The 576,716-nt window shown below is 38.2% G+C and overlaps 1 protein-coding gene and 1 long non-coding RNA gene across 3 annotated transcripts; one reads left to right on the top strand and one right to left on the bottom strand.

The window, feature by feature from the left end:
- The first annotated feature begins 105,930 nt into the window (after positions 1-105,930).
- On the top strand, positions 105,931-525,225 carry LRRTM4 (leucine rich repeat transmembrane neuronal 4). 2 transcript variants are annotated; one of them, XM_034436856.3, is made up of 3 exons: positions 105,931-106,999; positions 109,561-111,156; positions 523,805-523,941. In XM_034436856.3, the coding sequence occupies exons 1-2, from the start codon at positions 106,996-106,998 to the stop codon at positions 111,111-111,113; spliced, it is 1,557 nt and encodes a 518-aa protein (XP_034292747.2). In that variant the 5' UTR covers positions 105,931-106,995; the 3' UTR covers positions 111,114-111,156; positions 523,805-523,941. The 2 variants fall into 2 exon arrangements, with proteins under 2 accessions (XP_034292747.2, XP_034292746.2); XM_034436855.3 differs by having other exon boundaries at positions 105,937-106,999; positions 109,561-111,107; positions 523,805-525,225.
- On the bottom strand, positions 252,273-269,779 carry LOC117677000 (uncharacterized). The gene is made up of 3 exons (XR_004594602.3): positions 269,628-269,779; positions 254,223-254,379; positions 252,273-252,334 (listed from the first exon to the last, which is right to left on the bottom strand). It is a non-coding gene; the product is annotated as an uncharacterized LOC117677000 (long non-coding RNA).
- Positions 525,226-576,716: the final 51,491 nt, after the last annotated feature.

The following is a 576,716-nucleotide window of genomic DNA, read 5'->3' as shown; positions in this document are numbered from 1 at the left end:
TGGTTATTGAGTTCACAGATTCATTCTTGGTGGGTATATGTGTTCGTAAATCCTGCATGAAGGACATCTACCAAAACTCAAATGTTCTTTGGCAGGTCCTCTGAAGCCTAAACTTTTGGAGCTAAAGTTGAAAGAATGAAAGAGTGTGTATGTGTGTGTGAGAGTGAGTGTGCATAGGTGTGTTGAATACACACATTTATATTTCCCAAACACGATGGTAATAGTGGGAAAAGAATAATGGTCATCATAAGGTTTGTGAAAACATTAAACTGAAACTCACTTGGGTGATTTGATTTAAGGAAGAGGTGTTTTTTTTAAAAGGAGGTGATGTATTTCAAACATGACATTTCTGTTCAGGAAATCTCCCTTTTAAAACACCTTCATAAATCATTCTTGTTTTAGAGGCTGTTTAATTTATTTGGAAGACATTAGCATAAAATTAATCCAAATAACTTTAAAAGGGGGGCACACTCTTACAGATGTAGACTTAATGCTTGATTCTAATCACATATTCATCTCAGGTACTTCTGTTAAGCTCACAAAGGCCAAATATCTTGGAATCTAATCATAAAATCTAACAGGAAGGGAGTTGTCATCCCTCTCTGCATATAGCAGGGATGTCCAACCTTGGCAAGTTAAGACTTGCGGACTTCAACTCCCAGAATTCCTCAACCACCATGCTGCCTGGGGAATTCTGAAAGTTGAAGTCCACAGGTCTTAAAGTTGCCAAGGTTGGACACCTCTGCTATTGTTGTGGCCCGCCAGCGGCCTGCGCAGATCGTGGCTGATCCCAATGAAGAGGAGGCTGGTGTGGTGTCGCGCCAGCAGACTGCACAGCCAGCACTCGCGTCGGACAGCAAGGAGGCCAAAAAGGATGTGATGCCAGAGGCAGAGACTCAGCCAGGGCCTTCAGAACCTCCAGAGACTCCTTCAAGTGGAGAGAGCGAAGTGGAGGAGCCTCTCCTCAATGCTCAGGCACGCAGGGCTGCCAAAAGGCAGGAGTGGCTACTCAGGAGGAGGAGGTCTACTCGAGAATAGGGCTTGAGGATAATTGGCCACTCCCTTAGCCTATTTAAGTCGCACACAGCTAGTGCTTTCTTGCTAGAAACAACATCTCATTACTACAGAGCATCTTGGAGAGTGAGCGACTTCTCATATCTGGTTTTCTGGGCTGATTGCCAACCTTTGTCGGACTTTGTTCTTAATAACTTTGATAAGGACCCTTTGCACGGGAAGCCTGCATTCTTGAAAGGGGTTTGTTTGGAATTAAACAGTGTTTGCAAAGCTTGGTGTGTGTCACATTCTCTGGGAATCCGAAGCTGGGGCAGAACAGCTATATAGGACCATCCTCTTAGTGTCCAAAGCAAAAGACGATTTCTCCACATCATAGTAAATGCTGTGTTTTTATTCAATACTTGCATCTGAAATTTCAGGCAAAGAATATCTTCATAATATCAGTGTTCTTCCAGATAGTAGTACTAGCTATGCAGCCTAACATTTGTGCAAAATGAAATCCTATAAAATGGTTCCCTTGTACACTCAAGCATTATGTCATCTGGGAGCTGCTGCTGATAGTATCCATTCTCACCTTTTAGTCACAAGCATTTTTGAGATGGCTAATAATAGTGTTAAAGAACTCCATCATATGGTGTTATTTTAACAGCTAAAAGCAGTGAGACTCTCCACTTTGGCAGCACACCTGAAACTCAATTCACAGAGAAAATTGGGTTTTTAAAGTGCTTCTTAAAAGGTCTTCAAAAAAGAAGCTGTATGGATGGAATAAATGCATTAAAAAATAAATAAAAAGGAGACTACACAAATCCTTTTGCCTGTCAATTAAGTGTCAACATGTGCAAAGTGGTACAGATCGATGCATGAAGAACACGTTACAAACATCAATGGGGTGGTTGAATGTCCATTCAGTGCAATAACCATTTGATTATAGCATTCTTCCTGCTCTTTGCAGGAAAAAAAAAGCTCTTGGATAGCCTATTAACATGAAAGAAAAGGAAAAGAAAAAAAAGAGAGTGAAAAGAAAGACTTTGCCCTAGAGAATGCTTGCACATTCACAAAATGGCTGCCTTAAGCATGCTCCATCATAAAACACTCATTACACAAATTACCAGAACACAAATCTGTATGATTGCTTTCCACATGAAAAACCTCTTATTATTAAGTATTGGGCTCTAGTCACTTACCATTTTTATTTCCTGAGATTGCCTCTGGAATAAAGATACTGCTGGAAACTAGCTCGACACTTTTTTTTTTTTTTTTTTGCATTGCAGCATGCTAACTTGCCATTCATTGATTTAAGTTTTAATAAAAAGAATCTTAGACCCCTGAAAAAGTCTAATGGGCAGGAAGGAACCTGTGAACTAATTGTTGTCCATAGGACTCCTGATATTTTATTTCAATTTCATTGCCTTCACGTTTTCCTCCCTAAGTAACACACACACACAAAAGTGCACCTGTATTTATTCTCAGGCACTTTTTTCCCCTGCCTATTTTGTTTTGAAGAGGGAGGGACATAAATCCTGTCTCCCAAATCTCATAATTCTTCCTGATGCCTCATTCCATATGGTCTCCCTCTAGAGTCTCAACTAATTGAAATAATATGTACCACCTGTAGATGCTGCTGATATCCCTGCGTTTCTCTGCTATGATTTAAGTGATTCAGGCAGAGAGAGGAGAATGGGTATTGCGAGAATGGGTATTGTTCTAAAAATGTACAGTTGGCTGTACACGGTGTCTGTGTGTATTAGTTATACAGGTTGTCCTTGACTTACTACCTCAACTGAGCCCAAAATTTATATTGCTAAGTGAGACATTTGTTAAGTGAGTTTTGCCCCATTTTACAATCTTTCTTGTCACAGTTGTTACGTGAATCACTGGAGGCTCAATGGTGATCATAAGCTGAGGACTACCTGTAAAATAAATAAATAAAAGATAGAAAATTCATACACCTGCCTTGGCCACCTTGTGAGTAAAGACTGCAAAATTCCTCCAGCTTCATCCATAAGAAAATATCTTCTTTGGAAGAAATCTCAAAAGCAAATTCTGTCATCAAACTGAATGCAAAGAAAGTAGGAGGAAAAACTTTTTCTTCAGCGTGTTTCTTCAAATCCTAAACTGTCAAAGTGTTAGAGATGATTTTCAGTCTTTGACAATTCTAATCTTTTATCAACGATTCGCATTACATTTGAAGGGGAAACAGGATATTCTCCATTTCTTTTAAAAAGAGAGAGGAGGAGATTTCAAATGTTTTTTGTTTTTTTTTTGTGGAGGCTTTTATATTAGCTATGAAGGAGTTGAAAGATGTATAAAAAAGTCCAGTCTTTCACTGATCATTTGCGACTCTAGATCTGGACAGCCTCTCTGAGTCTGAAATAAGAAATATGAATAGTCAGTCTCCAAGAAAAGCATACTATTTTTTTTCCCCAGTAGGACAGTTTAGGTCAATAAAAGTTCATGTAAAGGTATATCAAGAAAGAAAGTGACAAACACCTCACATGATACAATAAGCTCCAAAATACCACTCAATAAATATTTAAAGACATTCTAAAACACTTTGACAATGAGATAAAAAGGGTAAAACTTTCACAAGTTTAAGAGACAGGTTTTGGCGCATAAGCACCTCTTATATTTTGAGCACCCTGTCTTTAGTCTGCTGGTAAATCAATATCTGTTTAAAGAGTGGTGGGCAGCTCAGGTTTGAGACCCAAGTGCCATGTGATGGGGTGAGCTCCCGTGCTTGACCGGTTCCTGTTCCCCTAGCAGTTCAAAAGCAGGCTCATGGAAGTAGATAAATAGGTACCACCGGTGGGAAGGTAACAGCATTCTGTGTGCCTTTGGTGTATAGCCATGCTGGTATATCACCAGTCTTTGGACAAAGCTGGCTCCCTGGGCCAAGAAATGGAAATGAGCACTGCCCCCTAGAGCCATACACAACTGACAGGAAAAATCTTTACCTTTACTTTCATCCATTCAACAAATACCATTCTGGTATATTAATGATCTGTCCCTTGGTAATCAGAATTTTCCTGAACCTTTGATTTCTCAGCTGAAGAAACAGTTTTGACATTTTATCCTTTGCAATATCCGGTGCCACTACCTAATCTCAGATTATGTGGGACAAACAAACAAATTGGTTTCAATATTATGGAAATAAAGGTATTTTTTTAAAAAGTCCCAGAAATAGAGGAAGCAAGGTCATACAAAGTGTATTTAAACATACAGACAAATGGTTTGGATGACTATGAATCTGGAAATAAATAAATTCACTTATTGTTTGAAAAACGGAAACACTGAACTAGATTTATTTAAACATGGGTTTCTGATACTTTCACTTCGATCTAAAAGAGATAAACATAATGCAGTTATCATTTCCAGTTTTAGTTTCTTTGTTTACCACTGCACCAATTAAGGAAAACACCAATCTATAAACATAAGGGGAATAAAAGCAAATTCTATTTCATTTTAAACTAGGAAGGAAGGAAGGAAGGAAGGAAGGAAGGAAGGAAGGAAGGAAGGAAGGAAGGAAGGAAGGAAGGAAGGAAGGAAGGAAGGAAGGAAGGAAGATACATACAGATCAGTGGTGGATTCCTTCTGGTTCGGCCCGGTTCGCAAGAGCTGGTAGCGGTGACGATATGATGTCACTGAACTGGTTCTCTGTCTTTGGGAGCTGGTCCTCCCGCCCGCCCCTGCGTTAGTTTGACCTTATATGTCTACTTTTTTCACCCAGCTGAGAGGTGCAGCAGAGCGGATTGCCGCACCTCAGCTGGGCAGATTTGCAATGCGCTTGCACGAAGCGCAAGTTTGGTGTCCTGCGAGCAAACCGAGCATGTGCGCGGCAATCACGTGCAAAGCGCACGATCGAAGAGGCAATTGCACATGAAGCGCGCGCACGAAGAGAACCGGTAGTAAAGCCAGTTAGAACCCACCCCTGATACAGATGTGTAACAATATGTAACCAAAACAGTTTGTATACATTTCTTTTCACATTTGTATGCAACTTTGCCAAATATATTCAGTTCTGCAGTTTTTTGACCTCAGAAATACCTCAAGTTGGGATCTAGAGGGGTCCATGAATCCATCCATTTTATTTTGCCACTTAGCTTGAAGACAAAAAACCCGATGATGGATTTCTTTTATGCTTCTTCTCCAACTACTCCATATTCATTTATTAGGCCCATTTAATTCCTTATCAGACTTCATGACTGGATATCCAGGTTAAACAGATTATATAGTGCAGTAAGATTAGGCTATGAAGGTTAGAAATATTTCTATCACTTAATTTATCAGTGTTTCACATCCCATAATTGATTGATTGATTTTCATTTTGTTTACTCTGTTGATATAATATTCTGCACATTACCTATGACATCTTTTCTGATTTGTGCTGATCTGACTTGTTCTATATTTAGGCCAAGTGCTAACATCTGAAACCCTGGAATAGCTGCCAGGGGTTCAGTACTACCTGGTAATACTATCAGCTCTTGGAGTCTCTGAACCTCTATCTTAATTTCCTTGACATGCTCTTGGAATGACATTAGCTTGAACAGAAGGATGCACTATGTACAATCATAATTGAGAAGACTAATGCAAGCTTCAGCTATGCTTGGATTCACCACACTATAAAAAAGATGTTGAGACACTAGAAAAAGTGCAGAAAAGAGCAACCAGGATGATTAGGGGACTGGGGACTAAAATATATGAAGAACGATTACAGGAGCAGGGCATGGCTAGTCTAATGAAGAGAAAGACCAGGGGAGACATGATAGCAATCTTCAAATATTTGTGTTCTGCTCCCGCTACGGACCCCAAAGAACGCAGCACACACAAAGTCTGTACAAATCTTAGTTTACTAAATTAAATCAGTCTTTTTCAAACAAAGGCTGTTAATTAATTTTCTTACCAGCCTACAAGAATCCAAAGAATAAATAATCGTAATCTTACTAGGATTGGCAGAATGGCCAGAAGCAATTTGCAGGACACTAATAAAAGAACTAAGATCCAGACGCGAGGGAGAGTGAACTAAGTTGTTCCCTGCAAATTGCCTCAGTTGTCGTCCGTCCTTAAATAGGCTAAGGGAGTGGCCAATTAGCCCCAAGCCTTACTCTCAAGGAGACCTCCTCCTGAGGAGCCACTCCTGCCTTTTGGCAGCTCTGCGCGCCCGTGCATCGAGAAGAGGCTCCTCCTCTTCTTCCTCTTCACCCATTGAAACTTCTGGAGGTTCTGAAGGCCCTGGCTGAATCCCTGCTTCTGGCACCACATCTTCTCCAGCCTCCTCATTGTCCGACTCGAGTGCCAGCTGCACAGGCTGCTGGGGCAGCACCACACCAGCCTCCTCGCTGTTGTAATCAGCTACTAGCTGCACAGGCCGCTGATGGACCACAACACTTTGAGGGGCTGCCACAGAGGGGAAGGGGTCAAGGCACCTGAAGGCCAGAATAATGGATGGAAACTGATCAAGGAGAGATTCAATCTAGAAATAAGGAGAAATTTTCTGATAGTGAGAACAACCAACCAGTGGAACAGCTTGCATTCAGAAGTTGTGGGAGCTTTATCATTTGAGACTTTGAAGAAGAGATTGGACTGCCATTTGTCAGAGATGTTGTAGGGTCTCCTGCTTGGGTGGGGGGGTTGGACTAGATGACATACAAGGTCCCTTCCAACTCTGTTAATCTGTAATCTGCATTTCTTTACCATCGAGCAAATTTCTGAGGGGACACCTAGATAAAAGAGGAACCACTCCATAATACTTTCCTTGTTTCAGACCCAGAATTACAGTTTCTTTGCCTACCTGAACAGGAGAAAAACCTGAATGCAGTATAAGAATCCAAACGCATTTGACATGCAAATCTATGCAACCAAAAGACTTTGGGCACTTTACAGCATTGAACCATGTGCTTGTTTTTCATTTCTGGCACTCTCGTTGTTTTACCAATGAAGTTGCAAATGGATCTTAGCAGGTAGAGGGCAATAACTAGCAATCCTATTAAACTACTTCACGTGGAATAAATCATAGAGGGTAGGAGATGTACGAGAAACAAAAACTAGCAGTCATGGAGAAAAGCCCAATTCGCATATAAGAAGCCATTCTTTGATGTTGGCACCGCAAGGTCGTGTAATATTCATTTTCCCTGGTCCTTTTTGGCTCCTGCCCTTCCTTCCACCAACTGGGCAGGGGGCGACCTGATTTTAGCAAATGCTTTTGATGACAGCTGCTATTGTTTGAGAACATAAGCATATGTTGCTGCATTATGCCAAATCTCAGCATCCATCCACAGAATTCTGACAGTTCTCCAAGGTCTCGGGCTGAATACAAGAGTAGCTTTTTAGTCTTGCATACTTTCAGCCACGTAGTCCAGGAAACGAGCCCGAGGCTGCATGCAAAGCATGTGCTATCCTAGAAATGGCCCTATAAAATTGTGATGAGGAACAGACTCTTCAAGCAAATTAGGTTGTTTAACAGAAAGGTTAATGTAGTTTCACTGTAACTCATCTCATCCAACTAAACATTACTGATTTCTAACACTGCTTTTAAAAAAACAAATACTTCTCCATTCCATCAAGATGTTTTGGTTCAGAGACTTGAAGTTGGGGACAAGACACAATCCATGTCACAGTGATGAATTGTCACCTACCAATTGGATGAACCATCCCATGCTGCCTTCCAACTGCTTAACAATCAGACATGAAGTAACCAAATCACAAAATCAATACAAGTCTCCATAAATTATGCTTGGGGAAATACATGAATCAAAATTCAAGTAAGGAAGAACAGGAGTTTTAAAAAGGAATAAGTACTACATAGTCCGACCCCCCAAGTCTCTAGGGGACAAATACAGGGGTGAAATCCAGCAGGTTCTGACAGGTTCTGGAGAACCGGTTGCAGAAATTTTGAGTAGTTCGCAGAACCGGCAAATACCACTTCTGGCTGGCCCCAGGGAATGGAGATTTTGCAATATCCTTCCCCCAGGAGGGGAGGGAATGGAGATTCTGCAGTATCCTTCCCCTGGAGTGGGGTGGGAATGAAGATTTTGCAATATCCTTCCCAGTGGTGTGATTCAAATAATTTAACAACCGGTTCTCTGCTCCAATGATTTCTTCCAACAACCAGTTCACCAACCTGCTCAGAAAGTTAACAACCGGCTCTCCCGAAGTGGTGCGAACTGGCTGAATCCCACCACTGATCCTTCCCCTGCCACGCCACCAAGCCATGCCTACACAACTGGTAGGAAAAAAATTTGGATTTCACCCCTGGACAAATATATACATATGCTTTACTTCACTCAATGACAGTCTCATGTTACTAATCATTAACTTTTTCACCTATGTGTCAAATTGAATGATTACTAATAGAATTTGGGGCGGGGGGGGGAAGAATCCAAATGCATGAGTTGATTTTAATTCACTTCCAATAATTTCACAAGGATAAAAACAAATGGGACCCCCAAACAGCATAGATGAAGCTATTAGAAAACGAAGACTACATTTATGTTACAGTAGGGTAAAACTCCATGAAAAATTCTCAGCAAGCTTAAAAACATGGAGCACCACAGTCATACTAAGAGGTAGAGACAAGACCCCACTTAAACAATGAGTCCTGGCAGACACCATGTTGGGTACAGATCCTGTTCAGAGTTGACCAATGCTGGCAAGGAAGGTCAAAATCTGACTCATTCAGAAAACAGAACAGAATAAAAGAGTTGGAAGGGACCTTGGAGGTCTTCTAGTCCAACCCCCTGCTTAGGCAGGAAACCCTACACCACTTCAGACAAATGGTTATCCAATATCCTCTTAAAAACTTCCAGTGTTGGAGCTTTCACAACTTCTGGAGGCAAGTTGTTCCACTAATTAATTGTTCTAACTCAATAAATTTCTCCTTAGTTCTAAGTTGCTTCTCTCCTTGATTAGTTTCCACCCATTGCTTCTTGTTCTACCCTCAGGGGCTTTGGAGAATAGCTTGACTCCCTCTTCTTTGTGGCCTGAGATATTGGAACACTGCTATGATGTCACCTGGCACCTTTTGTGTAGGATCATCTATGTAACTGCCTGTATCTGGGCATTCAGCAGTCCATTTGGCTTTCCACTGTGTGTTGATGTCAAAGTTGTTAGGCAGTTGTTGAGCGAGTGCCAGAGAGGGCTTCCTGGATTTCAGCCTGCCAATTGATCAGTGAGGAAGATCAGCATGCACAGGAAGAAGTGGATTTCTCAAAATTTTGTTGTACTCCTTCACTAAGGCTTCCTGCCTTCATAGAACTGGTGGTGCAATGTGGCTCAAGACAGGGAGCCAGCAAGTAGGAGTAGATTTTATGCAACCACTTATGATCCTCATTGTGGTGCTCCTCGACAAAATATCCATCACATTGTGCCCGAATGTCCATCAAGAGTTTACACTGGCCCAATGTCTGATTTTTTTCAACATAGATCACCCTGTCCTTGAATGGCAGGGTGGACTGGACATTAACATTTGAACCACTATAAGTCCATCTATTTGCCATATGCTAAATAAATAAATTTTAAAACGTATTTAAAAAGAAACACCCATAGTAACCTTTACCAGATTGTTTTAATTTCTTAGGTGATTTATCCATATCCTATTTTTAGAGGATGAAACATTATTCTTGCATGAAGAAAAGCATGAAGATGGTTCTTTGGAAACCATCTGTCCTTCGGAAGATCACACTAATGCATGAATTAATTGCACAAAATACTATGGACTAGTTCAAAGTGTCTACTAATGGAGACAGAAGCTCTAATCCGTAGCAAATCTTTGCTGAAAGTTGCATTCTAAAAGGGAAGAAAAGGAACAAAATATTCAGTCCCAACTAGAGAAAATCATATAATCCTTTTAGCAATGTGATTTTAGTTTGTGTACTTCGACCTTTGTGTGTTATCACAAATATGTAAACTGGAATTAAAGGAATACTTTAAAACCTTGCTGAACCAAAATGCCCCCTTCTTTGTTTCGGCACAAAGATGGGGCATTCTTAGGAAGTTAAGAAGGTCATTCTGATGAAGAGTGACTTCCCAATCTCCCTTGATATCAGTCACAAAATAAGCCATGGAATCTATCCTGGTACTAGATTAATTGCATTCCAAACTGCTGATTGGAACCATTTTTTTTAAAGTTTTATGTTTCCAAAGACTCCAGAATAAAGTCAGGAAACATTGTCCTATTTTGGTCCGTATACTTTAGCAGCATCTTCATGAAGACACAACTTCATAAAGGCAGTGTTTATGTTCTTTTTGGGGGGGGGGGGTTTGTTTCAGGAAAACAAAAGGACACTAACTTCCTCAAATTATGATCTATTTTTTTTAAAGGGAATAGATGATAGGGGCAAGGAACCAGAACAACACTTAGAGTTAATCGGAGAAGTATGTTTATTGCTACTCCCCTATTTACAAGAATTTACTGAACTACAAAATAACCAGATAAGCAGGATTTGGGCGCAGGTCTGCTCTCCATCACTTCCTCCCCTTCAGAGATTCCAGGACTCCTCCTCCCACTTCAGCTGCAGATTCCACAATAGTTGGGGGAGAATTCCATAAAATCTCCTCTCCCCTCCCATCCCACACACTCACCTTATTTTTCAGTAAAGAAAGGAAGAACAGCAATAATAATAATAATAATAATAATAATAATAATAATAATAATAATAATAATAATAATAATAATAATAATTAGTAGTAGTAGTAGTAGTAGTAGTAGTAGTAGTAGTAGTAGTACCAGGACTTGCAAATTGAAGTTGAGCGACTGTGGAAAAAGAAATCGTGTGTTGTCCCGATTATAATTGGAGCCCTTGGGGCAATACCCAAAGGGCTACCCCACTATTTAGAAATTCTAAATTTGCCAGACTTGAACATTTTGACTCTACAAAAAACCACCTTACTCGGAACAGCTTACATCCTCCGACGATACCTTAACAGTTCCTAGGTCCTTGGTTAGGACTCGAGCTGCTGAGCTATTAACCAGCCTCAAAGGCTGTGAATCTCACAAAAGATTAACTAATAATAATAATAATAATAATAATAATAATAATAATAATAATAATAATAATAATAATAATAAACAAATGTCATGAATTGATTAAATGTATATAAAAGCTGATGACAGGATTCATCAAAAACAACAGCCAAGTTGATCTAATTTTTTGTCATGTAATACACGTGCCTTCTTAAAGTTGGAACATTTATTATTATGCTTTACAAAACAAATGGAATCCTTTGGGTGAATTCTAATGAAAATTAATAAGGCACATTTAAATTATTTTTCAAACACACAAGAATCTAAATATTTGCCAAATGTCTCTCAGGATTAAGTCTAACAGCCGTAGACTTGTTATGAAATGGTCTGGTTGAGAAGGTAAAGAGTGAATTGACTTGCCTTTAGAGTTTAACATATTATATCAGCACAGATATTATTTCTAAATAGCCATCCACTGAAAAGCCTTCCCCCCCCAAAAAAAATGCTTAAATAAGAGAAAAAATGCTCATTCCCAGGACTGCTATTATTGGCATGAAATGCTATGAATCACCTGGCAGAACTAATTAAAACCAAAAAGCAGTTTCATATTGCAGATAAATCTAAAATAAAAATGCATCTTTCTTCTTTCAAACAAAAATGATAAATCTGAAATGGACACTATTTTCCCTTCCACTGTGCAGTGTAGTTTAAGAACTATCAAGTGTTGGACAGCTGTCGAGGAAGAATGAAAACACAGAAATGAACATGGGGTTGGGGTGAGGATGGAGTGGGTTAAATAAGCCACAAAACATTAGGAATGAGATCCCTCTCCAACACTTTCAATTAACTAGGATTGCATTGTGGCAAATAGGGAAATCAGAGTATCCCTAGAGAAGGAAGGTTACATTCCCCAAGCAAACATATTTCTGGCTGCGCTGACATAAGATTGCTAGCAAAGAGTTAAGGAACTTTTGTGTTTTGGAAACACACAAAAAAGGGGTAAATACAAGGGATTATTTGACTGCAGATCCAAACATGTGTGGTTATACGGCTTTGTCCCCCACAAAGCCCCCTTATCTCATAGTGTTCAGATTGATATACTTAGAAAGAAGATGGATATTTATGATTATGATGTATTTGCTGTAATAATTACAATTTCACTGTTATAATCCAAAGGTATTCCCTTCTTTCACTGGAAGATGATTCCAGAATACTTAAAAACTCACATACCCCTATTTTCCATTAGGAGAAAGTCATTGCCTGTGTTTGAAGACTTGTGATGACCTGTCATAGGAGTGATGCAAGATTGAAAGATTTAGAGAGAAAGATTATTTCGCCCATAGAATCTCCAAGAGTCATCTACATAAAGGCAAGGCATTCCAAATCCCAGAAACATCATATGAACTTCTTTCTTATTTCATGGAAGCTAAATGGATTGGCAGTTGAAATGTCCTTCAACACTGCTGGGTTTCCACCATCTCTGAATGGATATTGCTCACAGAGATAGGTAGTCCAGGAGGTCTACCTGCAGGTGGTCTGATCTTCAGCTTCCAGCAGCTCCCAGAAGCATGGATAACGTCAAGCAATTATAGGCATAGTAATATACCAGCAAGAGAGGAGAGGGTGATCCATATGGCACAGAAGTTTTCTCTGTATATTATTTTGTCTAATGGTAAACCTAACTCTAAATGCACACATGGAGATTTTCTCATAAACATCCACTTGCACTAGCAAGGAGGAACATCTTGCATGGCTACAAGTGCCTTCCCATTAATTCTTTCAATGACTACTGTATATTTTCCCCTGTAATCCTCCCCCTGAAAAATGTGAATGGCCTGCAGATCTATGATACATAGTTCTCCTATTTCCAAGCAGGAAAAAAATCCAAACTTTTCTTAGATTTCTTGAATAGATATATTTTTCAATTGCTTCCTGGGGAATTTCCATCAGCAGTGTGCGTCAGTTAGATCTAAAAGGCAAACTGTGCTGGCAATGGCCACTGCTTTGCATTCTCAAGAATGTCCTAGATGTGAAATCATTCTAGATCACTTTTGGTTGAGAGCAATATCACCACTAAAAATTTGTGAATTAGGATAAAATGAATCTCCAAACAAGTGATCCACAAACCACTGGAATGGACTCAGCCATCCACCCATATTTCTTTTCTTTTTCTTCTCTTGCTTCTCTCTCTTTTCAAAAGAAAAGCAGAAAATCATGTTTTAGCACAATTGTATTCTGTGCAATGAATGTTCTCCACAGAAGGATCACTCTGAGTATGTGTGAGTTTGCCTGAGCGTCATCGTTTTTGGGAACGTTTCACTCATTGTAAGTTAATGTATCTCAAAGGAAAGATGTCCCTATCAATAAATCAGTTCCCTTCAAAACCTTTACAAATGTATGAGCCATATAGAACCCATTTATCCAAGAGCAGATTGTTTACAGATGTTTGCTGTTTGGATTTTATCCCCATCTCTCATGCATTCACATTTTCAAAGCAAGGATTATCACCAGGAGAAGAAAGAACATCTAGCTGATTATGTTTGTTTATGCAACGTTAAACACTGCTAGAATATGTTAGAAATAAATGGTTATGAAAACACAAGTCCTGCTGGATCTGACCAAAGAGCCATCTAATCTAGACGCCTTCTTCTGTGGCAGTCAATTAGATGTCCACAAGTAGGATATGACACAACTACTTTCAGCACAAGATCTTCATGTACTGCACCTGATACGGCATTTTTGTCATCATGAGAAAAACTATTGATAGTTCTACCTCCCTCTTGTGTTCACCATTCTCTTAGCATTAGATGGTAGAATTTCAGAGAACTTCCTCTTAAAATGTCAGTTCATTTTGAATAATGTGTCTTTTGTTAAAACACTTGAAAGGAAACCCATTTGTCTCAGAGTTCTATAACATTATAAGTCTCTGTTTAATCATGAAAATCTTCTACCCGTTTGAAATGTGAAATAAATTTTTTCAGATGTTTTTTTTTTGAGCTGATGCTTAAAATTTTAATATGCCAGCAACAAAGTATTTCTCAAAATCAAATTCATTGTTCCCCTTAATCTAAAAGCAGACAGTGGAACTTTTAAGGGAACCAACAATGCAAATGCATGAACAATTGAGGAAGACATATAAAGGTTTTTCATGGCTTTTCAAGAACTGGATCAATTTCATATTGAATGAGACCAAAAAAAATCTGCAGGCACCCTAGTATACATTTATGTTTGAATTCTCACTTTTTGCAAGATTTTCTTCAGTATAAGCTATTTTGTTCCATTTTCTTTCAACACACGTATTTCTATATGCATTTCTTGAACTGTGTATGAATTAAATCTAAAAAGCTGCATATATTCTGATCCAAGCATAGATTCAAAATGCGGATCAAAACATGTTTTTGCAGAAATGTGCAATGAATAGCTTTCTCCTAGATGCTTCGATTGGCCTCAGCCTATTTAAGTAAAAATGTTTGATCTTGCAAGTAACATATTTGTACTAAGCTAGGATCAAAATGACAAAATACGTTCATAGAATGGTGGCAGTTCTATTTTATAATTCCAGCAATTTGGATTCTTTGTAAGTATACTTTGAGAAGACCTTGTAAAATAGATTTCTTTTATAGTTAGAGAATAGATGATTGAATTTCTCCTCACATTTCTATCACTATTCAACTATTTTTCTCTGCACCCTGCCCTACTTCACCAAACTTTGAAGAGATTTTTAAAATATTCATTCCAGAATTATAGCATGCATTTTTGCTAAGTTTTTGTTTCATTGAGTTTGTCTTTGCATTTCCCATCCTGTGTATTATCTACTACTATGCAATAGTAGTAAAGAATTGCCCCAAAACATATATGTTTATATATATAGTATATATGTTAATATCATGTTGATATCATTTGTATATGGTACTGTACATTTGTTGATATCATAAGCACTCTTTTCATTCAATGTTTATAGATACAAATATAAAAAATAAAGCAATTGCCTTGTGTTTTCTCCTGTTGACCCATAATTAAGGTACACAATATTATAATGTTAGCAATTTGATCAGGGATGGTATTCACTTACTTTCCCTACTGGTTCGCAAATGTGAGCGCATGTGCGTTCTCGCATGCCCCCAGCCTTCTGCGCATGCCCCCAGCCTCAAAAACTTGCCTAAATAGGATGGCATAGAGCTGGGGGAGGGCAGACCCCCACCCCCGCGATTTCCGCTACTGGTTCAGGTGAACCGGTCTGAACCAGCTGAATACTACCTCTGAATCTGATCTTTTAGCTATCTTTTATCTCTTGGAAGTGTCAGATTATTGAAATAGGTGTACTTTTTTCCCGATTGCATTTTCGCTGGTTTATGCCCGAAATAAATACCTGTTTGATTCATTGATACTGCTTTGATTCTGCTGTTTCAGAATTCTAGTGACTGGATCTTGGGTTTTAATTTTAGTATCTGAAGCAGACTAACTTGTATATCCTGACATCATTATAAAGCCCTTGTTTCATCCCTAAAAAAACTCATGAAAAGAGGCATCTCGTTTATCCATCAGCTGAAAGAAGAAAACGTTTAGGGACTCAAGTACCATTAACAGTTCAGACCTGGAAACCAAGTCAATTGGAAAAAGTTCCTTCTTGCTTGACTGATTTTTTTTACTGCCTTTCTGGGGCCATGTGATCTTTCCTTTAAATCTGGATGATTTCCTTAGGATAACTTGTGAGGTGAGTGAGTGGTATTTTTACTTTATTATAATTTTTTATTGTAAACAAACATACACATATAGACATAGACGTTTAAACAAACTAAACATAAACTAACTATACAATGAAATCAAGTCATAGAACTTGAACTTTGAAAGTAGAGTTACTTCGGTAATTATATATCAATATATCTATATATATTGTCTTTCATCTTGTATCTATGTTTATATAACAATATTTCATTTTATTTCCTTATTTTGTATCATTGGGTGGTATTCTCTTATTTCGTGTCTTTTTTATCTAACCATTTGTACCATTTTTGCCAAGTTAAGTAAAAGTCTGTATCTTCTTTTCCTTGTATTTCTTTGGTCAATTTATCCATTTCTGCACATTCCATGATTTTTTGTATTATTTTTCCTTCTGGTGGCGTGTTTTCCAATTTCCACGTCTGTGCGAAAACGATTCTAGCTGCAGTTAGGAGATGTATTATCAAGTATTGTGTCTCTTTTTTATAGTCCTTTGTCAGTATACCTAGTAGGTAGGTTTCCGGTCTGAGGGGTACTTTTTGGGCGGTAATTTCTTCCAGCTGACTTTGAATTGTTTTCCAAAATTTTTTGACTTTTGGGCATGACCACCACATGTGGTAGTAGGTCCCCTTCTGTATTTTACACTTCCAACAGTTCTGATTGGTATTGGGAAACATCCTTGCCAACCGTGCAGGGGGGAGATGCCACCTATAAAACATCTTATATGTATTTTCTTTGTAGGGCACGGACATTGTCAGCTTAGTATTTACTTTCCATATTTTTTCCAAATTCTCTAGGTTAATATTATATCCAAAGTTTTTAGCCCAAATAATCATATTTTCCTTCACCACTTCTTCTTCCAATTTGTATTTTAGTAGATACATTAGTAGAGTGGTATTTTTAAGTGGTGCAAATGGATGTAAGGATTGTTTCTCCTGGGTGTGAAAGGGTGTTATGTCAGTTCACTGAGCACAGGAGTCTCTTGTCAATGGGGATTCTTCAGTCATCCAGGTCATGACTGTCCCAAAGGTGCTTTTTTTCAAGAGGCAACTGGACTCTCTTGCTTTCCAGAAAGCCCAGCTGCCTCTTGAAAAAGCACCTTTGGTGCTTTTGCATTGCTTTGGAGTGGCCAAGGCACATGCTTTCTCACTCATAGTAAAGATTTTTTTTTAAAGAGGAGGTAGGGGTGTGGATCGTCCAATTTGTTTTAGTTTTCTCTCATGATAAGTCTTAGTAACATGGCACCAGGCTTGAAGTTTATTTAGATATCTGTGGCATGTACTAATTTTATTGTGATCCTGACAAGCTTGAGAGGCTTGAACCTGGGTTCCCTATATAATTTGTTAATTTGTCTCTTTAGCGCAGCATTTTGTAGCCCAAATACGCCCACCCACTCTTTGGAGAGCTTAAATGACCTCTCTGCTAAAGGGTTTCCCTTTATGAGCAGGAGTTGGCTGCTGATAGTTATCATTGCATTTTAACTATTTTAATTCCTCAAGGTGCTCTGGCACCCTCCCTGATTTGTAACTCCAGTTTGCAGGCATTTCTAATCTAATGATTGGTATTTAGGGCAGCTTTTTGCAAGGAAAGAAGCTTTTTGTACAGGTGATCTTTGACTTACAACTGTTCATTTAGTGACCATTCAAAGTTACAATGACACTAAAAAAAGTGACTTATGACAGTTTTTCACACTCATGACCATTGCAGCATCCCCATGGTCACGAGAGGCCAGGCAAGGCGAAAAGCCCCTCGACATGAGTGACATTGTGTTGGCCACACCCACCCAGTCACATGACCACCCAGCCACGCCTACCCAGCTGGTCATTAGGACAGAGAACCGGTTGTTAAATTATTTGAATCCTACCACACACACACACACATCTCCCCTTTGTTTCCTTACTTCTACAGATCTATTTCTTCATTCTAATTTTCACATTTGCTAGGGCAAATGGTAACTTTAATTTGCTGTCACAAAGAAGAACAATCTTTCTGCCACCACCTTTACCGGCAGCATTTTTAAAATAAAAATGTAGACAGTAACAGGAAGAAAGCATAAATGCCATCTTGCAGTTTCTCAAGGATGTTCTTTCCCATAAGAAGCTTATGCTTTTCAGCTTATTTTGCCAAAACTTTGGAACTTTGTTTTAAATTTATCTTGGTGATATTTTTGAACTAGCAGAAGATGCCACTTCTGGTATTGTATTTTTGTTACCCATCTCTCCATGCTGATATACAATAGTATGCATTCTAAGTCTTTTTAAATTCAAAATCCTGCTTCGTGTTTGAAATAGTTCCTGCCCTTCCTTTAAAAAAAAAAAAAAGTCTCTCTCAATCATTTTAGAAGTGTTCAGGCTCTAAACAGCTCCATTTTAAGCCGGAAACATTTTGTTTCAAATTTAAAATAATTCCAAAGTAATCACAACATCCTGATTCCAACTCCGAAGCTCTCCTTGGCTGCCTACAGATCCCACTTCAATGGCAGAAATTCCATCATAATGTGCTCTCTTGAGATTTAGTCAAATATAAAAAGACAAGGTGATGGAAAGAACACCTCAATTTATAAATGAGGATTTTACAGAAATTCTTCTTCTTCTTTTTTGGAAAGAGTTTTTGGAAGAAAATATTCTTTCATCTGAAAGAATGAGAATTGATATCAAGAAATACAGAATTTTTCTATCCTGCATTGGAAAACATACAAATTACAAAATTATTGAAGCAATATAAACAACCTCAGCTCTTGGGATGAATGTCACTAATGCCCTTTCAAAATTGCTTTTGTTTTGCCGGTATTCTCTGTCTCCTGCTTGCTTTAATGACATAATATTAATTTTCTTTTATTTCTGGCACCCTTAGAGTCTGTTTTGCAGAATGATTCACAGAACTACTATACAAACAGGTAAACAGCTGACTCTTTCTCCATTCCTCTGTGCCAGGTAAATCAAATGCTGCCCTACCAGACAACCTGCATTGCAATTGTAGTGAAAAAGAGAAACGGGGAAAGAGATGGGAGGGGAAAAAAAAAACCCACTACTGAAGCCAGGTCTTTAGAAGGAGAGGAAAACAAGCATGAGCCTCATGCCAGGATTTGGTCTGGCAGCAGGTTGGAATATTTAAAAGGAAAGCCTAAGAGAAAATGGTTGTGGGGAAATAGGGTCTAGAGGGTAAAAAAGGAGCCTGAGTGGCGCAGCAGACTAATGCTACTGTTAAAGGTAGTATTTAGCTTCCAGCTGCCTGCAATTACTGCGAGTTCAATTCTCACCAGGCTCAAGGTTGACTCAGCCTTCCATCCTTTCTAAGGTAGGTAAAATGAGGACCCGGTTTGTGGGGGCAAGAAGCTGAATTAGTATAAAATATACAAAAGTATGAAGGCTATTGCTTAACGCCTTGTAAGCTGCCCTGAGTCTCCGGAGAAGGGTGGCATATAAATAAATAAATAAATAAAAATTGTCAACTTGCAAAGCATCCCTGGCCTGCTCTCAAGTTGCTCTCGAGCGGGATGGGAAAATGAACTCTGCAGCTCCGGCGAGGCAGCATGTCAGTTAAAACAAAAGCACATTCCAGCCATATCTCGGTCAAGGCCATCTCCACAGTTACCCATAGTGGCCAGAGGGGAGTGATCTCTACAACCCGCAAAATTGCTTCATTGGAGAATGACACACCTTGGGGAGAGGAGAAAACCAGGGTCAGAGCTGGAATGTAAATCACGTGGGGTCAGAGTGGGTTTCACTTGGACCATGCTGACATGAAGCTCCTAATAAATAACTTGATTTTTTTTTTTTTTTTTTTTTTGCTCATTAGGGCATCCGTGGGAACCCTGACATAAATTATGATTAAGGGTAAAGTTCTTAGGTTTCGTTTTTCTTTCTCTTCTTCCCCCACTTATGCTGTGTACTACTTTATTCCTTTCAATGTGCATTCCCCATTGTAGGCCTGCTTAGTCTCACATAATCCTTTCCTCTCCAATCTCCCCATTTTACAAGTGGAGGGAAAGAAAACTAACAGGTCAATCATAAGACAACATGAACTGATTGTAATGAGGATTACATGCTGTGAAGGTCATAATAGGAATAGCACTTAGACTTACATACTACTTCATACTGCTTTATAGCCCTCTCTAAGCGGTTTACAGAGTTAGCATATACAGTCCCTAACAATCTCATTTTACTGATTTTAAAATGATGGAAGGCTGAGTCAACCTTGAGCTGGTCAGGATCAAACTCCTGGCAGTCAGCAGAATTAGTCTGCAATACTTCATTCTAACCACTGCACCACCATGGCTCCCTAAATGCAGACATTGGTCATAAAATTGTTTTTTTAGCACTGTCATAACTTTTAACAGCCACTAAATGAGGCAGGCACTAAGTAAGGTCTATCTGTACTTTACTTCCACTGATTAGTGAATTCTGGGATTTAAGGCAGGAAAAATTCTGCAAGTCCAGTCACCTTTTTACAAACATTTGACTCTTGGCTATGATCTATACCAGGGGTGTCAAACTTGGGTCGTCACAGTGGCATCACGTGATGTATCACAACTTTTTTCCCCTTCCCTAAACTGGGCGTGGGCATAGCCCCGATCTATACCTTATCTAACTATTGAAATAAGCAAGAAATGCATATGAAGAAATGCAATCAACTATTTCAATAAAAATCAGTAATAAGGATTTTGAAAAGTCCTTTCAAAAGGATGCTTTAAGCTCTTCACACTCAGGAGAAAGTATGCATTACCATTTTGAAGTACACTTTCACATTGCATATGTTTCAACATATGGACAGCTTTAAGGTTTTTTTTTTTGTTTTTTTTTACTGAAACAGGCTTTTGGCTGGAATGACATGACTGTTGAGCAATTCTCCCACTAGGCCAGATTAAGTTTAGGCAGGTGGTTGCTGAAGGACTTTTTGAAAACTTCTTGATCCTTTTTTCAAGAAGGATAAAACTTGCAAGTTGAAAGGAATAAGACAATATTAACTTACAAAGTTGAAAGAAGTAGACAATATTAGCCTATAAAACCGTGTCTGAGCTAAGCAGTTAAAGTTGATTATCAGCAGAATAAAAACAAAGTGAACAAGGTTGTTTCCTTCATAAATGCAGTCCTCATGATCTTTTTGTCGGTTCATGATATTGAAATATCTTTAATAACCTCAGGTCTACTCTTAGGCAAAAAATAAACTATATGTTGACAAAGCAATTTCGATATGCTTTATGTCATGGTTCTGTGTATGGATATGAATCAACTCAGCTGGAATGTCATAGAAGAAGAAACAGTACCAATTAAAACAAGGTCAACTTCTCAAAGCTTCTGAATAACTATGCACAACAGTTATGCTTGAAGTCTCTGGTCCTTGCAGATCACACCATAGCTTGCTTTTGCCTTAGAAAAAAAAGTATAGTTTGCATAATTGCTGGTTACAAATAATATTTACTACTTACTGACAATTTCTGCATTTAGTCATAGTTGTCAGTGTTTTTTTGGGGGGGGGGATAGCAATGGGTTGAAATGGTGTAAGAAAGTTTCTAGGAGGTCAGAGTGGCCCAAAGTCTTGTCACAGACATTGAACAATTTGGGGAAAGTTAAAACTGAAAAAGAATTGGTTGTCTTCTGGAGATCTATTTCCATTTCCAATTTTAATTTTTTAGTGTTGTTTTTAAAGGATACTGAAAATGTAACAGGTTTTCCATCAAATTACTACAGTACACATCTCAGGTGAGGATAAGGAACGAAGTCATATCCCTATCATCTCAACAACTTTGTGTAACAGTGCACATTGTATGCCCTAACACTATCATCTTGATACTGTAGTCTGTAAACCATGATTTCTGGCTTTGCATATCTTAAGAAACCAGCCAACTCACAGAAGTTCCATGCAGAAGGTACATCAAAACAATAAGCAGTGTCTCAAAGCTACTTCTATATGTTGCTGTTCAGAGGCTGTGGAAACACTTTTAGAAATTCTGCAAATCCTTCAGATGTTTTGCCTGAGGAAGAATCACCAGTTTAATTGTGTGGGTTGCCTGAGGCTAAATTCTTTCCCAAACCTAAGGTTATACAGACCACACCTAAAAAATATTGTTCTTACAAAAATCCTCTTGGAAACTCCTTAAGTGTTCCACCTGAGGGACAAACTCTCCAAGCTTTCTCTTTTAGGCAAAGAGAGAGAGGGGGGGGAGGGAGGGAGAGAGAGAGAGAGAGAGAGAAAGCAATGATCGCTGCAGCCAACACAACAGTTCTAATGTTTGATTCCATTCCATTTCATTCATCTTGTCTTGTAATGAAACTTAAATCTTTCCAACACTGAGGATCCTTGGCATGCAATAGCTTTAAAAAGGGCGGGGGAAAATAATTAGTATTTCAAGGCTAAAGCTTATCAAATTCCTTACAAGGCCCTTTGACAATGTCTCCAAATATGAGACTGAATGAGCAAAGAGAGAGTTGTATCTTCTCCATTTCTTGATAGGATGAAAGCTTCTCCTTTCCCAGAAAAAATGATTTGGCTTTCTACAATCTTCTCATTTTTTAAGTTCTGCATCCCTCTGCTCATAAAAATAATTGGAGGAAATCTTGCATGTAGCTTGGTGTGCAAGAATCTTCATCTGTAAGTTTGCATGTATAAAAATCTATATAGTAAGGTAGTTCAGTGCAGCGGTAAAGGCATCTTGCTAGAAACAGAGAGATTGTGAGTTCTAGTCAGGCACTGGATTGGAAGAGCCAATTAACTGTGGGAACAGCCCTAGGAAGAAGACGACAACGAGGGCAAACCACTTCTGAAAACCTTGCAAACAAAATGAGAAAGACTTGTCCAGAAAACCACTAGGAGTCAAGATATCTTCGAGACCGCCTTCTACCGCATAGCTCCCAGCGACCAGTAAGATCCACAGAGCTGGTCTCCTCTGGGTCCCGTCAGCTAAACAATGCCGGCTGGCGGGCCTGCAGGGGAGGGCCTTCTCTGTGGCTGCCCCAGCTCTCTCGAACTAATTACCTCCTGAGGTCCGGACCACCCCCATCCTACTGGACTTCCGAAAAGCTGTGAAGACCTGACTTTTCCGGCAGGCCTGGGGCCGTTGCTCTCACTTTGTGATCTGGCGAGATCTGGCCACAAATGGTATGAATGCGTTCTAAGGTTTTTAATGTTTTTTAATCTTTTAAATGTTTTTAGAATGTTTTTTTTTTTAATGTATTATGAGCCGCCCTGAGTCTCCGGAGAGGGGCGGCATATAAATTAAATAAATTAAATAAATAGATAAATAAATAAATAAATAAATAAATAAATAAATAAATAAGATTGACTTGAGAAGAAAACCATACGTTCACCTTGCTGCACATATTTTATACATATTTTCAACCAGGTGAACATTTCTAAGGAATGTTATGTTTGTAAAAACATAGTGCCTCAATATTAAGAAATAGCAAAGAAATCCATTCCAGGTTATATGTTGGTTTAGAAACTACAAATTAAGTTGTCTTATATTAATACATAAAGCAAATACATTTATTCCCCATTCCTACAGGCATGATCTTTCTCCCCAGCCTTTTTTGTGATATCGAGGATCTTTGGATGCAAAATATGACATGTAATGGAAATATAGAAAGGAGATTCACATTTACCTCCAAGGAACGTATTATATTTCCTATATATTTCTAACTGTTTATTGGTAACCAATGCAACCCATCCACAACACTGTTGTTTTGGCAATGTTAAGGCTCACACACAAAAATAAAACTGAACTTGTGCAAATTATTCTCAGAGTGTTCATCCATCACTTTTTTAGACTTTCACTAACGTTTAGACTTTCACTTACCGCTACTTTTCTTAAGAAGAACTTTACAAATTTATCTAGAATTTCACAACTGGTATAGCAATAGTTACATAAAGTTTGACCTATTCATAGAATGCTTTGCAATCGATTCTCCTGTTAATATAAGAGGAAAGGATGCAGAGGGAGGGAGGGAAGAAGGAAGGATAGATATATATATACCAGGCCCAAGTGGGGTAATTAGGGGCAGAGAGAAGCCAAATGGTACTAGGTAATTAGATAGCCTTATTTTTCCCAATTTTCTCTGGATGGACCAATGGGGAGAATCAATGACAGGAACTCATTTTTGTCATATTCTCTTTGCTATCTGAAATGGCTGCTTTACTTCATGCAGAGAAGGAAGAAGGCAAACAGCAGTTGGTCTTGTTGAAGCCAATGCAGCATCTGTTTGTTTCACCTTTTTATTTTCAACTCCATGATTTTAGAAGATCAGAGTAGTTATCCTGTACTGGCCTTTCTCCAGTTTCTGTATGCTTTACTATACCTATAATGACTCTTCTGGATTAGTGGGTGGCATTTCAAGTCCGTCCAATGCATACATGTAATCTATATTTTTGTTTGCAACCTGTCCAGAAAAAGATGCAAGTTTTGTTTTATTTTTGTTTTCATTTTCCCTTAAAATCAATTGCCTGAGAAGTTTTTGATTATGCTGGTCTTTTGTTATGTTAATTTTTATACCACCGATTTTTGAAATACAAGTTTCCCCAAAGAAAGCTCTTTTTTAAAAAAAACAAAAACCCAATTATTGTAAACTTTTTAGAAACTTCATATCTTCTGATGTTCCTGTAAAAGATGGGCTCAGTTTCATGGTTTTCTCTGCCACTGTGAAGTCCTTTTGGATTGATTCTTGTAAATCTTTCAATAGACCCTGGTAGGATTTCTTTTGGTTTTGTCAGCATTAACTAAGATGCTTTGGCCTATCAGGAACAAGGATTTAAAACACGTCTCCTTTTTTGTAAGCATATCAGGGCTTGGTAATAACTATGTTCTTCAATTAGTAGTTCTTTTTTTATTTTATTTTAACTTTTTCCTAATCTGGAAAAATGTTCTGAAGCCCAGGAGACATAAAATTAATCAGCTAGATCAAATGTGAAACATGCAAAGTTTTGTTACACTGAGAATTGAAAATGTGGTGTGAGTTGCATTTTGTCTCCATGTTACTTTCACCTTCAACTTTCCACAAAACTGCTTAGCCTTCTTTCGACTTAATGAAGGCAAAGCAATTACTAAATAACATAATAGCAAGTGAAGAAGAGAATTTTAAATCAGATTCTTTTTTAAAACGAAAAAAAAAATATCTTGCCATAAGAGCAAGATATCCAGTTATTAAAATGACAGGTTGGGGCTGTTCCTCTCCCAACCATGTTGTGCATTTTTCATAGCAATAACAATATCAACTTCAATCAATCAGAATAAAACTGGAAGGGATCTTGGAGGTCCTCCTCCTGCTTAAGCTGGAGACCCTATACCAGGGGTGTCAAACTCATGGCATCATGTTGTTATTTTTTTCCCTGCTATAAATCTTTTTGAAGAGACACAAATGATGGGCGTGTGTTTGTGTGTGTAAAAGAGAAAGAGATGCACACACATATGGCATGCAGATTTTTTTAAAAGAAGGCTGTTTGCAATTATTCCATTAAACGGAAATGCACATTCAATTCACTTTCCATTTGTATTCCTTTAACAAACAAGAAAAAAAAACCCAAAACAAAATCAAGGAATCGCCTGAGAATTGCTTAAAAAACAAAACAAAACAAGGGATTCATCTATGTCTAGAATTAAAATGCAAAGTGGCAATTTCCCCCCTCACCCTCCCCTTCCCATTAATTGCTTTCCAAAAAGAATGAAACTGCTCCTCTAGAAGAGAGTAACCTCCTCGCTACAGCTGAAATAAAACCTCTTGTGAGTAACTAGAATGGATAGGTAAAGAGCGTTCCTGTATTAAGGAAAGCTGAATCTAAATTAACCACCAGCTTCTACAAAGTTGCCTGTCATTATACATTATTTTTGTGTCATATTTAATTACATAACAAAATGGCTTATTGTGAACAAGAGTCTCCAGAAACGGAATTAAGGATTACTTTTAGTGTATTACACAGAATAGCCATTTGTTCCCTTTTTGTAATTCTGACTCCACACTAGCCAAATTATAAGCTTAGCTGTCTTTACCTGCATTGGTGCAGACATATAGACAGGAACTTATCAGGTTGTCATTGGGAGACTGGAACTGCAGGATATGGACAGAAAAGGCAAGATGGTAGCCCCGACAATATGATTGAAATTCCATCTGATGTTGATGTGTTATCCTTTGTCTTTGGGTAAAAATATGCAGTCTGTAACCATATGCAGCCTTTCAGTTCTAACCCAGCCAAGACTTACCCACTGAAGAAAAAAAGCCGGCAATGTGGAAAAAGCCACTGGTTTCCATTTTTAAGATGCTTAATCAATTTATTGTCAAGGTTCCAAGTAACACCCCCAACGAAAGAAGACTCCAAGGCTTGAGGTTCCTCAAAGTTCTATTTTATTAGAGAAGTCATATTGGCACATCTGGGAAAACCCGAATCTGAAAGCTTCCCAGTTTTCCCCACCCAAAAGTCCCTGCCCAGCACCGCATGTCCATCACATGGTCCAATCAAGCACCATCCCAACTGGAGATGCCTCCCAATCACATCCCTCCAGGTGCAGGGCAAGATGTCATTGCCCATGCTCTATACAATCACCCCTTCCAGTTTCCCACAACAGTAAATGTGGCAGGCCTGAAGTCCCAATGCAAAAGTTGGCTTCCAGGCCTGATACTTATCTTATTGTTTGGAAAATTGCCTATCAACTCTTCAAGTATCATCTCCTCAGCTGCCAAAAATTGTCCACTACAGCTTAATTCTATCTAGCCCAAGGCTGTTAAACTCCCAGGCCCCAGGCCGGATGTGTCACGCCCAGTTTAGCAAAAGGGGAAAAAGTCCTGATACATCACATGACACTGCCATGATGATGTGAGTTTGACACCCTTGATCTAGCCTGTTGCTGGGAATGAGTAAAATGCAAACCAAAATTTTGATTTGTTTTAAATCTCTAGTCATATCATAGCCCTGGGTTTTGAAGCCAGAAAGCAGCATTTCCCCTTTGTTGCACATCTGCATCACAACATCTGGCAGAGATGGCAGAATCTAGACCAGCAAAAAATCAAAACAAAATTTTAAATAATCAAGAAATGCTAAGACTTTAGAAAGAGCACAGACAAGCGCAACAAAGAAGTTAAGGGGCGAATCATACAATGAACACTGTAGCCTAACGAAGAGAAGGTTTAGAGGTGATATGATAACTGTCTTCCAGTACTTGAGGGGCTGTGACAGAGAAGAGGGATTGATTTGTTTTACAAAACCCTAGAGGGCAAGACAAGAAGTAATGGGGGGAAGCTTGTTAAGAAGACATTCAACCTAGAAGGAGAAATTTTTCTGACAGCGAGAACAATTAATCAATGCTTGCCTCTCACAGTTGTAGTGCTCTATCACTGGAGGTTTTTAAGAAGAGATTGGACACCCATTTGACGGAGATGGTATACGGTCTCCTGCTTTGAGCAGGGGGGTTAGATTAGAAGATCTCCAAGGTCCCTTCCAGCCCTATGACTCTATGAGATCCATTATCTCATTCAAGTTACTAAGCACTTGACTACACCTTGGAGGTCAAATCTATTTTCCCCAGATGCTTTGGTCTATTATGGACCATATTTCATGTTTATAAAATACCACTAAAAGTTCATGAATGTGCCTTCATTCTACAATTACAGATATTGTAGGAGAGCGGTGTTCATCCACAATTAAAGGGAGTCTGATAGCATGTTTAAATCCATGCATCTAATACAGTGAGCTGCAGATCACAGAAGCTCATGTCTTTCAATAAAATTATTAACTGTGAAAAGTACAACTTATTTATCATTTCAGAAAGGGCATAATACTGATCCAGGCACTGTAGGGAAAAACACGGCATCTGTTTCTTCAACAAAGCAACAGGTAATGAAGATGCTCAGTCATCCAGGTTATGGTTGTCCCAAAGGTGTTTTTTCAAGAGGCAACTGGATTTTTTGGTTTTTCTTTGAAGACGTTTGGCTTCTCATTCAAGAAGCTTCTTAAGCTCTGAAAGTCCTGTTGCCTCTTGAAAAAGCACCTTTGGGACTAGGTGACAGGTAGGAAAGATTTAAATGGGGTTCCCCTCACTGACTCCCCTGTCACTGCATTTTTGTGTTTACCAGATGAGCTCATATTTTTGGACTTTCAGACTTTCTGTAGCTTGCCAAGTTTCTTATCAGTAACTGACACTGCGCATGTCCACATTCTTTCACTTTCTTCTTTTCTTTCTTTGTTCTCCTGCCAAGAAGTCCGGCCGCAGAGAGGTGGCCGGCAGGAACGTTGCCAAAATGTAATTATATAGATAGTGAGATGTTTTATTTTCTTTATAACAAATAAATGAGTTTTTCTTAGAAAAATATATCTTTGGGTTTATTTTCTTAAGTATGCCTCAAGGGAAAAGTCTTGATCCACGTCTCTAAATCAAGGTGCGATTACCCAAAAGCAGAATAGGTTTAATTAGCACCCTGACATCCCCATCTTCTAACTCCCAGTTTAGAACCTCTAATGATCTGGAAGTTATCCCACCTCAAAGGAAGAAAAGCCACAGAATTTGATTTACCAACTGTTTGATACTTCCTTGGCATAGTTCCAACAAAGACTGACCTGGTATGACCATCAACTTTACACTTAAGTTGCAGGATATGACAATTTAAAGATTATTTTCTCCCCCACACATTCCTCTGTCAGTTGTACTGTAAATCCTAACTAAATCTAAAAAGAAAAGACAGAGAGAGACAGAGATTAATAAATAGGAGATAGGTCTAACGCCAGGATCAACAAACAAGAAAATAAGGCAGGTGTTCCTTTTCACAAAGATACCTTAGTCCAGTTGTATGTCTTTGAAATTCAGCAGCATTTTAGGCTTAATCTTTCTCTCCAAAACTCAATTCAGCATGCAATCAATCTTGTTTGAGCCAGATGTCTAAGGCTCATGTTCCTTTCCAGTTAGTAACAGAATTCTTTTTCACCACAATCGGATAAATGTATGAGGTACTTTGTTGGATTTTTCTTTTCTATAAACTCTATCTTCAGTGACATAATTTTATCACAAGATAATACTCCTTCAGGACTAAAAAAAACCCTTGCTGCAAAAATCAATGGAATTGTACCAGAAAAAAATCACAGTAATAATTATTAATACTCTCTATGTAGTACTAAAACTGTCATTGTCATGACCTTTAAGTGGGCGAAACGGTGCATCGTAGGGCAATAACTTTTGAACCAAGGTACCTTAAATAGGCTAACATGAGTGAGAATACCACTCAATGGCTAAATGCAATGATGAGCTCAAAAATCAATTTTAGGTCTTTCTTTCAGGGAGGGTTTGAAAGCATCCTTTTTGAGAAGGTGAGGATCTTGTGCTGCTCATTTGCTGCATATTTTTGCATCTGAAAATGACTTCAGACACAGGAAAAAAAAACCCTTCTAATATTGTCTTAGCTTGCTTTCTAGGCACACATTATCCTTTTTTTTAAAAAAAAAAAAAAGTAAAAAACTGAATTTTTGGCTGCCTGGAATAGTTTACTGTTCCAAAATGTCAGCTCAAGTGTTTGCTCAAATGGTCAGAATAATAGCAGAGGGACCAATTACTTTGGGTAATTTATTTGGTATTAGTTTTCTCCAGCAAGAATTAGGCTAAAACCCTCAAATTTAGCCTATAAATGACCTTCTCTTCTCTTCTCTTCTCTTCTCTTCTCTTCTCTTCTCTTCTCTTCTCTTCTCTTCTCTTCTCTTCTCTTCTCTTCTCTTCTCTCCTCTCCTCTCCTCTCCTCTCCTCTCCTCTCCTCTCCTCTCCTCTTCTCCCTTCCTTCTCTCTTCTCTTCTCTTCTCTTCTCTTCTCTTCTCTTCTCTCCTCTCCTCTCCTCTTCTCCCTTCCTTCTCTCTTCGCTTCTCTTCTCTTCTCTTCTCTTCTCCCTTCCCCCCTCTCTCTTTCTCTCCTCTCTTTCTCTTTCTGTCTCTTTCTCCCTCCTCTCCATCACCATCTCCCATGCTAGTAAAAAACTAACTTAATGCAAGCTGACAAAGCACAGTAGAATAATAACAAATAAAGAAGCAGATGGCTAAAGGAACTTTATTTTTTGCTAAATAGAAAGGGAATAAAATAAGAAGGACAGGACCTAGATGAAACTTACTTCCATCTGAAGGCATTCTTGGTCTACTGTATTCAAATAAATTTCACAATTCAAGCCCGGGTTATTCAAAATGAGCATCTTTTTGAGCTTTTGAGACATGGCCAACAGCTCCAAAAAAAAGGGGGGGGTTCATATTGGGAGTGGTTGATAGATTAATAACAGATACTACCTCCACGCCCCCCTCACCCTACTCCCTCCCTCCCCATCTTTTAGCTGGGGCAGTGTATTATATTTTGTATTTTTGTAGTATTTTATTTAAATAGTTTTATCTTTTTAATATTGTAAGCCACCCAGAGTTACCCTGTGGTAAGATGGATGGCCAATAAATTAAATTAATTTAAATTACAATAAATCAAAATTAATTAATCAATTAATTAAATAAGTAAATAAATAAATATCAGAGGTATACTTCTAGGAGTTGACTGCTTAAAGCTGGTAATAAAAGTTCAGCCACAAGCCATTAAAAATTGCTTTGAAGTGTTCCTCCTCATGAGATAAGCCTTTTTGCTCTAAGTATTTCTTCCCCTAAGCATCAATTAAACCTGTACCCCGGACTCACTTGGTAGATAGTAGGTCAAATTTCAGCTTAACATCAAAGAAGGAGTTCTTTGAATACTAAAGGAAAGGATGTAAGATGTTTTCTCAAATAGAATAGAGGCTTCCTGATCTTCCATCAGGTCTCTGGTATAATTTGCTAATCATAATCTTTCTAATTCAGAATTTCCTCTTTTTCTTCTAAAGGGTTCTCCAAAATTGGGAGAGATTAAACAAAAATAGGGAAAGAGATTTGGTGTGAAAAGTGTATTAAAGACATCTCTAAATTATGATTACCCATATGTCTCTTATTATAATCAGTGTGATTAAGAATGAAATAATAATGTTGTTTCATTACTTTTTTTACTTAAACTGGTATAAATTGCATTTTTTAAATGAATATGTGAAATGAAGCATCATTGTATTAGATTTTTCTTCTTCTTCTTCTTCTTCTTCTTCTTCTCCTTCTCCTTCTCCTTCTCCTTCTTCTTCTTCTTCCTTCTTCTTCTTCCCCCCTCCTCCTTCTCTTCCCCTCCTCCTCCTCCTCCTCCTCCTCCTCCTTGTCTTCCTCTCCAACAACAACAACAACACCCAAAATGGCAAAGTGATGTATAACATTGAAGCATTAGAAAACAAGAATTAGAATCCTGCATCCAGTTTTGGTCACCATATTACAAAAAAGATGTTGAGACTTTGGAAAAAGTGCAAAGAAGAGCAACTAAGATAATTAAAGGCCTGGAGACTAAAACATATGAGGAACAGTTGCAGGATTTGAGTTTGGCTAGTCTAGAGAAAAGAAGGACTAGAGGGGACATGATATCAGTCTTCCAGAATTTGAGATGCTGACACAAAGAAGTGGGGATTAATTTATTTTCCAAAGCACCAGAGGGAAGAGCAAGAAATAATGGATTGAAGCTAATCAAAGAGAGACACAACCTGGAATTAAAGAGAAATTTCCTAACAGTGAAGACAATTAACCAGTGGAACAGCTTGCCTTCTGAAGTTGTGGGTGCTTCATCATTGGAGGTTTTTAAGAGACTGGACAGTCACTTGTCTGAAATGCTATAGTGTCTCCTGCTTGAGTAGGGCCTGGACTAGGAGACCTCCAAGGTCCCTTCCAGGTGTATTCTGATTCTGATATCTTATTATTATATTACTTTGCAGTTTGTATGTACAGAGCTTATGCACTGGAAACTAATTTTGTGTTCAACCACACTTGGCCAATATAATATTCTATTCTAATATAAATATAGACTTTTCTGTGGCCAAACAGGACTTGAAAAATTGTACTAGATCTATTTTTATTCAGAACGAAGAAAACACACTTTTGTAGGCTGATGTGGAAACTTGGAAAAAACATTGTTTGAGAAAGTAAATTATATAGTATAGTTCTAATTTGGGTTTTTTTACTCAGTAAAGTCACCATCCAAATACAAGTCTTTCCATTTGCCCTTTACTGAGTTAAAAGCCCATATTTTAAGTACACTACATAATTTAGTCTGGTTCCGGTTACAGAGCAAAACTACAGACTCTTAATTATTGATGCTTCTGGAAGGGATGAGGCCTTGAAGGGATCCCATTGGTTTAAATTGTTTAGAAAAAGTGGATAAAGCTACACTCTGCCAAAATGAATAGGGATGCTTTGAAAGATCATCATAACAGATATTCTTTACTATATTATTTATGTGCAATGCATTTGATTTCGTGTTCCAGCAAAAGTGATATTTCACTGGTGTAATGCTGTCATAAAATACCAATAAGCATTGCTGTTTGACTCAGTCTATAATAAAGAAGTGCTTTTTATTGTTAAACATTTAGCACTTGTTTCTGCAACCCAGAGGAAATTGTTCTATGAAAGGTTAAAAATACATACATATATACATATATTTTCTTCAAACCCCCTTTCCTTGTCCTTCTCTTTCATTCCTTGGCAGATTTCTGCTAGATGGTATGGTCCTCAAAGCCAAAACAACATTTTCCTCTGGGGAAAAGCCAAAATATTTTCTTCCATCAAAAAGTAAAGAAAGTAAGACTTTCCTTTTAAATGTGTTGGATCATCGTCTTCTGAGTACTGCATCCACTATTTATCTCTCCTTATGGATTCCAGAGAAGAAGGCTACTGTCACAAGCAAGTTTTAAGTGCTGCCTTGGCAGTTTTAATTGAACAGTGCAGCTCTTGTAGCATTGTCAAGCTGTTTACTTTCCCTCTTGAGTAGTTAAGTCACATTCTCATTGATTAAGATATATGAAGGGTGATGGCCACAGAGCAATTCATAAAAGATGAAACATTTGCTCTGGATCATTAAATGAGGATAGTTTTCTGAATAAGTGAATCACAGGTCCTTCTATGCATTATGATGGGTATCAGAGAGGCAATCTTACTTATCTGGGACTTTCCAGGGAAAATGTTTTTAAAAGTCTTTGAATTGCATTCAAATTTCCAATTGTTTGATATGCTGATTCTTGAGATCGTATCTTGATACTCACTAAATTGAGCAAAAAAAAAAATCTAACCAATTGTATTAAAAGGCATCAGATTTTATGAGCTGCAGCTCACTTCATCAGATGCATAAATTGACTAGGCTAAGGTAGGATCTTTTTAATTTAATAAACTTTTAATGAAAGTTGTTTTATTAAGGATCACAAGTTGAATTCTAAGTAAAGATTAAAATTAGAATTCTTTATTGGCCAAGTGTGATTAGACACACAAGGAATTTGTCTCCAGTGCATAAGCGCTCAGTGTACATACAATAATAGTGATAGATCATTATCGTAAAATGATGAGTAGATATATGAAAACCATGGCATATACATATGCCATGTAAACTCATGTGCTATTCTGTTTCATCAAATTTTCATCGAATTGTTATTATTTTACAAGCCCTACATATCAGCATTTATTATTGCATGGATTTCTATATATATTTTCTGCAGTTTATCTGTTTTTTCTATGACCCAATGCAAATATAGATATGATTTCCAGTATGAATAAGATTGTACAGAACAATCTGAATTTTTGATTTGAAAATCCAGTTTCATGGAAATGCAATTGAATCAACCTTCTTAAGGAGCAACTATTTGCCTAATGAATTCAATACGTGCAATCAAGTTAGGTAATGGCAAATTAATTTAAAGATGTGATGCACATGTATCAGTGCTCAAAACTGAAAGTTATGATTCAATTAATTGAGCCAACTTGATGAGTGATGGTATTCGTTTCATCCCAAAAAGCTTCTACGCTGAGTACAATAGTCAATTCTGAGGACAAATAGTATAAAAGATTTAAGAGCAGCTAGATTGAATAGAGTAGTCTCTTTGCTTTGATGAAACAAACTTCGTTGCCTCCATTGCCCAAATTATTTCACTTTTCTCCAAGGATAATATTTATCCTTCTTTGGGTCAAAAACAATAGTAATGTTTGAAATGATAATTTTATGTATCTTTTAGGAAATGATATGACATCTTTCCTACAAGTTCTATGCATGCCTATTTCAAGAAGGTCTCATTGAGTGAAATGTACATAGATTATGTTCAGGGGTAGGTTCTAAATTTTTTTACTACCGGTTCTGTGGGCGTGGCTTATTTTGTGGGTGTGGCTTGGAGGTCATGTGACTAGCTGGTCAGAGTCATTTCTGGAAGGTCCTCGCACTTACGACCAGTCCTCACACTTACGACCCAACTCATTTGTTTGCTTTTAACACTGATCAGCTGTAGGACGGCCCTTTGAAGCCCCGCGGCAAGAGTTTAAACAGTTTTTTTTCCCTCTAGTCGTCAGCTGGGACTCAGGAGGCAGCAATAGATTGGGGGTGGGACCAAATAAAAGGTAAGAATAACATGGGGGGGTGGGGGGGTGGGAGGGCAGGGTGGGGAGAACCGTTTCGGTGAGTCATATCGTCACCGCTACTGGCTCGGCCGAACCGGACTGAACCGGGAGGAACCCACCACTGATTATGTTAAAAAAGAACTCATTTAGACAATAGTCATATATAAGAAGCTATCTCATGCTGAGTTAGACTATCATTTCATTGAGCCTGAATGGCAAAGATGAGTTCAAGTAGACTTTTTTCAGCTCAAACTCTTAGTTCATTCTATGGATATATTACATCAGATTTTATGAGCTGCAGCTCACTTCATCAGATGCATAAATTGACTAGGCTGAGGTAGGATCTGCTTAGATCTGGCCCTTGGGGCTGCCCTGAAAACAGCGAAGGACTGGCCTGAAGTATCTCTGCCAGCAAAAACAGAGCTTGGGAAGGGGGGGGCTGCATGTGGCCCTCTCGAGCTCCGTTTTCTCTGGCGGAGGGTTGCAGGAGGCCATCCCAGCCAAAAATGGAGCTCAGGAACCTGTTTTCACTGGCAGAGCCCACGGGCCTCCACAGGTACCCCCGACATGAGTGATGTCAAGATGGCCATGCCCACCCTGGCCACACACACCCTGGCCCCCCAAGGTCAAACACAACCCTGATGCCGCCCTCAATGAAATCGAGTTTGACACCCCTGATATATTATTTTAATTCAATATCCACAGCACTCAAGTTCAGCTGACTCTGGACAACTCTCAATATATTACCATAAAAAAGCAAGATGGGATCTAATTACTATATACATTTTTCTGAATGGAGGACCATGATCTCTACCATTTTTGAATTAAATGTGTGTACAGTGGCACAAGAAAGATATACACTATTTATACGTCCGTGTGTGCATATAAAACTGAAGTGAATTTTAATTTTCTCCTGTACTGCAGTAAAAATGCATTTCTTTTAGATTAAGCAATTGGGTTTCTGTAAGTGGATAGGTGTGAGAGAATTACAAGATAGCAAATGATATAATGATATAATTTAATGAAGCTTGTCTTGGTGAGCAGAGCCAATTGTTTTTCACAGTTTGCCTGGATTATAATAAATATCGTGTAACTATTTCATGGGGTTGCTTGGCATTTTGTTAATAAAAATAATGTTTAGAAATAAAATGTCAGCTTAATTTTAGAAAATTCAAGCCAGCCATGAGGGTATAAATTTAAATCTTTCTCTTAGCCCTTAGCCTCTTTCCTACTTTGCTTGCTTTGCTGATAATACAATTGGCTGTTTTGAATTCCTAAAGTATGTAAAAAAAAAACACATAAGCCACACCATTTAGTATTTTTCTCAGGGCACTACTGTAGCTGTCTTGGTAGCCAGCCTGCTATGCACCAAGAAGTGAAGAACAAACAACTAAAGATGGGCTTAAGTGAAACATCTCTGGATCATAATAATCCCAAGATAGGTTTTTGGGAGAACTGGAGGCCTCCTCAACTGACCAACCAACATCTACTTCATTTGACACCCATATTACAAGAAGGGACCTCACTCAAGTAAGATGTAAGCCCCAAAACCATCTCAGCAGTGCCACTGAAGCTGAAAAAGGTATCAAGCTGCATATCTGCGCACGGTCACTCACGCCCTTGTCACCTCACGGCTGGACTATTGTAATGCTCTCTACATGGGGCTCCCCTTGAAGAGCACTCGGAGGCTCCAACTGGTCCAGAATGTGGCCGCGCGGTGGTTATGGGCGCAACTCGTTGTGCCCACATGACACCCCTCCTGCACGAGCTTCACTGGCTCCCAGTGGTCTTCCAGGTGCGATTCAAGGTGTTGGTCACCACCTTTAAAGCGCTCCATAGCATAGGACCCAGGTACCTTCAAGACCGACTTCTGCCACCAATAGCCTCCCACCGGCCAGTTCGCTCCCACAGAAAGGGTCTCCTCAGGGTGCCATCAGCCAGGTTATGTCGGCTGGCGACACCCAGGGGGAGGGCCTTCTCTGTGGGAGCCCCAGCCCTGTGGAATGAACTGCCCCCGGAAATACGTAAGATCTCCGACCTCCGGGTGTTCCGCTGTGCACTCAAGACCCTGTTGTTCCGCCAGGCCGGGCTATCAACATAATAATTTTAAGTTGGGTGTTTTAAATTTCTGGGGTTTTAAATTGAGCCGAATTATTTAATAATTTTAAATTATTTTAATTAATGTTTGTCTGTGCTTTTAATAGGCTGTACACCACCCTGAGTCCTTCGGGAGAAGGGCGGTATAGAAATAAAATTATTCTTATTCTTATAGCAACTTCATGTAGGCCATCACCACAACACAAACAATAAATCCCTACAATATGCTGGAAGACAAATAGATCATCTCTATTCTTCTCTATGAAGACAATACAACAGTATTTTCAAAAACACATTTTGGCCTTAAGAGCACTGGGAGCAGTAGCACAGTACTTCAAGAGACACCACCTAAAACTCAATTATCAGTCCACTTACAAACAAGCAGTGGCAATTAAAATCTCATTCTTCGGCTTCTCATCAGGTCTTCTACTCAGCATTGGATATAATGAGGCCACAGCACTCATTAAACTGCATGCAGCAGACACAGAGCACAATTGGATCTAGCTAGGGCCCCAAACTTTATTGTCAGTGAATCCATCAGTTACTCTGCCTTCCCTATGCCATACTTGTCAGACTAGAAGAATCAAGAACACACATTGAATTCCTGTTAAGAAGATTTATTGATTAGACCTACCCACAAGAATCTAGTCAACTAATGGCCTACACTAAATTGGCACCAGATAGAAGTCAATGGAATTCAAGAGGGGTTGAAAATAGATCATTTGTGGGAATGACACAATTCTAGGCTGATTACTTGCTTGACTCTACCCCCAGGCTCTGCCTGCTCTTCTCTTACATGCCTAATTAAACTTGGAGTACCTAAACAAGGGAGAACATTTAATTTGACACAATGTCATTCCTTCCCCTAAGCTGCCCTTGCAAGAAGATTCCTCATCTGGAAAGACAATGCATCTGTGACTCTGGAGACACAGCAACAACAGAACATGTGCTTCTCCAGTTCATGTATTACAGGGTCATTCATATTACCCTTATCTCATCATTAATATACAAATATCCAGGGAGCAATTGGACAATTCTAAACCTTCCTGCTGCTTTCAGATACCAATCTTCCTACAACATGCAGTATTGCCAGGTTCTGTGCAGCAGTGCTTAAAATTTTCTGGATGGTGACCTGTTTCATAAACCAGACTTAATGTGCATCTAGTTTGCCACACTAGAGTGCTCTGTAATTCAGCAGATATCCTCTTCCACATACGGTTTTGCACACCTGTATGCATCTAATGTTTCACCCCTCCTTAAACTCTTGAGTTTTATACTGTATATCCCAGTGATGGCTAACCTTTTTGCCATCGCATGCCAAAAGCGGAGGGAGCAGAGTGTGTGTGTGTGCCCACATCCATAATTCAATGTGCCCTGCCCCGCCCTCCCACACATGCACACGTGACCCCCCACACACACACACACTTCCCCCTGCTTTTGGCACGCAATGGCATGGTGGACCCAGTAGGCCTGTTTTTCCCCCTCCCCAGACTCTAGAGGCTTTCTAGGAGCCTGGGGAGGGCAAAAACAGCCTTCCCCATCCCCCCGGAGGCCTTCCGGAGGCTGGAAACAGCCAGTTTCCCGACTTCCGGTGGTACCGGAAGGCCTGAAAATCAGTTGGCCGGTGCGCGCATGCGTGCAAGAGCTGAGCTAGGGCAACACTTGTGTGCCCACCAATATGGCTCCACCTGTGGCATCCGTGCCTTAGGTTCGCCATCACGGGTATATACTTTCTGTTTCAATACAGTACGTATATTTTTATATCTTCTATTTTTCACATTGTTTTAGACTCTGGTATATCTTCTATGCTTTTTAATGGATTATGCTTCACCCTTCTTATACTGGTTTATGAGCATAATGAAGATTTGAATTGGAAGGATTCAGAAAATGTTAACACTGATTTTTCTCTTCATTTAAGTACAGGTAGCCCTTGACGTGCGACTTAAACTGAGACCAAAATTTCTGTTGGTAAGCAAGACATTGGTCAGATGAATTTCGATCTATTTTACATCCTTTCTTGCCACATTTGTTAAGTGAATCACTCCATTTGTTAAGTGAATCTGGTTTTCCCATTGACTTTGCTTGTCAGAAGGTTGCAAAAGGGGATCACATGACCTTGGGACACTGTAACCGTCATAAATATGAGTCAGTTGCCAAATGTCTGAATTTTGATCACGTGACTATGGGGATGCTGCAATGGTTGTAAGTGTGAAAAATGGGCATGTCACTTTTTTCAGTGCCATTGTAACTTCGAACAGTCAGTAAATCAGTGTTTCTCAACCTTGGAAGCTTGAAGATGGGTGGACTTCAACTCCCAGAATCCCCCAGCCAGCAGCGCTGGCTGGGGGATTCTGGGAGTTGAAGTCCACCCATCTTCAAGCTACCAAGGTTGGGAAACACTGCACTAAATGAACTGTTGTAAGTAAAAAACTATCTATATATTCAGTCTAGGGCTGATGTTCAATTCATGCTTTTAAGAGTTTCGAAGAATGTGTCCCTTCACTTTGGAAGCTTATCCTGGCTGGGTGGAAAGACTTTTCAAACATTGGCAAAGCAATCGGTTTAATTTCTTCCAGAGCGCAGATTATGACATGAAAGCAAGTAAACCTGCTATATTGATTGCTGTTATAATAACATGACAAGTTTGCTTTTATTGCAGCTTTCAGGGAGTGATAAAAATGCCCTTTTCACTCCTGTGCCTTTTCTTCCCTGTCAGTATGCGTCTCCATCCCATCTTCATCCAAAATCCCATTTCTGTGTAGTTCCTATCACTGTCAAAAAAGTTACTTGAGTGAGTTTAATCAAACACTCTTCTCTTCTCTTCTGCTGAAACATATCAGACAATACAGAACAGTCAATAACTTGGCCTGAAGTTAGAAGGCAGTTTCTTCAAAGCTGACAATATAAACATGGATATTTTCTTTCAATAAACCAATGTTGGTATATCACATCAGTGGTAGGTTCCTCCCGGTTCTTCCCGGTTCCGCTGAACTGGTAGCGGTGACGATATGACATCACCGAACTGGTTCTCCCCACCCACCCACATTATTCTTACCTTTTATTTGGCCCTACCCCCAATCTATTACTGCCTCCTGAGTCCCAGCTGATGGCTAGAGGGAAAAAAACTGTTTAAACTCTTGCCACGTGGCTTCAAAGAACCGCCCTACAGCTGATCAGTGTTAAAAGAAAACAAATGAGTAAACCGATGCCTGCAAAAATAAATGGGTAGACCAGTGCCTGCAAAAATACATGAGTAGACCAGTGCCTGCAAAAATAAATGGGTAGATCGGTACAGCTCTGCAAGCAGTTAAAAGTCTGGTAGACCAGTACCTCTGCTAAATCCTAAAGAATTGTCACATGATCATCAAGCCATGCCCACAAAATAAGCCACTCCCACAGAACCAGTAGTAAAAAATTTTAGAACCCACCCCTGTATCATATCTGTGCAGTGCTTCTTGGTAGAACAAAGTCCAGACCTAAAAATGGTTGATTCAACAATTGTCCTATGCCAGTATCTAGACTGCAAACCTGAGGCTAAAGAGGAGTTTTGGATGAATGAGACTTCTGAGCCTAGCAGAAACTTTGCTTAAAATAATATGGCCACAACAGCTTCCGTATTTCAACTTACTCTTTCCCCAAGCAACCCTGTGATTAAAAATTGGTGATAACCTGGGTAATGAAATCACTGATTTATAATTCATTATGATTTTTAATTAGTTATGTAGTTCTCTGTGCCTTGGCTTAATTTGGCTCGCTCTAGGTTGCTCCTCGTACATTACACTTTTCCTTGTATGGTTTGTTTGTTTTTAGAGCTGTGCTTTTTTCTTTTTTTTTTTTTTTACAGTTTTGCAGTTTTTTTGCCTGTTGGTTGAGATCAGTGTTTACAACTCCATGGATTCATATTGTAGCCCCTGGTTAGACTGCCTTGTTGGAACTAAGACTGGTTTGTTTTGTTTACACCTTGTATTTCTCCCCCCACCCTGTTTTTTAGATGCTGATACTGCTAACCACAATAGGAGACTGACATTGAATGGAGTCATCATTTTCAACAAACTGTTCAGAAGTAGTAGTGTACCCATTCTAGTCCTTATAAATCCTTACTGGGAGGTTGGCCAATAGTCCTACTATGAGTTTAGGGGCTTCAGCATGATGGTTGAGGAGCTTCAGTATGATGGCTCAGGAGTTTTGTCAGTATATTCTCCCTGAAGCATGCTGACATCAACTGAAACTTGGACTCATTCCACCTAATTCCAAGGATGGATTAAAGGCTGAAGAATTGGGAAGGTTTGAACTGATTGAAGTTCTGAATTTGTAGTGACTGTCTTCTTGTCCCACACATCTTGCTTTCTTTTCTTGTTTTCTGGATAATTATGGAAAGTTGTAATCAGGAAAAGGTTTTAAAACATTATTATTGTACACACACACACAGAGAGAGAGAGACATACAAACACACTTCATGTGAGAAGTACGAATTGGTAAATGGAGTTTTTGACGAAAGTCATCAGGTCTGGCCAACTGGTAAGAGTAGTTGCATAAATAAATATTTCCCAACCTTGACAACTTTAAGATGTACCGACATTAACTTCCAGAATTCTCCAGCCACAGTGTATAAGCATAATAAACACTGACATAACTACTGGACTATTTATATAATGTCAGGGTTTTGGGAGATGCGTTAGAGTGAGTACTTTTTTCCAAGAAAATAGTTTTTTATAGCAAGTTTTATTAAGACCTCCTCCTCCTCCTCCTCCTCCTCCTCCCCTCCTCTTTCTTCTATGCAGCAGCTGGTTACCTCTTCATATAAATTACAGAATGCCACTTGTACAATAGAAATGAAAAGAAAAAAAAGACTGGAAAAATTATAAAAAATTTCCCCTTTTTTTCTTCTTTTTTTCAGTTATATTTTAAAGTGTAAACCAGAGATGAATGGCTTATGCCATTAAATTTTAAGCCTTAACATGATGAAGGAGGAATTTACAAAATAGACATGTATTGTACTACAATGAGGGTTTAATCAAATTATGGAAATTAAATTATTTCAGTTTACACTTCCCCATAGCTTTTCAAAGTGCAGACCTTGGGATGCTATTGGAAGCAATCAAGGTTATTTCTTAGGGTATGTCAATTTTTTCAACTTTCAATTTCCAAACATTAGGAATGCTTAAAAGTTGTGACATGCCTTGGGAATTGTAAAGATATTTACAATATAATTTAGATATGCTTGGTAAGTAACTACATACATATCATAACTTTTTTAAAACATTTTGTTTGTTCCACAGCCTACCATTAAATGGAAAACATGATCGTTTAATCAAATTGTATCATACCGTATTTCATAACTAACACATCTATTAAGGATATTGTTCATAACACATATAATTTCACACCACTTTGGAGTTCGATATGGTTTATGGTTTATGGTTTATTAAATTTGTATACCGCCCTTCTCCTGAAGGACTCAGGGCGGTGAACAGCCAAGATTAAAATACATACAATATAAAAATTAAGATGAATTAAAACAGAATTAAATCAAATCTATTATACTTTTTTAAGTCTCCTAATTAAGAAATACTGTGTAGAAATAATGACCTAAGAATAAAACCTATACTCAGAATTTATTGAAAACATTGATATCCATTTCTCTCAAATAATAAAAACTGTAAATGCAGTGACAGGAAAATAATTTTAAGTAGGTTATGGGCAAACACTTCCCTACCACAATAGCAAAACAGGAAGCAGACAGGAAAAAAAATGGGTTTTTGCGTTGCTTGGGTTAAAAACTTCATATAGATATTTTCAGCAAAATGCCTATTGATATTTTTCTATTCCCATAGATAGAAGCATTTTGTTATAGCAGCATTGGCAACATTTTTGTTTGTTGGATAACTGGCAAAGCTTTAAAGAGAATTCCACTTTAAGTGGCATCTTCTCATGTGCCAGCCACATTAGTATTCTATAACCTAATTGATCCATGTACCACCAGTGCTGCATACTAATTGGTGTGGTTGCATGTACTTGTTTCATTTTCTCCATCTCATTTTCTCTTTCCTTTCTAGTGGGATCAGCCGCTTATATCTTCTTAGACATTATGCTGACGACCCAGGGCAACACTTGTCACTTTTGATAAACTGTCAGATTATTTTTGGAAAGTCTACATATGCTCTTTCCGGAGGTACAATGTTGCACTGGGATAATCAATTAAATTGCTTTCTTACTGATGCCAAAAATTTAGTTGTGCTGATTTTTTTTTAAAGATTAAATATGGCATTGAGTTGTACTTTGAAGTCTAAGAATTAGCCAAACTAGGAGTGAAATATGAATAGATTCTATCATTATTGTTCATAATGCTGAATAATACTAGCCATGTCTGGATAGAATCCAATCAACACAGGATTGAAATGAATTGATTGGATATTATTTCTTTTAGAAAATGATTAAACGCTCCCAGATTATTTTCTATAATATTTTGAGTCATTCAAGATTTAAAATCTAGACAATATCTATCAATAAAAGCTATGCTTTGTATGTTTACTTTTGTTTTGAAAAGTAATAGTCCCATCACTGAATTCTATCACTGTTTATAGTTTGGTTTTCCATATATAATTAGCTTTCCTCCACTATCATCCCACAGTTCTGCCCCTACCTAGAGTTAATCTCCAAAGCAATTAATGTCATATTTTTAGGAGTCAAAATTTGGAAACCCTCTATTACTATAGGAAGTGCCTACTATTCCTGCATCCTATTTGCATTTAAAGCACTTATCTGTCCAATATGACTGATGTATCCATATTAATCTAAATAAAGAACAGTCTAAAATATATGCAGAATAGATGAGAAAAAAAACTGCACTTAAGCCAAACTGATGACAGGCAACTATATTTATTGGGAACTGTATTGATAACCAAGGAAAAATAGATCACGAAGAATCTTTAGGCTCATAACTACCAGGCAAGAGAAAGTCACATCTAGTTGTGATGTGGAGAATGGAGCATTTATTTATTTATTTATTTATTTATTATTTATTCATTCATTCATTCATTCATTTATTCATTTACTTGATTTATGTGCCACTCATCTTGTCTTGAGGTGACTCTGGGTTATTTACAAACATTTATTATTTATTTATTTATTAAATTTATATACCGCCCTACTCCCGAAGGACTCAGGGTGATGAACAGCCAAAATAAAATACACATAATACAAATGCACATAATACAAATGCATTAAAACCAGTAAATATTAAAAGAAGAAACCAATAACATTAACAATGATATAATTTATCATTAGGAATTAGGGGGAGAAAGGAACACAAAGAACATGGGGAGAGATGGGATTTTCTCTTAGTCTGCAGCATGATATCCTCCCAATTGAGCTGCAGACCAACTGGCAGAGTCTGATCTTCAGGCTCTTATAGAAGGTCAGGAGGGTGGGTGCAGATCTCACCTTAGGGATACAATTCTCCAAAGGACAGGAGCCACAGCTGAAAAGGCTCTTCTCCTGGACCCTGCCAGCTGAAATTCTTTGAATGACGGGGTCCACAATGTGCCATTTTTGCCAGCATGGGAAAGGTGGGCCAATCTCATTGGGGTGAGGCACTTCCTCAAATAGCCTGGATGCATGCCACACCTTGAATTTACCTAGAAGCAAACTGGCAGCCAATGCAGCTTGCAGAACGGAACAGTGGTGTAACATGGGCCAACCTAGAGGCCCCACAAATTGTCCACACTGCCTCATTCTGCACCACTTGGAGCTTCCAAATACCCTTCAAGATATTAATTGGAGGAAAGAGAATACCTGAACAGATGGAAGTTCCTCATCTTCAGATCTTAACCCTCCACATGGACAGGTTCCATCTCTGCCAAAGTTCATATTGCACCTACTCTACTGGCAATAATAATTATTATTAATAGGTATTTGTTTACCACCATCTTGCTTCTTCCCTCCAACGTATCTTTCAGAAAATGGCTTTTCATCACTTATTATAACCTTGATTACAACATTAAAATAGGCTGAATGTTGCACTAACTTTAGGAGCGCTAACTCACTCCAGCCATTGATGACGTCTATAATCACATGCAAGGCAATGCTCTCCATTAAAATTTATAGCCCATAAATCAATGTAACGATATGGATGAATATTATTAAATCATATTTCTTTAAAAAGCTGAAGGAATAGAATTTCCTCAGAATTCTCTGAAGTTTGCAGGTTATGAGGATGGAGAAACGTATCATTTTACTGCTATTTTAATTTTCCCATGGCAAAGTATTGAAACTGAATAGCTTTTACAATCAAATTGAAGGAGATCTGGGGGTTTTTTTTGGTCATAATAGTATTTTGAAGGTTGGCTGCTAGGAAGGTTGGTGCCAATATTCTAAGGGCACTGTGCCCTTACTATTTCTCAGCTCTCGTGTCTTTACTGGCATTGTTGAGGTATTCAAGCATGATACACCTCTTTTTGCATTAAGGTTTTGTTTTATTTTTAATACTGAATGTCTCCCTGTTGACGGAATAAATGGTGTGATGAAATAAAAGGGTGACTGTGATTTCAGGTAAGAAATTAAATAAGGAATAGATCTATCTGATTCAAAGGGAAAGGCGGACTCTGCTCTGAAAATGAACGGTTAGCAAAATTTAATAACTGAAAGCAAACACTGTCTGCATCCCTCTAGGGATTAAAATGTATCTTTGAATCGAAGGAGCTCAGTGCAAGGAGATGAATACACACTCAATTTTCTAAAAGGTCACTTTCTGAAAAACAAATGTTTGTGTGTGCGTGCATGCATGCACATGTGTGTCTGACAGTCTGCTTGAATGAAATAGGTAGCTTTGGAAATATACTTTACCGAAATGTTGTTAGAACCAAAGGGCCTAATCCACAATGAGCCTCCTTTGCGTGCAGAATGAGAGGATGGATTTATCTGCCTTCTCTTATTCACCACGAAGGAGTGTGATTCTTTAAGCTTGCTTCAGACTGAAACAAGTTTAGAAAAGGACAATGGAGTTGATCAATGGACTAGAATAGTGATGGCTAACCGTTTTCTCTTCAGGTGCCAAAAGTACGTGTGTGTGCATGCGACAGCGCGCACGTGTGCAGGCACCCATTATGCAATGTGTGCCCCACTGCGCATGCATGCACGACCCCCCATCCCTCCCATGTGTGCTCACACGACCCCCACGTGACCGCCACCACCCGTGCAGGCGCGCAAAGGGTGAGATTAAACTTTTTTAGCAACCTGCACCATGGGGGGGGGGCGTTTTTGCCCTCCCCAGGTTCTGTAGGCTTTCCTCGATCCTCTGGGAGGAGAAAAATGGCCTCCCCTGGACTCTGGAGGCTGGAAACGAGCCCGTTTCTGCACTTCTGGAACACGCATGCCACTCTCCCCACGCATGTGTGCGCAACCCCGTGGGCATGTGGCATGTCTCCTGCATGCGCCCTACCCCCTGTGCATTCCGAAAATCAGCTGGCCGGCGGGAGGCGCACGTGTATGTGCAGTGGACGTGAGCTGGGCAATGGCTCACGTGCCCGCAGAGAAGGCTCTGGGTGCCAGCTGTGGCACGTGTGCCATAGGTTTGCCATCACGGGACTAGAAATTAAATCCTAGAAGAAGAGATGAAGGAGTAGGTGGGGCAGGGGTGAGTTCCACTTACCTTTGCTACTGGTTCGCAACGAGAGCACACATGTGGGATTTCTGTGTATGTGCAGAGCGTCCGTGATGATGTCCGGGTGGATAGGTGGAACCTCCCGCCACCGTTACTACTGGTTCGCAAGATCAGGACCGAACTGGTAGCAGCCCAACACTGAGGTGGGGTCTCAGGAAGTTTGACCTGGAAAGGGAAGACTGAAATGAATATAATTTTCAAACACCCACCGGGCATTTTCCACATGCATTTTATGTTTATTTTTTTCAGACTGATTTTCTACTGATTGTTGTGGCCCGCCAGCAGCCTGCGCAGATCGTGGCTGATTCTGACGATGAGGAGGCTGGTGTGGTGTTGCACCAGCAACCTGTGCAGCCGGCGCTCGCGTCGGACAGTGAGGAGCCAGAAGAGGATATTGTGCCAGAGGCAGAGACTCAGCCAGGGCCTTCAGAACCTCCTTCAAGTGGAGAGAGCGAAGTGGAGGAGCCTCTCCTCAATGCTCGAGCATGCAGGGCCAAAAGGCAGGAGTGGCTACTCAGAGGATGAGGTCTCCTTGAGAGTAAGGCTTGAAGATAATTGGCCATCCCTTAGCCTATTTAAGTCACACACCATTAGTAAGTTTCTTGCTGGAAACAACTTGTAATTATCATCAGAGCATTTTTGGAAAAGTCTTATCGTATCTTGTTTTCTGGACTGGTTGCCAACCTTTGCTGGACTTTGGTTTATTCTTGCTACTTAATAAATTTGATAAGGACCGTTGGTGTGTGTCTATATCCTCAGGAATCCAGAGCTGGGGCAGAACACTGATGAAGAATGCACGGCATAGAATACAGGTGGCCCTTGACTTACGACCCCAATTGAGCCCAAAACGTCTGTTGCTAAGTGAGACATTTGTTACAGGAGTTTTGCCCCATTTTACGACCTTTCATGCCACAGTTGTTAAGTGGATCATTGCAGTGGTTAAATTAGTAACATGGGTGTTACGGTAAGTGAATTTGGCTTCTCCATTGATTTTGCTTGTCAGAAGATCTCAAAAGGTGATCACAGGATCTCAGAATGCTGCAACCATCATAAATATGATTCAGTTGCCAAGCATCTGAATTTTGATCACCAAGGTAATGCTGCAGCGACTCTAAGTGTGAAAAACAATCATAAGTCACCTTTTTCAATGCTGTTGTAACTTTGAATGATCACTACATGAACTTTTGTAAGTAAAGGACTACTTTAATGGTTACAAAAAGGCAATGATTTGTTTTCTGTACTTAGAGGAGTTAAAAAAAGTTTGTTTTAATTAAGTAATTAATCTTCTTTGAAAATAAGATCCTTTATTTAATCTTTGATCAAATTGCATCAAAATGAAACTTGACACAACTTTAAAATGCAAAAACCTATTTCAAACTGTGTGCCTATTTGTGTGTTGGGCTGTTTTAACACAGAAATGTGTTTGTTCCTTTTCTGCTGAATATGGGCAACCTTTATGTATAGATTATTATTCCATCCATACTTTTCACCCTGCCTAAAACAAATCACTTTGCATATTAACAATAGCTAGAAATATACAATCAGTTCTTAATCTGCAATATTAATGGGTAGTAGCAGTCATATTTTGTTTAATCACTATAATAGATTTAGGTTTTCTTTCTTCTTTGCATAATCATTCTTTTTCTTTTTCTTTTTCTTTTTTTTTTTTTGCAAACATTGTATTTTAAATTGTATTTTAATATTTTTCTGCCCAAGCAGAACTGTGGAAATAGAGATTTTCAAAATATGCATTTTGCATTTGACATAGTTTGGTTCAGTGCAACCATCAGTCCATCTTGATATATTTATTAATGTCAGTTTATTACATAGCAAATTTCATCACACTGTTGTGCAAGCTGCCACTGTTAAACCACACTGTTAGTTATCAGTGCCTCCACTTCAATAATTTGCTTCTTTACTACTGCACATTATGCTTGACTGTCCCTGTTTATTCTCTGCAAAATATTTTATATGCACATCATAAAAAGGCACCTTTCAAACCCATTAACAGAAAATCCCAAGTAGGAATTGCATTCAAGCTTTTTTTTTTTATTGATTCAAATATTACAACTTAGCTGATCATAAAAAGCTTACTGAGATCTGATTAACAATTGGATAGAAGACTATCAAGAAACTTCAGGGTTGTTAGCCATACTGGGAAGTTGGAAAAATATTTCAGAAAAAGCAAGAATACTTGACAAGTATTATTGTCAAGAAAACAAAATTACATGTCCAGACAGTAAAGTGATTTACTTTACAAATATTATATACAATGATTAATTATATATAATTATATTAATTATATTAATGATTAATTATATATAATGATTAAGGTCATTTGTATATGTGTGTGACACTCTCACATGCTCAAAAAAAGCAGGGTTGGATAATATTGCCATAAGTGCCATCTTGCCTGTTTTGACTTGTCTTCAGATGGTATATTTGCCTCTAAGGAAACTTTTTTTTAAATAGCGATGGAATCTGTGGGTACTCTGTGATGCAGAAGATATCGCTGTGCTCTTGATTTTGACCTCTTTTTTTTTTTTTTTTGTATAAACTTCAGCTTGACCCAAAGAAGCTACTTTCTTGGACCACAGTATGATGAAATAAATATAAGTGCAACACATTTTCCATCTCAGCTGTGACTATGCATAATATGTGGACAATTGTCCATTTCTTTGCAGACGTAACATGTTTAATGAAATGGAAGTGGATTTTTTCATGAGGATTCCGGTTCATGAAAAAAATCCACTTCCGTTTTAGATTTTAGAACAAAACATGTCACAAAAAGAGCCTTGGTAGTACAGTGGTCTAAGGCACCCTGTTATTAACACAGTTGTCTGCAGTTACTGCAGGTTCGACTCTTACCAGGCTCAAGGTTGACTCAGCCTTCCATCCTTTCTAAGGTAGGTAAATTGAGGACCCAGTTGTGGGGGCAATAAGCTGACTTTGTATAAATACACAAATGTATGAAGGCTATTGCTTAACGCATTGTAAGCCGCCCTGAGTCTCCGGAGAAGGGCGGCATATAAATCAAATTTAAAAAAAAAAAAAAGCAAAATTTTATTCTTGCAGTATGTACTTGGTAGTATTTGACTGCTTCAAAACTTGCTGCACTTGGTACTCGACACATTTTGAAGTGAAAATGTTTTTTCCAGTACTTTGTACCCAGTGCATTTGTTTAGCACTCAATATGCTGCAATAAGAAGAGGGGGATGGATGGGGAGAACGGACAGGAACTTGGCCATGCTGGGAATGGCCATTATGACACAGGGAAAGGGGAAGTTATTCCCAGCGGAAACAAAGGGTCACATGGTAAATCACATGGTTTGTTAGGGACGCGTTGCACTTCCTGGAACCAATTAATGACATATGCAGGTAGTCCTTGATTTATGACCACAATTGAACCCAAAATTTATGTTGCTGAGCGAGACGTTTGTTAAGTGTATTTTGCCCCATTTTACGTATGACCTTTCGTGCAACAACATGTTATGTGAATCACTGCAGTTGTTAAGTTTGTAACATGGTTGTTAAGTGAATCTGTCTACCCCATTGACTTTTCTTGTCAGAAGGTTGCAAGTGGGGGTCCCATGACCCTGGGACACTGCAAACGTCATAAATATGCCTTCATAGTACAGTGGTTTAGTGCACCCTGTTATTAACACAGCTGCCTGCAATTTCTACTGGTTCGAATCTCTCCAAGGCTCAAGGTTGACTCAGCCTTCCATCCTTTTTAAGGTAGGTGAAATGAGGACCCAGTTTGTGGGGGCAATAAGCTGACTTTGTATAAAATATACAAAAAGAATGAAGGCTATTGCTTAACGCATTGTAAGCCGCCCTGAGTCTCCGGAGAAGGGCGGCATATAAATCAAATTAAAAAAAAAAAATGAGTCAGTTGCCAAGTGTCTGAATTTTGATCATGTCATCATGGTTGTAAGTGTGAAAAATTATCATAAATCACTTTTTTCAGTGCTGTTGTAATTTCAAATGGTCACTAAGTGGACTGTTGTAAATCGAGGACTACTTGGACCACTGTTTTAGAAAAGTATGGATCCAAAACATAGCAGCTATATACATATATTGGAATTCCCCAAGAAATATATGTGACCTCAATTTCCATTTATTGACTGTGACTCTACCTCCTTTTAGTTTCCAAAGGCACTGTGGTGAGAAATAGGAGATTAAATTAAAGAAGCAATCCCATTGATTCCTGCTGTACACTATACCAGTTAAAATCGGAACTGCATTTTGCAAGGGAGAAAAATTTAAAGCAGAAATAATACTTCTTAAGTTGCCTTCTGCACCCTTCACCCTTAGCTTCATTAACATGCACACATTGTCACAGTGATACAAAGTCATTCTGCCATAAAAGCAGATATGTACCCATGCTGAGATAAAATACAATGCTTTGTAAGTAAGCTTTGCCTTTCAAATCGAAGCAAATCTTTATTACAATCACAAAATTATTCCAAACACAGATACTGCAATATATAGATGTGATAGATTTCAGTTAATGAGAGCTAATTTACTAGGAGGAACATTTAAAAAATGAATAATAAAATTAAATTAAAATGAGTTGGCGAAATCAGCTGTTGTCGTTTCTTCAGTGACAACAATAGATGGCACGTCTCTTTGTTATTTCTTGATTAGCATCTGATAGTAGCAATTTGGTGTCAAAATGATCTATTTTGCCAGGGAAAACGGGTGCTCAATGATATTTTGGTATTTTTATTATAGCAGTCACAATAAAATATCACAGGCTGAACTGATTCTCTTTCTTTAGAATCATATGGCATAAACATACAAATATTTTAAAATTATTTTTATTGCATTTACAATAGGGACAGAAAAAGAAGAAAACAATAGAAACAAGACACAAAAATAGATTCATAATAAAAAATGCTTTAAAAATAGGTGGAAAAAATAGAACAGATAAGAAACAAAAACGAAATATAAGGCAGGAGTGTCTAACTTTTTGGCTTGCCTGGACCTCATTGAGAGAAGAGGAATGTGTTTTGGGCCACATATAAAATATATAAATAGCTAATGTATATAAATAACAAACTTCCTTCATTTTGGGGGTGTTAAAAGCTGTCCATGACTGCATGCTGTCCAAGGCCACAAGTTGGATAGATTTGATATAAGGCTGTTATTGCAATAAACAGTTACAATTCTATATATCTTATCTATCATAAACATTATACATTTCTAATTTCTGATTCATTTCTAATTTATTTATTTATAATGTAATTTATATGCTGCCCTATCTCCAAGGACTCAGGGCGGCTCACAACGGTAAAGATGCACGGTTCCTCATTAAAAGACAATATAAAATTAAAATTCCAATTTAAAACAATTTAAAATTCATTAAGAACCCCTCCCCCCATCAGTCCAGGCTGTGGAACAACCAGGTCTTCAAATCGCGGTGGAACGAGTGAAGGTTCAGGGGCCATCCGGAGCTCCAAAGGAAGTTGGTTCCAGAGGGTGGGTGCGCCCACAGAGAAAGCTCTCCCCCTGGGGGTCGCCAGCCGACACTGTCTGGCCGACGGCACCCTGAGGAAGCCCTGTCTGTGGGAACGCACCAGGCGATTGGGAATTGTCACTGGCTGCAGGTGGTCCGACAAATATCCCGGGCCTAGGCCATGAAGGGCTTTGTAGGTAATAATACATTTATATAGCTATCATGTTTTAACCTATTGTACTTTGTATAAATGAATCCCCTATTTCATTATATTGAAGGGAAACAATAATAAGGATATAATAAATAATACTAGGATATGATATACTGGTATACTAGATTCTGTAACCATTAGGTTCTTGTAATACACATATGCCTTTGTATTTGTATCACATATATTATGCCTTTATATTTGTATCTCCTGTAACAAACATATTCTGTTATTAGGCCTGTAATGTATCTGGTATTTGTCAAACATATGTCCCTGCCATTTGACCTGAACCCATATCAATCTTCTCCCTGTTTTTTTCTTGTGCCATCTAAGAGAATGGTACCTATCTCAGTCTTAATTTATGTTGATCTGGATAGACTCCTACTTTCCAGGGCCAGGGGGCCTAAGTGGCCAATTGAGTAAACAAAGAAATGCTCAAGATGACTGATTGGGAAGTTTTTATTCCCCCTTGCAGGGCAACAAGGAATGCAGGGGCCTGGATTGGGAGGCCAGAGTTGGGTACTAAGCTGATGTCTCTGAGGGTATAAAAGGACGCCATACCTTCCCCAAGGTGTGGCTATCTCCTCGCATGCATTGTATCTGTATGTTCTGGATATAGTTCCACCCAGTATTTTGTTTTTGGCCATAAATAAAATCTGGTTTTTTTTGCAAGCCTTGTCTTGAGTCTCTCTCTTTGGCATTCTGGTGACTCAAGTGTATTTTGGGACCTTACAATATTTATCCATATAAAGTTTATGTCTATATGCAATCTGCTTGTAAGTAGCAAGTTAAATCAAATCCTTACTCCATTGAAGATGGATTGAGAAAGTATGACTGATTCATTGCAACATGTTGCTGGTACACATTCCCATCAATTAGGGAGAATTACAACTTAACTTACTACTTACAAGAGTTTTCCTCTTTCCCCCTTCCCAACAAAGTGTTAAGGAAGATGACTTTCAACCAATTTGGTTATTTGTTGAGAAAATTAACTAATGTGCATTCACTGATATGAGAATCAAAAGAAAGAAAGCAAATTATATTTCAAAATTGGGGAAAGCTTTGAAAATTATTTAACCAAGAGCATAGCATCCTAAACAATCCTCAGAAATTTGCTGACTCTACTTATTCTATAATTGTTAGAATTCCCAGCCTAGATATTAGAATTTCCAATGTGAAAATACAAGCTTAATCCAAGATCTAAATTGAAGCAGGATAGATCTCAAAACAAATTTCTCCTAGCTTTTCTGCGTGGATGGGCACTTGATTTCTATGTTAATATTACCAATTTTCACATCAAACTATAACTGTGCTAGCTTTAACAGCTTTATTTCAGTAAACACCAGGCAAATCATTTTGGTAACAATGTCAAGAAAAATGCATGGTACAGTCATCAGGAATCAAACTCAATTCGGGGGCCTTTTTATCTGCTGCTTTTTAAATTTAACTTTCATACAATGCCTCTAATGTTTGTGCCATACAGAGAAAAAACCTTTTTCATCCATTTGATAAATGGGTATCTGCTTCTGATGCTTTTTTCAAAAGAGAAGGCATTCATGAAAATTTCATAGAACAAATAGAGAACACTTGCTCTTTAATTGAGAGGCTAAGAGATTTGTGAATGTACTATATGTATTTATGTATGTTTGTATCATCTCTCTCTCTCTCTCTCCCTCTCTCCCTCCCTCCCTCCGACATTTCATCAGTCTCTTGGGTTTCGATGCTGCAATTTAATGTCAAAGGATACTTGCTCTTTAATTGAGAGGCTAAGAGATTCGTGAATGTATGTATTTATGTATGTTTGTATCATCTCTCTCTCTCTCTCTCTCTCTCTCTCTCTCTCTCTCTCTCTCTCTCTCTCTCTCTCTCTCTCTCTCTCTTTCTCCCCCTCCCTCTCTCTCTCTCTCTCTCTTTGCCTAAAACTACTGGTTCTGTGGCTTGGTGGGCATGGCATGGCTTGGTGGACATGGCTTGATGGGCATGGCAGGCGAAGGATACTGTAAAATCCCCATTCCCTCCCCAATCCAGGGGAAGTTTATTACAAAATCCCCATTTCCTCCCGATCAGCTGGGACTCGGGAGGCAGAGAATAGATGGGGCAAGGCCAGTCAGAGGTGGTATTTACCAGTCTCCGAACTACTCAAAATTTCCGCTACCAGTTCTCCAGAACTGGTCAGAACCTGCTAAATACCACCTGTGATTTCCATGCTGCAATTAAATGTCAAAGGATACTTTTCTCCTGCCATTTTTTCAGGAAAACATGAGCATCCAGGGTGATTCCAGAATGATGGAACAACACGTAATAGAAAATGTAAATGGAAGAAATCAGAAGATAACTTTGGGTACAGTATTCCTTTCAATAGTCCCTGGCTTCAGTTTCCTAATACTATGCTTTGGCTGATGTTAAGAATAGCAAAACAAATTTCTTATCAGTACAACATTTTTTTAGAAAATAAAGTTTTACCAATCTTACTGGATATTCACATGAGTAATATAATTTAGATGCTCTACCTATATATCGGCAAAGCTATTCTTAGCTTTGCAAATTTAGCTTTTATATGAGATGAAGCTTGCATATTTCCCCTAAAAAATCTCCAAAATCTTGTATGTTTTTTTTTTCATTCTGAGAACACATTAATTGCCATTTTTATTGTTCTTTGGAATAATTTCTTTGTCATCCCAAATCTATTGTAGCTTCATTAGCATAAAGAAAATTGTTTCACCTGAATGTTAAAACTAAGCAGAGAATGATAATAATGTTGAGGTATTATTCTTTTACAATTCATAGCTGAGCCCAATTATTATTGTATTATCCGCATACAGGAAATATATTGTATTACCAGTACTGGTTTGAAGGAAAAAAGAGAATTCTGATTAGATTTTAGGAATTAGGCTGAGATAAAGCAATAAACAAATTCTTGGCTATAGGAGGAGGAGGGGAGGAGGAGAAGGAGAAGCATCTTTGTATAGGTGGGTAGATTGGTGTCTTTCTTGTCGGCAGGAGGCAGAAAAGTATATTATAGATTGAGCCTCAAAGTTTAACTTTATTAAACACAGTATCAAACCTGGGCATTTTGACTCATCAAAGATATAGCGTATTTTCTCACTATGTCAATGAACTATATCAATGAGTTAATATTGTTGATATTGTAGGATATGTTTTGAGTTAAATTAAATTGGAGACTAGAGCCCTATCATTGAAGTATAATTGGTTTTTGCTGGAGGCAAAGTCAAGCTTAAATAAGGGTCCCTCTTTACAGAATTATGAAAATTAGATTAAGCTATGATTGAGTATAGCAGCAAGGTGTTTGATTGGATAGAATAATATATATTTAGTAAAGCCAGTGAGATAATTGGGGCCTAAATATGAAATAGCAAGTCATGGTATACAAAGACATTGAAGGTTCTGAAAGACAATTCTTGCGCGAGCTGCACTGGCTCCCAGTGGTCTTCTGGGTATGATTCAAGGTGTTGGTTGCTACCTTTAAAGCACTCCATGGCATGGGACCTGGATATTTACAAAACCGCCTTCTGCGTCCAATAGCCTCCCATCGACCAGTATGCTCCCACAGAGAGGGTCTCCTCAGGGTGCCGTCAGTTAGACAGTGTCGACTGGCGACCCCAGGGGGAGAGCCTTCTCTGTGGGGGCACCTGCCCTCTGGAATGAGCTGCCCCAGAGATTCATCGGATTTCCGACCTCCGTACCTTCCGCTGCGCCCTTAAAATGCTATTATTCCATCAAGCTTAACGCTTAACGCATTGTAAGCCGCCCTGAGTCTCCGGAGAAGGGCGGCATATAAATCAATTAAAAAAAAAAAAAAGCAGGGCTGGCCTAAAATATTATTTTAATGGGTTACTGTATTTTAGACGATCGGCCAAACTATTTAATAATTTTAAATTGTTTTTAACTTTTGTATTGTTGGTTTTATCTTGGCAGTAGGTATTATATAAGGTATTACTTCCTTATATAATTTTCACTTTTCCCAGCCTGTCAGCATTCTGTGTTTTCTAGATAATTTTATATAGATATATATTTATATCAGAGGTACTTTAGTTTTGCTGGGAAAGTCTACTCTATATGGGGAAAGATAAATTTACTTGCCAAATTTGATGCCATATTTTATCTGGTCCTTGTTTTGCATGTATCAGGGCTACCATGTTGACTTTTAGAAGCCTGTGTCCTCCTCTCCTCATTTGGTAGAATTGGCAGTCAGTCCTTGTTAAGGTCTGTGGACCTAGAACTCAGAAGTTGTGCAATTTTGTTGTAAGTAAAAAAAAGGTAACAACTGTCCTCCCAAGCCATGGTTAGCTTCAATCCTGAAATCAGAAGATTTGTACAATATGACTGTTGGTCATCTGGAATTGCTTGATGCTTTCCTCTTCACCAATCCGATTCTAACAGTTGTGTGGCTCAACTTCTCAGAAGTTATTTAGACTATACTGGAAAAGAAATTTAAGGGGCAGTACAGTTCTAGTTTAAAATTGTCAAATATTCTTTTTTATGATATGAATTAAGGATATAAGTATTAAAAGAAGAAAGGAAGGAAGGAAGGAACATGTTTTTATTATCTCATAAAATATCTGGGAATGAGAGGATAGAGAAAGCTTAATTATATACATTAAAAATCTGCAATCCAATATATCTCTGCAATTAAAGGGATTCCATACTTCAGAACTGATGTTATATGTATGAGCAGTTTTACTTTTGAAGAAGGATTAGAGAAACAAATACATATTTGCTTGAAGATACTTAAACAAAAGCTACTTGACCTTCCTTTTACGTTTTTTATTCCTGGTGTAACTAATCTGAAAAGCAGATTTAAAATTTAGGGGAAGGAGGGAAGCAAAAATAGAAGAACCTACAGAACAGATGGATTTTAGAAATGAGTTAAGTGGCAGATGGTGCTTAGAAGCTTTTATTGGAATATTATAGACCGTAGGATATGTATATTCTTAAGTTTTTGCGCATATATATATATATATATATATATATATATATATATATATATATATATATATATAGGATAGACAATGGCTAGAATACATACATACATATATTTTTTGCGACTGATGTGTAACTTATGTTATTAAAGGGGACGCGGTGGCTCAGTGGATAAGACGAAAGGTCAGCAGTTCAGCAGTTCGAATCCCTAGTGCTACATAATGGGGTGAGCTCCCGTTAATTGTCCCAGCTTCTGCCAACCTAGCAGTTCGAAAGCACGTAAAAAAAATGCAAGTAGAAAAATAGGGACCACCTTTGGTGGGAAGGTAACAGCATTCCGTGCACCTTTGGCATTTAGTCATGCCAGCCACATGACCACGGAGATGTCTTTGGACAGCACTGGCTCCTCGGCTTAGAAGCACTGCCCCCTAGAGTCAGGAATGACTAGCACATATGTGCGAGGGGAACCTTTACATTAACTTATATTTATAGGCTTAGTAAGCCCATTATCATAAGATCCAAAATAGATAACTGTTGAATTTGGCTCAGAACAATTTTAGAGAAGCAAACCAGGCACTATGTCAAATCAAATCATCAAGAGGAAAAGCTAAGGGAACAATACTGTATTGGTGTATCTGGTCTAACAACTGACTGTCACCTCGTATATGAAAACTGTGCCCTAAGAAACCAAATACACATGTATAGAATAGGTAATATAGGTGGTACCTACCTCAATAGTAGTAACTGTGAGGGGGATCTTGGAGTCCTAGTAGGCAATCATTTAACTATGAGCCACCAGTGTGCTGCAGCTGCTAAAAAAGCCAACACAATCCTAGGCTGCATTATCAGAGGGATAGAATCAGATTACATCAGTGGTGGGATTCAAGTAATTTAACAACCAGTTCTCTGTCCTAATGATTTCTTCCAACAACCAGTTTGCCAAACTGCTCGGAAAGTTAACAACTGGTTCTCCCGAAGTGGTGCGAACTGGCTGAATTCCACCACTGGATTACATGAAGTGTTCATAACACTCCATAACGACTTGGTAAGGCAACACTTGGAATACTGCATCCAGTTTTGGTTTCCATGATGTAAAAAAGTTGTTGAGACTCTAGAACGAGTGCAGAGAAGAGCAACAAAGATGATTAGGGGATTGGAAGCTAAAACATATTGCTGAAATTTGGTATGTCTAGTTTAATGAAAAGAAGGACTAGGGGTGACTTGATAGCAGTGTTCCAATATCTCAGGGGTTTTCATAAAGAAGAGGGAGTCAAGCTATTCTCCAAAGCACCTGAAGGCAGAACAGGAAGCAATGAATGGAAACTAATCAAGGAGAGAAGCAACTTAGAACTAAGAAGAAATTTCCTGACAGCTAGAACAATTAATCAGTGGAATGGCTTACCTCTAGAACTTGTGGGTGCTCCAACACTGGAAGTTTTTAAGAAAAGATTGGACAACCATTCATCTGAAATATTTCCTGCCTCAGCAGGGGGTTGGAACAGAAGACCTACAAAGTCCCTTCCAACTCTGTTATTCTATTTAATTCTAATTCTAATAATTTTATTCCTATTCCTATTCCTATTCCTATTCCTATTCCTATCCTATCCTATCCTATCCTATCCTATCCTATCCTATCCTATCCTATCCTATCCTATCCTATTCCTGTCTTTCATTGGAGCTTGCCAGTACTCGGTAGCTAGATGTAAAAGAGGAGAAAAAGTGATCAAATTAAGAAAAAAAATGTTTCCAGTTTTTCCCATGAGGATTCTCTGCAAAGGGAGGAGCCTTAATAATTATACATTATTACACTTGTCTGAAATGTTATAGAGTCTCCTGCTTGAGCAAAAGGACTAAAAGACCTCCGAAGTCCCTTCCAACTCTGTTATCCTGTTCTGTTATTCTGAAAAGACAACTGCACCTGGTATTTATAAAACAAGAGTAGACTTCTCTTTGTATGAATTTACTTTAACATCATCCTCTCGCTTTCTCTTCCATCTTGGTTTAAACTTCATATTGCTTTGAGTCTTGCTTGGAAAAAGGAAAAGTATAGAGAATTTAGCAAAATAACTGAAGTCACTGTTTTTTGCTTTCTTGATGGGAAAAGAAAGCAGGTGCTTTTAGACCCATCAGACTAGCTTCTCCCCCAGAAATTTAGGACATGCTGCCTAATCACATAAACAGAAAGAGATCAAACAACTATACTTAGGTGAATATGGGTGTCATTCTTCACCAACATTTCTAAGTTTTATTTTTGTATGTGTGAGTGTGTGTGTGTGTGTGTGTGTGTTATGAATTATATTTTGAAAATGGAAGTGCTTTCATTTTACCTGAAACTATATATAAAAAAGCAATCTCCACATTAAAAGCATCCTATTCTAAAAAGATAATAACTGCAATGAAATTTGATCCTAACGATGACATGCTAACTCTAAATCTTTTGATTTCCATCTTTATTCTCAAATGTGCTGCAAGGGACAACATATGTATCCCTGGACAAAATGAAATTAAAAGATGAAAGTAACAAAAATTGTTTAATACGCTACCAAAAGTGTTATTTCAATGTCATTTGGTATAATCTCTTAAAAAGAAACTGATTCATTTGGACGTATAATTGGTTATATTTTCCAATTAAAATGTAAAATGTATGTACCGTATGTATGTAGAAAAATGTGCATATTTGGAGAATGAAACCAAAATGTGTATACCAAAAAAAAAAAAAAAAGTGCACATGAAGGAATGATGCTGCAGGTAGAAAGAAGATATAAATACATGTATTGGAGAAATGAAGTGACATATAAGAAAACCTGGTAATTTTCTTAGTCAATCTACTTTAATCTACTTTTGTATTATCCTGACAAGATTTAAACTAAACTGGACCTTCCTAATTTTCAGATATGATTGCATAATTTTCCTTTTTCTTTTCAAATGTGAAAGAAACACATCTGGAAAATTCCATCCAGTTCACCTGGATATTTCCATTTTGACACTATCCAGCATGAAAATTAGTTATGAACTTTTATTGAAAAGTGACATCGATAGAATCTTGCAAATCTGAAAGTAGCCCTCCTGATGATATTACCAGTTTGGGTAATAGAACAACAGAATAACAGAGTTGGGAGGAACCTTGGAAGTTTTCTAGTCCAACCACGTTGCTCAAGCAGGAAACCCTGTAACATTTCAGACAAATAGTTGTCTAATCTCTTCTTAAAAACCTCCAGTGTTGGAGCACCAACTACTTCTGGAGGCAAATCATTCCACTGATTAATTGTTCTAACTCTCAGGAAATTTCTCCTTAGTTCTAGGTTGCTTCTCTCCTTGATTAGTTTCCATCCATTGCTTCTGGTTCTGCCTTCAGGTGCTTTGGAGAATAGGCTGACACACACACAGACCCTTTTTTTTAATGGCAACCCATTCGTTATTGGAACACTGCTATCATGTCAGCCCTAGTCCTTCTTTTCATTAAACTAGACATACTCAATTCCAGTCCCCTAATCATCTTTGTTGTTCTTCTCTGCACTCTTTCTAGAGTCTCAACATCTTTTTTTATAGTATGGCAACCAAAACTGGATGCAGTATTCCAAGTATGGTCTTACCAAGGCATTATGGAGTGGTATTAACACTTCACCTGATCTTGATTCTATCCCTCTGTTAATTCAGCCTAGGACTGCATTGGCTTGCAATCACAACTTTCTAATGTCATCTTTGTTCAGTGCAACTGGAATGAAAATAGCAACTTAGCCATATTTTGATCACAGAAGGGTATCATACTTGGAGATAAATAACATTATAGGATTTAGTCTTCTGTGCATTACACTTTATTTGAACTAATCTGCCCAGATGGCAAAGTCCAAAAAGAGTTTAAAGGATAGATACTTTGCTGCTTGCCTTCAGGAGGTACATATAATCTGATATATATATATATATATATATTTTCAAATCTGACCTGTTGGGAAGTTGACGGTCATAATAAAATTGTTCTGTTAAAAATTGGGTGATAGGTCAGTACATTGAAAATGCTTCAGGAAAAAGAACACTTTGGTCTAATGGTTAAGGCATCAGGCTAGAAAGCCAGAGAATATGAATTCTAGTCCTGCCTTAAGCATGAAAACTGAGTGGGTGACTTTGGGCCAATCACCAGAAGACAATTGAGTTGTAGTCCCGCCTTAGGCATGAAAGCCAGCTAGTAGCCTTGTGCCCGTCACCCTCTCACACACTTGTTTTTGTGGGAAAATAGGAGGAAGGATTATTAAGTATGTTTCCCACCTTGAGTTGTTTATAAAAATAATAATGGCAGGATATAAAATAAATAAAATCATCAGAGCAGGCAATTGTGAACAGTGTGAAGGAGGTATGCTATATGGAATTTAAAAACTATATTCATCTGTGTTCTCTTCATTAAACTTTAAACACTGAGCTGGTGGGAAAACACTGTGTTTCAAGTGCAGTATTCAAAAATGAATAAAACTAAGCCTAGTATGGTCATCTTGGTATTATCATGATGTTTTAGACCCTAACTATTGGTTATGCTGACATATGGTCTTTGGAGAGCACCAATCCCTGGCCAGGCCTAGATCTGATGAAATTAATTTTTATCAAAATTGATTTCATCATCCAGCATTCTCAAGAATCACTGAACCCAATCGCAGCTATTTTGACCCTCCAAACTATCTTTTCCTTCAATTTGGTGGTTTGATTTGAGTTTGAAAAGCCACCTAATATCTTCAATATTCTACTAAATTCTATACCAACACCCAGTAGCATCGCTGATTAATTAGAATTATAGTTATGGAGAGGAGAAGTTGTAGGAGCTTTGCATCAGAGGGAAAATTCAGATTACATATATTGCCTACTTTACCTCTTTTTTTGCTTGAAATGCACATCAATTGACTGATGACCTGATGTTGTGGATATGAATTGTATGGATTGTTATAACAAACAAGTCAAGTTTCTGGGAGTTTGTGTTTGACCTTGCCTAATCCTCACAGTGCTAGTTGCATAGGATCTATTTTATCTATATTAACATTTTTTGCACTTATTTGCAATTAGAAGTACAGAAGATCACACTTCTTCTCTTAACTCTTAACAACTCTTGACTCTTAATGTCTATGGAGATTCTTAGTCATCCAGGTCATATTTGTCCCAAACGTGTGTTTTCAAAAGACATTTTGCGTTTTCCTTGAAGACATTTCACTTCTCATTCAAGAAACTTCTTCAGTTCTGACTGAATGGTGAGAAATTGAAGGATTTATATTCATTGGAGTCATTTGGTCATTAGCATTCTCTCAACGAGTCATTGAGAGCCCTTGGGGTTTATCTGTACCCTCAGGATCACCTAAATCAGAGTGCAAATGGGTGTGGAACATTCTTGGAACTGCTGAAAGAACTGTAGAGATAGGTGGGGTCGTATCCCTCTTCCCCTGTTGAGAGAGGGCTGTTCAATTTTAATGTAGATGGCCACTTTGAGTTTTGACTCTTAACTTTTGTGCCTTATCCCTTACCTTATCAACTCTTATCTCTTATAACATCTTATGTCTTCTCTTATTTCTCATCTTTTATGTCATCTTATCCAATTTCAGTTTGGTGTTGTGCCCTAGAATGTCCAATGTAAAACATCAATTTTGTCAAAGCCTGTCTATGAAAGTGAATTAAGAGAATTCTCCTCAGATGGGATTCTTTTGGAAGATGGAACATTTTGACATAGAATGATGAGAGATGCCTCTCAGTGTTTTATATCTACACTCTAAGTTATGAATATGAGCAAAATAGGTGGTTTATTATGAAATATATGTCTACAAACCTATTCTGCCAAGATTAACCTTTCTCTTCGCCTTTCTCCAAGAAATCAAAATGCTATTGGTGCTATTCATAATCTCCTGGCCTCCCTTAGTCATATAGCAGGACAGCAAAAGAATCAGGGTTGCTAGGGAACAACTTTGGCAGAGTAGCTCCAACTCCTGAAGGCACAAAGAGCAGCGATAGTTTATCATATTATTTAATAAGATGTTTTTTACTGCAACAAAATGATAGATTAGTACCAGTTTAACGAACTCTGTTATAGAATTCAAAGAGCTTTCTATTTAATGTTTCCATGAAAAAGGCACTAGGAAACTCAAGAATTACAGGAGATGTTAGGATAGATATGTTCTCAGATAGTTCCTCAAAACGTTTAGAAGATAGTTATCACTAATAAAAGTGAGAATGGGAAGAATGTTCTTTAAACATTAATGTGTTCACTGCTACCCCTAGACATTTGATAAAGTCTAATTATTATCTATGTCCCAAAGATATCACATTCCAAGAGGTTCAAAAACTTTCCACATGGTGCTTAAAAAACAATCTGCACCTGAACATCAGCAAGACCAAGGAGATGATGTTGGACTTTGGAGGAAGAGAGAGGAACCTGCCCCACTTTACATTGAGGGGGGCTGTGTGGAGTTTCCTCATTTAAATTCCTGGGAGTCCATGTCAGTGAAGACCTTACCTGGAAAAACAACACCATCCAGGTGGTCAGGAAGACCCAACAGAGACTCCATTTTCTTAGGGTCTTGCGTAAAAACAGGGTGGAACAACAACTGATGACCTCCTTTTACCAATCCACAATAGAAAGTGTCCTCACTTATTGCATCACAGTATGGCATACCGGTCTGACAGCCACAGATAGAAAAACATTACAGAGGGTGGTGAGCACAGCACAAAACATTGTGGACTGTCCCCTGATATCACTAGATGAGATCGCTAGGGCTCACTGCCTTAGAAGAGTGAGGAAAATTCTCAGAGATGACTCTCACCCTGGTCATCACTTCTTTACCCTCCTACCATCGGGAAAGAGATATAGAAGTATAGCCAGCCGCACAAACAGGCTGAAGAACAGTTTTTATCCGTGGGCTGTCAGACTCCTGAATGAGAAATAACATCATAACTACGTAGTATGATGGACTGCAGGGCCGGCGCAATGTGTAACATGTTCACACTGGTGCAATAGGACTGGATGTTTTGTTAATACGATTTATTGGGTTAGGGATTTTCTGTCTTCACTGTGAGTTGTATTGTGTTGGGGGGGTGCACTGAGGGAGCTCAACCAATCTCATTGCACATACGTTGTGCACTGACAATAAAGATTTGATTTGATTTTGCAGCACAAACATTCATTAAATATGGATTAAAATACAATCATTCAACAAATAAAAAAGCAGACGTGGTTTCATATTTAGGAAATCAGAATGACAGATAAATAGCAATGACAATATATTTCAAAATCTACATAAAAACAGTCATGTTTCATACCATTTATATATATATATATATATATACAAGTTTCATCCTTGGATAAGGATATAAAAGCAACCGATCCTTCAATTACTTTATCTTGAAAAGTTGTGACATTCCAAAGAGAGCTCTGAATGAAAATTAGTAATAAATGTACTTGACTAATATCTATTATCTTATGCAATAGTGTATACTTTGGGGAAAGTTGTTAAAAAAAGAAGCTGTATAACATTCAGAAAAGTTCTGTTAGAGAAAAATACCCCAAACTTAAGGAAATTTGTAAGCCGTGATGTCTATGGCAGTACAGTCATTCCCATGAGGGAGTTCATGGGCCAAATGTTAAATGTTGTTTTCAGATACCATCCACTTTTGGGGGAGGGGGGGAATGGAAATGATTATGTCACACAATGGTAAAAAATAACAAGACTGTCATTTCCAGGCTATTCCTTAAAACACAGGCCAGTGCCTTGAACAGATATAGTCTCTCCCTCTCTTTCTCCCTCCCTCCCTCCCTCCCTCCCCCTGTCATAGAGAGGGAGGGAGGAAAAGAGAGAGAAAAGCTTGCATACACACAGACATACAAAAACATTCACAGTCTCTACATCAGCAAGACCAGATAATAATTTTATTTAGTCCATTAGGTATAAGTCAATTAAGCAAAATTGCATAGTATTAACTATTGGTTTTATGTCTATGGAGATTCTCAGTCATCCAGCTCATGGTTGTCCCAAAGGTCTTGGTAGTACAGTGGTAGTACAGGTAGTACAGTGGCCTTGGTAGTACAGTGGTCTAAGGCACCCTGTTGTTAAGCTGGTTATTAAGACCAACTGCCTGCAATTACTGCAGGTTCAAATCTTACCAAGGCTCAAGGTTGACTCAGCCTTCCATCCTTTCTAAGGTAGGTAAATTGAGGACCCAGTAGTGGGGGCAATAAGCTGACTTTGTATAAATATACAAAAGAATGAAGGCTATTGCTGAGCACATTGTAAGCCACCCTGAGTCTCCGGAGAAGGGCGGCATATAAATCAAATTAAAAAAAAAAAAAAGGTGCTTTTTCAAGAGGCAACTGGACTTTCTGGATTTTCTTTGAAGATGTTTCTCTTCTCATCCAAGAAGCTTCTTCAGCTCTTGGATATTGCTTTTATGGAACATATGCAGAACCTCTTTGGATTGTATAAAGTCTTTTACCTTTGGAGACAAAGTCCATCATAAGCTTCCTAAATGGAAAGGACTTGGTCTGTATTCATGAATGTTAATATAAAGAGATGGCTTATGTGAAAACTTTTCTTTAGGGTTAGGGTTAGGGTAAGGGTTAGGGGTGGTGGGAACAATTTATACATTGAGAATCGGTGAGGAAAGGAAGTCATATTTTTAGCTTCTTTAAAATAAACATTATTTCACATATTTACTCTGATTTAAAAATGTAAGTGGAGATAAATTTCAAGCTATTGTCCCTAGTTTAGAGGAAGTCATGTGGGACTTATTTCAAGCACTAGAACATTTTGGTACAACACTGCAAAAAATCTGCGGAGGCCTAGTTAGCTGACAAAGCTCAGAGAAGTGAGGAAATTACCTTATGTCTGAAATGCTGGGTGCTGTATTGTGTTTTCAGTTTCCTGGAAGGAGATAGATATATATGGGCCAATGGAAAAGAATCTTGCATGTATATTCTGACAATTGCTAATCTGACTGCCTGTCCAATTTGAACTAAGCATTTTTTGCCATATAGATGTTCTAAAATTATTTATTATCTGAAGATAACTAGCTAGCTAGAGATAGATACAGGTAACCCTTGATTTATGACCACAAGTGAACCCAAATGTTGCTAAGTCAGACATTTGTTAAGTGAGTTTGTCCCATTTTACAACCTTGCTTGCCACAGTTGTTAAGTGAATGATCGCAACTGTTCAGTTAGTAACTCGCTTGTTAAGTGAGTCTGACTTCCCCATTGACTTTGAAACCATCACAAAAGGTGATCACATGACCCCATGACTTCGAAACCATCATAAATATGAACCAGTTGCCAAGCATCCAAAATTTGTTCATGTTATCATGGGGGCGCTGCAACAGTCGTAAGTGTGAAAAATGGTCATGTTCCTTTTTTCAGTGCCATTCAGTGTAACTTTGAGTAGTCACTAAATGAACTATTGTAAGTTGAGGACTACTGGTATGTAGGTAGGTAGGTAGGTGGGTAGGTGGATGGATGGATGGATGGATGGATGAGAGAGAGGGGGGAGAGGGAGGGAGAGAGATATAATGGAGAGAAAGAGAGAACAAGAGAGAACTTTTCAAGTTTCAGGTTAAACCGGGGAAGTAGATATTAGCTCAGCTTTTACCCAGTCATTGCTTGCCATTATTATTATTTTTTCTGTGCTTTGCGTAACACAGCTTAGCTCAAAATGAACAGTGTGATAGATATGGGTGGATGGATGTAATTTAAAGCACACATCTTTCTCAGATTAGTTGGTTAATGAATAATCTGTTCTACAACTGTAATAAAGTCATTGTTGGTTAATGCATAATACCATTCCACTTGTTTAATGTTCCTTCTATTCCATAATGGAGGAACCATTTTTTAAAAATACCAAAACAGTAATTGGACTCTTGAGCATAGGGATGATTCTCCCTAGAGGCATTTATATAACTTTAGGAGGGAGGGAGAGAGAGAGAGAAAGAAGGAGAAAACCATTTCCTTAGTACTGAACATAGAGTAATTGCTAAAGTTGTATGCACAGCAACAGATTATTGCTCTAAAAGCCTAATGTTGCTGCCCCAGAGATCATGCATGACTCATTAAATAAGGACATCAAATATATAATTAATTAAATGTATTGTATGAGGCTTCAGCCTTAATTTTGTAGCCATTCCAAATTAGGCATCTCATTTTATTTTTAACTGAAAGATCTTGATCAAGAAAATAAATGCATTCTCTCTCTCTCTCTCACACACACACACACACTGTATGTGTGTGTGTTAATGAGGTTAATGATGCCTAAAGTAGTTCAGAAATAAAAACTCAAAAGAGAGAACATTTCCATTTTAGAAGTAGGTTTTTTTCAGAAATACTAAGTATAATCCATCTTCTTTTGAAGTCAGTGGTAAAATTTGCAGAGGTATTACTGAACGTGGATTAAGTCCCATGTTTTCTGTCTTCTGCTTCCAGTCAAGACCAAAAATATATATTGCCAGGCTGTCTTTACATTAAAAAAAAAGTTTAAATGTTTCAGTAGAGAGCAAAGTTATCTTTTTCTATAGATAAGTTGGCTGTATAATTGCATATAATCGAGGAAGAGGAGGAAAAAAATACGCAGCTCTTTAGATAATGCAGAACATTGCTTCCTTAGCTATCAGCAGGACAAAATGATTATTGTACTGCTCTATCAAAAGCATACACATCAATTTCACAAAGCCACTTCCTACATTTCTTTCAGCGACTTCAGAAAAAACCTAAGTTAATCACACTTGGGCTGTAAAAAATCAGAGGACCACAAGATGGCAAAAAGAGATACAGAAAACTAAATTTGCTGCCTTTGCAGGGTTGTTCAAACTTCCTGCAACCCAAGTATGATGTGCCTTGATATAGCGAACCTCTCTTCATTGGAGAATAAGCATACATAATAGTTGATCCTTAAATACTGTATGAACCAGAACAACAAAGGAACATCTTACCTTTAGCTGTTGCTAAACTTACTAATTCATATGAAGATCACAGCTATCACTTAACCTGGCTTACTACATTGGGCTGTTGTAAGGATGAAATGGGTGGTGAAAAACTATATATACCTTGTTAAATTCTTTATGGGTACAGAAAGTTAAAATTGAATTCTGTAATATCAAAGGGATGAATAGAATGTGCAAAACCGGCAGAGAATTATCAAACAAAACAAATAGGTCAGGTGGGAATTAACCATGAAAGGGTATTGAACACAAAAAATCATCTAGCATGAATTGCAATCAATCCTTTAATCAATGCATTGCATATAACTAATCTAATGCAAGAGATCTAGGAATAGTTTAATTAAAATGAGTTTTAGAAATCGCAGAAGGTTTAACAACTATTTTTAACAGCAATAGAATATACAACTTGAAGTGTAGCACAAAAACAACAGTCTGTTCCTCTGCAGGTTTACTGTGTGTGTATAGATATACCCACAAGGAGAGAGAGCGAGAGAGAGAGAGAGAGACAAACAGACAGACAGACATACAGACTTTAAAATAAATATATGTTCAGCAGTCGCTACAAGAAGTCTTGTTTTCCTGATTGCTCAAAATGTGGAAATTTGAAAATTATAACTCAAGGGATTAGTGAAACATCTCTTTTAGCATGCTGAGAAACCTATTCATACATTTTCCAAACAAATGTCTTTTCACAGTCACTTAATTCCGTTTGTCCCCAAATAATACTGATTGATTTTTTTTCCCATCAAAGCACAAAATTATCCCACAATCATCTTAACCTGCCAGCCAGGATTATATTTGACTTGTTTGTGTTTCAAGAGAGTGAAGGAAAGGAGATGGTAAAAGGGGGGCACACTTTGATGCAATCAAAACAGATGGTTTCTTGGTCATCAGATACTTTATTTTATTTTATTTTTAATATTGGTACTGGGTGCACCATGAGTCTCTTGATAATAGAGCAGAAAGAGTGATGTGCTGAGAGATGGGAGAATCCTTTGAGACAAAATAATACTCAGAGAGATAATGATGGATGATGATGATGATTAGGACAATCGTAATAACAGAATATCAGAGTTGGAAGCAGTGGTGGGTTCCTCCCGGTTCGGTCCGGTTTGGCCGAGCTGGTAGCGGTGACAATATGACATCACCGAACTGGTTCTCCCCCCCCGCCCTCCCACCCCCCACCCCCCACGTTATTCTTACCTTTTATTTGGTCCCACCCCCAATCTATTGCTGCCTCCTGAGTCCCAGCTGATGACTAGAGGGAAAAAAACTGTTTAAACTCTTGTCGCGGGGCTTCAAAGGGCTGCCCTACAGCTGATCAGTGTTAAAAGCAAACCAATGAGTCGGGTCATAAGTATGAGGACTGGTCGTAAGTGCGAGGACCTTCCAGAAATGACTCTGACCAGCTAGCCACGCCCACCTAGTCACATGACCTCCAAGCCACACCCACAAAATAAGCCACGCCCACAGAACCGGTAGTAAAAAAAATTAGAACCCACCCCTGGTTGGAAGGGACCTTGGAGGTCTTCTAGTCCAGAGTTCCCAAGCTTTCTGGCTTTGTGGACCAGCCAGAGAGGGAGAAGGGATGGTTCCATGCATGTGCGCAGCTCCATTTGCCAAGCAGCGGGCACCTGAAGGCAAGCTGTTCCACTGATCAATTGTTCTCATTGTCAGGAAATTTCTCCTTATTTCTAAGTTGGTTCTCTCCTTGATTAATTTCCATCCATTGCTTCTTGCTCTGCCTTCAGATTGCTTTGGAGAAGACTGAGCCCATCTTCTTTGTGGAAGCCCCTTAGATATTGGAACACTGGGAGAAAGACAGTCAACTAGTTAAATCCTATATCATGTTAGGCTTTGTAAGTGACAATCAGCACTTTGAATTGAAACCCAGAAACTGTCTGGTAACAGGTGCAGCTCACAAAACAGATGTTATATGGGCACACCAAGGTAAGTCCACAATAGCCTGCATCATCACTGCATTCTGCAAGCTTTTGAGTGGTCTCCAAGAGTAGCCCCATGGAGAGAAGCAATAGAAGAGAAGAGATTTTGAAATGGGTCACTTAATGAGAAGCTCTGCTTCTGTTTTCAGGATTAGTTTCATGGGACAATGCATATTACTGTATCTGTGGAAGAGGTTTATATATGTTTATATAATGTTATGTGCAGTTTCAGGACCAAGTTTTCCCCCTCCAGGACCAAGATTTACAAAGTATACAAGCAGGTCATTACTTGTTTAACTTGTTTAACTTGGAACCTATGCTTCTAACCGCTAGCTGGAATCTTCCCTGGAGCCAATTAAATCAATTAACAGAACCTACCAGTGGTGGGGGGGAAAGGCATTAAATGTTTCCCAATCATCTCCCCAAAGGGATTGACTAATATTTCACATATTCTTCTTCCCCCCACCCCAAACACACCCCGTATTCCTTTCCAGATCTGTTAAACAACAAATCCCAGAAATCAGAAGCCCTGGGAATTTAGACTGTATCTTCAATCTTCAATAATCTTCAATAAGAGCCCTGGTAGCGCAGCAGACTGAAGCACTGTTATTAACATCAGCTGCCTGCAATTACTGCAAGTTCAAATCTCACCAGGCTCAAGGTTGACTCAGCCTTCCATCCTTTCTAAGGTAGGTAAAATGAGGACCCAGATTGTGGGGGCAATAAGCTGACTTTGTATAAAATATACAAAAGTATGAAGGCTATTGCTTAACGCATTGTAAGCCGCCCTGAGTCTCTGGAGAAGGGCGGCATATAAATCAAAAAATAATAATAATAATAAAAAAAAATCTGGAAGTTGTGCTTCTAATATATCTAGAATACATCAAGTTGGGGAAGTCCACTTTACTTCTTACCTAGGGTAAACTGGAATTGGGGGGGGGAATGCTATCATGCAGATTGAAAACAAGCTCATGAATCTGACTTTTAAGGTGCTATCTTGTTCTTCACTCTCTGGGTGAATGCTGTTAAGGAAATTGTTCCAAAGGTGATTTTTCAAAAGGCAACTGGACTTTGTTTTTCCTTGAAGCTGTTTTGCTTCTTCTCTGAGAACTGAAGAAGCTTCCTGGATGAGAAGTGAAACATCTTCAAGGAAAAACAAAGTCCAGTTGCCTTTTGAAAAAGCACCTTTGGGACAACCATAACCTGGATGACCAAGAGTTTCCATAGACATTTAAATATCAAGGAGATTACTTTCCATAGAATGGAATATGTATTATTCTTTATCCCAGCTGTCTGGGAGATGAAAGATATCTCCATTAAACACATGGGGGAAATAGTATTCTGCTAAACTGTGCTTCTGGGTTCTCCTCAAATCTTCTACTGGACAGAATGATTGTTTGTTTGTATGCCAGAAAAATGGCACACAGCAGGACACTAAACAGACCCTATTTCCTAAATGTGTAGTTTGCCAAAACTGGCACTTTAGTTGTTCAGCATCAGTCTCAGTTCTGGAGGATGAAAATTGCATGGACAATTACCCACCAGTTTTTGAATAGCAAAGAATATCCTCTAGCAACTACAGAAATTACTGGACCGACAATCCCGGAGCTTGGTATTTGTTTTGTGTTCCTACACATTCTGCCTCAGCAATTGTAGCTTTCATTATGAATGCCTTCATCTTCCACTCCCTTTTAAAAAATGTATTCTTGATGTGATCCCACAGCTATGAAGAGCTTCTCCTATTGTCCTTATTCGCTGAAAAGACAAGTATTGCATTAATTTAATTGCTCCATTGATTGGTTTGTAATGCTTTTTTCCAGCTCAGATATAACCATCGTCTTATGTATTCAACAAGTACCAAACTGAACTATTTTCACATATAATAACTGTTCTTCTAACAAGCTCGGCTGTGTGGAACATTGAAATTTCACACTACCAACTTTCAGTAGGAGGTTACTAAGACTTGCAGGATATTGCATGAGGACACAATGATTGCTTGAAAAATTGTTCAAAACTGTTGATTTAATTGAACTTGCACAAGATGTCCCTGAGACAAGAAATTTAGGAGGAAACTGTGCAGAGGCACCTAGATCCAAGAAAGGTTTCCAATTCCTGATTTATTCTATATTGTAGTCACTGATCTACCTTCCCCCAAAATAAAAATAGATAGATTTTCTGAGTGTTTATGTCTCTCCAGGGCTTTCTCAGGCCACACTATACAGTCCTTTGTGATTGAAGATGCTAACAACTGCATAATTGCTATGTAAACTTATGTTCTTCTCCTAAGCTATGGTTGATCACCATTATATCTATATTGAACCACAGTTGCAGGATGTAGATAGTAAAATACCTATACTACTTTCTGTGAGATGGGTGCCCATATGAATTTTACTGATAAATTATATTTTATAATATATAATTGTGTTGTGTGATGTGCTTGTGCATGTGCATGGATGCATTTGAGTTCATTCTTGACTTCTGGTGATTGCCTGGACAAGTCCATGCAGTGTTCTTATTAATATTTGCGGAAATGGTTTACCTTTGCATTCCTCCTAAGGATCATAGACCGAGAGCAACCCAAAGTCAACCGGTCAGCTGGGTTTTTGACTAAGACAGAACTAGAACCTACAATCTCATATTTTCTAGCCTGGTGCCAAGCTAGAACCACTATATCAAGCTACACTCTAGTCTACTATTACCCAGCATAGAAATTCCAGAGAATCCAGAATAAAAATCTTCTATTTTCTTCTATTTTTCATACTTGAATTAAGCTTCATGCTGTTGTTGTTGCTGAACCATGGAGCAGAGAAGCTGTTAGCTACTACAATACAGAGATCACTCGGATAGAAACGTCATAGGCTTTATTATTTCTCATTACCTGCAGGATTTGCATTTTCTCTTCCATCTCTGCCCTCTTCCTAGGAAGCACCAAAAAAGACAGAAAAAAAAAAGAAAAAAAGAGTTCTTTATCCTTCTTTTTAACCTTAAGGAAAGAAGTCGGGCACACAGCAGGGACAATCAGCCAATGTGGTTATCATCTCACACTCTGGCCAATTTTCCCTATTTTATTTTCCCCACATATATATTTAATTCTTTCCACATTCTATCTTCCCCAGAATAATTCTAGCCTAGGGTTTTGCATTAGTTATTACTTGTGACTCACATTCTGAACCTAGATCAAAATTGTTTTGTTGGTGGGACTTAATAGGATCAACCCAATGGAAGGGGGGGGGCTCACCATATGCTCCTGATGAATGCATATGATACAGATGCTGTTATTTGTAGCCTACAGTTTCCACTGTTTAAAAAGGTTTTATTCTGTAATTTGTTAAAAGGGAAATGTAACACAAGGGCTTAGTGAACAGGATAATCCCCTATCCCCTATATCATAACAACTGGCCATGATTATGATGTCACAGAAAGAATTATGGCTGCAGGTGGAAATAATCACTACCAATGAAAGGACATTGGAGACTTCATTTTTACATCTGCAATGATGATAGTGTGAAAAGGGAAAAGAAGCAATAGGAATAATGGCTCTCTTAGGTCTTTTAACACATTATGTGATATGTGGCACTTGTAGTTAAAAGACTATTTTTCCATCTTATCTTTTCTGTACTTTTCTGGGGTTGTCAAAGAGTCTATATTATGTAACTAGGTATAGTCTCATCAGTGTGGATGTCATCAGCATTTCAAAGAGTGAAGAACTAACAACTTTACTTTCTCAGGCTTCTTCTAGCTACTTGCTTCATCAAACTTTCCATATATAAAAGAGTAAGGTTGCAGCTGTGGAGGTGGTCAATAGTATTAAGTATCTGGGGGTGCAGATAACTAACAATCTGACTTGGCCTCTTCATACTTTATTTTTAGTGCAAACCAGTGTTTGCATTTCTTGAGTCGGATGAGGAGAGCACATCTTTCTCTTTCTGTCTTGGCCACTTTTTACAGAGGCATGATTGAAAGCATTTTAACAAACTGCACCACTGTTTCATTTGGTGGCAGCAGTGCCTCAGATAGAAGGACCATACAGAGAGTGGTAAGGACAGCTGAGAAGAGTATACATAGGAAGTTCAGTTCCCGTTATTCAGGATACTGCTTATAAATGCTTTGTGCTTAGAGCTCGAAGGAAGTTTCTAAGTATCTTTGGTAGGACTACTAGATTCTGTAACAGCTTTGTTCCTTATGCCATCCATCTTGTAAACTCGCAGGATTCTTTTTTTTGCTTTGTATATGTATACATTCGAATTACACTGTGATGTTTCTCTGTGTCATAGATGTACAGTATGTGTATGTGGGTATATGCATAATGGTTATCTTTTGAGAACTGAATGCAATGAAGTTTCATTTTAATACTGATTGGTGTAGATTTAAAGTGACAATAAGGTTTCTATTCGATTCGATTTGATTCGATTTGATTCTGTCAACAATTTTGCAGAATTGTCACTGCAAAAGAGAATCCTGTTTTTAAGGTGGTTTAGAATTTCTTTTGATGGTAGATGTGGGCTTAATAATAGGTGGTGTCATTGTGTAGAATTGATTTCCTTCTTATCCATCCCCCCCCCCACACACACACATACACACACAATTTCTGGAATCCAATTGGTCTAGTGGTTTAGTTGCTGGACTAGCACCTTGGAAAGCTGTATTGCAGTCCTGCCTTAGGTCTGAAGACCAGTTAGATGACTTTAAGGTATTTATTCTTCTAGCTCCTGAAGTGTGGGAAGAAAATGTCTATGTAGATGAGTCATTCAGCTCATGGTTGTCCTAAAGTTGCTTTTTCAAGAGGCAACTGGACTTTCTTGTTTTGCTTTGAAGATCTTTTGTTTCTCATCCAAGAGAGTTGGAGAAGTGAAACATCTTCAAAGAAAAACAAGAAAGTCCAGTTGCCTCTTGAAAAGACACCTGTGGGAAGAAAAGGAATCATTTGCATATATTTCTCTGCCAATTGGAAACAAAGGTGAATATTAACTTCTACCCCTTAGTTCAACATACACACCACTGTTCTCCTTCAGGAGAAAAAAAATGATTTCCATTGAATTAAATTGGAATAGAAAAGAAAAGAAATACCAAGGGGAAAATAATCTTGAAAAAAGTGCTAACATAGGTTTAGAGAGAATCTGCATAGTACTTATGGAAGAAAATGTGAAGGTCTTTCTAGGGACCAACATGATTGCGGGTGGGTTGTTGAAGTAAAAAGATGCAAAATTATATTGGACAGGAACGCAGCAGTCTCATAAAATTAACATTCCAAAGCAATACTGAAGCGTATCTCGCACAAGATTCATTTTAAACACTGTCAAATGTCAAAAGAAAGAAGATAAGGAAAAGGAGGAAAACTTAGCCAAATTGTGAATCTAGCAATTATCCATAAGTTGCAGGTTTGCTACAAAATTATGATGGCCCTGAGCCTAGCAAATTACTGTCTGTTCTATTACTAGTAAATGTTGAGGATATATGCTGATAAAGAGCTGTCTATGGAAAAGTTTTTGAACAACATGTTTTAGTGAGAAGTTTTTTCCCACTTGTCATCCTGAGCAAGATGTTTGATGGGAAATTAAATATTTTCAGGAGAAAATTAAAAGAAAATATAGCGAATTTTGCAATGGATAATAATCATAATGGGTGTGACATGGGATCTGGAGGAATGGCTGGAAATGCTGCTGCTAACCTGTAGTATCCCCTTTCCTATTACTTGCTGATAGTAACACAATTTGTGAAGTTCAATGGATGATTTTGAGATGGTTATTCTCTGGCCATCAAACCAACGTTACATTTTGAAAATTGTCAAATGTCAAAAGAAACCTAGAAGAGGGGGGTAGGATTCTTTTAGAGGATGGGTTCTGTTTTTTTTTGCGAAACGCAAAAAATTTATGTTTTTTTTAAAAAAACATAAATAAGCACTATTTTTGTTTCTAGTTGCCGTTACAATGAGGGCACAAATATATAGTTGCAGACAAAATTATTGGGGAAAGTGAAATATTTACCAGTGTGATTTTCTCAGCATGTAAAAGATTGAGCATCACCAAAACTTTGTACTGTTTCATTAGAGTCTGTGCAGAAACCTGACTTACCACCAATGTGCTATTCTGAATCACGAGATAGCTTTTTATTTATTTATTTTATTGTTAATGATGTGGAATTTTCTAACATTGTTCCAGATGATTGTGTTACTAGGAAAAAGGAGTTAACGAAGCAAAGCAAGGGCCTGGAACAGATGCTGAATTTTGCTACAAAACTGCCAATTTCCACTAATGTCTTCAGGAGGGGAGCAGGAATTGTTGGCCATCTGCCTCCCTCCTTGGGTCACGCCAAGCCTGCCTTGTAGTAGAGTCAGTGTAAATTGCTTGCAGGCATTATCCTAAAAGACCAGAAATGGGGAGTTAAAGATTGTTGCATGATTATGGCCTCCGAAATCAAAATCAGAATAGTCTTCTAAAACCTAGAAATTGTAAATTCCTTGGTCTCTGAGTGCCACACATATTGGATTCATGACATTTGAACTATTAGATACTAATACATTTTCCCTTTTTTATTACTACTAATGCTAGTTTCTCATGGCAGGTGTTGAAAGTTTGAAAATGCATCTAGAAATACTAGAAAGGATTTCTATTGAAACATTTATTTCTATTTCCAAATTGGAAAAGTTGTTAAATGTACAATGTCTAAAATGCATCCTTTTTTGATTGTAAAAGGTAAAGGTAAAGGTTCCTCTCACTCATATGTGCTAGTCATTCCCAACTCTAGGGGGCGGTGCTCATCTCCATTTCAAAGCCAAAGAGCCAGCACTGTCTGAAGACGTCTCTGTGGTCATGTGGCCACCATGACTAAATGCCAGAGGCGCACAGAATGTTGTTACCTTCCCACCAAAGGTGGTCCCTACTTTTCTACTTGCATTTTTACATGCTTTCAAACTGCTAGGCTGGCAGAAGCTGGGACAAGTAACGGGAGTTCACCCTGTTATGCAGCACTAGGGATTCGAACTGCTGAACTGCTGACCTTTCAATCGGCAAGTTCAGCATCTTAGCCACTGAGCCACTGCATCCCCTTTTTGATTGTACCATTCCTGATTGTTAATTAGGAAGTGAAGGGAAGGGAAGTGAAATATCACACTGGAGATGGTTGATTGGCTAATAGCAGTTCCTTCCCCCTCCATATATTCTGCTGTCTTCCTCCCCATCTTTAATTATAACTTGTATTTTATTGCAATTTTAATGTGATTTTATAGCAACAGCAATAGCACTTAGACTTATATACCACTTCATAGTGCTCTACAGCACACTCTAAGTGGTTTAGAGAGTCAGCATATTGCCCACAACAATCTAGGTCCATATTTTACTGACCTTGGAAGGATAGAAATCTGAGTCAACCTTGAGGCGGTCAGAATTGAACTGCTGGCAGCGGGCAGAATCAGCCTGCAATACTGCATTCTAACCACTGCACCACCAGGGTTCTTTATGCTTTTATATGTATGTTTATTGTTTCATTTTAATGTTATAAACTGCTCAGAAACACCATGGGGTAAGATGGGAGGAAAAAAATTAATCAATAAATAAAATTAAAAATAAGTGCACTTGCATATGAAGGCAACTTAAAGCTACTTTAAAGCAGTCATATGAATATTGCCAAGGATTAAAACCCTTAAAAATAATTGGTTTCGGCTAGCCTGCTTTGGAGATGACCTCTTTTAAGTGTTTTGTGCAGCCTTATTAATTACTAGTATAATTTCCTCATAAGGATTTGTAAGGCTGAAGACGTAACATATGTGATGAATGGAACTTGCTCCAACTGCTGTCAAAACAACAACACACACTTTTCTAATTTTCAAAGTTTCTCCATCATCATTCTGCTGGGAGGAAAGAGAGCATAAATTTTGTTGATTTAACATTCTTGGCTCTTATGAATGTAATAAAAAACTGAAGAGAGGGAATGCTTATTCCCACAATTTATGGTTGCTTTATACGTACTGTAGGTGTAACTTGTACTTGCTTGTATGGATGAGCAAGAATATATTCAAAAATTCTCAGTACTTTAAATCTATATTTTCATCCAGCTGAGATTGATGGTGTGTTAATGAGGTCATTCAAGTTATTTCATTCCAGTTGCTAGTCTAGTCATAACCCAGCCTCAGAAGAAGAAAATCCAAATGCTTCACAAAATAGCCTTTTACTTCACTACCTAGATTGAAACTTTGGGTTATAGATCATATTCTCTTAACTGCGGAGAGAGATCCAAAAAGAAATAGCTAGAGAATAGGTAAAAAGACTTTACTTGAAAATTGATTGAAATAAGTGGGTTTGATATTAAATCATATTTCATTTTACATAGCAGTGTGAATATGCTAAGACCTCTCATCCACAGTTCTGGATACAATGAAAATTAGCATCATGACTTTGGGAAAGAAAAATATGGAATTCAACTTTAAGCAAGTTGAAATCTAATTGGCATATATATTTGTATTGTCCTGTCAATCAAGACAGCACCAACTCAAGTGATAAATACCATCTAGTTCAGAGGTTTCCAACCTTGGCAACTTTAAGACTTGTGGAGTTCAATTCCCAGAATTTCCTAGAAATTCCCATGGGAATTGAAGTCCACAAGTCTTAAAGCTGGCAAGCTTGGACACCCTTGATCTAGTTCAGAGGTGTCAAACTGGCAGCCTGTGGGCCAGATGCATCATGCGCAGGCCACACCCACCCCAGCTCCGCCATGGCAAAAAACCATTGCAATACATCACGTGACATCATGTGACGTGATCGAGTTTGACACCCGTGATCTACTTGACCAGCAACTGAAGTGGTCAGTCGATGACTACTAGAAGCACTTTTCAACACAAGATATTCCTTAGTTCAATATGATGACCTCATGTGTTTTCCCAGATGCATTTCCCAATAGAGAAGGGACATGTTTTATGTGTTAATGGAGAATCCTGGCCCTCTGCTATATCCAAGATCCCCAAGTGGAATTGGGGGCAAGAAGAGGAAAAAGTCCCAAATTGCTTTATAACATTATCCTAGGAAAAGCTTGGGATGGATGGATTAAAGGATGACAGCAATAACCAGGCCCAAGTTAATGCAGAGTGTACGTAAAGGCAGACAAAGCTGCTGCTGCATGACCCAGGCAAAGACAGAGATATTCCCTGCAGCTGGAAAGCCAACAGGGAGGAAAGAGAGCTGTCTGTTGAGGGAAGAGCAGAGGCAATGTTATTAGCTGCAGCTGCTAAATCGGTTTATCTTCTTAGTTAGACATTATAATCTGACTTAATAACCTGAATGACTGAAGCTTCAAAAGAGCCTGGATTTGTTTTAAACAATGTCTCTCAGGCTTAATCCAACTTTTCTCTCCAGTGTTTTCAGCTTTTTTTTTTTTTTAGTTCTAGAGCTCCCCATCTTTCTATCAATAAAAGGGTCGTCACCACAACACTTTTTTTTTCAGGGACATTATGCCACCCAACACATACACATGAAACAAACGCATGTCAGATGGACTCACAAATACTTGTCATTCTTCTTAAGGAAGCTTTTGTGGCAGCTCTTAAATCACAATAGACAAGAGCACACTTTTTCATCTACCTCACATGTCATTTGTTCAATATTGGAGCTATTTTTTCTCTTGAATCTTGAGGCAGTTTGGCATAGAACTTATTTACAGTAAAGAGGTGAAAATGTTAGTCAAAGCATGCTGTCAGTAATTCCTATATGAGTCTTTAGTTTTCATTTTAACTCGTAGAATGAATTCATCTAAGAAAGCTGGAAAAAAATGATGAAGGAAATAACTAGAGATCTCATACTTTCTGTGTGAGAAAGACTAGAATGCTTGGGATTCTACACAATAAGGATAGGATCAAGGTGCACAAATCATACCTAGCTTGGAAAAGACAAATGCAAAGTGACATTGATTGGAAGGAGGTTTAGAACAGTCAAAAGGAAGTACTTCTTGACTGAGCACATAATTAACCTGTGGAATTCATTACACCAAGACATGGTAATAGATTCCTGGAGGACAGGTCGATCAAAGACTAGTCATCTTGAGAATCAATGTTGCCTCTGGGTTGTGGCCAGCATGCTTCTAAAAACAGTTACAGAGGAATAATGGCAGGAAAGACCTATGTCTTCATCTTCTGCTAATGAACTCCCCAGAGATATCTGATTAGACACTGTGAGGGGGGAAAATCCTGGATTAAATTGATCTTCTTATGCTGGAATGCTATTCAGCTACTTATTGCAACATTGATACAATATGTTGTTGAATTATGATCTGGAGATTCTGGACATATTGGAAAACAATCCAACACCCACTTTACCAAAGGCTGAAGTCTTTTCCAATTCTCTTTCCATATTCTTACCATATTAATTTGTAGAAGTAGGCCATATGATAACAACTGTTACTGTTTCCCAGTGCTAAATTTAGGGATCTCTGCTTTGGGACAATAGATGTTAAAGCATATTCATTTTGGAATACAAGGCAAATACTTATTTAATCAAAGGTTTCCCTGAGTCAGCATGTTGAAAAGCAACACCAAACAAATTTGCTATGAAATGGAAACAGTACATCGACTGACTCATTCTTTGATCTCTTCAAATTTTGTCTCCAATATTACATAGCAAATATATGAAAGTGACAAGTAAGCATCTAAAACAGCCACATTCCAGTGTTTAAATGATATTTATGCTGAAATACTGCTTGTAGCTTATAGTTGGGTTAGTTCAAAAGAATGGTATTATTTTCTCACACTCAATAAATAGATTCCAGTCCTTATGTCAACATATATATTTCTTCATCTGAATTTAAAGTTTAGCCCAAAATTGTAGTAGAAATGAGCCCATCAGTACAGCCAGATGTATATGACTAATTATCCATGGATAACAGTAACTGAAGTTGCTTTAGTTTCTTGAGGTTTACATGGCCAAGGGATATATTAGAATTCAAATTAAGTCAGCCAGGAAAATTAGCAGTCCCTTGGGTGAGAAATGAGTCTTTATTAACCTCTCTAATTCATGGATAAATTTTATATAAATAGTTGAAGGCCTGTTATCCCGATGGGTAGAATTTAGAATTTGATAGAGAAATAATGTTTGGATTCATATTGTGCAATTTGAGAATATAGTTGGCTTGGTACTGGTGTTTTAGGAAAATAAACTCTCTAGTTTATTAACTACAGCTTATAGTTTAGGGTACCGGGCAAACACAATCTGAGCTTTATTCAATATATAGGGCTAACAAATCATGTGATTAGTAATAATCTAAGCAGAGTGGACAACCTATTCTCCAGAGCCCCTGAAGGCAGGACAAGAAGCAATGGATGGAAACTAATCAAGGAGAGAAGCAACCTAAAACTAAGGAGAAATTTCCTTAGAACAATTAATCAGTGGAATGATTTGCCTCCCGAAGTTGTGGGTGCCCCATCACTGGAGGCGTTTAAGAAGAGATTGGACAACCATCTGTCTTAAGTGATGTAGGGTTTCCTGCTTGAGCAGGGGGTTGGACTAGAAGACCTAAAAGATCCCTTCCAATTCTGTTATTCTGTTGTGTATTTATTTAGATAATGTATATGGCTATCCACTTTAATATGAACCCTGGAACCCTAACAACAATCAATCAGAGCAATATAATAAACCCTCTGTAAATGAAACCAAACTGAACAAACAGACAAAACCCAGATTTTTTAAAAGGAAAATTATGGTATCACTCTAGAATGAAGGCTTCTTCACTGAAGGTTATGGACCATAATCTATCATAGTAGTCCAGTGCAAGTTGATAAATAAATGTTTTTCGGTTCCCAGTTCATGGCTGAGAGTCTGTGATTGGTGCAAAGTCAACCGGCTGCTTTTAATATCTAAGGCAAAAATGTGCAGTCACTCATATTCTGGTCATCTCTCAGTTGGATTACAAAGTCCTTTATATGGAGCTACCCAGTGGTGGGTTCCTCCTGGTACCGCCAAGATGGTAGCGGTGACGATATGATGTCACCGAACCGGTTTTCTTTGTTCGGAAGCTGGGCCCTCCCGCCCCGCCCGCTGTTATTCTTACCTTTTATTTGGCCCCGCCCACAATCTATTCACTGCCTCCCGAGTCCCAGCTGATGGCTAGAAGGAAAAAACCTGTTTAAACTCTTGCCGTGGGGCTTCAAAGGGCTGCCCTACAGCTGTTCAGTGTTAAAAGGCAGTGTGGTGGTAGACCAGTGCCTGCAAAAATAAATAGGTAGACCAGTGCTTGCAAAAATAAATGGGTAGACCAGTGCCTCCAAAAACGAATGAGTAGACCGGTGCCTCCAAAAACAAATGAGTAGACCGGTACAGCTCTGCAAGCAGTTAAAAGCCTGATAGACCAGTACCTCTGCTAAATCCTAAAGAATTGTCACATGACCATCAAACCACGCCCACAAAATAAGCCACACCCACAGAACTGGTAGTTAAAAAAATTAGAACCCACCCCTGGAGCTACCCATGAAAACCCTCTTGGTTTTTAGTTTTTTATTTGATCTTCTTAATTTTAATCATTTTGTATTATCTATTTTTACCATATTGAAAGCTGCCCAGAGCCACTGTAACAGTGAGACAGATGGCCTATAAGTTTAACAAATAAGTAAAATTGAATTTCTGTTCAAGATAGCAACTTATGATGAAATATAAAGTTCCCTATTAGATCCTTTTTTGTCAAGCATTGAGTAAACTGAGAAAAACTAATATGACTTGATTTAGCCTGGATTAATTTGTCATACTATTCTTCACAAGCTTCACTTTGAATCCAACTCACAATGTATTGTGTTACCAATTGATCAATATCCACTTCCTAAGTTACCCACTGAATTTTCATAATTTAGGATGGTCTAGCCCCATGATGGTGAACCTATTGTTCTATCCCCATCTCACACACGCACACAAACAGATAGCCAGAGGTTAAAGAAAACTGTCAGACAACAAATTCTTCCGATAAGAGGATTGGCAGCAACCCAGTAGCTGCTTGCCAAGAACTTTACTCATAAAGGGAGGGGTTGTTTCTCTGACAGATAAACCCAAACAAAATACACACAGTTCAAGAATTTTCAAGTCCAGTCCGTATTAAATCCAAGGCAGATAACGTTGTTTCAAAGATGCAATGTGACTCGCTAGTAGTTAGTTTTGTCCATCACAGAGTCTGAATGGCCACCTCACCCCCTTTTATCCCCTGTGGGGTGTGGTCCAGTGACTCAGCTTAATCTCTGGCACGCCTCCTTTTCTGCTGCGTGCGCTTGTCTCTCCGATGCTGGCGTAGATCCAAGCAAGACTTATCTCTGTCACTGTCCAACTGCGAGGAGATACCTGGCTCCTGGCCAATCTCTTCTCCTATGGGAGACACCTGAGGCATTGCCAGAGAGGAGGGTCTTGGAGAGGGAGGCCTTAGCCAACTCCTCTCCTTCATGTTCAGAGCCTTCTCCCTCCGATAAGTCGGCCTCGGGGTCGGAGTCACAACACCTATGGCATGCATGTCACAGGTGGCATGCGTAGCCATATCAGTGGGCATGCCAACTCAGCTCCAGAAGTAGGGAAACAGGCTAGTTCCTGCCTCCGGAGGGCCAGGGTGAGTGGGGAAGACCCGTTTTTCTTTCTCACCTGGCTCCAGATCCTTTCTATGCGTCTGGAGAGGGCAAAAACAGCCTTTCCCACGACCACCACCCAAGGCCCTCCGGAGGCCCCAAATGGCCCATTTTCCAACTTCTAGTTGGACAGGAAGTGACTTTTTTGCTGTCCCCAGCCTCCAGAGACTCATAGAGAGGCTCCAGAGGGCCTCTGAGGGGGTGGGAAGGCTGTTTTCACCCTCCCCAGACACATAGAGAGGATCTGGAGCCAGGTGAGAGAGAAAAACGGGCCTACTGGGCCATCACATGCCAGGAACGGGGGGAGAGGAGGGTCGTGCACTTATGCGCGGGGCGGGACACATAGAATTATGGGTGTTGGCACATGCACATGTGAACCTCCCCTGCCGCCCCCTTCCTGGCATGCGATGACAAAAAGGTTAGTCATCACTGGTCTAGTCTGATAGAAGATAGATGATTATCCATCTGTCCATCTATCCATCTATCCATCTATCCATCCATCCATCCATCCATCCATCCATCCATCCATCCATCCATCCATCTATCTATCTATCTATCTATCTATCTATCTATCTATCTATCTATCTATCTATCTATTTGCCATCACCTATCTATCTATAACAAATAAGTAAGTAAATCAAAATAGCATAAAATTATATACATAAAATCTATTGAAGAAATGTAGTCTAATAAACCAAGCATATTATTTATAAAACCTCTCTACTTTATTTGTTGCTATAGAAAGTTAATCCGTAGTTGGTGTACATGTGAATAAATAAAAAAAAACTGAAATAGAAGAAGCAGATGACTTTGTGGCATGCTCTATTAATGTGGGCTGAAATGTACAATTTTTCCCTGCTAATAGTTTTTATTCATAAGGCACTTAGAGATTTGTATAGCTTCCGAGCAAAGTCTTGCCACTGTACTGAAATATTAGGATCTGTACTGTTCAGCAATGCATGAAGGTAAAATTTTGTCAACTGCTCTTTAAACCTTTTAATAAGTAGACTTGTCTTTTGGTGTCTGGTTTGCCCATAGAAGGGACCTCATAGAAGAATATGAGATACTCATATTTCTCTCTTTCCACACAGACTCTTTCTAGACATATTTGTCCTCCCTTATTGCAGGGGAGAAAATATTAGCACTGATGATATTAGTCAGGTAATGAAACATCTGCAAGCAAACAGCCAAGCTCAGAAAGTACCAAGGACTCCACAGTTCAACCCTGAACTAATATATACTCTTCTATTGAAAACATTAGCTTTGGATATTTACAGCTCCTCAAATCCTCATTTACTTTCTCCACGGCTGCCCACCATGTGTCACATATGGACTTATGACAGGTTACATAGCAAAAAATGCAAAAGTGCAAGCAAGATTTTTGAGGGTCATCAGCCTCCAATGGAAATGTTGTCTTGCTGTCATTTAGACACAAAGGGAGTTGTTTGTGCTGGAGAATAGCAACATGAAAACTCACTCTTTCTTGTTCTTTCATTTTTTTCCCCTCTCTCTCTATTTTCCTTAACTGCTCAGTGAGAGGTTCTTAAGGAAATCTTATTTTTGAATTGGAAATGCACAAACTAAATTCTCATTTCTATTTTATGCTGAACTGGAAAGGGATGAAAACGAGATGAATTACCAAAGGCAAAGGATAGATGAGAAGAAGCTACTTTATAATGCGTGCTCATGCATCATACAAAGCCAAGGTTTAAGAATGGTTTGCAGCATAGGCTACAATTCTCTGGAGTCGCATATCCGATTAAACTATAAATCACAGTTTATAAATTAAAATGGGTCAGAACAAATTAGTATGGTTTAGTGTGCTCAATGCCGGGGTGGGTTCTAAATTTTTTTACTAACGGTTCTGTGGGCGTGGCTTATTTTGTGGGCGTGGCTTGGAGGTCATGTGACTGGGTGGGCGTGGCTAGCTGGTCATGTGACCGGGTGGCCATGGCTATGTGTATAGGGACTACTCAGAGGGCTGAAAAAAGTCATTTCTGACAGGTCCTTGCACTTTTGACTGGTCCTCACACTTATGATCATCCTCACATTTATGCCCATGCAGAATTCTTAACAACCATGTCACTCATTTCACAACTGCTTCTCTTCACCATGGTGACAAGATAGGGCAAAAAACATAAAATGTGAGGACAATCGTAAGTTTGAGGACTGGTCAAAAGTGCGAGGACCAGTCAAAAATATTTTTTTCAGCCCTCTGAGTAGTCCATATGCACAAAAGGACTACCCAGAGGGCTGAAAAAAGTGATTTCTGACAGGTCTTCGCACTTTTGACCGGTCCTCGCACTTATGACTGGTCATCATTTATGCCCATTGTAGCATTCTTAACAACCGTGTCACTCATTTCACAACTGCTTCTCTTCACCATGGTGACAAGATAGGGCGAAAAACGTAAAATGTGAGGACAGTCGTAAGTTCGAGGACTGGTCATATCGTCACCGCTACTGACTCGCGGGAACCGGTGCGAACCGGGAGCAACCCACCACTGGCTCAGTGCTCCCTAAGTGGGCTAATATAGCCTCCACACCTCAGATAGGAGGTTCTCTAACCTTATTTAAGGGTGCCAGAATTGAACATTTTGTCAATATTAGTTGGTGCTTAACCAGAATTGAGTCATCCATGTTCTTATACATCCCTACTTGATGGTAAGTCTACAAAGAACTTTCCAAACTCTTTCCCTGGGCTACAGACATTGTAGTAACACCAGGAGTGCTATTCAGCAGGTTCTGACAGGTTCTGGAGAACCGGTAGCAGAAATTTTGAGTAGCTCAGAGAACCAGCAAATAACACCTCTGGCTGGCCCCAGGAATGGGGAGGGAATGGGGATTTTGCATTATCCTTCCCCTTCCACACCCACCAAGCTACACCCACCAAGCCACACCGCACCCACCAAGCCATGCCCACAGAACTGGTAGTAAAAAAAATTGAATTCCACCACTGAGCAACCCTTTTTTTGTTGTTGTTGTTGTTTGTTTCAAATAATGTGTGTGTTTGCATTTTTGGAGAAAAATGGGTATATGAATTTTTTCATTGGGTGAAATTAAGTAAATTCATGGTTTTTAATTTGTATTTGCCTTCCTGATTTTTAACCAGTTTCATTCACATTTCCTTTATCTGGAACTAGTCTAGTCTTGCTTAGAGATGACCCACTGAATCAGATGCTGTTGAGTTTACAGTGATTAAAAATTAAAAATCCTAATGGCTGAATGGATCTGATTAATTCTTAAAGGTTCTTTGCACGTACATTTTTTTTTGCAAGAACTAGGAATATACCCATGCTTTCCTCTTAAAAACTATCCATCTTAGAAATAACATTTGAAATCAAGATATAGATAAGCTCTGCATTCCTTCCTTTTATGACACTGAGAATGCAGCTATGAATAGGCTTCTTGGGAAATTAGTACACATGTTTAATAGAATTAAATAAATTCTTCTGAAAAGATTCAAATAAGACAAATCTTTTCATAACCCACACTTCAAATTTGAGACTAATTCCCACGCTTATGCCACACAACAATAAAAGCACAATGGATGTAAACATGACATCTACAGAAAGAACAGAGTAACAACATTAAACATATTAAAGTTAGGGGGAAAATTGAGTGTTTTAAAATAAATGTATTAATTATGGATACTTGAGTGCCTCCAATATAAAATAAATGGCATAACAAAGATAAACATCAATTATTATTTTTTTAAAAAGTATGTTAAATTGTGAATCTTAAAAAAAGCTTATGTATTCCTGTATATGCATACCCAGAGAGGCATTCACACTGTCTATCCTGAGTCAATAAATATACAGTAACCATAAACAAATGCTTTCTTGGTTTTGTTTGTAGACTTTAATCACACAACATAAACTAAAAGTAGACTGCTATTGTAGTTGGGCAAATTAAACCATCTTTGGGGGATCAAAGTACTAACCAGCATCTACCCAAACAAGCCAAACTTTCCAACTGTGATATTGACCTCAAAAAGTCTTAACTGGTCTCATATTCCGTTAATGTCAGTTTAGAATATAAGACAGCTGCTTATCATTCATACTTCATACTTCATCTGATATTGTTATTTTGGTCTTCCTGCAGAATTGTAATTGCAATTACAGAAAATTAAAAACATTGCCAGCCAGCTGTTTTAATATGAGTCACAAACATCATGCAATGCTCTACTGTTTCTTCTAAGTTCTACCTTAATTCATGCACTCACCTAGGTTTCTAGTTGCAAATGTCTAGTTTTCTCACCCTTAAACGATAGACTAACTTAATTCAAATGCTGATATGATATATAATGCTGATATGAACTAATAAAGCCATAAGTGACTTGAATCTACAACAGGTTACTTGGATGCAATCTTGAAAATTCAGCACTCTAATTTTTAAAGTGCTAGAAAGGAGAAATCCATGACTGAAGAATTGTCATATGAACTATTAGGGTAATGTAATATTTCAGAAATAATTTATAAAAAGTGCTTTGGGATGCGCAGGAGGGCAAGTGTAGCACTTGTCTATAATACATTAAAGCAAATACATCATTTTCTGGGATTCCCTACTTTAAATGGTTGCAGACAAGTGTTACACTCATGTCACTGTGGACGAAACACCCTTTTAGCATCAAATCTGAAGCACAACACAACACGGTGACCCAAATATGATTTTACTCAAACTCAAGGAAAATGAAATCATATTTTTCATAAACTCAGAGGAAATGAAATCATATTTCCTTTAGCTCTGTTGTCCACTGATAGTGTGAATTCTTAGCATGCCATTTAAAGTCAAGGTGGGATTCCTAATCCAGATAAAAACTGTAGCCCTAAACTACATTTACAACAAATCTGTAAATCTCCATACATCTCTGAATCTGGGAGAAGAATTCTTCTGAGGAAAGACTCAGTGTTCCACCTACACCAACGCTTGCTGTAAAGCCCTAATTTCTCTTCAGGTTTCCAAGTTTACTTGTGTAAACATTTCTCGTGTGATCATTCTCAATCCCACTGATTTTTCACTCTGTTTTTTCACACTGTGAAAGAAATTTCCATAACACCCAACCTGGTCTGTCAGGCTACAGCTTGGTACAGCAAGAGGCCAAGTCCATGTGTTGCCTAGGTAACAAGGCCAGGCTTGTCCTTTTCTGTTGCCACATATGAAGCAAGTCCATAATACAAGAGAGAGATGCATCTGTTCCTCAGACAGGTTGAGTAATTTAGGACTCTGTGTATGATGGTCTTTTGTGGATAGAGGTGCCTCATTGAACAAGAATTCTTTTTTTAAAAAAAAATCCTTTCCTATGTGATATGGTGTTGGAAGAAATGTCCATCTGGGTTCAATTCCAAGTGGGGAGAAAGACATTGGAAACATGGAGACTGCTTGGAAGGATGGTTTAATGGAGCAGAACCAGCACATGGCCCTGGTGCAGCTAAACACATGGAATGGAGAGTGAGATATATTTATACCTCTCTTGGGCCTTGCAAGAAATGTATCCTATTGGTTGTCAGGCTCTCAGGAGGCTATGAGGGATTCCAGCTAACCTTGTAGGTTGTCTGTGTGCCAGGCTTGGTTGAATCTTGCTGTGTGATGATGTAATGAAGAGTCATGTGTTCTGAAAGGATGTTGGGCAATTCCTATTACGACTTAATTGCTTTGTCCTGGTTTGGATCTTGAGTGAGGGCTAATCCTATCACCCTGGAGCTGAAGGCCTTTTGTCTTGAAGATAGGATGGCCCAGTCTTTCTGGGGCTATTAACAAAGGTGGGGGTTGCTTTCCAAGAGCATGTTTCTCCTTTTCTCATCCAGGGAGGTATAATATTCTGTCTTTTTAATATTTCCTAGAATATTTCATTCTTCTAGGAGAAGGGTAGGTGCTAACTTTCTACAATGGTATCCTGTGCATTTAAGTCCCAGTTCTTGTTCTCCTGAGTGGGGGTCCTAAACATCTGCCCCCAGGATCCTACACTTGGAGAATCACCAACTAGATAATTAAGAACACGTTATCTCAATTTTCATGAAGCAAAATTCTAAGTTTAAATCCTACAAGGAGTTCTGGAAAGGTCTGTTTCAACTCAGTTTGTGGTTTAAGAAAGTTACTTTTACTTTCTTTGTTCTGATAGAGATGGATGGTCTCAACCATCAAAATGACCTTGTCATCTTCCATGACTGGCAGTCTGATTTGTCCTATCTCATGTGGACAATTAAAGAACATTGCTTCCTGGGTTATATGGCTCTACAATGGGCAGGCATGTTAAAGCTTCAGTTGTTTTCGCTTGAAGCCTCAGTAAAAACAAACTTGATCTAGTATTATAATTAATACATTCTAGTGTGATCTAAGAAAAGTTGTCCTGTGCCACAAAAAGGGCCGTGGGCCATAGAGAATAAATAGCCCACTCCTGCATTTGAGCAAAGCACCATTCTGTCACTGAATGGTAAGGACAGATATAAGTTTCAGCCCTGGAGCAATCTTTTAATGGGAACCTTCAGGGCTGCCACAGCGGTGGATGAGCAAGCTGTGGGAACGGGAAGAGGGGGGTTGAAGACAGTGTAGGGTGTATAGCCATACCAACATTTTTCCCCCTTGGGAGTCAAGGATGTTCATCCTGCACCTGGGGAGGCGTGACTGGGAGTCAACTACAGTTGGGACAGTAACCTGATTGGACCATGTGATGCCCATGTGGATGCAGGGGAAGGAACTTTGACTTTACTTTGGGTGGGGAACCTGGAGCTTTCAGATTCAGGTTTTCCCAGATGTGCCAATATGACATCTCTAATAAATTCAGACTTTGAGGAAAATACCTGCCTTGGAGTTTTGATTGTGTTGGGGGTGTTACTTGGAACCCTGACACTAAGAGTTACACACCTTCTGAGATTTACATGGAAAATTGCCAGGGCTTGTAATAATATAAAATACTTGCACACTAAAATAAATGCTTGCATATACGTCAACTCATAGAAAAAAATAAATAAAAAAATGTCCATATTTATGCCTTTCTAAGAATGAAAATACTAAGAGTCTTATATTGTTCTGCCGTGCAAAAAGGGACAATCTGTGCATGGCCCCTTTTTTCTCCCACTTGGGTGGGAGAAAGTAAGCTTGCAAAGTGTTTCCCTAACAGCAGGATCTCTGTGGGAATTCTGTGGTTATTCAAGTAGTTTGGGCTTTGCAAAAGCTTAGGTCATTAATGCATGGACGTCAGGATAAATTATTTCAATTGGATTTTAAATAAAAATGTGAAATCCTCTTTAGGCTGAAGCTTACCGCAGATATGTCAAGATCCTTACCTTGAGGTTTCCAGAGGTAATTTTGCTCGTTTTAATTAATTCGTACTGGAGTTGAAGCCTTGGCAAGGCTTTGATCTTATAAATGTAACTTTTGTGAAGTTTATCTCAAATGCCAATCATGGTGCTCCTCAGTGAATATGAAACAACAACAACAAGAAGAAACGTAGCATTCAACGTGCTAGAATATACATCACCACTAATCCGGATATCAAACTGTATTCAGAAGCAGCTTTTGATGTGACTCTTGAACAAATAGGTTGAGTTTATAAGCTGAACTAAGAAAATATGATACTCTATGGTACTGCCAACTAGCCCAGAAATAATATGGCTTATTTGTTTTAACCTAAGATATTATGTGAACATAATAGCAATAGCACATAGACATATATACTGCCCCTAGTGATTTACAGCATCTCTGAGTGGTTTGCAATATCAGCATTATTTGTATATTGCCCCCAACAATCTGGGTCCTCATTTTACCAACTTCAGAAGGATGGAAGTCAACCATGATCGTACTTTATCAGGATCGAACTCCAGGCTGTGGGCCGAGTTTGCCTGCAGTACTGCATTCTAACCACAGTGTCACCAGGGTTCAGTGTATAACTAATAATATGTATATTGTTAAAGAAGGTTGACATGAGTTTCAAAAATAAATTAATTGGGTCAGTCCTTAGGACCAACTTCTGTGCAATTCACTTGTACTACTTAGGACAACTTTCTGTGTAATTAGTGGTTCAGCTATTTGGCTCTACTTTAGCTAATTTGGGTAACTAATTAAATTAGCCTGACATGATAGCCTCTGAAATGTATTTGAATATTATGACAGCCTCTCTCTTTCTCTTCCTTCCCTATTCACAAGTGGGCATCCTATCTCATTCCATCTCTATACAGGTAGTCCTCCACCTACAGTCATTCATTTAGTGACCATTTGAAGTCACAACAGCACTGAAAAAAGTGACTTATGACTGGTTTTACTCTTACAACTATTGCAGCATCCCCACAGTCACGTGATCAAGATTTGGACGCTTAGCAGCTGGCACGTATTTGAGACAGTTACATTGACCTGGGCACATATAATCACCATTTGCAACCTACCCAGCTGCCAAGCAAAGTCAATGAGGGAAACCAGATTCACACAAGGAGCACATGATTCATTCAAAAACAACAAAAAGTGAATTGCTTAACTGTGGCAAAAAAAAAAAAAGTCATAAAATGGGGGCAAAACTCACTTGACAACTTGAAAATTGGAATTCTAAGTCGCTGCCCACCAAGCGGATCATTAAACCACAAAACATTTGGGCTCAATTGTGGTCATAAGCAACAGGAATTTTGGGCTCAATTGTGGTCGGAAGTCAAGGACTACCTATATATATTGGGTAGGTACAAATCAGTGTACTAGTGTTGGACATTTTCCTCCAGTATTCCTTCCTTTTCAATAAAGAGAATTTGTGGAAGTCTTGCTTATTAAATTACGATTTGGCTACGGGGTATGTAGGAATGAACTGTCTTTTACTGCACCATCATCTTTCACACAGTGTGAAGTCTCCCACAGGGAAAACATTTTGCTTTTTAGCAGAGGTGCCAATGTCACTGCCAAAACAGATGCTGATAAATTATTGGAGATGTCCCCCCTTTCCCTGGAGAAATCATATCTCTGCCTCTACATCTCCATCTATCATTTGTGACACTGTGTAAAATCATGCAAAGATGTCCATCGCCTGAAAAGATTTTGTTGTATAGACACAGGGAAGTGGGGGGGGGGAAAGGGAAGGTGATATCTATGCTTCACAAGGTCAGCCTTTAGGTGCTTAGATACTACAGAAGTAGTATCTAAGATACTACAGAAGTATTTACTACAGAAGAAGGTACTACAGAAAGCTACAGAATTAAGAGATATATCGATTTAAAGGGAATGGCATATGACGGCCGTGGCCAGGGGGCCTTTTTATCAGGTTCGCCTGATACGCCAGTTGTGCCCCTTTCTGGATTGGGACTCCCTATGCACAGTCACTCAAGCACTCGTCACCTCTCGTCTGGACTATTGTAATGCTCTCTACATGGGGCTCCCCTTGGGGTGCACCTGGAGGCTCCAACTGGTGCAGAATGTGGCCGCGCGGGGGATTATGGGAGCGACTGGGCGCTCCCATGTGACTCCTCTCCTGCACGAGCTGCATTGGCTTCCGGTGGACTTCCGGGTGTGCTTCAAGGTGTTGGTGATCACCTTTAAAGCGCTCCATGGCTTAGGGCCAGGGTACTTACGGAACCGCCTTCTGCCACCAATAGCCTCCCACCGGCCAGTTCGCTCCCACAGAGAGGGCCTCCTCAGGGTGCCGTCGGCTAGACAATGCCGGCTGGCGACCCCCAGGAGGAGAGCCTTCTCTGTGGTGGCACCTACCCTTTGGAACAATCTACCCCCAGAGATACGAGTGATCTCTGACCTCCGGACTTTTCGTCGGGCCCTAAAAACTCATCTCTTTCAGTTAGCCAGTCTCTCTTGTTTTTATGATTTTATGGTTGGTTTTAAATTTTGATATGGATTTTAAATTGATAAATTTTAAACTATGGGCCAAATTTAATTATTTTAAATCTATTTTTAATCGTACTTTATGTATAAATGTTTTTATTTTGGCTGTTCACCGCCCTGAGTCCGAAAGGAGAAGGGCGGTATAGAAATTTGAATAATAAATAAATAAATAAATAATTGACCCAGCAAAATGGTAAATTCAGCTGGCCTGAAAGTAAGAAAAACCTTATACTTGAATTATTTCTTTCCCTTGCCTAGAAGCTAACTTGTTCTTCAACTAACCATTTCCTGGGTACATGTTTCCCTTAGGGCTGGTACATTTGCAGATGTTCTGGCCACCTGACTGTTGCCGTTTTGATTATTATTCTCTTCTTTCCCAGCAAGCACAAATAAAATGGCTGGTGCTGATATCCTCAGAGAAATCAGTGGGAGTAAGGACATTGTGAAAAGGTCTCCCCACTGCGGTTTGTAATAGGGCTGTGTTACAATGTTAGAGGCATGTTTAGTGAATCTTGTTCTGATTTTCAAATCGACATGGTTAAGGCCATGGTTCTTTAATGCCAACTTTCCCCTTTTATGCTCTGAAACATAAATGAGCGTGTATTAAAGCAATAACACAGCATTGCAGATCTCCTCTTGCTCATTCTCAGTCTGTCTGTTTGCTTCTCTTTTTAATAAGATTAGGAAGTAAAAGTAAAGACAGGCGAGTTTTTAAGCTTGATGGATTGTTCCAAGAATGAAACAAATGGAAAGGCTTTAAATGTATTAACAATTGCCAGGTCTGAATTATTTTTATAGCGCTCAATTAACTAACTTGGAAATGTTCTTCCGTGTAAATGATTACATGAAATATAATTGTAGCACAAATGAGGAGTTCAAAATTCCTCTATTTTATTGCTAATATTCTGTCTTTTATTATTTTGTTTTGTTTTGTTTTGTTTTGTTTTGTTTTGTTTTGTTTTGTTTTGTTTTGTTTTGTTTTGTTTTGTTTTGTTTTGTTTATCTCTTGGTGGTATCCTGGACAAGTCTCTACAATTTTCTTGCCAAGATTTCAGCATAGTATGCCATTACCTCCTTCTTAGGGTGGAGAGACAGTGACTGGCCCAAGGTCACTGGGACTAGTGCTCACAATCTCCCATTTCCAGCCTGATCCTTTAACCATTCACCAAGCTGGATCTATTATTATTCATTCTCTCTCTCTCTCCCTCTCCCTCTCCCTCCCTCTCTCTCTCTCTCTCTCCCTCCCTCCCTCCCTCCCTCCCTCCCTCCCTCCCTCCCCCTCTCATAATTCCATCATTCTCTCTTCTCTTTATCTATGCCAAAATCTGCTTTGCAGGTTGTTCAAAACTTTTATTTTCTTTAAAAGTCACCCACTTTTGAATCTTTGGGTCAGGATGCTTCAGAACAGTTGGTGTTTCTGTTTGTGTTCTATCTTTTTGAACCTTTCTTTGGTCAGAAAGCTTGAATGGGGTAAGGGAAGCATTCCCTCCTGATTTTCCCTTAGGATTTAATTAGTGTGGGAAATTATTTCTATATTGAAATGCAGGTCATTTACACATATGCTTTCACTATCTTAAACTGAGGAATAATAGAATGGAATGGAATAGGTTTATTTGTCCACGTGTGATTAGGCACACAAGGAATTTGTCTCTGGTGCAGAAACTTTCAGCGTACATTCAAAACAACAGAATAATTATAATCATAATAATAACAAAAGAAGATAGTAGAAAAGACGACAAGGAATAATAATGCAGCCATACTACATGGATAAATATACTTGGACATAAGACAGTACTGTGGGAATTAGGTGTTCAGCAGAGTGATGGCATGAGGGGGGAAAACTGTCCTGTGTAAGTACAAGACCACCATACTTCATGCCCAAGAATGCCATGCACAATATCTGCTTCTCCTTGCAAAGAAATTTTGAAATCAAGTTGTCTTTCACTAAACTTAATGTGTTGAGAAACAATGCCGAATGAATTTTCTGCCCCATCCTAATGATGACTGTTTCCTACAAGTCATGGTCTACTATAGGTCCTTGTTGCTGTTGTTGCTGTTGAGAATGGCAGGGATTGAACCAAGGACCTTCTTGGCATCTTACCTTACGTTGCCACTAGAAAGTACAAAGATCCATAACTTTTCTATTTCCTGTATTTCAGCCTAGAGTAAAATCTCTGTTGGTCCACAGCCTCTCTTTTTCCCTACCTCCAGTGGATTCCAAATGGAAGACATTAAGAAGAAATGCTCCCATTGGGCTTTTTCAGTAGCAATGGTTCTGAAAAAAAGGGGGATTCCTGCTCTAGATAAGTGCTTGGAGATTCATCCCCTGCCACTCAGGAGCAATTTAAAGAAATAATCTACTTAGTTTCTCCACCCATAGATTTAACAGAAAAACAGAGTTGGAAGGAACCTTAGAGATCTTCTAGTCTAATCCCTGCTCAAGCAGGAAACCCTATAACAATTCAGACAAATGGTTGTCCAATCTCTTCTTTAAAATCTCCAGTGTTGGAGCACCCACAAATTCTGGAGGCAAGTCATCCCACTGATTGTTCTTTTTGTTAATTAATTGTTAATTAATTTCACTGTCAGGAAATTTCTCCTTAGTTCTAGGTTGGTTCTCTGCTTGATTAGTTTCCATCCATTGCTTCTTGTCATGCATTCAGGTGCTTTGGAGGCTAGGTTGACCCACTATTCTTTGTGGCAGCCCCTTAGATATTGGAACACTGCTATCATGTCACCTCTAGTCCTTCTTTTCATTAAATCAGACATACCCAGTTCCAGCAATCATTCTTCATATATTTTAGCCTCCAGTCCCCTCATCATCTTTGTTGTTCTTCTCTATACTAGAAAGAGTATCATGGAGACCAAAATATTCCAAGTATGGTCTTATCAAGAATTATAAAGTGCTACTAACATTTCATGTGTTCTTGGCTCTATCCCTCTGTTAATGTAGCCTAGGAGTCTGTTGGCTTTTTAGGCAGCTGCAGCATTGGGTACAGCTCTAATTCAGTGGAATCCTTTTTTGATTCAGCACAAGCTTCTGCATAAAGAATGAAAGAGTGATTTCCACCCCATCCCAACCAATTTACTCTCTTGTCACTATGAAGTCTTGAGCTCCCCTTACACTCAAGAATTACCCAGCTCTCTGGAATAGTGTGGAAAATACTATATGGGTGGAATTGCAGGAGGAGAATGGCAAAAATGTAGCTTTCTTCTATTATTCCATTGGATAAGGGACCCTTGTAGGAATGAAAGGAGTACATTAGATGTACACAGAATGCCTAATTGGGAAAACATTTTCTCTGATAAACAACCTTCATAGTGTTTAGTTTATAGCAAACATCAAAGTGAGAGTAAGAGAAATATTTTACACCCAAAATGTAGCACAGAAATGACCGATGAACTTGACTGTGATATATAGTCGATGTTAACCAGCACCGGAGATGGCATGGACAGAGATGGCAAAGCAATTACTTATAGTGCTCTTTTGTAAATGCACTTGGCATTCAGAAACATCCTCTTTATACACATTTATAAGTGTGTGAGTTAGAGAAAGCAGCATTAGCTTTGTGTGCTGCACAGCCCATGAAAACCTCATAAATTCATTCATCACCATTTCCCGTCCAAGCCATATGTTGTACATCTATCTAGGCAATATCTTTTCACTGCTTTTGAGATGGGCAGAAATATACTAAAATACACATAAAATACTTTGGGTAGGTTTCCATAACATAGATTTTGTGCCAAGCAATATCAAATACACAAAGAGGCAAGGGAAATCTAAGGTGGATTTAATTTTTTTTTTAATGAAAAGAAAAGGAAACTCTGCATATAAATGTGACTTAAGAGAATTAAGCCTATAGAAGACATGAAGGGAAAGAGAATGTGGACAGAGATCTAGGGAACATGTATATCTTTCACACCTTGAGTTCCTACAGAATTCTGCAAAATAGTAATGACCCCTTACAGAGTTTTATTGGGGAAAAATCAAACCAAAATTGATTAAGGAATTAATAATTCAAGTCCACATCAACATTGTTAGGAATCCAGATGATGGAAGAAATGTGTAATTTGGCATTAACAGGCCTGTGTTAATGGCTTATTGAAGAGCTGCAAGATTTTAACAATTTATTTATTTGATTGCATCTCCTTCTCTCCCCCCCCCCCCAATGTGGTATTTAAGGTGACCAACAATAAAAGAAGAAATTATTGATGGCTGTGAAAGCATGCATGGCTGCTAAAATGCAAATCCACCACACCTAGTGAGCAAAACAGAAGAAGGCAGGTTCTTAAGAACTGCTTAGTTGGCAAAAGGCCTGGATTTTGACAAAACAAAGAATGCCTTGGAGAGCACCATGCAAATCTGGCTTGGTTACTAACATTAAAAGAAGTGTTCTTCCAAAATAGCTATAGAGAATAGAAATCTTCAGATACCTGGCAAAGCAGTTTCAGAACTGCTGGGAACAATGAATGAATGAATGAAATGGTAGCTGCCAGATGACTGAGGACCAAAGGAGAGTTTATGAATTTTAATATGTGAAATGTACTATCATGAGTCCTCTCTGATGCACGCATATAATATATATTGTTGGGCATTCTTAGTCCTTGTTTACTTGCTGATGGTTTAATTCTAAATGTAAATGAGGTCTGAATGATTTGCTCTGCATCTGTATATATCGTACATGCATAAATCTGACTCAGAAACAGATAGATGGATAGATGGATAGATAGATAGATAGATAGATAGATAGATAGATAGATAGATAGATAGATAGATGATAGATAGATAGATAGATAGATAGATAGACAGACAGACAGACAGACAGACAGACAGATAGACAGAGACAGAGACAGAGACAGAGACAGAGACAGAGACAGAGACAGAGACAGAGACAGAGACAGATAGACTGGCAGACTCATGGCTGAGACTAGTTTCTACAGATTTGTTGGCAAGATTTCAGAAGCGGTTTGACAAGACCTACTTCCTAGGGTTGAGAGAGAGGGAGTGGCCCATCGACAACCAGATGTTTTTTGCACAAGACAGGACAGTGTCTTGGTTTCTAACCTGGTGCCTTAATCACCAGATTGGTTTGTGTATGCATGGGGATATGTTCTCCAAAAGCTATGCTTTATTTCCACGAAACACAGATAGGTAGGGGGGAGAGAGAGAGAGAGGGAGGGAGGGAGGGGGAGAGGGAGAGAGAGAATTGGTACAGGTACAGGTGTAGATACAGATATACATACACATGCATGCATGCACAGATACTTAAATATATATACATTTTGGCACTGCCAAAGTATGTTTTTGAGATGGATTTAATGAATCAAGTCCATTCATGTTATTACAGATCCTACTTTGGTGATCATTCTTCTATTTATATAAGCAAACTGTGACAAGTTTTTTTTTCCCTTCAATTCCTGGTCCCACTTAAGGAGCTAAGGCTAATAATTTACTGATGTCAGGGAAGAGAGAACCTATTTATCCTCTACATGCAAGCAAGCTGCTGTCTCATTGTGGCTTGTTCCTCATTCATTAAGAGTACTTATAGAAATTAGAAGACACAACCTGAATGGCTTAAATCATGTTTAAGGCCAATAACAGAAGTACTAATAGACACAGATGACCCAGCTTATGTTTTGCAATTTCTTTATGGATTAAAAACCATAACAAAAGAACAACTTGGGGAAGTCAGCATTCTGGAATAAGGCAATGGGAAGTTTGCTGTTTGCCGTACTGTAACCAAGAAAGTTACTGTACTGTAATTTCTGCCAACCTAGCAGTCCGAGAGCACGTAAAAAATGCAAAAAAAGCAAGAAAAATAGGGACTATCTTTGGTGGGGAAGTAACAGCGTTCTGTGTGCCTTTGGCGTTTAGTCATGCTGGCCACATGATCACCGAGATGTCTTTGGACAGCGCTGGCTCTTCGTTTTGAAACAGAGATGAGCACTGCCCCCTAGAGTTGGGAACGACTAGCATATATGTGCGAGGGGAACTTTTACCTTTTAACCAAGAAAGAGCAATCAGGAGTCCAGCTTCATTTGAAGGATACTTTTCCTTGCCCTCAATATAAATTCATCAGCCTAAACCATCAAGCTCAAGTTGTTTGCATAAATAAGATTCCTGGATATCATTATGGATCATTTCTGCTGATTATCAGACAATTCTGATAATAGTTCTGAAGGTAACCGTTATAGGAAACAATGAAGTTCTGCCTCACCACAACTACAGAGTAAATGTTTTCATCCTTCCTATAAGTATTGTGAAATATAGAGAAGGCAAGCTGGGGACAAAGAATGTAGGACCTGATATCGCAGTGGTTAGAGTACTGTACTGCAGCTACTTCAGCTGACTGCTAGTTCAGCAGATCAGCAGATCAAATCTCACCGGCTCAAGGTTGACTCAGCCTTCCATCCTTCCGAGGTGGGTAAAATGAGGACCCAGATTGTTGGGGGCAATATGCTATTTAGTATACTGTCGATTGTGGTAAGCCGCCCAGAGTCCTTGGAGAGTGGGAGGCATAGAAATATTATTATTATTATTATTATTATTATTATTATTATTATTATTATTATTATTATTATTAATAATAATAATAATAATAATAATAATAATAATAATAATAATAATAATAATAATATATCTATTTTGTAAATGTGGGCCAGATGTAACTAGAGCAATGTCAGAAGGACAGGATTTAAAGATTAGGACATGCACTGTAAGTATATAAACAACGTTCCTTTGCAGAAACTGCTCTATATCGTAACTCAGGTTATTTTATTTACTCAAGTCAATGTAGTCTACCCACGAGAGGGTCAAATTCCACAGAAATAATTATTTTAGTGATATGAGGGAACTTCTGACACTCTTAATAGAAGAAGTTGTCTTATACTGATCTGTCTGACAAATAACAGAACCCAAGTAACCATAGTTTGTTCAGCAAATCTCACGTGACAAAGTTCAGACAACATGCTAATCAATCCACTTTTATGGTCTAAAGCTATTTCTGTATCCAGGCAACTGATTTTGGCTCCTAGCTGTCCAAAAATCACTCAGAAAGTTTATTTCTACTAGAGATTCCAAGAATTGAGCCCATGTCTTCTCAATGTAGGACAGACACTCTGAGCTATGCTTATTATATGAAACTTCACCAATTTTCATCTGTGAAAATATTAATTATCAACTTATTTATATCATAACTTATTTATATGTTATTATCATATTATCTATATGATTACTTATTTATATTTCAAACAGCACTCTCTCTCACCAACATTGCTGAAAGTGTGTCTTTCTACTGTGGTTCCATACACATTCAGCACCTAAATGTCTGCAGGAGAAACACTTCTGTAAATATAGAACTAGCTTCCATATGAATTAAAAACAGGGTCCTAACAATGTTTTATACTTACAAACAAAGGGTCTTTCCTAAAGATATTCATACTTAGCAAATTCATGTAGGACATCAATATTACTAGAATGTTATGGTGGTGCTTAAGCAAAGCACTTAGGTAGTGAATGCTCCAGATATTTTAACTAATACCAGAACTATTCTTATTAGGTATATTAAGGGGAAATTATAATTAAAAAAAACTCAGTATATCATATTACGCATAATAACAGCAGTTAGAATCATCTACACACAATACTGGAAAAATGATAGTACTCCCTCTGATGAAATGGTGATAAAAAAACGTGTTAGAATGTGCAGAGATGGACAGACTAACAATGGAAATAAAAGAAAGAGATGAAACGGAATACTATTTGATTTGGGACACATGGTATAACTAGTTAGATAACAGAAGCAAAGAATAAGAATGTAAAAGTAAATTAAGATGTGACAATAAAGGGTAATTAGATAGATAGATAGATAGATAGATATAGATATAGATATAGATATAGATATAGATATAGATATAGATATAGATATAGATATGTAATTGCAATATTGATGCATTGTATAAAATAGATACATACACAAAAGGAAAAGAAAAATAACAAAAATAATTTATATGTACTTACGAGATATACTGATACCGGAATGCTGTAAAGATCAAAATTGTGATATAAAATGAAGAAAACTGATTAATAAAAACTATTTTTTTTTAAAAAAAAGGACACCAATATTACTAGAATGTTATGGTGGTGCATAAGCAAAGCACTTAGGTAGTGAATGCTCCAGATATTTTAGCTCCCAAGTGAGGATTTTGTGAGAGTGTTCTTGCGGAAGCCTAGTTCTGGATCTGACATGGGACATAAACACTTCTATAAGTCTCAAAGCAAATTTCCTCCCAGGGGAAATAAGGTTCGGTTAGCAGCTCATTCCTTCTGCTTCTTGGGCAGCAAGCAAATTCTGCTTCTCTTGGGCAACCTATGGTAGAATATCCACTACTGGGGAATGAAACACTAAAATTCAGTGTTGTCTTGGTTTCTTTTGAATGGATAGCATCATCAGGCTGGACACTAGAGTTTGTAGACAGTAAGACAACATAATTTATAGCTCAGAGGTAAAACATATTTTTTGTAAACAGAGGATACCCAACTACTCCAGGTCAGGTAAGGGAAAAATGTGTATGAATCTCTGGAAAGTGACTGCCAGTTGGTTGCAATAGTGGTAGAGATAGGCATACTTTATATTCAGTCAGTGTAAAGCAGCTTATAGAATCAGAGGTCTTGAAGAAACCCTGAATTTCTTCTATTCCAACTTCTGCCCAGAATAGAAAATGGCTTTTTTAACATTTACTTGAAACCTTGAGTGCAAGAACACCCACATCTAAAGGAGACAAGCTGTTCCTCTGCTCAACAATTCTCACATTTAGGACATTCCTCTTTTTTGCATTCAGTTCTTTCTCTGTAAACCTTTTGCCCATTGATTCTTGTCTTACTGTCAGATACTAAGGAGAATACATTCACATCCTCTTCCCAGTGACAGCCCTTCAGGTATAGAAGGATTGTTATCATGCCTCCTCCTAGCATAGTCTTCTTTAGCTAAACATATTCTCCAGAGGATTTTGCCTCCAAGCCTGTCATCTCAACCATCCTTAACTTCTCCAAAGAAAATTTTGCTTTCAAGTCTGTCATCCCACCAATCTTTTCTCTGCCAAGTTTTTAATTCTTTAATGTCTCTTTTAAAGACGGGAGGTTGAACAACTAGCCTCTGGAATCGAACATACTCAAAACCGTAGAAATGGTGGTAGACTTTAAGAGAAACCCTCCCATACTACCACCTCTTATGATACTAGACAACATAGTATCAACAGTAGAGACCTTCAAATTTCTAGGTTCTATCATATCTCATATCTAAAATGGACACCTAACATCAAAAATGTCATCAGAAAAGCACAACAGAGAATGTTCTTTCTGCGCCAACTCAGGAAGCTCAAATCGTCCAAGGACCTGCTGGTATAGTTCTATAGAAGAATTATGGAGTCTGTCATCTGCACCTCTTTAACTGTCTGGTTTGGTTCTGCAACCCAAAAAGACAGACACAGACTTCAGAGGATAATTAGAACTGCAGAAAAAACAATTGCTACCAACCTGCAATCTTCATTGAGGACCTGTATACTGCACGAGTCAAAAAGAGGGCTGTGAAAATATTTACAGAACCCTCACATCCTGGACATAATTTGTTTCAACTCCTACCCTCAAAACGACGCTATAGAGCACTGCACACCAAGACAACTAGATACAAGAACAGTTTTTTTCCCAAACGCCATCACTCTGCTAAACAAATAATTCTCCCAACACTGTCAAACTATTCATATTAGGCTGCATTACTATTGCTATTGGTCTTCTCATCCTTCCTGTCGCCCATCTCCTCCCACTTGTGACTCCATGACTGTAACTTTGTTGTTTATATCCTTGCAATTTATTTATTTATTTATTTATTTTGTCACATTTCTATGCCGCCCAACTCCCAAGGGACTCTGGGCGGCTCATTTATATTGATATTGGTTGTTTCCTAGTATGATTTAATTGCTTATTGTACCGTAAGACTGTACCGTATGGTGTTGTGCCTTGTGATTCTTGACGAGTGTATCTTGTCTTTTTATGTACACTGAGAGCATATGCACTGAAGACAAATTCCTTGTATGTCCAATCACACTTGGCGAATAAAGAATTCTATTCTATTCTTATATAATGGAGACCAGAAATTGACACTTTTTTCAGGTGTCATCTAACCAGTGCAGTATAGAATAGAACTGTAATCTTAACACTTTATATCTACTTATGCAGCCCATAAGTAGATATACTTCTTTCAGAAGAAGTAGAACACTGCTGGTTCATGCCTAATCTTCAGTCCACTCACATATACTACTGTTGGGCCTGGTTCTACCTCTCTTATACCTGTTTGTCTAGTTTTTCATACTTAAGTGAAAAGCCTTTTCTTATTATTGAACTGTATATTGTTGGATAAAGCCCATTATTTAAGCCTGTAAAGATTCTTTTGAACTTTCAGTGCGTCTTCTATGTTAGCTATCCTCCCATTCACCCAGATTTATGTCTGCAGATTTGATGAACATGTTTTCTATTGACTTATATAATTATGAAAATATTGAAGAGCACTGGACTCAAGATGGAACTATGTGGTACCCCACTCCATGTATACCTTTCTCCATGTAAGTACTATGTGTTGGATGCAGTCGTTCAACCAATCACAAATATATTTGGTAGGGGGACCATCTATTCACCTTTATTAAGGATAAGGTTATTTTCTACTTTATCAAATGTGCTTATATTTCTGTTCACAAAAATGTGAAAAAGTTTAAGGTTGATGCGAACAATCTGCATATGTAAACATAGGTTTAAACATATCACTCTAAGACAGGGATCTCCAACCTTGGCAACTTTACAGCTTGTGGACTTCAACTCCCAGAATTCCTCAGCCAGCATGCGCTGGAATTGAAGTCCACAAGTCATAAAGTTGCCAAGGTTGGAGACCCCTGGTCTAAGATGTCAACTACACAGAGCTCGGGACCTTAAATGCATCCTATAACCAAGAATCTTGCAAACTGTTATTTATGTCTGGCTTTTTTAGTGTATGAATTGGGAATCAGATTAAAAAGTCAGGCTGCAAAAAGAGACGGCGATAAAGAGAGAGGAGGCATTCTGTAGCCTAATCATCTTAATATTGTAATTTTGTGTGGATGTGGGTGTGGGTGTACTTTTCTACACAAAAGAAAAGACCCAGGTAATCCAATGTTGATATGTGATAATGCTGGAGTCTGCAATGAAAGCTTGAAGTCACCCAAACTTTTCCTCATCTCTCTTCATTATTGTCTCGGCCCAGTTATAGTATTCTCGATTCTGTATACATGTAAAAAAAAATACTACACCCCAGTCTAATAATATTGATTTGCAAGACTTCAAACTTTGCTTTCTCTATTTAAGAATTTTTTGTCATGACTCAGGAATATGAGGAAAAAGTGAAGAGCTAGGGTTTTGACTGAATAATATCTGAATTATATGAAAATCTCACCTATAAAAAATAGTTATGAGGCAAATTAGAATAGCTGTTCTGCTTAAAAGAGATAGAGAGTTGGCTAAACAAACATCCTGCCAGCTTTTTCAAGTAGAAATTGAAGACAGACTAATCTATAACTTGACGTTGCCTGCAGTGCAGATCTAGTTAGTGTGGAAGTCAATTTATAAAGAAAAGTGTGATAAGTGATGAAGTTCTAACACTTGTTACAAATTAAAAATTAACAAATTGCCAAATCCAGAATTGCATTCAGTGGAGAATTCTTAAAGATCAGCAATGAAGATAGTTTAGACTTCATCCAGAGGAAGGATGTTTTGATGACTGAAAAGTTGCCAATGTAACATTTTAAATATATATATTGGAAGATGCTAGAAAACTGCAGAGCAGTTAGTGCAACCTCTATACCAGATATTGTAAATTACTAGAATGCATTACTGAAGATAAAAATAGTGGGCATATAGAATAATATATTTTGTTGAAGAAGAATAAAAGTGTATTCTGCAAAATCTGATCTTGTCATACGAAGAAAGTTAAGTATCTAAGAAAGTCTAATTATTAGAATATAGTTTTACTTTTTAAATAAAAAAATCAACAGTGATGTCTAAGAGGAAGTTTCTTAGGGTTTGGTAAGTAGATATAGACATATAGACTAGATATAGCTACAGATAGCTATAGATATATTAGTATTGGGTCCAAGGAACCTTTGAATTGAGCTTAAGAAAGTGATTTCCATTGTCTTCTTTTCAGTTTCCCTATCTAACCTTGGCTTTCTTCATGGTCTCCTGGCCAAATTCTAATTGGATCTTACACTGTCAAATGTCTATGAAGATTCTCAGTCATCCAGGTCATGGTTGTCCCAAAGGTGTTTTTTTCAAAAGGCAACTGGACTTTCTTTGTTTTTCTTTGAAGACATTTCACTTCTCTTCCAAGAAGCTTCTTCAACTTTGAATGGATGAGAAGCAAAAGGTCTCCATAGAAGAACAAGCCCAGTTGCCTCCTGAAAAAGCATTTTGGGATTACACTGTAATCAAAATACTAAGAGCCTTGATAGTACAGGGGTTTAGTGCACCCTGTCATTAACACAGCTGCCTGCAATTTCTGCTGGTTCGAATCTCTCCAAGGCTCAAGGTTGACTCAGCCTTCCATCCTTTCTAAGGTAGGTGAAATGAGGACCCAGTTTGTGGGGGCAATAAGCTGACTTTGTATAAAATATACAAAAGTATGAAGGCTATTGCTTAACGCATTGTAAGCCGCCCTGAGTCTCCGGAGAAGGGCGGCATATAAATCAAATTTAAAAAAAAAAAAAGGGCAATGACAATAGTTCCTCAAGTATATGTTCAAAGTTGTTTTGGTGTTGTGTGAAGAATTCTCTCTGAAGCTCCAGCAAAATTATTTTAAAAAACGATAAACACCGCAACCATGGTGTGGAGAAGCTTATTCAGCAGAGAGGGGGCAGCTGTGAGAAATTGCACTCCTGCATCTTTAATTTTCTCCGCTCAAAAGAGAGCCTGCATAGCAATGCCAGCCCGCTCGCTAGTTCGTGCTTTTAATGTGTGATCCGTTTTCTCCAGCGGAGGGCACTCAATGTATCGCAAAGTAGAACATTAGCACCAACAAGCTCCTAAGCATTTCATCTGTGCCTGGGAAAGAGGGAAGAAAAAGGAGGAGGAGGAGGAGGGGGAGGGGGGAGGAAGAGAGAGGGAGAGGGAGAGAGAAAGAGAGAGAGGAAAAAAAAGTGATTGGGGAGAAGAACCTCGCGCGCGCAACACAGGGCTCCAGAAAATACGCGCGCGCGCGCGCGCACGGGCACATTCGCGCACACACACACACAAACACACACACACACTGACACTCTTTGGAACCCGAGCGCCTCCATGGATAAAAACTAGCTTTTGAAACGACGAAGAAAGGAGGGCAAAATCTTGGAGACGAGACCCTGAGGAGTCACCCATTATTATTATTTTTTTTTTGACAGCTGGGTTGAAGGAATGGGTCGCTGTGCTTGGGGATGGAGAGAGGCAGCCGACTGAGGAGGTTGTCTTGCAGCAGGAGGACACTTCGCGGCCTTTTCGTCCTCCCCCTCCTCCCCCTGGCTGAGAAGTTGCTTCGCCTCCATGGTCCTCTCGAGCTCCAACGAAAGGCTGGACGATTGATGCCAACGGTCCAGGCGAGGCGCTCCATGGCTTTCCGAGATTAGGTTATCCCTTCCTTCCTTCCTTCCTTCCTTCCTTCCTTCCTTCCTTCCTTCCTTCCTTCCTTCCTTCCTTCCTCCCTTCCTTCCCCCTAACACTGTCTCCCCTATATTCCACTACCCCTATTCCCTAACCCTTCCTTCCTTCCTTCCTTCCTTCCTTCCTTCCTTCCTTCCTTCCTTCCTTCCTTCCTTCCTTCCTTCCTTCCTTCCCCCTAACCCTGTCTCCCCTATATTCCACTATCCCTATTCCCTAACCCTTCCTTCCTTCCTTCCTTCCTTCCTTCCTTCCTTCCTTCCTTCCTTCCTTCCTTCCTTCCTTCCTTCCTTCCTCCCTCTCCCTCTCAGGAACTTTGTGTAGGTTCCTTGGTTCCTTCCACTTGGATGGCATGGAAGTAGGTAGCAGCTGGGCTAGTCTGTGTGACACCATGCTTTAAAGGAAAAGAACCGGCTTGAAAGGGGGGTGGGTGGGGAAGAGACCACCACCACCACAACTATCAACCTCCCCAGTCATTCCAAGCCACAAACAACATCTGGAAGAAGAAACGGGATACAATTGCAGATGAGGGAACGATGGGTAAGTGAACTTTTTTTTTTTTTTTTTGGTAAGGCTGCAGCTGTGCCCAGGGCTGAGGGTGGCATGTGTGTTTGTATGTGTGTGTGTGTGAGTGCACATCTCTTGCCTGCCCATTTGCTGGAGAAGAAAAACCCATCAAAATAACACTACTGCGCTCCTTTTGCTAGGTGACTCACACAAGCTACTTTTATATAGATTCTGCCTTCTTCTGCCTCATCCCATCCTTTACTCTCCCCTCTGTTGCTTTGGGAGATCTTTAATCCTCAGATGAACACCCTTACTCCATTATTAGTGGCATATATACAGACCAGAACAGTTTGGTTCTTCTTCCCCTCTCTCTATTTACCCCACCCTCACCCAGTTCTGTCATTTCTTCTACTCTCCTGGTGCCCTGCTATTCAATCTATGCCTCATCCCCATTTAGCATTTGCTCAGATTCATGTCTTAAGAATTTTTTTAAAGGTGGTGCTAATGATAAATCCAGATCCTCAACCCTCTATTGAAGAAGAAGAAGAAGAAAAAAAGCGGGGGGGGGGGGCATTTGCTGATGAACCTGCTCCCGAGAACTAAGTTGATAACCTTCATACACATGCAGGCACCATCCTCCAAAAGAAACTGTTAAATCTCCAACACCTATTTTAGAGATTCTCTTCCCCTCCTTCCAGAAACCTCCTCCAAATGTGACAGAGTTATATTTTCCCCTCCATGTGTAGGTTGGAATATGTTTCTGCTGTTGCTCCTCCTGGCATCAGGCAATGAGAAAAGATCAGAATTTAAATGAAGGAAGGAAAGGAAGAATCTTGCCATTGAAATGAATGTCTCGGAGACAAACAGTCAAAAGCTCTTTGGATTAGCAGTTAGCCTCCACTCAAATAAAACACTGAATAAAATAATGGCTTATTTGGCGATTTTTTTTGTTCCTTCTTTCCTTCTTTCCCCCAACCTAATAACATTATTTACTATTAAGAAAATAATACTTTTCCAGAATTCCTGATTGAAGGGTGCAAAGCAAATGTCCAGAAAGGTTACAACTCTGCAAAGCTATACTTTGAAGCTTATCCCAAGACTAGAAAGGTCCAATTTCTCCCCTTATTTTGGAGAACCATTAGCCTGTATGTAGCTTAGTTCTCCCAAGACTCACGTAGTTATTCAGAGGACATGGGAGCCGTGAGCAGCTCAGAAGGATGACTATAAAATAAGTTTTCTGCTATATATGTTAAATGTAGACTAACAAAACTGGAATTGGAAAAAGAGAAGGGAAATTCACTTTTTTTTTTTTGCTTCGACTGGGATTGAGTTTCCATTCATGTTTATTATTAATTTATAGTAATAACATTCTCCCACCTTTTACCCAAAATAATTATTGGGTGTGCATGGCTGTAATTATAGAAGAAATGTGGATGCTAAAATAATAAAACCATGCTTCTGTATATTAAAATATATCAATAAGTAATATAATTATGTTAGCTGTTACCTCAAGACCCTGTTGTTCCACCAGGCTGGGCTATCAATGTAATGATTTTTAAACTGGGTGTTTTAAATTTTTGGGGTTTTAAATCTGAGCCGAAATTATTTAATAATTTTAATTATTTTTAACTGATGTCTGTCTTTGTGCTTTTAATAGGCTGTACACTGCCCTGAGTCCTTCAGGAGAAGGGCGGTATAGAAATAAAATTATTTATTTATTTATTTATTTATTTATTTATTTATTTATTTATTTATTTATTTAATGTGTGAAGATATGAAAGTATGTCTGATAAACACATGCATTTTATTATGATATCCCAAAGTTCCTTGTCACTGCTATTTAGCATCCTTAGATTTTTTTCATACATAAGATTTGACACATAAGACATTCATACCTGTCTGTTTGGATTATGCTTAGCTCACATGAAATAAAATATCTTATCGTGTGCTTCCCCCACCTCTCTCTCCAATTTTTCTAACTTCTATTTGTCACGCTACATTAACACATATTTTTAAGGTCATCTGTGCATCTCTTTAAGAGCCCAAGAGATATGTACTTGTGAGTTGGTTTATTAAGAAACCTTTTACTGATTTAAGAATATTTAACTATTCAAGCTTGGGTGCATTCTCTTCCCAAAATCTACTTCACAGTGACTTGACAAATATGTTTAGTATTAAATCTACAACATCCTAATGATAAGGGCATTTGGGCTATGTGCATCTTGCTAATGCATGTTGCTATGAGTTAAAAATCGGAAGGGGAACTTAATTTGTCAACAAAGGTCATAAATCACCCAGAGGTAAATGAATAAATGTAGTCTGATTGTATATGTTGGCTGGTTAGGGAGAAGGAAACATTGGAAAAAAAGAGTCAGTATAGCAAAGATCTCTATGTAAAACACCAAGCTTACACACATACACACAGAGAAAGAGAAAAAAGAGAGAGAGGCTGAGAGAGAGGGCGAATTGCATGGAAGCAAGGCATCATGTTTTGAATTCAACTCTTTTATTTGTTATTTGAAATCCTGATGGTGAATACTATGATCCTGATTTGAGTGGCCTCACGATGTATGTTTGTTATCTTCATGTTGTAGGTTTCCATGTAATTAAGCATCTGAGAGGCATGAGTGCAGTGCTTGTTCTCCTTCCTACTGTGCTGTTTGTGACGTTGAGTGGGGCTCAGCGAGCTTGCCCCAAGAACTGCAGATGTGATGGCAAAATTGTGTACTGTGAATCCCATGCATTCAGAGACATTCCTCATAACATTTCTGGAGGATCTCAAGGCTTATCGTTACGGTACAACAGTATCCAGAAGCTCAAGCCAAATCAGTTTGCAGGCCTACACCAACTCATATGGCTTTACCTTGATCATAACTACATCGCTTCAGTGGATGAAGATGCCTTCCAAGGCATCCGAAGGCTGAAGGAATTAATTCTAAGCTCCAATAAAATTACGCACCTTCACAATAAAACATTTCACCCAGTCCCCAACCTACGCAATCTAGACCTGTCTTACAACAAGCTACAGGCGCTTCAGTCAGAGCAGTTTAAAGGTCTTCGCAAGCTCCTGATCTTGCACTTACGATCCAACTCATTGAAAACGGTTCCTATTCGGGTTTTCCAAGATTGTCGCAACCTTGATTTTCTGGATTTAGGCTACAATCGTCTGCGGAGTTTATCTCGCAATGCCTTTGCTGGCCTTTTGAAGCTCACAGAGCTCCACTTGGAACACAACCAATTTTCTAAGATCAACTTCGCTCACTTTCCTCGTCTCTTTAATCTCCGCTCCATTTACTTGCAGTGGAATAGGATCCGATCCTTAAGCCAAGGGTTGACCTGGACTTGGAGTTCTTTGCACAATTTGGATTTATCGGGAAATGACATTGCAGGGATTGAACCTGGGACATTTCAGTGCCTGCCAAACTTGCAGAAACTCAACTTGGATTCCAACAAACTTACTAACATCTCTCAGGAGACTGTCAATGCCTGGATTTCTTTGATATCTATTACACTTTCTGGAAATATGTGGGAATGTACCCGGAGCATTTGCCCTCTGTTTAACTGGCTTCAAAACTTCAAGGGAAACAAAGAAAGTACCATGATTTGTGCAGGCCCTAAGCATATTCAGGGTGAAAAGGTGAGCGATGCGGTAGAAACCTACAACATTTGTGTAGAAATCCCAGTGGTGGTCACTGAAAAACCTTACCAGGTCCCTAAAACCCAGCAGAGACCCATCTTTATTCCAAAACCCACCATTCCCAAAGTGGAAGACTATGAACCAATATCTTTTACACCAAGCCCTTCTCCAGATTTCCCAACATCTGGACAAGAACCAGAATATGAGCATGTTTCCTTTCACAAAATAATTGCTGGAAGCGTTGCCCTATTTCTTTCAGTGGCTATGATTTTGTTGGTCATTTATGTTTCGTGGAAACGCTACCCAGCCAGCATGAAACAGCTCCAACAACACTCCCTCATGAAAAGGCGTAGGAAAAAAGCCCGAGAATCTGAAAGGCAAATGAACTCCCCTTTACAGGAGTATTATGTGGACTACAAGCCAACAAACTCTGAGACCATGGATGTATCGGTTAATGGATCTGGACCCTGCACGTATACCATTTCTGGCTCCAGGGAATGTGAGGTATGAACCATGATCCTCCTAAATCCATTTCTGCTGCTGGGAAGGAGAGGTAAATGTTTGACACTCTTGAGGTGACTCTAATCACTAGAAAGATCAATGAGTCTTGTTTCTTTGGGGGTGAAAGGTTATGAATTAAATTGCAACAGTCAGGGAAGTGATGGTGTCTAACTTTCAAGAATTCGGACTTAAAAGCTATTAGTTTAAGAATAAAAATGAGTTTGGGATGAATAGCATCAGGGAAGCCCCTTGGGTCTAGCTTTAGCTATTTTATGCTGGTTAAAAATCAGGGTTACTTCTATCGTGATTTTATATTGTGAGGTAATAGCAGACTCTGTTATACCGTAAAAATGTGCCTTTGTAGCAGAAACATAAACTTTTTTTCCCTTGTTTTATTTCAAATGAAATTCTAAATAGCTTACTATACAAACACTCCCCTTCCCTGGATTTTGGTCCTGATCTTTCATGCATGTTAAGAATATCTCATTACATGACACTTCCTTGACATGTAAGGAAGGTGGATATTCAACACTTGTATACAAGGCAGTTCTTTCTGAAGTGTTTCGATGAATAAAGGATGGTTTAAATGTGGCCTTTTGTGGTTGGCGGTGCTGAAATCAAAGAATTTCTTTGAAATGTGTCTGCTGGGGAAAGGCAGGTTCTCCACTCACATTTCATTTGAGAACAATTATTTTATATCAGTTGGAAGCTTGGGTTCAACTGTGAATATGATAGTTAGAGAGAATGGGAGGATGTGTTGCTGATCTCCCAGGGATGGGAGAAAGAGCATCTGAGGACCCACGGCTTCACAGAAGGCTGCTGCAAACAGGATGGGAGGAGAAAAGGCGAATAATGTGTACTCTAGTTATGGTTCTTGGCAGCATGGGGACAGGGTGGGAGGTGTTATTCGACTTGAGCGGCTGCAGGATTTACAATCCTCCTAATTGTCTTTCCTGAAAATCCAACCTGCTTCTGACCAGAATATGGATTATGCTATGAAGCCTGTGCCCAAAATTTGCCAAGATAGATTGCTCTTACGCTTTGATATCTTGTTACATTAAAAGGCACTTCAATTTAAAGACAGTGCAAATGAATGCACCTTCCAAATAAGATGGACACTCTCCACTGAACTGCTGAATCAAATCCAATGCTTTTCATCAATCCAGCCGTTTGAATGTATACTTTCTGATGCCTTTCTGAATTGATTAGAAAATCCAATCAACTTTATATTCCAAATCAATTAGAAGTGTCAGATCAGATCAGATTGATTGTTTGAATCAGAATGAATAATTTAAATAAGAATTACAGATACCTAGGAGAAAATCTGCTTTGACCATATTACAATGGCGATTCCTTTGCTTTCCCATGCTACCAGATTTAGTTTCTAGGGATATTTCAATAGAAGGACAATTGGAATTGCACTGAAAGTATTAACTTGCTTCACTGTATTTTTTTTCCATTTTGACTTTAATATATTCGTTGTTGTTTTTTTTAAAAAAATAATAATGAAGAAGCAGACACTTTAATTATTTTTCTACCTGTTGAGAAAGGCTATTCCCATCAGTCTAATTTAGTTTCTTCAGAAACATATTTATAACTCGTGAAGAGTCTAAAACAAGCTGATAAATCCCTATTAGAGTCTAGTGAATTCAATAGATCATTGGATATGACTTTGCTGGGCTTTGATTATGCTCAAATCACATCAGTTGCTCTGCTTGAGAAGAAGTTTAAAGTGTTTCCTGTTGACTAAAGAAGAAACATAGGCCATCCTAGGGGAAATATAGACAGTTGGACAGATGTTTCTTTTCTCTGGCAATGAGATATATAATTTAAAAATCAAATATACATGTATTGTTTTATAGATAAATGTATAAAACAATAGGCTATGCCTTCTCCAAAGTAGGTTTCTCTGAATTTGATAGGGTTTGCTTGGTTTTAATTTCTTTAGGGTTTGTAAATCCTGGTTTATCATTTTTGATAAACTAACAATGGCATAAGTATTGCTAGTGTGTTGTTTTCATTTGTCATACACCCAAGCAAGAACTAGGAAGCATAATGTAGGGATAATTTCCATGTTCTAATAGAAAATCAATAGCTGTTATATGAGAAAAGAATTCTGATATTTTATGATGAACATCTGGAGCAGTACGAAGTCATCCCCACATTCTACGTTCAACCCCTAAAGGATGAAGTTACAAAGGTGCAGTTATTTCCATTAATGTCACACTTAAAGAAATAGTAATATAATCCAAAGATCCCACTACCTTCAAAAACAATCTGTAAACCCAGTTCAAGCTAGATGTATTTATTTATGAATTGTGGAAGCTACTTCTATCCAACTGAACTCTAGAGATAATTTTCAGTATATTCAGTAAATCACAATATTAGTAATACAATATAGAAACTAATGTATCTGTAAATAAAATTAAGTCTTACCTTAGTGAGTCATTATCAAAAAATCTTCAGGATGGGGGAAGTTATTTACAAGTTCCTTGATCGCCATAAGAATAAGAGCCATCTTATTTATTTATTTGTATATATGTGTGTATGTATGGAAGCAAATGGTCTTTGCATTTTACAAAGATGCAGATTATATTTGAACCCATGGAAAGTATTTTCCATGCAAATATATAGCTTTGAATTGAGGACCAGTAAAGGCATACTTTTAAATAAATTAAAACAATAAACTCTTTATTTTTCTCTTAAAAGTGGCCATATTCCCACCTACTATTTCCTAAACTGGCCAATGAAAAAGAGCTAGTTTTATTAAAGTCTTGTTAATACAGTCCTAACTGGACTAGGAGTTTCCAAAAAAACCTGGGTGAGGACTCTGTACTTCCAAAATGATGTATTTTAGTTAGTGTGACTCTCTTAGAACCACAAATATATGGATTTGAAGACTTGGATAAGTAGATTGTATGAATAGGACCAATAAATTGCTGTACTCTGACAGCATACCAAATAAATTGTGGGAACATCCAAGGTGAAATTAACTGACCCAGTCAATATAAGCATCTAAAAACATCTAATATCTTTAAAAAATCTGTAATTCAAATATTCCCAGTTAAAGGAAGAAGGAAGTGGAAGTAATAACAATAGGGATTAGTTTTTGTGGTATCATCATAACAAAGAGAAAATAAAATGTGAGAAAGAAGCAAATGATTTCTCACAATTCCAGAGAACTTTGGAGCTCTGTAGAGAAAAAGGAGTGCAGATACAATCCACTTGATTAAAGCAGAACTAATTTACAACTGAAAAATCTCTATCACAACCAATAATGAAATGTTTCTATTGTTTCAATTCAGAGACTCGGTCAATAATTTGCTCATGAACATTGGCCTTCTAAAGCCTTAAATCTTGTCCACTCATTAGCATTGTGTTGCAAAGGAATGGCAAAAGAAATGTGTAAGAGATTCTGCTTAATAACCATGCTGAAGTCATTGGAGAAGACTAGTGACACTAACTTCTCACTGAATTAGTTATTTAAAACAGCAGATCCTGTTAAAGAACAGGATTGTTGCTATCCCAAGCAGGCAGAAGTTAGGTTATATTTGCTTGCTTGCTTCTTGTTAGCAGGAATGGCCTTCCAGACGTCCTCCTTTAACAGCTGGGTACTAGGATGGTAGTTTCCAGCTTCTGGACTTCCCCAGATTCTTCCTCCATGTTCTAAAAATGTATATTAGGTACAGGTAGTCCTCAATTTACAACAGTTGAGTTAGTGACCATTCAAACTTACAACAGCACTGAAAAAAGTGACTTTGACCGTTTTCACAGTTACAACCTTTGCAGCATCCTCATGATCATGTGATCAAAATTCAGATGCTTGGCAACTGGTTCATACTTATGACAGTTGCAGTGTTCTGAGATCATGTGGTCACCTTTTTCAGCCTTCTGACAAGCAAAGTCAATGGGGTAGCCAGATCCACTTAACAACTATGTTGCCAATTTAACCACTACACGGATTCACTTAACAACAGTGGCAAGAAAGTTCATAAAAAGGAGCAAAACTCACTTAACAAATGTCTCACTTAACAACACAAATGTTGTGGTCAATTGTGGTCGTTAGTTGAGGAATACCTGTATAAGCCACCTTTTGATAGTCAGACTCCATTTAACATTTGGGACCCCGCTGGATGGGGCAGTTATTCCAATTGAATAATTTCCATCTTTCATCCATCTTCATAGATGGGTCAGAATATTTCTTGCTTGAGCATTTTAGAACTGATGGGTTGTTGTTTTTTTTAAAAAAAATGTTTCACTTTAACTATGTTATGTTTATTTTAGAGGTTACATTGAAATTTTAATGAATCATGTAAAACAATACCATTGACTTACAAGTTTTTAAAACAGTAGCTTTATCTTTACTCTCAGGAGTCCATAAATTAAGAAAAACCATTATTATTGAAATGTTTTGATATGTTGCCAACAGCAGTGATGAAAAATCATTTCCAGAAAATACCAATGGGGAAAAAAAAACACATTTGTCTTTATGGATCAAGTAGAATCTTTAGCCCACATATTTCTGTAACACTTTTATTACAATGCAAGTAGGTCTGTTTTTACTTTTTCTCACGAGCTGAAATCCCAGGGTGCACTGGCAAATTTAATTTGTTTATCTGTTAGCAAACAGAAATGTCTACCATGTTTACAAACTTGCTAGGTTCCAAGCTCCAGTTTGTATTCTTCAAAAGTTCAACGCTGAATCAATTGGTGGGTTCACATGATTCATATTCCTCTACTTTTAATTCAAGTTTAATTTTCATTTGGTAGTTCTAGTCCCATGATTGTAATAATGAAATGAAATGTCACTGATTTTGAACTCCAAGGATTATAGAAAAGTTGTGTTTGACTCTTGGAATTTGATTCTATTGAATGGGTACAATGTGTATATAAACCTTTTCTGAGAGATAAGGACTTTGAATGGTGCATGGTGGTGGTAGAGTCATACACCCCACAAAATATGATAGGTTACCACAAAGGAATGAGTGGAACCAGATGTAACTTCATTTTAATAATAAATCAGGAAATCAGGAATCTAGTCTGTAACTTATTTTCCCAATTATCACATTTAAAAATTACAATTAATGGCAATTTTTGGAAGATGGTGACATCCAAACTTTTTGTGAGAGCTACATGCAATCATGAATCCTTGAAATCTGCAGGGTTGATATATAACTTTCTTCTAGCAGGAAAAAGTCAAACAGGCTTGATCTTTTTTAAAAAAATGAATTGGGAATATAGGAATAAGCTTACATTAACATTGTTACTTTGGAATGAAGAGAGAAAGACTTTCAACTCAACTTGAGGAGGATATGGAGAGATATGGAGAGAGTAGGTTAATCTGTTCATCTGTTCCCAGCTGACTGACATCCTGTGAACTCTCACCTAAGATGATGTCTATTTCAGTATTCATTGGATTCTGTAGGTGTGCAGTTGAGGTAGAACTTACCTCTACAGTTTTTGACATGATCCTGAACTTAATTCATTTCAAGAATCCAAGAAAAATAACCATGAATAACCATAACTAGAATGTAAATGTCTTGATTCCAAGAAAGCAGTTGCCGTCATATGGTTTGTTAATGTAATAAGTCAATGGCCAAAGGAAGCTATTTGGAACTCCTTTTATGGCATTGAGATATCAGCAATTATTTTGCTCATGCTCGTAGTGGAAGAAAGGGCACAATAATAAAAAAAGTAGGATAAAAAAAGTAAATTTCGTTTTGTATGGTGTAAGATTCTGTAACCTTTAAAAAGAAAAGATTGGATGAAAATTGACTGCTGTGTAAAGACCAGAGAAAGTAACTTAGTTGTTAAGAATAAATCTTTTGCATTATCAGTCATCTGATAAGATATCAGCTATTATCTAAAGATCACTCTTTGAATGGGAGGATTTGTATATTTCAGGGTTATGGGAGGATTTATATCACATAGCAACAGTAATTCCTTAAAATTACCTCAAGTCACAGAGAAATGACATTGACTAAAGCTTATCAGGAAATTTAGCTGCTGTAATTTGGAGAAGTATGTGGTTGACTGAAGGACCTCCAATAGGATGGATGAAATAAACATGACCCATGAAAGGTGATGAACATGGTGGGATGGAAGAGTAACTTTAAGGGAAGTAACTTTAGGGGTCAGCCTATTTTCAAAGAACCTGAGGGCAGGACAAGAAGTAACAGATGGAAGCTTATCAAGGAGAGATAGAAGGTAGAATTAAGAGAAATTTCCTGACAGTTAGAACAATTAATCAGTGGAACATCTTATCTCCAGAAGTGGTGGGTGAACCATCACTGGAGGTGTTCAAGAAGAGACTGGACATTCATTTCTTCACAATAGTATAGTGCAGGGCTGTCAAACTCCTGGCCTGCATCCAGATGTGTCACACGCTGGCCACGCCCACGCCCGGTTTAGCGAAGGGGGGAAAAGTCCTGATATATCACGTGATGTGGCTGTGACGATGTGAGTTTGACACCCTTGGTATAAAGGAAAGAAAACTCTAAGCTCCGTTCCTACCCTATTATTCTATCTTCTATGAGAAAAATATAAAGAAATAAGAGGAAAAAGGCACAGATCGATAGAAATGTTTTAATGTACCAGTGGTATATTTTGTCAAAAGATATATTTTATGAAGTTTACTATGTGCATGTAAAATTCTAGTAAGATTATAGTGGATTTTTTTGTGTTCTAATTTGAAAGGCTCTGCATCAGAGCCAAATCTCCTTATTTTGCCTATTGTTTCTTATCTATAAAATCTTCTGGTGCTATGAACTACAAAAGCATGTTTCAGGCACATCCTGGGTTCATATCTATTCCACATTCTCAATATGGACATCTAACATAATGCTTTTTAAAATCCACATTAGCCTTGATTTTATTGTACCACAAATACGCCTGCTACCAAAGCCTCAGGTTATGTCCTAATTGTAGATTATTTCAAAATAGCTACATTAAGACATGGACTGAAATATATATAAAAAAAGATATATTAAGATGGAAGAAACTGTGACAGTCATGTGCCAGGGAGAATTTATGTGATAAAATTGAATGTCTTGCCTAGAACAATGCTTTTGATTCAGATAATTCTTCTTTTGACAACTGATACAGCATGTAAACAGTGGCAGAAGGACATGTCTAAATTTGTATGGCAGGGGAGAAGACCCCAAATTAAATCTAAGGTGTTACAAGAGGAGGAGTGGGTTTATTAGATATGAACTTGGGAAAAAAAGCTTTTTTTTTTTTTTTGCAATTTGCTGTTTGGTTTGGATGAAAGAGTGGGTGCTGCTGAGAAAGAGACGGCTTTCAGCTTATTTTTGAAATGGTGCCGTTGAGCACATAACTGGAGCATCTGCTGCCTTGATTTGTTGCAAAGCCTGATTTCACCTAAGGAGAAGGTGTTTCCTAAAAACTCAAGTCTCTCAAAAATATGACACAGGTTCTGCAAGAAATCATTGTTTCCAGCTGTGGAAGCATGACATGTGTTATGTCTTCAGGACACATGCACACACATTTTCCAAGAGACCAACAGAGAAATTGTGTGAGAATGAGTGTTATTTTCTGCATTAACTTGAGAATGATTTCTTTTTTAAAAAAAAATAAATATATTTTTTATTGAACAGTTTTAATTTTTGTTTTAACAATTTGCTTTTTTACAACATTTCTACATCGGTATATATCCTTTATATATTCATCCCCCCCCCTTTACATCAATTTACCTTTATCTATACATTTGGTTTCATTGTCTTTTATACATATTAACATATTGATATACTAAATTATACTCATTCATTTTGTGTCGTATATATTTGTACAAGTTTGTTACTAATTTCTAACTCCTAGTTCTTCTTCCTTTAATCTTTTCTTAACTTTTATACCTATCCCCTAACCAGTGGTGAGATTCAAATAATTTAACAACTGGTTCTCTGCCCTAATGATTTCTTCCAACAACCAGTTCACCAAACTGCTCAGAAAGTTAACAACCGGTTCTCCCGAAGTGGTGTGAACTGGCTGAATCCCACCACTGCCTCTAACCGTTCATACCATTCATTCCATACTGTATAGTACTCTGTTTCTCCTTTATCTTTTATTTCTTTTGTAAGTCTATCCATCTCTGCGCACTCTAAAACTTTTCTTATCACATTTTCCTCTGATAGTATAGTGTTATTCTTCCAATTTTGTGCATACATTATTCTTGCTGAGGTTATAATAATATTAAGTATTGTGTTTTTTTTAATCATGATTTCCTGTGAGTATTAAATAATAATAGAAATAATTCTGGTTTCAAATCTATTTACTGTTTGGTTATCTCTTCAAGCCATTTTCTTATTCTAATCCAGTCTTTTTCTCTTGAAAAAAAAAAAAAAGGTCTTCTAATTGCAAAAAACAAACCGACCACTTTGTTCTCAGAGATCATAACCATGTTAGGAAAATTTACATCTCCCTTTCCCCCCCCCTTTTTTTTTTCTTCTTTTGGGCCTTTATGTAATATGTAACTTTGTAATGCAAAATACATACTAGGGTTAGGACTGTACCAATGTTCAGTTTGGAGATTCAGTTTGGCAGGTATATAATTGAATCCCCAAATCAAATGGACTTTCTGAATTGAATTATTGATTTGGATTGAGTCATCAAATTGAATCAGGTTCTTTCAAATTAATCTGACAGTTTGAGGGTCTTTTGGGGCATGCATAAAACATCCTTTTTCCCTGATCAAATTTAATTTCTGAATTGGATCAATTCGGTTTCTTCCTATTGATTTAGAAATACAGACTGACAATTCTAAATTGACTTTTTTTCAATTAAACTGTTGCTTTGAGATGGATCATATATAATCTTAGCATCCTACTATTGATACAGAATGTCAATTCATATGCATACATGCAGATATGTAATGTCCTATATGATTTTTTTTTTAATTTGATTTATATGACACCCTTCTCCAGAGACTCAGGGTGGCTTACAATGCGTTAAGCAATAGCCTTCATCCTTTTGTATATTTATACAAAGTCAGCTTATTGCCCCCACAACTGGGTCCTCAATTTACCTACCTTAGAAAGGATGGAAGGCTGAGTCAACCTTGAGCCTGGTGAGATTCGAACTTTCGAGGTAGGTAAATTGAGGACCCAGATTGTGGGGGCAATAAGCCAACTTTGTATAGAACAACACTGCTTAGGGTGGCTCGAAAGCCCTAATAAGCAGGTATATACAAAAAAGTATGTAAGCTATTGCTATAATGCATTGTAAGCCTCCCTGAGTCTACGGAGAAGGGCGGCATATAAATTGGACAAACAAACAAACAAACAAACAAATCAATAAATATCCTTCTATTTATAAATGACTTTCATTGAACCATCTTTCCATTTTGATCAGAAAAATCCAAAGCGATAAGGCTGTGAAATGCAATTGGAAATAATACTGTGATTTTCATTAGTATTAGATTTTGATTATATCCATTTTTAAACTAATAATTAATTTTAAAATGGGATTTTTAAAATGTGGTGTTATGTGACATTTATATGTGCTTCCAAGTTGATTCATTGGTTTACTCGTTTGTTAGTTTATTCCTTTTCTATAGCCAACCATCTCAAGCAAGCAGCTCTAGGCACTGAATCTAAAACAATTAAAAACAATTATAATATAATACAAGTGAAATATATATGGCAGCCAAGTTTTAATGATATTTATCTTGAAAATTGGCCTGCCTTAGGCAGTTTAGGTGTTAAAGGAGGAGGTAAGAGATGTCTCTAGAAACAAGGTATCTTTTGCTTGTTGAAGGCATTACTCATTTTGCTCTTGAAAGTCATACCTATCATTATTTTAGAAGTTTCTCTTGTCAACTTCAGGGAAAGTTACAACTGTTCTTTTTAATGTTTAGAATGTTGCATAATTACAGTGAGGGTTAATTTATTGTATTTACTGATTTGATTTTTATAACTACTCATCTCCACAAGTAATTCTATTCATAGTTATAGCTTTGTGCCCTCAAGTCAGTCTCTTTATTTTAAAAAAATCATTTCTCACCTCTATGTGTGTTCTATACCTTTCTCAATCTCAGGTCCTCCACCAGAGGCCTGGGAGTTTGAGAGTTCTGGGAAGTATCTTAGCTACTCCTAATACTTCAGTCTTCTGGACAAAGAGCTATGATGTTGCTCCTGGAATCTCCCAATTTAGGAGTCACAATCCCAAAGTGTTCCTACCACTACTGGGGCCATTTTGGCCTTTACTTTCCACATTCTCTACAGTTCCTTCTTCAAGCCCTAGTACTTCTCCAGTTTTTCATCCTCCCTTCTCCTGTGGTTGCTGTGATTTGACACCATTACATCTATCGGCTTTGATGTCTTCTATCCTTGTCCATAGACAATGTCTAGTTGATTAACCGGTATCAATTTGTCCATCTGGGTCTAGAAGTAACACATGATCTTAACCCTCTTATTCTCTGCAACCTTCTAGGGAATCTCCCATCTGGGCTTAAGAGGTTCTAGCCCATTCATTGTGCAGATATTCCTGTATACAATACCTGCTATTCCTGCCTGCATCTTACAACCTGCCACTATGCCACTATTGATGGACTTCTCTGAGGCCTCTCTGCATACTGTGCACCTTGAATTCTTTCAGTGGAGTAGATCCCTGCTTCTATGGATCTGATGCTTAGTGCCTGTTCTTCTGCTGCTATGATCAATGTCTGAAGGCTGTCTTTTAGTCCAGCCCTTTCCAGCCACTGGTATGAAATAATTAAAAGGGACATATAAATAATTAAAATGGATATAAAATTAACAAACCAAAAAAATGATCTGAAAAACTTTCCTATAGTGAATTTAATAAAATAAGGCTTGTTAACGAAAAACAACAAAAAAATGTAAAGAAATCAAGTTCTAGAACATTTTTTGAAGGGAGTAAAAATCAAGATTGTTAGCAATAAAGGAAGGAATATAACATTTGTTTATTTGTTTCAAGGCTAAAGTAGATATGTTGCTATCTTTAGTAACCCTTAACGGACTTTTGCTGATATCAGGACTGAAATAATGAGGCTTTATAGATTTGTTTATGGATGAGAAGGGACAGGGGAAGAAGAGATCATTTGTATTTTAAGAGAAGGTGGTAAGTTATTAAAAATATTTATACTTGGTTGGGGGAAGGGGAAGACACTTCTTTATATATTTCTTCACTATATTCTTATTTTTTTTCTTTTATACTGTTTTAAATTTGTATTTTATTATTGTAAATTGTAACCTTTAATAAACTATTTTGGAAATAGTTTGCCATTTTCTTCTTCCTAGGGCTGCGAGAAAAAGTATTGCCCTCTAGGACTTCATGCCTAATGCAAGACTAGAATTCATGAATTCCTAGTTTATAGTTTGATGCCTTAACCACTAAGCCAAACTGGCTCTCTACTTAACAACTAATGAATGTAATATCTGGGATAGATAAAACCCTTACCTAGACTTGCAAATGCAACTATAGGTTTAAAAGAAAAATGACAACTAATACTAGGATGTTTGATCTATTCTTTCTCCCACTCTTCTCTTAAACTTCCTTTGAGGGAGAGAAGTTTTGTGCTTAATGGCTGTTACTGTATCAGAGTAAAATTAAGATTATGAGAATATCATCCTTCTGAGTAAAATGAGGACTCAGATTGTTGGGGGCAATAGGCTGACTCTGTAAACCACTTAGAGAGGGCTTGAAAGCACTGTGAAGCAGTATATAAGTCTGAGTGCTATTGCTATCATTAGATGATTATTAATTTTGAAGGAAGGGAACAGTCTATATTGACATGGGAGTATTCTCTGCTCTTATGTTCCACATCTATGCCACAGCCCTGAATGCCAACATTGTGACTGGCTTCCGGTGAAGCTGGGAAAAAGTATCTAATTAATTGTCCTCCAGGAAGACCCCTTGCACCTTAGCATTTGCCAGGTAACTTTTCTCAGTAATAGACATCCTAACCAGATGCAGCAAAAGAAGCAAAAAATGCTTAGGCTATGTATAGCTCTAAATGCCCTGCCCTTGTTTTAAAAATGAATGACTTTGCTGGGGAAATGAATCCAGAACCCTCCATAAGGTTGACCTTTCCAGTAAATGTCTCATTGCTTCTCTTGAGAGGAAAGGATGCACAGTGAAACAGCTTCCTGTTTGAAACTCTTTGCCTCGTTTCTACTTTCAACTTGCATGTGCTGGAAAGAGGTAATTACTAGTTTTAAGATGGGTTGAAAGAACAAAAATAACAGGTATGCATAATTTCACTCCTCTGCTTCTAAATTCAGAGATCTCGGTGAAGAGCTTCATGATTTCTATCGCTACCACCCGTCACTCTTGTAAAAGAGCAGCAGCAGCAAGATATCTACCCTACAAACTACAAAATGTACTTTCAGGATTTAGTTTTAGCATGACAATTTCCCCTTGCAATTTTTTTTTTTTACCCTACCAGTTCTCATTCGATTTGATGACAGTTCTTGGAAGTTCTCCCAACCCAATGGGAATTCTGGCATCCCTGTCTTTTAACATGAAATGAGCCCACTGAGCAGTTTGCAGATTCCTTCAGCACCTGCCTGACCTACTTCCCAATTTTATCTAATTCTTCTTCTTCTTCCTAGTGTTATTCTTGGGCTACGGCAGGGCCCACTTCCAATCTTATCTAATTGAAGTTTAGAAATAGAGGTAGAGGCTGAGAGAGGGAGGGAGGGAGGAGGAAGGAAGGAAGGAAGGAAGGAAGGAAGGAAGGAAGGAAGGAAGGAAGGAAGGAGGAAGGAGGGATTCTGCAAAGCACACATTTTTAAAAGTTATCCTTTTTTCCCAAAGATCTTCAGCTTCATAGAGCTTCTGTAAGCATTTTTAATCACTTTGGAATATGCCCATGTTCCTATTTCACTTCACCTCTCCCCCCCAAAAAAGTTACAAAAATAAACTAGATTTCATACGCTGTAAGAAGCAAACTTTTCTGTTTGTCATTCAGTGGATGACCATGCAACTTAAAGGAAACTATTTTATGAGAACAGCCACAGCACATACTTAAAATTTCAGTTAGGCTCACTGCCCACCCCCCTCTTCTCCCAGATTTTTATGCTTGCTGTCATTTAGTCATCAGCAAACAAAGGTCAAGGGATATAACTAGTAGCTAAGCATAGCTGAGTAATTGGGAGCTTCATGGCAACAGATAGTGGACAACCTTTTGCTGCTAGGGAACACAGGAAATGTAGTTTTTCAAGACCAATTGTCTCAATGAATTTATTTATAATTAACTGGCATATTTAAAAGCTTCAGAGGGGTTGTTTTCATCCACATTGCTATGGCAAATTGTATAAATGCTCTGACCCTCGAAGCAGACCCATGAATTTATTCTGATAATCTAATATTCAATGAAGTCTATGAACAATTGCTTTCTCTTCCAGAAAGCATATTTTTCATATCTTCTCTCATCGCCACCCTTCTGGAGTTGGGACAAGGGAAGGATCTGCATATATATTTAAAGGATGCCTGCTTCAATTTAACATTTAGAGATAAATTGCACTTAGCCACTTTCATCAGGAGAAAAATAAATATATAGCAAAAACAGAAATGAAAGTGTTTTGGTATAAGAAAAGAGGCATTTAAATAAGCTTGAATTTCAGATTTGCAGAGTCCAGATTTGAATTTTCATTAAAAGTATCTTTTACTCTGAATCTGAAATTGATGTTTTAGTTAATTTGACTTGTTCTTTACAGCTTCCAATTATTTGTGTTGCTCATATTTTAAAAACTATACTTGATACCTTAAGAGTCTAATTTAAAGGAACCTGATATTCCTAAATTCATGTATTGTAATTGCTTAGATTCTTTCGATGGATTGAGAGATATTTGAACTTTCTATTTTCCTGAAATTCATTATAGCTTGTGGTAGCATATCTCTGTCATACTTTTTTCTTATGCAACTGCTTTATCATATGTGTTATTTAAAAGCAATTTAAAGCAATGTTTCAAGTTTTTAATTTTTAAACAGGCTTTTAACATTGTATCATAACATGTTTTCAATCCTATCTGTCTTTTTTATAGTGTTTAATATTTGACTTGCTTTTGTAATTACAACTTTGTAGTTTAAATGTTTTAATTATTCTTTTTCTGAGTCAACATTGGTGGATCCTACTCATGAAGTTTGCATCGGTCCTTAAATCAATGGAATGCAAACTTTCAATAAAATTAAAGAAGTTTCTCTAGGAAGTTACATCCTCTATGAAGGGTGGCTTGTTCGGCATAATCCGTCAGAATTGGAAATGATTGAACTGACTATAATGTCTTTTGAAGGAGACATCAATCAAGTTCATTGATTAAATAAAATGTCAAGGGTTTTTGTTTTGTTTTGTTTGTATTTTGGGCTTTTTTATGCCCCTGGATGGATGGATATTTACAATGCAGTAGCATTGCATATTTCAATATTTTATGCATGGATATTTATAATGCCAATGCTCGTGGATGAATGTTTTCCTACCACTTAATTATGAATCTTAAAGACACTAGTTTATACATGCAAACATGAACTTTATCTACAATTACTTCCTGAGAACTCTGCTTTAAGATCAGTTCTGGAGGAGGAGGGGGGGAAGGGGAAGGGGAAGGGGAGGAGAAGGATACAGGCTGAAGTTTGAAGTTGCAATGGCCGTGCTGCCCCGCATGATCATGTTACCACATATTGGGTGGGACAACTTTACAACTCATTCTGGCATTCTGCAATCCTGTGGCTGCAATTTGCAATGTTTTTTTTTTTGCCAGTTTCTGACTTTTTTGGCTGGTATCCAGGCAAAAAAGGTATTCACATGAGTGCGTTAACTTAACAACCATAGTGTTTGCTTAATGACCGCCATATTATATAAAAGGTCAGAAAATTACTTCTGGTTATATGGGTGCCTCAATTTATAACCATAAGGATTTATGAGTGTAATTTGGGGCTGTTATGGTTGAGGTCCTAAGTCGAGGAGTATCCCTCTCCTTCCATTCTTTCTTCTTCTTATACTCTTAATCTCAAAACCATGTTTTTAATCTAAAGCATTTTCTGCAGCTCCATAGTTGCTGTTGCTTCAGCCAAGCAATTTTATGCAATAGAGCAAAACTGCCCTGTGTTAATGCTGTTTTCTTACCTTTTCCCATTTCTTCCAATGTTACCGGTGCTACCCAACCTTCATTCCCAGAGCTTCTAAATCATGTCTTAGGAGCCTTTGATTTAAAAAGCCTCGCCAGTGTCACACATTAAATAAAATGTAGAAACAGGGGCAATTCTTGTCTTTTCACAGTTAGGTTGCAAGTTAGACAAATCAAACCAGGAAGCAAGGAGCTGGCAACTTCAAATTAGCCACCATTTGCCTATGGAAACAGATTCTGCATGCACATGTCTTAGTTGTCAGATGTATCCAGAGACCCTATGAGCAAAGTAGAAAAAATAAATAAATCCAGGCAGTCTCAGGGAATTATTAACCTTTTGCTCTTGATTATTTACCACAAGAATCTTTTTTCCCCAGTTAAGTACTGGAAAAGTCAAATCATAATTTTTAGCTTGACTGATATTTTCATCTACTCTTTGTTATCCTGAGTAGTTAAGAAAGAGAATGTGCCGGAGCATACACACTGGATTTTTTCCCTCCAGAGATCAAACAAACAAACACAAAAAAAGCTTATTGCTTATTTTGCAGCCTCTCTGTTAAGTGGCCTCTTAAAATAGACAGTGTAATCATCCTGTATACAGGAGAGACCATTTCTAATTGTAAATAAAAGGCAGCAGTAAAGAAGATATTTTATCAAGGTATAAATCTGTTGTCCATATTAATGGTGAGTCTTCTTGAGACCAAGTTATAGACTTGGTAGTTAAATAGAGTCTGCTCAGCCAGCACTTGATTTCAGATCAGAAAAATGTTTGGGCCCTGAATAGATAATTCAGGGAAAGTAGCTTAATTTAACACCAAGTAGTGATATCATTGATAGTAAAAAAAGCTTCTGCTAGCCTCTTCATAGACACCCAAAATTGAACCCCACTATTTTTGACATATAGTGTTATTGGAACTCAGACTCTATGTTAAAGCTTAATTTATTTTCTCCTGGGAAAATAAAATGAGAAGGAACTATTGTGTACTAGCATTCCTAGGGCTTTCATTTCATTTTACTTGCTGGCATTTACTTGCTTCTTTTATGGGTTTTAAAGTCTGCCCCAATCAAGAAGAGTCTGTTACAGCATTAAAAACCCCAAAGACAAGAGAATGGCTGCTGATAACATTTAACTAAAAGCTAAAAAATTCAGTGAAATAAAACCATCTTCAATGTGCTTCTAAATACGATAAAGGAAGGAAGTTTATGAACCTCTGAGGAGAATGTGCATGTAGATAGAGATGTAGAAGTAGAATGATTCTTATGTTTGATGGCTCCAATCTCATGTTGGTCATTGTGTTTTATATTGAAATAGAAATGTATCCAAAAATGCCAGCTGATGGACGCACAGGAAGGTGCGTGCATCTGTCTGGGACTTGCCATGTCAGTAGAAGATTGCTTCCTGAGTTCTTTACCTATATTTAATTATACATTTGACTTTGCCTTATTGAATCTAGTAATGTAATATTACTTCCAGGCCAAAAGGTATCTAAGTCATTGACTCAGGGAAGGGATGGAGCAAAAGAAGATAATGAGTTTTCAGGACAAGAAGAATTCTGTTGAGCAACAGAGCTTGAAATAGTGAGCTACTAACTTGGAGTTTCCTGAAGCTATCCAATTCCCATGTGCTTTGCTATTGACTTCATTGTGCTCTTGGCATCTGGTTCAAACCAGGCCAGGCAGCAAGATGAAAAGAAAATGCAAGCGGATACACGGGTGTTTCTTTTGTTTCCTCCTATACTTTCTAGTGACACTAGAAAGAACGTTTGCATGTGGATATTGATTGATTGATTGATCAAATTTTAAAACTGCTGATCTCCTTCACAGAGGGACTCTGGGCAATATGCAAATAAAATATTAAAAACTTAAAAACAGTATATTCAATTTAAAAAGAGGCATGCAATGCTGAAAATTAAAATGCTTCATTAATATGAAACAACCAACACTTGTGCTAAGGATGACCTTAGTTTGTTGATTAGTGTTGCTTGATAAACTTGCATTATCAAACTGCTTCTGCAGGTAATTCTGATATCTAAGGCATTTATTTGCAAAGACTAAGAATATCACTAGGAGAGGCATATGAGCACTTCAAACTCTATTTCTAGAATTCAAATCTGCATTTAAATTTGACTTGGGAAAAATAACATACAAATCTCTTGAACCATTTTTGGAGGGGGAAGGGTCCGTGTAATAGCAGTGTTCTGATTTATAAAACACCACTGCACTTTCTACCATCCATTTAATGGCAGTGCCTTGATGGTTAGCAAGAAGCATATTGTTTCAGCTACATTAGTTTTCTATTATTGAATTTCAACCAGAATTTGATATAGATTGTTTTTTTTTCTCCCGCCTCTGCTGTCTGTTGTAATCTTTGAAGACGAAAACAAACTCTTGCTTTTAGAGACATTGTAAAAAACTCATCACAGTTTTTTCTCCTTCCATGTAAAATAGGATGACCTGCCAAAATATCTTCTTTTGCAGGAAAAATGGTTGCATAATCTTCACTGTCTATTGTATTTTTACTCAAAATATTTCTATTCCAAAGATTACATACATATAACTTGTAAGTGTAAAAGTGCATACTAGACAAAAACTCAGTGGTGAAATCCAGCTGGTTCTATCTGACTGGGGTGAACCGGTAGCCCCAGACATCATCATGTCCCATTTTTGACCCTCTGCACATGCGCAGAAGGACCTGCACATGCGTGGAGAAGGCGCATGTGTTCACATTTGCAAACTAGTAGTGAAGGTAAGTAAATTTCACCCCTGCAAAAACTGTATACGAAAGAACAATAACAAGAAACACTTAGTGGATTTTCAATTTAGCATTAATTTGCAAAGTAGTGTGTATTGAGGAATTAACTAATAACTGAATTAGAAGATGACCCCATCTCAATTCTTTGCTTTACAAAGCGATGTGTTTTACTTTTGATCTCCACCATGCAGAGAATTAAAGAGGGTGGGGTAAAAACAGGTTTCCAAGTAACTGTTTTGGTTTGTTTTATTAAATTTGCACCTGAAACATTATGGCCAAATGGGTTTGTTTATTCCATTTATTTAAAAGTTTCAATGGCTGCCCATCTGAGAGAGCACAATCAATGGGTGCCTCTCAGTAATAAAAGCACAAAACACTAAAACCCATAAAAGCATGACAGATAAATAGGTACCACTTTGGTGGGAAGGTAACCGCATTCAGTGCGCCTTTGGTGTATATAGCCATGCTGGCCACATGACCATGAAAAATGTCTTTGGACAAGGGTTCAAAGCACTGCACCCTAGAGTCAGGTACGACTGGACTGGGGAAACTTTTACTTTTACCTTATTGTAATTAAGACTCTAATGGTTCTTGATCTGTGTATTCTTAACACAAAGTTCTGATCAGTGGACATTTAGTAGAAATTATTGTTGGATTGGGGATTGCAGCATGTCTACACCTGATTACTTTATTATGTCTTATTGTCTTTTAAATCCAAAAGGGGATTTAAAGTAATACTAAGGCTAGACAGCGGTAAGTTTCCTCTTCTTTTGTCCTTGCAGTTTCCAGGGTCAGAGGGAAAGAAAGAGCAATCTTCCCCATTGCAGATAGGGTTGTTTGTTATTTGCAAGTTAAATCATATTGTTCCGTTAGAGGCATGAAAATATTACCTCCTTTAGATTTCTGTATAGGTTTTGGGACCTTCCTTATTAACAGTGACATAATTAATCCTCTTGCTAGACCTCTATAATATATAAGTGAATCTTGTTATGATGAGGAATCTGTTCCACTCTAGCAGCTACTGATAATAAAGCCACAGATAATGAGATCTTGAAAAATGTACTTTGGGTGTGCACAAAAGTCCTTCATATATATATGATGTTCATGATGTTCAGGATGTTCATTCAGAACTGATGGATGGATTGTATGTTATTGAATTAGTGTTAACTCTTACTGAACAATAGATGATCTCCAGTTGATGCTTCAGGCTTTGGTGTATCCATCACTGTTGTAAATTAATCCATCTATCTACTTGCTGGTCACTTTCCTACCTCTTTCTTTCCATCTTACTTAGCATTGTAGATCCCTCCAGAGACCTGCATCATTACCTAATATGAGCGAAGTATGATGATCCTGTATTCTATATTTTGAGTGAAAACTCTTAATTGATTTGTGGCATAATTCATTCTTTTGAATTGTTTTGTTTTTTTTCTTGGCTGTCCCTGGTATTCTCAGGAGTTTTCTCCATCACCAAAGTTTAAAAGTATCAGTAGTCCTTCCATCCAGATTCTACAAATTCCATTTGTTGCTTTCGTAGATTTCACATGGAATATTGCCATTGCTTGCATCTTTGTACATGTAGAAACATTATTGCACCTGAATCTCTTTATAAACTAAAAAAGTTGCATGTTTTGTTCTGACGCTTTGTTGGCAAAATGAAGTTTATTTTTAATGCATATGACATTGCTGCATTTGTAGATATAGTTATAACCTCAGTAATAATTTGAATTGTCCAGTTGGTAAATTAGGTATCTGCTTATTACATCAGAAATGAGGCATTCTCTTTTCCTCCATTACTTCTGTAGGTATCTCTCAGCTTCTACAAAAAGAATATTACTGAGTATCTAGAGTTACTCATAATCTCACAATGCTTTTCTATCAGTGGTGATTGGTACTGTCAAAAGCATAGCAAACTGATAGAAATGTGCAAAACAACAACAACAACAACAACAACCCAGCTCCAAAACACTGTTTCACATAGGTTTCTTTCTAAAGTTTTCATCTAAAGTGTTCAGCAGAAACACTTGAAAAATTCAAATGGATTAAAATGTAAATCTTTGGAGTTTTTCAAGAATTGTTGAATGCTCCAAAGATCTCAAGGAGATTTTGGCATTTTGAATAAGAACTTGAGAAACATAAATGAATGAAGACTCACTAGACAAGAGGAAAATCAGCATATATTTTCCATTTTTGAAAATCAAAGATTGTCTGTTTTCTTAGGCCCTGGGTAAAGTAGCTGTTGGGTTTCCTTTGATGTGTTGTGTATGATTTTTTTTTAATAGACATATATCATCTTTTTCTTTAACATAAAACATAACAGGTTCATTACTTTTGAAAGTATAGGCTGACCCGAGTCTTTGGGAATAACAGCTCTTGATGGCTTACAAAACATGCAATATAAAGACACTTTAAACAGAGAATTAAGGAGCGCTTTAAAACTTTGGGTCATGGTTAGTCTTCAAAACAATCACAGGAGTTCACTTTCTTTTCTTTGTAAAAGAACAGTGTCTTTCCCTTCATGTAAGTGACCTTCTCTTTGGGTTCCTCTTCAATACATAAATATTTTGCTTGGGGAAAAAGAAGCTGTGTGTCTTTTGTTGCTTTTGAACTACCACTGTTTCAAGAGTCATGCTTTCCTGAAAATATAGCTAAGACAGGTCCTTACATTAGGTGGGATCTGAAGACCCTGGGAGGTGTACTACTTTGGTGTATCCTTCTTTCAGGGGGGCAGCATGTCAGGTCCCCATAGGGACACTGCCATTCTGGAGGGGACTGGTTGTTGGAGGTGAATTCTTTGTATTCTTTTGCTTGCAAAGGGGTGGAAGGCAGGTCTGTGCAATGGATGGGCTTCCTCCCAGCTGATTCCAGCCTGTTACCAAGATTGCAGTGCCCTGAGAGTGAACTGCTTTTGCCTCAGAGTTCTCAAAACATCTTTGTGGCATTGTATTGGCTACTGGTGGACTGGGGGATGGGGGGAGGGTTTGAAGAGGAGAAAATATCTTAACACTTTGTGCAGGAACTTCAGATTGCACCTGACTTCTGTGCAATCACACTCTTGGTAAAGGTTTCCTTTTGAACTACCACAAGTCATGCTTTCTTGAGAATATAGCTGAGGCAGGTCCTTACGTTGCAGAGAGTAAGAGGTCTTAGACTAGAAAAGCTAAAATTATATCCTGCATTTTAAGAAACATACACTCCCTTCTTTCTGTTGTAAGTAATATAACAAGTACTATATTATATGTAAAAGAATGTTTTCTAAAACAAATGTAAATGAAGGATTTAAAATTGTGCAGGTGGTGAAAAGATTTTTTTTTTGTCTAATCAAGGAAGTTTGGGATGGTGAGACATAAAACTTCCTCCTCTTGAGCTTTATATTTTTGTTCAGACTGAGTTAATATGCAGTCCTGTCATAGTAATGAGAGAGAAAAATGGAAGTCTGGGAACAGCATAGAAAACTCTATTTCCTGATGTTCCAATATAAATTGGTCTTTGTCACTTGTTTTTTTTAACGTGTTATTTATTTGTGTGTCTGTTTATGTATCATACACAAATATACACATACTTTTTAAGGTTTCATTAAATATCAATGTTCAATGTTCAATGTTCTAATGAATAAAATTATTTTAAGCCTATAAATGCCATGTGAATCGATGAGTACTTGCCTGCTCCTAACAACATGATGGGGGTAAGAATGACCAAATCCTTGCTTGTTATTGGCATATAGGATACCTGTGTTGGATGCACACAGCTCTGAGCCAAATCCTTACAATAATTGGAAGCTTGATAATAGGAGAGGCAAATTTAACCCTGTCTCCCCAAAGTAATTAAAGGTGATGTGAACGCCCTTAATTAGAGGTCTAAAGAAGCTTGTTTACTTTCACTTACGGTGTAATTAAGCACACAATCCTTTTGATTTTGTCACATGTTAGTGTCAGATAAACTTTCTTTAGGACTGTAGTCTGGTTGAAAATAATGCCGGATTTTTTTACTTATATATAATGTATCCATTGTTAATCTCATGTTGTCCTGTCTAAACAAAACTCTTGAGTTCAGAGAAGTTTAAGACCACAGTTCCCATGTGTGATGTTTATCAATCATGCCTTGCTTGTGTACATGGAGAATTCTCTTAGGTAGATATTTCTTATTAGTATAGAAAGAGCTGATCATGTTCCACATAATTAATAGAGGATATAATTGCCCCACCCTCAGGCTACAATTACCTTACATGTGGGAGATAATTTCCATTTGCTATTCCTAGAATATATCTAAGCCATATTGCATGTACAAATAATAAAGAATATTAGGCTTCCTCTCTGAGCTTGATTATTTTCTTGCAGATGTTTCATTACCTAAACTAGGTAACATCATTAGTGCTAGCTATCATTCACTAGTACTAATGATGTTACCTAGTTAGGGTAATGAAGCATCTGCAAGAAAACAATCAAGCTCAGGAAGCACCAAGGACCCCTCATTTCAACCCTGAGCTACAAATATTCTCCTTTATTAATAAAGAATATTGCCATCCACTGCTTGCCATTTCTTCAGCCAATCTTCTCTCAATTTTTTTTCCACTGGGGAGGATATAATGCCAAATAGATGCAGTAGCCAAGTACAAGCTTCAGGAACAGCTTCAGGAAGTTCTCCCCCGATGTATGTAATTGGTTTTTGCAAACTTACCCCTAATTGTAATAATTTACCAAAACAAGAAAGAGGATATTTAAAGCAATAACCTGAAGTGCTGGGGGGGAAAATAGGCTAGCAATGGTGAGAGCTGTGTGCATCATGTTAAAGATATACTGTCTCTGAGTTTAGAGCTATAACAATGGCTATTTTCTGCATAAACTCTGGACATATATTTATTGTGTTGAAATGTAATTGAAGCAGGAATGCCAAAGCTGGTAACATTCAGGAAGAAAATATAGTTGATTTGTATGACTTAGATAATCAAAATGAAGCAGGAGAATGGCTTATCAATTTCTGTCACTCCAATAATTTGTTTTTATAGCTAACTGTATCTTCAAACAACCATGTATCTATAGATGGGTAACATCAGACAGTATGGATATAATTTGAATTAATTAATAATTTCAATATTTATTATTTATTTATTTATTTATTTATTTGTTTGTTTGTTTGTTTATTTAATTTTTATACCGCCCCCTCTCCCGAAGGACTCGGGATGGTGAACAGCCAAGATTAAAAAACATACAATATAAACATTAAAATACATTTAAAACAAAATTAAATCCCTAATGGCTTTCCCCAATTTAAAACCCCTTACCCATAAAATTCACCAATAAAAAATTTCAAGCCATAAATCAAAATATTATTGCTAAAAGGAATGGAAGAGCTCATTTATAGCATCAAAGACCTGGCCAGAGGCTGACTGTAAAATACATCATGAACTGCTGATGTGCAAATTGGAGGAACAGGAAGAGGAGGGAGAAAAAGGGGAGGAAGAAGAGGGGAGGAGGGAAAGGGATGGAAGAAGATGAAAGAAGGAGGAGGAAGAGGAGGAGGAGGAAGAAGAGTAGTAGCAACAGTTTCCAAGATATGATCTTTAGCATATACCCACCACTTCCAAGGAGGAGAACAGGAATAACTTTGAAGTCCTGAACCTCATTGATAGGTTCAGGAGAATCAGAGGAATTCATGGAATTTATTTATTTATTTATTTATTTATTTATTTATTTATTTATTTATTTATTTATTTATTTATTTATTTATTTAATTTGTATACCGCCCTTCTCCCAGAGGGGACTCAGGGTGGTGAACAGCCACAATTAAAAAACATACAAATACAAAAGTTAAGATAATTAAAAAAGAATTAAATCATTAGCTTCCCAATTTAAAACCCCCGAATCCATAAAATTTAAAATCCCAATTAAAAACCATTTAGGCTAGGCCGGTTTGGTGGAATAAAAACGTCTTCAGAGCTTTACGGAAGGTCCGGAGGTCCGGGATCAGTCGTATTCCAGGAGGCAGCTCGTTCCACAGGGCGGGTGCCCCCAAAGAGAAGGCTCTCCCCCTGGGGGCTGCCAGCTGACATTGCCTGACCGACGGCACCCTGAGGAGGCCCTCTCTGTGAGAGCGTATTGGCCGGTGGGAGGTTATCGGTAGCAGCAGGCGGTCTCGCAAATATCCTGGCCCTAAGCCATGGAGTGCTTTAAAGATGAGAACCAACACCTTAAAGCGCACCTGGAAGACCACCGGGAGCCAATGCAGCTCGCGCAGGAGAGGTGTTATGTGGGAGCGCCATGTCGCTCCCATAATCACCCGCGCGGCCGCATTCTGCACCAGCTGGAGCCTCCGGGTGCTCCTCAAGGGGAGCCCCATGTAGAGAGCGTTACAGTAGTCCAGGTGTGACGTGACCAGGGCATGAGTGACCGTGCACAAGGAGTCCCGATCCAGAAAGGGGTGCAACTGGCGTATCAGGCAAACCTGATAAAAATAAACTTAAAGAGGTCAATAAGGATGACTGTGAGAAGAGAGTGCCAAAAATGCAAACTAGATTTCAGAGCAAAGCATTGAAATTGCCAAGCAGTGAAGAGAAGCCAAAGCGAAGAAAGACAAAAATCTCAGAAAGGAACTTTGAAAGTAGAGTTTTAGAGAGCTGTTAGAAGAGACAAGAAGCACTATTACAACATCATCTGTAAAGATACTGAAGGTGGAAATAGACATGGAGAAACAAGGAAAGGAGATCTCTGAACTGAGGAGGATCCCACCTCAAACTGATATGCTAAAGGACATTAATGGACAGATAGCAACTGATTCAAAGAAAACCAAAGAAAGATAGAAACAGCTTATTGAAATACAGTAGACATGTGAATAACCTCTAAGACATCCAAGATAGTTTAGAAAGTATTTCCAATCATGAAGGATCTCTAATAATAGAAGATGAAGCAGTTAGATGTCATTATAAAGTCAAGAGGCTACAGCAGAAAATCCAATAAATGTTCCTACAAAGCAAATCTGGAAAATGACAACTATTCCAATTAAAAGCAAAACAAAAACAACAAAAAAGGAAACTTAAAAGGATGTATACACTATTATACAATATTCTTAATTTCACATACTGGCAAAATAATGTTTAGGATCATCCAATGCAGATTGAAATCTATAATGAAATCCACAGTTATGGACAGAATATGGTAACACTGGCAAAGGAAAGAGACAAGGCTGTATACTCTCTGTTTATGCAACCATCTATGATATGTGGCCTCTAAGAGTAACCACTGACTTTTCAAATACAAATTTTTCCCCCTTTTTCCCCCCTCCTCCCTAACCCCCCCTCACCGTCCCCTCCCCCCTGTGGCTTCTTCATAATAAAACCCAAATTCATAACAGATTATATAATACTTTACCATCCCCTTGCTCCATCCCCATATACTGACCCTTCCTTTCTAATAATATTATTATATCCCCCTTATACTATACATTTCAAAATGACATTCTACTATAACATTATATAATAACTCCTAATTTAGCATAATAATATTATTATATCTCCCAGTTTAGCGATTTCTGCTCATAATCTACCCTTTTTCTACCCCCCCATACATATATCTCTTAAATCAAATCTTTTATGTATATTAATATAACATTTCAAAGCAACCTTCCGCTATAAAACTATATAATAAATCCTGATTTAACATTTGTTCAATTCATAGTCTACCCATTGCCTTCACCCCCATCGATATATCTCTTAACTCAAATCTTTTACATATATTCATATCTAAACGTAATATCCCTTTTCTTAAACTAAACAATCAATAAACTAGCCTGTCTCCACCCACTTTCCTACAAGACTACTATACTTAATAATTCGTAATATCTTTATTCTTCTGCCCACTCCACTAAAAAATATTCCCTTATATAAATAAAATCCTCTTAAAAAAAGACTTTAAGCTTCTAATCCATATGATATCTTCTGTAATGTCTTTCAGCTGGATTGTTAACTCCATCACCCATGTTAGGGTAACATCACATCCTAATTCCAACAGTATGTTCTGTATCTTCAATTGCCATCTGCCCCAATCAATAGCGAATATCTTCAAAAAAAAAAAAAAACAACAACCACCCGAGTGACTTTATATTTGTATTCCATATAGTGTCTATAGAGGTGTCTTTTATCCAAATAATTAATTCCAACCACCGTAATAGGGTAACAGCCAGATCATCTGCGTGCCCCAATTCCATAGCTCTCTTGCCTTGTAGCTCAGCACAAACGTAGTATATTTATTCAAAAAGAAAAAAAAAAGAAAGATAGTTCCAATCATTTCAGTTTAAGGCCCTTTTCACATCCCAAAAGTACAGCACTGCAGAAGTCTGTCACTCTCCTCAGGATAATATAAACCAATACTTTGCCTCAGCTATCTTTTCGTGTATTCAATCATCTCTTAAATACATTACACTGTTGTTTAGTTTAAAATTTTTTGTTTTTGTGTGACCTGCTTCTTCTTTTCTTGACTTTTTGTGGGTTAGATCTCCATCCTAATTTCCTTTCTATAAATTGTATATCAACTGTTTGATTTTCATGCTGATCTATAACTTGATCTTGTTGGTTTTGCTTTTGTGGCTTAAATCTCCATTCTGGTTCGGTGAGTTTTATATCAACTGATTGATTTCCGTGCTGATCTGTAACTTGGTAAGTCATCACTTTAGAATCCAGAGCCGCCTCTCTTGTATTTGTAAATGGTCCAGCTGAGACCTCTAAAGGAGAATCCAGAGGCGGCTCATCTACAAGAACCTCTGTAACTTGTTGTTTTTCCATTACTTCCACCTCCTTTTGCTTATCTTGAGTTTCTATCTCTTGTTGGTTTTGCTTTTGGAGAACCTTGTAGTAAAATTCTTCCGCTTTTTCAACAGTATTTAGCTGATATCTTTCTCCTTGATATCTCAGTATTAAACCAACTGGAACGTCCCACCTGAATAACATATTTTGTTTCTTTAGCTCAGTCACCAAAAATCCAAATTTCTTTCTATCTTTTAGAATCTTAGGCGGCAACTCTTTATATATCCAAATCTTTCTTCCATACAGTTGTAGAGTAGAATTAAAAGATTTTTGCACAATATCATTTCTTATTTCTTTATCTGTAAAATAAATCACCACATCTCTAGGCAATTGCCTTTGCTTTGCAATCCAATAATTTACTCTATAAGCCTTGTCAATCTTACAAGATACCTCCTCAGGATGAACCTTTAAAATCCCGGCCAGAACTTGAGCAGATATTTTTCTTAAATCATCTCTATTATTTTCCTGTAACCCTCTCATTCTGACTGCAAATTCCGTGAGCCTGTATTGCATCATTGTAATTTTTTTTCAATTCCTTGCTTTATATCTTCTGTATTGTAAGTCTCGTGACCAGTTTCCTTTTTAGACTTTACTTCTAAACTATTGTCTTGAATATTTATCAAATCATTTTCAATTATTTGTATTTTAGTGTCCAAAGTATAAATCTTAATATCAACTTCCTCCATTTTAGACACTAATAACTTGATATTTGTATCCATTTTTATAACAATTTCTGAAAAAGCATTAGTCACTGTTACAATCTTTCGTTGCAAATTGTCATACTTTAGTTGTATCATTTCTTTAATTTCTTGCCTAAATTTTTCAAGTTTCTGGTTCACAGTCTCATGATATCTTGCCATTTCCCCCTGGAGAAATTCTTTTAAATTAAAGCCATTCTGCTGAGTCTGTAAGCTCAGAGCTTGTTCACATAATTGCAAATGGGGGAACACCCTCCCCCCACTGCTTGTTTGTCAGGCTTTATTAGTTTTAACGCCATCCTGCCACACAAACTCTTTTTAAAGAAAGAAAACTTTTCCCCAAACAAGATCAAGTACAAATCTCCAAGAAAAAAGAAACTTAAAATAGATACTTTTCTTCCAGATTCTAACCAGCACTGTTTATTCCGCTACTTTGTATCTTATTATGGAAGGACTCTCACTTTCGGCTTTCTTCTTCTTCCCAAGCCTCAGCAGTCGCCATTTTAAAGTTTTTTTTTTCCTTCACTCTAAAATGCTTGTAAAATCATTGAGAATACTTGCGATTTAGGGTCCCAAGTCCAAATCTCGTCTTTTTTAATTAATCCATCTGTTAGTTTCGTTGGTTGGTCTGGTTCCAGCGCCTAGCTCTGCAAAAAGGCAGAGTTCTCCCGAAGCCCGGAGCAGCGGTGAGCGGGAATAGGGAGCCACAACCTGCTCGTCCCCAAGAGTAAAAAAAAAAAACTCTGGGGACTTCGCAGAGGGCTCTACCTGCCCTCGCCTGCTCTGACTCACATTTCCTTTGGGAAATGGAGTTTTTCGAGCCGCCTTTCAGGTGTAAAGGCGGCTCTTTACAGGCATCGGGGCTGGCGGTCTCAGGGGACCGTCTGGCGGCGGCGGAGGTCAGACCAGAAGCCCTAGAGTAACCACCGACTTGATGGCACATAATAATCAACCAATATGCTAAATATATATTAGGGGAAGCTGGATGGAAAGAAAATGAACATGGTTGTAAAATTGGAGGAAAAAACAATAATCTGTGCTATGCTGATGATAAAACTGTGTTAACTGAATGCTCAGATGAATTGCAAGGGCTAGTAATAAAAGAACAAGATTTTAAAAATAGGTTAAAATTAAACATAAAGACCAAACAAATGATAGAAGAACAACAACTAGTATGAGAATTAATAATGGTTTGAACTGGTAGATAATTTCTACTTTGAAGGATCTTTAGAACCAACAATAAAGAACTCTTTACTGTTCTGTGGAACTGTGGAAAAAAATGAACTGCAGTTTCTTGCAATTAAACAAACCTGCTTTATATGTCCTAGAATAAACTTCACAGTTCCTGTGCTTGTGATGTGGCCCTGTCCGTTTTTCTTCACTATGACTGTTATTTTGCCCAAGGGAGAATTCAGCTCTACCAAAAATAATGATCACTGTTATTATCATAATGATCAATCTGGTCCCAGTCACAAAAGGTTTATCTATTTGCTATTAAATACAATCATATTATAGCTGAATTTTTTTCACCTTTCTCTTCAGAATTGGTACTAAAATAAAGTAAGAGGGCTGTGTATGTCACTTTAAACTCCAGGGAAAAGAAACAGAGGTACCAAAGGCAAATAAAAGAAATAATGTGGTGCTGAAGACAAGAAAAAGTAATAATATGGTATTGAAGACAAATAAAAGAAATAATGAAGGAATAATATTACTAAAACTTAACTGCAAACAGATGAACATTTTAGCAAGAACTAAATAAAAACATTGAAAGGGAGGTGTTTTTCAACACTACTAACAATATTGTTCCCTTTCTTTTTCTTTCTATTCCTTTTTCCCCTTCCTCCTATTTTTATCAGTATATGTAGACCAAAATAAGAGCAAACACAGCATTTTCTCTCTGAATTTCATTTACAAAGTCAACATTTATAGTACAGTAGTCTTTCTGGAAGCTAACACTGATGTGTATTGTCTTCTGTTGATACTAAACTGTATCTTTTTTAGATAGACAACTTAAAATCCTCTCTCATTTTGCCTTGCCTTTGATAATTGGAGTAGTTAGAAAGCTTCCCCCCCCCCTTTCTTTTTTCAAAGGGACTTGCTTGGGTTATTTGATCAGGCAACCACATGAGTCTCAAAGAGAACTGCTAGACTTATCTGGGGTCTGCCATCTTTTCATCAGATTGGACTTTATTCTCTTAATGCTTCCTTGGTCCGTTTGATAGCTGAATCATTATTACGCGGGTCTATCTATTTTTGATTTTGTCGCTACTTGGGCTACAGATCATTAGCTCGAGAATGCTTAAGAATCATCTCTGATCTCTTTTCATACCATGTGCTATAGTTAGCAACAGTTTTCACAGCTCCATTAGATCAGTCAACTCTAAAATAAAAATTGTGGTTTTGCTTGAAAAACAGATTTCTTGGTTTTGTTTTAGTTTCCATTATTTGCAGTTTGTCAGAGACCTTTGTTAGACACCAAAAAAATATTTTAGCAAAACGATTGCAATAAGTCCCACAAAAGCCAAAATGACAGTGTTCTTTGCAAGTCCTGCTTTTTAAATTGCTAGATTGTAAATGCAGGTTCATATCTATTACAGAAATGCCTCTGCCGCCCTTCTTCTTCTTTTTTTTTTTTTTAATTTGATTTATATGCCGCCCTTCTCCGAAGACTCAGGGCGGCTTACAATGTGCTCAGCAATAGCCTTCATCCTTTTGTATATTTATACAAAGTCAGCTTATTGCCCCCACAAACCGGGTCCTCATTTCACCTACCTTAGAAAGGATGGAAGGCTGAGTCAACCTTGAGCCTTGGCGAGATTCGAACCCTGCAGTAATTGCAGGCAGCTGGTCTTAATAAGCTTAATAACAGGGTGCCTTAAACCCCTGTACTACCAAGGCTCTTCAAACAAACTTTAATATTTACCACAAAAGAATAAAAGGTAAACATGGAGAGCCTGGCTAGCTCTGCAGACAAGGCACTGTAATTTAACACCAGCTGTCTGCAATTAAAGTAAGTTCGAATCTTGCCAGGCTCAATGTTGACTCAGCCTTCCATCTTTTCTAAGGTAGGTAAATTGAGGACCCAGTTTGTGGGGGCAATAAGCTGACTTTGTATAAAATATACAAAAGTATGAAGGCTATTGCTTAACGCACTGTAAGCCGCCCTGAGTCTCTGGAGAAGGGCGGCATATAAATCAAATAAAAAAAAAAACATTGAGGAAAATACTGAAAGCTGTATTGATGATTTTGGTGTAAAACAGTGGCATAAAATAATGAACAAAAATGAACTAGACTATTCCATTGGAGGTGGGAAATGGGAGAGAGTTAACAAACACAGGGATATGTTGAGATTTTGCTCAACTCCTCCTTTCTTTTACTTGCTTTGTTGCAATCCAAAATGAATGAAGTTTCTTTGAATGATATTTGACATATCCAGAAGCTGGTTCTTAAAAGTGACCTCTGTCCCCTTCCTTGTCCCTTCTAGATAAAAAGCCCCAGTAATGTAAAATACACAAGCTGTGTCTGACTTCATATGGAGTGGTGATTGCATTAGAGTGGGTATTTCCTTAGGCATAGATAATGTAGATTCAAGTCCATTCTCAGTTGTAGAAACTAACTAGATAACTTAGGACCAATCATTCTCTCCTTGCCCAGCCAACTCAGGAATATTGCAGAGAAAAATAGACAATATGAATACTATCTTGAACTCCTGGGGAATAGAAGAGGATATAAATAAAAAGAACTGAAAACAATCCTACCTACTTTAAGTAGTCATTCCCCTCTCCCTCAGACACATGTTATTGAGAAATATGATATCAGACCTGGAAGCCATTTTTTACCTGGGAGCCTTGGAGTCTTTTATTCAGGGGTGAAATCTAGCAGGTTCTGGCGAACTGGTAGCGGAAATTTTGAGTAGTGGCAAATAATACCTCTGGCTGGCCCCAGAGCAGGGTGGGAATGGAGATTTTGCAATATCCTTCCCCTGCCACACCCACCAAGCCACGCCCACCGCCACACCCTCAGAACCGGTAGTAAAAAAAATTTGAATTTCACCACTGCTTTTATTGTTGGGCGTGTTACTTGGAACCCTGACATATGAGATACGTGGACACTAAAAGTCTTTCCACTCTAGGAACAGATGGCTTCAGAAGAGAACCATCCCAGGGCAGTATGGATCTCTAAAAGAAATGCACACTGCCTTTGGGAACAGAAAGTAGTTAGAAAGCCTGCAGATGCTGAAAAATGTCATCAAATAGCTGCCTGAAAAATCCTTCAGGTCTTTCACCAGACTTCTAAACAAGACTAACCCAACTTGATCAATAACAATCCTACATTTTATTTATTTATTCTATTTAGACTTCTATACTGCTTCATAGTGCTTTACAGCCCTCTCTAAGCGGTTTACAAAGTTAGCATATAGCATATAGCATATTAGCATATTGCATTAGCATTAGCATATTGCCCCCAATAATCTGGGTCCTCATTTTACCCACCTCAGAAGGATGGAAGGCTGAGTCAACCTTGAGCCGGTGAGATTTGATCTGCTGATCTGCTGAACTAGCTGTCAGCTGAAGTAGCTGCAGTACTGCACTCTAACCACTGTGCCACCTCGGCTCATACATGTATTCGACAATACACCTGCCTGTCATTTTGTTTTCTGACTCTAATAATGTGTTGATTGACTTATTACATATGGGGATGATTACCTCGGACATGACTTTTCTTTAATGATTTAATATGGTTTTATATTGTTTTAGTCCCTTTATTGTATTGGTTTGCTGATTTTATATATTATTTTAATTGTTTGTGAGCCACCTAGAGTCTTATATTGAGACGGGCAGTGTCAGATCTATGTATCTGCCATTCTTCGTGGAAGAAGGGGGGGAGGGTGGATTTGTCACATTTAGTTCTTTTCCTATGTGTCCTAAGTATCCAATTTCTTGCCTGGTCTTCTTTGTATAAATTTTAACCTGGTTTATAACTGTTGCCTGGTGCCAGGAATGCCTGGAGAATTTCATTTCATCCTTGGGAAATGAAAGGGGAGGGGGGGGAACGAGTGGATTGTAAAATGACCCTGAGAAGCTCTTCGTATCTGTTTCTCAGAGAGGCTGGTGCAATTCATCTTCACACTGGTGGATTGGTCAGAAGGTGGGAGGGGATTCCTAATTTCCTTTATCCTGAACTGCATGCCCTGAGAGACCCCAGACCCTGCTTTGAGTTTTGACTTGCTTTCCTCACTTTCAATAAAAGGTTCCTTTTGAAATACAAAGTTCTCAAGAGTTCTTACTTTCTTGGAAGGAGGGGAGAAGCTGGTCCTTACAGGCAGCTGCATAAATGTGATTACTAAAATTAAAAAATCAGGCCAGTTCATTCAACAATAACTAGATAAACCATTCTGAAGCTATAGGATAATTTCAATTACATACAATTTTAAAAGGAACAGCAATTTTTTAAATCTCACTATATGTGTTAAGTGGAAGGAGGTTTGTGTTATTGTCAGTGCCATGTTGTTAATTGTCACTTAATATGCAACATTTTTCAACTCATAGAATCTGAAGCATAAACCCAATCTCTGATATATCCATTTCATTTACTTCTGACTTTTCTACTCCTTCCACATACAAACATGCCTAACAAATTCTGATAATACTTTATGTATCTCTTAGTGGCCTCCAGTCCTTTAAAGCATAAGTCTTAATAGGTGGATTGCATTTAAAGAGTTTTTAGTTGCTTTTCAGTTCTGTTATGATTTTCCATCTGTTTCCCTTCCTCTTCCAATCTTGTGCCCCATCTTCCTTTCAAAAAAGCCATTCTTTTCTTAAGACCAGAAAGATGGTTCCACAGTAGGAAATATCTCTCATAGGCTGCAACTCCCATCTTATTAAGTATAGTAAACCAGAAGGAATAATCAGACTTGAGCCTGTAGTACAGTGGACTAAAGCACTGTTATTAACATCTGCTGCTTGCAACTACTGCAAGTTCAAATCTCACCAGGCTCAGGTTGACTCAGCCTTCCATCCTTTCTAAGGTAGATAAATTGAGGACCCAGTTTGTGGGGGCAATAAGCTGACTTTGTATAAATATACAAAAGGATGAAGGCTATTGCTTAATGCATTGTAAGCCGCCCTGAGTCTCCGGAGAAGGGCGGCATATAAATTAAAGCAAAAAAAAAAAGGACTTATAGTATCATATCTGAAGTATAACCAGTTCTTACCCAACCTTCTATAGTGTACTAAAATAATGTGTGGACTACTTTAGGGATAAGAGTGTTTTATTAATTTTAAAAAGATTGTATTTTTAGTGAGATGCTTTAAACATTTATTACATTTGTAAGCTGGCTGATAACTGTGCACAGTATGAAGATTGAAACAAAATAACCATAAAACAGTAGCAAACAAATTAGTTAAAAGTGGAAGAAAATAAAAACAACTTCTCTCAATTTAATGCCTTTTATATGTATGAGACTTCAAATTCTGTGTTTCCAGACAACATGGTCAATAACCATGTAGGAAGGATGCTTTGAGATTTTTAATTGAGTAACATTAAAATCACAATAGCTAATTACTAATCCAATATACATATTTGGAGGGCATCAGGTTGGGGAAATCTGTTATATACATGTGATAGAAGAAATCTCAGACTTTAATGGAAGACTCTACATTGGAAGCACCAGTCTTTGGCACTAATGATTTTTTTTAAGAACAAAGAAAAAGAAAGAAACTTTTTTGATCTGATATAAAGTCTTCATGGACCACTAGTTTCAAATGTATATCCACCAGAGGTTCTAAATTATAATTTCTGGGAATTAGGATCTCAAGGGAGTTGTTGCGTAGATTTAAAGGTAGACTCTTCTTAGTTTTATAAAATACATTATTAATGTAGTCTATTTTTTGCCTCCTCTCAGCTGAAGAAATAGATGCCACAAGGATAACAAGAATGCTATTTCACTGTTGTAGCAATATAGGTTTAATAGCATTATAGGTATAGTAGGCATAATAACAAAAAGGCTGTCTGTTTTATACAAACAGAAACAAAGTGAGATACTTTGAGTTTCTTACATTTTCCACTTACCTAGGACTGAGCATGTATTTTCCTGTTTTACTGGCTTATTCATCCCTTCATCAAGGTTATGTTCACAATATTTTTTTATATGAAGTGCAGCAAAACCTTCCATAAAAGCCCCCCCCCCCCCAAAAAAAACTTCAGCTGCACCTTTCTGTCTGTACTCTTCACTGTTTTGATCTTTGATCTTTATTTTGACTTCTCTAGTTCTGATCAGATGCAGTTTCATTGTAAGGGGACATAGCAAAGCAAGTATTTTGTGAAAATAAGTCAGTCTGAGTTTTCTGAGGAAAGGCTGGAACAATAGACCATTTTTGGAAGGCCTTTTGAAGAAAATCCTTACAAGAAAAGAAAACATATGAAAAATATTGACATGGAAGGATTAGAAGAGACTTTAGAGAACATCCACTTTAATCCCCTGTCCAGTGCAAAAAATCCATTATTAGAGCATCCTTGACTGATAGTCATTCATCTTCTGCTAAAGCTCCTCCAGCAAAGGAGAGTCCATCAGTTTCTAATTAAGAATTATTTTCCCGATGTCCAGCTAAAATCTGTGCTCTTGTGCAGGTGGTCTCATTTAACAACTGCAATGTTCAGTGATCATTTGAAGTTACAACAGAGCTGGAAAAGCAATTAAATGACCAGTCCTTGCAATTTCAACCATCAGAGTGTCCCCATGATCATATAATCTTTGCAACCTTTGTAGTGTCTTGCAGTCACGTGATCTCCTTTTGTTTACTTCCCAACTGATATCAGACGAGTTGAGTCAATGGGTTTTTAGCAGTTAAATTACCAGTCGTGGTCACATGATGTTTCCCTGAATGGCTGTGTGGCTTAGCAATGGAGTTGCCATTCCCAGTTGTGGGTCTTAAGTAAGGGCTGTGAATTTAAACACCTTTCCTCTTACACAACTTTGAACAAGTTTATATCATCTTCTGCAAGGCGTCTATTCAGGAACTGAAGAGAATTGTCAGATCTCTTTCAACTCTTTTCCAGGCTAAATGTATCCCATTTCTCATAATTGTTTCTTTCCAATTTTATTGTCTGAATAATTTCAAGTGTATCACCTTTTCTAAAATGAGGCACCCAGAAGCAAATTTAAGTATGGATTGACCAACATAAAGAGAAACTGTCATTATTACTATTAAACTATTTTATATTAACGAAACTATTACACTGTACATCTAGGATTTTTATCTTTTTTTGCATTTGCTTCTCACTGACTTATCTTAAGTTTGTGATCCATCTGACATATCCTTTTTTTACATGTAATTCTGCTTAGTATAGCCCCCACCTCAATATTATGTTCATTCCACTGGTGGTTACTTATTTAAAACTAGAATTTTGCATTTCTCCAAGCTGAAAATTCTCTTGCTGATTTCTGCATTTTGTTCCAGCTTATCAAGTTCTGCCTGAATTTTGATTCGGTTTCTAAGATACTTGCTATCATCTCATTTATGTTGTCCTTTGCACATAATTTGCTAATCCTATTTTGAAAATCTATTCAAAATATATTGAATAGGTAAGTCTTTAAACATAAGTTTTTTGACAGCTCCTCTTGTTGCCAACCAACTAAAATATGGTGCATTTTTGAAGCACTGATAGGTTATATGACAGTCACATAGAGTCCATGATCCTTCTCAAGGAGAAAATAATAAGTATTGTTATTGGAGGAATTACTCAAGCTTTTCTTCCCCATGACCTGAATACCTATGAGCTTTGGAATCAGAAGGAATGAATCTAGTAGGTTTTGTCAGTCTAGAAAGCACTTGTGACTGATAATCTGGTAATGGCACACTCGTATTTAGTATGTGCCTCAACCACTAGATGTCCCTGTATACTGGACTGAGTCCAAGCATAGCAAAAGAGTGATGGATGATGAATACCAATTTTATGAACGGTTGAAAAACCTTTAGCTCTGGACTGAAATCATAGCTCTGAAATATCTTTTTTTTTTAATAGCACATGTTCCAAGGTATTTTTATAAACTAGCCTTTCAAAACAAGTAGTTGGATTAGAATGTTATTAACATTCAGATCCTTTCTTCAGGGAAACAAAGCATTAGAACGTTTCATTGTTGCTATCACTACCTTAAATGGGTATTTTCCAAAACTCCACAATTTTCAGCTGCTCTCTGTTTACTGCAGACTCATCTGCCTCATCAGAGTTACACCGAGTTTCTTTCCTCTCCCAGGGAATGAATTTTGTGTATGTTTCCATATTTATACAAACAAGTGAATCTCCTTCTCCTTTGAAATAGTGTGACCTGTTTGCTGGCAGATGTGTGATTCATGACCTGAATAGAAATTTCAGTTATATGTATTAATTTTTCTATTAGAAGAATCATCTGCTTTATATGTCACCACCCTATGGAATTTCTCTCCCATCTTCCACCTCCCTGCTTCTTGCATTTTAAGGATATTTTTCTGGTTTAGCATTTTATCGTATGGGGTGGGGGCAGAGATAGAGATATCCCACATATACAGTATGTGTGTGTGTGTGTGTGTGTATATATTCTTACTTCTTTGTAGGATTTATGTGTGTTTTTCCTCTAGCCAGGTTTTTTCCTATGTAACCAAGGTTTTTCTGCAGCCCTAGCTCAGTGGAATCACATCCACTCAATTCTGGGCTTTTTTCTTTCTGGCAGCCAGCAAGCCAGGTGAGAGACTTATATAGATCTATTTCTGGCTCGTTAGCCATCATCAGTAATGATGATGTTAACCCCCAACCAATCAGAACACACCTCCACCCAATCAGTTAGCCACACCCTCATCTTATGACTCCTCCCTGTATAAACATCTTGATTTATGTAGGAAAAATCCTGGCTAAAACAATAATACACATATAGACCTACGAAAAAAGAACAAAATAAATATTTGACTGTTACAGGGAGGAGTCATAAGATGAGGGTGTGGCTAACTGATGAAGACAAATAAGTCAGAAATAGATGTATTTTAGTCTCCCTTAAGTCTTACAACAGACAGCAAAATGCTGTTTAATGTCTGATAAAGCCTAGAAAATAGTGAGTTGGGATTTCACTGAACTATGGCTATATAAACATCTTGATTTACGTAGGAAAAACCCTGGCTAAAACAATAATACACATATAGACCTATGAAAAAAGAACAAAATTATATATATATATTACACACACACACACACACACACACACACACACACACACATAAATACACACACAAACACATATGGGGTGAAATCCAGCAGGTTCTGACAGGTTCTGGAGAACCGGTAGCAGAATTTTTGAGTAGTTCAGAGAACCGGCAAATACCATCGCTGGCCCCACAGTGAGGTGGGAATGGAGATTTTGCAATATCCTTCCCCCAGGACTGGGGAGGGAATGGAGATTTTGCAATATCCTTCCCCTGCCATGCCCACAAAACCACGCCCACGAAGCCACACCACACCCACCAAGCCATGCCCACTGAACTGGTAGTAAAGAAATTTGGATTTCACCACTAGTATAGTATAGTATAGTATAGTATAGTATAGTATAGTATAGTATAGTATAGTATAGTATAGTATAGTATAGTATAGTATAGTATAGTATAGTATAGTATAGTATAGTATAGTATAGTATAGTATAGTATAGTATAGTATAGTATAGTATAGTATAGTATAGTATAGTATAGTATAGTATAGTATAGTATAGTATAGTATAGTATAGTATAGTATAGTATAGTATAGTATAGTATAGTATAGTATAGTACAGTACAGTACAGTACAGTACAGTATAACATAATGTAATGTAATGTAATATAATGTAATATAATGTAATATGTAATATTACAGGTAAAGGTATAGGTAAAGGTATATATAGGTGTGTGTGTATATACCTATATATAGGTGCTGTATATATAGTTAATGTGCCAAATAGCATACAGGTTGCATTTATTTCTTTTCAAAGATGTTATTTTTATTTTTTTTTAAGCAAGTTAGCTCAAAGCACATTTTTGGTATACAGGTATACTCATACCAACATTAGTTTCTGGGTACAGTTTCAGTTGCTGGTTGAACCTTGACAGCTGACTATCCATAGTGCCTCCTGTTCCAACTAGTACTGGATAGACTTTTTAGATCAAACAGAGAGAAATGATAACTGATTCCACATTTTGGGATGTCGGGGCCTGAAGCAAGGAGGCACTGCTTTTCTGTGGAACATCCTTATTTATTTTATTTTTTTTATTAATTCAGTTTCTATAGCTGCCCATCTCAGCCAATGATTCTGGGCAGTGTCAGGTTCCGATGTCATCTCAAATAAATTGCATTCCCAAACAATTAATCTTTGCTTTCGTCATAGCCGATACTAACCCTCTGACCCCAAACCCTCACCTTCCGTTCCCCAATTCTCAGCGTCTCATTGGCCATCTTCCAAGTCAGTCTCCCCAGCTCCTGACTTCAACCCACAGGAATGTCTCCCCTCCCATCCCATCCCATCTCCTAGGGGATATTATCTACAGAGAAAATAAGTAGGTGAAAAGTCAAGCCTCGTCTTCTCCTCTTTTATGGCAGCATTAGAATGCTGACATCCAGTTTACAATTTAAAAAAAGGTATTACAACCAAAATACTAAAACAGTTTAAAATCATAGAAGTATCCAAATTAAATATACATAGCAACCGACATACCTGGCCAGTTAGCAATACAGCTAGGAAACAGGGCCCTTAACATTCAGCACTCCAGGCTTGGAAATATAGCCAGGTTTTTAGGTCCGTATGAAAGGCTAACAGGGTTGGGGCCATTCTGATCTCTGAAGGAAGGATGTTCCATAAAGCAGGAGCCACAGTGGAAAAAGCTTATCTTTTAGTCCCCATCAGCTGACACTCTTTGGCTGACAGGATCTGCAGCATGTCCATTCTGCTAGATCTGGTTGGATGGATAAGAGACTCTTTGAAAAGGTGATCCCTCAGGTACCTCGGTCCCAAGCCATGAAGGGCTTAAAAATAACCACCAGCAGCTTGAAATGCATTCGGAAACACACCAGTAACCAATGCAGCTCACGCAGAAGTGATATTACATGTATCTGGCACCATTTACTTCCCATGCAGCCGCATTCTGCACCAACTTGAAATTTTCAAATGATCTTCAGGGGCAGCACCATGTTGAGCATGTTACAATATTCTAAAGTAGAGGTTACAAGGGTGTGAGGTACTATGAGCAGGCGCTCCCAGTCAAGGTATGAGTGTAACCAGTGCACCATTTGAAAGTGTGCAAAGGCCCTTCTAGGCACCCCTTTTAGATCAGCCTAGGTTGACATTTTGGAAGCTTTGATTTGTTTTGTTTCTCAGTTGACTCATAGAATGGCCAACTATGCATTTGTGCATTTGTGTTCTTCTATGGCTTTTTCTCAAATTGATCTCTCAGCATGTTTTCTCAGAGAAATTGTGAGATATTTCTTTTCCTTAATTGCTATTATTGTGATCTCATTATGTTCAATATACCCAACTCATACTAATGTTTCATAGGTCACTTCCATGACCAAATATTTTCTCTAGCGTACCATCAACTTTGTCCCTTCCTTTCTCAAAATTGTTCCTTTTCAAGATGAATGTTGAAGTGTTATTGCAATGTCTACCCATCAACAAAGCTGTGATGCTCTTTATGACATTTCAAATGGGATATTTTGGCTTTATGAAGTCCTTATAAACTTTCACATTTTGTTTAAAGGATACATTGGGTGTAATGTTAAGGACATTGTCTTATTCTTGATGTATTAGATTTTCATAAACTGCTAAAACTCAATTGCAAAACAGAATAAGCCATCTGGACCCTGCTATAGCTACTATGTGACACCTATGAAGGAAATTGTTTATTGATTTTGCTGAGTGAACAAACTGCAACTAGAAAACCACAAACATATTGGTAATGCTAATAGATAACATCAAAAGCAAAACACTTTACTAGTATTTTGACTACAGAGCAGCAAGTTTAACCAGTCTTTTAAAAAAAAGAAAGCAAAAGAAAAAAAATGTGTTTTATAGAAACATCTAATGAAAAACCTCTTGCAATGACACAGTAGCATTTAGAAACATTTGTGTATGTTTGTTTCAGAATGCTAATGATATATTGGATTGAAAACAGATAACTTAATAAAGCAAAAACTTCAGTAAATGAAGTTATTTTATTTGAAAGAAATGGAACATTCAGAAATGAGATTTCAGGGCAAAAAAAAAGAAAAGAAAAGAAAAGCCAATACCATAATCTTTAATGGATTAACTGCTTTTGCTTGGGTGGTCGAAAATTATTCAGACCAGCATAAATTCTTATGGATACCTTGTTAATATTTAGTGTATGTATTGCTCTTGGGGACAACCTATAGGACTAGATATTATACCATATTTGGCCTTCCAAATTCAATACTAATGAAATACAGAGAAAAGGTTCTAGTAAGGAAAACTTTTCATCCACAGAAGGGATGAACACAGGAAGAGGATCCATTAAATCGAGGCATGCAACATGCCTTGAAGAATAAATGTTGTGTTAGATATGAAACATATTTTTCCACATCCAAATCACAACTTCATGTTCTTTGTCCACCCTTCCCAAGAATTAAAGGAACTTTTCATTTATACGAGAGCAACAAATATGTATAATCCTTTCCTTATCTTGAGTGGATTTTCCTTCTTTTTCCATTGTGATATTTACTGCAGCCTACTTTGTCCAATTCTCTTCACAATTCTGGTTCAAGTTCATTTCCATCTTTTCCTGGTTTATATTACCGATAAGACCTTAATCGCATTGAATATATGACATTTCAAAACACTGAGACCAATTCTGAGCATTTAATCAATTAAATGAATCAAATCAAATGTGCCTGAATCAGTTCAGACAGATATCATATGCATTTTAAGTTAAGTTCACACACATTTTAAAGGTCCAGATCAATCCAAATTAAATCATACCAAGTATAGGTCAGAGATTCATTAGCCTCATACATATACAATATAAATGCAAAAGGACTGATAGTTTGAATAATATTAAATAACATTAAGAAGAATCCTACTTGCAGGCTTAGTATCTGCTGTGTATGCCTAATATCTGAACAGGGCCAACAAGATCATACCATTCCACTAGGATGGTCCTTCTGTTAGTGCTCTATTTATTCCATGAATGTATGCAATACATTCTATTATAAAGAACAGTTGCTGGAATTGGGTATGTCTGGTCTGATGAAAAGAAGGGCTAGTGGTGACATGATAGCAGTGTTCCAATATCTCAGGGGTTGCCACAAAGAAGAGGGAGTCAAGCTATTCTCCAAAGCACCTGAGGGCAGGACAAGAAGCAATGGGTGGAAACTAAACAAGGAGAGAAGCAACCTAAAACTAAGAAGACATTTTCTGACAGGGAGAACAATTAATCTAATCTACATGGGGCTCCCCTTGAAGAGCACCCGGAGGCTCCAGCTGGTCCAGAATGCAGCAGCGTGGGTAGTGATGGGAGCAACATGGCGCTCCCATGTAACACCGCTCCTGCGCGAGCTGCACTGGCTCCCAGTGGTCTTCCGGGTGCGCTTCAAGGTGTTGGTTATCACCTTTAAAGCGCTCCATGGCATAGGGCCTAGCTATCTCCGAGACCGCCTGCTGCTACCGACGACCTCCCATCGACCCGTGCGCTCCCACAGAGAGGGCCTCCTCAGGGTGCCATCAGCCAAACAATGTAGGCTGGTGGCCCCCAGGGGGAGGGCCTTCTCTGTGGGGGCTCCCACCCTCTGGAATCAGTTGCCCCCGGAGATAAGAAGAATCCAGGATCTCAATGCCTTCCGTCGTTCCCTGAAAACCCATCTTTTTCAGCAAGCCGGGTTGGCTTAAGAAGAAATTTTTAAATTCTTTTAATTAGTCTGTGATTCTTAACTTTCGGGCCAAAATTTATATATATTTTTAAATGTTTTAATATTTGTATTCTATGTTTTTTATCTTGGCTGTACACCGCCCTGAGTCCTCAGGGAGAAGGGCGGTATATAAATTGGAAATTAAATTAAATTAAATTAAATTAATCCATGGAACGACTTGCCTGCAGAAGTTGTAAATGCTCCAACACTGGAAGTTTTTAAGAAGAGATTGGATAGCCATTTGTCTGAAATGCTATAGGGTTCTAAGCAGGGGGATGGACTAGAAGACCTCCAAGGTCCTTCCAACTCTGTTATTCTATTCTAATTCTTTTTCCTCTGGATTGCAAACAGGCCTATGGCAAATTGCTTACATTATGGCTAAACCAAAGCTGGGTGATTAAAAACAAAAGAACTATAGGTTAAATCTTTGATGTATGGTCTAAAGTAAGAATGCTTAGAATGTATGTATGTATATATGTATGTATGTATGTATGTATGTATGTATGTATGTATGTATTTATCAATCAATCAATCAATCAATCAATCAATCAATCAATCAATCAACCAATCTCCCTCATAGAACCATTTTATTTGGCCTCAGCATGCAATTTAATCTTCTCAGCTACTCACCCCCTTTACTTTTGCCCCTTCTTCCTCTGTATCATTTGATACATCTTATCTACTTCTGAGAGCTGTTAAGATACAAGTACTGAGCTCTGTACCATTACTTTGACATGGCTTGTTACGCCTACGCAAGTAAGATGGGACCAAGTATATCATAATGGAGGTTACATTACTTGTTTCATCGGCAAGGCTATCATCTATACGAGCAGTTATCAGCAATTCCGACCTGTACTGTCTGCTGTTTTCCATTTAAACAAGGCATCCCATACCTGGTTCCTCCCAACACCTTTTCCCCTGGCAATTTTTATACCTTGTTTGTACGTCTGAAAATGTATGAGGTAACCTTCAAAAATATCAGAAGACATTTTAGAATTTCAACAATCACACATATGCCTATTTTTTTAAAATTGAAAAGATGATGTCTTGTTTAAGTGAAAAATAATAAAAGGAACTACTTGCATTTTCTTTGTCTAGTGCACCTTTTTTTTTTTAAATTAAGAAAGCACAGACTTGGGTAATGTGCTTTTCCTTCTCCTATGACTTATTGTAGATTTTCCTAGTCTCTAAAAGCATTGGCAGTGACTGCTACTGCTTCCGAGTTAAGTACTTGAGATTGCAGCTCAAGTTTCATTGTGTGTCTGTGTCTGTGTGTATTTGTGTGTGTGTGTGTGTGTGTGTGTGTGTGTGTGTGTGTGAGAGAGAGAGAGAGAGAGAGAGAGAGAGAGAGAGAGAGAGAGAGAGAGAGAGAATTTTGAGAAAGTGAGAGAGGGGTGTCTCTGTTTATTGTATGTAAATAAAATGGGGATAGAGGTGGATGGAGAGAGAGATGCAAAAATAAGCATTACACTTTTTTTTCTTTTTAATTTAAAATTCAAAGCCAGTAGCTCTTAAAGGATACAGCAAGATTATTTGCTCCACAACTTACTGTCCTTGAGTAATATTTGCTAAATATAACATATAGAATTTGGGTTTAATCTTATGGTTTAAACTTGAGCCTTCACATATTTATCCAGGAAACATAAAATGGAACTTTCAAAGGGCAAATAGACAGACAGACAGACAATACACACACACACACACACACACACACACACACAAACATTCCGTCTTGTTAGTTCAGGGGTGAGCAATTGTGGCTCTTTTACAACCTGTGGACTTCAACTCCCAGAATTCCTGAAACAGCTTGGCTGTTCTGGGAGTTGAAGTCCACAGACAGCTTGGCTATCCGCAGGTTGTAAAAGAGCCACAATTGCCACCCCTTGTGTTAGTTAAAGTGGCACATCTGTGTCACAACAGACTTGATTTATCCCTCATTTTTTTTTTCAGGAACATTGTTAAAATTAATTTCATCTAGATTTCTCTTGAATTGATTGATCTTGTTTATGAGGGCAGTGGCTGCATTCACAGTTCTGTACTGTGTTTCCCCCTCCACATGTTTATACATACTGTAAGCATTTTGTACAGTTTATCACAGTTTTAATTTCCTCCAGTTTATTCATATCTTTTCTTCTTCTTTAAACCAGAAGGTACATAATCACAAAACAAACATTGACAGAATATTATAAGATCCCACAACTTACATAGAGTCATACAAAGATGAATCTTTTGTGGGTGTCTCTTTTGTGATATTTGGAAAAAACCCTGCCAATAATGTTTTGGTAGCCAAGTGAAGCAAAACCATCCATGTCCCCCTATAAACTTAACACTATTTTTTCTAAAAGATATTTTTACTTGTTCCATAAACTGAGTTTCCTCTTGTCAGTTCAAATGTCAGTTCCATAAACTGACATTTTCTTTTTCATTTATTTAAGCAATACTGTTATTAATTGCACTCCTTTATTTGCATTTTTCATTAAAAAATTTGGAAGAGATTGTGCAAAATTTGTGATACTTTCAAAACTATCTATTGCTCTGTATGGTTGGGCTATTCTGTTGTAAGATGTATAGTGGCAGCTTTGTCTACAATAACCATATGTTTGTGTTCGCTTTAAAGAATAACTGAGTAAGAACATATCTGATCTTAAAATTTTTAATCACTCTACTTGTTTTCTGATATAGTTAACTCAGAAAAGGTATTTTGATGCCATGTTAAGCCTATAATGGTGATGAGAGCATTACATTAATAGGAGTTGCACCAATGGTTATAACATATTAATGGGAAAAAAGAAAGGAAATGAAATGAATGCATTAACTGCAAACAAATGCATGTGCCATTTTCTAAATTCTTAATTTAGACTTGAAACTGCTCCAGCTCATTTGTTTCCTCAAATGAGAACTCTCTAGCCATGATTCATTGTCTGGAGAATTTGAAATTAACAACTTCATTCCAACAGTATTGAAGCTTCTATGAATGATGCGACAATAATCCTGAATAGGGATGGAAGAGGTAAGAATGATAACATCAGTCTGCGCTGTTCTGGACTTAGCTACAACAATCTATGGAGGACATCTGCTGCCTGTCTCTCATAACGCTGACATTTTAATCAGTTTTGCTGAACAAAAAAAAAAAAAAAGCAACAACATTCCATATACAGTACATCTGTCTTTTGACTGACATTTGCAAGGCATTTTCTCCTCAGTGGTCAGGCTAGATCAAATGAGCATTCAAGAGCAAATTAAATTGATGAATTTATGTAACCTCTTAGAAGACTGAGGAATCAGACTGAGGCTGATCAAAGGACATTATTCAAGAGGAAGACTTCCAGATATACTTTAGGCCAAACTTAATCACCCCCTTGTTTTGATTTTATTCCTCAAGGTGACACGGTTCCATAATTTTTTTCTGAATATTGACACCATCAAGAGTTGGCCAAATGTTTACTTGATGGATGGCAATGTAGAGGATCTGACTTGCTAGATACAAAACTCTCACTCCAAACATTAAAGACATCTGTAGTCTACAATGTCTGTTTAATTTGGGAGATTAAAAACTGCAAATATGTCAATGCACAAGTGTGTGTATCATGCACAAAAAGCTTAAACATATTCTAGCATCAAAACAAAATTGCACACTAAAGTATAGCACCTTATGGCCGGAATTTCTGACTCATCATACCAGATTATTTGATTCAAAGGAACCAAGAACTGTGAGATGGGCAGCAAATAAACTTGATAAGTAAATAAATAAATAAACCACAAATAATCTTCTGTCTCTCTTCCTATAAGCACCTACTTATAGCAAGTTTCTATGATCATTATCTTGTTTTCTTCACACAACTCAAACAATTCATGTATATATCTACATAACAGGCCCCCACCCGGGGGGGGGGGGAAATGCAAGGGTGGGGGCCTGTTACATGCACAATGACTAAATTGATCAGCATTACATAAAAGCAAGCAGCTCCTCAATGGGGATTTTATACTCTGACGAAGTCGGTAGGGGCCGACGAAAGCTTAGCATAAGTTTTAAAATAAAATTTTTTAAACTTTTAAACGTTCCAGAGATCATGATGTCTATCGCCTCTTTTATATATATATATATGTCTCTTTAGCCAGGTTCTACCTACATAAACCAAGATATTATGCAGCCCTAGTTCAGTGAAATCACAATTCACTAGTTTCTGGGCTTTTATAGATCTATTTTGGCCTTATAAGGCCTCATAAGGCCTTATAAGGTTGAAATAGATCTATCTTAGTCTCCCAATGGGCAGCAAAGGGTCTGCTGGCTGCCAGAAGGAAAAAAAAAAAAGCCCAGAAACTAGTGAATTGTGATTTCACTGAACTAGGGCAGCATAATATCTTGGTTACATAGGTAGAACCTGGCTAAAGAGACATACACATAAAACCTACGAAAAAGATATATATATATATATATATATATATATATATATATTGCAGAGGGGGAAGTAAACAATAAAAACCATTTTTAAAAGTGCAGAAGGACTGTTGACTAATCATAGTCATTAAAGCAAACTAGATGAATCAATGTCCTAATTTAATATAAAGGTATTTTCTAGACTATCAGCTGCAGAATATATTCATTATACTGAACTGTTGGTACATGGTTGGATTTCTGAAGTTAGTTAGAGCTCCTAGCTCTTATTCTCCATTAATCAGGAATTTTATTTATTTCCCAGTCCTCTATGTATCACTTTGGGCCAATTAAATCTCTCTATATAATAACTGTAGCTGATATACTACCAGCCCAAGTTATGGCATACATTAATTGAAAGTGAATATTCTGTTTAGTTAATAGTAATACTTAAATGCATAACATCTTCAACGTGCTGTACAAACATTAACTAATTAGTACCCCCAACACTCCACCGAGGTGTGTAATTATGTGTATTATTAGAGCTGGTAGAATTATTCCTTAGGAATAAATTAGCCAGCAGAATTGGCTTTTTTCCCTATTGAAAAATTTGTATGACTCTCAGACCTAATATCATTTGCATCTCTTCAGTATGGTAGCAAGTGCAGTGCCAAATTTCTTCTCTACTTTTTAACATTTTTTTTTAACTTGACGGTAAATACGTAACAAAAAACTAAAGAAAAGATTAATGAATTTCTTATGGGAAGAGTGAATACTTTTGCATTTGTTTTAAGTGATTACCAAGTGACTTTTTGAACGTTGTGTTTGTTTCTCCTATCACAATTTCTCCAGCTGTTTGCTGTCTGTCTGGATTTTTCTGTGAAATGTAAAAAATAATTTCTGTGAAATGTAAAAAATACATAACCGAAAAACAATAACAGCATCTTTTTGTCACCTTGCAAAAATAATGTGAGTAACTACATAATGTTTTTATGGAACTTTGTTTTATGGAACATATGGAAAACACAACATGAATTACTTTTTCATTGAGAGAAACAGCACTTATACATATCATAGGTTAGCCTGTGTGGTCCCACAATTGCTTGCACATTCTTTGAACATTTGGAGGAGGTGTTGTGAACCTAGTTGTGATAAAAAATGATCAATTGTATCTGTTTATAGTTGTTTATCACTATGAAGTATGATTTGTAGAAACCAGCTTTCTGAATCACCTTGAAATATAACATTCCATACACAGGAATGGGTACAGATCACACATTTTCTCTTCTTTCTTGAAGTTCTTTTATTCTCCTTTCCATTTCAAGACTTCTCTGTCAGGAAGAAATGAGCAATATTACACCACTATCTTACTTTCACCTTCCATTTTAATTTTGCCTCAGCCATAGACAATGCCTTCTTCTACATCTTGAAGTAGCAGATGCTGAGTACTTAAGGGAGTTAGGTAAAAGCAAGTGAAGACTTTTGTTAGGTCAGGAATGTCAGAATGAAACTCTGCTTCTTTTCTACCGTCGAATTAGGCCAGATTTTTTTTTAAAAAAAAAAACACATGAAATTCACTTCTTGTTTAAGGGGAGATTTAAAAGGCCAAAAATTTATGTCTAAGACTTATCTTGATGAACTTAGCTGAATTTCCTAAACATAGTGGGAAGTAAGGAAGAAGACTGAGTTGGAAATCTTTTATGGTAGGAAAGGAGTAAAGATGTCCTGTATTTTATGCTAGAAAACGTGACATGAAAGTTCAAGCGAGGACTCTCCCTTCTCATGCACAAAAATTTCTCAAGACTGAAAAAGAACATCCTCCAGTTCTTTTGTTTTATTTGTATTTCTATTAGGCCCTCCTTGATAGAATTCTATTGCTACTTTTCTTGTGTTCATATCACCTCAATATGTGGTATACTCCCTCATGAAACTCATGAAGTTCAACTTCAGTTTAACCTTTTAAAAAAAGGCAAAACTACTGTATAGCAAGAAGGGAATCAGACTGTTTCCTCATTCAGGGGGTGGGGTGGGGTGAGTTTATTTTAATTTTAACCTGCCTTGCCTTGCACCCACTCCAATTCTGAATGAAAAGAAAGTGGGAAAATTGTGCCGTATAATTCAGCATTGTGCATATGGGAGGGCCCAGAGAGATTATTATAGCAGGCTACATTGGGATCATTAGGTAACCATAGCAACCCAAATCCTTTTTTTATACACTTTGTGGTGCAATTCTTTTAGTTTTGTTGCCTTTCTTGCCAAATGCCATGAATATAGAAATCTTGCCTTGCAACATGCTTCTCATTATTAGTTTTGGTGAGGTTGACAAAGATTGATTTTAATGATGTTCCTTCAAAAGAACACAAAAGGAATTTAAGGGTTGTTCAGGAATGCAGACAATGGAAAAGAAATGAAATGATTTTTTTTCCCCCAGGAGTAAAGCAGCCTAGATACCTTGGCCAAGTTGATATAGTGGCTTAACAATCTCTTAACTGTGGATATGTTCAAGATTGTGAGTGGGATATTGCACATATTTAATGAAAAGTTTATTCCTATATATCTCTGCAATGATTGCTCTCAATTGTTGGTAAATGATGGATAGTGGGAATCATGATGTCAGTGTTCCAGAAAGCCCCAACTTCAATTAAAAACTCCAAGGCAAGCATTTCTCAAAGTTCCATTTATTAGAGTAGGTATACTGGCACATCTGAGAAAACCCGAATCTGAGAGTTCCGGGTTTTCCCTCAGTAAATCAAAATCCCCAAATCCAGCCCCTGCACCCATCAGTCTGTCACATGGCCCAATCATCATCCATCCCAACTTGAGTCATCACTGCAACCACTCCTCCTCCAGATTCAGAAAAACCTTGACTGAAGGGAAGAATGCTATTATGTCTAACTGCAATCACTCTCCTGAATCCCCCCTCCTACTTTCCCAAGCGCAAGAAGTTGGCAGCATGGAAGCTTCTGGTGTTAATATGTCTTCCAAAGCTGACACATGAGATAGCTAAATAGAGAGTCAGGTTGGTCTAGTGGTTAAGGCTAGATAGCAGGAGACTGTGAGTTCTAATCTGCCTTAGTTATGAAAGCAAGCTAGGCCAGACGCTCTCCTTTAGCCCAACCCACCTTACAGAATTGTTGTGGAGAAAATAGGAGGAGGAAGGTGTGTTTACTGTCTTGAGTTATTTGTAAAAATAATAGCAATAGCACTTAGATTTCTATACCAGCTTCACAGTGCTTTACAGCCCTCTTTAAGCAATTTACAAAGTCAGTCTATTGCCCCCAACAATCTGGGTCCTCATTTTACCAACCTTGGAAGAATGGAAGGCTGAGTCAACCTTGAATAAAGGTGAATGCTCTCTACATGGGGCTCCCCTTGAGGAGCACTTGGAAGCTCCAGCTGGTCCAGAATGCGGCCGCGCGGGTAATTATGGGGGCGACATGGCGCTCCCATGTGACACCTTGCCTGCGTGAGCTGCACTGGCTTCCGGTGGTCTTCCGGGTGCGCTTCAAGGTATTGGTTCTCACCTTTAAAGCGCTCCATGGCTTAGGGCCCGGTTATTTGCGAGACCACCTTCTGCCACCGATAACCTCCCACCGGCCAACTCGGTCCCACAGAGAGGGCCTCCTTAGGGTGCCGTTGGTCAAACAATGCCGACTGACGACCCCCAGGGGGAGAGCCTTCTCTGTGGGGGCACCCGCCCTCTGGAACGAGCTACCCCCAGGAGTACGACTAATCCCGGACCTCTGGACCTTCCGTCGAGCTTTGAAGACCTTCCTATTTCAGCAAGCTGGGCTGGCTTAAAATTTTAATGGGTTATTTTATGGGTAAAGGGTTTTAACATTTTGGGAAGCCAATTTGATTTAATTCTGCTTTTAAATTATTTTAAATTTTGTATTGTATGTATTTAATTTTGGCTGTGCACCGCCCTGAGTCCTTCGGGAGAAGGGCGGTATAAAAAATTAAAAAAAAAATACAAAGTAAATAAATAAATATGTCTCACTTCACTTCACGATTGTCGGAATGGTCTCTGTATCCTGCTCCACATAGCTCTCTGACTCCCCTAATCAGGTTTTGGCAGTAAATTCAGATTTCCTGATATTTGATGACTGATTCGATTTTTCATCTTAGATTGGTAGAAGGTTCACAGAAACAGATCAGATAGATTAGAATCTTTATTGAAGACAAGAATTAAGCCACTTCGTTGCCCACTAATACATACATATACTGTAATATACTGTACACCTCCAATGTTCAAACTCAAGACTTCTAGCTTTCTTCTTTCAATTCATGGATAGTTTGCAAACCATGGTTGGCTGTTGGTGGCCTTAAAATCAAGTAATTTGTGTAAGCATCTATAATCCCCATTTCTGGCTAAGAACTCCTGGTGTCTTCTAGCCTTAATCCCCATACAAGCTTCTTTTGGAAATCTTTTTAGAAGCAACTTTGGAATTAGAGATAAGAAGCAATTGTTTTTTCTCCTCTTGAATGGAAATCTATTGAATTCACACTCCCCAAACTGATATGTAAAGTGAAACATTCTTAACCTTTTGGCATTTATTTATCCTCAGTTAGTCTCTTTCCTCCTCCATAAATTTTCCAGATCTCAGGGAAAAGGGAAAACATTTACATTTTTTTCCTATTGGATTTATAGTAGAATATAAGCCCTAAATACAGTAAATATATAGGTATTACTTAGAGGTGTACTAGCACTATATCACCTTAACCTACTTCATCATAACTTAAATAAATAAATAACATGGATTTTTTTAAAAAGAGATTTTTGAGAGCAACAGCCATTTCATGTGAAAATATGGCATATTTCACTTAATCCTCCAAGGAAGAATTGAATGTAAACGAGGTCCAGCCAGAAGAACATCATGGCTTCAAAATCTAAGGGACTGGTTTAGACAAAACTCAACAGCACTTTTTCGTGCCTCTGTTGATAAAAATAGGGTCGCCAACATGATTGCCAATGTCTGATGACGCATATGGTACAAGAAGAAGAAGAAATCATTTAATTACTGAATAGTTCTTGTCCTTCTGAGGTTTAAAAACTGAGGATGGCATCCTCAAGGATGGTGGTGATGATAATGATGATGTTATCCATCCAATCATGTCCAACTCTTGACACTTCTATGGGCCAGATCTCTTCACATCTTCCAATCTGGCACTACTTTTTTTGAGTTTTCTATGTTCTGACTGGTGTCAGCTTTGATGGTGTCCATCCACTATGTTGTTTGGCAGTCTGGTTACTTTTTACTGCTGACTCTTCCAATTGGTTTCTCCAGTGAATTCCTTCACGTGACATGGTCAAAGTAACTATGACCATAGTTACAGTTTTGTGATTTTGCCTTCCAGTGACATGTCTGGTGCTTTCCAGTACTGATATTTTGAATGCTATGTCTTTGTTATCACTTGTTACATCCTCCCTGGCAGTAGCCCTAGCTTAGTTATTGCCCTGTTTAGTGACCATTCAAAGTTATGACAAAATAACTTCATGACCGGTCATTGAACTTACAACCATCCCAGCAACCCCACAGGCATGCAATCGAGATTCAGATGTTTCATTTCTATGGAGATTTTCAGTCATCCAGGTCATGGTTGTCCCAAAGGTGCTTTTTCAAGAGGAAACTGGACTTTCTGGTTTTTCTTTGAAGACATTTCAGTCCTCATCCAAGAAGCTTCTTCAGCTCTGACTGGATGATAGGTAATAGAAGAAATATACTCCTTGCAGGCAGTTGGTCATTTGCATTCTTTTAGAGAGTCATTGAGGCCATCTGGAGATTTACCTGTGTCATCAGGGTCACTTGAGTAATGCACATAGGTGTGGACCTTTCTTGAAACTGTTGAAAGGACTGTGTTGTAGACTGGAGATAGATGATGTCATATCCCGCCCCCTCTGTTGAGAAAGGGCCATTCAGTTTTGACATAGATTACCTCTTTGATCCCTCTTTCAAACTAGCGGTCGTCTGTGCCCAAATTGTAGCCTTTGCTGTCTTCAAAAGAATGGCCTTTTGTCTTTTAAATGCAGATGGACTGCTCAAACTTGTCCTGATGGGTTTGTTCCCTTATGTCGGATGTCAGCAATCTGCCGCATGTGGCTCTTTGGGCCCTCTACTGTAGTTCCTGTCAGGTGATCCGACCACTGCCTGGCCCTCCCCTCCCAGTCACCCCTCGCCAGGCTTTGTGGCTTTGTGTTTTCTTTTCTGTGGGAAACAGGTCCAAGTGGCTTTTTGAGTGTTTAAGGTTGCAGACCCCTATCCTATGTTGTGCCATGCCTTTATGAATCCTTCCATTCCCCACCACCCAGTCAGAGCTGAAGAAACTTCTTGGATGAGAAGTGAAGAAGAAGAAAAGAAAAGAAAAACCAGAAAGTCCAATTGCCTCTTGAAAAAGCACCTCTGGGACATTTAGATGCTTCGCAACCACCAGGCATTTATGCAGTCACATGATTGCCATTTGAACACTTCACCCCTGGCTTCTGGCAAGCAGATTGAATGCACAAGCCAGCTGTCAGCGTTTTCAACGCTGGCATAGAGAGAGCAGAGGAGAGCGAAAGATAAACTCTGAAACTCCCTTTGAAGCCTGGTTGTCGTGGAAATGAGGGGAGGGGGCACATTCCTGGGAAATGACGAGGAAAAGAAGTCTGAAGAATGACTTGGAAGACAGCCAATGAGAAGCAGAGATTTGGGGATCGGAAAGGGAGGGATTGGGAGGCAAAAGTTCAGTCTTGTCCGCACGGAGTCATGATCCGGTGGCTGAGCTCAATTAAAGAAAGATTTCCTTAAAGATTGGCAGTTTGGAAATTCATTTAATTTTGAGATAGCACCGCAGTCTGACACCAGCAAGCCATGGTCATGTGATGTCTCACATAATAACTGTATGTGAAGGAGTCATAAGTCTGGAGCAGTCATAAATCTGTTGTGGTCTTATGCTGTCTCACTTAATGACCCTGACACTTAGCAATGGAGTTGCAAGTCCTAAATGTGAATATTAGGAGAGCCGTATCTGAGGTATGGTTATGATCAGGAGTTGATTTGGAGAGAGAGAGATTTTAACTGTTCTAGGTGTTAGAGAAGAAATCACTGGAAAATTTCATAATGGCATGTCACCAGTAGATTATATGCTAACATATGCAAGAAGCACTTCTTCCATTCCATGTTGCATTCATTTTCTAAGCGTAACATTGACCAACAAAAATAATAATAAAATTTTTTTTAAATATTTGTTCAAAAATATTGAGACTTCTAGCTTAGTAATGAAAAAAATAGAAATCTTTCTTGGGCAATTTGTATTCTAGACTTGAAGGGAAAGGAATTGAATATCTGTCACATTTCATCTGGATGGAATCGTCTATATAGCTGTAATATTTGCTCTTTCGCTAGCTGATCAAATAGAATACCATTATATGGGAATCACTCAGCTGACCAATTGACCAATAAATTCATGCTGAAATGAAGACAATTCTGTTAATGACAACATGGATCAAAGGATTCCAGATGAAGAGTTAACTTATAAACATTATTCCCTCCCCACATTTTATCTTCTTATGTTACTTCAAAGATTTGCATCAAAGCACACGGTTCAAACTCACATCTTACAACTTATATTTGATTCTAATATCTGCTTTACATTCCATGGGCAGCAATTGTTGTAATTGCTTTTTCCTTAAATTCACTTATGGCCATTACTTCAGTCCAGTAATATGCATTGCAATTCTTGCATTTTCCATGAAACGCAAAGCCTTGCTACTCATATTGAATAACAGAAAATAATTAAGTTTAGGACACCCCACCCCAAAAAGAAAATATTTCCAAGGAGTAGCAGCATATGAGTAAATGCTGAACCTTTGCAAACAGTGAGGGGCCCTTGGTGCTCTCTGAGCTTGGCTGTTTCTTGCAGATATTTCATTACCCAAACTAGGCAACACCATCAGTGAATAGTGTCAATTTGCAAACAGTCTTTGTGGATGATCTCCTAGCTCCCAAGTCATGTTACTAAAATCTAGCAAGAGCCTTGGAGGTGCAGCGGACTAAAGTGCTGTTTAGTAGCACTTAGCTGCCAGCTGCCTGCAATTACTGTGAGTTCAAATCTCACCAGGCTCAAGGTCGACTCAGCCTTCCATCCTTCCGAGGTAGATAAAATGAAGACCCAGATTGTGGGGGCAATAAGCTGACTTTGTATAAAAAAGAACACCGCTTAGGGGGGGCCAAAAGCCCTACTAAGCAGGTATATACAAAAGTATGAAGGCTGTTGCTTAACGCATTGTAAGCCGTCCTGAGTCTCCGGAGAAGGGCAGCGTATAAATCGAACCAATAAATAAAAAATAATAAATAAATAAATAAATAAATAAATAAATAAATAAGTAAGTAAGTAAGTAAGTAAGTAAGTAAGTAAGTAAGTAAGTAAGTAAGTAAGTAAATAAATTTCCAGTAGGGCACAATTTATATGTCTTTGAAGAGACATATAACCATTTGCCATTTATGCACCATTGAAAAGTTTGTGTATATGTGGATAGGTGTTTTAAAGAATCCAGCTTCCTAATGAAAGAATTAAGGAGGACTGAAGAATTTGGTCCTACGTAGTCAGTCACATCATTGTTTCCCCATATTTGTCTCCTGAAAGGCCAACACTTTTTGAAAAACTAGAAATGCAGTGGCAGGTATGGGGAAAAAACATTCCATTTCAGATGTTACCCTTGTCCCAAGCCAGAGTTCATCACAAGACTTTAGAAGAAAGCAGTATTAACACGGAAACAAGCAAAATCTGTGGGACCAATATATTTCTCTTTGTCTTAGCTATACTTCAGAATATTGATACTTATTATCCTCTACTTATTTTTAATGAAATTTATTCAACTATCTGAAATCAAGAAGTTTTTTGACACCTTATAGACTTTAGGTATTAAAAATAGAATACACATTGGGGGGGAAATGAAATGGGAACCGATAGTTATAAAAGTATGATGTCAGCTACCAAGCTGCCATAAGGATGACAGAGATGGGCTTGGAAGATGGCCGATGAGATGCAGAGAATTGGGAACTGGAAAGAGAGGGGGTTTTTTTTGGGGGGGGCAACGTTCAGTGCTAACTGCGCATTGAGTCAGGGTCAGTTCGTTATGCTCAATAAAGAGAAAAATTTCCTCAAAGATCAGGCGTTTGGAAATTCATTTATTTGGAGATAACAAGGAAGCGTGACATATAAAAATTGTGTCTCTATGTAATAATTCATCTCCAAAGCCCTCTGGAAGACACATGTTTTTCCTGCTTCCAAAAGCACATGAGGATGGAGACCATAGAAGAAAGTTATTTCAGAGTACAGGTAGTCTTGGCTTATAACTACAATTGAGCCCAACATTTCTAAGTGTTTAAGTGAGACAGTCACTTTTTCCAGTGCCATTGTAACTTTGAACAGTCATTAAATGAACTGTTGTAAGTCGTGGACTATCTGTAGTGGAAAGACTACTTTCAAGTGCAGGAAGTCAGGATCCAAGGCTGTTTAAATCAATATTTATTGTTTATTTATTACTTATTTATTGGTTCGATTTATATGCCACCCTTCTCCGCAAACTCAGGGCAGCTTACAATGCATTAAGCAATAGCCTTCATACTTTTGAATATACCTGTTTAGTAGGGCTTTCGCCGCCCCCCCAGCGGTGTTCTTTTTTATACAAAGTCAGTTTATTGTCCCCACAAACTGGGTCCTCATTTTACCTACCTCAAAAGGATGGAAAGCTGAGTCAACTTTGAGCCTGGTGAGATTTGAACTTGCAGTAATTGCAGGCAGCTGGTGCTACTTAACAGCACTTTAGCCTGCTGCGCCACCAAGGCTTATTGCATGCCAACACTCTCTACAAGAATCTGAACTACTAACAGTTAAAGCAAATCAGAGGAGGATAAAAATCAATGGAATTCAAATTGGGCTGGACTTAGATCTCTTATGGGTGTGAAGGAACTCAAGACTGATGATGTGCTTCACTGCTCCCTCAGGCTTTATCTGGTCATCTCCTGCAGCTACAGATAATGCCTCACCCCTTATGCCCGTGGTGGCAAACCTATGGCATGTGTGCCACAAGTGGCACACAGAGCCCTATGTATGGGCATGTGTTCTGTTGCCCCAGCACAGACAAAACACTGCCGGACACACACTGAAACAAGCAATTGGCAGAACAGGGCTCTGATTGGTGGATGCGGTTTCATTTCGCGCCTCCCATTTAAGTTGATAGACAGCCAGGGGCCTGTTTGCGAATGGTCCCCGCTCCTTTCCTTCTGTTTTGAAAAACCCTCCCTGGCCTTTCACTTTTTCCACCCCCGATTCCCTCCGGTAGTTGTCATTTGCTTGCCTTCTTTCAAAAATTACACTGATACACAAGCAAATAACCTGTGTGTTGATGAGACCTAATTGCAACGAATGGTGTGTACGTGTGTGTGTAGGACTAGACTAGAGGGATCTTGCACACCGCTCTCTATCTCTGCAGCAATAATGGATTCCTTGCTTCCCATCTCCTCACCCTGTGCTTGGTCCCCTTGGTGTGTTCTTTTCCTGTGGCAGGATTGTCTCAAATCATGTTCAGAATGCCTTCATGTGCAGAGTGCCTTTCAAATCAACCCCTGCAAATTTTCAGCCCGCACCAGAGCAATAGAAAGGAGAGGAGGAGAGGAGGACTCTTTAACTTCACCCTTCTTTGGTCTGGCTCCCTCCCTCCCTCCTGTGTAGCGGCGATCCTTCACACTCATCCTGCTTCCCTACCACATGCCCACGAGGACCGCTGCCCCGTCTCCTTTCGGGAGCCCACCCGATCTCCCTTCTAAGACTAGCCAGGTTCTGCTGCCTCCTCTTACCCTCCCTGTGCTCTCCACACCAGTGGCGGCAGCAGGTAAAGGGAGGTGGGCTTCCCTGGGAATTTGGCAGGGTGTCCAGAAAAGATCTGGCCTGGGGAGGGGAGGCCGGAGGTGGGAACCTCACAGATGATGAGACCTTCCCTTGCCAGAAGGGCTTGGCTGACCTGCTGCAGGGATGAGGATGATGGAGCCATCACGGGGATGGTGTGTGTGTATGAGAGAGACTGTGTGAGTCCCTTAGATTTTGAAGCCATGATATTCTTCTTCTGGTTGGACCTCATTTACATTCAATCCTTCCTTGGAGGATTAAGTGAAATATGCCATATTTTTCTGGGTGTCGCATCACATGAAATGGCTGTTACTCTCAAAAATCTCTTTTTTAAATCCATGTTATTTATTTATTTAAGTTATGATGAAGTAAGTTAAGGTGATATAATGCTAGTACACTTCTATTTAATACCTAGACTCAGCTTGCTTCCCTTCTCCTAAGTTTGCAGTCACTCTCAAAAGTTCAGTTTGTCCTCCAATTGCCTGAGTCTAAGAAGAATTCACTGGCTTTGTTGGGGTTAGAGAGAGAAGGGGGGAGGGAAAGAGAGAGAGAGAAAGAAAGGGAGGGAAAGTGAGAGAGAAAGAGGGAAAGAGAGAGGGAGGAAAGAGAGAGGGGGGGAAAGCAGGGGGGAAATTCTATCCGGCTCAGGTGAACCAATAGTGGAGCCTGTGGGAGGCTCCGCCCACCCGCGCAGATGTCATGACATTGCTTTTTTTGCGATATCTTAAGCCTCTGAGAGTGTGCAGAAGTGTGTCCGTGCATGCACGGACGATGGCACACGCACATTTGCGAACCGGCAGGGAAGATAAGTGAATTTCACCCCTGGGGGAAAGAGAGAGGGAGGGAAAGAGAGAAATGATATTCCAAAAGTTTTTCTTTTTTATTGTTGCTAAACGTAATATTTCAAAAGCAGGAAAAAACAGAAGGGGCATAAAAGGGCATTTATCGTGTTTTTCTTAGAACGATTAGCTGAACTCTGCCTTGTTTATCATTATTGTAGGTAGTAAAACCTCATTATTCAGGTTAAATTGCCGTGTTGGCCCTTTGCGATATATAAGTGGGTTTTGTGTTGCGGTCTGGGCACTCGGTCTCTGAAAGGTTTGCCATCACTGCCTTATGCTGTAAATTCTAGAAAGTGGGAATTCTCAGCAGGTACTCCCTGGATGTCCATGTAAAGGGGGTAGAAACTAGGTCCTATTTCAGCTGCTTGGCAACCAGAACGCATTGTATGATGGTCATGAAGTCTTGTGAACACCATCTGCAGCCTTCCTAAGTGGCCTCACAGTCAACGGGGGTAGTCAGATTTACTTAATGACTGCAGCCATTTGATTAATGACTGTGCCAAAAATAGATTGTAGAATTGGGCCCAAACTCACTTAATGTCTTAGCGATGGAAGTTCTGGTCTCAACTGTGGTAATAAATTGAGAACTACCTGTAAAAAGTAAAAGTGGAACAGGAAGGTATACTGGGTTAAGCAAGATGAAAAATTGAGATGTGTAGCTCTCGGAATCTATGGCAGCTGCTTAAAACTGAAAGTGATTATTTTCTAAGTAAGGTTCTCAGAGGTCCCTTTAGGAAGTGTTATTGAGATAAAGAGATGAGATTACAAGAATTCCTTCAAAGAGCAATTTTCAGTTTATAACCTTTTTGTATTTTAGGCCAGAGACATTCTGAGACTTTTGTTTGTCCCAAACAGTCTTTTTATAATCCTTATTCATTGATAACTGAAAAGCATTCTTCTAACCTTTTACATGCCTTCTGCTTGAAATTTATTGGTTGGTAACTTTCTCTTATGCTAACACACACAAACACACACACAATTTTTTCCCATAAAAAGTTGGGTTACTTGCAATATTGTTCCACTTCTAGACTTGGGTCAAAATATGTCATTCCACAATCTTAATTTTCTGCACTGTTGAAATCATGCCATTAAGGAGTTTTCCTGTAGGAGTCAACAAATAAATTTCATTGGGATGAGCAGTTTTGGAACAACATGTTTGCTTTTTGGGAATTCAAAGGGTATGTTTAATGAAAGTTAACTTTCTACTTCTGAAGTTTCCAACTGAGTTTTAAATAATTTCCTTAAGTATACTAAAAGTTTTCCATGTTCAAAAACTCATAGACATCTGACTGGTTGATAGGCAAGTAGAAATGGAACTTAACAGCACACTTCAAAGGTCACATTAATTAAGGGAAAAAAATTAGCAGAGGTATTTTTTTCCATGTTTCATGCATTCGTGCTTTATGTGTTAGAGCACATAAAGTCATGGTGCTGCTGTCAGACACTGGTTGTTATTTAAGGAAAGTACATTGCCTACATGAGATACAGGAAGCAAAGATTTTTATCCTTGTCTAGCTTTGAGTTCTTGTTACAGAAATGGGGGAGGAGGTGCCTCTACTTTGCACGTATTTTTATTTATATGATTTTAGAATAATACCAGAGAGATCAAAGAATGACCATATACCATCCAGAATTGCATTTGTATGAATAGCTGTGCAAATTGAAATAATAACAGTAACAACCAGCATATTTCTTGTGAATATCTCATCCAGTCAGATTTAATAAAATAAATTATTTTCAAATAAGAAGATAATTTTGGTGAAATATCTCGTGTGATTTTTTTTTTTTTTTTGCAGATATTTTGTTAGATGTTAGCCCAAGGATATCTGAGAATATCTTCTATTTCATTATACAAATATCTCTCTTTATTAAAAATAAAAGGTTAACAGGGCAAGGAACATGGCTTCCATGAATAAAATAACATCTAATTTGAGTTCCCAGCTATAGACAGATTTTTTGTTAAATGTACTAATTCTGTACTTACTTTTGGCTGATAGATTTCATTTTAATTTTCTAGACTTACTTATCAATCAGAATATTTTTAGTGTGTGCTTTAATAATAACTGCAAAAATCTATTTTTAACCAACTTGGACAGCCAGTATCGCAAAACAAGTTAGATGTTTAAATAAATACAAGCTGAATAACTTTATCTAAACAGGTTTTTTGTTTTATTTTGTTTTTGTATCGCAGACATATATTTAAATACAATATTGGAACTTACTTGGAATTTAAAATAAAACAGGTACCACTGCAATTGCATTAAAACAATTAGCAATAACTAAATATTTGCAGTATAATTATATTATTTTGATCATTAGTGAAACATGTAGCAGAAAAAAATTTGCTGCTTTAATTTCCTTTTGTGGCTATCTGGCTTTCAAACATGTATTTAATTATTTACAGCTTGTTCAAACTTATAATGAGAGAAAATATGAAAACATGTTCATAAATGTTAATTATAGTAGAAGACATAAATGATATGTACATAACAATGACTTATTAAACATAATTTAGAGACCCCATAAACAGCTAGAAGAACATGGAATAAAACTTACAGTAGTTTTTGGAAATGTAAATTGAAAATTGTGGGATTGATGCAACATATGTTACTTGTTATTGAATTAACTAATTTTGTGGGTTTGAATAATACATTAAATCATAAGCTAATTGAACAAACTGGACATATACAGAGACAAAAATTAGCACCAATTAATCTTAAAATAATTCAATGCAGTTGCAAACTCTTAACAAACTGGTTAGTGTGTTAACAGTCAACACACCAAATGTGTTAATGCCAGTCAACACATTTTATAGTCTTGTAAGCACAAGCAAAGCAAGGCAACATGATCTATATGTTAGCGGAACCCTACATTTTGTAAATATCCCAGAGATATGGTCACAGCTAGGCCGTCATTTGGAACAGCTAGATAGTGCATTGATTAAACACAATTTTATGGTATGACTGTAATGTATATTCAGGTACGGCTTAGAAATGCAATGTTTGCAATGGTTCTCAACATTTGCTGCTCTGGAAGCCAAGTGATTAAAGAGAAATATATTATGTGATTAATGCTTCAGCCCATTAATCAGGCCAATTAATCAACTGAAAGCTGGCAACAGCAATAAAAATGGCACTGAACTTATTAGGAGCTAAAAAAAATCACCCAAACTTGCACTTAATTACTAGTGAAAGATCTAAAATAAACTCATTTCAATCTCCTCCCCAACCTCTTGATCAGCATCACACCTGCTATAGTCTTGGGTTTCATCCATACTGACAAAGGAACCAAAAGGCTAGCACACAAGTACACAGGCAGACACTCACACAGAGAGGCATCAGAGCTAAGCTCAAGTCTTCAGTATATTTTCTCTTGTCTGTGCTCCATAATGGACTCTGTTCCATTCCTTCTGTGGCAAGAGGAATATTTAGCATTGACATACTGTTATTATAATGGAGTAGTTTACTCTCAAGTCCTCTGCTTCTGATCTTGCCTGATCTAATCCTCATGTGGACTGAAACAGAGTGTCTGTCAACTCGCAAAGCATCCTTAGCCTGCTCTTGAGTTGCTATAGGCCAGGTGGGATGGGAAACCGGTGAAATTGCACAGCAGCCAAAAACAGATGCACATTCCACGCTTATCTCCCTCAAGGTTGTATCCCAGGGTTACTTACAGCAGCAAGGGGAATGACCTCTACAACCCACAAAATTGCTCCGTTGGCGAATGTGATTGATGACACACCCTGTGGGGAGGGAGGAAACAGGGTCATAATTGGAGCGTAAATTATGTAGGGTCAGAGCTGGCTTCACTTGGGAATGTGTCATATGATATGTCATATCATATCATATCATATCATATCATATCATATCATATCATATCATGCCATATACTTATTGATTTTTTTCAGGCTTCAGTGATTCTGACTGTGCATGATGAACATCTATTGAATTCTATGTGATATCAATCCAATAAGTTCAGCATTTGAATTTATCAGATAATTCAAAGCAATGAATTGTGCTTCCAAATAAGAACTGATTTAGAGACTTGAGACTGAATCTTAATTAATTTGCAAATCCAAATCAAATAAATTGATTTTCCAAATTATTTTAAAAATCTGAATCAGGCTGGATGTCAGGCCTGGAAGCCATCTGGATGTCAGGCCTTCAGGTCTGCCACACTTACTACTGTGGGAAAATGGGAGGGGGAATTGTATGGAGCCAGGGACTCCCTACGCACAGTCACTCAAGCACTCGTCACTTCCCGCCTGGACTACTGCAATGCTCTCTACATGGGGCTCCTCTTGGGGTGCACCCGGAGGCTGCAGTTGGTCCAGAAAGCGGCCGTGCAGGGGATTATGGGGGTGACGGGGCGCTCACATATAATACCTCTCCTGTGCGAGCTGCACTGGCTTCCTGTGGTCTTCCGGGTGCGCTTCAAGGTGTTGGTGACCACCTTTAAAGCGCTTCATGGCTTAGGGCCGGGGTACTTGTGAGACCGCCTTCTGCCGCCGATAGCCTCCCACCGACCAGTTCGCTCACACAAAGAGGGCCTCCTCAGGGTGCCGTCAACCAGGCAGTGCCGGCTGGCGACCCCCAGGGGGAGAGCCTTCTCTGTGGCAGCACCTGCCCTCTGGAATGACCTGCCCCCTGAGATACGCACAATATCAGACCTCCGGACTTTTCGTCGGGCCCTGAAGACACACTTGTTCCATCTAGCTGGGCTGGCTTGATCCCATCCTCTTAGTTTTTTAATCGAAATTCGGTTTTAATTGGGTTGTTTTAAATTTGGGCCAAAATTATTTAATTGTTTTTTAAAATGTTTTTAAATTTTATATGCTATGTTTTATCCTGGCTGTACACCGCCCTGAGTCCCGCAGGAGAAGGGCGGTATAGAAATATAATATAATAAAATAAATAAATAAATATATAGTCATAACAACATTCCTTTCTCAGAAAGTCAAGGTCATCTTGTCCTGCACCTGGATTCCTGGAACTGGGAGGCATCTCCAGTTGGGATGGTGCTTGGATTGGACATGTGATGAACATGTGGGTGCTGGGCAGGAACTTGGACTTTCTTTTGGGTGGGGAAAACCTGGAAGCTTTCAGATTCGGGTTTTCCCAGATGTGCCAATATGACATCTCTAATAAACTGTAACTTTGAGAAAACTCAAGCCTCGGAGTTTTCTTTCATTAGGAGTGTTACTTGGAACCCTGACACTGGATTGATTTCCTGATTTGAAACTCCAATTCAAATTACTCTGATTTTCCAATTTAATTCAAACCTCCATATCAAATTATATTGAATGTTCAATCAATCAGTCTTTATTTGATCAATGACCAGCACAATTTAAAAGAACAAAACAAATAAACCAGAGTAAAGCAAATAAATACAATAATATACAGCTAGTGAAATAGCAATAGCACTTAGACTCATATACCACTTTACAGCCCTCTCTAAGTGGTTTACTTAGTCAGCCTATTGCCCCCAACAATCTGGGTTCTCGTTTTACCGACCTCAGAAGGATGGAAGACTGAGTCAACCTTGAGCCTGGTGAGATTTGAACTGCCAAATTCACTCTAGAGTACTGCACTCTAACCACTGCGCCACCACGGCTCATAAATTACAGAATATAACTTTCACTCTTCTATTGTTATGTTAATACTGTTGTTACCAGGTGATAAATATAAAACATTAGTAAGTCTAAAGTAAACATAAAAGCTGCATGTTCCCTACAATTGATAGTTAAGATGTTTCAAGTAATATTTTAAAGCAAAGTTAAAATGCCTTTGACCAAATATATTTTGCTTTCATTACAGCAACACAACATTTAGCTACTATGAAAACCCCGATCAATGGTTTTAGATCCTGAATGAGAAGCTTTGTGTAAAATTTAACTGACCTGCCAGAAAATTTATCTACCAGGATATATTGTATATTGACCTAATGTCTCCTGCAAACTACACCTCTATTTTTAATGTGGACCGGTGAGGATCAAGAACTATGTCAGTGGTGTTTATCTCTGCTCCTTTTCATTCTAAGGTTAAGCGTTGAAATCTAAGAGCACGCAACCTTGTTCTTGATTTTTGTATCATTTTGCCCTTAACAGACAGAGCAGTTTGGGATGTGGCATGCTGACATTATTAGATAGGGCAGAGACAAAAGTTCAAACCATTTTATTTTGATTTAAAAAAAAAAAAGACTTTCTAGGTAGTTGGACTCCTAAAGTAATATATACTATATATTTAATTTACTATATATTATATACTATATATTTAATATTTAATATATTAAATCTCTCTAAAGGGTTATGCATTTTATTTGTTTGATATTTAACTTTAAAAAAAATAAAAATAAACCCTTCTGATTCTGAAGCTGTGAAAAGAAACTCCAGCATCAAATGGAAATAAGCAATATGGTGAAATGAATAATGCTGTGTACAGGTTCAATTTTTTTAAAAAATGTAAATATATGTAAATAAAAGAAGAAGGTAAAGAGACAAAGAAAGCTAGCTTTACATCCCTTTTTGCAGTGATGGTTAAGTACATGCCACAGTCACTGAGCGAACAAGGTGATCATGAAAGTTTAAATCAGGGGTCTGGCTGGGGAATTCTGGGAGTTGAAGTCCACAAGTCTTAAAGTTCCCAAGTTTGGAGACCCCTGGTTTAAATGAATCTACATACATTTTCTTTTCATTGGAATCCTGAAGTAAGTGCTAGAAACTGGCCAAAAATAACAGAAGTTGAGGTCATGTGATCTTGGGATACTCACACAACCATAAAGATGTGACATTTGCCGAGCATCCAAAATGTGATCACGTGATCATGGGTCTATGGCCAATGGAACTTCAAAATCATAAGTACCTTTTCAGGGGAGAGTGCATTGTAACTTCAAATGGTTGCTAAACTACAGGATCCAATCTGGGTGGGTCATTGGGAGCAGAGGTTTAGCCTTCCAAGCCTTCAGATTCATGCTGGAGTCCATCTTCAGGGAACTTTCAAAAGATCTAAGCGCCAGAGCTCACTGTATCATCATTACAAAAAAGGCATTAGGAATTGTCAATCTTATTTTATGAAGTTTTCTTTCTGGTAATGCTATACTTCAAACTATAGCATAGAAAACCTTTGCCAGACCTATCCTTGAATACTGCTCACCTGCCTGGAACCCTCCTATATTTCAGACATCAATACGTTAGAGAGGGTCCAGAGATATTTTACTAGAAGAGTACTCAAATCCTCTGCTTGAAATAAAATTCCCTATCCCACCAGGCTTGAAATTTTAGGCCTGGATAGTCTTAAACTACGCCGTCTACGTTCCGACCTATACTTAGTTCATAAGATTATTTACCAAAAAGTCCTACCTGTAAATACTTTAATTTCAACTGTAATAACACAAGGGCTATCATAGATTCAAACTCAATGTAATTTGCTCTAATCTTGATTGTAGGAAATAGGACTTCTGCAATAGAGTAGTAAATATCTGGAACACTCTACCTGATCCTGTTGTTAGTCTCTCTAATCCCCATACCTTTTACCTCAAACTGTCTACTGTGGCCCTTACATGTTTTTTAAGAGATCCCTGAGGGGACATGCATAAGCGCACCAGCGTGCCTACCATCCCTGTCATACTGTCCCCATTTATATGTACTCATTTTATGTGTTTATGGCTATGTTTTGCTTATCTATATCCATTTATTTGTGCCAATTTTCATGTGTCCATGTCCATGTCTATACTGATACTTGTTTCCTTGTACTTGTTGACAAATAAATAAATAAACTTCTCTCTAGCAGAGTGTTAGAGCAACACTTAGAGGCTACTAAGTGACCAGTTGTTAAATGAGGACTACCTATAGTTATTCTGATGAAAGAGCTCTGCTTTCTTTTGCATAGGTGCTTCAAACTGCCACTGGTGGATAGGGCTGACTTGTAGGCCTGGGATCAGACGTGCATAAGATAGACTTTTTTTGAGAGGAAAGTGAAACATTGGATAATTTCTTGAAATAGATTTTTGCGGTCATGTATTAAACACCTCCGAATCTGCACAGAAAGGCCTTCCATATGTTTAATCTTAAACAAGTACCTTGGAGCAACTGTTAGAGGAGAATTTATTAGAAAGCTAGTGCTGTTCAGATTAAAAAAAGAAGAAGAAGAAGAAGAAAAAACGATTTGGAAAGAAGTGGCTGTCAAGCAAGCAGATTATGACAACTGGGTCTTTCTTCAAGAAAGTTCCTGCTTCACTTTGAATTTTCTGGATTGGTATGATAGCTAGCTCCAAGGCTATTATACAATCCACAGTATGGAAAATAAATAGTGGGAAATTGCCCTGCCAGCTAGATACAAAATAAATTCTCTTTGTTTTACCCTTGTGCCTATTGTCTGTAACATACTGTGTATAATCCTCCATGAACCTAATATGTCAAATTTTGGAACATATAATTGTAGTTCTTACAAAGAAATAATGATGATACATGTCACCCTTCAAAACTCTTGTCTTTTAACGTGGCTCACAAGATGTACTGAAATATTATTCTTATTTATTTGCTACTGCTCCACTTCTGAGGTTTCAGAGAGTGTGAAGATTTAAAAGCAAAGTAAAACTCACATTTAAAAATGGCTAACCAAAATCAAGCATTAATTATCAGTAATCAAGCTGTTTCTGTTGAAACAGAGTTAATTTTGATGACCCTGCAGAAACTTAATGAGGATGTGGGTCTGACTCTGGCACTGCCCTGGAGGTAAGGAATTCAAAAGCAAGAGGGCTATTACAGAGATGGATTTTCTCTGAGTTCATAACTCTTCTCACCCCAGTCTCTTGTTGGGGTGGAACTCAGAGCAATCCATCTCAACTTTTCAGTCCTTCAAGATAGCCCAGACCAGAAGCCATAGGAACACCAAGTCTACCTTTATTGTAAAGTTAAAGTAGCAGAATCTTCCATGACTGAAATTATCTCTCACTTTCTTTACTTTTACTTTCCAGAAAGCTAGGGAAGGTTTCTTCTGATATTCTTTCCATGCCCCTTTTCCTTCAGTGGACTAAGTTGCCTCTTGTCAGGCAATTGTCTAAGCTGTGACTCATTCTTCTATTTTCGGAGATCACTCCCACAGACCCTTACACAACCAGAATGCACAGGCCAAAGGATTCCACCTAGAGAAGATGGTCCTTAGATAGCCTGGAAAAATGCTGATAGAATAATGTAAAAGTTAATTCAGCTTGACGGTTTGAACTCAACTTTTTGATGTAATTCAGAAAAGTACTATTTGAATTGGGATCCTAGTCCTGGAGGAGAAAGGCTTAGCAGCATGTCTTCAAACCTATATTGCATTATACATTGTATTTTTTCCCCAAGTGGAAAAGCAAGATGTTACGTTTAAAAAATAAATAAATGGAAGTGGTTCAATCTAGGGAATGAAAAATTGATTGAATCCAGATCAGGCAGGCAATATACGAATTCAACTACACCCCATTACAGAGAGCCAATCTGGCGTAGTGGTTAAGGCATCAGGCTAAAAACTGGGAGAGCATGAGTTCTAATCTGGGTTTAGACACAAAGCCAGCTGGATTGAGCCAGTCACTTTCTCTTAACCCTAGAAAGAAAGCAATGACAAACCACTTCTGAAAAACTTTGCCAAGAAAACTACAGGGACTTCTTCAGGGAAGTCTCTAATATTTAGACATAATTGAATAAAAAAAAAAAACAACCCATATTATTAAGGTCTTTGGGACATTTTCCCCATTCAATAAGTATGGATTAAATAGCGACAAAATAATAATAATGATAATGATGATGATGATGATGATGATGATGATGATGATGATAATAATAATAATAATAATAATAATAATAATAATAATAATAATAATAATAATAATATATCTTAACAGGTCCTGGGTTAGGCTTTGAACTGTTACGTTTTTACCAGTCCCAGACTGTGAATCGAACTGAAGATTAACCATAATAATATCACCAAGAAGAATGAATATTTTTTACAAAATGCCCAGTAGTTTTGCCTCTCTGGATACATTAGGAAGTAGCCATTCACTAACTGCTATCAGCTGCAGTTGCCATTTAATTAACAGGTATTACAAGAGATGTACTCCGTGCTGGCTAATTCTCAGCTAGGATGAGAATTGTAATTTTCTTCTCCACCAAGTTGCATCTGTCTCCTTCTTGGTCACTATTTTGTTCTCTTCCTGCTAAGTAGGTCCAAACTGGTTTTGGTTTGTTTGTACCACTAGATTGGAACAAGTATCTTTAGATTTTACATTATTATTTACACATGAATGCAGCTTTATTTTTGCACATTGGTGACTTTACCGTGTCACACAGTGAACATTGCAGTTGAACACAGTGGGATTTTCCATAACAAGGCCCATACTAATTTCCCATCAGTTGCTTTCTGACAAGTAATACCAACCCTTGCCCTACAAAAGTGGATTCAGATGAAATAAAGAATTGCTTGAAGTAGCTTTGAATAGATTTCATCAATAAGCAATGTGGGAACTCAAGACTCTGATATTTCCTCATTTAGCAGCTTTAGATTATTGTCTGCAAGCACTCTCAGAAAGTGAAATGAATTTAGGTCACAGCATGCTGAATGCCTTCAGGTTTAATATTAATATTTAGCATATTGCCTCCCCTGTGCAGCCAAGCACACTCAAGCAGCATTGCCATAATGAGAGTAATTTTTATAATGTAGTTTAATGCAAGTGGGGATGGCGAAGTTCCTGAATTTTGCTGGATCTTTGACATTTTTTTAAATATAATGTTTTGCTAAAACTTGAGAACACCTCCTGAGAAGAAAAGAAACCGAATTATTTGTGCCATGTTTTCTTCTTTCTTTGTTCCTGAAGACTTAACTAGGAATAATAAATAGTGGTGGTTGATCTAGGCACAATACAGTATATATGTATTGTGTATATGTATAAAGAGCCTTGGTACTACAGTGGTTTAAAGCACCCTGTTATTAACACAGCTGCCTGCAATTTACTGCTGGTTCGAATCTCTCCAAGGCTCAAGGTTGACTCAGCCTTCCATCCTTTCTAAGGTAGGTTAAATGAGGACCCAGTTTGTGGGGGCAATAAGCTGACTTTGTATAAATATACAAAAAGGATGAAGGCTATTGCTTAACACATTGTAAGCCGCCCTGAGTCTCCGGAGAAGGGCGGCATATAAATCAAATTAAAAAAATAAAAAAAAATAAAAAAAATATGTGTGAAAATAACATAGGCCTATCTCTCTCTCTTTTTTTTTATATAGATTTTTATTATTACAAATAGTGGTACACTCAATACATTTTCAGTTCAATGGTGCAAATACATACATACATACATACATACATACATACATACATATATATAAATATCTACATGCATTTTTACTTGTCTTTTGTTTGATATTGTTTCTTAAAGCTAAATTTCGTTTTAAGACAGTTAGGGATAATAGTACTCCTATCTCTACAGATAGATATAATACTGTTCATTTCTCTAAGTACTTTGTTGATTAGTTATTACTTAATATCTATACTCTATTTCCTTCTTTATTTCTTTTCCCCATCCATTCACACCACATGTCCCACACGCTATAAAATTCCGAATCTTCTCTGTCATTAATTTCTGAAGTCAGTTTGTTCATTTCGGCGCACTCCAGTATTTTCCCAATAACATGTTCTTGAGGTGGTATTTGTTTTTCTTTCCAATACTGGGCAAAGGAAATTCTAGCGGCTGTCAGAATATGTATAATTAAGTACTTTTTCTTTTTTGCATATTCAATTTTCAGGATTCCCAGGAGAAAGGCCTTTGGTTCGAAATCAAAATTTTCTTTTATTATTTCTCTAATCCACGTCCATATCATCCTCCAAAATTTTTGTGCCTGATTACAAGTCCACCAGCAGTGATAGAAAGTACCCTGCTGGTGGTCACATTTCCAACATTTAGGGCTCGAATTGGGGTAGATCTTCGCAATCCTAGCTGGGGCCATATACTCTGGTTTCTCTTCAGATCATATAAATCTTTTGCCTTTAACATAGGCCTATCTCATCCACTTGTCTCTTCTTAGAAAATCAGTGCCAATATCAATCAATACTTAATTTAATTAATTAACTACTAGGAAGCTTCAGGTGGTCGAGAATGCAGCGATGAAGGCATTCATGGGCATGCCTTGGTTAAGTCTGGGATATTATATAGCAGGTGATTATTGTTGTGTTGTTGTTTGTCACGCAGCCAGCCAAAAGTTCAGATTGGATTTGGCATTTTCTCCACTTATCGAGTCCTTCCCAAGGGCCTGGGATAGGCAGATGTGGATGTTTGATGACATTAGAGATATTGTCACAGGATGTAAACTTTTCCAAATAAAGCTGCCTTTTGCAACTGATGTTGATTTTGTTAATGCTGATGATGTTCAAGTGGTGCTTCAGATGTTTTGGGATTGCACCCAAGGTGCCTATTACTATTGGTACTATTTTTCCTTGTTGTTATTGATATACTGTACACTGCCCAGAGCCCCCCATGAGAGTGATGGGTGGTTTAGAAACATGAAAAACAAATAAATAAAAAGTAAATAAATAATCCTTCATATTTTATTTTATTTATTTTATTTTATTTTGTTATTTGTCAACAAGTACAAGGAAACAAGTATCAGTATAGACATAGACATGGATACATGAAAATTGGCATAAATAAATGGATATAAATAAGCAAAACATAGCCATAAACACATAGAATGATTACATATAAATGGGGACAGTGGGACAGGGATGGAAGGCCGCTGGTGCACTTAGGGACCTCTTAAGAAACGTGTAAGGTCCACGGTAGACAGTTTAAGGTAAAAGGTAGGGGGGTTAGCGAGACTAACAACAGGATCAGGTAGAGTGTTCCAGACATTTACTACTCTATTGCTGAAGTGGTATTTTCTCCATATGTTCTCTACACAGACTTCCAGTGATTTCTTGATTTCAGTGAACAGAGTCTGGAAAATCATCTAATATACATGGAGAACTTTTGGCCACTCCCTGCCTCTCAGCCCCACTCCCATCACAGGGATCTTGTTGTGGGGAAAATAGGAGGAGTATACATTTAATGTATAAAGTTGTATACTTATACAACTAATAGAAGTATTAGTTACATTTACCACCTTGAGTTATTTATAAAAATAATAAAGGCAAGATACAAAACAATCTTTCAAAAAAGAGAATGTGGGAATAGAGCCAGAGAAAAGCACATTTTCTCTATTTTACCTTTCTGTTAAAAAGTTCCTTAAACCATGGACAAATAAGCATTTAATTAATAGCTCAGTGCTTTTAATACTAAAGAAAGAAAGACATGTCTGATTTATTAAATTAATTATGGAATTATACCATTGCCTCCTTAAAGGAAGATGGAATTACCACTCACCGAACCTGGGACTACTACATGTACCCTACTGCATGTCACTTGCAGAGGCATGTGTCTAGTAAACAAAAGATTGAGTAAGCAGTCACAAAGTTCTTGTCCTCTTCCTTAGGGGTTCAGCTTATCTCAACTAATCATGGAAAATGCTACTTCTATCACCTCAGCAAGACTTGGCAAGTCAAAGTCTGAGCACTCCAAGCTATTTTATCTGCCAGATTCCTAGAAAATACTTCACAGTGGCATAGGTCAAGCTGTGATTTGTCCCTAAGTTATTGAATGGGAGACATTGGCTAATTATATCCTTCTCTGCTTAATTAACAGAAGAAAATAAACTCATTTTTTTCCTTTATTCCTCCTGAATAAAGAAAATATCCAGTATATTTTAGAAAAAGCCAGAGCTCTTAATTAGCAGGTTTCTGATTTTGAGAAATAGACTACTTTTTAAACCTTTCTACTTTATGCATAAATACAATCAAAATGAAATGTTACTAATTATAATAAATAATCATATATTTTATTTGATAATATAAGCCAGACAAATACTTTCTATCTATGACTTCAGATGATTCTCATTAAGTCTGCTGAATAGTTGAGTGATATCTCAGGCAACATTAGACAAAAGATTAAATCTGCTGATTAAATCAAGATTGGGACATACAGATTTGGGAGCTTGCCTTCAGAAGTTGTGGGTGCTCCATCACTGGAGGTTTTTAAGAAGAGAGTGGACAACCATTTGTCTGAAATCATAGAGGGTCTCCTGCTTTAGCAGGGAGTTGGGCTAAAAGACTTCCAAAGTCCCTTCCAACTCTGTTATTCTGTTGTTAGACAACAGAAGATCCCTGAATTAAATCAAGTTTGGAACACACAGACTCAGGAGCCTGAATAGCAGCTATAGGCATTCGGTACAATGTAGAGTAGCTTTGTAGGCAAAGTGTAGTCAATTAATTCATCATAGATCTCATCACAGATTTACAACAAGAACAGTATTAAAATTCTGGCCAACTTCTACTAGTTCCATTAATAAGCAAATGAAGCTAGACTTCTATTTTCTACTTTCTTATTCCTTTGTGGCACCGAGGCCAATGCTTAATGGCAATCATTGTGAGAATTGATCACTGGGGGACACTGAGCTCCACACCTTGGAATCAAATGATGTAATATCAACTTGAGGATCATTGGACAAGCCACAAGATCACAGGTGGAGGGTGAGATTCAATCTCCTTTTCAGAGCTTCTGCCATTATTTCTCAAGGATTCTTGAGTCTCAGTTATGAGATGTTATATGAGTTGGGAAATTATTGAAGTTGATTAATTTATAGTAAGAAAAATGTATGGTATGAAACATATAACAAGAGTTATATTGTAGTATAAATTTCATGATAAATCCTACATAATTTCTTCAAGCAGCTAAGCTTTCTTAGGTATTAACATGGCAAATAATTCATGTAGATATTAATATATTAATCTATTCCATCTCTATAAAGTATCCATTTTGTTAAATGAAACTATCTATCATATAGAGGCTATTTATTCATTTATTCTACAAATTATATTAGCTTTGTTAATCTTCAATAGGTCATATTTGCATTTTATTTCTAAGTAGACTGTACTTGGTGTGTCTTGTTTAATTCTCCCATACAAGTCAATACTCATTTCTCTGAAGGTCAGTGCTAATGGAATGTAATTCAAGTATATACATATGCACAGTTCCATGTATACAATACAGTACATTATAAATTGCTTGCCTCCTCATTAAAAGTTTTAATATTTGCCAAAAAAAATCATTTCTAGTTAACCAATATCTTGTTTTTGTTTTGTTTTGTTTTTTAAAAAAAACCCTCTTGTGTCTTATAAGCCTTCTCCAAAGCATAGGATGGTTAAGAAGGCTTAATAAAATCTTATGTTTTAATGTATCTCAGACTTACAGTACATCTTATTTTTCATTTAGAAAAATGAATTATCAGACATAAACATATAGATTTTTAAAAGTATTTTTAAATACTTTTACTCAAGCATTTTGAAGGCCATAGTCCAAAACTTAACTATGTTCATTTAAGGAGGAGTTTTAAGGAGTAAAATCAATGTCTTCAGTATCTGCAGAAGACATCTATCTTATCACTTAAGACTTTTGCCACTCTATATCTGTATCTATAGCTATATCTGAAGAGAGGTGTGGTGGCTCAGTGTCTAAGACGCTGAGCTTGTCGATCGAAAGGTCCTCAGTTCAGCGGTTCGAATCCCTAATGCTGCATAATGGAGTAAGCTCCCGTTACTTGTCCCAGCTTCTTCCAACCTAGCAGTATGAAAACATGTAAAAAATGCAAGTAGAAAAATAGGGATCACCTTTGGTGGGAAGGTAACAGCGTTCCGTGCGCCTTTGGCATTTAGTCATGCCGGCCACATGAGCACGGAGACGTCTTCGGACAGCGCTGGCTCTTTGGCTTTGAAACGGAGATGAGCACCGCCCCCTAGAGTCGGGAATGACTAGCACATATGTGCTAGGGGAACCTTTACCTTTACCTATAGCTGTATCTATATCATCTATATCTATTGTTGTGACCCAGGCCCAAGTAGGTATTATCCGACACAATCAGTTCTAAACAACAAACTTTATTATAACAGCTGAGAATTAACTCATTCTCAGCATAGTCCAAACTAATTCAAAACAAATTCTTCATAACACAATTCTTTAGCCTTATCACCAACCTTGGTTTACTGTGGCAAACTGCCAAAAGCTTTTCTTGGCAAAAGTTCAGAAGCAGAAGACACCGACAAGAAATAAATGCAGCAAGACAAGAAACAAATCTATCAACATTGTTTTCCGACAAAGAGTCCAAGAGCTGTTGCTGGTCTTTTATGCCTTATGGGAGGGGCCAATCATCTCTTGGCCTTACTCCCGAGTCATCCTTTTTGCTTTAGCTGCTCTTGCCTTCTGGCAGCTCTTCTCATGTGTGCACTAGGAACAGGTTCCTCCTGTTCCACTGCCACTCTGCTGTCTGCCTCTGGAGGCTCCGGAGTCTGCACATCACTCTAGATGGCCCTGGCCCAATCTCTACCTCTGACGCAGAGCCCTCATCCAGGCCTTCCCCTGCCTCCAGGACTGGCCCATGTTCTTCCTCAGCCTCCTCACTGTCTGACTCCACTGCCACCTCCGCAGGCTGCTGGTGGACCATAACATCTATATATCTCTATCTGTCTATCTGTCTATGTAATCTATCTACTCTGTCTGTCTGTCTGTCTGTCTGTCTGTCTGTCTGTCTATCTATCTATTTATCTATCTTTCTATCTTTCTATCTATCTATCTATCATCTACTTATCTATCTAGGGGGAGTCAAAAAGGCATGCTCTGGCCAGGGTTAAACCTTGGCTACAATTTTTGGTTAGTCTTTTCTATAGCCTTCCTGACTACTAAATGCGAGGAATTCCCTCTCAGTTTTTCCTGCGGAAACCCTGCGGAAGTGAAAGTTGGACTTTGAAAAAAGCAGGATAGAAAAATATTAAAGTTCTGAAACTTTGTATTGAGAACACTACAGATAGACAAGAAAACAAATAAATGGATCATGGAAGAAAACAACCAAGAGTTTTCAAACAAGGCCCTAAGGACCAATTCACATTATCATACTTTGGGCACATTATACAAAGATCCAGCTCTGTAGATATCCATAACACTAGAAAGGTGGAAAGAAAAAAAAGACAACCAGCAGCTAATTAAATGGAATCAATTACAGTGGCAGTGAGTATCCTTTGGAAGACCTGAAAGATCAGGTTAGGGAGAGATTGTCCTGGAGAAACTTAACTGCTCCAGTTATCTTTGAAAATTGTTTAGCTTCTTTTATCTTCCTTCATAACCAGCTCATAACTTCCTTTATAACTGGCTCTTCTTCAAAGGGCACTATAAAATCAGGAAAGTGTATTTATGGCCCAGCAGCATGCATTATACGGAAACATTCTAAAATGCATGAAGATATATTTGTTAGCCTCAAAATTATCTGAGTATGACCACAGAATACAGCAGTTAATAAAGGCCTAAATATTTAATGACATCAACTTGCTAATTTGTGAGTCCCTCTGGGATGGGAATATTTATTAGGTGCTGCCTAGTTTGTGATTAATTGTAGTGTCAAGATTTGAAAGCTGCATGATTTAGCAAAGAAACAAAAAAAATATTATTCTTTCCAAATGAATCAGAGGTGTGGGGAGCCTAAGGTGCCACTTATTTGAGGAACCATAGAAGCAGTGGTGGAATTCAGCCAGTTCGGGCGAAATTGATCGTAGCTAAATTGATGGCTGGCTACACCCACCCAGCTGGTCATTAGGGCAGAGAACTGATTGTTAAATTATTTGAATCCCACCACTGCATAGAAGGTTTCTATGTGGACTTTATCAGGAGTTATGTATGTATCTTTTTTGAAGATCAAGCCAGCTAGAAGCAATAGATGAAAGGATAAATATTATATAAACAGAGATCTGATCATGGTGATATATTGATCTAACAAGCCACCATTTCTTTCATTATGTTTAGTTTTGTTTTCTTTTTATTTGATGCCATGTATTTAGCATTTGACCATTATTTTAGATACAAAAATACCACCAGTTCATCACATCAATCAAGTCTTTATTATAATCAAAGACCAATGTAAGAAAGGTAGAATAGAGTCATTTAAAAGCATAGAAAGCACATCAAAGGCTAAAAATTAATAAAAGGCTAAAAACTATAAAATCAAATTATAAATAAAAAGCAAAAGTCTAAAAGGAATCTAAAAGGGGGAAGGAGGAGCATTAGACATGGCGGCACAGTGGTTAGAATGCAGTATTGCAGATTGACTCTGCTCACTGCCAGAAGTTTAATCCTGACTGGCTCAAGGTTGACTCAACCTTCCATCCTTCTGAGGTTGGTAAAGTGGGGACTCAGATTGTTTAAGGCAATTTGCTGACCTTGTATACCGCTTAGAGAGGGCTGTAAAGTACTATGAAGCAGTATTTAAGTAAGTGCTATTGCTATTAGATGGCTATAGGGAAGCCTAATATTAGAATACAGCAGACTAAATCAGTCACAGTACAATGCAGTCTAGAATGATGAAGTAGGTTAGGGATCCCCAACTACCCCAACGGTAGTAAAGGTAAGTGGGTTCTACTTACCTTTACTACTGGTTCGCAACAGGAGCGATATACCAGATTTTAAGCACTGCTTTGCAGAACCAGTCAATGTTATATTCTGTTATAGATTGATATCAGAAAGTGGCAGGGAGGTGTACAATTGTACTACTGATGCCTTAACTACTACCCCAAACTGTCACCTCTTTTAATCAGAGGAAACTGCAATTTCAGTAAATTGTCTTGAAGTACATGCAACTACAGTATTTCCTCAATTTTCCTAGGTACAGATTGGCTGAAAGATATATGCAACATCCTGCTTTTCATTGTGGTCTACAATCTTTATTGCTTCTCACAGTCCCCATCAGATTGCAAACTCTGGGAAGCTGCCAAGTGATCAAGTATGTTCTACCACCTCAGATCAATAAAATCCTCTCAATAATGTCACAAGCAGTACTGTCAATAAATCCTGAAGTATCGTTAGCTCTTGTACAAGGGAGGAAACCTTTTGAGAAACTGGAAGATAAATTTTAGAACCGTGCTAGTATTTTATAAGTGTTTCAAGCTTTGCACAGGCATTCACTGAAAATCAAGATGTTAATTCACTGGAGGCATAATAAATACAGTTTTACTGTAGAATGTTTGTAGCACAAGACTTTAGAAAGACCATTTAATTAAAATGCTGTATATGCTATGGTTGAATTACAGGGTGTAGGCATAACTCTGTTTGGCTTATTCAATTCAGTTTACATTTCTTATTTGTCACAGTCTTGGGTATTTGTTCTATTGTCATTTTCCTGGGTGAAGAAAAATGAAATATTGATAGTCATGGCAGCAAGAAAGAAAATGACTTTCGTGTCTAAATCACAGATTTCCATGGCATGAGTGTAAGAGTGGAGAAAAGTGAGCGATGTAGATGAGAGATGTGTGCAATCCTGGAATGTGATTGAAAAATGATGTCTTTGTCACTTAAATCAAACAAGCTATTTATAACTTCCCAGAGGTCTGCAAAGAGACATGAAAAAACAGGTCTAAAAAGGAAACCTGCATATTGTTTCTTAGCTTGAATGCAATGGTTACATGATGTGGTTATAATGAGTAAATAATAACGTAACTTCAGAGTATACAAGAGCTTTCAGGACATGTTGCAAAAGTTTAAAAAGGGTACCTCTAGAGAATATTTGTAGCTCAGGGTTGAACTGTGGTGTCCTTGATGCTTTTTGAGCTTGGTTTTTTTCTTGCAAATGTTTCATTACCCAAGTAGGTAAAATCTTCAATGCTGGAAGAAATGGGATTTGCTCTCTGTTTATATATAGAAAACTAAAAAAAGTCAAATAGGGTTCAAAGATTCAATCATTTGTCTATAACCAAAACTGGGATCCTAATATCAGATTCAAATACATAAAGGATTTGATTTACAAATGTAAATGTAATGAATGTACATCATGTACATTCATTACTCTCATCTTATGGGAACTTATGGATTTGTGCTATAGATCTGTAGCATTTGCAATCCTGCATCTACAAGTATAGTTATCAAATGGCTATTTTAATACAAATATCTATTCACTTAATAGACACAGTAGCATAATTATTGAAAAGGCCCAGTGGGATGTCCGATGCCTCTTTCTGGAAATTTTGCTCAGATGCTCTCCTTTGGGATTCAGTGGAACATCTTAACTAAATAAATGCAGGATTGCTGCACTCCCCTGATGAGAATTTCTCCAATGTTTTCATGGAAATGACTTTCTAAAAGTTAAAATAGAAATAGCACTTATATATTGCTTCAAAGTGTTTTACAGCCCTCTCTAAGCATTGGAGTCAGTTTATTGGCCCCAACAATCTGAGTTCTCATTTTACTGATTGGTTCAAAATCTTGAACCAGTCAGGATCGAACTCCTGGCTGTGGACAGAGTTAACGTGCAATACTGCATTCTAACCACTGCACCACGACATCTCTTAGAAGCAGTAGAAAATAAGAGAAGAGAAGAGCTATTCTGCAATAGAAACAATAGCTTGGAAGTATGATGGATTCTTCCTTGGTGGAAGTGTTCTTAATAATATTTACAACCCAAGAAGTGATAATTTAATGTAGAATATATGTGTCTATTGCTCCTGATATATGGTAAAGAATGTGATCTGGAAATCAAGCCTTTCTTTTTGGCATATATATGTATTACATCAACCCTTTGATTTTTGCGATTGTTCTTCAAAATCAGTGGGCTAAGCCCATCACTATCATTTGAAGCAACCGACGTGTATAAACATTTGCAGACATGACTCATAAGTGCCATATGTTCTTTGAATCAAAAGCAGTATATGAGTTCATCACTTTTAATAATGGTAAAAATTGCAGGATGGTACCCAGTTCTGGAAACATACGGCAGCTGTTATATTGGCCAGCTTGCTGAAATCACAACTGAGTATCACTGAAGCCACAGTTTACACTCAATATGTAAATTTCTTCTTTATTGATGCTGGAGCTTATCATTCTGCATGTACATAAATATAGAGCAATGTGTTGCTAGGAAGTCAAAATTTCTATAGGGTTATAACTCAAAGTAAAAATATTGAGTATGGTTCCCTGAACAATTGATACAGGTTTGTGTGCCCCATTACTATTAGGAGATACCTAAGTTGGACATATTGAAAGAACATATGGGATTCAATTTTTTGTTGGTCCTGTAACAAAATTTGCTCATGATGGGACTATCCTAGTAATGGGGACAGTACTATGATATAACTGTATGTCTGTGTAATAATTATTCAATTAGTAATGCTGGTTGATGTTTTCCAGTGTCTTGACCAAGTGAATATGGTAGCTTCTTATTTTATCTTCACTATTCAGCTAGGATATCATAGTACCAGCTATATTCATATCACCTAAAGTTTTGTATATAATTGACCAGTTATCATTAATTTATTGATATATTCATTCATTACTTAATTTTATTTCATGAACGAAGCAAATATACATGTCCCAGGATAATGTTGCAAGATCCAAGCTTGGTCAGTCACTGAGACAAGAGGTTTAGACTTCTGAATTTTCAGACTCATGCTGGAAACCATTCTCAGGGAATTTCTCTCTTGAGTTCCCTGAGGATGGGCTCCAGCATGAGTCCGAAAGTTCAGAAGCCTAAACTTCTGGTCCCAGTGACTGACCCAGATTGGATCTTGAAATTTTATTCCAGTAGTTATTTAATTGGCCAAACATGAAACATTATATATTCCCTTTTTTAAAAAAAAATAACCAATGTGGTTTGGTGATATTTACCAAATATCTATTTACCAGGATAGTAACTTAATTTAAATCAGCATATGATTTAATATAACTCTATAGCAAAAATTAGACGCTTGGTATTCCTCAACTATTCTGGATTATCCTTCCATAATTCTTTGGTATTCATCATACTTGGAAGTATATTGGAGAATACGAAACTGTCTTGTCTTTTTCTAAGTCCACTTATAAGTTGTAGACTACTCCTACTGAAATGAAGTACATTTATAATCTTCCATGGCATAGTCCCAATCCCTTCAGAAGGAAGTCCCTCTCACAACCTTTTCCTTGCCATCTGCTGAGCCATTAACCCAGGGCTCTTTTGATCAACAACCTTTAAACTTTCCTATTAAGCATTGCAATTCTAATTTTCCTGTCTACTTAAGGGGCATTGCACATGAATAAGCTTTATTTGTGAATAATCAGGCTCATGCCCTCCAGTTTGGTAACTCTCACTAGAAAGGATGTTAAAAATGTTCTCCGTTTTTGTGAGTGGAGAAACATTCACAACAGATCGGACACCAAGATTTCTATTATGGAATAAATGCACCAATGTGAAGACTTAGCAAAATGCCTGCAATTTACATTGCAGGTGATAAAGTCACAGAAATTTTTGAATAAGACTGATTAAGTCATATTGGAGCTCAGTTCATACAATTAAGATAGGTGTAGATTTGCATTATTTTGCTAATGAACCCTAAAATGCTTTTGTTAGGAAGACAGCATAAAATTACCTCTTTTTCTCTTAATGTTAGAACTGAATCAATTACCCTTCCCTTTTTTGTGCGTTTTTGTCTTTTGTTTTTTTGCAGTTGTGAAGAGCAACTTGCAAAACTGCATTTATTTATTTATTTATTTATTTATTTATTTATTTATTTATTTATTTATTTATTGGTTCGATTTATATGCCGCCCTTCTCCGGAGACTCAGGGTGGCTTACAATGTGTTAAGCAATAGCCTTCATATTTTTGTATATACCTGCCCCAAGCGGTGTTCTTTTTTATACAAAGTCAGTTTATTGCCCCCACAAACCGGGTCCTCATTTTACCTACCTCGAAAGGATGGAAGGCTGAGTCAACCTTGAGCCTGAGCTCAATTTTTATAAATTATTTTTGTTTTCCCATGGATAACATTATGTGACGGTAAATTTTCCTTGTTTGGGTTAGTCCTCAACTTACAACCATTTGTTTAGTGACCATCTGAAGTTGCACAGAGAAGAGGTACTTACAACCATTCCTCAGACTTATGATCTGCTGCAGTGTCCCTGCAGTCATGTGATTGGACTTGGCAACTAGTATTTATAAGAATCCTGTGGTAGCATAATTACTTTTTGTGAATTTACCAGATCACTTCTGACAATCAAAGTTAAGGGATGTGGGGGAAACTGGATTCATTTAATGACCATGGTAAAACAGATCATAATATCAGACACAATTCATTTAATGACCACATCACTTAGCAATGGAAGTTCCAATCCCAATGTTGGTTGTAAGTCGTGGATGACCTGAATATATCAGCGTTTGAGTATTTAATGAGCATTTAGCCTCATGGTTTATGGATTGATATTATAGTGTAGTTAGGCCATGTGTAACTGACAGACTGAATGCCAAATTGTTATTTTAATATAGATTCTATCTGTTATTTATTATTTTACTCTATAATTTTTAACTGGATATTCATTGAGTGTTTTGATTTGTTCTGGTCTCTGGTCTTTGACTGCAATAAACTTGATTTGATTACATGTATAGCATATCATATTAAAATCGTATCTCCTCATTCAATGATTTTCTAGGTGGCAATGACATTTTTGGTGGGATGGAGGATAAAATTCTTATTTTTTTAATTCAACTGTGCCTACAACATACACTTGGATGTCAATACTCCCAATTTCCATATATCATAGAAATACGATCATAAAAATATGAGTATCAATGAAAATATGCAAAATACACTTTATATTAGGGATGGTTACCTTGCAAAAAGTTTTTGCAGAGATTATATTAGAAAAGAATCAGATGAACATGCATCTGTATTTGCATGTGGAAAAAATATATTATTTCTATAAATTCATATATCATCACGGAGAAGAGAAAAATAAAAGTATGTTTGGAAAATGAGGCATTGAACAAATCCATTGCTGGTAATTTAGACCATCCATTGGAATGTCAGATTAGAGCAAGTGTTGTGGCTCTGACCCCGGAGGCCGATTTATCGGAGGGAGAAGGCTCCGAACATGAAGGAGAGGAGTTGGCCAGGCCTCCTCTCCAGGACCCTCCTCTCTGGCAATGCCTCCGGTGTCTCCCGTAGGAGAAGAGATTGGCCAGGAGCCAGATATCTCCTCACAGTCAGACAGTGAAGGAGATAAGTCTTGGCTGGATCCACGCCAGCGTCAGAGAGACAAGCGCACGCAACAGAAAAGGAGGCATGCCAGAGATTAAGCTGAGTCACTGGACCATACCCCACAGGGGATATAAGGGGGTGAGGTGGCCATTCAGACTCTGTGATGGACAAAACTAACTACTATCGAGTCACATTGCATCTTTGGAAACAACATTATCTGCCTTGGATTTAATTACGGACTGGACTTGACAATTCTTGAACTGTGTGTATCTTGTTTATGCGTAAAGTTCTTGGCAAGCAGCTACTGGGTTGCTGCCAATCCTCTTATCGAAAGAATTGGTTGTCTGCCAGTTTATTTAACCCCCGGTTTGTGTGCATGTGTGAGACGGGGACAGAACAGCAAGGACATTTTCTTAAACTGAGATTTCATCAACATGACAAAACGCTGTGTTGCAATGCCAGTATCAAAGGGATGGCATTTATGTCATGATTTTGTGATGGATCTTTATCCACAGATTCCTGTGGTACAGTTGTAATAAGAGCCATAGTGATGCAATGGTTAGAATGCAATATTACAGGCTAACTCTGCCCACTGCCAGGAGTTCGAACTGGACTGGCTCAAGGTTGACTCAGCCTTCCATCCTTCCAAAGTTGGTAAAATGGGGAGCCGGATTGTTGGAGGCAATATGCTGACTCTGTAAACCACTTAAAGAGAGCTGTAAAGCACTGTGAAGCTGTATATAAGTGCTATTGCTATTACTATTGTAACAAAAAAAGGCAAGGGTATTTTTTTAGCCATTTCACCCACTGTCAAATCATTATTATTATTATTTTTTATTTCAGCTGTCTTTAAAAATATATTGCTTGGAAATTATTTTTTTAAAAATGAAGAAAAAAAATAAAATAGCAGGAGACATAAAAAGGGCTGCATTATACTAGACAATGGTTGACTGTATACAGACCAACACTTATTATTTTAGCGCAGAACAATGTTTTCTCTAGCAGCTCAGTTGATTTTAGTGACACAGTGATAAATATCCCTCTAAAGGAAGACTAGTGATTGAATCGGGATTGTTATCACTTGAAAGGGTACAACGTCATCCTGTCTTGCTTCAAGCATCAAAAGTAGCACAATGTGGCATGCCAGTTTGCCATTTCAAAGTAGATGTATTCCACTCATGAAATACCGAGAGACAAACTGACTAGACTGGCGACTTTGTTTAAAGCAAATGACTTGTTATAAAGAGCCATATGTGAACAATAAGGCCACTGAAGTGCCACAAAATGGCAAAAGTAAAGCAAAGAAGCTGTACTAAAATGGTAAAAGAAAACAGAACTTCCTTACTTCATACAGCTTCACTTAAATCACCTGGAAATACAATCATGTTTTCAGAATGGAATGTGTAGTCCTGAAGGACCTTTAGGCAACATGTATAACATTCTCTCCTGCCAGTTTTCACCATGGTAGAAGTAGACCAAGTAGGCTACTGCAAAACATCAAAGTACCCTTCATTAAAGCTTGGCACAATTTAAATGGGCAGGCTGGCAACTATTCCATGCAACTTCTTTAGTTTTTTTTTTAAAAAAACATAAATGTTTATTAAAGAAAAAATGAAATACTAAGTATATGTATATGTGTTTATATGTACATGTGTGTGTGTGTGTGTGTGTGTACACAAACAGTATATATAGCATTTTGATTTTTGTTTTTTAAAACAACATTTATGGTTTTTAAAAAATTATGCTACAAATAACCAAATTTTATATTCCTGTTGTATTCACATTTGACATTTACAACCAGATCTCAAATGACTTCAAGGGTTATTGGTATCAAAACATTCAAATATTTTGGTTTTCTAATGGAAGGCAATCATGTCTTAGGTTCCCTGAAAGTTACAATTTCACTTGTGGTCATCTTCTACTACTCCATTTCTTTTCAATACACACACGCACACATGAGAGAGAGACAGAGACAGAGAGAATCGCGGAAAGACAGAGAGAAACAGAGAATGAAAACATATTGAATATATTGCATTTCCATATCTGCAAATAGATATAGATAGATGACATAGATACAGATGTTTTATGTGTATAAAACCATATCTGCAAATCTGTTGGGTCTCATTTTGTGTACAAAGAACAAAAAATGAGAAATTCAAAAATGCATACATCTACCTCTATGTGAGCAGATCATGGATTTCTCCTTAAATAACAGAGCTAACCTATGTAAGTTTAGAGATTTGTTTGATATCACCCAATTTGATCATTTGCAGTGCAATGCACAATTCAGGAATAAATAAAATATGAACTATAGATGGACCTGAAATCTTTCACTTCAGTTCACTGAAAGTTTATCTATTTGTCTAGCTAGTTCTTCCTCTTGCTTATTTGCTTTCATTAACTCTGGAACAGGGGCATCCTTTCATGTACTTGGTCTTTTTACACAGTCGTTTAAATATCTTGTAGTATTGAACATAATTTACGTAACCTGAAGTCATCATAGGCAGCATGGCTATACTTTCTGAACCTAAGGCAAGAGTGAAAGGCAGCTCCCATTTATAGTTGGAGAAGAAACTTCCTCCGTCGAAGTCACTGTTGGTATCTTGTGGACTGTAGCAATTCAAATATGCTGAGCTGTAGGGTTATCTCCAGCTGCAGATTGGAGATAATTCCAGATTAGTTCCATACACAGAAAATACAAAGCACAGTGAGTTAATGTCTCCAAAGAAAGCATCCAGCTCATATAGTCCATTTAGTTTCTAGATGAATGTATGTATGAATGTGGGTTTTGTCTTCCTAAAAGCAAAACATTTTGATGGTCATAACATTCTTGTCTAACTGAAAGTTTCTTCACTGGAATGGGGATGCAGAGTAGGGAATTGAACTTGATAGGTGTATGCAAAAAAAATATGTCCTGTGCCAGTGGTGGCGAACCTTTTCTCACTGAGTGCCGAACAGGTACATGCTTTGTGCACTTCGTGTGCATGTGTGCCATCCGCACACATGCACACATGTGACTCCTCCCCATGAGCTGTGCATGCAACTGCACCATCTGTGCATGCACACAGCTTTTGTGCACACCCCCATTGTATGCTGCGTGTGCAATCGCACAATCTGCACATGCACATGGTTTTCACGTGCACAATGCATGCACATGAACGCTGTCTGCACAAACGTACACACATGCACAGGAGAGCTTCGAAGACCAGCCTGGTCCCCTGAATTGTGCACATGTGCACCAGAGGCCCGAACACCAGCTGGGGCACGCATGCATGCACAGCTGCAGGTGAGTTGGGCGACAGCTCGCGTGCCCAGAAAAATGGCTCTGCAAGCCACTTCCGGCACGTGTGCCATACGTTCACCATTACAGTCCTAGGCAAAGAGAGCTGAAGCCTTCTTTAAGGCCCACAAAACAAAAATAATGTTCAGAAGCAGCTCAGGAAAATGCCTCCTTAATTCATTGGGATATAAGAAAGAGCAGTGATAAAGCACAACCACATATTCATGATTCTGTTATTACAGCCCATTTCAATGGAAGTGGTTGTGCTCTTCCTGTGGAGTTTATTTTTTCTGACCTGGACTACCCACTGTGACTGATAGATGAACATTAACAGCCGATGTGAAATGTTTAATAATAATAATAAGATTTCCTGGAAAAGTTACCTTCTGAATGAATTTTAACGTAAGCGATTGATATTTCTGAAATGTGGACTTTTTTGTAGTATGATTGCATCCTAATGTTAAGTCAAGTCTACATGGTGATTGATCTGAGTTATTCTGAAGCAAGCAGTGTGATCAGTGAGATTATTCTCACCCGAGAATAGTTTGCAACTCAGATTATTTAAGTAGGACGTTCAGAATGAACTCTGCTTACAAGCTGCATTTTCATCAGATGGGCAAATATCTCTTTATTTGTGGTGGGTTGATTACCATTAGACATACTGTACATCAAAGATAGATTAATGTTTAGCACAGAGAGGTCCTACATGCATCAGGGACTTTATGTTAAGGCACTAATTTCTGACCAATTCAGAGTCTACTACAATAGACTTTTTCAACGTATGGCATGAAAATAAAAGTAAAAGGTGCGAAGAAGAGATGGGCAGTCATGTAAATCATTCAAATGAATAAATAGCCCTAAAACACTTCTGTCAGTATATCACAATAAAAAGATGACTAAAACAAAGTACTACCTCTTTTAAATCCCAACAAAAGTGGATTTTCATACCTTTCAGACAAGAATTTATAAGCTACGGACACAAATATGGTTGCTAAATCATAGTTTATTGAATTATTGAATCGGCTAAGTTCACAAGATATGCTCAATTGGAAATACTGATTTAAAAGGTGATGCTTAGTAATTGACAAACAAATCATATTAACACTTTCTGTCATCCAAGCGTGCATGTACTAGTGAATAAAATTGAAGTATGCTTTTGCTAGTTTCCAGCAGGGACAATTTTATTTTCTGCCAACAGCCCGGGTAAACTTATGATCAGTTGGGCAAAGATTTCCATTTTTAACCGTAGCAGGGACCACACTTTCAGAAGCATGAAGAGTCTTGGAAAAATCAAGGAGAATATTTGTAAAATGAGGGGTCCTTGGTGCTCCCTGAGCTTGGTTGTTTTCTTGCAGGTGTTTCATTACTCAAACTAGTTTGCATAATGAAACATCTGCAAGAAGGCAACCAAGCTCAGAGAGCACCAAGGAGCCCTTATTATTACTTCTGTTATCAGTCACTACCAAGTCTTCAATCTTGGGATCAGCACGGCCCTGTTCATTTTGAAAACATTTGGAAGCTTGAGCAAGACCAAGCTCAGTATCTCTTCACTAAGTAATGAAATTAATAATTAATTAATGCCAATTGATGAAATTAAAACTGTCTGCAGTTTCTTAAAGTAGCTATCCTTTTTCTTCAAATTGCAGAGATGCACTCCATACTCGCAAAGTGGTTCCAGGAAAAATAGGTTGGGTTTAAGAAGTTGCATAGAAGTGCAAAGTACATTCTCATGGGTGCAGCAAAGCATCCTGTTGCCTCTAAACTTACTTCTTGCTTCACATTTGGCAAAAAACTAGAGAGGTGGGGATGGAGGGAGGGAGAGAGAGAGAGAGGGAGAGATATACATACATACATACATACATACATACATACATACATACATACATACATACATACATACATACACATACACACACATACAGATTTCTAAATATTCCTTAGGGGAAAATGAGTGGCATAGGGATTCCTTCAAAAGTATTTATATATACATGTTTTACAGCTACCAAGGAAAATTGCACGTTAATCCCCTGTATCCCCCCAGGGAAATTTATGGAGAAAGCTACAAAGATGAAGGGAGAGAATGCACAAAAGCACTGCATGCTAAAATGGAATTGAAAACACAAGAGGTTTGCATTTACTTTCAAAACTGTTATTCATTATTAAGACCTCTATTAATAGTGGAACAAATTTATACTGACCCACAGCACAGCAACATGCTTTCAGTTGCCTTCAAAGTGCCCAGAAATGTGGTGGGTTTCATCTACTCTCAACTTTGGACATGTTCTCCAGATGCATTCCTTTATCTAGTTTACTGTATCTTCTTGCTATGATGCATTAAAGACTGGACTTTACTGGAGCTCCTTTATCATATGAGTCTGCAGTGGCGAAGTGGTCAGAATGCAATACTGCAGGCTACTTCTGCTGACTGCTAGCTGCCTGCAATTTGGCAGTTCGAATCTCACCAGGCTCAAAATTGACTCAGCCTTCTATCCTTCCAAGGTGGGTAAAATGAGGATCCAAATTGTTGGGGGCAAGAGGATGACTCTGTAAACCACTTAGCCCTGTGAAGCGGTATATAAGTCTGAGTGCTATAGCTATTTTCCTTCCTTCCTTCCTCCTTCCCTTCCCCATCCATCCATCCATATCAGCTTAAGGTTAATTCAGCCTTCCATCCTTCTGAGGTGGGTAAAATGAGGACCCAAATTGTTGAGGGAAATAGGCTGACTCTGAAAACTGCTTAGAGAGGGCTGTAAAAGCACTGCAAAGTGGTATATAAGTCTAAGTGCTATTGCTATATTTGTCCGTATGCTATCTCAACCTAACTTTAAAATGTTTAGGCTTGACAGGGGAAAAAAAAGTTTGTTTAAACTATAATAAGTTTTCTTCCAATATCTGGTAACATGAAGTGTTAAGTGGGTCTTTCCACTGAGAGTCGGGCAAGTGAACTGCATAGATTTCAGCTAAATATATTAACTTTTTATGTTTTCCTTCTTTGTCACCTAGCCATGGAGTTAAAAAAAGAAGAGATCACTTTCTCCCTGTACCTTAGCTTTAAGTACTTAAACAAAAATGAGACCAAAGGGCAGACCAACTAACTAAGCAACATTTTGATAAACTTCAAAGTAAGAGCTATGTGACCAATGACTGTGTCTCTCTCTCTCTCTCTATATATATATATATGGTACAATGTCCCTACAGAGATGAAGACGTTTCATCTCAGTTCTGTCTCCAAGGCAACTCCTTCTCTCTTTTTTTGAAACTGGGATAGGCAGAAGGTAATACTGAATATGCAGCACATAAGCAAGTGTTCATAATCCCCAAGTGGTTTGACAATAACAAGAACTATGTGTTCCCTCTGTTATTATGTTATACTGTAATTATGTTATTAGATTATACTGCTCCCTCGGTATCTTAATTTCTAACTTGTTTTGATTTTTAATACCTGAGATGTTGATATGTATAAATATAGACACGGCATATTCAAGGTTCAGCTTGGGGATAAAGGAGATCCATAGGTTTTGTGTCTGATTGTATAGCTTGATACCTAGTTCTGTTTGACTTCTCTCAAATAAAAACATAGTCTGAATTCTGACCACCAAAATCAGCAACTTTCTACTATTATATATTGGCCATCCTTATTTAAGGCACCACGCTTTAGTTTCATGCATCCCACCAAGCTGTTGTGATGTATGGAGAAGCATGGCTATTTTGTACAGCCAAGATTGAATTAAACATTGAAACGGTATGCATTATTATGAAGCATCTTGCTATGGGCATTCTTATAATGTTTTGTCATAAATTACAGTGTGCAGCCTTTTGCCAATGATATATTTCATGCAGCCCTGAGTCTCATTGCATGCAACTGAAGTAAAATGCAAGAGCTTAAAATAGATCTCTTGTAAGATGGTAACAGACAAAGATGCCAGAAAGTTGATAAGTATTCTCTTTGGCTTTAGTCCCACATGCTGTTTTAGTTCAATTCAATTCACCATGAAATCTAAAATGAATTACCCTATGTGGATGTCAGAATTGGATGAAACAAGCGTTCCATCTCTGCCTTTTTTTCTTTTTCTTTTTTTTGCATTTCTTAGATTGTTCATATCTAGACTGCAAAAATCTAGATGTCCGCTAGATAAGGAGACACATAAAATGTTGACTTTTTGCTATCATCTAGTGGTTATCTGAATTTTTGAACCTCATATTTACTAGTCCTAATTATAATTACAGGGGCTACTTATACCTCTTTCTTGTCAATAGAGTTAAATACTTTGGGTTTTTTGGTACAGTAGATGAACTGGAATTGTGGCTAAACATCAAATTATCAAGCTTTCTGAAGAATAGATAAACCTTAATCTATATTTTTTTCTAAATGATTATTTGTTCTATATGGATCAGAACCTTTGAAAATTGGCTCATTCTGGCTTTCATTATTTATTTCATTCTTAAACCATGTGATGGAATGTGCACCTAGAGAAGCATGAGGGGGAGTTTTGGCAACAGAGTTTTCCTAGAGAAAGGCCCAGGTGAAGAGACTGCACAGTCAGACTAGAATCTTGTACCCTAGAATCTCTCAGGATATATCTAGTATCTTAAAAGTTTATAGCTTTAATTTGGCAAGGTTCTGTCCACTAGTCTAAGCAAATAAATGATTGGATTGGATTGAATTGAATTGAATTGGATTGGATTGGATTGGATTTCACTGTGTTTTTTGGGCTTGGGCCTGACACCTGACACCCGTCCTTGTATGCCTTGCTAGAGTTAACTACAGAGGGCTCTATGTCAGAAAATGAACATGTATCATAGTGCTGTCAAACTCCCGGCCTATGGACCAGATGTGTCATGTACTGGCCATGCCGATGCCCGGTTTAGCGAAGGTGGGGAAAACTCCTGATACGTCACATGACACTGTCATGATGACGTGAGTTTGACACCTCTGACGTAGCAGATTAGGATTGGGTGGAGATGCCGTTTGTTCCATGTCAATTGGTCAGGATTCATTCTGGCCACATTTTAAAGAGGAAGTAATATGCAGAACTTGATTTTCCATCAAGTCATTTTTGTGATGTCTGATAATATTATGTAATATTATAAAATAACACACAGGTGGGATAGCAGGGGCATACTCTTGTTGAAAACTCATAAAATGGTGGTATAAGCAACCCTGGTGAATAAGGCAACCATTTAAAGAGCTGGAGTTCATATGAAGGTCAAATCTTTTTATTGGGTTTCCTCCTACTGATGATTGACAGCATCTGGATTAGGAAATGACTTCCATTGGACAGTGTCTAGTCAAGTTAGATTCTTAATTTTTTCTTTCTTAGATTTATAGCTATCTCCTATGTTTTCCCCAAAGTCATTCAGGATGGCTATCAGTAAGCAAATACAGATAAAGCTGTACAGTAACTAATACATAAAAATAACACTGCAAAAAAAAAAAGCTTTTAGTTAATGTTTTGGGAAGAAACATATGTTCAGTTATAGTCAGGAACTAGTGATAGGGCACTCTGACACCTTCCAATGTCCTGCTGAACAGATGTCAGGAGAAAGAAAGCACAGATGGCTATCTGTGGAAATGCATTTAGAATTTCTCCTGATCTGGCCTCAATGTATCAAGGCATATGGAAGAATAAGGGAAGAGTATCTTTCATCCAGTCCTCTTGGAATGCCCCTGTTGGAAACAGTTCTGAACTCATGGCAGTCAACTATGGAGCTTGGGGTTAGGGTAAGAAGGGATATGGCATTAATCCCCACTCCCTAATTGGAGTGCCTTCACTTATCTCCAAAAGGAAAATGGAAACTTTGTGTTCAATGCAAATATATTGGAAATATATGAATGTTATGATCCATATCTTCAGCTTTGTTGGCAAGTCAACAAAAATTGCTTTCCTTGTGTTAATTATTAGGGTTGTGCATGCTTCTTCATGAGTTTGGAAGCAAACGTAGTGCTTCTTTAAGACTATATTAAGGAATAAGAACCTAAAAAGCAGGTTCACAGCAGTGAACTGTGTGCCCACGATGACCAAACATCTCCCAGTGAATACCTCACTGTTTATATCTGTTCCAAGATTTTTGAAAAAAACTTAACTCTGAAATGCTGCATATACAATATGTAGATACAGCTTAGGTTTTTGTGTCACAGTCATATGTTTAAGACTGTGTTTAATTCCTCCAAGTTATGTTTTAATGCTCCAAAGCATGATTACAACTAGTGTTAGCTGAAATACTAACAATAGAGTTCTAACATCATTGCAATTGTTCCAAACAGGTATAATTTAAAAACCAACCTTTAATACAATACAGTAGCCTTTGTTAGATGGCATCATGGCTTTCAAGGCACTGTGGTCATATACAAAGTTTACATTGGAATGTTTTATTAGTGCTTCAAGATTTTTATTTTATTGACCAGTTACTTTCAGGTGCAATTTGGAGAGCAGAAAGAGTTGGAATCTTTCAGTATAGAGTTCTCTGTGGACAATCTTCCAAATATGTACTTGGTGAATTAACTATTTGTCTACAAAGAATGAGTGCAAATTTAATACATAAATGTAATAATAAGCCCTCAGAATGTGAATAGTTTTTGCTCACTACAAAGTAAAGATCTGCCCCACTACTTGGTCACAGGGTGGATTTGATTTAAATCGAGTTGATTTAAATCACGATTTAAATCACTAGTAAAAAGGCTTGATTTAAATCATAATTTTTAAAGAGCAACTGTCATCTCTGCTACTCCTTTGACCCGATGTTGATTCACCGATAGTCCCAGTGTTGCAGAATATACAGCCTCATGCTAAGCTCCATTTCATGCTGAATAAACTAAATTATTTATGTATCTTAAATAGAAAACTATCTTACGATAGATTTTTACCCCAAAAGTTTTTTATTAAAATAAATTCGATAAAAATAAAAAAAAATCCGATTTAAATCAAAAAAATCTGTTTTTTTTATTTTTTTAAAAAAATCATTGATTTTTATCCACCCTGCTTGATCAAAAGGTTAGCAACAGCCATGGTCTTCTTGGAAGTAAAAAGCCCACTGAGAAGTAAGGAGTGTGTTTGTGAGTAAACCTCTCAGGTCATTGTAGATTAAGTGCAGCTGGTTCTGAGGCAGGACTCTGAAAGATCAAGTTATCAAGAATTATTCAGTTTAGTTTAGACAGTATTAAGGATACTTTTTGTTATCATTTTTCTTACACTGTTCTGTTCTTTTGAGTTTTATGCCTTGACTAAATTGATTTCATTATTTGTAAATCTTAACTTTGAGAAGATCCTTCACATCAAGCATCTAATGACTTTCATCCTGATCTTTGGAACAGCTAACAAATTCTCTTAACAATCCAGAAGAGAAACAGGGTGTTATTTCCAAGCCATATATGGCAGGTAGGCTCTCTTCCTAATAAATTCCTAATAGATTTGTCCTGTTTCTATTTCAGGAATGCTTTTTGTATGCCTAAGATTTTATTATCATTTGAGTGCTGTAATATATAATTCATCTCATTCTTATGGCTAGCTTATCTCTACTTGCTTCATTCTGTTGATTGGCTTTTCTTATATATATTTTCTTGATGTTTTAAGGGTGGATGAAAGGTGGGATAATGTGCTTAAAAGAAGTATGGATTAGAAGGGTTTATAATAGATCATCTTACATTTCTACATTAAAGAGAGTTATTAAGAGTTTCAACATTTTTGAGTCTGAATTGCAATAGCAGCAATATCTAGATATAATATAATTTTTGATTCTTCATGATATTCAGTTAGCTGTGTCCGTCAGCCAACCATGGCTTCATGTACAATTGAATACAGTTCATAATAAAATACTATGAAAAATGCTATGCTATCTGGACATTAGGACCACTGTGTTGGTGGCCCAGTAGTTAGAATGTAGTATTGCAGGCTAACTGCCCACAGCCAGGAATTTGATCCTGATGGGGCTCCAGGTTGACTCAACCTTCCATCCTTCTGAAGTCAGTAAAATGAAGACCCAGATTGTTGGGGGGGCAATATGCTGACATTTGTAAACCATTTAGAGAATGCTGTAAAGCATTATGGAGCAGTATATAAGTCTAAGTGCTAGTGCTATTTTGAGCCCAGTTATGCTGGTATTGGAAAATATAAACTTTGAAGACAAATATATCTAATAATTGATTTCTGAAAATCTTGTGCTTTTATCATTTGAAGTCAGTTCATTACATTTGAACCAGACAGATTAATAGTCTGTCTGAAAAGAATCGAGGTCCTGATTATGTGTGTTAGTGTGTGTGTGTGTATGTATGTATATATGTGAGAATGTATTCAAAATGGTATATATATATTCCATTTTGCATACATTGTGTAAAAATAATCTAAATTGATATTATATGGTACAAATTCCCAATATCCATTTACATTTAATTATAGAGTTGCAAAAAATGCATATGCCTATGATCAGTCTTGCATCTTCCTACTACCTCCATTAATCTGCAGCCTTCTCCCAGGCTTCTGTAAAATCCCAGTGGGAAATTCCTCTTATTGAACTATTTTAGCATGAACAGCCAGTGAAACTTTTAAAGTGAAAAAAACATGAAAGCATGCTGGCAGTACATCAATTACAAGAATAAACCAAACTAAATAAATTATCAAGCATTCTGAGAAGTCATAGGGCAGAACATTAATTGAAAAAGGAAGGTACCGAGCACTGAAAAAGCTGGATATCTTTAGTGAGGAAAAACAGTGTCTCACTAAATTTAATAGATGTATTTACTAGTAATGGTGCTTCAGATTTCACCTGATAGCAACAAAAAAGTATGTCATGTTAAACTGTGTATCTGTCTTTCTCTGTCTCTATATCTGTCTTTATTTACAGTATTTCTCTCTGTCTATTCATCATCATCATCTCTCTCTCCCTCCCTCTCTCTCTCTGTAAATATACAGCATATCTGAAATAGGTCTTCAATATCTGTAGGGTTAAAGAATACAATGTACCAACCTTTCTATTTCTCACTTGTGAATTCTTTTTAGATACTGTGTTGAATGGCATCTTCCCTGAATGTTGATCATGATCCATTGTAGGAGGAAAAACTTTTTTTGTGGTGAATTTTAAAAGGCCAATGTCCCATTGCTACCAAGCGTTGCACAATGTTGAAATAAGGAAGATGATCCTTGCTAGAGGTTGCTTGCTTAAATTTAGATCCATTAGCTTATTTTCCTAAGTTTAGCCTTCAGCCTATTGCCATGATGGTGAACCTATGGCACGCGTGCCACAGGTGGCACGTGGAGCCATATCTGTGGGCACGCAAGTGTTGCCCTAGCTCAGCTCCAGCGTTCATGCGCGTGCCGGTCATCTGATTTTAAGGCCTTCTGGGCCTACCGGAAGCCGGGAAACAGGCTGTTTAGGCCTCCAGAGGCCTCTGCCTGGTGGGGAAGGCTGTTTTTGCCCTCCCCAGGCTCCTAAAAAGCCTCTGGAGCCTGTGGAGGGTGAAAAATAGGCCTACCAGGCCCACTGTGCCATCGCATGCCAAAAGTTTAATTTAGTTTAGTTTAGTTTATTTGTATACCGCCCTACTCCCGAAGGACTCAGGGCGGTGAACAGCCAAACAATAAAATACATAGATACAAAAAATTTAAAAACCAGATAAAATCAAATTAAATCATTTTGGCCCAGACAGATTAAAACACCCCAATAATTTAAAAACAGATTAAAATTTACATATTTAAAAAAGGGAAGAGATTAGGCCAAACCCGCCTGATGGAATAAAAAGGTCTTCACAGCGCGGCGGAAGGTGCGCAGATCCGGAATCCTCCGTATCTCCGGGGGGAACTCATTCCAGATGGTAGGTGCCCCCACAGAGAAGGCTCTCCCCCTAGGGGCCACCAGTCAACACTGTTTGGCTGACGGCACCCGGAGGAGTCCCTCTCTATGAGAGCGTACTGGCCAGTGGGAGGCTATTGGTGGTAGTAGGCAGTCCCGTAAATAACCAAGTCCTAAGCCAAAAGTGGGGATCGGCGGGGGATTGCATGTGCATGTGGGGAGGGGCGGGACTCAGCATTGAATTATGGGTGTAGGCACACACGTGCACAACCCCTCCTGCTCCCCCCACTTTTGGCACATGATGGCAAAAAGGTTAGCCATCACTGGCCTATTGTTTTGATGAACTTTTGAAAATTCTCCTGCATGTATCTACTTTAAAGAAGAATTTACTTCATCCATGTTCCAATCCATGCATGTCTCAAGTACTTGACTGTTCCATAAATGCAATTTTTCAGCTACACTCTCCATGATCACTACAACTTCTTATCTACATTAAATCAATCTGTATGTCATATTTGGTATGACTTTGGTGACACCAACAGAAAATAAATGAGGCTCCGAAACAGAACTATAGAAAAGTATTTTTTTCTTTAAGGACTGCGTACTGGTATTCTCAGAAGTACAAGCCATGCTTGACTCTCACATCCAGGATCTCAGTATTATTTTCTGGTGAAGAGATGGTAGCTCAACAAGTCTATCTTTCTGATAAGGAAGTTAATGGGAACTCTTTTAATTTAAAACTGTTTTATATGATTTCAGACCAGTGGTTGTCACTTAGTTTCCTATTAAATGCTTTGAATGTCAGCTTCTTCCTAGGAATTGAGGGGAGTATTTTTCTTTTCAGGTGTTATCTGATCCGAATGCAAAATGAAATGATATTCTCATTAAATTCAGAGAGTGCTTTTGTCAACAGCTATCAAACCCTCCATTTGCCTGGACATTTTTCAAATTACTTGTATTACTAGTTGTCCTGGGGGATACCAAATGATATTTTCTTATTATGTTTGTTCATCATTTTATTTCATATCATCTAATTTTAAACTATTTTGAGATTTTCCATGAGACTAAAGAGCAGTGGATGAATGAACAAAGAAGAAACCTCACAATCTAAGATTTTTATTCTGCAAAATATGCTCTTGAACAACGGGGTCTCTGTCTTTGTTTCCTACTCACTTTTACTGGTGCTAGAACTGTAATGATATAAGTTTGGAAAATGGATGTGATGTTTAATAATTTTCAGATTGAAACTAGAGAACCTCTTGAAGAAACATAGTTCCAGTTGATGAGCATCCATTGTACTTTAATATCCACATATCCTCTCCATGTTAGTCATGGGGAGAATATGTGGATATTATTTTGCATCCACTATGAATAGACAGCAAAAATCCAAGCTCCATAGTATGTACACAGTTAAACTTTAACAGTTCTAAGAAGACATTTTAAATGCATGTCGAGTCTTCTGCTTAATATTCTGTTGTCTATGTTCAAACTGTACAGTAAAGCTGGAAGTATTTAGATAGAATCTCATCAATAGTTTGCTCCCAGCATGATCTAACTTCTGTTATTTACGCCATGGTGAGATTCAATGAAAGGTTTACAAAGCATTTCTGTCCTCCAATGAGCACCCTCAGTGGTATCCAGTTGTGAAATAACCTTCCCAAGCATGTTCATCAGAACTCTAATTTTAGAGGACCAAGGAATGTTTTCTCATTTTCCAAAGCCTTTTAGTGGTACATGTGGGATTATATGCAGATTTGGTTGTGCTTTTCGTTTTGGCAGAGAATAGAAAACAATGCAACTTCATGTCTGGGGCGGCTAAGCTAAAATCTCCAGAGATTTAATTATGTTCTTTTTTGCTTCTCTTTCAGTGTGAAATAAAGACTTGGTTCTTCCAACACAGTTTGAATTTTGCATGTCTGTTTATTAGCATTATTTTTGTTGCTATTTACTGGCTAACAAACAATTGATCAAGTTGTATGCTAATTTGATATGTAGCTTTGAGTTTTTTGGACTAGCATCGACTGTATTAAAAGAGTTTGAAACCATCTTATACTGTGAATTCCCAGGTAGGGTGTATGTATGTGTATTCAAATTAAAGTAACACAAAACTATATATTAAATGCAAAATGCATCCACGTAATGACTATATAGCGTCATTCCCTAAGTGAGCTCTAATATGTTCATGGTACGCAAAGCCATTTCATGCAATATAGAAATCTGTGGGCAGATTGCAGTCTGTGGTTCCGGTTTGCTGATGACTGCAGAATGGTAGGAAGCACAGCGTAAGTTGCTGATCAGTATTAAACCAGGTGCAGGTGGGCAATTAACAGTGAATGCATTGGATTAGCAAAGTGGGGGCGGCACTCTCGTGGAGGAAGGTAAAAGAGGACTCTGACGTAAAAAGGGATGGAATGAGGGAGGAAATGGTAGGCAATTAACTAAATAATATTGGGAGCTTCTGTTGAAACACAGTAGGTGTTACAAGTCTTGAAAACCATAACTGATAACAGCATCTAGGTCTTATTTTCCTTAAAAAAACCATTACTGCTTAAAATCTTCAGCAATATGAAAGGAATATTTTCTTGTGTTAATTACTGTCCAGAAATATTGTTGTCTGGTTTGGGAAAACAAATGAAACGTTTGAAATTCAATCTCAGTTTGGTTCTCTCTGTTTCTTTATGTTAGTGCTTTAAATAGAACACAGAATACGTTTATAGAATTCTATTTTATTATTTCATTGAGAAGGCAAACAGTGGGGTCGTTATCGTGTTTCATGGGGGGGAAAATATTTTTCCTATTTACCTTTGAAAGGCATTGTTTAGCCGTAAGCTATGCAATTTTTGCTGGTCTGAAATAGAAATGTTTGCCGGATACATTAATCTAAGTGAACCTGTGGCTGATTTAAGATTGTCATTTGTAATTTTGTTTCCAGATAAATTTCCCGTTGTGCCCTTTGGAAAGAATTTTGGTTATTTATTCTGGTCACTAACCAAGTTTCCAGGCTAACTCATTTATCATAGATTATAAATGATAATGACTAGGTTCATTTGGCAGGCTAAACTATGCCCAAACAACTGTATTTGCTGTGTTTGCACAACATGTTTATTCATGGCTAATGTGATTTATTCAATTAACCAAACTTTCAGTGTCCTGAACCATAAAATAGCCAAACGGACCATTTTTGTTTTACAATGAGCTCAAAGTGGGTGACTTGCTTAAAGCTCATTATGTCCCCCCAAAAGTCACTTATTTAATGTTGTTTAAATCATGACAATGAAAGACTGGTGTAACCTACTTAACTATTTCAGATTGAACCTAAGACAATTTTCCTGTAAAATATGTAGGCTATCACTGAACAAAGGACTTTTGCAATGGTGGGATATGAAGAGGGAACAAAGGTGTATTGAACTAGGGTGGTTGAAGACTATCTTATGCTGTCCAAAAGGTTTTTCAGAACTGAAGAAGCTTCTTGGATGAGAAGCAAAATGTCCAAAGAAAAAACAAACTCCAGTTGACTTTTAAAAAAGCTCCTTTGGGACAACCATGACCTGGATGAGTGAGAATCTCCACAGATATTTTATGTTGTCTAAGTCAGGAATGGACACTCCATAAGGTTCTTAAATGCCATTCTTTCATTTCTTAAAAATGGTGGCATTAATAGCATGTTAAGAAAAAATGGGATGGGTTTCCTTCATTTTTTCAGAAAGAAAATAAAAAAAAACCCAGGTATGAATCTTTGTTTAGTCTTAATGCACTATTATAGCCTGGTAACAAGACATTTGGAACAGGGGTGGGTTCTAAATTTTTTTACTAACGGTTCTGTGGGCATGGCTTATTTTATGGGTGTGGCTTGATGGTCATGTGACAATTCTTTAGGATTTAGCAGAGGTACAGTTCTACCAGGCTTTTAACTGCTTGCAGAGCTGTACCAGACTACCCATTTGTTTTTGGAGGCTCCGGTCTACCCATTTGTTTTTGGAGGCACCGGTCTACCCATTTGTTTTTGGAGGCTCCAGTCTACTCATTCATTTTTGGAGGCACTGGTCTACCCATTTGTTTTTGGAGGCTCCGGTCTACTCATTTGTTTTTGGAGGCACCGGTCTACCATCACACTGCCTTTTAACACTGATCAGCTGTAGGGCGGCCCTTTGAAGCCCCATGGCAAGAGTTTAAACAGTTTTTTTCCTTCTAGCTGATCAGCTGGGACTTGGGAGGCAGCAATAGATTGGGGGTGGGGCTAAATAAAAGGTAAGAATAACACTGGGGGGAGCAGGGGGGGAGAACCGGTTTGGTGACGTCATATCGTCACCGCTACTGGCTCGGCCAAACCGGGAAGAACCCACCACTGATTTGGAAGCCAACCCACAAGCTCAAAGAATGAACCTCCACCCACACTATTATAATGCAAAGAACAGGTCTATATGAAACTGGGATTTAACTGTGTTTCAACTGAATCAATCCTGTTGAATCAATTTGATGGATCAAGTTTAATGTCTTTCAATCAATTCAATTCTTCAGTGCACATGAAGCCCCCTTTTAATTGAAGAATTTTTGCAAATTGGAATTTAGTCGGATTATCAGATCAGATCTTGAGTGAAATGCCTCCCATCCACCCACCCAAAAAATCTGGAACTCTTGATAACATCCACTTGTCACAGCCCTTGACCAATGATACACAAAAGCCAAAACAAACAAACAAACAAACAAATCACCAACTCTTCTAAGCTCCTGATGAATTTTTGCCTCTGCTTTAATCCATTCTAATACTTGGTGAGGTGCCACTTGAGATGTGCTATTCTAACTTGAACTACTTGCTTGTAGGGTTAGCACCAGCTCTTAAATCTTTTAACATTGCCTGCCAGATTCCCATTGATCCCAGATTTCATTCATGATTAGATCATTCTTGGGGACACTTCTGAGCAATGTGTTGCCTAGATGTAAAAGCAATGGATTTAAAATCTCCAGGTAGTAGAATGGGACACATTTAAACCTACAGCAGGATTGACAGAATTCAATTTTATTTGTTTTTGAAAACAGGAAGGCTCTTGGGCTACATACATGCTAATTATCTCTCCATCAACGGCGAGCCAGACAAATGTTCACTTGCCTTACACATGATAAGGTTATTCATTACCTTCCTTGTATTTGCAATTTTGCTATGATGCCATGCATAGAATCTACCTAGGAACACTGCTGTAGTAATACTGCCATTCATTTTTAAACTGTTGGTAAATATTTCAGGAATATTACGTCTCTTTTGGGCTCCCCCTCCGTGTTGTCTTTTAAAGGCTGTGATTTACCTTAAGAAGGACAGCTCCCATTGTATGTTTAGTTAACATTTTCAACCATCCAGTCCTAATGCTTTGCTGAGTAGCAGGGGGTAAATTCCTATAGTGCCATTGCCCGATTGCTGCTAAGGACAGCACAGAAGGGATGCAATTGTTTATGGTAAATCTGCCCTCTCAAATGAAGACATGCTGCTAATGAGGCAGTGTTTGGGAGGAGAACTTCATTAGTCACTTGCTATTCTCCTCAGAGCTTAGAGTGAAGCTGAAATAATCAGGCGGATGTCTGATTACCTTCCATGGAAGCTTGTCAAAGTGAGATCCAACCTAGAATTCAGGAGAACTTTCCTGTCAGTGAGAACAATTAATCACTGGAATGTCTTGCCTGCAGTTGTGGGTGCTCCATCACTGGAGGTTGTAAGAAGAGGTTGTAAGAACCATTTATCCAGAATGGTATAGGTTTTCTTGCCTGAGCAGGCGTTTGGACTAGAACAGTGGTTCCCAACCTTTTTCAGCTTGGTGGCCTGGCAACCAAGGGGGGGTGGGGAGAGCAGGGGAACTGTCTGCCGCTCATGCAAGTCAAGCTGTGCACCTACCCACCACTTGTGCAAGTCAAGCTACATGTGCGTGGACCAACAAGCCTCTCACAAGGCCCAGTTCCAAATTTAAAAAGAGCCTCGGTGGTGCAGCGGACTAAAGTGCTGTTAAATGCTAGGACTTACTTACTTACTTACTTACTTACTTACTTACTTACTTACTTACTTACTTATTTATTTATTTATTTATTTATTTATTTATTTATTTATTTTTTATACCGCCCTTCTCCCGAAGGACTCAGGGCGGTGAACAGCCAAAATTAAAATACATACAATATGAAAATTAAAATAATTTAAAACATGATTAAATTAATTTGGCTTCCCCAATTTAAAACCCCTTACCCATAAAATTAACCGGTTAAAACTTTTAAGCCAGCCCGGCTTGCTGATATAGAAAAGTCTTCAGGGCCCGGCGGAAAATACGGAGGTCCGGGACCAGTCGTATCCCTGGGGATAGCTCAGCTGCCAGCTGCCTGCAATTAGTGCAAGTTCGAATCTCACCAGGCTCAAGGTTGACTCAGCCTTCCATCCTTTCGAGGTAGGTAAATTGAGGACTCGGATGGTGGGGGCAATAAGCCAAATTTGTATAGAACAACACTGCTTGGGGGGGGGGGGGGGGGCTGAAAGCCCTAATAAGCAGATATATACAAAAAAAAGTATGCAGGCTATTGCTATAATGCATTGTAAGCCGCCCTGAGTCTACGGAGAAGGGCGGCATATAAATTGGACTAATAAATAAATAAATAATAAATGGGCCATGGCCTGGGGATTGGGGACCCTGGATTAGAAGTCATCCAAGGTCCCTTCAGCTCTCTTATTCTTTATGTCTCAGTTTTGCATGTGACAAAATGTGGATTGAAGTTATTTCATTGTTTGAGGGGAGGAAGATTATAATAAATGCTAGCCAAGAGCTTTGGGTGAGTTCACCATGGCCAGAAAGTGAAGATACTCATTGAATCATTGTATCTCCCATTATCTCCAAAAGTCCTGTTTTTCAGTTGCATCACAAGGGGATTTCCCCTGGCAGTTGCCTCCTACTCCCAGGTATAATATTACTATCACTACCAAGGAGGAATTCTTGAAAAAAATCATTCAAAATCATCACCTGTCTCTGAATAAATTGTCCACTTGATTGCTCTGTCCACCAATTTAATGGAGAATTTTGAAGTCATTAGTGTCCAGGCCTAATTAATTTACTGCAGTTTGTCCTTCATTTATTTAAAAGCCAATAGGGTGATCAATTAAGAGATTAGGGCTGTTGTCTATCAAAACTCTTGCCAAGATAGTACTGCCTTAATGTTTGTGGGCATTATATGATACCCTGGTTTAAAAATAGACATCTTCATCCATCTATTCAAATTTAATTAAATCAAATTATTTATTACAGATTAATGACCCAGTCTAAACAAAAACTACGAATTAGGGCTAGAAGAAAATACAGAAGAAAATAAAATGCATAAGATAAAAGATCTGTAATTATTATTATTATTTTATTTTTATTATTATTTATTGAATTTATATACCGCCCTACTCCCGAAGGACTCAGGGCGGTGAACAGCCAAAAGATAAAATACATATAATACAAATGTTAAAAAACCATTAAAATACAATTAAATAATTTGGTCCAGAAAACAAAATTTAAAACCCCCAATTTTATAAGACAAATTTAAAATTTAAAAAAATTAAAAACAGTTTAAAAAAGAGGTTAGGCCAGGCCGGCCTGCTGGAATAGAAATGTTTTGAGGGCACGGCGGAAAGCGCGCAGATCAGTGATCCTCCGTATCTCCAGGGGGAGCTCGTTCCAGATGGCAGGTGCTCCCACAGAGAAGGCTCTCCCCCTGGGGGCAGCCAGTCGACACTATTTGACCGACGGCACCCTAAGAAGCCCCTCTCTATGGGAGTGTACTGGTTGGTGAGAGGCTACTGGTGGCAGAAGGCAATCTCGTAGATACCCCAGTCCTAGGCCATGGAGCACTCTAAAGATGGTAACCAAAACCTTGAAGCGCACCCGGAAGACCACCGGGAGCCAGTGCAGCTCGCGCAGGAGAGGTGTCACATGGGAGCGCCATGTCGCTCCCATTACCACCCGTGCGGCCGCACTCTGCGCCAGTTGGAGCCTCCGGGTGCTCCTCAAGGGGAGCCCCATGTAGAGACCATTGCAGTAGTCCAGGCGGGAAGTGACGAGGGCATGAGTGACCGTATTTAACAAGTCCCGATCCAGAAAGGGACGCAACTGGCGAATCAGGCGAACCTGATAAAATGCCCTCCCGGCCACAGCCGTCAGATGCCCTTCTAAAGACAGCTGTGAGTCCAGGAGGACACCCAAGTTGCGGACCCTCTCCGTGGGGGCCAACGACTCGCCCCCAATAGTCAGTGATGGCACCAACTGACTATATCGGGATGTCGGAAACCACAGCCACTCGGTCTTGGATGGGTTGAGCCTGAGTCTGTTTCTGAAATTTGCACTGAAATAGTGCAAATTACACTTGCACTATTTCGGTGTCAGCGATATATATTTTATAATCTGAATAAAACAACAACTATGCAATGTCTAAAGTTACCTGGGGATCTTTAATAGTAAGAATTGCATTTAAAATTCTTCAGTCCATCCCAGAAATGGAATTAAAAAATGTGTTAGGAGCTCTTTGCATAAATCTCTATAGAAATTGCAATATAACAGCGTGAGTTCTTGTTTCAATATTACCATTATTAGTAGGGCATAGCCTTTCTGCATATGGAATTTTGCAAAACTTTCCCTTCAGCTCTGCCGATGGTATAAAATTGAATTGTACTAATGTAAATGCTTCTTAGAATTTATTGTTTGTGTTGATCTAGGTACAATAGACAATGTTGCCTTAAACTGTCTCCCAATTGTACCCTAGGCGAGCATTTACTGTATTTTGATTGTCATTTTATATCAAGGTTCCTTTCCTTAAGCACTGCCATTACTTGATCTTGTCCCATGGGCATGAAAAACCCAAATTACACACACACATTATATATACAGTATATATATCGCAATAGCAAATTGCAATAGCTGACAGCTGAGAGAGAGAGAGAGAGACAGAGAGAGACATTCTCAGTTTGAAACTTCCATCATGGTTATAGCCTAATGTCAGATCTTGAGCTTGAAAGTGAACCTTTGGCCAGAGTTTAAATGTGCATAGACATTTCTCCTGTTTTGATTTTTCTAAGTCTTGCTTCCAGCCACAAGGCAGCATTAGGCACACATTTTGGATGCTGGAATGGCTTTCTTAAGGATTCTGATTATATCCTTTCCAAATTCTGCTAATTGATTTCTGGGTTTAATTGGGCTCCATATAACAGCTGGGATAATGTCTTGGCTTTAGGAAGGTTGAGGACAGATGGCATATATTGGGCACCTCTGGAGAAGAAGAAAGAAAGAACTGCTGCTGAACTCCTCTGGGCATTTGAAGCAACCTAACCAGTGTGCGTGTGACATTTTCCAGAGTGGTGCGGCACAGATCTCAAGAATTTGTAACTGGGGATCTGTTCTATTTTTATTTATGTCCTTCAAAAGTCCAAAACAATTTTTTTTAAAACCACTTGCAAAATACCTTTTTTCCCCCATAATTGATCTATAATTAATGTTCCTGGGTCAAGGCTCCCATAACCCTTCTAATTTCTATTGGCATTTGTGATAATGGAATTGCATTGTCAGCATAAAGGAGTGTAGATACAGGTCTGCTATCTAATTTGGGGGTGTGTGTGAAAATCTCCATTGTTAAGGTTACTAGCTGTTGTGTTGGTATAATAATTAGAAATGGAATACAACCTTGTTTAATTCCCTTGCTGGCTATTACTGGGTCTGAGAGATGCCTGGCTGAGGTACTCCAATTTTTGATCCCTCAAATTCCAGTTTCCTCGTGATCACTTCTGCATACAAGTTGAATAATGCAACTTTGCCACATTCCTGCCTCTATCATGAACCAATCACTGTCTCTATTTGGGGTCCTTACAGTAGTTTCCTGATTCATATATAGTGACTCCATTAACTTGGCCACATGTGTTGGCACCCCCAGGTCTTCCAGGACTCTCCACACCTTGTCATGATTGATGCAATCAAAGGTTTTCTTGTAGATGTTCTTGAGATTTTTCCATGAGCCGGTGTGGATTTACAATGTGATCATGAGTACCATGATCCTTTACTTTACTTTACTTTTACTTTTATTTGACTTATATACCACCCTACTCCGGAAGGACTCAGGGCGGTGAACAGCCAACAATAAAATACATATCTACAAAATTTAAAAGCAGAATTAAAATTGAATTAAATAGTTTGGCCCAGACAGATTAAAACCCCAATCAATTTAAAACAAATTTAAACTTTGAGTATTAAAAATATTAAAAAATATTAAAATTATTAAAATTGTTTAAAAAGAGGGAGAAAGTTAGGCCAGGCCCGCCTGGTGAAATAAAAAGGTCTTTAGAGCGCGGCGGAAGGTGCGCAGATCCGGGATCCTCCGTATCTCCGGGGGAAGCTCGTTCCAGATAGTAGGTGCCCCCACAGAGAAGGCTCTCCCCCTGGGGCTCGCCAGTTGACATTGTTTGGCCGACGGCACCCGGAGGAGCCCCTCTCTATGAGAGCGTACTGGCTGGTGGGAGGCTATTGGTGGTAGTAGGTGGTCCCGTAAGTACCCAGGTCCTGAGCCATGGAGCGCTTTAAAGGTGGTAACCAAAACCTTGAAGTTTTGGTTACCACCTTGAAACCTTTAGCCAGCTTGGACATCAGATAATTTATTTGTTTCTTTTATTTTATTTGTATCCCACAATTTATTATTTTTACAAATAATTAAAGGTAAAGAACATAACACCCCTTCCCCCTTTTATTTTTCCCACAACAATAACAACTCTGGGAAGTGAGTTGGGCTGAGAGAGAAAGTGACTGGCCCAAAGTCATCCACTGGATCAAACTGGCTGTCTTTCCATTTCAATGGAAAGATGCAGTGCCACACATTGTTGTCTGGTCTTAAGGGGAGTCTTTGCTAGCTTGAAGATGAGGGCAATTGAATATAATTGGAGCAATCCTTAGCAACCTTGACACTTTTTTGGCAATGGAATAAACACTGATCTTGATACCATTCACTGCTAGTGCTTCACAGAAGCTTGAAACTCTTTTGCCATATTCTATGTTTATGATAAGATGGTTATGATCCAAACTTTGCCACACATGTTTTATGCAACAATGTCAAAAGTGATGCAAATATTTATACATCCCCCTGACTGTTTCTTCAAGAATATTTGACCAACAATTGAACAAATTGTTGAGAAACTATAAGCCAATTGTTTGATAAATTAAATAATGCTTTTTAGAGTGTTTTCAGTTCTCAGCATTACAAAACAATCTTTTACATAATATAAAAGAGGAACAATAACGGAGTTGGAAGGGACCTTGGAGGTCGTCTAGCTCAACCTCATGCTCACACAGGAGACCTGTACTAGGGATTCGAACCGCCAAACTGCTGACCTTTCTGATCGACAAGCTCAGTGTCTTAGCCACTGAGCCACCTAGTCAGATGAGATAATTCCAGGCAAAGGTCAAAAATATGTTTAATTTCATGAAACAAGTTTATCAGGCTTTGCAGATGTCAAGTTTTTCTATCAGCCTGGAGGAAGTTAATTCCAATTTTTTTTTCCAAAATAGTTTAAGAGAATAGAAAATACTGTTTGCTCTGAAAACTATTATTTAGAGCATGCCTCTTTCTTTTCTAGAAGCCTAGTAAAATATAAGAATATAAAATATAAGAAATTGCTTCCTTTTGAGGGGTGTTTTTGTTTAAGGTGAACTTTCAGGGGTCTCTGCATTTTTAGACTCATTCTGTGCTGCTTATTTTGTTATTAACATTCTCTTCATGTCCCTATCCTAGACCCATGTTAATTGCTTCTTTTCAAGTACAGATGCTAGTTTAGATAGTGTTTAAACAGTATTACAGAGATACATAATCAGGAATTTTTGGAACAGCCTCCCACTCTTTTAAAATCATGAAATGGCTCTCAGAGTAAGCTTGTTTTCTGTTCTTTGCACATCTGGATTGTCTTTGTAAGTGTATCTATATTTTAGTGTTGAGATGAGAATAAAAGCAAACAATGCTTAATCACCAGCTGTAAATGAGTTCATTGAACATTTGCAAACCCATCAGCTGTAGGTGCTGCACGTCTTCTGTTTCGTTGATCTCTTCATTGAGATTGCTATTTAATGTGCATTACTGAGGATTTCTATGTCTCCACCAACACACTTCAGTGTGGAGAAAGTTCTTGAGAATACCATAGTCAGCCAAAAAAAACCCCCAAAAAACCAAGAAATGCATATTTGAACAAATCAACTCAGCGCTCTCATTGAAGGCAAAAATGGCCAGGCTCAAATGATGATATTTGAACATATTATACAAGAACCCAACTCTCTCATAAGCCTATAATATTGGGGAAGTAGAAGGAAAGAGAAGAGGATGATTAGCAAGGTAGACGGACCCAGTTACAGAAACAATGGGTGCAAAATGGAAACTATTTCTGTTTATTGTTTTCATTACCAGATAGTGATTTCCAGTTAACCACTGCTGTTTTTGCAATTCTGTGAATGACAATATGACAATTTCTGCCAAACAACCTGCAGGGACTGGTCCAGAAAGTCATGGAGAACTAGATGCGGTTGAATGGAAGGGGGAGAGAAAAGAGATAAGTGTTAATGATCTGCTCATTATATGATCTTTTCTCCAGGAGTCTGCACTCTCCTATTCTCCCTGATCTACATTAAAATTTCAAGGGAACACTTCAAAAAAGAGGTCTTCATATACAGCTTTATCAATAGCTGTTAAAACTGACTTCAGCATCATTTTGCCTTTGAACTTGTATACAATTTCTCTTTTTCCCTTGGAAAAATGCAGAGAAATCATCTGTCTTATCTAGAAATTTGGTAAGTTTTTTTTGTTTTGTTTTTTTAACACTCTACAGTTGCACACAGATAATCTCAAACTTGGAAGATACTTGCAACATCAATTTAGAAGAATTTCTATCAGCCAGGGTTAGAGATTAGGAGAGGATTATACTGGGTTGACTTACTGCAACACAGTTTCCATCACTGTAAATTATATTACATCATTTTCATCGGTGTGTCCATCAACTCAACACTTTCCTTCTTTAAACTCATCTGGAATCTCATTTCTTTCCTGGGGCATCACAGCTTCACATAGAATTCATTCCCAGACACAATAACCATGTGGCTGTCACAATGCTCATTAATCAAACTCTGACCTCTCCTGTTCCTTCACTGTTTTTTTTTTCACTTTGATTGACAGCCTGCTTTCCAAAAGCCACTTCACTTCCATATTCACAACTATATGCTGTGTGTTGTTAACATTAAATAAATACCGACAAAAAAACCATGATTAATCCTTGTCTTCAGGCTTTCAACTCAGGAATGTATGTAAACAATCAACAGGAAGTTAATTATGCCAGGTTCATTTTGACAAGTGTTTCCATTATCTCAGTCTAGTTATTACTGGTTATATAACCTCTAATTGGTTGATTAGCAATAATTGTGCAAATGTTCTAGCACAATTGAACTGGAATTGTCTACAATTCCTACTAGCATCCAATCAGCTGCTAATATGGAGATGGGAACTTCTCATGTCTTCTGGAGGGGGAAAAAGCAATTACAGGTATTGAAGAAAAAGGGAAGCTATACTGTCAGAGGCAGAGATGGCTGTTAGGATCTCTTCTGCATCATTTCATATGTTTAACTTATTTCATTGTTAGAACATTTTTGATGTTGAAGCTTTGTTCACTGTAGTGAAGCTATTTCTCCCTTCTTTCCTGTCTCTGCTATTTTGTTAATATTGGGCCAATATTGTGTTCTGCATTTTTTAAAAATACAGGGTTTTTTTTAAAAGAAAGGCTTTCCTTTTTTCTCTGCTCCCTAGCTCTAAATTTCACTGAAATACTGTACACAGAAAATAGGATGTTTGTACTAATCTTAATTACAAACTCAAATTCCTTCCTTCCTTCCTTCCTTCCTTCCTTCCTTCCTTCCTTCCTTCCTTCCTTCCTTCCTTCCTTCCTTCCTTCCTTCCTTCCTCCCTCCCTCCCTCCCTCCCTCCCTCCCTCCCTCCCTTCTGCCATATGGCTACTCTGTGCAGCTTACAACAGTAAAACAGGGGGGAAATGATAAAAAATGTAAAAATGACAATAGTAAAGGAATGAAACAAAAATAAGAAGTGGAAGTATAGTAATGTGAAATTAAAAAAATGAGTGGAGGGGGAACAGGAAACAGAGGGAGGACATGTGGACAGCTAGTAGTCCAACAGCTACCTACAGTGATATACTCTCCTACTGTGTCAGAGCCAGGTCTTCAGGTCCTGGTGGAGGGATAGGAGGGTGGGGCAACTTCACCCAGGGTGGATAGGTGGGCCAGATATTCCAAAGGTTTGGCACTACAGCAGAGAATTCTCTTCTCCTGGAGAATTGTAGAGTATTTGGTTTGGTTTTGTAGGAAGTTAGCACCCACCCCTTTCCTGGAAGAGTGAAATACTTTAGGAAATATGAAAAAGGCAGAATATTATATTTCCCTGGATGAGAAATGGATAAGCATGGTTTGAAGCAGCTCCCACCTTCCTGCCCCCCATCCTTTGTCAATGGGCCAGAGGCAGAAACCCAATCCTTTGTCAAAGGACATTTGCAACACAATAGCAACAGAAACTAACACAATGGGCCCCATATAGCAACCAAAACTCACCACATGTGACCTGAGAAGCACATGTGACCATCAGCCAGCAAGGCTAGCTAAGACCCCCACCCCCTGCGAGTCTGACAACCAATCAGGATACTCTTTTGGGGCCCCAAGAAATGCAAAGCCAGAGAGAGCATAAAAACCTGAGGATTATCTGCCCCTTTTCTGTTCAGGAACTCAAGCCATGTGATCCTGTCCACCATTAAACCATCTTTCCAAGCAGTCTCCATGTTTCCAGTGTCTTTTTCCCCACTTGAGCAGAACCTAGAAGGATGTTTCTTCCAACAGTTTGTTCTTGTACAACTTTTAACCTTCAACCTCCTGAATACAAAGAAGTCCCAGGTAAAATAGCTTAAGCAAAATACTCTATTAGGGTCTTGTCCAAATTAACAATCATGGCTCATCAAGCTGAATGGTGGAGAATGAGATTACGGAAGTGAGGCATGGTGAAAGAGGAAACACTGCAATCTATTTTGGTCCCCTCACAATAATAAAGCAGTTGCAAAAGCAGAACTGTAAGAAGTCATAACATATTCTGAGAGTGAAGTGGTAAAGAAGATTGATTTTATATGTAAAATGGTTTTTATTGTTTTAATTGTTTTTATGTTTGGGGAATTCTAAGTATCCCACCATCATTTATTGAGATGGACAGCTATAGAAAACAAACAAACAAACAAACAAACAAACAAACAAACAAATAAATAAATAAATAAGAACCAAGAAAGAATCCTGAAACTATTTCATGGGGAAAATATATCTAGGAAATTGAAAACCAGACTTTAATACAGATCTAAAAATTTATATGTCTTACACTGTGGTTGAGTTCCAACAATAGTGAAACTGGTCTAATTAATCTTTTTTTTTTTTTTGGCAACAGTTATAATTTTTCCAGGGAGCATGCATTTCTAGAGCAAAGAGTAAAATCAATTATTTTTGAATATATTTTTAAAAAGAGTTGGATAAGAAAAAAAGAGGGCTAAATCTTTACAAAAACGCCACTCCCGTGAGCCTCACAGCTTTGGATGAGCACAAGTAAGCGTTAAGAATGCCATTTAAGAATTGAGATCATTCTTGACACTTTGGTTACTTAGCCAAGAGGTCACTAAAATGCAGTCAGAGAAGTGCCAGCGCAGCAGCCCTAGCTAAGTAAATGGAAAGCTTCCCAGAAACATGTCTCCTTAATAAATAGATGGCATTTAAATGTTTAATTAAAAGGTTCTATGTTTTTATTCCTTTGGGATATTTTGCTGTCATTGGGCTGGGCATATAGGATGAAGTACATTTTGAGGCCTGAAATTAAGAATGCTGTCTTGTACTAGGGAGGACATTAAATAATCATAGGTTCATTAAATTACAATAAGAAAAACACTTAGGACCTTCTTAGTAATCATTTGTAAAGGACACATTAACTTCAGTTCATGGGCACTGTCCTTGGTACTGAACAGTAATGAAGGCATCCCAAAGGTGCTATCAAAACACAACTGGACTTCTTGCTTTTTCTTGAAGACCTTTCACTTCTCATACAAGAAGCTTCTTCAGTTCTAACTAACTGGTGGGGAATGGAAAGGATTTATATGTTATGCAAGAAAACAGTAAGAAAAATCAAGAAAGTCCAGTTGTCTTTTTGAAAGCATCTTTGGGGCAACCAAGACCTAAATGACTGAGAAATTCCATAGACATTGAATGAAGGAGTTATTCATTCTATAATAAACTACTTCCTTGTTCTGTCATGTTTCACTTTTAAAAGATGGTATACGGTTGTTCTAGGTTGCACAGAAATGCATCTCCAATAATTAAATCTTTCTATTGAGAGATATTTCTTTGAGCTGTGTCCTTTTGTTCTCTAGCTATAAAAATCAGGGATAGTTCCAAAACATTCAGGGAAAAGTCACAGTGAAGTAGCAGAATTGATGCTTATTTTTCAGTGTGATGGATGGCATATGAATTTAATAAATGAATAATTTATTTAATCAATTTATGTAGTCACCTATTTCACTAAGGCAACTCTGCACAACTAACAAAGATAAAAAAAAAATAGAATAAAAATACAATATAAAAAGTCATATCCTGGCCAACTAAAACAATGACTGCTATAAACAATGTACATCAACAATGTGGATTCAATTATTTTCCCAAGTCCAATGACCAGGAAACATCAGAGGGCATGTGCAGCTGTAGAAAGAAGTTACTTCCCGAGTCCTGCTAGATAATAATCTCTAATCAACAGAACCCAGAACATGCCCTTCCTGTTCTACTTAATGGGATGAGAATTAACTATGGATATAAGGTGGTTCCTAAAATGCATTTTAACACATAAAGGATTGTCTTGGGTTTTCATTATTCATTATGTTTGATTTTTTTTTAAATGAAAAGAATTATGGAGGAGGTTCCATAAAGTGCTTGGAAAAGCACTGCCAATCAAAATAGATAATACTGGAAAATATGACCATATAAGTTGTACTTGGCTTCACTGTGTTTAGCAAGGCTTCAATGAATAAAGCAGTGCTTTAAGAGCCATGGTGGCACAATGGTTAGAATACAATAATGCAGTCTACTTCTGCTGACTGCTGGCTGCCAGCAGTTTGGCAGTTCGAGTCTCACCAGCTCAAGGTTGACTCAGCCTTCCATCCTTCCAAAGTCAGTAAAATAAGGACCCAGATTGTTGGGGACAATATCCTGACTCTGTAAACCACTTGGAGAGGGCTGTAAAACATTGTGAAGTGGTATATAAGTCTAAGTGCTATTGCTGTAAGTATTGATTGGATGTGTTGAAACAGAATGATAGTACAAAATGTGGATTTGCCTGTGATATATTTAAAAGGCTGTAGAAATCCTAGGTTCACGACTCTAGGTTAACTGCACTGCTACCATAAAACACAATCCAGTTCAGGTTGTGATATTATCAGAGTGTGTTCTGCTTTGTAGAATGAGCCCAGGTTTATTCTTGTAATGTTTTTCACTTATTCCTTGGTGTTGGACTAAAATGATATCTTCCCAGATCACAGCTGTCCATGACCTTGGGTGCCAAGCAATTTTGCAAAAATAACAGTGTAAACAGTGCATTGCCCAGAAAACTAATTGCAGTGCTAGAGCTTTGCAAAGACTTCTAGGGTAGTGCCAATCATCTAGAATTAAGCAAAGCAATTTTGTTTACCCGAGTCAGGTCACAGAGGGAAATCTTAAATTTACTGTTTATTACAGTCAAAATGTTGAGTCTCACTCAAGTAACCCCTGTCCATCTGGTGAGTTGTAAAGTGAGCCAATAATATGGATTCCTTCAGAAAACCTCAGTTATTCAGATACAAAAGATAGGAGAGGAAAGATGAAAGGTGTCTTTTCCACCAAAAAGGCGACAAATAAATTTTAAAGTCAGAAAATATTTTCTCAAAAACTGCACAGCATACCTTGATTTCTGATAATCTGCCTTGATTAGTGATGATTAGTGATAAAGGCCAGTGCTAAAATATATGATTTATTTGTGACCCATATTAGCCATTTTAATGTAAACCTTCATTTATCTTCAACTTCCTCTGAAAGTTACTTGGTATGTCATGTATTTGAGTTAAAAAAAAGGTACAGTAGAGATAATGAAAAACTCAGAAAGAACTTTTTAACTGATATCAGACAGAAAAAGAGTTTTCCATGGCTTTTTTTTTTATTTTCGTTAAATGTAACTTTAAAGCTTTAATTTGGAGGGTGGGGATTGAACTAAATATTAGTATAACATTAACTGCAGTATATCTGGTTGACCCTTCCTTCCTTCCTTCCCCTCTTCCTTCTTCTTTCCCTCCCTCCCTCCCTCCTTCTTTCCTTCCTTCTTTCCACAGACTTAATTCTTTTCTTCTTTAAGATGGGTTTAAAGTGTTTTGGATGAAGTCATTATTCAGCATTTTCGTTCCCTTCAGGTGTTTTAGACCATGAAACCTGCAGTCTTCTTGATCTTGGCCATATTGAAGGGCATTTAGTTTCCAGCTGCTATCTTAAAGCATAATAAATCATTATTTTCACTGCTTGAATTTATGGGTGTATCTTCCAATATCTGAAAGTGGTAGTGAGCAGAGATATGGCCATGATAGATCTGTGTCTTCATTTCATCTAATCAAGATTTGGGTATCCTGAAAATGATTTTTTTAAAAAAATGAGCTTGAAATCTGTTTCTATTGCTATGCAGTCTTTGGTGGCTGCCTTTTGTGTAAAATATTCTGTTCCTTGTTTCTACTTAAAATATGTATCATTTTTCAAGGTGATTTGGTGGCCTCTACTGATTTCTTTTGATCTTGAAACATTCCAATGAAATAATAATGGGATGCTGATTATATTAAAGATGTGGCACAACCAAGATGTAATTTTGTTCCTGTAAAGGCAAAAATAATGAATCCAACTTCCAGAGGTTAAGCTGAGGTGTCTGGAGACCGAGAATGCAGACAGAATGCAGTGGAAAGGATTGGTAGGACCTCTGTAATTTCCTTCACTTCTGTTAGATGATAATATTGACAGACAATATTTTAGTGTTATCCCTTTAAGGCAGATAAAACAAGATTCATGCCCTTGTGAATGTGGAACAAGTACAAAAAGGACAATATTTCTATGCTGTAGCATGTAATATTTGAAGACAGGTACCTTAATAAGGAATTGACCTTGAAAATTCTCTTAACTTTGAAGCAGGTCATACTGAAAACAGCAATCCCTATTTGTATGAACATCTTAGGAGAGAGAGAGAGAGAGTGGGTTAAAAAAAATGTTGGGGAATTCTGGGAGTTGAAGTCTGCATGTTTTAAAATTGTTGTGGTTGAGTAATGGTGATTTACAGCATGGTGTTATTCATGGAAGTGAAGAATGGCTGGAGGCTCTTTCTTTGCTTGTAGCATTTCATTCACATCCCCAATTTTTAAAAGAATGCAGTTGTGTTTCTGTGCTTAATGTAAAGTAGCTGGAAAAGAGAATTAGTCAACACCAACAGAAATATTTAGAGGCACGTTATCATCCTTGGGTGCTGATCCTTTCAGGTCTAGAGTCTTAGAGGTTTCCAACTCTGAATACTGCTCTGGTGTGACCAGCATTGTCAAGAATTCTCCAGAGATGAAAATGGAAATGTGTTTAGTACTTCTTGTATTATAATGTTGGTTTACTCTGCCATGGCTTGTACTGTTCTAATGTGTAACAAAAAGGGTATTCATTTTCTTAACTGAAAATGAATCAAGAAAATGTCTGTCTGTCTAACCTCTATCTACTGAACAGAAATATGAATATTGCAAAGAATGCTATCACTAGTTCCATATATTGCTGAGTGCCAGTGTGTGTGAATTCAGATGTTGTGTACTGCATGGTGGCTTAAGTGTTCAGTATATGAATCTGTGTACTTGTCTGTGCTTCAGATTAACTTCTACTGGAAAAGGTTGTGTGAACAATTATTATGCTAGAAAAAGCTTGGGCTATTTTTGGTTCTTGTCAGTTTCGTGTTGTTCTTTTAGAATTCTGTTCACTTCTGTTTTTGCATCCATCTGCATTTTTATGGAAACAAATATAACAATGTGTACTTGCAAGTGTATTCCAATATGGGCTCTTTTTTTAATTTCATCTCAAAATTTAGGGAAATACAACATTTTCAGATAGTTCTGAATGATGTAATCGGATCAACATTTGTGCATGGAAAATGAATACAATTTTCAACCATTTATGTGTCTATTCTAAACTTCTCAACTCTCACCACCAATGACCTTTTAGTAAGGTATTCTCAAAAGGCACAGAGAGGTAAGATATTTTTCTTTTATATATATATATATATATATATATATATATATATATATATATATATATGTATGTATGTATGTTTTCTCAGGTTTTCGCGGGTGTTTGTATGTAGGTCTTTGGTTATTCGGGTCTTCTCCCACGTAAAATTGGAAGTGTCTTGGCGACGTTTCGACGAAGTCTCATTCGTCATCTTCAGGCTGGTGTTCTTGGCTTCGTGCTTCCAGGAGCAATGTGAGATCGCAGCTGTCTCTTCCTTTTAACAGTCTCGCAGCTGTCTCTTCCTTTTAAAAGGAAGAGACAGCTGCGATCTCACATTGCTCCTGGAAGCACGAAGCCGAGAACACCAGCCTGAAGATAACGAATGAGACTTCGTCGAAACATCGCCAAGACACTTCCAATTTTACGTGGGAGAAGACCCGAATAACCAAAGACATATATATATATATATATATATATATATATATATATATATATATATATATATATATATATATATATATATATATGTATGTATATATATGTATATATATGTATATATATATGTGTGTGTATATATGTATATATATATATGTGTGTGTATATATATATATATATATGTGTGTGTGTGTGTGTGTGTATATATATATATATATATATATATATATATATATATATATATATATATATATATATATATATATATATATATATATATTAAAGTTAGGAAGGTTAAAAAAAAAACTAAACTTGGGAAATAGCAATAGTTGGGCTTTATGTTGCAATTATTTCATGCAGAGAGACACACATACACACCCAAAACGTTTGAACAGAAAAAAGACAAATGAGCAGGGGTTGCTAGGTATTCTTCCTTTATTAGCTGTGCACTCCCAACTGAGTACCTTATGTTTCCTACCCTTCAAGCATAGTAATTTTGCCTGCTAAGCTTAGTTTAAGCTGATTAGAGAATTAATATCCTAGTCAGAAGAATTTTAATGGATGGCAAAGCAGCCATCAGCACATTTCATAAAAACAGTACAAATACCACCTGCAGGTCCTAAATTATAGTTTCATTTTAATATTTTTTTTTAAAAAAATCCAGACTTTAAGTTATTTATATGGCTGTTTAAAGCATCAAAATAGTGTTTGAGTTGGCAAGTGTTTTCAGCAAAGTATCCTTTGGTAGATGCTTCATGAACTAATGCAGCTGCCAGTTTCTAAAGAGCAAAGACTGACGTACTGTTTAGTATTCCATCTGGAACATCCTTCAGCAGACCCAAGGTGCTTTTGAAGCACCTCAGAAAGAGAAATCACCATCCCTGTACTTGGAGGCAAACAGCATTACTTCTGATATCCAGGCATTTCAACTAGTTGAAATGTGGGTGCTACTCACATGCATACTAACATGGATATTGAGGATACTATGGAAGCTACAGAAAATAGGCTATAGTGGACTGTTGATGGCATCCTTTTTTTTTCAGAGTCATTTTTTTGTGTGTGTAAATTCCTTTTGTTCAAATGTCCTGGGATTTGTCCTCTTGTTTTTAAAAATAATGAAGAAAAGCAACTTTATAGAAGAATTGACTACCCTTCACAAAGTATTTCTGTTGATCCACTATTCTTAACTGTATATACTTGGCTGATGTCAGTGTCTATCACTCACAAGATACACACAAATCTCCTTGCTGATTTATAGTCTACAGCCAAAATATTTCACCTTTCATAGTGCAGCACTGTTGGACAACAAAGGAAACCAAATTCTAAGTAAAGGAAATAGTTTTATATTTGATCCAACTTATCAGCCCCGTGAACAATAGCAGTGGATTTCTGATTTAAATATTCACCATGGATTGAAAGTTTCTTCATTATGCAGTTAAGGTCCATTGAGTCAAGCTCAAATGCTAGTGATCCTATCTTCTTTTCCATTGTCTTCCCCTTCTCTTTTCCTCCTCAGTCTTGCCAAGTATAGTTGTTTGCTAGATCATCATCTGCTCCTAGCACAAGGCCAAAGTATGATATATTGGATTTCTGGATTATTATCTCAAAGAGATGCTTGATCTGTTTTGTGGCTTTTCAAATATCCAAAAACTTGTCCCATCACAAGTAGATGTTTATACCTCCATTTCTCATTTGTTCTTGTTTAGCCTTTTAGTCCATTGTTCATAGCTTTCATGCCATCTTCTGTATGTTGGCTATTTCCTGCTCTTCCCTCCCCCCCTTTTTTTGTGTGTATATATACCAAATAAATCAAATATATTAAAAAATGCAAAACCTGCTACAGAGTTGGAGGTGGAGTTGCTGAATGTTTGTTTTCTCATTTTAAGGAGGAGATTGATCCTATCTGCACCTCATGGCTTGGAATTATCTTCTTTTCAAATATTTCAGTTTTCTGAATTTTGTGACATAATACTTGGCTAAGGAAAAAAGTCACAAAATATGTAAGGGAAGAGGTTGCAACAACACCAAAGGGAAGCTGGGAAAAGAAACAGTAGCAGAAATAGTAAGATTTTCTGATCGGAGCAATATAAATGCAATGCTAAGAACGAGTTATGTTTTTTAACTTTGTCTTTAACCCAAACTTGTACTTTAAATCAGATCTTGTACTTACAAATGAATAATGATGGAGGGCATTGTCCTTCCTTGAGCCAACAAGTGCTGAAACTCTATGATGCTTTCAGGAAATACCAAAAACTGCTAAAAACAAGCTGTATATTCTTCTTCTTTTTTTTTTTAATTTATGCAATGTATATTAAAAGCAGGTGCCTTCAGCCCTTGTTTGAAAACATTACAGGGCTTCGGTGCTTTGTTGGTTCATGGGAGGTAAATGCCATCCACCATTTTAATTAATAGGCAGCTCATTCCTGTCTTGTTCTTGTTCTTAAGTCAGACATTTTTAACCCAGGACTGATTGTCAGACCTTTTTCAATGATTACTTACTTAGAATTATGTGGACTGATAGATACAATATTGATGTTTTTGCCCTGATTTGGGAAAACAAAGTGACCACAAATACAGTTATCTAAAGCATGAAGGGCTGATACTTTTCAGTTTATACACATTAGTCAAGTCTAAACCTACATACTGAATGAACAATTTTTTCTAGCTGATTTAGAAAATCACACTCTACTTCCATGCTTATAGCTCATATAGGATAAAAGGAGAATTTAACATAGACCTTTGTCTACACCACTAAAATATCACAGTCAATATTGTTCATCAACCAGGATTCTGATGTAGAAATTAATACAGTTGTGCAGTTTCTACTGGAAGTATCAACTGCATGTAATCCCCAGCACCATGTTTGTAGCTCAACAACTCTGAGATTGTGCTCTCAAAATTTGGTAGCAAATTGGCAGGTTAGGGTTTTTGCTTTGTTTTTCTCTTTTTAAGGTAAGAGTGAAATGAAAACAGATTGCCTTTGATAGATAAACCATTTTCATATATTCTCTTTTGAAGGACTTTTGGGGACAAGTGATTGAAGGGGTTTTAAAAATAAAAATGAGATGACCTTTCCAAAATATTCCTACTTCAATTCACATTCTTTAAAAATTTGGAAAAAGTGGCTTAGAATTTTCTCCAAACCTCCTTGTGATATCACTGACCTTCCACTGACATTATTTATGGATATCCAGGTAGTTATGGAGATGAGTTATGGTCTGTTCTGCTCTGTAGGGGTGCAGCTGGTTTGATCTTCTTCAGAAATCTACACACAGACACTTCACAGGTCCAAAAATAGTTGCTATAGAGAATCTTGGCTGGGGGTGTTCCTTCCTTCCTGAAATAGTCTTCAGGACTGAATATCATAAACAATGGTGTGTGTCCTTCATTCTGAAAAAAAAATGTCCTCAGATACTTAACTAATAAAGACAAATTAAATCCTGTCAGCATCTAAAGATAATCAAGTCTATGTAAAGAAATGTCAGTAATTCTTTAGTTTCAGAACTTGCTAGTACTATATTCTAGCAGTAGCTATTAAGTCCAGTTTTTATAAGCTTAGGTATGTCTTTTTGCCTGTCCTTTGTATCATATCTTTGAATGAATTCTTAATATACTATATTTCATGTAGTGTTCTGCCTTGAAAACAAGAACATTTGTCTTATTAGCTACCCACTAGCTGTGCAAACCAAAGAAGGAAAGTGAGCGTGTGTGGAGAGACAGAAGGGGGTTCTGTTCATTTACACTTGATTAGTTACCAATTCAAATCTAGGAAAGAAAGATAATTGCAGGAGCTGATTGCCAGACATTCTCCCATATTGACTCACAGGGCAAAAGAGAAAAAGAGAATGGAAGCTGAAATTACAACATGATTCTCTGGAGAATATTAATGAAACAGGTTTTTAATGTGATCCACCTTACATTTTATCAAGTCGAGTTAATACAAAAAAAAGTACAATTCCGGTAATTTTGTGCAAAATTAGATTTTTCTTAGAATAATTATAACTTGGTGTTCACTTTGTGAATTAATGAAAGTCTTGCACCTTTTGGGGAGGGGAGTAGGGATAAACCCATAAGTGAAAAATATGCCTTTGGGCTATGAAAACTCATAGCCAAGTGTAATTTTGTTTGCTAAAACTTTCATGTGCAATATTCTGGAAATATTGCTTTGCTAAAAGAATATTACATTTTAAGAGCGTATATCTGGAGATGAATGCTCTGTCCTCCAATATTAATTATGTTGATTCTCATCCCAGCTTATCCATGAACATCTGGATGGTTAATTGCATGTACTTAGCTCATTCATCAGTTCAATAACCCTTCCAAGTGTCTAGCCTAATTTCATAAAGAATTCAGCCAAGAACATTGAATAAACTGAGACTGAAATGAAGTCTTTTGAAATCATCTCTAACACAATATATGAGCTTCTTTGTAAAAGGATTTTATTTATGATGTAGGATGTGCCTGAACATTGTCCAGGAGCACTCCCTGATTGTACAAGTATTTCACATACCCTGATACGTAAAATGGAGTAATGTCAGAATCGCCTTAACAGTTCTTTGTCTTTGTTGGGTTCCCACAACCCAGTAGACTAGGCTAAAACAGAGTTGCATACTTTGTGGTTCAACAAATTATTATACCCTAGCCAATGTCTTTGCATGTTGTATAAACCTGGTCATCCTGTTATGTGTCAGTACATATGGTTCATTCATTGGACACAAATATACTGTATTATATGTACATAGTTTACCTGGATTTAGCATGTATGACCCAATCTTTTTAGGCAGACCCCAATCTGCCTTTTTGTTGAGAAGTAACATGGGAAAGAGTAGCAATTTTATTTCTGATTCCCATCACACAAATTAACATTACTGGTAGCATCAACAGGAAAGGGGACATATAAGTCCAAAGCACCTGAAGACAGAACAAGAAGCAATAGATGGAAACTAATCAAGGAGAGAACCAACCTAGAACTAAGGAGAAATTTCCTGACAGTAGAACAATTAGAACAATTAATAAATGGAACGACTTGCCTCCAGAAGTTGTGGGTGCTCCAATACTGGAAGTTTTTAAGAAGATATTGGATAGCCAATAGCAGGAGGTTGGATTAGAAGATCTTCAAGATCCCTTTCAGCTCTCTTATTCTATTAAGTATTACTAGAAAAGTTATACCGGATCAGAACAACAGCCTATTCAGCGCAGCATTTTGTTTATATAGAGGCAATCAAGCATCTCTAAGTGTCTCTAAAATTCCACCCACACAATATAATTGTCATTCTTATTGATGGATTCTTAAGAACCACTTTTTGAGATTCATATAGTATCTGATTTTGAATATCTTATCATCCAGATTACTGTCTCTTGATGAGCTATGTGACTCTTCAGCCATGATTTTTTTTACTGGATTTTATACTTAAGGTCAAACTACATGTTGGATTAATTATTTAGTAAACAGCTGACTTTCTGGGCATGAAACATGGAGAAGTAATATAGTATCCTTTCACTCATCTAAATAGACTAAGTGAGACAAGTACCACATCAGCTGCTGAAATATAATCTAATCATCTTGCATAGGTTTACCACCATATCTTCATTCAGTAGGAGCCAGCTAACAATTACGTTTTTTGGGAGATGAAACATGACAGCAAATAAACAAATGGATTTTAATACAGTTCTCCAGATATTTATACATGCTCATATATTGTTATGATTAGAAGATCAAGCTGTTTGATGTATGTGAATGTAGTTCACAAATTTATGAAAGCATAGCCCACAAATTAAATTATATTTGATGTTAGGCAAATCCAGGTGGTTTTTTTTTTTTTTTTTGTATTTGAGCAGTATTCCCCATAGCCAACTTTATCACATCCAAATCTGAATCTGGTGACATTGCAAAAGTTATGAAATAATTCTCTTCCACTACCATATGAGAGAAAGATCTCCCATTGTTTCTATCACCCATCTCCTCCCACTTATGACTGTACCTTTGTTGCTTGTATTCTTACGATTTATATTGATTGATTCCTAGTATGATTTGATTGCTTATTTGTACCCTCTGACAATCATTAAGTGTTGTACCTTATGATTCTTGACGAATGTATCTTTTCTTTTATGTACACTGAGAGCGTATGCACCAAAGACAAATTCCTTGTGTGTCCAATCACACTTGGCCAAGAAAGAATTCAAAAAAAAAAAATGCAATCACCATAAATATAAGTAAGTCGCCAAGCATCTGAATTTTGATCATGTGATTGTGGGGATGCTGCAACAGTTGTAGGTGTGAAAAACACACATAGGTCACTTTTTTTCAGTGCCATTGTAACAGTCACTAAATGAACTGTTGTAAATTGAGGTCTGGTAATAAGCTGGTCAGCAAGTGCTGGTAACATCAGAATCAAAACAATGTGATATGTATGGAAAGATCAGTGAAGAACTAATGGGGAAGAAGTTTTAATATAAATATAAATTTAATATAAACATTCTTCCCCCTTAGTTCTTATCTCATAAGTATAAAGAACTAATTGTAAATGGGAAATGCAGTTTTGAAATCAGTAAAAACCTTAATTCACTGAATTAAGCCCACTGAATTCATGGTATCCAATTTCTTTGTATCACTGCCTGTTATTCCCAGCACCCAACACATTGGTTTTTTAAGGCTACATTTATGACTACATTTGACTTTCCTTAATTACTGTTCCCAAAATGTTTTTGTCAGGCCTGGAAGCCATCTTTGCTGTTAGGCCTTCAGGCCTGCCACATTTACTGCTGTGGAAGTTGGGAGGGGGGATTGTATGGAGCATGGGTGATATATAGTCATAATAACATTCCTTTCTCAGAAAGTCAAGGCCATCTTGCCCTGCACCTGGGAGGCTGAACTTGGGAGGCATCTCCAGTTGCGATTGGACCATGTGATAGACTTGTGGGTATTGGGCAGGGACTTGAACTTTTCTTTGGGTGGGGAAACACTGGAAACTTTCAAATTCGGGTTTTCCCAGATGTGCCAATGACCTCTCTAATAAAATGTAACTTTGAGGAAACTCGAGCCTTGGAGTTTTCATTCTGTCAGAGTTTTCTGATAGTCCCCCCCCCCCAAATTCTTTTAAACCAGCCTGTTATTAGATACCTGTTACCACTAGCTTTCCCAATATTTACCTAATGCATTATACACACAGCAGTATCGAACGTTGCCTATTGTCTTCCTTCTTCCATTCTTCACATTACTTTTACCCAGGGTGCATAATCAGTTCAGTCCAGGATTTTATTTTATTTTATTTTATTTCATTTTTTTAAAAAAAAATGCTATTGGCTCTAGTTATATGTAGTAGCACAGATTGTTGAAGTAATGCATTCAGAAAAAGAAAAATTCTGTATTTTCATGAAAGAAAGTTCCATTTAGGTATTCATTCCTGCAAATGAGATATAAAACAGGGATTGATTTTCCTGAGGTACGGAACTGCTCATTCTATCAGATGACAGTGGACTGGATCCATTAAAAATTTAGAACGAATCATCTGCTTTTGTCTGATATCCTTTAACTTGCTTAGCCAAGCATTACCTATAGATCTTTTCAGATTGTCAGTATAGCCGGCATGAGATGGTTTGAAGGTATTGCAGCTAATTTTTGCATCTAAGAGCAATCAGTGCTACCAGATTTGCTTCCTACCTGCCATCTGTCAGGAAGTGTTAGATCAGGATTAATCATATATATATTTCCTGGAAGAAATACACACAAACACCAGGCAAGTAAAAACATCATTTTTTTTTTTTTTAAAAAATGAAAGGCATGGAAGAGTTGCTATTCATGTCATTTATAAATTTTCATTGCTATTTAAAATGCTTCTAAGTCAGCTATAAGCAGCTATTCTCTGTGTGGTTTATATAAAAAGTCACAAAACAATAAATCCAATAATAAGCCAATGCACTAAGTCCTCAATTGCTCCTAGATTCTAGCTCCAATCATGTTATATTCAGGGAAATACTTAAGTAAATAATTTGGTCTTTAGGACTTTCTTGAAAACAAGCTCCAAGGGGTTTAATGAGTTAAGACACCAAAAACGGAAGACACACAGACAAAAAAAAAAAAAAAAAAAAAGACTAAAATGGAAGAATATTGTTTAAGGGTTGTCCCCTCCCCACCTTTCCATGGGGCTGTCCAAAATGTGCTTCCTTCCATAGAACCTCATTCACTGAGGCAGTGGTGGTGCAGTGGTTAGAGTGCAGTACTGCAGGCTACATCGAATCTCACCAGGCTCAAGGTTGACTCAGCCTTCCATCTTTTTGAGGTGGGTAAAATGAGGACCCAGATTGTTGGGGCCAATAGGCTGACTCTGTAAATTGCTTAGAGAGGGCTGTAAAGCACTGTGAAGTGGTATATAAGTGCTGTTGCTATTGCATTCAGCTCTTCAAGGATGGAGCATGAAGAGATAAGATATCTTCCTTTAGAGGAACTGGTTGAAATAAATATTGCTAGTTTTATGCATGATGGAAAGAATTAGTTATTAACTCAAAGACAGGGGAATGAAAATGAGAAGCAACGGAAGTGGTCTCCTTTTCTGCATGTATTCATGCTTACTAAAAGTCTGAATTTCATGCAAACAGATAGCTACAGTGAGACTTATAGGATGTCCTTGATGTACAACCATAATTGAGCCTGTGGTCGTAAGACATCCTGGTCATTAAGCAGGTTACCATGTGACCGTGCTCAATTTTATATTCTTTTAATAGTCTTTTGTATAGCAAATATAGCAGTCATTAGGCAGATCCATTGTTTACAATGAGTGCTTTTGCAGGAAACATAATTTTCTGGCAAAAACTATGACCACAAGATGCTGTAAAATGTTGGAAATGTGGACCAATTGCTGTGCACCCAAGATTCAATCATGTGACTTCAGGGGATGGGGGCTGGCCATCTTAATTTTGAATCCAGGTCATAAGTAGTTCCAGGGATAACTTCAAATGGTTACTAAGCAACCAGTCATAAGATGAAGATTACCTGTGTTATCTTCATTTATAAACTGTGACCCTCCAGATGTTGTTGAAATCTAATTCCTGACAGTTCCAGCCAACATAATCAATAGTGAGGGATGTTAGAGGAATGTTATGAACCTCGGTGGTGCAGTAGTTAGAATGCAGTACTATAGGCTACTTCTGCTGACTGCTGGCTGACTGCAATTCAGCAGTTCAAATCTCATCAGGCTCAAGGTTGTCTCAGCCTTCCATCATTCCGAGGTGGGTAAAATGAAGACCCAAAATTGTTGGAGGCAAGAGGCTGACTCTGTAAGCCACTTAGAGAGGGCTGTAAAGCACTGTAAAGCGGTATATAAGTCTAAGTGCTATTGCTATTGTTATGTTGTTCTACAACATCAGGAACAGTAAGGGCTCTGTATATATTCCACTAGAGAAATATAATTCATTGGTTTTTTTCTCCCTTTAAATCAGATTTCTTCCGTTACTCATGCAGCTTTTTTTGCATATGAGCAGCTGATGTGACTGTGCCACAATTCTGATCAGAATAGAAACAGTTCTGTTAATTTTCTAAAAAACTGTTATTTTAAGAGATGACATATATAATCCTTGCACCAAAAAATATTCTCCCCCCGCCCCCCAGAATTGATTTAGAGGAAAGGAGGTTCAGAAATAGCATTTTTAAAAATACGATTCCTACATGTTCTGGTGGCAAAATAATGGATTTCTATCACATTTGATCCAATAGCTGCTGGCAAAATAACTGACCTCCCACTCTATCAAGGACATTGCAAGGGACAGATAAGGTAATAAGTGTTTCACACAACTGTATTGTTGTTTCTACTTTGTTGTTTCACTGGTAGTCAAGAGTGGCAACTCCCATATCAGTTGTTGTTCTCCATATCTCCATATCACCTTTTCTAACATAAAGAATGGGACATGATTATGAAACAGGATCATTTCTGAAAGTGCTTTTATATTCAGGTTTTCAGTATACTTACTTGTTTCATGCATGCATTCATCCATTTCTGCCTAAAATGGTGAAGAATCCCATCACTAATGACAATACTAATCTTGGAGTTCTCACAATGTGATAAGGTTCATGCAAGACATCCCATGTAAATTCAGGTGTTGAGATTTATCTAGAAATCCAAATTCTTCTTGGGTGGTGCAGTTAGAAGGAGAAAAAAAATGAAATACGCATGGGAAAAATACACAAGGAACAGGAAACAGCTCAATTGGTGTGGGAGAAAAACAGGAAGGGGAAGTCAAAGGGATCTGGCAAAAACATTAATAGTTGGAGGTCCAATCAAGAAACTGAATTAAGAAATGATGTTTAACCTTCCCTTGATTTCTCTTCAAGTCCCTCCCTTTCATTGGTATTATTGAGTGGCTGAAGACAAATCATAACACCAGGATATGGCTCTGTGTTGTTGTTAAATGGCGATAAATCACCTTCAATTTAAGTCTACATATGTCCACAAGCGTCTCTATTTTTTTTGTGCGTGTGTGTGCTTTCAATAATTGTCCAAACATTTTACTAATGAAGTCTATTATGGGGAAAAAAAACATATAGAGGGAAACATATGTAGGAAAATTCGTATTCATGAACTGTTTCCTGTCTTCAGATCTATAAATATATTTATGAGTTTACAAGTTCTGGTCACTGTTTTTATTTATTGTTACCAACATCAAATGGTGAAGCAAAAACAAAACAAAACAATTGCTAATTCCTTATGGGTTTTGTTTTATGTTTTGTTCTGCTATTTAATCCATGTTCACCACTGTCTAAACCTATATGTTTTCCAAAGCTGCTGTAGAAGAGTGGATTGAGATTCTGCAGCCAGAGTTAATCAGTTGCTTGAATTTAATTCAGCAGGTCATCTCTATGTTATGTTTTTCATTATAGTTTAATTCTAGTAATCCATCCTAACCATTCAGGAAGGCATGACAAATAGGAATCCAACTGAGCCAATGGACAGATGTTCCAGCTCTTGCAAATGTTTTGACAATGCCCCATGTGAGAATTGGAGTATATGATGGCAACCATTTCCATGATCACAGCTGCTACAAAGATTCAGCTGGAATCATGGATGAAGATGTAATGCCAGTAGGAGCCTAACTATTCTGTGAATGGGTGCATAGAAGGAATGAAGCAGTTCTAGAGAACACCAGCAGAGAAGGGAAGCTTAGGTAGTCAGCCATTCCGATGCACTTATGGTAAAAATTATATGGAACTTTCAAGTTTCCTGGGGTTTTGGTTTATAAAATCTGCAGTAGTGAATATTATAGCAGCTGCTGCTTTAGTATGTTAATGATTTGGTTCACTGTAAAGTTTTTATCCCCATTGCCATGTCCCTATGAATACAATTGATGCTCAGTTGTAAAAAAGAAAACAAAATGTAGAAAGGATGAGTAGCAAGTTTTCCTCTCAACCTTTCAGTTATTTTATGCATGTACATCCATAGAGACTCAACTACTGAGCCAATTTTTCTACAGGCTCCCCATTAAATTCACAAAGGTTTTATTTGATAGCAAAGGGAAATCTCCTGTCATTAGCAATGTGCAGATTCCTGTACAGCTTTTCCATGTCCTTAATGCCTAAGATAGTTCAGTTCCTGTAATGGTATGACAGGAACATGAGATGCTGCCTTGGGAACAGTCAGATAAGAGGGGGCATAACCAGCAGCTGCATAACGGGTAGGGAAAGAGCCTTTAAGTTCTTAGGATGTGGGAGGTTTATACTTTCAAATTTGCAAGATTTTGTTTATGTAGCCTTACAATAAAGTTGAATTAGTTCATTTGGTTGTGTTTCTTGTATGGTCTACCTGGGAAGACTGACAGTTCCTTCTAAGTTCTCAGCAAATTATTTTTAAAGCTGCTCTGAAAATCCACAATCATTGTAACATAAACATATTTTTCTATGTTTCTATACTATGTCTGTCAGTATCCTAATTTATGTACCATATTTGTAACATATGCTTTTTTTTTTCCTGATTGTGACTTTTGCTGACATAATCTGATTTTTATGCAACTTTGCCAAATATTTCATTTCCTCTGACTGGTACTGATGAATACAAATCCATTAACAGATATTTGTTAATTAGAGAATCGGAGCATTCTGAACTAAAGCAATACAAATTTAACATCTATCTGCCCTTTTAAGATTTCAATGGGTTCACGTAATAACTCTTTAGTTGAGGTCAAAAACGAGCTCATTATTGTTATTCCAGTATGTAATAAAAACTGGTATAATTGCTAGAATAAGATCACATGAGTAGAAAGTTAGAGCCACTTTTCTTATCAGATGGTTGCAATGTGCACAGAAAAAAAATCCTAACATTGTCAAAGGAATTCGTTCAAATTTGTTTAAGAAATGTTATGAAATAAATATGTGAAGGCCTCTCAAAATATAAACCAGACTTGGAGTTATATTCCTCTTAATTGTGTTTGTCTTTACCTAAATACTCAGGACAATTCTGAATCATCTATCTAAATCTTCTTTCATCTACATCATAACAGGAATTGCTTCACATTTACTAATTGAGAAAGATTTTTGGAAATTCCCAATCTTTACAGTTTTCTAAATTGGTATTCTGAGCTAGCGGTATCAAGTCCAATTTATTGCAAATATAACTAGATGAAATCACAAACTCTTACAGTATATTAAGATTAGGCAGATATGTACATCCCAAAATTTAATGTATACCACTTTTCTCTACATACATTAGAACATGGATACTTGTCAGATTATATATTTAACATGGTGAACCAGTAGGGAAGAAATAATAATAATAAAAAAAAGGAACAGCAGCAAACTATATAGTGGAAGGTTCACAGATTTAAATCCAGGTTTAAGTCCAAATATATAGGTGTGCAAAAAGTGTCAAAACAGCACATGTGATTGTGAGATTGAAGACATGCTCCTCTTTATGCCTGTCACATAGTGGATCACTCACAAAAGGAGATTGGGCTTTGAACACGTTGTGTCTGTCTCCATCTTGATTTTTTTGACTCTCTGAGATATCTCTTTTCTAGCCTGATAAGTCTGTCTTGGTTTCCCCCACATTTCCTTTTCCAAGCTTATATCCCTCCCACCTTATGTATGAAGATAATTTCTTATAATTCATCAAAACAAATTGCTCACTTAATGTAGAAACAGCTAGACTAATGAGGGTCTACTTATGTTGATGGATGCATGTTAAATATATATATATACCAGATTTTTTGGGGGGGGGATTAAAGAAGCAAAAGGAAGCTTAGAACCTGCCAGTTTGGGTAAAAGTCTGAGATAAATGAGAGGATCGTTTGTCAATGAAGATTCAATCATCCAGGTCAAAAGTGTTGAATCAGGGCAATTAGACCAATTTTTATTAACTTGAGACTTTTGTTGCTCAACCAAGCAACTTCATCAGTCAGAGCAAAATTAGTTAGGCAGAGAGTCAGAGAGTCATCGCAATGTATCAATTCTTGCCACACCAACTTCAGAGGTTTCTCCCCAAAATGGATTGCAATATGTTGATGAAGACTCCAATCGTCCAATCCAAAGGCGTCTAAAGGTTGAATCATGGCAACTGGACCAAACTTTGTTAATCTGAGACATTTCAAGAGGACAATTTCTCTTTCTAAGTCTAGGCTCTGTCACCCTTGAAAGAGTTTTTCTTGAGCAATGTGAAAAGTGGGGCATTTGGCACTACCATTGGTAGATAAAAGTTTAATAACCAAAAGAAAGAACCGAAGTGAGTTTTTGAAAAATAAATGAGTCTAAAGAGCAGCTTTCTGAAATAAAAGGCTGACTTTTATGATAAAAGATATATGATCACCGTAGGTTTAATTGATTTCAAGGCTGTAGTTCTGCAGAAGCCACTTATTCTGTTTTCCTTGTAATTTAATCTCATTGTACCATTGAATTGGTGAACCTGGCAGCTGCAAACAGTACCTTTAGAGCAAAATTATATTTTAATACTAGTGATCAATTCTTGTAAAGCAGTCGCTTCTCATTTTGTACCATGTTGGAAATTTAATAAAGGAAACACAAGGTTCTGTTTTGGGAGGAATCATGCTAACAGTTCTTTAATTCAACCAACAAGCCCTGGCTGGGATTTCAAATTGCTTTCTTTTTAGCTGAAGCCCCTCCAAGAAAGTAAAATAATAAAAATCAATGTGTAAGAAAACCTAGGTGCATGTATTCTATCAAATGCCATAAGGCACATTTTAAGTCATAAATCAATGTTTCCTACATTAGTTATCTACTAACTGAAACTTTATATTACTTTTTAAAAAAAGCCTGTATATTTCCATGCTAGTCTTCCAAATTAAGGTTGATACACTCCCCTCCTTATTCTACTCCCCAACAATTTCTCTGCTTTTAACTGCTATATCACAAGGAGATATTGACGTTTTCACATGGGGATGGTTGCATCTATTGAATTTCTGCGAGAATGCACAAACCCATGTATGATATTTTGCTTAGTTTTCAGTCCTCAGTAATAAATCCATCTTGCCTGCTTCCATTAGATTCTTACACTAAACAAAGAATTGGTCTTAATGCTGCTTTCCATGATTTTATTTTTTTATGCCTTTTAGGATTCTAGATAACACATAGCTATTCCTAATCAGGAAACTAAAGTTTCCTTGCTAACACTGTTGATAGTGAAGGATCATCTGCATGTTATGTTTGTTTTCAAGTAGGCAATCTACTACAAAGCAATAAGATATATTAAAATGCTGGCTGGGCAACTCTGGGAGTTGACGTCTACAGATTTTCAAGTTGCCAAGATTTGGAAACAGTACTCCAGAGGAAGAGAGAACCAACCCACCTACCAACCTACCTTCCTTCCTTCCTTCTTTCCTCCCTCCCTCCCCCAACACACACAAACAAACATATAGAACAGAATCCACATGGTGAGTGAACAAGGCATGCTTTCCATAGTTAGTATACCACAGCACATCAATGGCAGGAAGAACAGTGTCACCCACATACAGTTTTGAATTACAGAATAGGAAAGGTGCTAATTTCAGTCTTACAATTCTTTTTTATTCTCTTTCATGCAACTCTTAGAACAGCACCCTGCAAATAAGTCCCCAGATTCCACTCTATGCAGACTTTCTTTGTACGTGAAACCTGTGCTAAATACCTATTATAAGAGCTTAATTCTCGCTGTGGTCATGGGTTGGAAGGTTAATTATTCTTTATGTAGTATACCAAAGCATGGCACTGGCTTTTCTGTTAGTAGAACTAGCTAGGTTCATTTTTCTGTTAGTAGAACTAGCTAAGTTCATTTTCCCCCCTGAAAGATCAATAAACAATGATGCAAAGCTTTTCGTCTTTTTTCAACAAGATGGCAAATATCTGGTACACCAAGCAGAATATGAATTCAAACACTAGAGAACAATTCTGAGTACATTGAGGCTGACTGTATGTAGGAAAATTGAGTACTCCAATTTAGCATAATTTGCCTGATTTCAAGATGATTTTCATGTAAGTAGTGAAAGCACAGGGAAACTGTGGCTTAAGTAATCATACACAAAATGCACTTCTTTCTTTCTTTCTTTCTTTTTGAACTGCCCATCTATGGCTAGTGTACAATAACATATATACCTAGGATTGAACTCACAGACTCCTGGTTATGAGGCAAGAGCTCCATCTCTAGACCACCATCTCTAGACCACCGTGCTGTACACACACACACACACACACACACACACACACACACACACACACACACACAGTTGCATTCAAGAACATATTCCGTCCCCTTTCTTTAAGCTTTGCTTGCCATGTCTATTACATCCAGGAGTAACTATCAATAGGGGATGGAGTTTTTATTCATTATCATCTCCAAATGCTTTGAGATTCGCAGGGGAAATGCACCACAGGGCAAAACCTAATTATTTTTCCTCTCTTGTTTTTATTTAATTTTGTTTGTCGCACAGTTGGTGCTGTAGGGTGCTACAGAAAGTATGTTTTATTTTTCTCCCACTTTACAAGTCACTTTATAATGCAAGCTAAAATGGTGAGCTTGTCCTTGGAGCTTGGCCTCATTAATTTCCAGAATTTTGTAATTTAAGCAGTTTGGGATTGCAATCCTAAGGCAAAACCCAGCATTGCTTTTCCAACAGTAGCTGTATTGCAGAATAGGGGCCAATGAGGAAAGCAGTGAATATCTAGATTTTGGGGTTCCTGAAGCATGAGTGATATTTGGAGCTAAAGAGAAAGTCTTTCTCTCTCTCCCACTCTATCTCCCAACCCCAGAAGGTTTAAACTACTCTAATTAAATGTAATAGAAATGGCTGAAAGACTTTCGGGTGATCCTACTTTTCAATGTTAATCCACCTTCCCAGCAATTTAGTCTCCCGGAATGTCAGCCCTGCAAGGTAACCCGCACAAGAAGAACAATCAAGAATAATAGCATTAACTTTATTTTAAGGCTACATTAACAGAATCTTGCAAGGCTGAAAGTATTTTTCTTTTCTTCTCCTTTTACTCTCCAGAAAACCAGGGAGGGTCACTTCTGAGTCGTTTCCCATGCCCACCCTGAGATACCTTTCATACAACAGTTCTCCAGCCTGCATCCCATCCTCCAGTCTGCCAAGGTCTCCCATTTTTACATACCATTACACTGGCTTCCTGACTTTCCATTAGAAGCAAGAGCAATAAGAGAACTAGCACAGAGTGAAAGGAGGCCGAAACAGCTAGACAGACTTCTCGGTGATTGAGAGATGCATTAGAGAAAAGCAACTTCACTTAATGCTTTTCTTACGGAGGAGCAGAAAGAACGGTTGCTTTTCTCTTTAAAGAGAATGAAATGGAATGGCAGACACCTTTGTCCAGCAAGAAGCAGGACAAACATTAATATGTGCATCGTGATGTTGTCATGCAGGTGACATGATCATGGTCCCAGATGACATGATGCAAGTGACACAAATTACATATTGCATCATTGGAGCATTGAGATCATGATCTTATGTCATATTGATATTATTGGAGCTTGTTACAGTTGGAATGAAGGAACCCCTTGGGGTATTATTGCCAAGGTGTGTAATATTTGTATGGCCCCAATATTTGTATGGCTTCCTTTGACCAATATTGGTCATTGGGAGATTGTCATGGTTACCTAGATTTTTTATTACATTGTTTTGGACTCCTAGATTTTCTCCAAGATAACTAAGCTTAACTCCAATTTATTTCACTGCTGATTTCCCTATTTGTAGTCTAATTAATTTGTGGATATAGTTCATTCAACAGCTGCTGTCTATCTTTTTATTTCTGTGAATAGCTTAGAAACACATTTATCAAACTGAATGGGCAAGGCTCATCTTTTAAAAAAATTAAAGGAACAATCTGGCATCTTGCAAGACAACATGTGGTTAGCATTTTCAGCATGGAACAATGCACACTTATATTTGGATAAGCGAGGCAATTCAGAAAATTCTACCTTTCTACCATTTATATCTGAACATACTGTAGATAAATGCACTAAAGATGCAATACCGCTTTTTGGTGAAGTGCAAATAACTGTAATAATAATAGAGAAGACAAGTTTTCTCATATCCTTAGCAATAATCTCAAAGATTATTCCTGTTCTCCCATTTATCCTTCATGAGAAAATAACTGATGGGACAAAAGACTATGCTTTAGAATAAATTCATTTTAACTTTTCAAGACAGAAAAACTTCAGGAAGTTATTCACTTGTGGGTTTTTTTCCTGATTCCCCCTCCTTCCCCCAATTTCAGAGTCTACAATTTACTTGTAATTCAGTTCTGTTGTTTTTTTTTCCTGGTTTTCTCTACATACAAACATATTCAACAAGCATGACACAGATTGGCTATATAAAATGGCCACTATGCAAAACTCCAAGCATATTGTTAATCAATCTACTGATAAAACTGGGTGTGGGGGGGAGCCAGACAATTTCAGTTCAGATCCTTTTCATGGCAATTAGTGGTGCGTCAATCAGTCCAGATATAATTTGATTCAGATCATCACATCTGATAAAAAATTATGTGGGAATACACAAAACTTGAATTGTCAAATTGATTCAGGCGTATTGATTCAGCATGTCAAATTGATTTAGTCGTTTGATGCAAAGAAGTGTTTTAGTAGCATCTTTTTCAGACTGAAATTTTGAACATTATTAACAGTGACAATATTTTTGTTTTGCAGCTGCTGTTATACATAATGCTATAATAGTAAAGTATACATCTGACTGATTGCAACCAAACATAATTATATTGCAATCACATAATTTATTATTTCAAATTTAATTTTGTGTTGGCTTATCTATGGACATGAGTCAATACATACATCAGTAAATGTACTACAGCAAATAATAATTGACAAAATTTCCATTTGTCAATTACAAAAAGCTTGGATCCGCATCAGAGGTGGTATTCAGCAGGTTCTGACCAGTTCTGGAGAACTGGTAGTGGAAATTTTGAGTAGTTCAGAGAACCGGTAAATACCACCTCTGATTGGCCCTGCCCCCATCTATTCTCTGCCTCCTGAGTCCCAGATGATTGGGAGGAAATGGGGATTTTGCAATAACCTTCCCCTGGAGTGGGGAGGGAATGAAGATTTTACAGTATCCTTCCTCTGCCACACCCACCAAGCCACGTCCACCAAGCCATGCCATGCCATTCCCACCAAGCCATACCCACAGAACTGGTAGTAAAAAAAAAATATTGAATCCCACCACTGAGCCGCATATATATTACACCAACATATTATGATATCTTAGCTTCTTGGAAAGAGCTTGATGTGCATGAAGGCTAAGACCAGCTAAAGAATTGGCAGCTGTGATTTCACATTGTTGTGCATTTATAAACAAAATAATTGACAAAAATCATCATTGGTCAATTGCAAAAGGCAGTGTTACTTGGAACAGCTTACATCCTGTGATAATACCTTTAATACCATCAAGCATCCACATCTGCCTATCCCAGATCCTTGGGAAGTTCTTGATAGATGGACAAAAATGCCAAATCCAGTCTAAATTTCTGATTGACTATGTGACAAACATGATAATACAGTGATAAATATAATCATATCAAGATGTTCTTTTCTCCATTTTTATCAGTTAACTAGAGGACATCAGTAATATGGGAAGGGGAAGGGGAATTGGTAATGTGCAAAAGAGAATAAAACACAGGAAACTTCATATATACTCTACTTTTGGAATCAGTTTTAGAAGTTATCCCAGTTAAATTGAAGTTTGGCATAAATATCAAAACAATGCACAACAATCCAAACACAATATTATGGAACTAAGGAGGCCTAGAATATGAGGAGTGGGAGGAAGGATTTCAACTTTTTTTTAAAGGCAGAAGTGTTTCAATAACCCTCTCCAAGAAAAAAAAAAAGCTTAAGGTCTGTAGTTTGCCTTTTAATCTCAAATCCAAATAGAAAAATAGGTCAAATGTCCTCTAATAAAACAAACTGAAGAAGCATCCAAAGGGTGTTATCAGGCCATGTAAAACTGGTGGGATACAAGTCCTTGCACCTGACTTAGGCTAAACCCTGATTGGTATAGAATCTGCACATTGATGCAGTGATTATATTTTCACTTAATGTTGCCTATTCTCTATTTAAATCTGGGATCCCCAAACTCTTCAGCTCATCAACTCCTTCATGGACTTTAGGTTTATTGACCCCCTCCCCCACCCAACATTTCTTATATGAAAATAATTGAATAAATACTACTGTAATATTATTGTGTATAATGGTAGTAACAAAGACCCCTTGGATAGTCCCATTGACCCTCAGGGGTTGATATTGATCACTGCGGGGAACCTGATTTAAACACTGCAGTAAAAGGATAGCCTACTTTTTCTATAGCAATTTTCTATGTTTGAAGATTTCTCCTGATGTTTTCCTGAAAATGTTCTTTGCATTTTCCACTCATTCAATCTAATTTTGGTCTCAAGGCTACGTCTCCATAGAGGGGGAAAAATATTCAACTACGAATATGCACAATATTACCACGCACTAGCAGAGATATATGCGAAACAAGGCTATCAAGCAAGAAATTTCCAGTATGAGATTTCTTGAAATAATTTCTTGCACCTTGAGAATATCAAGGATAAACCAATATTTTTACCTTATCTGGAGATTATCCCAAGATGCAAAACAAACATTATTGGAACACAATGGAAACAAATCACAAGATGAAGTACTATTACTCAGTGGCCACTTTCATTTCTACAAGTGTATGCATATTTTGTAATGCATCCACAGTTCCCTCTAAGACAACAGTTATGGAATGTATTCACTTCCTTTTGTTCCTTCCTTAACTACTTCTTTAACAACTTCAGTTAAATCTTAAGGGAAACAAACATAAGAATGTCAGGGACTAACAAATGAAATTCATAGAAAGAGAAATAAGAACACTTTGATTACCTCCTGAGGAAGGAAGTAAATTTTCAAAAATGTTGTATTTCAAACTCTATACAGTGGTACTTTGGTATTCAACTGCTTTGAAACTCATTGAATTTGGTACTCAATGCATTTTGACATGAAAATTTTATCCCAGAACTCATACTTCGTTTGGTATTCAATGCATAAGGTAGCACTTGTCGGGGTTGGTTACTTTGTGACTCACTACATTATTTCTTATGGGAAAAATGTGTTTGGTACTCATCATTTTTGGTACTCATCATGCCTCCTGTAAAAATTAACAATGGATATTGAGGTACCATAATGCTGATGCAATTAGACAGAAGAATGGCAAACACGTCATTTTCTTTTGTGACTGTTTCCATAGTTGCCTCAAGCCATGATAAGGTGACGTGATAGCAAAGAAAAGAGAGTGATGGAATGAATACATGGGAATGGGATTTTGGCAGGACATAATGGGATTCCTAAGTAGATCACAACCTAAGAAGTTAACGTTCAGGAGATTGGGCTCATGAAGTCTCTACTTTTGTTATTACATTCATGTCCTTGAATTAGTTGCACATTTCCTGGCAGCTGCAAGAAGGCAATATTTAAACAAGAGAATTCATTGTTTGCTCAAAGAATATTTATATCCATGTCACTTAATTTCCTCAGCTTTCCTTTCTTTTCCCTCCCTCAGGTTTAATGAACCATAAGGAATTCTGCATTAGAATGAGGTGTTTACCATCTGGGGTATTGGTTTGAAAGACGAAGGCGTAGTACAGTAATGTCAAATGAGAGAGAGTCTCTCTTTATATCCTGCGGTGTCATAAAATCTCTTTTCAAAGGCCATCTTTGTTATCTCCTGGGATGCAGTTACTAATGGGCTGTACCTTGTCCCCTCTTGTAAGTCATATTAGAAATGGTTTGATTTATGTGGTTTTCTGAATGAGAAGATTTTCGCAACATTGTTAGTTGTTTCCTTTCTATGAAACTAAGATGGTAAAGGGAGCAAAGATAGATGAAAAAAAAAACATGTTTTTTTCTTAAGAAAAAGTAATAGTCTTGCTTGCATCTTTGCAGCTCAGTGACTTAGTTTATCATAGCAATAGCTAAAATTGTTTCCTATAAATCTTTGTTCCACATAATTTAGGCTTTTCGCCTTTGATTGATAGCAGTTCTCAAAGATCTATAAGCATCTAACTGAAAATGAGTGCTGTATTAAAACAACTTTTTTCTTAGTCTAGATACCCTCAAAAAGTGAATAGTTTACCTCTTCCAGGAGCCTTGATAGTACAGTGGTTTAGTGCACCCTGTTATTAACACAGCTGCCTGCAATTACTGCTGGTTCGAATCTCTCTAAGGCTCAAGGTTGACTCAGCCTTCCATCCTTTCTAAGGTAGGTAAAATGAGGACCCAGTTTGTGGGGGCAATAAGCTGACTTTGTATAAAATATACAAAAGAATGAAGGCTATTGCTTAACGCATTGTAAGCCGCCCTGAGTCTCTGGAGAAGGGCGGCATATAAATCAAATTTTTAAAAAAAATGTTATCAATGCTGGCTAGAAAATTCTGGAATTAAAACTGGAAGAGCCCAGGCTGATGAAGGCTGATTAGAGTTGATTTATCTATTCAGTGTTATTACAAGGAATGATGACATTCATATTTTTTATATTTTAAAATATATTTTATATTTTATAAAAATATATTTTTCATTCTTAGCTAAGAAACTGTAGAAAGTGAACCAGAGATTTTCTATGTTTAAAAAATGCCACTAAAATGAGAGAGAGAGAGAGAGAGAGAGAGAGAGAGAGAGAGAGAGAGAGAGAGAGAGAGAGAGAGAGAGAATAAATCTTGAAGAAAAATCTGTGATCAACCAAGTCTTCTCAATGGAAAATAGCATTTTCTTTGCTTATTGCATAAAACATTACAGACCTCGTGTGGATCTAAGACATGATGTTCACATCAAATTGTCACGTAGTAAGGCTTCTTTGTTCTCTTTCATTCTGGATATGTGTTATCTCAATGTATTTATCAGCTCTATTGTTGTGGAAGCCCACAGCTTGTTTCCACTATGGAGGCTTGTGGACTTCCCATTTGCAGACAGACTGCTGAAATAGATACATCTTTGGTCTTCTTTAGGCTAGGTTCTTAAATAAAAAGGAATGATAATGAAAAATACATTTATTTCTAGAGATATGAAAGGAGTTCAATCCTGACTAGCTTAGGATCAAGGTTCAGTCAGCCTTCCATCCTTCCGAGCTCAGTAAAATAAGGACCCAGATTGTTGGGGAAAATATGCGGACTCTGTAAATCACTTAGAGAGGGCTGTAAAGCACTGTGAAGCAGTATATAAGTCTAAGTGATTTTGCTATTGCTATTATCTATGTATATTTATGTTTCTTTCTAAATATGCATGGTATAATATATGTCTTTCCCTTTGAGAGAGATTGGTAGTTCAGAAATGTGATAGATAGATAGATAGATAGATAGATAGATAGATAGATAGATAGATAGATAGATAGATAGACAGACAGACAGACAGACAGACAGACAGACAGGTAGATAGATAGATAGATAACAGATAGATAGACAGACAGATAGATAGATGACATAGATAGATAGATATAGATGACATAGATAGATAGATAGATAGATAGATAGATAGATAGATAGATAGATAGATAGACAGATAGATATAGATGCAGATAGATGATAGATAGATAGATAGATAGATAGATAGATAGATAGATAGATAGATAGATAGGTGATAGATATTTTGTATAACATTTTTCTATGGTGTGTCTCATCTAGCTAGCTATATAATTTTATTTAGACACTGAACAAAAAGAAAAAAAATAAAATTCTGAAATAACAAGTCATATATGGGTGTGCATGAATACACACAAAAAGTGTGTGTGTGTGTGTGTGTGTGTAGAATTATTTTCTTAGTTGGGAAAGAAGGAAAAAGTTAGCATTTATATATGCTGATAATTACATGCCCTGTCTCTTACAAGTTGGTATTGATTTCTTTCACTCATAATTATGCACTTTCTATCTGCTATGGTGCCGCTTTAATTAGGATTCCATGGTTTTAAGGTCAATAGTTTGCTGATCTGGCACAATATCTCTTTAAGTGTGAGAATATACACATTTAAACTGGCTTAGCTCTAATGAATTGATTTCAAATAAATTAGCACAATATTTATTCTGAAACATTAAAACCAGGATGGCAGAGGCTGATTATGTCATAATGAATTATGCTTTATGTCATGTCCAAAATAATGTTGGGTTAAGGGTGACAGAACCGTCTGTCTATTTCTGTCTATGTCAGTTTTCAATGGCCATCCTCTTCTAGGCATCGTATGCATTTTTTTTAAAATGGCACATTCTTAAGACAGACTTAAGTGGGATTTTATTTTATACAAAATAAAAATTTCCTATTAAATAGTGGATTATATTATATCTTGTCTTCATTACATTTTTAAACACTGATTGAGTACTTTATTTTAAGTCGGGAACTGCACTGTAAAATCTGGAGGTAATCTGAAAGGTAACTATGGTCCAATTTGGACTTTTAATTTGGGAGGTGGAAGAAAATCGACAAGTAACATTATTCTGGACCTGTTGACTTTCAGATGACCATAAATGCATTGAGAATGTCTCCAAAATTCTTTATCTCTTTACAGTGGGAAGGATAAATAGCAAGGGTGCATCAGTGTCTTTCAGAGAAACATCTCGTCCATTGCTGAGGACAAGTTGACAGATACCTGTATGAGCTTTCAGGGAAGCTTGTGTTCTGTACTATGACTGACAAGGTTTGAGTGTATCTGGAAGGCTATAAAACAGTTCCTAAGGGACATTCAGGCAGAATAATAGTAGCCCGGCCAACCATGATATAGGAATATATACCCAGTCCTTGTTGTCACTCTTCATCTACCTGCTGTGCAAGGATGGAATGTAGAGGATTCTTAGTAGAGAGGACACTAATAATGCAGTTCCACAAGCTGTCTCCTAATGCTTTAACATACCTGTACAACTTTATCCCGAGCTAGGCTTAAGAATTTTTTTCCCATTATTAAACTCTGCTTAATTCGTGCATCAAATTTTTAAAGACACATAGAGATGACACAGTATGAATTATAATAATTCGTTTAAGTGTGATAATAACAAGAATTAAAATGGTTTTGCTTGCACAGGCAGATGTGGAAGGAATGACCAAGTTTTAACCATCTAGGTAACAGATCATTCCACAGGTAGGTTGAAGCTGCTGCTCTTCTTAATTCATTTGCCTGTTGTTACCTGCTTGTAAATTAGGCATTGCAAATAATAAAATACTTTAATGTAAATACTTGGTCTAAGGATGTCTTCTCCCTTGATTGATACATATGTAAACCAGTAGCTCACCATGTGAACTTAGATTGTGTTTACAACAGTAAGCAAATGACTTTGTGAAATTACACATCCTTAGGTTACCAGAAAAATTTTACAGTTGTCCTCCTGAATTTCTCCAAAGGAAGGATTCTCCCCACCCCAAATCTTTTCCATTTCAGATGTAGCAGTTCTTTAAGTTTAATAAGCCATCCGGAGCCTTTGGGAATAGAAAGCATATACATTGGTTACATAAGTAAATATGTCATTTTTAGTGACAGTAGCAGCACAGCTTCTGTGAACTTCCAAATTAAACCCAAGCAAATCCTAGGCAGTTTTGACTGTTTCTAAAAACAACTTATCTCATGTGTGAAAACTAATAGGAGATTCTCTCCCAGTGCTAAAGCAAGCAGGAAGTCTCTGAATATACATTCTTAAAATTGAACTTTCAAGAACAAGATATCTATCTAGGGTTCATTGACAGAATTACAAATGCATGGAATTCATTGCATGAGAGGAGCATCTTGATCAATGATACTAACAGAGTTTTCAAATCTCCTTCCATCATCTAAAAATAATATTTTGGAGGGAAGCTGTTCATAAGTTTTCATTCCATACACATCTGCTAGTTGACTGGAAGAATATTGATATGTTTTGAATCCATGTGAGTGTGGTGACAAAAATACCTTGTGGAAACAAACAAGTAATGAACACATTACATGGAAGACAAGCAGATGGAAATATTACTTCACAAAATTGATAAAACTAGCTTTATTAAAGGAATTTTTTATAGGTTTTATCTCTGTCTCACAATTCTAATTGATTTAGCTTCGTATTCAGAAGTAGAATGCATCTAAATGTGGGTTTTTGTACATACATAAGCCTGTAATTTACAGGTAAGTAAAGGATGTCACTTTGGATTGCAGATAAATTAAAATATAAGATATTCACCTGTAGTATCAGACTCAAACTTTGATTAAAGAGAGGTTGATGTTTTGTAAGAACATTATTACTTCAGGTATACCCAGTGGTGGGTTCCTCCCGGTTCGGCCGAGCCGGTAGCAGTGACGATATGACGTCACCGAACCGGTTCTCCCCCCCGCCCTCCCACCCACCCACCCACCCACCCACATTATTCTTACCTTTTATTTGGTCCCACCCCCAATCTGTTGCTGCCTCCTGAGTCCCAGCTGACGTCTAGAGGGAAAAAACTGTTTAAACTCTTGCCGCGGGGCTTCAAAGGGCCGTCCTACAGCTGATCAGTGTTAAAAGCCAACAAATGAGTCGGGTCATAAATGCAAGGATTGGTCGTAAGTGTGAGGACCTTCCAGAAATGACTCTGACCAGCTAGCCACGCCCACCTAGTCACATGACCTCCAAGCCACACCCACAAAATAAGCCACACCCACAGAACCGGTAGTAAAAAAATTTAGAACCCACCCCTGGGTATACCATATACAAACTCATCCAGAAGAATGCCTTATGGCAAACTACCCTTGTCAACTCCCGGCCCATGGGCCAGATACATCACATGCTGGCCACGTTCATGTCTGGTTTAGTGAAGGGGGAAAAAGTCCCAATTTATCACGTGACACCGCCGTGATGACGTGAGTTTGACACCCCTGCCTTATGGTGTTCCTCCTTCACTACAGAATAAATTGACTAAGGAGGCAGCAAGAGAGATGACTGCTTTTTTCCATATATTGCTGGCTGATTGTCCAAATCAGAGAAGTGCTACTTTAGGAATTGGCTTATAATTGTGATGTTTCTGCATGGTGTTGTGTTTCAAGGTTGCTAACCCATATTCATAAACACAATACTTGAGAAGCAGGAATATTCACAGGAATTTAGGCAGATAACAGCAGACAAGAATATGATTCAAATGTCTGGTAAAGAATGCTTTCCCCAAGGGAGCCAAATAGAAGCCAACAAGCAATAATGTAGTCCAGAAATATTCTAAAAGTCACAGGATGCCAAACCAAGTAGTCCAAAGGTCAAGAGTCACAAACAATTCAAGCACTAAATAGACAAATGGTTCTCTTCAACAAGGACTGCCAAGCACAGGAGCTAACTAAATCTCTCGACATCCACTAGCTGCAATTACTCACGTCTTGCCTTTTGTTTTGCAATGAGAAATGTTGTAGCCAAGGAAATCCATTCTTAGATTTTAATTTCCATCATTGGTCAGATAAGAGGCAGTCACGTTCACAGAAGGAATGGGAGCATAGCTAATGTCTCACAAGAGATTGTTCCTAGTTTCTTGGGCTGTAAAGGAGACAATTGAAGAGATGTACTGTCAGATTTGCAAGATTCTGTTACTGTAGCCTTTTAATAAAGTAAAATTAGCTCACCTGATTGTGTTTTCTGTCTGATATACCTCATAAAGCTGAAAAATGACTTAATATTCCATTTAACAGCTTTACTGTATGTGTTCTTCATTGTCTAACAGAGTTGTTGCTGCAGTTGAAACCTAGAATGTCATCATCCTAGACAAGGGCTACCATTAGTCATTTGAGTTTCTCTTTTAAATTAGTCCGTAACAATCAACTTCTAGTCATTTTGTTGTCTGGAATACATTTGACTCACCCTGTGGAAAAAAAATTGAACTTTTTCGTATTTTGCCAGGTGGCATTGTTGGGTTTTCATTTCAATTTCCATTGGTTGCATTGGTCCAGTAATGGCAAAGAGTGAAAGTCAGGTAGCTATTAAAAAGGCCACTGGTTTTTTTTCCCACCCTACTTAAATGATAACTCGATTTATTTACGATTTACTGCTTCTCTGAGTGAGGGTGCCTTTCCTGCTGCCTTGAAAGAGGCGGTAGTGAGGCCCCTCCTCAAGAAGCCTTCCCTGGACCCGGCTGAATTAGCCAACTACCGTCCGGTCTCCAACCTTCGTTTTGTGGCGAAGGTTGTTGAGCGCGTGGTGGCACGACAGCTTCCCTGACACCTGGATGAAGCTATCTATCTGGACCCGTGCCAGTCGGGCTTCAGGCAGGGGTACAGCACAGAAACGGCATTGGTCGCGTTGGTGGATGATCTTTGGAGGGCTCGGGACAGGGGTTGCTCCTCTGTCCTAGTCCTATTAGATCTCTCAGCGGCTTTTGATACCATCGACCATGGTATCATGCTGCAGCGGTTGAGGGGGTTAGGAATAGGGGGCATCATTTTGCGGAGGTTCTCCTTCCTCTCCGACCACTCGCAGTTTGTGTTGGCAGGGGGGCAGAGGTCAACCTCGAGGCACCTCGCATGGGGAGTGCCGCAAGGGTCGGTCCTCTCGCCCCTTCTGTTCAACATTTATGTGAAGCCGGTGGGTGAGATCATCCGTGGTTTTGGGGTGAAGTGTCATCTGTACGCTGATGATACTCAGCTGTACATCTCCACCCCAGACCACCCCAACGATGCCCTTGATGTGATGTCTCGCTGCCTGGAGGCCGTGCAGGTCTGGATGGGGAGGAACAGGCTCAGACTCAACCCCTCCAAGACTGAGTGGCTGTGGCTTCCGGCATCCCGATATAGTCAGCAGGTGCCATCGCTGACTATTGGGGGTGAATCTTTGCCCCCCACAGAGAGGGCTCGCAATCTCGGTGTCCTCCTGGATGCACGGCTGTCTTTAGAAGAGCATATGACGGCCGTGGCCAGGGGGGCCTTTTATCAGGTTCGCCTGATTCGCCAGTTGCAGCCCTTTCTGGACCGGGACGCCTTGCGCATGGTCACTCACGCCCTTGTCACCTCCCGGCTGGACTATTGTAATGCTCTCTACATGGGGCTCCCCTTGAAGAGCACTCGGAGGCTCCAACTGGTCCAGAATGCAGCCGCGCGGGTGGTTATGGGTGCAACTCGTTGTGCCCATGTGACACCCCTCCTGCGCGAGCTGCACTGGCTCCCAGTGGTCTTCCGGGTGCGATTCAAGGTTCTGGTTACCACCTTTAAAGCGCTCCATGGCATAGGACCCGGGTACCTTCGAGACCGACTTCTGCCACCAATAGCCTCCCACCGGCCAGTTCGCTCCCACAGAGAGGGTCTCCTCGGGGTGCCATCGGCTAAGTTATGTCGGCTGGCGACACCCAGGGGGAGGGCCTTCTCTGTGGGAGCCTCAGCCCTGTGGAATGAACTGCCCCCGGAAATATGTAAGATCCCCGACCTCCGGGTATTTCGCTGTGCACTGAAGACCCTGTTGTTCCGCCAGGCCGGGCTATCGACATGATAATTTTAAATTGGGGTATTTTAAATTTCTGGGGTTTTAAATGGAGCCAATTTTTTTTAATAATTTTTAATTTTAAATTGATGTTTGTCTTGTGTTTTTAAATAGGCTGTACACCACCCTGAGTCCTTCGGGAGAAGGGCGGTATAGAAATAAAATTATTATTATTATTATTATTATTATTATTATTATTATTATTATTATTATTATTATTATTATTATTATTATTATTATTATTTCCTTTGTCCTATATAGCATGGACCCCCTTTAACTGCTTTTTGTGGCCATGGCCATGGACTACCAAGACTTAACTCAAGATTTAAAGCACTAGATTGCAACAAATATTACCGGACACTTTGTGATGACACCGTGTCCCCCCAGGGGCCCGCCAACCACAGGTTGAGAACCACTCTGCTATAACGTATGTTACTCAATGTAAAATATGACAACCTTCAAAAAGTAGATTGACAGTGTAGATTAAAAAAGAAAGGAAATAATAGATCATGTGCCATTTTGTTGCCTATTTTATACATGGCTTCAAAATGAATTAATATAGCTGCTCATTACCATACACCCAGGTAGATCAGAGAGAATATATGAATGTATTATTAGGGAATTGGTTTCCATATCAATCAAAGGTGGTCACAAAATTTTGCTCAACTGCTGTTTCTACATGAGACCTATTCTGTTGAGAAATTATGAAAAATCCAATCTTTTACGATCTATTAATTCATTTAGCATTTCTTTTAAAGGATAGTTCTTTTTAGTATTATGTTTTAGAGGTTTTTTTAAGTAGATCTTTGTAATAAATTCAAGTTGAACTGGAATTCAAGAGTCACTGATTCATCAGGTTAGAAAATAGAATGCTGGATAAAAGAGATATCTGCCCTCATTTGTGAGGGATTATTTGATATTGTAACTTGATGTTACTCTCCATATATATATTGAGATAATATCTCCCAATATTTCCACATGACCACTTCCTAGGAGCTTTAGAAGCTGTGGTTTTAACAAATCTGTTTGATGCCAGGAATACTGTATTATCTGTATAATACTCATAGGTAGAATTTGTGAATTATTGGTTGCCATTTGCTGTTTAAACATAAACAAATTCATTCAGACAGAAACATGCACATACATTATTGCTCAATAATCAGATCATCAGACAGAGGGCTATAAGACACAGAATGTGAAAATCCAGACAACCTTTAGATGTCAGCAAAGGAAGCATTATTTTGCTTCTTTCTGCATTGCCCGGATTGTTATATCCCAGATTTAGTTGTCCTGTTGTTGCCCCTTCACATTTTCCACCTGAGCAATTCTGAAATATATTATGAACTGCAATATCCAGTGTACAACTGAATAAGAAGCTGATCCCTTCCTGTCTCATGTGAAGTGGAAGATATGCTGATATGACATCAAATCTTTGCAGCAGCCGTACGATACGGCCCCGTAAGATTGCATTGCTACAAATACAGCCATCATTACAGCTATGCTTTATGAGTCTGACAAGTCATCTTCAAGGATCCCGGTTTCAAATTGATAGTGTAGGCCTTTTTTTTTTTTAATCTTTTATGATTTGTCTTTAAACAGGAAGGCAAGCGAGTGGAAAACGGGTTTAAGCATCAGTGAGCTTTGCTTTTCTAAGCTAGTCAAAGATTCACATAGAACTGCTAGGAAGCAGATTCCCAGAAGGGTACTTTGCAGATTTTCAGAAACATATATTATAATGATGATTCACCAGCCATCACTTCTTGGTTACATGGGGAGTACTCTAGAGTCAGTTGGCCTCTGCCATATATTGACAGTTAAGTCTTATTTTCACTAGTGGTAGAGACAGGGATAATAGCATCTCCCTCATACAGGAAACAAGCAAGAAAGGCAAAGGAAATAAAACTCTCCTTCTATGACATAACTTCATAATATTATTTGTTTATTCAGAAACAATATTTGGAAACTCAGTGGGATCAATATTAAGTTAGTTCCATTGAGCTTTCCATGGGAAAGGGGGAAGAGAAAGAAAGAAAATAAAAAGGAAAAAAGTGAATGTGTGTCATATGGTCACTCCCTCAGCCTAAATTAAGTAGAAATAAGAAGTAAACAACTCCGATCCAGGTTTCCTTGTAAATATAAGACTCAAAGAATAAATTCTATTATTCTTTGTTAATATAGTATGGGAGACATTATGGCTTAGTGGTTAAAGGCTCTAGCCTGCTAGGTGGAAAGCTGATGCCTGAGTTTAAGACCCAAGCACCTTGCAGTGGGGTGAGCTGTCGTCTTTGCTTCAGCTCTTGGCCCACTTAGCAGTTTGAAAGTATCCAAGTAGATAAATAGATACTACTTCAGTTGGAAAATAACAGCATTCTGTGTGCCTTGGTGTATAGTTATGCTGGCCACATGACCATGGAAAGAGTCTTCGGACAATGCTGGCTCCATCGGCTAAGAAAAAGAGATGAGCACTTCATGAGTCAGACATGACTGGACAAGGGAAACCTTTGTTTATAATATATATAGTAAGAATCAATATTGATAATAAATGCAGGAAATGATCAATTTTTATTTGATATAAGATTGCAATTGGATATGTTTCATTACTATAATTCTTTGAATGACTTTTTAATTACTTAATTATGTTAACACCATCATAATAAACTTATTTAAGATGGAATGCTTTTAAATAACAAAGTCATCTATTATAAATGTACACAGGACAACCGTACCATAGAAGCTTAATAATCGTGATTGGTGCTCCCCAGAAATTCATCTGTTGGGGGCAAAACAGAAATATGCTTTTGAAATAGGTCAATTTGCAATGGTATTCAAAACGGGATGCAAAGAGCTAATTTCAGTTACTTTTCATTCCTTTGAGAAATAAGAGTCCTGTCCTGTTGATAAAATAGTATAGTTTACAAAAATAACTCCCTCTCAGAATATGGGTTGAATCAGGTCAGATCTGAACCTATTTATGCCCAACAAGATCCTGATAAATTCCAGACACAGGAAATCAGCATAGCACGTTAAAGTTCTTATGGAGATATCCAATTGAGCATCATCAACAAATTAATGGATTTCTTCCATTGATTTAACAGAACAGGGAAAAGTCTCCATCTACAACAAAGGATCGAAGTGTTCAACCTCTTCTCCTCCACCCCCATGCCCCACTGCCCCACTGCCACTGGCTGAACCTGCCTTTTTAAGGAGGAGCACAACCATCATAAAAAGATACATCTAATTGATAATACAAAGATGGTCTTACAGTACTCCATCCACATCGCTACACAGGTCATCCACAAGAATGACTAAAGTGTGACTTCCGGTGGCTCCGCGAACGCCAAACGGATGCTCCTGTCGGAGCTCCAGCCCCGCGATCTGTATAGACGCTAGAACAGTGAAAACCAGCTGTCTAGCGGCTAAAAAATCTCCCCCTGGGAAAAAGGGGGAGAGAAGAGCAGAAGGGTCTGGGTAGAGCTCCCCTAGACCCCCAGGTTTTTTTTCTTTTTAAGCCTGGGATTTGCAGGGTGAGAGCTCCCTGAAAGCCCTTCGTTAGCTCCGGATCCAGGGTGAGTCTGCCTTTTGCAGACCGAGGCATAGCGACCACACCAGCAATGCAATTTTAAGTTTTATAAGACATCATGACTTTGGATGCTGGCAGAGCAAAATCAGGAGAACGACAAAAAGCAAGTATTGAGCTTTAACGCCGTTTAAAAAAAGGGGGAAATGGCGCCTGAGGGCGTGAAAACGAAACTTATCAGTGAAAGGGCTTTTTAACATTTGCAACATTGTTAACAACTACCGGATTACACATTAAGAAAAAGATTTAAAGTGGAAGCGGAAAGCAAAAGACTATGGAATTGATTTCAACTAATTTACATTTTTAAATTGTGTGAATAATTGGACTTTGAAAAAAAAAGAAAATGGCTGGTACCTTTGAAAGTGCTGAAGGACTATTATTACACACACCAGCAAATACACCAATAAGAGTTATAATACATGAAATTTTTGAGTCACAAACCACTGCTTTACTGGAAAGTCTTAAAGGTTTTTTTGATGAAAGGTCTCAGGAAGAGGAAACTGTTTTGACTCAAAACATGGAGACAAAGGAGAATATAGTATCATTTCAAGGCTTTTTAGACAGTAGTGAGCTGTTGGAAGAAGATGGGGCAGAAATCCAGTTTAATGTGACTTTGGATAAAAAGGATGCTTTCCAGACCAAGAGGGGAAAGCAAAGGAATCTGAAAGAGTTTAATCAGGAGGACTTGAGAGAGATTTATGGGGGTTTCAAATTAAATGAAATAACTTTAAGAAGACAAAAACTTTCAAAGAGACATCAACCTCAAATCCAAATTTTAAAATTTTTCGAAAATAAAAGCAGGAGGAGGAGCAATGCTGAAGAAGAAAGAATTATCGAAGAAAAAAGACTGGAAAAAATATAGAAAGAAGGGAAGAAATGAAAATTAATCTTTTTTGGGGTGGATTTTGGCAATAGGTTGAGAAGCTTAATTAAATTTGTATTTTTAAAGTTTATTCTAAGATAATAATATAAAGGAAGTGTGTTATTACAATTGGTTTTGGATATAAAAATGATAGCTTTTTAAGAGCTATCGAGGTAAAAATGATAGTTTTTTAAGAGTTATCGAGGTATTAAAATGGCTAATTAAAAATTTGAGGGATACCTTTTTGAAGGGCTTGAAATTTATATTTTGAGAAATGATTTAATGTCTTATTGATGTATTAAGAGATTTTTAAAATATTTAACATAAGATTATAGTATTTTAAGAAGGTATATGAGATAAAATGTTTAAAGTTTTAAAATGTTTAATTTTATGAAGGATTAAAGAGGATAAATGTTTAATTTAGAACTTTATTAGGGAGCAATGTTGATTGAGGAAGAAGGACTGGAAAAAATATAGAAATGGTTAATTAAAAATTTAAGGGATAGTTTCCTGAAAGTTTTGAAATTTATATTTTGAGAAATGAATTAAGAAGGTCTTATTGATGCATTAAGAGGTTTTTAAAATGTTTAATATAAGATTATACTATTTTAAAAGGTATAAGTGATAAAATGTTTAAAGTTTTAAAATGTTTAATTTAGAATTTTTAATGCTAAATAGTTAGAAATTGATAATTGGTTTATGAAGGAATAAAGAGGATAAATGTTTAATTTAGAATCTTATTTGGGAGCAATGTTGAAAAAGAAAGGTGTTTGAGGGATGAAAATGAAACTTATCAGTGTTTGTTAATGCTTGTAATATTGTTAAAGTTATTTGCTTACATACCAAGAAAAAGGCTTTTATATTCAGGAAGAAAGAATTTAACTCAATTGATTTTGAGAATTTACAAAAGGGAGGTTGATGAATTTGTAAAAAAGAAGTTAAAGAGTGTGAGGGAGTTTTAAACTTTGTAGTAGGTTAGTATATTTTAGCTTTTGTTTGTTAAATGTTATACCTGTTTTTGCTCTGGGAAGTCGGGGGGGGAGGGTTGGGTTGGGTTGGGATAAAATTGTTGAATAGATAAAGGTACAAATATAAAAGTAAATGTGGGGAAAATGTTCCAACAAATGAAATGATAATATCAAGATATGATAAATATTGGAGGAGTAAGAGGAAAAAAGATGTATTCAGATGATACACTGATTGATTGATTATATATTGTATGTATGCTTGTTTATAAAATAAAAACTTTTCAATAAAAAAAAAAATGACTAAAGTGTGATCTTTCCTGTGCCCATGTTTGAATCCAAACAGCCAAAGGTCTAGACAATTTGTCAAGAGCCTTGTGTAGTTCTTTTACAACCTTCCCTGAGACAGTTAAACATAACGTGGGAATTCTTCGTTTCCATAAGATACAAGCTTGGTGTCTTGAGAAATGGCTGGTTTACTCCTATTTCAGAGGTGTTAGAACCTCTTTTTTCTCAACTACAACCCAGATCCAACCTCTTCCTCGCCTAGGCAGGTGATGAAGGATATTCAACAAAACCACCATCAAAATTACTGAATAGGACCCAAAGTACCATGTTCCATGAGGAAGGCTTCTCTTCTTTGTTCTGCTCTCTCACACACAATTAATTCATTATGAGACTAGATTTATTGCAGGCAGAACTGGAGTTCAAAGGCGTAAACCTGAGTGATCTGACAGGGTTACTTTCTCTAACCGGAGAAATGCTTTGAATCCCTATCTCCCCGAGATTGCTTAAGAACTGGATCGGCTGATTTTTCGGAACATCTCAGAAACAGAAGATCTAAATGCTCTCACTTATCCTCCTTTGGGTTCTGTGTAAGACATTCTGTTAGGCATTATCACAAGCTATCAATCACAGGATTTTCTTTTCTTCCATTCTGCACTAACATAGCTCCAATATGGTCAAAAACTCAAAATGTATTTTCCAGTGAGAATACTTAGATCTGCCCTCTGTTGTATACAGTGATTGTGCTTGCATAATAAAGTGTTTTTTTTTATTTATTTTAAGAGTATGGTGTACAAGCACCGACCATATTGCTAAGTACTTATGATACTCCCTGGAGACGTTTCTCACTCAATTTGGCTCATGCTGTGCATTTGTCTTGACTGCTTGTGACACATCCCTTGTCCTCTTATACTCTTTCTTCCTCCTCTATATATCATTTGAGAGAGGGGAAAAATCATCCTGTCATTCAAAGCACTGGGGTTGCTTTTCTCTCTTTGCCACTTAAATCTTTTGGGAAACTACTATTCGGATCTATGACTATTCAAAGCAACAGTAAAAGTGACTGGGTGAAATTGTATTGTAACAATATGCTTAGAAATAAGCTTACCAAAGTTATGCATATTTATATAATAAAGATACAGAGTCTTTTCAAATTCTATTCAAAGGTACTATTTCTTACTGTGTAGAATAACTGAAAAGCTTCTGAAGGACTTATCCAATCTTGCCTACTTTATCTTGACACCAAATTCAGCACATCCAAAAGGATGGGAAGCATTTTATGGACATCCATGAAGAAATACTATATTGCTGGTAAAAACTGGAAGTGAGATCTTGTTGGAACAGATTTAAACCAGGTTTTGATGCTTTAGTGTGTTCTATCCTGTGCCCCAAACACAAGTTATGTTCATTTTTTTTTTACTTCATATGGCACAAAATAGTATGTTAGAACTGTAAATTTATGGCAAAGTACACCATGGGCTTTTATACTAAATACCTGGCTCACATCCTATTTGATTGTTGCCTGTATAAGAGGGTGAGAGACAGGCACCTTCGTCTAGATACTAAATGAATGGCCCATTTGGATCCCATATTGAAACAACTTACCTTGTGTGCAGCCAGAATCCGCAACTAACATTTAACACAGCACAGTACTTACGGAAAATGGTTCGGTTGAGATTGGAATATGTGGGACTGATTGGGGTAGATTGTAGGGGTGACAGCGAAATATAATTTTATCATATTTTATTTATATATTAAATTATTGTATTTTATTACAATTTCATTTCAAACTGTATTTTACTCCAACTTCATTTTAAATTGTATTTTATCCTAATCCATTTTAAATTGTTTTTAATCAGATTTTACTAATAATTTGTGTCTGAAACTCTGCACTTTGATATGGCTCACGGGCTAATCAATAAACCCAACCCAACCCAACCCAACCCAAACCCTAAATACCCCAAATGTAAGATATGATACTAAGTAGGCTCTCATGAAACAATTGGAAGGGGATGAAGGATGGATTTAATGTTAACCTGGGTCATATTACATGCATATGTGATGCCATAGCTGCTGTGACCTAGGTCCAAGTAGTTATTACCAGACACAATCAGTCCTAAACAAACATATTTTATTAGAACAGCTAAGAATTACTTCATTCTCAGCTTAGTCCAAATTAAATCCAAAACAAATTCTTCATAAACAGTCCTTCGGCCTTATCACCAACCTTTGTCTTCTTTGGCACCCTGCCAAAGGCTTTTCTTGGCAAAAGTTCAGAAGCAAGAGATGCTGACAAGAAACAAATGTAGCAATGTTGCTTTCCTACAAAGATCCCAAGAGCCGTTGCTGCTCTTTTAAGCCTTCTGGGAAGGGCTAATATTCTCCTGGCCTTACTCCTGAGTTATCCTTTTTGGTTTAGCTGCTCTTGCCTTCTGGCAGCTCTTCGCATGTGTGCACTAGGAACAGGCTCCTCCTGTTCCTCTGCCTCTCTGCTATCCGCCTCTGGAGGCTCCGGAGTCCGCACATTGCTCCCAGATGGCCCTGGTCCCATCTCTGCCTCCAACGCAGAGCCCTCGTCCGGGCCTTCCCCTGACTCCAGGACTGGCCCATTGTCCTCCCCAGCCTCCTCACTGTCCGACTCCGCTGCCAGCTCCGCAGGCTGCTGGCAGATCACAACAATAACATTTCTTTGGATATGAAGTAGCATGCTTTATAAATTTAGTCATCAGGTATGTAAACCGTGGTTTGTAACAAATGTTTTAGTTTGGGTTCAAGACCCAAGCGCAGCACGATGTGGTGAGTTCTCATCCTTGCCCTGGGTCCTGCCCGTCTAGCAGTCTGAAAGAATGAAAATGCAAGTAGATGAATAGGTACCATTTTGGTGGGAAGGTAACAGTGTTCCGTGTGCTTCGGCCTATACTCCAGCTGGCTGCATGACCATGGAAAATGCTGACTCCTTCAGCTAAGAAAGGAGATGAGCTCTGACCCTAGAGTTGGACACAACTGGCCCGGGAAAGCTTTACCTTTAAAGCTACTTATCCTGTGATAAGTTTGTTTTTACAAGGGAGACAGACCACTGTTCTACCAATCCTTTCATTGGAGCCCGTGGAAAGTGATTTCCTTGCAGCATGGGCCAGACACTGACAGCACTAAAGCAAATTGCAAGGCTTTGGTAAAGTTGTGTCATTCTTTGTAGCCTTTCCCTGCTGCCTCTCTGACATGCCTGGCAGCATAATGGAATGATGCATACACTGCCATAAAGACAGGACAAAATTTCTGCTGGGTTATATTGATGGCCTAATCACATCATCTGCTCTTCTGCTCTGCCATACAGCCCTGTGAGTTTCTGTGGGGATTTGTGGCATGTGGACAGCACTTGACTCTCTGCATCCAACACACTAAATTTTTAAACGCTGCTTAGACCGTGCATCACATTCCTTCATTAGCAGCAAATGTGCCCTGCCAAAGGACCTCTTCCCTGAGCTGAACAGAATGGTTTTTATTTTCAGTGCTGTGTCTTAGAATTAACAAGCACATAAAGAATTCAAATCTTCCCAGTGCCTGGTTGCAAATTAATGTTTGGATGGAAAGTTCAGTGCTGGAATTTATCTTTCCCCCCCTCCCACTTTCTTCACCCTACCTGATTGTGCAAGCACACACCCTCACACCTTCTAATCTGATTTATTTTCCCTGCAGCAAAATCTCTGGATGGCTTTCCTGTCCCATTTGGCTCTTTTTGAAGAAAATACAGGAGAACGAAAGTTTATTAGTGACTGACAGCCTCTCATGGGGCCAGGTTTCTCTTTGTCACTACATCCATTTAAATCATATGGTTAAATCTTGGGGCTTTGACTTGGAAAGCCCTTAAGTGAAATAAGTGCTATGGATGGTTGTAAAATTACATGTTGAATACATCTGGAGATGGGATGCTCTTGTCTTGGTAATCAGTATCATTTTATAGGAGTGTTGAACTGACTCACCAAATTGAAGCAGAACTTCAAAAAACCTAGTGTGGAGAGCTCAGAGGAGCTGTGCTACTTCACTTTGCCTGTTTCTTTGCCCTTTCAGCAACCTATTGCTCATCAGCAGATGCCCCTGGCCTCAAAGCAAAGCAGCTGGGAAACAGACATCCTCCCCTCTTGACATTTTGCAGAGTTACTTTACTTGCTCATTACTCAAAATGTAACCAGCTAGTACCTTTCCAGCCTGCTTCTTCTTAAGCAGCTCTGTGGGAGGAGCTGGATGATACTGCCAATGCTTTGACTTATCCATAGATATAAATCTCACCTTAGCTATACATCCACCCAGTGTGAAATCTATTATTTCTCTGGCTGTTCATTCACAGAATTTGAATAAAAATATTGAGCTACCTAAGTTAGAATATTATTTTTATATCTGCTCATTATGCTGCCTAGCTCCTACCTTATTAACCCATTGTTTTGTGATGTATCCTAATTGCTTGTTTGTTGAACTTCACTTCACCTTTCCTCCAAGAGTTTAAGGAAATGTGCATAGTTCTTCCCTTTTAATTGTTCTACTATAACATTGGAATAAACACACCAGATAGTGATTCCTCCCCCCCCCCAAGGCTGTGTATTTCAACCTAATGACTATAGGTGGCTATCAATACATTGACATACAAAGCAGAATATATAAAAACAATCAAATCAAAACTCTCCCATAGCATATTGTCATGCATACTGTACATACCTGGTTTAATTAATCCTCTGAGCTTAGTGCTTTGGAAAAAAACAGGTCTTCACATGGGTATATTTGCATATACCATATGTCATGCCTGGGCCATTTATTTTCTTCCTTATTGCCTGATATTTTAAATAATAATGGTAAGAACCCAGCTTGTGCAACTTACGATGATGATGGAACTAATAGTACTAATGCTACTTCTATTAATAGCAATAGCACTTAGACTTATATACTACTTCACAGTTCTTTATTGCCCTCTCTAAGATGCCTTCTCTAAGCAGTTTACAGAGTCAGCCTATTGCCCCCAACAATCTAGGTCCTCATTTTACTGACTTCGGAAGGATGGAAGGCTGAATCAACCTTGAGCTGGTCAGGTTCAAAGTTTAGTTTAGTTTAGTTTAGTTTATTAAATTTCTATACCGCCCTTCTCCCGAAGGACTCAGGGTGGTGTACAGCCATGTTAAAACACACATAAACTCACAAAATTTAAAAACAATTTAAAACGACTATATTAAATTTGGCCCACAAAGTTAAAAATTGACAAAGAGCCCCATTTAAAATTTATATTCTAAGACAGCCCTGCCTGTTGGAACAACAGGGTTTTAAGGGCACGGCGAAAGGTACGAAGGTTGGGGATCATACGAACCTCCAGGGGCCGGTCATTCCAGAGGGCAGGTGCCCCCACAGAGAAGGCTCTCCCCCTGCGTGTTGCCAGTCGGCATTGTTTGGCCGACGGCACCCTGAGGAGTCCCTCTCTGTGGGAGCGTATTGGCCAGTGGGAGGCTACCGGTGGCAGAAGGCGATCTCGTACATACCCAGGTCCTAAGCATATTGCAGGCAAAGTTAGCCTGCAGTACTGCATTTTAACCACTGCACCAACATTTCTCTTAATAATTTGATGTGCAGGACTGAACAGAAATGTGCTTTACTCCTGTATAAATTTCCTGTGCTTATCTTTACCATAATTTAATTTATTCAAATTTCAGTGCATTCCAGAGAAGTAGGCTCCCAGGATTCCAAGCAATTAGTTTAGCTGAATCTAGCTGGGGAATTCTGGGACTTACCTACCTCTAAAAGTGGCCCAGATGGGCTATGATGGGTTAAAAAAAAAACATTCAGTATGGAAAACTGCAGCTTTGGATAATAATGTCTTCTTAATATGCCATTTTTACTCCTGCATATTTTTTTAAATATAATTTTATTGATTTTGAAAACATAACTTTAAAAGTTAAACAGAAAAGAAAAAAATGAAAAAGAAAAAACCAGTCAAAAGAGAGAAAAGACAGATATGCAAAAAGAAAAGAAAGAAAGAAAAAGAATAGAAAAAGAATGACTTCCAACTTTCTTTGGTACTGATATGAATTTAAAAAGTGCATCAGGCTATTATTCCAAGGTTATAGAAATCCCACATAATTCTAATCAGCCATTCCCAAAATCAACATTTCATTTCTTGTAGGTTTTTTTGTAAAAAAATAAATAAAATAAAGATGTTTCCAAGCTGAAATAAATTTTAAATCTTTCCTTTAATCAAAACTGTCAGTTCACCATCTGTAACAATTCTATCACCTTCACCATCCATAGATATTTGTAAGTCCTTCCCACCTTTATTCATATAAAAGTCTCACCCCTGTCATCCAATATATCAACAATTTCCATAAGATGGTTCTATTTTTTGTCCATTAAACCCCAAGTTTTACTCATGCACACTCTTCCGTAGGCGCACACACACCTGCCCACAAGAACTTCATATTGCAATAGGTACAAAAAAAGTGAGGAAAAAAATCTTAACAATCATCTTGGAAACTTCCCCCAGATTTTCACAGCTGTTTGCATAGAATTCTATGCCCCTCCATTCTTTTGTGAGCAGCTTATTATATTACCCAAAGCTCTAGTTGTTCTGAATCTGTTTGTACAACTAAAATGACACTCCTAAACTCTGCACTAAAACAAATTAGATTTATTTTGAAGAGTTCAATGAACAGCCTTTTGAATGGGTTCCATAATGGGTTTTTTAATTAAATGAATATAGTCATTTCATAGAGGCAGTTCTCATTAGTGCAGCAATATTGAGATGACCATTTCCTTCTAATTGCATTGTATATTCATGTAAGTGGCTCAATTTTAGGGTTGGTTTGAACAGATTTATATGTAATCAAGATTTGACACCTCAACTTGCACTGAAAGACAAGGTTCATCTTGTTTTTCTGAGGAAGATGTCATAATAAAGGGTTGGGTTAGAGTTTTGGTTTTTGAACCATCCTTCTGATAGGATGGAATGTTGGTTGAACTTGGCCAGAATTGTCTACTCCAGCTGCTGATGATTCTTATTAAATCTCCACAGTAAAGGTCTTCCTTTCCTCCTTTGATTGAGTTCCTTGTACAAGAAGATTCCAGAGTTTTTATACTGGTCATGTCTATTTTGGTGACTTGCCAACCAAAATGATTCAGAATAGACATACAGTACATCCAGTGGTGGGATTCAAATAATTTAACAACCGGTTCTATGCCCTAATGATTTCTTCCAACAACCAATTCACCAAACTGCTCAGAAAGTTAACAACCAGCTCTCCTGAAGTGGTGTGAATTGGCTGAATCCCACCACTAAATGCATCCCATTCTCTGACTCTCTACTATTTAATTATGATAACTGAGGCTTATTTTGTGAGGATTCACAAAATAAGTTTTAATATAGGACTAATGTTTTGTAGTTGATTGATGTTATGTCATTGCACCTGTCAGGCTCCTCTTAGAAACAAGTATAAAAGACACAATGGATAAGGGAGCTTCTGATAAGCAGATTAATTGTAGAAAAGCTGGTGTAGCTTTTTGTGAAAGAATCCCACCGATGATTGTATCTCAAATGCAAATCATATTTAGAATTAAATCAAGGCTAACACTCCCCTGCACATAGCTTCAAGCTACTCACTTTCACGCAGGATGGACAGTTTTCATCCTGTTAACCCTTCTTCTGTTAATAGTGGCATGAGGACTCAATAGCTAAGATGCTAGGCTTGTTGGATGGAAAGCCAGCAGTCCAGGTTCAAAACCTGAGTACCCTTGTGATGGGGTTAGCTCCTGTCCTCACCCTAGCTCCTTCCAACCTAGCAGTTCGAAAGCATGCAAATGAGAGTAGATAAATAGGTACCACTTCAGTGGAAAAGTAACAGTGCTCTGTGATGTCATACTGGTCACGTCACCACGGAAATGTCTTCAAACAGCACTAGCTCAATGGCCTTGAAATGGCTTTGAGCATTTTCCTCTATAGTTGGCAACATCTAGCAGAGTAAAATCTGCAGGGACTCCTTTTTTAAATTTTATTAACAGATTCAGGTTTTCTGGTTATTGTTTGGATTATTGAGTATTAGCTCCCATACATCATCTGGATTAATTTTTCAAGTTTTTCCACGAGGTGACATAATCACTTTTCAATTCACATGAGTTCCATTTGTCTTCATAGCATTTTGTTTTTCTTGCTGGCAGTGGTAGTGGTAAACCATTTCCTATCAAGAAGTCTTGAATTATGAGAGGTATGAATGTTGTCATTTTAACACCTCAGGCTACACAAATAGTCTGATAAGGGGAGGCAAAGATGTCAAAGCATGGTTTAAAATGTTAATTAAGTTTCAGTCTTTGCAGACAACATTCATATTCTCTGTAATGGAGTTATTCAGCTGCCTCTATTTCATATTTCATGTCATATATCATTTGGAGAACTATTCATTTCCACTCTTAAATGAAGCCGTGACCTTTCTCCACTTAGTCTTTTCACATATGGTAGAGTAGAACAGTGGAGGGAAAAAATGTGTCTCACCTTATTGATCATTAAATTTTGAGGTTCATCCAGATTCCACTTTTTTTTTTAACAGACACAAAATATCTGTGATCCAAGTGCCTTTAACTATATGGATTTTCTTGAAATATGAATATGTTTTGTAAATCCATATTTTTTTATAATTGTATAAGAAAGGAAGTACATCTATTGTTTTATAGCTATACTGTCTATTGATTGTTTCCCTTTTTAAATTGGGAGGGACAAAGGAGTCTGAGAATATAAACCACCAAAAGAACATTATTATTATTATTAATGTACTATTACATTTACAGCCCATGTAAGTTTTCAGCCAAGCAAAATCAATGTGGAAGCCTGCAAGTGGTTGTAAATGCCAGTCATGTGACATCACTCTTAATGACCATGTTGCTTAGTGACAATTACCATCATTTATTGAGGACTGTATAATTTTAACTGAACAAGGGTGGAAAATACATAAATTTATATTGAATGTATGGCAAAATGAAAGCTTTGCCAGAGAACCAAGTATATAACAAGTCAGCCATCTTTAATGGTTCAAAATTCAGGGTTCATCCTGAGAAAGAGAGAGAGAGAGAGAGAGAGAGAGAGAGAGAGAGAGAGAGAGAGAGAGAGAGAGAGAGAGAGAGAGAGAGAGAGAGAGAGAGAGAGAGAGAAACGTATCCAGTAGGCAGATGAAGAATGAATCTGCATTTCAGTGAATAATTTTCTAAGCAAATCCTTTGAAGCTAATGGTGCTCTGTTCCCTAAGGGGTATCCTCCCAGAGGATCAGTCATAAATTAAACTTCTGGCTTTTTCCTTATGGAGCTGCATCATCAATCAGACCACTAATTTTTAATTCAGTTGCTAAATGTAAATGTGATTTTCTTTTCCAATATTGTGAATAAAGTAGGAAAAAGCTCCAAACGGCAAACAAAGAACCAAGCATTTTGAGTTCATGAAGAAGTATTATGTTATTTTTCCCCCTCTTCAAGTAGGAAAATAAGTACTGGTAATAGAATGACAAAAGAAGACAATGTCAGTAGCTCAGGACTGAACTGGGGCATTCTTGTTGCTATCTGAGCTTCATCATTTGAACAGAACAGGAGATCATCAGAGTTGTAAGGAACCTTAGAGGTCTTCTAGTCCAATCCCCTGCTCAAGCAGGAACCTGTATGCCATTACAGACAAATGGCTGTCCAGTCTCTTCTTAAAAGCCTCCTGTGATGGAGAATCCACAACTTTTGAACTGTTCCACTGTCAGGAAATTTCTCCTTAGTTCCAGATTGTTTCTCTCCTTGGTTAGTTCCCATCTATTGCTTCTCGTCTTGCCTTCTGATGCTTTAGAAAATAAGTTGACCCCCTCTTTTTGACCCCGTGCATTTACTTGAAGATGTTTCATTACTCAACTGTGTAACATTTTCAGTTTTAAAAATGCATGCAAGTATGGCTGTGTACACACAAAATAATAGAGGATTGTCAGTATAATATCAATAGCTCAGGGCTGTTCTTGTGGCTTTCTAACCTTGGTTGTTCATTTGCAGATATTTCATTGGCCAACTAGACAACACCATTAGTGGAGTAAAGCAAATCACCACACAACAAATAAGCAATGTCATAGGTCACCAATGGCTCCAGAATGACGAGAGGACGGTGATAATGCTTTTGACTAAGTAGCATAGAATATGCATCCAATTAATGAGGAACAATCCAACTGTTTAGAATAGAATAGAATAGAATAGAATAGAATAGAATAGAATAGAATAGAATAGAATAGAATAGAATAGAATAGAATAGAATTCTTTATTGGCCAAGTGTGATTGGACACACAAGGTATTTGTCTTGGTGCATACGCTCTCAGTGTACATAAAAGAAAAGATACGTTCGTCAAGAATCATAAGGTACAACACTTAATGATAGTCATAGGGAAACAATCAATATAAATCTTAAGGATACCAGCAACAAGGTTACAGTCATACAGTCATAAGTAGGAGGAGATGGGTGATAGGAACGATTAGTAGAATAGTTTAAAGTCCATGAACTATAAAAGGACAGGATTATTTTTACTTTTGCTGGTGCAAGATGGCTCTTAAGCGTATTAAATATCTACCTCTTTAGTTACAATGCGTTTTAAAGAAAGAAGCCATTTTTCTTTTCCTCCTGATGGATGTTTCTGCTTATTTTTAACTGTTTTAAACTGTTATTTTAAAAGCAACAACAGATTTTTTTCGTTACCCACTCGCGCATCAAAATGGATGGCAATAAAAATGTGCTCTTTATCACATATGCCAATGGCCACTGAACCAATGTCTCAATCGGTTTCCTTAAAGGTGCTGTCATAAGTAAAGTTCCATGTGTTTACTTATCTGAAATTAACATATTTTAATCATATTTTATGTAAGTAACTTTACTCCAATGCATTTTTTCCTACCAACTAGCCCTCTTTCCTTCCCATTTCTTATGTAATTTCCCCTAATATACTATAAATCAGAGCTGGAAATGTGATTTAGCTACATTTCCCAGCATCCTCATCACTGTCCCTACTACTTCAGATGGTGGTAAAGTTTTGTGTTATCTGGGAAACCATAAATTTCCTCTATCCAATCTAAATGGTGTCAGGAAAGAGAAGAAAAAGATAACGAGCCAGAAAGTGGAGAGATTCAATTTACAGCAACAGGATGCACCTCCTAGTAACAGTAATACTGAGTAACAGAGTTGGAAGGGATCTTGGAGGTCATCTAGTCCAACCCTCTGCTCATGCAGAAGACCTATACTAGGGATTCGAACCGCCAAACTGCCAAACTTTCTGACCGACAAGCTCCTGGAGAAGTTCTGTCTCTATGGTTGTTAAGAGTCAACACCAACTTGATAACATGCATCAACTCAAAATGCAAGTTTGTTTTTGAAACGCAGCTTTCCAAAATGTCAGGAAACGTACTGTATGAACTTTTCTAAGCAAGAAAAATGAATGGTGTTCCTGTACAGTAGTGACCAAAATTGTGGAAATTTTTTGGGAAAAGTGTGTTTTCTAAAACTAGCTAATAACACCACATTTTGGAGTAGTACCATAAAATTATATATCAATGGAGAGATAATAGCAGTTACAGTATAAAGAAGAAAAGTGAAACACGTAGAAAAAATGGGATATACAAAAATTATCACGTCAGTTAATACTAAGTTGGGTAACCTTTAGCATGAATTATGGCCTTATAAGGTCTTCCCATGGAGTGAACCAAGTCTTTGAGTTCTGCAGCTGTTATCATGTGAAACCAAGATTGAAGGATTAACTGGGTTTTATTGCTGGGTCACTTCTGACTAACAAGTTTCTTTCTTTTTTTTATTTGATTTATATGCCGCCCTTCTCCGGAGACTCAGGGCAGCTTACAATGCATTAAGCAATAGCCTTCATTCTTTTGTATAATTATACAAAGTCAGCTTATTGCCCCCACAAACTGGGTCCTCATTTCACCTACCTTAGAAAGGATGGAAGGCTGAGTCAACCTTGAACCTGGGGAGATTTGAACTTGCAGTAATTGCAGGCAGCTGATGTTAATAACAGTGCTTTAGTCTGCTGCACCACCAGGGCTTCTTTAGTTGGCTCCATTGATTTTCAATTGGGTTAAGGTCTGGGCTATTCCCAGGCCATTCCAGCACTGGAATAGGATTATTTTGTAACTCAAAAAAAAAAAAAAGTGGTGTTATTAGTCATCAAACCTCAAAAATGCAGTTTTCCCAAAAGGTTTCCACAATTTTTTTTTTATTTGATTTATATGCCGCCCTTCTCCAGAGACTCAGGGCGGCCTACAATGCGTTAAGCAATAGCCTTCATACTTTTGTATATTTATACAAAGTCAGCTTATTGCCCCCACAAACTGGGTCCTCATTTCACCTACCTTAGAAAGGATGGAAGGCTGAGTCAACCTTGAGCCTGGTGAGATTCGAACCAGCAGAAATTGCAGGCAGCTGTGTTAATAACAGGGTGCACTAAACCACTGTACTATCAAGGCTCTTTTGGCCACTACTGTATATTTGTAAATCCTTAAGCAGGTGGATCACCATGTTTTGTTTTGGGTTTGGGTCAGTGGTGAAATCTTCCTGTGTTTGCCACCGGTTCGCTGCCTGTGCATGTGTGTTGTGCGCCAAATGCATGCAGTGCGCGTGCACATGCACAGGGCATGCCAAGTGCATGCTGCATGCACACACGCAGCATGCACCAAGTTCACACTGCGCACGTGTGCATGCACAGTACGCGCCGAATGCACGCTGCGTGCGGAAGAAGGCTTGGGAAGGTAAGTAGAACAGCGAGGGGGGAACAGCTGTGCTGCGTGATTTAGATTCACAATTTTAAATTTCAGCAATTTTAAATCATGCAGCACAACTGATCGTCGGAAATACCGGTTCGGACGAACTGGTAGCTTTTTTTTTTCACTATCAGTTCACCGGTTCAGTGGTAGGATTTCACCACTGGTTTGGATTTATTTTAGGACACTCCAGGTCCAAAACCATACTTCTTATCGGTCCATCCATTCCTTGACAGTCAGGGAATATTATAGCTTAATTTGAAATTGCTTCATTCCAGTGGTGAAATCTAAAATTTGTTACTGCCGGTTCTGTGGGCGTGGCTTGTTGGGGATGGGGGTAATGTGACTGGGTGGGCATGGCCATTTTTTTTTTTTTTTTACTTTTAAAACCATTTTTTCTACAACCTCTTCGGCAAAGAGGTTGTAAAAAAAATGCTTTCAAAAGGCTCTGACGATCCCAGCTGAGTTGCCTGATCGGCAGAGGCTTTTTTTTTCTTTTAAAACTCTGAAGAGGTTGTAGAAAAAAATGCTTTTAAAAGCCTTTGACGATCCCAGCTGAGCCACGCGATCATCAGAGGCTTTTTTTTTTTACTTTTAAAAGCATTTTTTCAGCCAAAGAGGTTGTAGAAAAAATGCTTTTAAAAGTAAAAAAAAAAAAAGCCTCTGATGATTGTGCGGCTCAGCTGGGCATGGGGGGTGGGGGCAGGGATTTTTGCTACCGGTTCTCCGAACCACCTGCCTCCATTGCTACCAGATCGGGTGATCCAGTCTGAACTGGGAGCATTTCACCCCTGCTTCATTCCTTCCAGATGCAGGCATCAATGCTAACAAGTACCTGGATGCCTACAGACTTATCCCAGTATCATGGACTGCCATTGTGTTCAAACTGTCAAAAAGAAAGAAGTGATTTGAGGGAAGATGTGGCTATATAAAACGGACTGTCTTGGGTGAATCAGAAGCCTTTAGTTGTCTAATTGTAAATTTCTATGTACCAGCAAGAAAGAGAGAGAGGGGGAGAGAGAGAGAGAGAGAGAGAACACATGCAAGAAAAGTAGTCTTTTACTTCAGTCATTTGGATAATACCTCTGAAGGCTTTGTTGTATGCTTGGCCATTGTTCATACTGACTAGAATTTCTAAAACCCAGGAACATTGTATTGAATTGCACTAAAGACCATTTTCCTTTAAAAAAGTAAGACGCTGGATATTTGTTCAACATGAAAGCATGGCTTAATGACTGTGATTGTCTTTTTTTATGTTTTAGCTCTTGGCAACTTTTTAGAGAGAGGGGGATACAGATGTTGTCTTTTATGCAAACATTGCTTTCTCCAGCAAGCTGTGCCCTGCTGTCTAAAAATAGACCTCTGTAGGAAGGAAAGCAAAAGAGGAAATTGTGTGCAGAGTGGTGTCTTGCTGTTTAAGCCATTTGAATAGAGAAAACAAAGCTATGAAAGGAGAGTGATCCTATAGTCTTAGGAACAGAAGGCAATGGCGGGGAGCGGGGGGAGTTGGCACATGGCAGCTGCAAGGAAGAAGGAACAGGGATGCCTTTTCTCCTGCAAAACATCCTGAGGAAGTATTGGATTGAGGAACATAGAGAATCATCACTCAAGGATTTTCTTTGTTTCTTCAAGCATGGCCCTTCCCTCTCTTCTCTGAGTCAAACTATCTCTTCTTTTACCAAATAATGGAGTTAAATCTTAAGAGCATATTGATGCAGGGTAAACCTGTCATTTGCCCATACAAACATGGGATGGAGACCTTTTTGTGGATCCAGCTGCCATAATTATAAAATTGGTTTGGTTTCTCCATGAGTGGACATGAGTGGATTGGCCCAGTTTTTTAGATCTTGGTTGAGTTTGAGTGATTAAAACTATAAGGAGTGGAAAAGATGACAGTCCATCCATTTCCCCCTTGAAATCCTATCAGCAAAATCATCCTATTTAAGGAAGACTCAAGGGATGAAATATGAAGTTTAAGCAGTGGTGAAATTCAAATTTTTTTACTGTGGGCGTGCCTTGGTGGGCGTGGCAGGGGAAGGATACTGCAAAATCTCCATTCCCACCCCACTCTGGGGCCAGCCAGAGGTGGTATTCGCCGGTTCTCCAAACTACTCAAAATTTCCGCTACCAGTTCTCCAGAACCTGTCAGAACCTGCTGGATTTCACCCCTGGGTTTACACCTTGTGTTAAGAAAGAGTTGTGATGACACAGTGGTTGGAATGCAGTATTGCAGGCTAATTCTGCCGACTACCAGCAGTTTGATTCTGACCGGCTCAATGTTGACTCAGCCTTCCATCCTTCTGAGATCAGTAAAACGAGGACCCAGATTGTTGGGGGCAATATGCTGACTCTGTAAACCACTTAGCGAGGGCTGTAAAAGCACTATGAAGTGGTATATAAGTTTAAGTGCTATTGCTATTGCTAGTGTTATTGCTATTGTTTTGTGAAATCAACCCAGTCATGCAAAACTGACTTTGGTGGTGCTTCCAGAGTAATCTGGAATGTCTATATGGATTGTGATATATACAATATCTAGTCCCAAATCAATGGTCATTCTGGTCTTCAAGGAGAAAAGACTTATCCTACCAATTGTTTCTCTTCCAATAGTATCCCACTGAAGGCATTTTGAAAGGCATTAAAAAAGACACGTCTCTAATTTGTTATAAAGATAGACACCAATTTGGTTCTGATCAATTTATGCCAGTTTTACATATATTCATTTTTATTTCCATTCTGTGTTATTACCAAGTTGGATGCTGATTTTTATTTTTAGAAAAGCACAGTTCCTTTCCTATCATGTTCTTATAGGCCCGTGATGGCGAACCTATGGCACATGTGCCACAGGTGGCACTTAGACCCATATCTGTTGGCACACGAGTGTTGCCCTAGCTCAGCTCCAGCATGCATGCGTGCACCAGCCAGCTGATTTTTGGGCCTTCCGGGCCCACCAGAAGTTGGGAAACTGGCTGTTTCCAGCCTCTGGAGGGCCTCCGGCGGGTGGGGAAGACAGTTTTCACCCTTCCCAGGCTCCAAGAAAGCCTCTCGAATTATGGGTGTGGGCACATGTGTGTGCGACCCCTCCACACTCCCCCTGCTTTTGGCACGCGATGGCAAAAAGGTTAGCCATCAGTGTTATAGGCAGATTTTTGTACACTGTTTTCCATAACCTGTAGGTTATTTATATATGATTTTCAGAGAACTGTATCTTTCCCTGCACTGAAATAAAATAAAATTCTGAGATTGTGCATTCCAAATAATAACTGCATGGCAGAATAAAATATCGATAGGTCCCATCATCCACCAAGCAATCAAATAATTTTCATCAAATCAATACAGAACAGACATAGGATTCAGAACAACTGCTTGGCAAAACATATCCCATTTGAACCCTATATCACCAGCACAATGCTCACTGGAACATAATGAGTAAGCCTCATGACTTGCTCCTCAAGGCTTGAAAAAAAGATAATTGCTCACAGAGAAATGTAGGATTTATAAGCAAGGTGCTCTCAAATCAACTTCAGTGGGTTCCTCCCATCAGAAACTCTTGATAACTTAAGGGAAAATATCCAACCAAAAACAAGTTCAATGATGAAGTATTAATTCTCCAGCTTTCACTCATCTGAAGAACATGTAATTCGAGGAGCATAACTCTTGAAATGTTTTACCATTTGGAAAGCTGCAGAAGGAGGAAAGGATATTTTGAAGTTATTTACGGTAGATTTTTTTTTCCTTCTAAAACCCAGAAATATAGAAGAGAAGAGAGGATATACAAATACACATTTCTTGCATGAAATACTCACAAATATTTAATGTCATAGCATCCAGTTAAGTTTACTTGATCTCCAAAGAACTTCAGCAGGATCAAAATTAGTTGGTGTCTAGAAAGCTGACCATATGAAATCCCAGGGCTGTAAGTAAAACTGAAAAATCAAACAGTTATTTGGACAATATAAGTGACAAATTTCTGTCATATTGTTTGCAAGTAAATAATGTAGATGTGTTCATATCTTCAATAGGCCATTACCTCCATCTTTACTGAAAGTGTTCATTGCCTCTTTAAAAGTCTAGTTAACTTTATTTTAGTGGGTAAGAGTAACCACTGAGGCCAATTTCACACCACAGTGAGTTGAAATTTTAGACAATCAGAAGGGAATTCAGATGCAATGATTTTTTTTCAGCTCATTCCATATAATCGATTGCATTTTCATGCAGTTTTTGTTAATTCCTTTTTTTTCTTCCAAAGAAATCCAGAGTTCACTGCAATTCAAGCCCAATAATAAAATTCTCAGTAAGAATACTTGTAAGAGTCTGACAGCGAACAGCAAAATAAAATAAACCCACAATAGATTTAATTGGAAATAGATTTGTGAATGCTGCTAAAATGGCCATACTGTGAACCCAGTTAAGATTAATGGATACAGGACCCCATCTTTTGTCAGTTAAAAATTCACACATTAATTGCATGTGAAATATATGCTTGCATGATATCTATCTATCTATCTATCTATCTATCTATCTACCTACCTACCTACCTACCTACCTACCTACCTACCTACCTACCTACCTACCTACTGGTATCTATCTATCTGTCTATCTATCTGTCTATCTATCTATCTATCTATCTATCTATCTATCTATCTATCTATCCATCCATCCATCCATCCATCCATCCATCCATCCATCCATCCATCCACCCATCTAACCTGTTGTGATCCCAAAAATTCTGCGTTTATATGTTCTGAAGGTTTCATAAAAAGGGGAGAATTGTGTAAAGCAAATTTATATTAGCAAAATTTATATTAAAAAGTACATAAAGAAAATTGCATTTAAAATGATATTCAGCAAGTGAAGTAGATTAAACTACAAAGTGTAGGAAAATTTGCATGCAAATCTCCATATATTAGAGAAAGTTACCTCTGAGAGAGGGCATTGATATTTAATTCATTTTAAAGAATCCATAACCGCACTCAAAGACTGAAATGTTGCCCTACAGATGTAAAATCAAAGATGGTAAAATATACCAGGTTTAATTCATGTATTTCCATGTTTATCCTTTCCAGCCCAAAGGGGGAAATATATTATGTAAAAGAGGTCAGCTCTCTGTCCATGAAACCGTGAAAACCAAACAAAAAAAGGAGCAAATTTAGCATGGGGTGTGGGGGGAGATCAAATCTGTGTCTGGATTGGAATGGGATCTGCAGAGAAAAATACCGCAAATATATCCTTATGGAATAGAAAACTAAGCAGAGACTTTGAATGTTGTTGACTGATCCTTCTAAAGCCCCCTCTAGAGCAAAATCCATATAACCCACCCCATATTTCCCAATACACACATACATATAAAACACCCACAGATATAGCACAAAAAGAAAGTAGACACAACCCTGTTACTTTGCTGCAGAGGAGAAAATTCCAGCACCATGCTCTGTACACTTTATGAGGATTTCTAGTGCAGCACCTCAATCACTACAACAGTTAAGTGTTCCTACTTCTCTTCTGTTGCTAAAGCCCATCCACAAATGGTTAGCCCTAAGCAGATGGGCTGCATATAAATATGATAGATAGATGATGGATAGATGATGGGGAGAGAGGGGGGGGGATGGAGGGAGGGAGGAAGGGACGGAGGGAGAGAGAGAGAGAGAGGGAGGGAGGGAGGGAGAGAGAGATGCAGTAGATCTGATTTCCTCTGTTAGCATATTTAGATTTTATCAGCAGGGCACTCAATTATTATCCTTGAAAAGTGTTTAACAGATCATTATTGGTTGTCTTCAATATTTGTGCTGGTCAGCTGTTTCAGTGTAACTGCTTTCAGGATAACAATGGACCTTTCCTTGCTGGACAGTGGCTTGGAAGATTGCTGATTCTTAGCCTTAGTTTTCTTAAAAGTGAAATAAACTGTGGCCAATAAAACCTGCTCCCCTCTGGTCTTCAGCCAACTTAATAATTTTGGACTGAGGATGGCCTCATATTTCTATACTCTAACCATCCCTAAGTATAGAAGAGTCTTCTCCCTTGCTCGTTTTAACGTCTTGCCTTCAGCATTGCTGGACGGTCGATTCAAGAGGCTTCCGAGGGGCGAGCAGCTATGTCCCTGTGGTAGAGCGGAGGTTGAGACTGTGGAGCATGTCCTTTTACACTGCTCCATGTACAACGTAGCCAGGACTAATTTGATGTCTCTCTTAGAGACAGATTTCTGTGGGCCCAATGATAGTGATTTGGCCTTGTATTGTTTAGGGGATGGCTCCTCATACACTACCTCTCAGGTCTCAAAATTTTTTCTAAGAGCCGTAACCATTAGAGGAGAGCGCTGTGGTCCCTCTCAGCCGGGGCTTCCGGTGGCCGGCTGTTCGTGATGTTCTTTTCCCTATGTTTTTCTGTAGCTATGCTTGCATTTTGGTCTGTGACCGTAAATAAATTTATTATTATAACTGTGGTGCTTGGTTTCCCTTCAGGTTTCAAATTTTAAATGCTTTGAATGTAACACTACTGGGCAGTGTGGGGCTTCAGGATGTATTGACAGTGCTCTAGAGAACACATTTCCTCAGGTTTTGTTGGCAACCGTGGCTGACATCTACATGTTCAACATGATGTCCTATACAGACCATGGCCAATTCAGTTGCAGATCACCTTACCTCTGAAGATGCCAGTCACAGTTGCTGGTGAAACTACCCAACTGATACCAGCCATGAAAGCTTACAAAATAACACTCTCCCATAACAACATCACAGAAAATGTTTGAAGCAAAATGTTTCCTGAAGAATCTCAATAAGTAAAAAGGAACTGGAAAATGAAGACCTGTAGCGGCATCATGCAACATTTAATGGCCAGGGAGCAACCAAAGTAGGTCAGTAGTGTGTTTTGTGATCGTTGTAATTGAATCCTTATTAGGAAATCGTTTCTGTACCAGTATATCAGGTCTTTCCCACTTCTTACATCAGAGGTCCTCAGGGTGACATCATAATTATTTTTTTGCTCTAGAGGACAGAAGGAGGTCATCTTTACTTTACTTTACTTTACTTTATTTGATTTGTATGCCACCCTACTCCCGAAGGACTCAGGGCGATGAACAGCCAAACAGTAAAATACATAAATACAAAATTTAAAAACAGAATAAAATCAAATTAGACAATTTGGCCCAGACAGATTAAAACACCCCAATCATTTAAAAACTGATTAAAATTTACATAATTAAAAAAGAGGGAAAAGATTAGGCCAGGCCCGCCTGATGGAATAAAAAGGTCTTGAGAGCGCGGCGGAAGGTGTGCAGATCCGGGATCCTGCATATCTCCGGGGGGAGCTCATTCCAGATAATAGGTGCCTCCACAGAGAAGGCTCTCCCCCTAGGGGCCGCCAGTCGACATTGTTTGGCTGATGGCACCTGGAGGAGCCCCTCTCTATGAGAGCGTAACAACCGGTGGGAGGCTATTGGTGGTAGTAGGCGGTCCCATAGGTCTTTCACAGTTGCATGGTAGGAAGGCTTACTAAGGAAAGTAAAAGAAATCTGCATTGAATTTTCTAATGCTAAATATGATCATTTGCCAAAATGCACTTTGCCCCAGCAGAGATGGCAGATGTCCAAAGAACTTAGAGGACATAAAAAGTGGTGACGGTGGGGAGACTTTATAAAAGATTAGCATGTACTTAGAAAAGTTGAACAAAAACAATATACATTAAGGAAAGTTGCATTATATAGTTAAATTTATATTTACTGACAAAGAAATAAAGGGAGAGTAGTATAGAATCTATTTCAAGCTATTTAGCTCTCAAATTTGTCAGTAAATATAAATTTAACACAAAATAGTTTGTCGTGAAAGCGGATTGGGGATTGGGGCTGAAAGGCGATAAGGAAGCAGTATGCTCCTTCCCATATTTGGGTAGACCAGGTTGCTTCGATAGAAAACCCATTTAATCTTCCCTGGTACAAGCTGACAAAAGGAGAACCTGTGGCTTAGAGGTTAGTACATCTGCCTAATATACAAGCAAGCTCGGGTTCCAATCTCAGATGGGTATGGCTAGCTGATGAATACTAGTCTCCCTTTATTTCTTTGTCAGTAAATATCCATTTCAGAAAGGTGCAACAGTTTCTTGGCTTTATAACCGTTTTCTCTTTGCTGGGAAAATGATGGAAGACAATTTCATGTGGCACTGGGTACAATTTGCATTAATCCCACAGTAGTATTACTTGCCTGCAATATCCATAAGTTCACCAACGTAACAGTACACATTTGATTAAAGGTTGGAATGGATGAAGTTGCCAACCATTAAACTACTGTTAACGTAGTCTTCTGCACACCTGTTTTTATGATATACTATGTCTAGGTAAGTATAATTCACCAGCTATGAACTGTTGTCTGGCATTGCTTGACTATCTGCCTCATTTTTTTATAGTCTTAGTAGGCAGACAAACCAGGAAATCTATCACATAACTCCCATTTCTCCAAATGATCTGCTGCGCATGGCTGGTGAATTCCATGGCTTATGGTTTTTATCACAAGCTGTAAACTAGTATTCTCTTACACTCATTGCAACCTTAACAGACATTCACAAAGCTATGGGGAAAAATTGAAGGCACTAGATATTTTAGCCTGGAAAAAGATGACCTTGGGGAAACATAATAACTGTCCAGCTATCCAAAGGGCTTGTTATATAGTAGACGGGACAGAAATGTTTGGAGTTGTTCCAGAAGACAAGAAAAGGTTTAAAATAGAAGGTAGATTTTGGCTGGATATCAGGAAAAGGAATTTTAAACGTAACTTCTGTTTAGCAATGGAATGCATTCCCAAAGAAACGGATTGTGTCCTTTATTGAAAATATTTAAACAGAGTTTCAATAGCCATGTAGAGGATTCCTGCACCAGGCCAGGGCTGGACTAGATGATCTCCAAGATCCCTTCCAACCCTTACATGTTAGATACAGATACAGTCTGTTGCACTAAGCTAAGTCTGTCTGATTCACTGCCAATACACCATTCCGTTTTGACTTCTATTCAAGCAGGATAAGGAAAAATACAAACACTGAAGACTATTTATTTAATTCAGTTTTGGAGCTCATCATCAATATTTTGTTGAACTCTAAGCTTCCATTTTCATTAAGTTTTATTCAAATTTTAAAAAGAAAGATTAAAAATTAAGAAAAACTAATAGAGAGTAGAGAAAAAGAAGTCGAAACTGATTTTATCTTCTTTACAGCATTTGTAAATGTAAATCTACCTCTTACTCTATAGTTAGAACATATCTCTTTTTTCTATAATCTGCTTTTTTTTTCCTAATCACCAAACCATAACTCAGAAGTTCATTTATTTCCATTTCACCCAAACTCTATAAGGGGTATCCAGTTAGCCATAAGCAGCAATAATGTCCTTTCTCTGATCAAAGAGGTCAAGCCGGCTCTCTCAGCAAGTTCTATCCTCTTCATTGTCCTTTTTTTTCCCCATTGTGGGTGGAATCATTCCACCTTTGTGCATTTACTGTCGGCAATTATCATGTACAAAAACAGAAAGTCTCATTTATTTATTTATTTATTTTATTGAATTTCTATACCGCCCTATTCCCGAAGGACTCAGGGCGGTGCACAGCCATGAAATAAAACATATTGATATACAAAATTTAAAATCGAATAAAATGAATTAAATAAATTTGGCTGAATTAATACCCATAATTTAAAATACCCATATTTTAAAATACGTTAAAAATTTAAAATTTACACTTAAAAGGGAGGAGATTTAGGCGAGGCCAGCTTGATGAAATAAAAGCGTCTTCAGCTCGCGGCGGAAGGTGCGCAGATCCGGAATCCTCCGTATCTCTGGGGGGAGCTCATTCCAGATCGTCGGTGCCCCCACAGAGAAGGCTCTCCCCCTAGGGGCCGACAGCTGACATTGTTTGGCCGACGGCACCTGGAGGAGCCCCTCTTTGTGGGAGCATACTGGTCAGTGGGAGGCTGTTGATGGTAGTAGGCGGTCCCGTAAGTAACCAGGTCCTAAGCCATTATTATTATCATTATAATTATGCATCATTATTATTTTCCAACAGTTTATCAATCAATCCCAAAAGAAAAGCCTATGGTTTCAGTTATATATTAATTTTTAAAATCTTCTGAAATAGTGTATGTATTTGATTCCAAAACTTTCTGGACTTTATAGACAGACAGACAGACAGACAGACAGACAGACAGACAGACAGACAGATGGATATGGATATGGATATGGATATGGATATGGATATGGATATATATATATATATATCCACCAAGCATGATAAATCGTCACTTCTTCTTGTTGACATTTTCTACTTTAATCCTCTTAATGTGTTAAAAACTCAGCTCGTTGTAGCTTAATAACCAAGCCCAATTGGTTGGATCTTGAGCTTTCAGAAACATAATGCATTCTGATTGGTGTTCAACATTCTTTCATTCCCAGAATGTATTTGGAGGATTTATTTATTTGCATACTGCTACCTGTTTTAAATGTTTGCTAAAGGTCATTTTTATTTATTTATTTTTATTTATTTTATTTTGAATTTGTATACCGCCCTTCTCCCTGAGGACTCAGGGCGGTGAACAGCCAAGTAAAAACATCAAGTACAAATATTGAAATAGAATTAAAAGTATATATAAATTTGGCCCCATTAATTAAAAATGATAAACAAAACACTTAAAAACACTTAAAAAATTAGGCCAGCCCGGCTTGCTGGAAAAGGAAGGTTTTAAGGGTACGGCGGAAGGCACTGAGGTCTTGGATTCTCCTTATCTCTGGGGGCAATTGATTCCAGAGGGTAGGTGCCCCCACAGAGAAGGCCCTCCCCCTGGGGGTCACCAGCCTGCACTGTTTGGCTGATGGCACCCCGAGGAGGCCCTCTCTGTGGGAGCGCACGGGTCGATGGGAGGTCGTCGGTGGCAGCAGGCGGTCTCGAAGATAGCTAGGCCCTATACCATGGAGCGCTTTAAAGGTGATAACCAACACCTTGAAGCGCACCCGGAAGACCACTGGGAGCCAGTGCAGCTCGCGCAGGAGCGGTGTTACATGGGAGCGCCATGCTGCTCTGTCACTACCCGCGCTGCTGCGTTCTGGACCAGTTGGAACCTCCGGGTGCTCTTCAAGGGGAGCCCCATGTAGAGAGCATTGCAGTAGTCAAGGCGAGAGGTGACGAGGGCATGAGTGACTGTGCACAGGGAATCCCAATCAAGAAAGGGCCGCAACTGGCGAATCAGGCGAACCTGACAAAAGGTCCCCCTGGTTACAGCCGTCAGATGTTCCTCCAAGGACAGCTGCGTATCCAGGAGGACTCCCAGATTGCGAGCCCTCTCTGTGGGGGCCAATGACTCGCCCCCAATAGTCAGTGATGGAGTCAACTGACTATATCGAGATGCCGGGAGCCACAGCCACTCAGTCTTGGAAGGGTTGAGCTTGAGCCTGTTCCTCCCCATCCAGATCCGCACAGCCTCCAGGCACTGGGACATCACTTCAAGGGCATCGTTGGGGTGGCCTGGGGTGGAGATGTACAGCTGGGTGTCATCAGCGTACTGGTGGTATCTCACCCCAAAGCCACGGATGATCTCGCCCAGCGGCTTCCCATAAATGTTGAACAGGAGGGGCGAGAGGACCGACCCCTGAGGCACTCCACATATAAGAGGCCTCGAGGTCGACCTCTGCCCCCCTGCCAACACGAACTGCGACCGGTCGGAGAGAAAGGAGGAGAACCACCGTAACACGGTGCCCCCCATCCCCAACTCTTCCAACCGGTGCAGCATGATACCATGGTCGATGGTATCAAAAGCCGCTGAGAGGTCTAACAGGACCAGAACAGAGGAGCAACCCCTGTCCCGAGCCCTCCAGAGATCATCAACCAATGCGACCAATGCCGTTTCCGTGCTGTGCCCAGGCCTGAAACCCGACTGGAATGGATCTAGATAGGATGTTTCCTCCAGGAATTGCGGAAACTGTCGCGCGACCACACTCTCAACAACCTTCACCAGGAAGCAAAGGCTGGAGACAGGACGGTAGTTTACCAATATTGCCGGATCCAGGGATGGCTTCTTGAGGAGAGGCCTCACCACCGCCTCTTTCAAGGCGGCGGGGAAGTGACCCTCACTCAGCGAAGCGTTGATAACACCCTGGAGCCAGCCTCGTGTAACCTCCCGGGAGGCCAGTACCAACCAGGAGGGACACGGGTCCAGTAAACATGTGGCCGCACTAAGTCTCCCCAAAATCCTGTCCACATCATCGGGAGTCACAGCATCAAACTCCTCCCAGGTAACATTCTCAAGACTATTCCTCGTCACCCTGCCCTGATCTACCCAGCCAGAGTCCAAATCCCCCCAGATCTGAGCGATTTTTGTGTGACTGGTGGGGTATTTTCCCTGTTCCAGTTTTTTTAAAAAAATAACTTTCATAATGAATGTTTAATTATTGCAAATGTGTGCATTTTTATTTTATTTTTATTTTTTTTCATTTTGGCAATCAGAATCATGTCATACTCTCATTCCCTGATCTTAATCATTCACACTTACATGAATGCAATTATATACTTCTTCATTACACTAGTGAGCAATACAACTTAATGGACCATCTCATGAAGAACTCATTCTCCTCCCTCCCCCCCCCCTAAGTAATGCTTATAATGCATCAAACAGAATGGTATTACTCAAGCTTCCTTGATTGAAGCCATAATTTTGTTTTTATGGTGAATATTTTGAAATGTTACTTTTTTTACTCCTGTCTCTTTAGGGAGTTGTAGAAAATGCCACTGATGTTAGCAAACATTTATTTTCATTTTATTTTCTTTCATCTGTAAGAACATGTGATCTAAACAAAGTAAACTAGTCGATGCTAACCTTATAGAGAAGTTGAGTTAATATTGCAGTAAGATTTCATTTACCTTCTCACAAGTTTTAGGAATTTTTTTTTTAATTTGATTTATATGCCGCCCTTCTCCGGAGACTCAGGGCAGCTTACAATGTGCTGAGCAATAGCCTTCATCCTTTTGTATATTTATACAAAGTCAGCTTATTGCCCCCACAACTGGGTCCTTAATTTACCTACCTTAGAAAGGATGGAAGGCTGAGTCAACCTTGAGCCTGGCGAGATTCGAACCTGCAGTAATTGCAGGCAGCTGGTCTTAATAACAGGGTGCTTTAGACCACTGTACTACCAAGGCTCTTTATTCTGTGATTATTTGCAAAGAGGATACATTTAAAACTAAAGCCTTCCTCTGAGAGCTTTGATTTAGTTTGATCCTCTAAATGTCTCACCAATCATTGGACATGTTGAAGTAATGAATAGAAAATCTCATTCGATTGTATCAAGATATGACCACTAGAATTTGATCTTACCGGTAGTCACTTCTTCTGGATGTAAGAATCATCATATTGCTATCAGTGAGAGCTGGTTTGACATATAATGGTAAAGAGCATGAGTTATGAACTGGATCCACCTCTGCCATTAACCTATTAGCCTAGAAGGGTGACAAAAATTATTACGGAACAGGAGAATAAAACATTTTCAGAATTAGGTTGGTCTACAGTAGTGGCCAAAATTGTGGAAACCTTTGGGAAAAGTGTATTTTTGAAGTTTGATGGCTAATAACACCACTTTCTTTTTGGAGTTTCAAGATAATCATATTCCACTGCTGGAATGGCCTGGGAATAGCCCAGACTTTAATCCAATTGAAAATCAATGGCACCCAATAAAGAAACTTGTTAGTCAGAAGCGACCCAGCAATAAAACCCAGTTAATAGAAGCAATCCTTCAATCTTGGTTTCACATGATAACAGCTGCAGAACTAAAAGACTTGGTTCACTCCATGGGAAGATGTCGTAAGACCGTAATTCATGCTAAAGGTTACCCAAATAAGTATTAATTGATGTGGTGATCATTTTTGTATATCTCATTTTTTCTACATGTTTCACTTTTCTTCTTTATACTGTAACTGCTATTCTAATAGAAATCCTTCATAAAAATTATTGCATTGCATTCTTGATTAAATTATTTTTCCATTGATATATAATTTTATGGTACTACTCCAAAAAAAATGGTGTTATTACCTAGTTTTAGAAAATACACTTTTTCCTAAAGGTTTCCACAATTTTAGCCACTACGGTAGTGTAGTGAAAAGAAGGACATAGGGAGACATGACAGCTGTGTTTCAATATTTGGGGGGCTGCCACAAGGAAGAGGAGTCAACCTATTTTCCAGAAGGCAAGATAAGAAACAGTGGATGGAAAATAATCAAAGAGAGGAGCAACCTATCACTCCTGCTGGAGCAAGGGATTATATTTGAAGACCTCCAAGGTTTTTTCCAATTCTGTTATTCTATGTTCTAAGACAATATGGTTGAAGATCTGGATTCAAATGCCTTTGAATCCATCTAGTTACAAGGGTTACATCACACATGACCTTCATTTTTGAAAAAGCATACCAAGATTTAAATATGTAATGTTCTAATTCTAAAACTTCAACTTTCTTATTTTGTTGCTGAAGAGTAGGTGGTAAACAAGGAAAATAGGATCAGAAGAAGAAAAGGTTAATCCCGCATGGAACAGCATGAAAGTTGCTTAACTGAAGTTGTTTTCCTGAACTTCCAATAATTAAGAACTAACTGAATTATCCATTTTGAATAAATGAAGAAGCTTCTATAGATTCCCCTTTTGTATGCTACCTAAACTAATATTTGATAAATATTTATTATCAGAAAATTTATTATTAGATTTATGATCAGATAAAGCATTCTCATGTTAAACATCTTCAAAGTCTTCAATTTCTAAAGTAGATTTAGGTACTAAGGTAACAAAACTTAATATTTTGAATATTTGAGCATATTTTCTGCTTAAAATGCTAGTGTCCCTTTTTGTATTATTTTGCCTATCTGAAGACCAAAACTAATTTATGATTTAAATATCTATTATATTATTACACTTTCTGGTTCAGAGTGACATCAAGTCAGAATTGTTTTCCATCAAATTATTTTTAGTCTTTTAAAATCTAAGTTTCATTGTCAACTGTTTTTTCATACAGATAGTCTACATTTGATTCACTCACAGTCTTATGCACATAAAGTTTCTCTATCTTAAGTTTAATGCTCTTTTATGCGATCACATTTCCAAATCAGTTAACACAGTGTTGTTATTTTTAAGCAAAATATAACAAGTATAAATAGGGAATTTCAAGGTGTTTCAGAATTACCACTTTATCATGTTTGACTCAGCTAGGCATTATAGGTGATGTGGAGAGCTAATTTCACACGATGCCCTCAGTTTTGAAACTTTCACAGCTAGATTTATGACTTATTCTGAGGAGTTTTTGACACCCAATTAGTAGTATTCGAGTTTTTTTTAGGCAGCTTAAAATATAAAAACAAAACTATAAAGTTGCATGATTCCAAATAAAGTACACATTCTTGTAATATAGAAAGGAAGAAATTGAAATAAAAAAATGCAGACCTATCTAGGACAATGCAACAAGATAAAAACTAATAAATGACAATGTTTCTCATGGGGATTAATTATTGTACATTTGAAATATTTGAGCTGGAAATGTGGTTAAACTTATTTGGATTTATGTCTAAATAGCTATCTAATGAGAATCAGTTTTGTGTAGCAGTTAAGGCATCAGGCTAGAAACTGGGAGACCATGATTTCTAGTCTGGCCTTAGGCATAAAGCCAGCTGGATGATCTAGGGCCCCTTTCTCGTAACTTTGGGAAGGAGGCAATGCCAAACGACTTCTGAGATCTTGCCAAGCCAACTGTGGAGACTTGTCCAGGCAGGCTCTGAGAATCAGACACAATTGAATGGCGGGGGTGGGAATCACTTAAGCACACATGAACTGATGGTTATTGTGCGAAAAAATCAGTTCTTAAATGATTGGAATTGATGTAAATCAAGTAGATTTATAGGGATATCAAGAGAGAATAGCATATGAGCGGCATGGTAGCCTAGAGATGAAGACGCTTGCCTCCCATCCAGAAAGTTGAGAGTTCAATCCTAGGCAGCAACAGATGTTTATCGGGGCACAAAGAGAAAATATCTGCTGTGAACTTCACATAGGCATAACGAAGGGCATCCAGCCGGTAAACACTCAGCTCCATTCAGCTGCCCTGATTCCATCCTGATAAAAGGGGGGGGGGGAAATCAAGAGAGAAGAACATACATGGTCCTAGACAAATGATCTCAATCTACTATAAGTAATGGAGCTCTTGTGTCTGTTTGGCTTCAGAAATCAAAAGGAAGGAATAAAAGAATAAAACAGGGAGAAAAAAAATTCTTATAAATCAAAAGGAAGTGGCAGTTTGGAAATGCCATACCACCAAAAGGAAAAAAAAAAAACCCTCAAATATATGGGATGTTCTAACAAGATACAAAAATGTGGCCTTATATCTTGATATAGCAACTTGATTTAATAAATTCCGCTCATTTTCATTTAAGAACTGATTTTTCCCAGAATATACAGATGTGCCCCAACAATATGGGCTGAAAATAAATTAGATTAAACCAGTGTTGGGATTCAAATAATTTAACAACCGGTTCTCTGCCCTCATGATTTCTTCCAACAATCAGTTCACCAAACTACTCAGAAAGTTAACAACCGGTTCTCCCAAAGTGGCTGAATCCCACCACTGGATTAAACTCAAACACTTACCAATTGGATCCAACCAATACATGGTAACTTGCCATGTTTGTATATGGGTGTGTGGGTGTGTTTTATTAGTGAACTGCAGGATAAAGTAGAGAAAAGTATGCATCTGCAGTACATTTCCACTTCAGGTTTACAAGTGCAGCATTAGTGATTTCTTTCCTTGCCTGCCTCTAGAATTGACTACCCCCTCCTTGTCCCATATTTAATTAAAACAATAATCAGAAGCTGGCTTTTACTTCTTGCTTATGCCACCTTTTTTAGCTCTTTAAAGCAAAACTCATTTGGCTTTTTTTTTTTTTTTTAATAAAAATGAATCACAAGCAAGAGAAGAATTTTTTCACCTGTTATTCACGGCAGTGAATATGTCAATATAAAACATAGCTGCTAAAAAAAACCACGAACAATCTGTGGATGAAAGGCAGTGTAGTGAATATGAAGCGTTTGTAGTCAGGTTATAAATGTTTTCAATAAAGATTTTTAAGCCTAGAGAGTTTAAAAATGTCTTTATTGAAGAACACATTTATTTCCATAATTAAGAGAATTTTCTTTCTTTACTGGCCTTTTCTATATACACACCTGCTCCCTGCCTTTTTATGATTCTTGAAGGAGCTCTTCAGTGTGTTTTTCTGCTTTTTAAAGTTCAGTCAATTATTTAATCAATTAAGTTAATAAATTTCAATGTATGTATATGCCCAGGACCTTCATTCTGTCTCTCTGCTCCCAATTTAGTTCTTAGTTAAAGTAGGAATTATTGTAATTTCTTTTGCTGAAGTTATGGTTTAGATTCACTTTTCCTCTGATATTCTTGAGATCTGATGGGCATTTTAGCATTTAGAAAATTGAAAGAAAAGAAAACAGCATTGTCAGTTGGACACAGGGGATATTAGGAAAAAGAGCTTAGAGATATTAGACCAACTGCCACTTGAACCTAGGAGATTTCTCATTGTCAATTTCAATGCAGATGATAATCCAGCTGCTGTTCTAAATTTCAGCTTTATGGAAGCAGTTTTCAGAGTGTAAAACAAGTCAAAGAGGCTAAATTTAGAAGAATGCAAACTCTTATTTACCAGATGCTTATAATAGTTACACCTATTTCTGGATAAATTTGATGCATTAACCTTGGTTCTAAGCCAAGGTATCCTATGGTCTATTATTGGATAAATATTGGAATTGGACAAAACAAAAATAAATAGCCCCTGCACCTCCATCTATTTAAATGTCACTGAACTAAAAAATATCCCAAGATAATTCTCTGGTTGATTTTTATCTGACTTTCAAGATTTATTTATTTTTTTCCAAATATACAACCAGGGTGCAAGTAGAAGCAAACAAACTGTCGGGCACAAGCAAATATTTCCACTTCAACATCCTATTGAATCTCTTGATTGTCTCTGGAATAATTTCCATCAAATTGTATACAGTTCCTTGTATGCAATCTTGGTAACAATGAAATATGGAACATTATAGCTCCATTTCCAGGTTGTACAGTAGCCGTGCCAAGAAGATGAAACGGGGCTTTTGAAGAGAAGAAATAGAGAAAGAAAGTTAAGAGATCCTCATAAATGACAAATGATAACATTACTTTCCCAGCTCTTGAAAGTTGGTGATTTTTTCTCTCATTCCAGTGAAAATAAGGGCTGGGTGAGGGTGTAAGAGAGAGAGGAATTTAAGAAAAATTGGAAAGGAAATTCAAAGCTCCAACAGAAGCGATTTGAGAAATTTCACTCAATCTTAATGACTTATCAGCTTATAAATATAGGGTTAAAGTTTTTTTTATTCAGATGATAAATAAAGAAAAATGAAAAAGTTGTTTTCATATCCAAGAATTAATTCATCTGAATAGCAATTTGGAAGCAATTTGCAACAAATTTCTGTAAGGATGAAATGGCATGATCTTCCAAAATTAATTCTGGCAATGGCTCTGATAGGCATCCTTGAACAGAGGCTGCTAGTATTTATCATTCTCTGTTCAAAATTGCACATAAAGAAATGTGTGTTTTGGAAAAACGTGTTGTACAAGAATGGCATACAGTATTTTTTTTTCAAAATGCAGAAGTTATGCAGATGTTGCATAAAAGACGGGAATGAAAGTTGCATGGATGGATGCCTGGTTACAAATTGCATCCTCAATTCTATTAGGAAATGTTGCATCCAAAACTATCTCTATTAGGGAAAGCTGCATATAATAAATGCAAATTCTAACTCTTTAACATAAAGCAAAGTTGAATTAATAAATAATTAAATTAGTATTTAATGAACACTAATATGAATGAATGAATGAATGAATGAATGGATTATTAAATTGTGAATTAGAATTTGCAATGCTAGATTGGACTGGATTTAGCCTGATTCATTTATTCCTATATCCATAAAATAAAGCTTCTCTTTTATAATATATACTGAACTACACATAGACATATATGAGCATATATGCCCCTATGAATATATAAATAAGCCTACCTATCATATTTAAAAATATTCCAGTGCTATGTATGTTTTCAAGTCAGTACAACAATGCAGAAACTTCTTTTTAAAAAATTAAGAATGATCAAGTGGCAGATTATTTGAGGATTACTGCCATAAAATTATAGGATTCATGTTGATATAATAGTGTTTGGTGATTAAGTCCTTTTCTTTCTCATTCCTCTGTAATGATTAAGCACTGGAAAAACAGTAAACTCTATTAGATAATACTGTAATCAAAACCAATCTCAAAAGTCGGCATCAAATCTAATACAGATTTCTATACTTGGGTAAGGGAGGGGAGGGAGGAAAGTTAAAAGGATTAGAAAGCTGATTTAATTCTTTTAAATTATAGTTACTTGTTACCGGGTATTGCCACCCGGTTTGTGGGGGCAATAAGCTGACTTTGTATAAAAACGAACACCGCTTGGGGGGGGGGAAGCCCTACTAAGCAGATATATACAAAAATATGAAGGCTACTGGTTAACGCATTGTAAGCCACCCTGAGTCTCCGGAGAAGGGTGACATATAAATCAAACCAACAAATAAATAAATAAATAAATAAATAAATAAATAAATAAATAGCTCTTAAAATAGCCCTTACGCACGGTCATTCAAGCACTCGTCACTTCTCATCTGGACTATTGTAACACTCTCTACATGGGGCTCCCTTTGGGGTACACCTGGAGGCTCCAACTGGTGCAAAATGCGGCCATTTGGGGGATTATGGGAGTGATGGGGCGCTCCCACGTGACACCTCTCCTGTGCGAGCTGCATTGGCTTCCGGTGGACTTCCAGGTGCGCTTCAAGATATTAGTGACCACCTTTAAAGTGCTCCATGGCTTAGGGCCGGGGTACTTACGGGACTGCCTTCTGCCACCAATTGCTTCCCACCGGCCAGTTCGTTCCCACAGAGAGGGCCTCCTCAGGGTGCCGTCAGCCAGACAAAGCTGACAACCCCCAGGGGGAGAGCCTTCTCTGTGGTGGCACCTATCCTCTGGAATGACCTACCCCCAGAGATACGAGTGATCCCAGACCTCCGGACTTTTCGTCGGGCCCTAAAAACTTACTTTTTTCAGTTAGCCGGGCTGGCCTGATTCCATGTTGGTGTTAACATTTGATACTGATTTTAATTGAAATGTTTTAAATTATGGGCCAAATTTCATTTAATTATTTTTAAAAATTATTTTAACTTTTGTGTACAAATGTTTTTATTTTGGCTGTTCACCGCCATGAGTCCGAAAGGAGAAGGGCAGTATACAAATCTAATAAATAGATATAAATAAATAAATATAAATATAAATAAATAGATAGATAGATAGATAGATAGATAGATAGATAGATAGATAGATAGATAGATAGATAGATAGAAAGAACACATCAACAAAAGTCATCTTGGAATGTTTGCTATATTTTGCCCTTTTAAAGTATAATACTTTAAGTGTAATAAAGTATACAGTAATACTTTAAGGTATAATACTTTAAAAGATGGGGAAATAAATTCTGCACAGGAATCCTACTTTAAGTAGCTTGCTGGAATTTAGTTCAAATGAGTGCTATGTATTTGGGTATACAGGTAGTCCTTGACTTAAAACAGTTCGTTCAAAGTTACAATGGCACTGAAAAAAGAGTGATTTATGACTGTTTTTCACACTTATGTCCATTGCAGCATCCCCGTGGTCATGTGATCAAAATCTGGACGTTTGGCAACTGGCTCATATTTATGACGCTTACAGTGTCTTGGGGTTATGTGATCACCTTTTGCGACCTTCTGACAAGCAAAGTCAATGGGGAAGCCAGATTCACCTAACAACTATGTTCTTAACTTAACAATTGCGGTGATTCACAAGTTGGTTTAAAAGTGAATAGTAACCAGTGTTGCAGATGAACAAAAAGTGTGTGATGTCACTCTACCATGCCATACCAGCCATTCTGAGTTCAAACCTCTGGACCGTCTTCAAGGGGAGAGAACCCATATAATAACCTGGATATGACACTCATAGGAATGGATCACTAGGCCCAAATCTCTGCAGCAAATCTTCTTTTCAATTATTATTAATTTATTAGAGGGGAAGGAGAAAACGTGAGTCATTTAGAGGGTGACAATTTGTCTAGTAGGCTGCAAATGGCTGTGATGCTTCATGCATTTATGTGCCAAAATAATCTTCAATTCCTTAACAAACTTTTTTTTTTTGCCCTTTAAAAAGCCTACCAGTGTTTTGACAATCAGCCAGTAGAACATAGATATTATGGAAAAGGCTTGGAGATATATGGGGAGTGGGGAATGGAGAAGGTCATTCTCCAGATTCTCTTTTCTCCACCAAATTAATACATCATACAGGCACTGAAATACCCCAGTATCTACATACTGTGCACCAGAGTGCCTACTGTCCCCGTCCTAATATTTTCTTTTATTCGTATCCTTTTCATGTATTTATAATTATGTTTACACTTTATCTGTCATAAAATACATGCTTGATGAAATAAACAAATCAATCATACATATATACATACATACATACATACATACATTCCACTTCTCTGAACTAATTTGAACATAGATTCAAATAATTTATTCTCCTAAAAAATACAAGAAAGAGTCTGCAGAGCAAAGCATTTCATTCATAATTCTGTTCCTATTGGTGGTTATTTTAAGCTATCCACTTAAAAAAGGCAAAACTCTTCCTCAAGTTGAGCTCAGTTTTTGCTGAGGGCATGAATATGACCATATCTCCTTCTTGGTAGCAATACAAAACTGTTTTGTATTGATCACTGCTCATTTGTCCTTCTTCTGATTAATAATAATAAAAAAAAATATCCCACATGCTGGCCTGTGTTTGGTAAGTAAAAAAATAAGTGAATATAATTCAAATCTGTGATACCAAAAAAAAAGAAAAAAAGAAAAAAAAAAGGAGTTCCTGCAGATTTTACTCCATTAGTCATTGCTGAGTATAGGGAGTGGCGCTCATCTCCATTTCAAAGCCATTGAGCCAGTGCTGTCCGGAGACATTTCCATGGTCAAGTGCCCAGTATGAAGTCATGGAGTGCTGTTACTTTCCCACTGAAGTGATAACAATAATAATAGTGCTTAGACTTATATACCGCTTTATAGTGCTTTACAGCTCTCTCTAAGCAGTTTACGGAACCAGTATATTGCCCCTAACAATCTGGGTCCTCATTTTACCCACCTCAGAAGGATGGAAGGCTGAGTCAACCTTGAGCCTGGTGAGATTTGAACTGCCAAATTGCAGGCAGCCAGCAGTCAGCAGACGTAGCCTGCAGTAACCACTGCCCCACTGTGGCTCAGTATCTATTTATCTACCTGCATTTGTATACTTTTGAGCTGCTAGGTTGGCAGGAGCAGGGGCCAGGATCGGAACTCGCTCTGTCATGTGAAATTTGGGTCTCAAACCTGGACTGCTGGCTTTCTTCATAGCTGACAAGCTGAGTGTTTTAACCACTGAGCTACTGCGCTGCCCAATTTATAACCAGCATATAACAGATTTTAAATAATTCGCCAGAATGGAATACTCAAAGACGTTTGATTTTACAAATCTAGCAGCATTTCTCAGATAGATATTCTACATGCATATTTGATCCATTACAAATTTTAAAAATAAAAATATGAAAGTAGATGATTGCTGGCATGGCAAAGATTGAGCTATTTTATATTAATATTATTTCTTTACTTTACCATTTTCTTTCTAAATCCCCTGTATTACTTTTTATTCTACTATTACTTTTGTATTAATTTTTCTTGAATTTTCTATATTTCACAAATAAAAATAAAAAGTACATATTCAATTAACTTTGATGTTGAGTATATTACTCAGATTTAACATAGGTTAGTTAGTTGATGTCAGTACACTTGACATGCATTAACTACACTATATTAAATCTGAGTACTTCATAGTAATTGGGATGAGTTTAATGTAATGTTGATTCATACTAAGCCTGGTACATGGCTGTGGTGTAAAAAAGTTACTTTTGTATGTTTTGCTAGGTGCACAACAATTTGTTTCTTATAGTGCCTGTAGTACAGTGGACTAAGCACTGTTATTAACAACTGCTGCTTGCAATTATTGCAAGTTCAAATCTCACCAGGCTCAAGGTTGACTCAGCCTTCCATCCTTTCAAAGGTAGGTGAAATGAGGACCCAGATTGTGGGGGCAATAAGCTGACTTTGTATAAATATACAAAAGTATGAAGGCTATTGCTTAACGCACTGTAAGCCGCCCTGAGTCTCTGGAGAAGGGCGGCATATAAATTAAAGCAAAAAAAAAACCAAAAACCTAAATCTTGCCAAACCCACAGCTTGAAATACCTTGAGGTAAGCTTAAGGTGTGTGGAGTGTAGGCAATATGTCTCTACTAATTTGGATGTTGCCAATATCTGCCCTGCTTAATAAAATTGGGTGGGTGACCAACATTCTCTTCTAAAATACTGAAGAGTAGAAATCCATGCTGCAGCATGCTCATCAGAATCCCAGTTATTTCCTTTCAGATGACTCTTTTAGAAAAAGAAGAGTGGCAGTTCTGTCAAGTATTAACAACTAGGTTCACACGTAAAGGGTTCAATTTATTGTTTCATTGCTCAACCCTTTACACATTTTATTTATTTATTTATTTTATTTTATTAAATTTCTATCTCCCGAAGGACTCAGGGCAGTGAACAGCCACAAGATAAAACACATAAATACAAAAATTTAAAATAAATTAAAAACAAATTAAATAATTTGGCTGAATTTAAAATACCTCATAATTTAAAACAAATTAAAATTTACATTTAAAAAGGGGAGAAGATTTAGGCCAGGCCAACTTGATGAAATAAAATAGTCTTAAGCGCACGACGGAACGTGCGCAGATCCGGGATCCTCCGTATCTCCGGGGGGAGCTCGTTCCAGATCGTAGACATAGACTAATGATTTGCTCCTAGGTAAAACTAAATGAGGTTTTAATGGCATTCAAGGAAGGGTTGGATTTGTTCTCTTGTGACTATGTAAAGATCCTAAACAAATTCCCTGTTTGACTCCTCCCCCTGCCTCTGTCAATCTTTCCAAATAACTGTTAATGAGAATTAAGACTATTAATAGATAATAGTATTAATTTCAGGAATAGAATAGATCAAATGAAGTTGTTAGTAGTTAAAAATGCTTAATTTGGATTCAATAGCATCCCCTCCCCCCAAATACCTGAATATCCCCCTTCATTTCTCTTTCTTTTTCTCTCTTAATTGCCAAGACCATTTTATAGTTACTGTCAACATTCTTGGCTGAACTGAATAATTTATCCTTTTAAACTGACAGCAGCTGTCATTATAAAAATTTCAGGGGCCACATTTGACAGGATCCACACAATGGGGAAACTTAAAACTTTTAACCGGCTTTGCGACATCCCAGACTTCTCTGAATCTCTTGTCAGTCTCTGCATTATCTCATCTTTGCCTTGTAAAGAGTTGGCAGATTAAAATATTATATCTGACAGATCTGAAGTGGTGTTGATGACATTCCCTGACAATCATATCAGTAGGAGAGAAGGAAACCACGGGGATAAGAAAAGAAAACATGATGAAAAATCATCTTTGAAAATTTGTTCAGCAATTTACAAATAATAAAAAAAAGCTTGGTTCTTCCATTTATAACACAATAGAGTTTGGCCAGGTAAAAAATGGAGATGGTTAATATATCAGGTCCATTAGTTCTCAGGCAGAAAAGAAGAAAATACTTTCTTCCCCTCCCTACTTCGGGTACCCTGGAATTATTTTATTTATTTTTATTTTTATTATTCATATTTCTATGCCGCCCACTCTCCAAGGACGCTGGGTGGTTTACATTAAAGACAGTATACTAAACAGCATATTGCCCCCAATAATCTGGGTCCTCATTTTACCCACCTTGGAAGGATGGAAGGCTGAGTCAAACTTGAGCTGGTGAGATTTGATCCGCTGATCTGCTGAACTAGCAGTCAGCTGAAGTAGCTGCAGTACTGCACCCTAACCACTGCGCCACCTCGGCTCAATTATGCACATTTCCAAAGTTAATATTCTTCATTGACTATTCTTAGAGGTGAGGATTTAGTACGCAAAATGTTAATGGCCAATGCAAGAAAATGCTAAGAAAATTCTTAAATGTCAAGACCTTTAAGGTAAACAGAGAACAATAGAAAACGAACAAGTATCATTATATGTTCTGCAGATACAAAGTAGAGTTATTGTAGATCACTTTCTGTTTTCTTTCTCCTCATGTGATGAGCACCACTTATTATGTTGTGTTGTACTGGTTTACAAATTTAAAGAATTCTCCTTCTTGCTAGAAAAGTGTGAAAACAGATGAAAGGTTGAACTAAGAACTGAAAAAACGTTGAGGCTACAGATGAACAGTTACAATCCTAATCATTGGCATCAATACATTGAATTCTAAAATGTATATTCATACATGTTCTAAATGGAGTTAGGAAATAATCACCTTCAGCTCAAAAACCAACTAAATGTGTACTACCCAAATTGATGTATGCATCAACAGCTAGATATTACTTGTCTTTCATCTGAAGGGCAGAAGGTTACTGCAAATATCTGTCTTTTAGTATCAGGTCAAGACCCAGTTTTGTAACCTCAAAACTCAACCTTTTGTAACCCAGTCTAATCGTGACTTTATCACTTAATATAATCACACTGCAAGAGAAGCATTTAATTATTATGATTTTTTAAAAGCATTATTTTGTATTTCATTTTACCGTCTCATTTATTTTATAGACTCTCTACTAATTCCATTTTTCCTTATAAAAGGCATGAAAAATATATATGCACACTGTAGACAAGAAAAACAAATGTGCTACAAATTTATTTGTTACTAAAATTAATGTACTTCTCATATTTTAAAAATAAAACAGCTCAAAAATGCTCATGTTAAAAATAATCACATTATGCAATAAACCAAAAGTAGACCATTTTTGATCCACAGACTTACTGCACATTTTACTTTAAAAATAAGAAATAAATAGGGGGGGGGGTAGTAGTAACTTCCATTGTCATTTCCTCCAGTGCAGTGTGATAACACCATCTTTTAATTCTTAAAAAATAAAAAAAAGTTGTTTATTTAAAAAAAAATGGCTACAAAAGGGCTGCCCAACTTTGCAGTCAATATAACAAGACACAAACATATAAAAACAACAAAACCAAGACAATTATTAGAGATCTTTTGCAAACACAAGCAATGAAAAAATGTCTGAGCAAACTGATGGGTTTTGAAGTTACAGTGAAATAGTTCAGCTGTTGATCTGTTCCATGAATGCAGTGAGGACTCCACATGGTTGGCATGACAACGAAAGAAATGTTCAAGGATGCATTCAAGGAGTGTTAATATTTTGGGAGGTCAGTGTGAATTAGAAGAGAATACATGGATATCCAAAAAAATTTGCAAAAAATTTGCAAAAAAAAAAAGATGCGTAAATAAGAAAACTTAGAGACAGCTATTCGTAGTTTTGAGTTTATACAGTAGATAGATTTCAGCTTTCTTTTTACGGAGTCTTACTTCCATCCCCAAAAAAGCATGGAAATAGCTCCAGCAGATAATACAATCTGAATTATGGTTGCTAGGTGCTGTTCTTTATTTTTGCACAGTCTTAATTTTATAGATGGCCAGCATTTGAATAGTGCTGTAGAGGAATGTATAGCAAAATGATTTGTGCACAATAATCTGTTTTTGTATTGATAGAACTACACAAAAAACAAATAACAGTAGTGTGGAAAATACTGTAGAAATAATGATGATGATGATTCACGATGATGATGATTCTACTGGATCAATCTTAACTCTTAGTAATTTCTTGGTTCCCTGATCCCAGCCCAGCATCTTAACTACTATGCAATACTGTGACAATTAAAAAAAATCCAAATATCTGAATATCCTACCTTAAAGCAAAGGCAGTTGGGATCAACTTCAATTTCAAAGGAAGTACACTCCAATTTGAAAATACAGAAGAAAACATGCTTTAGTATGTTCCATTTTTTGCAGATGGGGTCATCTCCTGAATAGTCTCTCTGGGCTGGTTTGTAATCTGCTAGTCAGATCTTCAGGGGAATGTTATCCAGAGAAGACGACTCAATTCAGTTCTATTTTTATGTATTTTATGTATGCATGCAGCTGAAAAAGCTTCCAAAAGCAAAATTGTTAACATCATGCATGATTCTGGATTACTTTATAAAACACACAGTTGGCTCCTTGTTAATGTTGCCAATATCAATGGAAGCAGGGGGGGGTTTCTACTTACCTTTACTACTGGTTTGCAACGGGACCGCGCACTTGCTTCGTAGGTGCATGCGCTCTTCTGTGCAAGTGCAGAAGTATTTTGGTGATGTTGGGGTCGGTGGGTGGGGCCTCCCACCGGTTTTACTAGGGGTTCTATAGAACTGGTGCAAACCGGGGGCGACCCACCACTGAATGGAAGTGACTATGGAGATTCCCAATTATGCAGGTCATGGTTGTCCCAAAGGTGCTTTTTCCAAAAGGCAACTAGATTGTCTTGGTTTTTTTTTTCCCTTTGAAAATGTTTCTCATCTAATAATTTCTTCAGTTCTAACTAAAGGTGGTTCTAGACCTTACTTCCTCAAGTTAGGTGACCCCTAGAAGTAAAAGACTTTGATTCTCAAAGTCTTTCGTTAGCCCTGCTACATGGAATTTTATGAACTGGGAACTTCTCAAAGGTTTATTTGTTTTTGGCTTATCAATGAGTGCTAATTAACTCATTATGTATGAACAAGGCAACAGTTATAAAAAATGGGGCTGTTAAGATATTTCTACATGTCCATATTGTGTGATTTTTGGTCATCCAACTTTCTCCTGTTAACCAAATGCAAGTTCTTTTGTTAAGGAAACAATCGAGCTCTTTCTTTCCCCTGTTTGGCCTGTTATATCTTGAATTCTACTCCACACTTTTGTGCTTACCATTCACCCTTCAAAACAAATTTATTTTAACTAAACAACCCGCTAAGTCAATTACCTTTTATAAATGTTAAAAGTGTGAAATGTAAGCGAGTTTTGTCCAACTTTTATTCTTGCTGCCTTTTTACCGGCAAGGATCAAAATTAAATTCCAATACCCACTTTGTTTTCCATAATCCTTGGTCTAGCTATCAGCTTCCTTTGGGACCCTAGGACAACTTCCTCTGTGACCTTTGGTAAAACTATCAATCTGTGTACATTCTCATTCTCTGACATTGCCTGCAAATGGGAAGCAGGGAATAAATATCTTACTCTAGGAAGTGAGCAGTAGAATGAATACTGCTCGATAATTTAATGCTTGAAAAGCAATTTGAAGGCCTGTTGAAATAAACAAGGCAATATATACCTCTCCTCTTGCTATCAATCAAGTAATGCAGCGGTAAGGTTTGCTCTCAGTGGACTAAGAGTCATGAGTCACCTAAAGACTTACAGCATACTACTCGAAGGCAGGACTGCTAATGTGATGAATCACTGATGCTACCGAAGCAAACACCTGCCTCTTCATTGGCACAATTCTAGGAAAGATTATTGCTCAGTGCTAAATCAATGCTAAATCTTTGGATTTAGAAGAACTCTACTTGAGCCAATGGTACATCCAGTCTTTCTATAGAATATCAAGAAAAAGGGTCACTTTGAACCTGAAATCATCCCCTTCCAGTTCATAAAATTCCAGGTAGCAGGTTTAAGAAAACTGTGAGATATCACATCGCTCACTGGAGTAGCAGTTCCTTTGCTCAAGAAACAGGTAGAACATTTTCTTAGCATCAGCAATTTGTGGGCAACCTGCAGATAGATAGATAGATAGATAGATAGATAGATAGATAGATAGATAGATAGATAGATAGATAGATAGATAGATGAGAGAGAGAGAGATCTGTCATCTATCTATCTATCTATCTATCTATCTATCTATCATCTATCTATCTCCTGGTATTGCCCTTGGCATGTATGGGTAGAGGTGAGAAAAGAATAATAATTCCTACCCATGACACAGATAGTATTGAGACAGATCAGGAAATTATTTTATTAGGTATTATGAAACATTCTCTGTGTCTATAGTAGATAGTTCAAAACTACAGGGAATAACAATCTTTTTGACTGAGTTTAATGGGGCTAGCATACTTATATAAAGTATGCTAATGACATTTATCCATGGGGATTCATTTCTTTTGTATATTACTGTATGGCAGAGATTTACAACACGAGTTTGTGGAAGCCACAAAAAAATTAGATGCAGTCTTCAGAACCTCTACAAAGTTTGTTACTAAATGTAATTTTTAATTTAAAGTTTCATTCAAATTTAATTCATCTCTTACCAACTGTGCAGATATGCATAAAAAAAAGCTACGACAGAGAGACAACTTTTACCTTTTTTCATCAATAGTATTATTTGAGTGTTGGTTATATATTTAATAAAATAATGGATAATAAAAATCTGGAAGGAGAAAGACAGTAAATATTAATTAGAATACGCTGCAATTAGAGGAGCCTCAGTTCTATTCAGAATAGGCTGGAAAAGAAAAAAAAAACAGCTATGAATTAAGGGAATTACAGCTATAAGGATGTAGAATAAAAATATAGAGGAATTTTTTATATATATACATCTGCCATAAATTTATAATCATCTGAGTTCTCTAGGAGAGATGAAGTAAAACAAGAGATTTGATTTAACAATTAAAAGGGGGTCTAATTAAAGAGAGTTTTAGCTCTTTTTTCTCAAGTAAAACTTCGTCGAAATGAAACTATTAAAAATATTATTTGAAGTTACAGTAATATTTAAATTTTAATATACATAGACAAGATACATTTCTTTGTGATGGCAAAATCTATGAACAGAAACGATTTCAAGTATGTTAATTGGATTTTAAATGAAATGTGAAGAGTTGAAAACCATGGCTTTTGCTAGGTTCTACTAGAGTTTGCTCGTGACCTTGATACTTCGGTTATGGTTGATGATGCAGCTCATTAAAATTACAGACCATTTCTGTAATGCTAAAAAATAAGAGATCTATTCAGAAGCACACCCTCCCAAAACAGTGGGCTTGGAGCAGAATTACTAGATTTCACCCAGTTTGGAAGACTGTGTTTCCGAATAGGTCTCTATTTTCTAGAATTACAGAGATGGTTAGAGATCCATTCCTAGCTGAGAACTATTAGTTCAATAGAAGGAACATTTGCAGCATATAATTGTCAAATTGGCACTCTATCTCCTTTTGCTAGTCTTTGAATAGCCTCCCCTCTCCACACAGACATCCCCCCCCAAAAAAAATCCTACAGGAACAAAAAAGCCACCTTCTTAAAGTCAATCAGCTTCAAAAACAGCTAGTAAGTATCATGAATTAGAAGCAGGAGAAGAAGTCATATAAAGAAAGAAAATGATATCCTGATTTACAGTAGCATTGCTTGATTCTGGATAATTGGAGAAGCAGACAAATCAAGAACACCCATACACACCCACACCCACACACACAAAACACACCCATATGCAAACACGTAGACAGAAATTCTGACCTTAAAAATTGAGCCAGAAATTCAACATGAATTACTAAAAAACTTCATCATGCTGATTTATTATCATTATTTGACCTTGATTTGCCATATAGCCTTTCCCAATTCATTTTGTAATAACCTCCCAATTAACCGGCCTCTTTCTGCTTGCATGGATACAATAACATCATCTAGAATATAGCTTGGCTCCTGATGTTGAAACAGCTTGTTATTTTCATGTAATATTGAAGCATACCTTAGAAGCATTGAGCAAATAATGACGGATATATTAAAAATGAAGATGGATCCATAAAAATGGATTTCCTCTTATATTGTTCTGCAAGCTATTCACCTTGTAACTTCTTTTCTCCTTACATAATATGTTTTTTAAAAAATAAATCTTTGGAACTTCCAATGGCATGGCGCAGTTTTAAGTATATGCCTTCCCTCCAGGCATAATGATATGCTGCAACCCATATGCACACCGGCAGAGTCAGAAAATGAAAAAGACATTTTGATGCAATTGCATTGTGATTGCATTTAGATTCCTGTTTGCACTGTAATTCAATTTGCAAATGTGCTTGAAGCAATGTGTCGGTAATCGGCATTGTAATGTGAATTGAAAATTGCACGTATTCAAGCAAATTTGGGTATTAAGCATATTGATTTCTTATGCTGCTATTGAATAAATAGCAGGTAAACTCAAGGTCCAATTCTGAAGAAATCAAGATGAACAGAATTGGATAATGAGCCTAGAATATTTTCTCTCTTTTTTTTAACTCTTACTCTTTGTAACTGTAATGATAGATTGCTTAATATTTACAATACTAGGATCTAAACTTTTTAATAATGTCATTGTCTCGACCAAATAGATATTATAGCTCATCATGGTATTAAGGACACAGATTCTGACACAGCTATTTTGCTTTGTTCATTTATCTTTATTATTATTATTATTTATTTATTTGTCAAACATGTATAAGTATAGACATGATTATGAATACAGGAAATGGATATAAATATATGGGGACAGTAGAACAGGGACAGTAGGCACGTTGGTGCACTTATGCACGCCCCTTACAGACCTCTTAGGAATGGGGCGAGGTCAATAGTAGACTGTCTAAGATTAAAGTTTTGGGGGTTTGGGGAAGAAAAAGAGCCGAGGTGGCGCAGTGGTTAGAGTGCAGTACTGCAGCTACTTCAGCTGACTGCTAATTCAGCAGATCAGCGGATCAAATCTCACCGGCTCAAGGTTGACTCAGCCTTCCATCCTTCCGAGATGGGTAAAATGAGGACCCAGATTATTAGGGGGCAATATGCTATTTAGTATACTGTCTACTCCCAGAGTCCTCGGAGAGTGGGCATAGAAATATGACTAATAAAATTAAAAATAATAAAACCACAGAGTCAGGCAGTGCATTCCAGGTATTGACCACTCTGTTGCTGAAGTCGTATTTTCTGCAATCGAGTTTGGAGCAGTTTATTTTAAATTTGTATCTATTGTGTGCTAGTATATTATTGCAGTTGAAGCTGAAGTAGTCATTGACAGGTAGCAGATAATTTTATGTACTACACTTGTTGAAGAACTGAACAGAAAAACTTAACAGTGAGTAAAATTGGTTTCAACTCTCCTGTGCTGATGTAAGATGATGGGAATTATACTACCTTACCTAGTAATTATAGTATAGTACAACTTGTACTGTACAACTGAATCATATTTGCTTGGACAAGAGTAATTTAATCAGTTTTAGGATGAGGTTCACCACTCTGATTAAATTACATATTCATACACTTTCAGCAAGTGAGTTGTATGGAACAAAGAGCCACCCAGAGTCATTTTATAGGGGGAATTGGCAGCATAAAGGAATTAATTAATAAATGAAAATAAAATAAATACAGAAAGGCAACTATTAGAAAACAATTTATGGAATCCACTACCTATCTTTCATTAACTTTTCAAAATATCGTACTGTATCGTACACTAATTTACCCAGGACAGGGGTTGTCTAATTGTGTCAGACCCAGTGACTTCAAAGGATTGTCTTTGTGACTTGTCTGGTGAGGAAGTTTAATGACAGCGGCCCCAATAGTTTTTATGTTCTCAAGTGAAATCACAAAATGCAAGAAGCTCGAATTAAAACCAGGGTTTAACATCATGGTCCTTCAAAATAGAATGTAATGGTGTTCTTCAGCCTTGTCCCACATGTAAACCAGGAAATAATTTGTTAGGATAGAAAGTTGCTGCTTCTTGTGTGAGGTTTCAGTGATAGAAGTTGCAGTACCTACAAGCCAGTGGTGGGTTGCTTCTGGTTCAGTCCGGTTCTTGCGAACCGGTAGTAATGGTGGTGGAAGGCTCCGCCCAGCTGCCCGGACGTCATCATGGATAATCTGTGCATGCGTAGAAGCTTCTGCACATGCACTCCCATTGGGAACCAGTAGCGGAGGTGAGTAGAACCCACCCCTGCTACAAGCCCCCATAGCTATTGAAGCTTTAATTCCCCCAAAGGAGTTGCTTTGGATTTTTGGAGAATATTTCATCAGCTTCCTCACAAAATTACCAATGTATTGAAGATGACTCTATCACAGGCATCCATGTATCAAAAGACAAACTGTCATTATGTACCTTCAGTGACAGTCCTCCCCTCCCTTTTGTTTTTACACAGATGACATACATTTTCCGAGAATGCTTTTATTTGTTGACTGTCAGATGTGAAGAATCCTGAACACACATTAAGTTCCAGTTAAGCTTATTATTGATCATGTCTGTACACAAGAATATAGTCAAATAACCATTAGCACAAATGACATCAGGAATTCAGGATGGGTTGGACTTAGACTGCTTGGGGAAACATAATGATTCCAGGCTGATTCCTCTCTTGACGTCATCCTCAGGCTCTGCCTCTCCTTTTCCTCCTTGCCAGTGTCAGAACCCATAGAGCAGTGATGGCTAACCTTTTTGCTTTTGCATGCCAAAAGCGGGCGGAGCACAGGGGGTTGCACATGTGCGTCCCCATACCCACAATTCAATGTGCCCCCCTCCATGCATGTATGCACGACCCCCCTATGCTTTCCCTGCTTTTGGCATGCGATGGCACAGTGGGCCAGGTAGTCCTATTTTTTGCCCTCCCCAGGCTCCAGAGGCTTTCTTGGAGCCTGGGGAGGCCGTGAAAACGGCCTTCCCCACCCCCCAGAGGCCCTCCAGAGGCTGGAAATGACCCATTTCCTGACTTCTGGTGGGACCAGAAGGCCTGAAAATCAGTTGACCGGTACGCACATGCACGCTGGAGTTGAGCTAAGGCAACACTCATGTGCCCACAAATATGGCTCCACGTGCCACCTGTGGCATACATACCATAGGTTTGCCATCACGGCCATATAGGATTCCTGAAAATAGAGATAATCCCCAATGCTGTGAATTTCAGTATATCATATTCATACATAATATATATATACACACACATACATATATGTATAAATATATATTCATCTTATATGTATATATATATATATATATATATATATATATATATATATATATATATATATATATATATACACAAGCACACACAAAACACACACACACACACTGTATGTGTGTGTGTGTGTGTGTGTGTGTGTGTGTGTGTGTGTGTTTCTATCGAGACACCTGGTCTACCCCAGCATGTGGAGGGAGCATACTGCATCCCTTTTGCCTTTCAGCTCCAATCCAGGAGCCCTCAAGCAGTCACATTCATGATAAACCATTTTATACCAAATTCATATTTTGCTGATAAAGAAATAAAGGGAGACTAGTATAGATCTATTTCAACCTATTTAGCTCTCATCAGCTAGCCATACCCTTACTTGGATTCGAACTTGGACTGCCTGCATATTAGGTTAGAGTTGCCAGGTCTGCTTCCAAAAAATACAAGGGGGGGGGGGTTAAGTAGTAAAAAAAAATACAATTAAATTATATATTTTCTTACAAACATTTTAACACATATTAAAATAATCACTTCAAAACTTTACTTAAAATTCAAAACATCAAATATATTATAATAATATGTAAAATATTAAATTACATTTTACTTTGCTGTCATGTGTATTTTTTATTTGACTGCGCAGCTTTGATCAATTCTTTGTGTTTAAGGAAGAATTCTTTAATTTCAGTACAACGTTGAGAAATATTAAAAAATATACAAAGTTCACTTCGAACTGATACAAGCAGTCGGTTACATTCGTCAGTCCACAAATTTCCCATGACGCTGAAAATTCGTTCAATGTTTGCATTGAATTGATGCACAATACTGGAACAGTTTCAGTAAACTCGGAGCTGGCTCTTTCTTGAAAAAGTACGTCCACTTATCAAGGGATGAATCGCCCTGCAGATAAATATAAACTTCTTCTAAGGCAGAAATTTCATCAAAGAGAGTGTTGATAATAACCAGATGTTCGTCATTTCTTCTAAAGTTGGAGGATTATTGCGATCAATTAGATTGAAACAACTTAGCGTCTCATATACTGAATCGGTGAAATTATACCACTTTTCTAGGTACGCAATGGCTCTTTGATACACGTTGATGGCTTCTTTCTTGAACTTTTGCACGGCATTCTCAGGCAAATGTTTTTTACGTAAGGCAAATAAAACTTTCATTCCAAAAAACTGCTCATCGTATTTTTTTTTGCAAAGAATCACGCAGCTTAAACATGATAATGTGAAGATCACATGCAAGAATTTTCTTGCTTTCCAGCTTCAGTAGGGTGTCTTGTATTATTGACATGAAGAAGTGCGTGAAATATAAATACAATTCTGAAATTGTTGGTTCATCATCCTTTGCTTTGCATCCTTTGAGTTCATTTTCCTGATCAGAAATAAGGTTCCAGATAACCTTATGGCACTCATCAGATCCAAGAGAAATAAAATACGATTTTAGAGGTATCCAGTTTAAAAGAAGTCTTTCGACCGCTTTAAACAAACTTAACCAACGTGTTGGAACATGGTGCAAAACTTCATGGAATTCTGACTCGCAAAACTCAAAAAATGATTGCAACTCTTTTCGTTTCTTCGCAGAATTTGAAAATTCGGCAAAAACCTTCAGCACTACATTTTCGATATCAAAAGATAACTGCTTTAATGCTTTTTTTGCGCTGTTGTGTAAAATGTGATTATTGCAATGAGCATTCGATCTTTGTCTCATTCTAACTTATGAAAAAAAGACAAAACGTGATTCTCCTATCCTTATTCTCTTAGACTGTACAGGTACAGATTACGTACCATTTCATCATAAGGCTTTTGAATAAAAAAAATGTCCACTATTTTGTGAAAAAAAATAGTGAACATAATGTGAAAAAAGTGGACTGTCCACTCAAATAGTGGACACCTGGCAACCCCATATTAGGTACTTGTATTAACCTCTGAGCTACAAGTTGGTATAAAATGGTTTGTCATGAATGCGACTGCTTGAGGGCTCCTGGATTGGAGCTGAAAGGTGAAAGGGAAGCAGGATGCTCCCTCCCATATTGGGATAGACCAGGTGCTTCGACAGAAATATATGTATATGTATATGTATATGTATATGTATATGTATATGTATATGTATATGTATATGTATATGTATATGTATATGTATATGTATATGTATATGTATATGTATTAACACACATATACATACACACAGACTCACACACACACAATCCTGTGTGCTGTAAACTTGGGCTCCAGATGAAGGACAAACCTGCATTCCTAAATTAAATTTTCACTTCTTTCATTAAACAATAAGATAGTATATGATCTGACTTCATAGAATCAACCAATTTTAAAATGGTCAGGTTCAAAATCACAGGTTAAATAAAGTTGAGTTAATATTCATGTCTAAAGTTATGTACTAAGAAGAAATCAATCTCATTTCTGTAATAAAATTAGCTTGATCCCTACCCTCATTTTTCATAGCTGAACCTCATGTTATTTCAGTTTTATGACCTAATTTTTTATAGTATAAACTGACATAACATGCAGGAATATTTAAAAAAAAAAATCAGTATTAAAAAGGAGGCTTAATGCTGAATAACGTGCTCAGGCTTTAACCCATATGGGCATTGTGAAATGTTTCTGAATGACAAGTAATTACTTATCAACTGTAATACATGTCAGCGAGATCATAGAAAGATGTCTGCAGCTCACCTTCCATAGTTCAGTTAAATGAATCACAGGAGAGAAAAAGAATTAAAGACTGATAGGTTGAGATAGCTTCACTCTGTAGCCATTTCCCTCTTCTGCAATCATTAATTTTCTTTAGATACATCTGATTCTATTTTAGAGGTAGTCCTTGACATATCACCATTCATTTAAGAATGGTTTGAAGTTACGTTTATTAGACTAGTACAACATTTTCATGTAAGTGTTCTTCCCATAAATTATTCCTTCTATTCTTGGGCTCTCCAGATGTGCTGGGATGACAGCTTCATGAATTCCCAGCCAGCCTGAGCCAACTCACTTGGTGAGAATTTGGCATGTGCAAGTTCCCTTCTTTAACAATAAAACAATATTTCAAAATTATTGAATTACTGTCAGTGACCAGGAATAAAAACTAAACGAGTTGTATTTTTAAGAAAGGGCTTCTTTTGGATCCATCAAGCATCTCGTTCCATTTCTCATGTTAATTCCACTGAAAGCCTCCATATTCATTGAACTACCCAATGGCAACCAATATACATTTTCAATAGTTAAATGTTACTTTTATCAGTGGGGACAAAAATGCACTCTGAATCAAAAAGGTAATTAATTTTCTTGGCAAGCTTTCAAAGTACTTAATTGAGATTTTATTAGGTATCATATATAGGACTTGACAATTTGCATTTGATTTGGTTACTCCCCACTCTACCTCTGACTTTTCTTCCCTGGAGGTGAAGATGTTTTTCTTTTCTTTTCTTTCTTAGAACTGCAAAAGAACAGAAAAACTGAAAAAAATCCTAAATGGCATGATTGATATGTATAAATTGCCATGAGTGATTGGATGAATGAGTATATTTAGCTACACACACACACACACACACACACACACATATATTCATCACACACACACACACACACACAGTGTATTTGTTTAAAGAAAGATATGCTATGTTTCATGAGTACCTGTTTGTGACTTTTCAATGGGTATGTGTATATACAGTATAGTTGTTAATTATGTTTCCATATTTACTTATGTAATCCACCATCTCACATAGGTGGCTTACAAGAAAATAAATAATAGAAAACAAATACACCCTAACAGTCAAGCTTCAAAAATAATAAAGTTAAGGGATTGATGATTGATTGATACTCTCTCTTTCTCTCTCCCTGTGTGTGTGTGTGTCTCTCCCTCCTTCTTTCTCTGTCACTCACACAAACACATAAATATACTGTCTATAACAGATTATTAAGAAAATCTGAAAAATGCTTAGCAAATTCAATTAAAGCCCAAGAATTGTCCAAATATCAATATGGTAATGTAGTTTCAAGCAAAGTTCTTTGTGTGTGTGCGTATTTGTAAACTAAACGTGAGATCAAATAATTCTTCTTTTTTTCAGATGCAAAGATAATAAAGTTTCCCCACAAATATCCAAAAGTCACATAACCATAAACCATTCCCCACTCACTCCTTTATTAACTGCCTTTGCAGATCTGGAAAAAATTCATTTATTGACCGCCACCGGACTGAGAAATATAAGCAACCTGCAAAAAATACTTCACCATTAACATAGGTTTCCATTCCGGATTGCATAAATGCAAAGCCTAGTTACATTTTGTACTGTGTTAAACCAATGAATACACAAGCCCATCCACAAATTTCCTGTGTAAAGCTAACAATTAAAAGGCTCCACTAAAGCCCTTTTGAGGTTAATGTTTCATTGGATAAACCTTTCTCACTCTATACAAAAAGATTTCCAGGCAAAATAAAATCTTTCTAAAAGCAACCAATCAACACAACACTCACAAATCATGCAATGGGGAGTTTTATACCAGGAAACTATTTTTCCATCTATAATTACTTTTTTTGCTCTATAACAATTTTTTACTTTTCCCCATGAAATGAAACCCAACAATCATGGGTGAAATAAATCATTAACCTTTCTTCTCAGTTTTGTGACCTTTCTTTTTTATCTTTGACCAACTTCAGCAATTCTGTTACTCTACATGGTAGTGGTGATGATAATTGGGATGATTAGGATCCAGATTTAAAGTAGATCCAATGTAATTTAGCTGGAATATAAATTTGTTGTGAGTATTCAACAGACACAAAACATTTAAGACTATCCAACATTTTCCTGCCAGGTCCTTGGGAAGGAACCAATGGGTGGGTAAAAATACCAAATCCAGTTTAAACGTTTGGATGATTATGCAATCATCCATCATCATAATCATCAAGCAAAGGTAATACAATCATAATAGGCACCTTGGCTGCAATCCCAAAATAACTGGAACATGACTTGAATACCATTGGTATTGACAAATTCACTACCAGTCAATTGCAAAAGGCAGCTTTACTTGGATCAGCTTACATGATGCAACAATATCTGTAACATCATAAAATATCCATATCTAGATAGACCAAAATGCCAAATCCAGTCTCAGTATCTGACTGAATGTGCAATGAACCATAATAATAATGTAAATCAAAATCATGACCTGACAATAACAAGGATCAAGGGAAGACAAATAGAAGCTGAAGTTTGGAGAATTATGAGATTCTGAAGTATCCACAGGGGAACATGCAAGGGTAAATGATGAAAGCAACATCTTATCATGATTCAAGACCTGTTCCATTTATACATGACATTGTATACATGTATGACATTTGTCATTTTGATAAGAATCTTTATCCTGCAATTACCTTTAATGGGAGTTACATAAAGCTTTCTCAAGATCCCAAATCACCTTTTCTAGAACAATGGATTAACTTTGAGAGAGAGAAAAATTTAGTAATTTGGCACACTCTGTTTTGAACCTTTCTTCTAATATTTCTTTGCCTGAAATACAATGGAAAATTTTGAAAGATCATTGGGGCATATTTCTCCCTTTTCCAGGAACAGACAAGATATTTGAGGCTATGATTCCCACAAATCTTTGCCAATGGATATGAAAACTAAAGATTTATGAGAGATGATATAGTCTAAAACCCCACATATGCCTATTCTAACTGAATTCTATATTTGACTGGAATGAAGTAGTGTTTGCTTAAACAAGCATGCATTATTAAACATTTGTGGAGTGCAAGATGAATATGTCTTGCCTGCTCAAGGCCTTGTTCATCTTTTTGAACTACCAGGCAAGGCAGGTGTACGAGCAAGTTCCCACGGGGTCATCAGTAAACAGTCAACAGATCAATCCACTACTAAAAATAGAGGTCAAAGGAAGCCATTATTTCTGCCTACAAGAGAGTGACTTCTGGTTATACCATAAAGCTGAGGGGGTGGGTAGCATCTTTTCATTTAACTATAAATTGGGCTCTTGTTTCAAGCACAGCAGTTGCTGGAGCCTTCAGTAATGGTTTTAGCTTTTCTACAACATATCTACTTCTCTTAAGTTTTTTTTTTATCCCACTGGATCTGTATCCAGCCAGGTTGCCTGGGAGAAGTCTGACAGTTCTGAAGCAAAACAACTCAGATACTTCTAGAAGTGGAAAGCTTTATGAAGTTTTATGACTTTATGAAGCAGCTTTATAGGTATGCTTTACACAATCTTTCCTCAAAGCCAAGACCTCTTTGTAGCATTGCCTAGCCTAAATAGTGCTGATCTTCTTTTAAAACTATTTGCATTTTCGAACACTTTTAAGCAATTCATTCAATGAGGACATATCAAAGTACCACTTTAATGCTTTAATGTACATACAGAGAATTAATTTGTGACAGTTATATTATGGAACCAAGTTGCTACTTCCCATGCTGCATGAATGGCCTAATAAAAATGACTTGCTTAATTAGAGCAGGGAGTAATTAGGCTATATAATTTACTTTTTTAAAGGAATTCATGCCTTTCTCTCTTTTTTTAATGTTCTCTATTATTCATTAAGCAGATTACAACAATTCTGTACCTCAGATGGGAGGGAAAATTCATGATGAAAAAAAAAAAAGCTCATCACAAGGACAGGGCTACTTAAAAGACGACAGTTTTGTCTGACACAAATATGTGCATTGAGAAAAGTTTTCAAATTCTTTCCAAATAGATTTATTAGAAGAAAAAAAAAACTTGGATTTTCATTAATTTAACAATCTAATTCTGATAAAGGTAGACATAGATTCTGTTCTTTGAAACTTTGTCAGTCTAAATTAAGCACCAGTGTGGTTAAGCTGTTCAACTGAAGATCATTATATTTGTAACATGTACCTTTATTAACCAATTTTCTTTAAGTAGTTGCTGGTGAGTGTGACCACAGAGACACTATGATCTATCAACGGGAATATAAAAGAAATCCATCACACTTTTCAAAAATATCAGAATGGCCATCAAAACTTCAAATTCTCATTAAATTCCTCAATGTCCTGTCTTTTGGTTTCACAGTCCTTCTACTTAAGGAACCAAAGAAACTGTAATTGAACAGAGGCCATCTTCTAGTAAAGAGAGAATGTACCAATTTTATTTATTTATATTCCACATAACAAATACTTTTTCCTCTTCCATTTTCCCCACAACAACCCTGTGAAGTGAATTGGGCTAACATAGAGTAACTGGCCCAAAGTCAATCAGCCAACTTTTATGCCTAAAATAGGACTAGATCTCACAGTCTCCTGGTCTCTAGCCTGATACCTTAACTACTAGACCAAACTGTCTCTCTTAATCTTCCTTGTAATCCTTATAATCTTTCTTACTCCAAGAAAGACAGTTCTGACTGAAATTAATACTAATACTACACTGAAGTCTAATATATATGATTGTCACTGAGATCACCATATACACTACCTTATGAACATGCCACCAGAAGTCCATGAACAGCATAAACTCAATCTTTCCTTTGTCCCCTTTTTCATGTTTAAAAATCCAGTGCAGAAAACCTGGCAGTTCGACTCAGTTTTTAAACTTGTATGGATCAGAAGCCAAACAGCACAGCTGAAGAAATCAGATGTCATTTTGATGGACAATGGTGTTTGAACCAATAATAAAATACCAATACATTGTTTCCTTGCCATTCTCTCTAGAAAAATCTGTTTCAAAAAGGAAATGTCATGGATAATTGTGCAGTATGGTAGGAATTCACTAAGCTCAGACATTTTCTTGTTGCTTCTTCTTCTATTTTCATAGCAATGAAGGCTTCACAAGGTTCATGTTTTTGAAGGACTTTGTTCATTTGACCCCAGGGAACAGATAGAGCCTTTTTGAAGCAAGTTGTCATGAAGATCTTCAAGCAAGATGGCCAGCAAATAAATTAATAAATAAATCAAATCAATCAAATCAAATCAATCAATCAATCAATCAATCAATAATTAAATAAATATTGCATGCTGTGAAAAAGATCAGCTACATAGATCCTAACCATGATAAATATTAAATCGAGAGATTTGAGAAAGTCATACAATCTCTTGATTTACACCACTACCTAAATGTCCTAAATATTATTTATGTACTTAATTGTCCACTTTCAAAAATGTATCCATTTGTTAATTGTGAGAATTGCTGAATGGTAGCACGATAATTACAAGGAAATAAATCCAAATAATTCCAAATAAGACTGAACTTTGGTGTTGGCTTTTCGCATGGTAACGATAATGTAACCATTTACTTATCTCTTGCTCCTTTCTGCATAGATTTATCAACTCAGATTTTCCACTTGATTAGGCAAAATAAATTTTCACTACTCTATGGAATATAAAGTTTACTTACTAGATGCTCTAGCTATAATAAAATAAAAATGCAAAATATGTAATATAAGGGATAATGGATAAAAGGCATTATAAGTAACTGTCTAAGGCAGTTTATAATGTTCCTCAGGAACCGTTCTGAATTTCTAATGGGGAATTCCAACAAATTTACATAATTGCATGAAAAGTATCTCAAGATCCCTAAATATTTCTTTAATATCTTAGATGCTTCTCAAAGAGACGATTTACTTTGGCATGAAGTAAGACATTATCTACAGTAATGACAATTGATAGATTAATCTCCTATATGAAAACTATCCTTCCATGGCCTCAGATATACAGATGACATCTGTATCCTGTACGATATTGTTATATGGCAATTGAAATGTATAGTTTGAATTGTTAGTAATTTTTAATTGTTCTTGTGATGATGAGGTTATTGCTCATCATCAGGAACCTCTGAGAAATTTGCAAAATTTCTGACAATAATTACAGTCCTTAGAAGTCATTTGGTTCCTCCTTACTATTTTTTTTCAGAATTTTCATATAGTTTTATTTTTTTATTATTATTTATTTACAGTACCTGCAGCGTTTCTATTTTATGACTGGTCTTGGACTATAATTAAATAAGCACTTACAGTCTAATACTTACATATTCCTCAGGGGTAGAATTGCTGTGGCCACTATTTTATTAAGGAGGCAAGATTTTAAGGGATGTCGAATGAACCATTTGTCAATTGAGAAATGTTTCTTTTCAGTAAGGACGGCTACCCTTCCATTTCTGCAAAAATTATAATAACAATGAGTAGCCGCAGAGCTCTCTTTCAGGATGACTTGTAATATTTAAAATATAGCTTTTTAACAACTTTTCAAAGTAAAATGAAAAGTACTGCTTCTCTTCATTGCTATGCTGCAGCCTCTTTCTGAAAATATTCAGGCATGGATGGCTGCGGTAAAAACAACACCTAAAAATCTTGATTCGTATTCCTAACTTCAACCCCAAATTTTCTCCTTGGAGAATTTTCCTCTTAGCTGCAAACTGGAATAGCCAATCTCTGTATCAGACATCATCCAATAGTGGAATGAGAGAGCTTATGGATACTTATGAGTCTCGGTTCTTGATAAATTATTTTTAATGGATTATGTTTAAAAAGCTGTTAGTGGGAAGCAAATTCAATAGTTTTGCTCTCCACCTTCCATCTATGCACTGTAATGGTCTTGGATTAGTATGTTATAGGCAGGAGTAGCTGGTACCTATGCACTGGCTTTTTAATAGAGCAGTCCTTTGCTTCTGATCATGTCTGGTCTACCTTTTACAGTCTGGTTTTGAAGCTGGTACTTATTTTGTTTCTGAAGTGCTGTGACTGTAGACAGTATTACAGTTTTATTATTTTACTCAGATGGTTAAATGTTAAAAAATGACTTGTTGCCTGGAAAAATCTCATTCATCAAAAACACAGCCCTGAATCCCAATGAAATGTACCAAACTAAAGATCCTTGGGAAATGAATAGAAGTTACTGTATATAGAGTTGGTTTGCTTATTGATAAATGAAGTAAAGAGTAGTGATCTCCCTTCTCATACTGTAGAATATATAATTTGCCTTGATGCGTGAATTTCAGAGAAGCCTATTCTGCAGCCTTGCCCTTATAACCCAGTGCTGGATAGTATGCTTTGTGTTTTAATTAACTAGATAATTGAGCAGAAATAGTGGATTTATAGGTCGAGAAAATCTCTTATATCTGATAAAAATGCTTATAAGCATATGTAACTAAGATATCTTTATATTAATTCATAGCATGTTGTGTATCAGTGGAAAAAAATGTCTTCAGTTAAAATGTAGATCAAAGGTGAATTTAAAAGTTCAGCTTAATGTGCTTTTGTTGAGTTGTAGCTTTCTGATTGTAAAACGATTCCTTCATTTAAGTTGGGATTATAACTGACAGCTATCAAAACAAGGAAAAATTGAATATTAAGGATATATATAAATATATATATATATGTAGGTCTTTGGTTATTCGGGTCTTCTCCCACGTAAAATTGGAAGTGTCTTGGTGAAGTCGAAACGTCACCAAGACACTTCCAATTTTACGTGGGAGAAGACCAAGTTGTTAAATGGCCATAGTGGGTTGATATCTCAAATCATCACTTTCAGGCTTGTCAGACATTTTGTGTTGTTTGTTCTGAGACTTATGGGAGACTGGGATAGCACTATTTCTGTCTTTTTGGACTTCATCAGCCAGCCACACCCATATTTTATGACTCCTCCCTGTAAAGGTCAAATATTTATTCTTTTTAATTCATTTAACTACAAAAATATCATACATTTGAACCTAAGAACTTGCTGGCTGCCAGAAAGGAAAAAAGCCCAGAATCGAGTGTATGTGATTCTTCTGAGCTAGGGCTGCGGAAAAACCTTGGTTACATAGGAAAAACCTGGCTAGAGGAAAAACATTAGATAGATAGATAGATAGATAGATAGATAGATAGATAGATAGATAGATAGATGGATGGATGGATGGATGGATGGATGGATGGATGGATGGATGGATGGATAGATGATAGATAGATAGATAGATGATAGATAGATAGATAGATAGATAGATAGATAGATAGATAGATAGATAGATAGATAGATAGAAGAGGCGATAGACATCACGATCTCCGGAACATTTAAAAATTTAATTTTTTTTATTTTAAAACTTGTGCTAAGCTTTCATCAGCCCCTACCGACTTCGTCAGAGTATAAAATCCCCATCCCCAGGAGCTGTTTGCTTTTATGTGATGCTGATCAATTTGGTCATTGCGCGTGTAACAGGCCCACACCCTTGCCTTCCCCTTGTAATTATCTTATTTTCTGCCTTAGTCATGCTGACCGATGAAGATGCACTTTCCCCTGCCTCCTGCCCCATTGTGTGTTGCCTCTTTCTCTCCCTGGGGGGTAATGCAGGGTTATCAGGCATTGCTTTGAAGGTATTTCTCCCGGCTCTCTCTCCCTCATTGTTATGCCTTTCCCGTTTAGGCACACACGTTGCCTCCTCTAAACCCATTTGTTTTACCCATGATCTTGTGTTGGGTCTGCGTTGTTCTTCCTTACCCCCCCTATCTTCCTCATTCTGCTGTTTCCCTAACCTACTCTCTTGCCCTCTATCAGGGTTTATCACACCTTCATTGGGCCACTCTCCATGCCTAAAGGAGGAAATTTGTCCCCGATCTCCATTCAGTCTTAGTGATCGGTCCTCCTTAAGTCTTTCCTGGTGCCATAAAGCCTGGTATGCCGGTGGTATGTCAATATGTCTATTGAGGGAGTTGTTGTTAGAGAACCAGGCTTCTTTCAAGAGGCGCCCTCCTTTTGTTTCGTCATGGGCAACGACTTTGGTCTCTTGGAAGTTGAACTCGTGACCATGCTCCTCCATATGCATCCAAATCTGGGAGCGCTGTTCCTTACGTCTGACCGCTAGTTTGTGCTCATGCACCCTCATTTTCAGTCGTTTTGATGTTTCTCCTATGTAATGACCTGCGCAATTGCTGCAGTTATTACGATAGATTATTGAGGAAGTCTCCTCCTTCGGCAAAGCTTCTTTCGGGCGCATTACTCTCTTCCTCAGTGTTTGGTCAGGTCTGCGTGCCACTCTAACCCCATGTGGTGCAAGGATGCATGCCACAGTTTCGGACACCCCCTGTATGTATGGGAGCACCCTCCACATTGTTGTTCCGCATGCGCCCTCCATGGGCTGCCAGGCCCTGGGTGTAATACATCGATGGATAAAATCCCTCTGATAACTATTGAGAGCGCAGACCTGGTAAAGATGTGCACGTTCTTTTGCTTTGGCTGCCTGTGTGCTGCAGTGGGTATCTATCCTGCCAAATAATGTCCGAATGCAGCTAACTTTGTGCGCATTAGGGTGATTGCTTTCATTGTGTAAAATGTGATCCGTGCTTGTGGTCTTTCGGTATACTTCTGTGTGGATGCTCCCATCTGGGTTGCGGCTGATTTGCACATCCAGGAAGGCTAGTTTATTATTGGCCTCCTCTTCCATCGGGAACTGGATATCCGGGTATATGGAATTGAGGATTCCCATAAACCTGGTGCTATCCTTTTGTTTGATGATGGTGAATGTGTCATCGTCGTAGCGTGCCCAAAACTTGGGTTTGTATATTTTCATCGCTTCCTCGCTCCAGCTCTAATCGCTGGAGGACTGCCTCCGCAATCACCCCCGAGATTGGTGATCCCGTCAGTGTGCCCTTGGTTTGTTCATACATTTGGCCAATAATAAACCCGAATAACCAAAGACAGACAGACTGACAGATATACATACATACATACATACATACATACATACATACATACATACATACATACATATATATATATATATATATATATATATATATATATATATATATATATATATGTTTTCGCAGGTTTTCGCGGGTGTTTGTATGTAGGTCTTTGGTTATTCGGGTCTTCTCCCACGTAAAATTGGAAGTGTCTTGGCGACGTTTCGACGAAGTCTCATTCGTCATCTTCAGGCTGGTGTTCTCGGCTTCGTGCTTCCAGGAGCAATGTGAGATCGCAGCTGTCTCTTCCTTTTAACTGCTAGTGGGGGTGTGAGCTGATTGGGTGGGAACTTAGCTGTGTTGTGATTGGGTGGAAGTGTGTTCTGATTGGTTAGGGGCTTGGCTGTGCTCTGATTGGATGGGGGGTTGGTTGTGCTCTGATTGGCTGGGGGTGTGTTCTGTTTGGGTGGGGGCTTGGTTGTGCTCAGCTTAGTCTGAGTTGCAGGGGGATTTGAGCTGGTGAGCTGCGTTGTTGTTGTTTGGCTTCGTGTTTGTGGCCGTGCGAGCTCTTCATGGTGGGTGTCAGTCTGCTTCATGTATGGATTGGAGCCAAACCAACAGACGAATAAGTGTACGCATAGAAGAACACAAGAACTCAGTCAGAAAAGAGGAACCAACTTCTTCCCTGGTCCAACACCTTAAAGCCATAGGACATGATATTGACTTTAAAAAGACCAGAACTATCGCCAAAACTGAACACTTTAACAACAGAATAATCAGAGAAGCCATCGAGATAGAAAAACGCCCACACAGCATGAACAAACGAGACGATACCTCCCGCCTACCAGCCATTTGGAAACCCACCCTTATTGACAAACGAGTCCCTAACATGACGAATGACACCAGACCCACACTCACGAGAGCCACACAGGATGTCACCACCATACATCCACGCAGAAAGCAGACTCAAACCCACACTGATAATGAGCCATGACCAAGGACCAGAAGCCAGACCGCAGCTGCATCATTAGCCAATTTAAACACCTCCAATCCATACATGAAGCAGACTGACACCCACCATGAAGAGCTCACACGGCCACAAACACGAAGCCAAACAACAACAACGCAGCTCACCAGTTCAAATCCCCCTGCAACTCAGACTAAGCTGAGCACAACCAAGCCCCCACCCAAACAGAACACACCCCCATCCACTCAGAGCACAACCAACCCCCCATCCAATCAGAGCACAGCCAAGCCCCTAACCAATCAGAACACACCTCCACCCAATCACAAAACAGCCAAGTTCCCACCCAATCAGCTCACACCCCCACTAGCAGTTAAAAGGAAGAGACAGCTGCGATCTCACATTGCTCCTGGAAGCACGAAGCCGAGAACACCAGCCTGAAGATGACGAATGAGACTTCGTCGAAACGTCACCAAGACACTTCCAATTCTACGTGGGAGAAGACCCAAATAACCAAAGACCTACATATATATATATATATATATTTAAAAAAGATGAAGTTTCATTTATTCAAAATGTTATATTTCTCACTTCATTGTGTCTCATTAATCTTGACTGGGTCAAAAAGGGTTGACGTGTACAAAATTGAGATTTGTGAATGTAGCATGTTGTTTTGACAATTCTTGTACCACAGTTATTTCACGAGCCTTGACTTTGAGACTTGCTTTATTGATAATACTGTTTAAATGTTTGAATATTAAATAGGTGTCCTTCCTTTTATTCATAAACTGAAAGTGAGGATTCAGGATGTTGGACTCTGGTTCTTAATCTATGATCACTTGTCAAGCCCTTTGATCAATCATAATAAAGACTGTGTTTCTTTATTTAATCATAATAAAGACTGTGTGCAGTAGGAAGGTTCCATTGCAGTGGAGAAAACAGAAAAAATTCCCAAATACATCTTAAATTTTAAAAAATTGCACAGTGTTTTAAATTAATAGAGTTTTTTATTATTTTTTTGATGGAACAGCAAACATTTAGATGTCGTATCTGGTAATCCTTCAAATTAATCTGGTTCCCTTATCCACACATTACAAGGAATTAGATAAACTCATTTTAACTCACTCCTTGTTTAACTTTGTATCCAGACAAAAACATGAAAAGGTGGCCCCTTTAGGTTTTAAAAGTTTAATCAGATGCATTAACACTTCCATTACAAAGTTCACAAACAGAAACTCCTCCTCACAGTTTACCAACTTCTGTCTTGCTTGTTCATAATTGTCCATGTTCACTATGCAACATTTTACTTTTTGAATAAGTTAAAGTTAAGGAAGGTGTTAAGATAGGATTGTGATACTATTTATTTATTTTTATTTATTTTATAAAATTTGTATGCCGCCCTATCTCCGAGGACTCAGGGCGGCTCACAACGACAATTGACCAAGCGACTGTTAAAACCAACAAATATACATAAAAAATATCAAAAAAGTATTTAAAAAAATTAAAATACTTTAATTTTAAAAAATTAAATTAAAAATTATGTTGACCTCTCACTTCATCTGAGCATTTTTTTTTTGTTCAGAACCCAGAATATATACCATGTATAATGTAATGTATATTTTATTTTTAAGCAAGTTATGAGTTAGTTATTTTTTTAAAAAAAAATCCGTTTTCTACCAGGTCACTGTAGATTTTTTAAAAAGTCCATTTTCAACATAAAACCAGCATTGGTCAGCATATTCATTTGGGTGATAAATGGGTTTTTTCAGTTGCCTTAAGAATAACTAATAATTTAAATCAAAAAGAAACCAACAAAAATCAGAGGAAAAATCATATCCATAGTAGGAGTCTTCTGTTGGCATGAATGGGGTGGGCTAGTTGATGCCTGTAATCTCAGGCAGTGGTGTGAACAATGGTATCAAAATCAGCACAATTTTGGAGAATAGAATAGAATAGAATAGAATAGAATAGAATAGAATAGAATAGAATAGAATTCTTTATTGGCCAAGTGTGATTGGGATTGGACACACAAGGAATTTGTCTCCAGTTCAGTTCTCAGTGTACATACAAGCAACAAGTGATAAATCATGATTATAACTATAAAATACAATAATAAAAAATCATAAGATACAACACTCAGTGATAGTCATAGGATACTAAATAAGCAATCAACATAAATTATAATAGGATACTATTATGAGTTATGAGTTATAATATAAGTGTTATCCCATTTGTACATGCATGAGTCATTGAAATTAAAACAAAGGATAGGACATTACATCATGATGATGCATTCACCATTTTGTCCCATTTGACCTTCCCTGCTTGGTATCCCTGTTTTCAGTTGATCTTTTATGTACTGTACTCATGATCTATGCTTTGCATAGAAAATACAAGCAATCTTTCTTTGTGCAATATTGGAAGAATAGGTGAATCATGGAAACATCATTGCTTCTCAATAAAACAACCTTTTCAAATAATCTCTTACCATTCCCCATTTTCTACTCTTCATTTTTTTTTGAAAAGTGGCTTTTTAAATATCTCAGAAGTGCATTTACTATTGAACACATATAACTTCTATTTTTCAAAATATATTAGGAACTCCTTTGCATCACAAATGAATCCTAGATGATAGCCTTTTCTCCTCCCAAAACGATGTTTATATGATTTATTCTGCAATCTGTATTGTTGACACTTTGCCTGTGAGATGTCAGTTTAATCACAATACATTAGTAAATACATGTTTAATATTGCTATCTTCACTATCTGAATAGCCAGGTGGTAAGTCAGAAAGAAGAATATGGTGAAGGGAAAATGCCAATCTCCTTAGGACTAAGCCAAAGCATCTGAATATGAGTTCAGTCTCAGTGCCTGCTGAGCTAAAGGCTAATGAACTGGGGAGATTCAGAAGAAGAAGCAGATGCAAAAGTTCAACAAAGTTCATCCTGGAGACAAAATAAATTAAGAAGAAAGGGAAATTAGTGTGTTTCTGTGTGTTATTTAAATACATGTGTAATAATGGAATCAGCCTATTGGATTATTGGAAGCACCTCAGCTGTACCTCAGGGAGTTGGCCACTGTTGCTAATAGTTGGAATGACCAATTTTAAGGCAATGCTTTAGTTGGGAAATAGAATTCCTTCACTTTTCTGACTTGAATCAAAGATGGCTAACTTAATTCAGCTAGCTGCCTTACTTTTCCCCGAAAGGGACTTCTATACTACATTCAGAAGATTTTTTAATATATATTATTTATTTGTTTATTTTTAAAAAACAAAAAATAAAGATAAAACATTCCATCTTTTCTTATGCAGTGTATCGTCTGGGTACGTACATCTCTGTGCTACATCATTCCTCATTTATCACATCTTTCATATTCACGTTCACATTAACATTTTATAATTATAAAAAGATTTTTGTTTTAATTGACAGACTTGAAGGTGGGGCATCTCAGCACAGCATTTGATATGTGCTTAGATTGCTCTTTTGGACTGAAGCACATTTCCGTACACTTACTAGAAGAGTTAGGATGACGTCCTCTTCCACTGTCAAAGTTGGAAAGGCAACCACGAGCATTATCAGAAAGTATCTAACTACAGAAACTACTTTCTCCTCTTCAAAGGCTCTGTAGAGTTCTTGTGCTTTTCTGTTAAGTCTTTCAAATAAGGTGTGTTTACTTAGCCGAACTGTAATTAGCATTCATTTCTTAGGAAAGAGAAATACTGTTGCCATAGACACAACTAAATGGAAGTAAAGTCTCACTCAGAAAGTTCAGCGGAACTTACCCATAGATGGATGTGCATGGCAGGGATTTTTATAATAAGGAGTGTGCTCTAAGTTTTCTTGCAAAATTATTGTTGAGGGGGAGGCATAATCAATTATGAAACATGGATATTCCACAAATCTGCCTACTGCTCTTTTTCCAACAGGCTATTTTCTCCTATCCCTGATAACTTTTGCTTTTATTTTGATCAGGTGGATACGTTTCTAAAGAAAACATAGAACTAAGATCAATCGATCAATTGGTCAATCCAAGGAACCATATGGATCTTACAGGAATTCTTGGATATCAAGATGATTGTGTTGGCTGGCACTTGTTTTGAAGCATGCTACTGTCCCTTGTAATTTAAAGGATTAACAGATTAACAGAGTTGGAAGGGACCTTATAGGTCATCTAGTCCAACCCCCCTCTCAAGCAGGAGACCCTACACCATTTCTGACAAATGGCAATCCAATCTTTTCTTGAAAGTCTCAAGTGATAAAACTCCCACCACTTCCAAAGGCAACTTCTGTTCCATTGGTTGATTGTTCTCACTGTCAGAAAGTTCCTCCTCATTTCTAGGTTGAATCTCTCCTTGGTCAGTTTCCATCCATTATTCCTTGTCTGGCCTTTAGGTGCCTTGGAAAATAGAGAGGAGAGGAGTCACCTGAGTCCACAGAGAGGAGGGGGGTCACCTCCTCTCTGTGGCAGCCCTTCAAATATTGGAACATTGCTATCATGTTTCCCCTGGTCTTTCTCTCCACTAGGCTAGCCACGCCCAGTTCCTGTAACCGTTCTTCATATGTTTTAGTCTCCTAACCATCATCATTCTGGAGTCTCAACATCTTTTTTATAGTGTGGTGACCAAATCTGGATGCAGTACTCTAGGTGTGGTCTTACTAGGCTTTATAGATGGTATTAGTACCTCACTTGATCTTGATTGTATCCCTCTGTTAATGCAATTTAGGATTACATTGACTTTTTTGGTTCCCACTGCACATTGCTGACTCATATTTAGCTGGTTGTCCACTAAGACTCCAAGATCCCTCTCACAGTCACTGCTATTAAGCCTGGTTTCATCCAGTTTATAAGTGTATTTTTGATTTTTCTTACCTAAGAGTAGGACTTTGCTTTTCTCTTCATTGATTTTCATTTTGTTAGATAGCGCCCAGTGTTCAAGTCTGTCAAGATCCATCTGGATCTTGAGCCTATCATCTAGCTATTCCTGCCAGCTTAGTATCATCTGCAAATTTGGTGAGTTCCCCTTCTATTCCCTCATCTAAGTCGTTTATGAAGATATGGAAGAGTACTGGGCCTAAGACGGAACCTTGTGGCACCCCACGGCTTACTTTTCTCCATGTAGACTTAGACCCATTAAGGACTACTCATTGATCAGGTGGGGCAAGGATCAGGTGGGGCAAGGAGCCTTGTAGATGCCAAGGGAAGAGTTCATGAACACCTGGTTAATGTGTTTGAGATAAAAGACTGCAAGGGTAACAGCACAATTTAACTAAAAATCTTGTTCACCAGGTGAAAAAGCCAAGTAAATCCATTCTGAGTCAGATGAAAATATTTAGGATTGCCACTATGGGAGTGGGGGGATATTCTGGTCACATTAGTGTTTCCAGTAAAGTAGTTGTCTGTAACAGACAGTGATGGTGTGTCTCCTTAAATATAGTTTTATTTTTCATAGAATGCATGAAGCAATTTCTGCTGAATTACATTTTCAATCAATTATATAGATACATAATGTCTCTCTTGTCACTCTAAGTTGCAAGTACACATTTTAATATGATTGGGGGGGGGAAGGTAGATCACAATGAAATAGGGTCATCTATCAGTAGTTTATCTGAAATATAATACATATAAGTTCAGAACCATGGAGTATTAGATAGTATACCACCATATTTCTCATGACCTCGGCATAGATTTGGGCGTGGCCTGGGAAAATATTATTGAGATAGTCTCAGGTATATTAATAATATTAACCATATGTTGGATGAAGACCTTTGATATATTTTGGAAGTACAGGTAATCCTCGTTTTACAACCAGAATTAAGATCAGAATTTCTTTTTTTTTTTCCAAAAAAAGTTTTAAATTTTTATTTCTCATAAACATATTTACATGTACAGTCATTTATCCACCATTTTTCATTCATCTTATCTTTTAACTTTCATTTTTAATTTTTACTTATTGAGGGCTGCTGGTTTACCATTTACCCTTCTTTATTTTGCCACAACCTTTCTTCTTCTCCTCCCCTTCTCTTCCTTCCTCTGTCTCCTCCTACTTCCTTCGTTTTTCCTCTCCTTCTCTTTCCTACTTCCCCTTCCCTTCCCCCACTCCTCTCTTCTTCCCCCCTTCTAACCTTCTCTCCTACTCCTCTTTCCCCTCCCTTTTCTTTGAGATCAGAATTTCTATTGCTAAGCAAAATGGCTGTTAAGAGAACATTGACCAATTTTGCAACTTTTTGGCCTGGTTGTTAAGCAAATCATTACAGTTATAGAGAATCATTAAGTCATTAAGTGAATCCCACTTCTCCTGTTAAGTTTGCTTGCCGGGAACCAGCTGGGAAAATCACTAATGGCAATCACATGACCCTGGAATGCTGCAACTATTTTAAACACAAGCCAATTGCCAAGTACCCAAATTTTGTTCCAGTAACTGTGGGGATGCTACAACAAATGTAAGTGTGAAGACTGGACATAAGTCACTTTTTTTGCCCTGTTTTTGAACAGTCCCTGAATGGTTGTAAATTGAGGACTGACTACCTGTACATGATTCTCTCTCTTCTCACCTATTTTTCTCCTTTTGATCTGTTTCTTGGCCCATATTGAATAAAAGGAAAACTTTACTTCGTGCAAACAAAACTGCAAGTATCACCCCATTATTAAGCTGACTTACAAAAAATTGCAGGTTTTATATTATGAGTAATGAAACATGCAAGGGGAAAGGAAAGCCAGTATTGGAAGGAAAAAGAATTGTTTGTTCCCATAGGTCAACAATAAAAAATGAATGGAACTTTCTGCAGTTTTTCTGTGCTTTGATGCAAATAAGCATACAAAACAGTTTATATATAAGAATGCTGACATGTGGCAAACCCTCCTCTCCCCTCAAAACTTGCTAAAGTCTATGAATATTAAAATATTTCACACATTCTCTTCATCCATGTATCAGAATAGCAGGAAGATATCGCACTGCTAAAAAAGAGAGGGGAAAAAAGGAAGAGTGAATAAAAATTGTTTTGCTTTGTTATAGGTGGGCACCTAACTCAGGAATTGTAATATTCAAGCATGACTTGGAATAGAGAAGGCATTTTGGGATCATGGAAAAGAACAATCAGTTCCCAAGAAGGGAAGAAGACAAGTATCCAATTCTTTGAGAAGGGAAGTAGGAACAGATTTTCAATTCGATCTCCTTGGGGCATTGATGAGGATTTAATTCAGCCTCCAAGAGTAATTTATTTGGTCTGGTGCTTCACTCTTTCTCTTCTCCCTCTTGAAGAGTGAAATGCATGGTTCAAATGAGAAGAGAGCCAGTTTGGTCTAGTGGTTAAAGCACCAGGCTGGCTGTGAGTTCTAGTGGCACCTTAGCCATGAAATCCAGCTGGGTGAGTTTAGGCCAATCACTCTTTCTCAGCCCAACCCATCTCACAGGGCTGCTGTTGGGAGAAAAATAGGAGAAGGGAAGTGTATTGGATATGTTCATGGCCTTGAGTTATTTATTAAAAAATAATAAAGGCAGAGTATAACTAACTAACCAAATATCTGACTTTTCAAACTCTTACTTCTTGAGTTGATCAGCCCTTGAAGGGACCTGAGTTTAGTCTGGTTTTAATTCTTCAAATTTGCAGCACTATTTAACATAAAGTACCCCTATCAGTTCTTTATATCTGTACACCATTAATTCTGTAGCAAAGTCAACTTTTTCTAACATGCTTGATTGCAAACTGTTCTGAAGATACTAGACTAAACCTGGGAAAAAATATATATTTACCCCCACATGACAAATGACAATGACAGCAGCAGAGAAAACTCAAGTACAGCTCAATTAATAAGATGGAAACTCAATTAAAACCAAACAAGGCTTAAATGATGTGGGTTGATTCTGTACACATGTTTATAATTTCGTTGACAGTGAGCAAATGTGATTATATTGTGTTTCAGAACAAACACACACACACACACACACACACACACACACACACTCAAAGCCCGGCCAATCCAAAAGTATGCATGTTGCACTTGGTCATCTTCTGTTTTGTGCTGCCAGTAGAAGAAGAAGGTTTTGAACATGGTGCCACTAAGTCCTTTTTCTTCTATCCTTGCATAATAAAATATGGTAACAAGACCCAATCTTCTTCCCTGATTATGGTTCCTCGCAGAGTTAGCCAGAGGTTCTGACTGGATTTGGCATTTTTCATACCTGGGATAGGCAGATGTGGATGTTGGTGTAAAGATTCATGCATGGAAAAAGTTCCATCTTGCCTAAGGTGGGACTAGAACTCACAATCCTAGTTTCTAGGCCAGCACTTTAAACACTAGATTTAAATGGGTGTCTATGTTCTACATCTCCCACTCTCTTCTCTCTTCTCTCTTCTCTCTTCTCTCTTCTCTCTTCTCTCTTCTCTCTTCTCTCTTCTCTCTTCTCTCTTCTCTTCTCTCTTCTCTCTTCTCTCTCTGGTCCAGCCCCAAGTGTAATCCACAGTACCTTTATAGATTAACAGGTCCCTAGACAACCGACTGTGTGAACCATTGACTTCCAATCTTCTTGAAATTGAATTTAACCCCTGATAGTTGTTAGAAGAACAATTTGAGAGCAGTTGAGACTTAACTGAATCAGAAAATAACCTGCAGGGAGCTCTCCAAGGTACTGATAATGCAATTCTCTGCCAGAAGTTAAATCTATTTGTGTCCCCCACCTCCTCTTACTAGTAGGGACAATAAGCAAGATACAGGCTTCCTGAACATCATGGAAATATTGATATTTATTCTATGGTTTTAGCAATGGATAACATCTAATTATATTTCCTACCTGAATCTGAGAGGAAAGAATATGTTAACCCAACCACTTAACCTGCTGAGGTTATTAGTATCAACATATCCTCCTGGAAGAGTGTTTAGTGTGATAAGGTCTTGTTTTACAAGAAAATACTATGTATACTATATATACATACATACACACACAGTAGCACTTAAATTTATATACCGCTTCACAGTGCATTACAGCCCTCTCTATGCAGTTTACAGAGTTTGCATATTGCCCCCAACAATCTGTGTCCTCATTTTACCCACCTCGAAAGGATGGGAGGCTAATACACACACACACACACACACACACACACACACACACACACACTAATGAGCTGGGGTGGTGCAGTGGTTAGAGTGCAGTACTGCAGACTACTTCTGCTGCCTGCCAGCTGCCTGCAATTTGCAGTTTGAATCTCACCACGCTCAAGTTTGACTCAACCTTCCATCCTTCTGAGATCAGATTGTTGGGGGCAATATGCTGACTCTGTAAACCGCTTAGAGGGGGCTTTATAGCACTGTGAAGTGGTATATAAGTCTCAGTGCTATTGCTATTGCCTAGAGCAATGCTGGTGAACCTTTCCGGCATGTGTGTGCTGGAAACAGGAAGAGCAGATTTTCTGGTTTCTGTGGTGCGCATGTGCACCAGCCACCTGGTCTTCCGGTTTCTCATGCACAGGCACACACAAAGACCAGCTGTCTGGAGCACATGCAATGGGTCTGCCTGGCCTTTTGGTGGTCCTCGCACTTCCCTGCCTGTCCCCCTGTCTACCCCCCTGGTCCCCGTCAAAGTGGCGGGACATCCCCAACAATGACCTGGTTCCATAGCCCTGGACAGGGAGAGAGAATTGGGCAAGGAATGTCACCTCCCTCCACTGGAAAGCTGGAGCCCCTTCCTGGCCTCAGAGGTAAGGGGCGTCGGCGTTCCCAGGGCTTGGGTTTGGGGGTCAGCAGGTGGGAGAGCTTTGCCCCACTTCTGGTTGGGATGAAGTGCCCCACCCAGCCGGCCACCAAGAACAAGCCAGCACAGCTGACCCCTTCCCAGCCACTTCCCAGCTGGCGCACCTCTTACCCCACAGCGGCTTCTCAATGAGTGAGGAGCTGCACTCCCTCCTGGGGCAGCTCGCCTCCCTGACAGTGGCTCCCCCTTTTCCTCCTGGCTGCTCCTCCTGGCGGCGCCCCCCACGGTGACAGGAACAGCAGATATTTTTCCCAGCATGCGCATGCGCTCCGGGCAACTGATCTTTTGGTTTCTGGTGCTCCCGCTCATGTGAAGACCAGGGGCCAGAACCCGGAAGCACCAGAACCCGGAAGAACAGTGGGCGACAGCTCGCGTGCCCAGAGAGATGGCTCTGTGTGCCACTTCTGGCATGCGTGCCATAAATTCACCATCACAGATCTAGAGTAAGGATTATCCCAGTTTCCCAGAAAGACTGATCAGCTGTTTTGGCCTTGTTTACAGTATACTGTCCATAATTCAAATGATGCCTCCCATCTCTTTTTCTTTTTTTTTCACAGTTTTTTTTTAATAATTCATTTTTAATATATTGGAGGTTAACCCTGAGGGAGAAAACAGCACTGTCCCTATATTTATGCATTATCCTGATCAATTTTGTAAGAGTCATAACATACATAGTAGCAGGAAATCTTTAGCTGATTTAGGAACTTGGGGCTTTTTTCCCCCTCCTGAAATTAAAGACTGTCCTGTGCTTTAAACATAAGCTAATCAGTTTGGTTTGGGGAAGCAATATTTAAACGAGCAGAAAATCATTAGATGATTTACAAAATGCTGAAAACACACGCTGAAAAAAAAAAAAGAGGCCTCTTCTTTTTCTTTTCCTGAAAGAGAATGTGATTTAATTATTATCTATTGCTCAAAACATTCATCTTGGTAAAAATTAAAGTAATTGTGGCAAGAAAATTGTCTTCCATGTTAATATTTGCTGAAAATGAATAAATGGGCGCACTGTCAATTGGATTCTTTTTCTATTGCAAAAAGAATACATTCTTTCTCTCTTTTATTTTTTTAAAGCTAATAAAAAAAATTCCATAAACCTACACATTGTTGATAGCTTAATTTGAGAAAGCTTATATCTTTGTCTTATAGAATTATTTTCAGACATACAAGCCTCTAGAAAGTTGTTTCTTTTCATTTTCCCATAACAAAGATAATCTTGTACAGGAAAGAAAAAAACCTTTAGTATCACTTTGAAAGATTAATCATGACACTACTATTTCTCTATATACTTCAAAGGCAAAGAAAGATCAGACTGAAGGGGGAACAACAATTTGATTGTGTGTCTGACTTGCATCTTAAATATTTAAAGTGACCTTCTTCTCATCCAAGAAGCTCTGAAGAAGCTTCTTGGATGAGAAGCGAAACATCTTCAAAGAAAAACCTGAAAGGCCAGTGGCCTCTTGAAAAAAGCATCTTTGGGTTAACCAGATGTGCTAATTCTGTTTTATTGTCTTACAGATAGTGACAGAATTTTGCAAATCTGAACAATTCTCCCCTCCCCACATTTTCTTTACAGAAAACTAGAGAGGGTATCATCTAAGACAGTGGTCCCCAACCTTTGTGGCTTGGCAGCCTAGTGGAGGTGGGGAGAGAGGTGGGCCACGAGTGGGGGGCGGTGTGCATGAGTGTGCAAAGCTCAATTTGTGTGAGCAGCGGGCCAATGCACATGCTCATGTGTGCACAGCTCGATTTGTGCAAGTTGAGCTCTGTATGTGTGTGTGTATGCAGGCATGCTGGCCCACCACTCGCAGAAGTTGAGCTATATGCATATGTGTAGACCTGCCTGTTGCTCGCACAGCCTGGTTGCTAATAGGCCATGGCCCGGTAATGTGCCCAGCCCAGAGTTTGAGGGCCCCTGATCTAAGCCTCTTGCCCCACCTACTATCCAGATGCAGGTATGTAGGTATCTGACTGTCACTGATCCCTTGGTAGCGTCTCTTCACTGAATCTCCCAAGGTGTTTCCCATGTGCCATTATAGAAACTTGGGCATACAGGTTTTCCTTCTTAATTCAAAGGAGACAATCCATAAGAGTGCTGTTGGTCTAGCCTATTTTATGGAAGTTTGATGCCCATGTAATTTTCTAGGATCATGTCTTCTTATCTAATTTTAGAGAAAATTTGATTTTCTTCATTTATATATAAGTCTGCCTTGTTGCTATTTTGATGTGTCAGAATGTTATTTGGACCAATTGCCACATAGATAATTGCTTCTCACAGTGTCGGGGAATTGGCTAACAGTGGAAAGACAAGCTGTGAGCTAGTTATTCTAATAAGTTTGCATCTACTGGAAAGTAATGTGTGAACCTCAATTTTCTCCTTGAAAAATATTTATATTCATGAAAGCTGGGAGGCTATTTCATAATGGAGATCTGTTTCTAGATGCATAGCTGTAATATATTATGAACCACTATGAATTTTGCTTAGCTGTAGGATACAGGATTTATATATTTTGCTTCCCTTTTTCTTTCCCTCAAAGATATGTATTATGGCTTACAAAATTACTTGACTAGAGAACTTGGTGATTTTCTTCTACTGTCAGCAGGGTAAAAATAGCAGGTCTGCTTCTATGCCTTTCAAAGGGACATTTAGGACTTGATCTGATGAATGCTTGAGCTTCATCTGCATTGCAGAATTGTGTTTTAATCATTTTTTAATCATTTTTTTTAAAATTTGATTTATATGCCGCCCTTCTCCGGAGACTCAGGGCGGCTTACAATGTGTTAAGCAATAGCCTTCATACTTTTGTATATTTATACAAAGTCAGCTTATTGCCCCCACAATCTGGGTCCTCATTTCACCTACCTTAGAAAGGATGGAAGGCTGAGTCAACCTTGAGCCTTGGAGAGATTCGAACCAGCAGTAAATTGCAGGCAGCTGTGTTAATAACAGGGTGCACTAAACCACTGTACTATCAAGGCTATTTGAGCCTTTGGCCAAGGATTAGGAAACAATTTGATACTGAAATGAATGACCATTTAAAAAAATAAAAAATAAAAGGAAGCTGTAACAGACTAGATGTTCAACTTGGACATAACATCACAGACCTTAAGATGTTTGTATGTTTTGCAGAAAAAAAAAGGAGACATATCTGAAGACCGAGATTTTAAGAAGAAACAACAAAAAGGGCTTTGTGTTATATACTAATTCCAAGGGATGTTGTTTCCAAACAATTCAAAGCCCTTGTAGGCCTACATGCTTTAGAATTGCATTGTTAGGAATGCATGGAGAAATGTTGCAAAGGTGCTTTTCCAAAAGGCAACTGGACTTCCTTTGTTTTTCCTTGAAGTCATTTCACTTCTCATCCAAGAAGCCTCTTCAGAAAAACTGAAGAAGATTCTTGGATGAGAAGCAAAATGTCTTCAAGGAAAAACAAAGGAAGTCCAGTTGCCTTTTGAAAAAGCACCTTTGGGACAACCATGACCTGAATGACTGAGAATCTCCATAGAAATATGGACAAATGATTCCAAAGCCTGACAGTTAGACTTGCTATTTTTATCAACTTCATTCCATTCGATGAAACAAAAGGTCTTTGATTTGATTGAAATGACAGGCAATTTAAACATGGATACACATTTGTTATTACATAAGTTTCCACATACTATTATTTATTATATTCACTTGTAGAACAAATCCCTCTCTCTGGAACACCATTCTCCCCAGAGATTAGATTGGCCCCCACTCTAACACTCCTTCGGAAGGCCCTGAAGACGTGTTTGTATCAGTGGGTTTGGGGAACCCAGAGCAGGATGGAGCCCATTAAATGACTAGTATGAATATGTATTGTCACGGGTGTGTGTGTGTGTTATTATTTTATTATTTTTCATTTTATTATTTTCATTTCTTTTATATGGTGTTTTTATATCCTTGTAACAGGGGTGGTTCTACTTACCTTTACTATCGGTTCGCAACGGGATCGCATGCATGCGCTTGTTTTGCTCATGTGCGCACCAAGCTTCTGCACATGCGCAGATCGCCCATGATGACATCCGGGGTGGTGGGTGGAGCCTCCCACCGGTTTTACTACCAGTTCTTGCGAACCGGTCCGAACTGGGGGCAACTCACCACTGCCTTGTAAGCCTCCTTGAGTCGCCATGTGCAAGAAGGTGGAAATATAAATTTTCTAAATAAATAAAATGGAACTATGAGAAGCTTTGAGATTTTAGGATATTTACATATATTGTAAGTATCCTGGGATTTAGGAAACTTACATATAAGTTTATATTTACATATATTATGACCTGTATAAAGACTGATTTTTGATCTCTGGAAGCAAGTTATATGGCTATTCTTGAGCCTGACTATATCGTCTTGGGATGTATGATAGTCCTTCAAAAAGTGTTTTTTATCTGGGCAACCTGGTCTACCCAAATATGGAATGGAGCATACTGCTTCCGCTTTCGCCTTTCGCCTTTCAGCCCCAATCCAGGTGCCTTAGCAGGCAGTCACTTTCACGACAAACTATTTTTTGTGTTAAATTTATATTAACCGTCCTTCAAAAAGTTGCTAAAGGAGGAAGAATGTTTTTAAAATAATGCTACTTGATTTGCAGCAAAGAAATGAGAGGATAAGTTAGGCAGATGGCAGAAAAGAAACTTTGCAAAGGTCAGTTCATTTTTTTAATTGTCTGATTTAAAACTTTTAGTCCAGTTGCTCATCCAGAATAACCACATCTGCTTTAGAGAGTCTATTGAAATAGGATGACAGTCATTATACTGTTTTTAAACATCAGTGTTACTGCTGCGTAAAGGACAACAAGCTGGAACCTTATCTCAGTATGAAATCAAAGAAGTCGTTCTAGACAGATGTGTAATCTGTTGTTTTCTTCCAGAATTTAAGTTCTATCTCTCCGGGGGAGAAAGGAGCAAATGGAAAGTGAGAATAATCACTATATCTGTTCACTAGGATTAGAAAAACATCCATCTATCCAGTGAATGGTCTCTAACAGAACAAGCTGCCAATAACTTAGTGGGCTATTGTTTGAATTTAAAATCACTGCTATTGTAATGTGTTCTTGTTCTTCTATTAAAATCTTTCTGGAATCAGATTAGAAGAATAATTGAGGAAATTACAGGATTAAAAATAAAATGCATCTTACCTCAAAATAGTTTGACTATTTGAAGAATGTACTTCAGAAAATGAACTGGAATGTACTATTTGTTTATTACCAATTGTCCCCTCAAAAGTAAATCTTTCATATTACAAATATCGCAAATCTCCGCCATTACTTTTGTGAGACAGAAGGTCTCTTGTAGTAACTGTGAACCATGTAACATTATAGGATCCAATGTTCTGGTGTTCAGCCTAACTATATTATGAGACACATAGTATCAATAGTCACGGTTTAGTAGTAGTATCATGGTTTAGCTGTAAGGCTAGGATATAGCAACACAGAGAGAAACATGCACACATGTCAATCAAAACTAAACAGTGTATTTATTTATCTGTATAATAAATGTATATTTATTATGCAAATAATAAATAGTATAATAATAAAAAACAAATAAAATTGTATAAAAGTATTTATACAATTGATAAAGTAACCCAACTCATAATGTATAAGTGGATAGTAGGGTAGGGGGAAGAGATAAAAGAAGGCAAGCTATTTAAAATCCATAGACACATAGCCAAGACTGGAAGTAACAACTATTCACTTTCCTAACCAAAAAAACCATCCCATCTCATTTTAGTCTTTAAGGGATGTATTATATTAGTAACAAACCTAGGTTTACAGTTGGCAGGAACTTGGTGACTCTTATAAATTTATAAACATAGCTGGATATTGGTTGTTCAATAAAGCTATTGACCTATAATCTATCATCCTATCTAGCTTGACTTCATCAGATATCATTATCAATAATATTTTGAACATCATAAACCTGTATGTTCTAATACACTTATTCAGTGGTGGGTTGCAACCAGTGGTGGGATTCAGCCAGTTCGCACCACTTCGGGAGAACCGGTTGTTAACTTTCTGAGCAGTTTGGTGAACTGGTTGTTGGAAGAAATTATTAGGGCAGAGAACCGGTTGTTAAATTATTTGAATCCCACCACTGGCTGCAACCAGTTTAACAACTAGTTCTGTGAGCGTGTGCTTTGCACATGCACTCACACTTTATGTGCGCGCCTAAAGCACTGCGTGCAGCGTTCAATATACAGCAATTTGAAGCTCAGCTGCTTACCTTCTAAGACAGCCCTGGTAAGTAGAACAGTGGAGGCATGGAAATTAGCTGTGCCGCATGAGTCAGCTGACCCAGAAAGAAGGAAATACAGGACAGGATAGGGCAGGGTGGGTGGGTGGGCGAGGCCAACTGATCGTCGGAACTACCAGTTCACCTAAACTGGTCTGAACTGGCAGCAGCCCACCGCTGCATTTATCTGTTAAGGGTAGAGATTCCAAAGCAGCACCTTTGCCTACAGCATTCACAAGCATGTTTAAAATTGTTAATCAGGCACTTTGTTCACGGAACTTTGTGAGTTATTTCCTGACAAGTCTACTTAAACACCCCAAAAAATTATTTTTTAAGCCTGACTCTATATCTAGGAATATGGATATGGATATATATTGTAAAGGTTTCCCTTGCCCAGTTGTGTCTGATTCTACGTGGCAATGCTCACCTTTGTTTCTTAGCTGAGGAAGTCAGTGTTATCCAAGGATGCTTCCGTGGTCATGTGGCTGACTTGACTATACACTGAGGTGTGCAGAACACATTTACTTTCCCACTGAAGTGGTACCTATTTATCTACTTGCATTTGCATGCTTTTGAACTGCAAGGTGGGCAGGAACCAGGACAAGGAATGGGAGCTCACCCCATCACACTGTGCTGTGTCTCAAACTGCCAACCTTTCCAGTCAACAAGCCCAGCATGTTAACTGCTAGGCCACTGCACAGTGTGTTTGTGTGTGTCTGTGGGAGGGAGGGGAGAAAGGGAGAGAGGGAGGGAGGGGAGGGGAGGGAGGGATTTTGCATAAGAAAGTTTATCATGGGGTATTTATCTGTATTCTTTTACTTGTCAGAAAAGTACTGTGAATGGGTGCCATTTCTACAATGGATTAGGGATTTTACCAACACTCCTTCTAATAAGCAGTGCCATAAAAATAAGTCCATTGTTCTTCAATGAATCATGGCAGCTCATCCATATAGAGAACTTTGCGACTTGCCAAGTTAATAAAATATTGATTACAGCAATGCCTCTAATACTAGACCAAGAAGAATCACAGCACACACAAACATTTTTTATACTTAGGTCCAACTCTGCACCCACCAGAACTGCTATAGCAGCTGTCGTTTTCAAAACCATGCAGGTTATTCATGATGCTTCTGTATACAAACATCTTTAATTCAGTTGACTGAGAACATAGTGGGGAAAAAAAGTGAAAAATATCGCCAAATTTTTCATCTTTGCAAACCCAAGTATATTCTGTGTTTATCTTTTACAATTGTAAAAAGATTCATCTCTTTGCTAAATCTGAATATATTGACTTGGAGGTGATGGAAGAAATAAGCAAATGCATAAAATTTAGCTACATTAATGAAAAATGCAAAACTATTTATCTTGACAATAAATAAATTTGCAAAATGCATACTCTCTGACCAGAATGCACCTAAGAATGGCATGATAACATACATACATATATACATACATACATTGTACCTTTACATGTGTCATGTATGTGTCAGGTTTCGATGCTATCTCAAAATAAAGGAATTTCCAAACTGCCGATCTTTAAGGAAATTTTCTCTTTATTGAGCATAGTGATCTGTCCCTGGCTCTTTCGCGCTCAGTACTGACCTTTGCCCCCCAATCCCTCCCTTTCCGATCCCCAATTCTCTGCGTCTCATTGGCTATCTTCCAAGCCACTTTCCTCATCCCTTCTCCGTCAGATCACAGGAATGTCCCCCTCATCCCATCTCCGAGGAGACAGAATCTTCAAAGGAATTAAGTAGGCAAAAGTTCAAGTTTTTCCTCTCCCAGTCAGTGCTGGGATGCTGACAGTACTCTGTATAGTACATAGCTGAATAAGCTGAAGTTCACAGAAAATATACTTCTGAAGAATCTGTACCTACTTTTAGGTACAGATTCTATAGCTTCTTCCATTTAAGTATCCACAGTGTTGTAATATCGTTATGTTGGGTAGTGAAATTCTTACTAGACTCAGATGTCTGAATCTCCTCCAACTTCCTCTGTTGATTTATCAGACACAGCACTTACTGTATTTTTCTTTCTTTCTTTTGATTGTATTCTCTTTCTAGGAAGCAGAAATGGCAACCTCTTAAATTTATTGGGTTACTGGCAGCCAGCCTATGCCAGGCTGCCAAACATGCACCTATAATTTCCCCTAAATCTTCTGGTTGAACTTGCAAAATAAATACACAGCAGAGGAAGGATAGGGGAGAAAGTTCCCATTTTTGTCAATCTGCATAGTTTACGGATCTATATTAAAACAGGGGAAATAGGGTTTAAAATATTTTTGAAAGGAACTCTATTTACGTAATCTAACAAGGCTTAGTTTCACTGCCTGACAGCTTGGCCTACAAATATTCTAAAAGAATAAAGACTCTGCTTATTTTAAAAGATAGTATTCTTGCGTCTCCCCAAACTTCTTTCAATTGAGCCTTGGTAGTACAGGGGTTTAATGCACCCTGTTATTAAGCTGGTTATTAAGACCAGCTGCCTGCAATTACTGCAGGGTTCGAATCTCACCAGGCTCAAGGTTGACTCAGCCTTCCATCCTTTCAAAGGTAGGTGAAATGAGGACCCAGTTTGTGGGGGCAATAAGCTGACTTTGTATAAATATACAAAAGGATGAAGGCTATTGCTGAGCACATTGTAAACCGCCCTGAGTCTTCGGAGAAGGGCGGCATATAAATCAAATTAAATATATATATATATATATATTTCTTCTGGGCAAAAATAATATCTACATGGAAAACATTGTATTCTCTAGTTTTATAATAGGACTCTTTGAAAATATTTTTCAACTAAAATGTTTTAACTCGAGAGACTCTTGGATTCAATTTAAATAAATAATAATAAAAGATTTAGTTTGCCATCACACTTTTCTCCGTGACGTTAGCTGCTTCATAGAATCATAGGGCTGGAAGGGGCCTTAGAGGGCTTCTAGTCCAGCCCCCTGCCCCAAGGACAAAGGATCCAATCTTTACTTGAAACCATCAGTGATGAGGCTAATTTTTGTAAAATATTACAAAAACATACACAGCATGGCATACTCCTTTATTACCTATTAAACCTCTTTTTTTAATGCAGTTGCTTCACCCCCCCCTTTTTTAAATACTTTCTAATTTCAATTTTATATGTATCAAAAATAAGTTGTATTGATGCCAGTCAGGAGATTCCCTATTGTTGCAACCCTGTCATTTAAAGGAAGGAAGGAAGGAAAGAAAGAAAGGAAGGGAGGGAGGAAGGAAAGAAGGAAGGAAGGAAGGAAGGAAGGAAGGAAGGAAGAAAGAAAGAAAGAAAGAAAGAAAGAAAGAAAGAAAGAAAGAAAGAAAGAAAGAAAGAAAGAAAGTGCAGTTAGCCCACAACTTACAACCTCAATTGAGCCCAAAATTTCTGTTGCTAAGCGAGACATTTGTTAAGTGAATTTTGATCCATTTTATGATTTTTTTTGCCACAATTGTTAAGTGAATCACTACAGTTGTTAAGTTAGTCACACGGTTGTTAAGTGAATCTGGCTTCCCCATTGATTTTGTTTGTCAGAAGGTTGCAAAAGGGGATCACGGAACACTGCAACCGTCATAAATATGAGTCAGTTGCCAAGAGTCTGAATTTTGATCACGTGACCATGGGGATGCTGCAGAAAATTTATTTATTTATTTTATTTTTATTTATTTGTTTCAATTTGTATACCGCCCTTCTCCAACAGGACTCAAGAAAATGGTCAAGTCACTTTTTTTATTGCCATTGTAACTTCAGACAGTCACTAAATGTCCCAAAGGTGCTTTTTCAGGAGGCAACTGGACTTCCTTGTTTTTTTTCTTTTGAAGACGTTTCGCTTCTCACCCAAGAAGCTTCTTCAGCTCTGACTGGATGGTGGGGAAAGGAAGGGTTTATATTCCTTGCAGACAGCTGGTCAATTGCATCCTTTCAGAGGTACTTGGAGGTTTATCTGTGTCCTCAGAGTCACCTGAGTGGTGCTTCTGGTTCCTGTACTCTGCAATTTTTCCTCTGGAAATCCATTCCTACTCCCACACCATTCCAAGGGTGTTCATCCCAAATTGTATAGCTGAAAGTCTGTAGAGATTCTCAGTCATCCAGACTATTGCTTTGAGTTTGTTCCCTTGGTATACAACCAATTCAGAACACTGTAAGGGAATGTTTTGCTTGGGATCCTTTTGATTCAAGATCAAAATAAAATATGCTTTCCTTTTTTTTTATGCACAGATATGCATATGGCAATCCTGTGCGTACCTTTGAGTCATGTGAGAATTGGCTGCTCCTCTTAATATTCCAGTAATTTGACAACAGCAAATCAATAGGATGGAAATAAGGAAAAAACAACATCTGCTATTCTTCTTATTTGTTTAAGAAATCCCACTGCATTGCATTTAAGGGGTGGGGGAAAAATCATTTGAGCTGGTTGTTTAGGTATGTAGGATGAAGGTCAGTGATGTATGAGCCAACATCTCACAGCCTTGTCAAGACAAATCTTCTGTCTTACATATTCAGAAAATGTATAGGGAGATTCTGACATTGCAAAAAGCCATGTAGTAGAAGGAAGAATCCAAAACTAAATATTCTCCTTCACACAATTCCTATGTATTCTATAGTTCCAGCTTCCAGGGCTAATAATCTTCTGCAAGGGGAACGCATCTTGGTAACTTCAACATGTGTACACCTGAAGTCCTAGAATTCTTAGCAGTGCTCAGGTGACTGAAAATGCATTCATGCATGCATTTATGCATTTATGCATCCATCCATCCATCCATTCCGTTTCTAGAGCTGCCCAATTCAACCAAGTGACTCTAGGCAGTTAACAATCCTAAAAGTTTAAAACAATCAAAACAATTTAAAAGACATTCAAAGAATGGCATGGCATGGCATGGCATGGCTAGCATAGCATAGCATAGCATAGCATAGCATAGCATAGCATAGCATAGCATAGCATAGCATAGCATAGCATAGCATAGCATAGCATAGCATAGCATACTTTATTTTCCCAAGTGTAACTAGACACACCAAGAATTTGTCTCCAGTGCAGAAGCTTTCTGTGTACATGCAAAACAACAGAGTAATAATAATCACAATAATGATACCAATAAGAGGGGATAGTAGAGAAGATGAGATGGATAATAATATAATACTACAGCCATACAGCATAAATATAGTTAGACATAAGACAATACTGTGAGGATTTGGTGTTTAGCAGAGTGATGGCAAAAAGGAAAAATGTGCCCCCGTGTCTAGTTGCTTTGCCATGCAATGCCCTGTAGCAGCATCCTGATGGGGAAGAGTTGAAACAGTTTGTGTCCCAGATGTGAGAAGTCTGTAGATATTTTCACAGCCTTCCTTCTTGTATACTTCCTTCTTCTGCCACCAATAGCCTCCCACCGACCAGTCCGTTCCCACAGAGAGGGTCTCCTCAGGGTGCCATCAGCCAAGTTATGTCGGCTGGCGACACCCAGGGGGAGGGCCTTCTCTGTGGGAGCCCCAGCCCTGTGGAATGAACTGCCCCCGGAAATACGTAAGATCTCCGACCTCCGGGTGTTTCGCTGCGCACTGAAGACCCTGTTGTTCCGCCAGGCAGGGCTATCAACATAATAATTTTAAATTGGGGTACTTTAATTTTTGGGGTTTTAAATCGGCCAAATCTATTTAATTATTTTAATTTTTAATCATTGTTGTGTCCTGTGTTTTAAATTGGCTGTACACCGCCCTGAGTCCTTCGGGAGAAGGGCGGTATAGAAATAAAATTATTATTATTATTATTATTATTATTATTATTATTATTATTATTATTATTATTATTATTATTATTATTATTATTATTATTATTATTATTATTATTATTATACACAATATACAGGTCTTCTATGGTTGCAATTGCTTTTTTTCAGATGTAACTCTCTGTTGGAGTCAGTATGTGTCCTGTTTAGTTGCTGTACCAAGCCAGACAGTTATAGAAATACAGACTCAAAAATTTGTCTGTAGAACTGTATCAGCAGCTCCTTGGGTGTCTGAGCTTTCTGAGCTGGCACAGGAAGAACATTGTGCTTTTTTGATGATGGTTCAAATGTCAAGTGTCCATTTCAAATTCTGGGAAATTATAGAACCCCAAAACTTGAAGGACTCTACTGCCCAGTTCTGGGAATCCAAATGTCCCTTTGGGACATGTCTGTGTCGAGAAACAGTAGTGAATAATGTAAACATGTTATTTGTTCAGATTTGAATTTCACTGAGTTCAATGCTACTGTTTCCATAGAAATAGGTATGGTACCTACCCTAAGACATCTAATCAAACATGCAATCCAATGTCAAAGTATTTCTGTTAAATATTTGCTTTGAAGCCTATAGAATAGCTATCATCCATGCTGATCCTACCAGAGAAAACATTTTAAAAGTTCAGCCATATTCTTGTAATTTTCACCCACATTCGGGCGAGCCAAATAAAAGGTATGTTTCAGTTGCCTGAATGACAATGTCCCAATTATAATGCAAAGAATGGCCACATTCATTTCAGATTGCTGCTATAACTATGGTAACCTTGCTGCTTGTATGACTTTGCTAAAGGATGAGCCAAAGGAAAAAACCTAACCCTCCAGAGAAAAATAAAGAAGTCTTAGTAACGTGTTGTTGAGTAACATCATTAATTTTCCATCCACTGTTTGCTTGGGCTGGTACTTCAAATTTGAAGTTTTAATGATGTTCACTAATAAAGCCAGAGGGAACCCGTAGGTGGAATAGCTCTCATTTCAGTCTTTCAGTGTTTCAATGTTTAATCGTGTTGGCTTCCCTTCCCTTTTTCAATATACTATATATATGTACATAAAGTATATAGGCTGTCACATTAAACAAACAAAGGTATAATCACAGTTCCAGATATTAACATAGGAATGGTTTTGGAGAGTGAGGTGTAGAGAGGGAATACAAATTTTAGCAAATTTTTAACATTTTGTTCTCTAATTGGAATCTCATTCTAATAAATGCAAGTAACATAGTAGTAGTATACTAACTAGTAAGATAGTAAGAAATAACGTGTCCTTAAACTGCAGGAATGCCCTAAGCTGTAGAAATGGACCTGAATACTTTAATCTGAATTAACTGCTTAATTTATACATCCAATTAAATATTGAAGATGGCTAGCAACAATCAAATTACAAATTAAAGCATAAAGGGTTCAAACGAAGTATTCACCTCACCTCCAGCAATTAGATTCATCTATTAATATGTAAAGTCATTGGCGTACTATTTTGGAGCATCAGATTTGGTTCATTCAAAGAATTTAAAAACCCTAATTTCCCACCACATTAACCTGGGTTGCTCTCCTTCTCTCCTTCCTTTCATTCGCTTCCATTTCACCTATCAAGCTTTTACATGGCCTCTCTTTCTAAAGACTTCAACCTGCATATTATTTTCTTCTTTTAAAAAAGTTATGGCACGTTTATTTTCTATGATGCTTCTTTGTGGTCTGGTTTTGCTAATGAAATATTCTCCTTGCATGAAACTTTATCCCCCCCACCCCACAATCCCTGGAGATTAAATTGGCCCCAACAGAGCTGGAGTTTCACAAGATCCTGAAAATTAGCTTTTATTAATGGGTGTGGCTCTGGTAGCATGATAGGACCCATGCAGTATCTGTATTGATTGCTGTTGATGAATATGGCTTCTTCCATGATATGATATGATGATAACATAATAAAATATAATAATATAACATTAGCAATAATACTTAGATTTATATACCACTTTACAGTGCGCTACAACCCTCTCTAAGCGGTTTGTAGAGTCAATATATTGTCCCCAACAATCTGGGTCCTCATTTTACTGACCTCGGAATGATGGAAGGCTGAGTCAACCTTGAGCCAGCCAGCAGTCAGCAGAAGTAGCCTGCAGTACTGCACTCTAACCACTGTGCCACCGTGGCTCATATAGTATAATAGTATGTAGGAATGGGTATATAAACTGGATTGTAAATAAATAAATATATACATATATAGAACTCCATCAGTGACAATTTTTAAAAAATGCATTTGTACAAAGAAATAACAAGCTGAAGAAAAGAATTAGCTTCTCCCTCCTAGTGTTCTGACCTAGACTTCCTTAGAAAGTATACATCACAATCTTAGTCCCAGCAGACCTCTTTTATTCAAACGGCTGTGAATTATTGTCATTCCCAGTCCGAAAGGCTTCTCAAACAGTCTATTAGGGAGTGTTTACAAACACTCACCTTATCTCCCTTGGAATGCTGCCAGAGAACTAATTGCCACACACAAGGCAAGGCCAAACTTAGCACAGAGTCAAACAGAACTTTTCCAGAGCTTTTACCAACCAGATGAATGAATTGCTTCCTGCAAAAGTTCATGTCCCGTTTGCTTCTCTTTTATGTCTTATGGGAAGGGCCAATCATCTCCAAGCCTTACTCCCAAGTCAATCCTGTTTTCTTAATTGTTCCTGTCTTCTGGCAGCTCTGCACATGGACACACTGGGAACAGGCTCCCGCTGTTCTTCTGCTTCGCTGATGTCAGACTCCTGAGACTCCAGAGGCAGAAAAGAACTACCAGATGGCCTTGGCCCCCTCTCTGCCTTCGACTCAGAGCTCTCGTCTGAGCCTTCACCAGACTCCAGGACTGGCCCATGTTCCTCCCCAACCTCCTCACTATCCAAACCTGCTGCCAGCTCTTCTGGCCGCTGGCAAGCCACAACACCTAGTGCATGATGATCCTAATTTATATCAAACCATTGTTTGCAATTAGCCACACCATCAGAGATTGGAGGAAAGAGGAAAGCATTTTTATATAGCTTAGTTTAGCTTGCTTTACAGAATTTGATACCCTAAAATTCTCAATTAAAAAAAAATTAAACAGTTCACTAAAAAGAAAAAGCAGATTTCAAGGTATGATGCAGTTTCAAAATATGTAGCAAAAATACCTGATAAAGTCTGTGCCCTGTGAAGTATACTTTCTTCATGGTGGTAAATTGTATTTTTTAAACTATCCATCTTTTCTTATTGTTCCTTGCCAATGTTTGAAATATGGTTTACGTGGTTTTTTTTCTTAATATACTTGTATACAAACTTCAGATATAATCTTTACTAATCAAAGGAGAGGGGAAGGGGGAGGGGAAGAAGAAGAGGGGGAGAGGGAGAGAGGAGACTGTACCCAAAATGCAACAAAACCTAAAACTTCATTCAGTGCTTGTTCTGTATTGTGGTCCCATCACAAGTATACAAATCAAAGATAAAACTTGAAGAGCTTTTACATGACACCGTTTGCAGAAGTATGACAGAGAAGTAACATCTGTTAAAAGAAGCTACAACTGGATCAGCATTCTCTGTGCTGGGCTACAGTCCATTCAGAGCCATTCAGAAGTGTTGGGAGAATTTGTGCTTGTGCACAGCTGCATTTGTGAACGCGACACCTGTGCATGTGCATGGGATGTGAAGGTATTTTGCAGAACATTGTTTGTCATAAGTACTCCAACAATGAAGCGTAGAGAGGAAGGGAGATTAATCGCCATGCAACAGCTTTAGGATTACTTGCTGCTCAGACAACGAACAATAGGGACTGGCAAATAATTGACATTTGTCTTTGGAAATCCAACCGGAAGGCCAGTGTTTCATCTGATTTGTCTCATTGTTCATTCTTAATGCACTTCTTATGGATTGAAGAGCCATATAATTCACTTATTGGAGCAACTAGATTGTTTAAAATGAGTGAGATGAATTGACAAAGAGGTGCATTACTAAGCATAAAATATTTTCTTCTCATCCTATGGGTGGTCTGTGTCTTCCTCAATCTTGGGTCCTCTATCCAAGGCCCAGGGGGTTTGATGGTTCTGCGCAGTGTCTTAGCTGTCCTTAGCACTTCATCTTCTGGACAGAGAGCTCTGATGTCATTCCTGGGATCTGCTGGAGCCCTTCTGCCAGTTTAGGAGTCATAGCCTTGAATGCTTCTCCCACCATTGGGACCATGTGTGCCTTTATTTCCACATCCATTCTAGTTCCTTCTTCAGGCCCTGGTACTTCTCCAGCTTCTCAAATTCTTTATTCCTGATTTTGCTGTCATTTACATCTTGGATCCCCAACTCCAGTCTGTGGCCTGGTGCTGGGCTGCAGTCCATTCAGAGCTATTCAGAAGTGTTGGGAGAATTTGTGCTTGTGCACAGCTGCATTTGTGAACACGACACCTATGCATGTGCATGGGATATGTATCCTCTCTCCCGGTCACTGCTGCTACTGTCATCTTTGCCACTCCACCAAGTTGGAAAGGTTGGGGAATGCTGATTTACACCACAACTGCTATCTTCTGGTCTTTGTCCACTAATGGAATATCTAGTTGACTGGCTAGTATCTGCCTGTCTTGTTTGGATCCAGAAGTCCCACAGGACTTTAGCTTTTTTATTCTGCATGACCTTTTGTGGGAATTCTCATCTGAACTTGTCAGTGTATAAGAGTTCATGAATTGGAATAGACATGGTAACAGGTCAGCCAATGGGGACTGTTTGATGACTCAGACAGTTTGGACCCTGGGCGCGGCTTAGCTTGACTGTTATGTATAAAAGAGTTAGTTTGTTCTTGCATTACTGCGTCTGTGATTATATTGATTCTGTAATTCTGGATTCTGGTTCTGACTTCTGCTGTATGGGTATTGTATATTATATTACTGTATATAAAGAAGTTGCTTTTATACATGAATCCTGCTGAATTATTTACTTGTATGCTGGTTGGATTGCTGCAAACTCTAACAGAACCTGGGAGGGTCTAGTCCAGATATTGTGCAGATGTTCCTGTACACAATGCCAACAACTAGATTGTACCATTCAGTGTATTCTATTCCTGCCTGCATTTTACACCCTGTCACTGTGTGTTGAACTGTCTCTGAGGCCTCTCCGTATAGTACACACACACACATCTTGCTTTCACTTCTTCAGATGAAGGGTCAGTCACAACCATAGAATGTTGCACTGAGGTCTGATTTTGGGCATGGACTGCTGCTATTTTTAAACAGTTCTTCTTCAGAACGACATCTTGACAGCTTGTTTGCCTCCCTCTCTGCAGAAAGGAAGAGAATCTCACACTGTTTTTTTCTTTCCTTGCATCTCTTATCTGTAAATTTTGTGCAAGAATCTCGAAGGATGTATAATATTCCCAGCAAGGGGGGTATAGCTCAGTAAGGAATGAGAACCAATGTGACAGAGTGATTAAGGTGTTCCTGTCTATCTTCAGCCATGAAAGCTCAAAAGGGAGTATGAACTAATTTCTCAGCTCAAGATAGTTTACCATTTAGCGTTGTGGGAATAATTTGGAGAAAGAAATATGTTGCCTTGACCACAGGGAGGAAAAATGTGATAACTATATGAAGTTCTATGGATCCTGTTTCTTCCTAATGGAATGAATAGCTGAAGTGCTTTGCTTCACTCATCGTAAGTGATTGCTGTTAATGGTGGTAAATTGACCACCTGAGATCAGCCAGGTCCACAAAAGGATTTTATATAAGCTTAACATTGTCTCAGTGCTTTAGGGAGGTAGTCAACTTGTCTCTGGTTAACATTTATCTTACAAAGAAAAACAATGCACCTCTGTAGCTGAAACATTTCATCATGGTGGATCCATTGGTAGAAACACAAACAAATGTTTGATTGTGTATTTAAACTATCACAAATTTCACAACTTTCATTTTAGAATTGATTTAACTGGGTTAATTGTATGTCAGAATCCAGATGAATCTGGTAACTAAAGATAAGAAGAGGACCAATTCAAAAATCATAGCTCAGGTACCTTCCAGACTTATCGTTTATACTCTATGAAAGTTGATGAGGTCTTTGTAAACCATCTCACTTTAAATCATCATGCATTCAAGTATTTGCATTTTGTTGAATTGTTTTATTCTGATTCCTTCTCTTTCCATGAACCCAGACACACACATAAAACTATTTTTAAACAGTTTTCAGATTATTTTATAGCCAAGAATATCATATTTTGCAAAAGCAGCTTTTCACAAATAAAACCAGATAAGTAATTCAAGTTCTAGCTTCATGCTGACAAAATTTTAAAAGTTTTTTTTTTTTTTTGCACAAAAGTGAGGTTCCAAAATAAGTTCTTTTATTTTATATTTCTTGTTTGAAATGCATATTTTCCTTCTGTCTTACCTGGTCATGAAATTAAGTTAATGCATTCCATGGTCACACCCTTTATAGTAAAGTAATTGCTTCTGGCAACACAGTGTTAGTTTTCAGTTGTTATGGTGCAGAAATGCACCCATAAATCAGGGATTGCTGATGTGTTGCATTAATGTGCCAAGCCCTCAAATTAACTCCGAGGGATATTTTTCATTAGGACACAGCTACTGCATAGTTGTCATTAAAAAAAAAAATAAGAAGTGTTTGTGGAAAAATGCACAGGGAAGAAAAACACAATGGTTACAAATATCACTCCAAGTGGCCAAGCCATCCGTTTTGTTGGGAATTATTCTGAAATATCCATTTATATCTCTTTGGGAAGGAAAGCTTTGCACTGAAAATTTGCTTTCCCCTATACAGAGATTTGCAGTCAGAAACTGAAAATGGAACATATTAGCTCGCTCAGCTATTTGTGGCTTATTCAGGTATGTGTTGTGATTGTTTGCATATCATCTTGCAGTCCGCATGTAACTTCCTCATAAGCACCCCTAGAATCAATATTGATGGATGGCTAGAGGCTGCTATTCAATATATTCATCAGCTGGGGACCATGAATTGGAAATGCAGTATAATGAATGTGTACTGCTGCTAAATTTTATGTTCACACTGATGAATGAAGCTACCTGCTTCCTCTCAACCATCCAAAGGGAAATGTACTATGTCCTCTTGGATACATTTGCAATTTTCCCCAATGCTTTTCTCTTAAATGTCCATGACAAAAAGGTCCAATAGTTGATGTTTAGAACAGTGGTTCTCAACCTTTTCTTCACCATGGACCCCATTTAAATACCTTTTGTGGCCACAGACCATGGCCACGTGTCCCCAAGACTGAACTCAAGATTTAAATCATAACATTTCTTAAAGTTTTCAGGCATCCCCTGTGACATCACAGCCCCCCAGGGGTCCATGGACCACAAGTTGAGAACCACTGTTTTAGACAACAGGAAGAGATGGTCACAATGGCTTCACAAATGTAAAGGTTGGTTGTAGGCAGTTATTCAGTGGAAGGATACTGCAATGTGCTTGAACAGGTCAGTTGGGTTATGATGCAAAGTGGATGAGTCTGTGATGCATAATATTTTCCTGGGTTCCATCCATCCCACTCTATGCCCTGTGATGGAATGTTGTCCAGATGCCCAAGAGGGAAGAAATGAACTCCAGAAGAGCAAGAGACAATTCAATTAAGATAGTTTGTATGTGGCAAAGAGGGTGAAGAGGGCTCTTCTCTAATAATTATGAGAGTATATACATTATGCTTATGTCTGCTTTAGCTTAGCCAGATTTCTGTCTATAGGTGAGAGACAATAAAGGAAATTGCTCAGTGTATCTTTCTTGGGCTTTTTGGAAACCTGACATCCCTTTTCTTTGCAAAATTTATTGTATGGAATGAATCCATTGGATGGCATCAGAATATTCATGTTCATTGTTCTAAAATAGGAAAACAATGTTGTTGCTACCTATTACTCTTTGTGTTATGGTGAAAAATTGTCCTGATTGAATTTTGCATCCAAGTGCCACATAATGGTGTCAAAGTGAATTTGAGCAATCTTCAAGTCTTGGGGAGTAATTACAACTTGAATTCAAGTCGTTGGAGTGGGAAGTTTATCTTAGCATCTTATCCTTTCTTCTTCTTCTTTTATAGTTTCTACATGCTCCCTGTCACTTTGACTGTCTTCTTCTGAAATGATAAGATGACAACACAGTTTTTCACAGGCAACTGATGGTTCATAATCATTTGATCATTTGTAAAAAAAAAAAATAGCAAAGGAGCATTTTCTGGACAACGATGACAAAAAGCTACTACCAAGATAGGATAATTTCTGCTTTTCTGTATACCAGCTCCACTTCAATCAAACCCAACCTACAGTTTTAGTTATCAATAATCCTTACCTTCTTGTTAGTGATGAAATAATGTTTTGAATGCCAGCAGCCCAATCAGCCTAGACATTAGCTTATGCGTCAGTTAAAAACACTCAGAAATCTTGATTATTCATCTTCAGGGTTGGGGAGAGATAAGTCCCCACCTATGTGTATTTATGGCTGACAATATGGCTGGGATCACTGTTTTTGCTTCTCTTGGTTACTGAATTGTCAGAATCCACATGCAGGTAGTCCTCGATCACAATTAAACCCAAAATTTATGCTGCTAAGTGAGACATTTGTTAAGTGAGTTTTGCCCCATTTTATGACTTTTCTTGCCACATTTGTTAAGTGAATTTGGTTTCTCCTTGTCATCAGGTCACAAAAGATGATCACATGACCCTGGGACACTGTAACCGTCACAATTGTGACTCAGTTGCCAAACATCCAAAGTTTGATTATGTGACCATGGGTACGCTGCAATGGTCATAAATGTGAAAAATGGTTATAAGACTTTTTTCAGAGCTGTTGTAACTTTGAACGGTCACTAAATGAACTGTTGTAAGTTGAGAACTACCTGTACTACTTCGATTAAACTGAGCTGGACTCACAAAACACATTAACTTCTTAAATAAACCAATGTTAATGTTAGTTAAAAGGTAAAGGTTCCCATCGCACATATGTGCTAGTCGTTCCCAACCCTAGGGAGTGGTGCTCATCTCCATTTCAAAGCCGAAGAGCCAGCGCTGTCCGAAGACGTCTCCATGATCATGTGGATGGCATGACTAAATGCCAAAGGCGCATGGAATGCTGTTACCTTCCCACCAAAGGTGGTCCCTATTTTTCTACTTGCATTTTTACATGCTTTCGAACTGCTAGGTTGGCAGAAGCTGGGACAAGTAATGGGAGCTCACCCCGTTACACGGCACTAGGGATTCGAACTGCTGAACTGCCGACCTTTCAATCAACAAACTCAGCATCTTAGCCACTGAGCCGCCACGTCCCTATTAATGTTAGTTAAACATGGCCTAATGGGCAAACTGGTGGCCTCTGAGTGATTGAAAGTTCTTCACAGACTCACAAAAGAGTTGACTAGCACTCATTTCCTTCCTCCTCCCTTTTCTTGCTGGTAAGTATAATTTCCACAAAGTTGTCAGCTTCTCTGTCCCAGTTGTTCCCAATTACTTTTATTGCCTCTTAAAATTGAGATATCTGTTTAAATGAGGAAGAGATTCATTTTTGTAAAGCAAGAGTGGCCTAGGAGCTATAGACTGTAGCAGGTTTTGAAGCACAGTGATGTTTTACAAGCCTCTTATGACTCTTTTTTCATTAACTGTATTCATTTACAGTTGAGACTTTTACAGGGCTTTCTCTTCTATGATAATCCTGCACATGATGAAGTAAAACTGAGTCTTTATTTAATCAAATGCACAGTTCATTACAGCTCACTCTGAAAATGTTTACGGTAGAGAAAAGGTTTAGCTTTTCTTTTCCAAAGAAACAACAGGAACTACAATACAGGTAGTCTTTGAGTTATGACCACAGTTGAGTCCTAATCAGGGTGAAATGCTACCAGTTCGAGCCGGTTTGGCCAAACCGGTAGTAAAAAATGCTACTGGTTCACCGAATTGGTAGTAAAATATGTAAAAAACAAGTTCTGACAATCAGCTGAGAGACGCACAATCGTCGGTACTTTTTAAAAAAACTTTTTTAGCATTTTTAGCATTTAAAAATGCTTTAAAAAGTAAAAAAGAAAAAGTTTTGACGATTGTACGTTGCTCAGCTGATTGTCAGAACTTTTTTTTTATTTGGCATTTTTTAACTACCGGTTCGGGTGAATAGGTAGTAAAAAATGCTTTAAAAAAGTTTTTAAAAGGCTCCGACGATCACAGTTGTGCTACGCGATCGCCGGAGCCTCTTTTTTTACTTTTTTAAAATCATTATTTTACTACCTATTTGCCTGAGCCGGTAGTAAAATAATGCTTTTAAAAGGTAAAAAAAAAAAGGTTCTGATGATCGCGCGGCACAGCTGTGATCATCAGAGCCTTTTTTTTTTAACCTTTTGAAAGCATTTTTTACTACTGGCTCAGGCGAATAGGTAGTAAAAAAATGCTTTAAAAAAGTAAGAAAAAAGGCTCCAACATTCACAGCTGTGCCACACGGCCAGCAAACCAGTAGTAAACTGGTTCAGATTTCACCACTGGCCCAAAAGTTGTGTTGCTAAGCAAGACAGTTGTTAAGTGAGCTTTGCCCCCTTTTTTGAGCCTTTCTTGCCACAGTTGTTAAGCGAATCACATCTGAATTTTGATCACATAACCACGGGGATACTGCAACTATTGTGTGAAAAATGGCAATAAGTCACTTTTTTCAGTGCCCTTTTAACTTCAGACAGTCACTAAATGAACTCTTATAAGTCAAGAACTACCTGTACTGGAATATAAACACCCTCACCAACATTAGCAGGGCAAGCTATAACCCAAGAGCAAACCCCATTCCCCGCTAGAACGGATTCAGCAACCAAAGTCACACAAGGCAATAATACTAATTTTATTTAAAAAGATACAGTATCTTGCAAGTCAGAATGCACTTCCTCCTCCATCCCTTTATCTTCATGATAACTGTGGAGCATCTTGTCTGAGATGTTCTCTTAGGTTACAATTTTGTCCCAGAATCAGGTTTATCTTCGTAGTGATTCTTTCTCCTGTCCCTCAAGGCCATTCTGTCATTCCACCACACTAATAAATTACTTCCCCCAACAGCTTTTAATGCTACACAAATAATGTGGAATCAAGGTGTTCAATCAACTGCCTCCATTGTCACAGGCCTGTTTAATTCCTGAGATTGTACGAGAAGGTCCTTCTGTGTTCCCTAGAAGCTGCCATTGCTATGCTGCATTGATTTGCAAGTACTGCTCTGATCAGAGGGGGGTTTCAGCAGGTTCTGACCAGTTCTGGAGAACCGGTAGTGGAAATTTTGAGTAGTTCAGAGAACCGGTAAATACCACCTCTGACTGGCCCCGCCCTCATCTATTCTTTGCCTCCCGAGTCCCAGCTGATCAGGAGGAAATGGAGATTTTGGAGTAACCTTCTCCTGGATTGGGGAGGGAATGGAGATTTTACTGTATCCTTCCCCTGCCACGCCCACCAATCCACGCCATGCCCACCAAGCCACACCTACAGAACTGGTAGTAAAGAAATTTGAAACCCACCACTAGCTCTGATGGTGCGTATGCCATAGAATGCACTCTCCCCTGAAATGCCTTAGACTCCTTTACATCTTTTTCTGACTTTTTAAATAACTCCTGTTCCATCCAGGCTCTTTTTATATGAATGCTACAATTTTGTTTTCTCTTAGTCTGCCTTTTTTTTTTCTTACTTTATGTGCATTTATCTTGCACATAAACTAACTTATTTTTATAGGTTCTGGGTTTTTTTTGAACACTCTAAAGCATGTAGGTAGAGGAAATAATATAAAATATATTTAATCTTCATCATAATAGCAGTGATTTTCTTAAAAATCAATAGTGTAACTTCTTACCTTTTTAATTAATTAAACTCAGAGATTGGTGCTAGTTGCACCTTTAGTTTAATGTTCTTAGATTTTAGATTGTAGCTTAATTAGGCTGTCTTATCTTTCTTGATTTGAGTGAGAAAGCCATTCATTCTGTTCCTTGTAGCAGAACAAAAGGTGGAAAACTCTAACTTGTTGGGCGTTACTAATCAATACACCTGTTGAATAGTGGTAATTACTGAAATTGTCATCTTGGAAGCTACTAGGATTCCAAAGCTAAAAGGTTTCAAAAAGAGGTTTCAAGATAAGCAGAGAAACTATGTTTGGTGGATGGAAGGAAAGAGAAAAAGTTCAAAATAATACCAGAGGCCCAAATTCCTTCCTCCAAAGCACGCTAGAAGGGAAGAGAAAGGAAGGGAGCAGAAGGAGGGAAGGGAATTCCAATTTCCTTTCCAGCAAATATATCAATAAAATTACAAAATTATGTCTTATTCAGTGATTTTCAGCAACTGTATCTTTTCCTTGGATTGCATTGGAGCATTTGTGCCTATTATGCTCCAAAACATCTTTTCCCTTTCATTCAAAATGCTGAACTGTTCTATGGCTTATTCCTGCTGTCTTCAATATGTTCAACAGAACCCCAGGCTGAAACAGTTGTGGGATGTTTAATTTTCGTACTGTGAGTTTGGCATTATGGGCCCTGGGATGGGAAACAGAGGGAAGAATTGAGGGATTTGCAGGGAATGAAGTAGGTGAAAAGAAACCAAATTGTAGGTGATTTGGAAAAGAAAATATTTAAGGATAATCGAGTTTAATTTGATTCATCCTTTGGTAATAATTTAACAAATTATGAGGGGGGAAGACCGAAAGAAATTGGGAATGTGTGTGTGTGGGTGCATATATACATGCATACCCCCACGCACAAACACACACTGTATATATATTGTTCTGTTTCCCTCCTTTCTTAATTATATTTTAAATCAGAATTTCTCTTTATTCCCCGAAATACTTTATTTAGTTTGCTGGGTGGGGGACATTTTGAAAAATGGATGTCCAAAACCCAGTTTTCCAAAAATCTCAACGTTTTCCATCCAACAAGAATGTGTAATTTATAATAATCTGGCTTTGAATTCCTGATTATGTAACCATCTATATGATGTGAATAAGAATTGTTTTCCCCACTTTTTTTTCCCTCTTGTTCCGAACAAACTTTTCATCTTAAATGGTCCCTACAATAGGTAAACGGTTCTACACTGAGAAAGATATACTGGGCTTATGTAGTTAACTGATTTCATTGTCTTCATGAAAAAAATACTTGACAAAGTCACAATTGTCTCCACAAAAGAGATGGAAATAATTTCCTCCAAGTGTTTAAGTATCAGCTCACTTTGTTAAGAATCAGGAATTACTTGGAGGAAGATAACAAGTGGCACGAAAAAAGGTTTTTGAAGTAATGTATATTTTATTCAGGCAAGCCACAGCTTGCTGAATAGTTAAGTAAGAAATGATGGATGTGTGTAAATATGTTCATAATATGAAGCTTCTCTTGGTAGGAAATATTAATCTTAGCACTGGATGGAGAAGGAACAAGAAGTCAAGTAAGTTATTTTTCTCCCATCAGACAGTAAAAAAAAAAGTGTGTGTGAGAGAGAGATTAAAAGAGAGAGACAGAGTTGTCTCAAAATGACATCAGAGATATTAATTCTAGGAGGGATCTATGCCCATGGTTAATGATTCAATATATGGATTAATTTACTTTTTTTTTTTAGCAGCTTAGTTTTGGTCGTTTGGAAGATGGGTTGCTCCTAACCTAGGAAGTTTCCCTTAAAAGTTAAAAATTATGTGTGATTGTGTAGGCGTGCAAACCTTGAGGTGATATCAGTTTGCCCCATTCTTTTCTGATACCAATTATTTTGTTTGCTGCCTGCTTTTGTTTGGTTTTCTAATCTAATATGCATGCACAATGAATAATTGAGAATGAAACTAAAAAAGATTCTAAAATAGAACTGAAAGCATGTAATTCCTCTACCACCTCCTCACTGGGGCCTGGACTATCTTTTTTTTTTTTTTTTTGACAGTGATTGATAGAACTTCACGTTCCCATTTTCCATCATTTTGAGACTGGAAATGTTGTAGTGTAAACCCTCAAGTGGCATAATGTAATTTAACATAATAAAATAAACTTTTAAAACTACCACAGAACCCAAAAAAATTCCAAAATTGGAATCCTGAGTCCTCTTCAAATATCTGTCTGCCTGTCTCTGTCCCTTTTCTTCTCTCCTATTATGGAAGACAGTCCTTGGTTCTCCTTGATTGATTTCTAGATGGAATTAGGAAACAGCGTTAAACAAAATGAACTGAAGGTATCTTGAGCTACAAGAAAATTATGAGAACATACCTCAGCCAACTTTTTGTCAGATAATTTTCATTGAGGTTGTGAGGTTGGAACATCATAATGAGAGTTGCTGGTGATTGTTTTACACAGTAAACCACAAACTAACAAAGCATGCAAAATCTTCCCCTCAAAATCAGTCATCCAACAAAGATTTGTTCTGGGTCTTTGCTCAGAACAATGGAGGCAGCTATTCCTAACTCATCATCTTCTTATTCTTTGTTGTTGTCTTCTTTCATGAGGCAAAAAAAAAAAAAAAAAACAAACCAACAACCAATAACAACATATACCATCAAAATCTCCTATGGCTTACTGTGTTACACCTAGTCACAGGCTGGAAGACAATTTCTTTGTATACTTATTTTCTTATTATTAGTTTTTCTCTAGCGAATGAAGCAGCTGCAGTCTAGCTGGGAAGAAAATGGATAACTCAGCAGTATAACCAACAGGATGCTTCAGTTAGAGACGCTTCTGCCTGGCAAAATTTGCAGAAGTTTTCTTGCAGAAATTTTACAAGACCTTCTTCCTAGCCAGTGTTTGTGTTGAGTTTCATTCAGTTGATGCAATTTAAGTAGATCATAAACTGATCAAGGAGACACTTGCATTCTTCAGAAACACTTAATGGAAACACCCTTAAAAGTTACTTTTATTCTGTACCTAAAACCATTATTTTTCAAACTTTTTATTAAAAGTTTATTATAAGATAAAATACAGATAGAAACAAAAATTGAGAAAGGTAAAAAGAGAAGTGCAGAACAAAATAAAATGGAAGATAAAACTTTTTCAGTGTAGTAGAGTACAAAAAAAAGTTACAACCTCAACTGTTTGCTTTACATTTCTAAATGTTTCATGCCATTTATAGAACAAGAGAGTTATTTTAATTATCAAAAACCAGGGTGGATAAAAATCAATGATTTTTTTAGAAAAATCAAAAAAATCAGATTTTTTTTATTTAAATCGGATTTTTTTGATTTTTATCGAATTTATTTTAATAAAAAACTTTTGGGGTAAAAATCTATCGTAAGATAGTTTTCTATTTAAGATACATAAATAATTTAGTTTATTCAGCATGAAATGGAGCTTAGTTATGTAGCATGAGGCTGTATATTCTGCAACACTGGGACTATTGGTGAGTCAACAGTGGGTCAAAGGAGTAGCAGAGATGACAGTTGCTCTTTAAAAAATATGATTTAAATCGAGTTGATTTAAATCAAGCCTTTTTACTAGTGATTTAAATCAAATCCACCCTGTCAAAAACTAAAATTAGAGGGATTTTTTTCAGTTTCAAGTACAAAGTCTAGAATTGGTTTCCAAATGGAAATCAAACTGAATATTTTTGTCTCTTAATTAGAACAGTCAATTTTGCCATCTCTGCCAACTCCCCCACCTTCACCATCCATTCTTCCATCGTGGGAATTAATGTGTCCTTCCATCTATGAGATTCTTACCATTGTCAGTATATATAGTATCAGTACATTCATTAATCATTATGAATGAATCTAGCTACCTAGTAGTGATAGAAAACTTGAAGATCCAACTTAGAGTCATACACCACTGCAGTTTAATTTATGATGCTTCTCTTTCCTTTCACCTTTCCCAACATTAAAATCTTCCACAGGTCTTCTGTGGAGCACAGTTAAATGAAGCAAGAGTGTCATTGACTGAATGTAGGAAGAAATGACCCAACAATATTCACAAACAAACAGTACTTTAGATTACTTGACACTCACTGAGCTTGGTTGTTTGCTTGTAGATGTTTCATTACTCAGTTAGGTAGCATCATCAGTGCTAGTGTGGGGGGTTGTTCCTTGTTATATATCAACAAACTTTATATAAACAGGGAGCTAACATTCTCTGAAAGAGAGAATAACATGGCAGAACATTTGCCTTTGCTATTCTTCCTGTTATTTAGAACATTCTTTACGAAGGATTTTTTAAAATGTCCTGCATCGCTCAAATGGTAACCAAATGTTTGATTGGCTTCTTCTAATCTTCTAATTGTGTAGTATTACACAGCTGCTGAAATTGAAATTTTTAGTGGATTCCAGATCTTTTAGTTCAATGCAGTGAAAAATGGCACTTCGAGTTATCATAGTCTAATATGGAAAAGTTAACAGTTAATAAAAATTATCTTCTTGAATTCCTTGTAGACAATGTAAGAGAAGAATTTGTTCTTCTATTGAACCAGGATTCAGAACAAAGACAATGTCAAATCAGAACATTTCAGCTTCCCATGATACTCTACTGCAGATCTCAAAATGTCTATTTTAGAAAAGCAAGATACAGTACGTGAACTCACATACATCAAAAAGTTTCAGGTTCTTTCCAAAACTCTTAACAAATATAATATTTTTAACTCTATTGTTTTTAAGTGATAAAGTACTTGTAATCTATCTCACATATAACTTTCATCTGTAAAATTAACCAGTCTGCCCCATCACAATTTAAATCCCACAACAGTTTATGCACTCTATATATCTGATAATGTGAGCTGTGGTTGGTGAGTTGTTCACCAAAGCTTGAATTTTTAAGATAAAAATCTGTTAAGTGGAAAAGGAGCTATTAACCCCCTTCTGATTTTAGGATTTTAGGATTCTATTACTGTTGAACGTTTCCCTGAATGATGAACATATGAATTCTATTTAATAAAAATGAATGGAATATAAAGATGACGACAACAAAAAAGGTCTAGAAGTAGTAAATTTTAAAGTTGGACATAAACCCACATAATTCTCACCATGTACATCCTTTATTATAGTCTTTCATTCCAGAAAGCTGTCCTTTGTGTTTATTTCATTTAAATATTTTTTCCCTGATTTTGCTCTTGATTTTTTCACTCTTAAGCAAAGTTATAAACATGAACAATTAATTTGTCTTCATCTTTATGGACTGCTTTCAGATTTGTCCCTTTTTCAGTTTGTCCTTTATTTTTTTCCAAGAAAGCATTGCCCCTGTACCAGGGATGAAATCCATCAGGTTCTGACAGGTTCTGGAGAACCGGTAGCGGAAATTTTGAGCAGTTTGGAGAATGGGCAAATACTACCTCTGGCAGGCCCCAGAGTGGGGAGGGAATGGGGATTTTGCAGTATCCTTCCCCTGCCATGCCCACCAAGCCACGCCACCAAGCCACGCCCACAGAACTGGTAGTAAAAAAAAATGGATTTCACCACTGCCCTGTACAAATCAATGGCAATTAATCAAGGTAAACCCAACCTAAAAATGAGAAGTCTGTTTATTTTCAGACTGTTAAGGGAAGGCAGGTGGAAGGTCAAGGCTGAAACAGAAGTTCAGTTTGAAAATAAAGAGATAGCTATTTTAATTGGTGTTTAAAATTATACAGAGCAGGATGGATGGAAGCTTGAGAAAAAAGAAATCCCTTAAAACAGCAGCAAGGGAAAAAAGGAAGATGGGGGAGAAAATCAACAGAAGATATAGTCTGAGAGTTTAAGAGGAGGAAAGAAATACCAAACAAATAAATGACACTTGAAAGTCAGTATCTAAGAGGAATATAGCAGAAGTCCTGATCAACAGAGGGATAGTATCAAGATCATGTGAAGTGTTAGTACCACTTTATAGTGCACTGGTAAAACCACAGTTGGAATATTGCATCCAGTTTTGGTCAACATGATACCAAAAAAAATAAATGTTGAGACTCTGGAAAGAGTGCAGAAGAGAACAATAAAGATGAGTAAAATATGTGTTGCTTAGAAGGAAAAAGAAAACATTGCTGAGTACTTAGAATCTGAAATTCAAAACTTCTATTTGATGTTCCATTGCATCCTACAAACACCTATGTTCATTTTATTTTCTAGAATTATATTTCAGTGCTGGGAAGTTGATTTACTCTCCATCCACTATCTCTTTGCTAATTTTCCCCAAAAAAATAAAATAAAATTCTAGGGCGTGCATCACATATACAACAAATACTTTAAATGCATTGCTGCCTGCTGTAACTTCAGGTTTTGCCCAGGAAAATTAGTGCCTCAGTGACGAGATGCTAATTTTCTTGCAATATTTTTTGTGGTATTTGATACCTTAAGGAGATGCTAATGTGGAGTAGAAATGGCAGAGTTGGGCACAGACTTATGAAAAGATCAACTTCCAGACAGGTGTGCCAGCCTGCTGCTTTAAATGACAAGCTGACACACTTAAATGTAACTCAGTCTAATTATAAGCCCTTCAGATTGCAGTTTCAAATAGCAAACTGACATACTTACAGGGACTGGGTGAAATCTTCTCATAATTTATTATCCTCCTCACCAGAAACATTGAGGGTGAATATGTGTTCATAGATCTGACAGTTAATTTAGGGGGGGTTTTTTTGCTGCTTACCTGGGATTTCAAAAAGATGAGTCCAAATATCTGGAAGTCACAGGTAGCAGGCAGAGATCGTTGGATGGATCATGCATTCTGTTGGTTTGTTTTATCATCTCAACTTTTCTTTTCATAATTAAGGCTAATCTCTCCCTCTTTCTTTTTGAATAAGTACAGCAGTCAAGGCAATTGACCAAAGAACATACATTTCCCAGGAAGTGCATGGACCCAGGACCAGTCCGCTCCCACAGAGAGGGTCTCCTCAGGGTGCCATCAGCCAAGATATGTCGGCTGGCGACACCCAGGGGGAGGGCCTTCTCTGTGGGAGCCCCAGCCCTGTGGAATGAACTGCCCCCGGAAATACGTAAGATCTCCAACCTCCGAGTGTTTCGTTGCGCATTGAAGACCCTGTTGTTCCGCCAGGCCGGGCTATCAACATAATAATTTTAATTGGGGTATTTTAAATTTTTGGGGTTTTAATCCGGCCAAATTTATTTAATTATTTTAATTTTTAATCATTGTTGTGTCTTGTGTTTTTAAATTGGCTATACACCACCCTGAGTCCTTCGGGAGAAGGGCGGTATAGAAATAAAATTATTTATTTATTTATTTATTTATTTATTTATTTATAAAAACCACCCATCCAACTTTTTTTTTAAAAAAAACCCAACAAAAATACATATCTGATTCTGCTTTACACAAATTTTAAAAAATAGCAGAAGGAGTTCATGGCAATTTGTTTTCTTTAATAAACAAACCTCTTGCCTGAAATGGCCTCTGATTTTATCAGCTCATTAAAAAAAACATCTAACTCCTCAAACAGTATGTTCACACCGCCATGTGTAGTTCAGATAGGGACAATTTGAAATGAGATTCCAAGTTCACAACTTGAGACAACTTATTGGGGTTCTTTGTAACAATGCACTGAACAATAGCAGTTGGAGTTGTGACAGAAGAAAGCAAGGACGTTTTCAGAGTTAACTTGGTCCAGTTAGTCAGCTTCAATTGTGTGCTTTGCACATACATGTGGAGAAGGCAGCAACAGTCATATACTGATTAACTAGAGTTGCATTTAGATTTGCAGTTGTAATGTAGTAGAAGAGCTGTCAAGGCTATTGTCAGCTTGTGTTCTCCTTGTGCTGTTAGTGAAGATGTTGAGTTGATCCAAAAACTGGAACTGATACATTACATGATTCACATCCTTTCATTGTTGACTGATGTTTGCTGAATCCCTATATCTTCTGCCATTCTCACCACATGGTGTAGTTACTGTAAATCCTCAAGGAGCTTCCTTCACTAACTATGAGATCCTAAAACTCTGAATCCTAGGGAATCCTGGGCTTTTACAGTTCTGCTATTGCTATTTCTGCTGATCTGTTATTTTAAATTATTGCATCCATGTACTTATACATAATAAGATCTTTGACTCTGGATGATATAAAAAGTATCCAACTCTTACTACCAAATAAGAAGGAACATTTTTTTATATATATAAACAGCCATTTCAACAAATATATATTCTTAATAACAAGCTGCTATCTTTCCAAACATTTCACCACTCTGTCATTTTTTTAAAAAAAATAAATTTAAGCTTTATTAAGCAATCTGCAAAGGTACACAAATCCATCTACTCCTTCTAGATTTTCATTTTACAAGGAAGTGCCATTTATTTACTAATTAATTAAATTTATATGGCTGCCAATATCACAAGAAATGACTCTGGGTGGTGTATAATAAGCAATAAAACATATAAAATATAGGGATTTAAAAATCAACATTACAATAGAGATTAATTAAAACTTTTTTAAAGCTTTTAAGAAGTTTTAGTTTTTTAGTTTAACTATTATTTAGGAATATTTTGCAAGCATTCAATCCTCCCTCCCGCCCCCATCAAATACAAATTACTTCCCTGTGAAATTTAATAATGTTTGATACATTAAGTGAAAAAGACCAGAACACATCTCTACCAGCACCCAGATAAGCAGGGATTTAAACCAGGCAAACAATCAAGCAGAAAAAAATCTAAGAAGGAGAAAATGTTATTCTGACTAGATCAACTGTCTGGGCCTCCCCAAGAAAGGCATAGAACAATCCAGTCAAAGTTCACTTCTTTATTTGCTCATACCATATAGACAGAATCTTGCCAGACTAAACCTATATCATTCTAACCCTATCAGTTATACTCTGAGATATTCTAGGGAGGAACTATCCAAATTTTTTCCTCTTCCTCTGATCCAGCTCCAGGCTGTCCATCTCTTTGGAATGTGCTGCCTCCTTCCAAGGAAATTGCTGCTTCATTATAGTCACATCAGCCAAGCTCAGAGATCAGCAAAATGTCAACTCGCAAAGCATCCCTGGCCTGCTCTCAAGTTACCATAGGCAAGGGAGGGTGGGAAACTGATGAAGCAGCACTGCAGTCAAAAACAGAAGCATATTCCAGACATATATCTCTCAAGGCAGTCTCCCAGGGTTAACCACAGTGGCCAGAGGGGAGTGATCTCTACAACCTGCGAAATTGCTCCATTGGCGAATGTGATTGACGACACACCCTGGGGGGAGGGAGTAAACAGGATCATGATAGGAGCGTAAATTACGTGGGGTCAGAGTTGGCTTCACGTGGAACATGCTGACATGAACCTCCTAATAAATAACAGGATTTCTTTTGAAGCTTGGCTCAAGGCTCATGATTTAATTAGGGTATCGGTCGGAACTCTGGACATCGGAACAGTTTGCAAAATTGATAGGCTCACTAATTCTTAGTCATTTCTTCTTCCCACTTTGCTGCAGCTCTAGAGTTATTTTCATGATTTCAGAAAATTCTTCTAATGGCAGAAGGGATGCCACCTCTTTAAATAAAAGTGGTTGCCAAGTTTAGTTTTGCAGAATTCCAGAAATGCAACCCAAGGGAGAGGAGAAAGATTAATGATGGAGTTTAAAACTTCTAAACAGAGCTTCATTGAATTGTCCACTGTGAGGGAATCCTTCAAACAAAAAGCAAAGCAAAGGAATATTCTTGGTATCTAGGCATCCTAACACACACACAAACCTTTTTCAAAAATCTTTTTGGTATTTTTTTTCCTATACATTTTTGTTTTGTGTTCCTACCCATTTCTTTTCATCAGAAAATAGTGATACATATGGGCAACAAGAAATAGCTTTCTTATTGGAAATGATTGCCACTTGTCTGATTTCACACTGTGGAGAGATCACTCATGCAGCCCAGTGCACAATGGAGTTGGGAGAATATTTTTCTGTAGGCTCTTTCATTTATCATGTAATATTGTTGGCTGTCCCCACTCTAAAGTAATTACTATCATCATCATAACGACCATCACTGCACCGGAAATGAAAAGAAATGGAGAACAGCGTTGACTGCAAAAGAAGAGTGCCACACACAAATAGAGATATGTTTTTTTAGTGTAGTAAGTGCTACAATTTAAAAATGTTTATACCAATCCTCAGCAAGTCTAGGAACCAATAATATGGGTAGGGTGAGCCTTCACCTGTTCCTCTCAAATCCTAAAAGAAAATGCTTTCTACCTTTTTTTAACTACCAGTAGTTGAAAATGGAGATGCTAAATAAATCCAGCAGAGATTTGCATAGTTTATGAGGTCACCAAAATAGAATCTGCCATGGAAGCATTGAATAGAATCCCAAGTATTCATATTCTATCACTCAACAATCTACAGCAACATCTAAAAGCATATATAAAATATTGAAATTTACTTGTACAACACCCTAAATTAGTCATGTTTGCAATAAAAAAACATCAAAATGTTTTACAACTGGGATAAGCATGTTTAAAGACATTGGATCTGGGAAATGTACACAATTTTATCGGATCTTTTTAAAAGTTTTATTTATGAAGATTTTGAAAAAATGAACCCATTTTGTGTTGGGATGTTTAGAAGAGCGAGTAAGGGAAAATTAAGTAAATAAATACTGTGTGGTGCAGAAAAGGAAAAAAATATATGAATAGATGATTCATATCTTCATTACATTCAGGATGATAAAGATCCTTCTATTTAGACCCGCAAGGAGGTATTTATGTCCAGTTAAAGGAGTTGGAAAACACAAACACATGCTTGTTGATAGAAATGCGCTTCTGATTACTCAAATATAATAAGTTAATGTTATTTCAGAACTCACAACCTTATGCTCTGTCATTTTATTGCTGCCAACCAGCCTTTCTCATTTCTGTTAAAGGGAGAAATAGGTGGTTGGTGCATAACCTTAGTTGGCCCCCGCTGGGAGAATAATTACATCAATGAGTCTGCAAACTGGTATAAGAAATAACACAGAAACAAAAAGGATTCAACTGAAAGGAAATACAGGAAAATAGGAGAAAAGTTGGGCTGGTTCATTTTGCTAGGGAAACCACAACAATGTGATAGTAGAGTGACTAGTATACTTTAGTACATCATCCTAACTCTTCTGCTCATATATAGTATATCCATTGATTTTCCAAAGGGATTAATGATCCAATAACAGTGTTCTATAAAGTTTGTCGATCGAAAGGTCGGCAGTTCAGCAGTTTGAATTCCTACTGTCGTGTAATGGGGTGAGCTCCCGTTAGTTGTCCTAGCTTCTGCCAACGTAGCAGTTCGAAAGCATGTAAAAAATGCAAGTAGTAAAATAGGGACCACCTTTGGTGGGAAGGTAACAGTGTTCTGTGTGCCTTTGGCATTTAGTCATGCCAGCCACATGACCACAGAGACTTCTTCGGACAGTGCAGGCTCTTCGGCTTTGAAACAGAGATGAGCACCGCCCCTTTACCTTTTTAAAGCTCAAGTGTTCTTCCCAAATATGGGTTCTGTATTTGGAAGCAAAATCCTATGTCCCCAGGCTGTTGGCCATGGAGAAGTTTTGACTTCTGAAGCTGCACAACTGGCAGGTGATATTCTGATTCCCACTACTAGACTACTAGAAAGCAGGGGGGGGGAGAGGGAAATAAGTGAGATGAGCAGAGAAACCCTCTTTGGTTTGCTCATTAATCACTGTAAGGGCAGAATCTCTAACAATCCAAACATTGCGGCATCTATGGAAGAGATATAATAAAAGAAGGGAAGAAAAACAGAAGCAATAATGAAAGATTTCTCAAGCCAACACAGCCAACATATTGAGGATCATTATTGGATACCATATGACAATGCAATAATGTTAAGAAAAAGTTCATATGCAAATTGACTTCTAAATCTGGGGAACCTGTATAAAGGCAGTAATGGAAATTTTAAATAGTTTAAAATATCCAGTGAATAGTTAATGCATGCACGTCAATTTTTTACTCCTAAAGATTAGCACATTAAAGGTAAAGGTTCCCCTCGCATATATGTGCTAGTCATTCCTAACTCTAGGAGGTGGTGCTCATCTCTGTTTCAAAGCGAACAGCCAGCGCTTTCTGAAGATGTCTCAGTGGTCATGTCGCCCACATGACTAAATGCCAAAGGCTCACGGAACGCTGTTAGCTTCCCACCAAAGATGGTCCCTATTTTTCTACTTGCATTTTTTACGTGCTTTCGAACTGCTAGGTTGGCATAAGCTGGGACAAGTAACGGGAGCTCACCCCGTTACGCGGCACTAGGGATTCGAACCGCTGAACTGCCGACCTTTTGATCGACAAGCTCAGCATCTTAGCCACCGAGCCACTGTTTCCCTTTTGTTAGCACATTAGGTCCTTGTTAAAAGGCCATCTGAAAATCATGTGCAAATTGCTGTGGGCTACAGGAAGAGCAGAGTTGAAAGAGAACTTTTTGTACAGAGTTCACTTCAGATACCTTTTGTTACCCTTGAAACAAACCCGGAGACATTCCAGCAGTGAGCAGGTTGAGAAATATATATGGCCTAAGGCAATAACTAAATTCATGACAAAGAAAAATCTCTGGTGATGATGAAGCTGGGAGATTAGCAGGGGTGGATCAGTGAATATTTCATTCTCATCTCCCCTTTCTTAAAGCATTACATTTCTTCTGCATGTAATCATGCCCCACTAGGTCCCTTTCTCAAAATGCTTTCTCCTTTTAGGATTTGTCAAGCAAAATGAGAAGAACGTAATCCTTGATATAATATATAACGAGTCTTATTCAGAGAAAATTGTCTTCTACCAACTATGTTCTAAGGAATTATTGATCTATGGAGAAATTCAAATGTTTATATAAAGTTCTTGTTGGGTGCCAGTTTTTAAACATTATCAATATACTACAACAGAAAATGTTAGTAGTAAGCAAACAATGTAAATTCTAAGACACACTATCACTTTATATTAGGTGTCTCTAGACTGAACAGGACCAGCCAGTAAATCATATGGCATATGGAAAACTCAGTGATCTATGCAGGAATAAGGGTATAACATTCTCTGTAAATCAGAGATTTTAAAATCTCAAACAGGAAGCCTTTTATAGCCATTCCCAGTGGGTTGGTTGCATAATTCAGTATCAACTTCCAGGACAGGCACTGTTTAGAAGTCGTAAACATTTTAGTATCAGCAGGTAGCTTCAAACTACAGATGCCATATTTTGCCCCATGCAGCCACAACAAGAATTCAAGATCTGTGATTCTACCTCTGGTAGATGCTGACAATCATATTCCTAGAATGTATACTGGAACTCTTTATAGCATATGGAAATTTTGCCTCTGACTCTGTCATGTGTGTCTGGCAGTCTAAAACAATTGAATGACAGCCGAGAGAATCAGAAAATGTTTGCTAAGGGACAATATTTGAAAACCATGTTTCTGTTGACTTTCAGAGACATAAAATCTCTGAGAAATATTAGTAAGAAGAGGAAATTGAAAAGCTTGAAATATATATATATATATATATATATATATATACAAACACATACATACACACAACCAGGGCTGTAGAACAACTTAACATACGGATGGTGTTTTCGGCTTCGTGCTCCTAGAAGCACAAAGTGAAAACACCAGCCTGAAGATGACGAATGAGACTTCGTCGAAACGTCGCCAAGACACTTCCAATTTTACGCGGGAGAAAACCCAAATAACCAAAGGCCTACATACAAACACCCACAAAAACCTCAGAATATATATACATACATACATACATACATATGTGTGTGTGTGTGTGTGTGTGTGTGTGTGTGTGTATGGTTTTTCCCTCAAATTAAAATTATAAGTGTTTGAAAAGGGAAATGACAATTGAGAAGTTACTCGTAGGCAAAACAGAATCCTAACAAAATCTCTTGTCTTCTTCTCTTTATGCTATCCCCATCAAAAGATTATTGGAGAATTACTGGTCCAAATCCACTTTTACTATTAGGTCTCAAAAGCTCAGTCATTTCTTTTCTTCATCTGCATAATTTTATTGCACACAGTTTTGCAGCATTCAAAATTATGCAAAGAGTCTTAAAAGAGAGAAGTGAAGAAAAGGAAAAAGAGAAGACAAGAAGGAATTTCAGTTTTGGAATTTTACCCCCTAATCATTACTACAACTAAACAATTTAAGACACTGGGAGCGATTTTTTCATGGGGCCTTCATTATGCAAACCCTCTCAGTTACCAAAAGCCATATTATTCCATGTTTTATAGTACCAAGGAAGAAAGATTAATAACCTGTACTATGTTGATGACACTACCCTGATAGACAAAAACATAAAGGATCTGTAAAGCCTAGTTATAAAAGTTAAGGAGCAAAGTAAACAAAATCAGATTAAAATTTAAATATAAAGAAATAAAATGAAGTATAAAGAAGATCAAACTAATGACAAATTAAACAACCAGCTTTAGAATTGGCAATGAAGTTATCAATTCTCAACAGGCCACCCAACATATAGTATAGTTCTTAAGCGGACAATAGTTGCACATGCATGCAAAACAAGTTATGCAAAACTTGATGTTGAATTATGCAAACAGTTTTGAGAGTAAGATCATCTGTAAAGCCCTTAGGTTTAATAAGCATACAGACAGGGGTGAAATCCATTATTTTCTCTACCAGTTCTGTGGATGTGGCTTGGTGTGCATGGTAGTGGTAGTGGCAGGGGAAGGATATTGCAAAATCTCCATTCCCACCCCACTCTGGGGCCAGCCAGAGGTGGTATTTGCCAGTTCTCCGAACTACTCAAATTTTCCACTACAGGTTCTCCATCACCTGTTAGAACCTGCTGGATTTCACCCCTGCATACAGAGGAGAGGAGAAGAGCAAAGACATTGTTCTTTATATTCCAGTTCATTTCTTGAAAAGCTAAGCTAAAGAATCCAAGAGATTTTATCAACTCTGCCACAGGTCTCTAGCAGGTCATTAATTACAACAATGGATTGCAAGGTTTGTGGCTTCCAGCATCAGCACAATCTTAGCCAGAAAGAATGCTGCTTAGATAAACAGGTAGGAAGAGATAATATGTGCCAGATACAAATGCCATGTCCATTGCTGATAGTACTGATCTATCCTTCAGTTTCTCATAGCTGAGTATGAAAAATGCTATCAGAACTCACTGAGCTTGTATCTGGGAAGATGGCCTGTTGTGCTTTGATTAAAAGAAGATTAGAAAAGAATTCCTGAGAGAAGAATGGGAGAAGAATTGTACTTTCAAACTTGCAAAGATTCTGTTAATGTAGGTTTGCAATAAAGTAGAATTAGCTCATCCGGTTGTGTTTTCTGTCTAGTCTACCTGGAAAGGCTGACAGGATTCAGAAGCCAACCAGCAGGGTCAAGTCTAATTGGTACTCCAAGGTATAGCAGACCTGTCAATTACAATGGAAAGTTAACAAAAAGAAAACAAAACTCAGAAGAAGACAATGACCAACCACTTTTGCATCACTGTAAAGAAAACTGTATATTAGTTTTGCAGCATTCATTCCATAGGACACCACTCGAGAGGGGGAAATGAAAAGCTGGAAAGCAAAAAATGTAAAGAGAACGATTAGCCTCTTTGCTCTTAGTAAGAAAATATTAAAAGGAATCTGTAATGTAACCCTCATGTATAATCATTGGAAAGCCTGTAGATTTCTCAGGCAGCGCTGTGTTTAAGGACTGTCCTTGCCTTAGGATATGGAAGAAATACTTCTGTCTCCAGCAAGAGTGACTGTTGACAGTATTCGAGGGGCTGCCACAAAGAAGAGGAGGGGTCAACTTATTTTCCAAAGCACCAGAAGGCAAGACAAGAAACAATGGAAGGAAACTAATCAAGGAGAGAAGCAACTTGGAATTAAGGAGAAACTTCCTAACAGTGAGAAGAATTAACCAGTGGAATGGCTTTGCCTTCAGGAATTGTGGATGCTTCATCACTGGAGGTTTTTAAGAAGAGATCGGACAGCCACTTGTCTGGAATGATATAGGGCCATGATGGTGAACCTGTGGCCAGACTCCCTTGGGAGCTGGGCGGCATAGAAACGCGACGAAATAAATAAAATAAATAAATGGCACACGTGCCACAGGTGGCACGCGTAGCCATATCAGTGGGCACACAAGCCAACTGATTTTCAGTCCTTCTGGGCCCACTAGAAGTAAGGAAACTGGCTGTTTCCTGCCTCCGAAGGGCCTCAGGGGTGGGGGGAAGGCCCATTTTTTGCTGTCCGAGCCTCCATACCCTCTTTAGGAGTCTGGGGAGGGCGAAAATAGTAGGACCGGAAGTTGCAAACAGGCCGTTTTCAACCTCTGGAGGACCTCCGGTGGGGGGGGGGTGGCCGTTTTTGCCCTCCCCAAACTCCTAGAGAGGCTCTGGAGGCTGTGGACAGCAAAAAATGGGTCTTCCGGTCCCACCGGAAGTTGGCAAATGGGCTGTTTCTGGCCTCTAGAGGGCCTGGGGGGGAGGAAAGGCCGTTTTTGCCCTCCCCTGACTGCTAGAAAGGCTCTGGAGCCAGGTAAGAGAGAAAAATGGCCTACCGGGCCATCACATGCCAGGAGCGGGGTGAGCTGGGGGTGAGTTGTGTGCGCATGCGTGGGGGCAGGGTGCATAGAATTATGGGTGTGGGCATGCGTGCGACCCCACCCCCACCCCTCCTGGCACCGATGGCAAAAAGATTAGCCATCACTGGTATAAGGTCTCCTGCTTGAGCAGAGGGTTGGATTAGAAGACCTCCAAGGTCTCTTCTAGCTCTATTCTGATTGATTGATTGGTTGGTTGGTTGGTTGACGTATGCAAGAAGTCAGTTGAAGGGAATCCTCCTGCCATTATATATGGAGCTATTAAGAAATGAATACCATTCACATCATGTTAGGAGGGAAAACTGTTTGGATCAATTTATCCTGACTAAATAGCAATAGCACTTAAACTTATATACCACTTCCTAGTACTTTACAGCACTTTCTAAGCAGTTTACAGAGTCATCATATTGCCCCAACAATATGGGTCCTCATTTTACCAAGCTTGGAAGGATGGGTGATTGAGTCAACCTTGAGCCAGTGAGAATTGAACTGCCAACATTGGGCAGAGTTAGCCTGCGATACTGCGTTCTAACCACTGTGCCACCACGGCTCTTAGCAAGCTGTTTTTAGGGTAGCTGGCTGACATGTCACTATTTCTTTTTCCTATTTCTAATAAAAATGGAATATGCAGATCTTGCCTAGCTCACATTTAGTTTTGATTATTGGATTATGTAGTTATTGGATTCCTATATTCATCCTATGATGACCCTTTAGGCTTTGGGTGGGTTTCCCTGTTCACTTTATAGATCAGGGGCTCCTAACGTTTTCTGCCAATGGACCTCCCTTTAGTTTAACTTCAATTTATAAGGTAAGGGTAAAGGTGCTCCTCGCACATATGTGCTAGTCGTTCCCGACTCTAGGGGGCGGTGCTCATCTCCATTTCAAAGCCGAAGAGCCAGCGCTGTCCAAAGACGTCTTCGTAGTCATGTGGCTGGCATGACTAAATGCCAAAGGCGCACAGAACTCTGTTACCTTCCCGCCAAAGGCGGTCCCTATTTTTCTACTTGCATTTTTTTTTACGTGCTTTCGAACTGCTAGGTTGGCAGAAGCTGGGACAAGTAACGGGAGCTCACCCCGTTACGCGGCACTAGGGATTCGAACCGCTGAACTGCCAACCTTTCGATCGATAAGCTCAGCGTCTTAGCCACTGAACGACCACATCCCCTTTTCAATTTATACACTTCCCCTAAAAATCCAAATGCCAGAATGAACCCAAATGAACAAGGAAAACAATACAATGAAACTTTGAGAAAAGTGGACTCCTTGCATCAAGGTAATGAAAAAGTTCTTCATACTTCTCCTGGACACTGTCTGCACCTCACCAAGGGAGGTATACTTCCAACTTGGAAACCCCTGATAGTTTTTATTTCTTTTTTTGGTGGAAAACTCAGCAAAACCTTTAGAAATGACAGCTGTTCTCTTTCATTGTAGTCTTTGGTGTAACTTTACATCGTTTACCTGAAAGACAACAATGTTCTTACATACAGTACATGGACTAAGTAAATCTGCAAGTCACCTGGGTTTGACTACTTAAAACCTTTCTATCTCATTGGAATTCTGCTTCCTTTATTGGAATTATTATTTTCTCTGGTCTTCTATTCTTTTCCTATTTTTTTCTCAACTTATCAAATCCAAACAAACACCTCCCCCCCCCCTTCAGAATTTTTTTCTGAATTCTGAAGTAATTCAGAAAAAAAAAAGATCACCAGTATTTGTGATGTATAGCATATAAGGAGATAAGGACCAGGAAGTAAGAATTAGAGTTACATTTTGAATTTTTCCTTTTCTTTTTGGGGCAAGAAATGAGTACATTCTATTCAGTTTGCAATGAATCAATATCATTACTATTCCTGCTCTAGAGTTATGACTACACCATTACTATTACTATTTCACTGATAGAAAACTCAGGTTCAGAGGCAGTTCAGGCGCTATGCTTATATTCAGTGAAGAAATGGAAAGCATTCAGGACCATATTCTGAATTCTAAATCAAACCAAAAACCCTTTGAGAAATGTGTAAATTTTATTTTTATGTCTCAACTTCTGCTGCATTTGGGAGAAATGTGTGTTTCGGAGTGATTTTATTGCATGCAGGGCTAGATCTGATTTTCATCCATTTGTACCATACAGATTCAAAATGTACAACCCCTGAGGGAATCATGTTTTATCTGCTGGTCATGTAGTGGTTAAAGATGAGGAACCTAAGAAGAAGAAGAAGAAGGGGGAAAAAAAGCTTTAATTCAGAACCAGAGCATGGCTGAATTTTCAGAAGCTCAATCCCGGCATTTTAGAGATAAGATTTTAAACCGCTCTGCCTAGATGGAATAAATTAGTTTATTTGCTAGGAGGATGCAGTACTTTGGATTTGAAGGTAAAAAAAAAAATTGAAAAGGCAGTGCTCACATAGCATCTGTCTATAGCTCTTAAACCAAATGCATGTTTTCCTGGAATTACAATGCAGCTGCACAGTCTTGAAAACTAGGTTTCCTAAAATCATTTTTGCTTTCAAATCTGAAATACTGCACGGCCTTCTTACTTCATCACATCTTCTTCTTCCTCCTCCTAAAAATAGACATTTCATCATAAAAAAGGGGGTTCTCTTTTACTTCTCTCCAAAAAAATCTGTACAGTACATAACATAATGCTCATCAACTACATAAGTACATAAGTGTCTGTCTGCCTGTCTGCCTGTCTGTTTGTTTGTTAAAAATTTTGCCACCCATCTCTCTACAAGGCAGTTTTCCAAGAAGTCTCTTAGTTGCATCTGAAAGGGATGATCTTTACTAAAGGCTCCACAAAGTCAATACAACTAATGGCAATCAAGCTGTTATCTGGCAGCACCTTTCATAAATTAATTCTTCTTTATGTGAAATGGTAGTTTTATTCAACTTCCTTACAATTCTCATTCCAACTAATTGGTAGTAGAATCTCAATGAGGTTGGGATCCAAAGTTATATCAAGAAACCATATGAATGAATGAAAAGAGAGAGAGAGAGAGAGAGAGAGAGGGAGAGAGAGAGAGAGAGAGAGAGAGAGATGTATAATAAAAGCTTTATTGATATATTTTGATGGACAAGTTAAAACTTAGAACTGGGTATATCTTCTCCAGTCCTGGTCCTGGAAAGAGTGAATTGAATCAAAAGAAAGTTACGGAGATTCCAGGGTAGGTAAAAGAAAATAGTTTCTTCTAAACTGCTGATGCTTTCATGGTCAACTACATTCAGCTATGTGGTACCACCTTTAGCACAATGTTAACAGAACTTAACAGAAATGATTTCAATATGTCAACCTAGAAGCATACATTATTCCAGCCACTGAGTATTCAGAGGTCCTTGCAGAGTTTCTACTCAAACAAAAAACTTTACTATGTTCCTATATCCCTAGGGTATTCATTCATTACAACAATTATTGAGTTTGTATCATCTTGTGACAATTTGTTGGTGTGTGTACTTTCTTCTGAGAATTAGGGGAAAGACTGATATCAATATTCCAAACAGACAAGTTTCATTAGTAATTCTTCTTCTTCTTGGGCCATATCCATCATCGGATGTTGGCGATGATGTTGGCAATCCTATTTTTGAAATGCATGAAAAAGTGCTGCTGAGTTTTGTCCAAACCAGTCCCTTAGGTTTTGACGCTATTGTTATTAATTTGGGACCTCCAATCAGCATTAGAGTTCCATAACTAGGGTGACTGAGGGCATCTCCAACTTTGCTTGAGATCATAATATTTTTTTCTGGTTAAATAGCCTAGGTTCTCACCAATAAGCAGCCACCCTTATGACCAGTCACCAGTTATGAGCTTGACTTTCTGAATGTCTTCTAAAGATGAATAAAGGAAGGGGAAACATAGAATCAGTTTTGTATTTAGTTAACATTTGAGATGTAATAGTAACTACCCTCCTTTCCTAGGAATTTAATTTGCATCTCTATAATCAGTTAATATATTTGTGGAGGAGGGATATTTAAATGATAATGAAGATTCTGATGTTTGAACTTAGTTGTCCTTTGTTGACATGAAAAAGAGAGTAAGAGACTTGTTATTATTACGGTTTTTTGATTTAGAACTCTGACTCATCTTTCTGACTCAATCTATTCGCAGGTCATCAACAATAACATTTATAACATCCACATTACTGACCGATGAAATAGATGCTCTGTTGATATGCGCAAACTTTAAGTTGTGTAGGAAAAATATTAGGCTAAAAAATAGTAATGAAAGAATTTGATATTTTTTAGCAGAAAGACCTACCTACTTCCAGAAATCCATTACACACCCTGTGGAGTTTTTCAGTCTTAAAGGTAGCCCATCTGTCATTCGGAGTCATTGATTTAAACATTGATAACTTGTTTTGCTCAGGGTATAGTGTTATATCTAACAGAGTCTATTCATCTACAATGCTTGGAAATTCAATGCTGCTTGAGCTTTAAGAAATTTTCAATCAGTTATACTCAACAAGATAGCTTTCACTTGCCCAGAGAGGTCTCATTCTGATCTTCATCTTAGTAAATCTTCATCTTTCTATTTTCTGGTCCTGACCCAAGTTATTTTTGCTCTTGTTGAGAGCAGACCTTCCTTATCTTGTATTATTAATTGGCAACAATATCTTTCACTTTTTTTAAAAAAAGAATCTCAATCCTTTACCAAGGTCTTTAAAGCAAAGCTCATTGAGATGACTAGGAACTTCATTCTTTGAAGAGCATCAGTTTGTTCAACTGTGAGCTAATTCATTGTAATAAATCTCATGAGAAAGAATCAAACCTAATATGCTTTTTGCCAGACTTATTCCTTTTTAATGCATTTAATTTGTTGTTCCTTCTAAATATTTATTTTAACCATGTGTAAAATGAATAAGGAACTAGAGCATATTTTGAGCATTGTCCCACCATTAATAGTCATTATCTTTCCATGAAAAAGGAGACAGCAGCTCTCATGAAAACCCATTAGATTTATTATAAATAGGAGTGTGTGATTCTGCTGAAGTGGCAGTTGGTTCATTCTGAACAGCGTGGTATATTTGAGTGGATCACCATAAGAAGAAGCAAGAATCTTTACACCTCTGTGAATGTAATAGGAATACACAGACCTCCTGACTGCCACAAGGTAAGTTAATTTTGTGGTGGAATGTAGTCTGGATTCCCAGGAGGAGGGACTGAATTCCGGAAGGCAAAGAGAATGCAGAGCTTGGAAAATTTGGTCTGTAGGAAGATCATACTTTAGTTCCACTGTAATATTTCCCAGAATATATCTATAGTTATGCAAATAGTTACTTTAGTCTGGTAAGATTCTATCTATAGGTTAAGAACAATAAAGAAAACTACCTAGAAGTAACCCCATGTGTTGTTCTTGATTCTTGGTGTCTGACAGTTTTGTTTTTTTTTAATTAAATTTTTATGCGGCCCATCTTACTATCAAACAATTCTAGGCAGTTTACAACAATTTTTTCTCTCCTCTTTCTCAAAATTCTTTTGGGAATTAGTTTACTCCCAGTAAAAGACTCTAGTCCAATATTGGTGCATTTTTCAGGGAACAAAAAAATTTTTAAACACCAAGGCCCATTCAGTCTGAGGTTAATTTAAATATTATTCAAGTAATTCAAGAAAAGCTTTTAGAAATTAGTTTCTACTTGGCTAGATTAATGTAGGAATTAGAGATGCTTAATTCTGACAATTTTGCTTTCACTTAGCTTTTTTTCCAACTGCATTTTTTTCTGGCACTGTGCAGATAAATAGTATCAAACAATTTATGTTTAACATGACAGTTACTGGAGTGGTAGCATTCATCTTGCTTGATTTTATTTTGGGGGGAGAGAGATCACAAGTTAATTGGTTTTCCAAAGAAAGAAAAAAAGTGTAATTTGTCTCATCATTGTTATTTATTTATTTATTTTTGCAATGCTACAGATGCAAAATCTTGTAGCAATGCTTTAATAATTATCTTCAATTCATGTCTGATCAGCTGAGTGGTTCAAATAAGCAGCAATTCAAAGCAAAGTATTTTGTTTGTAAATGTGAAGAGCAGCATGAGAAAAGGTTAACTCAATACTGACGATGAGATTAGTGAATTCAAAAGATCATATATGAAATTAAAATGAGGTTTTAATTTGATAGCATCTTATCCATTTAATTTGAACCATATGTAAATTGCTGCTAGTATTGTGTTCTAAGGACTGGCATGCTCTATAGTTATTACTGTGCTTTATTTTCATTTCACTTTTCCAGCAAGAAGCTACAGATACTATTTTCTTGTGGGGACTCCAGAGGAATAGTGTCAATTCCTCTACAGAATTGACTTTGATTCTAAGCATCTCATGCATGATGAAATCTCTTCTTTGTCTGTTGCTCACTCGGTGTAGCTGAAACCTCAGAACCTGCCTTTCAAGGCTTGTGAAACAGTTGTGTTAATTAACCTCCAATCTCCAATCTATACTAAATGAAGATGTTTGGTGACCATGGCTTAAGCATATCTAGGGATCAGTATACCATTTGGTGGGTGGAGAGGGATGGAGAACTGGTTAGATGGAGAACAGCTGCTGCTACAGTCTTGAACAGCAAGCAACCAGGGGTTCTAAATTTTTTTACTACCGGTTCTGTGGGCGTGGCTTATTTTGTGGGTGTGGCTTGGAGGTCATGTGACTAGGTGGGCGTGGCTAGCTGGTCAGAGTCATTTCTGGAAGGTCCTCGCACTTACGACCCAACTCATTTGTTTGCTTTTAACACTGATCAGCTGTAGGACGGCCCTTTGAAGCCCCCTGGCAAGAGTTTAAATTGTTTTTTCCCCTCTAGTCATCAGCTGGGACTCAGGAGGCAGCAATAGATTGGGGGTGGGACCAAATAAAAAGTAAGAATAACGTGGGGGGGAGGGCGGGGGGGGAGAACCGGTTTGGTGACATCATATCGTCACCGCTACCGTCTCGGCCGAACCGGACCGAACCGGGAGGAACCCACCACTGCAAGCAACATCATTGCACCATTTCTACTATATATATTAAAATCTGTCTTATTCACTCCATAGCATAGGGGTGGAAAATAATCAATAAAACAACAATTTTGTTGCAGAGCAGGTCCCACTTGTCATCCTTATTGACTTATTCATCTTCTACCCCTCCCCACCTTTTCCACATCTGACTAGACACACACTCATCTCAATGACTTTCCAGAATAACACAATAGCACAGAGATAGCTTACTTCACTGTTATTGATGGATGCCAGGGCAGCTGAGAAATAATTTTGATGGAGATCACCATAGGTTTCAGTGGGGAGGCGGAGTGCTTAAAAGCATGAAAGGTGAGAGTTGTGTTGTATTCTCAAAGAATGTAATTTGTTCAGGGACAGCTCAGTTACCCCCTTCACGTCTCCCCTGCTGAGAAGTAGGGGAGTCTGTGGTCAAAGCCATATGGAATCGCCCATTCATATTGCAAGAATATAAACACAGCTTTTCATTGTCTGTTCATCAAAGTCAGTTTTCTGCTCCTCTCTCAGCAAGCATTTCCATTCCCTCTAAGTTATAGTTAGCATAAAAGCCATCCTACTGTTGAAAATGCATTTAGACTATTTTTTTCTTCTTCAGCAAATCTAATTTTCATTGTTTAAGAACACTATGGAATTTCTGTCTGGTTTTTTTTTTTACTCTAAAATAGAAATGGGAGAGAAATTAGTTTGGACTGCATTAAATGCAAACATTCCTAATTCATATTTCCCGAAGCAATGCAAATGCAAATGATTCTTGGCTGATCAGCTTTGCCAAATTTGGTAATGTGATTTTCCCTTTTTTTATAAAGCCCAGAAACTTTGCACTGAAGGCAACTATATATAAATGCATTATGTGAGGGGGATTCATTTGCAAAGCTGTACATTTTAAAAACCGAATACCTGAATTCTCTGCTTTAAATAGAGGAATTAATACATAAATATTTTCTATATATGCCTTTTTAAATCAAGTTGCAAGATATGGAAATGAAACAGAAGAAGCTTGAGGTTAAGAGGAATAAGAAATGGAACTGAACACATCTGTTTACTCTCTCTCTCTCACACACACACACACACAAACGCACCAAATTTGAAAATATCTTTTTTGAAATGTCATATATGACATATGAATATGTCATATTCACTTTTTTTTTTAATTTGATTTATATGCCGCCCTTCTCCGGAGACTCAGGGCGGCTTACAATACGCTAAGCAATAGCCTTCATTCTTTTGTATATTTATACAAAGTCAGCTTATTGCCCCCACAAACTGGGTCCTCAATTTACCTACCTTTGAAAGGATGGAAGGCTGAGTCAACCTTGAGCCTTGGCGAGATTCGAACCTACAGTAATTGCAGGCAGCTGTTCTTAATAACAGGGTGCTTTAGACCACTGTACTACCAAGGCCAATAGACTTCCCAGATACATGCTGGTGTCAGCTTTGGAATCCATATTAGCTTCTTGTGTGTGAGAAAGTAGGAGGGGGGATTTAGTAGAGGGAATGTAGTTAGACAAAATAGCATTCTTCTTTTCAGTCAAGGTCATGACAATCCTGCATCTGGAGAAGGAGAGGTTGGAGTGATATCTTGAGATGGGACAGATGGTGATTGGATCATGTGATGGACTGATGGGTGCTGGGGCTGGATTTGGGGATTTTGATTTACTGAGGGAAAACCCGGAACTCTCAGATTCAGGTTCTCCCAGATGTGCCAGTATACCTACTCTAATAAACGGAACTTTGAGAAAATGCTTGCCTCGGAGGTTTTAATTGGAGTTAGGGTTTTCTGGAACGCTGACAGCTGGTCCTGTCCCAGAGCAAAAAGCATGGATGCATTCGATGTGACAGAAGGCAAACCTTCAAATTTTAGCTTTTCAGAATTGCAGGGTCCTTGTTCTTCCCAAGAAACTATATTTTTGAGATAGATAAAAGTGGCTTTTTCTTTTAATTTTGGCAGGCAAGAAACGATAAGTTCAACATCTTGTCATCGCAGAACTTGGGCCAAGTCCTAATGCTATTTTTCTCCTCAAGCAAGACTAACCTGAAAATGTAGCACTGAGAAAATTTGATAATGTTCTCCTTTGTAATTGCCCTTGTAATGGTGCCAAGCCTAACGTGTGTTCGACTGGTAACTGCCTGATTTCCTTTGGGTAATGAATCAGGGCAGCGGAGTTTGGTGTTGACTATGAGACTTGGTGGAGAACAGAGTCTGTTCTTTGACAGACAGGAAGATGATCTGCTCACTGGCCAGCATTTGTTATAAGAATGGTTTGAACTGCATGGCTGTCTGGATTATGCAGTGAATTGGCAGCAGAATAGTGACAGTTGTTCTGTGGCAACTGCCATTGGGCAGGAGGTGCTGCCTCACAGCTGAAGATGTGGTGGTGTGCTACTGGCAGCAGTGCTGCTGTGATCTTTGTCCAGGCAGGGGTGGAGTTGGGTATAGAATTGAACCTAAATTCTCAACATAACAGTGTTCTGGGGAGTAGAGATAACTAGTGAGTGACAGCAAGAGCAGAAGTGGACCAGTGGATGGTGAGGTGAGCTTGCATCTTGTAACGTTTACAAGTCCTGCCACATCATAAGCAACCCTCTTGCCTGTCATACGCTACAACTGGTCTCAAAAGGGTTGAAATGTGTACTGCTTACACCTGTCATCTGCTCCAGAGACTTCCATCATTTTTTCCCCTGAGAAACTGGTTGAGGAAAGGAATAATATCCTCTTGTTATTATGGTCCAAGACCAGTACGACTTAAGTACCTAAGTACAATTCAAAAACATAATACTATCATAACAGTTTAATACATAGTGTATTTCTATTTTTTTTTAATGGACGTGATGTAATTTTATATCCAAGGTATAAAACTTAGCAATTTAAAAAGAGATTTTAGAACACCTGTCATGTAAGAAAAAAAAAATCTCAATAACATTGATTGTCTTTCTGTTAGAGGATGAATTAATTGCTTCTGCATAGAATTTACACATTAAGAAAAAACACGTTGTAGGTTCACTAGAATTACAAAGGCATTGTCTAAGAACTACAGGGGTTCTTTTATAGCTGCCATCCATAACTGCAGAAGGGTAGGCAATAAATCATGTTCTGGAAAAAGCCCATAGGTAATAGTTGAAGAAATGAATAAGACTTATGAACTTCAATCAGGGAAGACCTGATCAGTTTAACAACCTGACACACGCTTCACCAAAACTGGTTCGAACCAGAAGAATCCCTTGTATGCCACCCTGAATCTTCGGAGAGGGGCGGCATACAAATTGAATAAATAAATAAATAAATAATAAATCCCACCACTGGACCTGATGGATAACACTGAGGTGCTGGCATTGGTTGGGATGCAGATATTTGCTCCCTCCCCCAACTAATGGGAGGGAGTGGTCAGAATGGGACAATTCATCAACTCACTATGGCCAACTCACTACAACCAACTTGCCATGGCCAACTCACCATGGCCAATTCACTGCAACTAACTCATTACAGCCAACTCACTGCAGTCAACTCACCATGGGACAACTCGCTGCAGAATTCACTTAGTTCCTTTTATCTTTGTTGACCACATTTTCATCAAAATTATTTTATCTTTTGTATCAAAGAAAATCATTCCTATGTCTACCAGCTTTTATAATCCTTTGATGAATAATAAAAAGAAATAAACCCACCTTGAATTGTCCTGCGGTGAGTTGTCCCATGGTGAATTGGCCACAGCACATTCTCCCTTGGCAAGTTGGCTGCAGCGTGGTGAGTTGCCCATGCCAAGTTGGCTTCAGTGAGTTGCCCTAGACCAGGGGTCTTCAAGTCTTAACGTTGCCAAAGTTGAAGACCCCTGCCCTAGACCCAGAAGTTGTAATAATCCCCAATTATCCCAATTTGATGGAGAGTGTAGCTGTAGGTAAATAAATGTATTTGTTGTTCTAAGCACAAGTCAAAATGTACAGCATAGCATAGTGTTTTAGATGCAAAGAGTGCTAAACAAATTAAAGCTAGAGTATGAAAAAAAAAAACCCCTCAAATGTTTCTTTTTAACTTTTAATGACAACATGTAACCTGACTATTAACAGGGGAAACAATTCTGCATGAAGTTAATTCTATTATTTCAGACACAAGTCCTTGAATTCACCTACCATCAATAATTTTTCCCTGATCTCACCTGAGAGATGGGTCGGGGAAGACATAGTGAATAATGTCTTCCACTTAAACAACACAACAAGGGCAAAAGCACTGTTCAACAAGAAACTTACAAAATCTTCCTTAAAGTTTAGCCAAAGGCATAATCTGCAAGCAAAGGCATGTAATAACTTTGTTTAGTGGGAGACTTCAGACATTGTATTGTTAACCAGATATTGCTTAACATATGCTTCTATATTTTCTGTAGTGATGAAACCAAGATGAAGGTTTGGATGTTTGTTATGCAGTAGTATTGTTTTTAGTATACCTTTTAGAAAGTGTATCTCTAACATTTTTTCCTTCCAATAACTGACTTCCCCCAAAGTGGGTAAGATAGGAGGCAAAAGTTCAGCCAATGATTCTCAATTGTTTAATGGGGAAAAAAACCCAGGGCAGAATTCTTGAAGGCTTTCTAGTTTCTCATAGTGGCCCAATGATGGAAGATACAGAATGATGGAAGATAACACTACTTCCATCCTCAAAAAAGTGTCCTTGGGAAGTACCAAACTCTTCCTTATGAGTAATAACCTTCTCATCCCATCCACATATCTCAGCCTCATATAACATCTGGGTCATCACCTTTCTCTGGGATATTTTACATGAATCAGCTGCCCTCCTTTGGAATAGAAAAATTTCTATTCCTTAAGAGGAGCTCCTTAAGAAGCTCCTTAAACAATGGTTAAATATCTTTTCCATCCTGGGAAAAGATGGCACTTAGAGATTTTAGTAGCACTAGTGTTGGTTGGATGCTTGTCCTATGGTTGGATAGGTAATATATAGAAAACTATGTTCTGTAACTTTAACTGCTACAACTGCTACAAGATGACTAATTGGCTGTGCTAAGCAGACATTCCTGCTATTAGAAGGTTGAACTGCTGAAAGGAACTGTGTCTGTGTTACTGAAGAGAACTGGAATTGTAAGCAAACTATGTTTTTGTTGAACCCTGATTATTTGAACAAGTGTTATCTTTGTTTTGAGAAACCAAGTTTGTTTTCTCTACTACAAGTAAAGACTGTTTATTTTTCTTTAAACGTTCAGAGTCTGTGAGTATCTGTGTGTTTTGCTAAGCAACGCATCTATTCGCTGTCTGGTCCGTTGCACCACTTTGCAAAGGGCAGTTTTACCCTCAACAACTAGTGATAGCAATAGCACTTTGACTTATATACCATTTCATGGTGCTTTACAGTCCTCTCTAAGTGGTAATGTCAACTCGCAAAGCATCCCTGGCCTGCTCTTGAGTTGCCATAGGCAAGTGGAATGGGAAAGCAGCAAAGCAGCATGGCAGCCAAAAGCAAAAGCACATTCCAGACATATATCTCTCAAGGCCGTCTCCCAGGGTTACCCACAGCGGCCAGAGGGGAGTGATCTCTACAACCCGCGAAATTGCTCCATTGGCGAATGTGACTGATGACACACCCTGGGGGCAGTGGGGAAACAGGGTCAAGTCTGGGCCTTCCAAGTGAAGTCAGAGATGACTTCACTTGGAACGTGCCAACATGAAGCTCCTAATAAATAACTGGATTTCTTTGGAAGCTTGGCTCGAGGCTCATGATTTAATTAGGGTATCTGTCGGAACCCTGACAGGTTTACAGAGTTAGCATATTGTCCTCAACAATCCGGCTACTCATTTTACTGACCTCTGAAGGATGGAAGGCTGAGTCAACCTTGAGCCGGTCATGATTGAACTCCTGGCAGTGAGTAGTGAGTTAGCCTGCAATACTGCATTCTAACCACTGTGCTACCACACAGTGTATCTGTTGGCACTAATTGTCTATCTATGTTTATTATTGTTTCTACCAAAGACTGCTATCTTGGTCATATAATTTATCTTGTTTTTCTCATTCACAGTAAGCAATAATTCGGTCAATAGTCTCCTAAGGCCAACCTTGCTACAGGAAATAAGGGATATGTCCCAACTTACACTAATTTTTTAAAAAATATATTGAATAAGAGAGAGAAGAACTTTGTGACTTCATGACATTGTAGTATCATTATTATGAAAGTTAAATAAAAAAAGGGGACAAGTAAACAGCCCAATCTGACTCCTGTTTCCAATGAAATAGGATCTGACAGAGACCCTTGAGAGTACATTCTTACTCTGGCTGTAATATCAGTGGGTAATTTAATTCTTAATTTGAGAAGACACATATCTATGTCTGTCCTTGAAAGTTTCCCGCATAATTGGGACCTGTCAAATGAATCAAAAACAGAGGTGAGATCAATGAATGTGACATAGAATTTTTTTTTTGTCTGTCCATTGGTATATTTCTGAATAAAAGCCTTCAGAATATGCCCTGATCTACTGCATTTTGTCCTTCTCAAAATCCTGCCTGTTCCAGATGGAAAAGTTTTGTTTCTTCATCCTAATTTTCTAAATTATTCAAAATATGTCAGGCATAAACCTTAGAAGGAATATTTAGCAATGTAATTGGAAGGTAATTGGTAGGTTCCTACCGAATGCCCTTTTTGAAGACTTTTGAAGGTATATGGTTTCCAATGGGAAGATACAACATATTTTATCTATTTTTGAGAAAACTCTAGTCAGAATAAGAATCCACCAGGGATCATTCTTCTTAAGTACTTTTGGAAATATTGTATCCTCACTAAGGGATTTTCCAAATTCAGAACTAAAATCAATGGTTGACATTCAGGTTTTGTAACACCTGGACATTTTAGTATCACACTTAGTTCAATAGAGGCTATAATCAGCTCAGTATATGGGCAACTGAGAGCTAGATAGTGTAGTGGAAATGGACAAAGAGTTCAACTTCCAGGTAAACCACTTCTGAAAGACATATTGCAACACCTTTTTGGGAGAAACCTCTGAAGTTGGTGTGTCAAGAGTTAGTACATTCCAGTGACTCTTTGACTAATTTTTATTTTGACTGATGAAGTTACTTGGATCAGTTACAAGATGTTACTTCGGATTAACAAACTTCCAGTTGCCATGATTTAACCTTTTAGACACTTCTGAAAGTCTTGAAAAGAAAACTGCAAGGACTTGTCCAGGCAGTCAACAGGAATCAACACTGATTCAAGGATGCACATATTTGCACACAAAGAACAAGTATAAATTCTTCATTTTTTCCCCCAGTGGATGGAGCTATATTAAGATTGTTAGCGGCATCTATCTTAAGAGAACCAGTTTGGTATAGTGTTTCAGGTGCCAGCCTAGAAATCAGGAAAATGTGGGTTCTAGGTTTGCCTTGGACATGAAAGCCCAACCCATCTCATAGGTAGTGGAGAAAATGGAAAGCAGGAATATTGGCTATGTCTATGGTGTTTTTCCTGAAAATAAGACCCTGTCTTATATTTTTTGAACCCTGAAATAAGTGCTTGGCCTTATTACCATGTGCTCAAAAGCCCGATTGGGCTTATTATCAGAGGATGTCTTGTTTTGGGGAAAACAGGGTATCATCTTGAGTTGACCAAATATTTAAAAAGGTGGAATTAAAAAAAAACTAATAAATTAATACAAAAATAAGGTTGGGCGTTAGCATACTGAAAGATGCAAAATGGTGTCGAGGGTACAATATAGTTGAATTGATCATAGAACAATACATTTAAGCTTCATAATCCAAAATAACACTAGGCATTTTTACTGAAAATTATCTGATGGAATGTGAAAATATAATATAATATAATGCTCCAGAATGGATGATAGAGTTTTTCTACAATACTTCCCTGAAAAGTTTTCTAAGAAATCAAAATTCTCCTTATACACAACTTTTGTAGATTTCAAAAATGTATTTGATTCCATCTCCAGAGGTAAACTCTGAAAAAAATCTGAAGGCTATAATCCTTGACAAAAGGCTGTTGTTGCTTGTTAGCAAGCTATATAACCACACCTTGAGAATCAGATATAATCCACTTGGAAGTTTTCCAATACACATACATGGAGTAGAGCTCTCCACAGGTCCAGCAGAATTGTATCTTAGCACTCCTGTTTTCAGTGTCTGCATTATTATTATCAAGCCAGGATTGCAGTCAAGTGGAGAAAAATGGAGATTCCTCTGTAAAAACCTTGATTTCATGGAAGAGAGGCAAAATGAATGGATGGATGGATAAATGAGAGATATGAAATTAGGAAGAGAGAGAGAGAGACAGACAGACAGATGGATGGATGGACAGACAGAGATTGGTGGATTGATTAATGGATGGATGGATGGATCGGTGGGTGGCTGGAGAGAGAGAGAGAGAGAGAGAGAGAGAGAGAGAGAGAGAGAGAGAGAGAGAGAATTGGGATCACCATCACTTTAAAGCATGTATTATGTTTGCAAATCTGTCTGATTGCCAGAGAACTGAAGTCATTTTATAACAATTTTCTTTCATTATGAAATTTGCAGTAAAGTTGTTATTTGTCTTCACCGGAAATTCCCCTTGTTACTTATTGTTGGTGGAATCCATATTATATATCCTCTTTAATCGTACAACCTTTGACTTGTTCAGTTTCAGAATAAATTTTTATTGGCAATGTATAAGTAAGCCTTAACAATGTCTAGACTGTTGTTTTATAACATTGCTGGATTCTGTCAAAGCCCTTACAATTCCTTTTTATAGCCCTTTATATTTCTTTACACGCTATAGTGATAATCAGTAAATATTGAAACCGACAAGGCAGCAATTTGTACGAGTTCTTGCTGCTTTTTCATAGTGACAAAAGCAGGGTCAAAGCTCTGTGTCACAAACTCCTCCTTCATCTATATGTGCATGATATGACAGATGTGCAGCAAGGGTGACCTTTTCTCCCCAATGCCACAATGTTCCTTTTGTCAGATTCCCTTGCTCTCCCAATCAACCTTCTGCAATGAAGAGTTTCTGTCCCTTCTTGAATCATATTTTTCACGAGGCTTTAACCTAGTTTTATGTACTGGCGAACCTTGAAATCTGCAAGGATAACAAAGACTCCACAACTTCCACAGTTCCACAGCTGTGGATCCAAAGTTCCACAACTTTTTAAAAATAATAATAATAATACAGCTAGTCCTCAGCTTACAACCATTCATTTAGTGGTTGTGTTCTGGGCCAACTCTCCAAACACGACAAACCCTCTGAAGTTAACTCAAAGATTCCTTTATTAGGAGTGCCAGCAGCCCCATCAAAAAGTTTCTCTCCTAACGCAGGCTAACAAATCTGTCCGGCAGGGAGAGATGAATAGTTGTCTGCCACATCTATTCATCTCCGCCCCCTGCCTTTTATCCCCAGAACTAGGGTGGGGCTTCACTAGCAGAAGTGGCTCTTCCATCCCAAGGATCAGCCCACGGATTTCTGCTGCTCTCCTCTCCTCTGCCTTCTGCATCAGGAACTGGACCCAGCTGTTGTTCCTCTTCCTCATCAGACACCTCCAGACCTGGAGGTTAATGACTCTCCACCTGAGGGCTGATGGACAGCCCAGGCTCTGCCTCTCTCTCTCTCTCTGCCAGCTCCATTCCCTCTTCTCCCTCGGAGCTCTCAGGCTGCCTTGGTGCTGCCCCTGACTCCCACACCCCCTCCTCATCTGATTTGGCTGCTGAGGGGCCACAACAGGTTATTTGAAATTATAGCAGCACTGAAAAAAGTGGTTTACATTGGACCTCGAACTTCTGACCCTCACAGCGTTTTCATGGCCATGTGATCAAAGTTTGGGCGCTTGGCATCTGTCATGTACTTACTGTCAGGTTTCGAGGTCATCTCAAATAAACTGCATTTCAAACAAAGTCTTTGATGAAAAAAACCTCCCATTTATTAAGCGCGACATTCTAAGTCTGACTCCATCGTAGCCAACACTGACTTCCAGACCCAAAACCCTCCCTTTCCATTCTCCACTCCCCTGCACTCATTAGCCATCTTCCAAGTCACTCTACCCCTAATCTACTGCTCCAGCTCAAAGGAATTTCCCCCCTCCCATCCCATTTTCTAGGGGATATTATCTCCAGGGAAAATAAGTAGGTGAAAAGTCAAATGTCCCTTTCCAGATGCCTCCGCTTCTCCTTCTTATGTCAGCACTAGAGTAAATGCAACTTTAAGTGCTGACATCTACGATGGTTGCAGGATCTCAGGAAAAAAGTCAATGGGGAAAGCTAGATTTACTTACTGATCATGTGATTCATTTAACTGCAGTGATTAGTTTAACAAACACACAAAAATTGGGTGCAACTCACTTAACAACTGCCTTGCTTAGTAATGGGAATTCTGGTTCCAATTGTGGTTATAAATTGAGGGTTAACTGTTGACAATTCAGGATTAATATGTCAATGAAGACTCAATCATCCAGGCTGAAAGTACAGGTAGTCCTTGACTTATGACCACAATTGCTCCCAGAATTTCTGTTGCTAAGTTAGACATTTGTTAAGTGAATTTTACCCCATTTTACGACTTTCCTTGCCACATTTGTTAAGTGAATCACTGCAGTTTTTCAATTAGTAACATGGTTGTTAAGCGAATCTACCTTCCCCATTGACGTTGCTTGTCAAAAGGTTGCAGAAGATGATGACACGATCCCCGGACACTGCGCCCATCATACATATGAAGCAGTTGCCAAGCATCCAAATGTAAATCCTGTGACCATGGGGATGCTGCAACAGTCATAAGTATGAAAAATTGTCATTTTTTTTAGTGCCATTGTAATTTTGAGTGGTCACTAAATGAACTGTTGTAAGTTGAGGAATACCTGCATCCAAAAGGTTAAATCGTGGCAATTGGACCAAATTGATTTAACCTTTTAGATAATTTAGGATGAAGTCTCTCTTGTGCTTAGATCATACCTATCTTTTATCCAAGCCTAGCATATTAGAAAGAGCCCCCAACAGGTTCAGACATTTGTATCTCTCATTTAAACATTTAATTGGATCGTTAGCTGCAAATAAAAAATAAAAAATGGTTTTTTTAGAGGTATACTTTCTATCTAATAAGCAAACAGCAGCCACTGACATGGAAAGAAGTCTGGGTGCAAATGATTATCCTGCTTTTTAAAAAGAAGAAAAAAAATCCCTAGCATTTAATTGTCTAGCCTGCCTAAAAAGAAATGAGGATACTGTAATTTCTGAGACTACCAAATTCTGTCATCCCCATTGTTGACCTTTTATCAGCAGAATTAAAATCTTGTTGGGGATTTGCTATGTCCTTCATGCAGTAGGTTGCAAGACAATGAAAGTGGAGGGCTAGGAATGGCTTTTATCTTTGCTAATAGGAATCTAATGATACCATGGTCTGTCTGTAATTGGATTTTTGCTTCAGATCCATGATTAGGAAGATGGCTAAACAAAGAGTGTAGAAGCTGTCTGCAAAAGTTATGTATAGTAGTAATTGAACGGAGAGAGGGGATTAGAAAAAAAAAAACTTTAGGAGTTATCAGGTGGGCTGAAATGGAATCAGTAAGTGCAAGAGAGAATGGAAAGTGCTCTCTTGGGAAAAAAGGAAGGCAAACAGAAATAATAATTCACAATAAGAAAAAGGTACTGAGGCTAATATTTAGTGTTTGTTTGCTTATAAATTCTCTGTTAAAAAAATATTTTTCTTCTTCTTGATGATGATGACTAACAATAAAGGATAATATTTGAAATGAGGGGTCCTTGATGCTTTCTGAGCTTGGTTGTTTTCTTGCAGACATTTCATTACCCAAACTAGGTAGCACTGATGATGTTACCTAGTTGGGTAGAGAAATGTCTGCAGGAAAACAAGCTCAGATGATGACCACGAGGCCAATGTCCAATTCATTCTCAGAATGAACCATTGAACTGACATAGACTTTCTTCTATCCTTACCATGCTCTCTCTCTCTTTCTTTCTTTCTTTCTTTCTTTCTTTCTTTCTTTCTTTCTTTCTTTCTTTCTTTTTTCTTTCTTTCTTTCTTTCTTTCTTTTTTAAAATAGTTTTTATTGAATATTTTACATTTTTAAAACCAAAAACATAATAAAAAAAGACAAAAAAGGAAGAAAGGAAGAAAAAAAAACATGCACATACACCAAGCAGTAAAATACAAAACATAAATAACAACATTATATAATATTTTACAACTTTCTGCATTGACAATTATCTTTACTTTTAAATTCAATCTTCCTAATCATTCTCTTATTCTTGTATAACCATATTGAACATTCTTATAAACAAAATTGTTATATATGCTTACATCCTATTTATTAACATAGTCAATATTTCATCCTTACCAGTATTCAATACTCTTAGATTCCAATTGGTCAAATTTTGATTTACATTCTTATTTCTTCTTTTGATTTCTATTTTCTAGCCACATATAGAAGCTATTCCACACTTTATAGTAGTCCAAATCATCTCTTTCTTTAATCTAACTAGATGAGGTGGGGGAGTGTCGGTTTTTGTTTTTGTATTTTTACAAAAAATGAGCAAGATCCTGGAGAAAAGGATCATCCATTGTGATAGCATTTTTCACAGTTGCATATTTAGCAGGTGCATATAATAATAATAATAATAATAATAATAATAATAATAATAATAATAATAATAATAATAATAATAATAATAATAAGTTGAAGTTGAGCGACTGTGGAAAAAGAAATCGTGTGTTGTCCCGATTGTAATTGGAGCTCTTGGAGCAATACTCAAAGGGCTACCCCGTTATTTAGAAATTCTAAAATTGCCGGACTTGAACATTTTGACTCTACAAAAAACCACTCGGAACAGCTTACATCCTCCGACGATACCTTAACAGTTCCTAGGTCCTTGGTTAGGACTCGAGCTGCTGAGCTATTAACCAGCCTCAAAGGCTGTGAATCTCACTAAAGATTAAATAATAATAATAATAATAATAATAATAATAATAATAATAATAATAATAATAATAATAATAATAATAATAAAATTATTGTCATTATACGTGTATACACAGTATACTCATACAACGAAATTCACTTAGCACCCAAAGACCAGGTCCAACACACATAACAATCCCCAAACACACTCCCACCCACCACAAATTCCCCACCCCTAAACCACCCAAACATCCACACAACAGACCAAGTAATGCTGTCCAACAGCTCACTGATGGTGGCCCTTTAGTTCATTGTTGAGTGCAATTATAGCTCTGGGATAAAAACTATTCAGAAATGAAACTTTTAAACATTTCTCTTTTGCGTGATTGATCAATGGAGTAGAGGAAGTTGTTATATCTTTATTTAAACTTTTGGTAGGATATGCTTTGACAAGGAATCCCATGAAGGTCATATCCAATAAATGGGCTACAGTGAATAGAAGTTTGATCAATTATGATTAAGGGTCATAAAGCAAACTACAAGCGTGACTTTGATTATCTTCCTAGATAGAGTCTCAGTTCTTTAACAACAACTTAATGTATTTTAAAGAGCTGACTGGCACCACTGGAATTTTTGAAGTTTTTCCTTTGTGATATACAAATAACATCACTGCAGGACATGCATGGACAACATGTTTAGGTCTAAGGCTGTATTGAAAGAACATACAGGAAACTATAACCCAGCTATGAAAAATATCTCTAAAGGTTCCTTTGATTTCTTTCCCATCAACTGAAGCAGAATGGTTTTAAAAATGCAGAATGAAAACATGGTGTGACATTATTCTAAATCATGTTTATTTCCATTGCTATAATCTACTTTGAAAATTACAGCATAGATCATACAGCCAGGTTTTCATGTTTTGGAATTGGTGACAAATTAATTCAGAGTAGTAAAAGCTGCTACAAGTTACTTTTCTTCTCCTTCTTTCATCCTCTGTTCCTTCCATTCTACAAATTCAAAAGCTTTATGCAGAATTCCATTAATATGAATAGCACACAGATTGCTCTGGTTTGATTACTGTCAAGTTCATGGTATCTATATATTGAGCAGGAAAACTGCTTAGCAATTCCACTTACCATTGCCAGTGGGATATTCATGAAAAGCAACTCTGGCATACCTTAAGCATAACTGGAATAAAATTCTTCTTTTTTTCCCTGATGTACAGTTCATATTATTTATGCCTTACTGCTATTTCTCAGCAAGATATACAATAAGTCAAAGAAAAATGAGACACAGTGAAAACAAGTATATATACACAGTCATATACACACAGAAGAAAGAGGCAGTTTGCTGCTTTCAGTTGCAATCCGATGCTGTACTTAGCTACCTTTGGCTGATCTCAGAAAAAAATAAGAAAAGTTTGACCTTGTCAGTTCTTTGACAAAAACAGGACTGTAGACTAGAAGGAGAATTTTAAAGAACATCTCGGAAGAAGGAAATAGCAGACTATATTGTTTGCTTCTATATTGTTGCCAAGAAAACTGCATGGATGTGTCATATAGTGATGGGAGCCAAGCTCAACTCAAGGAAGTCTTTATTTAGTTTGTTGAGGCTGGGCTCGCTATTAACAATCATAGTAACACAACTTACTTCCTTTCTCCTCTGCCTTCTAGTGGCAGCAGATGCTACTAAGTTGGCACCTGGCCATGGTTTTAAATGTTTCCCAATGCTCTACATCTAGGATTGATCTGTAGCATTATAGAGCAAGACTTTATTTACTCCTGCACACCTACAAAGAGCATATTCAGAGAGTATTCTGCAAAAACGGTCTTACATTTTTCAAGAAAGGATGAGTCCCCAAAAGAAATATCTGAATTCTGGGTCAACGCTATCTTTGGTTCAATTAATATTTATCAAGAGGTTGCTGGTTTGTTTCCAGATTCAATTCAAAGTGCTGGTTTTGACCTTTAAAAGCCCTACCTGACATGGAACCAGTTTATTTAAAATTCCGCTACTCTCTGGCAGGAGGGACATGTTAAAGAGACATCTGTGCTAAAGAGTTCCATCCGATGTGATCCAGTTCCATGGCACTCACTCTTTGGAACATCATCCCTTAAGGTATGATCTGCCCAGTGGTGGGTTGCCCTTGTTTCAGACCGGTTCTATAGAACCAGTAGTAAAACTGGAGGGAGGCTCCGCCCACTGACCCCGACGTCATCAGAACGCTTCTGCGCGTGCGCAGAAGAGCACGTGCACGGTCCCGTTGTGAACCAATAGTAAACATAAGTAGAACCTGGATCTGCACCAAAGCTACTGGCATTTAGGAAACCCCTAAGAATTTAAGTGTTTCAGCAGACCTGGGTCCCAGAGAAATGGGGAGCCCATGAGATGGTTGCACTAGATGTAGGATGTTGGTCCATTCTCCTGCTGTGTGTGTGTGTGTGTGTGTGTGTGTGTGTGTGTGTGTGTGTGTGTGTGTGTTAAACAGGTCTAATTGTTTTGCTTGGTTGCTTCTATGCCATTAAGATCTACTTTTGTGAGATGGATGGCTGTATAAATCTGATGAATAAACAATTAAATTTAGGATGGGAGTACTTGACAGAAATCTTGAAAGTGACTCCTTTAGGTTCCAATAGAAGGAAATGAATTGCATTCTTTTCACCCTTGAATTTGGAGAGAAAGCAGGATAAGAAGGGAACTAAGGTCATTTTTTTGCAACTGCTAAAGCTATTAGAATTGTTTCCTGGTAGTGCTAGAAAACAGTGACGAATGTTGTCTGAATCTAAGCTATTGCTTTTAAGCGGTATGGGAAATAAATCCAACATTTCCATAGGGGTAATGCCTAGATTAAACATAATCTTTCAAAGAGGAAAAAGCAAGAAAAAAAATGTGAGGAAACCGTGACCCAAGCATTCCCTACAGCTGAACTGCTAAATGCATTTTTTTTTCCAGATAATGGATCAATGCAATGCAGTTTTAAACCCTCCTGGAGTAAAAGGCAGAAATATCATCTCAAAAAGCCATTCGCTCTGATTTGTATGTTTTAGTGGGCTGTGAATGTCATCAGTTAAGCAGAACTATCAGTGGAGCGTGTGGAGAAACAATCTCTGGTTAACAAGCCCTTTTTTCTCTCACTAGTAAATGTTTGTGTGTTGTAAGACACAGAGAGAGAACTTTCAAATGGCATCTGTGTTGATTAACCTTGCAGTATAATTTATACCTCTATTTATTTAATCACTTTCAAGTTTTAGCATTCCCTGGCAGTTGCTAGATTGCTTTTTAAATTTAGGCTGGGTGAAGAAAGTGTTTGCATTCTCAGTCCCATTTCATAATATTTGTGAATGAGTGTCGCTGGCTATTTAAATATTGTTTTATTTAAATTAGAGCATTTTATGCTCATCTCCATATAAATCTTTCCCATATTTAAATCACAGAGAGAAGGGGGAGAGGGAATCTGTCTTGTCTCATCTGGTCATCCTAGTGATTGATTCCCATAGTTATGCTTGGACAGAATCAAGTAGAGAAAATAAATGGGGGGGAAAAACTTTGCCTGTGTTTAGACATTTCATTAAACCAGGATAGGCAGCTTGGTGCCTCCAAAAGTTGTGGCCTGTAATTTCTATCAGATACAGCCATCATAACCAGTGATAATGGATTATTGAAACTGAACTCCAGAATATTTGGAGGGCATCAACTGACTACTTCTGCACAAAATAATTGGATAGTATGCAAGTGATATCCAGTCTTTTTCCTTCTGCCTTCACTGGCCTAACAACAAAATCTTGGGAGACTGAATTTCTCCCTCCCTTCCTCTCCTTTTACTCTCTGGAGAACTATGGAGGGTCCTTTTTAAGATGAATCCCACCTTCCCTCCTTCTGTGGGCTGAGAAACCAGTTGTCTAGTTTTTTCCCCTTTCTCCTGTGACCCAAGGTCATTCACACACACCATTACGAAGTGCCATTCCGGTTTACACAAGCAAGTTGATCTATTCCTCTCAGCTATACTTTTGGCCCTTAATTGCTTTCAGTTCTTTCACTGTAAGTTTTTAACTTGTATTTATTTGACTTTTTTCTGTTAATGTTGTATTTCCTTCATGGTTTCCCCTGACAGGAGTGGGATGTATTGTTAAATATTCATTCATTCATTCATTCATTCATTCATTCATTCATTCATTCATTCATTCATTCGTATCCCACCTTTATTAGTATTAGAAATAATTTATCCAACACACCTTCTTCCTCCTATTTTCCCCACAACAACCCTGTGAGATGGATTGGGCTGAGAGAGTGAATGGCCCAATGTCATCCAGCTGGCTTTCTTGGCTAAGATGGGACTTGAACTCATGGCTCTCCAGTTTGGTGTAAATGCATGCATACGTTCAAATACATTTGCTTGTAAGATCAGACATGCTTTAAACTTTGCCCCACAAAATTCTAAAAGAGTTGGATTAGGTAATTGTATTTGTGATAGTGGTGAAATCTCAGTTCCAGGCCTTTTTTTTTTTAATGGAAAAAGCAATTATAAAAATAATTTCCTTTGGTCTTTAGGCTTGGGTTTTGAACCTTTATGTTAGTGGATGGTTTGTATTGGGAACTTGGGGAAATAAGTATCCTTTTGAGTCTTCTGGAACATTCCTTTCAATAACTATGGAGTCTTTCTGAATGGACTTGAAGTTATAAATTTACAGTTGTCCTATTGTAAGGCTAGTCTTACAATATCATCCTAAGAGTTGCTTAGACAATACTTTGTTATCCATTGAAGTTCTAAGATGGTGATTGGTTTAAAGTCTATTGGTTTAGTTGGACATGTTTCTCAATCTCTACCATATGCAGAAGATCATTGTTCCTTGAAAAATCTGGGGTTCAGTTTACAAATCCTGGAAAAATCCAACATCAATATTTTGTCACTGCAAGCTGCTGTAATTTGAAATATTCAGATAATATGAAAGAGAAATATCATGGTCTCACTGACTCATTGGCACATTTTTGGTTGTCATTGGTCAAGATGAATAACATTCCAGTCAAATAATGAAAGCATGTTGCCAACTTTATTTTATTTGAATTTGTTCATTATTTGTTTAATAATGTTATTAAAGCTATTCTGCAATATTCTGTAATATGCAGCAAATCTTACATCCCTTGGTTTTTCAGCTTTAGGAACATTAATCATGGTTAATACAATAGAATTCAGTCTGTGTGGAAATATATTATTTCAGGTAAAGTCTAATACAGTTTTGCTCTAAGGTTCTTAACAATCTAATATATATCATACCATTGTTGTCTAGCATTTATGAAGTTGTAAATATATATATATGACAATAAGGACTGTAAAAATGTTTACCTCCAACTAACTTACAAAAAAATCAGATAATTTCATAATTAAGCAATTAAAATGTAATTGCATAAATGCTATTAAATTACACTATTCCACTTACAAGGTTATTTGCAGGATGTCACACACACAAACACACACACTTGCATGCACAAAAAGATATATAGATACGCATACAGCCCTTCTTTTATTTATTTTTAACATGGTTCTGGGCAAGATACTGGAAAAATGGACATGTAAAAACAAATACTGTTTTAAAAAAATAAACATAAATAAAACCAGGGCTGAAGAAGACTGGACAACATCCTAAACACAATACAACCATCTTGAAGACTCCCTGTTCTCATGGGATACTCAAGATTTCTGCAGAAAAGACATGTATTAAAGACTCTTTGGATGACTCGTAAGGAGGAGCTGACCTCACCTTGGTGAGAATGAAGGCTGGAGCCACAGCAGAAAGGGTTTATTGTTTGGGTCCCATCAGATAGAGCACTTTAGCAAACTGGACCCACAACATATCTCTTTTGCAAGACTTGATGGGATGGGTAGATTGGGAAGAGATGGTCAGGGGTGAAGTGCTCCTGGTTCGGACCGGATCGCCCAATTAGGTAGTGATGGCGGCGGGTGGTTCGGAGAACCAGTAGCAAAAATCCCTGCCACCCCCCACCCATGCCCAGCTGAGCCGCGCGATCATCAGAGGCTTTTTTTTTTTTTTACTTTTAAAAGCATTTTTTCTACAACCTCTTTGGCTGAAAAAATGCTTTTAAAAGTTTTAAAAAATCCTCTGATGATCGCGCGGCTCAGCTGGGATCGTCAGAGGCTTTTAAAAGCATTTTTTTCTGCAAAAGAATGCATTTAAAAGCCTCTGACGATCCCAGCTGAGTTGCCTGATCGTCAGAGGCTTTTAAAAGCATTTTTTTCTGCAACCTCTTCAGCCGAAGAGGTTGTAGGAAAAAAAGAATGCCTTTAAAAGCCTCTGACGATCCCAGCTGAGTTGCCTGATCTTCAGAGGCTTTTAAAAGCATTTTTTTCTGCAACCTCTTTGGCTCTTAAGGTTGTAGAAAAAATGCTTTTAAAAGTAAAAACAAAAAAACTTGGCCACGCCTACCCAGTCACATTACCCCCCCTCCCCACCAAGCCACACCCACAGAACTGATAGTAACAAATTTTACATTTCACCACTGGAGATGGTCCTTCAAATAACCTGGTCCCATGTCATGCAGTGATTTCCTAGTCATAACCAGCATTTTGAATTGAACCCAAAAGCAAACTAGCAATCAATGCAAGTTTCTGAAGCAGTTGTGTGCATGTAGTTCTAACTCATAACTGCCTGCACTTCTGGGCATATGCCCATATTTCTTGGCATACTTAGTTTTTTTTTTTGGCTTCTTCCAATGACAGTAATTGTAATTCTTGTACTTTTGGAGAATCCTGTTATCTTTGCACTCCCCATGTGTGAAATTAGGGTGTACAGGTAGTCCTCGATTTATCACAGTTCATTTAGTGACCACTCAAAGTTACAACACCACTGAAAAATGACTTATGACCATTTTTCATACTTACGACTATTGCAGCATCCCCATGGTCACATGATCAAAATTCAGATACTTGCAACTGACTCATATTTATGACGGTTTCAGTGTCTCAGAGTCACGTGATTGTCTTTTGCAACATTCTGACAAGCAAAGTCAATGGGAAAACCCGACTCCATGAACACCTCTGTTATTCACCTGACAACTGCAGTGATTCACTTAACAGCTGTGGCAAGAAAATAGGGCAAAACTCATTTAACAAATGTCTCACTTAGCAACAGAAATGTGGGGATCAAACTACTTATTAATTGCTAACCTAACATTTTATTTATTTATTTATTATTTAAATTTGTATACCGCCCTTCTCCCGAAAGACTCAGGGCGGTGCACAGCCAAATTAAAATACATACAATACAAAATTTAAAATAATTTAAAACAGAATTAAATCCAATTGGCTTCCCGAAATGTTTAAAACCCATTACCCTTAAAATAATCCTTTTAAAATTTTAAGCCAACCAGCTTGCTGGAATAGGAAGGTCTTCAAAGCTCGACGGAAGGTCCGGAGGTCCGGGATTAGTCGTATTCCTGGGGGTAGCTCGTTCCAGAGGGCGGGTGCCCCCACAGAGAAGGCCCTCCCCCTGGGGGTCATCAGTCGGCATTGCTTGACCGACGGCACCCTAAGGAGGCCCTCTCTGTGGGACCGAATTGGCCGGTGGGAGGTTATCGGTGGCAGAAGGTGGTCTCGCAAATAGCCGGGCCCTAAGCCATGGAACGCTTTAAAGGTGAGAACCAATACCTTGAAGCGCACCCGGAAGACAACCGGGAGCCAGTGCAGCTTGCGCAGGCAAGGTGTCACATGGGAGCGCCAAGTCGCTCCCATAATTACCCGCGCGGCCACATTCTGGACCAGCTGGAGCTTCCGAGTGCTCCTCAAGGGGAGCCCCATGTAGAGAGCATTGCAGTAGTCCAGGCGAGAGGTGACGAGGGCATGAGTGACCGTGCATAGGGAGTCCCGATCCAGAAAGGGACGCAACTGGCGTATCAGGCGAACCTGATAAAAAGCCCCCCTGGCCACGGCCGTCATATGTTCTTCTAAAGACAGCCGTACTGTATGTCCTTTCAATTCTGTCATTTGTATAGAGTTTAATCCATGATCTTGGTCCTCTCCATCAAATTAATCTTTTTTGAGTTTATGGAAACTTCCCTTAGCTATCATATCTTTTCTATCTCTATTAGAAATGGTACAATTGTGATATGCAATGCTACTGTTACTAAAGCTTCTGAATGATTTTTTCTGGGTAGAAAGGAATGCTGCTTGTGCTAAAGAATTCCAATATAATTGCAATTACAGAGCTGGACAGCTAAACACCTGGACAATCTAATGCATGCTTGGCAACCTTTCCCCATTTTGGTTGCTATCATACACACCTGCACAATAACTTAGGTACCCCACGATTTCTGACGACATTACCAGATCTTTGCAAAAATGTCAATATCTCATGAAAACTTGCATGGCATTTTGATACTCTTTTTTTTAATTTTTTTTATTTAATTTTTTTGCTTTAATTTATATGCTGCTCTTCTCCGGAGACTCAAGGCGGCTTACAATGTGTTAAGCAATAGCCTTCATCCTTTTGTATATTTATACAAAGTCAGCTTATTGCCCCCACAACTGGGTCCTCAATTTACCTACCTTCGAAAGGATGGAAGGCTGAGTCAACCTTGAGCCTGGCGAGATTCGAACCTGCAGTAATTGCAGGCATCTAGTCTTAATAACAGGGTGCTTTAGACCACTGTACTACCAAGGCTCTTGTATGTGGCACTTATATTGTTGATATATTGCAAGGTTTAATGAAAAATCATTTTGACTCTGTCAAAATAGTTGTAATAAATGCTGTATCATCTCTACCTGCCATTCAGTCAAGTTCTAATTTTGTGGATTGTACTCAGCCGAATCTTTTGTTTTAATTTTTTTGAAAGTCACAAAGTTACCTAAGATTTCTCCTTAAATTTGCTGAAGACCATCGATAATTGAAATGGATGACTTGAATGGATTATTATTCTCATTAATAACCTTAATGAGATTATTAAGGTCTACTTAATTAAGTAAAACAAACACATTAATTAAAGTAATATGTACTTGGCCTTTATTTCATTTGTGCAATAATAACTTTTCTGTGGTGGAAACACCTTATTAACTCACAGACGGTTTTGTTAAATGGACTTTTCATTCAATATTAGTACTGTGTTCTTGTGCTAATAATAGTATTGCATTTTTGAGACTATCATCATATGTAAAATAGAACAATGTTTTTAAACACAAAATTAACGTTTGCAGTGGCAGGTCTGAAGGCCTAATACAAAAGAGGGCTTCTAGGCCTGACAGGCTGCCCCACTCCACCCCCACCCCCCCAGTTAGAAAAGTGTGTCTTGAAATGAGAGTAGCATAGTGGTTAACCACCTCCCCCTCCCCCAGGGAGGACCCTTTGGCTGGAAGCCTGCCATGTTTACTACTGTGGGAAATTGAGAAGGGGGATTGAATGGAGCATGGGTGATATATAGTCATAATAACATTCCTTTCTCAAGAAGTCAAGGACAATTTGCCCTGCACCTGGAAGGCTGGAACTGGGAGGCATCTCCAGTTGGGACAGTGCTTGGATTGGACCATGTGATGGACATGTGGGTGCTGGGCAGGGACTTTAACTTTTCTTTGGGTGGGGAAAACCTGGAAACTTTCAGATTTGGGTTTTCCCAGATGTGCCAATATGACATCTCTAATAAAATGGATGTCAGGTTTTCAGTCCGTCTTCAAATAAATTGCATCTCAAACAAAGTCTTTTTTGAAACAAACTTCCATTTTATTTAGCACGGCAACTTTTACACTGACTCCATGCAGCCAACTGACATGCTGACCCAAAATCCCTCCTCTTCCTTCCCCCACTCCTCTGCATTCATTGGCCATCTTCCCAATCATTCACCCCTAATCTACTGCTCCAATTCAAAGAATTTCCCCCCTCCCATCCATCTCCTAGGGGACATTATCTCCAGCTAAAATAAGTAGGTGAAAGGCAACCGTCCCGTTGCAGACACTTGCGTTCTCCTTCTTATGTCAGCACTAGGATAAATGCATCTTGACGTGCTGACATCGGAACTTTGAGGAAACTCGAGCCTCGGAGTTTTCTTTCGTTGGGGGTGTTACTTAGAACCTTGACATGCAGAATCCTACTATGGTTATGAGAGTTGTAAATAGGCAAGGCAATTCCCGTTTCATGCATGAAGTGCACATTCCTAAAGGAAAATTAAAGAGAGCACACACACGAATCTTGTCCCCAACCTTTCCATTTCCTTTCTTCTTTCTTTCAGACTCTGAAACTCTTTAGGATTTGAAGAGAAATTCTACTGGTTCTTATGGTTCATGGAATGTGAAAAGGGTCCTTTGCAAACATTTCTACTATCATGGAAAGTTTAAGAGTTAAACAAATAGAGATGAGGACAATGGAAGAGTTCAGTGCTTCCTATTAGCTCCTTACACAAAAAGAGAAAGGGGGAGGGGGAAGGGGAGAGAGAGAGAGAGAGAGAGAGAGAAAGAGAGAGAGAGAGATTGAAATTGAAAACAGATCTATGGAATTGTTTTAGGAATGCCAGCCAATCACAAATATCACAAGCTGGAAAAAAAACAAACAGTGTTAATGTTTTCAGTCATTTTCTCCTTCTCCTTTTTCTGCTTGGTACAAATCTATCTCTATTCATCTAGCTTTAAAGCAACAAGGCTAGGTTTCTAGTTGGCCAAACTCTTTGGAAGATCAAATTATATGACCTTCGGAAGCTCAGTCTATCTTTAGCTTTTTCTGCTATATGCAAATGCCTTATAAAATCAAGCAGCAGAATGCTCAGTCTCCAAAGAGATTATGTGGCAGTTAGTCAAGGAGTATGCGAAGAGATAGATTCTTCCATTGGGAAAGAGGGAAACAATACTTCAGAACTTTGTAGGGAACAGGTCTAAAGTGATTGGAAACATCAGATCCAGCAAACCAAGAGTTGCCTTAATGCCATTTCATTCCTCAAAGGTAGGAAGATTCCAGACTATTTATGGCTGCTCCAGCTTGAACAGATCAGATTTCTACTGCAAACACCAAGTGACATACAGTACAAAATGGGCAGTAGTAACCTGAACTGCAGGTTGCCACACTTGGGCTTCATTAAAGCAAGCATTGAAAAAAAAGCAGATCCCTAGTATACAATTCATTGGTTACATTTAGGCAAAGGAAAAATTGGACCACATTATATGAGCTTGTTTTGTCTTAACTCTCTAAATCATGTGCATATTATTATTCACCATCAACACCTATCTAAGAAAAGGGCGATTCAGTCCTCTGATCAGAAGTTTCTTGCAAAATTCCTATATTAGAAAAAATAATGTAGATAGGAAATGCAAATATATATATCTATATATCTCTATCTCTATCTCTATCTCTAACTATCTATCTATCTATCTATCTATCTATCTATCTATCTATCTATCTATCTATCTATCTATTTATTTATTTTAAGAAATACAGTATGTGTAAAATGTAAAATGGTGCACAAGAAAAGGAAATTTTGAAAGGAAGAGAAGGCAAAAATTGGCAACCTTAAGTAGCTATAACTGAGTCCATAATTCTCTCCACACTATATATATTTTCCCCAATTTCTATGTCTAATGAGCACTCCCCACTTTGCTATATAAGAAACAGTATTGGGGTTTTTAACACCAATTTCAAATTGCTGTCATTTCTTCCCTGCTGAGATTAAATGACCAATTCTTTCTATTTCAGTTCTGAGTATACCATCAGACAAGGTACTGATTTATAAAGATGTATACTTTCACAGTCTTATGATTATTACTGAACAAGACAATTTGTAGGATATGCTATTTTAGTCAGCTTTGCAAAAAGTAACTTTTTTTTATAATCACAAAGAAAAATTGGGTCTGAATTGCATAATAACTTAGACCTCTTGGGAAAAATACTAGCATAGTCCTAAGTAAAAATAGCAGACAACTGTTATTATTCTTCAGAACTAAAAGAAAATGTCATCATGAATGATGTTGCCCTTGATTTTTCACTGATTAGATCAAAGATAAAGGCCTGAAACACCACCTCTCCCTATCATCCCTACAGAAAACTTGAGAAAAACTTCATAAATGTTTTTATCACACCAAGAAATAAAGGATCCGATCCAGTAATAGGCAGAAAAGTTTCCAGCATTTTCTTTTATCATTTTTCATTTGATTTCATGAAAGATCATTTGCTTTTGAAATTGTTTCAAAAAGAAGGGGGGGGAAGGTAAAATACTCATTTGTGGTAGATAAATGGTCTTGAATTTATTCTCAAAATTACCAAGGCATAGGTATGAATGTCTATCTTTCATTGAGCCATCTTCTACCCAGTGAGTTATACTTTCCTTGGTTTCCTTTGTTTCAATTAAATCTCACAGAAAGTTCTCAGGAGCAAAAAAGTCTCAGGAGGCTTTTTTTCAGATTGGGAAGGTTTTATAGTAAAATCAGCACTGAAGATGTTACCTAGTTTGGTAATGAAATGTCTACAAGAAAACAGCTTGGAGAGCACCAAGGAGTAAGATTAATATGCAAATCAGACAAGAACAATAGTAGCAGTATCCCCTTCTACTTTTTCCAATTTTAAGCCCAAAACGCCACCATTGAAATCTTAAACCTAATTTCAATTTTTCCAGAACATTTGAGAAATTAATCATAAATGCATTGGTCAAATTGGACAGGAAGTAGGCACTCAATTTGTTGAGCGAAAGGTTGGCAGTTCAGCAGTTCGAATTCCTAGTGCCGCATAACAGAGTGAGCTCCTGTTACTTGTCCCAGCTTCTGCCAACCTAGCAGTTCGAAAGCATGTAAAAAATGCAAGTAGAAAAATAGGGACCACCTTTGGTGGGAAGGTAACAGCCTTCCATGTGCCTTTGGCATTTAGTCATGCCGGCCACATGACCATGGAGACGTCTTCGGACAGCGCTGGCTCTTCGGTTTAGAAACAGAGATGATCACCGCCCCCTAGAGTTGGGTAGCTCGTGCTTCAGCTCTTTTGCTTGAGGTGGCAGTTGGCTTGCAGCTCTTCGTCGGTTCTTCCCTAGTCCTTCGTCGCCAGTGTTAGATCGGCGCCGAAAAGAAACGCGACTCAGCTCTGGTCCGTTCAGCACTTTATTAGAATGGTAAAAACAGACTGCCGGCAGTGGCTCCCGAGCCTCCTTATATTCTGCTCGGGCCAGCCAGCCGGCCAATGACAGTTGTTCAAACTTCCCGCCGGTGGAAGTAACCAATCCCCCGGCGGATGTCCTTATAAGGACATAACAGGAACGACTAGCACATATGTGAGAGGGGAACCTTTACCTTTACCTTTAGCGCTCTAAAGAAGCTACAGAAAGTTTAAGACCCTAAAGAATGGGATCTAATTATGTTCATAGTCACTGTGTTTATTGGGAAAAAGCTGTTAAACCATAAGAAACTAAAAAGAGCAGATTGGTAAAAATTTGTCACTGGCCTGCTGGCCCCATTGTTTTTGAGGCTGCACGATTAACCATTTGGAATCCAATAGAATTGCTCTGGCAATATTGTTTTACAGGGAATACATGTGTTTAAAGCCGCTTTCTCTCAAAATATGCATTTCTAATTACTTTTGCATAGCTTCTTCATTCATTCATTCATTATTTATTTAGCTCATAGTATCTACAGAGTTCATACAATCATTGATTTACAAATTTAGTTTAAATAAATCAAGATAGATAGATAGATAGATAGATAGATAGATAGATAGATAGATAGATAGATAGATATAGAATGTGGACAATACAATTAATTAAAATAAAGCCATAATAAAATCACCATAATATAGCTTCTTAATGCCTCACCAAATGAAAATTATGAAGCTTCATCCCAAGACTTCTTGAAGACACCAGACTGAAGAAAGCCTGGCCTGTGAGAAAAAATGTCCACTGTCCAAGAACAAAGAAGAAAAGTTCTTACGTGGTTGCAACATCCTTTGCACCCTTGCCAAGTTTTATCTCCTTTCTTTTGCATTTGGCCACCTCCTTTGGATATGCAACTGACAAATTTTCTTTTTGAATTACAGCTCGAATGTCAGGGGAAATTTCATTTCCGAATTGCACTAATATGGAGAAGAACAAAATATGTCAGATCACATTATGCTTCCAGAAGGCAGCTTCTAGCTGTTGACGCTTTGACTGCAACTAACTTGTTCTTGCTGCGGAAATGCTGAGAATGACAGTTACACTATGACACTTTAATACCATGTTATAAATCACTGTCATCCCCTCCCCTTCTTCACAATCACATCACGAATCCCAATAAAGCAAGTTATTTCTCATATCTCTGTCCCCACCCCCTCCATATCCCCTTTTATAATGTTGTACAGGACCATTTGTAATCTGCTCAGATTTATAGCAATAGCATTTAGCAAAAGCACTTAGATTTATATAATGCTTCAAATTCCTTAAATTAGAGATTGCAGCAATCCAACCAGCACATAAATAACTCAGCAGGATTCATTTATATAAGAAACTTCTTTATACTGTATACAATAATATAAAGCATGATGCATGTATACAATGCCCATGCAGCAGAAGCCAGAACCAGAACTTAGAAGACAGAAACACAGAAGCTATATAATACAGAGGCTATATTGCAAGGACAAAGCAACTCTTATATACAAGTCAGTCAAGCTAAGCCACGCCCAGGCTCCAAGCTGTCTGGGTCACCAAACAGTCCCCATTGGCTGACTTGTTACCATGTCTGTTCCAAATCATGACCTCTCATACACTGACACTTTACAGCACTCTCTAAGTGCTGTCCCCAACAATCATGATCCTCATTTTACTGACCTCAGAAGACTGGAAGGCTGAGTCAACCTGGATCCCCATCAGGATCAAACTCCTGGCAGTGAGCAGAGTCAGCCTGCAATACTGCATTCTAACCACTGTGCCACCACAGCTCCTGATCATGATGAATATTCAGTGGTATAATATTATCACCAAAAGCATCAACTCCAAAATAAACATATGGGATACTCCAACATCAATAAATAAACTTGGGGTTGAATCTGCCACATTATTTCCAAGATCAGAAAGCACTATGCAAATTGTAATCATAGGGATTTCCTCCATCTCCATTTATAGCAATAGATATTCTGCAATCATTGTTGTTTCAGAAGACGAGCAGACAGTCAGGAATATTTTTGGATTATACCAAGTTTAAAACCAAACTATAGCGGGCATTATTCAAACTAATATGGAACACGTGTTTGGCATTTAGTTTGTCTGCGCTTAAACCTAACCTGTCAGATATAGGTAAATCCTAAGGTTTCAAAAAGATGGTTTCCCTGATAATCATTTTTTTTTAAATTCTTTATTAAATTTTATTATAATATAATAAACTAGAATATAACTAGAAACAAAAATCAAAAGAGAAAAGGGAAAGAGTGCAGAGAAGGGGGCAAGCAGTGACTTTGGATTTTTTTTAAGTGTAGTGGAGTAAAAAAAGTTTTTCAACTTCAACTTTTTGCTTTACATTTCTAGTAGCCCATTTCTATAACAACAAAATTAATCTAATCATCAAAACCTAAAGTTGAAGGGTTTCTTTTTGTTTTGAGCATAAAGTGGTTTCCAAGCAGAAATGAAACTAGAAACATTCTTTTCTTTAATTATTTCCTGAGCCATTGTTTAATATTGGAAAATAATGCTCCTGATTATGGGTTAGTATAATTATTACCTTTCAGAAAGTTACATGGGGGAAACAATATGGTAGTTAGTTGAGTGACATTGGTGTAAAACTGGCTTTGGGCTGTGTCTGTGGTATATTGGTCCAAATGTGCCTGCCTGCCTGATATTATCCATGCCATAGGTACGGAATTTTGCATGTAAAATATCTTCAGATAAGGCAATAATCTACATTTTAGTATTTCTGACTTCCTAAAAGAATTATATGGAACATTTGATTGACCAAAGACATGATCGACACCGCAGGTCAATGTATGAGTTTATGTGGTGACAACTACAGTATGTCATAAGATTAACAGATTAACAGAGTTGGAAGGGACCTTGTAAATCATCTAGTCCATAGGCATGATAGTGCATGCAATAAAACAGAAGGAAGGAAGGAAGGAAGGAAGGAAGGAAGGAAGGAAGGAAGGAAGGAAGGAAGGAATAAAAATAAGAGGCATAGAAAGGAGGTAATATATCTGAATGTACAGAAAGTGATGTAGGTTTAATCATCTATATAAATAAAAATGTAAATGTTCGTTTCTTCAAAATCTTAAATCTCCGAAAGTTCTTCACCGATTGCTTTGAAATTTTGACACAAGGTTGCATTCGAATATGCGCGTGTTTTTATATACCTGTATTATATAGATGTCACACCTGTGACAGGTGTGATAAAAACATGCTTTTTGAAAAACAGCACCATCTATTGGACGTAAAAGCAACACACGCTATACTAAATAGTTTACGATTCCCTCTGTAGCTCAGGTCATGCCTACTTTGCCTCCATCCCACCAGTCTTTTCACTCGGTCGATTGGATTCAGACCTCAGTTGCCTTTGTCTATGTTTCTTTTTGGACTTTAACGTCGCAGCACCACAATGGCAGATGTGAGCCGGGTCTTTTCCCCTCAGTGCCGCTGCCATCGAACCCACAAGCAAAATGGCGGGAAATGTCAACTGCCGCAAAGCGTCCTCCCGACTAACGGAGTATGCCGTTGAGCCATGGCAATGCGTGGCCAGATACAGCTAGTTTTAAATAATTCTATTTTTATAGTTTTATTATTATTATTGCATGAAATAAAATTTATTACTTTATTTTTAGTTTACTTTAGTTTTAGCATTAACAAAAAAGGTTAAATTTTTGGAATTGATGTCATCTACTTGTTGTGTGTATTTATTTGTTTGTTTTACTTGTTTTTGTCCCACTTCTATTATTTTTAGAAATAATTTAAGGAGGTGTATAAAAATAGCCCTCCAGAAACTGGTGATGGTTGCATGTTCTGTTCCAATAAATGATGGACAATCAAGAAATGAGTCTTTAGAAAATCTGTGTAATGTTCTGAGTTAATACAGCATAGAGACTAACAGTAATCCTTAAAGTGACATTCTAAACTGAAATGAGATGAAAAAATGATTGGTCCATTTGGAGACCAAGGAATGAATGAGAACTGTGATTGCTTGAAAATCTCTCCAAAGAAAAAGATCTATTCATTTCAAATGTGTGGTTTTAAGCCTGAATGTATGAATAAATAAATATACATACACATGGCAAAATAATGAAAATAAATCTAAAAGCATTGCTTTGATTGCTTGTGATGAAAGACCGAGGAAATTAGCGAAGGATGGGATAATGAGTACTTCTCATTTTGGGACAGGCAATTATTCAATAATGTAATGAATGAATATGGGGGAAATGTCCATGGAAATTTTTTTAAAATGAAATGAAAGAAATCAAAATGAAAGTAGAAAAATGAAACTTAAAGTATGAATCCTGAATGAACAAATATGAGATGATAGTTTATTATCACAGCAGCATGCCTGGAAAATGGGCACAAGGAAATAGGATGTGGAAGCAGAACAATAAGAATTATTTTACAGAGTGCTACAGAAATGTGCAGAATTACTTTAATGGAAAGTGTGAGATAGGTTGCTTAGTGGAATCATGAAGCAAAACAAATTACAGATGAGAAATATACATACAAGGGAATTATTGCTGCAAAAAACAACAACAACCAAGGATGACGGAACTATATTGTAGATTCTGTATAAATATAATTGCAATAAATGTAGTCAAACAAGCAAGTAACAGTAAAATTAAGTTAGGATTATTTGATGTATAATAATTTCCTGTGGATTTGAAGGTCTAATGGTGCTTTGAAAGATTTTCAGCCTTATTTGGAATCAGAAGCCAATGTAAAGGCAACTGTCAGGTGCAATAAATCAGGTGTCAAACCCCGATCGGTTTGCCATACCTGGGGGGAGAGAGGGGATTGGAGAGCACAGCAGCAGGAGCAGCCAGGTGGCTGTATACTGTGTGGTGGCCCGGGAGGCGACAAGGTGTCCAGTTGGGACGGTGTCGGCTCCGGGTGCAGCCAGGGTTGTTCAAGTGAGTACAAGTTTATTCCATGCTACCTCTATACAAGACTCTGAACTATTAATAGTTAATCAAACTGGTGGTGTATAAGAGTGAATGGAATTCAAGGAGGGCTGGACTTAGATTTCTTGTGGACATGCAGGGACTCCAGACTAATGACTTTTTTGACCCTTGGGCTCAGCCTGGTCATCTTCTGTAGATAACCAGAGGTAAGCAGAATAGGAAGTCCTGACAGCAGCCATCTAGGTGACCCAGAAGTGAGAGCCAGGACCATTTGTGCCTTCACCAAGATTGATGTGGCCCATTTGTTTGTTTTCTTGGCTGCCAATCTTCCCCAACCTTCTCTTTTTTAGATGGCAAAGATTACATGGCAAAGATTACAAGTGAGTAACCTGCAGTCTTCTGTCTATTTTTATATGGGCTTTGACTTCATTTCCAAACTTTTGTTCAAGAAATCAGTTTACAATTCTAGCATGAGCTATTTGTCCCTTCCCTGCTACTTTCTGCTTGAATCAGAGAGAAAAAATATTGCAGGAAGAGAATGAGTGTCTCCTTTACTTTTGGCTCTGTTCCAAGTACTGCTTCCTTTAGTCCTGCCCACCAAGGATTAACCCTAATGAACCATGTATGGTAAAAAAAAGTCTTGCCTACCATTGGATTGAATTTTTCAAGATGCAAGGATTCTGTTCTAGATCTTGCTGAATTATTTGATAATGAGAATTAAGCTCATCATCTTTCCAATATGGGGACCATTTTGTGAACATGCCAACAAGAAGCTCATAGAATGCTAAGTGTGACCCCTGGCTCAACCAAATTGATCAGTCTGGGTTATAATGGAATTTGTGGATGACCTTGGGGAAGAAGAGGAAGAGATGCTGCCTAGGTAACAATCAGAGAAGAGAGGCAGGAGTCCCCAGTGGCTTAGAAGTCAGAGGAAGAAATTTAGAAGGATCCACCCTAATGGATCAAGCAGTTAAAAGTGGTGACAGAAAGTCTATACTTTCAGACTTGAAAGGTTCTGTTAATGTAGCTTTACAATAAAGTAGAATTAGTTCATTGAGTCATGTTTCCTACCTGGTTTACCTGGGAGAGTTGACAAGGTCTATAGGTTTGTAAGCTACATATTTGGCATATTCTAAGACTGTATAATACTTTAAAAAGAGATTACTTGCATGATGCTGAAATATATATATGAAGTATATGATAATGAATTTGATAATGCATCTGCAGCATTGCAAAGCTCATGCAACTGCTTTGGAAACTGCTTTCAGCTGTCTCCTTACGCATATTTGGCTGGACAGCCCCTTCCAAAGCAGCTGTTTGAAAACAGCAGAATTGCTTTAATGTTTCAAAAGGATGTCTTGTATGGAAGCCTGCCCATTTTGTGAGGATAGGCATCATGACCAGATGAGCTAATTCCACTTTACTGTAAAGCTACATTGACCGAATTTTGCAAATATGAAAACACAATTCCCCACCCCATCTCCTCTACAACCCATGAAATTAGGGAGGATCCCTTCTGAGCCTTTTGCCCCACCTATTATCAAGCTGTGGGATATGCTGTCTCTTTTTCCCCCCAATTTTTTTATTAAACATTTTTTAAACTTTTCCTTTTCAACAGTTTCGCGTCAGTAAAGAATTTCTTACTCATACATTTTTTCTCCCTTATTCTAATGTATCTCTTATTTGACCATTCACTTGGCAGTGTTTCTTCACTCAGTGTTTCCCAAATACCATTACAGGGATGAGTACCTACTGCAAACATTTTGCACAGATCTAGTACAGCCAAATACAGTACAGTAAGACCACATCTGAGAATATTGCATCCAGTTTTGGTCACCACACTATAAAAAAGATTTTGAGACTCTATAAAAAGTGCAGAGAAGAGCAACCAGGATAATTAGGGAACTGGAGACTAAAACATATGAAGAACGGTTACAGGAACTGGGCATGGCTAGTCTAGTGAAGAGAAGGACCAGGGAAGACATGATAGCAGTCTTCTAATATTTGAGGGGCTGACACAGAGAGGAGGGGGGTGGTCAAGGTATTTTCCAAGGCACCTGAAGGCCAGACTAGGAATAATGGATGAAAACTGACCAAGGAGAGATTCAACCTAGAAATAAGGAGAAATGACAATGAGTACAATCAACCAATGGAACAGCTTGCCTTCAGAAATTGTGGGAGCTTCATCACTGGAAACTTTCAAGAAGAGATTGGACTGCCATTTGTCAGAAATGTTGTAGGGTCTCCTGCTTGAGCGAGGGGTTGGACTAGATGACCTACAACAGTGGTTCTCAACCTTCCTAATGCCGCGACCCTTTAATACAGTTCCTCATGTTGTGGTGACCCCCAACCATAAAATTATTCCTAAAACCATTGAAAATATGTGTTTTCTGATGGTCTTAGGCGACCCCTGTGAAAGGGTCATTCGATCCCCAAAGGGGTCGCAACCCACAGGTTAAGAACCACTGACCTACAAAGTCCCTTCTAGAAGATAAGAGAATGGGATGAAGGGAGAAAATTGTTAAGAAGTGGAATTCTGGAAAATGGTTAAAAGGAGAAGAATAGTGGAAAGGGGGAAGGGAAATAAGGGATCTATTAGTAGCTCTAAAGGAACTGTATTAACATTAGTAACTGTGAATGTAAAAAGTATAATTGAGATACTATTAATTGTATATTGTGTTGAAAGCAGAAATGGTTAAGTTGTGGTTTGGAGGAATATATGGAGAAAATTATTTGGTTTATTATTATTGGTAAATATAATTAATTTATTTGTAAGAAATTGGATTGCATGAAAATAATTGGAATATTCATGTTCATATTGATTAATATACAAAAAGATAGTTATATAACTAATTGATTTATATAAAAATGTTGAATTTGTATTAAACAACTATAATATTATATAATTAACCAATGTGAGGATGGATATAAAAATAGATGACAATGGGAAGGGGTATAATATAGAATAGAAGGGAAAAATTGAATTTGATTAAGATTAGAGATGAGGATGAAGGATAATATTGTTTTTTTTTTAAAAAAATAGATGAGGAATAAATATAGCAAAAAGGAAATATAGAAATTGTAAATTTAATTGAAATGACTAAATACTGTTTAAATTTGTGAACCAGCCAAATACTCTGTTCAAAGAAAATACATTGTATGTTTGTATGTGTGTTTGTCTAAAAAAATTTAAAAAAAACTTAAAAAAAAAAAAACAACCCAAAATGGTAGGTGCATCTTATACTCCGAAAAATAAGGTAAATTGTATTTGGAAAAAAACAAAAAAGAAGATTGGAATAGATTATAAAAATCAATATATAATTATGCTATAAATTGTATAAGATGTGACCCGGTCAATACTCTGTTCATAAAATATGTAATATGTAAAAGAAAAAATTAATAAAACTTGTTCAAAAAAAAAGTCCCTTCCAACTCTGTTAATCTGTAATCTGTAAACCATACAAACAGACTTCTATTGCACACTCTTTCAGTCATTTATTGTTTCCAAACACCGTGCATAATGCTTCTAAATCTTAACCTCCCCCCCCCCATCTGTCAGACCACAATCCATTAGATTAACTCCCATGGCATATTGTATCTTTATTCTGCCCTCCCTTCTTTTATTGTTGATATCAGGCATCTCTTCAAGCGCTTTGGGTGATTAACTGATCTATTAGGGGTGAGTGAACCCTGGTTTTTGGTATCATAGCACAGCGTCAGAAAATCTTAATCCTAGGATTATGCTCCAGATGGATGATTTCTTTAACTGAGGCCTTTAGCTTACCTTTAATGTTAAAATACTCTTGATCTCTTCACAAAGCAGGAAATGCTTTCAGTTGCCGTACAGATCTGTAGATTGTGCCTATGTGCTTTTTCTTTTGTTACAGGAAAAAGAAAAGTGGTAGTTTGAGCTTTCTTTCTTTCTTTCTTTTTTTTTTTTCTGGAGTGAGCCAAACATTGACAGCAAATTATAAAACAAAATTGTGCAAATGCAAGGCTTTTCTAAAATAGTTACATAATTCAAAGTTGAAAGGAAGAAAAAAAAATATGAGTTTTACAGTGTAGTTGCAATTGGCATGCCTGTAGCCTGAGCCAACATTGTGGCTCCTTTGACATTGAAGTAGCAGCGTTGTATCAGGGAGCATCACAAGCAATTTTCCAAGGGAATGCAGAGCAAGAACAACATAGAGATTTGCACACTCACCTGTTGCCTACCTGTAGTTTCCATCTAGCTGTCCATCATAGCTCCCAGATTTCCATGCCTGAGGAAATGACTTTAAGTTACTCTGGGTGAGATTGTCCTGGAAAATAATGTAATGTCCTGTGAAAATGATCTTGAGCGACAAGAGTAACAGCAACAGCAACAGCAGCTGAGTGGGCAATGGTCAGAAAAGAAGCAGTTTAATCCTCAGAAGGAACGGGAGAGTGGCAAATGTCTCAGAAGAGACCCTCCCTAGTTAATGGAGAATGGAGGAGAAATGTCCATTCAGGCTTTGAAGGTCAGGATGGTAAACAGCAGGTGTCAGTTGAATCCTGGTGAGACTGAGTCGCTGTGGAGTTTGGGACCTGTTGGTTTCTAAGACTATAAGACTATACCATCTTTGGTTCTGGATGAGGTTGAACTGCCCCAAACAGACCTTGTGTGCAGTCAGGGAGTCTCCTAGACGTATGACTCCTGCTTGAGGAGCAGGTGGCATCTGTGGCTAGTAGGGCCTTTGTTCTACCTTGTATTGTGTATTAATTGTATCCATTTTCAGATTGGTCACTCATGACTTATTCATCTCCCAGTTGGACTACCTCAATGCCAACTATATGGGGCTTCCCTTGAAGAGCATGCTTATATACCACTTCATAGTGCTTTGCAGTCCTCACTAAGCGGTTTGCAGAGTCAGAATATTACCCCTAGCAATCAGGATCCTCATTTTACCGATCTCAGAAGGAGGGAAGGCTGAGTCAACCTTGAGCCAGTGAGAATCGAACAACTGGCAGCCAGTAGAATTAGCCTGCAATACTGCATTCTAACCACACTGCCACCATAGCTCCTATCATAAGCACTGGCTACCAGTCTATTTCCAGGTCCAATTCAGGGTGCTGTTTTTGACTTTTAAAACTCTACATAGAGTGGGACCAGTTATTTGAGGGACCACTCTCCTACCAGATCCAGCAGAGAGGGTATACTGCATGTCCTATCTGGTGGGTGCTTCATTTGGAGGGACCTTTTCTCCTGTGGCCCCCACTCTAGGAAACATCCCCCCCCCAATTCCTTCTTCTCAAAGTGAGGCTGGTTTCATCCCTTTTAATTTTCCAGATGTCCCTCAAGACCTGGTTGTGTAATCGGGACACCAGGAAACTAGTGAAATACTGAGATGGTTCTTTACCTAACCTCTTTTTTAATTCTGTTTTATGTTTGTGACTTACATTTTTAACATTAATAACATTCATGCTAATTTGAATATGCTTTCCAGAGTTGAATTTGTCACACTCATGTGGGTGGCTATACAAATGTGACACATAAATAAATAAATAAGAGTCCATTGGAACTGGGTGGCTAATAAATTCAAATCTCCTCAAAGGGCTGAAACGTTGAAATACAGTAGCTGCAAAAGGTATACATATGAGCCACACACAGGCAGCAATCCATCACCCCTACATTATACATAGCTGCCTGTAACATTTCCCATTGAGAAAGAAAATGACATTTCCCATTGTGGAAGAAGAAATATGGTTTTGTCATGTATCCAGGGGAAGAACCTGGTTGCTTTGAGTTATTTCCTCCTGTGCAATAATCCTCAGAGATGTTCTACTCATCATTTATTGTCACTTCCATAGTATTTTTTTTTTTAATGGGGGTCGGGGAGACAGCTTTCAGCTTCGCTCTCTTTAAAGAATAGTTCACAAATTCATGCTATATAAATACAGGTAGTCCTAGATTTATGACCACAGTTGACCCAAATTTTCTATTGTTACGAGAAGCATTTGTTACGTGGGTTTTGCCCCATTTTACGACCTTTCTTGCCACAGTTGTTAAGTGAATCACTGCAGTTGTTAAGTTAGCAACATGGTTGTAAAGTGTTCTGCCCCAGCTATGGACCCCAAAGAACGCAGCACACACAAAGTCTGTTCAAACCTTAGTTTACTGAATAAACCAGTCTTTTACAACAACGGCTGTTAATTAATTGCATTAACAGCCTCCAAGAATTCAAAGAATAATAACTGAAAACTTACTATGGTTGGCAGAATGCCCAGAAGCAATTTGCAGAGCTGATAAGATAAGCAAGACAAGACACGAAGGTATGTGAACTAAGTTGTTCCCTGCAAATTGCTTCAGATGGCGTTTCTCCTTAAATAGGCTAAGGGAGTGGCCAACAAGCCTTACTCTCGAGAAGACCTCCTCCTGAGGAGCCACTCCTGCCTTTTTGCAGCTCTGCACACGCGTGCATCGAGAAGAGGCTCCTCCTCTTCTTCCTCTTCACTTAAGGGAGCTTCTGGAGGTTCTGAAGGCCCTGGCTGAATCCCCGCCTCTGGCACCACATCTTCTCCAGCCTCCTCATTGTCCGACTCAAGTGCCAGCTGCACAGACTGCTGGCGCAGCACCACACCAGCCTCCTCGCTGTCTGAATCAGCTACTAGCCACAACATAAAGTGATTCTGGCTTCCACATTGACTTTACTTGCCGGAAGCTCGCAAAAGGGGATTACATAACCCTGGGTGACTGCAACCACCATAAATACGAGCTAGTTGCCAAGCATCCAAGTTTTGATCATGGGGGGATGCTATATCAGTTGTAAGTGTAAAAAACAGTCATAAATTACTTTTTTCAGTGGTGTTTAACTTTGAACCGTCACTAAACAAATGTTTGTAAATTAAGAATTACCTATAGCCAGTCCATACTTTAGGTCCATGATGGCGAACAGAGGTGGCACGCAGTGCTCTCTCTGTGGGTATGTGAGTCATCGCCCCAGCTCAGCTCTGCCGCACAACAATTGTACTGGGGGCATTGTCCCTCTATGTGGCCAAAATCTGTAAAAACAACAGAAGACAAAACAGGTGATCTTTGTGCCATTTTGTAATTTTAAAAAAATGCACACAGTGCATTTATGAATTTAAATCTTAAAAAAAAAAAACCTCTTGCAGAGTGCACTGTGATTGAGAGCAGACAAATGTGTCTTCAATTTTCATGTGGAACCTTTCTGGTGAGAATATAGGAAGGAGAAGACTGGTCTAGAATATGATTTTTCCTTTTCCCTTCAAGTATAGGATGTTTGAATGTCTAAATAAGACATGGTCTGTAGCATCCAAATGTGCTATCATTTCAGTGATCCTGAAATGTTGCAGGAAATCCTGCAGAAAACATTGTAACATCTATAGTTGGAGATAGACAAGGTGATGGGCCAATTTTAGTCTTTTAGCTTGAAGAACTGCTACCAGCCAAAGCAAATAATATTGGGTTACTCTCTCCAACGCCTCAATGAGCCACATGGGCATAGTGGTTAGAATGCAGTATTGCAGGCTAACTCTGCTCACTGTCAGGAGTTCGATCCTGACCTGCTCAAGGTTGACTCAGCCTTCTATCCTTCCGAGGCAGGTAAAATGAGGACCCAGATTGTTGAAAGCAATTTGCTAATTCTGTAAACTGCTTAACCTTAGAGAGTGTTGTTAAGCACTATGAAGCGGTATATAGGTCTAAATCCTGTTGCTATTGCTACAGTAGTTTCACTGTTCCTAAATAGTGCATTTTTACAATTGAACAATTATTCCTAAAATAGAACTTCTGAATCTTGCTGCTAACTGCATTCTCGTGAGAAACCTAATGCTCTCTGAGACGCTTTGGACTAGAAGTGCCACTAACTGACATTAACAGAATTAGAATATTGAGGGCTTGAACTCAGAAGCATCTGAAGGGTACCTGGTTGAGTGTTTTCTACTTTAAACAGCAGCAGGAGCAAAAATGCCATGCTTGAATACAGTTTTCTTGCATGTCACTCCCAAATAATTGTTTCCTTAATGACCAGTGTAGCTGTTTAGGTTGAAATAAATCTAGAGAATCTGTCATCATGAATATATGTCAAAGATTTGCATCCTTTAATGAACGTAAAGCTGGCAGTCATACATTAGAACATGCTGTGATTTCATTACATGCAGTTGGGGGGGGGATAGTTTCCAATTAATTAATGTGCAGCTGAAGTTCAAGCTCATAACAATTCATTCTTGGCTTTAATTACACATGTGCTTCATGCAGTAACTGTCCTTGAGTGGATACACACTGCATTTTCACCCACAATTCCCGAGGAGCTGCCAAGGGGAAGAAAGGGACATAGAACTGATGGTGCTTAGCAACAGCCAAGAATAAGAGGTAGGGTACCCCAAAGAAATAAAATATTTGATGATACATATTTTAACTGCAGCACGAATAACATATGCAAAAAATTGGAAACAGGAAAAAATCCCAACTGAAGAAGAACTAATAAATAAAATCTTAGAATGCGCTGAAATGGACAGATTTAACAAAAGAAATTAAAGAAAAAGAAGAGACAGACTACTACAAAATATGGAACAAATGGTGTAATTGGTTTAACACCATTAATAAAGAAAAATAAATACAAGAAGAAAAGAACAAAAATGCAAATATGTATATAAATAATTCTTTATAGGTACATAATATGAATGGAGAAATGTAAAAAAGTAAAGATATAATCAAAATATATAGATCTTTATAGGAGGAAAGACAAGGAGGGGAAAAAAGTAAAGAGAAGAAAAGGAGGAGGGGAAAAAAGGAGTATTAGACTAAGAAAAAGGGGAAGAAATATAAAATATCGGATGGAAAACCACTATGAAACAATGCTTAAAAACAATAAGCTATTTATTTATATGTTGTATGTTGTGTAAAGGTCTAATTTGTGTTTTAATAAAAATTATAAATTTTTAATAATAATAATTAAAAAAGAGGTATGGTATAAGAACCGTGGTGGTGCAGTAGTTAGAATGCAGTATTGCAGACTAACTTACTGCTCACTGCCAGAAGTTCGATTCTCACCAGGCTCAAGGTTGACTCAGCCTTCCATCCTTCTAAGGTGAATAAAATGAGGACTCAGATTGTCGGGGGCAATATGCTGACCCTGTAAATTGCTTGGAGAGGGCTGTAAAGCACAGTGAAGTGGTATATAAGCCTAAATGCTATTGCAATTCTTAATACTTAAGGCTCTGTGCTACAAGGCAGCATTTGAGCAGATCAATAGTTTCATCTGCTTGTACCAAGGTTCTGATACTCTGTCTGTTTGTTAATGTCCTCAGATTTGTGGGCTCATTGTACAGGTAATTTTTTGTGAATTGCTCCAAGGAAAATAGATTCCCCAAATATTTCTCAAAGGCAAAAGTATCTCTTAGCAAAGGTTGTAAAATTGCTAGTGCGAAACTTCCTGGATGGAATTTTTCCCTTGTTATTCCTCATGGATTGAATGGCAGCACAGAAAATCCAAGTGTCTGCTTGGCTTTGAAGAGACAATTCACTCTGTGGGGTCCTTGGTACACTCTGAGCTTAGTTGTTTTCTTGCAGACATTTCATTACCAAACTAGGTAACATCATCAGTAGTGGTAAAGGAGTAGGGTTTGGTCTTATTTTATATGCTAGTGGCTTGCATGGGAGGCGGTGGTCTTGATTGCGCTGTTTATTGTGAGTTTGCTTGAGATATTGTTTGCTTCTTGATTGTTGGTCTAATGTGAGTCTTGGTGTGAATGCTTGCTCATCTCTCACACAATCTCTCACAAAATCCTTAGCTACCTCTTAACTCCCTATTTATATACAGGAAGACTACCAAGGAAGTACCAAGGAGAATACCATACCCCCACCAATTTACTGCATATAAATAACACACACTCACTAGCACTGATGATGTTACTTAGTTGGGTAATAAAACATCTGCAAGCAACCAACCAACCGTGCTTAGGGAGCACAAACAGAATATATGGCATTGTTTGTTTGTGAATATTATCTGGTCATTTCTTTTTCTTTCAGTAGATGACACTCTTGCTTCATTTAATGCTGCTCAACAAACCACAAAACGTCCAAGCAGCAAAATCAATCCCAGTGGAATATTTTTAAAATGGCAGGGGAGCATAGATGTTCAGAAAATGGAACGGCATTAATGATTGATTTAAAACTTGGACCATAAATAATGATATCTGCTTGATGATTCTATCTTCTTCTTAAATTTTGCCCTGTGTTTTTTTTAACATTATCAACAAAAGCAGGAAAGTATTAAAATTGAAGAGAAAGAAAACAGAAACAGAAATTCTGACTGTATTGCAAACTTTATATAAGGGGGAGGGAGAGAGAGAAAGGGGTTTAAGATTATTTTTCCCTGAAAACACGGTATTATTCACTTCTTATTCCTACCTTTCTTCCCAGAAAGAATTTATTTCACCTCTGCCCTCTCTAAAACCTAATTAATTTTTTCTCCAGAAAAACATGGACGCTTTAGAGGATTTTCTCTAAATATTTTCCAGGATTATTAAGATATTATTTTATCTTACATTTTGGGATGGCCACCATTGTTCCTCCACAAAATTGTAAATTGGTACTTATATTATAGCATTGTAGAGGCTAATAAATAGCAGGCTATAAGGAAGTAAACAAACAAATGAAAAATGCATTTTACTTACACTGTGCCAGTAATATTTTATAGAATGATTCCCTTTCAAATATACACAATTTCTCTGTCCAGAAACAATTGGTAAGCTTTATGAACTTAGAAACTACATGGGAGGGAGGGAGGGAGGGAGGGAGGGAAGGAAGGAAGGAAGGAAGGAAGGAAGGAAGGAAGGAAGGAAGGAAGGAAGGAAGGAAGGAAGGAAGGAAGATCACAAATCAGGTGATGTAATGTGGGAATGTTTTTGGAAAACAGGTGAAAAAGGGGGACAGTTGGATGACAGTCATTTTAGCTCACAGAAGAAATGTCAGCTTGGTAAACATCTCAGAAGGGACCCTCCCTAGTTTCTTAGGCTATAAGGCAATGAAGGAGAAATATACCGTATTTTTCGGAGTATAAGACGCACTTCTCTCCCTAAAAGAGGCTGAAAATACTCCAAATGTAGCTTTTTCGAAGCTTTTTTTCAGCCCTAATGAGGCACTAGCAATCTTCCGCGCTTTGCCTGCTTTTCTCATTGCTTCTCTCTCCAATGATCAGCTGTGATATGTAAGCTGGTTTTTATCCCCTACCTGAACTGAAGCTGACCAGACTAAGCCAGATGAATACCTGGTAGGCAGAATTTTTTCCCCTATTTTCCTCCCCAAATAAACTAAGGTGTATTTTACACTCTGAACAATATGGTACTTTCAGACTCACAATACTTAAAATATAGTAATAAACCCTTACAATATAGTAGTATTAGTTCATGGGCATTCTTCCTATCTGGACTACTTAGGAAGGCTGACAGGAGACTGAATATTCAATGACTGTTAAGCATACAGGCTGCTCTGAAGAAAGGATGGCTGGGGAGTTTGGAGAACAAAGTTGAAGACCCAGCAGTGACAAAGAGAAGCCTGCAGAGAAAGCATCTACAAGATTAGCCTTATCAGGACTGTATAACCTTGGTTAGATATTTTATTTTGAGTACTATTTGATTTGGACTGTTAAGGCTCCAGCGGTATTATTTTTGTTCTCAACCTGTACACTGAAGGGACTGAGAAGAATAAACTTTTCCTCCTCAAGCATGTCCTCAATATCTTGGTGGATCCAGTATTGCTTTCTATTACTGCTACCGGCAGTGAGCTTCCCATGTCTTTGTCTAGAAGGATTGCTTCCACAATGCTAATGAGATACCGCAAGAAGAATGCACATTCCTAGAAATTTCAGTTATTGAGGGCTGGAAGGAGAAGTGCTACAAATTAAGTCAAAGGGTTAAGGTTCTGATTGATGCAATGTAAAATGGTAGAGGGGTCAACAATGAATTTGCCTTCTTGTCTCCTGTAAATTGGATGATGCTCTGTTGAATTTAGAATGACATTCTTTATCTGTAGAACACAGTGAACCTTGGTTATCTTTATATTTCAATCCCATTTTCATGCTTCCATGTCAATCACCCATAGGTCACTTTTCTTCTAATATGAAGAGGGTGAACCTCATTTTGATCATTCTAGCAATAATGCTGCTTTTAGCTTTTCTACTTTAGAGTCTCTGTCTCTCTCTGTCTCTCTCTCTGTGTGTGTATGTGTGTTTTCTAAAGACAAGCCCAAGGAAGATTCCATTTCAGTTCAAGGCAATTTCGTATTCAAGGCAGATATAATTCAATCACTGTGAAATAAAGGTGAGGAACTAGTCACCTGGCAGATATTATTGAAGAATTATAATGGAATATGCACCTGCAACAGCGGGGGAGAGGATTTTTCCAACTCAGAGCTTTCTCAGGAAGAGACCCGAATCAAAGTCTACACAGTTTCGAGCAGGATGGAGAAGAAAGGAAGAGGTTCAGGGTAATTACACCCTAGAATTTCTCAGGATATATCCAATGGCTTAGAAAGTTATAGCTTTAATTTGGCAAGATTCTGTCTATTAGGTGTGAGCAAATAAAGGATTGGACTTGATTGGATTTCACTGTCTTGTCTCTGTCAGCTACAAATAGCCAGGAGCATTCTTTGAGTTCAAAGCACAGAAGAGTTTATTAGTGCTACCTCTACACTAGAATCTAGTCAACCAATGGTCAGTGCTAAGCTGATGCTAGTTAAGGGGCAATGGCATTCATGGGTGTGTGTGTGAACTTTTGCAGCAATTCAATGACTCCAAACTGATGACACATTTAACCTTGCCTTCCAGTTCTGCCTATTTTTCTCCTACAATCTTTGCACTTGGGCCAGGTATTCCCAGCTGGTATGGCCAGTAGCAAAGGGAGCCCAAATCTGTAATTCAGTAAACTATTTTACTAATTACCAAACATCCTCTACAAGTTATTACTATTTATTTATTTATTTAACCAAAAATTTGTATGCCGCCCTTCTACCTAAGGACTCAGGGCGGTGAACACAAGTTAAAAACATACAATAATAAAAGATCAAAAAGATTAAAACCCAGTTAAAACAACGACAATCAAAATAAGAAAAACCCAAGGATCAAGGTCAACCCATTTGTTGAAACAGCCAGGTCTTTAAGTCCCGATGGAAGGAGCAGAGATCAGGCGCCGTCCGAAGCTCAGTGGGTAACTCGTTCCAGAGGACAGGAATGCCCATGGAGAATGCTCTACCCCTGGACGTCACCAGCCGGCATTGTCTGGCCGACACTACCCTGAGGAGGGCAGCCCTGTGAGATCGAACAGGACAGTGGGAGGCGGGTAGGAGATGGTCCTGCAAATACCCCGGACTTAAGCCATGTAGGGCTTTAAAGGTGAGTACCAGCACCTTGAAGCGGATCCGGAGGACCACTGGTAGCCAGTGCAGCTCACGTAGAAGAGGGGTTACACGGGAGTAATGGGGAGCTCCCGTAACCACCCGCACGGCCACATTCTGAACCAGTTGGAGCCTCCGGGTGCACCTCAAGGGCAGCCCCATGTAGAGGGAGTTGCAGTAATCCAAACGAGAAGTAACCAGGGCATGAGTGACCGTGCGGTGGGCATCTCTGTCTAGGATAGGGCGCAACTGGCACACCAGGCAAACCAGGCAAACCTACTATCATCTTAGAGAATGGGTAGGCACACATATGTACAGTGAAATACAATCAGTGTTGTTAGGAGGAACTCAAAAATAATGCTCACAATTGCCTCTGTCTGGAAGAGAGGCAGTCCATTAGATTTTGGGACTTAGCTCTGCATGACAAATTGGTAAACTTGTACAAAAATGTACAGGTTGAGTCCACATCTTCCCACCCCCATATGCAAGCTTTCAAAAGGCTGAATTTGCAGGTAGGATGTTGGTCATCTTTTTTTAGGAAAGAGACTCTGAACAGCTCTAGAGTAAGATGTGTGAATGATGCCCCAATTCTCTAGAGCAGGGGTAGGGAACTATGGCCCTTTTATGACTTGTGGATTTTAACTCCCAGAATTCCTGAGCCAGCATGTCTGGCTAATTCTAGGAATTGTAGTCCACAAGTCATAAAAGGACCATGGTTCCCCACCCCTGCTCTAGAGGGACTTTCCATACATAGTAAGGGATCTGTGTTCCAGTGTGGTCTCTGTTGACCTAAAATATTTTTCGAGTCTCTGAACTAGAACATAAAATGGCCGATACTGGAATAAAACAAAGGCGTATATCAGTGATGGCTAACCTTTTTGTTGTCATGTGCCAAAAGTGTGCATGTGCAACAGCGTGTGTGCATGTCTACACCCATAATGCAATGTGTGTGCAACCCCCCCCCACAACCCCTGCTCTCCCGTGCATGCATGCATGACCCACCCCACCCCATTTTGGGCCTAGCAGGCCTCCCTGCAGCTTCCTGGGACAAAAAATGGGCTGGGGGGGCAGCGACTCCCCCATGGGCCTGCTAAGCCCAAAAAGGGCCACGGGGGTGTGCAGCGACCCCCTGCAGCTCATTTTTGGTCCCAGGAGCTTGCAGGGAAGCCTGCTAGGTCCAAAACGGGCCACGGGGGGGCACACAGCACCCACAATGCTCCCTCCACCGCCATGCATGCACATGCAACCCCCCAACCCTCGCACTGATTTGTGCAGCAGAGCCCCAAAAATCAGCTGGCCTGTGGGAGGTGCACATCCATGTGGGGTGGAGCTGAGCTGGGCGACGGCTGGCATGCCTGCAGAGAGGGCTCTGTGTGCCACCTGTGGCACGTGTGCCATCGGTTCGCCATCCCGGGCTTATATAGTTAGGTTTTTCACAGTATCTTTGAAAAGTCTACAGAAGCTTGACAGCAATCCCCCCCCCTTTTTTCCCCCTCTAGTTTCCAAGGAAATAGAAATCAGAGGTGTGTTGTCTTTGAACTTGAATACAATGATGCTTTTATGATGCTAAGTTCCTTCTACCTTTGCCAACTGTTTGGTGGCCATTACTCAAACTATTCCACAGCATTTCCTATAACTCTTGGTACCAATTAATTAGAAAACCAAAGCTCCAACTCTTGTTCATTCATAAGAATTGCCTGAATCCTGTAGTTATATTTCTGAATTTATGCATATTTCCTTCACAGAGACAGCTCTATGGATCACGGTGTGTTCAAAGAATACATAAAAGGGCTTTAGTTTCAACCTTCAATTAATTGTAATGATAATAATGATCATATTAGTAACTACTCGTGTCATTATAATTTACCAGCAACAATTTTTTTTAAAAAAAAAGTCATTGAAAATAGAGAGATCAAAAGGCTTGGAGACTTCCAAACACAAGCCAATAAACATTTATCCCAATATGACTAATAAGCCAGATATGACTATTTTTACAAAGAAATAAATATGAATAATTGACATTGCAGTAGCTGGAGACAGGATGGTTAATAAGAAAGAAATAGAGAAGACTGAGGAAATGTGGAAGAAGAAAGACAAATGGTGCCAAGAGTCCCCTGTGGCCTTGATGCAGTGGTGAAATCTATTTTTTTTTACTACTGATTCTGTGGGCGTGGTTTGGTGGGCGTGGCAGGGGAAGGATACTGCAAAATCCCCATTCCCTCCCCATTCCTGGGGGAAGGATATTGCAAAATCCCCATTCCCTCCCCACTCCTGGGGGAAGGATATTGCAAAATCTCCATTCCCACCCCATTCTGGGGCCAGCCAGAGGTGGTATTTGCTGGTTCTCCAAACTACTCAAAATTTCCGCTACCAGTTCTCCAAAACCTGTCAGAACCTGCTGGATTTCACCCCTGCCTTGATGCCATACCAAGAGTTCTAGAAAAGCACTTGGACACAGAATGAATGGACAGAATATTATTCAATATCAAAAGTTGTATTATTTGGAACAGAATATATATTATGGCGGTAGAGTTAATTGTTCTAGATCCTTGGGAAAGATCTGCAAGTCCAAAGTTCCATATTATAAAAGTGGTTAAAAGATGGGAAATGAACAAAGCCCACTTTCTTCCAGCTGATGACTGATAATGTCACCTAGATGGGTAATGAAACATCTGCAAGAAAACAATCTACCAGTAGTTCAGAGAGCCAAAAACCAGACAGTTCAACCCTGAGCTACAAATATTCTCTTCTATTGATGGAAAAGGTCTTCTAGAAAAACAGAAACAAAAGGAGATGGATAGATTGATTGTCAAGTGCAGGAAATCAGGAGTCCAGGCAGTTCAAATGAACATATAGTTTATTGTATGCTAAAGCTTTCTACAAGAGTCTGAACTACTAATGGTCAAAGCAAATTGGCAGTAGATAAGAGTCAATGGAATTTAAGGTGGGATGGACCTAGATCTGTGAAAGGACTTGAGACTGGTGGTGCATTTGACCCCTCCCTTGGGTTCAGCCTGGGTATCTTCTTCATTGATTGATGGAGTCATCCTTGTTTCCTCTGAGAACATTATTCCATCGCTCTCATGGCAAAATTCAGCATAAGTAGAAAAAATAAAGTCTGCATCTGGGATACCCTCAAGAAAGATGGTTTTATTGAATGGGATGTTATTTCTACAACTGCATTATGAAAATTGCTACATTTGTATCCAGTTAAGGTTATTTATTACCAAAGCCCATTCCTTGATTCGTCATTAAACACCCAGAAAGTGAAACTTCCATAAACCAATATGATTGTGACCACAGTGAGCAAAAAGAAAGGGTATATTACATTGTCAGCCAGTTGTAACGGTTTGGGATTAAAATACTAGGAAGTCGATGTTTCCCTGTAGTTTCTTAAGATAAAATCATACATCTGTAAAATCTTTAAAATCTACAGGTAGGACAAAGGAAATGTTTTAAAGGAAGCTTGAAGCTTCATGCAGAGACTAAGGAAAACCCTGTGTGAGAGAGGTTAATAAAGTAGTATCTTTGTTAGATACTCTTGTCAGGGAAAGAAAACAATTCTTTCTGTTTTCATAGTTGAACTCTTCATTCTGATGCTCTCAGACACAATTTGGTCTTTGCAAAACTCACCAGGAAATATTAAGAAGGCTGGAAATCGGCTCAAAGAAATCTCCGAGCCCAGGTACCCTAAACAACTGGGATGAGTTTTGTCGGTTTTATGTCTTTATTTTGAAGTACAAAGGAGCAGATGGTTGCAACTGCTGAAGACCACAACCTTTGCAAGATTGAAGTGTCTGCTTCTCTATAGGCAAAAGATGACCTCTTTAGCTCTTGTGGATGCAATGAAGTTTTAAAAGTTTTTCAGCCATGATGCTGAAGACTCAGATTCTTGGGAGATGTCAAACTTTTGCATCCACGTACCTAAGAACAAGCCCTGGTGTCCACTGAATTCAACTGGACTGTCATCTGTAAATGCTTCAAAACTCGTGGAGTTTGGTTCTCAATACATTTTTATGTGAAAATGTCCCAGTACTCAGCTTTTGTTTAGTACTCGACACAGTGCTATAGAAAGAGGGAGATGGTTGTGTGGAGAACAGACAGGAAGTCAGCCATGCTAAGGAAGGTTTCTGCAAAAGGAGGGCGACAGCCACAGAGGGCAGACAGGAAGTTGGCCATGCTGGTAGGGTCGTTGGCATAGGAAATGGGACAGACAGAAAGTAAGTTTTTCTTGGCTGAAACAAAGGGTCATGTGGTAAGTCACATGGTTTGTTTGGGACTGGTCCTTTTAAGTACTTGTTGGACTTCCCAGAATGAATTAACACTGAGTACTAAGGTACCACTGTATTTTTAATTTTTATTCCTATTTTTTAAAAAATATATTATTTATCTGGGATCCCAAGGCAATTTATAGAACAACTGGTTCAAATTCAAACCAAGAGTTACATGACTTGAAAGTAGAGCTGGGCTAGGATCTGTCTTCTCTCAATGCAATATATTAACCATAATATCAACTTTCCCCAGCATAGAGAATGTTACAGATAACTTCTCCTAAATACATCTTTGTTTTCAATTTTTCTAAATGTAGGTATGTACATATACATACATGTAATTTTTCAGCCAAGATATTTAGAAGTGGAGAGTTCCTGTTCATGCTGAAAATGAATTATGTCTGGGCAGCTCATGCCACATTCCCTGAAAGCAAATTTGCACCATACCCAAAGCCTTATCGTGAAATAAAACATATTATTTCTGCCTATTTTGTCTTTTTGTTTTCTGACTCACTTGGTGACATTTAGAAGGACACAGTCCATGATACAGAAAACTGCTGCAGGGGCAAAACTAGCAAAACAGCTTTATAAGTACATATGAAAAACCAAATGTATGTGATTATTCAAGCGCATTCTGCAGAGTCCGTGCAGGCTTAAAAGGATAATCATTTCATCGTGACACTGAAAATTACAATAATCACAGTTACAGGCTTTTCAGTCTTATTTCTTCTCAGTCCATTATGGGGCTTCTTCCAACAAGCAAAATTGGTGCTTGCTTCATTGACAGAAAAGGACAAATGCATTGACATGACACACAACGTTTCTTGCCAAATAATTAAATCATAGCATGATATAAATCTAAGGCCGCTTGGTTGTTGATGGCATTTCTCTCAAGACACCTGAAAATCATAAATTCCATGCTTAGTATTTATGGCATTTAAGTTCAAGACTGGAGGCAGCTGGGAAGAACGGGCTCTTGTTAGATTTAACTGACAGTTAACTCCTTGTGTGCTGGTTTGTAAAGATAACACACATCATTGCTCTTGTTCAAGCCAACAAAGACATGACCAATTTTCCATAAGTAAAATCTTTCTTCTCCAAAATATCATATCGAGAATCTGATTTCCATGAGAATAGCAGATTGTGTTCCATGGGGAGTTTGCATGTGTACAGAAATACATGTGAAGGTTTCCCTCGCTATCAAGTTTCTGCTAACATAAAATGTGTTCCATGTCTATGTTGACATTGAAGATTTCCATTGTAAATAATCATACCTCTTATGTAAATTATTATCCTTAACATGATTTATAGGACAAAGGAAATTGCAACCTTCCTTTCAAATCAAGCTGGTGAATCTAGCTGATAAATCCTATTGACTGGACCATGTAATCAGAAAGGTTATCCTTCCATCCGTGATCCCCAGGGCTATAATAAGGTTTCTGATAGTGTTATTTCAGTACTGATAATCAAGCACACAGCTTGGAGATAACCTCTTAATACTGTGAACCAGACACTGTTAAATATTTATTGGGTCAAAGGAAGGCTGAATACATTGAAAAAGAACATGCGGCAATCATGTAACATAAACAAGGAAAGTAGCCATTAGTGGGATTTCTTTTAGCAGCATAGGTAATTTTTGTGTCGTTTGCATTTTCAAGGAATTCAGCCTAATTCACATTTTTTCTCTGGACTGCTACCCAGATAGGAAAGCATTTATTCTTTGGTTTTTATCCTTTTCTAAACTTTGCAATATATCATAAAAATACATTAAAAGTCACCTAGCTTTAAGTGATGTTGTCATGCCATGAATGTCTTGTTTGGTCCCTGGAGGACATAAGGGTCTGGATAAGGAACAATAGACTTCAATTGAACTTTGGCAAGACTCAGTGATTCTGGGTTTGGGGGCCTGTCGATTCTAGGATTATGCCATGTTGGTGCTAGATGGGGTTGCACTGCCCCAGACAGACCTGGGATACAATCTGGGGGTCCTCCTGGACTCATGCTTCATACCCAAAGAGTAAATGGCACTTGTGACTAAGAGTCCTTTATATAGCTTCATGTTGTGTGTTAGTTGTGTGCCCATTCCTAGATTGGGGAGTTCTATTCACACGTACTCATGCTCTGATCACCTCTCAATTGGACTACTATAATATGCCCTACATGGAGCTGCCCTTGAAGAGAATCTGGAAGCTTTAGCTGGCACAGGAAGCAGTGGTATAGGGAGTTATGTGTGTCTCTAGTGCAGTAGATGTTATATCTCTGCTCCATAAACTGCATTGGTTGTCAGTTTGCTTTTGGGTCCAATTCAAGGTGTTGGTTTTAATATTTAAAGTTTTTCATGGCATGGATCCAAATTATCCGAAAAACCTCTTTTCCAGGATTTCCAGGATTATATCTGTCCATCTCACCAGATCACCAGATCTAGCAGAGAGATCAGTAAGCTATGTGTATCAGTACCCATGTGTCTGTCTATGTGGGTGTGTTCTCTATGCAAGCTTGGCATTCTTTTTTTCAGTTGTAATTTGGGTTTGGGTCTGAAACTGAAATACATAAGAAACCCACTTATTTTTATTCTTTGTTTTTGTTAGCACAAGTAATATAGCTTAAAAAGATTATCATGAGGGGTTATCTCATCTGGTTGATGTATTAATCTCTTGGAAGATCCAACTGGCAGTAATTTATATTATAATAACTAATTAACTCAGTAAAAGATATCAGCAGTGTCAACTATGGCAATGAACATGCTTGGCCTCCTCTCCAAATTCAACTGGAAATAGCTCTGGGTTTTGCACACAATCTTGTGAGTTATTGGAGAAAAATAAAATATCTAAGGGATTTTGATGCATTTTTAAAGAAATACCTGGATGGATTCCCTATGGACCTGTGACTGCCAACCCATCACTTGAAAAATAAATAGTCCTGGCTTTGTAGAGACGAGGGAATAACTGGTGGAACTGAATGCAGCTGCCTTTCTCTTAAGCTTCCTGCCGGGATCTAGATTTTTTCAAGCACACAGTGGTTTGTTTGATTTTGAATGGCAGAAGTGACATGGATGACTAATAGCATGTTAAGTCCAGAGTCTGGGAGGAGATGTTTTGAAGCAAAGTTGATGCTTTAAACTTAGGAAAATGATTTTTTATACCTTCATAGCTACCTCAAAACAATTTCCCCAATGTGCTGATTTTAATCCCTTCCTCAAAACAACCCCCCAATTTGCACCCCCATAAATAACATGAATGGATAGGTGGACAGATGGACAGACAGACAGATGGATGAATGAACGAATGAACAAATAAATGAACAAGTGAATGTTACAGCAAGTCTTTGTTACAATAAAAGATTGGCTCTACCCCAAATAATAAAACACATGCAAAGTAAAGATAGATCACTTTGGTATGAGTTGTTGCCATATTTTCACCAGCATTGCACAATAACAGTCTGCAGTACTAATGATAAAATGGTTGGAATCGGAAAGGAACAAACTGGCATAACAATATTTCTGCCCTTCCAGGGAAATAGCATAACAAGGGTAATAAGAAATTATTCCAAAAATTATAGTAAAACAACACATGTCAGAGGGTTCTGAATGATATGAGAAGGTGCAACGTATTATTTATTTATTTATTTATTTATTTATTTATTTATTTATTTATTTATTTATTTATTTATTTATTTATTTATTTATTTATTTATTTATTTCAATTTATATGCCGCCATTCTCCCGAAGGACTCAGGGCGGCTTACAACAACACTCAATAATACAAATCACAAAATAACAAAATAAGTTAAAAACCCCTTAAAAACCATATTTAAAATTATTACAGTTTGTTCAACCCCTAGCAGATCAAGTTATTTGACGGAAGAGCCACGTCTTCAGTTCGCGGTGAAAGGAGAGGAGGTCCGGGGCTATCCTGAGCTCGGTGGGCAAATCATTCCAGAGGGTCGGCGCTCCGACAGAGAATGCTCTCCCCCTGGGGGCCGCCAGTCGACATTGTTTGGCCGATGGCACCCTGAGGAAGCCTGCTCTGTGGGAACGCACGGGATGGTGGGAGGAAGGCAGAAGGTCCTGCAAGTACCCCAGGCCTAAGCCAAGTATTAAAGGAATTTTGCCCTTTCTGCCCTGTAAGTAATCTCAAAAGTACCACATTAGACCCGAACTTTTTGAACAGTTTGGGACATTAGACCTGGACCCAAATAATTCCTTTGTGATCTTTTTAGGAGGCAGTTATTCTGTGACTGGTTGCATATTATATGGGATCCAACAGACACACCTCTCTGCTTTGGGAACTTAAGGGAAGGTGGATATGCCATTTATTTTATAAATAACTCAAGGCAGTAAACATAGCTAATACTCCTTCCTCCTCCTATTTTCTCCACAACAACAATCCTGTGAGATGAGTTGGGCTGAGAGAGACTGGACCAAAACCACCCAGTTGAATTTCATGACTAAGGCAGGACTAGAACTCACAGTCTCCTGGTTTCTAGGCCAGCACCTTAATAACTACTTAATAAGTCTCTACCATCCTGATTCTATCAACTTCTACAACTTCTGAGCTCCGGACTTGAATCTCTCCTAAAACTAATACACTTTATCGATCATCTAGAGTGCAAAGGTCTACTAGCTCACTTCTTACTAGAGTGTGTGAACCCTATAGAATACCAACTGGCTACCAATTTCTGATATGTTCTAAATGAGACAGTAATGGACATCTCTGTTATTCTGGCTCTTAGTGTTCATTGTAACCAAAAATACATATAATATACTGCATTTTTCGGTCTATAAGACACACTCCCCCCCCCAAAAAAAAACTGGGTGGAAATATAGAGTGAATGTTGCCAAAGCCCTGTCCACCAGCCAGCCCCCACCCTTGGGCCATTTTTGGCCTCCGCACTCCCCAGTTTTGAACTCCGTGTGCCCCATATTTGGCCTCCGTTCACCCCATTTTTGGTTTTTGCAGGCCTGTTTTTGGCCCATTCCAGGTGGAAGGAATCACCGCCACCAATTGCCACCACCGCCTATTGCTACCACCAATCACCACCGATTGCCGCTGATCGCCGCTAATTGCCACATCCAAGAGGCAGCGATTGGCGGTGATCAGAACAGGCTGAAAACAGGATGTGCAGAGGCCAAAAATGGGATGTGCAGAGGCGGCAATAGGTGGTGGTGGTCCCCGAAGCCTGAAACAGCTGACTGGCAATATTCTGGTAGGCTGATCCAACTGCCAATCAGCTGCTCTTGCTAAATCAGGCTGCGATAACATGCTGAAGTTGACAAGACTGTTGGCTGCAAAGATGCTAGCCAGATGAATACCAATGGATGCTGGGAGGTAGAGGCACCTTTTTTTTTCTTGTTTTCCTCCCCAAAAGATAGGTGCGTCTTATGGTCTGGAGAGTCTTATAGTGCAAAAAATATGGTACATTCTCTAAACATAAAGAAATCTGCCCAATGGGTGGTTGAAATAATATAAAATCCTCTAAAGGGACATGGCATAATGGCACATCCATACCTCTCTGCTATGAACTGTGGTGGTGCCATTATTAGAATGAAGTATTGCAGATTGACTCTGCTCACTGCCAGAAGTTTGATCCTGACTGGCTCAAGGTTGACCCTGCCTTCCATCCTTCTGAAATCAGTAAAATGAGGATCCAGATTGCCGGGGGGGGGGAGCATAGGTTAACTCTGTAAACTGTTTAGAGAGAGCTGTTAAGCACTATGAAGCGGTATATAAGTCTAAATGCTATTGCTGTAAACCTTTATGAGAAAATGGGCTCTATATACCATTCTAATAGATATTGTAGGCGCATTGTAGGCATTTATGTGCCCTACACTATCAATGTCCTTACCTTTTGGAATTCTGCCTTTGTAGCATGATCATATCCAAAGAATAGAGGAAAATCAATGGGAAGAATGTCCCAGTCCTAAGAAAATTGCTGATCTATGCCCCAGGTGATAGTAAATCAAAACTTTGAACATGCATGTTAAATCGATGCACAAAATATTCCTGTTGGTGTCTTGCATGTTCAGAGGTAGTTTGGTACGTTGTGCTTTTCTAATTATAGCATGTCATGTTGACTTGTGTGCATGAAAACTATCTCGTGAATTTGTTTTCCATGACATGTTGTGATTGAAACAACCCACATCTAATTATATTGCCCAGAAATTGAAATACTTGTGCTGATTTGACACAAGTTGTAATTACTCTTTGGTAAAGTATCTTCCTTTTCCCCGTTGCAAAACACACATAGAGCGACATACATTTTTTCTCTCTGATAATGATTGTCAAAGCTTCATGTAAGATTAGCTGACACGGCAGCGAGTTGTTCAAAACCATTTATTTGCAGGCTGAGGGGGAAAAGGGTGTGTTTGCTTTCCTTCCCCATTGCAATCATGATGTAAAAGGAATACAGTTCAATTAATTATAACAAGACATGTACTTAGATTGGCAAATGAATAAATATGGGACATCCCCCCTTTCCCATGGCTTCTGGATATTTTTCATGAACTCTTTTGACAATCTAACTTTGAATCATACATCAATAATGTTCCCTACCAACCTAAATTAAGTCAAGGTAGCTTTCAGTTATTCCTAGGACTATCAGATCTGAACTGCAAAAATCTGCATGAGGATGGTTGGCCAAAAAAAGAGTTCTCTATATCTCTTTGTTTCTGTCTAGTGGTCATGCAGATATTTGAAGCTCAGATCTGGTAGTCCAATTTATTTTATTTATTTTATTTATTTATCAAAATTTATATGCCGCCCTTCTCCCATAGGACTCGGGGCAGCTTACACAATAAAAGAACATAATAAAATACTAAAACCAAAATCCAAGTTAAAATCCCTACAATTTAAAATCAGACAGCCGATCAGGGGATTTGCCGAAAGAGCCATGTCTTCAGGTCAACGCAGAAAGTGCAGAGGTCGGGAGCTGTCCAGAGCCCGGTGGGTAACCCATTCCAGAGGGTCGGTGCGGCCACAGAGAACGGCCTTGACCTGGGGACCGCCAGCCAACATTGTCTGGCCGACGGCACCCGGAGGAGAGCAGCTCTATGTGAACGCACTAGGCGGTGGGAGGCTGGTAGGAGGTAGGAGGATTCAAGCCCATCTGCATCATTTGGTATCTGTTGCAATGGAGAATGGAGAATGGAGAATGGATGGGGAATTTGACTCCTCAAGGACAGAGGACCCCCAAGACACCATATAGCTTCACGAACACGAAAGATCACATGAAATTCCAATTAAACTAATTTATTGCTCATGCCTATGTACAGGATTCTTCTCAACTAAGGCTTATCTTGGCATTAGATAAGGGTCAATGGAATTCAAGAGGGGTTGGACTTCATTTGTGGCTATGTGAAGACTCTAGGCTGATTCCTCTTTTGACTCTATCCCATCTGTCACTCCTTCTACTACATATGATGTTCAGTCAATCTTTTATTACAGTCAAAGGCCTGAATTAAAAATTAAAACCAGAGTTCTTGCAGTGTCCTTAGAAGTTGTCTTTGACTCTGAGGATTGAAAATCAGATGTGCAATTTTCTGCCGTTTGAAATATGAAACAGTGCTACAGTCTTAACCTGATTTAGAAACAGGTTAACAGGTTTCTCATGTCCTTGGAAAATATTATAAAAATTTGTCTGGTTCTTCTATTGATTCATTCTTCCATTCACTTCCAATGAATTATCATCTGTATTTCTTCTAAGCAAATACAAATCTTGTGCACTAATATTTATTCAAGGTGCTATATTTCTTTCCATCTAAGGAGAGTCCTCCTCCCATTTTTCCATATTAATATCTAAACTATATTGACAGCTTGCAACCATCCTTTCATTCTTTCTGACTGCCATTTTATATGACCTATCTGACAATAAGTCCAGCAGGTTTAGAGGTATTCCATAACCTGTTATTTTCTCTTCTGTAATCATAATTACATTTATTCAACAATATTTTCTAACTTTGCAGGCTTATTATATGCACTAACATCTGCTGTATTCCAACAACTTCTCTAGCATATGAATTTATGAATTAGAGATATGTAAATGTTCAGTAAACTTTAAGAAAGAATTTCAGTGGTGGCAAATTAAACCTTGTTTCTACTACAGAGACTTTAGCTTCCTCCACATCTTCCTCTAATGGCCTCTGCAGTCTCTTAAACCTGTTTTGAATAATCCCTCACCTGTCTGGGCTAAATTTTGAATGTTAGCAGTGGAAGCAAGTAGTGATTTTCACCTACAAAAAAGGTCACAAATTAATATTCTTGTAGAATTATCCCCTTACAACTACATCCATCTCTTAGTGATTTGACTTCTCACTTCTGGAGGTAGCTTGGTTATTACCGTAGCAACAAAATTCATCCTGTTAAGGTAGCTTGGTTATTACCTTAGCAACAAAATTCATCCTGTTAAACTGTAATATCTACACAGCTCATCATTAAAATTAGACAGTTTGGTATACCTGATCAGAATCACAGATGAAAAAATGGAAGAAGAATTCTCCTTCGGTGGAAAGATCATGTGAAGTTCTAGTACCGCTTTACAAAGCCTTAGTAAGACCACACTTGGAATACTGCCTCCAGTTCTAGTCACCACAATTTTTAAAATGATGTTAAGATTCTGAAAAGAGTGCAGAGAAGAGCAACAAGAATGATTAGGGGGCTAGAGGCTAAAGCATATGAAGAATAATTACAGGAACTGAGCATGTCTAGTCTAATGAAAAGAAGGACTAAGGGAGACATGACAGCAGTATTCCAATATTGGAGGGGCTCCTACAAAGAAGAAGGGATCAAACTATTTTCCAAAGCACCAAAACGCAAGACAAGAATCAATGTATGGAAACTAACCAAGGAAAGAAGCAACCTAAAACTATGGAAAAAGTTCCTAACAGTCAGAGCAATCAACCAATGGAATAGCTTGCCTTCAGAAATTGTGGTGCTCCATCACTGGAGGATTTCAAAAAGAGGACAACCATTTGTCTGAAGTAGTATAGGGCCTCCTGCTTGAGCAAGTGGTTAGACAAGAAGCCCTCCAAGGTCCCTTCAAACTCAATTAAAGTATTCTATGTTCTACGATGTTACGGGTATTTCTAAAACTTCTGCAATGAAAAAGGGGCAAAGAAAAATTCACTTTTGTTGCATTCTGCCAACTAGCATTCTTTGTGCTATGTCAAAGAAACAAGAACTGAACATCATGTTATCCCTATCTCTCTCTCCACCCACCCACCCACCCACCCACATTTTTCTGCTGTATGATTTGAGGGACGGAGGGAAGAAAGCTTTATTTTCTTTCTTGAAGAACATTGGATTGGCTCTCTTCCAGCTCAGGTAATTACATTAGTTTTGTCTCTCTTAGTTCTTTCATTTTTTTTTAAAAAAAAACTTTGTTAAAATAAAAATGTATTCTAGCAAATCTTTGCTTGTCATACATTATTTAAAGGATACTATCCTCAAGCTATTTGCATTGTTATTTGCAAATCTGTGCCTTAATATTTGTGACTTTGGGCTTCTAGTGACCCAGAAGATCCAGAAAAAAGAAAAAAGAAAACTTTCGACCTCACCTCCTTTCGGTTTTTGAAGCGGTCTCCAATCTTGTTGCTGAAACTCAGCAGCAACTTTGCTGGAAAAGAGAACAAAATTAAATGCACACAAGATCAAGATGCTACTTGCCAGTAGAAAACTAGATGGAAAGACTGGTTATTTAAGATGGAGTCACACTTTTACAAAGGGCTGGGAAGGCTCCTTCATACTTATCTGTCACTATTTTTACAAGTGGTAGCTATGGAGAAAAACACATTTTATACAATTAGAACTAGTGCAAACCTTGCCTGGTTTTGAATTGGTTGGTTTATATCCCATCTTGGCAAAGCTGCTTCCCCGTGACGAAGTGTAGAGTTTATATCATTCCTGGGCTAAAGGACCTGCACTGGTCGCCACTTGTTTTACAAAACAAAATATAGGATTATATTATACTGATTAAGGCACCAGGCTAGACCTGAGTTCTGGTCCTACCTTAGGCATTATTCAATTGAATGACCTTGGGCCAATCTTCCTCTCTCAGTCCCAGGGATGAAGCAGTGGCAAGCCACTTCTCTCTGCCTCTGTTCTCTGCCTCTGCCTCTCTCCCTCTCCTCCTCTCCCCCTCCCTCCCTCCTCCCTCTCTCTTTTTCCCCCTCTCCTTCTTAAAAATGGCTATCTGGAAATCCCTCATTGGTAACATGCCTGGCTCAGAATAATCACAATTGTTTCTTGCGTCAAGAGAAAATGCATAGTAAATTAAAAACATGTATTCCCTGAATATTATTTCCTTAGTATGTGTTGTCCGTAGAATAGGTTACAAGTATTTGTAATTCCCCCTCATTCTTCTAAACTGAACAATATATCAAGACTTGCTTTCTGTCTTTTTTATTGTAAATTAACTTGTGACCGTATATCCATTTTGCTTATTTTCATGGGGTAGGAGTGCAGGTGTGGAAAAAGATAAGGATATGTACATTCCCATTGTTAGCCGTTCATTAACTGGATTTATCTATGTAGTAAGATAGATAGATAGATAGATAGATAGATAGATAGATAGATAGATAGATAGATAGATAGATAGATAGATAGATAGATAATAGATGGATGAGAAAGAGAAAGAAACAGAGGGGGAAATACATATTTTTCAAAGGAAAGCAATACACTTGTTACTTTTTCCTTAAAAACCCATTTATGAATATAGAATCAGAGCCTTACTTATTTAAAACCATTTTGCCCATTAATTGACTTGAGGGTGTTCTTTGATCTATACAAAATGAATTCATTGCAATAAATTATGAATTTCATTTCAATTAAGTTGGGTTTATACACATCTCTGGATCTTGTGGCCATCTGCTTGCCATCTGTTGATTGGTTAGGAATTCAATTCAATGTACAATTTTCCACAAGCATCTTTGAATCCAAAGATAAATTGAAACTGGTATCATCAAAATGTTGTTTTAATCTTAATTGAGCTTTCTTTTCCAAATGAGCTTACTTCCTGAGAATATGGTAGCTTTCTTTTAAGTCGGCAAACATTAGTTATTGTCTACTTGGGTTTGCAAATGTATTACCCAAGGATGAGCATGAGATACTTCTAATAAAAATCTATTCATAAATGTTCATTCCTAGTTTCCATGGAAATTTTGGCTGAAGGTGAACTTTTGGTCTACAAGATTGGAGATTAAAATGATTATGCTAACTACACTCCTTTCATAATTGTTATTATTCTAATGTCGAAATTATGGCAGTAAGAATGCTCTTTCTCTCTCGCACACACATTCACACACACAGATAGATAGATAGATAGATAGATAGATAGATAGATAGATAGATAGATAGACAGACAGACAGACAGACAGACAGACAGACAGACAGGACCGACAGACAGACATTCATTCCACATCAACTGTAACACTTTATTAAATATTAGAGGCATCACTTGTTTAGCGATTTATAGGGACAAGAGAATTGCTTGGCTGTAAGAGAAATTATTTGCTTTAAAAGTACATGTGCATCTGATTTTTATAGCTATGAAAGTTAACAAGATCTATATGACACCCACAAAGCAAGACAGATTCAAATTATTTTCTTTGGCTTCGGCTATTATTCTGCTGAAAACTTAGTTGACCTCCAGAATAGACAACTGACCTGTGATTGACGTAACTGTTGTAAACAGTCCTCTTTTTGGTTTTCTGAATGTTTAGAATGAACACACAAACCCAGAGAATTTGACCCCAGTTTTCCACTGTATAGCTGTCCCGAAATTTTGGATGTTGAGTAGAAAAATAATTAGGGACAGAAAAAAAAAATATCCAAGGCTTTGTTGCCTACAATTTTGATATACAAATTCTGGATAAAGCCTTTCCTATCTTTTTAAATTTAGACAGCATGCTATAATAATTATAAATGATGGATTAGAAATTTGGAATCTGCTTATTCAGCTGGATTGGAAAACTTCCAACTAACTATGATAGAGGAGATGAAAATCTTTCTTCTTGTGTCATTAAAATGACCAATTTCAGTGCTTAGAGTCCTGGTGAGAGGTAAATGATAAATGAATCTTTTTAGGAATAGCTGTAGTAAGGCCTTTACATCTTCACTCTACCTGATGATTCTTGCTCTGCTGGATAATGGGTCTTACAATGCTGGACCCTAGATTTATCAATTCATTGCTGTTTTAAAGGGAAAAGGGTTTGAAAAGAATTGTTATACCACTTAGCAATATCAATAGCACTTAAATTTATATATACCACTTCTTAGTGCTATACAATCCTCTCTAGGTGGTTTATAGAATCAGCATATTGCCCCCAACAATGTGGCTACTTATTTTACTGACCTCGGAAAGATGGAAGGCTGAGTCAACCTTGAGCCAGTCAGGATTGAACTTCTTGCTGTGAGCAGAGTCAGCCTGCAATACTACAGTCTAACCACTGTGCCACTATGGTGCAGATATATTTCAGACTGACTTGAGGCCTGAATTTTAATTGGAAACAGCCTCTGTCACCATCTACATTGGGATCTACCCAAGAACAGAACATTCTATTTGGTTCTGTTGAATCCCTGCCATTTGTAATATCATCAAAGATGAGTTCTTTTCAAATTACTTGATGGACAGAGTAGTCTGGAAGGTATTATACTAGAATGACTGTGTCTGTATGAGATTTTTATTTAACCTGTAAAATTACAGGTTAAAAACTTATGAAGTTCAGGCTATTGTGATATATATGATTCATTGCCTGAGGCTGAGGTTCCTTGGTCTAAGTAGTGTTACCTTTCTATTGATTACATATCCCCTATTAATCAAATGTCAAACAAATTTCTAAATCTACTTTATTTGTTTGTTTATTTATTTATTTACTTTCTTACTGACTTATTTACTTACTTACTTACTTACTTACATATTTATTTATGTATTACATTTGTTTGCTGCCTATCTCGCTGCAAGACCCATTATCTGGGGGGGGGGGAAATAATATATTGTCTAACACTACAAAATATGATAAAATTTATGATACAGAGGAAAAAAAGAAACAGGTTGAGTCATTTTTTTTCCAGAATTAAAATTGCTTCCCCCAAAAATAGAAAAGTTACACATCTCTTTCCTTACACTGAAAATGGGCACTTCTTCTGCCTCATTGTGACCAACTCAAATAGGATATATATGGACATAACTCATGCTATGTAGGAGATGACTAGGCTGAGCCCAAGGGAGAGGTCAAGTGTGTCGTTGGTCTTGAGTCACTTTGTGCCCACAAGAGATCTAAGTTCAGTTCACCTTGAATTCAGTTGACCCTTATTTACCACAAATTTGCCTTAATTCTTAGTAGTTCAGATTCTCATAGTGTTAGCATTCAATGCTAGTCTGTATTCATTTGAACCATCTTGACTCCTGATTTGACATGCTGCTGCTGTTACCTTGTCTATTGAGGTTGTCTTTCCAACTGAGATGGGTCAATCTGTTTCAGCACTGTACCTCATTGAAATATTTCATTAAAATGCAATTCCACTCCTTTTCTCATCCCTATTAACTAATTAATTGGTATCAAGAGTCATAATCTACCATACATGGACTATTCCCAATGAAACTTCAAAAGATGTCCTGGGTCCAAGGAATATAGCTGCAAGGAAGTTAGAAAACTATCTGTGATATATGTCAGGTTCCTATTTATTTTATTTATTTTATTTTATTAGATTTCTATACCGCCCTTCTCCCGAAGGACTCAGGGCGGTGAACAGCCAAAGGATAAAACACAAGAATACAAAATTTAAAATAAATTAAAACAGATTAAACAATTTGGCTCAATTTTAAAAATATCCCATAATTAAACAAATTAAAATTAGTATTTAAAATTTAAATTTTTAAATTTTTAAAAGGAGAAGATTTAGGCCAGGCCAGCTTGATGGAATAAAAACGTTTTAAGCGCGCGGCGGAAGGTGCGCAGATCCGGGATCCTCCGTATCTCCAGGGGGAGCTCGTTCCAGACTGTAGGTGCCCCCACAGAGAAGGCTCTCCCCCTGGGGGCCACCAGTCGACATTGTTTGGCCGACGGCACCTGGAGGAGCCCCTCTCTATGGGAGCGTACTGGTCGGTGGGAGGCTATTGGTGGTAGCAGGCGGTCCCGTAAATAACCAGGTCCTAAGCCATGGACCTTTTTACAGTTTTTCTGTATTACAGTTTTCATACAATGCTAGCTTGTTTGTTGATTATTATTTTTATCCAATTTGTACCTTGGAAAGAACTTAGAATGACATAAATGATTGGTCCTGACCATTTTTATCCCTTTAAAGTAGGTGAAATTTTGAGATAACGAGTGAATCGTAATAATCTTTTGAGCTTCGTGGCTTAGGAAGGAATTGAATCTAATTCTCCACTGTGTTCCCACCCCACAGGAAGACCATGCTGGGTTTTTCACAGAAATCTATAATCCTTAAAAGTATTTGCAAGTCCATGTTTCTGAGAAAACAATGGAGAGATTTTCCATATTGTCAAGAAACTACGAGGACAAAGAAAATGGCTTGTTGTCACAAACAATGCAAACTGCTGTTGACTACTCCCACCTTGCAAGAAAGATTATCCCATTTGGGCATTTTCTAATTCAAGCGGCCCCCCAGTCTTTCTAATAAAATAGCTTTCCCCTTAGGAACCTCAAATCTTTCACATAGGCACAATATTTTTCCCTTTAAGTGGCAGCAATACTTGGGCCTCTTGGAGAGATACAGAGATTGGCACCATGCTATGCTAATGCTGAAGAATGGAATATGCAACATATAATTCCTTCAAATTGTTTCTTCAGAGATGAACCCCAGAGTCCTTAACAGTCACAGCTAAAACCTTCCACACACACAAAAAAAAAAAATCACAATCAAACGTATAGCAAGGGGAAAGACTTTGCTTTTCACAATAAAAAATAAGTTCTTTGCCAACACCTCATCATTGTCCTAACTGGAAGTCATTCATTTGCAAACCATAGATTTCTGCATCTTCCCACTGCTAAAACAATGTTCTAGATGGAATTTAGTCACTTTACCTATCAAGTTATAATTTTCCATTGCAATCATGTGAATATTTAATTCACATGAGATGTTCTTTTTGTCACTGCTGTTATGACAACTGAGCCCTCTCTTATCACACATCTTCTAAAATCAGCTTTATTATTCTATAGGTCCAATGCCAGTTGGTAGGTAGATGATACAGAGAAAGAGGTTGTTATATTTAATTCATTTTAGATAATTTACAAGGCTGCTGGATTATTCCTTACTCGATACATATATTTTTCATATATTGCAGATAGATTATGTTTTTATAAACTTAGCTGGACTATAATGTATGTTGTACACACATCCACCTGGATTCTTGTTGTTTTGTTGTTTTGTTGTTTGTTTTTGTAAGAGGGCAACAGGAGCTATTGTTTCAGGTCCCAAACTTTGAGGGTACATCATACGCTCCCAAGGCTTTCATTATTTTGTTTGCTCCCCTTGCCCCCCACTTTCTGACTTCAACTGACAAAGGACAATTGAATGAAAAATGCATTGATAGAAGACATGGTGAAAGGTGGTGTAACAGGAGATTCAAATTAGCATTATATCCTCAGCTCTTTAGAATACCTTGACTATGTTTACTGTCAGAGAAGTCAAATAATCCGATTTGATGGGGATTAGAGTTCAGATGCACGAGCTCTTCCCAAGTAGAAAGGTGTTTACATTTCCTAAAGGAAATGTACAAATGTGCAGATTTAAGAGCAGAGACAAGTATAATGAAAACTGTTGTTTATCAAAGAATCTAATTTGCATTAAACATTCTACCTTCTAATCCAGTTTGAACAACTCCAGTTATAAACAAAGGTACTGTATGTTTCAGTGCATTAGCATATTGGTATGCTGGTTTCTGAAAAATGGGCTCACTCTGGGAGTGATCATTTACATTATTTAAAAGCAAAACTATTAAATATGGCTATTCTGCAGTCATGTATTTAATTATTTTTCCCATCTGTCATATTAAAAATTAAGATTTTGTATCATTTTGGAAATTTTCTGGGGCATCTCAACAGCTCTGGTGCATCATATTATGTACTCCTGCTTTCAAGAGTCTGAGCAAGAATCCAGTCATAATCCATCATTGTCCTTTTTTTTTTTTTTCATTCTTGCATTGATATATTGCTCTGAGCATTGTTATATATTATATTTCCAAGAAACATTTGCAAGCAAGTTCAATTCCCCAGAGGAATTCAAATTGGCTTGAAAATATCTGAGTGCAGAGAGAGAAAATTTGAAGGAACTGTTGTGGAAATCAAATGCAATCAAGTTTAATATCCAGGATATCTCTCTGCTGGGAAATTAGTTTGTGGAAGAAAGATTGAATTCAGAAATCCCTCTGTACCACTGACAACTACATTGTATATGAGCCTTGCTTACTGGGGGGAAAGATAGACATATTGGTCTGACATCTCAGTTCCATATACTGTATGTTCATTCATAACTTTTTTTTCTAGTGAAATGAACAGGGGATCAAAGAAACCCACCTCTCTCTTCATTTTTCCCCCTACAAATTCCCATTTAATCTAGTGAAAGACAAATTTCAGCTTTCTTCTGCCCAAAGGAAAACCATTTTCTCAGGAGCAAAGTATAGCATTCTTGCACTTATTATTTGCCAGGTGATCAAAGAGTCTGTTTTGATATCCAACAGTTTCATTGTTCTCTACCCTATCCTGAGTTTCCCATGCTTTCCTTAAAATATTTTGGAAGATATCATTAGGGAACTCCTCCAATTTGCTAATGTTCCTACTAAGGGGAAATCCTACTGATGTTTTAAAGGGTCCTGAAAACCTTTACTCAGTGTATAACATGACACACCTTCATTGGGTCTTTTATCCAGGCCTTTGGCAAGAATGATTGCAGTTCTTTTGTGGTAGAAGGACAGGCAGAGGCTGAGGGGGGAGTCAAGAGAGGAATCAGCCTAGACTGGTTACTGTCAGCACTTCAAGCTGCATTTTACTTTAGTGCTGACATAAGAAGGAGAAGCGGAGGCGTCTGGAAAGGGACGTTTGACTTTTCACCTACTTATTTTCCCTGGAGATAATATCCCCTAGGAGATGGGATGGGAGGGGGGAAATTCATTTGCGCTGGAGCAGTAGATTAAGGGTAGAGTGACTTGGAAGATGGCCAATGAGTGCAGGGGAGTGGGAAACGGAAAGGGAGGGTTTTGGGTCTGGAAATCAGTGTTGGCTGCGATGGAGTTGGAGTAGAATGTCGTGCTTAATAAATGGGAGTTTTTTTCATCAAAGACTTTGTTTGAAATGCAATTTATTTGAGACGACCTCGAAACCTGACAGTTACATTCCTACAAATTCCGTTGACTCTTAAAGTTAGTTGACTAGATTCTTATGGACATGAACAGTACATCAGCATAACTGCAGCTAAATGTGTTGTTCTGATTCTTCGCACCTGACAATTGTTTTCTTTTTCTTTCTCCCCATCTGGGTTTGTTAACTCTTGCCACCTTTGCTGTTTTTTGTTTTCTCCTTTTTTTTCTTTTAAGATTGGCCTGTCCCAGGCCAAGCACACACGCACATACACAAAGAAGTAGTTTGTGCACTTTACTAAATGAGGTTTGCAAACACACACACTTGCAGGTTACTTCCCCCAAATGTTCAGCAAGTTTGGCTTACAGAGTTCTGAAATCATAGAGGTGGGAAGAAGAGTAGGTAGGTAAAATTTGAAGGCTTGTAGAAGGTCCATCAGCCAATCCAGTTTCAAAGTCAGGATTGTGAGGTTCACAAGTCAAGGTGCATGGAGTGGGAGTTAATGGGTGGTCGTTGTCAACAGAGGGACTTAAGTTTGCTGCTCTATTTTAACAAAAGCAATCCTGGAGTTTCTCATTTAAAGGAGCAAAACTCTAAATGAGACTTTAGAGCAAGAGTCTCCAACCTTGGCAACTTTAAGACTTGTGGACTTCAACTCCTAGAATTCTTCAGCCAGCAAAGCTGGCTGAGGAATTCTGACAGTTGAAGTCCACAAGTCTTAAAGTTGCCAAGGTTGGAGACCCCTGCTTTAGAACAAGCAGTCTCAAAGAATACCTTTGCTCTATTCTCCTTGTAGCCCATTGTCAAGCCCCAATTCAGAGACAAGACAACAAGATCCAGTCATTTATTTGCTTGTCCCTCGATGGACAGAATCTTGCCAGACTGAAGCTACAATTGTCTAATCTACTAGATATATCATGAGATTCTAAGTTATGGTTACCCTGAACCTCTTCCCTCTCCCACATCCAGTTCAGGACTGTACAGTTTCTTTATCCTCCTTATCTGAGCCTCTTTCTCAGAAAGCTCTATGTCACAGGTGTCAAACTTGCTGTTACGTGACATTTCACGATGTTTTTACCCCTCGCAGAGCTGGGGTGGGCATGATCTGCGTATGACACACCTGGCCCATGGGCTGCCAGTTTGACACCCCTGCTCTATGCCAAATGTCTCCACCTCTGCTCCTACAGGTGCACAGTCCATTACATGCACCAAATTCTTGAGTTGGGAAGAGGCAATAATTCAGCACTTTCATCTTTGGACAGCCATGACAGCTGTCTCTGCTGGTTGTTGGCTAGCCTTACCTCCTCTGCCTATACAGACAGTAGGCCTGTTCCTTGATTCTGGAACTGATCGCTTGTGGTCTGTTTACTCTTCTGCATCTGGCTGCTCATTGTTGGTCTTCTCCTGTGACTCTAAATCTGACAGAGTTGCTGGGAATGGGTGGTATAAATTTTAATATATCATCATATCATCATCATCATCATCATTAGGCCCTTAGAAAATTGTTGAACAATATCTTCTTTCCTTGATTTACAACAATTATTCATACAAAAGTATGAAGGCTATTGCTTAACGCATTGTAAACCGCCCTGAGTCTCCGGAAAAGGGTGGCATATAAAACAAACAAACAAACAAACAAACAAACAAACAAACAAATAAATAAATAAATAAATAAATAAATAAATAAATAAATAAATAAATGTTCACTGCCCACCTAAAGGTTATTTTGGCCTTAGGCTAGCAAACTATACTTTTAAAAAATCCTGCATGGAGATTCTTACTTATTATACAAAATAACTATTTTTGAAAAAATATTATTTCTTCAGGCAGTTCTCTATTTTATTTTATCCTAAAGTAGATTGCTTATACAAAACTATATATAAAATCTTTGATACAGATAAACATTCTCATCTATATATTTGTCTAAGCAGTGATAATCAGTTGGTTTAATTGGATATACAGATCACACAAACACATTATATTTCAAACATTTTTACAGCAGCTGTAAATTTTGCAACCAGGTGTTGACTTTACAAGGAATAAAGGTAATCTGATTTATGTAGTGATGCTATCTACATGCATCATACTTTAAGCACAAACAGCCTAGAATTTTTAAAGGAAACCATGTTTTTAAACTCACTATCTCACTTCACTCAATACAAAATTGTATGTATTAGCGTCTAACACAACAAACAGTATGTAGCTATTCACTTATTAATATTATTATTTCATGTGGCATGACAGAATACAACATTAGCACATAAAAATTCACAGAAACAGCATATAAAATGTGTATCAAAGTATAAAACACCAGAACAGTGAATTATTTTAGAAACACATAGTATGAGTGATAAATAAAATTAAGGATTAGACTTAAATTATCTATGTGCAGTTACTGGAGTGACTAAACCTGTAGCCAGATATCTAGATTGTTTAGCCATTGGACTAAACAATTTCAAAATGATGAATTTCGTGCAGGGATCCAGGCAACCTTCTGAGGGGATATTCTGTCATAATATAATATAAGGCTATTCACTAACATCTTAAGGTATTTTATTTTAATGTGTGTGTGTGTGTTCTCTCTCTCTTTCTCTCCCTCTCCTCCATCTGTCTGTCTGTCTCTGTCTGTCTCTCTGTCTGCCTTTCTGTCTGTCTGTCTGTCTGTCTGTCTGTCTGTCTCTCTCTCTCTCTCTCTCTCTCTCTCTCTCTCTCTCTCTCTCTCTCTCTCTCTCTCTCTCCCTGTCTGTCTGTCTGTCTGTCTCTGTCTGTCTCTCTGTCTGCCTCTCTATCTCTGTCTGTCTGTCTGTCTCTCTCTCTCTTTCTCTCTCTCTCTCCCTGTCTGTCTGTCTGTCTGTCTCTGTCTGTCTCTGTCTGCCTCTCTGTCTCTGTCTGTCTGTCTCTCTCTCTCTCTCTCTCTTTCTCTCTCTCTCTCTCCCTGTCTGTCTGTCTGTCTGTCTGTCTCTGTTTCTCTCTCTCTGTGTCTGTCTGTCTGTCTGTCTCTGTCTGTCTCTCTGTCTGCCTCTCTGTCTCTGTCTGTCTGTCTGTCTGTCTGTCTCACTCTCTCTCTGTGTCTCTATCTTTCTCCCTCAATAAAAGGATTGAAATTAGAGCAGAAATGCAATTCCAAATAGGGAAAATATTAGCAATCTTATCACTAAGATATTTATTTACAAATCTCTACAGATAGTTGCTGGAGAGTAACAGGCTTCAGGTAAGGAGGATTGCTACCTCATGGCAATATGCCTACATAAGTGATGACTCATATCCTCCCTTTATGCAGTTCCTAAAGCAGCTATAAATCATGTTACAGCAACTCAGTGGTAAATATATTTTGCAAATAATACACAAAGATGTAAAGGACTGCAGAAGCCTTCAAACAATGCACATGATGGTTTAGATAAGATTAGTTTCATGCATCATGATGAACTTTTTTGGTTAGTATTTTATGTGGACTTAGCCTTTGCAGTTTGTATGGTTTGTTTGTTTATTTATTTATTTATTTATTTATTTATTTATTTATTTATTTATTTATTTATTTTTAAAATTTTTATACCACCCCCTCTCCCTAAGGACTCGGGGCGGTGAACAGCCAAGATTAAGAAACATCCAATACAAACATTAAAATGCATTTAAAATAAAATTAAATCCAATGGCTTTCCCCAATTTAAAACCCCTTACCCATAAAATTCACCAATTCTAAGCCAGCCCGGCTTGCCGAAATAAAAACGTTTTCAGAGCCCGGCGAAAGGTTTGGAGGTCTGGGATCAGTCATATCCCTGGAGGTAGCTCATTCCAGAGGGCGGGTGCCCCCACAGAGAAGTCCCTTCTCCGGGGGGTCGCCAGTCAACATTGCCTGACCGACGGCACCCTGAGGAGACCCTCTCTGTGGGAGCATATTGGCCAGTGGAAGATTATCGGTGGCAGAAGGTGGTCTTGTAAATAACCAGGCCCTAAGCCATGGAGCGCTTTGAAGATGAGAACCAGTACCTTGAAGCGCACCCAGAAGACCACTGGAAGCCAATGCAGCTCACGCAGGAGAGGTGTTACATGGGAGCGCCATGTCGCCCCCATAAGTACCCGCGCGGCTGCATTCTGCACCATTCATAAACTATGAATTAGTTTAATTAGCAAACTAGCTAATTGTGTCTTATTTGCCAAACTGTAGTGAAACAAGGAATGGGTTTGTGTGATATGTGGACCCAACTGCAGAAATGTACAACAGGCAGAAAAAGAGACATATGGTTGCATGTTCCATGAGTATGCATCCCAGATATTTGGAAATGTAACAGAAACATTCAGAAAGCTTCAGATCTGGAACAGATTGTATGAATGAATTGGACTTTAGTAATCTGAAAACCAACTATTTGACATTGTTCATTGAGTAATATTCAGTATAGCTCTAAATTAATGAACAGGCATTTGTACAGCATCTTTAATAACATTTAACCATAATACATCTGGCAACAATACCTTTAACACTATCAAACAACAGCATCTGCCTATTGCAGATCCTTGGGGAGGTCTCAATGGGTTGATAGGAATGCATGCCAAAGTAGTTTCCTCTTTGATTTCAGAGCCCTGAACAATCCCATAAAATAATTCATATTAAAATTAATTGTTTGCAAAAAGATCCCAAATAAACATTAAAATTGCAGCCACCCAGGATAATTCTTGGAAACGTTTCCAGCAAAATATGTGGAACTTTTATTACAAACTTAAAAGCAACCACAACTCAAATCCTCAAGTTCAAGAAATAAAGTTGAATGAACGCATGAAAATAAGGAACCAAGAAAGAACCAAAATACCTTGTTTTTCTTGTTTTTAAGGACATAAAAAATTATATTGTCCATTAATGCTGGTTGAGTTTAGAATTAAACTTGGTCTTAAGCAAGGCCCATCTTTGGCTCCCTTTCTCTTTTTAACATCTTATTTTATAAAAGAATGCCGTTAGATAGAGCAAACATAAGAAAATGAATTGCGGCAAGGAAAAGCAGACCAGATGGAAAACTAATCTCACTCTATCTCCTCGGTAATTCTACCAGGAGAGACATTGTTAGCTGGAGAAAAGCTGGCTGTCAATCAAAGGAATAACTGGTGTGGCCAGTGGAAATGGCAGAATAACCTTTTGCATCAAAGGCACAAGGCAAGGATTCTAGGAACTTAGTAGAGGTGATGCAGTACAACTGTATATTCTCTAGGGGTTAGATAAACTAAGTTGAGTTTCTTGCAATTTACTGATTATAGTCTTTGGGAGGAAACCATACAAAAAGTTGAGATCCTTGTCAGTGCTGGCTAGATTTATTTTATTTTTTAAAAATATCCCTTAGCAACTGCTAGAAGAGATGTCTTCCCAAGATATTCTTCTGGCTGCTGTTACCATAGCACTGAAGGATGTCAACACATTCTACATTTCAGAGTAGGAAAAGAATTGAAAGAAACAGAATTGATTGTCATTCATCTTTAAAATAAGAATTAAGGTAGGGGAAGGTTGGGTGCAAATCATCCCTTTATATATTATTTGGTCATTCAAATAGGCATTGAGATAATGGGGGGAAATCCTTTTCTTTTTCTTCTGATTAATTTATCATCTGAAAGAATAGATAAAATATAGAGATGAATAACTAAACCCCCATTGCCTATCTTTTGGAATTATTTTTAAATCCCTGTAATGTAATTATGCCTGATTTTACATCAGATAAATAGACTTCCCCACCTCCCTCTGACCCTATCTTTTTGCAAATGTCTCATGCATAAACCATATTTTAGCTATTAATGGAATTAATTTTATTTTAGCTACCCATGTTGGGGAATTTTCCCCTCCGTAAAGTGCAAGTAAAATCTTGACAAGGTTTGCCATTCAACTGATGTAACTCCACCTTGCTAAACTCACACCACTTTAATTACTACTCTAATTTATCTGCTGTTGAAATAATACTGTCAATACATGTGCTGACTTCCAGAGAATACATTCTAAAATTAATCCAAGGAATATTCAGAAAGGTGCATTTAGAAGATATATGTACCCATGTATGCATTTAACACACCAAATCAGCACTAACTGATCCCAACTACTGCTACCAAATGGGAAGAAATTACTTCAGTTCTTACTGTCATATGACTCACATGATCCAAATTTTCAACTCATTCAAGGATTTCAGGATCTGTCAAAATTGCTGCCTTAACAAAATAAATGTCAGCTCTTTGAGGCAGACCAGATGAGAAACTGAAGTTACAACTGCTAAAACTACTTTTAGAGTTAAAAATAACGGATTCTTGCAACAACTAGGGAGGGCAAATTTGAAACACTTTCTCAAATTACATTTCTGCTCTGAGTATAATTTCCTTTTATCTCACTGTTGTCTTGGTTGCAGCTCTTCCTCTGCCCCTCAAGGTTATTTCTTTTCTATATTACATTAACCCCAAATAGGGATTCTTCAAAACTCCATTATGAATTTACCTGAACTATACATCCTTAATCCTACCTTCTCCATTTTAGTGCCGCCTAAATATGTGGTCCATATCCTAGAAATCTAAACACTCCCCATTTTGATGGGGGTATTCTGGAAATTGAATATCCCTGGTTATTTCAGAACTGCCTTTCTCCCACTGTTTCTGCCCATTCAGTAAAGTGGGTTCACTTTTAATCAATGCCATCTTGCAGGACCTAGGGAGTGGATCTTCCTTGTTGTGACCCCTGTCTCTAGCTTGGTATCCCCCTGAACATTTAATAGCCTGCTATCCTTTAAGTGAGCTTTGAAGACCTGGGTTTTGCTTCTGTTGGGTTATGCCAATAGAGTTTGTTTCTGTCCCCTCATTTCATTATGCTTCATTTGATAAATAGTGGTTTTGTTTCCTTTTTTTAATTTTCAGTACCTGACTCCCAGAAACACTATTCCGCAGCCTTAGAAAACTAAATCACAAATAATATTTGGATGCTGCCTAAGTTTGATGCTGCCTTAATGATTTTGGACTTCTTGAACATCAATAGGATAAAGCAAATGGCAGGCCTCTATGGAATGCAATGACTTTGAGTAACCCATCCTAGTTTTAACTGGAGAGCCTGGGGATTGCAGAAAGCAGATGTTCTTCCGCCAGCGCACAGGGTCCATCCTCTGTTGAGTCTACCATAAGGAACCATTCACCTTTCTGAGCAGCTTTCCAATTATCACACAGACCCTTAAATATATGTACCATCCCAACGGGAGAGAAGAATGCATGATTATTAAGCTTCTTGTTTCTTTTTTTCCCCTTCTCTCACATTGTCTCTTTTTAAGTGCAAAATTAATTGGAAGTGACAAGAGGAAAATGTTGCATTTGAATGCTCTGATAAGCAATCAAAGCTTAATAGATTAGAAAATATAATTAATTACCTAATTATACTGGAAGTGGTAACTGTTGGTAAATTATTCATTGAAAAGCCATTGTCTCTACTTTATCAAATAGCCACCATATGAATACTAGTTGCAGACAGCTACTGCTTTGTTAAGTAGATAGATTATCCCTCTATCTAGGTTGATCTTTTTCAGTCAAAGGGACTTATTTTCCCAGTGTTCATCCTCAAATTTTGATAAAAGCTGATCACTAAGATCATTGGAATATTTTCAGAGAGTCAGTAAATATTCCCCAAATAGTTCATATCAGGAATCAATAACCAATGACATAAATGTAAAACTTTCAACCATCATCTTATTGTTCTTCCCCACCCTGGTGTTCCTCAGATGTGTTGAGATCACAGTTTCTTTAATTAACAGCCAGAACAGTGTTGTTTAGGCTTTTGGAGGAGAAAAAGTGGCAGACTTGGGACTGGAGTCAAAAGAGGAATCATCCTAGAATCTCTACATAGCCACAAATGGACCAGAGGTGGTATTCAGCAGGTTCTGACCAGTTCTGGAGAACCGGTAGAGGAAATTTTGAGTAGTTCGGAGAACCAGTAAATACCACCTCTAACCACCCCCATCTATTCTCCCCATCTTTCGAGTCCCAGCTGATCGGGAGGAAATGGGAATTTTGCAGTAACCTTCCCCTGCCATGCCCACCAAGCCATGCCATGCCTACCAAGCCATGCCCACAGAACTGGTAGTAAAAAGATTTGAATCCCACCACTGAAATGGACTATATCGAACTCCTCTTGAATTCTGTTGACCTTTATTTGGTGCCAAAAAGTCTAACAGTTGAGATTCCCGTGCATAGGCATGAGTAGTAATAAATCACTTTAATTACAGAACTTCACCTGTTCTCTTGCTACCTGACACCTAGATATAGAAGTATAGCCAGCCGCACAAACAGGCTGAAGAACAGTTTTTATCCATGGTCTGTCAGACTCCTGAATGAGAAATAACATCATAACTACGTAGTATGATGGACTTCAGGGCCGGTGCAATGTGTAACATGTTCACACTGGTGCAATAGGACTGGGTGTTTTGTTAATATGATTTATTGGGTTAGGGATTTTCTGTCTTCATTGTGAGTTGTATTTTGTTGGGTGGGGGTGCACTGAGGGAGCTCAACCAATTTCATTATACATATGTTGTGCACTGACAATAAAGATTTGAATTTGACCTGACAGTTGTCTAACTAACCCTTGCTGCAGATTTGTGGAACCTGTAGTTTTTCCAATGGTATTTGTCTGAGAAACAGAACAAAATAATAACAAGAAAAAAATCCAAACATATTTTTTGTTTTGTTTTATTAAAAGAATGCCCAGCTCATTCTCAAAATAAAACAGTCAATTTATTATCAGTGAATGCCATAAGTGATTCATGTGTCAGTCATGTGATTTCTCATGTCAGATTGGGAATCTTCAAAACTACTTTTGGATGTCATGCATTTTCTATCTTATTATTCTTCGCATATGGAAAACCTCAGAATATAGAAAATCTGGCACATTGGATTTTAAATCCAATTTGCCTAAGTAATTTTCTTGAGAATAGCATTGTCCATTTAATCCGGTTTGTGCATGTATATATGTTTCAATACAGGGAAGATGGTTAATGCACTGTTTTGATGTAAGCCTTGGCCAAATCTGCATTCATGCAATGTAATTCTCAGGGGATGGAGAAAAGATGGTGAAGGAAAAGCAACTTTTCAGCCAAGCTCCTTATGAATTCTCATCTAAGACCAGCTTTACATATTATTTTACCTACTAGTTTTTCTCACTTTCTTTTAACTTCCTAAACACATTGTCCTGTGAGAGGTATTTAAAATCTAAATTCCATCCCAAGTGCCTCAAGATTTAATTAACCAGCAGAGTAAGTGCATGAATTTCTGAAAATTGAAAACCAAAAAGGAAGCAAAAGGGAGGCAATGAAATGACTGGGAAGCATAAGGCTCACACCATCATAAAAACTCTGCCACTGACATATGTATGTTGATGTTGCACACATGGATCAAAAGCAATCAGCCAATAAAATCTTTACTTGACTCATAGACCAGCATATACACACATGTACAAAACATTACACTGCTTCTAGCACTCGTCTGTTTTGACTTGTCTTGCAGGTGCCATGCCATTGACTGTTTGGCCAAGTTGCGTGTTTTTTTCCCTTTTTTCAATATACTTTTAAAAAGAATTTTAATTACAATCGTGAAAATCAATACAAATTAAAGTTAAAGAGAAAAGGTCCGAAAAATAGAATATTTTTTGCAGAAAAAAAGAAAAAGAAAGAAGAAAAAGAACAGAAATATATAAAGCTGTGACTTCCAATCTTCATCACAAGGCTAAGCAAATTTAATAACTCTTCACCGCCATGGTGCACCCCTATAAGTTAATAAACAGGTACCTCTTCACCCCAGCTGTTCCTCTTCTTTGGAGCAGCTCAAATGGTTGGTAATGGAGGGTGTAATTCTGTTTGTGCTCTGTGCTTAATATAGGCAGAAGAAACAAGCCCATGGCAGGCTTGAGAGGATCCTCCTCTAAGATTGCAAAATATCACATAGCGTAGAATAGCCAGGGTGAGCTACACGCTATGATTGAGGCTGATCCCTCCATCACTAACTGAGCAGGTCACTTCAAGAAAAAAAGGTAGTTCCCACAAAAGTTAGTGGAGTCCCGTGAGTCAGCTGAACTGATAGGTTCTTCCATGCGCAGAGGGACAGTGTGCCGATGACTGCTCTGGGAGGAAGCATTAAAGATTTGGCCTGTAGGGTCATCTCTGCAGTAATAGAGGCGTTAATCTCAGCTACATCGATTATATTTTTTAAAACTGCAGATACTTACATCTTCATACTCACCAATATTGAGGATGAACTACAATCCTACAATATTGGTCAGATAAAGCTAGAGGTATTGCATAATGCTCAATAGATGGTTACCTGTACAATGGAATTCTCTCATAAATCCTTCATTTTATCTTGTGCCAGCAGCCCTCCATCAGACATCACCACAGCTGTTATTTTCTTCATGTTTATTGGCTGTTGCTGTGGCTGATTTAAGGAAGGCTAGTGGCTTGGCGGTCACTTTCATTTTATCATTCATTGTTTGCTGTCAGTTGGTGTAGTCATTGGTTTGATTCCTCTTATGCACATATGTCTCTTTTTCAGAGGTTATTCTCAGTCACCTTTTAGGCTTCTCTCAGTGTGTTGTGACTTTGGTTCTTATCATATATTAGGGAGGAGGTATAAAAAGGAGAAAAAGAATGACCACAGGATTCAGAATTTAGAATCTCTTGGATCATGGAGACAGTTTATAGACTAAACAAATGAATTAATAAAGCCTACCCCTCCCAATTCCCATAGATTCAGAATCCTTTCCTTTCATAACCTGTGCTGTAACCCTCATGTATACTTTTACATATAATAGCTGCTTTGACAAAATTGGTTGTCACTGGAAGACTAATTTATTGGGTATGGCTTGTTTCAAAAATTCCATCTCAACCAGAAGGTGATCTGATGAGCCCACTTCTAGCACCTAAGATTACACCATTTAACAGAATAACAGTGTTGAAAGAGACCTTATGTAAGGATTGCCTCTCCTTCCAACTTAAGAAAGTAAAAACTCTTGAAACGTGGCTGTTCAAAAGAGATCTTTTATTAAGCAGAAATGATAGCAACCCAGTTAAAGCAAGATCTGAATACCCTTAGGCAAGACAAGTAGGATTAAAGCAGTAGAGACCCCTCCCTTTAAGTCAGAATGCAGATTTTAGCCAATGCACAAGTATGAAGATGCTTTCTTTACTAGTTTCCCTGAGAACCCGAGCAACCATGCATTCACACCATTATCCTTTAAAGTGAAACAACCCACATGGCTATCATAAACATTCCTCCACATTAAGAGAATCTCAGGGCTCTTTGGCCCCAGGATATAGGTTGTAAAATATCTGTTGACACAGGCAATGCTAGTAAATCGAATCCAAGTCTCCCCCTTCTCCCAATTGAATGGCAGTATCACTTTTAGGGATCTGATACAAAGCTTAAAATATTGCATAACTCAAATATTTATTTAAAGGGGACATGTGGGGCTATCAAACACTAAGGATGCAATTCAGAAGTAGCTCTCTGTGTTGATCAAGATGATCTAGGTAACCAATATCGATAGAATATAAGCAGGAAACCTTTCACATCTGTTAATTGACTATTCCATATTAGCTGCCCAACACAGTATATAGCTCTTTCTTTGGCCTGCTTCAATGTTTTGCCCTCCACAATATTGAAGAGAAGGCATAACACTTCCCTCATTTGCTATCCCATTTGCAAAACAGACTTGAACTTGTGACATGGGGTAACCTCACATTTTAACCCAGATGTTCCCCTCTTTGTGCATTCAGTAACAATTTGTGCCCTGTTTTCCTTGATGTGCTTCCTCAAAGATGTTTCAGCTGTTCTAGGAATTATTGCATTCTGTTTTAGTGTCAAACTAGAGTCTTCATATTACTAAAAGAATTGCAAATTTTGTTTCAACTACCATTGCTTTATACAGGAAATCTTCTTAGAAAGAAAGAAAGAAAGAAAGAAAGAAAGAAAGAAAGAAAGAAAGAAAGAAAGAAAGAAAGAAAGAAAGAAAGAAGGAAGGAAGGAAGGAAGGAAGGAAGGAAGGAAGGAAGGAAGGAAGGAAGGAAGGAAGGAAGGAAGGAAGGAAGGAAGGATAGGGTTGCTTTGCTTTTCAACACACCAGGTTCCGATTAAGTTTATTTCAATTAAAATAATTTTAAGAAATAAATTTGTATAGGCCACAAAGCTTGACAGGCCCCAAAAGAGATGATTTCAGACACATTGCCTTCTTTGCTCTAATTAGAATGGTGCTGGCATCGGTTATTAATAAGGATTTCATCCTGGCTGGCTGTGCAGAGAATTTGAGTAAGTCTTAATATCTGAGTCCCAAGCTGTCATCAACTTTTTAGTAAGAGCCAAGCAAAACTTAACGACCACATCCAAGGATGGGACTAGATAAATCAGTGTAAGAAAAGTCAGCTTCTAAGACTGTGTTACTTTCTTAATTTGTATAGTAATTTGCAATCATCCGAGATATGGAGACTGCAGGATAAGTGCAAATGAAGCTGGATATTAAGATGACCCTTTGAAAAAAAAAAATATTGAGACCCGGTGGCTTCTATTTCAGCTTTGGTCTATTTTAAGTGTTTATTTTTGTTCTTATTCAACTTAATTAACAGCTTCCAGGGTGTCGGAAGGAGTCAGGGCAGGTTTTAGAGGATGAACTATGAGTATCAATGTGCCTCTCAAACTGGTTTGTTACAATAGCAACTTTGAGAGCAGAAATAGCATTTGAACTGTGATTTATAAATATGATTATAACCAGCTAAGGCACCTAATTAGCAACACACATCTGAGATTGATTGATTGATTTTTGTGGTTGCTCATAACAGCTGAGCTTCTTGGGTACCTGGCAGGATTTTTAAGCCAAGGTCTTCCATGGATATTTTGTGAAGTGATTGATCTTTTATGCATTCAATCTTTTCGGATAAAAAGGAAGGAAACATTGTGCAATGCTTTGGATTCCATTCAGAAGTTGGGTTTATGAACGTATCGGTATGCCAATGCTACTTTTTAAAACAGCCACATCTTTATCCAGGATGAGATAACCTAGAAACAGATGTGGATGTTTTGATAAATCATGAGCAACAGGAACTATGTTCAGAGACCTGTATATTCTGAAATTCCCATTCTGAATTGAATCCAAAGCACCACATAGCACTAATAGAAAATAATTTGGGGAGCTAAAGAGATGAGTGGGTTTGGCTGAGAAGAAGTGACTGGCCCAAAGTCACCCAACTGGTTTCATACCTAAGGATGATCTAGAACTCACAATCTCCTGGTTTCTAGACTTGTGCCTTAACCACTAGACCACACTGGCTCTTTCCTTTGTTAATTTTTTTATGGTTTTAAAATAATAATATCTGGTTTTTTAAAAAAAGAAATGCCTTAGGTACAGAGAAAATGAAATCCTGTTTATCAATTATATTTAATTATATCTGACTTTTAAGAGTTCCGGTACTGTTGGCAATACTTGGAATTTAAAAAAAAAATTCAAACAACTTCTATAATGTAGCCAAAAGAACTACAGGTAGTCCTCAACTTACAACAGTACATTTAGTGACCATTCAAAGTTACAACAGCACTGAAAAAGGGACTTATGACCATTTTTCACACTTATGACCTTTGCAGCATCCCCATAGACACATGATTTACATTTGGATGATGGTCAACTGATTCATATTTATGATGGTTGCAGTGTCCAGTGTCCACTTTTTGCAACTATCTGACAAGCAAAGTCAATGGGGAAGCAAGATTCAATTAACAACCATGTTACTAATTTAGCAACTGCAGTGATTCACTTAACAGCTGTGGCAAGAAAAGTCGTAAAATGGGGCAAAACTCGCTTAACAAATCTCTCACTTAGCAACATAAATTTTGGGCTCAATTGTGGTTGTAAGTTGAGGACTACCTGTATGTTGAGGAAGTTGAAATGGGGAACATTTGGGCCTATCTTTAGGAAAAAAGTCCAATTTTGTTTCTTCTCCCCCAAAAAGAGATAGACGCTACTCCGCAGTGCTTTGTCCTGGGTAGCAATTATCCTGCCAGAGGCTTCTGGTATTGAAGCTTTCAAGTTCAGCTGCACCAGAATCCACAACAAGACGATGTTTGACTCTTAACATTTCCAAAAAACGTGCAGGTGACTAATTACCGTGCTAGCTGAACTGATGTTGCAGAGACAGAGCACTCTGTCATACCAGAAGGTGATCTTCTCTTTGCAATCTCCCTTTTGCATCTTTGATTCCTGCAGTATCTCAGAGTAGGAAAAAGTTATGGGTCTCCAGAGACATCCAGACACGTCTTGCAGAGAAGAAGCATTGTTCTATCGGTATAATTTCTCAAGAATGGAATAAAATCAGATCACCAGTGAACAGCTTGTCCAGATTTCTGAGGTGCCCGATTTCCCCTCAGGCTGTTGCTTTCCTTCTTAGGAGTAGCTCAGCACTGTCCTTCTGAAAAGTCAGAACATCTCAGTCTGGCAGGTTTGGGTTCTCTTCAGGCTGAACTGAGGAAAAACCAGCTTGTCTCCAGCAAGGGCAACTTAGGCTTGGTCACACAAACCACAGAGAAAATGATAAAATGCATCGCTGGCATAGAAAACAGCTCTCACCAAAGCAAATTAAAATGTGTTTGTGTGGGAGGAAAATTATAGCAGAATTTCCTCCTCCATAACTATCTTTCTTTATGTAGACAGGACTCTCCTTTTCCTTCTCCTCCTTCATTTTTCCTTTCTTTTAATTCAAAGTCAGAGGCACCTAACTGATGTTTGTTACATCATCTGAGTTAGGTAAATATGTTTGCCCACAGTCTCCCAAATTACTTATATAATCATTTAAGAACATTGTTTGCATCTGTTGGAAGAAATGTCCATCTGGGTTAAGTTCCAATTGGGGAGAAAGACACTGGAAACTTGGAAGCTATTTGGAAAGATGGTTTAATGGTGGATAGGACCACATGGTTTGAGGTCCTGGGCAAAATGAGCACATGGGTGAGAGAGGGAGAGAGATTTATATCCTCTCTTGGACTCCACCTTGGAGCTTCCTGTTCCTTGTAAGAAATGTACTCTGATTGGTTGTCAGACTCCCATGGGGCTATGCAGGGTAACTTTGTCTTGAGTCCCAAGCCTGGTTGAATCTTGCTGGATGATGATGTAATGAAGGGGCTTTGGGCAATTCCTATTATGGCTTAATGGGTTTGTCCTGGTTTGGATCTGGAGTGAGGGCTAATCCTATCATGTCCTGAGGGCCATGTCTTTTGTGTTGTAGATAAGCTGGCCCAGCCTTTTGTCTTGTAGATAGGTTGGCACCAGTCTTTCTGGGGCTATTTGCAAAGGGGGGAGGGACTGCTTTCCAAGAGCTTGTTTCTCATTTTCTCATCCAGGGCAGTATAATATTCTGCCTTTTTAATATTTCCTAGAATATTTCATTCTTCTAGGAGAAGGGTAGGTGCTAACTTCCTACACATCTATGAATGCACAAGAATAATTGACTATCAGAACTATTCAACATCTGAGACTACATCCTCTTAAACCCAGTGCCTATTAAGAGGAGCAATTCAAATGTTTTAAATCAGGGCTAGGCAATTCTCTGTGGATCATTATGTCATGGGTTTGGGGGCACTCCTATTCAGGAAGGGTAGGATTTGAAGCATGGCATATATTGGGTAAGGTTGTTGCTTTCTACGCTGTCTAGCATTTTGGTTTGCTTTCTACACTTAAGTAAAGGTAAAGGTTCCCCTCGCACATATGTGCTAGTCATTCCCGACTCTAGGGGGTGGTGCTCATCTCCGTTACAAAACACTTAACTTACCTTTGCCTTTTTTTCCCCCACAAGGCGAGGCACCTTCGAATAAAGAAGTAAGTTGCACTTCACAACATGTTTATGTCTATTTTGTAGCCTCTGTATTGGTCAGAGCCACCCTTATAAATAAAAATCTGGATTCCAGTGCTTTGCTGGTGGATGCAGATGATGCATTATCTGCATCACCTGCATTTCCAGGTGATGCAGATAATGCAGATGAGCATTATCTGGCCAGCCCTGGTTTTAAGTAGTTATGTTTAACAGCTCTCCAGTAAAGAAATGCCGATTTCTGACTTTTGAATGCACAATTGTTTTTAGATAATATAGAAACTTGACATAACAAAGCCAGTTTGGAATCTTAAAATCCATTAGTAAACTTTTAGGAAGCCTGTGATCTTTCCTGAAGGACAGTGGGACATGGTTCAGTGAATGTTCATCTAAGCCTAGATTACATTCTCTTTTAATTTTCATGTGAATGATTCCTCAGTTAAGGTTCATAAGAGAAAATCCATAGTAAGTTTCATTTTTGTACAATGTGCTCCTTCTATTACATATACTCATAATGAAAAACACAAAGATAGCCCCAATGTTTACATCTCATTGTTTACATCTCACTTAACAAAGTTTTCCAATAATTTCTTTTCCATTACTTAAAAAGAGTAATCTAGTAAAGATTACACTGTTGTGCAGCTCACTGGGATATATACGTGACATATAAGAATGGGGAAGAAACAGTGGTGAAATCCAATTTTTTTTACTACCGGTTCTGTGGATGTGGCTTGGTGGGTGTGGCAGGGGCAGGTTACTGCAAAATCCCCATTCCCTCCCTACTCCTGGGGGAAGGATACTGCAAAATCTCCATTCCCACCCCAATCTGGGGCCAGCCAGAGGTGGTATTTGCCCGTTCTCCGAACTACTCAAAATTTCCGCTACCGGTTCTCCAGAACCTGTCAGAACCTGCTGGATTTTACCCCTGGGAAGAAATATTATAAAATATTGTAATTTATTTATATTATAATTGTTTAGTTTGTGCTTGAATGTGAACGTATCTAATTTTGCATTTTGCAATACACAAACCGAAACTTACCATTTGTACTTCTTGAAATTTGGTGATGAAGATCATCAGGCAGAACAAAAACAAGAACGGCAATTCAAGATTTCTTTGTTATTTATATAATCAGAATATGAGTAAATAAAATCTGTGTGAATAAAAAAATAAAATAAAATAAAATAAAATAAAATAAAATAAAATAATAAAATAAAATAAAATAAAATAAAATAAAATAATAAAATAAAATAAAATAAAATAAAATAAATAATACAAATGCATACACACACACACACACACACACACACACATATATTAACTACATTTGTTATTTTATTCCCATTTATTGGGCTTGGAGAGCCAGTTTGGTCCCACCTGAGGCAGCTGCCTGACCTTGGGCCATCTCTCTCAGCCCTAGAAAGGAGAAAATGGCAAACCACTTCTGAAAAGCCAAGGCATGAAAACTATAGTGACTTGTCTAGGCAGTTTTCCAGAATCAAACACAATTGCACAGAAGGAAGGAAGGAAGAAAGGGAGGGAGGGAGGATGCATTTCAAGATGGCTTTTCAAACCTTACAACGCTGGCTGAAAAATTTTCATCTTGAAGTTTGATTTTCTGTAGGTTGTCAAATTGGGGATATTGTTGCCCTTATTATTGGTGATATCTTTCGATTTCTCCATTTTCTGAGCCATAAATCTATTTCCATTCAGTGAGAAGGAAGATACTCAGAATGTATGTTCTGCTATCTCTTACTTCTATAGAATTGTTACTACTATTAATATACTCATAGTTCGATTTATTTCATCACTAACTTAAAAGTCTCATAGTTGGTGGCTGATAAATACCATAAATAAAGCAGGCTGTTTTATCAATCTTTTGTTAAAATATTAGTCACTAATCTGTAAAGAAAAAATTGATTGCCTGATGGGGATATCTAGAAGTAGATTAATCTGGACATATCAAGCAATAGATTGAGACCTTCATAAATCTTTCTTAATGAGTACAATAAAAATTAATTATAAAGAAGATATGCAATAAGGTTCTGCTACTCTACTGCAGTTTCTACCACCACAAGGGCAAAGATCTGAATTTTCAGATATTAGCTAGCTAGCATATAAATGACTGTACTGTTTACATTACAGTCATTAAATGTGTACTAAACTTGTGTAAAGCCCCTGGCATCCTTTAAGGCCCTGATTCTCAACCTCAGCAACTTTAAGTTCTGTGGACTTCAACTCCCAGAATTCTCCAGCAAGTATCTAGTTGGGAGTTGAACATCTTAAAGTTGTTGAGGTTGAAAAACATGAGTATTCACTTTCTGATGGCCTTTTTTGCCCCTTTTAAGCAAGAGAAACAATGCATTCCAAGAAACAGCCACAAAGACATATTTTTTTCCAACACAGCTTTCAATAAATAGGATTTAAAGTACTATAATAAAAGAAGAAGGTTGAGAATTATTTTAGCTAAAAATTAAAGAGAAGACTCCATTCCAGGTTTCTATTGACACTAATTTATTTGTAACAAAAAACAAAAAACAAAAACCCTACGTTTTCAACACCTGCACACAATTAGGATTGATAAAAGACATTTTGACTTCATGGCCTTGAGTCAACTATAACCCTTAGAGATCTAAATTTGAGTTGCAAACATGGCCTTGAAATCTTTTAGCATATGGGCCACCATGTCTTCATAAATAGTAAAGGCTACACTTCTTGAGGCACGTTCAGCCAAATATTTTATGTGTGCTTTCTATGTCCCTGTGGATCAAAAACAATCCCATCCCAGATAGTAATCTTCTTTAACAGATGAAGTTGTATAGCTATCACTTATTACTTTATCATGCCTTGCAAAAACTTGGCTTATTGTGGGAGGTGGGATAATGAATTGTGACAGGTTTGTTTTGTGCAAGGAATTGTAATATTGTCTTAGATCATCTGAAGTTAGAAAAAGAATTGCCAACTCATTTATATAACTGTGGAGTCTTTGGTGGACTCTGAGTTTGTTTGTTTATTTGCAGATGTTTTATTACCCAACTAGGTAACATAATCAGTACCAATGTGTATGGGGTTTGTTTCCTGTTCATATACAGTAGCTTTCCCTGCCAGTTTTGATAGGGATTTGGGTTTCTTCTTGGTAGTTGATTAGGTCATTGTTTTCTGCCTGATGTTTGTCTGGTGTTAAACCCTGCATATCTCAATGTTGGCTGCTGGAGAGGACGTGTTCTGGTCTTTTTGTTTTCTTCTTAGCTTTTTTATTGTCTCTTGTATGTGTAAATATGGTTTATTTCTATGTGTCTGTTGATGGCTGATTTGTTTGAATTCCAGCCTTCCATGAATTCTCTAATATGTCTGAATTTAGCTTGGTCCAGGATGCTTACGGTTTCCCAATTGAAACAACGGTTGAGTTTCTCCATGTGTTGTGAGATGTTGTAAGTCTTTCCATTTGCTGTGTTGTCATCTGTATTAAAAAAAGTGTTCTACTGGCCAAAATAGATGATGGGGAATAGACAATAACAAGCCTGTAAGAATTACAATAAGGAAGATGATATAGCCATTATATATCGCAGAAGTCAATGTATGTCTAAAATCTTCCAGTTCTGGAATATAACTGCAAGTTGTCTTTTCTGGATAAAACTCATAAAATGCATTGTCTTACAATTTTGATATAAGTTAAATTAAACCTAGAAGTAAATATCTATCCATGGAGGATCCTGTAATTTCATGGTATTTAGTCAACAATTGAAAGAGACAACTTTAGGGCTTCCTTTGGATATGCTTGTGTTATTTCTGAGTAGGAAGCTTTAAGATCAGATATCAAAAATTGCCCTTTTAGCTTCAAAGCTCACCAAAACATCCACTCTGCAGTTTTGTTGTGTCAACCAATTTGCATAAAACCACCCAACATATAATTTGCTGACAATACTCAGCAAATGAAGCTGCCTGCAGTTTTCAGGGTCTTATTAATTTTCCTGTTTTATAAGCAGGAATTACAACCACCTGCCTTCTGCAATTAATTTCTGCTAAATTAGTTACTTTCCTCAAATATTGCTTTATGACTATTTTTTAAAGGATTATATGGGGGTGGGGAAATCTGAAACTACCAGCTTTTTAAATCTATTTTATTCAATTGCTCTTTTAAAAGTTATGGAAAACCTTGATCAAATACCTGTCTGTCTTTCATAAGTTTTAGGAAAATAAATAAATAGCTAGGTCTGGTCTTTCGACTTGGTGGCCACAGTAAACTTTGACGACATTTCCTGGAGACAGCTGGACAGACCTTATGCAGAATGGTGCTCTTTGAAATATGTGACACATTCCTGTGGGCAGAGCACATGCAATCTGAGAGATACGTGTGAACATCCTACCTTCCACAAATACTTTTTTTGCCTGTACTATGCAGCATTCTTTGCCCAAGTTCCTTCTCCACTTGGAAATATCTGAGCTTCCTGAATCCTTCGAGATTCCTGATTTTACGGGATGCAAATCACATTTTTATCAGCTCCTGTTCGACTGATTTTTAATTGGTGTGATGGACTTGGGCATTCCGACTGTTTCTCCACCTACAGATACTCCTCAGCTTACAACAGTTTGTTTAGTGACTGTTTGAAGTTACGACAGCACTGGAAAAGTGTCAATTTTCACATTTACAACCATTACAGCATCCCCATGGTCACATAATCAAAATTCAGATTCTTGGAACAGACTCATATTTATGATGGCTGGGGTATCCTGGGGTCAGGTGATCATCTTTTGTGACCATCTAAGCAAAGTCAACGGGGAAGGCAGATTCACTTAACAACCATGTTATTGACTTAACAATTGCAGTGATTCACTTAACAGCTGTGGCAAGAATGTTTGCAAAATAGGACAAAAGTCACTTAACAATTGTCTCGCTTAGCAACAGACATTTTGGACACCATTGTAGTCGTAAATCGAGGATTACCTGTACTTCAGTGCTCACTTCAAAGTAAATAGATACATACATTAAAATGGATGCTCAGAATGAAAAGAGGTTCTCACCATTTTTAATAGTATTAACTTACTTCTAAGGTCTTGACATCTTCAATGGTCAAAGACAGAGTGTGGGGAAATGTGGACACTTACTCGTGTATGGATACTTACACTTACTCAAATATTAGTTCCATGAAAACATAATCCTCCTAATTTACATTATATATTTTAATCAGCACATGAAGAGTGTCTGTTTTTTTTTTAACTGACATGCTTTAATCATGTTTATGGTTTACATTTTAAATTATATTTTCTCAAAGAGGAGAAACATTTATAGTTGATATAATTATGAAACATGTTGATTTGATTATTTACAGCTAAATTAAACTCCCACCTTAGATTTTAGGCTCATTACATGTTGGATCGCTGAGAATACTTCTGCTCATATTTTTATACAGCTGAACATACATATAGTTGCTCACAAGTTCTATCTTTTATTATTGTAAATATTTCACTCTCTTTTTTTTCTACATAATTTTTCTTCATATCCCCTTTCTTCCTCACTTTCCCCTCATCATCAAATTGGATAGAAATTGTCATTTATTTCTGCTAAAATCTCTGTATTTCTATATGTAAGAGAACATGTATGTATTCATGCATATACAGTGTGTGCCTGTTCATATATGCATTTATATGCTTTAAACATATAATACAAAGCATGAACTCTTAAAATATTGCAACTGAATTCAAAGAAAAAATAATGGACTACGTTTTCTGCTTAGTAACATCTGTGTACCCCAGACTTTTCCAATGCGGTAGCCTCCAGATGCTGTATATAAAAAAGCTCCATTTCCACATTTCTGATGTCTCTACATTATTCACGGCCTCTTAGCATTCAAGAGGCAATTTCAATTAAAACCATGGCATCTGTACAATAAATAGAAGCAGGTATGACACATACAGCTAGGAAAATCAAAACATGGATTTATCCAGCAGTGTAAAAGTCAGGCATAACGGAGTGGGGGGGGGGAAGAGAAGAGGAGGAAGGGGGGGCAATTGTGGCCTGCAGAAGAGATAAAGAGAGGAGGACAGCCAATTTTGATGGCACAAGCTGAAGAAGTTGCCACTGGGGAAGGAATTACTGATTTTTATCATAAAATCAAAGAAGCATAGGACCTATTTTTTTTACCCTCAAGTTAGGATGGTATCATGTGTATGGAAAAGTGTCCCTGAGGATTTATTTCATAATGTTATGTATAATTAATATACAGCTATCTTCTGAATGTTGTGGAATTCCAGCCATTTTTTATTTATTTATTTATTTTTGCATCTCCCAATGAAGCTAGACAATAGCTCCAGCCTAAACTTGTGGAGTATCACTGCAAATCAGATAATCTTACTCGGAAAGCAGCAATTTCCTAGCAGTACAATTTCCACAGTACCATTTTTGCTAAATGTTTTTCATTGAATACTCCAGATTTCTTCCTTCTATTCTTTCCACCTTTGAAACAAACAGCAGCATCTCAAGAAAGGCTCTTACCATGGCCCACTTCCACCAGCTGCCATAAGGAGAGGAGAGGAGAGGAGAGGAGAGGAGAGGAGAGGACAGATTTATTTGACCAATAAAGTAGACACACAAGGAATTTGTCTTTGGTACAGAAACACTCAATGCACTTGCAAAACAAGAGAAATAATAATAATAATAATAATAATAATAATAATAATAATAATAATAATAATAATAATAATAATAATAATAATAATAATAATAATATATTAATGTCCAAACTGAGTGGAGGAAACATCATAAAAACCATAAATACTTGGGCTATACCTGTGATTCGATACTCTGCAGGAATAATTGACTGGACCCAGATGGAGTTAGACAGTTTGGACAGAAAAACAAGGAAGCTTATGACAATGAATCATGCCTTGCACCCTAAAAGTGATGTTGACCGATTATATTTACCAAGAGCAAGAGGGTGGTCGAGGACTCCTACAAGTAAAGCAGACTATGGAAGAAGAAAAAACAGCTTGAATGATTACATCCAGAAAAGTGAAGAACCAATGATTAAGGAAGTAAATAAAGGAGGCCTTTTAAAGACAACTAAAACAAAAGCAGAATATAAGAAAGAAGTAATTGAGCAGTGAGCTGAAAATTGGAAAAGCAAAGCTCTGCATGGCCAATACTTGAAAAGTATTGAAGGCAAAGCTCACCAGAAATTAACTTGGAACTGGTTAAGATCAGGAGTACTGAAAAAAGAAACAGAAAGCTTTATTTTGGCAGCTCAAGAACAAGCCCTAGCCACAAACTGCATGAAGGCAAAAATTCAACATGTTACCACCAACAGCAAATGCCGCCTCTGCAATGAGAAAGATGAGACAGTCGACCACCTGATCAGTGGGTGCAGCAAAATTTCACAAACTGACTACCTACAACGCCATGACCGTGACTTGCAAATTGAAGTTGAGCGACTGTGGAAAAAGAAATCATGTGTGGTCCCGATTGTAATTGGAGCCTTTGGGGCAATACCCAAAGGGCTACCCCGCTATTTAGAAATTCTAAATTTACCAAACTTGAACATTTTGATTTTACAAAAAACCACCTTACTCGGAACAGCTTACATCCTCCAACAATACCTTAACAGTTCCTAGGTCCTTGGTTAGGACTCGAGCTGCTGAGCTATTAACCAGCCTCAAAAGCTGTGAATCTCACTAAAGATTAACCAATAATAATATTTATTTTATTTATTTATTTATTTTATTTCTATACCGCCCTTCTCCTGAAGGACTCAGGGCGGTGTACAGCCTGATTAAAAACACAAAGACAGACAAAATTTAAAAATAATTAAAATTATTAAATAATTGGCTCAATTATAAAACCTCCAAATTTAAAATCCCATATTTAAAACCAATTAAAATCTTTACATTGATAGCCCGGCCTGGTGGAACAACAAGGTTTTGAGGGCACAGCGAAATACACTATACAATAATAGTAGTAGTAATAGTAATAATGAAAGTATGCAACCAGTAGGAGAAAATAAGAGATATAAAAAGGATAAATAATACTACAGCCACACTGGGTTAATATACATACACATTAGACAAAACTTAGTAGTCACTATATGTTGTCAACTGTGAGAATTAGGTGTGCAGCAGAATGATGAGGAAAAAACTGTCCCTGTGTCTAGTTGTCTTGGCATATAATACCCCATAGTGCTATCCTGAGTGAAGGAGTTGAAATACTTTGTGTCCAGGATATAAGGGGTCTGCAGGTATTTTCTCATCCCTCCTTCTGACCTGCACAATATACAGGTCTTCTGTGCAAGGCTGGCTGGTTGCAATTGTGTTTTCTGCAGTCTTAGCTATCCATTGGACTCTCAACAGACTTGAGAGGGGTGGAATCCAGCAGGTTCTGACAGGTTCTGGAGAACTGGTAGCAGAAATTTTGAGCAGTTTGGAGTAGTTCAGAGAACCAGCAGATATCACCTCTGGCTGCCCCCAGAGTGGGGTGGGAATGGGGATTCCCCAGGAGTGGGGAGGGAATGGGGATTTTGCAGTATCCTTCCCCTGCCATGCCCACCAAGCCACACCACGTCCACCAAGCCATGCCAACAGAACTGCTGGTAAAAAAAATTGGATTTCACTACTGCTTTATGGTCTGTTTTTGTTGCTCCCCTCTGGGAGGAGGTTTCAAAGTATTTCTAGCAGAACTACAAGACTCTGTAACAGCTTTGTTCCCTATGCCACCCATCTGGTAAACTTGTAAGATTAGTTTTTCTCACCATGTACATATATATATATATCTGAACTAGACTGAGTTGTCTCTCCATGTCATATAATATATGTGGGTACATGCATAATTTTGTATTTATTTTATTTTGTCATGTTTATGTAGTGTATATTGGAGCTAGTAACCCTTTTGAGGGCTGTATGCAACAAAATTTCATTTTAATGTATGCCGATTAGTGTACATTCAAAGTGACAATAAAATTATTCTAAGTCTAACCTATCCTGTTTGGTCTCTGTGCTAAACGAGACAGTTATAGAAGTAGAAATGACAGACTCAATAATTCAATTCCTCTGTAAAACTGTATCATCAAATCCTGGGACAGTTTGAACTTCCTGAGTTGACACAAGAAAACTCTGGAAGGGTATGTGTGGTGCCCCAGCCAATGAATATATCACTCATATTTTGTTTGTCAACTATATGTTCCCCTTAGGCTTAGATATTTAACAGTCCTGCTTGAAAGAACAGCCCACTGGGATCTGAATCACAGATTGTCCTATTTCCTCCTGGGGTCTTGTGAGCAGAACTGCTAAATTTACAATTAAGGCAGTTCAGGTAAAAATCCTTTATATGAAACAGATTGGGGAAACTTGTCAATCTGAACATTGATTCTTCATCTTTACCACAGATGTATTGTATTACTGTAATTTTGTTTGTCTGTTTTACTCTGGAATTAGATTTTTAATTTAATTTATCACATTTCTATGCCGCCCAACTCCCAAGGGACTCTTTTAGGGTTTTCTTTTAACATGATCATAAGACTAATCAATTAATAAGCTATTTTTAAAAATATTTGATTTATATGCCGCCCTTCTCCGGAGACTCAGGGCGGCTTACAATGCGTTAAGCAATAGCCTTCATACTTTTGTATATTTATACGAAGTCAGCTTATTGCCCCCACAAACTGGGTCCTCATTTCACCTAGGATGGAAGGCTGAGTCAACCTTGAGTCTGGTAAGATTCGAACCAGCAGTAAATTGCAGGCAGCTGTGTTAATAACAGGGTGCGTAGACCACTGTACTATCAAGGCTATTTACCTACCTTAACTGAAATAAAGGACAAAATTGTGCCTTTCTCCCCCTTGCATGTATAGAAGGTGATCCAATTTAAGTAGTTAACAGTATACCTTTCATGAAATGAGTAGTGATGGACTGGCAGAATCATTTACGTGAATAGGATAAGCTACCTATCATGCCTGTTGTAGGAACTGATCAGGCTAAGCCCAAGGAAGAAGTCAAGCCTATCATCAGTCTCAAGTCCCTTCACACCCCCAAGAGATCTAAATCCAACCCACCTTGAATTCTGTTGACTCTTATCTATTGCCAATTTGCCTTGACCGTTAATAGTTCAGATTGTTGTAGAGAAAAAGCATGGAATATTTATTTATTTTATTTTTTATTTTAGTCAGATTTAAATGCTGCCCTTCTCCTGTAGGACTCGGGGCGGCTCACAGCAATAGAACAACCCGACAATAAGTGAAAATTAAATAATATCAAAACCAATTTAAAAACCCCAAATCCCCAAGTTAAAATCCGTGGCAGATCAGGGAAGTTGGTGGAAGAGCCATGTCTTTAGGTCGGCGCGGAAGGTGCGGAGGTCGGGGGCCATCCGGAGCTCAGTGGGCAACCCATTCCAGAGGGTCGGTGCGGCCACAGAGAACGCCCTCATCCTGGGGACCGCCAGCCGACACTGTCTAGCTGAGGGGACCCGGAGGAGGGCAGCCCTATGTGAGCGCACTGGGCGGTGGGAGGCTTGTAGGAGGTGATCCTGCAAATACCCCGTGCCCATGCCATGAAGGGCTTTATAGGTGAGTACCAGCACCTTGAAGCGGACCCAGAGGACCACCGGCAATCAGTGCAGCTCGCGCAATAGTGGTGTTATATGGGAGTAGCAGGACGCACCCGTAACTACTCGCGCGGCCGCATTCTGAACCAGTTGGAGCCTCCAGGTACACCCCAAGGGCAGCCCCATGTAGAGGAATAAATTTGTACTCATTTGCACAACCCTGGTTCCTGATTTCTTACACTTGACACTTGTTTCTATCATGAGAATTCGTATTTTTTAAGCATCTTCCACCTGAACAGTTGTTTGATTGTACAATGAAAAGGTCTGCTTCTATTTGTTAAACTGATTGTGATCCAAAGCACTAAAAGCAGGAAGAATGTTTTTTTTACTAATTTCACTAAGGGATAGGGAAGGATAGTGGTTTTAATTTCTTTTCCTCTTTAAATATTCTGGCATTAGTGTTCTAAAATGATAATTCTTTCCGGTTAGTCAATGGCTCCCATTCGTTGGAGGAGCTGGAGAAATTTCTCATCATTTTACACAAACAGATAGATCCTGCTGTGAGACTGATTGTCTTCCTAAAAGTCAAACCAAACATGCCAAAACAATGATGTGCAAATTGGAAAAATAGAAACTCTCACAGGGAAGCACCAAGGAATCTGGCAATGTCAGCCACCGGAGCAACATTAATTTGAAGTTCTATTTTAACAGATGGTTAGAATTGCATTAACAACAACAACAAAAAAATGTTTCAGTATGATCGGTGAGTGTGTATTGGGTTCCCAATAGTGCTTGGAGAGCCAAGCTGTGTTCCACTGCAAATTTCAGAAAGAATCTGTTTGGGTTAGCATCAAGGGCAAATAAAGGGGAGAGATGTTTGCACTGAGAATTTCAGAATGCAACAGGAACAGACAGCAGCCTAGCAGCTGAACATCTTTCTAATCCTACAGTCACATAATCCAGTGCATGCTGTGTTAATTAGATAGAAAAAAAAGGGGGGGGAGAAAACATGCGCTCTTTCCTGTGCTGTGATTCTTCCATTTAGGAAGATGTTTCTCTTATTCCTATCTGGAACAGAAGCATTTGTTCACTTGAATGAGTCTTCGGACTTTTTTTCCCCCCATGTGTGTTTTGCTAACTTTGATAGCTAACATCTCCCAGGCAGGATGAGTTCACCTGCTTTTGGGTTGAGGAGAACATCATACTCTCTACCAATGAAGTGGTACCACGTTCCAACAAGCACAGTGTTAAAATGAGCAAAGATAAGATAGAAATGAGTTTCTATAGAGGTGGGTATTCACTTGTTTATAGAGGGGAAATCAGGGTGTTGAAACTGCTGGACATATATCCTTAATAGGAGCAATAGGTAGGGACATTTAGAAAAATCAATGCATTTAAAGGAAACACCTGCCGGTCACATCTACCAACCTATCAGACCTGGGAGGCAGGGAATGTTGTGGATCCCATGCCCTAGGGAGATATACCAGGTGGGACCCAGAAGAAGGGCCTTCTCCGTGGTGGCTCCCTCTCTCTGGAATATCATTCCCCCAGAGATTAGAATGGCCCCCACTCTAACACTCTTCCAGAAGGCGGTGAAGATCTGGTTCTGCCAGCGGGCTTGGGGAACCCAGAGAGGGATGGAGCCCATTAAATGGCTTGTGTGATCTGCTGTTGCCAGGACAGGGGTGGGCGGTGTTGTGGCTCTGTTGCCTGAGCCTGGGCTATTGACAGATGCAGACTCTGAGAGCGAGGAAGAGAAGTTGGCAAGGCCTTCCTCTCCAGGACCCTCCTCTCTGGCAATGCCTCCGGAGGACACTGAAGGCCAAAAGATAGGCTCAGAGCCAAGCACGTCCCCGCAGCCACAGGTGGACAGCGACGAAGGAGATAAGTGCTGGCTGGACCCTCGCCAGAGGCGCAGGGAGAAGCATGCGCAGCAGAGGGGAAGGCGTGCCAGAGATTAGCTGAGTCACTGGACCACACCCCACAGGGTATAAATGTGGGTGTGGTGGCCGGTTCAGTTTGTGACGAGCAAAAACTAGAAATACTCCATGATCTCTGTGTTACTGGACTTTGCCTGCTTTATCGGACTGCATTTGGATTAATCCTTGTATTGTTGACACTCTGCCTGTTTTATCAGAATGCTGGCAGTCTAATCTTTGTTTTGTGTGAGTAAAGTCTGAATTGGCAGCTAACCACTAGGTTGCTGCCAGCTTTAGTTTCAAAGAATTTTGTCGTGTGGCTTATTAACTCCGGGCGGTCTGTGGGGGTACGTGAGTGGGACAGGGACAGAACAGGCGGTGATTTTATTATATTAATTGATTTGATTCTTTTTATTAGTTTTATTGTTTTAAATTAGGTTTTATATTCTGTAAACTGCCCTGAGTCGCCATGTATGAATAGGCAGCAGTATAAATTCAATAAATAAATAAATAGGTTGAAAGATCATGCGGCCACTTATTGTGTTGTAATCCTATAGCATTCTGGCAAAGTTTGTGGATTCTGCTAAAAAGAAACAATTTTGAATTCCTCCCTCTCTCCCTCCCTCCCTCCCTCCCTCCCTCCCTCTCTCTCTCTCTCTCTCTCTCTCAAGTGAGAAGGAAAATGAAGTCTGGTTTCTCTGAATCATATTATAAGGCAGATCAAACTATATTTGACTAGATGTAGGCTAGGCCAGTTCTGAATCTCTGCAACTCTGTGCAGAAAGAATAAAACATTCACATTTCATAATTCCCAGGATGGGATCTTATATGGGATGAACTTGATTGACAATCCTCACCCCCATTCTACCACAATCTCCTTTAACCTGAGACAATGAGAGAGAGAGAGAGAGAGAGAGAGAGAGAGAGAGAGAGAGAGAGAGAGAGAGAGAGAGAGAGAGAGAGAGAGAGAAATGATAAGGAGAGAGATCAGATGAAGCCATGGGAGTAACTCATACTGCATGTGTAATATATTTATTTTTAATAAACTGGGATAGTCCACATCATTCAAGCATCTTCCCTTCTTCCAATCTAAACATATGCCACTGCTGTCAACATAACCCCAAATTGAAAGCTAAATCAGACTAAGTTCAAGGGCATGACATTCCAATATTTACAACTCAAAATGAGACAGCACAAAACAAGGTTACACATTGCCAAGAATCATTACAGCTCTCTTTTGTCTAATTATTTTTGAGGTTTCTATGTGATAAATATGTGCCAACAATAGTACAAACTTCCTCACCTATTCCCCTATATACATATTGGGCTGCTTTCCTCCTTCCCACTTCCACCAGGAAATAAATTGTTATTGTTTTCATTCCAAGCATCGACCTATTGTGTTTTTGCACAGTTTATTTTTTTAAATCATATTTTAAGTAACAAACCTCCCTCATATTTTGCCAAGATGCCTTTTAGTTAAGGCTAGACTGGAACATGTTCTAAGGAACAGCTGGGCTTCATGATTGCCTGCCTAATAATTTTCTCTTTCCCCTGGCTCTCCAGTTTCTAATCTGGACAATTGGTTTCAGCCCAAGCTTCTGTTGATATAAGTTACATTTCAGGTTGTTATTTTATTTATTTATTTTCATTTGACACTTCACTAAGCCAACGGTGATAAAAGAACAATTTCCCAAACTCAAATTTGCTGTGGCTCTCAGAGAAAGAAAATCAATATTCATTTATCAGCTGCCTTAGCTAGCAGTGGAGAAAGCTGGTAGCCTTCATGAGTATGCAAGAATGTTGGGGCTGTGCTGATTTTCATTTTCATCAAAGGCTCAGGGACAGCATCCTTTTGAAGCAAAATTGCAAAGCAAAGGGAATGCCCGATACTCCATGGTGAAAGGCTGCTTCATTTGGCTGGGATTTATGCATAAGGAGGATGAGCAAAAGCCACCATATCGAAGTCAAGTCCCTGCAAGAAGCAGGCAGCTGCACTTCTGCAAATCCTTTCAATGAGTTGCATAAATCATGCCATTTTCTCAGTGTCTGTTAAACCACAGTGAAATGGATCCAGAACATTTGTAATGATATGTGAGGATGATTTTGAGGAAGCAGAGAAGAGATGCTGCTTAGGGAATGAACAGGGAAGAGAGGAGGGGATCCTGCACTTACTTAACAATCAGAGGGAGGAACTTAGGAAAGACTCAAGTAGTTTAAAAAGTTGCTACCCGAAATTTTTATTTTCAGACTTTCAAGAGCATGTTAATGTAGACATACAATAAAGCAGAATTAGTTCGTCTGATCATGTTTTATATGTGTTGCATCCAGTGGTGAAATCCTCTGAAGTCTGTTACTGGTTCTGTGAGTCTGTTACCGAGCGTGTGCTTTGCGTGCATGCGTGCTTTGTGTGCATGCACACCTATGGCACACCCCCACAGCGCTAAAAAAGGAACATTTTGAAGCCTTCTGAGTCTGCAAAGGTAAGTAAAACAACGAGGGGGAGGAATCCGTTGTGCCACACAATTTAGATTAGCTAGAAAGCAGGAAATCCGAAGATTCTAACTAATATAAATTGTGTGTCACAGCTGATCGTCAGAAATACCAGTTCGCCTGAACCGGTAGCATTTTTTTACTACCGGTTCAGGTGAACTGATCCTAACCGAGCATTTCACCCCGGTTGCATCCATGTGGTGGACACAGAGTCATGGTGGCATAGTGGTTAGAATGCAGTATTGCAGGCTAACTCACTGCTAGGAGTTCGATTCTGACTGGCTCAAGGTTGACTCAGCTGTCCATCCTTCTGAGGTAGGTAAAGTGAGGACTCAGATTGTTGGGAGCAATATGCTGACAGTGTAAACCACTTAGAGAGGGCTGTGAAGTGGTATATAAGTGTTATTGCTATTTCTCTGTGACAATAGCAAGAGCTGAAATGGACAACTGATCCATTTATCCTTAGAGAAGTTAAACTGCATTGCAGGAAACATTAGCATTAATCTATTATTCAAGGTGAATTGGATTATAATCTTCCAAATAAGGGTTAGGAACACTGAAGGACAGATATCTCCCTCCTAATAAATTCCCACAGCATTTAATGGAAGGCTGGGAAGCCATAGATGTTGCAAATTTGGGAGGGACATTATTGTGCTGGTCCAGAATGCAGCTGTGTGAGTTATAGTGGATGCACCTAGATACACCCACATTACACCAATTCTCCGTGAGCTGCACTGGCTCCCTATCGGTCTCTGGGTGCAATTCAAGGTGTTGGCCATTACCTTTAAAACCCTATATGGCTCAGGGCCAGGCTATCTTCAAGACCGCCTTCTACCACATAGCTCCCAGTGACCTGTAAGATCCCACAGAGTCGGCCTCCTCCGGGTCCCGTCAGCTAAACAATGTTGGCTGGCAGGCCCGTGGGGGAGGGCCTTCTCTGTGGCTGCCCCAGCTCTCTGGAACCAATTATCTCCTGAAGTCCAGACCACCCCCACCCTATTGGCCTTCCGGAAAGTGGTGAAGACCTGGCTCTTCCAGCAGGCCTGGGGCCGTTGATCTCATTATAGTGATCTTGCGAGACCCAGCCACAAATTGGAGTGTATGTGTTTTAACATTTTAATGTTTTAATGTCTTCTTTTAACTTTTGTATGGGATATTGTTGCATTGTTTTATTCACTGTTGTAAGCCTCGCAGAGTCCCTTGGGAGTTGGGTGGCATAGAAATGTGACAAAATAAATAAATAAATAAATAAATAAAAGTTAGACGCTACTATCCACCTGTCAGCCACTTTGTCCCTAGTGGAGTTCCCTGGACTCATCTTCTCCTTTAAGGTTGTTTTTCACCAACCTGAATTAAAATTAGGAAGGAAATTGCTGGAGAAATATTCTTCAGGGTACTTCTAATAATTTCAGGGAGAGCAAGAAGTATGTAATGAACAGAAAATAGCAATTCCAAAGGAAGCAAAGGAAAGACACAAGAGAAGAGAATAAACAGGATGTTTGCAGGCTTATTTGAGGCCACTGGAGTTAAAAGAGGAAAGGTCCACAAAGCAGGCTCTAATCAAACATCTTTATATCAACAATTCTAGACAAACACAGGCTCCAATGTCAACTGAATTTGCTGGAGCTTGGGAGGTTGAGTAGGAGAAGGCCACAAAGGTGCCCTCTTGATGCCCCAATCCCTTAAAAAGAACTTTTGACATAGAATTATATTATTTATTTATTGTTACAGTAATCAATTTTGATTACTATAGGGCGGCCGCTGGAGCTTTGGACTGCATCGTGCCTTTGCGGCCTCTGACCCAGTGCCAATCCCAATTGGCTCCCTGATTTTCTGAGGAGCTGAGGGAGATGAAGCGCCGGAAAAGACACCTGGAGAGCGATTGGAGGGCCAGCCGTTCCGAATCTGACCGAACACTGGTGAGGTCTTATATTAAGATCTACCTAGTGGCGATAAGAGTGGCAAAATATAATTATTTTTCCGCTCTTATTGTGTCTGCAGATAACTGCCCAGCCGCCCTGTTTAGGGTGACCCACTCCTTACTTTAGGAGCACGGGAAGACCCCTTGCAGAGTAGGGCTGAGGATTTTGTGCAATATCTGCATGACAAAATTGGTCAGATTCGGGAAGGCCTGGACTCTGATTGGGTAGGTTCAGGGGGGGTGAGGGAGGTGAGTCTTGAGAGTGTTATCTGAGAGGAGTTTGATCTTGTGGCTCCCGAGGACATGGACAGGATTCTGGGTAGGCTTAGCACTGCCACATGTTTATTGGACCCGTGTCCCTCCTGGTTGGTACTGGCCTCCCGGGCGGTCACACGAGGCTGGCCTCCTGGGCGGTCACATGAGACTGGTTATTAACGCTTCTTTGAGTGAGGGCTGCTTCTCCTCTGCCTTGAAAGAGGCGGTGGTGAGGCCCCTCCTCAAGAAGCCTTCCCTGGACCCGGCTGTATTAGTGAATTATTGTCCAGTCTCCAACCTTCGCTTTGTGGTGAAGGTTGTTGAGAGTGTGGTGGCGCAACAACTTCCCCAGTACCTGCATGAAGCTGTCTATCTAGACCCGTACCAGTCGGGCTTCAGGCCGGGGTACAGCACCGAAACAGCATTGGTCGCATTGGTTGATGATCTCTGAAGGGCTCGGGACAGGGGTTGTTCCTCTGTCCTGGTTCTATTAGACCTCTCAGCGGCTTTTGATACTATCGACCATGGTATCATGCTGCATCGATTGGAGGGGTTAGGAATGGGGGGCACCGTGTTGTGCTGGTTCTCCTCCTTCCTCTCTGACTGTACAAGTTGGTGTTGGCAGGGGGACAGAGGTTGACCTCGAGGCGCCTTGTTTGTGGGGTGCCGCAAGGGTCGGTCCTCTCGCCCTTCCTGTTCAACATTTATGTGAAGCCGCTGGGTGAGATCATCCATGGTTTGGGGGTGAAGCTCCATCAGTACGCTGATGATACTCAGCTGTACATCTCCACCCCGGACCATCCCAGTGATGCCCTTGACATGATGCCTGGTGGCCGTGCAGATCTGGATGGGGAGAAACAAGCTCAGACTCAACCCCTCCAAGACCTAGTGGCTGTGGTTTCTGGCATCCCAGTATAGCCAGCTGGTTCCATCACTGACTATTGGGGGTGAGATTTTGGCCCCCTCAGAGAAGGCTCGCAACTTAGGTGTCCTCCTGGATACATGGCTGTCTCTAGAAGATCATGTGATGGCTGTGGCCAGGGGGGCTTTTTATCAGGTTCGCCTGATTTACCAGTTGCATCCCTTTCTGGACTGGGACTCCTTGCGCACGGTCACTCATGCCCTCGTCACCTCCCATCTGGACTACTGTAATGCTCTCTACATGGGGCTCCCCTTGAAGAGCACTCGGAGGCTCCAACTGGTCCAGAATGCGGCTGTGCGGGTGATTATGGGAGTGACACGGCACACCCATGTAACACCTCTCCTGCGCGAGTTGCACTGGCTCCTGGTGGTCTTCTGGGTGCAATTCAAGGTGTTGGTTACCATCTTTAAAGCGCTCCATGGCTTAGGACCTGGGTACTTACGAGATCGCCTTCTGCTACCGATAGCCTCCCACTGGCCAATACATCCCCACAGAGAGGGACTCCTCAGGGTGCCGTCGGTCAAACAATGCTGACTGGTGACCCCCAGAGGTAGAGCTTTTCTGTGGGGGCACCTGCCCTCTGGAATGAATTGCCCCCGGAGTTACGGATGATCCCTGACTACGCGCCTTTCGCTGTGCCCTAAGACCTTATTTTTTCAACAAGCTGGGCTGACCTAAACATGAATTTTAATGGTTTTTTTAGTTTTTAATAAGACTGGGGCCAAATTATTTAATATATTCTTAAATTGCTTTTAATTTTTTGTATATATGTGTTTTAGTGTTGGCTGTGCACCGCCCTGAGTCCTTCAGGAGAAGGGTGGTATAAAATTTATAATAATAATAATAATAATAATAATAATAATAATAATAATAATAATAATAATAATAATAATAATAATAATAATAATAATAATAATAATACTCATGACCTGTGCTTGTGTATAAAACCTACATCTTGAATTTCTTGGAAAAGCCAATTCAAGAAGCTTCCAAGAATAATGAAATTGTATAAAGTGCATTGAAAAAAGCGCAAACAATAACAAAATAGTAAACTAACAACAACACTGATAGGAACAAATTCTAAAGCAACACACATGGGAAGTTTTAAGTAGAAAAAGATCTTGTTGAACACAATTGTCTGAAGTGCCAAAAGAATGGTGATGAATCAAAACACATCTGACCAAGGAAGTTGTTCCAGAAACTTGAGTGTCACCAAAAAATTCTTGTCTGTATCAGTTCACTTTTACCCATTCTCAGAATGTAGTTGCATTTTAGAGGATGACTGAATTTTCTCATCAGATCAATATGCAGGAAGGTAATTTCTGAGGTCCCAGGGTTCTAGACATTATAAGGTTTTTAAAAACATATGAAAACTTTGATTGACTATGACATGTCTAGTGAAGTTGACATAGAAGAAACTAATATAAACTAGGCATGCAAGAGTCTAAAATGCTCTGCTCAAATAAAATGCATTTTCAAAGTTGTCTTCAAGTATTCTCATGGGTAGTTATTTCCATAATCCCTTTGAGCGCAATACTACTTAGTCATTCCTGTTGTTATATCGTTCAACTATGAAAAAAAAGTATTGTATCCTGGTCTTCAAAAGGAGTAGTGACTACAGACACAGAAGCAACCAAAGAAAAGAATTCATGTTGGAGAAGTCCCCTTGTTTTCCTTGGGGGTGTAGAATGCTGTGATTAGTTCTGCACAGCATTTACTCTTCCCTACTGTGGGATTTCTGCTAGGACATTTGGACTAGCAGAAAGCAGCTTAGGAATTGACACCCTTGATGTGTACCTCACAATTGTAATCTTGGCAAGGCACTGCAGTATTTATAAACAATTACCAGAGACAAATCATACCTAGAAGCACCCAACATTAGTCCAACAAGAGAAAAAGAAAGCAAAAGGAAGTTACACGGTGACAAATACCAGGAGTAGATCCAACCAATGTCTAGAGGGGCTACATTAGAATTCACACTACCAAACAGCCAACTGCTTCAGAGTGAAGGTTAATCATTTTTTGTTTGTTTGTTTTCCCACTTTGACAAAAACCAGCTCTGGATCTGAAATATATAAATCTTTTCTTTTCTTCAAGAGCAGTCGTTAAAAATGCTTCCTCTTTTGTGCCATTTTAAAAATAAAATAAATCTGGAAGGAGAATTGAGGCTTTATCTACAAAGACAAGCTTGGTGTTTTGCTTTGAGATCAGTTACAAATGTCCTCCAGCAGTTTCCATCACTAAAGTATGCCTTGCGTAAGCTTCATGATGATCAAACCATGAGAATTGAGGCTCACATTTGTGTAATCAGTAAGAAGCCCTTTGATGCATTACAAGCTTACCCAAAATGGTCCTTTTCTACTTAAATGAATCAGCTTTAATTGGTACTGCCAAGTAAGTTCCTGGCTTGACATGTGAGTTTCAATGTTCCTTGTCAATAGAACCTACAACTGTATGTCCCCCACCTTACTTCTGTGTCTCCCATGTTCTTTCCTAGCTCAATTTTTTAATGTTGTGGTAGCTTGGGTGCAACGTGGGAGTGTTGGGACACTCCCGTCACTACCCATGTGGCACATTCTGCCCCAGCTGAAGCCTCCGAGTGGTCGTCGAGGGCAGTGACTCCTGCGTGACTTGCATTGGTTGCCCTCTGGGTGAGATTCAAGGTGCTGGTGATTACCTATAAAGCCCTTCATGGCTTAGGCCTGGAATATTTGGCGGACCATCTGCAGCCAGCAACAGCTTCCCATCACCCTGTGCGTTCCCACAGGGAGGGCCTACTCAGGGTGCCGTCGGCCAGACAGTGTTGGCTGTCTACCCCCAGGGAGAGACCTTTCTCTGTGGGCACAGCCACCCTTTGGAATCAACTCCCTCTGGAGCTCCGACCTTCACTCTTTCCACCATGGCCTGAAAATGTGGCTATTTCACCTGGCCGCCCTGGACTGATGGGGGTTTTAATAGAATTTTAACTGGGTTTCATTGAATTTTGTTAATTTTAACTTGGATTTTTGTTTTAATGGTTTGTTTGCTTTGTTTTAATTGTTGTGAGCCGCCTTGAGTCCATTGGAGATAGGGTGGCATACAAGTTCCATTAATAAATAAATAATAAATAAATAAATAAATAAATAAATAAATAAATAAATAAATAAATAAATAAATAAATAAATAAAACAGTACATTTGTTCCTCTTTCATTTCCTGTATAGATTGTACATATAGAATTTATTTATTTTTTAACTATACTTTATTGATTTAAAAAAAAATTAAAAAGAAAACATCAAATTTCTGTTAACATCTGAGGTGTCGTGTAATTACATATTTATGTTATATACATTATATACATATCAAATATCTTCGAATCTACCATTATTGAAAATAAACATATCCTTACAATCTCATTCTATTATTCCACCGTTTGTACCACCTTTCCCATACTGCCTTGAATTTTGAATTTGCATCGTCGTTAAGAGCACTTGTTAATTTTGCCATTTCTGCGCATTCTAGAATTTTGTTTATTATTATTATTATTCCAGTATTTTGCAAAGATTAACCTGGCCACTGTTATGACATGTATTATAAAATGTATCTTGTCTTTTGAAAGTCCATCTCCAATCATTCCTAATAAGAAGATTTCAGGTTTTCTCTCTCTCTCTCCCTAATATCTCTTCTCTATTGCATCATTGATAGGCAGATATTTCTTGTCAACTTTGAGATTTAGTCAACTTTGCATTGCAATTTGTCCTGGATCTCCAGTTAATGAGTTTTTCTGATGTATTTTATTCTTCTTTTTATTTATTTACTTTTTTCATTTTATTAGGAGTTACATGGAGGCAACTTGTATGGAGGAATGTTGTATAACCAAGAAAAGAGAAATACTATTGTTAGCTATTGTTAAGGAAACTAACTCCTTTGAGGCAGGATTTTGCTTTTGTTTTGTTGGGTAAGAAACTAATGACCTGAAGACAGAAGGCAAGTTTAGGAACTCAATTGTTCATTGACTCAGAACAGGAAGCGAAGAAAGTTGGCCAGTGTGATGCTACAAAGGGTAGGCAAGTGTTGTATAGTGACTTAAAGACAAAGAATCTCATAAGTGGAACTTAATTTCTGGTGCCTTATGTTGTTGTTTTGGCAATAATCGGAAAGGGCCTTATTTTACCTCAATCAGGTGCCCTCTTATCCAGGTATTAGTAAGGTGTTACCTGGCTTATTATTTCCAATCAGCTAATAAATGTATCTGTTTTATTTTTTAGATTTTTATTGAATACTGTAATGTAGCATTTATTTTAAAAAATATGTAGAAAGAATAAAAGAATATGATATACTTAGTAAACTGCAAATGCATCTTTATATATCCAATCCCAATCCATTTCTTCATGGGTGTGAAATGAGAAGAGTAATCTATGAATTTACAGTTCTTGTTGGAGTTAGGAGAAGAAGGAAAATAAATAAATAAAAAATAATTACAGGAGTTGGAATTACTTAGAAGTTTGGATGGTGAGAACAGCAAAAGCATTGGAAAGCAGGGAGGTAAGTCCTGGAGGTAGAGACAAAAATACTTAGGATGTTGATCATGAATAAGAAAGAATCTCATTTTGTGATGAGTATCCTCTTCAGAACTTTACAGCAAAAATTAAATAGTCATATGTTGTCTCAAATTTAATTGCATGGATGTTTTTGTCCCAAGAGTGATGTTTTGAAGCAGAAATTTTTGGAAAATCAATGGGGAACACTGATAAAAGAAAAAGTAAGATACGGATTAAGGTCATTAGATGTGACATAGATATTCTTGCACTCAACTCAGTCCTGAGATGTAGCCAACTTTGGATCATGAAAAGTTAAGCCACTTAATGCTTGAATAAGAGATTATTAGAAAATCCGAGAAGAGGATATGTTTATTGAGATTTTTTTTAAAAAAAAATATTTCTGAAGAAAGCAATGGAAAACCATTTTTATATTTAGACAAGACTCCATGAAGTAACCCAAACTGAAATGACTTGAAAGAGATTCTGCTTTTTCTTAAAATCCTTGCATTGCACCAGGATAGAATAAAAATGATCTCCTAGGGTTAAGCTCTTCTAAATTTGCTTTGCTGACAAGGAATAGAATGTGCAACCAGAATAGAACAGTTGGAAGGGACCTTGGAGGTCTTCTAGTCCAAACCCTAGCAGAAGACTCTATATCAGTGATGGCTAACCTTTTTGCCATCGCGTGCCAGGAGGGTGGGGTGGGGGAGGTTCGCGCATGCCCACACCCATAATTCTATGCGCCCCCCCTGCGCATGTGTGTGCAACACCCCTCCCCCCGCTCCTGGCACGCGATGGCCTGGTAAGCCCATTTTTCTTTCTTACCTGGCTCCAGCTCCTCTCTTTGCATCTGGGAAGGGTTAAAACAGCCTTTCCCACTCCTTTGGAGGCCCTCCGGAGGTCTGAAATGGCCCATTTCCCAGCTCCCAGTGGGACAGGAAGTGACATTTTTTGCTGCCCAGCCTTCAGAGCCTCTCTAGGTGCATAGAGAGGATCTGGAGCCAGGTAAGAAAGAAAAACGGGCCTTCCCCACCCACCCACAGGCCCTCTGGAGGCAGGAAACAGTCTGTTTCCCTACTTCTGGTGGACCCAGAAGACCCAAAAATCAGCTGGCTGGCGCACGCATGCACGCCAGAGCTGAGCTGGCATGCCCACTGATATGGCTACCCATGCCACCTGTGTCTATACCATTCTGGACAAATGACTGTCCAACCTCTTCTTAAAAACCTCCAGTGATGGAGCCCCCACAATTTCTGAAGGCAAACCATTCCACTGGTTAATTGTTCTCACTGTTAGGAAATTTCTCCTTAGTTCTAGGTTCTTCTCTCCTTAATTAGTTACCATCTTTTGCTTCTTGTTCTGCCTTCAGGTGCTCTGGAGAATAGATTTACCACCTCTTCTTTGTGACAGCTCCTGAAATATTGGAACACTGCTGTCATGTCATCTCTAGTCCTTCTTTTCACTAGACTAGACAAACCCTATTCCAGCAACCGTTTTTCATATGTTTTAGCATCCATCCCCTAAACATCTTTGTTGCTCTTTTCTGCACTCTTTTCAGAGTCTCTTCATTTGTTTTATAATATGGTGACCAAAATTAGATGCAGCATTCTAAGTGTGGTCTTGCTAGCACTTTATAATGTAGTACTAATATTTCACATGATCTTAATTCTATCCCTCTGTTAATGCAAGCTAGGATTGTACAATTATCACAATGCATTACTAGCCATGGACTTACATTTGCTAATATTTTATAAATTCCCATCACATATCTGGTTAGATAAATTATAGTGGAAATAATAAAAGCTGAAAGCATTTCAATTTGAAAGGGGAAACTGATCTTCAGCCATAGATATGTATATTTTCTGGAGAACCCAATTCAGAGAAGGTAGACATAGTCAAATGTTAGGTACATTTACTTAACAATCTTGAACTGAATTTGATTTATTTCCAAAACAAATAACTGCAGTAATGCAAATATAATGCAGCCTGAACTTCAAATATGTATTCAAAATAATAAAAATCACTGAAATATGTGGGAAAGAAATAATGGTAATAAATTAATGCAGTGTAAATGATATAAATGTATATTTTGTTATTGGATCTTGCTGGAATTGGTCCATTATTTTCTTTCTCACTCATTTACTTTCTTTGCGGTGTGATGCTTTCCTCAACATGATATTTGACCAGATGGTCTCTGATAAAGATACAGGAAGGCAGGCTGTTGGGTGAGTGGATTATAGAAATATTCAACCCAGAACTGGATGAGATCAGTATCTTTCTTTGGCAAACCTGAATTGTATCTGACAAAATCCTTTCTTTAAACACCGTGTAAGCTTTGCAGATTTTAGCTGCCAGCTCTTATCTCTGGGTTTTCATGTGTGAAGGAAGTTTTCACAGCTACAGATGACAGATTTCTTTTTTAAGTATATTTGAATGTCTGGTTTGTATTTTGATTTATGCCAATTCCAACTGAGTATGTTAAAGAGATTACCAAAACCAAGAGAGATATGGTGGCTAGAAATGTTTGCATAAGGACAGTAGAATATGGGCATTTTTTCCCCTTAAAATGTGATCCCTTTGGTAATGATCTGTGATGGAGTTCAGATTTTCAAAGCTTCAGTGCAGTGGATTCAGCCATTTATACAAACACATTAAAAAGATCGGTCCCAGTACAGTTCCTTTCTCATTTCTCAAATCTCTCAATTGAAAAATCTATCCATAACTCCCATTCCATGCCTTATCTTCTTTTCTACTCAATGAATGGCCCTAAGATCATGAAAGTCTTGAATTAACAATCTATCAGAAAACAATGCCACTGTCTTTATCTCAGAATAGTTAAAGTACTCAGGAGTGTTAGTGAAGGATTTTTCCAAAAGCGTTTTGGCACAAAAATGGCTTCTGTGTCTTCCATTGAATTAAACTGTTGACACATGTATTCCAATATTGCCATCACTGACTGGAAGCATTTCACAAGTGTTCATGCAGAAGGTTTCTCCAATCCTACCCAGAAAGAGCTATGATTGAATCTTCTGCATGAAAGCATGGTCTCCATTGTAGAGCTTGATCAAATCCTGTGCTGATACTCTTAAGTAATTTTAAGATATCACTGAAAAATGAGACATTAAATTACAGTGGTACCTTTGTACTCATCATTTGGTTCTGGGAGGCAAGATGAGAATCGAAAATGATGAGTACCAAACATTTTTTTTTTCTTGTAAGGAATAATGCAGTGTGTCACAAGGCAGTTGACACCAATAAGTTTTAGCTTATGCATTGAGTACCAAACAAATGATGGGTACCGGGACAAAATTTTCATGTCAAAATGCATTGAATACCAAATTTGATGAGTTTCAAAGCAGTTATGAAGGTACCACTGTATATTTATTCTTCAGTGAGATTTCAGCTGCATGACTTATACTTATTAAATGTAAAGCAATGGCTTCTGTTTACAATTTCAGCTTTGTGAAGCCTCATGAGAGATTATGCAGCCACCTAATATGTCCAACTTTTCCTTACCACTATATAGAAAGGCAGCTAAGCTTTATAATGTCCTAGTTCAGAAAATAAACCTCAGTGACTTAGGAAAATAGGAAGCTGCATATATCATATCGGGCAAGTGGCCCACTATTTCAATACTATCAATGCTAATACTTTTCCAGGATCTTGATTGGCTTTGCCAATACCATCTAAAGATTGGAGAAGCTCAATCTTCAGCATACAAAAGTACTCTACTATTAAGCTACATTATTATTTTTTTAAAAAAAAATCTTACATACCTCATTACACTATTGTTAGTCTAACCTGATATCTAAAATAAGTGCAAATCATGTTGAAAAGGTTAACAATGAAAATAAAAGAATCAGGGATATGAGAAAAACCCTACCATTGGATTTAAATGAAAATGCTATTGGGGTGGGGGAGAGGAATCTTTGTGTGGACTTCAACTCCCAAAATCCACGTCTTAAAATTAGGTTATAAATATTATGTAATATTGAGCTAAGTGTTGTTTAGAGAAATGGGTAGCTTGTTAAAGATGTAGCAGAAGCCTATCAAAATATAATGTTAATATTTGAGATTCAAACAGGGAGGTGGCTTATCTGTAGCTTCCCTCTCCTCCTTTTCTTCATTTTGATTTCATCAAGATTATGTTCTGTCCATAAGGTGATTTTGGTGATTTCTTCACCAAAAGGCACTTCCCTGGACAAGATTTTCAATTTGGTTTTTTAACAGTTCCCAAGTAAGTTAGAATATGGGTTACACTTAAGTGGCATGGATTTCCATTTGCTGTTAAAGCAGCCTATTAATTAAAGTTAAATATCTGTCTTTTAAAATACAATCAAGTAAATATTAGACTAGATACCATACCTGACTGTCTAAATCAATATGGACAATAAACAAATCACCAGTATTTGCTAACAAATGTGCTTAGATGGCAGGAGGCTGAGAAAGAATCTACGGGTCTCATCTTGTACTAAACGAAGTTAGATTATTTAGAATTCATCACATTCTGATTTTATCCAGATGAACGTATCAGAATTACAGATGACCTATATTATAAGGTTGCATTGAAGATTACAGACAGATAAGATACGAAATGATTGGCGCACTTCAATATGCTACAGAGACTTCAAGTGATTATGATTATCGTTTATTCAGCATGAAATTGGCATTTAATCCATTAAAATGGACAAATTAAAGGAGATCAGCATTAACACCTGGTACAATACATCCTCTTCTGTATATGTCAATAAGGAAATCTCAATCCTTTGCTATGAGCATAAGCAGAAATGCAGCATTAGTTAAACTATATTTCCACAAAATCATATATATATATATATATATATATATATATATATATATATATATATATATATATATATATATATATATATATATATATATATATATATATATATATGTTTATGTAAGTTTTCACGGGTATGTATGTGTGTATAGTTAATATTTCGGGTTTCTTCCCGTGTAATTGTGGATATATCCCTAAAAGGGTAGAAGCGACGTTTCGGCAGAATCCCATCTGCCATCATCAGGCTTATGCCAGTAGTCATTTTGTACTAACTGACGTTGGAATTTCAAATCTGGTGCTGGTATTCTGGGATGGCTCCACCTTTTCATTCTGATTGGTTGGGAGTCCCAGTATGTGTTTATTGGCTTGGCCATACACCCGAAGCCAAGCCAATAAACACATACTGGGACTCCCAACCAATCAGAATGAAAAGGTGGAGCCATCCCAGAATACCAGCACCAGATTTGAAATTCCAACGTCAGTTAGTGCAAAATGACTACTGGCATAAGCCTGATGATTATATATATATATATATATATATAATCCTTTTTCAATTGACTGAAGAGTAGTGTAATTGTAGTGGTATAAAACTGCACCAAGAAAGTCCAGTTTCAGTCTGTTCAGAGCACATTGATGATTTGGGGCTAGTCACTTTGTATAATTATAATCAGAATAATAAGAACACTGCCATGTTAGCATCACTATGCTCTCGGAATAAAAGTAGAGTTTAGGATTAGTTGATTAATTTTATATGCTGCTCCATTTTGAAAGATTCTAAGCTGTTTACCAATGATGAATAAAATAAAATTACAAAAAAATCTCTAAGATTGTTAATAAGAGCCTGGTATGGCCCATTTGGGAAGGAGAATCTTCATTTATCTCCAGTTGTTTCTCTGAAGAGCCTTGTTTTCAAAACACTGTTGAAAATAGAGCTTTCAAATGGAGCTGGGAATTGTCCAAATATCAGAAAGAATGGCTATTTGTGATGCAGTGGTTAGAATGCAGTACTGCAGCTACTTTTCCTGATTGCCAGCTGCCAGCAGTTTGATTCTCACTGGCTCAAGGCTGACTCAGCCTTCCATCCTTCCGAGGCTGGTAAAAATTAGGACCCAGATTGTTGGGGGCAATATGCTGACTCTGTAAACTGCTTATAGAGGGCTGTAAAGCACTGTGAAGCATTATATAAGTCTAAGTGCTATTGCTGTTGCTATTTAAAAGATGGACGTGCCCAAACTGTAAGGTGTGGGTGCATGTGCATGCGTGCCCTGTGCATGTGCGCATACCCCACATATGCACCTGCACCCCACCCAAACTGCAAGGCATGGGCACATGCATGTGGACCCCCACATGTGTACCCGTGCCCTGCACAGGCATACCTGCGCCCCACGCATGCACGGCAAAGACCCAAAGACCAGCTGGCCAGTGGGAGGCACGCAGGCATGCACAGCAGAGACCCGAAACAGAGCTGGGGCAATGGCATGCATGCCACCTCTGGCACACGTGCCATAAGTTCACCCCCACTGACCTAGAGCGAACCCTTCCTATGAGATCTCATTGAACAGCCTGATTCAGATTAGATAAAGCACCTTGGAGATATTAAAATCCTGAGATGTAATTAAGAGCAACAAAATTATTTGGTTCATATTTATTGTTATTTTTATTTACAATACAAAAAGATGAAAAAGGACAGGTGGAAGCTAACAAGTAAGAGCCATCAGCTATTCAGAATTGGACACTTTGGAAATTTTCTAAATCTGCACACAGAAAGTGTGTTTCAACAAAAGGTTTTATTTTTCAGCTGTTCCAGTAGTGTTCCATATGATTTTACAGAAAGAATTGTACTGAACTGTCTCATTACAGAATGGATACCTCTTCCTCTAATGCTGTTAATTCCACATTTTTGTGTGTTTTGGCTCCATTCTGTTTTTCTCCTGATTTGTTCCTGTGAGGTCTTCCAAAAGAGTTCCAGCCTTTGATGAGCTTTATGAGTTTTGTGGAAAAAATGCTTTTCATCTTCCCCAAGTGAGAAAACCTTTCAGATCAGAGACTGGTGGACTATTCCATACCAGAAGTCAGAACACCTGGGGTTCAGATTGAAAAGCTGTAAAAGGAATAAGCAGCCAGTTCTAATACGTTTGGCTGAAAAACTGCAATGCTGCAACCCTCCAAAATCTACCATACTGAATATATAAGAAGCTAAACAAATGATGCCAACACATTTCCCATTGTGAGAGTTTAAAATGTTTATTATAGCCTTTCAGATCCTTTGAAATCAAAGTGAATCAAGTCCCGATTCTTTTGAAATTCAGGCGTGGTTCGTAACCAGCAAAACTGAGGAACAAACATCAACCTCAGAAAACTGCAGGTTTTAAAATCCCAAAGAACTCGATCCAAAAGTTAAAATTGCAATTTGAGCAAGAACTTGTAAATATTCTAATTCATAAACACTGTTTTACATTGGAATGGGGCTACGTCTATCAAATCTCAAACCATTCCTCACAAAATTTGTATATTCATTTAAACATACATTTAAAGTAATAAATAGATTTGGTCCAAACATAGTCATTAGTCCAGCTGCATATCATACTGAATCATAAACTATAATTTATGAGCAACAGCGGCTGAGTTCTTACAATATATTAAACTAAAATCAAATTCTATTATTGCTTAGTGTGATAGCAGCCATTTTTTGAACAGGCCCACTGAGATCAATCAGGTTTTAGTTAGTTGTGATAACCTTTCTTTACACTACTCTACTCTAAGTATCACTGAAGTCTAAATCCACCTCAGTGACAACTTCTGTCCTGCCTTTAGTTTACATTAAGGTAGGTAACACCTATGGCATCTTATGGAGTTAAGGAAGTATTCCCTCTCTGTCATCCTCTGAAACAACATCTCATCAGCGATAAGAACAGGATCCAATCTCCTAGGGTTCTAGAAAGCTTTGAAAACTTACTAAGGCTGGTCTTGGTCCCTGACTTATGGTAAAAAATGTAAAAAAGATTTGTATGGCCGCCTACCTTAAATACAATTCTGTGGGGGATTCTTAGTGGGTTGATGTATTATTGTTTGTCTAGAGCAGGGATCAGCAGCCTGCAGCTCTGGAGCCGCATGTGGCTCTTTCACCCCTCTGCTGCGGCTCCCTGTCAGTCAAAATATGCATCACAACCGCAAATACCTGCCGGCAGATGATTTATTGAGCTTTTTAACCCTTGGTAGGCCAACCATGGATAAATCCAAGAAAAGAAAAGTTTCTGAAGAAAACAGAATATTTAATTCAACTACATATGCTAGTTTTGTGGCCGCTGAAGAAATAGTCAGGCCCGGGAAGGGTTTTGTGGCTCCCGGTGTTTTCTTTTTTGTGGGAAACGGGTCCAAATGGCTCTTTGAGTGTTTAAGGTTACAGACTCCTGGTCTAGAGTCTTATTTTATTTTTGTTGTATGTGAGATTATTTCAGTCTGGGCTGACCACTTGATTTAATTTATTTTCATGTATTCAATTCCTGTAGCTGCCTAAGTCAACCAAGTGACTCTGGGTGGCTTACAATTCTAAAATTCTGAAACAATTTAAAAGACATTGAAATAATTAAAATGTCCACAAGATAAATACATACATTCAACAGCTCTGGTGATTAATCATTTAATAGTAAAGCCAAGTAATGGGGCCTTTGACACATTCTGAGCCCCAGACCCAATACAGAGTCAGGTTTTTAAAGCTTCGTGAAAAAGCAACAGGGTTGGGACTTGGGACCATTTTAATCTCTGAGGGCAAAATATTCCATAAAGTGGAGGCTACAGCAGAAAAAGCCCATCTTCTAATTCCTGCCAGTTGAGATTCTGTCTGACAGGATCTGCAGCACAATTAATCTGTTGGACAGGTTGAAACTCTTGGAAAAAGACAATCCCTCAAGTAACCCAGTCCCAAGCCATGTAGTGCTTTAAAGGTGACAACCAGTACTATAAATTGCATCCATAAACACACTGCAAACCAATGCAGATCAAAAAGTAATGGTATTACATGCACCTTGTAACCAACACCCAAGCAGCCACATTTTGCACCAGCTGAAGTTTCCAAATGCTCTTCTAGGGAAGCCCCATGTAGAGTACTTTACAGTAATCTAAGTGGGATTATGGGGCATAGAGCAGGAGCATAGATCCTGAGCAGGATCTCCCAGTTTAGGAATGTTTTAATCTGTTGTACATGTTTTTTTTCCCCTATTTTGCAATTGAGCAGTTTATACATTTAAATAAATACATATATAAAAATGATCTTGTGTGCATATTTTACACAAGGTCTTCATAGCAAAACAATGGCTTGAAGCCAGTTAAGCAACCAGGGAAATATTCCATCTGTCTGTCCTTCTGTAACTTTTACATATGTATTATATAATTGAACGTCAAAGAGATTACTGTGGCATGTAGGCTACTCAAATAAGAGTATTTTTTCACTAGAATGGAAAATTGGTTTCAATAGCTGATCTGTCCTCTATGTGAGTTGATTCCTCAATCCTCCTTGTAGAATATGTCTTCAGTCCACCTTCAATGTTTGTAATTTGTTGTCTTGTAAACTTTCCATTTGGTTCTTTATAAAGCTCAGAAAACTACATTTATCACAAATGATTGTAAATTATTGCTTTTATTATGGCTGAGAAGAAAACTTGCTATGATGCAAACAATTTTTAATGTTATTTTTCCAACAAAGGTACTTAGGAAATCACTTACAAATGGAGAAAAAAATAAACATTAATAGACAGTTGATAAATTCAAGATAGTATTGGAGAATTAGCCAACAACTCAAATATTTTGAAATTATTGTTGCCTCTCAAAGTAATAGGTTTGAAAAAAACTAAGCTAAGGACAGAATTTGGCATCATTTTATTTTGGAAAAATGTTTCCATCAATTTAATATTCAAAAATGATGTTACAAAGTTGATTCTCAAATTTATTATGCTTAGAGTAAATACTGTGTCCCAAATATAATGCCTGAATGCCAATGTACCAAGAGCCTTGGTAGTACAGTGGTCTAAGGCACCCTGTTATTAAACTGGTTATTAAGACCAGCTGCCTGCAATTACTGCAGGTTCGAATCTCGCCAAGGCTCAAGGTTGACTCAGCCTTCCATCCTTTCTAAGGTAGGTAAATTGAGGACCCAGTTGTGGGGGCAATAAGCTGACTTTGTATAAATATACAAAAGAATGAAGGCTATTGCTTAGCGCATTGTAAGCCACCCTGAGTCTCCGGAGAAGGGTGGCATATAAATCAAATTAAAAAAAGAAAAAAAATGTGTCTCTTGGGATTTTCACAGTTTCCCTCCTCCTGATTTTACTTTTATTAATTTTAATTTCTAATACTAGCAAGTGCTCATATGAAGCATTATCTTTCTTTTTAAAAATGCTTGGGGTGCATGTAAAACCTAGAAGTACTCTTAAATATGGGTGTACAATCTAGGGACTTGTTTGGAAGTGTGCCCGTTATCAATATTAAAGTGAAAACAAAGTACAAGCCAAGGAGATAAATAATAAATTAATATTTTGCGAAGGCCACATTTCCCATAGCAGTCATTTTTTTAAATGGTAACAACCGAATACTTTAGAATTTATTTATCTATTTAATCTATTCAATTGTATGGCTGCCTCCTTCAGGAAGTGATTCTGGGCAGCAAACTATCTTAAATTAGAAGCAAAGTTCCATCATCAATACAAAAATTAAAATATACAACAGCTGAGGAAAATGTCACAGTGGGCAGTTCTTAGCATAGCTGGGGGACAGGACCTTCCACACATTCAGGGTCCCAAGCAGAAGCTGGTTTTTAAAGCCCTACAAATTCCAAATGTGTGTTCTTCATCCAAAATATTGGAACTCTCTAGAGTTACTGTATTTTTCGGAGTATAAAATGCACCTCCCCCCCCTAAAAGGGGGTGAAAATTTAGGTGCATCTTATACACCGAATGTAGCCCTGCCCACCCACTGGCCTCTGCCTCCCAGCAGTTACCTCCTTGCAGCAAGCAGCAAGCAGCAAGAAGAAACAGCTTGTATCAGCTTCAGCAGAGCCTAACTAGCACAAGTTGATTGGATTGGCCTCCCAACTCTCAGCTATTTTGCTCTCAGCTATTTTGCGGGGGCTTCTGCTGCTTGCTGCAAGGAGGTAAATTGCTGGAGCAGATTTTTTTTTCTTGTGCTAATCAAACTATGCTGAAAACGAAAATGAAAGTAAAGCAGGCTGTTTGCTGTTTGCTGCAACAAGGCAAAATTGCTGGGAGGCAGAGGGAGATTTCTTTTTCTTGTTTTCCTCATCAAAAAAGGTTGGTGCGTCTTATAGTCTGGTGCATCTTATACTCTGAAAAATACGGTAAATTAGACTCAAATAATTAATTTAAGCATTACTTAGTTTGCCATTATATAATCATATTCAATTGTATCATATACGTCAGCAACGTGCATCTCTAGAGCCACATGCAGCTCTTCGGGCCCTCTCTTGTGGCTCCTGTCAGATGATCCCACCACTGGGTGGCCCCCACCCCTCCCCCTCACTCCTCACCTGTCCTGAGAAGAGAAGGGCGAGTGCGGCAGATGGAGACTGGCTCCATATTCCAGAGCGGGAGCGAAGTGCCCCTCTACTTCCTCTTTTTCTAGACTTTGTGTTCTGCCCCAGCTCTGGATTCCCGAGGATATTGACACACACCAACGGTCCTTATCAAATTTATTAAGTAGCAAGAATAAACCAAAGTCCGGCAAAGGTTGGTAACAGCCCAGAAAACAAGATACGATAAGACTTTTCCCAAAATGCTCTGATGATAATTACAAGTTGTTTCCAACAAGAAACTTACTAACTGCATGTGACTTAAATAGGCTAAGGGAGTGGCCAATTATCCTCAATCCTTACTCTCGAGGAGACCTCCTCCTCCTGAGTAGCCACTCCTGCCTTTTGGCAGCCCTGCATGCTCGAGCATTGAGGAGAGGCTCCTCCACTTCTCCCTCTCCACTTGAAGGAGCCTCTGGAGGTTCTGAAGGCCCTGGCTGAGTCTCTGCCTCTGGCACCACATCCTCTTCAGCCTCCTCGCTATCCGACGGGAGCGCCGGCTGTGCAGGCTGCTGGCGCGACCCCACACCAGCCTCCTCGTCGGGATCAGCCACGATCCACACAGGCCGCTGGTGGGCCACAACACCTTGTTATGCTGTGCGCACCTTGGCCACTGGGGGAGATGCGTGACTTTGCTCTCTGTCAAGACACTGGCTAGGCTGCCCGGCGGCAGACGATGCTTTGTGTCATAATGGGCTCCAGGAGGAGGAGGAGGGAGTGCCGTCTTCCCCATTGTGCAGTGTGTTAAGTTTAAATGCAAGAGCAGCAAGCAGCCACGGAGGTGGCGAGAGGAATATGGGGAGACACGGCCCAGCCAGTGTCTCGGGGCACAGAAAGTTGCAAGTCTCCCCATATTCCTCTCGCTGCCTCCATGGTTGCTTGCTGCTCTTGCATTTAAACTTAGCACGCTGCACAATGGAGGAGACAGCATCCCCTCCTTCTCCTGGAGCCCATTACAATGCAGAGCATTGGCTGGGGCGGTCCAGTTGGTGTCTCAGGGTGGAGAAAGTTGTGCATCTCCCAACAAGGGTCGGAAAAAGAGGCAAATAGAGGGACGCTTTGCTTTCACTCTGAAAAACAGAGCAAGTCTCCATCTGCCTCCATCACCCTTCTCAGGGCAGGTGAGGAGGAGGAGAGGGCAAGGGGCTGGGGTGGGCGTGGCTGGGGGGTGTCATGTGACTGGATGGGAGTGAGTGATGTTGAGTTGGCCATGCCCAGCCAATAGGGAGCCACAGCAGGGGGGTGAAAGAGCTTCATTTATCTGGGAACCTGAAATGACTCTTGATTTAAAATTAAATCATATGGTAAAAAGCACCCAAAGAAGAAGAAAGAACAACATCAGGAAAAAAAACCCCCAACCTTCGCCTGTTTTTGGAAATGGTCCAAGAAGGAACCCTCACATGCATGCACACGCATGCAAGCACACATGAGAGAGGGAGGGAAGGAGGGAGAAAGAGAGAGGTAGAGAGATGAGAGACAGAGAGATGAGAAAGAGAGATGGTAAAAAGAAAGAGAGGGAGAGGGAGGGAGATGAGAAAGAGGGAAAGGGGAAAAGATGAGAAAGAGAGATGAGGGAGAAAGATGAGAAAGAGAGAGAGAGGGAGAAAGATGAGAGAGAGGGAAGGAGAAAGAGATGAGAGTGTGGGAGAAAGAGATGGGAGAGGGAGAAAGATGAGAGAGGGAGGGAGAAAGAAAGAGAGAGGGAGTAAGAGAGATGACAAAGAGGGAGAGGGAGAAAGATGAGAGAGAGGGGGGAGGGAGAGAGAGACCTGTTTAAAAGAAAATACCTGGAGCCACAAAACCTGGGTAGGTGTGGCTGGGGGGTGTCATGTGACTGGATGGGAGTGAGTGATGTTGAGTTGGCCACGCCCACCCAGCTTTTGTGGCTCCCGGTGTTTTATTTTTTGTGGGAAACGGGCCCAAGTGGCTCTTTGACTGTTTAAGGTTGCAGACCCCTGTCATATACCATACATTATATCAAAGAAACAACGAAGTATACAGTATCAATAATATATTAAAATAACAATCGTATGATTTTTTTAAAAAATATATATATACTCTGTACAGTAAGATCTAGATTTAAGATGCATTCTCTACTGTTGGTTCTTCAAATATAATGGAAGGTGCTGAGGGAGACTACTCATTTTGTTATGAGTCTTTCTAATGACTTAAAGGCTTTTCCTTGTTTTTCTCTTTTTGTTATTCTAGTTTGTGTTGTTTTGCATTTTTGAAATCCGATTTTATTACAATTGTTTCTACATCATTCCAAAATGGGAGTAAATGCAACTTTAATCTATGCTTCTCCCCTTGTTGTTTTTTTTTTGCACAGATGGAAATGTTCCTAAAAAATGTTTTCAGATTATAAATATAGGGCAAGATATGAATACATGGATAAATTAGATTAATGCGTATTTTAATGGATAAACCTGGAAGGTAACACTGAACAATTATTCAGGGAATTAATTTATAGCTTGAGTTCATATTTTGCACTTAAACAACTAGGTGGCTTATTTAACCTGTATTCATTAGCCACAATTTATAAATCACAAGGACTACGTTCATCTCATAGGTTTAGTTGAAGGAGGCAAGTAAACAAAATCACATTGCAGATTTCCTTGGTGTATGGACCTAATTACAGTATTCTCTAGTTGTTTGACCTAGTAATACAGTAATTCAAATTAGTCTTCCTGGAGACAGAAATGTCAATCATCTCACTTTTTCCATAAATTCTATGTTAGCTGGTATGTAGAAATGACTTCCTAGAGTGTTTTAAATAAAAATAGTTTATATCCCTTTCATAGATGTAGCTGAAGGTGGGCACTTTCAGATGGTTGATAAGTTTGTTGTTTCAAACTATTTAGCCATTTCTTCTAAATAAACTGGAAGACTGATGAAAAACGCAATGCTTCTAAATCCAGAACAGTCTCACTTTCAGAAAATTCATGTACTATAGATCACTGAAGAGATTTATTTGGAAATAAATAAGTATTTGACCTATTCCCGAAAGCATCTGGAGGCAGGACAAGGAGGAATGGATGGAAGCTTATCAAAGAGAAATCCAACCTAGAATTAAGGAGAAATTTCCTGTCAGTGAGAACAATTGATCAGTGGAACAAGCTGCCACCAGAAGTTGTGGGTGCTCCATCACTGCAGGTTTTTAAGAAGGGATTGGACAACAGTTTGTCTGGAATGGGAATCTCCTTCTTGAGCAGGGGCAGGAGGTTAAATTAGAAGAACTCCAAGTTCCCTTCCAACTCTGTTATTCCGTATTCTGAATTATAAGTAGACATTAAGAACTTCATTAAATTGTATTTTTTAACCTCTCCTTAGTCTTCAGTTATGTTGATAGAATTAGATTATTGGGGGAAAAAACAGGGGTGGACTTCAAAAATTTTAGCAAAGGGTTCTCTGCCTGGTTACTGGGTGGGCTTGGGCCTAGTTGGCCTCCTGCACCACTGCGGGGTGGGGGGCGTTTTTGCCCTCCCCGGGCTCCGGAGGCTTTATTTGAGCCTTCGGGAGGGCGAAAACAGCCTCCACAGCCTCCGGAGGCCTTCCCAAACTTCCAGTAGGCCTGTTTTTTGCCCTCCCTGAGCCTCTACGCGTGCCCTGCACTTACCTGCATCCAAAATGTGCCGCGTGGGGACTCCTGGGAGGGGTGGGGCTGGGGGACCAGCCACGAGTGGGATTTGGGGGTTCTCTGAGCTGCACAGAATCTTAGCTAGAGGTTCTCCCGAACCCCTGCAAACCCCAAGCAGCCCTTCCTCTGGAAAAAACCCTGAGAGTATAGCTTCTCCATATCAGTTGTAAACAAAAGTCGTGGACTATGGAAAAACAAGCAATAGAATTAACCCAGAGCAGCTAAAGGAACCCTTTCCCCCCAAAAAAATCTTTGATTGGTTCATTCCAGAAAGGGAGAATTTCATTATTAATTTGTGTTTTTTGGTTGTTAAGTTTTACAGAGAGAAATAAAGTAGAAAATAAAAAAAAAAGAAAAGAAATGTATGAAAAAAAAGTGTTACCATCCAACTTTCCAGAACCAAAAATTTTGTAGAAAGGTACATTTTTAAGATAGTGCTTCTAATTTAAAAAAAAAAAAAATCAAGCAAGCACAGTCAGGAATCAGGCACAGAAAAGGATTCAGTGGCATTTTATTGCTGGAAGAAATCTTAACAGAATCTTAAAAGCCATCCCAAACCTTCATTTCAAGGACAACATCAAGGTAGGGTTGTCCTAATCATCATTTTCTGCTTTTCCAGGGCTGAGAAATTATTTTACTTCTCACATTTCAAGGTCAAAACTAAATTCCTCTCCATCCAATGAACAAAAAAAGTTCAGGACAAAAAAAGTTCTGCAATCTCCTTAAACAGCACAAGTTTGAGGTTTAAATGAAAAAGTGGCTATCCAGCTGCAAGTACTTACAAACAATTTCTTGAGGACAGTCTATGGAGATCCTATGTGCCTCTAAGAATGGGGACACGATTCCCCTTAATATCTGGGAAACATTTGCTGATTGATTTCCAAGATATAGTATTTTAATCTGATTGGGTTGCAATGATTTTACAATAGGTTTACTTTACACTTTGTATTATTATTATTATTTTTTTTTAAAAAAGGGAATTGCCCTAATAAGATTGTAACTATAGAACTTGTCAGCTCAAGTTGCTTAAAATGTAGAAATATTAAATTGTCTCATTGCTTTTTTTTGGCAGCAGCTGGAACTAATTTTTATAGCTTTTCAAATTGTGCCCTTTTCGCTGCTCCATACATCTGCATATTGTCACATCTGTCCTGCTTGACCTTCAGCTTATCGACAACTCTGTCTTCCCCTGAAGCTATGCAAAGAATTTGAGCCTTTCTCTGAGAAAAGAAATTGCATAAAAGCATTTTTTTTAAAATGGGATGGCCTCATCATAATCACTTTTTGTAATGTTCCGTCCATGTATACAAATCTTCTTATAAAACTTGGGTGGAAAAGAAATGAATGGAAAATAAAAACCTCAATGTGTCAGATCAACTAGAGAAGGAAAAGATACTTTAGAAGTCAACAATTTGTGGAAAATTTGGGGCGAGATCTGTGGACACATTCATAATCCCTAGGTAAGCTGGCTGAGCAATCAGAAGCTTAAAAGCTGAAGCAAAAAGATCCTTTGATAGTATCGGCGTTTGGATTTAGAGTTTTGCTCGTCACCTGTTCTCATCATACAATCTTACTTTCAATTTGAAATGGACAACCCCCTATTAAATGTGTTTAACATTTCTGTACTGATTCATAACATTTACCCCCTATTTTATTCTGAGGGTTATAAATTTGTCAAGTTTCATGCAAGGAGAACAATAATAAATTAAGAATAATCTCTTATAAATACATAGGCCTGTACAGTGGAATAGTAAAAGCCAAGTTAGAATCAATGAACTTTTCATCAAAGTTTTAACAAAACAAAAGGGGACTAAGCCAGAGGGCAATGTTTCTTAAATAATAAAACATAACATGCTAAAAATAGAAGCATTATCAGAACCAAGCAAACACAGAGCAAAGAGAAAGAGAAAGGGGGTACACCTACTTCAGAATTCATGGTCCCTTCTGATTATAACAGTTTTAAAAAATGTTGATTGCCAATACCTATGCAATACAGGTAGTCCTCAACATACGATGACAATTGAGCCCAACATTTCTGTTGCTAAGTGAGATGGTTGTTAAGTGAGTTTTGCCCCATTTTACAACCTTTCTTGCCACAGCTGTTAAGTGAATCTATGCAGTTGTTAAGTTTAGTAACTATGAATGCTAACATGCTTGTGAAGAAGGCACAGAAGAGGCTGTACTTCTTGAGAATGCTCAGGAAGATAAATCTATCTTGGCATCTACTTCTGTCCTACTATCGCAGCACCATTGAGAGTGTCCTGACATATGGCATTCTTGCATGGTATGGAAGCAGCTCTGTAGCAGACAAAAAGCTCTACAGAGAATCATTAAAACTGCCCAGAATATCATCAAGCTCAAGCTACCAGCCCTGGATGACATCTTCAAATCTTGCTGTTTGAGGAAGTTGCACAACATTCTCAGAGACTCTTCCCATCCTGCTTACAATCTTTTTGGACAGTTGCCTTCTGGCAGAAGATACAGAACAATCAAAACTCGGACCACACGTTTTCTGAATAGTTTTTATCCCAGAGCTATAATTGCACTCAACAATGAACTAACATCAGTGAGCTGTTGGACAGCATTATTTGGTCTGTTATATGGATGTTTGGGTGGTTTAGGGGTGGAAAATTGTGGTGGGTGGAAGTGTGTTTGGGGATTGTTATGTGTGTTGGACCTGGTCTTTGGGTGTTAAGTGAATTTCATTGTATGGGTATACTGTGCATACACGTACAATGACAATAAAGTTATTTATTATTTATTATAACACTGTTGTTAAATGAATCTGGCTTCCCTACTGACTTTGCTTGTCAGAAGGTCGCAAAAGGTGATAACATCACTCTGGGACACTGCAACTGTCATAAGTATGAGTCAGTTGCCAAGCATCTGAATTTTGATCACGTGGCCATGGGGATGCTGCAAGAGTCATAAGTCTGGAAAAATGGTCATAAGTCACATTTTTCAGTACCATTATAACTTTGAATGGTCACTAAATGAACTTTTTAAAGACAGACTACAGAGCCCTCTTCATCAGGGGTACTTTCAAGAACTGGTCAACAATCTCTATCATTCCCCAGTCAGAATAATGAACTGAGCCCCGGTGGCACAGTGGTTAGAATGCAGTATTGCAGGCTAACTTTGTCCACTGCCAAGAGTTCGATCCTGACTGGTTCGAGATTGACTTACCCTTCCCGCCTTCCAAGGTCAGTAAAATGAGTACCTAGATTGTCAAGGGCATTATGCTGACTCTATATGCATAGAGCACTGTTCATAGCACAGAACAGTTCTATTCACCACTGCCGTTAACCTATAACGGTTTAATCTAAACCACTGTAGTAAACTTTATTTCTTTGGGAAATAATGCTGTAGAAAATATTTCAAAAGTTGTTTAACTTCTATTTAAACAACTCATGGATGCATTGGAATAAAAGGTCATTTATACAATAAAGAGGTACTGCTTGCAGAATAAAAGCTAGGAACAGAAGAAGCAACAAAATGGCATTTTAAGACAGTTCAACACACTTATTCAGGCCAGAAAATAGGAAAGGAATAGTATGTTCAACAGTGCCATCAAGTGGTACCTGAAATAATGTTTTCACGGCATACATACACTTACGAAGTTAAGAATATGCTGTTTTGATCTGAAGGGAGAATCTCAAAATTGCCTTTTGTCCTCCGAGATGCTTATGTAAATAACATAGCAGAGAGTTTCAATGCTTTCAGACTTATTATTGTATTTATTTGTCAGAATGATCACCACAAGTAGCTAGCCAAGAAGAAGAAACAGCAATAACAACCTCGTTTATGACAATTGTGCCACTATTGAATCATCAGTGTTGTAAGCTGGACATGGATCATCAAACATTTTCTTAAACCATAATATGGTTTCCTTAATTGTGTGGTCTCAGCATACATGGTTGCAAAGCACAAAAATTAAAATTTCCTGCAAACTTGTTCTGATCCCAGTTGGGCTACAATAGTGATTTTAACACTTCAGTCTATTAAAAATACACAGGAATTTCCAGCTTTCAAGATCCTTAACTTGGCCATTAGAGTAGGTCTAATGAAACATCTGCAAGCAAACAAGAGAGCATCAAACACTCCACAGTTCATCCCTGAGCTACAGACATTCTCTTCTGCTGGAATAGCTACAGAACTCTAATGTAATAGCAAGTCTCTTGATTTGGAATTGGGCAAGACAAATGACAAAAGTAGACTTGCACCATTACATTGCAACATCTTCTCCTTCTGTACATGGGTTGTATACATTCAGATAAAAGGGGAGAAGCTTGCATTACAATGGGAGGGTATTGCTTTTGTCATTGTGCTGCTATCTGGGATAAAAATAGGGTAGGGGTGAAATTTGTTCAATTGACCCCTTGATAAGAAGTTAGTAAATATGTAATTCCTGAACTGGATTCATAAATATCAACAACATCCTGAACAATATCAAAAGAAAATCATATAGGTAAATTGACGAAAACAGAAAGCTTGTAAGCTTGAGTTCTCAAAATACTCATGCAAGACTCAGCTGCCAATATTTGAAATGTCCTACCAATAGATAAAATCTTATGTATGAGACCTGTAACTCTTCATTAGGGGTTTAGTTTCTTAAGTGATATTTCTTGTTTAACCCTCACTTGAAGTTCTGCCCCATGTCATCTTCCATGGAGAAACTGCCATGGAGAAAGATCTCTGCATCTATGAATGCATATGAGGAAGACCCATTTAGCAAAATAAATACTCACTCCTTAGTAACTGTACATAATTTTGTACCTCAGAGATCTGTAGAACATCTTCCAAAGGGAGTTCTCATTTGAAGACAAGAGTTTCTGGATCGATGTGTTAATTGAAACAAATCCTTTGATAGTTGCACTTTTCAGATTTTTCCAATGCAGCGACTGGAATGCAAACATGCTTGCCAAAGTGGCATTTAGCTTGGAAAATAAGTAGGAAAATTGTCTACAATTACATGTTTTGTGGGTTTATTCAAAACCCATAAAAGTTGAAAACTCATACTGAAATTAGGTAGAAGATTGAGTCAAGAGAGCAAAGTTGGAAATTAGATTGCCCCATCTAGATTTCTCCATCTTTAGTATGAAATGAAACTATTTATCTGGAGAAAGTAAAAACACCACTTAGCCATCATTTAGGGGTTTTTTTGAGGATTTTTATCTTCATTTTGAATAACATCACATAATTATGTTATTCTGAAAGCACATTAAATATATGGGGTATCTCTCTTCTATATTTTTGAGTGAGCAAAAATAACTATTATCAGACACTATCATCTTTCCTTTAAAGGAAGAGCTTTTTTGACATCATTATCTATACTTGGTAATTTGAAGCACTATTGATACGTTTAGAGAGATGAAGGATGTGATTTTATGTTCTTCAATCCCAGGTTTTAAGCTTTCAGCCAGGACTGAAAAGAATTCATCAGAGTTTTGAAAAAGACTCTATTACTTTTAGAATGGTAGGCAGAGAACTCTGCCATCTTGACAGTCAGAACCTGCACTTTGCAAAAGCAGGAATGGAATGACATATAGTGAGCTGGTGAAGCTGGGTTTCGAAGAGGTGTGAAAAATTGTTTAAAAATCAAAAGGAAATGTCACCTCCATTGTGGCTGACTGTGTAGGAGAAGATCAGGCAACCTGGGGGGGGGGGAGGGAGCAGAGTAAACACATCATTTGTCCTTGCATTGCCACAAGAGATCCAAGTCCAGCTTCCCTTGAATTCTATTGGCCCTTATCTAATCCCAATTTAGTGTTGAATTTTAGTCAGCCGTATCAATGTCAGGTGTAAAGAAGCAGGACCAGTCATAAGAGTGCAGCATAGAAGAGTTTGTTAAGGTAATGATTTAATAGCTGAACAGCTGCTGTAAGGCTGTAATACTGAAATGATGATGCAATGAGAATGAGTCAGCAGGGTTATTTGATTCACTTTAAGAGACAGCATTATAAGAGAGGCCTTGTTGGGGTATCTCTGTGTGTGTGTGTGTGTGTGCTTCTGTGATGTAGCTGATGATTGATTGCCTTACTTTGCCTAATGCATGTATGTATATATTCCTTGTAGATAAACCACTATTTGAAAGACAAACCTCTGTTTACTGTATTTTGCTCCTGGGTTGTCTTAAAATAGTCACACTGTATGCACTCTGAGTTATTCAAGCCTATATGTGAGAATCTAGTCAACTAAAGTTCAACAATAAATTGGAGCTAGATAAAGATCAACAGAATTCAAGGAGAGTTGGACTTGGTTCTCTTGAGGACTCTAAACTGATGATAATTTAACTCTGCCCCCCCCCCCAGCTATGCCTGCTTTCCTTCTATAGACTGCCAAGTTAGGAGCTCAATTTCTGGGGTCTCGGAGCCAGAAAAAAAGGGGGGGAATCTAGAAGACAGATATGATCTGCAGGAACTTCACAGCTTCTATAAAGACCTTAAGATTTGTGAAGATTGGTGACAAAATGTATTGATTGACCACTTCATCTGTTTCCAGGCTAGGACAATTTTAGATTATATTCATATTTAAAATTAATGACAATTTTATTTGAGAGGAATATTAAGGATTCATCAGGCTGTTGACTATTGCGAGTCAATTTTACACTCTTCGCATCATGAAAATCCTTTGCCTTTTACAAAATGTGTTCATTTTTTTCTTCATATCCATGTGTTAGAAGACTGAAAGAACCAGAAAGAACCAAAAAGGTACTTAAAAAGGAGGAATTTAAACACTGGCTGAGTAAATAGGTCTAGTGATGACTTCATGAAAACTAATAGTAAATCTGAGGGAATCAAATTATCTTAATGATTTGAGCTTTGTACAAAGTTGAATGCAGGAGGCCACAAGCTATTTCTGCACATCCTTCTACATTATGTAGACTAGGTCATTCCAATTAGTGGTTAAATTGTTTCACAGGATTATCATACATCTCAATATTGAAATAATCAAGCAAAACTCTGTATGAGGATGGTTTTATGAACATTTTTGCCAATTTTGACAAGCACAGATAATTCAGACTGACACTGTTCACTAGTTTACTGTGTATACCACAAGATCTCTCTCTCATTCTTGCTCTTTGGCACTTAAACTAAATTATTGGAAAAGGAGATGATAGGCATCCAGTGCAATGAATGTTCAGTAAAATTATCTTTAAAGCAGGTTTAGGCTTCTCACCCATCATACAGATGGCCAAGGCACAAAATTCTTATTTATATGGAGATGAGGCACACTGTAACCAAGTCCAACCCCGACATGCATATCACAGAAAATAAGAATAGGTTGCTGAAGATGCTCATTCAAAGGAGGGCTTGACCTCTGGATGAAAGCAAGCAGCAGAATACATGATGATAAGACAGGACTATGTTTGTGAGATGGACAGTGGACAGCTATATGAATGAATGAATGAATGAAGAATTCCCATAGGGAAAGTCCTCAAAATTAAAAAGAGATGTAGTGTCTGGCTCACATATTATGCTAAATCATGGTTTGATTAAGCATGATCTGATGTATAAGCCACAATTAGCTGGGGTTGCAGATTCACATTCAGTCAATTATATATTTTATTTATTTGTTTGTTTGTTTATCTAACGAAAATTACAAATTCAAATGAACAAAATGAGAAAAACTAAAACGTGACAGGGACAATAGGCACGTTAATGCACTTACATCTAGGTGCAAAATCCACAACCCAGATTGGCTATAGACATCAATTTGTCAAACATCTGCTGACCATCAGCAACAATCCCACATGTCCCTTTTGCCTATCTCAGCCCGATCCTGATACCTCTACCGTATACGATTCTTATATGTGTAATGTGTGTGAAAGCTTGAAGGGAAAGATAAGTATATGAGATACTTATTCCAGGATCAGAATTTATTTGGGCAAAATGAATATTGTCATTGCTTTCCCCCAGCAGGAGACCAATGACAATATTCTCCTCTTGGGATTGATGTAGGGCAAAATGTAAAATAAACCTCAGTTGTTGTTGTTCATCTGTTAGACTGCTGCAACCAATGTGGAAGTATTTTAATGTTTTTGTTTTGTTTTTTTAATTTGATTTATATGCCGCCCTTCTCCGGAGACTCAGGGCGGCTTACAATGCATTAAGCAATAGCCTTCATTCTTTTGTATATTTTATACAAAGTCAGCTTATTGCCCCCACAAACTGGGTTCTCATTTCACCTACCTTAGAAAGGATGGAAGGCTGAGTCAACCTTGAGCCTTGGAGAGATTCGAACCAGCAGAAATTGCAGGCAGCTGTGTTAATAACAGGGTGCACTAAACCACTGTACTATCAAGGCTCTCTTTCTTTTTTAATCTCTTCTGTGCTAAAACTCCAAATGTAATTAAATAGTATCTCTTAAGTAAGTAAATAAATAAGAGGATGATGTTGGTGATGATGATGATGATCCATTCAGTTGTGTCTGACTCCTAGCCATTCTATGGGTCAGGTGCAGGGGTGGGTTCTACTTACCTTTACTAGCGGTTCGCAATGGGACCCACAAAGCTTCTGCGCATGCACAGATCACCCATGATGACATCGTGGCAGGTGGGTGGAGCCTCCCGCCAGTTTTACTACCGGTTCTATAGAACCGGATCGAACCGGGAGCAACCCACCACTGGCCAGGTCTCTCTACATCATCCAATTTTGCACGACTTCTTTAAGTTGTTCTATGCTCTGGCTGATGCAAGCTTTGATGGTGAAAAGACAACTAGAGGTCTCTTAAATGTAAATGGAACCCAAAAAAAGGCAAGAATTGCCCTATTGGGCATGCATGGATCCCACATTTAATGAGATGGATGGGTGCATGAGAAGGAGGAAAGGAGAGAGGGAGGGGAAAAGAGGGAGGGAGGGAGGGAGGGATTTTTGGTACTCAAAGCTTCTTTTTTTCCTTCTCAGCCCGTTTGTAGACTATTAGACTAGCCTGTGACTACTCAGATCATGGCTGACTGGTTTAGGCTTCGGTCAAGGATGCTGTTTTCTTTGTGCTTTTCACATGCAAGACAGCAGGTTAGCTTTCCCTGTAGAATTCTTTTTTTTTTTTTTTACTTATACTTGGAATTCATCACAAGCAAAAGGTAACAGCAGTACCGGGAAATTGTTTTGCATTTAGAATCATTGAATCCAGTTAGATCAAAGATGAGATTAAAGTGTATTTGTTTTCTTGTTAATTCTTTCTCTCCCTCACACACACACACACCTCATTTTCCAAAATATAGCATAGTCATATTCTGCTTCATCACTAGGCAGCTTTGAGAGGGACAGCATATCGTGTTCTTCTAATACTTTTCAACCTGTCTTCTTCTCCCTTCTCTTGCGGAAAATATTTGAGGAGTTTTGTTGTTTGAGGAAATTGGTTTTCACAAGGGACTAGAAAATGAACGTGCAAAATAAATGAAGAAGGCCGTGGATTAGGGGAAGAGTGTGAGTTTAGCTATGAAAAAGCTACATGGCATCTTATTTTCCTTGCACAGACTGCTCTAGCTTTCCTTCATTGCAGTAACTGAAGCCTGATCATATTTATAATTCCTCTGAAGTGAATCCTATTTTTCTTAGTGATTTTTTTGCATAGCATCTTACTTCTTTCTTATCCAGCCTATACCTCGCCCATTTCATGCACGTGCATCTATCACCCTACTTAAAAATAATGGCAATTTCCTTTCTTAACATATGTGTAGCACAATGTTGGCAGAAAGAATGGATAAAATAGGCTATTTGCGATCCTTGACAAGCTTTGAAATATGCATTTAGATACATTTTTTAAAAAAAAAAAACCTGCATTAACTATACATTTAGAGAGTTAAAAAGAAAAGCTGCAGAACTAGAACCTGATGGAATTGTGAGATCAAAAAATCAATGGATTTCATTAATAGAAAGTTCCTATTTATTAGGGAGTCGCTTGGGATGTCAGCCTGTTAATTCCAGGTGACTTACAATGGTGTTTCAATTTCTGTGCTGCCAGAATAGATATTTGAAGATCATTTTGCATGTTTTCACTTACATTTATTTATTTATTTTAATTTTCCTCCTGCTATATGTGCTCAGGTCTTTTCGTAGTTCCTCAGGGAAAGTCTGTCCAGCTTTATTCTTCTCCTTTAGGACTATTTTGCTTTAGGACTATTAATTCTAAGCAAGGTTAAGGCACTGTGATGATCCTGGCAGGTTTATATTGTCCTAATTTATTAGTCCTAAAGCACTGTTCACCATGGTCTTCCATATATTTTCATATATTTGAACAAGTTGGCATGCTGCAAATCCAGTCTCAACGTTGGCCATGAATTTGATTTGCAAGAATGTTTCTGGATCCCATGTAGTTCTGAAAGGCCATATTAGAAAGTGAAAAAGATGAGAAGCTATAATCCAGAATTTTGTTTCGAAGTGTCCCCTTCTGTCTTGGAAAATAATAAACAAATGGAGGAAGGAAGGAATGGGCAAAGATAAGTTGGATTGATAGAAAATAGAACTGCATGAAAGCTACAATTTGGAGATTTAACGTATCAAAGGATATTTTTTTAACAATGGACCTTGAAATTAATTTTAGGAGTATCTGCTTCTATAGATAGATAGACTGTGTTTAAAATATGTTCTGGAAGAGGAACAGGATCAAGATTGATTTGAAAGTGGATTTAACAATGACAGGCTATAAGAATAACATGGACATACAAAGGAAACTGGCTTATGTCTTAATAATTAAATCAAATGTCATAGTCAGAGCACAATGTTATGTAATTAAAACATTATTTTATATTATATTATATAATAATTTTTCTGCAGAGAAGAACCATGGCTTCTCAATCTGTTGGTTTTGATCAGCGGAAAATTACGTCATAATTTTCCTTCCTCCCTAATATAACAAACAGACCAGAAGACAATGAAAAACCATTCTATAATCTTAGATGTGACAAAAAAAAAAAAAAAATCAAAATGGCTCCAATGACATAAAGCCCTGCCCCTATTTTGTGTGTGTTGCATGCTCCCTCCAAGACCGAGTGGCTGTGGTTCCCAGCGCCGCGATATAGTCAGCTGGTGCCATCGCTGACTATTGGGGGTGAGTCTTTACCCCCCACAGAGAGGGCCCGCAATCCGGGCATCCTCCTGGACGCACGGCTGTCTTTAGAAGAACATATGACGGCCGTGGCCAGGGGAGCTTTTTATCAGGGTTGCCTGATCCACCAGTTACGGCCCTTTCTGGACCGCGACGCCTTGTGCACAGTCACTCATGCCCTTGTCACCTCCCGACTGGACTACTGCAATGCTCTCTACATGGGGCTCCCCTTGAAAAGCACCCGGAGGCTCCAACTGGTCCAGAAGGCGGCTGCGTGGGTGGTTATGGGCGCAACTCATTGTGCCCACGTGACACCCCTCCTGCGCGAGTTGCACTGGCTCCCAGTGGTCTTCCGGGTGCGATTCAAGGTGTTGGTTACCACCTTTAAAGCGCTCCATGGCATTGGACCTGGATACCTTCGAGACCAACTTCTGCCACCAGTAGCCTCCCACCGACCAGTTTGCTCCCACAGAGAGGGTCTCCCCAGGGTGCCATCGGCCAAATTATGTCGGCTGGCGACACCCAGGGGGAGGGCCTTCTCTGTGGGAGCCCCTGCTCTTTGGAATGAACTGCCCCCAGAAATTCGTAAAATCTCTGATCTCCGTGTATTTCGCTGTGCCCTCAAAACCATGTTGTTCCGCCAGGCTGGGCTATCAATGTAAAGATTTTAATTGGTTTTAAATGGGATTTTAAATTTGGGGTTTTATAAATTGGGCCTATTATTTAATAATTTTAATTATTTTTAAATTTTGTCTGTCTTTGTGTTTTTAATTAGGCTGTACACCGCCCTGAGTCCTTCAGGAAAAGAGCGGTATAGAAATAAAATTAATAAATAAATAATAAATAAATACTAAGAAATAGGGCTTTGAGTATTATTGAGCAGTAAACAGAAATGATAGAATAGAGAACTACAAAAGCAAAATACATAAGTCGATACGAAATGCTGTAAAATTTCCATTAATGTTATGTAAAGTTCAATACATTATCTCTTGACATGCTTTGTTTTTATATATGTGTGATTGTTTTTGTGTTGTTTAATAAAAATTATTTAAAAAGAAAAAAGAAATAGGCTTTGATTGCACAGTCACAAAACTTACATCTTGACTTTTTTGACACACACACACATACAAATGCCTTTGTATTCTTGATAGGAAGTTACCAGGAGTCAAGCTTAATTCAAAGGAGATTTTGTTGAAATGCTGAATTAATTTGCAAATAGCTCTTTTACTATGTTTTACTTTAATTTCCTCCTGGAGTTTGTGCATGCCTTTCTTGATAAATAGGACAGCAGAGACATGCCCGATGGAATGAAAAAAAAAAACATTTGTTTAATAGAGATTATTAACAAGAAAAATAAAAATAAATAAATATAATGGTTTAAAAGTATGCTTTGCCTGAAAGTCTGGGGGAACTTCATTAATTTTCTGCTTGCCTGACCTCTGATAGACAAAACACCTATGGAATACGATTAAGGCAAGAGAAAAATGTATGTTTTGTTTTCTAATATTGGTTGTGCCCTTCGTTTTAATTTTTACACAACCTATTTAATAGAACTGTTTAAAAGCTGTTTAGAGGAATTATAAAAGCAAAACAAGGGATTATAGACATTGTCACCAATTTTTCAGATGTTGTAACTTATTCTTGTAAACCAATGCATCATTTTTTATGTTAAGAATTTACAAATGTTTGTGAAAATGGTTTACTGTTCATGATACTTTATATGACACGTTAATATTTTATTCATCGATATGCTACTACAGGCTGGCTGAGGAATTCTGGGAGTTGAAGTCCACACAGTTTAGGTTAAGAAATGCTGCCTTATCGGCACTATCTAAAGAGAGGAGTGAGGAGATGCTCCTACTTGTGAAATTAGATGATACACACACACACACTTTGCTTTTGAAGGAATGTAACTTCTCTTCCTTGTCTGTGAGTCATTGTTTGACTTGCCTGAAACAGTTCAGTTACTGTCTCAGCATGAGAATCTAACTCTCTCAAGAGCTAATGAGACCAATATCCACCCAAGATAAAAAGGGAACCTCCTCAGCAGGATGAAATTTTGAATGCATTTGCCCAGTCATGCATATTTCTGTTCTTTTCTTTTTTTTTAACTACAAGGAGCTAGCTGGACATTGTTATTTCTATAAGTCTTTCTGAACAGTGACACACCAAAGTATTTCAGTTAAGAGAAGCACTTCTCTGTGCTTACTATCGTTTTATGTTCAACCAGCCTAGTGGTTCCTATTCAACAGTGGATACTATATTAGAGGAAAAGGCTGAAAGAAACGGAAAATGGAAAATTTTATATGTGTGTGTATGTATGTATGTATGTATGTATGTATGTATGTATGTATGTATGTATGTATATAAAAAGCCCAGAAACTTTGAATGAGATTTCACAGAACCAGGGCTGTAGAACATTTTAGCTTACGAGGGTAAAACCTGGCTAGAAAGAATTTGCACATAAAAGCCTACGAAAAAGAAAAAGAAACATTGTACCTTTACAGGGAGGATACCTGAGAAGAGGGTGTGGCTCACTGATGACGCCTTATGAGGCAGAAATAGCTATCTGAGTCTCCCAAAGAGCAGCACAGAGTTGCTGTTTGTCAGCAAGAAATAAAAAGCCCAGAAATTTGTGAATGAGATTTCACAGAACCATGGCTGTAGAACATCTTAGCTTACATAGGTAAAACCTGGCTAGAAAGAATTTGCATATATATATATATATATATATCTTTGGTTATTCGGGTTTTCTCCCACGTACAATTGGAAGTGTTGTGGCACTTCCAATTCTATGCGTTTCTTCCATTTCTTGGCAATTCTATGCAGGAGAAAACCCGAAACACCTGCGAAAACCTCAGAAAACACACACACACACACACACACACACACACACACCGGTGTTTTCCCAAAAATAAGACCCTGTCTTATATTTTTTGGAACCCTAAAGTAAGTGCTTGGCCTTATTGCCATGCGCTCAAAAGCCCAATTAATTGGGCTTATTATCAGGGGATGTCTTGTTTTGGGGAAAATGTGTGTGTGTGTGTGTGTGTGTGTGTGTGTACACATAAAGACTCAACATAAAGACTGTTCAAATGATGCTATGGTATAGATCATTGATGACGAATCTATGGCATGCGTGCCACAGGTGGCACATGGAGCCATGTCTGCGGGCACACGAGCATTGCCCTAGCTCAGCTCCAGTGAGATGTGCGTGCCAGCCATTTTCCATCAGACCATCAGCCGGCTGACTTTTGGGCCTTCCAGGCCCACCGGAAGTCAAGAAATGGGCCATTTCCATCCTCTGGCAGGGTGGGGAAGGCTGTTTTTGCCCTCCCCAGGCTCCAAGAAAGCCTCTGGAGCCTGGGGAGAGCAAAAAACGGGCTTTCTGGTCCCACTGGAAGTCAGGAAATGAGTAATTTCCGGCCTTTGTAGGGTCTGGGGGGGGGAGGGGAATGAGGAAGGCTGCTTTCACCTCCCCCAGGCTCCAAGAAAGCCTCTGGAACCTGAGGACAGTGAAAAACAGGCCTACCAGACTCACCGGTAACCTTTTTGCTATCGCGTGCCAAAAGCGAGGGGAGCACGGGGGGGGGGTTGCATATGCATGTGCGGGGGGCGGGCATGGGAGCATCAAATTATGGGTGTGGGCACGTGCATGTGTGACCCCCCCCCAACGCTTTCCCCACTTTTGGCACGCAATGGCAAAAAGGTTAGCCATCACTGGTATAGATGTTAGTCTAGTCTGATTCCAAGATCTGTTCTTTTCAGGGTTTGAGAAGTAGTGGAGGTGCAAGGTTTGCAGAATATACAACATATTTAAGGATATAGGCAATGAGAGTTTGATCCAGTGGTTAAGACAGCAGGCTAGAAAGCAAGAGACCATGAGTTCAAGTCCCACCTTGGCCATGAAAGCCACCTGGATGACCCCAGACCAGTCATTCTCTTTCAGCCCACCTTACCTCAAAGGGTTGTGGTGGGGAAAACAGAAGGAGGAAGGTGTGTTTGATATGTTCACTGCCTTGAGTTATTTGTAAAAATAATAAAGGCAGGATATAAATAAATAAATACCAATGTTTTGTCCACCTTATTTTTATTGCATTTTTAATCAATCCATTTGAGTAAAGAATTTTTATCATTGTGACAAAATAGGAAAGAAACATCAAAAGAATTCTGCAAAAGAAATCAGAAGCTGGATTTGAGGAGCTGTCCCCAGCCACATGTAACTGCCTCTTCCTTTTCCTTCTTCTTTTTTTACTTTTAGTTAGTTAGTTTACTTTCTTGTCATTGCACCTCATACAACGAAATTAAATGCCGTCTTCCATGTACATTATAACCATAAAAATAAAACACAAACACAAATCTGCTGATGATGATTAGCTGTTCTTTGTACATATTGCCTAGGCAGTTCTTTTTGAAGTCGTCATTATAATCAGTTACCACTTTTGTCCTTCTTTGGGGTGAAAAGTTTTCTGTTAGGGAAGAATTCACTTGTAACCGTTCCGGTCTTTCATTACAGCTGCTGGTAGGAAGAGCATGTCAGTGTCAGATTTTGATAGTTCTTCTATTCAAACATTTAAAAGAGGTGTTTTACTAAGAAATGACCTTTTTTTTGTACAGAAGCACTGGGGGCTGTTCTCGTTTAATTCTATGCAGAAAAATTCACCTGCATTTTTTTTGGTCAGTTCACATTCAATTTGATGAAAGAGACCTGCCTTTCCAAATATTTTTCAAAGGGAAGTGAATATTGATGAAATTTTCATGGGTAAGATGTGGTGTTCTTGCAATTCTTTAATTATGTGACAGCCCCTGGGAATGCTGTATTTGAATATTCTCCCTTTCAATTTGTGGCATCTCTTCAGTCATCTACAACATCCCCAGATTAATATGTTTCAGTTCTGTTATCAAAAGAGAGCTCCTCCCATGGTGCTTTTTCAGAAAATATGGGTAGTTAGGCAACCTTCACTATGATGGAAAGACATGGAATAGTAAAGCAGCCCATCTCCAGTTATAAAGTCATCTCAGAAACACGTTCAAGAGAAATTCAAAAGAAATATCCAAGTATTCACAGCCACCGAGCCACAACTAGGTGACTCAGTGGCTAAAATGAGCTTATCGATCAGAAAAGTCGGCAGTTCAGCGGTTCGAATCCCTAGTACAGGTCTCCTGCGTGATAGGTGGTTGGACTAGATGACCTCCAAGGTCCCTTCCAACTCTGTTACTGTTACATTCAGTGTAAACCTGAACGGTTATTGTTTAAGCAAAGGGAGTTGAGAAAGGTACAAGATAGACTTTGACACAGCTCTCAACCAACTATATACCCGATAAACAGGTAACCTATTGTGATCAGGATATTTGTGGAACATGAGATAGAAGTTAAGGTCGCTCCAAGAGGGAAACATTACCTGGAAAAGACAAGAAGACTTTATCTTTGATAAAGTCCCATCTTTGTATAATGTCTAAAAAAAGCAGGAGGTTCTTTTCTTTTTTTTTCTCTCTCTCTCTTTTAGAAAAATAGTGCATAGGTAGAGAAGGAAAAAAATGAACTGTATGTATCATCTTGTCTTGTAGCTTTATTTTTGCTCTTCATCTATAGCATGGGTGTCAAACTTCACGGTGTCATGTTGCTGTCACGTGACTTTTCGCGGACTGGGGTTGCATGATGCATTTGGCCCGCGGGTCGTCAGTTTGATATCCCTGACCTATAGGAACACCCATTCAACTTTTTAAAGAACATTACAAACTTTTGAAATAATCCATTTTTTCTACCAAAAAAAAAATGTGTTTATACCACAGCTTTTCAGAAAATTTACGGAAAATGTAATCTTTAACACAATTTTTTTTTTACTTATTTTCTATGAACATTTAGTTTACTGTTGCCAATAGGACAGGTGTTTACAGGTTAGTTAGATTACAGGTTGCCAACAAGTTGCCCCAGAATAAGTTGCCGACTCTACCAAATAAATTTACCTTTCCCCCCATTTGAATCATTCTCTCTTGTAACATACAGTATCAAAACTGTAAGGTTTCTACCATTTTGTAGCAAGCTCTACAGAAGTTTCCACTTCAGATCTTAACATGAGCTAATTAATCTAATAAATAAAAATCTAATAAATAAATAAATAAAATCCAAACCATTCTTAACAAATACCGGAAGTGGTAAACTAATCACTCAGTTCCTCAGTTAATAAAGTTAACCTTGGTACAAAAGATTAGATAGTATTGCACTTAAATCCTTAAACAAGAGCTCCCTAGAAGTAAGTTGCTCAAATCAATGGGACCTACTCTTATGTAAATATGCATATGAGTGCAGTATTGTATGATTTACAACATTTCATCCTCAGAATTGACATTAACCAGGAATTCAAAAAGAAAACATAATGCTTGTTGCCATAATAGTGTCTGTTGAAATGCTAGCTCTGGATGTTTGGATAAATGTGTGTATTCTTCTTTTTTTTTTTTTGCTTTTCTTTACCACTGACATGAGAAAATATTTTCAAATTGTCTTACATTCGTTCCACCACATTAAATAAATGAACCATATATTTAACTGGATATTATTAGATGTGATACAAGTTGTGGGCATATAATTTGTTTAGAAGAAACTAAATGCAGATAGTATGAATAAGAATACAGTCTGGTGATAAATAGCATGTCATCTCTCTTATTCAACAGAGATTTATTTTTGCATTAGGCAAACAATGCTAGATCAAATGAAAACCCATACACACACATACACACTCAAAGACAATAACCTTTCACTAAGAAAGGAAAACTTAAATATAGCATAGGATTCTCAGCTTTGGCATCCTTCCCTGAAATATATAATTTGACTTCTTTTGTAAGCAATCCAAGTCTTCTCCCTCTATCCCGCCTCAGCAGAAACACTGATATTTTCACAACATGCATGTAAATAGTGATAAACAGGTACCAGTTCCAAAATTATAGGACCTTTTCTAGTCCAATCTTTTATTAGTTAAAAGGTTGGACTAGAATTAGAAGGCTCTAATACCATCCAAATAAGCTTTACTTCAGTCTCTGAGTCTAGTATTCTCCTTATTAACAGCATCTCCATCTTGTCTTGATTTAATTTAATGTTCTTCCTTATTCTTCTTCATATTTCACATTTAAGTGATATTCAAGGCTTCTTGGGATTAGATGATAAGCAGTAGAGCTGGGTTGGTATACTGATGACACCCATTCCAAGCTCCAGATGATCATAGGTGTTTCATGTAGATGTTAAATTGCATTAAGGCTGATGGAACCCTAAGTGACATCATCTAGGTTATAAACACTAATCCCTCAAAGCACCTTCTGGGGTGCATCCTGACCAGAAGATCAGAACCCCTGCAAAAGAGTGCTTCAAGAGTCAATTTGTGGTCTTCCATTTAGCTTCTGGTATAGGTCATTCAACACGCTGGAAGGCCACCATCTTCTCAATCACTTTATTGAAGAATGGAGGGCTAGAGATTAATTTCTTATGATCTTCTGGATTCTGTTAGAGAGAAAATGTTTTCAATAAGAGTCATATAACTGCCTCCTTTAAGCAAAGGGGAGCATATTCGTCACTCAAAAAAGCAATTGTCATCTCCCGTAACCAACCATCAAGGGTATAACAAAGAAATGGGGACCATTGCCTTTCCACGTGTGTTATGCATATCTTCAAGATTCAGAACCTGAATCTGTAAGAACAGAGCAAGTTATTTTGAAGGTCACTTTTCTACGACCTACCCCTATACTGCAGTCCAAATCAAGGCAAATGCAATTAGTTGTTTGCAAAGAATGATGAAAATTGGTCACAGCTAGCCACTGACTGTTCTTGATATACTGCTCTATGAAAAAAGTCTTTTTTCTTTTAACAAAAAAGCTCTACAGAGAATTATTAAAATTGCTCAGAATATCATCGGGCTCCAGCTACCAGCCCTGGATGACATCTTCGAATCTTGCTGTTTGAGGAAGTTGCATAATATTCTCAGAGAGTCTTCCCATCCTGCTTAAAATCTTTTTGGACTGTTGCCTTCCGGCAGAAGATACAGAAGAATTAAAACTTGGACCACACGTCATCTGAATAGTTTTTATCCCAGAGCTATAATTGCACTCAACAATGAACTAAAGAGCCACCATCAGTGAGCTGTTGGACAGCATTACTTGGTCTGTTGTGTGGATGTTTGGGTGGTTTAGGGGTGGGGAATTTGTGGTGGGTGGGAGTGTGTTTGGGGATTGTTATGTGTGTTGGACCTGGTCTTTGGGTGTTAAGTGAATTTCATTGTATGGTTATACTGTGTATACACGTACAATGACAATAAAGTTGTTGTTTTTGTTGTTGTTATTATTTTTATTTTTATTATTATTTTTATTATTATTATTATTATTATCTTTTATTCATTAAAAATGAAACTCAGTCAACTGGACATTTAAAAATGTGTCACAAATACCATTGCCTGGTGCTAATGGTTGATACAGGTTACTGCCAGTGTCCTAGGTATCAACCAAGTACCTTCTTAAAATATATGTTGTTCTGAGTAGGACAGTTTTTTGCAGTTCCACTGGTGTTATTACAGGAAGCTGCAATTTATTGATGTACCTTATAAAATTCTTGGACATGGTACCAAGTCCCCTGATGACAATGGATATCACTGTTATATGTTTCATCCATAGCCGTGTAGTTTCGATGGCCAGGTTGCGATATTTCATGATTTTTTCCAGTTCTTTTTCTTTGACTCTGGCATTTCCTGGTACCGCGATTTCAATAAATTGTACATTTTGGTTTTTGACAACTGTGATATCTGGCATGTTGTTGTTTGTTGTTGTTGTTGTTGTTGTTGTTGTTGTTAAGCAAGACTTGTTCTACACTTCCAGTATTGTGCACTAGATTGCATATTGCATAAGTGCCCTACTATTAGCTAGAACCATTTGTCCTAAGAGTATCTCCATTTGAATTCCCTAAAGTCTACAAGTCCACAATATTATTTTGGCTCCTTAGTGAACTAAGATTCTACTTGAGTTATAGTATGTTGGACAGAAAAGGGTGATTAGGACCAATAAAGAAGTTAAAATTTTCATTGAAGAAGTTTTTATGGAACTAAGTTTAGGAACACTGAAGTCCTCCTGTCCAAGGGTTAAGCCATAAAGGTGCACCAATTAATGGTTCAGTGAATGATCAATTTGCTACCAAACATGATTTGTTTAAGAATAAAAATTGAGAGAGTAGTGATGATGATATCTTTATGATTAAGAGCATCCTTCAAGAACATCATTCTTGATAGAACTACTGCATTCAACAAGTTCCCTGAAGGCTGCAGTAATTATATCTCTTCATTCCACACTAATGGATTTATTGATTGTTACTTCTCGAAGTAATAGTCTGTAAGGTTAAGAGCTTCACCTGAAATTAGATTTAATATCTCTCTGGGAAAACAGCACAATGACTACCTATGAAGAATTGTTCTCATGAAGAAACTTGACACTCTATTTGGTGGAGAAACCCCAAATTCTTAATAGTCAGAGGATAAATTAAAGAGATAGAACAATATGTGCTTCTAGAAGAAAAGGAGGTTATAAGCTACTAATATTTATTTATATAATCATTGTATTAGCTCCTTTAATTGGGGAAGCATCTCTAAGTATTTTGTAACAAATTGTAAGATCTGTTTCTTAGAAAATCTTGCTCTTACAAATCAAGTAGATCTAAACCTCCACACTTTCCTTTATATCTTATAATATTTTATATTTCATTTCTGTTTTTCCCCTACCACATAAATTTAGATCTATCCTTCTGCCATTGTTTAAATGGTGAATCAGTTGCATGTATTAACATAATTGTTTTCAAATAACATACAGTTCATGTATGTCTTAGTAATACCCAAATATTTAACCACCTTCTCAATGATAGAACCATTTTATTCATCAATTCTCTTTGTTCTTGAACTGTTATATTTTTGGTAACATCTTTGTCTTTTGTTTATTAATTTTAAAACCTGCCAATGCACCATTTTTTAAAATTTACCATTAATAACTCAGTTCCCTTTAAATCTTCCAAAACTAACACCAAGACATCTATAACATATCTTGTTACATGTCTCTCTTTTAATATTCATGCTCACAATCTTCTCATCTTGCCTTATGCCTCTATTCAATATTTCAAGAACTAAAAGAAACAAAGAGTGAGCATCCCTGTCTTGTTCTTTTCTGTATCTCACAATGTTTGTTAGATCTCCATTAACAATTATTTCTGCTTTCTGTGAAGTTTCAATCAATCCTATTCATTTTTTAGAGTTCTCCTCAAAATTCATATCATCCAAATCTCAAATAAAAAAGTCTAATTCAAATTGTCAAAAGACTTCTCTGCATCTAAAAAGATCAATGCGGCTTGTTTTTCATTATGTAGTTCCAAATATTCCAAAATATCCAACACAGTTCTAACATTATCCTTTACCTTTTAGGTGAAAACTCACATGAACAAATTCTTGCAGAATTATTTTCAGTCTTTTAGCTAAAATCATAAACAACTTGTGATTAGTCAATAATGAAATTGATCTGGCATTTGGATCAGGGTGCAGTTACTAAGGGTAGTTAATAGTTTATCCAAGGGGTTATGTTGGGAGAGTTGTTTGTTTTTAATCATGGGTTTGCCCCACTCCCACCTCTCTCCAGATGTGAGTTCAGAGGAGGAAGGTGAGTTTGAATCTGCAGAGCAAAGTGTGATGCTGAGTATTGGTCAGGATTGGGAAGGCTAGCCTGATGGGGAGAATGCTAGCCTGATGGAGCAGCCTCAACTGGATCAATCCGATGAGCTACCGGTTGAGGCTGATGGAGGTGAGCCACAGCTGCAGCAAGTTGGCCAGGGTGGAGTCCATACCTCCTCCTGATCCATGGACATGTAGAGCAGAGAGGAGACAGGCAAACAACGCCGGTCAGCTGACTACTCATAAGGAGGCAATCTGGCTTCTCTTGAAAGGCTGCACTGGCATTGCCTACTTAACTCTGCCCTGAGGACTTGAATGTTGCTGGAGCAACATGCCCAGTTCTGTGCCTTGTGTGCTTGTGCCATGTATCCTGGCCTATTTGACTCTTGGACTGCTTTCCTGGACTTTTTGTGTGCCCATTGGACTCTATTACCCAGTGACTGTTGCTGTACTGAGCTTGGAATCTGGACCTGTGCAACAGGGGTGAGAACCTGTTTGCGTGGGTGGGTGAATAAACACCTGTAGAACACTTGTCATTTGTGTGTGTGTAGGGGGGAGCAGGGCAGCACATCCTGTAAACTTGACCCAGAGTCGCTTGTGTGAGATGGATAGTATAATGGTAGGTTGGAATTATCTTGGGTGATGGGAGTGGGAGAGAATGCTGCCTAAGAAATAGTCAGACAAATGAAAAAGAGGCTCAGAAAGGACCCCTCTCTAATTCTCAAACTATTACGATTCTGATAATACGGCCTTACAATCAAGTAGAAATAGCTCATTGGTCGTATTTTTGTCTGGCCTACCTGGGAAGGCTGGCTGGCAGGCTATATAAGTGCTGAAAACAAAATAAATTTGGTGCTACTTCAGATTGCACCATGTGTTTTGCTAATTTTCATGGACATCATTCACAATACTGTTTGGAGCCTGAGGTTCGTCCCCCTGACAAGCATTCTTCTTTCTTTCTTAAAACCAGTTTCCCCTGTTTTGAAAGTCTTCAGTTTGTTTTCATTGAAAAACAAATAGGGTTTGAAGGGATTAAAAAAACTTTGGAAGAGAAGTTGAAAAAAAAAATACTGGAAATGCAATTTAATGGAGCAACAGCAATTCAAAATACATTTAGATTTAATGTTATGATTCAGAAGCTTTTATCTCCAATTTGGAAGAAAAAACAAAACCACAATATACTCTGCCTATCTGGTTAATGTCTGCAATACAGCTGAGTTTTGTTTCAGGGTTGTGGAAAGGGGTGGTGGTGGCTCAGTTTCTGAATCCTGCAGCTGTTAATAGCGGTGTCCCCCAAGGCAGTGTTCTAGAGCCAACACTCTACATAAATGACCTTTGCGATCATGTTATAAGCAACTGTGTTCTCTTTGCCAATGATGTAAAAATATTTAACACCACCAACAATGCTGATACCCTTCAAAAAGACCTTGTCTTTGTGTCGGAATGATCAAACAATTGGCAACTCCAAATCTCAACCAATAAAGGCTCTGTCTTATACATTGGCAAAAAGAACCAGAACACAAAATATAAGCTGAGTGGACATGACCTTGTAGATGACCCTCACTCTGTCAAGGACCTTTGAGTACTCATATCTAATGATCTAAGTGCCAAAGTCCACTGTAACAACATCACCAAAAAGACATTAAGAGTTGTAAACCTAATCTTGCATAGCTTTTTCTTCGGTAATATCACACTGCTAACCAGAGCATACAAAACATTTGCTAGACCAATTCTCGAATACAGCTCATCTGTCTGGAACCCACACTACATATTGGACATTAATACAATTGAACGTGTCCAGAAATATTTCATAAGAAGAGTCCTCCACTCCTCTGCCCGCAATAAAATACTTATGCCACCAGACTTGAAATTCTGGGCTTAGAAAACTTAGCCTTCAGTATGACCTAAGCATAGCTCATAAAATTATCTGCTACAATATCCTACCTGTCAATGACTACTTCAGCTTCAACCACAACAATACACGAGCACACAACAGATACAAACTTAAAGTGAACCACTCCAAACTCGATTGCAGAAAATATGACTTAAGCAAAAGAATGGTCAATGCCTGGAATGCACTACCTGACTCTGTGGTTTCATCCCAAAACCCCCCAAATTTTAACTTAAGACTGTCTACTGTTAATGTCACCCCATTCCTAAGAGGTCTGTAAGGGGCGTGCATAAGAGCACCAGCATGCCTACCGTCCCTGTCCTAATGTTTCCTCTATTCGTATCTATTTTATGTATTCAATTCATGCTTATATATATATTCCCTAATACGTTCTTGACAAATAAAAAAAAAAACTAAACTAAACACAACACCCACTGCTTTATACTATTAATTAGAGCAGGGACATCCACAGGAGACACCAAAAAAAGTCAACATGTCAGCCACAGCTATTCGATCAAAGCTGTGCCCCTTTCTTGAAAAGAATGAAGCTTCAGTCATATTGTTTTGGCTGCCATCTTGAAATTTAACCTCTCTTGACACCCCTGGTTTACTAATTCTTGCAATCGCCAAATGGAATGTTGATGAAAGGCATTATCACTAAGGGGATAAGGGATAGTATGGAACTTAAAAGAGTTTACTTAATGATAATTCTCTATCCTTCTCTGAAAACGATTGGCTGCTTATAGCCATGTGCTTCAACTGCTAAATAAAATTTAAAAATGATGAACTAAATGCCAACTGCACAGGAAGCCTTATCATTTTTTTAAATCAATCCAGGAGATAGAATGGCTGGGGAGATAAAATGAATGGATAGATGGATAGCTAAATAGAAATCTAGCATAGCTTGGCATTTAATCTCTAGGCCCATGAAAATATCTCTAATTATATAAGCTAGTTTCATGCCAAACCTTTTCATTTCATTTGAATCCTATATTCCAATATCTCTGAGAAACACACTATTTTCCTTTATTGTATTTTGTTTTTATTTTTAATCTTGTGTGGATTAAATAGTTTTCGTTCCTAGAACTGTTCTTCAGGAGGTTTTTTATTAGTAGCAATGTGCTTGTAGTACCCGTATGATTCTCCAGAGTAAAACCAATATTCAAATTCCAAGATGCAGGAGTAGATGAGCAATTCATAAGCTATACATCTAATTCAACCAATGTTTGACTTTAACAGCTATAAAAACAATTGCTTAGTGAACTATCACCAAGGTAAATAAAGGACTTTCCTTTATTAATTCAAAGCCCTCTTTGAAGCACTTGTCTTATCGCAACCTACACTGTCTTTTTGATGCTAAGATTTAATATGTACTTTCTTCTAAAATTATGCTAATCTGTGTCTTCCCAGGTCCCTCATCATATGAAGACTTTGCCCTATTACGGCTATGACCAACCAGTGATCGGATACTGCCAGGCTCATAAGCCTCTCCATGTAAATAAGGGATATGATACTATCTCCCGAGACCAGGCTGAAACCACCAACTTGGAGCTGAGTCGAGATCACAGCTTCATTGCTACCATTGCCCGCTCTGCTGCACCAGCTATTTACATTGAGAGAATACCAAACTGATGGATCACCTTCTGAATGAAAATGAAGAAGAATGTGTGGGAAGGTTCTTATTTTCCCCTCTGCAGGGAAAAACGGCCCTTCGATTCAAGAGTTGAAAGGCGCAAGAAGACATTTTGAACCGTTCCAGTGGAAAAAATGTTCTCAACCCAAAACCACAGAAAGAGAACAAAATGGCAGATGTCTCACAGAACATTGTGAAAATTCAATCTGGTGACCTAGCCGTACAGATTGGTGAATTCCAAAATGTCCTTTGGTTTTAAACTGTTGAACAAACTTCTCGGTGTAAATAAACAAACAAAAAGATTGTTGAGTTCTTATATGAAAAAAAAAAGAAGTTAGATTTCACTCTAGCAAGATAAAGGGATGGATTAAAAGTTGTGTTTGTATATTTGATTTTTCTACATTGCACGGTTCTGATGGAAAAGAACCACAGATGCCACTTTGGGGTGCAGGGGGAGTTGGGAGGGAGGGTCTGCCAAATACAGAATGAAGTATTATTTCTTTATAATTGTTTATTAGTCTTAGAGGTTTCCTTTAACATTTCCCCTCTTTTCAAATTGGAACATACCAAATCAATTTTTTCTCACTTCTTTATTTCCTAAGAATGCAAGATCTGTCTTATAAATTCCAATTCCAAATATGGTGTCAAAGGCATTTATCGAACCAAACGGACACTGACAATTCTGTAAAAGAACCAAGATGCATAACTGACAAAACTTGGGGTGCATGTACATTTAAAACACATGCTGTACATTTTCGATGAGGGGGGTGACTTTTCCTTGATTTTTTTTTTCTTATCTTCATTGTGATTCATTGTTGACACTTCTGTTATGTTTGGGGCTCTTTAAAAAAAGGGGGGGTGATTAATGATGCAATATGAGCTCACACTTGAATATGGAACTTCTCAATGTAAGGGAAAGGGTGGACTTTGGTTATAGAGATATGCATTACATACCCTACCTGTTGAAAATTATTAAGATGGGCTGACAAAAAGGATGCTTTGGTGAAATTTGAAGGAAGATGTGATTTAAAAGGGAAAAGTAAAGAAATCATGGAAGGATGTGTAACATTGTTTGATTTATTTTTAATTAATTATTCTGATCAGTTAGCTTTTGTGTAGTTTTTATCAATAAAAGAACAAAAATGATGGGGGAAAATAAACATATTATTTTGTGGTTGAGATGCCACACCTAAACTAATGATTGAATGTTTTCATTTGGACAACAAAATTCTCAATCATCTCCATCCCAGGCAGAAGAGCCTTCAAATAATATAATAGAAAAGGAAGTGCTTGAATATTTGGTGGAAGGCAATTCCAGAAGCAGGAGACTATCTTTAAGAAGGCTTCATCATGGAGTCCCTGAAGTTGGCATTTCCAGATATTTGGGACACTCAGCAAGCCCTTTGACCACTAGATCACTCAGCAAGCAGAGAAAGCAAACTGAGACATTAAGAGCCAACGCTACATAAGATCCAGAAGCTGACTGGCAGTTGTGTAATGATAATACATGGGAGAATGAGGCAATAGGAATGACTCCTATTGGTCCTCAAGCTATTCAATGCTAAGTATCCAAATGGTCTTCAAGGGCAATCCCATGTAGTACAAATTGCAGCAATCTAATAGAAAGGTGACAAGAGCATGAGTGACCAAGAAGTTCCTCTTCCAAAAATGGCTGCAACTGGTTCACAAGATCTAACTGTTTGATGACCTTCTCTACTTGCTATTTGAGTAGGAGCTCTGAGTTCAAGAGAACTATAGATTTCAAGGCTACTCAATCTCAGAAAGCACAAGCCCATCATGGGTCAAAGATGGACTATCTCTGGAAAAGTTCTTATGAATCCACTGCTACTCTGGGATTTCAAGCTTCCTTCTCCCGATTCAATTCTTAATAGCCTTCAGGATTTGACTCAGGTCCTCCACTGCATTTGGAAATATACTGAATATCACTACAGATGATGTGTCTCCAAATTTCCCATGTTAAACAGCAAGGGCAAGAATACTGTTGCACCCTGTTATGATGCTCCCAAGGGCCCAACCTTTCACTTGCCACCATCACTGATTGAATCCAATTGCTAAGAAAGGGTAAAATAATAATTTTTCACTCCAGCACATGCAACCAACCCACTAGGATTCCATGGTTCATGGCACTGAAACTGCCAATAAATCAAACAAGGTCAGGACTCTTTATCCAGGTCCTACAGAAGCTTCAAGATGGTCAATGAAGTTTTGATCTCACACCCTGAATCCTGATGGGAAAAGATCCAGAAAATCTGTTTCATCCAGGAGTCCCTGTAGCTGTAGTCCATCTACCTTCTCAACAACCATCCCTTAAAAAAAAAGAAGAAGGAAAAGTTGGAGATAAGGTAAAAACTGTATTAAACTTAAGTATATATTGACTCCACTGGAATGACTTATCACTGCCTAGATTTATAGCCAACCACCTACCATCTTTCTATTTTTGTTTAAATTAAATATGAAATATGTATGTATGTGTGCACATTTGTGGGCTTGTATGTGTGTTACTATTTATTACTATTACTATATACATTCTTTTAAAAAAACTTCATCACGCAAACAATGACATAACTGAGTAACTTAATCAAGTACCTTATATATTTTCTTATACTGGAATGACTCACTTAGCCAGAATAAGTTTCTAAATCCCATAGTTAATCAGTTCATTTAATACATAGGATTAAAATTGCACTGGGTGGGTTTGGGTTAAGAATACATTTCCATTTTACACTAGCCTGATTTCATACAATCTCATACACCCACACAAATAAGAATGGTAGATAGCAAGGGAAATGTAACCTAGAATGTGAATTCCTATTCTCCAATTTTTAATGATTTTATCCAAGTTGCACCTTCAGAACATATACATGAACTGAGATGCATTTCCTCACCAACTTTTTTTTTCTTTTCAAAATTATGGAATGCATTATTATTATTATTATTTATGCACAAACTTCATAATAGTAGAAAGTCCTCACCCTGTGTGTATTTAATTGCACATTGGTTATTGAAGTAGAATCGGAAAGGTGGCTTACAAAAGATTGGAATGCTAAAATAGCAGAAACTAATTTAAAATTGTCCCTGTAGTTGACCTAAAGAAGGAGTTCTATTCACAACTTAGAATTCTTTTCATTCTAGGAAGGCATTGAAGTGAAATAATTTCTATAGCACTTATGTTCTAAAGGGACGTAATTATCTTTGGACCTATATTTCTAAGCAATCTCTTCCTATATCTCTCTATGACAACTCTGAAATAAGTGCAAAGCTAGATATAGGACTAATTGCATTGGGTGAAGTATCATTTTTTAAAATAAATAAATAAATAAATAAAGTTTACACAGAGAGGGGAATGTAACTTTGAGTTGATGAGATAATTCTTATACAATGGAAATGAGCTTCCTCACCAAAATTCTTACATTTTAAAATTTTGTAATGCATTTTTATTATTAACCCCAACTATATTAGATATAGAAATATTCATAAGAGCAGAAAGTTTTTACAAAATGCATTATTGTAAGAAAAAGTGTGCATACCCAAAAAAGGGTAAAAGGTCAATTTTTTAAATTGATTCCAAAATTGGCTAAAATGAATTTGTAATTAGGCAAAGGGGAAATTAGTTAAAATCACAATTCACAGGTGCACTTGTCCCTAATCAACTTTTTGACACCTAACTAAAATACTAATGGAAAACTCTCTTTCCATATGCAGACATTATGTTTACACACAAGCCAATGTATAGCAACCTGAAATAACGGGGGAGGGGGAGTGAGATAAGTGATTCATTTGTTGCTCCAGCTAGTATAGCCTTAAGAATTTCTTTCACTAAAAAGGGTCTAGAAAAACTGGTAATATTGAATAAAGTCTAGTTACAGATGGACAAGAAAAAGACTTATTTTGGACCAGTTTAAAGGTCAAGTGATTTATGAGTGCACTTCGGTATTTTATAAAATGGATTATAGTCATTTCAAGGCAGTCATTCACTGCCTTTTTAGCATAAGGATTTCTAAGATTCACATGCGATGAATAAAAAAAAGAAACATGTTTCCTTTTTGCAATTTATAATCTAAAAGACAATAAATAGAAAAAAATAAGATAGCTGGGAAGAGGAGGACTTGAACATGAGCACAAGTTCTTAAATAATGACTTGTGTTCAGTTCAAGACAGAACAACCTATGAGAATGATCTCTCAGCAAGTCTTCCTCACTGGAATCCCATATGGAAAATAGATTCTTGACATTTGACAATCAGTATCTGAAAAGTGTCATTTCACATAATGTGTCTTGGGTTCTCTAACTGAAAAATCTCACAAAATGAACAGCAGAACTATGATCGATACTCTTGAAGCCAGAATGAATCTTCAGAAGACAACAACTGAAATCCATCACAGTTTTGAGCAATGGCCAAAGTAACTTTAGAGTATAATCAGAATAAAAACCTCCCCTCAAGCAGTCAGTTAAGACCTGTAGAAAGAACAAGTAGATCTTTTTACAATGGATAATTAACAGACTAGAAAGGGGGTGGAAAAGGAAGAGGATATTCTACTTAATTGTAACTTGCACCATCCACCGATCGTTAAAAATTGGAGAGTTGGTTTCTTTTATTGATGTTGATGTTATGTTCTTTTTTCCTAAGGACCTAAAGTTTTACTGCAGAGAACAGTCTGAAGCCACCTCAATATTTGCCTTGTGGTGTGATTTCATCTTGTTATAGTAAAGCACTTTTAAATGAAGATTTAGATAAGGCCAGTGCTTTAACATCCTGAGCTATTTCTCATATGCTATACTTACACAAACTTGTTCTTTGTTATAATGATTGTGAAGGAATGAGGATGTTCTACTCTACTAGAACAAAGGGATACTTCATTTCTCAGCCTTGTTTTGAGCGGCCACTTGTCAAGCGCCAGGGAAATCAGGAGATTCAGGCAGTTCAATGAGTATAAAGCTGAAACACCCTACAAGAATCTGAACTACTAACGGTCAAGGGAAATTAGTGGGTGTTAGGAACAGAAAGGAATTCAAGGTGGTCTGGACTTAGATCTCTTGTGGGTGCAAAGGGTCTCATAATTGATGATGCATTTGACCTCTCCCTCAGGCTCAGCCTGCTCATCTACAGCAGTTCTACAAAGATTTAGACAAAGCATCCCTTCAAAAAACTACATAATCCCAATGAAGATGCTAAAAACCATCTTGAGTTCAGTTCTACTCCTGGTGATTTAATGAGCATGTCTTATCTATGTAATTTTTTTGACAGCAGTATGGAAATGGATTGCCATTGCCTTCTTCTGGACATGGTGATTATTTATTTGACTCCCTGTCTAGAAATGCCTTTCTATGATGGTGCCAGTTAAGAATTTATAAGAGCCCTGGTGGCACAGTGGTTAAAGTGCAATATTGCAGGCAAACTCTGCCCATAGCCTGGAGTTTGATCCCGATGGGGAATCAAGGTTGACTCAGGCCTTCCATCCTTCTGAGTAAAAGGAGAATCCTGATTGTTGGGGGTTATATGCAAATAATGCTCCAAAAAGAACTGCCCAGAGAGTGTTGTAAAATACTATGGGATGGTATTTAAGTCTAATTGCTATTGCTATTCTGTGTATGCATTTTTATTTTCCTTGAATGTTCCTGGGTATTCTTGATTAGGAGAAAATGGAGATCATCAGAATGGTGGACAATATTCTTCTCACTACCAAAATAAGCTGAAAGATAGGATTCTTAAAAAATAAAATAGACATTTAATTTAGTTCTACTACTGAAATTATGTCATATATGTCCTACATAAACCACCACCCCATACCTCCTTCATAAAAAGTCAGAGGGGAAATAATGGAAAGTCAATGAAAATAGAAAACTGAAAAGGACAGAAAAAATAAATTAAGAAAGCAATATGAATGAAACAACTCAAGGAGGTATTAATGAAGCAAAATAACAAAGACATCCACACATGCACAAAAAACAGTCTTCAGTTAGCACATGGGATGTTTACAGAGTTCAGTTTGTCAAAGGATATGTTAAAGGATTCAATTGAAAGAGTGACACATAGTATTCCAGGTTTTTTTCCCCTTGTTTTATTTAAAAGACAGTGAAAAGCACTTTCTTCTCCAGTTTCCAGCTATGTAAGGGATTTGCAACCCCTTAATAGCTTCACATTCTGCAGGAAACAGTTCTCTACCAGCAGAGCAGGTCATTATAAAGGTACAGAAGATAAGTATGTTCACCCTGCCTTGTAACTTTTATCTCAAAGCTTCTAAATGTGAACACCTTAGCATATGTGAGTGCTCAGAATATATGCATCGCTCCATATTGGGAAATAATGAAACTATTCCTAACTGGAGTTAGGAAAAGATCTTGCAGGATTCACTAGTTTTTCTTGTTGTTGTTGTGATGGTGGTGGTGGTGGTTTTTTACAATTTCTCTTACTTGAATGAACTGGAAGTTGATCTGGATCGAACTGGTGATCTACTTACAAGTAATCCTTCATCTAACTTCTGATACATCCCTAGACATTGTATGAGTTGTTTAGTCATTTGGTCAATGGTACTTTTCTTCTTTGGTGAGTTTTCTCCAGGCCCAGCATTTGAAAATGCTGTGTGGACTTCTAAACCCAAAGACTTCTAAACTCAAGAATTAACAAACCTTCAGCAGAACACAAAACTGTACCATCCATTTTAATCACTAGCCATTTTTCCACAGGGTTTTTTTCCCCTCAACAGTCAAAATCCATGTTGCCATTTTAGCTGCAAATAATTACTTCCATTTTCAAGCTTTTTCTTCACATCAACCTCCTTATTCCTTTAAGACTTTCCTCTATGTCAACCTCATATTGGAGCATCTAAAAGACTACCTCTCCACAATTGCATCTACTGTCCCTGGATACCATCATATCTGATAAAACAAGAAAGCTTTGGGTTCCATCTATTAAAGAATGCTATCTTGTGGAACTCAGGAAGAGGCCATTTTCTGCTGTGGAACTGGACTTTGGAACATCATCTTATTAGCAAGTATTGGCCTTTTTTAACACCTCTAACATCAGGCATAAGGGAGATGGTGGCTCAGTGGCTAAGATGCTGAGCTTGTCGATTGAAAGGTCGGCAGTTCAGCAGTTCGAATCCCTAGGGCCGCGTAACAGAGTGAGCTCCCGTTACTTGTCCCAGCTTCTGCCAACCTAGCAGTTCGAAAGCATATAAAAAAATGCAAGTAGAAAAATAGGGACCACCTTTGATGGGAAGGTAACAGAGTTCCGTGTGCCTTTGGCAGAGGTGAAATCTAGCAGGTTCTGACAGGTTCTGGAGAACCAGTAGCGGAAATTTTGAGTAGTTCAGAGAACCGGCAAATACCACCTCTGGCCAGCCCCAGAATGGGGTGGGAATGGAGATTTTGCAATATCCTTCCCCCAGGAGTGGGGAGGGAATGGGGATTTTGCAGTATCCTTCCCCTGCCACGCTCACCAAGCCACTCCCACCAAGCCACACCACTCCCACCAAGCCACACCCACAGAACCTGTAGTAAAAAAAAATTGGATTTCACTACTGGCCTTTGGCGTTGAGTCATGCCAGCCACATGACCACAGAGACATCTTTGAACAGCGCTGGCTCTTCGGCTTTGAAACAGAGATGAGCACCATCCCCTAGAGTTGGGAACGACTAGCATATATGTGCAAGGGAAACCTTTACCTTTACTTTTTAATATCAGGCATGGAAGTTCAGTTGTAATATTATATTTTTAACTGCCAAGAGTCATGATAATGAGAAAGGCAATCATATTCAATAAAATAAATTCATATTTGCCAATCCTCCTTCTCACATGAACACCATGTCCTATGAGACTCTAAACTAACTTCAACTCTCAGCTCTTTATTAGCACAATTAAGCATGGAGTTACTGTAGATTGTTCATTTGATTGTCACATGGATACAGGGATACATGAAGAACCAGCAAGATGCTTTGGCAAAAAAATTCTCACGAGACCTTTCCTACACTTGGTACATTATTTCTGTTCTCCTCCTATAAAAAAATCCCATCCTCTTTACAAGTGAGATCAGATGTTATAAGTGTTGAAATGTTAACATCCTCTTGCTTTTCAAACTATCAAACTTCCAGCTTTCAAGTGTGAAAGAGGTCAATTTCCTGAGGGAGAATCGCTTGGATGTGCCGCTTCTCTGTGAAGCAGAGTGAATAAGTGAATAAGAAAATTTACATGCCACATTTATTCAGAAGACTGAGGAAAGATGAGACCATTGAATTATTTATTTCAAGGTTTCAAGTTGTGGAATCTACAACAACAATGGAATTGGCAACTGAAACATCCGTGTTCCACAAAAGTTCTCATTCCATTATATGCCCCCTCTCCACCACCCCCACCCCCACCCCGATAATAATAACTATGCTGGAAACAGTTATAAAAGGTGAGTGGAAAACCTACAATTCGTGTTAGAAGATTGGACTAATTTGGACCACGGATGGTAGTTGATAGCCCCCAAGTCACAGGAGCAGGAAACCAGATTGCCAATTCCGTTTGTAATAAAACCAGCCTCCTCCATGATTTAACTGAGAATGAGGACAGATCTGGTATGCATCACTGAAAACTGGATGGATGAGAAGTGACGGGGATCATGGAGCACTGTTCCATCAGGTTTCATATTTTGCATCAGGCTGTCAGCCCTTCAAAGCAGATCAGTCTCGGAAACCTAGGAATGTAGGTTTATTATTTACGAGACCGCCTTCTGCCACCAATAGCCTCCCACCGGCCAGTACGCTCGCACAGAGAAGGCCTCCTCAGGGTGCCATCCACCAGACAGTGTCGGCTGGCAACCCCCAGGGGAAGAGCCTTCTCTGTGGCGGCGCCCGCCCTCTGGAACAACCTCCCCCCAGAGATACGTAGAATACCAGACCTCCGGACTTTTCGTCGGGCCCTGAAAACTTATTTATTTCACCTAGCCGGGCTGGCTTGATCCCACAGTTTTTGGTTAAATTTAATTGATTTTAATTGGGTTTGTTTTAAATTGCGACCAAAAATATTTAATTATTTTAAACTGTTTTTAAATTTTGTATGTTCTGTTTTTATTCTGGCTGTTCACCGCCCTGAGTCCTGCTGGAGAAGGGCGGTATACAAATTGAAACAAATAAATAAATAATAAAGTTACAGTAACTGAATCTTGCAAGTCTGAATGTGCCTCCCCCCCCACACACACACCTTTGTGAGAATTTATCTGAGACCTTTTCCTCATCTTGCATTCTTGCTCCAGACTCATCTTTCATCTAACCTTTGGTAGCTTTTCTTTGTGCTCCCAAAGCCATCCCCACTTTCTTTTATACAAGCCCAATCCATGGGGAGAGAAGGTGATGTGCAGTGGTGGGTTTCAAAATTTTTTACTACCGGTTCTGTGGGCGTGGCTTGGTGTGTGTGGCATAGTTTGGTGGGCGTGGCATGGTTTGATGGGTGTGGCTTGGTGGGCATGGCAGGGAAAGGATACTGGAAAATCTCCATTCCCTCCCCAATCCAGGGGAAGGTTACTGCAAAATCCCCATTTTCTCCTGATCAGCTGAGACTTGGGAGGCAGAGAATAGATGGGGGCGAGGCCAGTCAGAATTTTTACTACCGGTTCTCCGAACTACTCAAAATTTCCACTACCAGTTCTCCAGAACTGGTCAGAACCTGTTGAAGCCCACCTTTGGTGATGTGGTTGTGATATACTAGGGCACCCTAGCTATTGCAAGGACCTCTGTTCCACATGTACCCAGATCTAAAGACTTACTCCTGAGCCAAAGGTGAGCTGGGGATTTTGCTATTAGACCATCCTTCATTGCTACATGGCAGCAGCATTCTTTACTGAGCTGCTTGATTTCAGGGATGGCTGTGGAATCAGCCATTCTGGTAATGCTGGGGCTATTTCTCCCCTTCCTGGGATTGAATAAAAGTCAGTCGTTCATGGTTGTTGTTATGTACCATAACAATCATGGTTGTTATTCCAGCTCATCCTGATTTATGAGACTGACTATATATTAGATCTGTGTTTACCTTGCAATACATATTTTCTGATTTGGGGGAACCAGAGGCTCTTAAAGGGATAGTCACCCTTCAAAAAGCCAGGCCCCGATCTAACAAAATTGGACAACTTCCCACTGGTCTCAAGTCTTTCTTTCTTTCTGAGGAAAGGCTACTGAAAAAGTTGTGGAGCTACAGCTGCGAAGGGCCCTGGAAGGTATGGATTTTCTAATTATATTTGGAAATTAATTATGGATTTTATTTACTTGACTTTAATACCGATTTGTTCTGTTTTATATTGTACTTTTTATAAGTCATGTAGAATCCAATAGGTTTCAGGCAATAAATAAACCATGTCAATAAACTGCCAATAAAAAATAAATATTATCCAAGTCATCTGCAAAAGCCCTTAACTTTCAAGTTTCTTTTTAAATCTTTACTCCCACAATTCTCTCTGCTTGTCTTATATCTCTATTCAGTATTTCAAGAACCAAAACAAACAAGAGACAGAACACTAGTCATCTCAGTTCCATTTGTTAAGTAACAAAGAATGGGGGCTATCATGGATATCTCCTGTAGACCCTTGTAAAATTCAAAATATGAAGCAAAATGCCTTTAGCAAGCTCCAACTATATACAAACAGCCATTTGAGCTAATGGTAATCTATATTCTGGGTTCACACAATACATTGTATCATAAACTCAAAAATCAATCTCAGTATACATATCACATTAAGACATACATCTGTAGAAAATCAAGTTTAATTAATTTAACCAAGTTTAACATGTTAAACAATCGTGTTGAGCGAACCCATCTAGTAAACATTTACTTGACCTGCCATAGTATGTTATATGAACAAAATTTATAAATATTTACTGTGTTAGGGGGGGATATGCTACTTAAGTGTTCCTATCTATGTGTGTTGATATTATTTACGTATATTCATCCAATGTTTATAGCATTATATGAGACATAAACTGCCAGTACATTTTTATTAAGCATTTATGTGTCATGCAAACATTGGTTAAATGATTTAGAAAGTAGACCTGCTTGGTTGTAAAATGATGGCAGCTCTTCATATAAATCTGTGGGTAAATATTTTCTGTACATTAATATTGCTGATATTAATTAATGTAAACTGTATCTATAAGTGCACATTGGATGGTTGATAAGGCCCAAGGATCTGAAATATGATGCAAATTAATGCATATTCCTTATTAGTATTTCTAATATTTATTTTGTACTGTATTTAGACTTTCTGCATAAAGGCATGCCAAACTCTGAACCTAAAGGGATGCAAGTTTTACCTTAAGACTTGGTTATGTCTAATTTAATGCAAAGAAAGAATAGGGCTGACATGATAGCAGTGTTCCAATATCTAAGGAACTGCCACAAAGAAGAGGGAGTCCACCTAATTTTCAAAGCACCTGAAGGGAGAACAAGAAGCAATGGATGAAAACTAATCAAGGAGAGAAGCAACCTAGAATTAAGGAGACGTTTCCTGACACTTAGAACAAGTGGATCGGCTTGCCTCCAGAAGTTGTTCCAGAAGTTCTTTCCAGAAGAAATTCTCCAACACTAGAAGGTTTTAAGAAGAGATTGAACACTCATTTCTCTGAAATGGTATAGAGTTTCCTGCCTGAGCAGGGAATTGAATTAGAAGACCTCCAAAGTCCCTTCCAACTCTGTTATTCTGTTCTGTTTATGCCAGACCCTATCTCAGATAAATATATTTCCATCATCTTAGACTTTCTGGACAATCTTCAGTTCACTATACTGTCTGGTACCACAATTCATAAGCTATAGTTATGACTCCCAAACTATAATGGCTAAGTATCAGTTTAGGACTTGCTTCTTAGGGCCAGCTTTATGGTCATTAGGCAGACTAAGGCAGTGTATATTAAAGAGAGAATTTTGTACTTGTTACCCCCAAGAGAATATGTCCACAAACAAGTCCTGAAGTCTGATTACTTTGCCACAAAAATTGTTCCTGAAATGGGAGGAAGTGTCATCTTGCTTGTCTCGGGGAGCAGAATTTTGGATATCTGGTAACTCTTTCAGTTTGAATTTAACCATTTCCCACCATTTTATACCCTTGTTTGGTCTTGTGTTCCATTCCATCTGAAAATAATTCCAGAATTGATAGAGTTGGACATAATTGTTGAAGATGTCACTTAATTCACAATGCTCTTATCAGCTCTGCATCATATTCATTTAGTTAATAGCTTGTTAGACCTATAAATCAACTTTCTTCAAAGAGTTTAAGACATGTACCCCCTTGTCTAATCTGTTTTTATCTCACATAAGGAATGGAGAGGGAAGTATACTTTAGCTGAGATATACTAAGCTTTCCTTCAAAATGGGATGGGATTTGAATATAAGTCAAAACATACACTCCAAAATGAAAAGTTTGGCTACAGCATAATTCTGATTTCCAAGAATGCCCCCTGACTCCAAACATCTGCCAAAAGATGTATGTATGTGCAAAAGGGGTATTAGTTGGTGCAACTCACTGCCCTTTGCTATGAATGATACAACATCAAGTCATCAATCAAGAAAATGTGAAATTGCTCAGTACTTGCAGAGTAATCAAGCTTTAGCTGGGATCAACAGCAGGAAAGGAACAGTTCCATAATTGTGTTGCTTCCACATGATAAAAGTCTTTGATGTCTATAGAGGAAGGAGAACGTACCAACAAGGTTTTCAGCTTTAGAAGGTCAGTGTAGTCAAGCTTACTTATCTTCAAGAAGCAAGTTGATTGTTGTTGAGTTGTTGAGAAAGATAAGTAGATCAGATACCTTCAGAGCACCTTGTCAACAGTCTTGGCCAGTTGTACAGGGAAGGAATGTTTTGCCTAAATCTAAAGTGTTTTTCTTCATTTAGTTTATGTACATTTACTGGCAGGTATGACTGGAATGCAGCTGGTAGAGTTTTCCCTCTTTGTTATTTCCTTAAAAAACAATCAGTTGGTCTTTTATTCTCCATCTCCTAGTAAAATCCCAGACTTAAAAAATTGCCTTAGCTTTTTGTCTGGCAAGAATTCAAGGTCCAAATAAATGTGGGTTTCTCATGGCCCCTAACTCAATTTGTAGATGCTTATAATTCATCAAAATATCCCAGTTGAGTATGATTAAAAGATAAATTTCTGAGCAGAACTTCTCTGAAAGGTTTCAAAAGATGGGATGGGCATTATATGCTGTAAGGTATGTTCCTCAAGATAGCTAAGAGAGAAATGCTAAGTGACAATAGTGCCTTTAACACCATTCTACCCAACAGATTGTTTCTTAAAATGACCAATTTGAGTATAAATCAGAGGATTTGTTTGTGGATAAAGGATTTTCTGACAGATAGGCCACAGTCAGTAAGGATGGGATCTCACCATTCTTCTATCTGATACTAAACACAGGAGCCCCCCAGAGTTGTGTGCTAAGCCCCTTCCTTTATTCCTTGTATACACATGACTGCACCCCATTGTATAACACCAATGCAATTATTAAATTTGCAGATGACATGACAGTGGTGGGGCTCATTAATAAGAACAATGAGTCTGCTTATAGAAAGGAAGTACAAGGGCTGACATTGTGATGTAAAGAAAACAATCTTATACTTAACACCAAATAAACTAAAGAACTTATAATTGACTTCAGGAGGAAGAGAGATGTACATTTACCATTGTACATAAATGGTGAGGAGGTGGAGAGGGTGGGTGGTTTTAAATTTCTGGGCATTTATATCTCGGAGGACCTCTCATGGACTATGAATGCTGACATGCTTGTGAAGAAGGCACAAAAGAAGCTGTACTTCTTGAGAATGCTCAGGAAGATAAATCTATCTCAGCATCTACTTCTGTCCTACTATCACAGCACCATTGAGAGTGTCCTGACATACAGCATTCTTGCATGGTATGGGAGCAGCTCTGCAGTGGACATAAAAGCTCTACAGAGAATTATTAAAACTGCTCAGAATATCATCAGGCTCAAGCTACCAGCCCTGGATGACATTTTCTAATCTTGCTGTTTGAGGAAGTTGCACAACATTCTCAGAGACTCTGCTTACAATCTTTTTGGACAGTTGCCTTCTGGCAGAAGATACAGAACAATTAAAACTCGGATCACAAGTCTTCTAAATAGTTTTTATCCCAGAGCTATAACTGCACTCAACAAGGAACTAAAGGGCCACCATCAGTGAGCTGTTGGACAGCATTACTTGGTCTACTATGTGGATGCTTAGGTGGTTTAGGGGTGGGGAATTTTTGGTGGGTGGGGGTGTGTCTGGGGATTGTCATGTGTTTTGGGTTTGATCTTTGGGTGTTATGTGAATTTCGTTGTATGGGTATACTGTGTATATACGTACAATGACAATAAACTTTATAAAATACTAAGTGACATGGTCTAATTGGAACAAGTGGTCTAACTGATAGAACACTGAAACCCTGAGAGCTACAGAGGTGAATAAGCTTTGTTTGGTTAATTTTTTTTTTTCATACAGAGAATTCATCCTTGGATATCCTTATTGGGTTCTTTCAAGAGGCAATGGTATAAAATTGAGATTGATCATGGTAGTGTCAGGTTTCGATGTCACCTCAAATAAATTGCACTCCCAAACAATTAATCTTTGCTGAAATATTCCATTTATTGAGTACGACAGATTTGGCCCCGACTTCGTTGTAGCTGATACTAACCCTCTGACCCCCAAACCCTTCCCTTTCTGTTCCCCAATTCTCATCTTCTCATTGGCCATCTTCCAAGTCAGTCTCCCCAGCTTCTGACCTCACCCCACAGGAATGTTCCCCCCTCCCATCCCATCTCCTAGGGGATATTATCTACAGAGAAAATAAGTAGGTGAAAAGTCAAGCCTCATCTCCTCCTTTTATGGCAGCATCAGAATGCTGACAGGTAGTATGAGTGAGATCTTTGATCCTGCTGGCAAAATCCATTAATAATGTGGCTTCTAGAAGCCTCGGATGATACGTTCCAAACATATCAGGTATTCCAACCCTAAGAAAGTATCCTGCCAGTTGGAAATATTAAACAGGTCATTGGCATTTTCTACTGGCTTTCTATTCATCTACATAACATCGTATTAGCGGCCCAAATAAAAGAGAAATGAGACTGACACTAATGTTTTGATGGATAGGTCAAAATAGCAGTGCATTTTAATGATGCAGAAAAATGTGTCCAGTACTGCCATTATTGATAGGCTCATTGTACAACCTTTGATTAGCTGTTTTTCATACAGAGAAGACATCTTTACTTCTCTGACTTTCATCAAGAGGAAGTAGTGAATGCTGGATATTATTCCCTAGTTCCCTTGGTTGGATGTTCATGGATGATCCTGCCATCAAGGTGTCAGTTGTAAAGGCAATTAAATGGCTGAAGCTACTACAAGGTAGTCCTTGGTGTACAACCACAATCAGCACCAGAATTTTTCATTGCTAAGCAAGGTGGTTGTTAAATGAGAATATTATGACTTCCTTTGCCCTGGTGGTTAAGCGGATCACTGCCAGCCAATTGCATGGTTGTAAAGCAGATCAGGCTTCCACCATTGACTTTGCTGGTTGGAAGTTGGATGAGAAGGTTGCAAGTGGTCTCATATGAGCCCAGAAGGCTGCAACTATCATAAATGCATGCTATTTGCCAAGTGTTTGAATTCTGATCACATGAATGTAGGGATGCTGCAATGGTCATAAGTGTAGTGTCTGGTTCTAAATTGATTTTTTTCAGTGCCATTTGGGGGTGCTATTCAGCAGGCTCTGACAGGTTCTGGAGAACCGGTAGCAGAAATTTTGAGCAGTTCAGAGAACCAGCAAATACCATCTCTGGCTGGCCCAAGAGTAGGATGGGAATGGAGATTTTGCAATATCCTTCCCTCTGGATTGGGGAGGGAATGGGGATTTTGCAGTATTCTTCCCCTGCCATGCCCACCAAGCCACACCCATCAAGCCACACCACACCCACCAAGCCACGCCCACAGAACCGGTAGTAAAAAGATTTGAATTCCACCACTGGTGCCATTGTAACAGCAAATGGTTGCTTAAATGAATGTGTAAGGTCCTGCCTCACCAGCCTTCTCAAGAAAGCAGAACTCTTGAAACAAGCAGCATTTCAAAAGGAACTTTTATTGGAAGACAGTGATAGCAGAGACACTGTAGGCAGAATCTGAATTTTGTGTGCTGGAGCATTAGTTTAAACTGCTCATTTCGAGGCACCTCCCAAGATCCAGTTCATCTTTGAGCCAATCCCAAGATATGAAGATGTGAGAACTTCAGGTTGAGAAGGTGATAACAGACAGTTCCCAGACACCATGATCTTGCTCCTCCAGTAGTGAGACAAAACAGATGACCCAAGGCACATTCTTTCCCCTTCCCATTTTCCCAAAAGGTACATCAAAGCAGAAAAAGGAATAAAGGAAAACCCAATGCGAAAGCATCCCTAAGCCTCCCCCGCTCCCACCAGAATGGCAGCCTCCGGATAGAGATCTATGGGACTTGACAGAAAGTTTTTTATGGACTCCATATTGCACTAATGTAATGCCTGTATTTAAGACTTTGAGCCTAAACACCTGAAGAACTAATAATAATAACTTTATTGTCATTGTACATGTATGCACAGTATACCCATACAACGAAATTCACTTAACACCCAAAGACCAGGTCCAACACACATAACAATCCCCAAATACACTCCCACCCACCACAATTCCCAACCCCTAAACCATCCAAACATCCACACAACAGACCAAGTAATGGTGTCCAACAGCTCACTGATGATGGCCCTTTAGTTCATTGTTGAGTGCAATTATAGCTCTACACTAATTCTGAGTATTCAGTCAGTTAGGCTAATGGCTAACTAAATATTAGCTAGTTTTGTATGTTTGGTTATCAGTAAACCTGGGGTATGGAAATATTGCATGCCAGCCAGAAGTGGGTTTCAGCAGGTTCTGACCAGTTCTGGAGAACTGGTAGCGGAAATTTTGAGTAGTTCAGAGAACCGGTAGTAAAAATTCTGACCGGCCCTGCCCCCATCTATTCTCTGCCTCCCAAGTCCCAGCTGATCAGGAGGAAGTGAGGACTTTGCAGTAACCTTCCCCTGGATTGGGGAGGGAATGGAGATTTTATAGTATCTTTCCCTTGCCACGCCCACCAAGCCATGCCACGCTCACCAAGCCACACCCACAGAACCGATAGTAAAAATTTTTGAAACCCACCACTGATGCCAGCTATATTATTTTGTATTCTTCAACAAAACTTTCAAGATGATATACATGATCGCACTAGAATGAGTTGGTTTTCTTTTCCCTGGAAAGATTGTGATTTTCTTTTGGCAGCTATGTAGCAATTCAATCTCTGTGTATTAGAACATACCCAAAAAGCTTATTTTCTCATTCTTGTTGTTTAAAGACTGGTTTTTTTATGGTTCCCAAGCAGGCAATTTTCTTATATTGTGAAACTTCAGAATATTACAGTTAATCAGCAGCTCACATGAAAATATTGTTTTTTAAAAAAAAAAATCTGGCAAAGATAGTAGGATAAGCAAAAAAATGAATGTTTGATAAAGATATTTTATGGTTTGGAGATACATTTTTAGTGCTACCCCAATATTTTCTTCAGGAATGTCATAACCATTATTGTTCAGTTTCATGGATAAGAAAACATTCCCTTTCAGAGGATAAAGGGGGGAGAATTATCAAAGGAGAATAATAGGGTTGCATTTACTTTGGTTATGAGAAGCTTGAGCGATGGATGAGTGAGTGATCAGTCATTGAACAGTAATTTGTTCACTAATTGCAGTTTTTCAGCCCAATCATGCTTCAACTAAATGCAGAATGAAACTAAGATGAAGGAATTCCTCTCGTGCTGTTTTTTTTTTTTAGAACGTGAAATATAGGCATCCAGGAAACGCTGCTTATTGTTGGAAAAACTGCTATTAATACTCTAGCAAAATCTCTTCTACCAGAGTCCCCTTTCACAAAATGGCTTCATAAGAGCCACGGTGGCACAGTGGTTAGAGTGCAGTACTGCAGGCTACTTTTGCTGACTGCCAGCCGGCTGCCTGCAATTTGGCAGTTCAAATCTCACCAGGCTCAAGGTTTGGCTCAACCTTACATCCTTCTGAGGTGGGTAAAATGAGGACCCAAATTGTTGGGGGCAATAGGCTGACTCTGTAAACCGCTTAGAGAGGGCTGTAAAGCACTGTAAAGTGGTATATAAGTCTAAGTGCTATTGCTATAAATTTGCTGAAATATTTACTGCCATTTCACCTAGCACTCTGTATTCCTTTTTCCTTTTCCTGGTTTGAAGGATGCCCTTTTCAAATTTGGTAAGAAAAGTAAAGGAGAGCCTGAGTATTCTGTGAAAGACAGATGATACTGTGAATTGTTTTGCCACATGCTATAATCATTGGCTTATAACCTGGTGGGCACTAATAGAACGATCTATTCTATCTTTGGCCCTCAGCCTATTATATTCAAGACATTCAATGCAGGGATGGGTTCTACTGACCTTTACTACCTGTTCACAACAGGAGCTCATGCTTTTGCGCATGCACAGATCGTCTATAATGACGTCTGGGCAGCTGGCCGGAGCCTCCCACTGGTTTTACTACTGGTTCTCAAGAACCGGACTGAACCAGGGGCAACCCACTACTGGTTCAATGTATCATAATGGGCTATACCAAAGGTAAGTAGAAATTTTATTTAATACTCAGTGATTTTTTTTTTTTAGTTCTGCTAAGAATTCAGCAAAAATAGAGGGAGTTGCTTGTTAAAATGAAGGTTTTTTTTTTTGTTTTTTTTTTTAATTTGATTTATATGCCGCCCTTCTCCGAAGACTCAGGGCGGCTTACAATGTGCTCAGCAATAGCCTTCATCCTTTTGTATATTTATACAAAGTCAGCTTATTGCCCCCACAAACTGGGTCCTCATTTCACCTACCTTAGAAAGGATGGAAGGCTGAGTCAACCTTGAGCCTTGGCGAGATTCAAACCCTGCAGTAATTGCAGGCAGCTGGTCTTAAGCAGCTTAATAACAGGGTGCCTTAAACCCTAGTACTACCAAGGCTCCTTTAGAAGAACTACCTTTAGAGTCTATGGAGAAAGAACATGTGATGTGTTCAAAAGAAGGAAGGGACATGTAAAACTCATCTCAGAAGAACATTGATAAAATCAGTGCCTTCCTTCCTATGTTGTTTCCTCAAAATACATCCACAACTCAAAATCTCCTGAAAATGAGTTTTCAGAATACTTAGCTGCATTAAATAATGATAGGGTTGTGGGGGAGGAATCATAAATCAGAACTGCAAGCTGTCTGCTATATGACGCCACAGATAATATCACATACTTGATGTTTTATTCCAGTTCAAAGATTCATGCTCAGACTCAAGTGCTCAGCAATTAAGGTTATCACCTGTTTTAATATTTTCATTCCTGTGCATTCAGTCTTTTTAAAAAAAATATTTATTTATTTTTATATGCCGCCCTTCTCCGGAGACTCAGGGCGGCTTACAACGCGTTAAGCAATAGCCTTCATCCTTTTGTATATTTTATACAAAGTCAGTTTATTGCCCCCACAAACCGGGTCCTCATTTTACCCACCTTAGAAAGGATGGAAGGCTGAGTCAACCTTGAGCTTGGTGAGAATTGAACTCGCAGTAATTGCAGGCAGCTGGATGTTAAATGCTGCCTTCGTAGGAGCATTAGCCTCCTACGCCACTCAGGCTCTTCTGCACCAAAGTGACAGAATGAAATCTTTAGTGTCGGTCAATATTCTGTCTTCAGGGTTCATATTTATTAGAGTACATATAAACAGAAATACCCTTCTATAAAGACTGGTAAAAGCATATCAGAGATTTGGTAACAGGATCAATATCTAGCCTACTGATAGAGAACATTTTGGTCCACAAGACCCAAAGTGCTACACCAGCAATCACAAAAATGCATCCATGAATGAAGGCAAATATACATGTTCCCAGATAGTGTTACAGGATCCAATCCTGGTCAGTCACTGGGACCAGAGGTTTACTCTTCAAAGCTTTCGGATTCCTGCTGGAGCCCATCTTCAGGGAACTTCTCTCTACTGGAATATGTGCTTTGGGCTATTCCAGTGGTGAGATCCTCCTGGTTTAACAACCGGTTCGGTGATTGTGCAATTTGCACACATGTATCTGCTTTGCGCATGTGTGCGCCTGATGCGCGCTGTGCATGTGTGCACAGTTTCAATAAATCTTCACTTCCTGGTTTCTTCAGAGGAGTGCTGATTTGCACAGCAATCTGCTCTACTGTGCAAATCAGCTGAGAAGATGAAGGCCAGAAAATAGTGCAGGTGGGCAGGCCCATCTGAGTGTTGGAGCAAACCAGTTTACTCCCAGCTGATTTTCGGAGCTACTGGTTCACCTGAACAGGTCTGAACCAGTAGAATCCCACTCCTGGGCTATTCCATGCATCATATTTATGTGATGCCTTCCTATTATTGATTGGTGTGTTGATGGCCGGTGATTGGCTGTTGTTTCCTTGTGCTGATGTGTTGTTTCCTTGTTTGATTTGGCAACACAAGGAAACAACAGCCTCTGGGTCCACATTTTACTGATCTCTGAAGGATGGAAGGCTGAGTCAACCTTGATCTGGTCAGGATTGAACTCCTGGCAGTGAGCAGAGTCAGCCTGCAAGACTGCATTGTAACCACTGTGCCACGACAGTGGTTAGAATCCAATATTTCTCTTTCTCCTCCTTATGAGTCTTAAAATGCATGTTCCACAAAATGGAGTTCGATGGGTAGGATCTGCCTGGTTCAGCAGGTTATTCCTCTATGAAATCCCTCATTACAATTTCTATATTTTATTATTGAGCAAAAACTCCTGCTTTGTCAGTTTGGACCTTTGTGAGAGAAAGAATTAATACTTAAGTGGAAATTATCTTGAGAGCTCAGCTAATGTGAATTTAAAACTTGAGATTTTCTTTTGTTGTAGTGCATGACAGATAGTCAGCAATATTAACAATACTCAAGAAAGCCTCGTGTCATTGAAGATAATATGGTAGTCAAGGTAGAGAGAGCATATATTCATTTCCATATGCGATAGAGACTACCCTGTAAATCATAGATGGAAGGGAGCGTTGTTCATTGACCAAACTTTTTTTTTTATAATTACAATGAGTGCCTTCTTTTATTACCATTGCATTATTGTTCTGCTATTCTCACATTATCTTGGCCGCTGAGCTATTTCAAGGTCGTGTGAAAGTGGATAAAGATTTTTGGTATGCTTGTTTATGCTACATAGTTGGTAACCACAGCAATCCTTCCAACTTCCTCTGCCTTTTTCAACTGTTTAATTTGTCCCTGCTTCTGTTTTTGACTTTTACCTAGGTCTCTTTTAGAGGGCTGTATGGTTTTTAGTTCTACATCACCCAGGGTCATTGAGTGAGATGGGTTTGCTAAATACATAAATGTCTGTGTGCACATTTATTCCATTAACAATGGCACCTTATGCATTCAGTAACAGGTGTCATTGAATTCAAGATAAGTCAGACTAGAATCCCACTGCCAGTTACCTTCACTGAACTTCAGCTGGGATGTATGTTGCCAGGAAGCACAGCAGTAAATGAACCACTCATCCACCCAAATCAGCATGTTTAATATGCCTAGCTAGCAAAACTATTAGCTACATGAAATATGATATCCTATAAGTGCCTTCTCCAATCCTGTATTACCACTGATGAAAAGACTCTGTCTCTGCGGTTCAGGAGAGGTAGAAACTGTGGGTCACATGCTCCTTAGATGTTTATTTATTTATTTATTTATTTATTTTTCATATTTGTATACCGCCCTACTCCCGAAGGACTCAGGGCGGTGAACAGCCATAATAAATACAAATACATATAGAAGTTAAAAACTATTAAGAAACAGATGTTCCTTTTATATGGAGATCAGGGGAAAAAAAAAACATATTCTGCCAATAACTACTAAGTATCCTGGCCATTCCAACACTGTTATGTATTGAATACATATAGTTGTATTTAGGGGTGGGTTCTAACCGGCTTTACTACTGGTTCTCTTTGTGCGCGCGCTTTGTGCACGATCGCCTCTTCACTTCGCTCGCCTGCGCACCAAATTTGTGCTTTGCGCAAGCGCGTTGCAAATCTGCCCAGCTGAGGTGCAGCAATCAGCTCTGCTGCACCTCTCAGCTGGGTGAAAAAAGAAGAAATATAAGGTCGGAATAACGCAGGGACGGGCGGGAGGGCCCAGCTCCCAAAGAAAGAGAACCGGTTCGGTGACATAATAGCGTCACCGCTACCGGCTCGGCCGAACCGGGCCGAACCAGGAGCAACCCACCACTGGTTGTGTTAAGCCCTGCTAAAGTGAAACTTCCTGGGAAATAGATGGGGAAGAAATGGAGGTTGACAGACTTTATTTTCCTGGGCTCCAAGATCACTGCAGATGGAGACTGCAGCCAAGAAATTAAAAGACACTTGCTCCTGTGGAGGAAAGCTATAGCAAATCTAGACAGCATACTAAAAAGCAGAGACATCACCCTGCCAACCAAAGTGCGTATAGTCAAGGCGATGGTTTTCCCAGTTGCAATGCATGGCTGTGAAAGTTGGACCATAAGAAAGGCTGAGCACCAAAGAATGGAGGCCTTTGAACTCTGGTGCTGGAGAAGACTCCTGCGAGTCCCTTGGACTGCAAGGTGATCCAACTGGTCAGTCCTAGAGGAGATCAACCCTGACTGCTCTTTAGAAGGCCAGATCCTGAAGATGAAACTCAAATATTTTGGCCACCTAATGAGAAGGAAGGACTCACTGGAGAAGAGCTTAATACTGGGAAAGATTGAGGGTAAAAGAAGGAGACGACAGAGAACGAGGTGGCTGGATGGAGTCACTGAAGCAGTAGGCGTGAGCTTAAATGGACTCCAGAGGATGGTAGAGGACAGGAAGGCCTGGAGGAACGTTGTCCATGGGGTTGCGATGGGTCGGACATGACTTTGCAACTAACAAGAACAACAACAACAACAAACTGTTAACGTTAACTGTTCTGGAGGGAAACTTAGAACATTCATATTTGGGTGGGCCTTTTCAAGTATTATGATTGGTTGAGGCCCTGTGAGCCCAGAGTGTAAATTACAGGAATTTGCCTGTTGTTCAGCAGTTCCCGTTGAGTCAATAAATGCTGTTGTATCTATGCTGTCTGTTCTTGTCTACCGCAGCCCACAACATAACAGACACTACCTATCTTCAGGGGCTGCTTAAGGATGAACAGTCCATAACTACAGCGCAGGTGGCCAGATTCTACGCAGTAGCTCTGGGGATTCATCACAAATGTGTCTTCTCCACCATAGTGATATTATATAACAATTGTGGCAAACCCTTTGCACTGCTTAGTCATTTCCCTTTTAGCGTTGAACCGACAACGGGCCACACAGTTTATGGATTGCAACTATCATATAGTCAGACCATGTATAATTGACAGACTGGATTTTATTATAGATTTTAGTTGTTATTTATTATTTTATACTAGCATTTTTAATTGAAAATATACTGAGTGCTTTTATTTCTTCTGATCTCTGGTCTAAGACTGTAATAATACATTGTTGTTGTTGTTATAGTTGGGGCACTCAGAGTCTATTAGAGTTGACTCAACTAATAAACCAAACTTCAGCTGAGATGTATTGTTGCTGGAAGCACAGCAGTAAATGAACCACTCATCCACCCAAATCAGCATGCTTAATATGCCTAGCTAGCAAAATTATTAGCTACATGAAATATGAGATCCTATAAGTGCCTTCTCCAATCCTGTATTATACACAAAGTTTTTTTAAAAAATTAAATTGCAATTTATTGTCCTGGCATGTCATTTGGAACTTGCCACCTTAGACAGCTGTTTCACGGTACCTAATGATTGGGCTGGTCCTGTCTTAGCTTAAGGCTGCGTGAAGGCTTTGTGTATACAGCCTTTGAGGCAAAAAAGGGTTTAATCTAATTTCAAATGGCATCATAAGCAAGGCAGTGGTGAAATCCTCCATGGATTGCCACCGGTTCTCTGCCCGCGCATGCACCGTGCGCACCAAAGGCATGTGTGTGCATGCATGTGCAGTGCACACCAAATGTGCACTTCATGTGGAAAAAGGAGGCTTGGGAAGGTAAGTAGAACAGCAAGGGGGGGAACAGCTGTGCCGCGTGATTTAGCCATTTAGCAGGATTTCCTGCTTTCGAGAGAATATAAACCGTGCAGCACAGCTGATCGCCAGAAATACCAGTTTGGATGAACTGGTAGCTTTTTAACTACCAGTTCGGATGAACTGGTAGGTTTTATTTACTACCGGTTCAGGCGAACCGGTAGTTTTAATCACTACTGGTTCACCCGAACTGGTGCGAACCGGTAGCATTTCACCCCTGATGCAACGAGTATTTCTGCATGTCCTGGTTTCCCCAACCAATAGCTCTATTAGCTTGATGAATTGTAAATTAATATTGTGGAGTCCTTGGCGTCCTTTGAGCTTGGTTCGTTCTTTGCAGTTGTTTCATTACTCAACTAAGTAATACCTTCAGTGCTAGAAGGAAGGGTAGCTTGCTCCCTGTTTATATTTAAGTGTCTTGCCTTGTCAGAGTTGATCAGAATGTTGTTTTTTTCTTGGTAGTTGCTTGATTAGGCTGTTGTTTACTATATGATTGTTTGTCTGAGTTGGTAGTTCCTTGATTGGGATATTGTTTATTTTTATTTATTTATTTATTTTAATTTTTAATTTGATTTATATGCCGCCCTTCTCCGGAGACTCAGGGCGGCTTACAATGCGTTAAGCAATAGCCTTCATATTTTTGTATATTGATTGTTTATAAATATTGTTTATTGTTTATTGCCTTGATTGTTGGCCTGGTGTGAATCTCTGCTTTTATCTGGGTATTGATTTCTGGAAGGATCTGTTTTGGGCTTTTGTTTCTTTTTACTTTTTGATTGGTGTGTATATAAATGTTTATCTCTATGTGCCTATTAATGGCTAATTTGTCTGAGTGCCAGGCTTCCAGGAATTCCCTAGCATTTTTCAGAATTAGCTTGATCTAGGACAAGGGTGGGCAACTGTGGCCCTTTTACAACCTGTGGACTTCAATTCCCAGAATTCCTGAGCCAGCTTGGCTGTCTCAGGAATTCTGGGATTTGAAGTCCACAGGTTGTAAAAGGGCCACAGTTGCCCACCCCTGATCTAGGATGATCACAGTTTCCCAGTTAAAACTATATTTAAGTCTATCCATGTTTTTTGCAATTAAGTGTTTTCATTCTGAATTCTGACTGTTTGTTAATTCATATTTCCTAAGTGCATCCTCTCTAAAGAGGGCACACCCACCCTTTGGAACCAACTTCCTTTGGAGCTCCGGATGGCCCCTGACCTTCACTCGTTCCGCCGTGATTTGAAGACCTGGCTGTTTTGCAGCCTGGACTGATGGGGGGGTTTTCTTAATAGATTTTAAATTGATTTTAAATTGTTTTAATTTGGACTTTTAATTTTATATTGTTTTAATGTGCAATTGTGCATTTTATTGTTGTGAGCCGCCCTGAGTCCATTGGAGATAGGGCGGCATATAAATCACATTAAACTAAACTAAACTAAACTAAAAGATATAAGTTATTTTTACACTGCCTCCAAGTTGCTTTTGCTTATACTTCTTTTTTAAACTATATTTACGATTGGAGAGAAGCATAGTGAAGATACAGATAACTGAAATGCCTTGAAACAAACACACCTACACACATCAACATCAACAGCATAGAGTCTATATAGTCTAATATAGTTTATGCCATAGACTATATTCCCTGATCCTCTTTCTTCTCCCCTTTATATTCTTGTCTATTTAGAATCATGTTTGGTGAGATAAGTGGCTATATAAATTTGATTAATAAATGAATATGACTTATTTCAACACCTGAACCCAGAATTACTATCTTTCTGAACCATCGTTTTGATAGTAGCTGGCAATATATAAGTACAATCAAACCTTGCAATCTCAAGTTATATGTTCAAATAAAATGTAATAAAGGAACTAATAAAAAAAGCTCATGCCTGGCCCTGAAAAAAAGACAAAATATAATGGTCTGAATAGGGGATTGAACAATTATTTATCAGTCACTAATGAACATTCTTAGCAGCTTTACAAGAAAAGCAATAATTTATTTGATGTGCATCGATATAGATGTTTTATAAATGAAGGCAAAAGACAAAGTATAAAGACATAAAAAACAATAGTATTAGAACTTAAAATATCCCAATTAAGCAACAACAGAATTATAGGGAGTGGAAGCTAAATTCAACTGTTCACTCCTATAATATATTGTAGATGCAGATCAGGCTATCTTTCCCTCTAGCTAGCAACAAAGTTGAAAAACCCATTAGTGCTCTAGAGTAATGAAGAAAACATTTGCGATGTTGTCATGGGTAAACAATTCACCCCTTTCTAAGCATACTGTTTGGACATATTATTAATGTAACATGCTTGATCTCCAAAGTGCATGAAAAATGCAAAACATTTATTAACAGGGCACGGAATAATAACATGCAAAGCTTCCAAACAAAAATGTTTATCTCATTCCATTAACGCAGACTCTGTTATAACAATAAATAAAGTCTGCTATTTCAATGTAAAAAGAAAAAATCATGTTAATGCTTGTACTTCTTTCACATCTGAGAAAATTGTTCAAAAAAACCAGCCTATATTTGGAATGTTCACTTCTACTTCCTAGATAAATGAAAAGACCCATTTTCTTCAAGTTTGTAATCTATGTCTTTACAAAGAAAGAAGAGGGTTAAGTATTCTGTGGGATAAAGTTTCAGGAATCTATTTATGCAATGCAACTAAGGTGAATGGACATGTATGGGGCATAGTGAGGGAACTGGTTGTGTGGAATTAGTCCTATCCCTAATAGTTTACTTTCAGCTGCCTGGCCCATGAATGATGATGAACTGAACATGGTAAATGTTTGAACAAGTTTAACTGCTGTTATAATAACTGGGTTTGTACATTAACTAAGTCATAGTAGAGTTTGCTGTTTAATTCCAACCATCTGTGATTTTTGTAACTATTAGTGGATAAACTGCATTGGTTGCCAGTCTGCTTCCAGATGTAATTCAAGGTGTTGATGAACACCCAGTGAGACCATCTCATCCCATTGGGGTTGGTCTGTCCCACTTGTGCTGGCCGAGAAGGCATGCTGTGGGTCCCATCTTGAAAAGAAATATAAAAATAAGCTGAAGTGGGATATACTGAGGGCAAATAGAATACAGTTTCTGTGAGAGAAAACTTCTCTCAGCGTTTGCTGTGCCTATTGATTGGCTTTTGGTTCAAATGTTTGAATGAGCCAATCAGCGCACAGCCTTTGACTCTGAGTTTCCCGGGCTTTCTAACTGACACTCACTCTGTATATAAGGAACTGCTCTTCGGCCGGAAACATGCGTGCTCTCAGAGCACACACGCACACACAAGCTGAAGTCACTTAGCCTCCTTCTGAGGAAGGAAGATTCTGGGCTCCATCCATATGGAGTGACTCCAAAAGAGCTGAATGAACATTGCTGAAATGGAGATGACTACTGATGCTTTTTGTAGATTTTGTTTTGTTTGCTTTTATTAAACTAGTTTGTTTTAAACTCTTCTGGCTCGCCTGTTTGGTGCATTTGTAAGCGGATAAGTCTGCAGTCTACAAAACCTCCACAAGAGTTTCCAGTTTTCTTTACAATAGACATATCATATCTGGGCTGTAAAACTCCAGATGACTCTTTGCTGTCATCTAGAAGTTGTCTGGATGTTTGCAGCTCAGATTAGTATGTCTACCTTAAAACAGGGATCCCTTTTGTGAATAGCAAAGACATCTTTTCCTATGCATCTTACATTCTCTAAACCAGCCTTTCTCAAACCTTTTACCCAAGAGGAACTCTTGAAATAGAGTTCAACTGCTACAAAATAGTCACATGTAATTCACTTTAAATGCAATCCATGTTTGATTGTGTTTACAACCACGACGTGCTGAAGGCTGGGAGCGAGTTGCAGCACATGCTATTGTGAGCTCTAGCATTGCATGGCCTCTGAAATTCCTAAAACGCCTAGTGACCTCTTGCAAGGTCTTTTTTTTAATGAATTGATATGAGTTATATCTTTGGGATGGCATAGATAGATGATAATAGCGAGATAGCTAGATAGACAGGCATATTGATTATGACTTAATGGTGATGTTAGCATATTTGTAGAAGCAAACTCCACATGTACTTCACTATCCTACCAAAAATAGTTAGACCTAAAATTTACTGAATTGTGTCCTGATTTCCCAGTAAAACACACATTTTTTTCTACCGTTTACTACACCCCTGCCCTCACATTTAATCTCAGTGGAAATGTTTGGAAAGAGCTTTGTACAAAATGAAATGACACCTGCTGCAGAAATACTAGGCTAATTGAGTTAATGGGGCCTCCAAGAATGCCTAACAGGGGACAAAGAAGCTGCAGTTTATGGTGTGACTGTTTTCCAATTGTGTAATAAGTGGGATTGTTAAAGCTGTCAATTAGCTCATTCCACAAGGTGAGTGGATTTCATTGTATTCAAGAGAATGGCTGTAGTGAAAGGGAAATGCAGAAAAGAAACACTTCTAAGGAAAACTGCTATATAAGTAAGAAGTTTGCAGGAAAAGTAGGGTAAAGCTAAACTGCCAAATTAGATACAATTGGTTTTCTCCTTGAATTTGGGGATTGGGGAAGCTTTGTAGATTCACCTCTGTCTCCATCAAGAAAGCGGTGAAGGAGAAATTCCTGTAGTGGCAAGGCCAATGGTCTTATGATTCATTATGGAACATGAAGTTATATATAGTGTGGAGGATTATAAAATTATAGGACTGAGAGCAATTTGGAGATCTTCTAGCCCAACTTCCTGTCCAAGACAAGAGTCCTTATAGCATTCTGGATAAATGGTTGTCCAATTTTTTCTTCAAAACCTCCAGATAACAGGGCACTCACAATGTGTTCCATTGACTAATTATTTTCACTGTCAGGAAATTTCTCCTTAGTTCCAGGTTGGACCTCCTTCTGATGAGCTTCTACCAATAGCTTCTTGTCCTTTCTTCAGGTGCTATAGAGAGGCTGTTGCTGAATAGGGCTATTGATTCAAATTTCATTAATTTAACTGTGCCTCTATTTCCTGATCTATAACCCAGATGAGTCACTGTTTCTGTTTTGTTCCCATGTTTAAAACATTGGAGATGGTCTCTGGATATGAACATGCCTCCAGTGGTTGTGGGTGCTCCAACACTGGAGGTATTTAAGAAGAGATTGGACAACCATTTTATCTGAAATGGTATAGGGTTTCCTGTCTGAGCAAGGAAATTAGAAGATCTCCAACCTCCCTTCCAACTCTGTTATTCTAATTCATAGGTTACAGCATAACCTAGAATTTGTTTCCCAATCCTGTATGAAATAATTCATACTTTTGAACTTTTCTCTTCCCTTTTGTAGGATCCCATTTCCTGTATCCAATCACAGGTGTTGGTCTTTTCACCTAAATCCATTTGCTCTTAAACTTGTTTTGCAATTTAGTCCTAATCCATTCTGTCTGTATCAAATCTTCTCAACATATTTATTTCCTTCTGATCACTGACTTTTGCATTTTTTTCCCATATTCAAACAGCACCCATTCACTCTTGGCCATCATGTCTACAGCAGTCAAGTTTTTTTCATTAATTTTTTTTTTTTTTAGCATACTTGTCTCTCATTTCCATATAATAAATTGAGTAAGAGCAATTTGAATGTTATTGTTCTTTTGGTTTCTTTTAATCTTGTTTTGCTTCTTTCAATATTTATCCCTGACAACAGACTACATCCTGAAGTAAAGATCAACATTTCTTCAGGTAGTTCCTATTTTAAAAAACTCTTTCTCCTAAAATATGCAAATCCAGCCACTTCCTGTTTTCTTTCTTGTTAAAAAATTGTCATTGCTTTTTCCACTTTACCTGCCATAAATAACTGTGTTACTTTTTTAAACATTAATTTCAGATCCGTATTCCTCACAGTATCCTACAATCTATCTAATGTTTGCTGCAAATCCATTTGAGTTTTCAACCAAATAAGTGGTGGAAGCAAGGATGTTTTTCTAAGACAGAATATGATTATTGTTGGCATAACTAGTTGTAGTTCTATTTCTTTATTGCTGGTGGGCAAATCGTTTCAAATCTGAATAGGATTGAACTCAATTAAATTCCAAATCAGATAACTCCACTTTTGGCACTGGCTGTGCCAATCATTTTAAACTCAAAACACATTTTGTTTTGTACTTGGAGGACATTTAAACATTTTGCATCTAAACATTTTGCACAATCCTATTCCTGCCTTTAATATATACTTACTTTTTTTTGCTGTTTGCATTAAATTGCTTAGTAGGATCAAGAGTAATGTGATGTACATAGGAGTGCCTAAGTGCCAATTCTCAAGCTTCAACCCTTTTCCTAGCCTCAAATTTAAATAAGATAGCAGTGAAGGTGGTAGCTAATTATTATTGATAGAACATGTGCATATCAATGGATAGTCTTGAAAAATGCAGCAAAGAGCTTGCTATTCTACACATTACAGCTGCTGAACAGCTGTTGATAATGTTGTCAAAAATACCTCATTCAGAAAAAAAAAATGCAAGACTTATTTGTTGGGTCTTGGAATTGAGGCCACGGTTCTATTTATTTACATAGGTAAAATCAGAAGAGACCCATTGTCCCAAAGATGCTTTTTCAAAAAACAACTGGACTTTGTTTTTCCTTGAAGACATTTCACTTCTCATCCAACAAGTTCAGTTCTGTCAGAGATGAAGAAGCTTCTTGGATGAGAAGTGAAATGTCTTCAAGGAAAAACAAAGTCCAGTTTTTGAAAAAGCACTTTTGGGACAACCATGACCTGGATGTCTGAAAATCTCCATGGACAAGAGAGTCATTGCTGTATAAAGTAAGAATGAGGCTTAACCATCACAGCTTCACTACTTGCAAATAAGGAGTATGATAGCCCTGATTTAAACGGAAACTGCTATATTCTGCACTGGACAGATGGGTTCAGAGAAAGGAGTTGAGATGTCAGAGAACTGGATTCATTCCTGCTCCAATGTGGAAATGCCCTTTGCAGGAATAAGGCCTTTTACATAGTCTCTCTCTGGCTTCTCATCAATATGGACACATTGCCACAACAAACAAAACAATGGGAGGTGAATGGATAGGTTGAATTTTCCCTACATACACATAGGACTCCATCTGGTGTATTTGCCTTGGTGTGACCATCCGTAATTTGTCTTGGCAGAAAATCAACATGGTCTGTTCCTTTGTGAGTCACATCAAACTAATCCTACCAGAAAGCTAAACCTTCTATATAAGGTGCTAGTAGGATCATGTAACATCCCTCTGGAAGAAAATCATTATGCATTCACTGTCCAGAAACTTTGGACCATATGTCAGTGACATCCAGAATGAGATGGATATGATTGCATATGTATAAAATGCTATGGAGTTTTGTTTTTCTTGTTCCAGGAATTCTGCAGGTCTATCTTGCCAGGAATCCAATGCCTATGTTTGCATTTCCAAGCATTGGTACTATTGCTAAGTAAGCTTACTTAACATGCTGAGAATTTAGCTATTCAGCTTTCATTTCCAAGAATTTAATATATAATATGCCAATATAAAAGAAAAAGGTTTCCCTGTCCAGTTGTGTCTGATTCTAGGGCATCGTGCTCATCTCTATTTCTTGGCCAAGGGAGCCAGAGTTGTCCGAAAATATTTTCCATGGTCATATATCCAGCATGGCTAAACTCCAAAGCCACACAGAATGCTGTTAACTTCCCACTGAAGTGCTACCTAATTATCTACGTACATCTGCATGTTTTCAAACTGCTAGATGGGCAGGAGCTGGGGCAAGAAAGGACACTCACCCCATTGCATGGCGCTTGGGTCTTGAACCTGGGCTGTCAGCTCCAGCTGACAAGCTCAGTATCTTTAACCACTAAGCCATCGCGCCCCTTCATATCAATATAAGCACCACTTTTTTTTCTAAGGTAAGAAGTACATTTTGTTTTCCTCTGGACATTTGCACTGTCACTGACTTGGTTCTAGTTGCAATACATTTGCTACAGACCAGTCACAAAATTAGGCCTGAAATTAATCTATCCAAAAACTGTAAGAGGAATAAATAAATAATTCCCCTTCTGAACTGTGCACATTTGATAATTCTTTCATAGGTTCACCCAAATTACATGGCATTTTCAAGATGCAACTCTTATTTCCACCTTTCTCTACAGCAGAACTGGACAAATCACAGTTCAATGGCTGTACAAGAATCCTGAACCTGACCTTCATGGCCTTTGATAACTCTCACACTCAAATTCAGAAACAAAATATTGAAGAACAGTGACATTTTTCCAATGAAAATGTTGAATGTACTGTATGGATTAAAATCCTGTTAAGACTCCATACATCAACTAACTCTGTTTAACTCTCCCAAATCTGATATCAATGATAGCATTGAGTCAACATAACACCCTTTCTGGATGCAATCTACTTTCCCACAAATTAAATAATAAACAATAAAAGATGATAGCATCAACTAGCAGTGATAGTCTCAGTGCTTATTGACCCACTGGGTACCATACCAAAAAAACCTGGACACCACTTAGAAAATCTATGTATTGATGAAATTTCTATTTGTCAATTAGAAAAGGTTACACTGCTTGGATTCACAAATATACCACCCCAATATATTACGACACCATAGGTGCTGGAGAAGAACTCGATGCATGTGAAGGCTAACAGCAGTTAAAGAACTGGCAGCTGTGATTTTGCATTGCTGTGTGAAACTTGATCGATGGACAAAAATGCCAAATCCGGTCTAAAGATCTGGGTGATTGTGCAACAAGCCATAATAATAATAACAAGATGGAACACTTTACATCCTGCAAAGATATCTTTGACACAAACATCTATCTATCCCAGGCAGTTGAAATTGACTTGATAGATGGGCAAAAATGCAAAATTCAATCTAAACATCTGGCTGATTGTGTGACCAACCATAATATAAAATATTCTTCTGCTTCTACTCTAAATTATGTTTGAAGAAAAGCTGATTCCAACTTTAGTGTCTACAGTGCTAAGTCTTTAAAATTTAAACTTTAACCATCAACTATTTCCATGGGCTCAATTCATATGATATGCTTAACTGTCAAAACTCATTTAATTTTAGCGCATTGTACAAATGCATTTGCTAGGTCTTTAACTGACATGGGCCCCTGCAGGATAGACTAAGAAACATCATATGGATTTTACTGTTAAGCAAAGTATGTGACATTTTTCTGATGTTATTATAGCTTTTACTACATGCATGTTTAAACTAATCTTGTTAAGTTTGTCATATGAACATATCAACCACATGTACTGTATATCAAATTAGGAATCTACGAATAAGAGTCATAGAAAATGTCCCTGCTTTCGTTAATATTCCCAGGTTGCAGGAGGCCGTCGTAGCCAAAAATGGAGCTCGGGAGCCCATTTTTGCTGGCAGAACACTCAGGCCTCTACAGGCACCCCAACACGACTGACGTCAAGCTAGCCATGCCCAACCCAGCCCCCCAAAACCCTCCATGAAATTGAGTTTGACACCCCTGTTCTAGACTAAGTGGCCATACTAGTTCCAAGATTCTCCTGTCTACTATGTGTGGGAAGTTTCAAATATGTACTTATTTATTTATTAAATTTATTTGCTGCCTATCTCACTATGTACCTTACAATGACAAAAAGAAAAGAAATGAAAAGTATAAACAAAACAGAAGTAAAATTATAACACAATAAAATATACAATGACAAATAAAATGAGAGTATATCTATATGATAGATGGATGGGAGGAGAACATAGAGTGAGTGGGGAGGTGGAATCAGCCATCAATCCGGCAGCCACATCCAACGTGGAATTAATAATCAGTTTTGGATTCATAGAGACATCTAATAGTCAGATGACACATATAATACAGATCATTTAAGTGGTTAAGGCACCAGGCTAGAGACCAGAAGATTGTGAATTCTAATTCCGCCTTAGTTATGAAAGCCTTCTGGGTAACTTTGGGCCAGTCACTCTCTCTCAGCCAACTCACCTCACAGAACTATTGTTGTGGGGGAAATAGGAGTATCCCTGAGCTACAGATATTCACCACTATTGGGTGTGTAAATCACCTTGAGTTGTTTATAAAAATAAAGGCTTTTTTAAAAAAAAATCTAAAATAACCAATCTATCACTTGCGTGGTTTGGCTGAACAGCCAATGTAGAGATCCACTGTAGTCACCAAATGAAAATATAATAGATTTATCATGTTGATAAATATTTAGAAGTCAAGTATGAGCAGTGTAAAGAGGTCAGATTTTCCAATTGCTTCATGTGATGTAGGATACTTTAGGGGAAGAGAAGTATTTGCATTTTGAGAATGTTTCCACTGGTGCCATAGTGAAATTCCCTTGAAATGCAAATAACATCCTAACCGTTATGGAAAAGACAGAAGTATGCTTTATAATTCCATGGCAGTTCCAGTCGCTATATACATAAAAGCATGGGTATGAAAAGCTTCACAACGTTAACATATGATTTAGTCTGGCAGTCAGGCACCATATCATACTCAGCTGCTATGAATAATCATCTTCCAGTATATTAGCTATGTCTTCTTACCTAATTCTCACAGTTCTTCAAAACTTCTGCTATTATTGCAGATGTGTAAAAGCTGATGATACACATTTTCCTTCAGAAAAGCCCCCTGTGAGAAGTTCTCACAAGATTTTTGAGATATATGTAAACTGCCCAGCGTCACTGAGCAGTTTTATTTATTGATAACTAAATAAAAACATTTCCCTTGGATCGGAAGTAGTGTGTCAAGTCAAGGAAGCTGTAGGCCAATGAACATACAATTGTGTAATTAGATACTCTCATATATATTTGGCTATACTGAAACTAAGGTAGACAAGAAGACCATTTATTTATGTATTACATTTATAAGCTACTCATTTCATAGCAACTCCATAAAACCCCTGGGAATTTTCACCATATTTTTTTAAGAAAAAGAAATCATATTTTGATGTATGATGGTAGCAATTTGAAAAGGAATTCTTGAGAAAAATGCATTAGGTCCAGTTTGTATATACTTAATATGTCTCATTTTACTGGATCTTCTACTGTGGATTTCAGAGCATAAATGCAAATGCTTCTGTCTTACACTGTGGTTGTGGCACCTATGTTTTGTTTCATTGTTCCCTTTTGCTACAATTCCAGTCAAGAGCTTCTTCTGAAATAATTTATGCAAGCTTCGATCGAGGCTCTTGCATCTTCTTCTAAGAGAGTGCTTAGCATGATCTGTCTCATGCAAGTAATTTAGGAACCGTATATCCTATTTTACTTCCAGTTTTCTTACACTGCCTGCGACTCTCTTCATTTATTAGTTCCACACTTTTATTGTCAAGCCCCCAATATATACATAGTGCATCTCTGACCCCCTTCTTAGCCATTAGCAAATGCACTCATAACAGAACCATTGATCACATTCCCACCACATTCATGGTGTGATTAATGAAATATGCAAAAGGAACAAAATTGTACTCAGAATTGATTTCTGGAGTTTCTTAATGATGTGTTGTTCAAATAGGAATGATTCATTCATTTGCCTGCCTCCCAAGTTTCCCCCCAACTATTTTCAACAGTCTGTAAGAACTTGCATTCAACAGCACTGGGTATTTGCCTTGGAGTCTCAAAGTACTTTGAGCATCATGAAGTTTCATTTATTTTGCAACCTGCTGATTATCTTTTTTTTTTCCCCAGGTGAGGGGGAAAAAATGAGGGGATTTTAAATGAAGTGTGTTCACTGCCTATAGACTGCATCTGAGATTCTCTGGAGTGGGTTAATTTGTGCACTGGAAGGAGATAAGTTATACCACTGTAAATAGTCCTTCAGCTTCTAGTGCAGACAAATTAACACTCAGCCAGAATATAAATCTGAAACAAACAGGATTTTCACAAAATGCATATCCACTCCATAGAATATGAGCTGGAGTAGCTCTGAATTAAATGGAGAAGAGGTTAGCTTTTGCTAAATATCCTCCACAGGGCTAACATACTGTAAAGAAAATAAGAAAATATTGCAAGAAGAGGAAAAGGGTGGTTTAAATCATCCAGTGAGAGCCAGATTGGTTTAGTGGTTAAGGCATCAGGCTAAAAACCAGGAGACTGTGAATTCTAGTCCTGCCTTAGACTGGGTGATCTTGGGCTAGTCACTGTCTTTCGGCCCCAGGAAGAAGACAATGGCAAACCACTTGTGAAATATTGCCAAGAAAATTGCAGGGACTTGGCAGGATATCATTAGCTGGTAACCAACTGGTCCAGAATGCGCCCGCGCGGGTAGTCACGGGAGCCGCATGGCGCTCCCATACAACACCTCTCCTGCGTGAGCTGCACTGGCTCCCAGTGGTCTTCCGGGTGCGCTTCAAGGTGTTGGTTATCACCTTTAAAGTGCTCCATGGCACAGGATCTAGTTATCTTCGAGACCGCCTGCTGCTACCGATGGCCTCCCATCAACCTGTGCGCTCCCACAGAGAGGGCCTCCTCGGGGTGCCATCAGCCAAACAATGTAGGCTGGTGGCCCCCAGGGGGAGGGCCTTCTCTGTGGGGGCACCTACCCTCTGGAATCAGCTGCCCCCAGAGATAAGGTGCCTTCTGCCGTGCCCTTAAAACCTTCTTTTTCCAGCAAGCCGGGCTGGCCTAACACTTTTTAAAATGTTTTTAATTGTTTGTTATTATTTTTAATCATGGGGCCAAATTTATATATATCTTTTTAGTTGTATTTTCATGTTTGTAGTCTATGCTTTTACTTGGCTGTTCACCGCCCTGAGTCCTCAGGGAGAAGGGCGGTATACAAATTTAAAAATAAATAAATAAATAAATAAATAAATAAATAAATAAATAAATAAATAAATAAATAAATAAATAAATAAGGAGTCAAAAAGTGACTGGAAGGCACAAATATCTTCTAGTTAGGTGTAATAAGATGAAACATTTGAAACTTTTTCTGGAAATTTATTATTTAGTTTTCCTAAGAGGCAGTAGAAGAAAACAATTATAACAGAACTACTTCTAAAATAAAGAGACTGATTTTTTTTTTTTTTTACTGATTAATTTATCCATTAAACATGCATATATTTTCAGGGAAATAAAATAACGATTTCAATAGTTTATAAATGAAAGAGTTTCAAAATGATCTCATTTGTAAACATATTTTCCAAGGAAATGGGTTTTAAATAGCACTAGTAAAATAAACAATCCCAAATTTAGAGAGCACCAGCCTACCAGGATATATTTTATGGGTACATTATAGGTATGTATTCAATAGACAACAGATAAAGTAGATAAATGGGAAAGGGAAATCTTAAAATTGTAAAATATGACAAAAAGGGACAAAAATCTACCATTTTTATACTGTTAGATATAAATCCCAAATTTAGAGAGCACCAGCCTACCAGGATATATTTTATGGGTACATTATAGGTATGTATTCAATAGACAACAGATAAAGTAGATAAATGGGAAAAGGAAATCTTAAAATGGTAAAATATGACAAACAGGGACAAAAATCTACCATTTTTATACTGCTAGATATAAATCTTGATCCCAGGTCTATATCATCCTAGAGCCGTGATCGCGAACCAATGGCATGTGTGCCAGAGATAGCATACAGAGCCCTCTCTGTGGGCATGTGCGCCATTGCCAGCTGCTTTTCCGGGTTCCATCATGCTCCTGTGCACCAGACAGTTGGTCCGGCACACATGCGCACCGTCCAGCTGCTCCCTTCCGGGTTCTGGTGCCGAAAAGGTTAGCTGTCACTTTGTTTCTATGTGTGTGTAAAAGCTACAAGTAGCACAAAGAGCCATGGAAAGATACTGTACATGCTTGGCATCACAAGACAAGAATGAAAAACCTGCAAATGGATAAGAGAACAAACGAAAGTGTACGATATCATCAAGAAAGGAAAAGAATTAAAATGGAAATGGGCTGGTCACATAGCAAGAAGAACTGATGGCAGGTGAACCAAGGTAGTCATAGAATGGATCCCATTTGATAAAAAGTGTCCACGAAACAGACCTAAAACAAGATGGATTGATGATGTCAACAAGTATTGTGAGTCCAACTGAAAGCTCAGGATCAGTTGTTGGTTGGAAACATGCAGAAGAGGCCTTCATCCTACTGTGGATAAACAATGGTAGAATGTTGATGTGTGTGAATGTATATGCATACTGCTAAGATCCAAAACATGTTTTAGAAACACAGAGACCAGGTTTGGAAAGTACAACTAGCCATAAGCAAGCAACCTATATTTTGACTTAGGAAGATTCAGAAACCTACCCAGGAAAAATGAGATGGAAGAAAAATATGGGGAAGAGCCTTGGTAGTACAGTGGTCTAAGGCACCCTGTTATTAAGCTGGTTATTAAGACCAGCTGCCTGCAATTACTGCAGTTTCGAATCTCGCCAAGGCTCAAGGTTGACTCAGCCTTCCATCCTTTCCAAGGTAGGTAAATTGAGGACCCAGTTGTGGGGGCAATAAGCTGACTTTGTATAAATATACAAAAGGATGAAGGCTATTGCTTAACGCATTGTAAGCCGCCCTGAGTCTCTGGAGAAGGGCGGCATATAAATCAAATTTAAAAAATAAAATAAAAAAATATATTAAAAAAAGTGGGAAGTTGGATCCTGTGGTGGCGCAGTGGTTAGAATGCAGTACTGCAGGCTACTTCTGCTGCCTGCCGGCTGCCTGCAATTTGGCAGTTCGAATCTCACCAGGCTCAAGGTTGACTCAGCCTTCTGTCCTTCCGAAGTGGATAAAATGAGGACCCAGATTGTTGGGGGCAATAGGCTGACTCTGTAAACTACTTAGAGAGGGCTGTAAAAGCACTGTGAAGCTGTATATAAGTGTCTAAGTGCTATTGCTGTTGCTAGCAGGCAAATTAAGATTGCAACTTCTCCATCATTTTTTTTTAAAAAATACATGATTTTCTCCCCAACTTTAACAAGTCTTCTTATTCATTCATAAGTTAATCATAATTGAATCACATATGTTCACGTGATAGTTTACTGGATAGAGAGCCAGTTGGCCTCATGGCTGAGACATGCATAGGGCTTGGCTGCATTTCATCCAGTTGAAGTTTCAGCTATCAACAGGAATAGAGCTCCGGTCCACAAACAAACTGTCCAAGGACAATGGCAGATAAACCAGAGCAGATTAGTATATCTCATCTTCTTTGTGAAATCCCCCTCACCCTAATTTTACCTTTCCCAACTCATCAGTTTTGAAGCTATCACTTCCTCCACCTTTACTAATAGAAAAAGACAGGATTTACTTGAAGCCAACTTTCCAAGACAGCACCAGGTGCAAACCAATTTTCTTTCCAAGAGGAACTAACAAAAGAAGGTCATTGCTTTTCCAGAAGATATCAATAGTATTAGTTTCAAGTCTTGTGGTTTTCCACTTAAATAGAATACTTGTTTGAAGACCTGTATAGATTGTTTTTTTTTTCTTTTTGTCAAGAAGAAGGGAAGTGGGGAAAAAAGCACTCAGAGGACAGGGGGAGAAATAGATTTAAATTAAGAAAAAGTTGATTTAAGATAAAGGTTTGGGAAACAACTAGGCAAACTTACATTATACTTTATGTAAATAATTCATTCTTAGAAAACGTCAGCTAATAAATACCTTTCTGGTTCCCACTTGGGAGGTAGAAAACAAAGTCAGAAAGATTTTTGCAATTACTTTGCCTTATTTCAGATTTGAGTATGGATGTTTCACTATTTGTCCTAGTAATATTTTCAATATGAGAACCAGTATTTAGAACAGAGGTCTTCAAACTTGGCAGCTTTAAGACTTGTGGACTTCAACTCCCAGAATTTTCTAGCCAGCTGGCTGGAAAATTCTGGGAGTTGAAGTCCACAAGTCTTAAAGCTGCCAAGTTTGAAGACCTCTAATTTAGAACATCCCAGATCTAAATTACTTCAATTTTATGAATTCCTGTATTTAGAAAAAAGCCAGTTTTAGAAGCTGAAGAAGAAGACCTGAAGCCAGATTCCTTCCTCCAAGTGTTGAGCTTCACTCCCATGTTGGAAGAGAAAAGAAACAAAACCTTTAAGAGGTTGTTGTCACATTACCCCATTGATCCACTCTTAACAAATCAGGAAAGACAGCTGGCCATTTCCTCTCTTTATTCACTTTGGCAACGTTAATCTTGACCCTTCTGTTATTCTGTCCTTTTTGCCTGGAACTGCCCTCAATCCAACTGCTTACAAATATCTTTTTAAAAAAACAAACTCTGAAAAAGCATTCATCATTCATCCATGAGGACAGTCATTTCTTACACTGCCTCAAGCCCATCCTCCTCTGTAATTAAGAATAGTATGGGGCCTTTATCAAACCTTATAATTTCCCCCCATTTTGTTCCTGCAGAGTCCACTCTTGGGCTTTTGGGCAATTCTGTTCATCCCAGGAAGTTTGCAGCAGAGCTCTTTATGATCAGTTTTAAGCATCAATGCAGAAAGGTTCATTTCAGCTTTATCATGTTGTTGGCAGGGTCCATTTCTAAAGATCTATCAGTGACTACCCATGGAAAGCAAGTGGTCTTAAATGCATTCAACTTAACAATTGTGCATTTCTTAATGTTCTGAAACAATAAAAAGCAGCTCCTTTTAAATTTGATTCTGAGATTGAGGAACTGGCTTCTTTAGAAATTGCCCAAGTAGGATCTTTCCAGTTCCTATCAAGATTGCTTTAAACATATCTTCTACCAAGTTTCCAACTGATGGGGGGAGGTCTCTAAGGAATGATTTTGTTGTGACCTAGACTTACTGAGTCATTACAAGAAACAATTAGTCCCAAACAAACCTATTTTATTGTAACAGCTGAGAATTACGATCATTCCCAGCTGAATCCCAATTAGTTGCAAAACAAGTCCTTCAGGATAATCACCAACCTTTATCTTCTTTGACACCCTGCCAAAGGCCTTACTTGGCAAAGCCTCACGAAGTTCCGAAACAAACGAGATGCTGACTAGAAACAGAGTTAGCAATGTGTCAGATTTTCAGGCCGTCTTCAAATAAATTGCGTCTCAAACAAAGTCCTTTTTGAAACAAACTTCCATTTTATTTAGCGCGGCAACGTTTACACTGACTCCATGCAGCCAGCACTGATGTGCTGGCCCAAAATCCCTCCTCTTCCTTCCCCCACTCCTCTGCATTCATTGGCCATCTTCCCAATCATTCACCCCTAATCTACTGCTCCAATTCAAAGAATTTCCCCCCTCCCATCCATCTCCTAGGGGACATTATCTCCAGCTAAAATAAGTAGGTGAAAGGCAACCGTCCCGATAAATGCATCTTGATGTGCTGACACAATGTTGCTTTCCTGCATAAAGGCCCAAGTGCTTTTAAGCCTTATGGGAGGGGCCAATCATCTCCTGACCTTACTCCCGAGTTGTCCCTTTTGCTTTAACTGCTCTTGCCTTCTGGCAGCTCTGCGCATGTGTGCACTAGGAACAGGCTTCTCCTGTTCCTCTGCCTCTCTGCTGTCTGACTCTGGGGGCTCCGGAGTCCGTGCATCACTCCCAGATGGCCCTGGCCCCATCTCTGCCTCCGATACAGAGCCCTTGTCTGGGCCTTCCCCTGGCCCCATCTCTGCCTCCGATACAGAGCCCTTGTCTGGGCCTTCCCCAGACTCCAGGACTGGCCCATGTTCCTCCCCAGCCTCCTTACTGTTCAACTCCACTGCCAGCTCTGCAGGATGCTGGCAGACCACAACAGATTTCCCCTCCATCATGGGGCAAGCTATAAGAAAAAATATTCACACTCTAGCTCTGAACAGAGAAGAACAACTTGTTTTTCGAATGCAAATAGTGAAGTTAACAAGCTCAAATCATATTAGAGAAAAATAAACATGCTTTTGAATGTGGTGTTGGAGAAGACTTGTGAGAGTCCCTTGGACTGCAAGGAGATCAAATCAATCCTAAAGGAAATCAACCCTGACTCTTCTTCAAATTCAAATTCAAATCATATGTACAATGAGAGTGGTTGAGCTCTCTCAGTGCACCCTCCCAACACAATACAACTCACAGTGAAGACAAAAAAAAAAAAAAATCCCTAACCCAATAAATCGTATTAACAAAACATCCAGTCCTATTGCACCAGTGTGAACATGTTACACATTGTGCCAGCCCTGCAGTCCATCATACTATGTAGTTATGATGTTATTTCTCATTCAGGAGTCTGACAGCCTGTTTCTGTGGCTGGCTATACTTCTATATCTCCTTCCTGATGGTAGGAGGCAGTGGTGAAATGTTAAGATTTGTTACTACCGGTTCTGTGGGCATGGCTTGGTGGGGGGTAATGTGACTGGGTGGGCGTGGCCAACTTTTTTTATTATTATTTTTAAAAGCATTTTTTCTACAACCTCTTCGGCCGAAGAGGTTGTAAAAAAAATGCTTTTAAAAGCCTCTGACAATCCCAGCTGAGCGGTGCGATCATCAGAGGCTTTTTTTTTTTACTTTTTAAAGCATTTTTTCAGCTGAAGAGGTTGTAGAAAAAATGCTTTTAAAAGTTAAAAAAAAAAGCCTCTGATGATCGCGCCCCTCAGCTGGGCGGGGGGGGGGGGGGCACAGGGATTTTTGCTATCAGTTCTCCGAACCATCCGCTGCCATCGCTACCGGATCAGGCGATCTGGTCCGAACCGGGAGCATTTCACCCCTGATAGGAGGGTAAAGAAGTGGTGATCAGGGTGAGAGTCGTCCCTGAGAATTTTCCTCACTTTTCTAAGGCAGCGAGCCCTAGCGATCTCATCTAGTGATATCAGAGGACAGTCCAGAATGTTTTGTGCTGTGCTCACCACTCTCTGTAGTGTTTTTCTATCCGTAGTTGTCAGACCAGCATGCCATACCATGATGCAATAAGTGAGGACACTTTCTATTGTGGACCGGTAAAAGGAGGTCATCAGTTGTTGTTCCACCCTGTTTTTACGCAATACCCTAAGGAAATGGAGTCTCTTATCCTTCTTTGAAAGGATAGATACTGAAGTTGAAGCTCAAACACTATGACCACCACATGAGAATCCCGGATCTGCGCACCGTCCGCCGCGCTCTCAAGACCTTTTTATTCCGCCAGGCGGGCCTGGCCTAATCTTTTCCCTTTTTCTTTTTAATATGAAAATTTTAATCTGTTTTTAAATGATTGGGGTGTTTTAAATCTGTCTGGGCCAAATTGTTTAATTTGGTTTTATTCTGTTTTTAAATTTTGTATTTATGTATTTTATCGTTTGGCTGTTCACCGCCCTGAGTCCTTCGGGAGTAGGGTGGTATATAAATCAAATAAAGAGAAGATAAAGAGAAGAGAGGACTCATTGGAAGAGGCCCTGATGTCGGGAAAGATTGAAGGCAGAAGGGGGGTGAGACAATGATATAGTCAGATAGTATCATTGACACAGCAAATGTGAATTTCAGCAAACTCTGGGAGAGAGTGGAGGGCAAGGGAGCTTGGTGTGTTATGATCCATGGGGTTGTGAAGAGTCAACTGAATCACAACAACACCAATAAATTATGAAACTAAGAGTTTTGAATCTTTCCCACTGTAGCAGAAACCACCAGTTGCTCAGGACCACCAGTTCATACAGATGATACTGTGCAGAACATTTGAAAAGCAGAATACATATTTTAACTCCCATCTCATATTAGGATACTTACTTGAATAGCCATTTCTTTGTAGAAGATTTTAATTTTTTGTATTCTTTCTAGCTCCTTGATTCACATTTCTGTATTTCCAGTTGCTTCTCCTCCCCTTCTTCAATCACTAGATATCATCCAAATGGACAATTTGTTCAGAAATGAAACTTTCCAACCTCTCTCTTTCTGTTTGTCTCTCTGTCTCTCTCTTTCTCTCTTTCTCTCTTTCTCTCTCTCTCTCTCTCTCTCCCCCCTCTCTCCATGCATTAGTTCCCAACCAATGGTCCTGCATCCTTTTTAGCTCCAAGCTGCCCCTATCCCCTTGTTAGCTGCAGGGAGTACCATCCTGGCTGGACAAAGTGCTGGAAAGAGAGATAAACCTGTCTACTGAAACTCCCCAAAATTGGAGATAATTCCCAGAGAGCAGCATCATATAGACATCTATTTGAGGTTCTTTCTCAACAGTCAAGCTCATCCTTGATCAAGAGAGCTTCCTATTCACTGCTTCAGGCTTCCTTTCAATATTGATTCCATCTGTTCCTTTTCTTCAAATATTAAGGCTCAGCTGCTGGCAAAGCATCAGCATATCAGAAAACTTGTCCGTGGCCATTCAGCCTGAGAACTCATCTAGATTAAGTCCTTCTGTCTGCAACTTTGTTTATCCCACAGCTACGGAAGTTTTACCAGCTTCCTGCTGTGCTATCTGAAGAATATGAGGGTTATATAGCACTCAGCCAAGCAAGATTAGCTGCTCTGCATGATTCCTGTCTCTCCACTTCTACTACTGTACTTCAACCCATCACCATGCTGCCCTGTAAAAGAGTTAGCATTATTTCCTCTAAATTTAACAGCATCGCTAAGTGAATTTGAGCTATGTGCTCTAACTCTTGGGAGGCACCTGTCTGTATTTTTTGAATTCATTCTGGATGAGTGTAAATGTAAGAAAAAGAGCTCCTGTCTCCCTTCCACCTGCCTTACACGCTGTTTGTTCAACTAGCCTAGTATTTGACTACTTAAATTGACAGAAACTGCCTGGATTTCCCCAAGCAACTGATTTGATCTTCTGAAATCTGGCCAAGGATGTGGGTGGGTTGAGATACCTCATTCTCTAAATGGTATTAAGGTCCCTTGTGCTGCTTCTTACTGATGCCTTACTGGAGTCATGGCAATTCTCTTTCTCAAATGGTACCCTTGGAGATTGGCTTTAAAAGTCATCTTGTCACTCCCCAAGGAGTTCTATTTTGAACTAGGGAAGAAAAGAGGAACTACCAGAATGAATGAACCATAATGAGACCTAAGTATTTTATCTTTCCCTTTCCTGGCTATTAAGCATGCAGCCCCATAATTAAAAATAATAATAATAATAAAAAATCCAAGTTCCAAAGTACAGGGAATCCTCGACTTACGAGAGTTCATTTAATGACTGCTCAAAGTTCTTTTTTTTTTTTGGTTTTAAAAAACAAACTTTATTAAATTTAAAAAGATAAAATTATATAAAACATTCACAAATGTTTAAAATACAATCAACAATACTAATCACAACAAACAAACTAAATATATGTAATATATATAAGTACAAATATACACAGTGACTTATTTTCTTTTTTATCTTAATGACGGTGTATAATTATTATTTTTAATTTCTTACTAAATTTTAACTTTACCTTCTTTTCCATTGGTTTATCCACTCATACCAACTATCCCATACCTTAAAATACTGTGAGTCTTCCTTGTCTTTCAATTTCAACGTTAGTCTATCCATTTCTGCACATGTATAATTTTTTTGAATTATTTGCTGCTCCATTGCCAATTGATGTGTTTTCCAGACTTGTGCTAGGGCTAACCTAGCTGCTGTGATTATATGTAATGTTAGGTACTTTTTTTTCTTTTCTAATGTTTTGTTTAAGCATTCCTAACAAAATGATTTCTGGTTTTAGCTCAATATCTTCCACAATTATTTCTGATATCCAAATTTTTATTTTTATCCAATATTTCTTAATTTTTGGGCAAAGCCACCAGATATGAAAGAAGGTTCCCTGTGCTTGCTTACATTTCCAACACGTTGGGTTAAGATTTGCATACATCCTCGCCAATCTTGCAGGGGCTAGATACCATCTGTACCACATCTTGTAGTGGTTCTCCTTATATGCTACCGATTTTGTTATTCTATAGTTGGTTTCCCATACCCTTTCCCATTCTTCCAATTGTATATTTTTACCAATATTCCTTGCCCAGGCTATCATTTGTCCTTTAACTAGATTTTCTGCCAGGTTGAATTCTAATAAGTATTTGTAAATCTTTGAAATCAAGTTTCCATCTTTAGCTCCTAATAATTTGTCTAGCCGATTGGGATTTATTTCGATTCCTCCTTCCTCACTATCTTTATTGTATCTAGCTTGTATTTGTAGGTAGGGCCACCAATCCATTTCTATACCTTGTTCCCTAAATTCCTGCCGTGTTTTTAATCTTCCATGGGGATCCAGTAATTCTTTATATTTTATTAATTTATGGGCACCTAGTGCTTTGGGGTGCATTGCCGCCTCCAATGTGGATATCCAGCCTTCATATAATGTTTATTTTTAATTTCGAACCAAGTGCCAATTAGTGAATTTCTTATTATATGATTTTTAAAGTGTTTATATGTTTTGTTCCCAGCGTTCCACAAGAAGTCATGCCACCCCTTTAATAAATCGTGGCCTTCCATTTTTAATAGTCTATAATTATCCAGATTGACCCATTCTTTAATCCATGTTAGACTCGCTGCTTTATAGTATTTTTCCCACGCTGGTAGGCCAAAACCCCCTCTAGTTCTATCATCCTGTAATATGTTTAAATTTATTCTTGGTTTTTTTCCCTCCCATACGAATTTTAATGTTATTTTATTCAGATTTGTAAAGAAGTTTTTCTCTAATTTAACCGGAATAGTTTGAAATAAGAAGAGAAGTCTCAGGAGTATATTAATCTTTATCGCCCCAATTCTTCCTAGCAATGATAGCTTTAGTTTCCCCCATCTTTCTAAGTCTTTTTAAATTTGTTGTACCAACTCTCCATAATTATTATCTTTTATGGCCACATTCCTAGCTGTCAAATTGATACCTAAATATTTTATCTTCTTAACTGCTTGTAATCCTGATTGTTTTTCTAACTCTTCTATTTGTTTTGCTGTTAGGTTTTTAATTAATATTTTGTCTATCTTTATTGATTTTTAAACCTGCCACTTTACCAAATTTCTCTATTTCTTCTGTTAATTTTAATTCTGTTTCTAGTGGGTCCTCTATGAAGAATACAGGAATATGAAGAGTTCATTTAGTGATTGCTCAAAGTTCTAACGGCACTGAAAAAAGTGACTTATGACCATTTTTCACACTTTGAACCACTGCAGCATCTCTACGGTCGCATGATCAAAATTCAGTTGGCAACTGTCTCATATATATGACAATTGCAGTGTCCCAGGATCAGATGGTCACCTTTTGTGACCTTCTGACGGGCAAAATCAATGGGGAAGCGAGATTCACTTAGCAACCATGTTATTAACTTAATAACTGCACTGATTCACTTAACAACTGTGGCAGGAAAGGTGTCAGAGTGTTTACAGCGTGACTACTATTTTGAGACAACCCAGGAGCAAAATACAGGACACAGAGGTTTCTCTTACAAACAGTGGTTTATATAAAAGACTTCTATATACATACATACACATGGTAGGCACATACCAGGCAAGCAATCAATCTTCAACTCCACACGGAGAACTACAATGCAGATAGAACACAACGAGGAGAGTGATACATGAGGAGAGAGAGATTCGCCCTCTCATGGCCTCCCTTATATAGACAGCTTCTTAAAACAGCAATAACTCTGCTGACTCATCCTCAGTCTTAAAGTGGCAATAACCCTGCTGACTCATCCTGGTCCATAGCCTCACAATGGCTGGTCAGCTTTAAATCATCATTACCCTGACAAAAGGTCATAAAATGGGGCAAAATTCACTAACAAATGTCTCACTCGGCAACAGAACTTTTGGGCTGATTTGTGGTCATAAGTCGGGGACTACCTGTATAGCAAATTGTTTAAAATAAAGGGTTAGGGTTCAGAATTGCTCTGCCTTCTCGCTATTTCACTTTAAAGGTGAGGCAGTTTCTTAAAAGATACATTTCAAAGGGGTTGCAAGTATCTGTAATTGGTGGCACGACATGAGAGGTTCCTTTGCTTTACATCATAACTGCAGACTGTGCAAGAATTTGACTCACTTTTCTCCATATATTTTGTGGGGATTCTAAGAGTTTCCCCCAGTGCCCTTTTCTCATTCAGATCCAGGGTTCTTCCATAAGATTTTTGATTTTTTACCTTTCTGGCCTTCACACATCTTTCCATAAAGAGTAACTCTCCTTTTTCTTCTCCCCCCACCCCCGCTGACAAAATGGTTCCCCATGGCTTTAAATGTGCCATTCCTTCTTTACAGCCTGGTGATGGAAAAGGTTGTAGAAAAAGCTGAGCGCTTTATGGGTATGAGAGAGGCTGCTGACCTTTTCCTAAGACGATACAGAAATTTCCAGACTCGGAATCGTTTTTCAAGTCCTTTTTGCCAAAACATATACTGGACTCCTGCTGGTATAAAATAGCCTTGCGAATCTAATTGCTATTCTTGCATAATATGGAATAGCTGCCATGGCTGATTCTTTTCATGCTCTAAATAGTATTAGCTCCATTTCTTGTTCTACTTGTGGCTCCACTAAAGGTGTGCATTTTGCTTTCCCAGTTGTACCTTTGGATTATTTAAAAATACTGTTTTTTCCATAAAATGTTATTTGGACTATTTGTTTCTTTGGAGAATATTTTGCTCTCTGTGGGCGTAATCCCCTGAGGATGCCTTCAGGAGGAATGCTGCTAAATTGAATATACTTTCCATAAGAGCATAAGTGTGAAAGCGATTTGCACCTTATTTTAGAATCAGAATAGAACTGGAGGGAACCTTGGAGGTTTTCTAGTCCATCCCTCGGCTCAAACAGAAGACCCTATACCATTTCAGACAAGTGGTTGCCCAGTCTTTTCTTTAAAACTTCCAGTAATGGAGCATCTACAACTTCTGAAGGCAAGCTGTTCCACTGCTTAATTGTTCTCACTTATTAAGAAGTTTCACCTTAGTTCTGAGTTGCTTCTCTCCTGGATTAGTTTCCATCCATTGTTTCTTGTCTTGCCTTCTGGTGCTTTGGAAAATAAATTGACTCCCTCTTCTTTGTGGCAGCCCCTCAAATACTGGAATATGGCTATCATGTCACCCCTAGTTCTCCTTTTCTCTAGACTAGCCAGACCCAAAATCTGCAGCCGGTCTTCATATTTATTTATTTATTTTATTTTATTTGTATACCGCCTTTCTCCAACAGGACTCAGGGCAGTGAACAGCCATGGTAAAACACAACATATAAAATTTAAAAGCAATTTAAAAAACAATTAAATAATTTTGGCTATCAATTTAAAACAACCCAGTTAAAACCAATTACAAATTAAAACCGCAAGGATGGTGTCAAGCCAGTCCGGCTAGATGAAATAAATGTGTTTTCAGGGCCTGATGAAAAGTCCGGAGATCTGGTATCATGTGTATCTCTGGGGGTAGGTCGTTCCAGAGGGCAGGTGCCGCCACAGAGAAGGCTCTCCCCCTGGAGGTCGCCAGCCGACATTGTCTGGCCGATGGCACCGTGAGGAGGCCCTTTCTGTGCGAGCGAACTGGCCGGTGGGAGGCTATTGGTGGCAGAAGGCGGTCTCGTAGATACCCCGGCCCTAAGCCATGGAGCGCTTTAAAGGTGGTCACCAACACCTTGAAGCACACCCAGAAGATCACAGGAAGCCAGTGCAGCTCGCGCAGGAGAGATATCACATGGGAGCACCCCATCACAATCAATATGTTTTGTCTCCAGGCCTTGTGTTTGATGCCCAGCCTTAAAAGATGTCTTGTTAGAAGCAACATGTTCCTTTTTTAAATTAATGGAAACAAGGGAAGATAGTGAGCAGGCAGGAAGTTGAAGACTTGATTTTACAATTCAGTATGACCCTCCCAGAAACACATTACCCATTTTTTAAATGAGGTGAAATGTGATTCACAATGACATAAAGTTATTTCTTCCTTGAATATTGTACAACCATATGACAGTGTGGTTGGAGGTTTCCTAGTTCAATCCCCTGCTCAAGCAGGAGACCCTATACCACTCAAAACAAATGACTGTCCAATGTCTTCTTAAAATATAGTTAAATTCAATTAGACTATACTTAAAATGAAATTGGATTTAGTGTTTTTCTTCTTTTGATTGTGACGTACCTTAACACAGGTAAAATAATCCTCTTACTCAACCCAAAGCATGCTTCTCAGCAACCAAAACTGTGTCCCCCAATTCTACCTATGATCTCCACCACAACAATAAAATATGGATAAGATATGGATCAGTGGTGAAATCAATTTTTTTTTACTACTGGTTCTGTGTGCGTGGCTTGGTGAGCATGGTGTGGCGTGGTGGGCGTGGCAGGGGAAGGATACTGCAAAATCTCCATTCCCACCCCACTCCAGGGAAAGGATACTGCAAAATCCCCATTCCCTCCCCACTCCTGGGGAGAGAATATTGCAAAATCTCCATTCCCACCCCAGTCTGAGGCCAGAGGTGGTATTTGCCGGTTCTCCAAACTACTCAAAATTTCTGCTTCCAGTTCGCTGACCTGCTCAACATTTCCGGTTCTCCAGAACCTGTCAGAACCTGCTGGATTTCACCCCTGATATGGATGGAATTAAAAAGTTGATGAACAAAGATAAGAATGAGGCATCCAATTATGGAAATCTGTTTGAGCAAATATTCTCACATTTTTTCATAATGTGCCATATCTTATCTAATTTTCACAGTTATACCACTTACTAAGCCAAGTAGTTAGATTTGAAAAATGAAACCTTTAGGACCTCTGTGGATCTTAAGAGCACAATGCCAGTCAAGATTAGCTCCATTAGTGTAATATGATGGGTCACAGAGTAGGGAGAAAGGACACTTGCAGTTTCTATGGGAGAATAATGTTTGAGTAATACACATGATCATCTAGAATCTTTCTGTCTTGCTCCTGAATTGAAGTAGTCATTATGAGGGCTGCAGAAAACAGAGCATTTGTGGCTCTAGTAATGAGCTACAAGAAGAAAATTGGATGTCTGAGCATGATCTTGTTTGCTGTATTGGGAATTGTAGCAGACATGCAGTGCTTTTTGCTGTTGTTGAATATGAAGCTGGCATTACTTTGAAATCTTATTGTCTCTTTCTTGCTCGCCTTCTTTCAACTGGCTATAATTTCTGTCTTCCTGTACCAGCAGGCTCAAGGATGATAGGAGTTATAGCCAAGCATAGACAGAAGGTAGTAGATTGTGAAACAGGAAATTATTCATGGTAGTCCTTACTGACTGATTTATTACCTTTCAAACCAGCCCAGCAATCAGTTAGAATAGAATAGAATTCTTTATTGGCCAAGTGTGATTGGACACACAAGGAGTTTGTCTTGGTGCATATGCTCTCAGTGTACATAAAAGAAAAGATACGTTCATCAAGAATCATAAGGTACAACACTTAATGATAGTCATAGGGAACAAATAAGCAATCAAATCATATTAGGAAACAGTCAATATAAATCATAAGGAAACCAGCAACAAGGTTACAATCAGTTGCAAAGGTTCTGTACAAATCAGTTTAAAAGAACAGAAAATAGAACAAGATTGAAGAATTTACAAAACTGGCAGTATAGTAGAGCTTAAAGAGAACAACAATGACAACAAAAACGGACATCTCACATAAATCATTGTACAGATTATTTTCTGTTCCACATCTTCCCATCATTCTGAAGCCTCCCTGTCCATCCATGCTTCCAAATATGGAAAAAGCAGAAAATATTCTCATATTACCTATTTTCTGTATTAAACAGAGCGTGGGAAGCCAGGGAGAAATCAATCAATCAATCAATCAATCACAATCAAGAAATGATTGTGTAGTAAAAATAAAACTTTCCTGGATTTTATGAAAAGAAAAGGTTCACATAGCTACTCTATGTTTATGATTTTACTTATTAGAATTATAGCTCACCAAATTGGCATATTTTCCCCAAAATAGTAACAACAATTCCGAACTTATATCTTCACAATAACAGCCTGTGAATAGGCTGTGAATAGTAAACTAGGTTCGATTGAAAGTTCTAACCAACTCAGTGAATTTATAACTATAAGTGGACTTGAACCCAGTGTCAGGTCCTAGTCCTAACCACTATACAGCTTTGGCTATCTTGTACCCAAACAATTGTACCATATTCCACCCATGAGAATTTCCTTGAATTTATCTTCTCTTTTGAAAGAAATTTCCATAGTTCATTTTCTGAATGTAAACTTTTGGAAAAATAATAGAGGACAACTTATCTACTCAATGTTGTTGTGCCTTAAGCTCCGAAGCTTCTGCCCTTGGAGGGATTGATTGGGACCTCCTCTCAGTAGGAGATTAGAACTTTGGTCATTTCATAAATAACAATGAATATTTAAAGAACTTGGTGGTGGTGGTGCTGGCATTATTGCTTCTGAGTATATAGTTATCTAGAAGCAAAGATTTGTAGCTCTGATTCCCCTCCTATTCCGCAGCCCAATTCAGCCTCTTCCTAACTGCCCTGCATTAATAGGAAATCTGTTTTATCTGCTTCAATAGGCAGTTGCAAAGGTTCCCATGTTTTATTTGTTTTGATGTCCTTGATGCACTCACAGAAAGGCCAATCTGACCTTTAGATTACATTTTCAATTCATTTTTACTGGAGATTGTCATGTTATGGTCCTAACATAGCTAGCACAAAGAATTGCTATTCCAAAGAGAGATTGAACGAGATTCTATATAACTGGAATTGCGGGAACAGGGAACAATGAAGACATGGATATGTTGACTATTTTTACACAGATTGT

This window comes from Pantherophis guttatus, chromosome 9 (assembly GCF_059756535.1).
Source record: "Pantherophis guttatus breed Tessera chromosome 9, ASM5975653v1, whole genome shotgun sequence".
Taxonomy (NCBI): Eukaryota; Metazoa; Chordata; class Lepidosauria; order Squamata; family Colubridae; genus Pantherophis; species Pantherophis guttatus.
This window is presented reverse-complemented; position numbering and strand designations above follow the sequence as displayed.

What these genes read in the sequence shown, in the direction of transcription:
- LRRTM4 (XM_034436855.3), top strand. An exon ending in CTGGCTCCAGGGAATGTGAG is followed by an intron (nt 111,108 to 523,804) that starts GTATGAACCATG and finishes GTGTCTTCCCAG; the next exon opens with GTCCCTCATCATATGAAGAC.